The sequence below is a fragment of the Tursiops truncatus genome, chromosome 4 (assembly GCF_011762595.2).
Source record: "Tursiops truncatus isolate mTurTru1 chromosome 4, mTurTru1.mat.Y, whole genome shotgun sequence".
Lineage (NCBI taxonomy): Eukaryota > Metazoa > Chordata > Mammalia > Artiodactyla > Delphinidae > Tursiops > Tursiops truncatus.
In genome coordinates this window covers 54,822,004-55,398,719 of record NC_047037.1, presented here as the reverse complement: position 1 = coordinate 55,398,719, position 576,716 = coordinate 54,822,004, and the positions used below count along the sequence as shown (strand labels likewise).

Here is a 576,716-nt window from a genome sequence, read left to right as displayed (position 1 = left end):
ACACTGAGAGCTTCAACTTGTGTAACAGACTCCAAATTTAAAAAAATAATGGGATGCTTTTTGATTCTTAAGTTGTATTTTCACGGACATGAGGGTTTTAATATGAATAATACATCAGACACATGATACCTAAAAAGAAGAATGTGTGGAAAGAGTCTCATTCCTACACTAGTTGAAATACCTTGGGATAACAGTGAGGAAAATGGGAAAATGTTCAATACTTTGCTAAACGTCAGCACACTGTAAATAACACAGTTCTTACAAAGGTTAATAGCACAGCCTCTAGGGGTACGTTGTCTGGGCTCAAATCCTAGCTACCAACTTACCAGCTTTGTGATTTTGAGCAAATCATTTAACCTGGCAATGTTTCAGGTTCCTTATCTGTAAAATGGGAACAATAATACCTACCTCAAGGTGTTACTAAGGTAATTAAATGACTTATAAGTTATTGAGGCAATGAGTAAAATTATGTAAAGAGCTGAGAACAATGCCTACACTCAGAATTAGTACTCTCTAAGCATGAACAAGTATTTACCTTAAATATATGAAAATTTAGCTAAGTTTGTGTCTTCTTTGGTGTTAAAAGTTATGGCCTTACAAAGTTACAAAAGTAACTCAATGGAGGAAAGATAGTTTTTTCAACAAATGGTTCTAGATAATTCAATATTCATAGGCAAAGAGTGAACTCCCACCAAAACCTCACACCTTATACAGAAATTAACTCACAACAAATCATGGACTTAAATCTTACACTGTCAAACTTTTAGGAAAATAAGAGAAAATCTTCAGGATCTAGAGCTAGACCAAGTGTTCATGGACATGAGCCATAAAAGAAAAATTGATAACTTGAATCACAGCAAAACTTTAAAACATTTGCACTCCAAAGACTCTGTTAAGAGAACGAAGACAGGCTAACCACCTCGAGAAAGTATTTTTGAATTACATATCTGACAGAGGATTAGTAACTAGAACATATAAAGTACTCTAAAAACTCAGCAGTAAAAACCAAACAATCAAATCAGAAAGTAGGAAAAAGACATGAACAAAGATTTCGCCAGAAGATATACACATGATGTTTCACATAAGCTAAAAATATATTCAACTTCATTAGCCATTAGGGAAATGAGGACTAAAACCCCAATGAGATATCACTATACACCTATGAGAATGGCTGAAAGAAAAAGTAGTGACAGCAGTAAATGTGGAGAAACAGGATCACTCATACCCTGCTAGTGAAATTTTAAATGGTGCAGTCACCCTGGAAAACATTTTGGCAGCTTCTTGTAAAACGAAATGCCCAACTACTATACAACAATTGATCTCCTGAGCATTTACCCCTGAGAAATGAAAACTTATGTTCATGTAAAAATCTGTAGTTGAATGTTCATAACAACTTTATTCATAATAGCCTAGAACTGTAAACAACCCAGATGTCCTTCGATGGGTGAATGGCTATAAAAATTGTGGCACATCCACACCACAGAATATTACTCAGCAATAAAAAGGAACAAACAATTGATAGACACATCAACTTGGATGAATCTTCAGGAAATCAAGCTGAGTGAAAAACACCAATATCCAAAGGCTACATCATGCGTGATTCCATTTATGTAGCACTTTTGAAATCACAAAATTTTAGAAATGGAAAAGAAATTAGTGGTTGTCAGGGGTCAGGGACACTAAGGGAGGAAAAGACAAATGTGACTATAAAAGTGCAACAGAGGGGGTCCTTGTGGTGACGTGACTGTTCTGCACCTTGACTGTATCAATATACGACCCTGGTTGTGATATTGGAGCACGGTTTTGCAAGATGTTACTTAACACTGGGGGACACTGGGTAAAGGGTGGTACCTCTGCATTATTTCTTACAACTGCATGTGAATCCATAATTATCTCAAAACAGAAAGATTTTTAAAAAGGGTTATGAGGCTAAAATATCCTTTTAAAAAAGGAGCTGCTGGGCTTCCCTGGTGGCGCAGTGGTTGAGAGTCCACCTGCCGATGCAGGGGTTGCAGGTTCGTGCCCCGGTCCGGGAAGATCCCACATGCCACGGAGCGGCTAGGCCCGTGAGCCATGGCCGCTGAGCCTGCGCGTCCAGAGCCTGTGCTCCGCAACGGGAGAGGCCACAGCAGTGAGAGGGCCGCGTACCACAAAAAAAAAAAAAAAAAAGGAGCTTCTTCATCCTTACTTAATTAGAACTGCAGTTGGACCCATTCTAACAGAAAACATAGCCTATTTTTCAAAACTATGAGAGAAAATTTTTCCTAGTCATTTAATGTTCTCTCCTCATCAAGAAAGTCTTCCTTATTCTAATCTAAATAGCTCATGTTCTATCAGCTTATTTTCTCTGAACCTAATGAGAGAGGAAAGGTCACCATCCTCAGAATGTTATTCCTCATATAGGAAATGACGTTTTAAAATAGAAATAATTTAATTATTGCTTTTCAACTGATATTCCATGAGCTGAATGTCTGACAAGCCTTCCTATCTAATCAAATGATAGCATTTCATAGCCTTTTAGTTTCTTTGGACTTGTAAAGTGGAAACAAACCAATCAAAACCCTGGATACTCACTTTTACCTGTTCCTCTTTTAATGAAAGGTGATGCACCACCTTTCCTTTGTCGATATTTTTACTTCTTTACTAGGACTTGGGTGGTGGGGAATATTTTGGTGCTAATTGTACTGACGGGTCATTTCTACTTTGGAGGAGAATATTCATTGTTGAGCAAGCATATGCCTTAACTTTCTGGCTTTTTTCCCAAGGTTGGTGAGTCAGTTACCATTTCACAAGAGAAACGATTGGGCCTGGAGCCATCCCTAAATTTTAGACTGCATTATTATTAGGAGGGATACGGTTGCATTGACAGTGCTGTCACTGTGGTGTGTGACCCTCAGGGTACAACTGGTTGCAGAACTCATCTTTACTGTCTCTGTTCAATGAGTTATATCGTGCTTCCTTCTCGGGAGGAGGCTGGCACAGCCAGTCCTAAGAAGGCAAACATTAATCTCCTTTCACCCCTTTAGGCCTTAATAAAATTGACTCAACTGATCCTTGAAGCCATGTGCTGTTCTCTCAAATACCATCAACTTTTATCAATTAGAAGGAAACTGATTTTTGGGTGCTTTTATGATAGGAAAAAAAATGGAAGTAAACATGCCATTTATCTGTAAACCATTTTTTATGGTTGTCAAAGTTATTTGTCTTCTGCCTTTTCTTAAAAACAAAACAAAACAACCACAGTGAAAGAAAAAAATAATCTTCTGCCCTGCTTTCTTGACTTTATTGATGACAGTTGGTTACAAATGTGCAGCAGTGGCCTGAGGTGCAGCATCTCAATAGGAAAACAGCAGCACAATGATAAGTTGTGATAGAGCATAAAAGAGTTGGTGTAGTTTCAATATTGGTGTTTTTTTTTTTTTTTTTTTAAATTTAATTTTATTTATTTTTGGTTGCGTTGGTTCTTCGTTGCTGCACGCAGGCTTTCTCTAGTTGTGGTGAACGGGGGCTACTCTTCATTGCGGTGTGCAGGCTTCTCATTGCGGTGGCTTCTCTTGTTGCGGAGCATGGGCTCTAGGCACGTGGGCTTCAGTAGTTGTGGCTTGTGGGCTCTAGAGCGCAGGATCAGTAGTTGTGGCGCACGGGCTTAGTTGCTCTGCGGCATGTGGGATCTTCCCGGACCAGGGATCAAACCCATGTCCCCTGCACTGGCAGGCAGATTCTTAACCACTGCACCACCAGGGAAGCCCAATATTGGTGTTTTTTAAGGTAGGAAATATTTTATTTTTTCCCTTAGACTAAGAGCTAAAAATGAAACAAGGGACTGATTTATTACAATAGAGAAGTCTAGACTAAGACACGCTCCTTTAACGTCTATAACGAAAGCTCAGCCTCTTCTCTATGTCATCAGCGTGATCTTAAATTAGCATGACCATCCACTGGTTGCCTCTAATTTGCAGTAACTGGATACAAGAAATAACAAAGTGCGTTCAGTCCTCAGCATCAGCAGGATGCTGGTTGGGGGCCTATCTTGAACATAAAATGAAATAATAAATGAGTGTGATAGTGCTTCATATACTGTCAAGTGTTATAAAAATAAAAAATTGCTTTTGTGATAAGTCAGAACAAAATAAATGCTAAATATAGGTAGGAGCAAAATTCTGCATGTTTTCTGTAATAGAAAATGAGTCCTTTGAAAACAGGGACTTTTGCCATTATGTTTATCTTTGTAATTTACCTTTCCTGAAAACCACCTCAGTCTTCTGATTCCTATCCAACTTTTACTGTGCAATACACAAATGATGTTTTTTGAATTAACGTCATTAATGCTTGAATTAACTACTTGAATTAACTGCTTGAATTAACTCTGGCAAATATGAAAGATGAGGTGCTGGTCCATCAACATCAGCAAGCCTTGTGCCTGTGGTACTTCTCTACCCTACTGTGAATTTGAACACAGTTGTCTCTCACCTGGTACCCATATGACAAATGACTCACCTGGGTAAAGGCACCTGGTCTGAGCTCAAATTATTTTATACAAATCAATCAATTGAGTAAGCCTTTGTTCTTTCCTTTTCTTAGGTACTTTAATTGTAAATAAAAACATCTAAATATATGAAACAGAAGCAAAATGCTTTAAATGAGATTTAACTCAGTTCTACAATCTCTCCTCACCCTGGAGCTGTGCTTTGGAAATGAAGCTACAAATAAGATATAGACTTTGCCCTCTAGAAATCTTAAAGAAGTACAGAGAAGAGAGAGAAAATAATATGCATAAAGTGTGGTGGTGAAAATGCAGAAAAGAGTGCTTAATACTGAGTTTGCGGGTGAGGGTTCTTCTAGAAAAGTTTGCTCAGGAAGAGGACATTTCACTTGAGCCTGAAAATGTGGGTCAAATGCTGAGAGGCAAGGAGTACAATCATGTCCTGCTGAAGAGTTTTCATGCCCAATCTCTTCCTTTCTCTGGAAAAAGAAAGGAGTCTACCAAATGGGTTTTAGCTTGAAGAAGCATGTTATAGTAAAGCAAGACATTGAACTATTGCCCAGAGAGACCTTAGTAACAAATTTTAGGTCTCTTCTGCTCCTTTACGTTTTAAAGTAAAGCCAATATACTGTGGTTAAAAACATGGGAGTTGGCATCAGACAAGAATTGGGTTCAAATCTCAGCTCTGCTACTTGAGCAAGTTATTTAACCTTTATAAACCCCACTTTCTTTTTCATTAATATGAGGATTATAATGGTATTTAACTCACTAGAATTTTGTTAGGATTAAATGGCATCCTGCATGAAAGGGGCTTAACCAAATGCCTGGCACTCAGAAAGCATCTAATAAACTTAAGCTATTGCCATTACCAGGAATATCACCCTTCACTACTATATTTCTCATGCCTGCACTCTCCATTGTGGGAAAAAACACAAATTATCTATGCTAGGGCAAAATGCTTGATTTTAAAACGTGGATTTGGCTTACGAATGCTAATAAGAGGAAAAGGTGATTTGCACTTACCCAACTTCACCATGAATGGAATCACGCCAAGTGGGGCATACAGTGCCATCTTCAGTGTCACAGAGGAAAACCTACATGGCTGCCTCTCCTCATTCCCAGCAGCAGCAGTTAGAGCAAGGGTTGATTTACGACGCCTCCCACGGCACAGGCCATCTGGGATGACTAAGGAGATCATCAAGCTTGGGAGGGTCACTGTTTCGACTTGAACAATCTGTATAAGCTTGGACTCTCCACCAGAAACGTAGCTCATTATGCTGCTAAGCTATTAACTATCAACGTTCATTTTGAAATATAAATTCTGCTCTCTTGCCTACCCCACTGATCTGGTTATAATGTGCTGTGTGTAATGGAAAAGTATAAAGGGAAAAGGTGGAAATTTAAAGACTTACTAAAACTATAACAGCAGTTGATGACAACGCCGATTTCTTCATGCAAATGAATTCGTTTTGCCAACTATCAATGTTCCAATTTAACCCATTGCCCCAATTTTAAGTATCATGTTTAATTAGGTATGTAATGCTCCTGTTATTATTCCTTTGGCTTTCTTTCCTGTCCAGGAACTTATTCTTATTTGGGGTTTGTCTTGCTTTTCCTTTTGCTACTCTAATTTATTTTCCTTTTTTAAATTTAAATATTTCCCATTTTAGCTTTTTGGGGGCAGAGGAGGAGCAAAAAGAATGTTTTGAAGGATATTACATGAAGACTTCAATTTATCATTAACAAGAAACCATTATACTGGTCCGTCCTAGGGCATGTACACACAAAACTCATTGTCCAACCAAACCAAACCAAACCAAAAACAAAATCTATGTACCATGCATTGCACTAGGCACCAAAGATAGTACAGATGAATACATGTATTTCTTATCTTGAGAAGGTGGTTCTCACTGATGAGGCTTATGCTTCTTAGTCCCTTCCTGTGAAAGCATTCTGGGGCTTTGCTTAGTTCCTTAATTTTAATGGAAGGTACCAACTATTGTTCTCAATGGCTCTGGCTTGCTAAGGACTATGTTAACCATGTACTGCTGAGCCTCCCTGCAGAAAACTACCAATTAAATGTGGGGAACAATATCAGATTTAAATAATGGCATGCAATAATTTTATATTATATAAGATACTCCATGAATTTAATATCATTTGCATACTTTAATAGAGCCGTGTAGCCTTGCAATGCAGCTTATTTGTAATAACTTTTTCATTCTCAGTTTCTTTATACGCCATGGGCCATAGCCTTAGTTGCTCATACTGACCTTAGTTTGACTTTTCTTTTATCTCTCTCAAAAATGATTAAATATCCTCATCTTTAGGTCCCATACCTTAGGGTGAACTGAGCATTACAACATGTCTCTGTCTTAAAGTATTCCCTATAACACACTGATATCCAACTATAGTTGGATATCCCGGAGCCATCTCACCCCTGTTAGAAAACTATTTTCCAGAGGCCCCGTTGCAACCATAACCCTAAGCAATTCTCTCTCTTGAAATTCAAAGAGTTCCTTGCTTCTGATTCTGGAACAATGTCAATAACTGTAGGAGAAACTCTACTCTTTTTTGCCAAGCTAATTTCTATATAACAGCTATCAAAATGTTCAAAATTTTTCTATGGATCTCAATCTCACTGCTCTGTTTCTTTTTGGATACTATCCAATCTTATCTTACTTTTATTTTTAAATTCATTCAGTAGGTCACTCTAATTCTAAGAACCTTCTAAACAAACCCAATCTAACTAAAAACCTAACTCTAACTTCTTTTATCCAGGCTTCATTAAATCTACTCCTTACCCATATATTTCAAAACAAAAAAGAGTTTGCTTTATCTTCTCTATTGATCCAACTGATGCAGCAGATGTTCATATCTATAACTGGCGTGACCATGTTCTGTTCAGGAAGATTTCCCATTGCTACAATTTGAATAAAGCCAGGTCAGCACAATCTACTGGCGTCCATTAGGCATCTCTGATAACTAGGATACAAGGGCAGCTGAGAGGTCCAGAAAGAATTCACTCTTAAGCTCCCCACTGTTAGTCTACCTATAAACATAAAGAATTGCTTGGAATGTGGACATCATAATGTTTTAAAAAATCCAAAAGGATAATGTGAGTGCTCATTCTGTGTGGGACCAGATGTGGGCAAGGAAAAATATGTACCCTGGAAAATAAAAAGAAAACACTGTCTCTCTGCTTAACCAAAATAAAACACAATTCCTTTAAAGCTGATCCAAAAATTTTAACAAAGGTACGCCAGAGGAAATGTCAATCTAATCATTTCCCCAGCACCCCATGTGATTTTTACCAATCACATTACAAGGATTAGGGAAATTTGCTATAGTCCCTTGGATGTACTGCCACTAATCTTACTTTTAATAACCACCTCTTTATAGAAAAGTAAGCATGCTTTCCTGATGAGGACAGATCATGGGAACTGCTTTCTATTAACAACTAATGATGAAACAAATCTTTTCTCAGGGTTTATAGTCTCCTTCCTATATCTGTCCTTCCTTGGGACCCCCAGGTTTTGGACTCTGTCCTACATCGCTTCCTGTGGTGTCATCCTACTTTCATTGTTTGCTACATTACCTGTAAGATAGCTACCAGAAGTGCCCGCATAGAATCTTGTGAATCGAATTGGATTTAAATGGAGGTATTTGCATTTCCTCCAGATATAGAGATAGATAAATACTCAAAATTAATTCTTATATCCATAATTTCTGATTAAGTCTAGTGTTGAAGAAGATCCTATTCGCCAAAAGGAATCTCCAAAGCTAGTGCTAGCAGCTCAAGTCAAATTTGCAATATGTGCCCCAAGAGGTAATTTCAACATGGTTCAACTGCAAACATTCCCATTAGCCATGGTTTTACTTACCTGATGGAGCTTTCCGATTGAACATAAAAGCCTTTTATATAGTATTGTATATACAGAGGATTATTTAATCCTTTCATATAATATGTGCTACTAACTTTTACTACTATATTTCTATTTCAACCTCCAAGTAACCGCCACTGCAAAATACATTTAGTCCTGGAGCTTCACTGGTGGTGCAGTGGTTGGGAGTCTGCCTGCCGATGCAGGGGACACGGGTTCGTGCCCCGGTCCGGGAAGATCCCACATGCCGCGGAGCGGCTGGGCCCGTGAGCCATGGCCGCTGAGCCTGCGCATCCGGAGCCTGTGCTCCGCAACGGGAGAGGCCACAACAGTGAGAGGCCCGTGTACCGCAAAAAAAAGGAAAAAAAATTTAGTCTTTCTGAAAGACACTTCTGTGTAAGCTGATGATTATTCAGCTTCTGTTTCTCAAGGAAGATGGGGAAGGTTATCTGCTATCTTTAAAATTGTACATAGTACTTCTATTAATGTCCTTTCTTCTTTGTACATCCACTTTTGAAAGACTTCTACTATATTTTACTGGTTGCCTTGATTCTGGTGGCAAGAACAAGCAGTATGCTATGGCTATGAATTAACTATTTGCTGCCCAGCATACACAAAATAGCCTATACTGCTAGGTTAAGAATTATTAAAATTCTCCTCCCAGCATCGTGACATACTAATTTTTTTCTAACTTTACCCTTCACCTTTCCCTCACAGTTATAAAAATAGTTATAAATATTATAATAAATATTAGTGATCTTTGCCATTCTCATTGATTAGAAGAGAGTAAGTGATGGAAGTCTGGACTTCCCTGGTGGCGCAGTGGTTGACAGTCTGCCTGCCGATGGAGGGGACGCGGGTTCGTGCCCCGGTCCGGGAGGATCCCACATGCCACGGAGCGGCTGGGCCCGTGAGCCACGGCCGCTGAGCTTGCGCGTCCGGAGCCTGTGCTCCGCAACAGGAGAGGCCACAACAGTGAGAGGCCCGCGTACCGCAAAAAAAAAAAAAAAACGAAAGTGATGGAAGTCACTCTCCTTCATTAATAAGCACTGCAATATGTTCTCTGCAGCTTCAGTCACTCTCACATGTTCTTTTCCAGAGCAGAGTTACAACATCAAACAGAGAGAGGGAGAAGAATATCAGGATGAGACCAGGAAGTGTTCTACAAAGGCTGACTTGGTGTATGTTTCCTGGCCTTTCTACACACCTAATGTATACCTCTATACCAGTGACCAAATACTCCTATCAATTAGCATTAGAGGGATAAGAAAGGGAAAGGGACTTTTTTTGTTGTTAACAAATGTTAGAGTATAATACCATTTTTCATAAACTATGGTCAGTGGACCACGTGCATAAGGAAAATCTTAAGTAATTGTGGAAAACTCAGATCCTTGGACGTCATCTCAGATCTAATGAATCCTTGTCTCTGTGAGTAGTCTCCTGAATTTTTGGCAGACTTTCCAGGTGAGTCATAAACATACTAAAGTTTATGATTACTCTATGGGTGTGGTCAAAGAATAATACGTTTACTGAAGAAGGCTAGGCTTAGCACTTAGTTAATAGTGCTACTTAGTTAATAGTGTTAATAGGTATGAATATGTAATAAGAATATTTGCAAATAGCATTCGTTATGAGTTATTAAAAGATTAGTAATCATTGGATGCAGTTAGAGGAAGAAAAGTGATTATGCAAAATGCTTCTCAAACTTTATTGTGCATACAGATCAGGTGGGAATCTTATTGAAATGAAGATCTTGATTCAGTAGATCTTGGGTGTGACTTGAGACTCTCCATTTCTAACAAGCTCCCGGGGGATAGTGGAGCTGCTATCTGTTATCTGCTATCTGTCTGTGGATCATAGTTTGAGTAGCAAGGATTAAGAAGGTTTAAATGTAAGCTTAAAAGAAATTTCCCAAGAACCTCTGGTGAATAGTTACTTCAAATAACTTCAAATAACTATTTGAAGTATTAAAAAATACTATAAATAGCTACTTGAAGTATAAAAATGAATTTTACTGAGCAAACTCCAAAATTTCTAGTGGAAACACAAAAAGGTATTGTTCAATTTGAGATCGAGGAAATATGAATACCTTTGGAACTTTTTCCTTAACCTGCCTGTGTTCCATTTGACTTTCTACCTGACATGATTTGGGTTGGAAAAGCTGTAAATATAAGCTGTTTTCCCTTCCAGAAGGGAAAATGAACCTGTTTCAAGGTCTGTATAAGTCGTAGCATTTTATGGAATCGGACATGACAGACAGTGTATGAAATAATGCAGGAAGAAGTATGATTTCAAGAAGATGGAGGGTAATTGGCATCAATAAATTAATGAGTTGACCAATATAAACTAAAATAATTACTGGGGAATTAAACTTACATGAGAAGCATTGTGCTAAAAATTGCATAGGGATTTTAAAATGTAATCCCCAAACAGTCTTATGAACAAAGTATATTTTCCTACATTTTACTCTTGATGAAATGAAGCTCAGAGAAGTTTTCCTAAGATCACACAGCTGGTAATGGCAAAAGCAGGACTCCCATCTCTCTGACTCTCAAGTCTCTAATCATTCTATTATGTCAAATTGCCTTCCTCCAAAAAAGGAAAGAAAAGAAAAGATACTCAGCATTATCAGAGCTGTCCAGCACTCATGCCATTCTTTTCATAGAGCATGAATTCTACGTGGGGATTGATATTGCCTCAATAGTAAAAATCAGTTCCGGGGCAGGGGTGTGAAAAAACCCTTAGTTATTGCAGTAGTTGGAGGACCATGGTGCACAAACAGATAAACAGTATATCAGTGGTAATAAAATATCACAGAGGTTGGAGGAGGTAATTAGGAAAAAAAAACTGAACTGAAAAGGCTCCTAGGGCTTCCCTGGTGGCGCAGTGGTTGAGAGTCCGCCTGCCGATGCAGGGGACACGGGTTCGTGCCCCGGTCCGGAAGATCCCACATGCCGTGGAGCGGCTGGGCCCGTGGGCCATGGCCGCTGAGCCTGCGAGTCCGGAGCCTGTGCTCCGCAACGGGAGAGGCCACAACAGTGAGAGGCCCGCGTACCGCAAAAAAAAAAAAGGCTCCTGGTGGGTGGAAGGCTAGAAGAAGAGTGTGATAATGAAAAAAAAATTGAGAAACAGATCATAGAGCATGAAGTTCAACCTTAGAAGAAACACTGACTTCCTTCAACATTGTCACAGACAATAGTCATGACCCACAGATTCTAGCATATTGGAGTTATCCATCACCAACCAAGGGAAATGCAACTCACAGGGTGGCAGATGACTCCATATTGAGACAACATGTTAACCATTCATATGGCTGACACGGTTAATGTAGAATTCTGCTGCTTTCAACAAATAACTTATTCAGAGAAGAAAAAAGTAAGAAGGAAGGGAGGGAGGGAGGGAGGAAAGGAAGAAGGAAAGAAGGAAGGAAGGAAAAAGCTGATAGCAACATCCTTTAGTAGGCACTATTTACCCAGTATAACCAGAATATTGTCTACAGTTGCCATTTAGAATTCTCTAAACCAAATATCTACCCAAAACCACACAATAAATCATCTGTTAACTCAGTACTTTACAAGAAATTTTTTTTTTTTTTTTTTTTTTTTTTTTTTGCGGTACGCGGGCCTCTCACTGTTGTGGCCTCTCCCGTTGCGGAGCACAGGCTCCGGATGCACAGGCTCCGGATGCGCAGGCTCCGGACGCGCAGGCTCAGCAGCCATGGCTCACGGGCCCAGCCGCTCCGTAGCACGTGGGATCCTCCCGGACCGGGGCACAAACCCGTGTCCCCTGCATCGACAGGGGGACCCTCAACCACTGCGCCACCAGGGAAGCCCTGAATACATATTTTCAAACAGTTTAGTTAAATCTGAGATGGAATGGCTGAACATGAATGGAAGGAGGGGCAGGGGGAGTCTTTGGTGCTGAGGAGCTTCTGACAAAGAACCCTTCCTAAGGGAATAGGACTTATGCATGTGGTCCGTTCCCAGCACCACACTCTGGAAGAGGAAAATTGTGAGTGTAGGACATCATCTGTTCCTCTGCTTATTCTCCCAACCTGTATCCTCAGGGGGGGAATAATGATGGTGCACAGATTCTGAGTAAAGGAGCCTTGTCTGGGAAGAGAAAGATGTAAGTCAGATGGAAAGAATTGTTTTCTTTAAGAAACTGGGAGTGTAGGATAAACTGTTTTTAGGACCCAGATACAGGAGTATAACACATAGGTGAGGAAGAGGAATTCTTCCTCGTTGAGCAGAAAATGCAGGCTGATCTTGCTGCATCAGGAGAACTGACGCATTAGTGGCACAGAAATATTTTGTTGGCAGAGCAGAAGGGCTTCAGGACTTCATGACGCTGGCACAGCATTGTTCTGGCCAGCTGTGGTGGAAAATGGTGTGAATAGTAATGATAGCACCTTCAAAGGGATTCAAAGGCAACAGACATCACCTAATGAAGGCAGAGCTAGCTCAACAGAAGAGGAGAATGGCATATCCATTAGGACTGGGCCTGTGAACCCAATAAATGAGGTGATTTTGGAAGGTTCTACAAGATAAATGGGAGACATGGAGGGTAGCAGGAGATCCTGTCAAAAACAGGAGGTAGAAATAAGACAGTCATACTGTAATTGCCATGTTACTTTTTATTTCCCTGCTGGTCAGGTTGGTCTGCCCTGGCCATGGGAAAAATCAATTGTATATAAAAACAAGATACAGATAACACAGAATGTGTTCCAGATGTTACACTACCCATCGTCTCTTTTGGGCTCATTCATTGTAAATGGGGTCATGTCTCTCTGGCTCTGGTCTACATCCCCTTCTTTAGTCATCCAGCTTTTTACCATCTCGCACACTTCTGAGCCCTCTTCTCTCTAAGTTCTATCCCTTTTGAAATGGATTTGTAATTTCTTGTGCAAAAGAGGTGAAAGAAAAACAAAGTAGAAGCATATATAATCCTCCACTTTTCCCATTCCACCTTCCCTGCCTTTTAAATAAGAAAACATCTTTTCTGGGTTTTGCTTCTACTAATATTTGTTTTGCTGATAGGTATTAGTGAAGAAGAGAAATAAGGTAGAAACTGAGATCAAACAAAGTGCTCTACTTTGCATGTGAACATAAAAGAGAGAAAGGAGAACAAAGAAATGAGGAAAAGAAGAGAAAGTGAGAAAGAAAAAGAGATCACGAGAGAAACTGCTGTAAACATAAAAGCTACAATTATAAAATTTCAGGGAGAAAACAGTGGAGAAACTTTTTGATACTATGAGTAGGCAAAAATTTTGTAAAGAGAACACAAAAGGAAAAAGTATAAACTGAATTTCATCAAAATTAAAACCTTCTGTTCTTCAAAAGACATTATTAAGAAAATTAAGAACTAAGCAACAGTAAGGGAGAAAATATTTGCAGCACACATATATGACAAAGGACTTATAAACAAAATATATAAGGCAGACTTACAGTGCACTACTTAGAAGACAACTTAATTTTTTAAAGGGAAAACTCTGCAACAGGCTTTCTGCAAAAGAAGATATACAAATAACCAATAAGCACTTTAAAGGGTATTCAACATTATCAGTCATCAATCAAATACAAATAAAAGCCCCAATAGGATACAACTAGAATGGCTAAAACAGAAAAAGCCCAAAACGCCAAGTGCTGGAGAGGATGTGGAGCAACTAGAACTCTTATTATAAACTGGATCACTTTGGAAGGCAGCTAGGCAGTTTCTGATAAACTTAAACATTAATTTATTGTATCACCTAAAAAATAAAAACGTGTTAAAAGGAGTTGTGCAAGAAGGTTCATAGTAGCTTTTATCAAAACAGTTAAAATCTAGAAACAATGCAACATCAATAGGAGAATGGATAAACAAATTATTGTATTTTCATAAAATAAAATACTACCCACCAATGTAAAAAATGAACTATTGTTACATCAAGGACAAAACTCAAAAGCATTATGTTGAGCAAGAGGAAACAGACACTCTGGAGTTATGATGCTGTTTGGCCTTCTAGAACAAAGCTATATGAGCCACTAGAAAATTTTAAATTACCTAAGTGGTTCCCATTAAATTTCTATTTGACAGACACTCAGGAACAAGAAAACTGATGACATCAGCATCTACAAAACATCAGATCAAAGGCTACCTGGGGAGAGCTTCCGGGAAGATGGCGGAGGAGTAGGACGCAGAGATCGCCTTCCTCCCCACAGATTCACCAGAAATACAACTACACATGGAGCAACTCCTGCAGAGCACCTACTGAGCACTGGCAGAAGACCACAGACCTCCCAAAAGGCAAGAAACCCCCCACGTACCTGGGTAGGGCAAAAAAAAATAAACAAATAAAGAGAGACAAAAGGATAGGGATGGGACCTGCACCAGTGGGAGGGAGCTGTGAAGGAAGAAAGGTTTCCACACACTAGGAAGCCCCTTCGCGGGCGGAGACTGTGGGTGGCGGAGGGGAAAGCTTCGGAGCCGCGGAGGAGAGCACAGCAACAGGGCTGCGGGGGACAAAGCGAGGAGAGATTCCCACAGAGAATCGGTGCCGACCAGCACTCATCAGCCCAAGAGGATTGTCTGCTCACCCACCGGGGCGAGCGGGGGCTGGGAGCCGAGGCTCAGGCTTTGGTCGGAGCGCAGGGAGAGGACTGGGGTTGGCGGCGTGAACACAGCCTGCAGGGGGTTAGTGCGCCACGGCTGGCCGGGAGGGAGTCCGGGGAAAAGTCTGGACCTGCCGAAGAGGCAAGAGACTTTTTCTTCCCTCTTTGTTTCCTGGTGCGCGAGGAGAGGGGATTAAGAACGCTGCTTAAAGGAGCTCCAGAAACGGGCGCGAGCCACGGCTAAAAGCGCGGACCCCAGAGACGGGCATGAGACGCTAAGGCTGCTGCTGCCGCCACCAAGAAGCCTGTGTGCGAGCACAGGGTACTATCCACACCTCCCTTCCGGGAAGCCTGTGCAGCCTGCCACTGCCAGGGTCCCGGGATCCAGGGACAACTCCCCCAGGAGAACGCACAGCGCGCCTCAGGCTGGTGCAACGTCACACCGGCCTCTGCCACCGCAGGCTCGCCCATCACTCCGTGCCCCTCCTTCTCCCCGGCCTGAGTGAACCGGAGTCCCTGAATCAGCGGCTCCTTTAACCCCGTCCTGTCTGAGCGAAGAACAGACCCCCTCAGGCGACCTACACACAGAGGCGGGGCCAAATCCAAAGCTGAGCCCCTGGGAGCTGTGAGAACAAAGAAGAGAAAGGGAAATCTCTCCCAGCAGCCTCAGAAGCAGCAGATTAAAGCTCCACAATCAACTTGATGTACTCTGCATCTGTGGAATACATGAATAGACAATGAATCATCCCAAATTAAGGAGGTGGACTTTGAGAGCAAGGTTTATGATTTTTTCCTCTTTTCCTCTTTTTGTGAGTGTGTATGTGTATGCTTCTGTGTGAGATTTTGTCTGTATAGCTTTGTTTCCACCATTTGTCCTAGGGTTCTATCCGTCCTTTTTTTCTCTTAATAATTATTTTTTTTATTTTAATAACTTTATTATATTTTATCTTACTTTATTTTATTTTACTTTATCTTCTTTCTTTTTTTCCTTCCTTCCCTCCTTCCTTCCTTCCTTCCTCCCTCCCTCTCGCTCTCCCCCCCTCCTTTCTTTCTTTCTTTCTTTCTACTTCTACTAATTCTTTCTGTCTACTTTTTCTCCCTTTTATTCTGAGCCGTGTGGATGAAAGGCTCTTGGTGCTACAGCCAGGAGTCAGTGCTGTGCTTCTGAGGTGGGAGAGCCAACTTCAGGACACTGGTCCGCAAGAGACCTCCGAGCTCCACATAATATCAAACAGCGAAAATCTCCCAGAGATCTCCATCTCAACACCAGAATCCAGCTTCACTCAACGACCAGCAAGCTACAGTGCTGGACATCCTATGCCAAACAACTAGCAAGACAGGAACACAACCCCACCCATTAGCAGAGAGGCTGCCTAAAATCATAATAAGTCCACAGACACCTCAAAACACACCACCAGACGTGGACCTGCCCACCAGAAAGACAAGATCCAGCCTCATCCACCAGAACACAGACACTAGTCCTGTGCACCAGGAAGCCTACACAACCCACTGAACCAAGCTTAGCCACTGGGGACAGACACCAAAAACGATGGGAACTACGAACCTGCAGCCTGCAAAAAGGAGACCCCCAAACACAGTAAGATAAGCAAAATGAGAAGACAAAAAAACACACAGCAGATGAAGGAGCAAGATAAAAAACCACCAAACCTAACAAATGAAGAGGAAATAGGCAGTCTACCTGAAAAAGAATTCAGAATAATGATAGTAAAGATGATCCAAAATCTTGGAAATAGAATAGACAAAATGCAAGAAACATTTAACAAGGACCTAGAAGAACTAAAGATGAAACAAAAAAAGATGAACAACACAATAAATGAAATAAAAAATACTCTAGATGGGATCAATAGCAGAATAACTGAGGCAGAAGAACTGATAAGTGACCTGGAAGATAAAATAGTGGAAATGACTACCACAGAGCAGAATAAAGAAAAAAGAATGAAAAGAACTGAGGACAGTCTCAGAGACCTCTGGGACAACATTAAACGCACCAGCATTCGAATTATAGGGGTTCCAGAAGAAGAAGAGAAAAAGAAAGGCCTGAGAAAATATTTGAAGAGATTATAGTTGAAAACTTCCCTAATATGGGAAAGGAAATAGTTAATCAAGTCCAGGAAGCAGAGAGAGTCCCATACAGCATAAATCCAAGGAGAAATATGTCAAGACACATATTAATCAAACTGTCAAAGAAATTAAAGATGATACAAATAGATGGAGAGATATAGCATGTTCTTGGATTGGAAGAATCAATATTGTGAAAATGACTCAACTACCCAAAGCAATCTACAGATTCAATGCAATCCCTATCAAACTACCACTGGCATTTTTCACAGAACTAGAACAAAAAATTTCACAATTTGTATGAAAACACAAAAGACCCCGAATAGCCAAAGCAATCTTGAGAACGAAAAATGGAGCTGGAGGAATCAGGCTCCCTGACTTCAGACTATACTACAAAGCTACAGTAATCAAGACAGTATGGTACTGGCACAAAAACAGAAATATAGATCAATGGAACAGGATAGAAAGCCCAGAGATAAACCCACACACATATGGTCATCTTTGATAAAGGAGGCAGGAATGTACAGTGGAGAAAGGACAGCCTCTTCAATAAGTGGTGCTGGGAAAACTGGACAGGTACATGTAAAAGTATGAGATTAGGTCACTCCCTAACACCATATACAAAAATAAGCTCAAAATGGATTAAAGACCTAAATGTAAGGCCAGAAACTGTCAAACTCTTAGAGGAAAACATACGCAGGACACTCTATGACATAAATCACAGCAAGATCCTTTTTGACCCACCTCCTAGAGAAACGGAAATAAAAACAAAAATAAACAAATGGGACCTAATGAAACTTCAAAGCTTTTACACAGCAAAGAAAACCATAAGCAAGACCAAAAGACAACCCTCAGAATGGGAGGAAATATTTGCAAGTGAAGCAACTGACAAAGGATTAATCTCCAAAATTTACAAGCAGCTCATGCAGCTTAATAAGAAAAAAACAAACAACCCAATCGAAAAATGGGCAGAAGACCTGAATAGACATTTCTCCACAGAAGATATACAGACTGCCAACAAACACATGAAAGAATGCTCAACAACACTAATCATTAGAGAAATGCAAATCTAAACTACAATGAGATATCATCTTACACCTGTCAGAATGGCCATCATCAAAAAATCTAGAAACAATAAATGCTGGAGAGGGTGTGGAGAAAAGGGAACCCTCTTGCACTGTTGGTGGGAATGTAAATTGATACAGCCACTGTGGAGAACAGTATGGAGGTCCTTAAAAAACTACAAATAGAACTACCATATGACCCAGCAATCACACTACTGGGTGTATACCCTGAGAAAACCATAATTCAAAAAGAGTCATGTACCAAAATATTCATTGCAGCTCTATTTACAATAGCCCGGAGATGGAAACAACCTAAGTGTCCATCATCGGATGAATGGATAAAGAAGATGTGGCACATATATACAATGGAATATTACTTAGCCATAAAAAGAAACGAAATTGAGCTATTTGTAAAGAGGTGGATAGACCTAGAGTCTGTCATACAGAGTGAAGTAAGTCAGAAAGAGAGAGACAAATACCGTATTCTAACACATCTATATGGAATTAAAAATGTCATGAAGAACCTAGGTGTAAGACAGGAATAAAGACACAGACTTACTAGAGAACAGACTTGAGGATATGGGGAGGGGGAAGGGTAAGGTCTGACAAAGCGAGAGAGAGGCATGGACATATATACACTACCAAACGTAAGGTATATAGCTAGTGGGAAGTAGCCGCATAGCACAGGGAGATCAGCTCGGTGCTTTGTGACCGCCTGGAGGGGTGGGATAGGGAGGGTGGGAGGGAGGGAGACACAAGCGGGAAGAGATATGGGAACATATGTATATATATAACTGATTCATTTTGTTGTAAAGCAGAAACTAACACAGCATTGTAAAGCAGTTTTACTCCAATAAAGATGTTTAAAAAAAAAAAAAAAGGCTACCTGGGTGGTCATGCAGGCTTGACTGCCAAGAAGCATTTGTGAGCTTCCTGAGATGAAAATGTTAAACCTCTTAACTGCGGTTGTAGCTATTCAGGTGTATGTGTTTGTCCAAACTCATCAAATTGTGTACATAAAATATGTGTTTTGTTTTATGTAAAGTTCATTTCAGTGATACTGATATAAATAAATAAGATAGTGATTAGTGCTATGAAGGAATTAAAAGAGAGTCATAGGACAGAGAATGAGAATGTGGGTGGAGAAATCGACTTCAGATGGCAAGATCATGGCTGGGGAAGGGTTTGAGCTAAGACCTAATGACAACCATCAACCGACTATGTAAGGATCTGAGAAACGAGGGTTCCAGACAAAGTGCACAGGTCCTGAGGCAGGAGACAAGTTTGTCATGCTCCAGGAATAGACTGAAGCCTGGTGGTGTGGCTGAAACTCAGTGCAAGAGGAAGAGAGTGGTAGAAGCTCCTCAGGACCTACCTCTTTGACTGAAGAGGACCTACCTCTTTGACTAAAGAGGTAGGTCCTGAGGAGCTTTCTAGCGGACTTTAAAAAAATGTAATGAGAAGCCACTGGAGGGGGTTAAACAGAGAAATAAGATAATCTAATTCACTATTTTAAAATATTACTGTGACTCTTTTGTAAGGACTTTTTAACAATGCCTGGTGAATGCTAGGGGATCAAGAGAGAAGTAGCAAGTGGAGTTAGGAAACTACTGACACTGTGGCTTAGCCTAGGCTGGCTGTAGTGGATACAGTGAATTAAGTAAATGAGGGTGTATATTAAGACCTTCAGATGATTAGAGTTGGGGATAAAGAAATAAGTCAGATAAGACCACCAAATTTAGTTCTTGATCCGATGGGAGTGTGATGGTGCCATTTATGGAAATAATGAAGATTTGGGGAAGAACGGTGGGGAGAATGTAAGTTAAGTAAGCCTTTGGACATATGAGTTGAAATCTCAGAGAAGTCAAGGCTGGGGATGTAAATGTGGGTGTAGAACTTTTCTTGGCTGTGGTTTGAGAGAGATGTGACTACGAAAGGAGGTTCGGAGAAGATGAGGGGAAAGTAAATGAGCTGGGATGCAGGCAACAAGCGCGAAAATATAAGAAAATGGTTCTCTTTGAGAGCCTTCAGAAAGGAACATGGCCCTGATGACATGTTGATTTTAGTCCAGGGAGATCTGTGTCAGACTTCTGAACAGTAACATAAGACATTTATGCTGTCTTAAGCCACTAAGTTTGTGGTAATTTTTTATAGCAGCAATAAAAATCTAATAGTGAAGGACTCAGTTCTGGGAACTTTCAATATTTAGAGGCCAACCTAAGGAAAAGTCAGCCAAAAAAGCTGCGAACAAGGAACCAACATGAGAATAAAAAGTCCAGGAGAGGGCTTCCCTGGTGGCGCAGTGGTTGAGAGTCCGCCTGCCGATGCAGGGGACACGGGTTCGTGCCCCGGTCCGGGAAGATTCCACATGCCGCGGAGCGGCTGCGCCCGTAAGCCATGGCCACTGAGCCTGCGCGTCCGGAGCCTGTGCTCCACAATGGGAGAGGCCACAACAGTGAGAGGCCCGCGTACCGCAAAAAAAAAAAAAAAAAAAAAATCCAGGAGAGAATGGCATCATAAAAACCAAAAGGAGAAGGAAGTAAATAACTGCATCAAATGTGCCTAAGATGTAAAGTGTGGTGAGTAAGGAAAAGTGACTGTTGGGTTTGCCAATATGAAAGTTGGTGATGCTCACGGGGGCAGTGTCAGTTTGGGTGATGAGGACAGAACCCTACTTGAGCAGAGAACGTGTGCAAGAAATGAAAATGGGTGTGATGATAACCAACAATTATGTTAATATGTTTTCTTGTGAAGATGAGCAGAGAAATAGGACCAGTGTTTCCAGCTGGGACAACTGGGTAGATGGTAAACTTGGGATAAAAGAAGGAACAGTTAGGGACTTTCCTGGTGGTCCAGTGGTTCGGACTCCGAGCTTCCACTGCAGGGGGCACAGGTTCAATCCCTGGTGGGTAACTAAGATCCTGCATGCTGTGTGGCCAAAAACAAAAAAAGATGAAAAAAAGTTATGGGGAAAAGATACATTTGAGGTCCCTGAAGGTGGAGATGTTCAGGAGTCACTTGCACACACGTTTGCAGCTTGAGATTCACCGTGGACCCTGAGAAAAAGAGATACAGATTTTTCAAATCAAGGAAATAGAAATGTTAGTTTAAGTCTTGAGTGAGCTTATGAGATTAGTCAGAGAAACTTAGAAGTAAAGGGAAAGAGAAGTAGCATTGTATGTAAACACAGTACTAACCTAGATGGAAATTTACAATTTATAAAGTAGAAGTATATGATCCTGCTAAAATGAAAAAAAAGATATTGATGCTGTTTTAGAAGCACACTTCAGAGCTTTGAGATTAAAAGTAAATGATCAATAAATAACAAAACTGGTGCTGAGGCAAGATAAAGTAGCTTCAGCTATCAATATAGCTGCTGGAAGCCTTATTCTGCTAAAGGCAGAGCATCAAATAGTTCTTGACATGCCCTGCTGATAGTTTCATTGCTCAAAAGGCAGAGGTGATAAAGGCAGCAGTGAGAGGAAATGCTATTGGCACCTAATTCTGATCAACAATGGGAACTGATGAAGGTATAGAAGTGATGGGAACGTGGGGTGAGAATGATTATACCATCTTTGAGTTTATAACAATGTAAGAAGAGAGAGATAATATTGTACAGTTATTAAGGGTATACCTCTGGAGCCCAGCTTGCAAGATTCAAATTCTACCTCTGACACCAGCTAATGGATAGCCTTGGACATGTTACTTAATCACTCTATGCCTCAGTTTCCCCTTCTGTAAATAGGAATGATAAAAGTAATTAATTCATTGGGTTGCTGTGATAACTGAATGAGCTACTACTTGTAAAGCACTTAGGACAGTGGTTAGCACAATAAAAATATTTTAAAATATGTTAATAATATAATAATAATATCAATTGTGTACCTTAAATTTCAGGGAAGTTATTTTTTAAAAATGTGTAGAGGAGGTGCATTTTCTAATGTACAGGGAGTGGATAAATGAAGTTTTCAGGGGATGATCCCCCTTTACTGGGTGTCAGAGAATGTCCACTTACAATTTTCAGGTCATTCAGCACTGAACCAAGGTTGATGTAGTAACCTGCAGTAGTCAAGAGAAGGAAGAAAAGGGTGACTTAAAGTCTTTTTCTAAAGGAGGACCACACCTTAAAATGAGGAAGCCAAATTCAGTCAACAAGTCTCAGATGAGAAGTCAGGGTAGGGGCCTGGGACAAAGCCAAAATGATGGAGAAATGCGTGGGCTCTAGAGCAGAAGAGGAAGTGACAACAAGGGTGGGAGGGAAGCTGAAGGGCCCAAGACTGAACACCTGTGACCTCATGTTTCCAGAGTCTGTTGTTGTCCTTAGTCATATGGTATGACTGAGGACCATGCGGATTTTGACACCAATAATACTAAATTCTGACTATGTGATCACAAAAGATTCCAGACCAGAGCAGAGGACACTGTTGGGAAACAAGTGAAATATTTTATCTTTTGTTTCACAAATATTTGTAACCACATACACACAGTACACTCTCTCTCTCTCTCTCTCTCTCACACACACACACACACACACACACACACACACACACACACAGATCCACCACATAAATTGGTGACAGCAAGATTTTGGAGGATTTAGAGCTATGGAAGATACTTTTTAAGGAAATTGGAATCCAAATGCCAAACATAAGAGGGGATGGTGTGGGAAAATAAACTCGTGGTATGTGTGATGGTTAATTTGTGTGTCAATTTTGATGCCCAGATTAAAGAGTGTTTCTGGATGGGATTAGCATTTGAATTGGTGAACTCAATAAAGTAGATTAAGATCCCCAATGTGGACGGGCATCATCAAATCTGTTCAGGGTCTGAATAGAACAACAGTAGGAGGAAGGGGGAATTCACCCCTTTCTTTCCTGCCTCACTGCTTAGCTGGGACATCTCATTTCATCTTCTTCAGTCCTCATACTGGGATGTACACCACTGACTGCACTGGTTCTCAGGCCATTGAACTTGGACTGAATTGCACCACAGGCTTTCTTGAATTTTCAGCTTGCAGATGGCAGGTTGTGGGATTTCTCAGCCTCCATAATTGTGTACACACAAACACACACACACAGTGTATTTTCACCATCTTTTAAAACAATCAGAGGATTCTGGGAATTCCCTGGCAGTCCAGTGGTTAAGTACTCTGCATTTTCACTGCAGAGGGCCTGGGTTCAATCCTTGGTCAGGGAACTAAGATCCCACAAGCCGTGTGGTGCAATAAAAAAATATATATATATCTATATATCAGAGGATTCTACCACAGTGGACCATCAATCCTGCATGGCGGTCAGTTGAAGATGGATGAGTAATGGCTGCTCTTTCTGTAGGTGTACTTTTGGTTCTCTAGTTCTCCACCTTTTACCAGCAGGGCCATTGTAGGATTTGAATTTGTGAACCATGATCAAGCACCAAGAGTCAGGGAAAAGAGCACAACACCCAAAGCAGTTGGCAAAAAAAAGAAAAGAAAATATTTGAAGAGAGAAAAGCAGTTAGCAACTGTGACTTACATGCATGGACCAAAGTGTGTGTGATGGATAAATTAACTGACCTGGTTTAAAGGGAAACAGATACAAAACCATTTATAGTTGCAAAGGACACTTCTTGATGAGCTCAGATTTTAAAGGAACATTGGAAGGGGATTCAAGGAAGAAGGGACATAAAATTAAAGATTAAATAAGAAAGTTGGTTTGGATGTCTAAGAAAGAGGTTGAATACTCAAAATGAGCTCGTTTGCAAAAACTTTTTGAAGGCAAAATAGTGGACTTTTTTCTTTTTGCTAAGGTCAGAGCAAGAAGGAGATGAAGGAAGGCGGTCTGCTGGTAACAGATAGTACAATGCTAACGGATGACAAACAGCAAACAAGGCTCAACTAACTCCTATTTAGCTTTCATCTTCTCCAACCAGAGAATGATCTGGAAAGTAGCAAAAGGAGAGCAAACGTGGTTAGGAGGAAATTGAAAAGCAAGAGAGGCAAGGAGATAGTGTGAAAATATAAAGGCTTTTTAATCCTCCAGTCTCAGAAAAAAATTACATCTCAGTGGAGTGAAAGAACTAGAGATTTGATTACAAAACCACCACAGTCTTTGAGAACACCTAAAGAATAGAAAAAATTGGAATTAGAATAAAAGAAATATTTTTTCTTTTCAATTATTATTTTGTTTTCTCTATTAAAATAATACATGTTGGAAATAGGAAAGTTAGGACTTACAGAAAGGTTACAGGAATTAAAAAAGAAATCATCTATAATTTCAGCTTTTAGAGACAAGTGTGATTACCACTTTGGCATAGTTTCTTTCTGAAATTGTATATGCATTTTTATGTAGTTGTGATGCCCTAGACTACACTATTGTTCATTGAGTTTTCCTGACTTTAGCATTAAATCATAAACATTTTTCAATGCAATGGTAACTCTTCAAAAACATCTCTTTAATAACTATATACATGACATGATATTATATATTATAGTTATGAAATTATAATCATGTAATATTTATACATTAAGATTAATAATATTATATAGTTTTAAAATTATATATATGTATTTTTTCCTCCTAAGTAATATTTGTTTCCAGTTTTTCACTGTTACAAATAAAGTGTGATGGACATCACTACATATAAATATTTGTTCCTTTTCCAGATTTTGCCTCAGGATTCATCCTTTATTAAAATTTGAGGTAAAATGACTCTATAAAAGGTCTCCATGCACATTATTGAGCTGATTTTCAGAGTTTGATTCAATGTACATATATGAGAATGCTTTCCCATGGAATCCTCAAATGAATTTAGTATCACAATTACTTAAGATTTTGTAACTTAAGAGTAAAAAATGTTATCTTGTTATTTTGATTTGCATTCTTTTGAATCTCCGTGGGGTAGAAGAGTTTTGATATGTTTATTAGCCATTTGTATTTTCCCCTGTTATTATCTCCTTATATCAATTGTCATTTTTTGGTAAATGTCTTTATAGAATGCTTGAAATTTTTATTCTGTTTTAGGGTAGAAAAGGTTATCAATGTAAAAAAAAACCCTATCTCCTTTAATTCTTTTTGTTTTGGATAGTTTATCTGATATCAGTAATTGAATTTCTTCTTTTTGTTCCCGATTTTCTGGTATCCTTGGTCTATCTTCTCATAGTCCTCCTTTAACATGATGTTATAAGCAGCACAGAGACCATTTTTTTAAACTTTATATTTATAACCATTACTGAAAGGATTAGTATTATATCTCATATTTTGTTTTACATCTTCTATTTTGATGTGTTTCCATACACTTGACTTTGTTTTTACTTTTATTTGTGCGAGTCTATTTTTTGTTTTATTCTGTAGTAGTTTGAGGAGTTATTGTTTTCCTTAATTTTACTAGTGATAACATTTCTCATATATTTCTAAACCTGTATTTCTCTATTTTCCAAGGACAAAAAGAAATTATGAACTTGAATCACTTCTCTACTATAGGAATTTATCACTCTTATGCCATTCTTTTTCCTCCCACTTCTCAGTTTTGTTTATTTTTTTAATGAGAGTTATGGATCTGGCTTATTATTATATGTTGTTCTAATATATGAAATCCATTTTTAGTAATTATTTTTCAATTTTGTATCCTATTGAATAATCACACTACTATAGTTATTTTTTATTCATCCAGTTAGGTTGTTTTAAATCTCACAAGCTCCTTTTATGTTGCCAAATTAATATTCTTAGCTTGTTAAGGGGACTGAAGAATATGTTTTTTTGAAAGAGTACATAAGTCTTATGTTTAATGGAGCTTTTAATACCTAAGAAAATTCTTCTGTGGTCTTTACATTTGAATGACATCTTAGATGGGCATATGAATCTTGAGTCCCTACCACTTAACTTCAACAAAGTTAAATGCCAGACTTTTCTCTACCTTGAGTTATCCACTTAAGTATATCTTCAGTTGCAAGAAAAGGAAGATAAGGAATATATTTTCAGAGCCCTTAAACACAGCTATTATCTTGCTTTATCATAATAAACACAACTCTTAGTCACTATTCTCTGTCTTCTATAATTTTTTAACTTTCTAAAATTTCTTTGTTTTTTTATTCAGCATACTGGGAGAGCTTCTTAGCTTATTATTACCAATTTGGTTTTCTCAATTTCATTCCTTTACTGTTTCTAATGTGAATTCTAATTTTTCTCTTTCAGGTAGTTTCCTTCTATAACCTACTACTTTATCCCATCATTTTCTCTCCCTGTAGTCCTGAAATGGATGTCATAATCTACCCAGATAATTTGTCTAAACCAGTCATAGCTGTTTTATTTCCCATTTCAGTAATTGCCTGAGGATTTGAGGAGAAATTGACTAGGAGATTTTGCACAATGCTTTTCCCCTATAACTAAGAGACTTAGGAAGAGTCATCTCTTTTTATCATGTTCACATTAATATGTGTGGATGTGACACGTGGAACTGCTGCTTGAGACCGTGAGGTAAGCCAGCTTGAAAACAAGGAATCAACACAATTAGGTTGGAAGAACACAGAGGCCCTGATGACAACTTGACCAGTGTAATGAGCCTACAATACTATCCACTTTGCCTCCATACTTCTAGTTATTTGAGAAAATAATGTATTTATTGTGTAAGCCATCCCACATCAAAATTGTTGATTGCAGCCAAAGACATAATTAATACTGGCCTCTGTTTCTACTTCATACTGGACACATTATTAGACTTTCATTAGGAGAGTAAGGGAAATATTGTCAAGCATTTTCCACCTCTTATAGAAAATTATTTCTAAAGTATGTTCTTTTTCTGAATCTTCAGGGTAATTTTTTTTGCCTTTATACTGAAAAATCTTTCCATAAACCCTATGTCATGCTGTTTAATATTACCCTGCTTATTCATCCTTAATACTTCTATACTGATGCTTTATTTTAGAGAATACAGAATACATGTATTACTCCTATCCAGATACTTAGCCTACTGTGTACTGGTGAATTCTTGTTTTTAGACCAGACCTGCCTGCAGTAATGTATTCAGTATGAAATAATGTGTTCAGCCTCTATTGTGTTGAAAGGGGAGGGGGGAGAAGTGTTATCTGTCCCACTAAGGAAATGCCTTTTCCTCTAATTAGTCTATTTAACTATGGTAAACAGTCAGAGGTATTGTAATTCTTTTTTGTGCAAGGGAAGTACATAAAAAACTACATCTATCAGTGTGCACTACTTAAATGGTCTACATTATTGCTCACCCAGCACCACATACAAAGCTTTCCCTGAGATAAGTTCATAATACAAGACACAATGCAACACTTTCTCCTTTCTCTACTCTCCATCATGTTTTATTCTGGAAATTATAACTTCTGAATGAAATTAGAAAAAGAGGATTGCTGGAAAAATTGGAGGAAGGTGCATGATACTATTGTATGGTGGAACATCACTCTCCTGAAATGTCAAGGACTTGACCTATTCCAGACTCATGACATTTCCAATTTTAATTTAATGTTAAAGAAGTAAAAATCATGAAAAAATAGATTGAGCATATAAATATGGGAAATGAGATAAAATATGTTAAGAAGTAAATGAAATTTAAAATCCACTGGACCACAAGGGAATTCCAGAAAGCTTATTTTAATGGAAAAAATATTGATCTCCCAAATCAATCATAGATTACATGTCTTTTGTTTGTTGTACATGAAAAAGAAAAAAAATGACAACAAAATATCAGGTATGCATATTCTGGGCTTCTGTGTATCATCACAAATTGTTTATTTAGTCTGCCTATATCCTATCATCATTCATCATTCCAAATTTTTATTCAATTATTACATTGGTGTGATTTTACAAGCAGATGTTCATTTAAACAAAAAAGACTCAGTAGATTGTCCCTTTTGTATATTTTGGCATTAGCATCCTGGATATATTATTTTCTACCAAAGTTCTTGTGCATCAGGGTTTGGTTGGCTGTCAGATTTTCTGTTCAACATAATCCTTAAGTCACAAAGTTAGGGGGAGACATTGGGGATGCAGTTGTCCATGCAATTCTGGTACAGCATGTGGATTGTGTCTATACTAGAATGTACATTCCAAGTCAATGGAAATTCCCCTCACACAGTAGCATATGGTCTTTTCTTATTTTTAGTTTCCTGTGCCATTGCAATTTTTGTCCTTTAACAGATCTTTTCAAGTATTTTATCTTAGAGTCATAAGAGGACATAACAGACACCAGGATCTAGTCTTTGCATTAATTATAACTTCTCTATTATAAAAGGAGAGGTATAAACCAGTAAGCTTGGAAGTATTTCTCTTAGACATTCTATTATCTAATAAAAGTAGTAAACAGGATCTAAGGAGTATTTCAAATAGAAGAGTGGATCCCAAAGCATGAGTGTGTGTTCCTTTTGTTTATGCCATACCTACTTAGTCTCTTTTCCTTTATAGTCTCTTTTTCTTTATGGTGAAGCTGACTCTACCGATAGATATGATAGGATGCTAAAAATCAGTGTCATCAAATGTTTTCCTTGCATTGCTGAGGTTTGTGGGGAGCCACGGTTTAGGAAGGGATTGAGAGTAATGGAGGTGATGAGTGTAGGTGTTCTATCTTCCTACCCTACCCATCTTTCAACCACAGCAGCTCCACATTTTTTATGTTCTATAAATTATGATTCCATATTAGACTACATTTGAAAAAACAAATTATGTTGCTTTTAAAAATAGAATCCAAAAACCTTCCTATTGATGAAGTATTTTTCTCATAGAAGGAAATTTAATAAAGTCTCTTATGATATTCTTGAGACTCACAATAAAGTGTGGACTGGACAAGAGTACAGTGGAGCTAGGTTGTAGCTAGTTAAACAACCATGCCTACCATACCAACCTGCTCTTCTCTAGTGATATGGCAATGAGATCCTGACCAATTAAGTATTTTGGTTACCAACTTGAAAGGTTAAATGATATGACATTTAAATTTGCAGGTAAATAAAAACTGAGTTAACCAGGTAATATGCTGAGTGTCAATCAATATTCAAAATTACTTCAACAGACTAAAAACTAATAAGACTAAGTCAGAGATATAGTTCAGATCCACCCTTAAGCCTTAAACATAATTTTCTCAATTGAAAAACAGTTGAAGTATAACTTAAGTACTTCATTCAAAAAACACCAACATGTACTTATGAACAGCAAGCCCACATGAGCCAAAAACTATTCAAGAAAATAAATGTAATTTTAAACCACATTATGTGTAGAATTTATAACATTTCCAGCTGGCCTCTACAGTGGCTGGTCTATATCTGGAGAGCATATTTGGGTTTGTGAAACTAAAGTATTTATCAAGGAAGGTGAAGAAAATATTGAGAGATGAGCTATGTTACATGAGAAGGGGTTGTAGGGGTTGAGGATGTTGGGACTAGAGAAGAGATGGCTAAGAACAACATCAAACTGGCATCAAACACCCGGAGGCCTACTAGATGAAGTAACACTTTTCTATATTCAAAAGGACAAAACCAGGACCAATGGACAGAGAATATGGAAGCAAAGATTTGGTTCAGTACACAGGAAAAAAATATAACTAGGACTATCCTACAAGAAATGGTTAGCCTCACCAAACAGACTTACAGATCTTGGTAAATCTTCAAGCAGAAGCATTAGGTAAAAGATTAAATTACAAAATCCTGAAGCATTTCTTTTAGAATTTAAGCTTCTATGATTCCATGTACAATAGAAGTGTGAGGGAAGATCTTAACTTTTCGGTAGCAGTTTACCCACATGGAAACATGGGAGGACACCATGATTCATGGCTAAGGACATGGGATGGCCACAAGGGAGAATAAGCTCATGGTGATTATTTATCACTTTATTTCTTTTAAATGAAAATAGAGCATTCCAAACTATATGACTTTAGAAGAAAAATGAACTCTTGGTTAATGTTTTCGGCATTATAAATTACTTATGACCCAACTTGCTGTTTTTTTCATTTTTGTTGTGTTGAAAGATGATACATCAACTCTATGAGACATTTTAAGAGTAAGAAATATTATCTTCATCTCTAACACACTATTTTTTCATATCATCTATTTTGTCCTCATGTACTCATATTTTTAGGTTTGCCATTATCCAATACCAACATTTTCACATGTATCATTAAAATTTCTACCTTTTTCTACTGTTCTATAGCATTCATAATATGTCTCACTAACTGATTAATATTCTCTTTCCACAGTGTTTCATAATCAATCTATCAGGTTTGGGTTTTTTGTTGTTGTTGTTGCTTTTACACATAATGTTAAAATAAATAGCTTGTTGAATTCTAAATGTTTCTTGGCTCTTATAAATAATTGCACTTATAGAAAAAAACTTTAGGATTGATTTATAAAGTTTAGAAAAGGCCATATTGTAATTTTTACTGAAGTTGCATTGAGTTTATATGGTAATTTGAGGTAATGTCTTTACAATATTGAATCTTTCTCTTAAGAAACAACGTATTTGTTTCTGGCTGGTTAAGATTTTTTAAATACCTTTTTGTATAGCTGTACAATTTTGTTGACAAAGATCATACATATTTCTTAAGCTATTGTTATAGTTTTGATACTATTGTAAAAGATAACTTTTTTTTTTTTTTGCGGTACGTGGGCCTCTCACTCTTGCGGCCTCTCCCGTTGCGGAGCACAGGCTCCGGACGCGCAGGCTCAGCGGCCATGGCTCACGGGCGCAGCCGCTCCGTGGCATGTGGGTTCTTCCCGGACCGGGGCACGAACCCGTGTCCCCTGCATCGGCAGGCAGACTCTCAACCACTGCGCCACCAGGGAAGCCCAAGATATCATTTTTAATGCAGTTTTCTAGTGGTTTCTTTGCAAAAGTACAAACCTAAAAGTCTTCGTAATCCAAGAAGGTAACATAAATGATTCTACCCTTTTTGAATCAATTAATAGAAAAATTATATTAATACACTTCCTACAGTTGAGCTGATCTAGCATTCCTGAAATAAAAATCACGGTTGATTCTGTCGTATTATTAATTTTAATTCAATCTTAATATGTGTTTTTAATATTTTATTTAAAATTTTACTTCTACATTCATAGGTGAGATTGCTCTAAGTTTTCCCTGCCTTGTTTTCATATCAAGGCCACTCCTTTTCCTGACAAATTTTAAAAATTTTAATCAAGCTTTCTTTCACCTTTTTGGTTTCTTTGAGTGATAGAGCAGTTCTATCTTATATTTACAGTATTATGTTGACTGTTTTTTTAAATTTATAGAAATGTATTTTAAATGTTTCCTCTTAATTGCAAAAGCAATCATATGCATAACCTCTTACCATATTTCAAAATAGAGGCTCCAGCATACATTTTTCCTGCCTATTCTCCCATATTTTGTTAAATTCATGTAGAATTCTAACTTTTCTTTGATTGTAATTTTACTGTCTATTTTGCCTCATATATAAGAAAGAGTTACTTCTTAGCTATAATTTTAAATTTCATAGCCATATCATCATCAACTACTTACATTTAATTAAAGTTTTACTGGATTCTTCTCTCCCTCACTACTGCTTCTTATATCCTAGGTATTCCCCTTGAATTCATTTATTTTTACTATTTTTTTGCTGGAATATTACCTTGAATAACTTTTTTTCCAGTAAGTACCTATGTAGCATATTGATTTTAGTTTTTACCCATTTTGGCATAAAATTCTATGATCAAATCCTGTTATTAAATTGTAGACATTGTTCCATAATCCTTTAGCATTCAGTTTAACAAATAAGAATTCATTTTTTCATTCCTCTTTCTCTTAGATTTTCTCTGCACTTTGGAATTCAAAAATTTTACCAAAATTTATCAGATGTGTGTCTTATTTTCCTCTTTAACAATGTTATCTTAAAATGTTTGAAGAGCTCTTTCAATTTGAAAAAAAAACTTGAATTTCTTCAATGTAGGCAAATTTTCTTCTAATATACTATTTTTTTCCATACATATTTTCTTCTAGCATGTCTATTAAACTGATATAAGATATTTTAGATCTGTCCTTTGTCTCTTTTTCCATAAATTTAACATGTTTATTATTACACTAGTACTCAATACATTAGCTTCCAGATTAATAGTTTAGCTGTCAGCCATGTCCCTTTTGCAATTCAAACTTTCTATTGACCTCTTTAAATAATAATATGTTTTACATTTTCCAAAAGTTTTTCTATTCTCCAATTCTCCTCCCCACTTTCATACCAGCAGCCTATTCTTGCTCTATGGATGATATAAAAGCTCAATAAAACACTGCAAGAATATCAAATAGACTTACTTTAAGGTTTTCTTTTGTTTCCTGAATTAACTATTTTTTCAGAGGTTAGATCTTTTATTTGTTTACATTACTACCTCCTTTTCCTTCAAGTGACTTTTGCTTATTGCTTCACTTTACTTATGAACATCTAGAATTAATCAGTTTAATAACCTATGTTTCCTTAGCACTTGTGAAGAATCATTTTTCTCTTGTCAGTGAATATGCCTCAAAGTTGCATGAGCACTATGGCAGGAGAGAAAGGGAACATACAGAGATGAGCTTCCTTTCATGCTCAAGACACTTTCTTGACATGAATTCTAAAAGCCATGAGTTACTAGTCTTGATTAGTTCTCCAGCCCTAATGCCCAGACAGGGAGTCCACTTTTGCAAACTCTATTTTATTTAGAGATCTATATTTGCTAGCTCTAGTCTGGAGGCAAAACCTAATCTAGACACTCTGGAAAGAATGGTGAACTAAAAATCTTTCGGTGATTTACCTGCCAATTTTCCTGTGCCTAACAGCAGCCTTTACTCTAATCTTAGTTTCTCACTGTTCTTTCAGGAAAAGCAACACTCACTTTTCCAGTACTGTCTTTCAACTATTACAGCTCCCTCCAAAATCAATCCTAACACATCTGTTTTTCTTTTCTAATTTTTTCAGTTTGTGATATACTGATGGCATCCTTCCCAGTTCTTCAGAATACTGTGGAATTCTTACGTCACTTCAATGAGATTTGAGAACAGATTAGTGTTAAAGGTATGCGCTCAGTCCCTCAACTTGAACCTGAAGTCTCCCTTAAATTTAACCTTTAATCTGAAGAAGATTTTGCCAATGGTCCCAGCAACAATTACTTTCTATTTCCTGAATCCTACTAAAACTTTTCATATAACTCTATTCATATTCTGTCACATTGCATTATAATTATGTACATGTTTTTCTCTTAAATTGACCATGAACTTTATGAGGCTAGCAACAACATATTTGTGTTTCATTTCCAGGGCCTAACACAGTGTCTCGTGTAGGGTAGGTACATAATAGTTATTTAACAAACAGATGAAGGAATGTATACTTCAAATAGGAAAAGTGCTAGCATGAGATGCCAAGACGCCAGTTTTGGAAGGTTTCTATGAGTGATTTTTGAAGCTTCTGCAGAGAGTAGAATTCAAACTTCGTAAACCTGTTTATGTCATGATTCCTTATGACTTTAAATACTTATGAAACACAAGTATCCAACTGCAGTTGCCAGACTTTTTAAAAGAAACGGTGATTGTCTCAAGCCCTTTCCCTGTTGGTGGCCTGAGGGAAGACTAATGTCCCACCAAAGATTTCTGCAAACTTCTAGGGAGCTTGTTTCTCATGGACACCTCTAACCCTAGCCCTTGCGTCTACAGAATTACTTTAAGAGCTGTCTGGCTGTCTTGTGTGTGTTATACCTTTTCTTCATTGTATCAGCACAACAGGGCACTTGATCATGGTCATTAGTAAAAAAGGAAGCTAACAAGCAAACAAACATAACTCATAGAAAGCTTTTGTGTGAACATAAGTTATTATAAAATGATAATGGATCAAAGTGGGATTTACCTACACAAGGCCAAGAACTGAAGATTGAACATTAGATTTTCCTGTTCCAGGAGCCCTTTCATTTAGCCAATAACTGGGAATTTTCTATCAGATAAATGACCCCATAGAGCATACAGGCTTTTGTGATATTGCTGGCTCCCCTCTCTCTTAGTCCTCATTCCTCTCTCCTTTGCCCATTCCTCCCCTCCCAGACTGCTCCTAAATCCAGCTTCTCCTCACTATAATATTCATCTTTCTTTGAACCCATCTTTTGAACTTAGCTCTAGGAACACCTTTGAATATCCAAAACTGATTCAAGTGTTTACATGAAGGAGCTCTATTAGCAGCCCAGTCAGCTATGACATTTAGATTTTATTTAAGGACCCATCTTCCTTAAAAGGAAGTTATGCTTTTAAGTAGTAAAGCTTTTATATTTGTATTAAATATAAAAATAACTACGTATATTTAATTATCTGCCTTATTTCCAAAAATTCAAATTTTTGCCCAGAACATAAGCCCCTAAAATCAATCACTCACACACCAAAATCTGTGGACATTAATTCACCTAGCAGGCTATGTGACATGAAAAGACTAAGAAATATTGAAATAATCCACACATAAGAAAAGTAGCTATTTTAGAATATTTGTGTGTAATCTATTCACAAGCTAATCCATCCGCAAATGCCATACATTCAAATAATTGCAGAAGAAAATATAAAAATTACATTGTTATGTCATTATTTGATGATGATAATTCCAAAATGCCAATCCACAGGAAAAGAATGAGACAGCTATTTTATTATTTAGAACATAAATTCATTGGCAATATTTTTCTAACTAAAAAAAATATATATGACATACTTAGGTTTAGAAACCTAAGTATATTTAGAAACATACTTAGGTTTCTAAAAGAAAATATTTTTACCCACAAAGTGCTACTAGTCACTATAAAACAAAGAGTTCACCAGTGGTATTTACAGCTTAATTAAAAAAAAATTAACAAAAACAAAACATTACCCAGGTGTGATCTGTAATACATATTTTCTACATCTGTTTACAATGAATACGACTGTGAAAGGAGTGTTTGCTCTCTGTCCATGGACCATTTGCTATCTCTAGAGAAAATAACAAATGGTATATTATTTCATTTCAGCACAGAAGAGAGGAAAGTTCAGCTAGCCTGTGCTTAAAGGTCCATTTTTCCATTAAGCAGCAATTACTATTTTTATTTCTTAGAAATGCTACTATCTTTATTTTTACTGGTTATAAAGGTAATATTTGTTTCTTGCTGAATTTTCAAATAGTACAGAAGTAGATAAAATAAAAATGGTACCTACTTCTAACTTTATCTTACGCTGTCTGTGTACCCTTATAATTCACAATTTGGGGGGAAATACATAGTTAACATACATACATAAAACATAGTTCTGACCACAACAGGAAAATGTTGGTTTATATCTACAAGAAAGGGTCTTCTTTAATTAAGAGCAACATGCTCTTCTTCTTTTATTTTTTTAAGAAAGGATTAAGTAATCATCTATTACCTAGGACAAGCAGCAATTACTCTTAAGTCTCCTTCCCTCTTCCATCCGGATAACCCCTCCAGAAGATTCTAGGACCCAATGAAAAAAATCATAATAGGGTACCAAAACTATTGTCTCTCCTTGCATACCATCTTTGACTTTGAGATTTCCTTTGCATTTGATAAATCCAGTTTCAACACTTGCATCCAAGAATTATTGGTACAATTTTCAACATTACATGCATTATAATAAAATTTCATTCCAATGTATATCTAACGTATGCATCATCCTACATCACATTATATTGGAATTTGACAATTTTTTCCATTCATAAAATTTCTCCTATAGTTTGAAGAAATTTTTTCTCAAATAATTAATAATAAATAAGTGTTACTGATCAATTTTTAAGGTTTAATTTATTATTCAACATTTCTTTTTAAATCCTGGGCTTTTTTCCCTAATTAAGTCTGTAAGGAAATCCATTCCAAAATGTTTCTTCTTCAAATGACAAATTAAATTTTAGAATTTAGAAAATAAAATATTTATTGTAATCTCCACTCAACTATATTTGCTGCAAATTTATGTCAGATGGGTAGAAAGTAGATCTTTTTGTATTCATACAGCAACATGAGTGTATACACTTTTATACAAAAGGGAAAGTAGGTAATTAGTGGGATGGATTTTTGGGGAGAATTTATTTAGTCGATCAACTATTATAACTAGGCAATTAAAATGCAAAACTTTGATCCACAATATGCACAAAATTAAATATGAAACAGGAAGACAAATCGATTTTATGAGAGTAAACAGAATTTTGGTATGACAAAGATATACCAAGTGTAACTAGCTTTTCCAGTTTTCTAGTGAAGATTATGCTATAAAACTTTAGGAAACTAGTAACTGAGAATAATTCAAATCTATCTTCTTAACAGAAGCATCAAAATATATACTATACAATCCATTACTTAGTATCATCAAGGAAAAATAAAGGTTATATAAATCTGCGGATATATACAACGCAGTCTGCTAAAAGTTGCACTTTCCTTTAATAAGCTGTTATTTTAAACTGTCTTTGTGTGAAGCATAGACACCTCTTTTAAAGCACCCACACGTATATAGTTATATCCTGTGTGGCAATCCTTTTAGGACCCCAATGTCAGAAAATGATACTGGAAGCAGTAAATGGTGACTCGATTGTGATGATAATAACCTCATTCTTTCTTTTTGTTTTCTGAATATCTAGGCACACAACCCCAAACAAGGCAATCAATGCATCTTTAAATAGAAAGATGAACAACAAATAACACTGAAAATTTCTGAAGAATATCTAACTGTGATGAAACAAACCAATTATGCTACAGAATTCCATCTTACTAAGCTGAATGTGACCAAGTTACAAACCTTTGATGAAGTCTTTTTATAGGTACACACCAATATTTGATTAGCCTCATGTTAAATTAAGAGACAAATGAGGGCCTGCCAGAGAGCAACCAATCTATCAAGCTGACAAATCATCCAGTGTAGGAAATAGCCCTGACCTATATAAGTAGTAGACCTTTTACCCACATTTAAAGAGTCAGCCATGCTTTAACATTTTGCAATATTAAAGCATAAACAGAATTTGGGGAGAAAGATACCACTGCATAAAAAAATAGCATTTTTTTTTCCTTAGAGAATCTCAGCTGTTTTCCAACCTCTAGGTGCATGCTTTGGTTCCAGGTCAATGGGCGGTAGCAACATACCTTTGAAAATCACCCAAGGGAACTGTACTTATTTATCTCATTTTTTCATGGAGAAACCCAGCTTCCACTTGCCTTCACTGGCAGGCCTTTCCAAATCCCTCCTTTGATCTTGACCAGTATAGCTCTTCTTAAAGTGATAGGATGAATAGATCACATTCTAATAAATTGGCTGATTGCTACTATAGTCATCTTCATTTTACAGAATTGGAAAATGATAATTCACCTTTATCAAAAGGGGAATTCATTACTGGATAAAGGAGAAAGGGGTTTAGCGAATACAGAATTTGTAAAAGTGCATTCTAGGTTACATGTTAATTTAATAAGACCTGTTGGAGAGCGAGTCGGAATAAGGAAGATTACACCATAGAATGTTTGCAATCATAAAAGTGGGGTAAGTTAAGCACATAAATTTTATCTCTTGAGGCATAAAGTCCAACTGAAGATGAAATGCTCATGCTATCCTCCCAAGATAGTGACAATGGGGATCTTTATCCATTATGATGACAGAATGTTTGTGATATTATAATGAGAAAAAAACACATGCAAATAAATGAACACATAATAAGAGGCAGTAAGATACTTGATCTAGTAAACTTCTTGACAAAAGGTCTAGGGAAAAGTGGAGGAAAGGTTTGTGCCACAAAGAATGACATAATGAAGGATAAGAAATTGACATCTGTATAAAAGGGTTAATATAAACATTCAGCTCTGGGGACTGCTGACCTCTTGGTTTTTCCATTGATTGTGGTCAAGTCAGTATGGGAACAGAGTTATGCAGTTTTGTTTTGCTTTTTTCCACATCTAGCCTCTTCTACTTATCTGCTTGGGTGTCCAGAAATTCAGCACTGGGGTAAATGGGTGCTCATTAACTCCTCTGTTTCCCTGGGTAAGATGGCCTGGGATGGTACTTGCCTCTAATATTGCCCTCAATATTGCTCAGAAGGGTTGGATACACCCATAGGGGTAATCAAACATATAGTCAATAGAAAATGACTCTAAAATTTATTATCCCAAAACAATTCAATAGTGAAACATTTACTTATATTATGAAGTTTGATTTGTACATCACCCAGATTCTCCTAAAGCACAGCTCTGATCAGAGCCTTACAGAGAGTAGGGCACCTATGAGGGACTCAGTCAGGGTGTCCTAAATGAAAACTATCACTACATTTCTCAAACTGTCTTCCGCTCACTCTTGCTTACTGAATACAATTTCTGTGCTTTTCCCCAGCATGCTAAATTAAGCACTAAATTGCCTTTCCAACATTGTCTCTCTCACCTTTGGTCTTGAAAATTTCTGTTCACAGATCCTCTAGAAGGGTGTTATAAAAACATGTATCTTCTCATACATTTTTTTAAACATCTTTATTGGAATATAATTGCTTTACAATGGTGTCTTAGTTTCTGCTATATAACAAACTGAAGCAGTTATACATGTATCACCATCTCTCTTCCCTCTTGCATCTCCCTCCCTCCCACCCTCCCTATCCTACCCGTCTAGGTGGTCATAAAGCACCGATCTACCTGTGCTATGCAGCTGCTTCCCACTAGCTATCTATTGTACATTTGGTAGTGAATATATGTCGATGCCACTCTCTCACTTTGTCCCAGCTTACCCTTCCCCCTCCCCGCATCCTCAATCCATTCTCTAGTAGGTCTGTGTCTTTATTCCTCTCTTGCCACTAGGTTCTTCATGACCATTTTTTTTCTTTTTTTTTTAGATTCCATATATATATATATATATATATATATATATATATATGTTAGCATACGGTATTTGTTCTTCTCTTTAGGACTTACTTCACTCCGTATGACAGACTCTAGGTCCATCCACCTCACTACAAATAACTCAACTTCGTTTTTTTATGGCTGAGTAATATTCCATTGTATATATGTGTCACATCTTCTTTATCCATTCATCTGTTGATGGACACTTAGGTTGCTTCCATATCCTGGTTATTGTAAATAGAGCTGCAATGAACATTGTGGTACAGGACTCTTTTTGAATTATGGTTTTCTCAGGGTATATGCCCAGGAGTGGAATTGCTGGGTCGTACAGTAGTTCTATTTTTAGTTTTTTAAGGAACCTCTATACTGTTCTCCATAGTGCCTGTATCAATTTACATTCCCACCAACAGGGCAAGAGGGTTCCCTTTTCTCCCACCCTCTCCATCATTTATCGTTTGTAGATTTTTTCATGATGGCCATTCTGACAGGTGTGAGATGATATCTCATTGTAGTTTTGATTTGCATTTCTCTAAATGATTAATGATTTTGAGCATTCTTTCATGTGTTTGTTGGCAATCTGTATATCTTCTTTGCAAAAATATGTATTTGGGTCTTCTGCCCAATTTTGGATTGGGTTGTTTGTTTTTTTGATATTGAGCTGCATGAGCTGCCTGTAAATTTAGGAGATTAATCCTTTGTCAGTTGCTTCATTTGCAAATAATTTCTCCCATTCTGAGGGTTGCTTTTGTTTTTTTGTGTGTGTGGTACGCGGGCTTCTCACTGTTGTGGCCTCTCCCGTTGCAGAGCACAGGCTCCAGACGCACAGGCTCAGCAGCCATGGCTCATGGGCCCAGCCCCTCCACCGCACGTGGGATCCTCCCGGACCAGGGCATGAACCCATGTCCCCTGCATCAGCAGGTGGACTCTCAGCCATTGCGCCACCAGGGTAGCCCTCTGAGGGTTGTCTTTTTGTCTTGTTTATGGTTTCCTTTGCTGTGTAAAAGCTTTGAAGTTTCATTAGGTCCCATTTGTTTATTTTTATTTTTATTTCCATTTCTCTAGGAGGTGGGTCAAAAAGGATCTTGCTGTGATTTATGTCATAGAGTGTCCTGCCTATGTTTTCCTCTAAGAGTTTGATAGTGTCTGGCCTTACATTTAGGTCTTTAATCCATTTTGAGTTTACTTTTGTGGATGCTGATAGGGAGTGTCCAATTTCATTCTTTTACATGTAACTGTCCAGTTTTCCCAGCACCACTTATTGAAGAGGCTGTCTTTTCTCCACTTTATATTCTTGCATACTTTATCAAATATAAGGTGACCATATGTGCGTGGGTTTATCTCTGGGCTTTCTATCCTGTTCCATTGATCTATATTTCTGTTTTTGTGCCAGTACCATACTGTCTTGATTACTGTAGCTTTGTAGCATAGTCTGAAAACAGGGGGCCTGATTCCTCCAGCTCTGTTTTTCTTTCTCAAGATTGCTTTGGCTATTCAGGGTCTTTTGTGTTTCCATATAAAATTGTGAAATTTTTTGTTCTAATTCTGTGAAAAATGCCAGTGGTAGTTTGATAGGGATTGTATTGAATCTGTAGATTGCTTTGGGTAGTAGAGTCATTTTCACAATGTTGATTCTTCCAATCCAAGATCATGGTATATCTCTCCATCTATTTGTATCATCTTTAATTTCTTTCATCAGTGTCATAATTTTCTGCATGCAGGTTTTTGTCTCCTTAGGTAGGTTTATTCCTAGATATTTTATTCTTTTTGTTGCAATATTAAATGGGAGTGTTTTCTTCATTTCACTTTCAGATTTTTCATCATTAATGTATAGGAATGCAAGAGATTTCTGTGCATTCATTTTGTATCCTGCTACTTTACCAAGTTCATTGATTAGCTCTAGTAGTTTTCTGGTAGCATATTTTGGATCCTCTAGGTCTAGTATCATGTCATCTGCAAACAGTGACAGCTTTACTTCTTCTTTTCCAATTTGGATTCCTTTTTTTCTTTTTCTTCTCTGATTGCTGTGGCTAAAACTTCCAAAACTATGTTGAATAAGAGTGGTGAGAGTGGGCAACCTTGTCTTGTTCTTGATCTTAGTGTAAATGTTTTCAGTTTCTCACCATTGAGGACGATGTTGGTTGTGGGTTTGTCAGATATGGCCTTTATTATGTTGAGGTAAGTTCCTTCTATGCCTACTTTCTGGAGAGTTTCTATCATAAATGAGTGTTGAATTTTGTCGAAAGCTTTCTCTGCATCTATTGAGATGATCATATGGTTTTTCTCCTTCAGTTTGTTAATATGGTATATCACATTGAGTGATTTGTGTATATTGAAGAATCCTTGCACTCCTGGGATAAATCCAACTTGATCATGGTGTATGATCCTTTTAATGTGCTGTTGGATTCTGTTTGCTAGTATTTTGTTGAGGATTTTTGCATCTATGTTCATCAGTGATATTGGCCTGTAGTTTTCTTTCTTTGTGACATCTTTTTCTGGTTTTGGTATCAGGGTGATGGTAGCCTCATAGAATGAGTTTGGGAGTGTTCCTCCCTCTGCTATGCTTTGAAAGAGTTTGAGAAGTATAGGTGTTATCTCTTCTCTAAATGTTTGATAGAATTTACCTGTGAAGCCGTCTGGTGCTGGGCATTTGTTTGTTAGAAGATTTTTAATCACAGTTTCAATTTCAGTGCTTGTGATTGGTCTGTTCATATTTTCTATTTCTTCCTGGTTCAGTATTGGAAGGTTGTGCATTTCTAAGAATTTGTCTATTTCTTCCAGGTTGTCCATTTTATTGGCATATATTTGCTTGTAGTAATCTCTCATGATCCTTTGTATTTCTGCAGTGTCAGTTGTTACTTCTCCTTTTTCATCTCTAATTCTATTGATGTGAGCCTTCTCCCTTATTTTCTTGATGAGTCTGGCTAATGGTTTATCAATTTTGTTTATCGTCTCAAAGAACCAGCATTTAGTTTTATTGATCTTTGCTATCATTTCCTTCAGTTCTTTTTTAGTTATTCCTGATCTGATCTTTATGATTTCTTTCCTTCTGCTAATTTTGGGGGGTTTTTTTGTTCTTCTTTCTCTAATTGCTTTAGGTGTAAGGTTAGGTTGTTTATTTGAGATGTTTCTTGTTTCTTAAGGTATTGCTATAAACTTCCCTCTTAGAACTGCTTTTGTTGCATCCCATAGGTTTTGGGTCATCGTGTTTTCATTGTGATTTGTTTCTAGGTATTTTTTGATTTTCCCTTTGATTTGTTCAGTTATCTCTTGGTTATTAAGTAGTGTATTGTGTTTGTATTTTTTACAGATTTTTTCCTGTAATTGATATCTAGTCTCATAAAGTTTTGGTCGGAAAAGATACTTGATATGATTTCAATTTTCTTAAATTTACCAAGGCTTGATTTGTGACCCCAGATATGATCTATCCTGGAGAATGTTCCATTAGCACTTGAGAAGAAAGTGTATTCTGTTGTTTTTGGATGGAATGTCCTATAAATATCAATTAAGTCCATCTTGTTTAATGTACCATTTAAAGCTGTGTTTCCTTATTTATTTTAATTTTGGATTATCTGTCCAGTAGTGAAAGTGGGGTGTTAAATTCCACTTTCACCACTGGACAGATCATCTATGATTGTTTTACTGTTGATTTCCCTTTTCATGGTTGTTAGTGTTTTCCTTACGTTTTGAGGTGCTCCTATGTTGGGTGCATAAATATTTACATTTGTTATATCTTCTTCTTGGATTGATCCCTTGATCATTAGGTAATGTCCTTCTTTGTCTCTTGTAATAGTCTTTGTCTTAAAGTCTATTTTGTCTGATATGAGAATTACTACTCCAGCTTTCTTTTGATTTCCATTTGCATGGAATATCTTTTTCCATCTCCTCACTTTCAGTCTGTATGTGTCCCTAGGTCTGAAGTGGGTCTCTTGTAGACAGCATATATATGGGTCTTGTTTTTGTATCCATAAACCCAGTCTATGTCTTTTGGTTGGAGCATTTAATCCATTTACATTTAAGGTAATTACCAATATGTATGTTTCTATTACCATTTTCTTAGTTGTTTTGGGTTTGTTATTGTAGGTCTTTTCCTTCTCTTGTGTTTCCTGCCTAGAGAAGTTCCTTTAGCATTTGTTGTAAAGCTGGTTTGATTATGCTGAATTCTCTTAGCTTTTGCTTGTGTGTAAAGGTTTTAATTTCTCTGTCAAATCTGAATGAGATCCTTGCTGGTTAGAGTAATCTTGGTTATAGGTTTTTCCCTTTCATCACTTTAAATATGTCCTGCCACTCCCTTCTGGCTTGCAGAGTTCCTGCTGAAAGATCAGCTGTTAAGCTTATGGGGATACCCTTGTGTGTTATTTGTTGTTTTTCCCATGCTGCTTTTAATATTCTTTCTTTGTATTTTATTTTTGATAGTTTGATTAATATGTGTCTTGGAGTGTTTTTCCTTGGATTTACCCTGTATGGGAGTCTCTGTGCTTCCTAGACTTGATTAACTATTTCCTTCACCATATTAGGGAAGTTTTCAATGATAATCTCTTCAAATACTTTCTCAGTCCCCTTCCGTTTCTCTTCTTCTTCTGGGACCCCTATAAATTGAATGTTGGTGCATTTAACGTTGTCCCAGAGGTCTCTGAGCCTGTCCTCAATTCTTTATGTTCTTTTTTCTTTATTCTGCTCTGCAGTAGTTATTTCCACTATTTTATCTTCCAGGTCATTTATCCGTTCTTCTGCCTCAGTTATTCTGCTACTGATCCCTTCTAGAGAATTTATAATTTCATTTATTGTGTTGTTCATCACTGTTCGTTTGCTCCTTAGTTCTTGTAGGTCCTTGTTAAACGTTTCTTGTATTTTCTTCATTCTATTTCCAAGATTTGGATCATCTTTACTATCATTATTCTGAATTCTTCTTCAGGTAGACTGCCTATTTCCTCTTCATTTGTTAGGTCTGGTGGGTTTTTACCTTGCTCCTTCATCTGCTGTGTGTTTCTCTGTCTTCTCATTTTGCTAAACTTACTGTATCTGGGGTCTCCTTTTTGCAGGCTGCAGGTTTGTAGTTCCCATTGTTTTGGTGTCTGCCTCCAGTGGTTAATGTTGGTTCAGTGGGCTGTGTAGGCTTCCTGTTGGAGGGGACTAGTGCCTGTGTTCTGGTGGATGAGGCTGGATCTTGTCTTTCTGGTGGGTGTGTCCAAGTCTGGTGGTGTGTTTTGGGGTGTCTGTGGCCTTATGATTTTAGGCAGCCTCTCTACTAATGGGTAGGGTTGTGTTCCTGTCTTGCTAGTTATTTGGAATAGAGTGTCCAGCACTGTAGCTTGATGGTTGTTGAGTGGAGCTGGGTCTTGGTGTTGAGATGGAGATTTCTGGGTTATTTTTGTCATTTGATATTACATGGAGCTGGGAGGTCTCTTGTGGACCAACATTCTGACTTGGCTCTCCCACCTCAGAGGCAGAGCCCTAATGCCTGGCTGGAGCACCAAGAGCCTGTCATCCACACGGTTCAGAATAAAAAGGAGAAAAACAAAGAAAGAAAGAAAGAAGAAGATAAAATAAAATAAAGGTATTAAAATAAAAAATAATTTAAAAAAAATTTTTAAGGTAATAAAAAAAAAGGAGAGAAAGAAGAGAGCCACCAAACCAAAAACAAATCCACCAATGATAACAAGCTCTAAAAGCTATACTTAAAAAAAAAAAACAAGAAAAAACGGACAGAGAGAATCATAGGACAAATGGTAATAGCAAAGCTATACTGAGAAAATCACACACAGAAGCATACACATACACACAAACAGAGAATTAGGGGGAAAAAATGTATATATAATTGCTCCCAAAGTCCACCTCCTCAATTTGGGATGATTCGTTGTCTATTCAGGTATTCCACAGATGCAGGGTACATCAAGTTGATTGTGGAGATTTAATCTGCTGCTCCTGAGGCTACTGGGAGAGATTTCCCTTTCTCTTCTTTGTTTGCACAGCTCCCGGGTTTCAGCTTTGGATTTGACCCCACCTCTGCGTGTAGGTTTCCTGAGGGCGTCTGTTCTTCGCTCAGACAGGACGGGGTTAAAGGAGCAGCTGATTGGGGGGCTCTGGCTCACTCAGGCCGGGGGGAGGGAGCGGTACGGATGTGGGCAAGCCTGCATCGCAGAGGCTGGCATGACGTTGCACCAGCCTGAGGCGTGCCATGCGTTCTCCCGGGGAAGTTGTCCCTGGATCACGGGACCCTGGCAGTGGCGGGCTGCACAGGCTCCCCAGGAGGGTAGGTGAGGATAGTGACCTGTGTTTGCACACAGGCTTCTTCGTGGCGGCAGCAACAGCCTTAGCGTCTCATGCCCATCTCTGGGGTCTGCGCTCATGGCCGCGGCTCGCGCCCGTCTCTGGAGCTCCTTTAAGCAGTGCTCTTAATCCCCTCTCCTCGTGCTCCAGGAAACAAAGAGGCAAGAAAAAGTTTCTTGCCTCTTCGGCAGCTCCAGACATTTTCCCGTTCTCCCTCCCGGCTAGCCATGGCGCACTTCATTCTGTGTTCATGCCGCCAACCCCAGTCCTCTCCCTGGGATGTGAACTCCGAAGCCCGAGCCTCAACTCCCAGCCCCGCCCGCCCCGTGAGCAGACAAGCCTCTCGAGCTGGTGAGTGCCGGTCCGCACTGATCCTCTGTATGGGAATCTCTCCGCTTTGCCCTCCGCACCCCTGTTGCTGTGCTCTCCTCCGTGGCTCCGAAGCTTCCCCCCTCTGCCACCCGCAGTCTCCACCCGCGAAGGGGCTTCCTAGTGTGTGGAAACCTTTCCTCCTTCACAGCTCCCTCCCACTGGTGCAGGTCCCGTCCCTATTCTTTTGTCTCTGTTTATTCTTTTTTCTTTTGCCCTACCCGGGTACATGGGGAGTTTCTTGCCTTTTGGGAGGCCTGAGGTCTTCTGCCAGCATTCAGTAGGTGTTTTATAAGGAGTTATTCCACATGTAGATGTATTTCTGGTGTATCTGTGGGGAGGAAGGTGATCTCTGCGTCTTACTCTTCTGCCATCTTGATGCTCCTCCTTCTCATACATTTTTAAGTTGGTATTGAAAAAAATTTTGTTACAAGTTTAAATTGTTATAAATATGTAATTCTAAATATTTATGTCTTTAATAAACATTATAATAATGTTTATTATATAATTATTATATTACTGTATATATATTCAATGAAATCTAAATAATATAATTTGATAATCACCATAACCCATTTAATATGCACTTAAACATGACCTTCTTTAACAGTCAGAATTTTTACATCACTCACTTTTTTCCTTAAACTCATATCTCCATTATTCTCCCTCAGAATTTTATCCTAATGTAGTTTTATGCTTGAAAGTCTTTTAGTGATCATTTCATTATATGTCGCTGAAACAACTACCTGTCTCTTTAGATATATAGTTTTCCTTGTGACCACAAAATATTAAACATTAAATATTAAAGTATTCAATAATCTGATAATTTTTTGGCCAAAGTAGACGGCGATACTCTTCTATGATTCTGAATAACTCTTCAATGAAATACAACATACCAATTTGCCTCCCATATGTGTTCCTTTTGTCAAATATTTCATAATCTTTTGGAAGTAAAGTTTCATTTTCTCTCTTTCTTTGAAATAATGCATAATACACCCTGAAATGCAGACAGAAACACAGGTACATGAAAACGCTTACCAAGCTCTCAGGATGGAGAATGGCAAAAGTGCAGCGAAAGCACTCTCAAGAGATTGGCCTTTACCAGCTTCCTTTTTACAAATCTTAACTATTCTAATTCTAAGGTAGAGAGAGATATTGAACACTGGCCTGAGTTTATTGGCTGGATGAAAAAAGATGCCACAACCTTCAGTACTTCTTACCACCAGGACCAATTCTTGGAGAAATGCAGTATTTGACAACTTTAGGAAATGGAAGAAGCTAGTTTACTGAACAAAATGGGCCATCATCAATTCTGTTGGCCAATTTCTGAATTCCTATCACCTTGACCCAGGCCATAATATTCTGTTTCTAATGCCAAGCTTTGCCTTAACCCAAATATGTATAAGATGGGAAAAGATGGAGAATCCTACTGCTACTGACCATGGCATAATTACTGGCAGACCGCAGTATTTCAAACATTTGTTTTGTTTTCTGTTTGGCACCTCAGAGTACTTTCATCTCAGAGCAGTTTACCAGAGTAAGACTCAGAATGGGTGAAAACTGAACTTTCTCTGTCAAAATAGAAGAAAAAGGAAGTGAAAAAGGAAAACCAGCACATTAACTCAAAGTCAACTAATTAAGGACCTTAGTTACATTGGCAAAAAATCTCTTCATCCTTTCCCATGTCAGACACCTAATCACAGAATGACAACTACTATATTTGCAGGCTCCTTTCATACTCTAAGGAGGGGATTATATGGGGCACGAACCCAGGAAGCAGGAATCTTGGTGGCCATCTCGGAATCTGCCTACCACACAAAACCAAACAGATCTTCCTAAATTTCAAAAAGTGCTAACATTTACTAATGCTATTCATTTACAAATAGGCTCTACACACATTGTCTTTAACTAAATGCCCCTTTTCTATTTGACCCAGCTTTCAAGGCCTAGTTCAAATTCCTTCCTTCCACAGTCCTTGATCTGTATTTCCCTTATGGTAGTCTTATTATTTGTGTAAATATTTTATTCCCTTTATAGACAAGTAACTCCTTGAACCATATCTGATTTACCTCTACAACATTCACAGGATCAAGTTGTGCCTTGAAAGAGAAGGCACCAAAATATTTGATTAATGATTAAATGAAGAAGTAAAAATTTGCACTATCTAAACTTGAGTATGTTTCTAGCTCCAACTTCTCAGCCTCTCTCTATGCTTATCTTCAGTTATGTCTATGACTAGGTTGTAAAGATACAGAAAACAGGGATGTAAGGTACGCTCAAGGATGTATTGTATAATACAGAGAATATGGCCAGTATTTTGTAATAACTGTAAATGGAAAGTAACTTTTAATAATAGTATAAAAATAAACATTAAAAAGAATAGAAAACAGGGTCAATGTGTTCTCTGTCTTTCCTAATGTTTCATTATAAAACTTAGATGTAATTTCTACATAAATGTGTATTTATAACCAAGTGGCCTTAGCTCACTGATACAGACTGACTCTAAGAATAATCAAGCATGTGCCAGCTGTGGTTTAAGGTAATATGTTTTTCATTGTTTCCACCTATTTTGAAGTGGGGAAAATTAATACTGTTGAAATATCTGAAGAAGTCAGAGCTGTTTGGGATTCCAGGTTTCCAATATTTAGCAAGTATCTTCCTCCACCAGATTCCCACGGGAAATTTGAATAGAAGACCCACTACTTCAAAATATCTTCCTGTGACTATCACCACAAACCATTCTGTGGAACCCCCCAGCTCCGGTAAGATGAACAAAATCACTGGAAAGCCACAGTGGAAATATTTGGCCTTTAGTCTAAAGCCCAGGTGAAATAAATAAATAAATAGATAGATAGATAAATAAGAGGCTCCTTGGAAGATCTATGACAGACTCACATCTTAACCTTGACCCTGATGATCTTGCCACACAAATGGCCATAGGTAATCCCCCCACGAAAAAAAAATGCATCAGAGGAAAGGAAGCATTTTTCTCTTGGGCTAAGAGCAGAGTTCAACTAACTCTCACACTGCTGAGACTTTCTAATACAGGAAGGTCCCCTCCTTTGGGAAGTAGCCCAAGACCCATCTACCATACAAAAGACGGAGTAATTCCAAAAGGGAGAACTACAAGGGAAGCAAGTCATGCAGACATGCACACTTTGAAACTCTTTGTCAGGGGAGAAGGGACACCTACTTGCCCTGAATTTACAGATTAATATTATACTTGATCTTGCCCCACAGCAGTCCTTGCCTTGTCAGGTAGAGAGAAGGTGTGTGGGACATCTCTGAGAGAGCTCCTACCTGTTTAGGGATCTGACATGATGAGAAATCTTCCTTCCTAGTATTCTGTGGATCATGTTTTATTAGATGCTTACTTGTTCTGGTGACTGGCCCTCTCCATTTCCTCTTTTCCTAAGTACCTGTCAAATACTGAAGAAAAGAAAGTGAATAAGCTTGACATTAAAAAAAAAAACAAACCCTGAAGTCCTTTAAGCTAAATAGGCCACTCTGCAATAGAGGAAGTTGCATAACAAGTAAAAATCCTTGAGAAAAAAAGAGGAGCATGCATGCAGGATTTAATTGCCAGAGTCTAATTAGTTTTTGACTGGTGCTATAAAACTTAGAGAGAAGCAAAGATAAATATTTCAGCTAATTTCCCTATGTACTGTGAATAAAAGAATGGAAATAATTCTCAAAATTGAATGTTATGAAGTCATTTGCAAAGTATATTAAGCCAGTTCTTCTTTGTAATGAAGTATCCTTTACAGTTTAAGAGACTTTCCAGAGCTGACATTTCTCTCATAAAGAACATGGATCTTGTGGCTTCATTATGACTTCTTGAAACAATCTGAACTTTAGACCTTTTCATCTGCCAGCTGAGGACACATCTACACACTAACTGGTGTTTAATAGCAGTGCAGGGCACCAAGGCTCAAAATTATTTCAACTCTCATGACCTAAAAATCTGGCCAGTAGACATGTTGAAAGCCTCTTTGCTAACACCTCATTTCTTTTTTCTCCCCACACTCAGTGAGAGAGTTGCACATTGTGCTGATTTAAAAAAAAAAATCAGATTGCATGGTGGAAGGTCACTGAGAAATGAATGTCATTATGAAACAATTCAATGCATCACTTCCTTTCCTTTGATCAGTTTGATTCCCTTCACTGGAGGCCTGATAACTTCCCCCAAAGTGGTCTCCTGTGCATGATTACCTTGAGGCAATCTAGGTGATGCTACATTAGGGAGGTGAGAAAGAGCAAATATGAAAACAGAAATTACTATGTATAAGTTTGCAAATGAGTCAGTAAGGCTCCCTTTGCCACCTTCACTGAGAAGCAAATATGTTGATTTCATTTTGAGTTATAGATTCTGATACTCTTACCTTTAGCCTGGTGACTGGTAAATCTATCCAACATGCAATTTCATTTTATATAATAGTTACCTTTTTAATGGTTCTTTAAATATCCTATATCAGTTTGTAGGGTTTATCCCCACATGTTTGCACAGCAAAAGAGCATATTTTCTCTTCTAATTCAAAAGGCATCCATGGGGTATTTTATTCTGGAATGACATTTGCTTTATAATGAGAGTGTTTCCTTTCATTATGTATTAATACATTTATAATTTGTTGATACCATAGTTTTTCCAGTGCACAATTCATTATTTTCATCTGGAGAAGAAAACATAGGACAGAAGAACTTGCAACTAGGCTGTGAGCTCCTTGAGAAGAGAGAACTTAGTTCCTAGCACAGGAAGCAACAAAATCTGAGTAAATTATTTGTTAAATTAGTAAAAGAATTAGTGTAATAGCAATACTTATAATATATATGAATATATACAAATATATACAAAATTTTCACCAAGTGAATCCACTGTACTTAGGAATTAACTATGCAAATTACCTACTGATAGCAACTGACTCAAGATTAAGCCTCATATATTTGGAAGTATGAGATGCAATTTAGAGGCAATCAAATGCTATTTCAAATAAATATTTTAAGGAAATACAGAAAAAGTTGAATAAAGAAAATATGATATTGTTTCCAGTAATGGAAATGGATATAATCCTGGCATTTACCACCTAAAATATTTATAATTTCACATCTAAGGCTATTGTAGACAATTATAAAAACTGTCATCAACTAAGTGGAAATATTGCATATTAACATTATTCATGCAACAATATTTGTTTTTTAAATTGTATTAAATTGATTAAATTGTATTGAAGAAAATTATATTAAACTGCCTACAACCTTGTCTATGATTCTTGGGTTCTGTGATTTTTTTCCTCCAAAACAGATTCTGTCATTAAACAGGAAACTACTTAAAGTCTGGAAACACATTTCCTTTATCTTGGTATTCTCTTCATCTTGCACCTAAATTTTTATGGAATAAGAAACAGTGAAATATATGTTAATTTCTGAGAATTGACAAAAATACTCTGGGCTTCTTATATAAACATGAAATTAGAAGATTTGTTCAACAATTTGTAAATATGAACTCCATATATTATTATTTATCAGAGAAGCATGAGGATTATGACTGCCATCATTCAACTGCCTGTGGGAACCATTTGATAGAATGGAGTTTGTGGGTCAGTTAGAAGAGTACTGGCTAGGAGCTGAGAGACTTTGGCCTTCTCATGATCTTAGCCACTTATCTTCTTTGGGTCCTATTTCCTCAAGTGGAGAATGATGAATTAAATTAGGTCCATAGCTGTCAATATTTTTAATTCATGATAGCCTTTGTTCAAACAAAAATCTTTCTTGGAATTTACATGTGCAAAAGAGGTAATAGCTGAGATGTTCCTATTGGAATGGAGTGAGGGCTCTTCATCCCTCCTAGTTCACTCTTTATTTACCTGTCTTTCTCCTACCCTACCTTCCAGTGGTAGCTCCTTAGGGAGTGGGGCATCTCAAGGAACTCTCATGAACCAAATACTAGACCAGGTCACTGAATCACTAAAATCCCTTTTTAGTTCTAAAATTGTGACTTTAGCATTCAGTACTAATGGTAGCCTAGGATATATCTCTATAATTATGAGCTAGAATATAGCCAAATATGCAACATAGATATTATTCATACTGTTGTTTTCTAAACTAAGTGTAATAATGAAGGCATAAACAGGAATAAAGTGATAAACTTCAGATCCCTTTTAATTCTAGTGACCGGTCAGTAATGACTGAGCAGCTCCTCACTTTTACTTTGCAAACAGTGGCTAAAACTGGCCAAGCCAAGCCAGCATTCTGAGATGATCTTCTGCAATCAGAAGTGGAGTCTGAAGTCCTCACCAAGAAAATAAGAGACAGACACTAACTCATTAGAAATTAATAAGTAAAAACTGCAATAGTGCCAAGGGCCAAGGTGACAAGAGAGAGGGTCAGAAAGATCATTTAACTTTGGGAGACCAGAAATTGAAATATAACAGTAAATTGTGAAATCGAACTTCAGGGTCATAGAGACAAGAGTAAAGGTAAATAAACCAGAAATAAAAGAATCAGAAGAAGTATCTAAGTTATTCCAAAGTCATGAGCTAGCATTTGTGAGTTATAAGCAGGCTAGGCATGTGAATAGTCCTGGTCTAAAGAACCAGGAATGAAGGGAACAGTTTAATTTTGTGTGTGTGTAGCTAAAATTATTATCAAGGGATTTTAAATGTCTAAATTTCCCTCTTTCCCTGTTACCGCTGATAATTAAGAATTAGCACTATTCATGCCAATTTATAGTTCAGCAAAAACAGAGACAATCATGACTTAAACAGGGCTTACCAGTGGAGAAGGGGACCATGAAAAATGGCTTTATTTTTCTATCAAAGATCTTAAAAAGTAAAAATACACATAATTCTCTTAAAATACTGTCTCTAAGATGCAGAGACTTAGAATAGCTCAGTCCTGACCCTAGGTTATGAAATCTCACTTCTCAATATCCTGAACTTTTGCAGTGGATTCAAACCTCACCTTTCCCTCTTTTGCTAATAACTACTCTGCAAAGTGCACACAGGGCTTCACCACCTTCAAACACCCCTATTCTCACAGGGGTTTAACAATCTCTGTCAAAAATGCATATTTTAGGGCTTCCCTGGTGGCGCAGTGTTTGAGAGTCCGCCCGCCAATGCAGGAGACACGGGTTCGTGTCCCGGTCCGGGAAGATGCCACGGAGTGGCTGGGCCCATGAGCCATGGCCGCTGAGCCTGCATGTCCGGAGCGTGCTCCACAACAGGAGAGGCCACAACAGTGAGAGGACAAAAAAAAAAAATGCATATTTTAGACTGGATCACTTATTTTCCCTCCCCTCAAGTTAAAATGATGTATTAGAGATTGAAAATAAATAAAAGTAGACTGCACAAAATATAGCTCATTTCCCCAGAATGTAAATGTTAAAGGCTGATGTGTTAACAGGCCAGATGACTCCTTTCATGATATACATGTGCCTTAGCAAAAGCCTTTAATCTCTTCAAGTCCTGATTTTCTTGGTTGAAAAATGGAAAATCAAAATTAAAGTAGTAAAATCTCAGCTTCAATAAGGAGTGGAGATTTATGGTTTAATTTGGTACCAGTCTAGCCTGATAACTGCCTCTCCCCAACTTCCATTAGGCTTACACACATACACAGAGAGTCTGTGATGGTGTCCAAATGCAAACATCTACAAACAACCCCTGGAGACATTCCTTCCAAAAATAAAGCCAATGTCAATTGAGGAAAAAAAAAAAAAAAACAGAATATATATATATATATATATATATATATATATATATATATATTCCTTTTTTTAACTTCATAAAACAAAGCACTCCAACATTCCTGAAAGAAAGGTGGGGAAACACCTACTGCTTATCTTCATAGATCAGAAATCCAAGGTCTATACTAGTGATTCTCAACCCTGGTTACACATTAGAAACCCCTGAAGATGGCTTGAGGTAGGTAGAATTCTAAAGATGCCCCCCACCACATACATACACACACACACACACACACACACACACACACATACATATCCACAACATTCTCAGTACCTGGTTATCTGATCAAACACTAATATAAGTATGGTTGTAAAAAGATTTTTTAGATGAAATTAAGGCTAGTTACCAATCAACTAATTTTAAAATAGAGAGATTATCCTGGATAATCCATGTGTTCCTATGTCATTACATGGGCCCTGAAAAGCAGATAAGGAAGGCAGAAGGGTCAGAGATACACTGCAGAAGAGAAGTCAGGACAGATGAGGCAGAAATGGAGATTGGAAAGAACTTAAGCACCAGAAGGACTCAATCCATCATTACTGGCTGTGAGGACCGAGGCCAAGAACCAAGGAATGCAGGAGGCCCCTAGAAATTGAGTATGATCCCCAGCCACAGCCAGCAGAGAAACAGGGTCCTCAGTTCCACAGCTGCATGGAAATGAGTTCTGCCAACAATGTGAATCAGCCCAGGAGTCATCTTTCCCCAGAGCCTCCAGAAAGGAACACAGCCCTGCCTACAACTTCACATAGGCCTTGCAGACTTGGAGCAGAAGAGCCCACTGAGCCTGCTGGGCTTCTGATCTACAGAGCAATGAAATAATAAATCGGTGTTGCTGTAAGCCATTAAGTTTGTGGTAATTTGTTATGGCAGTAATAAAACACTAATAGGTGGTTTCTCTCTTAAAAAACTTAGATGATAAGGCAAGGCACCAGTATTTTTCAAAAGTTTCCTAGGTCACTGCTAATCAAACTTTAATGTGTATAGGAATTCTAGTCATCTTGTGAAAATGCAGTGCCCAGAGTACTATTATTTCAGGAACCTCATCATTCTATATTAATTTCAAGACTGCAAATTGGTGGAGTGGATGTAGAAGCTGAGTGATATAGAAAGTGAAGGCAGAGGGGGGCAGAATACACCCTGATGGGTGTGGACACAACAAGCAAACCACAGCAGGTGGGATTTTTAAAAACTGAGCTGCAGGGTACAAGCAGAAATTCTAATTTTTGAGTCCTTTATTAGTTCATAGCACCACAGCTATTAGTTCATAGCAGTGGGAATAATGAGAAAATCTCACCATTGTAGGGCAAAAAAACAATAGATGAAGAATGGCCAGATTCTGTTGATGATCAGTAATGATGATGAGAAATGGATTTAACCAGCAGGCAGTTTCCTAATATGAAAAGCCATGGGAACTCCAGATACTTTATCTTAGCTAACTGTGAATTTGGATAGATGTTTCCTCATTTCCTAAAATAAGGAGGGGGGCAATGATAAAACACTAATGAAAAGGAAAGAAAGTATCACAACAATTGAGTAAAGGAGCACATCTCTGAAGACAATCTACTGCAGGAACCTGGAGAAAATTTAGAATAATATTTTGCATCCTCGCTGGGATACAAGAAGACATAAAATCTATTAAAAAAAGAAGAAGAGATGATAAGGAAATAAAAAACATCAAATTAAAAGGCTATATAGAGTGAATTCTGAGTGGAATAGTGACTGGAAAAGAGCATGAAGGGTATTTCTGAAGGCTGGTGATGTTCTGAATCTTGCACTTAGAGCTGGTTTCACAGGTGTGTGTATGATGTAAAAATTCATCAGGATGTATTTTTTGATACATATACTTTTCTGTATATATATTTTAGTTCAATAACAACATTTAAAGGGACAGAAATCACTAATGCATCAGCAGAGGATAAAAAGCAATAGGAAGAGATAAAAAGAAGGTTCAATGTGAAATGAAAAATTGCAATGAAACTAAAACTACAATAAGCAGAAATAAAACCTGAGTATGAAACATTGAATAGTAAAGTTGGTACTCAGAAATCTAATAAGTTATGTAAAGTAGTTAATTTGTAGAGTCCTTAGAACACAAAAAGCACATTAAGAGTTTATAAAAAATTTTAGAGGAAAGATGACATTAATAGTGAAGAATAAAGATGCAACCAGAAGTCCTAGGTCCTCCCAGGGAGGAAATTTGAAAAATTGAGGCATAAGTAGAAAGAACAGTCCAGAGTTTGAAAATACATTTGTTTTTGCCATTTTTAGAAAGCTACCTTAGCATTAGTCCAAGGAAAATTGAAAAGATAGGTCAAACAAGATACATCCAAGAATGGAAAATTAAACAATATTAAATCATGCAAGCATTTAAGAGAAAAAAATGTAGTCCCACAAGAACAGGAATGTTTGTCGACTTAATTCTGCAGCATTTCCCCAGTGACAAGAAAAAGAGCCTGGCATATATGAGTTGCTCAGTAAATATTTGTTGAATAAGTGAATAGCAAAAAGAAAACTATAATTTAAAAACTGCTTATCATAAAAAAGAAAGAAAACTTCAAATTTTTCTTCAGTAAAATAAATGTAGAAGAAAATAAAACTATATGCACTCACATTTGAGGCAGAAAAAGAAATCCCTTGGCAAGGAATTTCATATGCAGTTAAATTTCTCTTCAGAGATTAAGACAATATAGACACATTTTCAGATATAGAAAGATTCAGGAAATAGATCCCTTATCAGCCCTGCTTGAAAGAAAAATTTCTTGAAGGTGTATCCCAGCTTACTGAAAGATGATCAAGATAAGAGAGAGATGAGAACTCAAGCATGTTAAACATAGAGTTAAAACTGATTAATAGTTTAATATATGGTGATAAAGTAAATATCAAGGGATTTCTTAAAATAAAAGATAGGTAATGTAAGAATGATGTTCTACCAATCACCTGAGTTCTATTTATATAGATAGATACTAAAAAGTGAGGAAAGGAAGTCATGGTAGAAGAATGAGAGAGAGTAAGAAGGAACTAAAGTGAAATCAATTCCTCATTTTCATTATGGAATATTTTTAAATGTATCATTTAATCCTTCTTTCAGAATTATAAAACACAGAGCTTGCTGTTGAAGTTACAGAAGAAAGTAAAAGCAAATAAAACATAATCCATACATAAAATGAAAAAAATAAAGATATAAGGTATATGGCATTTGAAAAGATGTTCAAATTAAGACCAAAATATTAGATATAATAATAATTGTGAGTAGGCTGAGCCACCCCCATAAAAGAACTTTTCACAGTGGGTATAAGCAAAATCAAACCGTATGCATCTTATAAAACAATGCATACGAATTAATGTGAGAAAAAAGAAGAAAGGCTAAGATATTTCTCAGCTAAACAGAGAGAAAGAGAATGGACAGGGGATATTAATTTATAAAATATACAAATCAAGGCAAAAAATCGTTAAATTTGAAAAGTTATTGACGAAAAGAGGCAACCATGAATATTTTAAAGACATATTAAATAACATGAAACTCAAGAACACATTGACAAGAAGCAATGGTACAAAACCTTAAGTTAAAAATAAAACGTTCCAGTTAACTTTGCACTCTGAAAATTAAACTCTGGCCCATGAAAAGTTTAGGGTTCCTTATGACCTGGTTCCTAAAGCAAACCTCCCATTCTGGCTGATGGATCATCTGGCTGATGGACAGTTATCACTGTCACACCAGGCTTTGATATTCTATTACCTGGAACCTTCTTCAACGCATATTAATTTTTTTTTTTTTTTTTTTGTGGTACGCGGACCTCTCACTGTTGTGGCCTCTCCCGTTGCGGAGCACAGGCTCCGGACACGCAGGCTCAGGGGCCATGGCTCACGGGCCCAGCCGCTCTGCGGCATGTGGGATCTTCCCGGACCGGGGCACGAACCCGTGTCCCCTGCATCGGCAGGCGGACTCTCAACCACTGTGCCACCAGGGAAGCCCAATGCATATTAATTTGAAGCAAGGCTAATTTGCTACCTCTTTTAATCACTGGATACTCATGCCAGGCCTGACTCACCATCTACAGCTATGTCATTTTCCTTAGAAAAGGTTCAGCTCAGCCTTTTCTTCCCCTGTGACCTATGCACTGAACTTCCAGCCCGTCTCAAGCCTGAGTCTGCCTGTGTTATGATGCAGATACAAAAGGCTGGAGTTGTATATTTCTCAAAAGCAGATTTTGAGAGATGGGAAGAGCCAGCACAAAGGTAAAGAGGTGCAATAGTCCCAGAAAGTGAGTCTGATTGATAACAAAACACTGGAATTGCCAAAGATAAGTTACTTATAACAATAAAACTACTTTACATTGAATAAGCCATAACTCCTGCCTTTAAGGAACTTCCAGAGAGGAAGCAAAAACACTTAACCTTATCACTTAAAGTTTATAAAATATTCTTATGTGCATAATCTCATCTTTCACAATAATCCTGCCAGATAGGTCAATAGCTCTTGTAGTTCCCATTTTACAGATGAGGAAACTCAAGCTCATAATGGCTGAGTGACTGACTATGATCACATGGCTAAGTGGCAGAGTCAGGAACTGGACCAGGTCTTCTATATTCAAATGTATCAATAGTACCCTATTGAGCCTTTCATAACAGTGGAAAAAATTCTTCTTCCTCTGCCACCTTAGGTTCTCCAGCTAGGACTCTGTAATTAGACTTCACAAGACAGATTAATAAGAGAAAAACCATTTATTAACATGTGCATCTTGCATACACATGGGAGCATTTAGTGATGAGTGACTCAAAGGATGGTTAGAACCTGGGCTGATACAGTATCTTAACAAAAGAACAGATTTTAAGAAAAGTCAGAAGACAAAGGAAAAACACTTTGGGCATCTTAAGGTGGCAAATTGTGGGAAGACAAATACATTGGGAAAACAATTGTAGGTAAGGGCTAGTTTTAGCAAGGTCTGTTATGTAGATTACTCTGGTGCTGTATCTGGGCTGATAAGAGTCTAGAGTTGTCTTCAGCGATTAACTTCTGTCCCTTCTGGTAGAGAGGGGAGTGGAGACAACTTTACAAATGTATGTCCTGCTTTTAGGTAAATAGAGGGAGTGCAGAGAGCTTTTCTTGTATCTGCTTCTCAATTGCTTTCAGCTCAATATAATCCTTATGCCAAAGTGGTATGTTTTGGGATGGCATACTCTGCTACCCTTCACTTTTGTGCTACTTCTGAAATGTACCTCAGGTACACTGGTTGCGTCTTTAGTTCCTTCTTGACTTGCAAATCGACATTTGGAGGAAATTCAGTGGGTTTATGGCAGACTATTGCTATAGCAGTAACAGGTCACAGACTTTTAGCTTTGTGACAGCTCAAGTCAGTGACAGGCACAATACCATGAAATATTCCTCCATTTTCTTAATAAAGGGCTTTGTCCTAAACTTTGGGGACCACAAGGAATCCCATGAAGATTCAGCCCAGATTAGGATGAGTCTGCCAGCCTCTGGAGAAGCAGAACAAATAGTTATGCCCTGACTCTGCTTCTGCTGGGAGGACCGACTCCGCCTGATCTCTGTCTAGTAGCGCAGCAGAAATATTAACTCTAGATTCCATTGCTGCCTCAATTCCCTGCCCTCAGTGTGTCAGCAGGAGCCTGGTAATGTGACGACGATGTTCTGTTCACATTTGGATGCTGAATAATTCTTAACTTTTTCAAATTAGGAACATTATTAGAAATTTAAAATAATTATATGTATTAGTGACTGAGCCCCAGTGAGTTGGCAGTTTCTAAGAATGTGGAAATGACAGATCTCTTGGAGATCTGATTCCTAATTAAGATCAGTCAATTCTCTTAAGCACTGACTCATTTGTAAATATCATCCAAAGTGGAAACTATTTAACTAGGAGTTTGAAATTCTAGAAAGGAAAGACATGAAAGAAATGAGCTCCAGCCAGGTTTTTTAACCTAACCAACAAATGCACTGTGTAAAGCACCTGGGATAATAATTAACTGGCTTTAATCTTTCTTTTCAGGTTTCTGATACCTGAATACATGTTAAATAGAGAAGGTTTTTTAATTTTTAAAGTTTTCTCCCTTCAGAGTTCTTTAAAATAATAGTCTTTCAGCTTTACTTAAAGGGCCAGGGGACTTTTTGAAAGAGATAAGACATCACTAAATTCTTTGTTTTTATCCCTAAGTAAAACAAATTGCCTAATTAATAAACATTTTAGATCAAGGACATGAAAGTAGCTCTGTTGAGCGCATAAAATATACTATAAAATATTTGTTCCAAACTACAGTGTTAATTATCTGAAAAAAAGAAACATTGATTATTGAATGTGATTTCTTCCTCTCACATATTCAAAGTAAATGCCCACATATTTTCCAAAAGAATATAATCTAGTGAGAGAAGATGGACAGGTGAGAACAATCCTGCTGTTCCATTAAAGGCAGCTTCCACAGAAAAGGAAGGAGCAATTCTTCTAGACCTCCTGTGACAAGTATATGGAGTCAAAATAATTTTGAGAATGTTCTCTTCCCTTTATTCTCCATTACTGGGCTTAGATCCAGGCAAGAGGCCCTGCTTTGAGCCCTGCACTTTAGGGAGGCCCGTGACTGCAATGTACAACAGAAATGTACCAACATATAGCACCATTCTTGCAACTAATGCTGCTCAGACCCCAGTGAAGTGCTCCTCTACATCTCTTCCCCACGTCCTCAAAATGAAAAGCTGTTATACCTGAATTCCATGAGTCAGTGCTGTGCTGCAGGCACAGGGGACAGACACTGCTTCAGAGAACCAGGAAGAGTCGAGTGGTGGCTGCCCTCAGGTGAAAGAAAAGACAAATTCATCCTTCTTCTCAGAGAGCTTGAATGCTCTAGATAATGAAGAATCAGTGTCCAAGTAGTGCCAAATGTCCATTTTTCAGCCTCTCTCGGTGTTCCAAATCATGTTTCTGAAATTACTGACAAATTAACATGACATTTGCAACAGGTGCACATAGTGGTTGAAAAACATTTTGCAATATTAGACAATTTATGTTGTTATAATTTTGCTTATGCATGTGGAGATACCGATTCTTTACCTTGGAAAATAGAATTGCCAATAGTTTCATTTTTATAAAAGTATTTTACAAGAGTAAATTTTGTAATTAAATTCTAAAATTCAGATGTTAAAATTGTTTTGACTTAAGATTCTAATACACGTTAAATATGGTTTAGTCTTTGACTTTAATAGAGATTTTAAATAGTTTGTGGTAAAGAGCTACTTTGAAAACATAAAAATTCTTTGAAATTTTCACTTTCTTGCATTGATCTAATTCACATTTTGAAGAAAAATTATTCATATTCTCTACACTTTTAATGAAACTGTGTTGTTATTTTCTAATCTTTCAGATCAATGTGAATTAATACATCAAATTATGGTTGAAGTAGAAGATACAATGGGGCTGAGAAAAGAAAAACTATTGTAAAGAAAAAATTTTTAACTTCAAAGAAATAATTTGTTGAACTTTTGAATAGCTAAATACAATGAAAATCAAGACCTTGTAAATGAACCACATAACATATTTCAGCAGGACATTACAAAATCTTTATTTCTTATTTAAAAAATTATGGATCAAAATGAGCAAAAAATTACTCTCATCAAATAAACAACTTGAATAGATCAAGTGATTTCTTCAATAAACATTTTAATTGCTGATCAGAATAGTGGGAAATAAAAATAATTGCTCATATCAAATTTCCAAATCAGGAGCAACAAATGCAACTCTGGCCTGCCTAATAAAATGAATTACATTTATGAAATTTAAAAAGTGGATAAAAATGCAAAACTGGGGAGCTTTACTATGATTATTAGAAAATTACCATCACGTCTTTGTGACAGTGGAATACTTTCTAGAAACACACAACTTGCTTCAAATCATTCATTTTGATTTTTCATTTGACAAGCATTGCAGAAAACTTTGCTTGACACCACACATTTTTTCAAATGGGCAAAGAGAGTATAAACTGCCCTTTCTATTCTAAGTGCAAAGACCAAGTATTTTATTATTACTCTTCCATGTTCCACAACCAATCTTCCGAGATCAGTTTTGACCAATGTAATATCTGTGACTGAAAACATTTAGGTTCTTGATAGCACATACACACACACACACACACACACACACACACACACACACCACAAAACATAAAACATCATTTGTACCCACAAAAGTAAACATGCAATTACTAGAACTGAAACTATTTGAATAAATAGCAAACAAAAAATAGTTTTAAATAAAGACAAGTAAATGGTAATACTACAGAACACTGGAATGGCATTTTGTGGCACATTTATTTTGTGACCCTATTAGTACAATACTACAAAAAAATCTAGATTTTGTAGAAGTCATTTCAAACAGTGATACTAGAATGGCCAAATATGTAAAACAGTTTTAAAAATATTGTAATAAATGTCACTACTTAGGATTGACTGCTTAGCAAATACTCTTAATTAAGAATTGCCAATGCCTATTGATGGAATTGGTTCATTTTTTCTTTTCTTCCCTAGGACTGGCTTTGTGAATTATGAAAGTTAAGATATATACCTTTAAGATGTATCATTCGGTAAGAAAATAACAAGCCATTATCGGTAGTCTAATTATATAATTGCATTATTTATGGTCACTGTGAAATGTATTTTATGGAGTTAAAAATCAGCATATAGGATTTGATAGTATATTTATCACATTTGGGGAAAAAAGCAGAATATTTCAGTCCTTTATTTAAAAAGATGTCTAATCAATTCACAAGAAATCTATAAAAATAACATTTAAACATCTGAATAAAGGCTCACTTTACACATGAGAAATGAGAAATGCAAATTAAAACTACACTAAGATGCCACCCCTCACCTGTCAGATTGGTAGAAATTAAAAAGAATAGCAACACTCTTTTGCAGGGCTGTGGGGACATAGGCGCTCTCACATATTTGCTGGTGCAAAAGAAAATTGACACAACCCTTTGGGGATGAAATTCAGCAATATCTAAAGCACTTACACATGTGTTTACATTTTGACGCAGTGATGCCACTTCCAGGAACTTTTCCTGAAGATAATAATAATAATATGAAATACGTATACACAGATTGTTTTCACTGTCATTGAAAAATATTGAAAACATCCTAAATGCCATCCATAAGATAGTTGTTGAATAAACTATGGAACATCCACACAATGGACATTCTTTTATTTAAAAGGAATGAGGAAGATGTTTATGAACTAATAGACAGGGATTTTCAGGATATTGTTAAGCACAGCATTATGTCAGGCAGATGTTTGTGGTTTAAAGCTTTCGTAAAATGTTTTTGTTATGGTTACTTTTCCCATTCTTCGTAAATACTCTTTTTTAAAACTAATTTTGTCTTCATAATTATGTTTTCTTTTTCTTAAACAAACAAAAAGTCTCCTGATTTCTATAAACTTCTGGTTATACAAAACCAGCATTTTCTTCAGACTTGTGGACTATGGTATGTAAGTAAAACATGTATTGACTTTTACTTGATTTTTCTGATAGGTTTTTCACCAAAATTACTCCAAAGCATTTTTCTAAAGCAGCAGTTCTCAAACCTACCTGAGCATCACAATCAGCTGTGGACCTTTAGGGTAACTGAGATTCCTGAGCAACACATAAGTCTAGGTGCTGCTCAGGAACCTGTGTTGTCTGAAAGCCCTGTAGCTGATCCTGAGACTCACTTGGGTTTGGGAACCTCCACTAACATGTTTACAAAATAAGAAAAAATAAAATTATTTTTGCTCTGTATTTTTTTATCTAGTAGTTTGTGGTAATTATCAATAACTTTTTAATCAGAGCTTAACTAATTGGCCAAAATTGTCTCATCCTGAAATTGGGCGATTTTAAAAACAAAATAAACAGTAGTGAAGAATTCTGCTTGCTTCACACAGCAGTTCAGTTGAATGATACCTGGACTAAAAGCCAGTCCCCAGGAATTGATTTCTGCCTCTGATACATTCCTGGCCTGTGAGTTGGCAAGGCAGTTAATGTCAGTATCTGGTTTCTCTTTTGTAAAATGTGTACAGTTTGGTCTTTTTCACATAGCGCTGAGAATCAATGAAGATACATGATATAAAGTGTTCTTGTACACTAGCAAGTATTATAATTCTGAATATAGTTCTCATTATGTTTGAAAGCCTGTGTATTTATTATATTTTTAAAAGTTTAATTGTATATTTAGACTGTGCTCTTTTTATATATTAACATCTATCATCTATCTATCTATCCTATAACTATCTCTTTCCATTCATTCATCTATTCCACCACCTTCCCTGTGAATTAAAACAAAACATGAACTTTGGTTGCTTGGGAATACCACGTTTGCCTGTATTAATGCCAGTGTCAGCATCAGGCAACTCACAGAGGATCTGAGGTGGAGTCATATACTGAACATCTAAGGCAACATAGGAATAACTCTCCTGGTGATGAACAGGAGTTCCAGACTTCTTTAAAAGACAGACGAATGATTATGTTCCATATGATCTAATATAAACATTTACATCTGTTAAGCATATACCTTTCATAAATTCTGGCAGAACCAAATACAATTCACAAACAGTTATTACATAATTGCCTTATTTTCTGATGCATATTGCATACCATTATTTCAGAAAACATACCAAGTAAAATCATATTTATCTTAGATAAATGCATCCTGTATATTTTCAATAAAGTGAGAGAAGTCACCACAATAACTTAAAAACCACATATGGCTGAGAAAAATGCCAAAGGAGGGAAAATTAATTTTGATTTTGGTGGTATGTTTCCTGAGCTGGAACAGAACCCTGAATTGCTGGTGGCATTCACACCTCTTCATTACTGCCGTTAGCAATTCTTTATCTACTTCTGGAGTCTGTAAAAGCTGAGTGTATCAGAGAGATGCCAAATTCATATATAACTCCTGATACAGTGTTATGAAAATGATTCATTAATAAGCAATATTCAGACCTCTGTGATGAACTGTGGAGTCCAAATCAATTCACAGAGGACATTTCTCAATCTTTTTTCTTTTCACATTCTCTTATTTTGAATACATTCAAAGTAAAATCATGGCTACTGTAATTCTGTAGCAACTTTCAAGCTGAGAACATTGTGTTAACTTATCATACAATCATACTCTGTATTCTGGTCCTTAGACAGGTGGCTTTCACATCTTTTTGATTGAAAGCAACTGTAAGAAATATATTTCATGCCCTGACGTGGCACACTCACCACCCTCCCTTGCAGCAAACACATACAGTTAAGAAACAAAATTTTTGAAATAATACACTTACTTATTATTACCATTTTTACTTGTTCTATTTTCTTCTATTCTGTGTCTTTGTAAAATACTGGTCACTCAATTAAATTGATATAATGTTCCACCAACATGCAGCTGAAAAAAAACTGCCTTATTGGTACTGTCCAAAACTACTTGGAGTTCTGAGCTTGGCAACAGCACACTAAAATTGGAACAACTGGAGATTAGCATGGCACCTGGGCAAGGATGACACACACATTTGTAAAGAATTCCATATTTTTAAAAAAGTCACTTGGGGAATTGTCCAATCATGGATGAATGGACAAGCAAAATGTAATATATACAAACAATGGAATATTATTTAGCCTTTAACAGGAAGGAAATGTTGACACCTGCTAAGACATGAAGGAATCTTGGAAACATTATGCTAAGTGGAATCAGCCAGTCACAAAAGAACAAATACTTTATGATTCCACCTGTATAAGATAGCTAGAGTAATCAAATTCATAGAGACAAAAAATAGAATAATAGTTGCCAGGGCCGGAGGAAGGACGAATCAAGAGGTATTATTTCATGGGTATAGAGTTTCAGTTTTGCAAGATGAATAGAGTTCTTCGGTTGGATGGTGGAATAGTTGCATGAAAATGTGAATGTACCTAATACCACTGAACTTTACACTTAAAAATGGTTCAAATGGTAAGTTTTATGTATACTTTACCACAATTACAAAAACATCACTGGACAACACAAATTTCATTGATATATTTCAGATTGATTGAATCAGAGGTTGGGATCCTGAATCTGGGAATTTTTAAGAGCTATCCAGGTGAATTTGATGCAAAGTGGTTTGGAAATCACTGCTTTAGAATATAACTATGACTTTCCCTCCTAACACCCACATTCTTTTGCCATTTCTCTGAGAGAAACAAGAAGTGTGTGGTGAGACCCTGCAGATCCTAATTTTACTCCTGATCAGGATTTTTTTTTTTTTTTTTTTTTGGTACGCGGGCCTCTCACTGTCGCGGCCTCTCCCGCTGCGGAGCATAGGCTCCAGACGCGCAGGCTCAGCGGCCATGGCTCACGGGCCCAGCCGCTCCGCGGCATGTGGGATCTTCCCGGACCGGGGCACGAACCCGTGTCCCCTGCATCAGCAGGCGGACTCTCAACCACTGTGCCACGAGGGAAGCCCAGGATTATTTTTTTAAAAAGATTAAAATTTACCCTCCCAAAGACCTCACCTCCAAATAGTATTAGGATTGGTCATTAGGATTTAACATATGAACTTTGGGAAGACACAATCATTCAGAACATAGCAGCTATCTTTTTTTGTGAGTTTTATATACCAAGTCCTGTACATACATTAATTTATCTAACATGGCAGTGTCCCATTTAGGATTTTTATTTTATTGATGAGGCAACAGAAGCTCAGAAAAGTTAATACCTTGCCCAATGTCTGAAAGCCCATACCTGATGGAAACTACATCTATCTGGCCCCCAAACTTTTAGTCTTTTCAACACTATCCTCCTTCTCTGCACAATTTTATTCCATTTTTCCACAGCACAGTGGAGGAGACCTCATTATTGTCATTTTAAAAATAAGAAAAGAACCTCAGGGAGATGACTTTATGAAGGTCACCCAGGAAGGCTTCCACGTTTTGATTCGATTTTCACCCATAAAATAGAGCAATTTTACCTCTGAGAAATATATTGAAGAAACCAAATAAAACTGAATGTCATAAAAATAATGCGAGAAGAGTAAAATCTTGATTAATACGGAAGTGCCAGGCAGCTACGGTTAATTGAAGGTTAACTAGAGGCTTCTTTTTGTTTTAACCTTTAATGCTGAAAATCCTTTCAGAATAGATTTAGCCACATCCTGGTTTATGTAAGTTTAGTGCAATGAACACAGTTAAATCTTTCTTTGAGTGTTTTCTTTTTCTTTTTTTTAACTTCTGTATATCCTTGTAGATGTGGATCATATAGGAAATTGATTTGAATTTTTATGGAGGCCAGGAAAAAAACTAAAATTGGCTCTTTAGACCAAGTCTTTCATAGGACCTCATATGGTCTCTTGCTTTAAAATAAAGCACCAAAACAGTTCCAGGTCTAGTTCATTTTTTTGTTTTTGCTGTTTGTCTGTTGTTGTTTTTTTTCCTTTGGAAGGTGTTTTTTTTTTGGGGGGGGGGGTTTGTTTGCTTTTTCTTTTTTGTGAGACTGATTCAAGGAGGTTGGTCTGTGGAAGACAATTATACAATTGAATAGTACTTTAAGCTCCTCTCCCTCCAAATGGAATATTAGGCTGAAGAACTATTACCATTTTTTCTGCTTATACAGGATATTCCCTTATATCAAGGAAAAAATGTATTTACAATTCTATAGATTGTTCAGAGATAATAAAACTCTGAACTTTTTCATTTATTAGGAAAAATATAAAGGTGCAGTTTTCTCACAGAAGCCAGTGAAGTCCCACTCTGAACAGTTCACCTCAATCTCCCTTTGCCTAGACTGACACCCATCATCCTTCCCTGTATGCATTATCCAGCGCCTTTACTATTTTCATTGAAATGCATTTATTGAAACAGAGGGATGAATAATTTGATGTGGGAAAGAGTGAAGACAGAATCAAAGAGACACACACCAGAAATGGCTACTACAAGTGCTTTGGGTGTCTTTATTGGCTGGTCAACACTATAGATTTTATAGATTAGCAAAATAAATTTAGAAATAGATTTTATTGTTTAAATTAGTGATTTTCAAAATAGAGACTAAAATAGTTTTTAAAAATTAATAGAAAATTGGGGCCTTTCTAGGAGTTAATCTGCGGCAAGTATTTCTGGTTACAAAAAAACGTTTAATTTATACACTTTTATTCTTATAAAAGATGCTAGTAGAGGAAAATAAAATACCAAACATCAATAAATGTTATGTTGGCAAATATAGAAAAATAAAAATATAAAATATTTTAGAAACATTTACTCTGCCATAAGACTATAGTTTAAAAGTCTAACCAAACATTTCCCTTTAAGAAGGGCCCCCTACGTTTGATTACTACAGAGGCCTCTGTCTAAACACTAGTTTGGAAGACTACTGTTGACCCAGGTCTGACAAGGTAGTCAGCTGAATCCTACTGCTATAATATTGCATTGTCTAGTGAATGTTTCATCCTAGGTATAGTCTTAGCACCCTAAAGGAAAAACATAAAGCTGAGGAGTGGTAGAGTTTATAGGACAGTTTTGTGTATGCTGGCTACTAAATGACTATATTTGCAGAAGAATTTCATTTTTAATTACTTAGAAAGTTTGCTTTCTTTACTTAGAAAGATGCCACGAAAGCAGTATATAACCTTCTCCTGCTTACAACTATTGGCTATTGATTTCTACCCAAAGAAGCCTAAATATTTGTATATCCAGATTGGTTTAGGTCAGTTTATAACATGATACATCAAAATAAAGCTTGAGTGAGATTCCTAAGGATATTCAGCCAGTGCATAGACTAAAAGATCAATAACATCCTTTCTACTTTAAAGACACAGAACTCTTCCTATGAGCCTACATTCGGAACATTCCTAGAAAAGGAATCAGTTCTCTGGAACATTTTGGTGATTAGAAATGACTTTGCCAAGAAGAATTTGCTCACACCTGTGTTCTTGGATTGATGGTTCTTTTATAGAAATTGTTTTTGCTATAACACAAGTAGACCTTAAATGAGAACATAGAAAGCACGATGAGAACATAGTCCCAGCATTTTATATGGAAGGGGTTGTAAGTAGGGAGTACACCTGAAGGGGCAGCGATTGAGTCTGGCTACCAGAAAAGAAGCTGAAGGCTGTCCCAGTCAGTGTGAAAAGTAACCTGAAGTTCTCATGCATATGATCTTCTTAGAGAAGAAGTAGGGCCACCCTCTTTTCCCCTCTACATAGCCCTCTCAGCCTTCCTGCTGCAATTCAGAATCTCTGCTTTCAGGCTGAGCTTAATGTTTACCTGAGTCTTGCATTACAAGATTTAAAAATTGTTGGGGAGATGCCAAATGATCTAGCAGAGAGATCCACAACAAGACACATAATTCAAACAGGTTTGACAGACATAGGATTCATATTTCTAGTATATTGCCTGGAAAGTCAATTGCCTTTCATGTCTAGTTGCAAAGAGTTAACAATCCATGTAAAACCCAAAACTTACATTTTCAGCAGAAAATCTGGCTCCATGTTTGTGAGAGTTATTTATGTTATTAAGAGGGCTAAATGTCACTTATACATATCACCACATTTGTGGAGATGGATATCAGATATCTTAATCTTCAAAGCTGTTATATATTGTGGTTGGAGACATATTCTATCAAACTACCCCTTTTTCTAACACTTGCCAAGGTGATGACAGAGAGAGAGTTGCCTAACCTGATGAAATTTCATTTCCCAAATTCTTCTATCTCATCTAAGTTAGTTTGGGTCAGCATCTATCTTTCCTGCTTTCTTCCATCTGTTCTATTTTCACACTTGTCTAATTTATCATTTGATTGATACTCTAGCTATCTACCATATTGTTCAAAAGACAAAGAGAACATTATATCTTTAGAATTTTAATAAAATAAATTTAAGTGATTTTAATCTCAGTGCCTTTCCCAGCCCACAACCTTACTCTACCTTTACTATGAGCCAGTTGCTCCATAGCTACTGGAAAGACAGTAAAATAAAAGGGTAGTACAAGCTTGAGGAGGGGGCTAGGGAAATAGTGAAAGTTTGTTATGCACCTCCCACTATCATGGCATTAGCTGAAAGCTTACTTTTCCTTGAAGATGTTGAAAGATCCGAACAGCACTCCTTCCCTAACCCTGAGAAAAGCTATATAATATACAAAATAATCATTTTTCTTGAGCTCATTAGAGAGCTGAAGTCACAAGACAATCAAGTAAACTGAATTCTAAATAAGGACAAGCCTCATCCAAAAGAAGCCAAGACATACAAACTTATTCACCTCAGGCAGAGTATGGGACATACATCAAACAAGTGGGTAAAAAGAAATCAGCTAAAGTTAACAAATTCTTAATACCAAGTGTGACTCTGCATTTCAGTTAAGAATAGCTGGTGGAGTGAGACACAAGGGGAGTTCACACTCACTCATACCCTCTTTTCCACAGACCTCCATCAGGGGCTTACAAAAAAAATGGAGGCAGCGCAAGTGATGAGGTGAGCCCCGGCAGTGGCACAGGTGTGAAGGCGGTGAACAGCAGCTGCTAATGACCAGGCTAAGGCTGTGCCTACTTCCCTGAAGTGTTCTTTCCTACAAAACAAAAGCCTTAATCTGCTATTGTGGGGAAATAAACTCTCTCCTCCCAGGGCATGAGTAGAGATTCATTGCTTCTGAGGTAGGAATAGATGTAAAACCTGTCTGCCTCTGGGAAAGGGGTAGGGGAGCCTATCGTCCTAAGGACACAACCAGAGATCCATTCTTGCTGAGTTAGAAGTAGAAGCAAAACTCCTTCTCCTTGAACCTAGCATCCTACACTCTTCAAACAAGAGATCTGCTATTACTGCAGGAAAGGTAGAAAACCTCTGCCTAAGAATACTGAAGAAAGGAGCAGGAATGGAGAAAAGGCCAAACCACAGAGACCCAGGCACACAAACCCACCTAAAACTGACCAGGAAAGTAAAATGCCCTACCCCCATGAGAAATCTCATGGCAGGGACTACCAAAACCTGAGACTAGAATTTGGACACTGAGAAAGAACTTCCAACTTCCCAGGTACCACCCTAAATACAAGCTAATGGAAGCCAAACACTGGAAGAACTGAAGCCTGTACTATACCAGGAACAGGTTTACCAAGCCCAGCTCAGCTATGGAAATCCACTCCCCACACCTAGAGCTTTACTGAAAAAGAGTCAAGTAAAGAGGGGTGGGGGGAGGGGGCTTTACCATTTACTGGCATATATGCTATTTATCTCAGATTCTATACTTCTTTTTAACAACGTTAATCATTTAGTCAAAAAATATAAGACACACACTGAAACAAGAAAAAATCCATTTCAATAGTTAAAGCAATTAATAGAACCAGAGGAATGACTCAGATATTTGAACAATCAGGTGGGTCTTTAAAATAGTCACGATTAATATGTTAAAGTATCTAGTAGGAAAGATAGATCACATACAGGAACAGATAAAAATTATAGCAGAGAGAAAGAAATTAGTTTTTAAAAGTTGAGTACATGCTAGTAAAAAGAAAGAACCATCAAAGATGAAGATTTCCTTCACTGAACTTATCAGAAGACCAGATACTACTGAAAAATAACCAGTGAATGAGAAGATAGGTAAATAAAAATATCCAAAATGAAAGGTAAATAGAAGCAACAGAGAGAGAGGGAAAGAAAGAAAGAGAGAAAGAAAGAAAGAAGGAAGGAAGGAAAGCAAGCAAGCAAGAAAGAAATGAAAAAAGAAAGGGGAAGGAAAAACAGGAGGGAGGAAGAAACAGGAATGGAAGGAAAGAACAAAAGAAAAAAGAGAGAAAGAGAAAAGAGTATCCAACAGCTGTGGTACCATATCCATTGGCCTAATATGCATGTGTCATGCACCTTCTCCCAAAAGAAGAAGAGAGACAGAGTGTGGTAGAAGACATAAAGAGGTAATGAGAATTTTTCAAGATTAAAGGAAGAAGACAAACCACAGATCTAAGGATCAGAGGACACACGCGCGCGCGCACACACACACACACACACACACACACACACACACATATATAAGAGTCAAACTGCTTAAAACCAAAGAAAAAGAAAATATCTTGAAGGCAGAGAAAAGAGAAACATTACATGCAAAGAAACAAAGATAAGAATATAGCAAAGCAGAAGGCAATGGAGTGACATCTTAAAAGTGTTTAAAGATATAGAAATTGTCAATCCAGAATTGTACACCCAATAAAACTACCTTTCAAAAGTAAGGCAAAACAAGTTTTTTTCTTTTCATATCAATGACTGCAGAGATAATTCTTTGCCAGCAGAACTGTGCTAGAAGAAGCATTAAAGGAAGTTCTTCAGGCAGAAGTTTTGGTTCTATAAAAAACTAGATCTATACAAAGTAAAGAGGAGTACTAAAAATGGTAAAAATGAGCATAAATATAAAACATTTTTATTTTTTCAATTTAGAAGCTAGTTGAAGATAATATTTGACAAGGGCCAGGAATACTCAATGGAAAAAGGATAGTTTCTTCAATAAATGGTGTTGAGAAAACTGTATATTCACAAGCAGAATAATGAAATTGGACCCCTATCTTAAACCACTCATAAAAATCAGCTTGAAATAGGTTGAAGACTTAAACATGAGACCTGAAACCATAAAACTACTAGAACAAAGCACAGGGAAAATGCTTCTCAAGATGCATCTAGGCAAAAATTTTTGATATGACAAAAAAGCACAAGACACAAAAGTAAACAAGTAGGACTACATCAAACTAGAAAGCTTCTGCACAGCAAAAGGAACAATCAACAAAATAAAAAGGCAAAATAAGAAGTGGGAGAAAATATCTGCAAACCTTGTACCTGATAAGGGGTTAATATCAAAAGTATATAAGAAACTCATACAACTAAATAGCAAACAGACAAGCAAATAAACAAAACAACAACAATAATCCAATTACAAAACAGGCTGAAGAGCTAAATAGACATTTTTCCGAAGAAGATATACAAATGACCAACAGGTACATGAAGAGATGCTCAACATCGCTAATCATCAGGGAAATGCAAATTGAAACCACAATGAGATGGGCTTCTCTGGTGGCACAGTGGTTAAGGATCTGCCAGGCAATGCAGGGGACATGGGTTTGAGCCCTGGTCTGGGAAGATCCCACTTGCCATGGAGCAGCTGAGCCCGAGAGCCACAACTACTGAGCCTGCGCTCTAGAGCCCGTGAGCCACAACTACTGAAGCCCACGCACCTAGAGCCCGTGCCTCTCAACAAGAGAAGCCACCACAATGAGAAGCCCGTGCACCGCAACGAAGAGTAGCCCCCGCTCTCCACAACTAGAGAAAGCTCACATGGAATAATGAAGACCCAATGCAGCCAAAAATAAAAATAAATAAATAAATAAAATTAAAGCAAAAAAAAAAACAACCCACAATGAGATATCACTTCATGTCTCTTAGAATGGCTATTATCAAAAAGAGAGAGAGAAAGAGAAAGAGATAACAAGTGTTGCTGAGGATGTGGAGAAAAGGGAACTCTTGTGCACTGTTGGTGGGAATGGAACTATGGAAAACAGTATGAAGGTTCTTCAAAAAATTAAACGTAGAACTACCACATGATCCAGCAGTCCCACTTCTGGGTAAATATCCAGTGGAAATAAAATGAGGATCTTGAAGAGCTGTCTGCACTCCCATGTTCACTGAAGCTTTATTCACAATAGCCAAGACACTAAAACAACTTAAGTGTCCATCACTGGAAGAATGGATAAAGAAGATGTAGTATATAATATATATATTCCATTATATATATAATGGAATATTATTCAGCCATGAGAAAGAAGGAAATCCTGCCATTTGTGATATGGATGGACCTTGAGGGCATTATGCTAAGTGAATTAAGTCAGACAGAGAAAGACAAATACTGTATTCTATTACTTACATGTGGAATCTAAAAAAAGCTGAGCTCCTAGAAACAGAGAGTAGAATGGTGGTAGCCAGGGACTGGGGGGTAGGGGTGGAGAATAGGGAGATGTCAGTCAAAGGGTACAAACTTCCAGTTATAAGATGAATAAGTTGTTTTACGGCATAGTGACTATAGTTAATATTATTTTACTATATACTTGAAAGTTGCTAAGAGTAGACCTTAAACGTTCTCACTATAAAAAAGTAATTATGTGAGGTAATAGAGGTGTTAACTAACCCTACTCTGGTAATCATTTCTCAATATAAAAGTGTATCAAAAAAAGTGTATCAAATCATCACAATGTACACCTTCAACTTATACAGTTTTTTATGTCAATTATCTCTCAATAAAGCTGGAAAAAATCAGCTACAAAACCGTATGTGTTAACAAACAGTAAATGATATATGAGGTGCTGGAAAGAGTGTATAATGTACTCTTTCGAGAATCTTGGCTGTAAAATAAAGGAAAAAGTTAGGTGAACTAGAATGAGACAATGAATCAATTACCTTTTTTGGCTTTAGTTAAGGAGAAATTTGAATATGTTGAAGACAGTTGATGAAAATTTTAGTAAGAAGAAATAAAGATGGGAGAGAAAATGTGCTGGGGCTACTTTTAGTGGGAAGAAATGTGATTCAGACCCATACGGAGGAATTAGTCTAACACTGATGGACAGACACCTCTTCAGTAGAAACAGAGCAAAAGCAGTAAGCGTGGGTATGAACTCAGATGACTGTAACTGTTTATTGTAAATTTTTATAGGGTTGAGTATTTAGATAGTATCCTGCTGCCTCCTTAAAGTTTTGATTTTAAATGTTCCATAGCTTTTATAAAGTAAGTTCTGAAGAGCTGAAAGCAAAATGGAGGATTTGCTGAGTAACAGTTGCATAATAATATAATAATAAAAATAATGGCAGGCATTCCATTCTCAGAAGCCAAAGAGGAGGATGAGTACCCTTTATATCATCTGACACCTATTGGAACCAGAAATATAATATTTATCTGACGAATACATTTTTTGTAATTAAAATATTCTTGAAAAAAATAAATGGTCTTATGTACTTTGAGGGTCAACATCATAATGGAAAAAAAATCTACATTTTATTCTAAGTTTTAAAGTCTGTCTTCCCAATCGAATAAGATGCTTGTGGCTAAGATGTGTTAATAAAAATATCCCAGAACTCTACTCTGTAATATGTATTTTTAATCACTTTCTCCAGATAACTTAATTTCTTTCTCAGATTTTTAAAATGAAGAATGACACGTCATTGTTATGACACAATGAGGTAAGATTTCAAAGTGTGAGTGGGTGTTAGGCAGAAGAATACTGCTAACAAATTAAAAAAATGTAGGTTGGAGTCCCACATACCATTTTAAAAAACAGTCATGTCTATTGCTCTCAATCACTTATTGCTAAAAATAAAATATCACAGGATATAAAGTGTCAAAGAGGCAGTCAAGAGACTTCCTTCACATTTTTCATTGCATAAAATTAATTGGTTCAATTGAAGTTGGAGGATTGTCTGGGGGTTTCTGATAAATGCTCTTTAAAAACCTTGTAGCAGTAGGTTTTGAAGTGAGAGGGAAATCTATTTATTAGTACAAGATGTTCCATTGGAGGCATTTGTAATTTGGTCAAACTAATTCTAGAAATAAATGTTCCCATCAGAAGTTGCATGCATTGCCAATAAAATAAATGTGAGATAGAACTAGTGCACAGAGAGAATGTTGCTCTTAGCGGAAATATAAATCTTTTTTTTTTTTTTTTTTAGGTGAGATCAAAAACTCTAAGTAAATCTATTTTCCTTGTTATGGTGCAGAGTACATATAAGGCTCTCATCCTGGTCTCAGAGTCTCCGTTAAGGGGCACAGTCCTTAGTGTCATATTGTTTTTCTTGTGAATAGAGTTTGATAGAGACATGTTGTTTGTTTTCAACTGTTATACGAATGCTGGCCTGTGAAAATTCCAAGACAGATCACAGGGTAAGAAAGAGTTGGGTGAGTCACCAATAGTTTAGAGTATAGTATACTACAGTATCTAAAATTGAAAACTTTAGAGTTTACTACCACTACCACAGCGTGAGTTGCTTGGGTTCAGTGGTGATGCAATGGAAAGGGCCTCAGTGCAGGGCTCACCTGGCCCAAGTTTGCACCTTAGCACTAAAACTTTTGAGTCAAGTTGGCCAAGTTACCTTCCTGGGGCTTAAGATATACTTGCATAAATGGAAATAATGAAAACTGCTTTCATCAAAAATTTGTTGAGTGAATTACCCAAGAAAATGTATGTTAGAGCAATCTGTAAATTTCAAAGATCTATATAACTTTAAGGAATTTTTATTATTGCTAAGAGTAGCAAATGTCAAAGCTGCTCCAGAAAGTAGGGCCAACAATGAGTATTTGAAACTCCCTCTTGGTCCTGATTTGGGAAATCTTTTCATCAGTCACAACAGTTATTTATTTAACGGCTTTAGTTCTGTGTCTTTTTAAAAAGTCCTTGACCAAATAATATCAAACCTTTTAAAGAACAGATTTCCTATTTTAATGACTTGCTAGGACTTAATGGGCCACAATGACTAAGTGTGACTGATCACTGTCATGTTCATATGTTGCTGTGCATATTCATATGTTGCTATGGTTGAGTGTCTAAAAAAAAGCTTATTCATGAAGACAAAGAGAATTGCATGTGTTGCTTACAGAACCTCACACCATGGTGGGAATGGAGCAGGAAGCACAAACAACCAGGCTCACTAACTCAGAATGAGAGCTAGGAAATAACAAGGGTGCAGTTGTATTTTGTTTCCTAATAGAAATTGGGCATCTTTAGCCAAATATCGATAATTTTTTAAAGCACTTTAAAATTCTTCCCCCACACTTTTCATTTTCCTACTTTTCTAAAGTTACATTCTTTTATATATGACTACTTTTCAAAATGCTTGTCAATGGATGTCACAGGATATAACAGGAAGAAATAAAACAGTGTTTCAGTACCTCTATGTATAAAAACACAGAGACATATTCTCCCATTTCGCCCACCTCCACACACACCCACTGTGGAAAGGATATGTGTTGGCTTATGAATGTGTTCCCACTCAAAGATTTTGCTGCAACGAAACAGTTAACTGACTTCAGAGGTGTGTGTCAAACTCCCTCTGAGGAAAAATTGTGCTGGTACATCAAATAAGCATTTGGCATTGCCGAAGAGCACTGGAAAAGACCCAATGTCATAGTCAGCGTTTGGAGCATGCCCAGATAGTACAGATGAGGGATCAGAAAAAAGGAGTTCAATTCTGAGCATTCTGTGTTGGAAGAATTGGTTCCATTTCAGAAGCTTTCATTGCGTGGTGACCATGTGTCCACACCACTCTAGGCACTGGGACCTCACTGGAGAATAGGCACAAGTCCCTCCTTCAAAGAAATCACAGAGTCCCTGAGCAGGGATTTCTAATGTCCTGTGGTGTGATAGAGAGACAGAAGACGGATTCATTCTCAGCCTAACCTGAGCTGACTCAACTGAGTTGCCCATTAAATGATGACTAGAGATTGTCCCTGATTACAATGGTTCAACTTAACGATTTTTTGAGTTCACTATGGTGTGAAAGCTCTATGCATTCAGTAGAAACTGTAATTCCGACTTTGAATTTTGCTCTTTTGCCTGGCAAGCAATATGCAGTAGATACTCTCTTGTGATGCTGGGCAGGGCAGCAAGCGGCAGCTCCCAGTCAGGAGGGGAAACAACCCATACATTTACAGCCATTCTGTACCCAGACAACCAGCTGTTTTTCACTTTCAGTGAAGTATTCAATTAATTGCATGAGATATTCAACACTTTATTATAAAACAGGTTTTGTGTTAGATGACTTTACCCAACTGTGGGCTAATGTGAATATTCTGAGCACATTTAAGGTAGGCTAAGCTAAGTTATGATGTTGGGTAGGTTAGGTGTTTTTTTTGTTTTGTTTTGTTTTGTTTTTCGTGGTTCGCGGGCCTCTCACTGCTGTGGCCTCTCCCGTTGTGGAGCACAGGCTCCGGACGCGCAAGCTCAGCGGCCATGGCTCACGGGCCCCGCCGCTCCGCGGCACGTGGGATCTTCCTGGACCGGGGCACGAACCCGTGTCCCCTGCATCGGCAGGCGGACTCTCAACCACTGCGCCACCAGGGAAGCCCTAGGTTAGGTGTTTTAAATGAATTTTCGACTTAGGATAGTTTCAACTTTTGATGGGTTTTTCCGAACATAACCCCATCATAAGAGGAGGAAGATCTGTAGATATCAGCCATCTCTTGGGAGCACTGTAAAAGCAAAAGCATTTAGACTGAGAGACGGCATATACCAAGGCAGTTCAGCATTGCAGGGACACAGAACATGGGATAGAAGGGCAAGCAATGAAGCTTGGAGAAATAAGCAAAAGTCTTTATGAAGGGATTGTTCTCTTTTTAAGGATCAAGGAGCTTGGACTTCATTCTGCAGATATAGTTTCATAACCTCTCTTATCATCAACTTGACCTGGAAAGGTTCTCTTTCTTAACACAGATTCCTGCTCCACCTCTCATCCTTTAAATAGCTATCAATTTAGTAGGCCCAGGATGGGCTCTGGAATATATCAGTTACAAAGAAAACAAAAATCCTTTTAAAGGAAAACAGAAAAACACAGTATAGAAATAAGTCTGTCAGGAATCACAAAAAAATATAATTAAAATTTGTTTTGCTATGTTGATTTAATATTTGATATTATTTAATATTTTTTCATGATAAACCAACAAGCTCTTAACAAGTAATAGATGAGAACTTTCCTAATCTATTAAAGGGTATCAATCAAATATATAGTAAAGAGCATGCCTTATATTGAAATTTTAGAAATTTTCCTACTAATGTCAAGGACAAACTGCGGCTCTTGCTGTCACTATTAAGCAACATCTTACTAGAATATTTGACAGAAGGAGGGGGAAGATCAGGAGGTAGACCAAAAAAATAAGAAAAGGAGAGGTACAGAAAATGTGAATATTCATGAAAACAAGATTATCAACTTAGAAAATCAATAGACATCTAGAATGAATTATTAGAACTAATTAGAACATTTTCCAGTATTGTTGAATACAAGATGAACATAAAAATTAATAATGTTTCTATACAGTCAATAATCATTTAGAAAATGAAACCTTAAAAAGGATTTGACTGACATTAAAAAAACAAACAACAACACTGCAAGATATCTAGAAATAGATCTACCAAAATGTGTAAGACCTTTGGGGAGAGTATTCTCAAACTTTTGAAGGCCATAAAACAGACCTGAATAAATGGAAAATACATAAAATTCATGGATGGAAAAACTCATTATCATAGTGATATTAATTCCCACACATTATTAATTAAATAGAATTAATTGAATTAAAATTCAATTATTTTTTCCAACTATTTATTTATAATACTATGCCTAAGTTACATGGAGAAAACCATGCATTTCTGCCCCATTTCAGGAAAAGTTTCCAATCAACACCAACTATGTGGTGACAAGTATCTGTAATTGTGACATCTTTGGGTTAAGACTAACAGAAATTCTTAGAGGACATTTTTATGGTACGTGACAAAATGGTTTTAAAATTCAAAGAGAAAAGTAAAGAATCTAGAAGAATCAAAAAAGTTTTGAAGAAAAAAATATGAGATGGGGGCTTGCCCTACAATATCAAAACATTATAAAGCTATGACAACAGAAATAGTGTTTTATTGGAATGATAAAATTGAGAAAAATGTCTAGAAACAGACCTACACATATGGGAACTTGGTATAGGACAGAAAAATTTGGTTGGAGAAAAATTGGGTAATTGCTGGAACAATCGAACATCCACATGCCAAAAAGGAACAAGAACAACAAAAAGAACCTGGATCTGTTTTATTAAAAGTTAAGTAAAAATGAATCATAGACCTAAATATAAAAGAAAAAATATAAAATTTTTATAAGAAAACACAGTAGAAAATCTTTGCAACATTTGGGTTAGGCAAAGAGTTCTTGGATACAACATCAAAAGCATGGTCCATAGAATAAAAAAAGAGAGAGGGAGAGAGAAAGAGAGAGGGAAAGGAAGGAAAGAAGGAGGAAGGGAGGAAGGAAGGAAGGAAGAAAGAAGGGAAGAAAGAACGAAAGACCTTATCAAAATGAAAAACTATTGCCCTACAAAAGAACGTGTCAAGCGAATGAGAAGATGAGACACAGATGGAGGAAAAAAAAAAAGACCATTTCTGCCCAACTTGGGACTCCTCTAATGGGATTTGTTTGCTCTGGAGCACCATACTAAGTTGGCCAAGACTTCGTCAGATGTGTTACAGTCTGAGGCTTTCCCTGCTCAATAATGTTTCCTTCCTTCTTTCCTTTCACAAGTTTCAGATCCATATAATGATATGCTTGCTCTCTTCACTGTGTCTCATCATCTGCTTTCCAGAGGATATAAACTAACATTGTTCTAAATGCTAGAAGATAAGGGATTAAGGTCATGAGGTTTGGGACCCAAGAATTTCATAAACAATAAATTTGTCAAGTATGAAAGTAATAGAAGCACATTTTATAATATACAAGATCTAGAAAAATATACCCCAATATACATTTTGTTCTAGATTTCTATTGTTTAATCTGCTCAACCTTTTCCTATGCATACTTGCAATAATTAGAGAAATTTAATCCATTGTTGGGAAATACTACAGCCACCCACACTACCACTACATCTTCCTGTCAAACCACATGGCTGATGGAATAAGTGAATGAATTAATGAAAGCCTGATGCATTTAATACTATTTTTGTCAGTGTTATTGAGAATAGTCAAAAATATATTGAAACAGGAGATTGATAAATGAGGACTGTATATTAAAACATAATATAAAATAAAAATTAAAAGTATTGACATGCCAAAATAAATTATGCAGATAAATTAATATGGGAAAAATGTGTTTAATTTAATTACTCTATTTTTAAATTTTTATTTTTTTATTGAATGATTCTTTAAATTTCACAGTACTTTACAATTTTCAAAAGAGAAAATATTTTTAAACTCATGATATTGGCAAAATATATAAAAATACTCAGTGTGTTAATATTATAGAAATAAAGGCACTTTTTAAGCATCAATATTGAAGGGAACATTTTTACAATATTTATTGAGGGCATTTTGGCAATATGAAATAAACTCCTTTTTTATTGAAGTACAGTTGATATACAGTTCTGTGCCAATCTCTGCCAGATAGCAAAATGACTCAGTTATACACATATATCCATTTTTTTAATATTCTTTTCCATTATGGTTTATCCCAAGAGACTGGATACAGTTCCCTGTGCTCTACAGAGGGACCTTGTTGTATATCCTTTCTAAATGTAATAGTTTGCATCTACCAACCCCAAACTCCCAGTCCATCCCTCTACCTCCCCCACTCCCCCTTGACCACCACAAGTCTGATCTCTATGTCTGTGAATCTGTTTCTATTTTGTAGATAGGTTCATTTGTGCCATATTTTAGATTACACATATAAATGATAATATATGGTATTTGTCTTTCTCTTTCTGACTTACTTTGTTTGGTATGATCATCTCTGGTTGCCTCCATGCTGCTGCAAATGGCATTATTTTGTTCTTTTCTATGGCTGAGTAGTATTCCACTGTATATATGTACCAAATCTACTTTATCCATTCCTCCGTCAATGGACAGTTAGGTTGTTTCCATGTTTTGGCTATTGTGAATAGTGCTGCTATGTACATCGGGGTGCATCTTTTTGCATCAGGGTGTATCTTTTTGAATTATAGTTTTGTCCAGGTGTATGCCCAGGGGTGGGATTGCTGGATCATATGGTGATTCTATTTTTAGTTTACTGAGGAACTTCCATACTGTTTTCTATAGTGGCCACACCACCTTATATTCCCAGAAACAGTGTGGGAGGGTTCCCTTTTCTCTACACCCTCTCCAGCATTTGTTATTTGTAGACATTTTAATGATGGCCATTCTGACCAATGTGAGGTGATACCTCACTGTAGTTTTTGTTTTGTTTTGTTGGCCACGCGGCTTGTGGGATCCTAGTTCCCCCACCAGGGACTGAACTCGGGCCCTCGGCAGTGAAAGTGCAGAGCCCTAACCACTGGACCACCAGGGAATTCCCAGAAATAAACTCCTTAATAATGCACATATTATATGGTCTAGGAATTCCAGTTCTAATGCTTAGTCCTGAAGTAATATTCCTAAAATATAAACCAAAATTATTTTTCAGAATGTTTTTTATGACATTTTTTATAATTGCAAAAAAATAATGGGAACTAAATATGTCACTAAACTTAGAGTATTGAATGAACAAATTCTGAATTGTATATAATGGGTTATTCCTTTGACACTTAAACAATGTCAAAAATTGTGTTTATTGACAAAGAAATAATTTATACAGTATTGTTAAGTAAAAGAAGATTATAAAATACATGAGGTGGGCTTCCCTGGTGGCGCAGTGGTTGAGAGTCCGCCTGCCGATGCAGGGGACACGGGTTCGTGCCCCGGTCCGGGAAGATCCCACATGCCACGGAGCGGCTGGGCCCGTGAGCCATGGCCGCTGAGCCTGCGCGTCCGGAGCCTGTGCTCTGCAACGGGAGAGGCCACAACAGTGAGAGGCCCGCGTACCGCAAAAAAAAACAAAAACAAAAATATGAGGTATACTAACAGGTTCTGAATACTTATTTCAAATAATCTTTATAAAAACAACATTCTGCTCAGAAGATTAAGTAACATAGTAAATGTCACCAATTAATAAGTGGTAGAGCACGATTTGGATCCAGAGCTACCTGTTTCAAAGGCATGCACACTTTCAGCTATACCATGATTATGTGATTTTAAAATAATTTTAATAAAAACTTCAACGTTATAAAATGAACAAAGTCAAAAGAGCTTTTAATGAAAGCACAGTATTACCTTCCACCTTCCCCCCACTCCAGTCTTCCACTCTAAAGTCAACTTTAAATTCTTTGGTTTTACTTCTAAGACTAATGATAAGTTCCGTTAGTCTCAATGGTCTTGCTTATTTAACTAAATACAATATCTGTTGACTCTCTAATTTGAGATACAATCTCTCTCCCATACTTTCCAATTTTTCATAGTTATGTTATTTTTTGATATCTCTATTGGACAAATTGTGCCCAAACCTTTACTTTTTACTCCATCAATTTTTAGAAAGTATTTGACTTCACTAAGTCTTGCTGAGGATTTCCAGTGTGATGTTGGATAAAGTGGCGATAGCAGGGACCCTTGTCTTCTCCACAACATCCAGAAGAAAACTAAACATTTCAGGATTAAGTATGAAGTTCATCATGTGTCTGTTTATTTTTGGTAGATTCTCTATATCATACTATGGAAGTAAACTTTTATTTCTAGTTTTGTAATGTTTTATATCATAAAATATTTATTGAATTTTATCAATTTTTTTCATTCTATTTAGCTAATTAAATTATTTTCTTCTTCATTCCATTAATGGGTTTAAATTGATTAATTTCAAATGTTAAATCAAACATATTCTTGAAACAAGTCCAACTTGCTCATAATGTCTTATCCTCTTATATATTGCTGGATTTGGTCTGCTAATATTTCATTTGGATTTTAACATTTCTGTTCTTGAGAGATTAATTCATAATTTTCCTTTATTGGGACATGCTTATCAGGTTTAATATCAAGATTGTGCTTGCCTCATAAAAGAAATTGGAAAGTGTCCCTCTTTTCCTAATCTTTCAAAGATTTGTCTGTGTAAGATCTGTGATGTTTGATGAATTTAACAGGTCAGTCCATATGTGACTGAAATTTTCTTTGTGGGGTGATTTCTAATTAAAAATTTCGTTTCTTTAATAGATATAAGACCATCCAGGGTTTCTATTTCTTATTCTGTCAATTTTGGTGAGCTGTATTTTTCTAAAAAGTTGTCTATATTATCCAAAATTTTTCACTGAGTTTGAACAAGTGTTTATTTCTTCCCATAATTCTGTCCTTTTGTATTACGTATTTTGCTTCCATTTGAAAACATACACACATTCATAATGTTTATGTCTTCTTGATGAATTGACCCTTTTATATTATGAAATGGACCAAATCCATGGGGGTTGACATCTATTTTATATGACATTATTATAATCACTGTAACCTTCTTACATTTACTGTTTGCATGATATATCTTTTCCATCCATTTCCTTATAACCTCTCTGTGTCACTACATTCAAAGTGCACCTCTTGTAGCATATAGTTGGTTCTTGCTATTTTACTGACTCTGATAATCTTTGTCTTTTAATTAGAGTGTTTACTCCATTAATATTTAACATAAGCATTGATATGGTTGGAATTAAATGTACCATTTTATTATTGGTTTTCTGATTGTAATATTTTCTTCATTCCTGTTTTCTTTTTCCTGATACTTTTGTATTGTTTATTTTTTAAACTTACATTGCAATATATCTACTAATGTTTTGCTCATATCTCTGCACATATTAATGTTTAATTATGTGTTTTTAGTATTCTGTTGTTTTCCTGGAAATGCCCACATATATTCTTGACTTATTAAAGTCTATATGGAAATTAGTACTGTTAAAACGTCAAAGACTTTAGATTATTGTAATTGCTTTATATCCTTTTCTCTAATTTTTTTTTTGTTTCATTCTTGGATGTTATATATGTATATCCAACATTATACGTAGTGCACTTATTATATATAACATATTATATATACTATATATCCCCATAAAATTATTTTTGCTTTTAAAAATCAACATTTATATTTACCCCCATATTTTCTATTCCTCTTATTTTCTTTCAGAATCTCATTGACTTCTCTGTAGGGAGAATCCCCCTTAGAATTTTCTTTAATGTGATTCTACTGCTACTGTATCATATCAGTATTTCATTGCTATTATCTAAAGCTTTATTTTCTCTCATTTTTGAACAATATTTTCAATGATAACAGAATTCCAGGTCAGAGGGCTTTTATTCTCTCCCATCAATACTTTGAAGATATCATTTCATTGTATTTTGTTTGTTTGTTTGTTTTTTGCGGTACGCGGGCCTCTCACTGCTGCAGCCTCTCCCGTCTCGGAGCACAGGCTCCGGATGTGCAGGCCCAGCGGCCATGGCTCACGGGCCCAGCCGCTCCACGGCACATGGGATCCTCCCGGACGGGGGCACGAACCCGCGTCGCCTGCATGAGCAGGCGGACTCTCAACCACTGCGCCACCAGGGAAGCCCTGTATTGTATTTTTATATGATACATTTTATCATTTTTGTTCAAAGTCATTTCCCATGTTTACTGTTCTTTAAATGTAATGTATCATTTTCCTCTGAATGATTTAAGGTTTTCTTTATATTTGTTTTTCAACATTATGACTTTATAAGCTTAAGTGTTTTGTTTAGTCTTTTAATTTTGTTTAGGGTCACAGAAATGTTTGAATCTGTGATTTGATGTCCTTGAGCAGTTTTTTGGAAAATTCTCAGCCATTATCTTTTCAAGTACTTCTTTTACCCTATTCTCTGTCTCTTCTCCTTGGACTCTATTTACACATATGTTAGACTTAAATCATATCCGCTGTGCCTTGTGCTCCATCTCTTGATTTCCCTATGCTTTAGTCTGGGTACTTTCTTCTGATATATCAGGATTACTAATTCTGTCACTAGTTTTCTTTTTTGCTTTTTCTATTCTGGTGTTAAACGGATCCATTCAATTCTTAACTTCAGTCATGTTTTCCATTTCCGAACTTCCACTAGATTCTTTTTTATAATTTCTGCTTATCTGCCAAAAATTCTCCACCTTTTCATTTAATTTCTTTTAATCACATTTATTTTATGATACCTGATTTTTTTTCTCCAGATCTGTTTCAAAGCTCTCACTTTAGTATCATGATTGTTTCCTTCCAAGGCCAGTTCCTTTATTTCATAACATTTCTTTCTTGGTTTTATTCCATTTTTCTGATATAGATTCTTAAATAACTTTCTCAGAAATGGTGGATAAAAAGTAAAATTTATGAATTCTTACATGTCTAAAATAACTCTTTTGCTCTTACCCTAGGTCAGTACTTCAGCTGACCCTCAAAAATTGTGTTTAAAAATGGGTTCCACATGAATGACTTTATCAACATCCAGTGTAGCTAATAGTAGGTATGATACTAGTTTTTTTTTCATTTATAGGTGAATTAAGGATATATGTGTGAGGTCACCTGTAGCAGATGTTCAAAAAGACATAATCAATTAGTCCCATGTTTTCAAGCTTTTAGTTTCTCTGGCCTTTACTCAGGAAGCTAGACTTCTGACTCCATTGTGGTTTCATTGTGCATATTATGAAATATGGCTCTTTTTCCTCTGTTTTACCTTTCAACATGTCATCATGGCTTCAACTGACTTTAGTCTTCCAGAAATTTGTCTCTCTCCTTTCTCACTCCTTAACTCTGTCTCATGATTCACTTCATTGTTTAGGGTTTATATGGTTTTTTAAAATTAATTTAATTTTTTTATACAGCAGGTTCCTATTAGTTTTCTATTTTATACATATTAGTGGATATATGTCAATCTCAATCTCCCAATTCATACCACCACCCCCCCCCCCAGTTTCCCCCCTTGGTGTCCATATGTTTGTTCTCTACATCTATGTCTCTATTTCTGCCTTGCAAACCGGTTCATCTGTACCATTTTTCTAGATTCCACATATGTCTTAATATATGATATTTGTTTTTCTCTTTCTGACTTACTTCACTCTGTATGACAGCCTCTAGGTCCATCCATGTCTCTACAAATGACCCAATTTTGTTCCTTTTTATGGCTGAGTAATATTCCATTGTATATATGTACCACTTCTTCTTTACTCATTCATCTAACAATGGGCATTTAGGTTGTTTCCATGTCCTAGCTATTATAAATAGTGCCACAGTGAACATTGGCATGCATGTGTCTTTTTGAATTATGGTTTTCTCTGGGTATATGCCCAGTAGTGAGATTGCTGGGTCATATGGTGATTCTATTTTTAGTTTTTTAAGGCATCTCCATACTGTTCTCCATAGTGGCTGTATCAATTTACATTCCCACCAACAGTGCAAGAGGGCTCCCTTTTCTCCACACCCTCTCCAGCATTTGTTGTTTGTAGATTTTCTGATGAAGCCCATTCTAACCGGTGTGAGGTGATACCTCGTTGTAGTTTTGATTTGCATTTCTCTAATAATTAGTGATGTTGAGCAGCTTTTCATGTGCTTCTTGGCCATCTGTATGTCTTCTTTGTAGAAATGTCTATTTAAGTCTTCTGCCCACTTTTGGATTGGGTTGTTTGTTTTTTAATATTGAGCTGCATGAGCTGTTTATATATTTTGGAGATTAATCCTTTGTCCATTGATTCATTTGCAAATATTTTCTCCCATTCTGAGGGTTGTCTTTTCGTCTTGTTTGTGTTTATACATTTTTTTAAAGTTTTTATTTCTATACATTATCAGAGAGATGAAAAGTGAATTGAGTATTCTATATTTATTTTCTTGAGTCAGAACCCCACATCACTTTTAAAATGAGCAGGTAAATGAAGGGACATTTTATTACAGCCATTTACTTATTTCACAAATTAATTGTAATATCATGACATATGCCAACTTTAGCCTTCAGGATTTCTCATTCTTTTTATTATGCTACTTTGTTTTCCATTTTTGGATATATACTTAATGCAGGTTAAATAAAATGATTGTGATCTGACACTTTCTAGGCCTACATTTTTTCATAATTCAGACCAGGAGCCTGTGTTTTCTAAAGAAGTTGGGATAAAAAGCGTTGACCAGAGATTCACCAGCATAATTATAATTTTTTGAATCTCTATAAATTCTTCAATAGAGATGAATTTCAATGCCTTTAGTGCTTGGCACCACAGAATTGAAAGAACTTCAAAAACCACTGTCATCAATCATGCATGGCAGTTCTTTACCCAGACACATGTTAAGGGATTTAATGGGTTCTTATGATGTGTGCACCTTGAAGTTTCTGAGTTTGATTTAAAAGAGCTCACTAGGATATAATTAACTCAGAACTTAGAGCCTTGTGCATAATTTAGAGGCAATTACAGTTCAAGGAAATAATAAGCCAACTTTTCAAATTCAAACAAAAAACAATCTGGAAAAATAGAATTAATCACTGGCAATTACTGAGTTAAAATTTCTAACTTATTACCTGAAATACTCCCACGTAATCATGCATTCAACTCTAACTGAGCCAGTAACTGTAATCATAATTGGGGATGTGCAGGCATTAAAAACTCAAAAGGCCATAAAACATATGAATCTCCTATTTTTTAAAAATAACTGCTTAAACTTTCCACCCTCAAAGTTTGTAATGTAGTTTAAATCCTAGTAGTTGTACCTTACAAATCTGAAACTTGTGACAATTTTAAATGGTTTTTAGACAAAATATAATTTGTACAATTTTGGAAAATAGGTTTGAAAAATCAATAGTAGGAATCCTGTTTGTTCTTTTAAGTAGTTTTAACATGTCTTCTAGAGTCTTATTTGGATATTAATTGTATTTTAAAGCAACCAGTACGCTAACTACAAACCCTCTTCTATGTCTCATTAATAGGGCCTGGAGCTAGACTGTTTTAGTTACTGCTACACTTGAAAACAATAAAAATAATTTCTGACTTTTCATTACATTTAAAGTAGCTTAGCTTATTCTCCCTGATTAGTCCAAATAAATGGAAATTTTACTATACCTATCAGTAGTTTTAAAGCCATCTCTCACATAAATATTCATTAAGACTATAAAATGACATTTCTTCCTGTAATCCAATAATAAGGAAAATTAAAAGGTTTAAAGATAATTTGTGAAGATTTATTCATAAAGAGAGAACATTTATTTCATTTTAAAGAAAAGTCAATTCCATGACTGCCACAAATTGAAGAAAGCGGCATCCTTGCTTACCTCTCATCTTCTGGGCAAGTAAATCTCCAGTGCAGGTGTATCCAAAATGCTGCCAACCAAGTCTGCACATTTTTCCTTCCTTTTCTCAGTCATTCTACAAACCTCCCTAAGTTGAATTTTGGAAGGTTACTTTTTGATTATCATAACAAGTAAGCATTAAAAACAACAACTATAACAATGAAATTGTCCTTTGTATATAAAAAAAATAGCCCAAACATAAAATGAAAAGACAGTGAAAAAAATCAGATATTTAATATTATGATAGTATTTGGCATATGGTAGACATCAGCAAATTTCTCCAGAATGAGAGTAGTAAAGCCTTAACACAAGGAATGAGGTTAACTCTTAGTCAAAAGGCCAAATAATAGTAATAGTAATAACGACAATAAAAATACTATAAAATAAATCTGCAGAATTATGACTGAGAAGATTTAGAAAATGCCTAAGTCTAATAAAGAAAGATCAAGTTGTTTTCTTAGGACTTAATAGTCATAGCAATTTCAATCCAAGCAATAATCTGACAAAAGAAAACAATAAACACAAACAAGTGGTCTGTATATTGTCTAGCAAAAGGTACACTATCATCATAAGGATGACTGGGTCAGAACAATCCACGGGGAGGTAATCCATCTATTATTGTATCCATAAAGGGAATATGGCTGGATCACAATTTCCATGATTAGCCTACTGTCACTAATTACAAATTTCATCCAACTATTCCCTTTACTCTGATTTCATGACTAACAAATACATTTTCTATAATATTTTGGCTTTCATATAGACTTTCCTAGAAAAGAGAGGTGCTAATCAAAATATAAATTGTCATATATAGTTAAATTTCTCTTTCTAAATCAATAAATTAGTATTCTTGTTTTTATAGCCATGTCTTGTGAGTCTAGTTATAGAAAACCAATATCCCTAAATGAGCTAATTCCAAATACTGCCAAAATTTGTGTTTCTTGGCCTGTAAGGCTGAGTTACACCTAAATCATCATCTTTTAAGACCCAAATACAGAAATCAGCTGAACTCCTTGTCAACATTTTAGATATTTATATTATCCTTTTAGTTCCATGAGTATGAAAAGATATTCCATTGTGTAATTGAGTGTTCACTTTTGTACTTATGTTATTTATTATTTGTTTACATAAAAATATTTATTGAGGAATTATACAATTGTGTCAGGCATCATGCAAGTCGCTGAAATGAGGAAACAGATTTTGATACATGCAATGATAGAATGTACATTCTATATCTAGCAGGTCTTATCTATTGAGCATGTTCTATGTATCAGGCATTGTTCTCAGAACTCTTGTGACTATTATTCCATTTAATCTGTTCAACCACTCAATTAGATATTCTTATTCTTTTTTTTTAAGATGAAGAAACTGAGATGGATAAAGTTCAAAGTTTAAAAGGTTAAATAATGTCTCAGAATCACACAATTGAGATACAAAGTCAGAGGCAGTGTCTAAATATTGATGGTATATGGATTCCCTTGGTAAGAAAGAGGAAAATTAATTACACAAAATATAAAAATGTAAATGACAATTAGTCTGATGAAAGACAATTTATAATGATATATGAAAATAGTGTGAAATAAGACCAGATATGTAGGCAGGGAACACATCATAAAGGATTTTTGTACCATGTTAAGGAGAAACCACTTAAGAGTTTTAGCAAAGAAGATTGGCTCTTTTAAAAGATCACTTTGGTTGCAAACTGGAGAACACGAGTCTGAATGGATGTAGAGAAACCAGTTAGAAGTAATTTTAAGAATCCAGTGTGAAAAAGACTAGAAGTCATGGAGATGTGGAGAAGTGGACTGCTTCCCAGCACTAGAACATAATGTCAACAGAACTCATGACATGCCAAGGACAGTTTCTAGGAAACTAACTGACTTGCCCAGCTTAATGGATAGTACAGCCATTCCCTGAGACAAAGATAGAAAATAATCACATCTTCTAAATTACGTTCACAAATCCTTACTAATATCACACTTCCTAAATGTGTCAAGCCATAGCCAATTGTTTCTTCACTTTCTGACCGTCCCAATGTGTATTTCAACTAAGTCTTCTTTACAGTCTCACTCTAGGTTTATGCTCTTACTAAAAGGATGCAGGGAAATGATCTCTCTGTCTAGAACTGTTCCCATTTGTCCCTTCCTGAATATTCCCCCTTGTCTTTTCTTTGCCACTAGATTTTTCTTATTAAAAAAAACAAAAACAAAAAGCAACTATAAAAAAGAAACTTTATTTTTTAGAGCAGTTTTAGGTTCACGGTAAAATTGAGAGGCAGGTACAGAGATTTCCCGTATATTCCCCAATGGTACATATGTACAGCCTCCCCCATTATCAGCACTTCCCAGCTGAGTGATACATTTGCTACAATTTATGAATTTACATGGATAAATCATAATCACCTAAAGTCTGTAGTGTACATTATGGTTTACTCCTGGTGTTGTACAGTCTATGGGTTTGGACAAATGTATAATGTATCCAACATAATAGCATCATAAAGAATATTTTCACTGCCCTAAAAAACGCTCTGTGCTATGCCTATTCATCCCTCCCCTCACCCCTGGCAACCACTGATCTTTTTACTGTCTGTATAGTTTTACATTTTCCTCAGTGTCATATGGTTGGAATCATACAGTATGATACAGCTTTTTCAGATTTGTTTCTTTCACTTAGTACTATGCATTTAAGTTTCCCCCATGTATTTTCATGGCTTGATAGCTCATTTCTTTTCAGTGTTGAATAAGATTCCATTTTTGGATGTTCCACCATTTATTTATCTATTCACGTAGTATAGGACATCTTGGCTGCTTCCAAGTTTTGGCAATTATGAATAAAGCTGCTATAAACATCCATGTACAGATTTTTGTGTGGACATAAGTTATCAATTCTTTGGGTAATGGCCAAGCAGTGCAATTGCTGGATTGTGTGGCAAGAGTATATTTAGTTATGCACAAAACTGCCAAACTGTCTCCCAAAGTGGCTGTACCACCCACTAGATTTTTTTTGTTGTTTTTTTTTTTGCAGTACGCAGGCCTCTCACTGTTGTGGCCTCTCCCGTTGAGGAGCACAGGCTCCGGACGTGCAGGCTCAGCGGCCATGGCTCACGGGCCCAGCCGCTCCGCGGCATGTGGGATCTTCCCGGACCGGGGCACGAACCCGTGTCCCCTGCATCGGCAGGCGGACTCTCAACCACTGCGCCACCAGGGAAGCCCCACCCACTAGATTTTTAACCACGTTCATATAGCCAAAATTTCAGAAATATTTCTACAATATTTGCAGATATTATACACTTGAAATCCAGATCATTATTCAAGATTCTAATGAATGGTACCTCCTCCAGGAAATTCCATCTTTCTTAACTCTACCTTCTTTGCAGCCCCTCAGACCTTTCCTTCAACCTATTTTATAAGAATCACTTCATTTGTTTCGAATTCTAGCTACGTGTTGTTATAACTGCTCCCTGACCCCATGTTTAAAGATGTGCTGTATTTGTGTCTCTATTTCCTTCATGCCAAGCATAGTTTATTTTGCATATAATAGAGGCTATGTCAGTTGGTAGTGCAATGATTAGAGAACCATAGTAAATACAATAATACCTGTGTAAGTATACAGATTCCTAATAAAAAATACTCAGTTGGCTATGAGTTCAAATACATTAGAAATCATTACAAAGAAATTAAAAGGATAAAAATTATAATTATAAAAATTAAATATGTACTATTTTTCTAAGTGCTGATGCCTCTTGTAACATGTTTTGTTTTTGAATGTTCCAAATATTTCCAAAACACTGATTAAGTGGATCCATTTTGCAGCGACTCGGGGAAGCATTCAACCAATGCAGAAAACCTTACTTCAATAAGGGAGAAAAGAGCTTAATCTTGATTTCAGATCTATGCGCTAATGACTATCTTCATGGCAGCTGTCTTCTATGGTTTCACCAGTTGATCTTAAGGAGTCCAGTTCCTTGGAAATATACAAACTAAAATACATTTCCTGAAAACTATGAAAACATGATGAAACATTAATCAAAACTAAATCATCTATAAGAGTTGTACCATGTGCCTGGCACTAGAACTATTACTGGTCACTGAAAGGAATGAACAATTACATTAGTAATTCATCATTAGCCCTGAGGAATCCTACTAAAGTGTTCTCATAGCTGATTGAAGTGGAGTGGAGGCAAATCAGAGAAGGCTGTGAAGGACACAGTTTCTGCAATTTTACATTATTTGACTATGTCCTGATTCTGTTGTGAATGAAGCTATGGCATTTTGAAAAATCAGCCCACTAATGGACAGTAATCCTGAAACTAAAATGAGGGGGAAAAATTGCAGTACGAGCGGTACAAAGATCATAGAAAACATGACATTTACATAAATGCCACTTTCTAATTTAATGAACTTGGGCAAGTTCCCTAATCTCACTGTGCCTCCCTTAATTCCTCTGTAAAGTGGGAAGAGTAGTAGTTCCTACCCCTGAATGTGGCTGTGGGGATTAATGTGTTAATACAGGCAAATTGCTTTGGACACATGGAAACTATCAGTAAATGCTGTTTTTGTTATAGTGGTTGTCATTTCCTCAAGATGCCTCCAATTCAAATTAGTTTTCTACAACCTCCAATCCGGATCAGCTCTACAGTGCTGTGGAGACCAGAATGGCCCCTCCACTCTTCCAACGCATCCTCTTCTATGGCTCCTCTGTAAGTTGGAGTCCTTCTGTGTCTATTTTTCATGTCTGTTCTGGGGGCACGTCCCTCCCATTCATTACAAAACAACCCCCCATGGATGCCTTCTCTTTCCTTTAACCTCTGCTCTTCCAGCCCCCAGTCTCCTATCTTTTTCTCCTCATTTCCTGATATGCAGTGATGTTCACTTGGTTCCATTGGGTTCCAATCTACCTAGATAGGCCTGGGGGATGGGAGTGGAGAGGGCAGGTGAAGATCAATTAGAAGACTGTGTCCATTGTCAAGTTGGCCTTTCTCTTACTGTTCCTAAAAGTACCTCTGTCTCTTCCTCATCTTGACTTTATTATCCTAGCTTCAGGGTCTGCCAGGACTCAAAAAACGGTCCTAGGAAAAGGAAGATGTTAAAGAGTGAAAAACTCACCTTCCACAAATTGCAAATGATCTTGTAAAATCCAAATCAAATCAGGTCACTTCCTCTTTAAAACATACTCAGAGCTTCTCATTGTATTTAGGATAAAATCCAAACTCCACACTATGGCCAACCCGACCCTGCATGATCTGGCCTCTGCCTAATGTTTCTACCTCATCTCTCACCACTCTCCCCTCCTCTGCACATCACCAGCCTTCCTTAGTTTCTGCACAGTTTAGTCTCTTTGCTGCTTCCATGCATCTTCCTGAAACCATCTTCTCTCACCTCTTTCCCTGAATAACTCCCTTGTCTCCGTTAGGTTTCAGCTTGATTGTCACTTTCGTTGCAAGCCCTTTCCTTTCTGACTTTTCCACCTAAATTAAAGTTTTATGCATTTTCATAACACCATGCATTTCCCTCTGGAGCATTAGTCATCATTTATGATTGTATATTTATTACTTTGAAAGAGTTCTAATGTCAACTCTCTCCAGTTGGCTCTTCATGGACCATGTCTGTCTTGCTCACAGCTGATCCACATGGATTCAGGTGCATATTTATTAAATAAATGTTTCTATGAATTCACAGTGTGGAAAACACCTAAATACGTGGTGTTTAGAGTTCTATAGACCTTACCAGCTATGGGACAGGGGACTTCACTTCTCTAAGCCTCAGGCTCCTCAGCAGTAAAACGGAGTCACATACCTCACAGTCTTATGCAAAGTTCACAGCATTGGGACAGGTGCTTAGCAAACACTGAGGGACTCTCATCCAGTCTCCCTGCCATTATGCTTGCCTCCCACTGGCTGTTTTTACAGCCAGTGTGTTAAAAGAGAAGTTGGATCACACTGTTCCTCTGCTTGAAAATCCCAATATCTCCCCCATCCCATCCAAATTCCTTGGAAATACACAGCCCCATGAGCTGCCCCCTCCCCTCCCCTTCCGTTTCCCAATCTCCTCTCCTATCACCCTCTCCCTCTCTCTCCTCCAGCCACATTGATCCCCTTTCTTATCTTTGAGCACACCAGACATACTTCTGCCTCAGGTCCTTTTCATTGGCTGTTCTTTCCATTGGGAGAAGTTCCTTTCAGTAATCTAAACAGCTGCTTCCTCACTCTCTCCAGGGACTATTCTATTTTAATTACAATCACTCCTTGCCCTCAACAGTCCCCGCCTACCTTAGCCTACTTTATTTTTTTGTCATCTCACTTATCATCCTTCAAAACATTCTAAAATTGACTTATTTATTATATTTATTGTCTGCCTTGCAGTACTAGAATGTAATGTAAACTTTATGAGAGAAGACATTTTTGTCTGTCATATTAATTGCGTATCCCTAATACCTAGAACAGGACTTGGCCTATAGAAGGCATTTAATAAATATTTTAAATTAATAAATGTAACTATCTTATTAGGATTATTATTATCATTATATAAAGATGAAATCTATTCTCCTTAAGGCACCCTTCTATGGAGTCTATCTCCATTTACATAATAAAAAAGTAATCTAGTTACTTGTCCCCATGACACCTTCAAAACAATTTGACACTTCAGAGAATTAATTAAGGACAAAGCCAAAAATTGCCTTGCATTGAGCGGCAACTTGGGATTTTTGCCATTTGGTCATTCTTATTTGAAATGTCCTGTTTTGCCAAGTATTTTTCATATAATTTGGCATTTTGGCCTTTTCTCACCAATTTCTTCTTCTGATCAAAGCTGAATATTTGCATTAAGCCACAAACAGAGAAAGGATCAAGACCTTGTTATTTTCCCCTGTCCATCATTCCCTATCCTCAGGCTCCCTTAGGTGATTACAAGGCCTGTCTCCCATATTTGTGTGTCTGGTCCACTGTGCCCCTCTAGATCTTGATTTCTTGATTTTGCCTTACATAATCCTGCTGCTTCTCAGTGGCTCACACCGATTTAGCTACTTGGCCTGATTAAGGCTTTGACTGACATCAGTATTTGTCTTTTAGAACTCTATTTGATCTAGCTTTTCCAATTTGGTCCTATTACATCTTGTTATAATTTCTAATTTCCCTTTGGGGTGTCTTGGGGCTTGAGGCTGGGGGCAGGAACCAAGAAGGGACCATAATTGCAATGATGTGGGTGGTGGGAAAATGATATATATTTTAAAAGGTTAATTTAGTAGTTAAAGCACCTCAAACCCTTTCCTGATGGGATTGTCACATGGGAGACATAGGAGAAAAAGACCCCCTTGGGATACAAAATTATGGAAGAGAATAAAAGCTAGTGAGAAATAAAGATTATCTGTTTGTTCAGTTCCTCCAGGGCAAGGAGGCCATGTATTACCTTACTTTTGTATCCTGAGCACCTAGCATGCAGTCCAGTTCATACCAGGCATGAATAAATGTCTCTCATTGAATATGCTGGTAAAGATACACATACGGCAGCAGCACTAACATAAATTGGCAATGGATTATTGGCATTATGTGGTTATTTTCCATCAGAAGTATATCATGACTAAGCAGTTAGCATAATCTAAGTATATGAGAAAAACATACAAACAATATTCAGAAGGTCGTTTTACCATGCTTTCCATGGCAGAAAAAGAAGTGGATATGGGTGAGATAGAGCAAACTAGCTCACCGTCTAGATTCTTAGAAAAATCTCCCAGGGTTGTAGGGAGGATTAATTACGTGAATCCACTTGTAGCACTTAGAAAAGGACTGCCATAAGTGCTCAACTTACTAGAGATGTTAGTTACTATTTTTACTACTTGTAGAACTTTTTAAGAATATATATTGCTGATTCTGATACACAGGACCCATTAAGTCCAGGCTCAAGGAGCGAAAGTTTTAAAGCTCCTCTGCTGATTCTAAAGCGAGTCATTGACCTACCACCTCTATGTCCCAGGGAGCCTGTGTGCTAACAGAGTGAGAAAGACATGGCTGGAGAACTCTGTTCTCTCTTACACCAGTCCTGGAACCAGAGGGAGACAGGAGCCCATATTCCTTTTCATGTTCTGTGTCACTAGTCGTAAAACCCTGGCCCTTAATGTATTTCAGAGGTGGACAATCATAATGTTTAAGGGCATTGTCATTCCTCTCGCTTCAGACACCAGGTTTAGACCTTGGGGGAAAAAAATCAACATTTTCATGATTCTGGAGAGTGTGAGCCTGAAAGTCAGTGAGCTTAAAGAAAGACATCCAAACCCTAACTGTCCTTAGTTCTACATAAGAATTTCCAACTCAGCTGTACAAAATGAATTTCATTAGCTCTTTTTATCTTGATTCTCCAATAGTATTTTCTCTCTTGGTTAAATGGTCTATAATTCAACCAGTCTCCCTTAGAAATCAAGGGTTTATCCCCATCTACTCTAGCTTATTCACCACCAAACAGTAGATATGAATATAGATATATAGATATCAATGAATAGATATGAATGTGATGTATATAGAAATGTATACATATGAATATATAATAATATATATAAATATAGAGATAGAGATCCAGTTAGCTCATGAAACAGTCCCCTGTCCCTTTGACTGCCACACTGTCCTCTATACCACATCACTATCCTGCTTGAAGCCCTCCATTGATTTTTCCATGCCTGAAGGATAATATGCAAATAGCTTGGTACAGACCAGAAGGATCTCCACAGCATACTGGAAGCAATATACCAAGCAGTTAAGGAAATGGGCTTTGGAATCCCACAGAGCCGGGCTGAATTACGACTTCATCACTTACTAGCTGTGTGATCTTGGGGAAGTAATTTTTCTATGGCTCAGCTTCCTCACTCATCAAATGGAGATGTTAATAACGCCCTCACGAAGTGCTTAAGAATATTAAATTATATATGACGCTTATCATACCTAGTAGAATAAGTGCTAAATAAATGGTGGTAGTTGTCACTGATGTTGTTATGATTACTTGCAGTAACATAATCTATCTCCAATTTATCTTTTTAGGCCTATCTTTCCACCCCGCACCCTCCCGTGTCTCTCCACTTCCATCTGTCCTCTGTACCCCAATCACATCCGACTTCTCACCACTCTCTAAACGTGCCCTTCTCTATCATAGCTCTGTGACTCTGCACATGTCCTTATTTCTTCCTGTATTTTGCCTTTTCAGATTCTCTGAGCATTATTCATCTTAAAGAACTGCTTCAAATCGCACCTCTTCTCTGAGGCCCTTTTAAGCTTTTCCTCTTTATAACAGCACTCAGTTCACATTTCCATTATAGGTATCCTTATACCAAAAAATAAAAGTATGGTATTGTCAGGATGCTCTATTTAATCAAAGATTAAATAAACTGTAAGTGGCAAAGAAATGTAATCATTTCAAAAATAAAATACTCTGTAGAACTGCAAGAATTTCTGTTGCAATTCAGGAGAGTAAAGACTGCTAAGAAAAATAATGAGCAGGCATGAAGTATTTTCATTATTTTTACTGAAGCTCCAAAATAGATTCTCCTCACTGCAGTTTCTTTTGCGGGTCTGTATGCAACAGTGCAGGGGCAGGTACAACCTCTAGCAGTCCTGCTCAGCCATTGGTTGGTGCCACCGTGGGCCCCTCCCCCAAGCGAGCTACTGTCAATGAGGGACAATTAGTGGTCCTGCTAAGCCATTGGTCAGCACTGCACTGGGCCCCTCCCTCTCCCCTCCTCTGTATAAAAGGAGCCCAAATTCTGACTGGGACAAGATGGGTTTTTCTGAGATATTAGTCTGCCATCCTCTCTGTCTGCTAGCTTTCCGATTAATGTCATTCTTCCTTGCCCCAACAACTCGTCTCTCCATTTATTGGCCCGTCGTGAGATGGGCACAGCGAGGTGCGACCTGGTAACAAATTTGGCGAAGCCAGCCAGGAGCCTTGCTATTTGTGACCAGCAGGCTCTGCTTGGGGAATTTTTGGGTAAGGCCCTAGCACCTGCAGGGACCACTTGCCCTGAGGATCTTCCCTTCAAAATTCCTGAAGCAGCACCGGCTGCCCCAGCGCTTGGCAGTTGGAGCAAGGAATTGACATTTGGGAACGAACAGGCTCCATATAGTAGGATAAGTCACTGTGGTGTGTATAACCAGGAACATTTTCCCCTCTCAGTTTGGGCTTTTTCCTTTAAGGGAAAAGCCAATTTGTTCATTTGATTGGGGTACCCTGTTGAAGAAGGGACTTGTTGCTGGAGTCTACCTGACTTGTCAACCAGTTCATTGGCTTTTGTTCTGCATTCATTCATGATAGAATCTGTTTGTGCTTTTGATATCGGAATTTGCTTGTGCTTTTTGTTTTTTGTTGTTCTTGAACTTATAAACATGGGAAATACCCCATCTGTCCCTAAGGAAAGCCCTTTGGGGCGTATCTTAAATAAATGGTCAATATATAGCTGTGGGCCTATGACTAAGGAAGAGACGACATTCTATTGTAACAGTGTGTGTTCCCAATATATGTTAGGATCAGGAAAGCAATGGCCCTTGAATGGCTCACTAGTTAATTATTATACAATCTTGCAATTAGAATCGTTTTGTGAAAGAGCAGGTAAAAATAATGCGATTCTGTATGTAGAAGCGTTTACGCTATTGTATCAGGAGGAAAAGAAGACAGCTGTGGCCTATGGTACAGCAGTATAAAGGGAAAACCTGTTCTACAAGAGGGAAGCAGAGCAAGTGAGAGCAAGGACATGTTATTTCAAAACTTAAACCCCCCTCCGGCCAACCTGGCTCCCCCACTGGCTGAGCAGGCTGCACCAGCAGTTGTTCTGACCACCCCCATGCCACCAACATATTCACCACCTCGTGTTTCCCCTACTTATGGGAATCAATTAGAAGTTTCTACGTTACCCCCTGGGGCATATGGGCCTGGTTTGGTATCACCATCTAAGACCCGACAGGGCACCCAATTTGGACAAGGAGCCACTTCAGGAGCAGGGCAATTTCCCATGCACTGCTATCCTGTAGGAGGCCTTAATGCAGATGGACAACCAGCTGGCTTTCTATGGATGCACAAGCCATTCTCAACTTCAGAGTTGTTTAATTAGAAAAACCATAACCCTACATACTGACAGGACCCCCTCCACATGACTGAATTTTTCACTTCTTTCTTCGCCACTCACTATTCCTCTTGCGCAGACATTCACACTCTATGAATATGACGCTTACTGGGGATGAAAGAAGGATTGTCATTGACAAGGCTAGAGAGGAAGCACACCAGCTTCATCTTGCAGATCCAGATGGAACTCCAGAAGCAAATCTGGCAGTTCCTATTGCTGAGCCTGACTGGGATCCTAATAATGGAGATATGCCACTCCTAAAGCATTAGAGGAAGTATATCTTAGCGGGTCTCTGAAAGGGAGTACCTAGGCAAAATAGCTTAAACAAAATTCAGGAGATACACCAAAAACCCAATGAGGATCCATCAGAGTTTCTAGAAAGAATTTATCAAGCTTATAGGCACTACATTGATGCAGACCCTGAGACCCCCGAAAATATGAGAATGGTAAATATGGCCTTCATTGGGCAAAGCATCCCAGATATAAGAAGAAAATTACAAAAGTTAGATGGTGCATTTGGAGTGAATTATTCTCAATTGGTAGATGTTGCTTTTAAAGTGTTCAACAACAGGGAACAATGATAGAAACAACAGGATGCAAGACAGAATGCCACTTTCCTGGCAGCAGCGTTGGATTCCCTGAAGGCAAGTAACTGAAGAGAGGTAAGTCACCATCAGGGAGGGAACAATGTGCTTCCTGTAAGGAGAAAGGGCATTGGAAAAAAGATTGCCCTAGGCTAAAGAATAAGAAAGAAAACAACAAAAGAAAGGTGGGAGCCTCTCATGGTAGAAAGAGAGGTACATTCTAATGATGAATGGAGATGCCTGGGGGCACCCTTGGGCTTGAGGCGTCCAATTCCAATTTCTCCACAGGAGCCCTGGGTAACTTTGACGGTGGGGGACAAGTTGATTGACTTTCTGATAGAAACGGGTGCAACATACTCCGTGGTAAACACCAAGGTGGCACAGAAAACATCTCAATCCATCATGGTCACGGGAGTTTCAGGAGAAGTACAAAATCATTCTTTCTTACAGCCTCTAGACTCCTGTAGATTGACGTGTCAAAATACCAGCCAATGTATTCAGAAAAGGACAAGGAAAGGGGCCAGAGAGTGGGGATTCACTCTCTATCACACCTTGCCTGCCTAGAAATGTAGTGCACAAGGAATTGTTTTGATTCTTGAGGCCCTCTTGGACACTATGTTGCAGCGCTTTCATAATAGTATCCATTATGGGAGAGATGCCACCACATAATGGATTCAAAAATATACAATGGGGCCTAACCTACAAAGGACCATCCAGTGAGTCTCTCAAAGTTGCATGATTTGTGCTAAAAATAACCCAAAGACTGCTGTCACACCTCCCCAGGTGGGGGCTCAACACAGAGGAGCCTGTCCCACCAAGGACTGGCAAATGGACTTTACTCAAATACCTCGAGCCACAGGAAATTTCAGATACCTGCTAGTACTTGTGGACACTTTTTCAGGATGGGTGGATGCATATCCCACCAGGACAGAAAAAGCCTCCAAAGTGGCTAAAGTCCTCCTTAAGGAAATTTTCCCCTGATTTGGACTGCCTAACTCCCTTCAAAGTGATAATGGGCCTGCTTTTGTCTGTAGCGTAACCCAACAAATGTCTAAAGCACTGAAAATTAATTGGAAGCTACATTCATTCTGGAGACCACAATCAACAGAAAAAAATGAGAAAATGAATTAGACACTGAAAAAGAACATTGCTAAAATATGTCAACAGACTAATTTAACTTGGGAAAAGCCCTTACCAATTGCCCTGCTACGGATCAGAGTGACTCCCAGAAACAGGCTTAAATTAAGCCCCTTTGAAATAGTATATGGTAGGCCATTACAGGTGTCTGCCACGCGGGAGAATCTATAAATGCTCTGAAAGATCTTGCTGTTGACAGTTATGTTAAAACTCGGGGCACTATACTAACCTCTGTTCATGAGTTTGCTTCCAGCAGGTCTGCCTATCCAACTGAGGTAGCCTTATACCCTTTCCAGCCTGGAGACTGAATCCTCCTTAAAACCTGGAGCGAACAAGGGCCTGAGCAACAGCTGACTACAAGGTGGACAGGACCACATATGGTATTACTTACCATGCACTTATCTGTCAAGTTAGCTGGAGTAAAGCCATGGATACATCACACTTGTGTTAAAGTAGCCCAGTGTCATCAGAAAATGACCCAACTCCTGAGAGGCTTAGAGAGCAATGGGTTTGTGAACACTTAGAAGGGTTAAGGTTGCTCTTCAAAAAGAATAAGCACTGAGATTAAAAGTTCATTGGAGAAGGAGTTTCATCTGGTTCAAATAGTTGTAGATAAAGAAAGAGAACTGTATTGCTAAAAATTACTAAAAATGTTAAGGAATATTCCCGACCCAAAGCTGATCAATTCCCTTTCACAATCATCCCCTCATTGTCCCTGTTCAGCAGGAAGTCACCAGAAAGATCATCACCCCTTTTTCCCACAGATTGTGGAATGGACACTGACAGTGGGGAGTTGTAATAGGGGCAGGGGAGACACAACCTATAACAGCCCTGCTCAGCCATTTGTCAGTGCCGCAGTGGGCCCCTCCCTCCTCCCTCCTCTGTATAAAAGGCGCCTGAATTCAGACTGGGACAAGATGGGTTTTTTTGAGACACTAGTCTGCCATCTTCTCAGTCTGCTAGCTTTCCAATTAAAGTTGTTCTTCTTTGCCCCAACAGCTCGTCTCCCGATTTATTGGCCTGTCGTGTGGCGAGCAGAGTGAGCTTGGGCTGGGTAACATGTACACTGTACTGGAATCTGATTAATCAGTAATAGTTACTCTACAAATATTACCTGCAAGACAAGTTTCCAAGTCCTAATCAGATCATTAAAGGCGCTATGCCTAATAAAACTGCATCCCATCCTGTCATATGACACTGACAGATGGTTTCCCCGTAGGAAATGAGAACTATCAATAGCATTCTTCATAGACACAGATTTTGGATAATGGTAAGGTGTTAACAGACCCATTAATATATTTTTTCATTTTGGTGGCACGATAATAAAATTTAGCATTAATGACACAGTTTGAACTCAATAAGCTATTCCATAAAATCCTTGTTTACAAGTAATTGACAACAATTGTGAAAAACATTCTGTTTTGTTGTTGGCCATCTGTAGCAGTGTATGGAACAAACTCAGAGATACATGGTGCTGTTTCTCCCTCCACCTGTATTGGTGGACAGGTTACTGCCTACAGGTATTTGCCTTCAGGAAACCATCAAAGATGGGCAGTAATCAGAACTATTACCCATGACAGAAAAGACCTTCTCAGTCATCCAGCAAGAGGATATTTTAGAGCAGTTCCACTGTAGACACTTTTCCCCTCAAATATCATATTAATATAACTGTTTTCCTTCCTTCCCTCCCTCCTTCCAGAATTAATAAATATTTATGTATGGTGATAATAATAATGTTTTAATGAGATGACACCAGAAGGGACATTTATTGAATACATTATTTTAAAATGTCTTGGTATATATATATACTATCTCTTTTAGTATTGTAACAATTCTAAGAGCAAGGTACTACCATTTGATTTTTACATATAAGAACACTAACTCATCAGTAAAATAACTTGTCCAGGATCACATGGTTAATAAGAGGCAGAATTGGAACTTGAATCAAGGTGTGTCTGACGCCAAAGATTCTCTTTCTGTAATATTAAATGGCCTGTCCAAAGAAAAGGAAAAATTAGTCAATTGGTTTAGCAGTGCCTTCAGTTATAGGTAACATAAACTCAACCATGATAACTCAACCAAATAGCAATTTGTTGTTTGCATAGACCAGGAAATCCAGCACTGGCATGGCTGCTCAAGGACGTCATGGAGGAACGAGGCTTCCAGTAACTTCTGATCTCCTCTCTTTAGAATGTGCTTAATTCCCTTGGTTGCAGAGGTGACTCCTTTCTACTGGTCATCAATCCTTTACTCCAAACAAGAAGTGGTAAAATGTGAAGGACAAAAGGCTTATGTGAGCTGAATCTATCCTGTCTTATCAAGAAAATAATAGCTGGCCAGTAGTGTTTCCTGGTGACTTCCACTTAGTCATTAGGACAGTGTTGTATGAGCGCCCTTTATTATAAGGGAACCTGGGGAATTAATGTGGATTTTAGCTGTGTACATTGACAGAATGAACAAAGTGGGGTTCTATGAAAAAGCAAGGATAGATTTCTGTCAGGCAGCAGTATCTGGCAACAAAACTATAGCTGGGAAAATGAGAATGGGAACTCAGTAAAATATTGAAAGAAATCTATGAAGTCAGAAAGAGATGATTCATTATTTCTCACCAAAAAATATATTGGACAACTAGATAAAAAGGATTGTGAGGGAGTCATTTCCCAAACACTTAAGTACATTCTCTGTTAACCTCCCTATTGGTCTAATTACTTAGGTACCAAAGAGCAGTATCCTCTGATAGCTAGACAATCCCATTTATACTGCAAGAAAAGGGCCACTTAGGACACTCAAATGTAGCATAAAGATTCAATTGGAGAAGTGGTCTCTTAGCCTTTAGGATGATTTCAGAAGGAATCTATGGCCCTATCCATACCCAACGCTTCAATAAATAAACAAATCAAGGCTGCAGACCCCAGACATTTTAAGATAGAAATCACTGCAGACCCCAGACATTTTAAGATAGAAATCACTGTCACAGTGCTTTGGGAATCAAACAATTGTTTTACTGTTTTTACAGTAAATCTGTTTTTACAGTAAATCTGTTTTACTCTTTTTACAGTAAATCTGTTTTACAGATTTACTGCCTAAATCTTACTTATTTCTATAGGCCAAAAACAGCTACCACAGGAGCAATATCTACTCTACTAATCATCACTAATAGCTTTTAATAGCTTTTAGGACTGAGAGTTGAAACACCATCATTGCTATGTAGCTGGATACATAGAGAAATATTAGAATGTGTTAAATCATACATTTCAGGGACATTTTCTTAAAGAGATTAATGCCAAAACCCACTCTTATAAAGGAATAGAAAAAGAGCTCAAACTCTGATGGTTGTGAATACAGAGGGCTATAGAATGATGCCCCCAAGAACTTGGAAACGAGACAATAAGACTGGCTCTGAGAGTTAAACCAAGAGATCAAAGCAGAGCAGAAATATGCAAGGTTGCCTCAAAGAGACAGAATGACTCATAGGCCTCCAGGGCTTGAAGAAGTCCAGATTAACTGTATGAACATTTCTAAAGACAGAATATTTTATTCACAGGGTGTCTGTCAGTTATAGAAGCACAGAAAAAGTTAGAACCTGAAGGTCCCTGGGATAACGTAGGCATCACTTCTTAGCTAGATTGTCCTTAACTTCTCTTGTAAATTTAGTAAGGTGAGAAAATGTACTCACCATCCTCATCTTGATTCATCACTAAGTGTTGCTCTGCTGTACATTTCGGCCCTGTGCACTTAAGTCAAAATGAGTTCATCTGATGCAGGTCTATCTTGTTCACTGTGATATCGCCAGTGCCCAGCATGGTGCCAAACGCAGTGCATGCTCAGTACTTTTTTCAAATGAGTTAATAGCTCTGAGACTTGACAAGGGAGAACGAATGGGCCTTTGAGTCCAGGATTCTGGAATGCAGAGCTAGAATTGACATATCGATTATGAAGATTATCAACTGGGGAGGATCTTCAGCAACCCCATTTTACTGGATCAAACAATTAAATTTCTGGCTTCACAAAAACTGTCTAAGCAAACTAGGAGCAGCTTAAAGGGAAAACTTTTTTACAAATTGAAGGTTTGTGGCAACGCTGCATTGTCAGCTGATGGTTTCTTTCAGCAATAAAGTATTTTTTAATTAAGGTGTGTACATTTTTTTTAGACATAATGTTATTGCAAACTTAATAGACTACAGTATAATGTGAACATAGTTTAATTTGCATCCGGAAACCAAAAATTTCATGTGACTTGCTTTATTGCGATATCCGCTTTACTGAGGTGGTCTGGAACCAAGCCTGCAATATCTCCAAAGTATGCCTGTAGTTGACTCATGTTTTATTTATCTATTTTTAATCCAATATGGTGATCTATGCCTTTTACTTGGATATTTAGACCATTTATAAGATATATGGTAAGGGTTTAAGTCTATCTTGCTATTCGTTTTCTATTTATCTATTCTGCTCTTTGTTCACTTTTCGTTTACTACTTTCTCTGGATTAAGTAATTTTTATAATTTTATTTTATACTTCTGCTTACTTATAACAATAACTGTTGTTATTTTACTCATTGCCTTAGGGTTCATAGAATGCATCTTTAACTTGTCACAATTTATCCTCAAGTGATATTATATTGCCTCACATATATTATAAGAACCTTACAGCAATATCCTCGATTTCTCTCCTCCCAGCATTTGTATTATTGTTGTCATACATATAACTTCTACATATGTTATAAACTCCATAGTACTTTGTTACTACTTTTGCTTAAAATGCAATTATATTTTACTATTTTTGATGCTATTCATTCTTTGGGTATATCCAGATCCCCATCCAGAGTGATTTTCTTTTGCTTGATGAACTTCCTTTAACATTTCTTGTAGTGTGAGTCTGCTAGATGAATTCTTTTACCTTTTGTATGTCTGAAAAAGTATATTGCCTTCATTTCTGAAAAATATTTTTGCTTGGTTAGGAGTTCTATGTTGTCAGTTTTTATTTTCTGTACTTTAAAGATGTTGCTTGACTATCTTCTAGCTTGTACTGTTTTTGATGAGATATTTGCTGTCTCCATCATATTTGTTCTTCTAAATGTTGTGTCTTCTCCAGCTGCTTTCATTTTTATAATTGCTATTTTAAATCAATTTGATTACTATGATTTTTCTTCAGGTTTCTTGTTCTTGGGTTTGGTTGAGCTTCTTGAATCTGTGTTTTTAATTTTATCAACTTTGTAAATACTTCAGCCATTATTTCTTCAAATATATTTTCTGTTTCATCCCCTTCCTTCAGAGACTACAATTACATGTATGGAGGGCTGTTTTAATTTCCCCTGCACTTCGCTGATTTATAGGATGCTCTGTTCACTTTTGTATGTTTGTTTTCCCTACCTGTTTTATTTGAATGCTTTCTAACCTTATGCATTCATGGTCAGTAATTTTTTTTTTCTGCAATGTATAACCTGCCACTAATTCCATTCAGTGTATTTTTCATCTCAAATATTGTCATTTGCATCTCCAGAAGTTTGATGTGATCTATTTTTATATCTTTTATTTCTCTACTTAGCCTATTGAAATTTTTCTCTAGCTTCTTGAATGTCTAGTATTCAATTATATAATGATTTTAATGTCTTTGTTTACTATTTCTGCCATCTGTGTCATTTGGGGTCAATATCTCCTCTCTGCCTCTTCTCTGACACTCTGCCTTATGGACTCTAGCCACCTTTACCTCCTCAAACCTCCAACTCAGGCCCCTCAACAAAGAGAGGTCATCATGCTCCTCTTGGGTCTCCAACCCTGTGTATTGTCCTGGAAATTTTCTTAAAACAGTAAGCTAAGGCAATCAGAGGGCTCACCTAGCTTGCTTACTGTCTCTTAGGGATCAGTGTGCCTCATTGTCTATTGTCCAATGTTTCAAGAATCATTGTTTTATATATTTTGCCCATTTAAGTTGTGTTTCTGTTTTAGTAATTTCAGGTGGAAGGATAAATCCTCTCCCTGTAATTCCATGTTGGCAGAAAGCAGAAATCCAAATTGATTTTTACTTTTTGTCTTTTAACTTTCATTTTAACTTTTAAATATATATAAGTCAAGTAATTTCTAGTGACACCAATATTTGCCAGGCACTGTTCTAGGTACTGGAGATACAGCAGTGAACAAAGCAGCCAAATAGTCCTGTTTTTCATGGAGAAATGGCTGTCTCTTTTAGAGAAATGACTGAGTCCTGAAACATTGTTAAAAATTCTGTACCCCATTCCAACATGTGTGTATCAGAGGGTTACCCACATTACCACACAATTCTCCCACACCAGCTGGGTATCCTATAATTCAACTCAATTCTGATGCCATCTACCTGAAGATAGAATCAGATTTCAAGAGTTAAAATATCAGTCCTATAAGACTGCCCCCCTCCCCAACTTCAGACACTAATCACAAGTCCAGTTTGTCACCTGTGCTTCTGACCAACCTACTATCAGAGGTTCCAATGACCCCCCCTCCTGGTTAATTTGCTAGAGTGGCTCATAGAATTCAGAGAAACATTTTACTTACTAGATTACTGATTTATTATAAAAGGATATAACTCAGGAACAGCCAGGTGGAAGAGATGCATAAGGCAAGGTTTGGGGAAAGGGTGTGGAACTTCCATGCCCTCTCCAAGTGGGCCACTCCCCCAGCACCTCCACATACTCACAAACCCAGATGTTCTCTGAACACCGTCCTTTTGGGTTTTTATGGAGGCTCCATTGCACAGGCATGATTGATTAAACCATTGACCATTGGTAATTGAACTCTATCTCCAGCCCCTTTACCCTCTCTGGAGGCCAGGGGGTGAGACTGAAAGTTTCAACCCCCTAATCACATTGCTGTTTCCTCTGGTGACCAGCCCCTATCCTTAGGTGACCTGTGACCAAGGAGCATTCCCAAAATAACCTCATTAACATAACAAAAGACATCTTAATAGCTCTCATCACTTAGGAAATTTCAAGGGTTTTAGGAGCTCTGTGACAGAAATAGGACGAAGACCAAATGTATATTTCTTATTATAAATCACAGCATCACAATTGTGTTACAAGAGAAAGCAAGACGTCTACTGTAATCATGTCAAAAATATTCAGAAGCCAACTGAAGAAGTTTCCACTTGCCAAAGAGAGGACATTTGAGTATTAGTAGAATAATAACTGTGACGCATTGATGCATATCCAATATGCTTAAATCTATGAATTTATAATGATACTAAGAAAAGAATAGGTTATCTTTGAAAAATGCTATGGGATTAAATTGTTATTTTGATAACTAAGAAATATAGAGAAAAACTTAAATATTTTTCCTGCCTTTCCTAGAACCAAATAGTAAATACAGGAAGTTTTTCTTTAGATAATTATTTCAACTAATAATAGAATTACACTATTAATATTTTGCAAACTCTAATGAAATTTCTTTTTTGCGGTACGCGGGCCTCACTGCTGTGGCCTCTCCCGTTGCGGAGCACAGGTTCCGGACGCGCAGGCTCAGCGGCCATGGCTTACGGGCCCAGCCACTCCGCGGCATGTGGGATCCTCCCGGACCAGGGCACGAACCCGTGTCCCCTGCATCGAGCAGGCGGACTCTCAACCGCTGCGCCACCAGGGAAGCCCCTCTAATGAAATATTTGCTCTAGTTTATGAAGATCAGTAACTACTAACATCACACACTAAAAATAAAAACCATACATTATGTGCCCCTTCTGGAATACCACCTAAGAACTATTCTTGCTAAAATCTCAAATACAACTCTAGTCAAGCTTCTAGAGTTAACTACCTAATTTACAGAAAGTATAGGAAACAAAAACATATTAAACAATACTGTAGAGACACAGTCAGAAAATCCAGATTGTGGGAAACTTTCCGGGACAAACATCCTGGTTTAGTCAACAAATAAATAGCATGGAGGAAACAATGAAGTAGGAGGAAGCTATGCATTTAAGAGACATTGTGGCGTGGCAAATTTTGTTCCTCTATACCTTCAAGTTTTTCCCATCATGACTACAGACTTCATAATTTATTTGATGTCCTTCCTTTCCCAGAGGTGTTAGTATCTTGAACATAAAAGGCATTCAGTAACTATTATTGCTTAATTTGTTGCAAAACTCTGTAGTTAAGAGTTATAGAACTCCTTGAATGTGCTGAGGCATTTTACTGATAGCTAATGGTAATGAAATCACTGTCATTCAATTAAATTTTTCAGGGAGCACCTACTACAAGCAAATCCTATGGTGGCAAATTTAATAGCGAGATAAATAACTACAGTCTCTGTCCTGAAGGGTCCCATCAGATAAGGGAAAGTATGGAAACATTGTGGTGAATGCCAAAAGAGAGGGAGATGTTATCTCCCTCTCTTTTGGCATTCTGTCCAAAAACGGAGATGGGGGGATGGAGAGAAAAGAGAAAGAGAGCATTCCAAACGGTAAATCCAGGAAGACAACAATTTGGTGGGCAATGGGTCTATAGTTTCATTGCTCGTGGCTTTGAAAAATGAGCAGGACTTCAATATTTGGGCAAAGATCTGCAGGCCAGGAATGAATGAGGATGATTTCAGAGGGATGACTCTTTTCCTATGATTCTGTAATTAACTGTGAAGCTTTACTCTATCTCATGTCTACTTTATTTAAAATACGAAGAGCAAGGATAATATATCTCTTCTTTTGTAATTTGTTGCAGTAATATTTTTACTTTCATGGTAATATAATAATATTTTAGACTGTCACTAATTTCTTTTTTGCAAATATCACAATACTTGAGTCAAGGGTGACATTTGGTCTTTTGACATTTTGTATTCAGCCACCCAGAAAAAGACAGTTTGCATCATTAAATGTTGCCTTTTGAAGCACTCAGTAGGGAGTGGGGGCAGAAATCCTATGTTAATATGAAAAATGAACCATCAGATACATCCTAATTTTTGAAATAACTTTTTTTTACAATTTAAATATATGTTTTGTGTTTTATTTTTATTTCTCTGTGGTATTATAAAATCCTTTAGAATGTACTGTAATTCACTTAATCGCTAGTATATTCTAAGAGGCCCTTCTGGGAATTCTTAACAGAAACAGCATGAAGTGGGCGTTAAGAACACTGCAGCTTGCTTTATAATTTACAGTGTAGGTGTAAATCCTTTCTCTTAAGAACAGCACAAAATTGCCATTAAATTCACTTCAGGAACATTTAAATTAGGTACAGTTATATTTTAAAATAACATTTTGTATTTTCCTCGTTATACTCAAGTGAACTGTTCACCCGAAGAACAGCACATGTATAATGTATAATCAGTGTAACACCGCATAATGATGATTGTATAATAAATAAGAACAATGCTGTTAATTAAGATCTTGATTGAGCCCAGAATTACAGTAGTGAAATATCTCACATTGTCTCCAGGCCATTTGGTTCAAATTGTCAATATTAACCTCCTAAGCTTTCTTTCAAAAGATGGGTCCACACTGGCAAAGCCTGGGAAGTCAGATAGGAGAGAAAGAAAAATGCTTCTGCTAATGTGCCCCTACTTCCAGATCATAGAGAGATGCTAAGAAAATGCATGTTTATATAGAGCCATGAAGGATGATGAAGAAAAAGAGTAACATTTGCGGAAAGTAGAAAATTGTGAGTGTAGCAAGGGTGACAAGTAAATTGTGAACATCTGTGTGGCAGGAAATACATAGGAGGGGGTTTGTGGTAAAAACCAGAAGCAGCAAAATGTATAGGCAGGTGTACTTCGAGTTAAGAGGTGTGGCCTCAGAAATGGGAGAAATTGTTTTATGAATATTTCCTTAGTTAAGTTTTTTCTATGAAGGAATAAAATTGGAGCTAATCAAATATTTAATATTCAGGATTTGAACTGTGACATTTTCAATAACGTGATGATAAGGTATTCAAATAAAATTGAAAAATCTTATCCAGCCTAAGTATAAAACACAGACACTCAAATACAACATTAAAAAGTAGAAAGTCTGGTTTGATGTCTTATTTGTTTATCCATTCCAAATATTTATTGTGACCCTTCTAATTATCAGGCACTGCTCTAAATACTAAGGATACAGCAGAGATTGAGACAAAGTCCCCACATTTTTGGATCTGGTATTCTATTGAGGTAGGGAAGAGACTATACATATGCCCAAATAAATAATCTCATATAGTCATATTTTAAGCTAGGAAACAAGTTAATGTGATGGAGAGCATGTGTAGGGGTGAGTCAGAGCAGACACTCTATAAGTTGGAATGATGAGTAAAGGCCCTTTGGGAAGGAGGCCGCTAAGGCAGAATCTAAAGGGAAAGGATTCCACGCAGAAGGAAGGGCTGGCACACAGATATTGATTCTGAAGGGACCAGGCATTTCCAAGGGATGGAAGAACAGGAGTGGGACTAAAGTCTCACTGCCAAGGTGAGAGTGATAAGAAATGATATTGGAGGCCTGACCAGTGGCTAGATCTTGTGTGTCTTCCTAGCCCACAGTGAAGAGCTCAACCATGGGACACTATTGAGGGGTTTTAAAAGGAGAGACACAGAATTTGATATACATTTTAAAAGGATCAAGCTGCTTTAGGAAGACTGTAAGGGAATAAAGAGTGGAAACAGAACAGTTAGGAGACTGCTGCATTAGCTCAGAAATGTCTTACATTAAGGTAGTGGAAGTAGATATGGTGGAAGTGATGCATTCATTTTATAATTTGAAGGCCTATCTAAGAATATTTGCTGATAAATTAAATGTCTCTGTTTTTCATTCTAAACAACTGGGTGAATGGTAGAAATTAGTTTGGGGGTGAAATGAAATACTAGTTTGCACAGGTAAATATGTAGAATAGACAGTTGGATATTTTAGTCCAAGTTTAGAGAACAGAACAAAGTTGAAGATAAATGATTGAGTGCCAATAACATGTAGATGATACTTAAAGGCATGGGATGAGCTCATATAAGGAAAGAGAATAATTAAAGAACAGGGCCAAGCACTAAGCCATGGGTGTAAGTCAATATTTCAAGGTCTGGAGGAGAAAGAGGAACCCAGCACAAAGCAATGACGGTGAGGCAGGAGGGTTGAACTTGATGAAGTCAAAGAATCAACTATAGGGGTTTGATAGGATGACGGTTATTGCTGCTGATCTTAATGAAAGCTGTTTGGGGGCAGCTCTGGGGATGCAAGCCTGGGTAAAGTGGGCAGAGAGAACTTGGGAATAAAGAAGTAGAAAGAGGAGGTGTAGATAATTGTTTCCAGGACAGTGGCTATAAAAGCAGAGAAAAAAACAGGTTAGTAGATGAAAGGAGAAAGACATAATGTCAGGAACTGTTTTTTTATTTCTTCGTTTTATTGTTTCTTTTAAAATAGCTAATATTAAGGCACGTGCACATGCCAAAGAGAGTAACCCAGTAGTGAGGAAGAAGTTAATGCTGCAGGAGAGAGAGGGAATAATTGCAGAAGCAAAGACCTTGAGGTACTGAGAAAGGATGACCCTAATTTCCTCAACGATGCACTAAGCATTTGTTTACTGTAACTCTTAGCTAAGCCATTGAATAGAGTGATTCTAATTTAATTGTTCTGGGCTGGGTCCTGGGCATCAACATATTTTTTAAAAGCTCCCCAATTACATCTAACGCGCAGCCAGGGTGGAAAAGCAGTAATCTAAACAAAAGTGTTTTGTGTTTAGCATTTGGGGGGCTTTTCTTTATAGTTTGATGACATCTATATCTGTCCCCAGCAGTTTACTGTTTACTTGTGCGTGAACTTTATATAAATATAATCATACTGTCTGTATTCTGTGTGTCTTACTTTCTTTTGGTTTCCATTGTGTTTATGGGATTCACACATGGTGATGCGTGCAGTTCCAGCTCATTCATTGTCACTACTCTAGATGGTCCCAGCAGATGAAAATGTATGATTTCTCCATTCCCCTGTTTAATGGATATGGGAAACACTTTTTCTTCAGTTTTTGACTATTGCAAATCACATTGCCATGAGCATTCTTAAATATGTAATTGATTCACTATCACAATTGTTTCCTGGGAAAGGAGAATATAAACTGGTATAACTAATTTAGAAAATAATTCGACATTATGTATTTGTCTTTAAAAAATGGTAATTATATTTTATGTTCAGTTCCATAATAGCATATCACAAACTATATTTTGAAATTGTTTTGAAAAGCAAATGGTTTACATTTGGTTGCAATTCAATTTGATCTTCCTCTTCATTATTTCTTTTATTATGTTTATACTTAAAAAAAAATTATCCACCATTAAATAGTAGTTCAAAATTCACCTACAGTTTTCTTAGTTCCATTTATTCTACATTTAGCTTTCTAATATACCTGAAATTTTCTATTAAATAAAATTGAAAGACAAATTATAAATTGGCAAAAAAATTACAAAAAGAAATTGATAGCCAAAAACTCAATGGGAGGAAAATCTAGTAATAAAAGTGACTTGAGACATGAACAGATAATTTACAAAAGAGACATAATTGCTAATTAAACACAAGGACAGTGTTCAATCTTAGTAATTAAAGAAACAAAATGTAAAACTATTATATAATGTTTTTCACACTTGTCAATATTTTGAAATAAAAATATCTAAGTCAGTCATTCTTAAACACCGCTTGTAGTATTTATCAGTACCAAATTCTTGGAAAACAATTTTATAACATATATCAAGAGCTGTGAAAAAAAACAAGCTATAATTATATGCCTAGGATTTTATTATAAGGAAATAGTTTGAAATGTGGATAAGGATACGTATTCAAGGACGTCCATTGAAGTGTTATTTATAATAGAAAAGGGAGAAAAAGGCTTGAAATAATGTAAATGCCCCCAAATAGGGCAAGCATTAAATTAGTTGTTTGCTCATACAATGGAATAGTATTAGTTTATTAAAAACATGTTTCCTAAGGATGATGACGTGGGAAAATACTAATAACTGAGAAAAAAAGATAGTTGTGTATAACTATGATCTCTATTTTATGAAATGTTTCCATTTCCATCTATCTTGCTACCTGGCTTGCTTGTTCTCCCTCCCTCCCTCCCACTTTCTCTGTCAAAACATATGCCAAAACATTGATGGAAAGAAAGGAAGTAAATTTTGTTTCTTTATAGTTTGTTTTTACATATCTTTAAAATACTATTAAGATGCTTCTCTGTGTTTGATTTAGTTGAAAAGAGTGCTTGACCTCTTAAAATACAGCAGGTTAAGTGCTGAGAATAAAACCATCCTGGCTTGATTTGCTCAATTTTACTCTGTAAACACACATCCTTTTCTGGGTGCTCAGATCTGTCAAATCAACCTTTGTCCCTCATTGTCTATTTTGGTCTTTTCTTATTTTAAATAAGAAAAGACCTGTATACACCTTTCCAACAGCCACCAAAAACAGCCATGATGATCAAGTCTAGGGGAGCTGATGGCCCGACATTGCCATCTCGCGTTGCACAAAGAAGAGAAGGATAAGAAAAAACCAGCAGAGCTGCAGCCACACTGAGTACATACCTCCAGAAGCCTGTGTAAATGAGTGAACCACAGGGACTCTGGGGGTGGAGGAGAGGGGTGCACTGGGCAAGTACAGAGACCCCAGGGAACATCTTCTGATTAGTGTTGACTACTGGTTCTCTTTGAGATCTTGTCAACTGTAAAATGGGGGTGTTATGATTTCCCTTCCAGAGATGTTATGGAGTTAAATGAGAGTGACTTAAGCAGAATACCTGTACAACAAGAGTAGGTAATAAATGAATGTTGCTATCATTATTTACACCACTTCAAATCCTCAAGCAGAGAACTCAAGGCATCTCTCCTCATTGAGACAGTTTAGACCGTTTAGCTAATACATTATAAATGATGAGATGAAGTCATAGTGTTGATTTCCCAAACAGGACATATCGATCCTCTCTTGTAACAACATCCTTTTTTGTAATAACTTCAGTTTTTGTTAGGCCACATTATTGACACACAGATTTTGTGAGATGAATATTGATGCTGCAAATCTTGCTCCATTCTTTAAAGTGTAATTAACCATTTTATTTTAATCTGATGCTCTAAAGGTGTCAGTAAGTGTTAGTAAAATGCTAGCATTTTTCTTTGGAGACTGGGAAAAATAACCTATGCCAAGCAACTTACTTGAGGTTGAAGGAGAAGCATGTGGCTGGAGCTGCAACTTTTTTCTCCTTTTTGCACACAGAAGAAAATGTCAGATCTGTGATGGAACTGGCAAAAGATTGGAGCTGATTTGGGGGCATAGAGGAGGAGATGTTTCCTCAGGCAAGTGAAGCAGAATTAGGGAAAGGGGGCAGCCTAGGTCAGATTTTCATACAGACGCCAGGAGGAAGGCAAAGCAAGGCTGCAATGGATGCAGCAAGATTGAATATAGAGATATCTGCAAAATACCTTTGTCCTAATGGGAGCATGGACAAGAGACATGAGTGAGGAGGACTCAACGCTACTCTAGGTTGGCAGGGATGACTGAAAAGGCCAGGCATGGCAAGAAGGCACACACTAGCTCTCTGACCAGTGTCCAGTGACGACGGCACAACCTCTACTGATGGTGTGAGGTCACACTTCTTCAGGACAATGTCCTTTGTACAGCATCTGAGAGTCTTCCGCAAGGAAGATAACCCAGTAGGCAAAATCTGTGCTCAGCAACCTGAGACTTCCTGTCTGTGCACCTTTGTCCCTTTTGAGGTGCTTTCTTCTTGTCTTCCTTCAAGATCACAGTATCAACCCCAGCTGTATAAAACATGGGCTCAGAAAGGAGATGGTCATGTATACCCAGATGTCCATTTTTACTTCCTCAAGAAGGAGGAATATCGAAGGCTTCATCACCCAATTAGAAAGATCAGTAAATAATTTTGGAAAACAGAAGATCAACACCTGGTAGGAGATCCATTGTAGCCCAGTCCCCAATTTAAAGGCTTTCACAAAAACTTCTCTTCTCAAAACTATCTCTGCCCAAAACCTGCCAGTTGTAGGCGGGAGTCTGGTTCCCTGTCAGTTGAAGGCATCAAACCTCCCATAAGAGAACGCATCAAGCCACCATCACTCAGCCTCACCTTAGCATGATATACCATCCCTTTAGCAAACTCATAGCCAGTAGAGGAAGTTGTGCCAGTACAAGAGTAGAAAGAAAGGTACAGAACCACAGTTTTTACCTTGGTCGTATAGACAAGTTACCTGGGGAAGGGTAAAAATAATATAGTTTCCTGACTCCATTCCAGACCTACTGAATGACAATTTTTGTATGGTTGGCCTTTAGCATCTTCATTTGTAAAAAGATTTCTGGATAATTTAATGCATAGTTCAGTTTTGGGAAGTCAACATGGGGTAAAAGACCTTGAGTAAACCTCGTAGCAGCTAGAAAATCACAAGCTTATTGCTCTCTAATTCAACTTAAGCCCTGCTATCTTCAGCATTTGCGAGGTGTGTCAGGGCAACCTGATGGTCGATACCAGCACAAGGTAGTGTTGAGCATCTCAGGACATCTTATCTGGAGGCTCTACTCCTTTTTCCATGGACATGGGCAAGAGAGAGAAACCATAGACACTGAATCTTATATTTGATTCCAAATCTTCAAAGTGCTTGAATAAAATGAACACTGTTAGAAATAGCAAAAAATCAAGCAAAATCAAATAAAACAAAACCACCTAAATACTCTTCAGTTAGGAGGGGTTGATTAAGTTGTGGTATTTCCATCCAATGGAAATAATTTCAAGTGATCCTGAATAAGTACATTTATAAACCTAAAAAAGATGACATACTATATTATAGACAGAAAAATAAACATTGTATATAACATGTCTAAATCTGCTCAAAATTACACATTATCACATACATTCAGATTATGAACAAATCTTTAAAAAATGTAACAGAATGTTCATTATGGTTATCCCTGAGTAAGGAGATTATGAGTAATTATTGTTGCTTCCTTCCCAGTATTTTCTGATATACTTGCAAGGAACATGCATTATTTGTTCGTTTTAAAAAAGTGAAAGAAAGTACCACAATGTTCTCAGCGTCTCTCCCCGTAGCTATCACAATACCTTCTCCTCAAACTTGTCTGCTTTTGAGCTCACAATGTTTGAATATAACTTTGATAATATCTTAAAATGCAGATCAAATTGTTTCTATCCTCTCCAAATTCAGTGATGTCTCATTAGCTACCAAACGAGGTCCAGCTCCTACTTGGGTCATTTGAGTTTGCTCGTGATCTTTCTTCAGGTGTGTTTCTCACTTTAACTGCTCGGTCCATCCCTCCATACTCCTTGTGCTCTCATCCCATCAGAGCACTCCTGGTGCTACCAGCACACAGAATATTTTTAATGCTGGATGGCTTTCCTACTTTTTTTTTCTCAACTTTTTCAATCATACTCACTCTTTGATGACTGCTCAGAAATTACTACCTACATCAGGCCTCCCATCGACACTCCCAGAATTAATGGTCCCTTCCGCTACACCTACACTGCACATTGGCTGAACCTCCTTGTATCACCTTTTTTTATTATTATTATTATATTGTTGCTGTTTTTTTTTTTTTTTTTTTTTTTTGCGGTACGTGGGCCTCTCACTGCTACGGTCTCTCCCGTTGCGGAGCACAGACTCCGGACACGCAGGCTCAGCGGCCATGGCTCATGGGCCCAGCTGCTCCACGGCATGTGGGATCTTCCCGGACCAGGGCACGAACCCGTGTCCCCTGCATCGGCAGGCAGACTCTCAACCACTGCGCCACGAGGGAAGCCCTATCACCTATTTTTATTCTTTCATGTTCATCACTTATAGGTTTGCTTCCACTGGCAAATGAAGACTCCTGGAGCAAAGTCATAATCCTGTTCATCTTTGGATCTTTCATAGTTCCCAGCTCAGTGTACTGCGGATTGTGCTCACCAATAAAAAACACATTATAGTGACGTACATAAAAGCCCGAAATGTTAATAACCCATTTAACAATACACTTCTTGAAACCTACAGGTTTGGAGAAACTGAATCACCCCTACATAGCTGGTGGTAATGTAAAATTGTTCAGCCTCTCTGGAAGTAGTTTGACAGTTTCTCACAAACCTAAACAGGCAAGTACCATATGATCCAGCAATTGCAGTCCTGGGCATTCAATGAAGAGAAATGAGAGCTTAAGTTCACACAAAAACTTTGTATTAACCATGTTTTCTACTTTCTGTGTTTGATGGGGGGGGTTTTGTTTTTTAAAATTTTTATTTATTTTGTATACAGCAGGTTCTTATTAGTTATCTATTTTATACATATTAGTGTATACATGTCAATCCCAGTCTCCCAATTCATCACACACAACCCCCCAACCCCCATACACACCCACTTTCCCCCCTTGGTGTCCAGACGTTTGTTCTCTACATCTGTGTCTCTATTTCTGCCCTGCAAACCGGTTCACCTGTACCATTTTTCTAGATTCCACATATATGCATTAATATACAATATTGGTTTTTCTCTTTCTGACTTACTTCACTCTGTATGACAGTCTCTATGGAGAACAGTATGGAGGTTCATTAAAAAACTAAAAATAGAATTACCATATGACCCAGCAATTCCACTACTGGGCATATACCCAGAGAAAAACATAATTCAAAAAGATACATGCACCCCAGTATTCAGTGTGTCTGATGTTTTGACATCTGGGGCCTTGCTGACTAGTGATGGACTGCCCCTCCAGTGGTTGGTTAATGGTTTGTAGATTTCTCCAGAGACCAAAGCACTCTCCCTGGAGCCTGCCTTTCATATGCAAAGGAATTAATCCAAAAGCCAAATCCCCAATTTGGCTGCCTGCTTCATGGCAGCTCTTACATTTCTGAGACAATATTTCCCTGCCCTAATCACCCCAGGGCCAGGCATCAGGCAGCCTTTGTACCCTAGAGCTCACTGAAATTGTTCAAATTACCCAATCCTAACCTTGTTCTCTTGCTTAAGCTACGCTTCCCTTGAAAACTACCATAAAGGCCTTCCTGCAGTTCCCCTGCACTTTCTCTCTGCCTTCCACTGACCTTAGTGTTCTCTTATGTGACCCTGCATGGCATGGGATGCTCTCTTCCTCTTGGGAACTGTGAGTAATAAACTATCATTTCAATGGCAATGTCTCCTGACCTGTTGGCCTCATCATACATGAATAAAACAAAACTCGGGTATGTTGTAATGCAAATCTGTACATTAATGTTCATAGCAGCTTTATTCATAATAACTCAAAACTGGAAATAACCCAGATATCATTCAAAGAGTGAATGGTTAAACAATCTGTACTATATCCATACCACAGAATATTACTCACCAATACAAGGGAACAAACTATTGATACATGCAACAACTTGGCAGAATTTTCAGAGAATTATGTTGAGTAAAAAATGCCAATCCCAAAAGGTTACTTCAAGATTCCATTTGTAATAGAATTTAGAAATGACTAAATTATAAAAAGTAGAACAGATTGGTGGTTGCCAGGGGTCAGGGTATGGAAGATGGGCAGGAAGTATTAGTATATTTCAGTAAATTAGGTTGTCTATCCAAAGTCACCCTCCTGCCAGGTAAATTCTGCTCCTCCTAACAACACCTATTTCTAGACCAAATGATAGCTATGCTATTAAAACACACACACACACACACACACACACACTATAAAATATTGCTTGTCATAGCTTTCATAGGGCAGGAAAAAGAAATATAATGGAAATTATACACAGATCATCTGATGTTGAGGAAAACTTAAGAAGAAGAACAATATACAGAAGTGACTAATAGTATCAAAGTGATTATTTATTATACATTTACTTTAGAAGGAATCATTGGTGATGAGATTAATATATCCAACCAAAGATTTTAATTACAAAACGATGTAATCACCATATCTGTAAATCAAGAGACCAAGTAAGGCCATGATACATAGGGAGTTACAAATAATGATCAAGGGCAAAATTATGTACAAGGAGACTATGCTTACACACCCAACACTCCATCAAAGTCATGTTCAAGGCGAAATGTGTGGTTGTAGGTATCAATCAAAACACATCCAAATGAACACCAGATGACTAAAATGTGAAAGAACAACAGGAGGTAGCTGCAGGAAGTGGAGATAAGGCCACCAAACCATCCTATAAAACAGGAGCCTGAAGTGTGTGGAGGGCACAAGGGTGGGGGGCTGCTGACAAGATTTGTCTTCTGAAATAGAAAGGATGAAGGCCTTGTGAGTCAATTAATGGGATATGAGGAAAGTTCATGGAAATCAGTAGAATACTGAACAAAAGGTATGGAGAGGTGGGCAATAAACGGCCCCCCACTTTATTTCCTGTTAATTGCAGAAATGGGGAAGTGGGTACAGGAGGAGTAACGGAAAGTAAGTTCAGTGACAGCTGTCCCAGTTGTTGTTTCCCCTCCTCTGGGAGGGGGACTTCTCTGCTAACTCTGACACATACCATTATAAGAAGTTTCCACCTCTTCCAGGTAACAACTACAGAGACATACATCTACACAGCATATAAAAGGAGGGAAATCTGTGACCATTTGGGGCAGAAACCAGGTGACTATTTGGTTCAAGTGGGTGATGAGAGGGTGGGGACGGTAATGCTGATTAAGAAAGACTGATTAAGAAAGAAATGCTGATTAAGAAAGACTATCTCTTAAGGCTCACTTTCCTTCCACAGTCTATTATGCCAAGCTTGTATCTATTCAGAGAAAAGTAAAAATTCTTAAGAGTTATTTTACAGTGGATTTGGGCTACTATAAGGGATATTTGGCCCTCTTGAGGAGATTTTCTGGAGAAAGTCAAGTCCTCATGGTGCATTAGTCAGTGAGGGCTACTGCAACAAAGTACCAGAAACTGGGTGACTTAAACAATAGAAATGTATTGTCTCATGGTTGCAGGAAGTCCAAAGAAGTCCAAAATTAAGGTATTGACAGGGTTGCTCCTTCTGAAGACCATGAGGGGAGGATCTCTTCCAGGTCTCTCTCCTTGGCTTGTAGATGTTCGTCTTCTCCCTGTGTCTCTTCATATCATCTTCCCTCCATGTGTGTCTCTATGTCCAAATTTTCTCTTTTTCTAAGGACACCAGTCATATTGGATTAAGCTCTATCCAAATAACCTCACTTTAACTTTGAATATACTTGTAAAGGCCCTACATACAAATAAGGTCACATTCTGAGGTATTAGGGGTTCGGACTTCAGCATATGAATTTCATGGGCATAACACATGTGAAATCATAGATGAAGTATTGACTAACAATTATTTAGGTACTTTATGTCCTAGATTGGGTTTACAATGTTGATGAAGATTACCTACTAGATAATAAAAAAAATGGCTCAAAGATTGGAGAGAGAAGAGATTCAAACTATTTTAACTCTACTGGAGACAGGCAACTAAGTTACTGTCCTATTAGAGACACTTGGAAGCTAAAGGCATCCAGATTGGGCAGGGTGTACAGTGGGAAAGGGAAGATAAAGTAGTCTTGTGAGTGGGGGCTTTGAAATATTTTAATACACAGATGTTTTTGCTTCTACATATGAAAGTAGAAAAACAATGTGTTATTTACTTTCCTACCTCATAAATGCCAGGTGGGATCCTCCATTTCAGGAAGAGTGGCATGTACAGAAGTAGTAGTATGGCATGTACATCGCACCCTAACCCACCTTTAGTGTCAAGGCACTCCTCCAGAGGTACCTAAACGCTCCTGTCTTTTGCCACCAATAAGTGGACCAGGATTTAGTACAAGTGACCCTACCCAAAGGTTTCATTTGGATTATGCCCCACTGGCTAGAGAACAAAAAGTCTCAGTCACAATAGCCCTGACTTCCACCAGCAGGTAGGGGGAGAGAGATAATATTAGCAAAACAATATTCAGGAGCATGCTTACCAAATAAAAGTTTCTTGAGATTATGTGAGCAGACTTACAATGCTCAAATCTCTCTGGGAGTCAAGGAAAAGTTGTCTGTCTTCAAACCTCACCATCCGAAGAGAAGTGCTGCACTTCTCTTGCTGCACTCTTTGGGTATTGAGACAGCACATGCCTCATCTGGGCATTCTACTTGGTCTTTTATGTCATCCAACCTCCAAATCAACATTTTTTGAAAGGAGCCCCAGGCAAGAGGCTATGTAGGAAGCTGTCCAGCAAGCTGTGGCTCAGTTTCCACCTTTGGGGCCCCATAGTCCTATTACCTCTTTGAGAAAAAAGTCTCTGTGACTGATGATTTCACCAACTGAAGCCATAGACAAAGGGAGGCAGTCCCCATGTGGAGGTTCCTCTGGGGTCCACCTTCCTGACAGAGCCACCAGATACTCCTTTGGAAGCTAACTATTAGTTTGCTTCTGGGCTTTTCTGGAGAGTTGACATCTGAATATCTGACAAATGGAAATCCATGCCTCCAGCCTGATAGTCTCATCTTGGAGTGGTTGAACTCAGACTCAATAGCAAACAAGGTGGGAAGGGCCCAACAAGCTTCCCGGCCAAATGGAAATGGTACTAGTGATATCTTGGCTTTACACGAAAAAGTGGCAGCAATCTCTTTGAGGGAAATTTTTTCTAAAAACTTGGGCTTAGTTCACTAATTGTTCAGCTAAGATCAAACGTGATGGTACCCCCTGGCCTACTCTGACTGTTCCACCTCAGCACCAGCTATGGAACACCAGGCTATTCTCAGAACTCTAGACAATCATCTCCTGGAGGAAACTTGTTATATTTTATTGACTCTTGTTTTGTTACCAGTAACCTAACCATTTCATCTGCCACTGGGAAAACTAAGACTGGCAAGTTAAAAACACTCCTCTTTGGGGCCAGGCACTGTGGAAACAAATTACAGCTGCTGATTAAGTGTGTGGGTCACTCACGTAGATGGCCACAGTAAACACCTGCTCTTTGATGAAACTGACTGGCAGTACCACCCCAACTGCTACAACTTGACCATCATCAGACCTGGAAAGACATCCATCACCACAGACTGAGCACAAACTAAAGGAATCTATGTTTCTGGTGCAGAAGCTGCATTGTATGCCTGACTTTGGACTCCTTTCAAAATTGACCTGTTTGCCTTGGGATGAGGAAGCCCACATTACATGGGATATTGCCCCTGCCTGCTCCTGGTAGGTTGACCGTATGGGACTTTTGACTCTCTTTCAAGGTTATCAGTGCTTCTTCACTACTTTTGACAGTTTTTCTCCATCTGTTTCACACTCATAATGGCATTTTTTGATGAGTAGTGTGTTTACATTTGGTGAAGTCCAGTTTATGAATGTTCCATGGTTAGCACTTTTGGTGTATTGCTTATTCAATAGTTTTTGACCACAAAAAACATCAATTTTGTATCGTTCACCAAAACTAATAAGGTTCAACTGTATTAATATATGTCCCATATATTAATTCATTTAATTTTCACAATAAACTATCAGGATAGACATCCCCATTTTACAGATGATGAAACTGAAGAAAGATCAAGTAGCTTCCCTCTAAGGTCACACGGTTAACTAATGACTGAGATTCAAACACAGGCAGTCTGGCTCTGAAGGCTGTGCTCAATCATGATGCTGTATCTGTTGCACATTCCACCTGGCACTGAAGTATCAATATATATGTCTCTCCCTCTAGTCTATGTGCTCCTTGAAGGAAAAACTGCTTACTTGTCTTTTTAACCCTTGCACCCAGCACCTTGCACATGGTGATGTCAATAATATTTGAGGAATGAATAGATAAACGAATGGAGAGGTCTACACCACTGCCACCACCAGGGACTGCTGGTTGGACACTGCAGGGGCAATGGTCATGTTCTTTCAGCCTTGATGCGTTTGCATAGTGTATCTGCTGACCTTTGAACATACATCTGGCTTTAAGGAGCTCTCACCTTTCAGATCTTCCCTCTTTAATTAAAGTATTTAATATCATAATATAGATACTCATAAGTAATATGGTAATTGCAAGTGGGGGCCTCTGACCTATATGGCTGAAGAAAATCGTATTGTACAAAATCCTAGGTATTAAGAAAACACTATCTCAAGGACAGAAAAATGGTGCATATAAAGGATTACAAAAATTAGATGTTATTCTCCCAATTCTACTGGAGAACCATTTCTACTCCTTCAAAAAAATTCTGCATATCTACTATTATACCCTCATATAACTATTATAACCACATATGACTATATACACAGTTCTATATATCTACATAATATAGTTATGTCTATAAATAGAATGTAATCCAGCCACAAAGAGACTAGTTTGTGGCATATTTGAAATATTATTATCATATTCATCAATAAATTTGGAAGAATCTCACTATCTCCCTTTATAATTTAACAACATCATTGTTTGAAAAAATTAGTTATTCACTCTTGGCATTGTTGCATGCTACACTAGCATACTTAGGTGAGAAAATTTATGAGAGTTTCTCTAGGCTGTTCAGTGACAATGAAGATGAGTTATGTTATAATTTTTGGTAATTAGCATTCATAAAAACAGAAACATCCTTTACATATAGTCAAGGTATAAAACTCCTTCCCAGATTTAAAACCTCTAAATAAATCACTTCTAATTTGTGCCTTAGAGTTGAATGCCCATTGTGATTTACCAATTCTAACTCATGTCAGCCCTGGTGCAAAGGATATTTTGCAGAAATCTTAGCTTTGCTATATAACTTTAATATCACTGTAAGTGAGAATTGCTGAAGCCAGATCTGAGTGTTCTGCAATAACATAATTTTATTTGTTTTTAGTACTACCTGTGAAGGTATTTTACAACTATTTGATCTGATGTAAAATAAAACCCTTATCCTAACGTTCTAATTTGTATTCAGCTTTGAGAGAACAATTTCTTCACCACATAGGTAGCATGTAGATAAATATATGTTTCTATAAATAAGCAACTGGAAGAACACACAGGAAATGTTTTTCAAAACCTAACTCATTATTTTTCATCCTATTAGGGCCCTTTAAATAAAGGTGCCTTGAAAATTCCAGATGTTCTTCTTATTATTATAGTCATTTAAATTATTAGTAGTAATATACCATATTAATTGCTCTTAATGAGGATAATAAATAACTACAATAGTAATAATAAAAATTAATTGCCCTTCATAGAATAAGTTACATTTTGTAATGTTTCTGGATGGGTATGGTTAGCAACACTGTTAATTTTTCCCAGAATACAATACAAAACATAATTTTGATTAGGGTATTAGAAGATCCTACAACCCAAAATTTTATATGCATAATGTACCACCAGCCAAATTCAGGGGTGATATGTTATGAATGTCTCTGCTAAAAGAGGAATGTACAAATACTTTCCTATACTACACTCTCACGCAAAAGTCAGAATGATGATGACAATGAAAATGTCCAGAAATATAAGCTACAGAGAGATGTATAGAATTCCAGGATTTCTAGATTAAAGAATTTGTGAGACTCTTGACTGACCTTTTATTTTAAAATGCACTTATTGGAAATAGAATCTGTAAAACAAAACAAAAACAAACAAACAAACAAACAAAAAACCAACTACCTGAAAACAAAAGTCCAGGGCCAGAAGTCTTCACTGGAGGATTCTACCAAACACACAAAGGAGAACTTATACTGATCCTTCTCAAACTCTTCCAAAATATTGAAAAAGAGGGAAGACTCCCAAAGTCATTCTATGAAGCTATAATCACCCTGATACCAAAATCAGACAAAGACACGACCAAAGAAGAAATTACAGGCCAAGGTCTTTGATGAATATAGATGCAAAAATTCTCAACAGAATATTAGCAAACCAAATCCAACAACACATAAAAAAAGATCATACACCACAATCAAATTGGATTCATCCCAGGGTCACAAGGATGGTTAAATATATGCAAATCAATCAATGTGGTACACCACATTAATAAAAGGAAAGACAAAAATGACATGATCATCTCAATAGATGCAGAAAAAGCATTTGATAAAATTCAACATCTATTTAGGATAAAAACTCTTACCAAAGTGGGTATAGAGGGAACATATCTCAACATAGTAAAAGCTATTTATGACAAACCCACAGCCAATATAATACTCAATGGGGAAAAGCTGAAAGCCTTCCTGCTAAAATCTGGAACAAGACAAGGATGCCCACTCTCACCATTTCTATTCAAGATAGTATTGGAGGTCCTAGCCACTGCAATCAGACAAGAAAAAGAAATAAAAAGTATCCAAATTGGAAGGGAAGAGGCAAAAGTGTCATTAGGCAGATAACACAATACTATATATAGAAAACCCTAAAGACTCACATAAAAACTACTAGAACTGATAAATGAATTCAGCAAGGTAGTAGGATACAAGATTAACATGCAGAAATCTGTTCATTTCTTTACATTAACAATGAACTGTCAGAAAGGGAAAGTAAAAAAAGATCCCTTTTAAAATCACATCAAAAAAAAAACTTATGAATAAATCTGACCAAGGTGGTGAAAGACTTATATGCTAAGAACTATAAAACATTGATAAAGGAAACTGAAGATGATTTAAACAAATGGAAAGATATTCCATGCTTTTCAATTGGAAGAATTAATATTGTTAAAATTGCCATACTACCCAAAGCAATTTACAGATTTAATGTGATCCTTATCAAATTACCCAAGACAATTTTCAAAGAACTAAAACAAATAATCCTAAAATGTATATGGAACCTTAAAAGACCCAGAATGGCCAAAGCAGTCTTGAGGAAAAAGAACAAAGCTGGGGCACAACCCTCCCAGACTTCAGACAATACTACAAATTTACAGTAGTCAAAACAGTGTGATATTGGCACAAAAAAAGACATATGGATCAATGGGACAGAATAGAGAGCCTAGAAATAAACCCACACACCTACAATCAATTAATGTTCAACAAAGGAGGCAAGAATAAACAATGGAGAAAAGACAGTCTCTTCAGCAAGGGGTGTTGGGAAAGCTGAACAGCCACGAGTAAATCAGTGAAGTTAGAACACTCCCTCACACCATACACCAAAATAAACTCAAGATGGCATAAAGACTTAAATATAAGACATGACAGCATAAGATTCCTAGAAGAGAACATAGGCAAAACATTCACTGACATAAATCACAGCAATGTTTTCTTAGGTCAGTTTTCCGAGGCAATAGAAATGAAAGCAAAAATAAACAAATGAGACCTAATCAAACTTAGAAGCTTTTGCATAGCAAAGAAAGCCATGAATAAAATGAAAAGACAACCTACGGACTGGGAGAAAATATTTGCAAACGATGCGACCGACAAGGGCTTAAGTTCGAAAATATACAAATAGCTCATATGACCCAATAATACATTGTGTGTGTGTGTGTGTGTGTGTGTGTGTGTGTGTGTGTGTGTACACATACACACATAATGGAACACTACTTAGCCACAAAATAAGAATGAAATAATGCCATTTGAAGCAACACGGATGAACCTAGAGATTATCAAACTAAGTGAAGTAAGCCAGGAGGAAAAAAACTATAGGATGTCACTTATATGTGGAATCTAAAATATGATACAAGTGAACTTATTTACCAAACTGAAACAGACTCACAGACATAGAAAACTTATGGTTAGCAAAGGGGAAAAGGGGTGGGAGAGGGATAAATTAGGAGTTTGGGATTAGCAGATACAACTTCTATATATAAAATAGATAAACAATAAGGTCCTACTGTATAGCACAGGCACTATATTCAATATCCTCTGATAAACCATAATGAAAAAGAATATATATATAAAACTGAAACACTTTGCTATACACCAGAAACACAACATTGTAAATCAACTATACTTCAATTTTTTTTAAATGCACTTATTGAATTCCAGCCCTAGAGATTCTGACTCAATGGACCTAGACACAGGCTCATAATCTATATATATATTTTTAGCATCTTTATTGGAGTATAATTGCTTTACAGTGGTGTGTTAGTTTCTGCTTCATAACAAAGTGAATCAGATATACATATCCATATATCCCCAAATCTCCTCCCTCTTGCATCTCCCTCCCAATTTCCCTATCCCACCCCTCTAGCTGGTCACAAATCACCGAGCTGATCTCCCTGTGCTATGCGGCTGCTTCCCACTAGGTATCTATTTTACATTTGGTAATATATATAAGTCCATATCACTCTCTCACTTTGTCCCAGCTTACCTTTCCCTCTCCCTGTGCCCTCAAGTCCATTCTCTACATCTGTGTCTTTATTCATGTCCTGCCCCTACGTTCTTCAGAACCATTCTCTTTTTTTTTTTTTTTAGATTCCATATATATGTGTTAGCATACGGTATTTATTTTTTTCTTTCTGACTTACTTCACTCTGTATGACAGTCTCTAGGTCCAACCACCTCACAACAAATAGCTCAATTTCATTTCTTTTTCTGGCTGAGTAATATTCCATTGTATATATGTGCCACATCTTCTTTAACCAATCATCTGTCGATGGACACTTAGGTTGCTTCCATGTCCTGGCTGTTGTAAATAGAGCTGCAATGAACATTGTGGTACATGACTCTTCAACCCTCAGAATGAGAGAAAAGATTTGCAAATGAAGCAACTGACAAAGGATTAATCTCCAAAATTTTCAAGCAGCTCATGCAGCTCAATATCAAAAAAACAAACAATCCAATCCAAAAGTGGGCAGAAGACCTAAATAGATATTTCTCCAAAGAAGATATACAGATTGCCAACAAACACATGGAAGCATGCTCAACATCACTAATCATTAGAGAAATACAAATCAAAACTACAATGAGGTATCACCTCACACCAGTCAGAATGGCCATCATCAAAAAATCTACAAACAATAAATGATGGAGAGGGTGTGGAGAAAAGGGAACCCTCTTGCATTGTTGGTGGGAATGTAAACTGATATAGCTACTATGGAGAACAGTATGGAGGTTCCTTAAAAAACTAAAAATAGAACTACCATATATGTTTGTTTGTTTGTTTTGTGGTACTCAGGCCTCTCACTGTTGTGGCCTCTCCCGTTGCAGAGTACAGGCTCCGGATGCACAGGCTCAGCGTCCATGGCTCATGGGCCCAGCCACTCCACGGCATGTGGGATCCTCCCGGACCGGGGCATGAACCTGCGTCCCCTGCATCGGCAGGCGGACTTTCAATCACTGCACCACCAGGGAAGCCCCCATATATGTATTTTTGATAGGTATCTCAGAAGACTTTGGTGAAGGATTTCCCATACCACACTTTTTGAAAAATGTGATCTGGAAACACTGAAGTATCAAGCAGGCTGCCAAGATAGACTCAGACATTTAGAGTGAGGCTGAAACCTGGTTATCAGAGTCAGATGACATCAGGGCCAGGCTGGAAGTGATGTCCTAGAGGTTGGGTTAAATCTCCATCCTTGTTCATGTCCAAGATCAGATTGGTCTTAAGAAGTGAGGTGGGGCTGAAGCTACAGGCAGGGAAGTAAGTGGCCCTGGCTGAGGACAGGAAAAAGCCCCAGAGACTAGGAGACAGGCAGCCCCTGCCACTCGGCACTCCTCTCACTCCTACCCCATGGATACTCTGCAGCCAAGTGGAGTATAGTATGGCTCTCCTCTCTCAAGTCAGCCCAGACTCTGGGTGTGAAAAGGAGCCAGTCTCTCTCTTCTCAACCTTGCTGGAGTAGTCCCTGATATAAGAAGATTTTCTGAAAAGTTGTCAAGTGGAAACAAAGAAGAATGAGGAAGGCAGAACAACCTGGGGCTGGGATTATGAGGATACACTGATGGGTAACTCTCTCTGGACTTACCAGTGAAGTTGACTTCTGCTTTGTCAATGTCACATCTATGAGTAAAATAACTTCCTGGAATTCACTTAAAGGCAGGAGTAGAGCTGCTATAGAAATCAGTGATTTCTAGTTTACCTGACCATCAAGGTCTAGGGAGCATTAAAATCCCTCCCCCAAAGATTCTCATTCAATAGGTCTTAAGTATAGTTTAAGAATCTGTTTTTTAAATAGTGTTACAGTTAATTCTTAAATGCAGCCAGAATTGGGAACCACTGTACTAAAACATATCGGAAAGTTAACTTATGCCTGAATACTGTCTTTGTTTTAATGAGTTTAAGCTTGAAAATTCTAATAATTAATTCTACACTTATTAATTACTACAGCCAACTGTACAATTTTCCATGTGTGTTTGAAATACTGCTGAGTGTTTTCATGACTCTAATTATAATTCAAGTTAAGATATTTTAGCTAGAGTTCATCAACAATTATTAAATTAGTATTTTGTAAGTATGTTGCTAGTTCTCTTTCACCTAATGACCCATGGAAGAAACAAGAGTGTGACTAAAATTTTAGCATGAGACAATAGTTTTCAGAAAATGAAAGGGCAAAGCCTAATGAAGAAAAGGAAAAAAAACACAAAACTCATATCCTCAAAGCCCAGTTAAAGTGTAATCTTTAGCAAATTATAAAGTATAGATTTCATATAATATACTTTCTTTGTGAGCAAGGTTGACAACAGTAATGACCACGAGGTTTATTTAGAATTTTTCCTCAATTAAGAGGAGATGGTAAAGCAGAGGGAGAGAGAGAGAAGACAGAAAACTGAGTTTTGTTTTACTGTCTAAAAGATAAAGAAATGTTAGCTGTGGAAGCTATCATTCTTGAGCTAGTCATAAGAGCTGAAGAACAAAAAATAATATTTAACTTTCAAAAGATAAGATAGATGTTAAAAATCCTACTTAGAAGACATTTAAAGCAAAGTAGCATCAAACTACTCAATTTTTGCTCACTTTTAGTATAGACTAGAAAGCTCTATGATTCTTGGAAAAATTATGTAGCAATTGAGAGAAAAATGTCATAGAGAGCTATTGTATAGGACACAGGATCTCCCCTGGAAACTGTCTCATTTTTTTCTGCAAACTACCAATTAGCTCTCATCCTGCCAAAGCCATCTATATCCATATGGTTACTATAGGGCTTTCCCTGATAGTACAATGTAACCTCACCCCCTGGTTACATTTGATTGGTCTTGAGGTAGGCATCTGACCCAAGCTGAGCAAATAACTCTTCTCTGGGAATTTGGTAGGGGTTTTAATAGATTCCTCCTCATTTTAGCTGCTCCCTTGAAAAAAAGTGATGAATTCTTGGGAAATTACTACAGAAACTACCTCCTGTCACAACAACTAGAAAACAGAGAAGTCAAGTCTGCAATAAGAAAAAAGAAAGAAGTAAATGTGAAAAGAGAAGCAGAGACAAGAGAAAAAGTGTCTGTGGCAATTTATATCCTGGTGCTGATTGTTCTTCAGGCTTGGATACACTCAGTTCTACTTCATGCTAGTCTAAATCAGGCTTTCATTATTGCAATCAAAAGATTTCTAAATAAGGTAGAGGGAGAATGCAATAGTATTGGCCAAAAGGGACAAAAGTCAAATGCCCAGAAAAGGAAGAGGACTCTGAAATTACCAAAGATTGCAGACTGGGGAGGGCTGAAACCAAATTGTTAGTAATGTTGTTACTGGAAAGGAAAAAGAAATAACCAGACTCAATCCAGGAACCCAGATATAGGTAGTTGATACCTAAGGAATTTGGTTACCAGGGGATTGGTCAGGTTGGAAAGGCTTTAAGTAGATAAGTTTTGTGGAGGTAGACAAAGTTAGCATCCACATCTGAAAATCAACCTCCAACTTCTGACTGGAGAAGAGGAAGAAGTGCTATGTTCATTTTCTAGAAGATCTTGATTCCAGTAAAACAGAAAGAAGAGGCTCCCATACTGGGTTTATATCCTGTCTTTGCTGTGGCTGATATCTTTTGGTTTATCTAGCTCTTTTAGATACTGTGAGGTTTTTCTACATACAAGTGAAAGATGTTTGTATCATATGTATTAATCTCTTAATGATCTTCATTTTTTAAGATTGAGTTAAATCTATCACTGAACATGGTAATACCTAAATTATAAGGATAATGAAAATACAGGTGTTATTAACAGCCTTCTAAGGATGGGCCTTGAAAATTCAAGCTAGTCACTGACGACATGTGTCTCTGAAGGCAAATGTCATAGATTATGCAGTTTAACTCATGTCATATAAATTTATCTGCTACTAAGCATATCAAAATTGTTCTGTGAATTACAGAAAAATTTAAAATGGACATATATTTAATCTGCACTCCTACAGATTGTTATTATTTTAATCACTACGTTGATGTGCTAAGAATACTTAAGGAGCTCAGTTGCACTGACAAATCAATTAAATTTAAAAACTATGTAAAATTTAGATAAATGGACCTTACTCTGTTGATAGATATGAAAATCTCTTAGATTTTAAGTGCAATAGGATCAGTGTGATAGTTACTGAACCAGTTCATTACATAGTGCCTAATACTGGGTACTTGACCTCAAAGTTTACTGAGAAAATATTCTAAGATGATGACATGCTATGTAAGGTTTTTATAGAATGAAAAAGTACTGAGTTGGGGGAATGAAGAGTAGGGATCAAAATTCAGGGGGTTTTTTAGTCTTAATGAATTCAAGCAAGTGAGTCTCTGAACCTCAATTTTTTAAAATGAAATAATGTAAATAGTACTTTTCCTTCCACCTTAAAAGGGTGGAAGTGAAGAAGTCAAATAGCGCTGGAGAAAGCTCTTCGCAAAAAAAGAGAAAGAAATACAAATAAAATAAAGGAAGACCCATTCCACTCCTACTCCCAAAAGGTCTCTACATTACCAGCTAATAACCAGGACTGAAACTGCTGAAAAGTGAGAGTGGAAACAAAAAATCGGGAATACATGGATGGCTTTAGAAGTAGCAGAAGAGGAAGACGCTTTTATGATGTGACTTTGGATGTGGCAAAATGGTTCCTCTGATTAAAACCAAAATAAGTTGGGCTTCCCTGGTGGCGCAGTGGTTGAGGGTCCACCTGCTGATGCAGGGGACACGGGTTCGTGCCCCGGTCTGGGAAGATCCCACATGCCGCGGAGTGGCTGGGCCCGTGAGCCATGGCCGCTGGGCCTGCGCGTCCGGAGCCTGTGCTCTGCAAAGGGAGAGGCCACAGCAGTGAGAGGCCTGCGTACCGCAAAAAAAAAAAAAAGAAAAGAAAAGAAAAGAAGACCTTGTCTTCTTACTTACTAAGGCCCCAGGCCCCCAAGATGAAATCTATATCCACTTGTCAAAATGTACTACCAAGTAAAAAAATGATCTTTGTTAGTAAGCTCATAGTCTAATGGCAGAATTAAATTCATATGTGAAAATTTGCAATATGTAATGTGATTAATTCCATAACAGAAGTGCAAACTTCAGTGAGAACAAGCAGAAGGGAGGTAGAATTGGGAAAAGCTTTTCTCAGAATAGGCTTTCTGGTTGAAGGTATGAGAAAAGAATTGGCATGAGAAAATTGGATACCTCAGAAAGGAATCCATAAAACGTACGACTATTACACAAAGAGAAAACAAACGGTGTGAAAAAATAGATTGCTTTGCCAGTAGTATTATGATTGGTAATTTGGGGACAAATTCCGGACTATTTGGGGCATAATCTATTTGAGTTCCTTTTTAGGTTCTACTGCTACCTAATCAGCTGCAGAAGAAAATAGTGGCAAAAGAAGTTTCCAAAAGAAGAGTGGAGAAATTGTGGGTGACTATATTCCTGAAAGCTGAAAATTTTAGTTAGAATGAAGAAAGCCAATACCATTCTAATGGTAATACTATTCTAATACCATTCTGATTCTCTATGACATGAAGGGGCTCTAGGTACTTTGAGTGGTTTCATATGCCCAGATCTTCTTTTGTTTGAAATTCTCCCAGGTACATATTGTCAGAGCAGGAAAATAATATTCACAAATATAAAAATAATATGCTAATAAGCACCTCTGCTTACTTTTTCTTGAACATCTTTGAGAAAAACTACCATTTCTTTCCAGAATTACTTACAGTTAATTTTCACACTAGGTAGAAGCAACTCACATCATCTCAGTTTCACAGTTGGTCATATGCAAACCTGTTGTTATCAAAAACTAGCTGAGAATTCATGGAATTTCTCCTTAATGGCCCAAATGCAAGTGTTCCGATTTCTAGTCTTCTATAATAATTTCTTTGCTGAGTTTCCTTTCAGTTTCACATGTAATTTTTCTTGGATAAAGAAGAAAGCCCTAGAGGATTTTCCTTGTTCTCTACTGCTTCAGGAAAACAGAATTTTAAAATAGCTATAGTTTGCCCAATGGAGAGAGAGAGAGAGATGAGTAACTTTCAAACAGTTACAGCTCTTCTAAATATCCTAGCAGTGTACTCATTATTTGCATTAAAGTTAAAAAAAAAAAAATTGCACAGCAAACAGAACTTACATCCATCTGAGGTAACATGTTTCATTATATTTTATTATCCCCAAATCAATTCCTAAAGCAATGTGTGAATTAAAATGTTTTATCCAGCATTTTCAAGAAACAATTTAAAATTACACAGCTTATAACAACTTGCCAGAAATATTGCAAGCAGCCATTAATTCACTCTAAACCAATTAAACTCTACATTAATACATGCAGTAATATACATATACTTGTTTCTAATTTCCTTTTGTAATGAAGCATGGGTACAAGGCATAGCCTCACTTGATAAAAAAATTTTAATCCTCTTGTTTGATCTTTCCGTGTCCTCTCTGGTCCCTACTACCAAGTGGCAAAAGTCACTTTGTCCAGTATCACCTTCATTTTTCATTTATAAAAGAAATTTATTTTAAACAGTCATCTATACTCTGTAGTGAGTTTCTAGGTACTCTGAAAATGCCTTATATTTCAGGACATTTTATCCTTAAATCCATGGGGAGGTTAACGAAGTACATAATAAATGTTCCAGGATTTAAGGTCAACAGTATGGGAAAACGAATGCAAATTTCACTCATTCGTAGTCAAGATCAGTTATGTATTAGGCTTCTCTAGAGAAACAGAACCAATAGATAGAATTATTCCCATCTACATTTTTACAGATACTCCCAGAAATAATATTTAATCTGGGCACTCCATGAGCAGTCAAGTTGACAAATAAAATTAGCCATCACAATTTCACCCCTTGTCAACTTGGCACCCATTCACATCTTTTAAAACCATACTTAATCTCCAAATAAAAACAATAACAAGGTCATATTTGTGCCTAACATGGTATAACTGTCCTTCATACAATCGAAAATTCACTAATCCCTTGCCCAGAAGAGGAGGTAAATTTCTTGAGTGATGCTTCCTGCTCTCCTTGATATCCCATAACTTAAATATTATGATGTAAAATTAGCAGTACTTAAATGTTATGATATAAAGCCAATGTTACATAAGTGAATAAAAGAGAAAAATATATTTCTACACACATATACACAAATGTACATGTGTACAAATGCATATGTGTGTAGAAATATAAGCAAAATAAGAAGGAATTACTCATGACAATTCTAGTTCTCATTTCTGTAACTGGTCATATGATCATAGCTGGTATTTATAAGTACCTTCTTCCACTACTCATACATTCCCTTTACCTTCACCAAGCATCTCAGCTGGTCATAGTTCTTTATCTTCTGCGGTGACCCAAACCTTTATTCCTAAAGGGTCTGGGCCATTGTAGTCCTGCCTGGACTGAGTTGTAGTTTCCATTGACCTTAATTCCAAGGCATGGTAATTCTTAGAGATGCCCTAAGGCATTGCCTGTATTTCAGACATACTCTTCCTTATCTTCATAGTATAGTAATAGTCCAATTTCCCCTTAGCTGGAATCAATCACCAGAGCCAACACGTTGATTCCCCTTTGCCTTTGAATTTCCTTGTCTTTGCCTCCTTTTTTTGAATGCCTTCCTCTACATTAAACTGAGGCATATTATTTTGACTGCTGATTCAGAGGCATGAGGAGCTTAAAATGGCCAAGTGGTAGTCTTAACTCCAGTTCAAGGGAATCATTATTGTGTCTCCTGGTGGAAGGATTCCTCCCTCTGGAACTAAGACCCTTAAGCTAGCAGGGCATAAAGTTGCTTGAATAGGATTTTGTTTGTGGGTCACTTAGGGTTAATAGTGAGTGGTGCCACTCCCATTTCCACCCCTTGAATCATAGATTCCTGAATCCTGGCCATCAGAGAAATAGCCCCATATATTGGACACTGATTCACAAAAAATGCAGCCTTCTAGAAAACCTTGCCCCAGCCCTGCAAGGTATTGCCACATAGCTGGTACTGTAACTTAGTCTTCAAAAGAACATTCCACTGCTCTATTAAGCCAGCTGCTTCACAATGGTGAGGAACATGGCAAGACCGGGGAATCCCAGGAGCATGGGCCAATTACTGCACTTCTTTGGCTGTGAAGTTTCTTTATCAGAGGCAATGCTGTGTGCAATTCCATTACGGTGGATAAGGCATTTTATAACTCCATGGATGGCAGTTTTGGCAAAGAAGCATTGTGTGCAGGGAAGACAAATCTGCAACCAGAATAAGCGTCTATTCTAGTAAGAACAAAATGCTGTCCCTTCCATAATGAAAGCTATCCAATGTAATCAACCTGCCACTAGGCAGCCAGCTGATCACCTTGAGAATGGTGCCATATTGGGTTACCAGTGTTGGTCTCTCTGCTACTGGGGAACTGGGCACTCAGTGGTGGCAGTAGCCAGGTCAGCCTTAGTGAGTGGAAGTCCATGTTGCTGAGTCCATGCATAACCTCCATCCTGCCACCATGTCCACTTTGTTCATAAGCCCATTGGATGATGACAAGAGTAGCTGGGGAAAGAGACTGACTGGTATCCACAAAACAGGTCATGCTATCCATTTGATTATTAAAGTTCTCCTCTGCTGATATTATCCCTTGGATGAGCATTCACATGGGAGACAAATATTTTCACATTTCTTGCCCATTCAGAGAGGTCTATCCACATACATTTCCCAAATTTCTTTGTCACTAGTATTCTAATCATGGTGTTTCCAAGTCCCTGACTATCCAGCCAAATCACTGGCCACAGCCCATAAGCAGTATATAAACAAATTTCAAGCCATTTCTCTTTCCAAACAAAGTGAACAACCCAGTGCTCTGCTCTATGTTCTAGAAGGAACTTCCACTGGAAGGATTTCCCTTCAACCACTATCATTCAGGGATGTCCCAGAGAGGGACAATACTACAGCTGTCCATTTTCAGGTGGTACCTGCAGATTGTGCAGAACCATCTGTAAACCATGCCTAGGTCTTCTCTTCTTCTGTCAACTGATCTTAGAGAATTCCCCATGAAGTCACAGATGGAGGCTAGGTGAGAGAAGGCAGTGTAGCAGGAGTGGGGACCATGGGCATTTGGGCCACTTTTTCATATGACTACTTTCTTGTGCCTTCAGGGTCTGCTTGGGCCCAATCACACATACACTACTTCCATTTGATGACAGATATTGCCATACATGCCCAACTTTGTGGCTTGGAGGTCAAATAACACCCAGTTCATGATGGACAGCTTAAGTTGTAGTAATTTGGTGGTCCATGGTAAAGTATTCAGTGGTCCATGGTAAAGTATTCAGTAGTAATTTGGTGGTCCATGGTAAAGTATTCAGTCTCTACTAAGGTCCAGGAGCAGGCCAAGGGCTGTTTCTCCAAAAAAGAGTCATTATCTGCAGATAATAGTGGTAGGGCCTTGCTCCAAAAGCCTAAAGACCTGTATTACAATTCAGCTCTAGGTATATGAGACCTCTCCCATCATGACTTGACCTCTAAAAGGCCTTTGTATCTATCATCTAGAGGAAAATATGATGCTGTAACTGATCTAATCAGTGACTGAAAATTGCATGAACAGAAGATCCCAAAGTTTTAGTTACTTAAGCTGTGCACACTTTTAAATCTTGTATTGGCCTCAGCAAACCATTTGGAGAAGCAGCAACATATATTAAGGAAATGCAAGAAGAATTCTAAAGCACAAGAAATACTGAGGTTGTAATTAATTATTTTTAGTGTAACATTTTAGTTTTTGTCCATTTAAAGCATAGTTATTAATTAGGCTAAATTCTTCCCAGTATTCCATTTAAGTATTTCTTACTTAAATACTGCTCTAGTTTTTTTTAGTACTCTGTGGTGTGAATCTTATTTGCTACTGGTTGGCATTGTTACCCATAAGAATTCCAGAAAATTATCAATCTGTGTTTCTTGTTGGTGATTCAGATGATCCAAGTTAACCATACTAGTGTTCTCATTTAGTATTAATTCTGGATTAGCATGCCCTTGTTCTTCCTAACTTGTCAAACTTCACATAAATATATTTCCAATTGTGAGATAATTGTATATAAATTATAATGATACATCTCTAGCTTCATACCTTGAATGGCAAACAGCACCCCTGTCTGCCACTGATAATTCAAGCACCATTGGATCTTCTGGATCATATGGCATAAGTGGTAGAGCAGCTTGGATGTGTTGCAGACTCTTCTCTTGTTCTGGTTTCTATGCAAAACTAGTAGGTTTTTGGGTCACCTGGTAAATGGGCTGGAGTAGCACATCCAAATAAGGAATACGTTATCTCCAAAATTCAAAGAGGCCTAATAGGTACTATGCCTCTTTGTGGGTTGCAGGAGGGGTCAGATGCAACAACTTATCCTTTACCTTAGAAAGGATATCTTTACATGCCCCACATCAATGGATCATTAGAAATTTCACTGAAGTAGATAGAAGGCCCATGAATTTTAGTCAGATTTATTTCCTGCCCTCTGACATACAAATATCTTACCAATTAAGTGTAGATTGGTTGCTACTTCTTGCTCACTAGGTACAACAGTATAATGTCGTCAGTGTAATTGACCAGTGTGATATCTTGTGGAAGGGAAAAATCAAGATTCCTACAAAGTAAATTATGACATTGGTCTGGAGAGTTGATATACCACAAGGTAGAGAAGTGAGTAAAGGTGTATTGCTTGCCTTGCTAGGTGGAAGCAAACCAGGATGGAGAAAAAGGCATTTGTCAGATCAAAAGCAGCATACCAGGTACCAGGGAATGTGTTAATTTGCTCAAGCAATGAAACCACATCTGGTACGGCAGCTGCAATTTGGAGTCACACATGGTTAAACTTTTGATAATCCACTGTCATTCTCCAAAATCCATCTGCTTTCTGCACAGGCCAAATGGGAGAGTTGAATGGAGATGTGGTGGGAATCATTATCCCTGCATCCTTCAAGTCCTTCAAGTCCTTGATAGTGGCACTAATTTTTGCAATCTCTCCAGGAATGTAGTATTGCTTTTGATTTACTATTTTGCTCGATAGGGGAAGTTCTAAAGTCTTCCACTTGGCCTTTCCCACCATGATAGCCCTTATTCCATAGGTCAGGGAACCAGTGTGGAGATTCTATCAGCTACTCAGTATGTCTATTTTATTTATGCATCCTGGAACTGGGGAAATAACCACAGGATGGGTTCTGGCACCCAATGGAAAGGTGGACCTCAGCTAAAACCCCATTGATCATCTGAGCTCTATAAACTCCCCACTCAACTGGTGAGGCACAGTGATGTTTTGAATCTCCTGGAATTGGTGTCAGTTTAGAGCCAGAGTCCAATAGTCCCCAAAAGGTCTGATTATTTCCTTTGCCCCAATATAGAGCTGCCCTGGTGAAAGGTCATAGGTCCCTTTAGGAAAGCCTGGGAGAACGATTAGCTGTATAACTTTTTGGTAGTGTACCAGGGGTCTTACCTCAAGGCAGCCCACCTTCCCCTTCACTCAATGGGTTCTGAGTCTGTAAACTAGCTCAAGTCTGTCGACTGATTGAGGGTGCATAACTCTCTGATTTTATAATTCAGGTTAGATTTGTTCACGTGACCTAGAACTTTTCTGATTCTACAGATCACGTAAGAATTTAGTAGGCTTTCTATCTATTTTGTACCTAGGAACACCGTGATCAATTAGTCAACACTATAGACCTGAGTGAGTCAGACTATTCTGACTGCTGCTTTGACTCTGTTGTCCATTATGGTAATGGTATCCACTTGCCTTTGGCAGTTGGAGCGACCACTTGGCCCCTGACACCCTGAGATCCAATTACTCCCGTCGCATTTAGGTTTCCCAATTCAGTGATTGCAATTCCCCCGTGAGATCTGGTCTACAGAGAAGTGTGATCACAGACCTTTTCAAGGATTCTGGGACTCCCTTCACAAATTCATTCCTCACAGTTTTGGTGAAAGGTGTGTCTTCTGGACCCTTCCAGTGTGCACAAGCAGGTCTTAAACCACAAATCCACTCTAACATTCCAATCTCCTTAAGCCTTTGAATCCCTTCCTCTCCATTCATTAAACCCAGGCATGTCCAGCATTTTCAGTTCACTTACAGTGGGTCATCTTTTGGTCCATATTTCAGTCAACCAACCAAAGAAACTTTTAGAGCTCTTCTAACTCCCCAGGCTACAGCATCAAGGGCAGAATATTTACCTAGTGAGCCCATGTCAATGAATTCAGCCTGATCCAACTTTATGTTCTTTCTTCCATTCTCCCATACCTTTAGTGTCCATTCCTACACATTTCCCCTATACTTCTGTCTTTATAAATTAGAAAACTCAAGTAGTTCTTTTGGAGTGTAATGCACCTTCTTATTGGTCACAAATTGTACTTCACCTTTAGGGACCTACCAGGACTTGAGTCTAGTTATAAGTCTAGAAGCAAAAAGGGATCGTAGGAGTGGCTCCTAAGGAGAATATGGTGAAGAGTCACTAGAATTTAGTGGTCCAATGTCCCCAGCTTCAGTAGAGTCTTCACACATGTCCGCATCCCAACTAATAATCCCATTACTTCCTAATAAATGCCCTCACTTCAACAGGAGACACCCTGTGAGTCTTGGAGTTCAACTTGCATTGTAATTCAGTAAGTTGCAGAATGAGGTTCTGCATTTGATTTTCAGCAATTTCAGCTCTGTAGGTACAAGAGATAAATGTCCTTCACGGCACACAGAAGTTTTTAGTTATTTATGTATTGCTTGAGCTAGGAATTTGAATTCCTGTGCTCATTCTTTTCTTTTGCCACTTTGTCAGCAATATTAGGAGCCAACGTCATTATATTCATTAATTTTCAAAAAATGTTCAAAAGTAGCATATAAAGTGACACCTAGCTCCTTGCTTCTTATAAGTGATTGATTAGGAATATCCAATGCAGGTATTTTGCATATCTCTATAAACAGTTCACACTGTGGACCATCAGTGTTGTCTTTACTACTTAAAATAAAGTCATTAGCATCTTTAAATCTAATTAGATTAAAGAGATAATTCCTGACTCTCTACACCAAAACTTGTATTAGTCAGTGTTCTCCAGAGCAACAGATACTGTAGGAGATCTATACATATAAACTGATTATGAAAAATTGGCTCATACAATTATAGAGGCTGAGAAGTCCTATAATCTGTTATTTGCAAACTAGAGACCCAAGAAAGCTATGGTGTCATTCAGTCTAAGTCCAAATGCCTGAGAACCAGGGTAGCCTATGGTGAAAATTCCAGTCTGAGGGCCAGAGGAGATGAGAGGAGAGGAGAGGAGATATCCCAGTTTAAGCAGTGAGGCAGATAAAAGAATTAAAAGAGATGAGTTCCTCCTTCCTCCATTTTTTGCTCTATTCAGGTCTTCAATGCACTGGATGATGGTCACCCACATTGAGGAGGGCAACCGACTTTACTGAGTTCACTGTTTCAAAAGCTAACCTCATCTACATACACCCTCACAGATACACCCAGAAATACTATTTAATCTGGGCACCCCGTGGCCAGTGAAGCTGACACATAAAATTAACCATCACAATTAATATACCATTCTTACCTTTACATTTTCAATTGTATATAGAAACTGACCTCCAATCCAGAATATTAATATCTTTCTGAAATCCACTCAAAGATAAAGAATATTGGCTAATTGTATAAGAGTTACCACATTAATCATTAATTTCTAATAGCGTACTAAAAATTCTTATTTGGGTCCAAAACAAGCATATTGAAATTTCTATAAAAATCAATCAATTTGAATAAAATTTCTCATCCCAAGAAAGTTTCAAGTATTTAGTATAGAGAAAGAGAAATAATGCTACTGAGCTTCTACTATGTCCTAGACTTTTTAAGTGGATTTGCTTATGAAATTTTTACCAAAAATCTTAGCTAATAAGGAAATGGATATTCAGAGTTTCCATATTTGCCAGTGTCACACAGTTTGTGGCAGAGTTGAAATTCAAACCTACCTCTAATCCCAAGTCTGTGTTCTTCAGATAATATAAACCATCTACTGAATGAGTCAACTCTTTCTATTTGAGAAATGTTACTGTCCATACATATATAAACATTGCATGTACTTGAGAATATTGCATTTTGCTTTTTTTCACTTGACTTTATGGCAAAAGTATTTTTCCGTGTATATGTATAGGCTCTAAAATGTTAAATGTTTACATCTTTCTAATGCGTTTTATTGCTAGTACACTACAATTTCTTTAACCATTTCCCTAATATTAGGCATCTAAATTGTTTCCAAGTTCTTTTATTATAGATAGGTCCAAGTAAGGTAGTCATTCCCTTAGATTTTTGTTTCTATTAAGCTATTTCTTTAAGACACAGTTTTAGTTGTGAAATTCATGAGAGTAAAGGAGAGAAACATCTATATAGCTCTTACTATACACTGCTCCTTTTCTTCTCAAACAGATGCACTAATTTAAAATGAAATATTGCTACTTTTAAAAGGAGCCATTGTCAACACTCACGTTCTACAACAGGGAGAAAAACATGAAGCTTCAGGAATTTATCACTCAAAAGTGTTGTGGATTGATTGCCCTTGAAAAAGATAGTGATAGACCTCTTCCCCTCCCCTGAATTATGTTACATCCCAGAGGACTGAAATGGTCATTAATTTTTAATATTATCTCTTCTCAGTGAAAAGTATAATGAATTTTCCTTATATACTCTTATAGGATTGAAGTCCTAGAAATTCTGAGATTTCAGGGCATGTATAGTGAGGCCAGAAAATGTTAACCAGCTGCTGAGTTCCTGGAGAAGAGTATATAGTAAAAATAAGAGTAATTGTTAATTTACCTACAACATCAGTTCTTACCATACTAAGAACGATAGATGTCTGTACATTGTTTTCCTGTTTAGACAATATTTTCCCATTTGTTTGATCTTGGGGATGGGGTGGGGAGTAGATTACACTAGGCTGGGGTTTATGAGATATAGAGAACTGTGTGCCAGGAATAAAGGTAGTGCCTCTGTCCTTATTGAAGTTAACAGTTTCGTTGGATTAAAAAGACATCATCACATTAAAAGTTAGCTATATGCCAAAGAGGGTGATATTAAATACCTTACAAGCAAAATATATAATGTGTAAGAATATAAAAGAAAAACGTTTATTCTTGAATTGAGTGATCAAGGTAGTTATTATTGCTGAGGTATGGAAATTCCTTTTCAGAAAAGTCATATATGATGAGCGTCCCAGTTACATTCTGGCCCTTCTCCTGCCCTCCCATCATCACCTCAGTGCACTGGATCCAGGCCTTTGGGAGCATCCCAAGGGGTTTCCTTTAGGAAGGTCAGCCAAGTTCTGGACCTCACACTTCCTTGCCATCTCTGGAATAGATCCTTTTAGCAACCTGAGAACAGAGGGCCGTGCCCAGTGATCCTCTACCACTCTGTAGCAAAAGATTTCTCCTGCATCAGAACCATCCATGTCTAAAAACTTTGGTCAAGTCTGAGTGTGAAAAGTATCAAACTACAAGAATGGGCAGTGAAAGGAGCTGCTGACCGCAGGAGACAACTTAAGTGCATCCATTCATTCAACAAATACTTATGGAATACCTACAAGATATCTGGCTCTGGGTGCTTATACACATCATTAAAATATGAAGGAGGGGACTTCCCTGGTAGTCCAGTGGGTAAGACTCCATACTCCCAATGCAGGGGGCCCGGGTTCGATCCCTGGTCGGGGAACTAGATCCTGCACGCATGCCGCAACTAAGAAGCCCTCATGCTGCAACTAAAAAGTCCCGCATGCCATAACGAAGATCCCACGTGCTGCAGCTAAGACCCAGCACAGCTAAAATAAATAAATAAATAAATAAATAAATAAATAAATAAAATATGAAGGAAAAATGTAGTATTTAATTCTGAATATAGGACAGAAAATATTCACATAATTTATTTACAGTAAGAACAAAGAAAATAATTTACTCCAACCCCCTTATTAAGAATATCAAATAGCTTAGACTACCAAAAGTGACTTACTCCAAGTCAATAAGTGGTTAGGGTCAAAGCCAGATCTTAGAATTCAAATTATCTTATTCTTTGCTAATCCATCTTACCCAAAGGTTCCATGAAGACATTTTCATCACTTTTGCCTTGCTGAAATTTTCAATCCTCTTCCCTGAAAGAAATTGTGAAAAATGTTTCTTAGTGAAGAAGTAGTTTTTATCTTTCTTATTATTATATCCCATGATTGTTAGTTCTTCACTATCTAATATTTATTCTTCAATGAAGTGACCTTGAGTAACTAGGTAAACATCTACAATGCTTCACAAACTATTACAATGGCTCAAATAATGGTATAAATATTAAAGCTGTGCTGTTCATCAAGATAGCCACTGGCCACATCTGGCTAATTGAGTTAAATTTTGAATTGAAATTACCTAAAATTAATTATTCAGCTCCTCAGTTGCACTAACTGCATTTCACATGTTCAATAGCCACAGGTAGCCAGTGGCTACCATTTTGAACAGTGAGGATATACATTTCCGTCATTGCAAAAGTTCTATTGTAAAGTATTGTATTAAAGCAATGAACCCACTTTTCACCCTGCATTGTAAAGAATGAATTAACTTACAAAAATGCATTTTTTTCCAACACATTCTGCCTTGAGTAATAAGATATTTGCATAAGGATGAGCAGGAAGAGGGATTTTACTGAGAAGCAGTACAAGGGAAATACAATCATCTCGTGTTTTCCTACTTCCCTACTTGCAAAACTGAATGTTTAAATGGCATTCTTTGAATGCCACAGATGCTGAAAATCTTCCTCTTCATATAACCAGAGTTTGAAAGCTTTTCCATAAGTCCTGTGAAATGATTTATGGAGAAACAGCATTGCCGTTCACTATGGTACTCACTCTCTTGCACATATATTAAATATAAAACAAATAAATAATATATACTAAAGAAAACACATATGATTATTTAGGAAGAAAAGTTGTTTCCAAATGGATATTTAAATGAAAAACCATAAGAGAAAAGGTAATATTTTTGACTATGAATATTAAATTGGGCACATCCTTCTTCCAAAAGTAGAGAATTTTGTAGAAAATCATGGAAGCATAAAAATATTTTTATGTAATAACATTTATAGTAGTAAAAAGTTTAGAAAACCTAAATGGCCATCAATACAATATTAACAAAACAAAATAGTCACTTCCATACAAAATCATATTATATAGACATAAAAGAGAATGACCAGAACAACTGAAAATGCAGTCTTCTCCCAGGAAGGAGCAGTGTGATTTCACATAACGGAAATAAAAAGTGTGCATATACAAAAAATAAATAAACAAAAAGGAAAGATAACCCTAAAGTACTAATGTTGGTTACTCTGGTCAATAGTATTTAATATTTTGGGTGTTTGCTATTCTCTATTTCTCTCTCTCTTTGTCTCTGTCTCTGTCTCATTCTCTCTCCTTACCTGTCTTTGCTAATTGTTTTTTTGATATTGAATATGTACTACTATTATAATGTAAAATGTATAATATATTTTAAAATAAAAAACTATTTCTCTAACTGGATATCATTTTAGTACAGAGTTCAAACAACAAATACATGAATGTATAAACAAACAAATACAAAAATAAATATAGCTAACTTCCCCAACACACTTAAAATATAGTTTTGGGACATCTCTAGAAAATGAAACAGAGTTTACTTTTGAGTATATTGTAAGAAACAAGTCTATAAGGAATCAAGTTTTACTTAGTTACTAGCCTTGATTAATAGTATAAAAGCGACAATGAAAAGCGCAAGAGGAGATTAGAAATAAAAAATAGAACTGAGGAGATATATATATATATATATATTCATACTGTGGCACTGTGTCCTGATAGTTATAGGACTATTCCCAAAGTTTGAGTTTTAATTGGATTTTTAAAACCTTGAAAGGCGAAACAAACAAATCAATAATGCTAAACAAAGCAGTTTATTAGTCTGGTTACCAGCTTTATGTATCTTTATTTTTTTCAAATATTTACTGTGCACGTTGCAGGCAATAAGTGAATTTTCTAAAAGAACAACTTTTAAAAGAAACTCAAAGATTGTAAGTTTTTCTCCTTTTCCTCTGAACCTTAATGAGATCAGGTTCACATAGTTATTACAAACTGGGGAGGGAAGAAAGAAGAATAGATGAAGGGGGTGGTGATGGGAGAAAAAGTTCTAAACCATTTCAGTGGAGTAAAGATCAATTTCATTTTAATATAATTTTTAATGGTTGTTCAAACTCCTATAATGCACCCACACACAAAAGGCTTCAGTTAATGTGTGTGTATTTTGAGCAGTTCCCCTCTTCGACCCTCCAGTTTAATTTCCGTCCTTCAAATGAGATGAATGGAGCGTGAAGCAGGTCATATCTCAATGCTGACACATGCGTTGCAGATAGAACACACAGCCTGGAGAAGCAGCCAGTGTGGAGATTAAATCAAAGCAGCTCTGAATAGATGGGAGGTCAGCCAGGGCCAGCTTTGACATTTGATAGGACCTTGTGATCAATCAGACCTTTCTTCACTCTTCCAGTCTTCCTTATGACAGTGGCCTTAAAAAACAGATGGGATATGTTACAAAGTGCAGGAGAAGCACTAGATTGTGAAAGGAGATAGGTGTCAATACTATCAAAGGGACAACTGTTATTTGAAGCAGCCAGCAAATCAGAAGGCCCTGCTTTGCTGAAATTGCTGTTAAAGTATGCCTTTCATCATGTGAAATCCGAGCCTTGAGAACGATGAGATAATTTTTAAACTGCTTTTTAAAATTTCTTACCTCCTATACATTACACTGTAAACTTTGAACTTTCCTGATATCCTAAGGTTAAATTTTAGCCAGTCTTCACTCTGTGAATAAGCTGTGTTTCCAGCAAAGCCAAGCTTAGTCTTTGCTCTATTTGTTTGTTTCTTTGTCTTCTGGGGAACACACACACACACACACACACAAATAAAACCAACACATGATAACCTTTGGAAGAAAGGAATCAGAGGGTATTAATGTGGAGCACTCACTGGGTGGGGACCTGAGCATAGTTTCAGGAAATCCCAGTCGTGTCGCCAAGAGGGTCATGAAAAATGAATGGCCCTGGAGGAGCACTGTGACAGACTGTTTTAGTGAGTGGTAATAGGCCATCTCTAGGATGAAAGGCCATGTTTTACAATTGTACAGGCTACCGGCTATCACACCATTCATTATGCCTGCCTGATTTAAGGGAGATGCCTTTTATGGGGGTGACATGGGAGCAAATTATTTTCAGGAGTACCACAGCTCTCTCTTCTCCTCCTCCACCTACCTCTCCATCAGGACCACCGTCATCCCAGCCGCATAAATACGCTCTCATATTTACACAAGCACATCCTCTGAATTTCCCCCGTCATAGAGCATTTCATACTCATAGTTAACCTCTCCAAAATGTGTCACCTCAGGGTATAGTGGGATGGGAAAGCTGTAATGTGGGAGCGTGGCCTAAGGAGGGTTGAGATACGGAGGAATAGCACAGATTCACTCCGCTACCTCTCCTTATGAGATGTCTTGTTGGGAGACTGCGAGCCAAGGTCATCTGGCCTTAGAGACAACTATTGAGCTAATCTGCAAAGTGAGTTTCCAAAGTCAGATTTTTACTTGACATGTACTCCAACTTCACAGAAAAGATAGCATTTGGGTCCCATTTTGTTTCTTGGTCGCAGTGGTTTGTCATTAGCTAAATATGCAAAATTACTCAAACTCTGGACAGGTTCTGATGAGAAACCAATTGCATAAAATTTTCTCTAAGTTACTTTCCAACACTAATACTTTGTGATTGAAATTCTAAGATAGAAGTATAATACAACCAAAAATTTCTATCAGCAGATTAGATATTCTGGTAAAAATAACTCCATAGAACTTGTTGATGAGCTAATTCAATAGCAACATGCAAAATTCCATTTCAAAAAAAAGAATATTTAAATCTATTCAGAAGAGTTATCATTAGAGTAATTTGTTTATGATATATGATTTAGGTCCCTTAAGGTGTTAAGTGAAAAAAAAAAACTTTATATTTCACACTAGACTGTTGAGGAAAAGATACATATAACATACTTAGATTTTAACAAAGTTAATTCAGCTGCTTTCTTAATACAGCTGCAGTACAATTAGTAGTTAAAATATGGTATCTACAACAGTGCTTTCATCGTCTGTGTCACAGGATTTTCTGAAGAGATGGTATAGTTACTCTGATAAAATTTTCCAGAGAGAATCATAACATAACCGAGAGACCTTTGGATTATGAAATGCACTTGTGTTTATGTATATATTTAATCTATGCAAATTGTGCCCTGATTCTGGCCCCTAAGAGCTCAGATGTTTGTGAGAATTTAGAGATTATTTACAGAGAGCATTGTTTGGGAATAATTTTATCATTGAAATGTGACACAAATCTTCCAAAATGGTAATTCTCTCTAGCAAGGTAATCCTTCAAGAGGTTTTTATGTCTCAGAGAAAACTGTGTGTAATCAGAAGACTCCATAAAATACATGTTGGTTTGAATCATTCTCTATAATTCCATTTAAATATTGCCAGCTCCAGACACAGTCGAAATTGCCCTGTATCTCATGCACATCTGGTAAAGAAGTCAGAAAAAGTTGGCAATTGGCAGTTGAGTAGCTAAAAGAGGAAGGAACAAAAGCTTTGCTGTTGTTTCCCAATTAACTTTCTTTTCAAGTGAAATTTTGAAAAGAAAAAATAAGAAAACTGGAAATGACCTAAAAATTCTGGTGTGATAAGATAAACTTTGGCCTGACCATCACCCTGTTACTGAATACATAGTCTGAGTATGAGAAAGTGGACCAAAAAAACACAGACTGTATTTTCCAACAATTATTTTTAAAACTTATGCTAAAACTTAAAAGTGAGTGATATAAGGGATTCAACTGTAAAGACATTAAGTTTGTTGGAAAATTACAGGAAAAAGCAAATAAAAAAGTTAAGTCTCTTAACCAAAATTCCATTTTTAAAAATGGAACTAATGCCACATTCTTAAAAAAGATCTGCTTTCTCAAATAGAACAAAGACAGTTGTTAATATTGAGTCCATTGTATTTTATATTTTAATTGTCTTTTAAAAATAACAAACATGTAAGCCAATGGCATTTGTGAGAAAGACCCCAGATGCATAAGGTATGTCATAAATGCTCTAGCACATAACAGTTTAAAATACATGCCAGCTCCCTGTCCCCTTGTGAGAAACAGAGAGGTGAGAGTCTTGGTTATAGACATAACATGGGGTTTTTGTTGTATTAGACCAAATGTCGCTGTAAACCCTGAGATGGAGCCCTTGGGATCATGTGCTCCTGATACTAAAAATCAATATAACTGTCCAGTTCAAATATCTCCCACATTCTGGACATTTAAGATCAGCCAAAGTTTTCTTAGGGGTAAAGGCTGTAACCTGGTGACAGAGTTTATTTCAGCTTGGGTAATCACTCCTCCCTTCAAAAACATCATGGGCTCAGATTTGGCAAAGGGGCCTATCTGGATTCAAAACCCATCTCGGGCTGCATCCGTATAGACACTGAAAGGGCTAACCCTCGTTCTGTTTCATCAGCATTGTGCCATTAAGAGAATCCACCCTATTTATCTACGCTGTTTATTAGCCTGTTTATGCAAAGAGGCACAGGAGATTTTTGCCTGGAGTGATTAAGAGTTCAGGCCTTGCAGACAAGGCAAGCCTGAGCTCAAATTTCAGATCCACCTCCTACCAATGTGTGACATTGGGCAAATCTCCCTAAAGTAGGAGTAATAGTGATATCTACTCCAAAGGGTAGTTATGACAATTATCTAAAATGATTATATAAAGCAATTTTCACAGTTTTGGGTACAGATAAAGCATAACATAAAGGTTAGCTATTGTTAAATATTAATCCAACCTATTTTACCTTTGAGCATTCTAACCTGGAAGAATTCCAAGGACACAAGGGAACATCATGCCCTAATGGACTTTTTAGCTATCATTTTATAATTAAAGGAATTAATTAATTGAAATATAAAGTAAGATAGTGGAGAGGTAGGAGACCAGACTTGAAGTTGGTATACTTCAAATGGTAACTAAAGGATTCATTAACAATGACATCTTATTAAATGGATTGGAATTGCCTCTTCATAAAATATTGCATAAGAGCAATTAGAACATTTTAGTACAGTTTGTCTTTTAGAACACAAATGTATTTTAATCCATTTCTGCATAATAAATTATCCTAACATTTACAGGCTAAAAACTATGAAACATTTATTATCCAACAGGTCTTACAGATCAGGAATCCAGGATCAGGTTACCTGGCTAGATTTGACTTAGATTCTCTTATGCAGTACATTCAGTTTCGGCTGGGGCTGCACTCATCTCAAGGATTGACTGGGAGGATCCAGGCTTATTCACAAGGCTGTTGGCAGGCCTCAGAAGGTCTACTTTCAAGCTCACTCCCATGGAACTCCCCTCAGGACTGCCTCCTGAATTGGCAGCTGGCTTCCCCCAGAGTGAGTCATTCGAAAGACTGAGAGAGCCTGTAGATGGAAATCACGGTCTTTTATAATCTCACCTCAGAACTGAGATCCTATCACTTCTGCTGTATTCTACCTGTTAGAAGTGAGTCAAAAAGCCCAGACCACACGTAATAGGTAGAGATTACATAAGAAAGTGATCCCGGGAAGCAGGGATCACTGGGGGGCCACCTTAGACACTACCTATAGTCTCTCCTCTGGCTTCCAATGGTTTATATCTCTCTGAAATGCAAAATATACTCACTGTCCCCAAAGACCTCAAAATTCTTATCCCACCTCAACATCAGCTCAAAGCCCTGAATCTCATCATCTAAATGAAGTCCAAGTATGGATGAACTTCCTCAAGTGTAATCCCTTGGTATAGTTCCTTGAGACTTGTAGACCTGTGAAACCAAAGAAACAATCTGCCCCCCATGCCCCACACACTCACCCAGCATGCAATGGTGGGACAGGCATGGAATAACCGCTATAGACAGTCCTGTTCAAAGCGGTGGGTGGGAGACACAGAGGAATTAACTAGTCCATGGCAATTCTGAAATTCAGCCAGGCAAATGTTGGGAGATCCTTGATTAGGTCTCATATCTGAAATAATTCTTCATTTTCTCCACTCTGTCCTCTGGGCTCCTGGTTCCACCCTCTTCTGAGTCATCTCTCCACTCTCATAAAAGGTAGCACATGTTAAAATTCTAGTGATTCAAAGGACAGTCTCTCCTCTTTGCATGCTGTCTCTTCCCCCTCAGTCCAAGCTGGTGATGTTTCTACCTATATTTCTTTTGAGAACTTTGTGAGTCTCCTGTGTAACTTCTTGCTGTCAAATTCAATAGACAAAAACCATACCCGCAAACCTCTTCTGGATAAATCCCTCCCTTTCTAGGCCTTCTGCTAAGTCGACTGAAGGGCAATGTCCTGAAACTTCCTAGAAGTCCTATTGTTTGAGAGACTCCTTGGCACACTCTTAATCTCTTTAAAGGGCCTTTAGTCTGATGGAAGGTTCTCTGAGGCACTACCTTAGATCTTTTCAAGATCTTAACAGAAGATTCTGTGGCTACACCCTGGACTTTATCTCTTACTTCATACAATGTTCTCCTAGTGCTGCCCAGAGAACATTTTTTTTTCGATTTTAGCATCCTGGACCTTTTGAAGAGTCTGAGAGCTTTCAAACCATCATGGCGTGGCTTCTCTTTCTTTAAGAGTCCTTCCCTGAGTTTCTCTCCCTCTCTTTCATCTCATACTTTACTTCAAGCAGCAAGAAGAAACCAGGCGTTACCTAAACACTTCGCTTGGAAATATCCTTAGATAGATCCCCAGTTCATTCAGTATATTTCCTACTTTCTATATTACCACAGGCAAAAGTATTGCTAAATGTCTGCCCTTTACTACAGCTTCCAATAAGATTTTTCTCCCATTCTTTTAAGTCTTCACTACCAGCCTCTACAAAATTCAAAATTGTACGAATAGTACATTCAAAGCATTTGAAGTTTTCATCAACACTCTCCTCAAAATTCTTACAGTGTTTCCAACTTCTACACACTGCCTGGTTCCGAAGCCACTCCCACATTTTAACTTTTGTTGTGACCACTTGCAGATGCCAAAATCTATATCAGTCGGGGTTAGAGTTCATGCAGCATTTATACAAAGAGAACCATTAGAATAGATAGATTGATAGGTTAGATAGCTGATAGATCAATAGATAAATGATAGATAGATACATAGACAGATAGATAGGTTTTTTTTTAAATAAGATTTGACATCATACAATTCTGGGAGATGTTTAATAAGCCTCCAGAAGGCTGTTGTCTTTAGTTTGATGCTGAAGCTTGAAGTCCAATGTAAGCAGTTGGAAAGGGAAGAGTGATGTAAAGTGGATCAGATAAAAGAGAAGTTGAAATTCACAAGCATGACTTGAGCCCATGAAAACAAACTATTAGAAACTGTGTGTGTGGTTTTTTGTTTTTGTTTTGTTTTTTGAGAAACTGTGTGTTCTTATTGCCTGTGACCTTAGTGGTGTGAGTGTCTTGAAGCAGCCAGGGGTCCCTGGTCATGAATCTAAAAATATGCACCTGGCCCAGGAGTCAGCAAAGCTAAAGTAAGATCCATTAGAAGGTAGAGCAGTTGCAGACATGGCTACTGTCTCCTTCACACCAATGAAGAAGCCAGCAGAGAAGCAATACAGGTACTAGATATAAAAGAGGTGTTGCTACAGTTCCACCCCCCAGATCTCCCAAAGATTCTGTCTCATGGCCCGTCCTCATCAAAAACATACAGAAAAGGAAATTTTGAGGAATGTGGTTCAAGGGAGTCAAACTGATACATTAAAAAGCCACCACAATAAGCTCCTTTAATAGTGTATGTATGTACTTTTAAAGAAACTTTAATCTATTTTATCTGTTCAACAAATGCCAAGAAATATTCTGCGTGCTAGGAGTACAAAAATGAACAAAGCAGACAAAAATTCCTGTTTTCTTGGAGTTGATTCCCCATTTCAGGAAGATTGACAACAATCAAAACATAGTGAATAAGTAAATTATATAGTACCTGAGAAGGTGAAAAGTGCTATAAAAAAATCCAGATAAGGAGATTGGGACTGTAGACTAAGGAAGGATTCCATAGGCCTCATTGAGAAGGCAAATTTATACAAAGACTTAAGGGAGATGAGAAAGTTGCATGTATTAACCATGCAGATATTTGAAGAGAATTTCCTTAGTACTTAGAAAATGGTATATAGTCCACAAATGAAGGGATCAAAGAGTATATAACTGAATAAATGAATGAATAAAACCGAGCCAAATATAATGGGAAGAAATAAGCCAATGTAGGAGCATTGTCTCCCCACAAGCTTTTCAGATGAGTTGCATTGAGGAAATATTTCTGTTTCCTGTAGTTAGGATATTTGCTGGCAAACATCCTGGACAATTTAAAAATCAAATTCATTGCAATAGTGTGAGGTAGCTGATGGAATCAAAGAAACTGATTAGCCAGGCCTTGGAAAGAAGAAATCAGGACAGCTCACATAGTGCAGGTAAAGAGGATTAATGGATCAGTGAGGATTCTCTTCAGAGTACCATTAACAAAATGAATCAAGGACCATGTTTCATTTTTGTGTCATTCCACTCAAGACTCAAATTCATGGGGGATTATCTCACTGTTCAAGCCTGGTCACATGTCTATAGACTAGTGGGAAGAAAGGCAGGACAGCTGGACTAACAGTGCCACCAAGATCACTTGGAACAAGGGTCATTAATTCTTCAAAGGAAAAGCATGTGTTACTAAATGAAGCAGGAAGGGATATTGGGCAGGTAAAAGCAATAGACAACCACCACCACTATCAAAACTCTTTGTAACTGGCTGATGATCTACTATATGTACATAATAGGTAAAGAGACTCCAAAGAAGGTATGGATCCCAAAGGTTTTGGTGATTTAAAGATTTAAAGACAAAGCCAAGTATGAGATTTTTCTACTCTGTCCCCAGCCCTAGGGCCATCTTCTATTTCAAGGGTGGCTCACGCTTTGCCTACTTGGCAATGGTGCATAGAAACAAGTAGTGGAAGGAATGGAAGGGAAGAAATGTCTTGAACTAAATAGGATGATTAGAAACACCTATTGCCTATAGATATGACCTTGGGTGATGAATTATCATTCTGAGACCACATAAAAAGCCAGGAGAATTGCAAACGGGATAAACAGATAAACATTCAGACACTGGGGCTGTCTTGACTGTAGAAAACATTACTTGTTTCTTCTCAGCCTATTTGTCAATGTCTTCTTATTCTATTGCTAACATTTCACTGACGGGTATATTTAAAAAATATTAATTCAGAACATGAATCTTTCCTTTCTTCTCTAAAATGTCTTTGGCTATGTGATACTTTCACACAAAGGAGCTTATTTTTGGCACTCAAAAAATTCCTTTTCTTCCTGCTGGCAAGAAGAATTCACCCACTACCTGCTAGTGCAAAATACTTATTTTGCTTAAGAAAAGGAGAAAAAGGAGGCTCCTCCAAATGATACAGAAAAAAAAAAAAGATATTAAAATTTAAAAAGGACAAAATGACTCCTCTTTGAACATTTTCCAGAACAACACACTGCTGCCTGTGTATTGTTCCAGAGGCTAATAGTTATATAAATGCCTCTCGAACAGCATCTATTTCATAGCATCATTGTCTTTCCCACAAAAGGAGTAGGCAATGGAATAATGACTCACTTTTTAACACACCCTTATTGATATCCAGAGCTCATCAAAGGAGAGATTACTGCATTATTTTTTCAATTTTCTTTCCTCATTTTCTTCTTATTGTTCATTTTTTTGTCTTTATTATGTTCTTCTTTGATGTGTGCATAGGACCCCTATGTTCACACTGGTGTTGTAAGGAGAAATTAGACTAAGAATCAAAAGGTTAGAAATCCCTTTGGTCTAGTAGTTTCCTAGGTACTCTGAGGCTGATATTTTCTTTAAAGAGAGGGAGAAAAGTGGAGACTTTGTAAACAAGACTTGTGGAATTTGATGCTCAAATGGATATTATGGGGATTAGACTAAAAGGTCATTTTTTAAAATTCTTGGTTGCTTCGTAATTTAGATTATATCACACTTTGTTAGGAAACTATAAATTTAATTATATGATAAAAAATAAACTTGATTATCAAAAAATCAACATGGTGGAGTAGGAGATGTGGTACTCACCACCCACCATGAATACATCAAAAATACATCTACATGTGGAAAAATTCTCACTAAAAACTAACTGGAAACTGGAGGAAAGACTTCTGTACAACCAAGGCTGTAAGAAAGATCCACATGGAATCAGGTGGGAAGGGAAGAGAAGCAATCAGGTTGGGACCTGTGCTCCTGGAAGATGACAGAGTAAAAGGGAGATTACATGGGTGGAGATCTACTCTGGGGAGTAAGTTATTCCAGCCACATATTAGGCACCACAGCCCTGGGGTCTGACAAAGGGAAGTCACTTGGCTGGTTGGTGGGACACTGGGACTAACAGGAGGGCTGTGTGAAGCCTGGACTGTGCTTAGGAGGATCACACAAACACTTGCTTATTCCAGAAGCAGGGTGAAAAAGGTGGATTGAGAATGCACAGGTGGCTACTGGTTTACTGCGATGGCCCTGGTGCACACCCCAGCCTGAGCCAAGCAAAAGCTCCAGCCCCTCTTACTTCACACTGCAGCTCCACACTGGAGCAAGGGCTGCCAGGGCCAAAGAAAGAGCTCAGCGGAGAAACACAGAGGGGACTCAGATAAGAAGTGACAGCAGAGCACAGCAGGGGCAGCCATTACTGGCACTTACACAGGCAGTGCATCAGTAGCAGTCCTGATCTCTGACGACAGCTGGACCACCACATCCCATGCCCTGACACATGCAAAGAGCCCATACGGGACCCACCTGCCCTGAAACATGGCTCCACAACAGGGCAGGAGTGGCAGAGGCTGAGGGGCGTGATTGGCAGTGAGAGACAAAAGAGACTCAGGCCCAAAACTGCCTCTGAGCAAGGCAGAGACAACCATTACTGGTGTTTGCACAGGAAGCACATCAACAGCAGCACAGACCTCTGTCTGTGCCAGGTTTCCACAGCCTGCACCCCTTTACAAGTTGAGGGCATGCACATGCCACTCTTGCTCCAGCACTGCTTCCCTCTGGGACAAGGGTGCCAGTGCTGGAAGAGGGGAGAGCACACACTTAAAGCAAACAGAGCCAACTTGGACCCAACCCTCGGGGTTTCAGCTCCAGCAACTTTGGATCAGATCCCAACTCCCACGGGGCAGTGACAGCCACTGAGCAGAGGGGAAGCCCCACCTCAAACTGGGTTTGGACCTAGTTCCTCCATCTCAACCCCAACTCCTACCAAGGTGAGAGCTGCCAGCACACCTTAAAGAAAGAAATGAATTGTGTTCATGTCAAATCCAACTCTCCCACCAAAGGTATTAGGCACATGCAAACTGAATAGGAACACTCCCACATAAGGACACCCTTTCAAAACAGCAATAGGTAACTGTTTCACCTAAATTCATAGAGATAAAGTTAAGCAAAATGAGAAGATAGAGGAACTGGTCTCACTTGAAAGAGCAAGAAAAAAAAAAACCCTGAATAATAAATAATGAAACAGAAATAAACAATTTACTAAATAAAGAATTTAAAGTATTAGTAATAAGAATTAACTGAACTTAGGAAAAGAATAGATGATGAACACAGTGAGAATTTTAACAAGGAACTAGAAAATGTAAAGAAGAACCAGTCAGAACTGAAGAATACAATAACTCAAATGAAAAACATGCTAGTAGGAATTAACAGCAGACTAGGTGATGCAGAAGAACACATAAGTGATCTGGAATATAGAATAATGGAAATCATCCAGTCAGAACAGCAAAAAGCAAAACAAATTTTAAAAAATGAGAACAGCTTAAGAGATCTCTGGGATAACATCAAGCATACCAACATTCACATTATAGGGGTCCCAGATGAAGGAAGAGGATAAAAAGTGTATTTAATGAAATTATAGCTGAAACTTCCCAAACATGAAGAAGGCAACAGATATCCAGGTACAGGAATCACAGAGGATGCCTAACAAGATGAACCAAAACAGATCCAGACCAAAACATATCCTAATTAAAATGGCAAAAGTTAAAGATAAAGAGAGAATTCTACAGGTAGCAAGAGAAAAACAAAGAGTCATATACAAGGAACCCCCATAAGGCTATCAGCTGACTTTTCTGCAGAAACTTTACAGGCCAGAAGGAAGTACAAAATATATTCAACAAGATGAAAGGAAAAAACCTACAAACTAGAATACTCTACCCAGTGAGACCATCATTAGAACTGAAGGAGAGATAAAGAACTTCTCACACAAGCAAAACTAAAAGAGCTCATCAATACTAAACCTACCCTAAAAGATATGTTAAAGTGTCTTCTCTAACTGGAAAAGAAAGGGCTATAGAAGAAGTAAGAATTTATAGGAAAGGAAAAATTTGACTAGGAAAGACAAATATATAGTAAGGACTGAGGATTAACTACTTAAATAAACTAGTATGAAAATTAAAACACAAAAAATTGTAAAAGCAACTATAACTACAATAAACAGTGAAAGGATAAACAGGAAAATGTAAAATATGATATCAAAACCACAAAATGTGGGGGAGGCGGTGAACACATAGGTCTTTTAGAACGTGTTTGAAATTAAACAACTACCAGCTTAAAACAAGTAGTTATAGTTGTAGGTCAACATATAGGAGCTTCATGGTAACCACAAATCTAAAACCTACAATAGATATACAAAAACTAGAAAGAAAGGAACACAAGCATATTACCAAAGAATATCATCAAACCACAAGGAAAGAAACAAAAAGAAGAAACAAACAGAGAAGAGCTACATAAATAACTGGAAAACAAGTAATAAAATGGCGATAAGTACATACTTATCAATATTATTTAAATGTCAAAGGACTAAATGATCAAATCAAAAGACAAACAGTGGCTGAATGGATTGAAAAAAAGAGAGAGACCCATCTATATGCTGATTACAAGAGACTCACTTCATAGCTAAGAAAGATACAGACTGATAGTGAGGAGATGGAAAAGATATTATAAGCAAATGTAAATGACAAGGAAGCAGGGTTAGTAATACTCAAATCAAACAATGTAGACTTTAAAGGAAGTCTACAAAAAAAGACAAAGAAGGGCATTATATAATGATAAAGGGATCAATACAAAAAGAGGATATTACATTCATTAACTCATATGCACCCAATACAGAAGCACCTATATATATAAAGCAAATATTATCTGACATGATGGGAGAAATTAACAACAGTGTAATAATAGTTGGTGATTTTAACATCTCACTTACATCAATGGACAGATCATCCACACAGAAAATCAATAAGGCAACAATGGTCTTAAATGACACAATAGATGATTGGACTTAATAGATATCTACTGGACATTCTGTCCCAAAACAGCAAAATACAAATTCTTTTCAAGTACACATGTAAGCTTCTCCAGGATAGATCACATGCTAGCCCACACAATAAGTCTTAACAAATTTAAGAGGACAGAAATTATATCAAGCATTTTTTCTGACCAACAGTATGAAACTAGAACAGTATGAAACTAGAAATCAATTACAGAAAGAAAAATGGGAAACATGTAAAGACTAAACATGTGAAGACTAAACAACATGCTACTACAAATACCAATGGGTCAATGAAGAAATCAAAGAGGAATTCAGAAAACACCTCAAGACAAATTAAAATGGAAACACAACTTTCCAAAATCTGTGGGATACAGCAAAAGCAGTTCTAAGACGGAAGTTTATAGCAATACAGGCCTTCCTCAAGAAACAAGAAAAATCTCAACCTAACTTACCACGTAAAGAAATTAGAAAAGAAGAACAAACAAAGCCCATGTTCATCAGAAGAAAGGTAATAATAAAGATCAGAGTGGAATAAATGAAATAGACACCAAAAAATGGAAAAGATCAATGAAACCAACAGCTTTTTTTTTTTTAAAGATAAACAAAATTGACAAACTTTTGGCCAGGTTCAAGGAGAAGAGAGCAGACCCAAATAAACAAAATAAAAAATGAAAGAGGAGAAATAACAACCAATACCGTAGAGAAACAAAAAATCATGAGAGACTACTATGAACAGTTACATGCCAACAAATTGGACAACCAAGAAGAAATGGAAAAATTTCTAGAAACATACAATTTTTAAGACTGAATCAGAAAGAAACAAACAATCTGAACAGACCAATCACTAGTAGTGAAATTGAACTTGTAATTTAAAAACTCTCAGGAAACAAAATCCAGGACTGGATAGCTTCACAGGGGAATTCTACTAAACATATAAAGAAAAGCTAATACCTATCCTTCTCAAACAATTCCAAAAAATTGAAGAGGAGGGAGCACTCCCAAATTTGTTCTATGAGGCCTCCATTACCCTGGTACCAAAACCAGACAAAGATACTATAAAAAAAAAAAAAGAAAAAAGAAAAATTATAAGCCTATACCTTTGATGAATATAGGTGCAAAACTCCTTAACAAAATATTAGCAAACCAAATCCATCAATATATAAAAAGGATCATACACCGTGACCAGTGAGATTGAGTCTAGGGATGAAAGTTTGGTTCAATATTCTCAAATCAATCAGTATGATACACCATATTAACAAATTGAAAAATAAAACCCTATGATCATCTCAGTAGATGCAGAAAAAGCATTTGACAAAATTCAACAATGATCATGATAAGAAACTCTCACCAGAGTGGGCATAAAAGGACCATATCTCAACATAATAAAGGACTCTGATGACAAACCCACAGCTAACATCATACTCAATGGTGAAAAGCTGAAATCTGTTCCTCTAAAATCAGGAACAAGGATGCCCACTTTTGCCACTTCTATTTAATATAGTACTGGAAGTCCTAGCCATAGCAATAAGACAAGAGAAAGAAAATGCATCCAGATTGGGAAAGAAGAAGTAAAACTGTCACTGTTTGCAGATGACATGACACTATACATAGAAAATTCTAAAGTCTCCACAAAAAAATTATTAGAACTAATAAATGAATTCAGCAAAGTTGCAGGATACAAGATTAATATACAGACATCTGTTGTTTTTCTATATACTAAAATTGGACTATCAAAAAGAAAAAGCAAAAAACCAATCCTGTTTAAAATGGCATCAAAAAGAATAAAATACCTAGGAATAAGCTTACCCAAGGATGTAAAAGACCTGTAATTTGAAAACTATACAACATTGGTGAAGGAAACTGAAGATGGTACAAAAATGGAAAGATAGCCTATGCTCTTGGATTGGAAGAATTAATACCCAAAATACCCATGACATTTTCCTCACAACTGGAACAAAGAATCCTAAAATTTATATGGAACCACAAAAGACTCTAAATAGCCAAATGATTCTTGAGAAAAAAGAACAAAGCTGGAGTTATCATGACCCCTGACTTCAGACTATACTACAAAACTGCAGTAATCTAAACAGTATGATACTGGCACAAAAACAGACACATAAATCAATGGAACAGAATAGAGAAACCAGAAATAAACTCAAACTCCTATGGTCAATTAATCTACAACAAAGGAGGCAAGAATATACAATGGAGAAGGACAGTCTCTTCAATAAGTGGTACTGAGAAAACTGGACAGCTACATGTAAAAGAATGAGATTAAAACATTTCCTCACACCATATACAAAAATAAACTCAAAATGAATTAAATACCATTTTGTAAGACCTGAAACCATGAAACTCCTGAAACAGAACACAGGTAGAACATTCTTTTTTTTTTTTTTTTTTTTGCGGTATGCGGGCCTCTCACTGTTGTGGCCTCTCCCGTTGTGGAGCACAGGCTCCGGACGCACAGGCTCAGTGGCCATGGCTCACGGGCCCAGCCACTCCACGGCATGTGGGATCTTCCCGGACTGGGGCATGAACCCGTGTCCCCTGCATCAGCAGGCGGACTCTTAACCACTGCGCCACCAGCGAAGCCCGGTAGAACATTCTTTGATATAAACTGTAGCAATAGCTTTGGATCTGTCTCCAAAGCAATAGAAATAAAAGCAAAAAATAAACAAATGAGATCTAATTAAATTTAAAGCTTTTGCACAGCATAGGGAGCCACCAACAAAACAACCTACAAAATGGGAGAAAATATTTGCAAATGATATGACCTACAAGGGGTTAATATACAAAAAATAGAAACAGCTCGTACAACTCAATATCAGAAAGAAAAAAAAAAAACAAATTATAAAATGGGCAGAAGATCAGAATAAACATTTTTCCAAAGAAGACATACAGATGGCTAACAGTCACATGAAAAGATGTTAAACATCACTAATTATTAGAGAAATGCAAATCAAAACCATAATGTCACCTGTCAAAATGGCTATCATCAAAAAGTATACAAATAACAAATGTTGGTGAGGATGTGGAGAAAAGGAAACCCTGGTGGGAATGTAAACTGGTGCTGTCACTTGGAAAACAATATGGAGGTTGCTCAAAAAAACCTAAAAATAAAACTACCATATGATCCAACAATTCCACTGCTGAGTATATATCCAAAAGAAAAAAAAAAAAAAGAAAAGAAAAGAAGGAAAAGAGAAGAAAAAACTAATTTGAAATGATACATTCACTTCAGTGTTTACAGCAGCATTCTTTACAATAGGCAAGATATGGAAGCAACCCAAGTGACCATCAACAGATGAATGGATAAAGGAGATGTGGTGTATATATATATATCACATATTTATATTATATATAATATATTATTATTGCAATATTATAGTTTAATATAACAATAATTAATATATTATCTTATATAATTAAAATAATATATTAATTGTATTATATAATAATTAATATATTATATAATAATTATATAATATATAATACTCAATATTTATTTGTTGTGTATTTATATTATATGTAAATATTATATATATATTATTCAGCCATAAAAAAGAATCAAATTCTGTCATTGCAACAACATCTATGGACCTAGAGAGTATTATGTTTAGTGAAATAAGTCAGAGAAAGACAAATACTGTATGTTATCACTTATAGGTGGAATAAAATGAATGAATATAACAAAACAGAAACAGACTCATGGATATAGAAAACAAGCTAGTGGAAACCAGTGAGGAAAGGGAGAGGAATGGGGGGAAGATAGGGGTATGGGATTAAGAGACACAAACAACTATGTTTAAAATAGATAAGCAATAAGGATATATTGCACAGCACAGTGAAATATATAAATTATTTTGTAATAGTTTTATCTGGAATAAAATCTATAAAAATATTGAATCACTATGTCATACATTTGAAACTAATATAATATTGCAAATCAACTATACTTCAATACAAAAATAAACAAAAAATAAATAAAAATAAACTTGTTTAAATGTTTCTCACTGAAATTGGTCATAGAATGACATATAGTTTTGCTGGATTTTGGGGGGGACCTAAATTAGAAAATTCTGCAAGCTATCCAATTTTTAAAAATTAGCAAGATGCCATATAGAACACTTAACTCTTGGGATATCGATTACTGAACAACTGGTCTGGAAAATGAAAGATGCTTTCCAGAGAGTGTTATTAGAATAAGGATTGAAGAAAAGCCTTCATATGGAGAGAACTAGACACAACTATCAATAAAAAGCAGTTGAAAGGATAAATTATTATTCTAGGAGATTATATGTTTATAATAGGAAATAAAAGGTATGCAACTATAGATGGCATCACAATACAATGAAAAAAATCCTGTAGGGAATAGGTAGTCACTAGTTCCCTGATGCCTTCCACTAACAAGATGAGGTCATCTGGAATTACACCAAAATCTTGGGAAGTCATTGAGAAGACCTAGTCCCCAGGGGTCCATGACTCGCCCTATATCCCCGCAGGACCTCAGTTTTCTCTTATGGTAGATAAAGAATTGAGAGCAATATGGTTTTCCAAAGCTACAGGTTTATAACTCTGGTGGGTCACACCTTCATATTGACACTTCCAAATCACCTTGGTATTTCTACTTCAAATTCCACTTTCCTTCTTTCACCCACCAGTTACTTATTACTTGTCCCAAACTCTTTCTCAGCTCCATTCTTGACCCCTCAACATGGCCTCTTATTTTAGACACTTGACCACCATGTTTTAGTCCAAAAACCATGTCTCACTCTACCCCATATCTCTAGCACTGACACCTTGCCAAATGCTTAGTAAGTGAGTGATGAATGAATGATGTATAAATATATAAAGAAAGATGTGGATGAATGTTAAAGGAATAAATGATAAATGTCTGGGTAAAAGATTCATCCTTCATATCACTGAAAATGTGGAAGATACATTTTTGATGACAATTTCAATTTTCTATGAAAACAATAGCACTATAGAGAACCACGATATTACAAAATAATTTAGTGCTCTACTTCATTAACATCATAGGTAAAATAGGCTTTTTGTAGTCCTGTTTGATCCTCCAGCGAGAACTTGACTCTTTTGTAAATTCTGAGCTGTGTTCTCAGCTCCAATCTGACTAACGCATGACTTGTATGTTCTTTAAGTTGGAGAACATCAGAAAAAGTAGAAATTAACTCTCAATACTCCAAATTTAACATAACTTGTAATGTTTTATGGAGGTTTTAAATGCTGACAGTCATGAGCTGACACACACAATATAGCTCTCCACCCTTATCCAGGCATCAAGCACATTGCTTACAGAAGTGCGACCGCATGTCAAAGGGAGAACAAGTGCTCTGTGACTGAAGACAGAATCAGGATCCAAGACAGCAGTCACCAGTAACAACCTGAAGAAGACTAAGACTTCTAGTAATGGAATGGGGCTCCCCCTGAAGTAGGCAGCTCACACACCTTTGGGCATATTTAAGAAACAGAAGTACCTGGCATTTGTGCAAAAGTTTAAAACTGACAAAAAACTTTACACATTAAGCCTAAAGAATTCTGGGCCACCCTAAGGATTCCTTTGCCCATTGAGCAGCCACTCCAAGCTAGATCTTGACTAATGGCTCTCTTTAAAAGTTGGCGCAAGGACTTACCTAATCTGTCTGTCTATCCATCTGCTGATCCGTCCATCCATCCATCCACTATCCATCCATCCACCCATTCATTTTACTCATAAAAATCCTCTAAACCTGTCTTTCCCAGGAGTGCTTATGCTCACGGCACCCGGGACATTCCCTTTCCCCCGTGTTCTCCCTTCCCTGGTATTCTTTGCTCTCCTTCCCTCCTGCTGCTCAGATATGATTGTCCCAATCCAGGACCCTCCCCTGCACACACTGTAGGATGTATATATTCTGCAGCCTAACCACTCACTATGACTTATTTCCTCTCCATGAGACAAACTCCTTAGAATTCTGGGGAATAAAATTTCTCCTCTTGTCACTCACATTGATTCTTTTATTTTTATGACACCATGTGAAGAAGGCAACATTAGTATTAATGTTTCCACTTTGGAGTTAAAGAAAGAGAGGCCCAGAGAAATTCTGTTACTGGCCTAAACTCACATAGGTAAAGTGATAGGACCATTACCTGAATCTGGATCCTCTGGCTCCAAGCTTGGTGGTCTTTCCATAAGTGGGACAACTAGGAACTGATGATTTAAATGGTAATTTAAATTAAATGATTTAAATGGGTAATTCTTTCTTAAGGCTCGAAGACTCTATGTATATATGATTCAATTTTTAAGTGTTATTTGTTGATAAAACAACTATGGGGATCTATAAGTGTTCCTAATACCAATCTCTTTTTATAGAGTACATTGCAGCAGTTATAAACTCAGGGTACTATTATTTAAGTTGGTTAAGATACTTTAAGCTTATACAAAAAGACCAATTTTATTTCATTATTATTGCTATTGTGTCATTTTAACTCAGACAGGTTAATTTAAGGAAAAAAAGTATTTCAAAGGCAGTAAGCCACAATGGTACTTGGCCAGCTGGCTATAAAACTCTGAAAATTAATGATCACCCCTTAAAATTTTCTCTAGAGCTGCACTGTCAGGAACTTATTCTTTCTAAATTTAGCCATTGGCAAACAGTCACCCTTAAACCTAATAAAATTTAGTAAGACTTTCCATACATATTAGGGTGTGTCTTCTTAGTAAAATTATTATTTAAACAACTGTTATTTTGTAGCATAAATGAATCAAGATGAGTTGTGCTGGGGAACTAGAAAAGAAACTCCAAGGAATGAGCCTCCAAATGTTTGTGGTAAACAGTTTAGCCTGGGTTAGAGGAAAATCAGTTTTATTTCAGCCCTATATTCACATACTGTAAGTCTTCAAGTATCCAAGTAAGATGATGATAAATGTCACAAAAATCCAGGCAGAAGGAGGCTGCATAGATCGTTGGTCCTCAGTAAGATCTTGCTGAAGACCAACTTTTAGTGAATAAAATAGTTACAATTGCCGTAAGCTTGGGGGTATAAAATGTGTTAAATTTGCATAAAATTTACATAAACCTACCTAAATGATTCCAGCTGCCAAAGAAAAATATATAGGCATCCTCTTACATTATCTTAAACTTCATATACCTTAAAAATGAGAGAAGGGTTTCAGAGAACTTGGTTGTAAGATTTTCTGAAGAATGCTATTACAAAATTTGATAGCTTGATTAAATAAAATAACTGGGTTAGGGGAAATCTGTTTGGCTAATTTTAATTCAAGTGAACCCATTTTTAAAAATCTTCATTGTTGAAAATGTGCCTAAAATATGTCCTTTTTTCCCTCTCCTTAATTAGTTCAGTGTATGTATCGAATATTATTAGAGGAGACAGGGTCATTTAGGCGAAAACCCAAATGGGTTCTACTCCTAGGCCTGACATCTGTGGCCCTGAGATATGAGGCAAATACTCGAAATTCTTGCATTTTCTATTTTCTCAGTTGTAGAACACAAGACAGGGCTCTCTAACCTGACTCTAGAGAAGATCACCTGAGGGCTTTGATTAAAAATTACAGCCCCAGAACCTGCTCTGAGAGTTCCTGATTTGAAGGAGCCAGAAATCCATGTTAATAAGCAGCACTGTAGATGACACCAGCACAGTTTTGGTCAGAGCACCAGAGTTAGGAATTGCCTGACTAGAGGAAATCTAAAGGTCCCCAACAAATCTAACAGTTTATGTCTGCTTAACTCTTTGATGTTTAAGTACCTTGAAACTTCATAACACCTGTGAAGGTCAAGTACTTGAAGAATTTGAAGTCTTGAAATTAGCACTGGATCAGAAGTGAAGGGTTAGAATTCTTATGTGTTTCACTCACTGGATGCATTACATTTGCCATTCGTTGTAATCTTTACACATACCTATAAAGTGAAGACTAATTCATTTCAAAGATCTCTCAAGTTTAAAACTCTACAAAGAACTTGATATGAGAATGAGAATCTAAGTTATGTGACATATACATTCCACAGAAACAGTCTCTGTGTAATTGATATGAACCTCATGAATGGAAGCTTCAGCACATTTGAAACCTGATTCAAACCAAGCTCTAGTGCTTCTCTACAGAGAGCTTCCCCAAAATGTCTCATATTTCTATTTTAAAAAGGCAGAAAGTGTCTTTAGATGCTTTTGCTCAAAAAGCTAATTATTATGTAACAACTCCATTCAAGCTCTCAGTCTAATATTGTGCAAAATATTTGCAATAAAGGACAAATCTGGACTAACTTTCTCTACTTTGGGTCTTGAGGAAAGAACTGTGCAGTATATCTGAAACATAAATCTGTTTGCAGTGGTCAATATTCTAGAGGCAGTAGAAAAATAGGTTTTCTGATAAGGCATCAGTTTTGCAGTGAACACAGTGAAATATGTTACTTTCAAGTTGAGTCCATTTTTGAAATTCCAGGCAAAGCCATCACAGCCCCTGTCATGGAGGCTGGATAATTGGGATTCGTTGCACAACCTATATTCTCTAAAAGATGATTGACATCACTGCAGTTTGTGCTGTGTAAAACTGGCCACATTGTCAAAACCTGGGCAAACACAGTTATCACAAAAGATTAATTGAAATTCAGTTAAATACAAAGATAGGAGTTTTCTTTTCATACCTTTTTAGTACATAATTTTTAAAGTCATGATTAGAATAAAACAAGTTATCTAGACTTACACTCTCCAATATGGTAGCCACTAGCCACATGTGGCTACTGACACTTAAAATGAGTCTAATACAGGAGAAATGCAAATCAAAACTACAATGAGATAACACCTCACACCAGTCAGAATGGCCATCATCAAAAAATCTACAAACAATAAGTGCTGGAGAGGGTGTGGAGAAAAGGGAACCCTCTTGCATTGTTGGTGGAAATGTAAATTTATACAGCCACTATGGAGAACGGTATGGAGTTTCCTTAAAAAATGAAAAATAGAATTACTGTACAAGCCAGCAATCCCACTACTGGGCATATACCCTGAGAAAACCATAATTCAAAAAGAGTTATGTACCACAATGTTCATTGCAGCTCTATTTACAATAGCCAGGACATGGAAGCAACCTAAATGTCCATCGACAGATGAATGGATAAAGAAGGTGTGGCACATATATACAATGGAATATTACTCAGCCATAAAAGGAAGTGAAATTGAGTTATTTGTAGTGAGGTGGATGGACCTAGAGTCTGTCATACAGAGTGAAGTAAGTCAGAAAGAGAAAAACAAATACCATATGCTAACACATATATATGGAATCTAAAATAAATGGTTCTGAAGAACCTAGGGGCAGGACAGGAATAAGGACACAGACATAGAGAATGGACTTGAGGACACGGGGAGGGGGAAGGGTAAGCTGGGACGAAGTGAGAGAGTGGCATGGACATATATACACTACCAAATGTAAAATAGGTAGTAAGTGGGAAGCAGCCACATAGCACAGGGAGATCAGCTCAGTGCTCTGTGACCACCTAGAGGGTTAGGGAGGATGGGAGGGAGATACAAGAGGGAGGAGATATGGGGATATATGTATCTGTATAGCTGATTCACTTTGTTATAAAGCAGAAACTGACACACCATTATAAAACAATTATACTCCAATAAAGATGTTAAAAATAAATAAATTTAAAAAAGAAAAAAAAAATGAGTGTAATACCAATTTAGGTATGCTGTAAGTATATAGTATGCACCAGACTTCTAAGACTCAGTTTTTTTCCTTCATAAATGCAAAATATCTCATTAAAATTTTTATATTGATTACATGTTCAAGAAATAATATTATGGATATATCAGGTTAAATAAAATATATAGCAGAATTAATCTCATTAATTTTTATTTTAATGTGATTACTAAAAACTATATATACACGGCTCACATTATATTTATTGGATGGTATTGCTTTCAACAAAAGATGAGAAAATGTACCTTGTCAAAACAGCTTCATGGATCCTATTTGAAGGTCATTATAGCATATAATCATACATACAACATATGAGTTCAAGATAGTAATGTTGCTCCATACCAGTTTATTTAATGCTAGACGCATACTGATGCCTCTCTAAACTACACAATTGTAGTTTCAGAATATTTTTTATTTATGTTGAAAGGACTTTAATATATAACAGAGTGCCTTAGAGAGTCTTAGAACTGCTAGATACCCTAAAAAATCATTTAGTTCAGTCCCACCTTTTAGGGAAGTAAACTAAGAAATAGAGAGTTAAAGTGATCACCTTACTATCACTTAGGAGTAAAATTAGAACTGGAGCCTAGATCTCCGAATTCCAAACCACTTCTATCATAGCAGTGCTACTTAAATTTGACTGTGTTTCAAAGTGAGAATAAAAATATTCCTTGCTTTTTCCCCGCAGTAAATAGTCTTATTTTTACAAAAGAATTTCAATTCAAAAACATTTTTTTCTGGTTTGTACCTTTTGGCTACCTCATCTAATTCCCTGCCCCTTCCCCACCTCTGGTAACCACAAATCTGATCTCTTTTTGTATAAGTTTGTTTGTTTGTTTGTTTGTTTTGGAAGTATAATTGACCTACAACACTATGTTGGTTCCTGTTACCTGACATAGTGATTTTTTATTTCTATACATTTCAAAATGATCATCATGGTAAGTCTAGTTATAATATGGTACCACAGTTATTGACAATATTCCCCACATTGTACATTTCATACCTGTGACTCATTTATTTTGTCTGGAAATTTGTACCTTTTAATCTTCCTCCTATTTCTTTCCTCCCCTCCACCCTGTTCTCCTCTGGTAACCACCTGTTTGTTCTCTGTGTCTTTAACTGCTTCTGTTTTATTATGTTTGTTCATTTTTTTGTTTTTTGGATTTTACATATCTATATATGTGGAAGAAGATATAACAATTATAAATATATATATATACAACTAACATAGAAGCACTTAAATACATAAAGGAAATATTAACAATTATAAAGGGAGAAATTGACAGTAACACAATAATAGTAGGGGATTTTAACACTTTAATATCAATGAACAGATCAATCAGACAGAAAATCAATAAAGAAACATTGGTCTTAAATGACATTACACCAAATGGACTTAATAAATCTACATAGGACATTCCATCCAAAAGTGGCAGAATACACATTCTTTTCAAGTGCACATAGAACATTCTCCAGGAAAGACGACATGCTAGGCCACAAAGCAAGTCTCAGTAAATTTAAGAAAACTCAAATCACATCAAGTATCTTTTCTGACCACAACGCCATGAAATTAGAAATCAACTGCAAGCAAAAAACTGCAAAAAACATAAACATGTGGAGGATAAACAATATGCTACTAAACAACAAATGGATCACTGAAAAAAATCAAAGATGAAATTTTAAAACACCTTAAGACAAATAAAAACAAAAACACAATGATCCAAAATTTATAAGATGCAAAAAAAGCAGTTCTAAGAGGGAAGTTTATAGTGATACAAGCCTACCTCAGGAATAAAAGAAACAAATCTCAAATAAAGAACCTATTCTTGCACCTAAAGGTACTAGAAAAAGAAGAACATACAAAACTCAAAGTCAGTCGAAGGAAAGAAATAATAAAAATCAGAGCCAAAATAAATGAAAAGAAGACTAAAAAATAATAGAAAATATCAATGAAACTAAGAGCTGGTTCTTTGAAAAGATAAACAAAATTGATGAACTTTTAGCCAGATTCATCAAGAAAACAGAGAGAGGGCCCAAATTAATAAAATCAGAAATGAGAAAGGAGAAGTTAGAACTGACACCACAGAAATACAAAAGATCATGAGAGATTACTATGAACAACTATACACCAATAAAATGGACAACCTAGAAGAAATGGACAAATTCCTAGAAATGTTCACTCTTCCAAGACTGAACTAGGAAGAAATAGAAAATATGAACAGATCAATTACCAGTAATGAAAATGAATCAGTAATAAAAAAATAAATAAATAAAACTCCCAACAAACAAAAGTCCAGGGGCAGATATCTTCACAGATTGATTGTACCAAACATTTAGAGAAGAGTTAACACCTACCCTTCTCAAATTGTTCAAAAAAATTGGAAGGAATGCTTCTTAACTCATTCTATGAGGCCAGAATCACCCTGATACCAAAACCAGACAAAGATACCACAAAAATAGAAAATTACAGGCCAATATCACTGATGAACATAGACGCAAAAATCTTCAACAAAATATTAGCAAACTGAATTCAACAATATATGAAAAGGACTATACACGATGATCAAGTGGGATCTATCCAGGAATGTAAGGCTGGTTCAGTATCTACAAATCAATCAATGTAATAAGGCACATTAACAAACTGAAGAATAAAAATCATATGATCATTTCAGTAGATGCAAAAAAAGCTTTTGACAAAATTCTACATTCAGTCATGATAAAAACTAAACAAAGTGAGTACAGAGGGAAAATACCTCAAGATAATAAAAGCCATATATCATAAACCCACAGCTAACATCATACTCAACAGTGAAAAGCTGAAAGGTTTTCCTCTAAGATCAGGAAAAAGACAAGGATGCCCACTCTTGCTACTTCTGTTTAACATAGTACTGGAAGTACTAGCCACAGCAATGAGACAAGAAAAAGAAAGAAAAGGAATCCAAATTGGAGAGGAAGGAGTAAAACTGTCACTGTTTGCAGATGACGGATACTATACGTAGAAAATCCTAAACATGCTAACAAAAAACTACTAGAGCTCATCAATGAATTCAGTAAGTTCGCAGGATACAACATAAATATACAGAAATCTCTTGTATTTCTATACAGTAACAATGAACCAATAGAAAGTGAAATTAAGAAAACAATCTCAGTTGCAACCACATCAAAAATAATAAAATACCTAGTAATAAATCTAACTAAGGAGGTAAAAGACCTATACTCAGAACACTGATGAAAGAAACTGAAGATGACACAGATGGAAAGATATACCATGTTCATGGCTTGGAAGAATTAATATTGTTAAAAGGACCATAATACCCAAGGCAATCTACGGATTCAAAAGCTATGTTTTAAAAAATTGCCATAATTGAGACCATACTCATTAAGACAATTAGTCTGATTAAAGTAATTTAATAATGTCCTATTATTTGTCTCCTTCCCCAATAAATATAATTTGACCTAAAAGGATTTTGTGATACAAAATAATGAAAACATAAAACTCACAAATTACCAAGAAGGCAATCAGTATTTAAAATAGGATATGTCTAAGTAGAAGAAGTAGAGTGGGAGGAAGAAACCAGCTTGACTTAAAGAGAAGCATAATGCCTGGAGCAAAGATGGACCTCCAGACAAACTGGCTGGACCGGCAGACTGCCTGCTATGAAACAAAGAACAACAATACCCCTGGAAGGATCAAGTCACCTAAACAGAGGGAAGGAGGACACTGACCAAACTTGCAGGAGATATTTTTAAAACCTCATTAACTTAATAATTTGACACAGAAGAAGGGTAAATGAAAACTGTTACTTCTTTATTAGAAAGGGAGACAAAACTGTCCCTGCCAGAGGCTCTCGAGATATTGACTTGGGCTCTTTAGTGAGTACTTAACCCCTTCGAGGGCTGTGTCAATTGAGGTGCTGCATCAGTCAAGCCCTTGGAAAGTGAAGGATCCAGTCAGACATTTTACGGTTTTCTCACTGAAAAAAAATAAAATAAGGTATTGATATTACATTTTGTGGGCATTAGGAAAGAAGAACTAAATTAATTAGTTCTTTTGAGGTCCATTTAAAAGATAGTCTCAAGATTAAAGGACAACAGTCCTTCTAAATACTGCTTTGGCTAAACTGACCAGTTGTTTTGATCAAATTCTATGAAACGTAGTGTATAACATGCCAGTCATGGTACCTGCGCATGCTAGGTACCCAGTAAAAGTTAATTATATCTGAATCACTCAGGAGATGTCACTGTAAATAGAAGGTTAGGATGATTAAGGACAGGAAAGAATCAAGCAACAATATTCTATTTATTTCAGCATTCTGATTTTATTTAAATTTTGACATTCCAATTGCAATGTATTTTCATTACATGTAACCCAGAAAATATAATGTTGAAAGTATAAAGAATATAAAGTATAATAAAAATTCTTTTCTTCTTTTATTTTATCCAATGTTTTTTTGTCTCACAATGTCTTTTCCCTTAGCATTTGGGTTTTCTCAAACATAGTTTTATGTTACTTCAGTCTCTCTCTAACTGTTTTCTTCACTGGGAAACCACTTTACTGAGCTTGACAATACTTGATGCTCAGTGAAAGACTAAATAACACTAACATCAGGAAAGCCTCCTGGCCACCTAGGGAAGATCAAAGAGCGTTGGTATCTCTATGGGGTCACCACCACTTTAACTGTAAAACTCAATGTTGTCATTGCACCTAGAAGTGATCTGGCTCAGGGGAACCAATTCCCACTTGATTGAGGTAGTTGGTCTTAATGTGTGTCATCAGACTATAAAGGTCAGATGCATTTATCCACACACTTGTATTTGCCTGCCAAAAGGTCTGGGGTATTTGAAGGACTAGCAAGAATATTCTTTTCCCCTAGAGTACAGGAGATATTCCAACAAATGTTACTTCTTGACACTTCTTCTAAATTATTCCAGGATAACCATCTCTCTTCTTTTAATACTGTCTTCCTACAAAAGCGTATCATAAAATTGGTTAAATTTCAGATTACTACATCACAATCACATTCCAATTCTGCTTTTCTAAGAAGTCTCCTTGATTAGAGTTTTAGGTGTTATCAAGACTTTTCAGTGCTACATTTACAGGTGTCTTTTAGTTTACCCAGAGCGAGTGCTAATCAAATCCGTTATGTGCAGATTTTATCAGGCCAACTCATTGAAGGTGATGCTATTTCCAACTTCTTGGTAGATACGTTACTATTGCACTCAGTATTGACTATATAAGGTCTCCTATATACCCTTCTTTAGTAATAGAAGTATTGAGCTTCTTTCTAAATAACTCAGGATATGTCTAAATCCATTTTCCGTGGGGAATTTAGGTTTACGTGACTCAGTCACTTCAGAGAATACAGTATCATCATCTAAAAATTCCAGATCTAGACAACCAGATAATTTCCTTTGGAAGGGCAAGTGCTTCTCAATTTTAATTCCTTTCCAGCCTTCCAAAGCCAAGTAAACATCATGAAGTGGGCCTTTGGCAAACTTGGCTTCACTAAGTGATGTTTCCATTTGAAATTACAAATATAAAAGCAATCCTTATGTTCCATTTGCCTCCACCATAAGGATAGACCTATTTACTTCAGATTTTAGTGTAGACTCAGGATTGTATATTGTGCTTTACTCTGCAGGAACATCCTGACTCAGATACCTATGTAATTTCTGTGAACTACTCAGAACAAATTTTCTAAAACAAAGTCACTATATAATATCTAAGAATGTTTAGTTCTTACATTAACTATAGCTTTTAGGAAGAGTACAGATTATAATTTTTATAAATATTCCATTTGTTAGATCCCTGGGGATCTCTATTACATCAAACCAGGTGCCGTCTTTTCCCCCTCACAGTCCGTATTTTAACAATCATTCTTAGTACAGTTGTATTACAGTTTTTATGAAAGGTAATAATACATAAAAATCCTAACTAAGCAGGAGGCAAAAGAAGATGAAAAGTACCCCTTCCTCATACTATCAAAGTCCGAATTTGGGGAATATCTTTTTATTTTTGCCCATGATGGCTAAATTTCTAAGGAAGCTTCTGGAACTGGATACGCCACCTCTCATTTTCCATCAGGTTATAAACCAAAAGTAGAGTGATGTACAAAGGGCAGGTATGGTAGGAGAGGTAGGGTTGTGGGAGTTGGTGACAGGTCAGTACATGGACTCTCCCTTCCTTTGAACTTTCTAGAAGTCCAAAGTAAGTTGTAGTTGCAAACATGAGAGAAATATCAAAAGCTCATGAAATCAACTAAATTAACTGTGAAAGGTAAGTTATAATTGTTAATCTTAATTATTTTAAAATGCAACAGTTTTTTTAAATTGACATAGAAAAAGAAACAAGAAAAACTATGAGCACATTGACACACAGCATAGGTGATAATGCAGTGATGCTTACTACCATCTCAGCAGTGATTGTATATGTTCATACTTTCTTATCTTTATATTACTTGGATAAGAAATCTCATAATTTTTGTCCTAATTGTGATCATGATAAGTGATCATTAAATTTTTGTCTCCATAACTGTGATTCCTTGAAAATGTCAAAAACTAAGGTATTTTTATCCTATTGCAACAGTCTCTAATCATTTTCCATTTCTCTCCCACTTCCTTCCTTCTCCCCTTCCTTCTCTCATGCTTCTGCATTTTCCTTCAGCAAGTTTAGAATTTCTATAAGAAGCTGGCCGCGATTATCTCCGTCCAGCATAAGAAACAACCCTGCCATGATGAAGGGCAGATCCAGACTATGGTGCCTGATAAATTGGCTTGCTACAGCCCCACCCAATTTAACGGACTTTAATCTCTGTGCAACTTTTTATGCCTTACTATGTTACTCCTTACTCCCACTAGTGATGCTCTCTCAGTCTCCAACTTGGCCATGTGCCTTAGTGGAGGCACTGCAGCCCTGTTACAACACAGTTCTCCAGCTGGAGAGTTGTAGCATGAGTTGTAGCAGTTATGTTAAGCAAACTAGCATGAGCTTTTAAGACCCCAAAATGTACCCTGGAAATCCACAAATATCTCTAGGATACAGGAGGCAAAATTAGGAGAAAACATGGAATTTGGAAAAGAACATAAGAGGAAAGCATGAGCAAAATAATAACAATTTTGGGTAACAGCCAAAAACATAAGTGAAAGAGGGGAGGTATTTTTGACCCCCTAACTAATATATTAAAATGTGTCATTTCACATACTCACACTGCATGCATGATTTGGCTTTCTTTTTCTCAGCCACAGCAACAGCTAGGAATACTTTGTTGACAGTTTTTACCTCATAAATTTGGTTCCCTGATCCGAATTTTCTTTACAAGGGGGAAAAAAAAAAAAAGAGAAAACTTAAAGATCTTCTCTCAAATGAGATTGTCTTTCCCTTGGAGTTTTCATTGATTTATAACTGCATCGATATTTCACATTTCTTTTAAAACACCGTGTTCTAATGTTCAGTCTGGCACAGGCTTTCCTTTGTATTTGACATGATGTCCACCAAATCTTCCTATTACGGAGAGACCTTGGGGTCCTGGGAAAATCAATAGACATTTAGCTACCAGGGAGACAGGGAGATGAAGCAACGTACATGGTGGCCACTAGCAACTACTGGGATAGGAATGTCTCAAAAGGCTGAAATGAAGCCACAAGTCTGCAAGTTGTGGAATGTAAGCAGTTACATAACCACTTTTTGGGTTAATTATTCAGTCTCTCCGCTCATATTCCCTTTAGATGAGTTGCCCCTGGGAGCAAAGCATTGTCATTTCACTGTGACAACTGCCTCTTCACTGACCATCGTTTTGTCAGAAAGGGAATGGCCTTTCAGAGAAGCCATATTTGTTTAAGTTTCTAAATAACAAATCTTTGGTCTCCATGATTCACATTGCTTTGCCATAAGTTTTAGACAGTGTTCAATTATACATCGAGTGAAAGCCAAGTCTTCCCTTTCAGGTCCGCCCTTGTCAAAAGCCTGCCTCCCCACAATTTGTGGTGGGTGTTCCATCGTAATGATTCTGCTAGCTGCCTCGTCCCTCATCTCTGCCCCAAAATCAAATCATCTGCTAACAATAGTAGCCTTACTGAGGAGAAATGTAGAAGAAATTAACTGTGGTCCTCAGAAGGTATTCTGGGAAACAGCATTCGACATCAAAGTCCAGCTCTGAAATGCGACCTATCATGGGCTGGACAGACAATGCTTTGTGAGTCAATGGCTAACATGTAAACAGATGGCATTCTCCCCACCAACACTCCACCCCACAGCTCCTGAGGGTGAGATCCTGCAATTCACTGCTTCACAGTGGTTGAGGCTATTGTTTAACAAGTTTCCATTCATCATGAAGGCAAGGACCTGAGTCTTACTTGGGAAATGTTTTGTATTAAAGCTTTCAAGCAGCAAACTTACTATCAAGGAGAAAGAACAGTCTCCTGTGGGAAATAGCCCAACTTAAAATAAAATTGACCAAGCAGAAAGTTATAAATAATATTATTTTAACAGGGTTTTGAGGTGCAGCCAAATATTTTGGAATGTTCTCAGTCCAAACAAAGCCAGCATACTTCTCATTTTTTCCAACCTCATGACTGAGACGAGAGATAAATGGAAAGGAAAAAAAGCCCACAGTTGCGAAATGCAAATTTAAAAGAAAAATCAATCTGGACAGTCATAAAAACCAGGTGGCAGGCAAAAATTAGACTCATTTATGAAGAAATGCACAACATTCTTTAAAACAGGCAATAATTAAGGTACAGTGAAAAGAGCAAAGAATTTGGAGGCAGAATAAAGTTTAGATCCTAAGTCCATCACTCATAAAATGTGTGCATCTGGCTACATTTCTTAGCTTCTCTGGGCCTCACATTCCTCATCTAGAAAATGGCGATGACTTTTATCTGACTTTCTCTGAGTTGTTACAAGGATTTAGAGTTCAGGAATGGAAGCACCTAGCACAGCATTCAGTACAAACAGGACCACCAAATTTCCCCTGTCTTCCACTGCTTCCCAAGTCTCTCCTTTCCTCCCTACCCCCACCCAAGCACACAGGAAGCACTAAAGATGCCTTGGATTTAAATGTATTAAACAGCTTGTTTGTTATTAAGAGTGGTTGTGTAGCACTAAAAAAATGCTATTGGACTAGAAATCTACTGAAATCAGTCTGTTACTGATTTTGTGACTAGTATTAGATTTGAGAAGTGGCCTCCCTTCTCTGGGCTCTCTTGTCTTTAAAGTGAGGCCACCGGAGTAGAAAATCTACAAGGAATCTTCCAATTTTCGCATTCAGGGAATTGCAGGGATCTACGCCTATATGAACCAAAAGTTTTGTTTTGTCTTGTTTTGTTTTTACCCTTTCTTGATATGTTATTTCAAAACAAGTTTTAATATAGCTAGAATTGGTATTTTTCTTTGATATGTGGAAATCTTAGTGACAGCAAAGTGAGCCTTGTTTTCAGAAGTTCAATACGTGTTTGTGGGATGAATACGTTACACTAATTAGGATGAAACAGAATGCTGCTATTAATATAAAACCTTGGTTCAATCCTAGCGCATGGCTCCTCCTTAATTATAGCTCTCTTGCCCACTACTCCAATTTTACGGAAACATCAAAAGTGCTGCCCCTCAATATTGTCAAATGAAGGAACAAGTGGTTAAAAATCTTCTGCTTCTGAACCATGTTTATCCATAGTTCATGAATCCTTTATTGTTTTTATGAAGCTCAGGAAGTTCAAAAAAATAAAATAATTATCTCTCCCAAAATAAATAAAATAATTATAAGCTATCCTTTCCCGATAATTCCTAAGGAAAAAAATAAAGGACCTAAACTTACGGACTCTGAGTGGTACATACGTATTTCCACCTCTACACCTTTATCCATGTCTGGAATTCCCTACTTCCATCTCTTTCTAGGCTTGGTAATTATCTACCTTTTCAAGATATAAGTGTAAGTCTTATACTTCTTTATATCCTCAAGACCTAGACTGGTCCAGCACATAGAGGATATTCACTAAACATACATGGGTGGCATTTAGAGTACTTTCTTTTTTCTAGTGTGTCACTATGTAGCAGCCCTATCACATTTTTCTTTATTTGTTTTTTAAAGTTTCAATAGATTATACTTAGTCTATCATGCATACTATCTTGGAATATATACTAAACTTTAAGATTAGGATCTAAATGGCATGCTAAAAGATTTAGTGAACATTCCAAATGGTCTGATTTCTACCCAGAAGTGGTTAATAGGATATGGCATATATTATTGAAGATACAAAAAACTTTAAATATCGATAGCACTTTGAAATTCACTGTGCTTTCATTACATTCTATCAAAGTGAATCTGGGCATACCACAGATAGAAGCCCTGCATTCAGTATTTCTGACATCAAATCCAGGACTTTCTTGACTACATCACAGCTATTAAAGGCCCCATGATGTGATGGACCTACTCTGAGTGGGAGGGAAAAAAAAACCTAAAGGAATATCAGAAACACCACTACCAAATAAATGAAATGGAACCACAGCAAATCACTCGACCATAAGAACTAGGAGAAAGAAAGACTACACTTAATTTTAGAAAAACGCTGCACATACCTAACGCCATCTAGAGCGATGCCACATATTAATATTTTCTAACTTAAAAAGGCAAAGCGAAAGGTTTTATATTCACACCCGGGATGATCTTCAATGGCTCTTCTATCATAGCTGCCCCAGGATAACGCGATTACTGTCACTTCCCACCTGACACAGCCTTGTTCACCACTGTGGCTGCAGCCGCAACAGAAAGAATAGCATCTGTACTATGAATACTTTATTGATTTTTTTCTACTATTAAAGCAATTTAACATTTATTACCTCATTTAATCCTAAAGCACCTGTAAGGGAGAGAGGATTGCCTTCTTTCCTATCTCTTTCAATTTACATATGAAGGAAAGAAACTCAAAGGAGTTAAGCATCAAGTTCCAAATCAGAGACAAAATTGTGACAAATAAAAAGTATTTACAAGAGTTTGATTTCCCAAGCATGGACATTCCCAGTTAAGTTCCCTGATCCAAACTTTCTTATGGTTAGGATCCTTTCTTCCTGATGAACTAAGACCCAGGGGGAAGAGAAACCAGACAACAATTTAAAATATCAGTCAACCATTCAATTAAAAGCAAAATAAAAGAAAAACAAAAAATAAAATATCTCACTGCAAGGACCAGGACTTGGCTGCTTTTGGGAGGAATCAGGCAATGGCCTTAATACAATAAGCAGATAGTCCATGGATTTTGATAATCCATATTAAGTTCCCCAGGAAAGTAACAAGGACAAAAATCTTACGATAAAATATCTGGGGGAAATCGGTTAAACATAGTGAAATAGGTTTCTTTATTTCAAGACTTCAATGTACTAATAAATAATGTAAATTTGCAAGAAAGAAGACAGTATGCAATTTTCCTCAAGTAATTTAAATTATTTGACTGTGGAACCCTTTCCCTCACACTTTTTTTCATGGAACATCTTAAGAGGTTAAAGTTTAATGGATACAGCTTTGGGGAGAAAGTGCTCTATCTACATCTCAGCAATTTAGTGATCAGCTGTATGAAAGCTGAGGTGTGTAACCAAGTGGTTGAATGTTTTCAAATCCATATGTTTACAGTGTTAGCAATGTCTAGATTTATTTTAATGCCTTTCACGTATGATGATTGCACAGAAAGTCATAGGCATATATTTGTAGAAATATAAAGGTCAAGTCCAATCCTTGAGCTTACTAATTTGTGATTATTTCATACTGTTTTGATTTCTGTTATATAATATAATCTGTTATGCTTGAAGTAGAAGAAATAATTTTCATTTGGCCTTGATTATGTGTGAAGTCAAGTTTCTAAATATGACAGGCCACGCAGACAAGGAAGTAAGACAGTATCGTATACCATAAAAAGTGACTCCACTACAGGAAGTGATAATAGCTTATTGATCACTTGCATGAGGCAAGCTTTGTTTCAAGATTTTTCTTAAATGGATTAATTCAATTAATGCCAGTGAAGACCCTAAAAAGTAATTATTATTTTCTCTTTTTACAAGCTGAGAAATGCAGCAGAATTATGTAATTCGTCCAAAGTCATCCAACTAATTAATACATTGGTGTGGCAAAATTTGAGCCCACACAGTCATTTGCAGAGTTTGTGCATCTAACTATCACATTAAACTACTTTGCAAGCATTCACAATAGAAACGCAACCTTTTTGGAATTTCTATTCTTGCTCCTTAAAAATAGATATCACTCAAGTAATATGTCTCTTCCATAACTGCAGATTGAAAGAAACACATTTGTTCTCACATTGGAAATAGGGAAACAGTCCAACACTAAAGTTTAAATTACTTTTCTCCTTATATTTAAATCAACTCCTTTGATATCTAGCCCTGGCTGAACCAGTGAAAAATCACACAGGAAATACCAACAGGAGGCACCAGCTTGATTTTATAGCAGCCTTAATAGAAATGAAAATATAACTTTAACGAAAAGATATGTGGCTGACTTTTCTCCCGTTGTTCAATATTACTGATACACTTTCCTAAAGGAACGTTTTCACTAAGCACATTGATATGTGATTTAAGTATAACAGTTCTACGAACTAAAAAAGGTTAAAAGATCTTAGATAAAACTGTGACAGTCAACCTGAAAAATTACTGGTCTCTAAGATGTACCTTTTAATCATTTCTGAGAAGGAAACTTAAAGTGAGGAACATTTATTAGTAAATTGATTTTAGCTTTGAACTGATCCCTAATGGCTCTGAGAGAAGTCCTGGTTTAACCTTGGGATGTATTTCATTATCATGTCTATGGTCAGAGCTCTTTACCATGTAGACTGAAACTACAATTCTGAAAGAGATGTGCTCTATTTAATAAGATCAGTCTCCTATATATGTTTAATTTCAAACTTTGGTGATGCTTTATGAAGTCTTAGCAATAAGAATAATACTAAGAGTACACAATCCAAGTTTAATAATACCAAGCACTTATAAGATTTTTCCCAACTATATGCAAAGACATCGTCTAATATTCTTCTTGACAATATCCTTGAAACCCAGGCGAGTGACAAGTCTTATTCTCCATATTTTATAGGAAAAACCTCTGAGTCAGAACAAAATGAAAACATACTTAAGGTCAGACTGAAGGTTCATGTTGATATCCTATATAGTAAAGTGATTTTTTTTTAACTCTATTTCTTTGAATGACAAGTGAGGAGATAAATGTGATTGTGTCATTCTTTTTTCCATAATTTAATGATGATCTATCTATATGTCCACCTACTTGTTTGCTTATGCTCCTCAGCCTTAAATAAAGAAACTGAGGATGTTACTGAAACAAAAATGTTTCTTCTGTAGTCATATAATGAGCTTATAAAAATACTAAGTGCTGCGGTTTCTCTAAAGAAAATCATTTGCATTACATTGCTTACTTCAACCATCATGACAAAGCCTGCTTCTTCTAAAGCAGGTCTAAAAAATAGCTAGAATTGATTTAAAGAAAATAGGTAAAGGTCCTCATTTCTTTGATACCTTGATTTGTTTTAGAGTGTATTTAATAATCTGATATACCTGTCAGTCACCCCAGTAGAGGAAACCAAAACACTCTGAGTATTTTAAGCAAGAAGTTATCCAGTACAGGGAATAGGGTGTTTATAAGATTGTGGATTCTAGGCTAGGTCTCCAGAACTTGCTCCCAGAATACCCAGAACTCCCCTACCAGGGACTCCAATCCTACCACTAGAACTATTGAGCACACTGCAGAGTAGTGACCAGACACCAGGAAGCTGGAATCAGGAACCCACCGAAGCTACGGCTCCTGCTTCCACAGATGTCTCCAGTCCCAGGGAGCTGAGAAAAAGCCATTGGAAGTGCTCTTGCAAAGGAGCATGTTGTCTTCAACACCCTGTTTGCCAGAAACACACACCCAAAGGGAACAGGAAGTCACCCTTTGTCTCAGTTTCACCTGCCAAGTTTTGTGTGCTCATCTATTTTGCAAAAGCCAATTTTCAGCCAGAACTCCAGCTACATGGAAGTCTGGAAAACTTTTAAGCATTGAAGTTTATGCAGTACAGAGAAGCACAGCAAAAGACAAATGGAATGAGATTGAACAAGATATTACACAATATCTACAAAATATGAATTAAAAATATTAGCTATGATTAGCTTTAAATCACTTTTCATCAATTATAAAGCACCATTAGTTGCATGATATACCATTTTCCTAAGAAAGAAAAAACACTATCCATTACAAAGATGCCTTCAATTGTAAGATGCAGGTAATTTCAAACAAAGTAACATGTAAAAAGATGTGCATGTTAGAATCGATGAAATACAAGTCGTGATAGATTGTAAAGGTATGATCTTTTCATGATATTATGCATGGCCATATAGAGCAGTTTATAGTTTTTAGAGAAAAATTGAAAGTTTAAAATATATTAACATTTCTATTTTAACTGACATGCTAATGTGTAAAGAGAAAAGTACCAAAGGATAATAGAATGGTAAAAGACTGGAAGAGATATTTTATAATTTACCAATACATGGATGTTACCAAATTAAATAACTGAAAACTATTTATTCCTCTCTATGTCAAGAACAGATTACATTGTAAATTTCCCTATGAAGAAGTTCTGAGCTTGTTGAGAAGTGGAAAAAGATATTTTATGAGTGATGTTGAAATATATGAAATCAAGACACCCAGAGTGACTGTATTCCATCAACTTCAACGAACCACAATTGCTACCCAAAACATCACCCTGGATAAAGTGCTTCCCGGGGAGGGTACAGAGAGTCAGAGAGCCAGGAATATGTGCAAAACTATAACTTGTGAGCCAACTGGAAGCCTAGGAGACAACCAGGACCCTTGGCTAAGGCTCAATGTAGATGGATACACAGCAGGGTCTGCACATGGTTCAGTACCCTGGAAGTCAAGTGCGGTTGCAAAAGGAGAAGCAATCAGTCAACAGCGCTGAGATGGCTTACGATTGGAGCCTGAGGTAGATATTTGTTGTGTACCTACTACGTGCCAGGCACTATTCCAGGTGCTGTTAACAGAAGAAGCAACCAGGGTCCCATAAGATCTGTAAAGTAGTATTCAGAGACCGTAGTTCTCAGAACAGAGTGTGTTAGCTGGTCCTGACAAAATTATTTCAATGAAGGCTCAATTACTCCACTTCTGTTTTAACTTGTCAAATGGGCCTGGTGGCCTGAGGTCAGAACTTAAAGAGCTGTCCCCTGAGTTGCTGAGAGGGCTGGGCACGTTCTGCCACCACCAGAAAGCACAAGTGTTTTTCCATAGTAACAATCTGTTCCTGGGTACCAGCACCAAAATGTCTAGAAAATAAAAGTGGGCTTGTGATATTTATGGTACACAATATATTTTGCTGTCAGCTCAAAGGTTGCCGATGTCATTTGCCAACAAGTTGCTTATTTGATTTATGGAATAATTAATTATATGTAAGATAAGCCGTGCACTGAGGAATGGAAGCTATAATTAATCAACTCTCATAGCAAAGAAATCTTTATGCAATTCTGAGTGCAAATTTATGGACCCCAAAACCAGTGTCTCTCAAACTGCTTTACTTTTTCTTGATATCCCATTCTTCAGGTGTGGGCCAAGGAATGTATGTCTAATAATAACCCTTTATATTCTTTTGATGCTTTGTAATTTACTAGTGATTTCTGATGTGTGCTATTTGGTTGGGTCATCAGCGCACCCCTACAGGGAACACAGAGGAGGCATTGTAACCTGTTCTGAGGGCTGAGGAAACAAACCCTGAGAGGTTAAGTGACTTGCCCAGTGCTACCTAGTCAATGTCAGAGCTGAAGGAAACCCTGGTACAGGGACCCCCAAGTCTGCTGTGGAAAATGCCACATGTTGTAGGAGGTAAGGAAGAGTACAGCTTCGAGTACCTGGATTTAAGCCCTGACTTTGCCAAGCAAGTCCTGTGTGAACGAATCTCTCAACCTCCAGGAGCCTCTGTTTCTTCACGTATAAAAGGGGACAACACAATTTCTATTGCAAGCTTCTGGTGAGGATTACATAAAATGAAAGAAACCCTGGGAAAGCCCCTCTCTCCTGGCGCCTGGGACATGAGAGGTACCTAAAACATCACCTTCTGGCTGCTTCCCATCTCTGTGCCCAGCCCTGACTGGCCATTCTTCTCCACCTCCACAGCTACTGGGTGCTCAGTTCATCAAAGACTCCCCGTAATTCTGCCACATCAGGGGAAGATCAGACAGCCTTAAAATGAACCCTTTTCGATACTTCAGTAAAACCCTTTTGAAATAGATCCACTCCAAAAAATGACTGTGCCTCAAACAAAACAATATTTGAGCCAGGTTCACATTTTTTTTACGATAACAAATGTCTCAGTCTAGACAAAGCCATTTACGTGGGGAACAGAATTTTGACCAGTGCTGCACAGTAGCTCTAGATACTTTCATGTCTGTCTTCAAGGAACCTAGAACCTAACAAGAAAGGACTTACCGAGAAAGAACATATATAATAACAAACATAAATCCTTAGTTATCTTTTTCTTAACTGAATGTGAGAGCTAGCTTATTCATCGGTCAACCTTAACTCACTGCTAATAAGAATTACAGTTTTATTTCCTTACAGATGAGGCAACTGTTAATTATAATAATACCCTGTGTTCAAAATACCAACAGTGGTTTTCTTATTAATTAATGGTCAATTCACTCAATCAAAAAGCAACAGTTGCTTTCCCTAGTGTCATTTCTGACTGCAAGTTTCAGGGCTTTTATTAAAATAAAATCTCTGTTCTCACCATAGCCATCTCTCCTGGCTGGATTATTTCCTACTGAAATCTTGCTGGAGTGTGTCTGTGTGCATGTACCTGTGCATACGAGTGTCCTGGAGAATGGGAAAAGATGGCGAACACATGGAGGAGTATTTACTGCAGAAACCTAACATGGAGTGCAGTTCATGAAGTGGGTCAAATAGCCCCTGATTTATTGCTCTCTATGAGAACATTTTCATCACCATCAATAATACTCCTCGGAGCACAGTCTCTAAGTATGCGATTTCCTCTCTAGGCTGTGGAATATGACTGCAGACTCAGCCACAGAACAATTTTCCAAGACATTCTTAAGGTAACTTGAGATTATATACTGAAGAGGTTAGACTATTTTTCATCAGAGACTCACAAGCACCAATTTTTCTGATCACCCCTCCATTGAGTGTAGTCTGTGCTGATCAATTTGATCAGAAGTAACAACTGAAATGAATTGATCAGAACGGTTCTGCTACTGAGCTCAGCGATATTTGCTGTGTAGGAGAAAATGAAAAAAGTCACCTAAACGGTGAGTTGTTTGTGGTCTTGTGCCCCATATAAACATGTTGAACATATTCCTCCTGGATGGCTAAAAAAAAAAAAAAAAAAACTCTTTTATTTGTTTTGAATTGGGTACAGAGAGGGGTGGTTTAAAAGAAGAATGGTGGGGGAAGGGAGGATATTGTATAAAATGTACGAATTACTTTTAAGCAATTTAGAATGGAGCTTATGTTAACAAACACATATCAACCCCTCCCCAGTTAATGGTCCTGTGCCAGGAAATGTTGAAAGAAAGACAAAAAAGGTATCGCAAGTGGTCCTCATGGAGCTCACTGCCTATCTGGGGAGACAAGGAGTGCGCCATGATTACGTGGTACAAAGTATGAGGGAAGAATCACAAGACGCTGTGTTGGAGAGCAAGGCGGTAACTCTGAAGAGGTAATTGATGACCTGAGACTGAATGGTTGAGTAGGAAGCAGCCTGGAAGCAAGGGGAAGGGGAAGAACATTCAGGAGAGGACATAAAAGCCAAAGAGAGTATTGCAGGTTAGGGGGACACTGTCCAGGGTGACTATGGCTGGTGCCAGGGCAGCAGGAGGGGAAGCCGTGAGAGCTAAGGCAGGGTCAGACCTTCACAGGCCTGTATGGCCTGATGAGGAGAAAGCTTCAGAAGGATTTCAACAGATGACATGACTCAACCTACTTTTTGAGGCATCTATGGCAGCAAAGTAGAGGGTGGGTTTGAGGAGGGTGAGGCGAGAGGCAGGGATGCATGCAGAGGCTGTGGTAGTCATTCTCACCATCGAAGGACTTGAGTCAATGCAGAGGAGTGCAAATGAGGAGGGCATACAGCTTAAAAGTAGGTACAGCCGCTCCCTGACTTAGGATGGTTTGAGTTACAATTTTTCGATTTTATGATGGTGCGAAAGCAATACACATTCAGTAGAAACAGTAATTTGAATTTGAATTTTGATCTTTTTCCCAGGCTAGTGATATATGTATGGAAATACCCTCTTTTGTGATGCTGGGCAGGACAGCGAGCTGCAGCTCCCAGTCAGCGAACGATCATGAGGGGAAACAACTGATACACTTACAACCATTCTGTACCCATACAACTAGTTTGTTGATCACATTCAGTACAGTATTCAATAAATTACATGACACTTTACTATAAAATAGGCTTTGTGATAGATGATTTTGCCCAACTGTAGGCTAATGTAAGTGTTCTAAGTATGTTTAAGGTAGACTAGCCTAAGCTGTGATGTTCAGCAGTTTAGGTATATTAAATGCTTTTTTGTCTTTAGATAGTTTCTCCTTACAATGGGCTTATCAGGATGTAACCCCATCGTAAGACGAGGAAGATCTGTACAGGCTAATGTGCTGGTGATTAAAATAGTAAAAATCACCTTATAAATTCAATCTTGGTTTATTCTTCGTTCTCTCCTGGTCTTATTAGGCAGCTTAATACCTGGTCCCGGCATCAAGAACTTTTGGGTTTTATAGTGAATTCAGTATTTAGTTTGTTTTTGTTTTTATCAATAACAAAAAGCTGCAAAGGCGAATCACTGACATAACTGGGATAACTGAAAGGAAGCCCCTTTAGCTCTTTTCACTATTTCGTGCAGAAGATGTTAGAAACAGCATTTTCAGTTGTTAACATTACACATCAAAGACAGTTGACTTTTACTAGAACTAACATTAAAAGCAACACAAACAGCAGCAGCAATGGTAATCGTCAAGGGGAAGTTTCCAGATGAGTCATGTCACTCAACCAGTGGAGTATTGCTGAGAGTTAAGTACCAGTAATTACAGGGGATGTAGTTACTGAGTTGCAGCTCTGCAAAAGGAGGAATAAAATACTCTGTCCAACATAAAACACTCATTTGCTATTCTGTCCCTAAAAGTTGCTCCTTGGATCCATCTCAAAAATATGTCACAAAAGACAGATTGTTTTTCCAGCTTACTCTTTTTGTCCAGATGTCACTAAATGTTCAAATGATCATAGTTTGGCCTTGTACAGAACAGAAGCTGTTTGGCTTTTTATCATCGTTTTTATTTTCTCAGTAGGTCCAGATTACTTTTTATTTCATGTTCTACCAGGTATAACTGGAACACATTTTTTTTTCTTCTTAAATACACAATCATATATTTAAAACTTTTTTCAGCACACAGTTTTGTCGCACAGTAAAGGAATTATAACAGTTTGCTATACAGAAATGTTAATGATTTTTTTCTTCCTCACTAAATGCTATTTGCATGTAACTGATGTTAGATTTTTTTTTTTTTGCCCACCTCAGAATAATCATAGTGAATTTAATCCTGCTTATCTTTCATGCTGAACAAAAGTCCCATCTATACACATGTGTGTGTATAGTGAGTGTGTATATAGAGGTGTGAAGGTGACAGCTGGTGCACAGACAAAATAGAGAGTTTAGAGATCAAAATTATAAAGATAAAAGCCCTCTAAATATTATGTAGATAATGCCTGTGTCTCCCCATCAGTCCTCCTTTTTTAATACTTCAGATATATAAGAATGCATCTCATTCCTCTCAGCCTTAATCTTTCACTACACTTTAATGAAACATCTTAAATACTTGTGACACATCCACTGTGTTCAATTCACAGTGCTAGAGCCTCAAGGTACTTACCATTCAGGAAACACTGTAGGATAATTATAGATATTTATAAAATAAGCCAGATTGAGGGACCTGAGAGAAATACAAAGAAAATTCAATGAAGAGATTAGAGAATGGGAGGAATCATGGTCATCTGTAGGAATTAGGGAAAGCTTCATGAAAGAGGTGAGTTTGAACCCTTAATGATGGGTAAATGTTCTTGATGGGAATGAAGGTGGTTCATAAGAAAGAAATGGCAAGGACAAACCCAAGATGGAGTGTGCTATACAAAAAGTACACCAAGTAGGCACCTGTGGGTGAGTGTTATGTAGTAGAAGTCAGTGAGATAAGAGTCTGGAGGGAAAATTGACTCAGATATGAGATTCCTAGAAAAACCCAAGTCAGACAGACATATTTGAGTTATAAATAGAGAGCCACTGAAATATTTGGAGTAAGAAAATGACTATCATAACTATGTTTAAGAAAAATTTATCTGGCAGTTACATATTTTAAGATGAGGGAAGACATGGTACATTAGGAAGTAGGGAAATTAGGAAGAGATCTCTTTAGAACAGTGGTATCGAATAGGACCTGAAGAGAAATAGTGAGAATAGAAAAGAGAAGCTAGATGCAAGCTCATTCTTTCTGCGTCATGGCCAATGTATCATTTTACTGTGATTGGCAAAGCCACCGCTTTATGTGTGGAAGTAGGATGGCCCTTTTGAGTGATGTTCTGTCGTAGACTGTTTCAGAGGTAGATCAACTGGTTGATGCTGATATATTTCCTGCGAGGGGCGACTCACTCATTAGAACTCAGGTATTTACTATAGAAAAATATATATATATACATATATATACACTAAATTTTTCTTTTATTTTGGGAACCAGAGTGAAGTAGGAGGATACTATGTTGGAAAGGCAGAAAGCTAATGAAAATTAAGTGTTCAAAAGGTTCGATCTTTCAAATGCCACAAGTCTATGGAAACAGGATCCTGGGGTCCAGAGGTCAGTGTTACTCAGAAGTCACATGTTGAAAAGACAGGCAGAAAGGGAAACAAAATAGGAACTATGTGCTGGGAAGCATGTAGGGTAATTTTCAATCAACGTTTAATAAATACATATCCAGCACTGTGCTAGGTTCCATCCAGACCTTACAAAGTCCACAGTCGAGTGTGGTGAATTGTAACTAGGGCAGGGAATGGGGAGCACATGGTATGAATGAATGGATTTGAAGCATGGTTGAGTGTTAGAACAGTTTAAAAAGTTAAGATATACTGGCTTGGAAGTATTTATCTTTTGAGAGAAAAAGATTTCCCTGTGGGCACTTTTATTTATCCAATTTTTGGAAGAGGAGTTTTCATTTTGTTTCCTCTGACAGAATGTGGGATGTATTGTGAGGCAGAATTGATAGGATTTGCATGGTGAGGAGGCAGGACCCATTCAAGGCTCCAGGAAGTCTTGATCCGGGAGAGTAATGGGGTGAGAGGGATATCACAGTGGCTTAGTCCTTCCCCACCATGCACTCTGGAAAAAGACCACCCACCAAGACGATTCACTGTTTTTCTGTGTACCTATCCCACGTACACATTTGGTAGTTGATGGAAAGAAGGGGTAAAAGGAGTCGTTTTAGATGAAATTTCCATACATTCACAATTCAAGCCAAAGACAGCCATTAGAAAAACCAAAGAACTGACTTCTCATTTCACTAACATTCCTTTGCTTCTTTAATCAAATTTCTCTCTCCTTACCTCAAACCCTGTCCTTTCTCATCGTGAGTTCTAGGGACTTGTCTCGTTACTGTAGTCACAAGCCTCCTTTGACTATCTCATTTTTTCATTTGTAAATGGAAATTTGAACCCTGACCCTTAACTTCTTGCACACAGACCTAGTAAGCATATTCTTTTAAATTCTCTGTGCTCCTTTGTAAGAATTACAGTACAGGATATTTCAGCCCAAGAAAATACAATTTCTTTTCTTTTTTTTTCTCTGCCTCATAGCACCATTCTAAATATATTACTCTACAGAAGAGGTTCTCAACCTTGGCTGCGTATTAGAATAACTTGAGGACCTTTAAAAATCCCAGTGCACAAGCCATACCAAAGACCAGTTAAATCAGGACCTCTTGGGGGTGAAACTCAGGCACCAGCGTTCTTAAGACTCCCCAGGTGAGTCCATTGTGCAGCCAGGATTAAGCAGCACTGATCAACAGCAACACTTATTTATTGATACTTCTCAGTTCCATGAACTGGCATTAATTTTCATGATTCTTGTGCCCATGTTATTTTCCTAGCATCGAATTCCTTTCCCTACTTTATCTTCTAAAACAAAACCAGACAAAACCAAACCTGCGCAGTCATCAAAGCCCAACTCAAATGCCTATTCTTTACAGAGTCCTCTTTTCTTCCCCATCACCAGTCTAAACTTAATTGTTTACCCCCCTCTCTCCCATCCAAGCTGCTTGAAACCACATGAAACATTGAGCTTTGAACTCTGGATGGCTGTGAACATGTATTTTTCCCAAACGGATTTTAAGCTATTTGAAAATAGGGATATGGGCACATAGTGAACACTCAATAAATATTTTAAAATCAAATTAATATTGCCAAAAATAAATAATATAAATCAATCTATACCCTTCCTATAAATAACGTGGGGGCGATGACTTGTCCCTTCTATTAAAACTAAGTTCTTTGAAAAGCCATAATACCATTTCTTATAAAATCGTGGGATGTGATTTACTATTCCTGGCAACAGCTGCTGCTCATCAATGATAACTTCAAAGTCAGTGATAACATAATTCAGCAGACATGGTGATTCTCAACGTATGCATGATGCCATATGGGCTTCAATACAGCAATACTTCCTGCTCATACAAATACACTCCAGGTTTTGTTTTGTAAAACTTAACTTAGATTAAATGAGCACTGGCCAAAGCATCTAAAGTCCTCCCAGGATAATGGCTATAGACTAAATGCGGGGGAGGGGGAGAGAGAATTAGTTTTGAGGGTAACAGAACACAAAACCCACTTCTTCTGGAAGAGACAACTTAAGCATGACCAAGGCATCTTCCCTGCATTCCAGGTGTCCCTGCCTTTCCTCCCTGCTCCGATTTAAACCCTGGATTTAATTTTATCTTAAGGTGACTGGCTCCACTATCAAATGGGGAGCAACTTGCAGGTAAATATTACTTATGTTATGTTTTACTCTTTTTTTTCATATATAACACTTACCTATCACAGTTCTTATCACACACAACAGGAGTCAAAACATTTCATAAGTCAGTAATTGAACAAAAGGAAGAACCCTGAATTGATAAAGGTAAGCATTAGTATGAATAGCTCTGTCTCAAAAATGTCCCCTTTTCTTGCCTATGGAAAGCAAGCACCAATTCCAGCCAACCCCACAAGTACAGTGATTTGAACAGGTGCCCGATTAGATAGGAACACCTAGAATAAAAATAATTAAATAGACAAGTGATAAATCAAGCAAATATTGAGTGAGTGATATTACTTAAAAGTGTACAAATTTTAAGTTACAAATTTCACTTACCCACTCAAAATCTTAAGAAGTTACAGTTAACCTATAGGACCAGAACAAGGGTGAGGGAAAAGAGGCACTCACTTTGGGTATACAATTTAAGGGGGTGCAAAAAACCTTGATAATCAAGGTAAATAATATTTAATGCAATATTCTTAAAAATCAAAAAATGTAAAACAATCCATGATAAACAATTTTAAGGACACAATCCATATGGGATAGATTTGCAAAATATTATATGAGCATTTTTATATCATGAGCAATATTATATGAATGTTACTACATAATGCTGTTAATAAAGCTCTCAGTAAGATAATAGCCACAGGCTTTGGTGCAAACAGCTTTGAAACTATAACCAGATATGCACAGACATGGGCTGCTTTATAAAAGGAAATCATTTAACACCAAAGGCTGCTGTGGGTAATTTTCCATAAAAAGCAAATAATTTCTCACGTTTGGGTTTTAATATGTGTTGGGTTTTAATATAAAAGTATCTATTGTGATAGAAAATAAATTGATATTGCCCCCATTATAGTGCTCTAACAAGTATTTATATATTGAAAGACATATGCTTTCATTTGACTGTTCACTCTTCTATCGTTTCTTGAATGTCTAGCATGGTGCTCGGCACTGAGGCTAATGCGTTGGCCAGCTAGGGGCAGACACACTTGTCAGAAAACACCAGTAATAGAATACTGAGAAAGATACAAGAGAAAGTGATGGGGTTACCATGGAGATGGGAATGACTGCTCCCTAGGGAAAGGATAAGGGGACAAGCTGAAAAATATTTCAGGTCAGGGTAATATAACTAATTAGTTAACACTCACTTTTCAAAACTACTTTTCCCCCCCTAACAGCTAGCTGGCGATATGTATGAATTGCCTTAAAATTCAGAGTAATTTTCATGAAGCACTTCCATTTTAAGGAAATTACCTGAAAGAAATCTCAGTGGAGTTGTGTTAAGATTTCTCTTTATGAATGTTGATCATAGTTCTTTCTATAATATAATAAAAATCAAGGAATAAACCTAACTAGACAATATGGCTTGTTGAGTTACATGTATGGTATAATGGAATACTTGCAGCAATTAACAATCTGTTGGTAGGGAATCAGTAATGCCACAGAGTGGTGTACACACCTGCTGCCTTTCAAAGGGTCCTCCCTGGTCTGGCAGCACGGGCATTCCCTGGAGCTTGTTAGATAGGCGATATGCAGAGTTCCAGGCCCCAGCCCAGACCTAATGAATCAGAATCTGCATTTTAACAAAGTCCCCAAATGATTCCTATGCACATTAAAGTTTGAGAAGTACTGGTGTATGCTATATATTTTTTTGTTTGTTTGTTTGCGGTATGCGGGCCTCTCACTGTTGTGGCCTCTCCTGTTGCGGAGCACAGGCTCCGGACGCGCAGGCTCAGTGGCCATGGCTCACGGGCCCAGGCGTTCCGCGGCATGTGGGATCTTCCCAGACCGGGGCACGAACCCGTGTCCCCTGCATCGGCAGGCGGACTCTCAACCACTGCGCCACCAGGGAAGCCCCTATGCTATATTTTTTAAGCAAAATAAAAGTATGTGCATGATGATTCCATTTCTGGCTCCTCCAGGTTTACTCAATGAGTAGATAGAGACACACATCAAAGCGTACACAGTGATGATCTCTTGGGACTTTTTATTTTCTCTGTGCTTTTCATTTTCTCCTTTTCTTCATGTTTTCTAAATATCCAACTACAAATGTGTATTCGTTTTGTTACAAGAAAAAAGTAATTTCTATAAGCGTACTTTCTCTTTGCTATTTTTCTTTTAAAATGATTGTTTATGATGAGTGAATTATTTTCTGTAAGATAAAAATTCAGGTCAATTGCACATTGAGGTTTGCAAATTTGAAAATATAATTTCACATCAATTGGTTCTAGGACCATATATCTAGTACAATTTTGATTTTAAATATTTCTTTACCTTGTTTCCATAAGAATATTTGTCTCTATTTATGTATCTTGGCTTTCTGCCTGTTAAAGACAACTATGTTTGTAGCACGTCAGCAGGTTATGTAATCTCTCAGTTCTTGGCTTCCTTTGAACCTCACCCTCTCCCCTGTTGCCATCCTAAAACAACTAAGATACACAAGTTTCCTATTTTTCTCTTTTATTTTGTTTTAGGACTTGAAAAGCCTCCTTTAAAAAAACAAGTGTATTTAGCATACCCAGCTGTTACTAGTATGAACCCCCTTTGGGGGCTATTTTAAATCCCAGACTCTTCTTAGAGGAGGACTCTGAGGTTAGGGGACACAGGAGGTGCCAGACTGGAAGCCAAGGCAAGAGGGAGGAAAGACCTCCACCTGGAGAGTTGCACAGGTGGGCCCTGGTAGCATAGAGAAAACATGACAGAGAAAAGGGAGGTGTCAGAGGATAAAGAGAGCAGCCTACCTCCGAAGCTTGACTCCAGCAGTCCCAGCTCATTCCAAGACACTTAGGGAATACAAGAAAAATCCCATTCCAGTGCGAACCTTTCTAATGTAACACTTTGTTAATGAATCAGTGCACATGTCCTCTGAGAAGGGACACAGCAATTGTGCTTTGCTTTTCCCATTCCGGGGATCTTATAGAACAAGGCGAGTAACAAGGCCCATCAATGCAGCAGCCTGATTAAGGCAAGCCTCGCCCTGTTGGGCATCTGTGCTCTTTTCTGTAGCAGGGACCTTAAGCGATAGCAATGGGAAGATAAGGAATTCAGAGAAGTCACAGGTAGAGGAGATGGGGAAGATTATTGAAAAAAATACTAGAAGAAATGGAGAGGAAGTAACAGTTATGGAGGATCTGAAGGGCAGGCTTTTTCTATATGATCTCATTTAATCCTCACAACAGATTGTGCTGTATGGGAGCTGGCTGAGATTCAGTGAGTTCATCACTTTCCCCAGTTGATTCAGCTAATGATGGTGCAATAGGAATCAACGTGGGTTTAGCTAGTTCCTTCCACATTAACACTCTACCTCAAGAAACAATTCTGATTATGAGTCATTCACTGTATCCCAAAAAGCTTAAAACTTTAAAAAGTTCCCCAAAGCATCCCTTCCCTGATTCACAGACTATCTTCCATCAGAATATCCTAGGTATCTTGTCAAAATGCAGATTCCTGATTTCTTCCCTGACTGGGGCATAGGAATTTGAATTTGAAACATTTCCCAGGTAGTTCTGATGCGCAGACCACCCACAGGCACACCTAGGAAGGGCATATGCTACACATTAGAAGGAGACCCTTTGTCATTCTTAGAGCAAATACTTAGACCCTTTTCCACCAACATGGCTTTGATAACACTACTCCCTCCTCTTGGTCTGCACTCCATATTTTTCTGCCTGGTTCAGGGCTCCCTAAGGTGGAGGAGAAGAATCTGAAGTGAGAAAGGTGGAGGTTGAGTCTTAAACCTCATCATTAACTAGTGGTGCTAGGTAAGGAAGTAACAACCTCTCTAAAACTTAGTTGACTTTTCTATAAAATGGAGAGCATAGTTCCTGCCTCAGCCACCTCACGTGAGGATTGTGAGGAACTAATAGGATTTAACTAAAATGGACTCATAGGCTGTTACTGATGTTTCACACACATGTTAGTAATTGGGTGAGGAGTAGGGACTGTGGAAAGTGGAAACAGCCTGGGCCTTGACATCAGACATGAATCAGAGTCCTGGCTCTGCCCCTTACTAGCTCTCACCCTGAACACTTAACCTCTCGGAACCTGTTTCCTTTTGTATTAAAAGAGAATAATAAACGTGTACGCCCATTAGCAGGAATGGAATTAACCGAAACATCCATCAGTAGGGGACTAGCTCAATTAAGGATATGTTGTTCATACTGTCAGAAAGGAGCGCCTTCTCCCCACTCCTGAGTTCCATGGAAAGGGACTTTTTAAGCACCCCAATGGCCTCTCACCTGCCCTTCAGTCCCTCCACCCCTGGTAAAGTGGCAGAACATATCTAAGTGGTAGGTCTTAGATCAGCCTTGCTCTTCATTTGGAGAACTGTGCTGGGCTACACAGATGGGTTCTACATAGGCAGGTTAAGTATTAACAAGCCTACTTGACCAGTCATGTAAAACCCCAGCCTCTGGTTCTGGCCTCTCTCTGAAATAAAATTAAATCTGTGGCCTCCATGTGCCATCCATTTGTTTTGTTCTCAAATTATTCAGAATGTGGGAGCAGGGGGCAGGGGAAGAGGGGTGCTATTTACTGGATCCCCTCAAAGTTCCAACATATATATTGTAAACTGTTTAACGACTAAAATAAAAGAGGGGAAGCCACATGACTTATTGTCATGAACATTACCTTGGGATATATTGTTAAGTGAAAAATGTCAGATGCACAACAGGGTATTTTAGTGTATTCCCCTTTGTATTAAGATAAAGGATGTATTCACAGAGAAATGCACATATATTTAATTAGGAAGTTACCAGAAAAATATAGAAGAAACCATTTACTCTGGTTGCTCTTGGGGATGGAAACCGGAGGTGTGCGATGAGATGTATATGCTCTAACGTGATTTTAACTTTTAGTTATACTTGTATTACTTTTTTAATTAAAAAAAATTTAAAATGCCCATCTGTCACATTGTTGTCTTGAGGAGTAAACAGAAGTGCAATGGCAAATGAAGCCTGCATAACAGAGTCAATAAGTCCAGCTTCTTTTCTTCATTTTTCTACCAGGAAGTCAGCTCCCCTTTGCCAATAATATTCCTTTGGAGCCATTGCAGGTCACTTTCTTATAGGACTGCCCTCTGACTTCTCTTAGCTTCAGCTGTGCCCTTAGTCATCAGAGGGTCTCCCCCAACCAGAAAGAAAGCTACAGGACAGCAAGGGACCAAGAACCATAGCTCTCCCAGCACCTAACCCAGTATCTTAACACAGTAGAGAGCCAAAACATGTTTGTAGCACTGAACAGAACACAAGGCTCATAGAGCCCAAGCCAACCACCTACTCGAATTGTCAAGGAGATGGAGTTGGCATAGAGAAAGCCTTTGCATGACTCTGCTAAGCAGGAAGCACAGCTTCAGAGAGCAGCTGAGGCTTCCCGGCACAACACAGACTCAGCACGTGACGTTATGTGCAAAATCACCACATGTGTGCTGCTTGCAATCATCTTCATCACCTCCTCACACGGAAACGTTAAATGGAAACACACGCTAACACAAAACAAATCTGACTTATCTTCCCTCTGTGTGTTTGGTAATTACTTATTGGAGTTTAAGAAAGTATAAATTAAAAATTACCGAAGCAAGGGAACATGAGCTGAAAGCTCCTTTGAAGTTTTTTACCTTGGGCATGGTTTATAAAATTATACATTGGTGTTACGGGCTGAGAAGTTGGGCTAAAGTCCGTCTTGGATAGTAGTGGACTCTCTTTGAAAGATCACAGACTAGGAAGTCACACAGAATATGTCCAAATCCTGACTCCACCCTTGCCGGGTCGGTGGCATATGCTCTCTAAGCCTTGGTTTCCACTGCTATGAAATGAGAATACTTACCCTGAGGGTGTAAATGGTAAAATACCTATAAAGTACCAGATCCCTATTCATGGTAATAATTATTAATATAGAAATTAATTGATGAAAAATAATAGAACTAACTCTGACTAATCATCTGTTCAATAATTCATCTTGATTTTTTCCACTGGTCTGTGATCTCATAGAGTGTGGAACCCTCCTTTGTTCATTTTTCTGACCCTAGCACTGAGCACCTTGCTTATATTGGGCTGGCCAAAATGTTCATTCGGTTTTTTCTGTAAGATGGCGCTAGTAGTACTTAGTTGTCTTTAACTTCATTCAAAACAATTTTGTTAGATTGTATGTGACAGCTGTCATATCAGAGTGCATTAAAAAAAAGACTTATCATAATTGGTGAATTTTTGTGTAGCCATTTTAATATTGAAGATAGAAGAAAAAAAGCAACATTTTCAGCATATTATGCTTTATTATTTCAAGAAAGGTAAAAACGCAGCTGAAAAGCCAAAGAAGATTTGTGCAGTGTATGGAGAAGGTGCTGTGACTGATCAGATGCGTCAAAAGTGGTTTGCGAAGTTTTGTGCTGCAGATTTCTTGCTGGACGATGCTCCACAGTCAAGTAGACCAGTTGAAGTCGATAGCGATCAAATCCAAACAATAATTGAGAACAATCAACGTTATACCACGCAGGAGACAGCCAACATACTCGAAATATCCAAACCAAGCACTGAAAGTCATTTGTACCATATTCGTTATGCGAATTACTTTGATGTTTGGGTTCCACATAAGTTAGGCAAAAAAAACCTTGACCACATTTCCACATACGATTCTCTACTGAAACGTAATGCAAACGTTCCGTTTTTAAAACAAATTGTGATGGGCGATGGATACTGTACGATAACATGCAACAGAAGAGATTGTGGGGCAAGCGAAATGAACCACCAACAACCACACCAAAGGCCGGTCTTCATCCAAAGAAGGTGATGTTGTGTATATGGTGGGATTGGAAGGGAGTCCTCTATTATGAGCTCCTTCCAAAAAACCAAACGATTAATTCCAAGTACTGCTCCCAATTAGACCAACTGAAAGCGGCACTCGACAAAAAGCATGCAAAATTAGTCAACAGAAAATGGATAATCTTCCATCAGGATAATGCAAGACGGCACGTTTCTTTGAGGACCAGGCACAAACCGTTACAGCTTGGCTGGGAAGTTCTGATTCATCTGCTGTAGCCATCAGACACTGCACCTTTGGATTTCCATTTATTTCGGTCTTTACAAAATTCTCTTAACAGAAAAAATTTCAATTCCCTTGAAGACTGTAAAAGGCACCTGGAACAGTTCTTTCCTCAGAAAGAGAAAAAGTTTTGGGAAGATGGAATTATGAAGCTGCCTGAAAAATGGCAGAAGGTAGTGGAACAATACGTTGTTCAATAAAGTTCTTGGTGAAAATGAAAAATATGTCGTTTATTTTTACTTAAAAAACCAAAGGCACTTTCTGGTCCACCCAATATATAGCTCACTCCTTAATAAACATGTATTGAATAAAGAGAAAGAAAATTTGAAATAACTTCAAACCAAGCTAGCCAATGTCATTTCTACCCATATTCAACATGAACTTCTGTATCAGTGCACTTGATCTCTTCCCACTTCCTTTTCACATACCATACTCAATTCTAAGAAAGGGAAAAACAGCAGGCCAATTGCGTGGAAACTGGTCCTAACTCATTTAGGATTTCCAAGAAAGAGGATAAGTTAAAGGCATGCTCCTTGAATTGAGAAACCAAATTATCAGACAGTGTTTCTTAGCAACATGCAATTTGAATCTCCCTACCTCAAACCTGGCCCTGTTGTTTTGGGGCTCAATTTATGTTTTAAGTAACTTGCTCTGGGACACAAAAAAGAAACTTTGCAAAAATAATTACAGTGTAAAATTTGGTCTTTATAAAACCATAGGGTTGCCATGGAAAGTTGGTTATTTCATATTCCCCCAAATATACACTAAACTTCTACTGTGTGCCAGGCAATATTAGATTCAGAAAAACCTCAACACGATTAAGACGTGACCCTATTCCAAAATATTATGCTTGCCATCTAATAAAATAACTCTACATTTCCCTTCTTTCTCTCTTTCTCTTATATATGTATATATTAAACATTTTCTTTATCCATTCAGTCATCAACGGACATTTAGCTTGCTTCCATGTCTAAGTTTTGGGAATAATGTTGCAATGAACATGGGAGTTCAGAGATGTCTTTGACATCATGATTTCAATTTCTATGCATATATATACAAAGTGGGATTGCTGAATCATATGGTAGTTCTATATTTAATTTTTTAAGGAATCTTCATACTATTTTCTGTAGTGGCTACACCAATTTGCATTCCCACCAATAGTATACAAGGGTTTCCTATTTTCCACAACCTCCTCAACACTTTTCTTTTTTTAAAAAAATTATTTTTAAGTAATAGCCATCCTAGCAGATATGAGGTGATATCTCATTGTGGTTTTGATTTGCATTTCTCTGATGAATAGAGATGTTGAGCATCTTTTCATATACCTATTGGCCACTTGTAGGTCTTCTTTAGAGAAATGTCTATTCAAGTTCTTTGCACAATTTTTTTTTTAAACAACAACTCTAAAACGAAAACTATAAAACATTGCTGAGATTGATTTTCTGTGTGTGAGGTATCATTTTTCTCTCCTTTTATTTATTTTTTTATACAGCAGGTTCTTATTAGTCATCCATTTTATACACACCAGTGTATACATGTCAATCCCAATCTCCCAATTCATCACACCACCACCACACCCCCTGCTGCTTTCCCCCCTTGGTGTCCATATGTTTGTTCTCTACATCTGTGGCTCAATTTCTGCCCTGCCATTTTTCTAGGTTCCACATATATGCATTAATATACGATATTTGTTTTTCTCTTTCTGACTTACTTCACTCTGTATGACAGTCTCTAGATACATCCATGTCTCCACAAATGACCCAATTTTGTTCCTTTTTATGGCTGAGTAATATTCCATTGTATATATGTACCACATCTTCTTTATCCATTCATCGGTCAATGGGCATTTAGGTTGCTTCCATGACCTGGCTATTGTAGATGTGCTGCAATGAACATTGGGGTGCATGTGTCTTTTTTTTTTTTTTTTTTTTTGCGGTATGCGAGCCTCTCACTGTTGTGGCCTCTCCCGCTGTGGAGCACAGGCTCCGGACACACAGGCTCAGTGGCCATGGCTCACGGGCCCAGCCACTCCGCGGCATGTGGGATCTTCCCAGATCAGGGCACAAACCTGTGTCCCTGCATCGGCGGGCAGACTCTCAACCACTGCGCCACCAGGGAAGCCCGCATGTGTCTTTTTGAATTATGGTTTTCTCTGGGTATATGCCCAGTAGTGGGATTGCTGGGTCATAAGGTAATTCTATTTTTAGTTTTCTAAGGAACCTCCATACTGTTCTCCATAGTGGCTGGATCAATTTACATTCTGACCAAGAGTGCAAGAGGGTTCCCTTTTCTCCACACCCTCTCCAGCATTTGTTGTTTGTAGATTTTCTGATGATGCCCATTCAGACTGGTGTGAGGTGATAACTCATTGTAGTTTTGATTTGCATTTCTCTAATGATTAGTGATGTTGAGCAGCTTTTCATGTGCTTCTTGGCCGTCTGTATGTCTCCTCTGGAGAAAAGTCTATTTAGGTCTTCTGCCCATTTTTGGATTGGGTTTTTGTTTTTCTTAATATTGAGCTGCATGAGCTGTTTGTATATTTTGGAGACTAATCCTTTGTCTGTTGATTCATTTCCAAATACTTTCTCCCATTCTGAGGGTTGTCTTTTCATCTCCTTTATGGTTTCCTTTGCTGTGCAAAACCTTTTAAGTTTCATCAGGTCCCATTTGTATATTTTTGGTTTTAGTTCCATTACTCTAGGAGGTGGATCAAAAAAGATCTTGCTGTGATTTATGTCAAAGAGTGTTCTTCCTATGTTTTCCTCTGAGAGTTTTATAATATCCAGTCATACATTTAGGTCTCTAATCCATTTTGAGTTTATTTTTGTATATGGTGTTAGGGAATGTTCTATTTTATTCTTTTACATGTAGCTGTCCAGTTTTCCCAGCACCACTTATTGAAGAGACTGTCTTTTCTCCATTGTACATCTTTGCCTCCTTTGTCATACATTAGTTGACCATATGTGCATGGGTTTATCTCTGGGCTTTCTATCTTGTTCCATTGATCTATATTTCTGTTTTTGTGCCATTACCATATGGTCTTGATTACTGTAGCTTTATAGTATAGTCTGAAGTCAGGGAGTCTGATTCCTCCAGCTCTGTTTTTTTCCCTCAAAACTGCTTTGGCTATTCGGGGTCTTTTGTGTCTCCATACAAATTTTAAGCTTCTTTGTTCTAGTTCTATAAAAAATGCCACTGGTAATTTGATAGGGATTGCATTGAATCTGTAGATTTCTTTGGGTAGTATACTCATTTTCACAAAATTGATGCTTCCAATCCAAGAACATGGTATATCTCTCCATCTGTTGGTATCATCTTTAATTTCTTTCATCAGTGTCTTATAGTTTTCTGTATACAGGGCTTTTGTCTCCCTAGGTAGGTTTATTCCTAGGTATTTTATTCCTTTTGTTGCAGTGGTAAATGGGAGTGTTTCCCTAATTTCTCTTTCAGATTTTTCATCATTAGTATATAGGAATTCAAGAGATTTCTGTGCATTAATTTTGTATCCTGCAACTTTACCAAATTCATTGATTAGCTCTAGTAGTTTTCTGTTGGCATCTTTAGGATTCTCTATGTATAGTATCACATCATCTGCAAACAGTGACAGTTTTACTTCTTCTTTTCCAATTTGTATTCCTTTTATTTCTTTTTCTTCCCTGATTTCCATGGCTAGGACTTCCAAAACTATGTTGAATAATAGTGGTGAGAGTGGACATCCTTGTCTTGTGCCTGATCTTAGAGGAAATGCTTTCAGTTTTTCACCATTGAGAATGATGTTTGTTGTGGGTTTGTTGTATATGGCCTATATTATGTTGAAGTAGGTTCCCTCTATGTCCACTTTCTGGAGAGTTTTTTCATAAATGGTGTTGAATTTTGTCAAAAGCTTTTTCTGCATCTATTGAGATGATCATATGGTTTTTATTCTTCAATTTGTTAATATGGTGTATCACATTGATTGATTTGTGTTTATTGAAGAATCCTTCTATGCCTGGGATAAATCCCATTGGATGATGGTGTATGATTCTTTTAATGTGTTGCTGGATTCTGTTTGCTAGCATTTTGTTGAGAATTTTTGTATCTATATTCATCAGTGATACTGGTCTGTAATTTTCTTTTTTTGTAGCATCTTTGTCTGGTTTTGGTATCAGGGTGATGGTGGCCTCATAGAATGAGCTTGGGAGTGTTCCTTCCTCTGTAAATTTTTGGAAGAGTTTGAGAAGTATGGGTGTTAGCTCTTCTCTAAATGTTTGATAGAATTCACCTGTGAAGCCATATGGTTCTGGACTTTTTTTTGGTGGAAGATTTTTTGGTTTTGTTTTGTGGTACGCGGGCCTGTCACAGTTGTGGCCTCTCTCATTGCAGAGCACAGGCTCCGGATACACAGGCTCAGCAGCCATGGCTCACAGGCCCAGCCACTCCGCGGCATGTGGGATCTTCCCGGACCGGGTCACAAACCCGTGTCCCCTGCATCAGCAGGCGGACTCTCAACCACTGCACCACCAGGGAAGCCCTGGTGGAAGATTTTTAATCACAGTTTCTATTTCATTACTTGTGATTGGTCTGTTCATATTTTCTATTTCTTCCTGGTTCAGTCTTGGAAGGTTATACCTCTCTAAGAATTTGTCCATTTCTTCCAGGTTGTCCATTTTATTGGCATAGAGTTGCTTATAGTAGTCTCTTAGGATGTTTTGTATTTCTGCAGTGTCTGTTGTAACTTCTCCTTTTTCATTTCTAATTTTATTGATTTGAGTCCTCTCCCTCTTTTTCTTGATGAGTCTGGCTAATGGTTTATCAATTTTGTTTATATTCTCACAAAAACAACTTTTAGTTTTATTGATCTTTGCTATTGTTTTCTTTGTTTCTATTTCATTTATTTCTGCTCTGATCTTTATGATTTCTCTCCTTCTGCTAACTTTGGGTTTTCTTTGTTCTTCTTTCTCTAATTGCTTTACATGTCAGGTTAGGTTGTTTATTTGAGATTTTTATTGTTTCTTGAGGTAGGCTTGTATAGCTATAAACTTCCCTGTTAGAACTGCTTTTGCTGCATCCCATAGGTTTTGGATCGTCATGTTTTCATTATCATTTGTCACTAGGTATTTTTCGATTTCCTCTTTGATTTCTTCAGTGATCTCTTGGTTATTTAGTAACATATTGTTTAGCCTCCATGTGTTTCTGGTTTTTACATTTTTTTTTCCTGTAATTGATTTCTAATCTCATAGCATTGTGATCAGAAAAGATGCTTGATATGATTTCAATATTCTCCTCATTTAGCTAAAATTCTCTCCTCATTTAGCTAACATTTTATCTACAAAGTCTTCCTTTCAGCTCATGACCTTCTAATCTACAAGACTTACAATCTATTTAGAACTACTATTTGAGCAGTGTCTCTGCTAGTGGTAGGGTCACAGACCTGCCTTCCCAATCCTAACTTGTGAAGAGGATTCCCACTCTTTAGCTGAACAGAATTGCTTTCTTTGTGTGGAAACTAACTTTAAAGGTAACTATTTGTTTGGTATTAAAGATCTGAGATTTCTTTAAAGATTTACAGGATAGCTTTGATTTTGCTAAATATTATTTATTTGACAGCTTTAGTACCATTCTACTCAGTGTTTAATTTTGTTAATACTACCAGTGTCAGCTAATACAGCCCGAGCACTTTCACGTAGCAAGAACTGTGATGTGTATAAGAATTATCTCACTGGATCTCTAAAACAGCCCTATGAGGTAGGTTCTGTCATAATCATCCCCATTTCACAGATGAAGAAACTGAAGTTTGGAACACTTGAGTAACTTGTTCAAGAGCACACAGCAATAAATTGCTGTATAAAGAGCTGAACTCAGAAGTTCAAACACTTAAAGAAGACAAAACCCAATCCCCAAATACACATAAAAGAGGTAAAAGTAATTTCTGTGAGGACTTCACATATATCAAAGATCTTTAGAATCAGACATACATAAACTCGTTTTATGGTTCTCCCCTTCTCTAGTTAGGGGACACTGGGAAAATTACTTATTCCTCGTTACCTGTTTCTTTATCTTTACAACTCTTTGAGATTAATACCTCTTGATGAGTTCATAATGATTAAATAAGATAGTATCTGTAAAGCACTTAGTACATAAAGGAGGGAATAATAATAGCACTATTATTATTCTAATGGGCTTCGCATCTTGCATCAGATTTAAAATTCAGATTTCTCTGAAAGGAAGTTCCACCATTTATTAGTTCCATGCTCCTGGATATTTTAGTTAAATTTTCTAGGCCTCAGTTTCCTCATCTGAAAAGGTGGGGATAATAATAGATACCTACTCATAAAATTCCTATATAGCAGTCCCTGACACACCCTAAGTGTTCAGTGTGTTATCTGTCTAATGATTATGACAATGGCTAGACATAATGGTATAGTGGACTTGTTCTAAGTTCAGTACATATGAGGACCAGTGTGCATGAGAACTTGATTTGGAAAAAAAGAGACACAGTATGTGAACAAATCTGTTACTTGGAATTGTCTGCTGGCCCTGCCTGATCAGACTTGTGTCTGCATCCCATTAGAGCCATAAAGACCCATGGAAGAGCTGTACCATATCAAGCCCACTGTGAACCCCCACTTACAGAGAGCAATCCAATTGGGAAAGAGCAATCCCTTGGGCACAGTGTTGGCTCAATTCCTCAGAACAGTGGAACCACCCACAGTACTCAGGAGGATAGCAGCACACAGGACAGTGAAAGAGACTACGATTCTTAAGGAATCATCAATAGTAGAGCAGCAGAAGGATACAGGATTTAGCAAGGGCCAGCTTGGAGGTGAGCACATCTAGGGAAATAACTGAGGAAGACTTTTCAGAGAGTTCTATTATACAGATGGAGGCAATGAGCCAGAGTAATTTGAATAATGACTAATAAGGTAACTTCATTTACATTCACAGGCTGATGAGGTCTGAAAAACTTCAGGTTACATTATAATAAAGACACATAATTATTATTATTATTATTGTGGTGTAATTGCATTTGAAGCACAGACTTTGCTCAGAGCTGCTTGCTTGACACTTTGGATTGCACCAATTTTCTAATGGCACAGACCCAATTTTCTGATGATTTGAGTTTTGACTTTCTCTTGACATTGCTTAGTGGGTCAACATGAGTAAGCTTTTAAGAAATTGTGTATTTGTTCCTTAAGTACATTTCCTTTTTTAAAATGTTGACGTGTTTTTCCATGTGCCTAATTAAAGTTTACATAAACCTTCATGTTTGTGCTTTCCCTTGCATCCTGTGAGAATATGTTTTAAATTGACTTAATTAACATAGGAACAATTAGAAATAGGAGGCCCTGCATTAGTAAATTTTTCATTATTCATTAAAACCTAAAACATATTCCTCTTAAGAATGCCCATTCAAGAGGTTACTATCTCAAATATACGTGTAACATGCTTATCCAGTCTGATTCACACTACAAATGCATCAGAAGGATTAGGGGATAGAATAAAATTTTTTTTACATTTTTTGTTCAGTTTAATTTTCTTAGTGTTTAATAAGAAAGCCACAAAGCTATAGTCATCTTGTTCAAGGTCTCGTAAATATTCAACATAACTAGAGAGATTAGTTTTCTTCAAAAGGCCAATTTATACATTCAGTACTGCTGAAATTGAATTTTTTGCTTTAGTTAATTTCTCTGTAAAATAAATCCCTCCCCCCAACAAAAACTCTTTAAAAAGGTAAATAATCTGTGAACTGATAGTGAGGTAGCTCAAGGAAATGAAGCATATGTTTTCAGTAGAGGATAACAAAATATGAATTTCTTTTCAAATTTGCCCTCAAAAAAGTGATATTTATTTGGCAAACTGTCTAGAGAGTTAAGCTGCCTCATAGAGGTCTCTTTACTATGAAGCTGATCTTCATCCAATCCTATATTATAGGCATTAGTGAGAATGCTATCAGTTGCCTGGCTGGTTAAGAATGGACTTCCTTAAATATTTCTTATGTGACAACTAATCCTTCCAATACTTACATATGGAAAGTATGTCAACAAAAATATCTAACCAAAAGATAACTTCTGATTATTTAAAATGCACATTCAACATAAAGGAGCATAAAGCCTTTGAAGAAAGATAAATTTTTCAACACATCAGCAAGTATTTCTCAGCAGAATCAATACCATTATTAATTAACAATAACTTTTTATCAAACACTTAGAGTCACTATGCTAAACACTTTACACAGATTATATTACTTTTCTAATTATAACTATGGATTATTACATAATTATGGGGAGGTGCTATTATTATCCCTATTTTAGAGATGAAAAGTGAGGCTTGGAGAAGTGAAATAACTTAAGGTCAGATAATCAGATTACAGAGGCACAAGTCTAGCCCATAAAATTTACATTTTACAAGCTTGCTTTTATCCACCATATTAGGCACAAGATATTGTGATGAGAGCTAAGAGGGAGAGGGAAGATCTGTAAGCCTGAGTTCCTGCCTCAAGTTGTTTATAATCTCATATCTAATGTAAGGAGGTAACACTACAGGGCATAACCATCCCAGGCGCACTGCGTTCACCTCAAGGCTCCCTCTCTCCAGCATTTTACTCATTCCAAGGAGAGGTGCTTGGACACTTGAGGAAGGGAAGCATGAAAGCATTCAACTCCTTTGCCCTCAAAATAGGGCAAAAAATTTAAATTTGGCATCATGATCACAATACCTAGAAACTACCTAGTACTAAATCTTGAGATTCAGGAAAATACAGTGGGGTTTTGGAGGAAGAAGGTAGAGACCCCTGTCATAAGGGAGATCAACTGGCAACACAGAATCAGCTTAATGTGGGAAAGTTAGAATGTATCTTCTTTATGACACCAAATTCTTACGGTTCTGGTACGGTCCAGGTGGCTGCAGTACCTGCTTAGAGAAAAGCTAGCAACTGAAATATCTATTTTCCATTTAACATTAGTGAGACTTGGCATTGACAAAATCATTTTCATAAAGCAGAAAACCAACTTGTTTCACAGGTCTTCCTATCTGCATGCTATTTTCTCACGGTGAGTAGTAGATTAATTCTCTAGCTTCTGAAGAAAACTTTTTCTTAGTTTATTTCGACTACCCTTGTGTAGAAGTGACCTGAATTAAAATTACCTAGTCTATTTTTAGTAGATTATTTTAGATTTTTCCCTCTAAAATTACAGTTGTGCTATAATGTGCAAATTTTCATTGCTTTTCAACATGAAATTAAAATTACATAGTTATAAAAAGAAGAACCTCAATTTACAATTTTTGAAAAGAAGTCTTGGACTTCAAAGTATAATTACCTAGAGCTCATTAAAATGCAGGATTATTAACCCAAGAGCTGAAGTTTCTAGTAATAGCAGATCTTTTATAAGAGTAATTATAAGAGTCATAAATATTAAGCATGACAGAAACACTCTACATTTAAAGGGAAAGTGTGTGCTCATATCTTTACCAAATTCAACGTGAAAAAGAAGACAATAAAGGAGCCGCCAGATTGCTAAAGAGTCGAGCATAAGCCCTATGTTTGGACTCCTTGTTAATGTAAAGCATTATAATAAAATGTTCCAAAATGTTCTATGTATGAAAAAAAAATCAGTGGATAATATATATTAATTAGTAGGAAAGGTATCTAGTAGCACCTTAAAGTATCTTTTTCCTAAACTGTTCTGGGAAAAATAGCAGGTAGATATAATATACTCAGTATGATATTTTGTAAAAATGTGAAGGGAAAATGACTAGAAAGAAATTTGCTTAAACATTAACAGCAGTAATCTTTGAATGGTAAATTTATGGGTGATCTTTCCAGCTTTTTAATAACTTTCAGTAATTTCTCAGCTTTCTAGAATGAGCACATGTTTCTTGTAGCTCACCTACAGCAACTTTTAACAATTAGAGGGTTTTTTCCCAAGATTTCTAGTTCTTCTTCACAATGATTTGTTGTTTTATATTTAAAATGGTATCCTTTACATGTCTCTGGATATTAATTAAATTTATTGTGTTTTGTGGCTGCCTATCCCTTTTAAATTATATTCTGAATCTATTTGCCCAGTTTGTCTGCAGGGAGGGGTTGAGACTTGCTGCAAACTTGCATAGCAGTGTTTTCCATATATGTTAGTGGGGTCATGGGAAAGGTGGATGTGCCACTGGGCTAAGTACCTTCATTCTGCGAATGAAGTTTCCTTTCACTTCTAGTTCATCACCAGTCTCCAGGAGCACTGCCTTGTCTCTATACCCAAAGTCCCATACTCCTTGCTCCTACCTGGAGGTAGACAGTGTCATTGCTGTCCCTAGATTGCCTCCTGCCTGTTGCTCCCGCAAACTCTGCTATGAAGCATCCTGTTCTGTTTCCTCTTTGTTTATTACTTCCCTCTGTAGATTATGATGTTTCCCTTCTCCTGGGATTGTTTTAAGTGTGTGCTATATATTTAATCACTAACATAAACAAACAAAAATCTTTCCTATTTTTCCTAAATATTTGGACTGAAGAGGCAGACCACAAATTGTATTTAGTCTGCCATCTTCAAACAGAAAAAGTAAACAAAAAACATTTTTTATATGTTACTGTAAAACTGTCATTTTAGTAAAGTTAGATTTCTGCTAATTAAAAAAATGTTTAAGTGCTGCAATGAACACTGGGGTGTTGATATCTCTTCGAGATCCTGATTTCCATTCTTTTGGATAAACACCCAGGAATGGGATTGCTGGATCATATGGTAGTTCTATTTTTGATTTTTTGAGGGACCTCCACAGTTTTTCCATAGCAGCTGCACCATTTTACATTCACACCAACTGTGTACAAGGATTCTAATTTCTCCACATCCTCACCAACATTTGTCTTTTGTTCTTTTGACAATAGCCATCCTAGCAGGTGTGAGTAGTAGCTCATTGTGGTTTTGATTTGCATTTCCCTGAAAATCAGTGACATTGAACATCATATACTTGTTGTTCACCTGTTCATATACTTGTTGGCCACTTGTATGTCTTCTTTGGAGAAGTGACTATATAATTCTTTAGCCGTAAATGGTGATAAATAGATGAATGGATAAAGAAAATGTGATTATATATATATAATGTCATGTAGTATGTATACATATTACAATATAATGTGTGTGTGTATATATATAATGTAGAATGGTGGTTATCGGGGGCTGAAGGGAAGGGGAGATGGGAAATTGCTAATCAATGGGTATAAAGTTTCAACTATACACGACAAATAGGTTCTAGGGATTGGCTGTACAACATTATGCCTATAGCTAACAATACTGTACTATATGTTTTAAAAATTAAGAGAGTAGATCTCATATTAAGTATTCTTACCACAATAAAATAAATTTTTTTAAGAAGTAAAAAATACAGAAAGAATGGAAAATTCACTAAGTCATATTCACTAAGTTAATTGGTGCCTAAGGCATCCAGTTCCAAAGATGTGATAAAAGTACCAGCACCACCTGGTCCTGAGTTTTGCCTTTTAATATTGTTCTGGTGGTATGATTTTTTTTTCTTTTTTTGCTTTTGAGGATTTCCTTTTATTTCTTTTGGTAAGTACATGAAGATTCATAGATTTCCACTTAAAGACTGACTCTTTAAGCATAAGTTTATTAAGAAACAGCTATATCATAGTCAAATAATCAAGTAATTAAATTAAAAAATATTAAACTATTAAGAATTCTAAGTGTATATCAGGGTTACAAATGACTTGAAGTGCTATAACTAATGGAAATTTATTTATTCATCAAGTCTATTTGGGGACATGTCACAAAGCCTAAATCATTCAAATATCATCAGAATGTAATAAAGGAAAATGTCAGCCAGTGTTTTGGAACAGGCCCCTTGAAAATGCTATTAATGATATAATTTCACTTCAGTTCTCTCAGAAGCCTCTTGAAAAATCAGAAGGTTCAGTCTTTTAATTCTGACCTAATCTTTATGAATGGAATATAGTTGATCAATATGTTTCCTATAAAACTTTATTTTCTTCTTTTTTTAAATAAAAGCTGAGAATCAAATGAAAATAATAACTAGAAAAAGGAAAATGCCAAAATGGTTATTCTCTTAACTCATGAGTTGGAAATTTTCAAACTGAATTTTATCCTTTTGAGATTCAAGTTCTATTTACAGCCAACAAAATGAGATTTCCTGGTTCTGTATAAAGGAGAAAGCCTTAAATTCTTTTCAACACCAAGCATGTCTTAATAAAATGCATTTGACAATTTAAGGGTAAAGGAATCAGATTCAGGCAGCTTAGATTTCTTTTTAAATACACAGCAGTTGGAATTTGAAGAGGGAGAGGCTTGGCGCAGAATACCTTTGGCTTTGCCTGAAACATTTAGGAAAAGAGATATAGTTGAAATCATTTGCCAAGTTCCAAATGTGGTTTGTTTCTCCAATATATAAAAATTATGGTATTAACTTTTCCTAAAATTACCTCCAGTAGTTAACTATAGGAAAATCACAGCAGAGAATTTCTTAAATGGGTAAAAAAGGAGAAGTATAAGAATTGCAGTATATTCCTGCTGACTAATCTTTGGCTGTGTCTAACTTAAAGAGCCTGTCTTCCTAAACTTCTGAACTTAGATTTGGGCAGAACATTAGCAGAGAATTCACCTCACTCTTTTACATACTATTTAGGTGGTGGGGTTGGTAAACAGCAAACTTGAAAGGAGAGGCCTTGCCAAGGCTAGTCACATTCACTGGAGATACAAAGGTGAAGACAGTTAGTGCATCTGATCCTGGTATTTACACCATCGAGAGCCACCCTTAAGCTGAGCTGCACTGATGGAGGAAGGGAGAGGCAGAAAGGACTCTGTGGTCATCTTCACATATTACGACTGGGTCACAGCTGAGAAGCAAAAGAAATCATCTCTACGAATGGCCAATAAGCATAAAAAGATACTCAACTGCATTGCTAATCACAAAAAATACTAAACTGCAGTAATAAAACTGTATATTTATCAATCATTTTCACCTCTCAGATTGGCAGAGATTACAAAGATTCATAGAAACTAGTTCAGGGAAGGTGTAGAGAAATAGCATTTTCTTGTAATAATTTCTTGTTATAACTTTTCTGGAGAGAAAATTTGATAAAATTCAACAAAAGATCTAACAATTCCACTTCTACAAATGTATCCTAAAGAAATGAAGACATATTCTAATATGTATGTATAGGAATATTCATTTAACATACAAAAACCATGTTGTAATTTGGGAAAATTATAAGCACCTCAAAAGCCTGACAAAAGGAGATTGGTTGCACATGTTATTATGTATTCATAAGAGCCATTAAAAGTGATATTGTATCAACTCTCTGTTAAGAAAATTTTTTTAAAAATGAAAAGAAAAAGAAAAGAAAATACTTGGTATTTTTTTAAAAGTAATATTGTAGAATATATACTAAAATGTGATAATGTTCATGATATAATTGCTAAGTGAAATAGAGCAACCTAAAACACCATATTAGAAGATGATTACATTAAAATAGGTATAAAGAAATTGCTCTCGTGCCTTTGATCTCTCTCTCTTAGAGTGTTCAAGGACTCTTTACTTTCACCACACCCCTGTACCAGCTCATGGTGATCTCAATCAGACTCATGGGTTTAAATACTATATTTGGTTTCCTGGTCGATTTAAACCGGGAGTGCTGCTTGTGTGAGGCGCAGGCGAGAGCCGGTGTGCGTGTAGGCCCCTGCTTGTCTGGCAGCCTCCAACTGCCCGGTGGCCATGATAGCCGTGTGGCTGACAGGGTCTTGGTGCTCCAGCTAGGTGTCCGACTTGTGTCTCTGAGGTGGGAGAGCTGAGTTCAGGACGTTGGTCCATGAAAGACCTCCCGGCACCATGTAATATCAAACAGCGAAAGCTCTCCCAGAGATCTCCATCTCAACACTAAGACCCAGCTCCACTCAATGACCAGCAAGCTACAGAGGTGGACACCCTATGCCAAACAACTAGTAAGACAGGAACACAACCCCACCCACTGGCAGAGAGGCTGCCTAAAATCATAATAGGTTCACAGACGCCCTAAGACACACCGTGAGATGAGGTTCTGCCCACCAGAAAGACAAGATCCAGCCTCATCCACAAGAACACAGGCACCAGTCCCCTTCACCAGGAAGCCTATACAACACACTGAACAAACCCTACCCACTGGGAGCGGGCACCAAAAACAACGGGAACTATGAACCTACAGCCTGCAGAAAAGAGACCCCAGACACAGTAAGTTAAGCAAAATGAGAAGACAGAGAAACAGACAGCAGATGAAACAGCAAGGTAAAAACCCACCAGACCAAACAAATAAAGAGGAAATAGGCACACTACCTGAAAAAGAAATCAGAGTAATGATAGTAAGGATGATCGAAAATTTTGGAAATAGAATGGAGAAAATACAAGAAAGTTTTAGAAAGGACTTAGAAGAACTAAGAGCAAACAAACAATCATGAACAATACAATAAATGAAATTAAAAATTCTCTAGAAGGAATCAATAGCAGAATAACTGAGGCAGAAAAACTACCACAGAGCAGAATAAAGAAAAAAGAATGAAAAGAATTGAAGACACTCTCAGAGACCTCTGGGATAACATTAAACACACCAACGTTTGAATTAAGGGGTCCCAGAAGAAGAGAAAAAGAAATGACCTGAGAAAATATTTGAAGAGATTATAGTTGAAAGCTTCCCTACTATAGGAAAGGAAATAATCAATCAAATCCAGGAAGCAAAGAGAGTCCCATACAGGATAAACCCAATGACAAACATGCCAAAACACATATTAATAAACTATCAAAAATTAAATACAAACAAAAAATATTAAAAGCAGCAAGGGAAAAGCAACAAATAACATACAAGGGAATCCCCATAAGGTTAACAGCTGAACTTTCAGCAGAAACTCTGCAAGCCAGAAGGGAGTGGCAGGACATATTTAAAGTGATGAAAGGGAAAAATCTACAACCAAGATTACTCTACCCAGCAAGGATCTCATTCAGATTCGATGGAGAAATTAAAACCTTTACACACAAGCAAAAGCTAAGAGAATTCAGCACCACCTAACCAGCTTTACAACAAATGCTAAAGGAACTTCTCTAGGCAGGAAACACAAGAGAAGGAAAAGACCTACAATAAAAAACCCAAAACAATTAAGAAAATGGTAATAGGGACATATATATCAATAATTACCCTAAATGTAAATTGATTAAATGCTCCAACCAAAACACATAGACTGCCTGAATGGATACAAAAACAAGACCCACATATATGCTGTCTACAAGAGACCCACTTCAGACCTCTGGACATATACAGACTGAAAGTGAGGGGATGGAAAAAGATATTCCATGCAACTGGAAATCAAATGAAAACTGGAGCAGCAATTCTCATATCAGACAAAACTGACTTTAAAATAAAGACTATTTCAAAAGACAAAGAAGGACACTACATAATGATCAATCCAAGAAGAAAATATAACAATTGCAAATATTTATGCACCCAACATAGGAGCACCTCAATACATAAGGCAAATGCTAACAGCTGTAAAAGGGGATATCGACAGTAACACAATCACGGTAGGGGAATTTAACACCCCACTTTCACCAATGGACAGATCATCCAAAATGTTAATAAATATTGAAACACAAGCTTTAAATGACACATTAAACAAGATGGACTTAATTGATATTTACAGGACATTCCATCCAAAAACAACACAATACACTTTCTTCTCAAGTGCTCAGAGAACATTCTCCAGGATAGATCATATCTTGGGTCACAAATGAAGCTTTGGTAAATTTAAGACAATTGAAATCATAGCAAGTATCCTTTCCAACCACAACGCTATGAGACTAGATATCAGTTATAGAAAAAAATCTGTAAGAAATACAAACACATGGAGGCTAAACAATATGCTAAATGACCAAGAGATCACTGAATAAATCAAAGAGGAAATCAAAAAATACCTAGAAATAAATGACAATGAAAACACGATGACCCAAAACTTATGGATTGCTGCAAAAGCAGTTCTAAGAGGGAAGCTTATAGCAATACAATCCTATGTCAAAAACAAGAAACATCTAAAATAAACAACCTAACCATACACCTAAAGCATTTAGAGAAAGAAGAACAAAAAAAACCCAAAGTTAGCAGAAGGAAAGAAATAAAGATCAGATCAGATATAAATGAAAAAGAAATGAAGGAAACAATAGCAAAGATCAATAAAACTAAAAGCAGGTACTTTGAGAAGATAAACAAAATTGATAAACCATTAGCTGGACTCATCAAGAAAAAAAAGGAAGAAGACTCAAATCAACAGAATTAGAAATGATAAAGAAGTAACAACTGACACCACAGAAATTCAAAGGATTATAAGAGATTACTACAAGCAACTATATGCCAATAAAATGGACCACCTGGAAGAAATGGACAAATTATTTGAAAAGCACAACCTTTCGAGACTGAAATAAGAAGAAACAGAAAATATAAACACACCAATCACAAGCACTGAAATTGAGACTGTGATTAAAAATCTTCCAACAAACAAAAGGCCAGGACCAGATGGCTTCACAGGCAAATTCTATCAAACATTTAGAGAAGAGCTAACACCTATACTTCTCAAACTCTTCCAAAATATCGCAGAGGGAGGAACACACCCAAAGTCAATGTACGAGGCCACCATCACCCCGATACCACTATTACTCAACATAGTTTTGGAACTTTTACCCATAGCAATCAGAGAAGAAAAATAAATAAAAGTAATACAAATCAGAAAAGAAGAAGTAAAGCAGTCACTCTTTGCAGATGACAGGATAGTATACATAGAGAATCCTAAAGATGCTACCAGAAAACTGCTAGAGCTAATCAATGAATTTGGTAAAGTAGCAGGATACAAAATTAATGCACAGAAATCTCTTGTGTTCCAATATACTAATGAAGAAAATTCTGAAAGAGAAATAAAGGAAACACTCCCATTTACCATTGCATTAAAAAGAATAAAATACCTAGGAATAAACCTACCTAAGGAGACAAAAGACCTGTATGCAGAAAACTATAAGACACTGACGAAAGAAATTAAAGATGATACAAACAGATGGAGAGATATACCATATTCTTGGATTGGAAGAATCAACATTGTGAAAATGACTATACTACACAAGCAATCTACAGATTCAATGCAATCCCTATGAAAGCACCAAGGGCATGTTTCACAGAACTAGAACAAAAAATTTCACAATTTGTATGGAAACACAAAAGACCCTGAAAAAGAAGAGCTCTTGAGAAAGAAACACAGAGCTGGAGGAATCAGGCTCCCGAACTTCAGACTCTACTACAAAGCTACAGTAATCAAGACAGTTTGGTACTGGCACAAAAACAGAAATATAGATCAATGGAACAGGATAGAAAGCACAGAGATAAACCCACAAACATATGGTCAACTTATCTTTGATAAAGGAGGCAAGAATATACAAGGAGAAAAGACAGTCTCTTCAATAAGTGGTGCTGGGAAAACTGGACAGCTTCATGTAAAAGAATGAAATTATAACACTCCCTAACACCATATACAAAAATAAATTTGAAATGGATTAAAGACCTAAATATAAGGCCAGACACTATAAAACTCTTAGAGGAAAACATAGGCAGAACACTGCATGACATAAATCACAGCAAGATTCTTTTTGACTCACCTCCTAGAGAAACAGAATAAAAACAAAAATAAACAAATGGGACCTAATGAAACTTAAAAGCTTTTGCATAGCAAAGGAAAACATAAACAAGACAAAAAGACACCCCTCGGAATGGGAGAAAATATTTGCAAATGGAGCAAATGACAAAGGATTAATCTCCAAAATTTTCAAGCAGCTCATGCAGTTCAATATCAAAAAAACAAACAACCCAATCCAAAAATGGGCAGAAGACCTAAATAGACATTTCTCCAAAGAAGATATACAGACACATGAAACAAACACATGAAAGGATGCTCAGCATCACTAATCATTAGAGAAATGCAAATCAAAACTACAATGAGGTATCACCTCACACCAGTCAGAGTGGCCATCATCAAAAAATCCACAAACAATAAATGCTGGAGAGGGTGTGGAGAAAAGGGAACCCTCTTGCACTGTTGGTAGGAATGTAAATTGATACAGCCACTATGGAGAACAGTACGGAGGTTCCTTAAAAAACTAAAAATAGAACTACCATATGACTCAGCAATCCCACTGGTGGGCATATACCCAGATAAAGCCATAATTCACAAAGAGTCATGTACCAAAATGTTCATTGCAGCTCTATTTACAACAGCCAGGACATGGAAGCAACCTAAGTGTCCATCAACAGATGATTGGATAAAGAAGATGTGGCACATATATACAATGGAATATCACTCAGCCATAAAAAGAAACGAAATTGAGTTATTTGTAGTGAGGTGGATGGACCTAGAGACTGTCATACAGAGTGAAGTAAGTCAGAAAGAGATAAACAAATACCGTATGCTAACACATATATATGGAATCTAAAAAAAAAAAAAAAAAAAGTTCTGTAGAAGCTAGGGGCAGGACAGGAATAACAACCCAGACATAGAGAATGGAATTGAGGGCATGGAAGGGGGAAGGGTAAGCTGTGACAAAGTGAGAGAGTGGCATGGGCATATATACACTACCAAATGTAAAATAGGTAGCTAGTGGGAAGCAGCCACATAGCACAGGGAGATCAGCTCAGTGCTTTGTGACTACCTAGAGGTTGTGGGATACGGAGGGTAGGAGAGAGACACAAGAGGGAGGAGATATGGGGATATATGTATACGTATAGCTGACTCACTTTGTTATAAAGCAGAAACTAACACACCATTGTAAAGCAATTATACTCCAATAAAGATGTTAAAAAATAAATAAATAAATACTTTATTTAAGCTAACAACTACTAAATAAACATCTCTAGTCCAGATTTCTTCCTGTACTCCAAACCCATCTATCCAAATCTCCATCTGCATAGAAAATGTCTCAAACTTAACATTTCTAAAACCAAGCTCCTGGGCTCTTGGTTCCCATAAAACCTGAGTCTTCCAGAGTCTATCTCATCTCAATTAATGCCAACTCCATTGTTTAAGATACTCACCCAAAAAACGTGGAATCATCCTGACTCCACACTGACTTTTATATCCCACATACAATCCACTAGCAAATCCCATCAGCCTTCCTTTCACAGTATAGACAGGATCTAATCACTGCTCCCTACCTCCACTGCTATCATTCAAATCCGAGCAAACATTATAGCTCATCTGGGTTATTAAAATAGCTAAATCTCCCTGTTTAAACTCTCTGCCTTTATTGTCTCTTCTTCATGTTTTATTCCTCTCCACTTATTGTCTATTCCCTAAACAGCAACAGAGTGATCATATTAAAACATAAGTCAAAACACGTGACTGTTTTGCTCAAAACTCTCCAAAGACTTCCTACATCACTCCAAAGAAAAACCAAGTCATCCTAACGGTGCACAAGGCCCTACCTGATCTAGCCGACTCATCATTATGACCAGCTTCCAGCATCTCCCCCACTCTTCACTCTACTCCAACTATGCTTGCCTCTTTGTTGTTTCTTAAACCTCATAACTAACACTTGCTGTTCCATCTGCCCCAAATACCCTGCTCTGAAATATCTACATGGCTCATTTTCTCACCTCCTTCAGGTTTGTCCATAAGTGTCAAAAATGGGGCTTCCCTAAATGCCCTCTTTAAAATAGGAATACATCCTATTCCCCTCTCCTATTCCTTTCTCCTCACCCATGTCCTCCCTATTCCCATTTCCTTGCATTTATTAATGCCTAAGATACTATATAATATACTTATTTACTTATTTTCTGAGTTTCTTCCCACCCCAGCTGGAACATAAGCTCCACGGGGTAAGGATTTTAGGTTTGTTTGAGTCACTACTGTATCCTCAGTGCCTGAAACAATGTCTGAAACAAAGCAGGGGCTCCAAGAATAATTGGTGAATGAATGATAAAGACATATACTAAAGTGTGCAGTACTTACCTTAACATTAGTTTAGACTAATGTATAATGACACGTATCCACCATTGTACCATCATACGGAATAGCTTCACTGCCCTAAAAATCTTCAGTGCTATACCAGTTCATACCTTCTTCCCCACCAACCCCTGGTAGCCACTGATCTTTTTACTCTCTCCATAGTGTAACCTTTTCCAGAAAGTCATATAGTCAAAATCATACAGTATGTAGCGTTTTCAGATTGCCTTCTTTCAGTTACTAATATGCATTTAAGGTTCCTCCATGCCTTTTCATGGCTTGATGGCTCATATCTTTTCAGTGCTAAATAATATTCCATTGTCTAGGTGTACCACAGTTTATTTACCTGTTCCCTTACTAAAGGACAACTTCCAAGTTTTGGCAATTGTTAATAAAGCCACTATAAACATTTGTGTGCAGGCATTGTTTTTTTTGACCATGCCGCATGGCTTGCAGGATCTTAATTCCCCGACCAGGGATCGAACCCGGACCCTGGCTGTGAAAGCACAGAGTCCTAACCACTGTACTGCCAGGGAATTCCCCATGTGGAGGTTTTCATATGGACATCAGTTTCTAACTCATTTGGGTAAATATCAAGGAGCACAACTGCCAAATCTTGTAGTAAGAATATGTTTCGTTTTGTAAGAAACTGCCAAACTGTCTTTCAAAGTGGCTGTAACACTTTGCATTTATGTCAGCAATAAATGAAAGTTCGTGTTGCTCCACATTCTAAACAGCATTTGGTGTCAATGTTCTCGATTTTGGCAATTCTAATAGGTAAGTAGTAGTATTTCATTGTTGTTTTAATTTGCATTTCTCTGATGATTTACGACGTGGAGCACCTTTGCATATGCTTATTGGCCATCTTTATATTTTGGTGAGGTGTGTGTTTACATCTTTTTCTACTTTTTAATCAGATTATTTATTTTCTTATTATTGAGTTTTAATAGTTCTTTGTATATTTTGGTAATAGTCCTTGATCAGATATGTCTTTCGCAAACATTTTCTCCTAGTCTGTGGCTTGTTTTCTCATTCTCTTCAGATTATTTTTATAATTGAATAGTCTCCATTTAAAAATATATATATTATGGATCACATGCCAAGTGAGTATTCAATTATTTCAACTTCGTCTGTGTACATAACAACTATTTTATGTTAGTTATACCATAGAGAATGCACATGAATCAATATAGCCTGAATCTATATAACTGAATATCCTTCTGTGTATCTTTCCTTTTTTTAATATACACCTTAAAATAAATGTAGCCATTGCTGGGATGCCTCATTCCTCCTAGTCCAGGCCACATCTTACTTTTTATAGGAAGAGCAAAAGCAAATGCTTTATTTCTAGACAGAGCATCTGTCTTGAGTCCCAGATTTCCTACCTGGTGAATTAAGCAGCACTCTCTCTCTCTTTACCTTGTACAGGAATTGCCCCAAGCAGATACTCCAGTCTGCCTTGCCTTTATACCTGTTCTGCTCTGCAGAACCAAGCATGACTGCCTTGCCAGAAGTTTCCCTAGCCCCAAAGAAATCAGTCACCTAGGACCCACCTCAGCTGAAAAGTGTTCAAGGAGTTCACGCTCCCAGAAGCCACAAAGCTTCCAATCCAACCATCTGTGATCAAAACCCTAAGAGGCCAAATATCCCCAACAGCCAAAATTCTATCCTCCCTCTCAAATTTTCCAACCTCTTCAAAGTTTTCACTTTCATTATCTTTTCCTTATCTCTACTAAGGCCTGCCATAGGGTCAGAGGGAGATAGATGGCATCTACCCCACTCCCTAGCCAAGAGACTCCCCCTACCAATCCATGTCTGCTTCTAATAGAAAAAAAGGGCTCTCTTGATTACTACTAAGGGTGCTTAAGCACATTTCTTAATCTGCCTGAACCTCAGCTTCCATATCTGTCAAATAGAGATAAAATTGTCTTACTTTCAGGGCTATTACAAAGACCAGAAATGGTGTGTAAAATGCATTACATATCTTAACTACTCAACAAAGCTGCTCCGGTTCCCACTGTTCATTCTATGCACATGTCTCAGTTAGTTCCCTGTCTGTCTGTTCATACCTTTCCAAACTCTCAAATCCATGTTGCATCCCAAGGCTCTTCCTTGAGAACGTACATGTGAGAAGACAGGATGTTCATTCCTGGTTTATGTAAGTAATACCTCTTGTGAGATGAACTTTTCCACTTTCTAATTCCTAGCTAAGTAAATAGAAAAAATAAGGCTTAGATCTGATGTTACACATTGAGCATATTCAGCAGTATCAATCTGAGGACGACTTCTAACTTTATAATCAGTAGGAAACATTTTACTGTTACATCATGGACTGTTAGAGATGAAAGGGAACTGAGGCACAGAGAAGTCTCCTACCTCCTGGCCATAGCAATTTTCCCTGTGCCACTCAGTTACCCTCGTTGCCCTGTACTCACCACACTGCTCTGATTTACCATACTAGAATAATTACATGTCTACTCTTCCAGCCACTTAACCCAGAGGTGGAGTTAGGCTGTACAGATCTAGCCCTGGAGTGACTGGGCAGAAACAGGCTGGAAGGTGGGGCCTGCAGGGTCTGAAGATGGTAAGAAGGCCGTACACTTTCACTACCTTCTCTTAATGCCCCTGGTGTTGCTGCCAGTTCAGCCTCTGAAATATCCTCATCATAATTTTGACAATTGTTGTGTTAACCATTATTTTTAATTGTTGAGAGGTACCATTTTTAGAGATTATTCTTTCCTTGATTGCCTCCTAGCTATGTTTCTGATGTATCCCCACTTCTACCTTTCTGATATGCTCATTTATAATCAAGGGAGATATTTAGAGATTGGTTAGCAATTTTCCCCCTCAACCCATGTAGCACGAATGACCCTGAACCTCTGCAACAAAGAACCACACCGTATGGTTGAATGGGCAGTCTCTAGAACCAAGACAAGGCTTAGAGACTCAGCTCTGAAATTACTTATTCCTGTTTATCTGCATTTGTAAGTTATAAACTGAGGCTTAGTTTTTCATCTGTAAGTGGGGACAATAATATCAAATTTATAGGATTATTGATATAACACTTTGCAAATGATAACCCCCATAAATCACACATGTCATCTGTGATTTTAGTTTATTTAAACAATTCCAATTGAATAAATGAAGATAACAGGCACACTATTTGGTAGACAAGGCTGGACACCACCAGCAGAAAGCCAGCATGGCCTTAAGAATAGGTTTTGATGCCTTTTAAAATACACTGCCCAATTGAATGTTGCACCGTGAGGATGGAGAAACGACCGAACTCTTAGCAAATGTACAATGATACTGTAAAGATTGTGGTCATTACTAATGAAATGTTTGCAGAGGGTAAACATCTTCCAACTGTTAGCAAATCAAATTAAATATCAGAATGGCAGGAGGTCACCTGGTATTTGAAAGACAAACCAAGTGGTAGTTATAAGGAAACCAATTAGAAGATTAACAAAACTGAAATGGCTTATTGTTATATAAGTTACTATTTAAAACTCAAAGTTTTTAATTCAGAAAATAGGAATCTTAGAAATTCTCTAGCCGTATCTTCCTTGTGGCCCAGAGTTGTGAAGTGATTTGCTCAAGGTCACACAAAAACGTTGAATGAGAATCTCTAGATAGTTCCAGGTAATATTTAAGCTCTTACATTAAAAAAAAAAATTTAAACAAGATGGCTGTTATATATATGATAAGCTACTGAATTCTTTTTTCTGTTGTATATGAAAAACTCCTAATTATTCAGTGTTTATTAAGAGCCAGGCATTATAGATAGGATTTCACATACATTATCTCATGTTTTTCTCTCAACACCCAGTGAGGTGGGAACTACTATGTTTCCCATTTAAGCGGTGAGGAAACTGAAGCTCTGAGAGGTCAGTAAACTGGTTCAAAATCACAGAACCAGTAAGTAGTAAGAGTCAGGCTTCAAATCCAGGTCTGCCTGACTCTACAGTTGGTGCTTTTTGCATTGTCTTTCTTTTGATTCTCAATCTTTGCAAAGATCAGTTATTAAAGATACCAGAGTAACGAATCATCTTGGTGTTTCACAAGAAAATTTAAGGCAGTCCAGGGTGGAGCCTTTCTGATGCATTATCGCTAAGCCTAAAATATAACCCCCAGCAAGGTCAATGGGCACTTTTCCGATTTTGACTCCTGTTTTGAGCTTCAGCAAGGCTATTCAAAAACACATCAAGACTACAGAACAAGACACAGCCTTCCCCAGACCACAGGAATATCCATTATGTTCCTACAAATATTGTTAGAAAGAAAATTGCGAACAAAGAGCCCCTCTGGTGGAGTGAAAGATGTTCCAGGATTAAAGTCGGGAAGTCTGACCCAGTGCGACCACTTCATACCTCTGTGACCTTAGAGCAAGACTCTTAACCTCACCTGTAAAATGAGACAAGGCTTTGAAAGAGTAAAATGGAATAATTTTAATATCCCTTGAAAAGCTATGAAAGTAAATTATGAACAAATATTTATAGAATCTATCATTCTTTCAAATAATAATAGAATGTAGAGGAACCTACTTGGTGCCAAGTTTAAAAAACAGTCCCTGCCTTTAAGGAGTTGATAAGCTAAGTGGTAAAAAGCTAGATACACAAAAACAAAACAAAAATTAGACATCTGGTTTTCTTTCCCCATTATTTTCAGGCTACAAATAATGTTGGCATACGTGGAATAAAGCATTTCTTTTGCCTTTTGAAATATTTTCTTAGGATAACCTCTAATTTAAAATTATGTCTACATTTTACTGGTTTAAGGTATCTGTTGCTGCAATAATTAATCATCCCAAAACTAAGTGGGTTAAAACAATAATCACTTTTTCATTATTCTTTACAGTTGACTCACCTCAGCCAGACAGTTCTTTCTGTGGGTCTCTTAGGTGGTTGCAGTCAGCCCATAGCTGGTGCTGGAATTATTTCCAATACTTCCTCACTCACAAGTCTAGTGAGTCCACAGTTGATGCTGGCTGTGGACTGAGACCTCACCTAGGGCTCTCGCCCATAACACCTATACATGGCCTCTCTGCATGGCTTCTCCATGTGTGCTCTGCTTCCTCATGACATGGTACCTGTATGCCAAAAGCAAGCACCTGAGAAATCCATGCAAAAGCCATATTACTTTTCATGACCTTGCATCAGGAGTCACATAGCATAACTTTGGCTATAGTCACGGACCCACCCAGATTCAAGGGGAGTGAACATTATCACTTCTCAATAGAAGGAGTGTAAATGTCATATTGGAAGAAGAGCATGATGAATAGAAGACCATGTTGCAGTTATCTTGCAAAATACAGTCTACCACAAGGCATAATAAGCAAAATTCAAAGGTCTATTACACCTAATGAAAATTTGTTAGGTATATGTGCATATGAGCAAAAGGAATACAGAGAAAGTTACTATCAGACTGGGGTATTGGGGTAAAAGAATTGTCATTCTCCCAAATGTATGTTTTTGCTACCTTGTGTTTTCTTTCAAAATGCTCACCATGATACCAGATCAACTATGTTTTCCAGTGTGGACAGTAGGAAGAACTCAGGTGGGGAATAAGGATGTAAGCTCGCACGGTGGTTTAGGGCCTCGGTGGAAGATTAAGAGGTTGAGCCCTTGTTGTTTAGGTTACAGGAGGCCAAAGACATCCATTGAGAGGGTCAGCCTGTGTGAAGAAGTGCTTTAGGAAGATGCATCTTAAACTGGATGGGGAATGGAGGCCCCTACGGGCAAAGACAGTAGTTCAGACTCCATTGTGATAGACCAATTGTAGAGGTGCAAAGTCCTCAAGAAGGATGGGAGAAAGAAGAAAGGAAAGGAAGTGGAAGAAGTCAAACACATTCCACAGGAAGAGGGACTGGGATTTGGAGACTGGAGAGTTGTGCAGTGAGCTGGAGAAGAGAGAGCCAAGGACTCTTCTGAGTTTGCTGGCCCAGATAACTGAAAGAACCTGTGAATCACTCACTGACCTAAATGGGAAGGTTGAGTAAGGGGCAGGGCACAAGTTTCAGGGGAAACAATGGGAAAAATTCATACAGTTCCTCTTTTTTTCCCACCCAGTTCTTTACAGATGAGTTTTAAAGATACAGGCATAGAGATGTGTTTGTGAATCTATGTTAATCTCGCTCAAGACATCAACTCTTCATTTTCAAACTTATAGACTCGCCACATCCATGCCTTCATCTCTCATTTAACATTTTCTTGTATACTCTTCACTGAATAATTTCTACTTGTATTTCAGGTCTCAGCTTAAAAATCCTTTCCTTGGGGAAAGCCTTCCTCTGCTTTGAGATGAAATTAGATTCTCCTGTTAGACGCACACACAGCACGCTGCAGGGCTCCTTCACAGCACTTAGCACACTTGTCATTATTTAAGTATTTGTGAAAAGATGTCAGTACCAGTGTTCCTCGCTAGAACATGAGCTCCACCGTGAAGGAGCTGCATCCTAAGTGTCTTCCCTGCTATCCCCAGTGCCACCCACTGCACCTGGCACATGGCTGGTGCTCAGTAACTTTTGCCTGACTAGCCAGTTCCTGGGGCTGGATACTACCAGTGTAAAACCTCCAGGGGAGAGAGATCAAGTAAAGGAGGCCAAGTGGTGAGGACTCTGGTAAACTACAGTATGAGCCACTAAAGCATTCAATTCCCACCAAAAGCAAAACAACAACAAAACAAAACAAAATAACACTGTGTACTAAATAAAACATATCTTCAGTTGTCTCCGGCTCACAGGCAACCTTGTAACTCTGATTCAACTTGTATTTTCTCAGGTAGAATTGCCCCATACTAGGTAAGAGTCAATCAACTGACATTCACAGCCAATGCGGATCTTCCACAGGGTGCTCTGACTTAATACAATCACCTTCATTAACGCTGTTCTAATATGAATTCTGAACATCAGCAAAGGATGCTATTTAAATCCTGTTCCCACATGCCATCTAACACCCCTTTCTATAATCCTCTTCCATTCATTGAATGTAGGACCTGGAGAGAAACGTAAGCATCACCCATTCCAATCCACTCATTTTACAAATAAAGAAATTGGGACAGATGACTTACATGGCAGGTCACACAATTGGTTATTAGAGACATGAAGATATACGATAAGAACCCAAACTCACCTGAGCGCCATCCAGTGCTTTTCCCATATCACCACATCATCTGAAATGAAGCTCAAGGTGAGTTTTAAAACTGCAACACGGCTTCCGGGAAGACGGCGGAAGAGTAAGACGCGGAGATCACCTTCCTCCCCACAGATACACCAGAAATACATCTACACGTGGAACAACTCCTACAGAACACCTACTGAATGCTGGCAGAAGACCTCAGACCTCCCACAAGGCAAGGAACCCCCCACGTACGTGGGTAGGGCAAAAGAAAAAAGAATAAACAGAGACAAAAGGATAGGGACGGGACCTGCACCAGTGGGAGGGAGCTGTGAAGGAGGAAATGTTTCCACACACTAGAAATCCCCTTCCCGGGCGGAGACTACGAGTGGCGGAGGGGGAAAGCTTCCGAGCCGCAGTGGAGAGCGCAGCAACAGGGGTGCGGAGGGCAAAGCGGAGAGATTCCCGCACAGAGGATCAGGGCCGACCGGCACTCACCAGCCCGAGAGGCTTGTCTGCTCACCCGCCGGGGCGGTTGGGGCTGGGAGTTGAGTCTCGGGCTTCGGTCGGAGCACCGGGAGAGGACTGGGGTTGGCTGCGTGAACACTGCCTGCAGGGGGTTAGTGCACCACGGCTAGCCGGGAGGGAGTCCGGGGAAAAGTCTGGACCTGCCGAAGAGGCAAGAGACTTTTTCTTCCCTCTTTGTTTCCTGGTGCGGAGAGGGGATTAAGAGCGCTGCTTAAAGGAGCTCCAGAGACGGGCGCGAGCCACGGCTAAAAGCACGGACCCCAGAGATGGGCGGGAGACGCTAAGGCTGCTGCTGCCGCCACCAAGAATCCTGTGTGCGAGCACAGGTTACTATCCACACCCTCTTCTGAGGAGCCTGTGCAGCCCGCCACTGCCAGGGTCCCAGGTTCCAGGGACAGCTCCCCCGGGAAAACGCACGGCGCGCCTCAGGCAGGTGCAACGTCATGCCAGGCTCTGCCGCCGCAGGCCCGCCCCATACTCCGTGCCCCTCCCTCCCCCTGGCCTGAGTGAGACAGAGTCCCCGAATCAGCGGCTCCTTTAACTCCTTCCTCTCTGAGCGAAGAACAGACACCCTCTAGCGACCTACACGCAGAGGCGGGGCCAAATCCAAAGCTGAGCCCCTGGGAGCTGTGAGAACAAAAAAGAGAAAGGGAAATCTCTCCCAGCAGCCTCAGAAGCAGCAGAGTAAAGCTCCACAATCAACTTGATGTCTGTGGAACACATGAATAGACAAAGAATCATCCCAAATTGAGGAGGTGGACTTTGAGAGCAAGATTTATGCTGTACAGTTTTGCTTCCACCATTTGTCCTAGGGTTCTATCCGTCCATTTTTTTGTTTTTTTAAAATTTTTTTCTCAATAATTATTTTTTATTTGTATAACTTTCTTACATTTTATCTTACTTTATTTTATTTTACTTTATCTTTCTTTTTTTCCTTCCTTCCCTCCTACCTTCCTTCCTTCTTCCCTCCCTCCCTCCCTCCTTTCTTTCTTACTTTCTTTCTTTCTTTCTACTTTTTCTCCCTTTTATTCTGAGCCGTGTGGATGAAAGGCTCTTGGTGCTGTAGCCAGGAGGCAGTGCTGTGCCTCTGAGGTGGGAGAGCCAACTTCTGGACACTGGTCCACAAGAGACCTCCCAGCTCCACATAATATCAAATGGTGAAAAGCTCCCAGAGATCTCCATCTCAACACCAGAATACAGCTTCACTCAACGACCAGCAAGCTACAGTGCTGGACATCCTATGCCAAACAACTAGCAAGACAGGAACACAACCCCACCAATTAGAAGAGAGGCTGCCTAAAATCATAATAGGTCCACAAACACCCCAAAACACACCACCACATGTGGACCTGCCCACCAGAAAGAAAAGATCCAGCCTCATCCACCACGACACAGGCACTAGTCCCCTCCACCAGGAAGCCTACAAAAACCACTGAACCAACCTTAGCCACTGGGGACAGACACCAAAAACAATGGGAACTACGAGCCTGCAGCCTGCAAAAAAGAGACCCCAAACACAGTAAGATAAGCAAAATGAGAAGACAGAAAAACACACAGCAGATGAAGGAGCAAGATAAAAACCCACCAGACCTAACAAATGAAGAGCAAATAGGCATTCTACCCGAAAAACAATTCAGAATAATGATAGTAAAGATGATCCAAAATCTTGGAAATAGAATAGACAAAATGCAAGAAACATTTAACAAGGACCTAGAAGAACTAAAGACGAAACAAACAACAATGAACAACACAATAAATGAAATTAAAAATACTCTAGATGGGATCAATAGCAGAATAACTGAGGCAGAAAAACGGATAAGTGACCTGGAAGATAAAATAGTGGAAATAACTACTGCAGAGCAGAATAAAGAAAAAGCAATGAAAAGAACTGAGGACAGTCTCAGAGACCTCTAGGACAACATTGAATGCACCAACATTCGAATTATAAGGGTTCCAGAAGAAGAAGAGAAAAAGAAAGGAACTGAGAAGATATTTGAAGAGATTATAGTTGAAAACTTCCCTAATATGGGAAAGGAAATAGTTAAGTCCAGGAAGCACAGAGAGTCCCATACAGGAAAAATCCAAGGAGCAGTATGCCAAGACACATATTAATCAAACTGTCAAAAATTAAATACAAAGAAAACATATTAAAAGCAGCTAGGGAAGAACAACAGATAACACACAAGGGAATCCCCATAAGGTTAACAGCTGATCTTTCAGCAGAAACTCTGCAAGCCAGAGGGACTGGCAGGACATATTTAAAGTGATGAAGGAGAAAAACCTGCAACCAAGATTACTCTACCCAGCAAGGATCTCATTCAGATTTGATGGAGAAATTAAAACCTTTACAGACAATCAAAAGCTAGAGAGTTCAGCACCACCAAACCAGCTTTACAACAACTGCTAAAGGAACTTCTCTAGGCAAGAAGCACAAGAGAAGGAAAAGACCTATAATAACGAACCCAAAACAATTAAGAAAATGTGAATAGGAACATACATATCGATAATTACCTTAAATGTAAATGGACTAAATGCTCCCACCAAAAGACACAGATTGGTTGAATGGGTACAAAAACAACACCCATATATTTGCTGTCTACAAGAGACCCACTTCAGACCTAGAGACACATACAGACTGAAAGTAAGGGGATGGAAAAAGATATTTCATGCAAAAGGAAACCAAAACAAAGCTGGAGTAGCAATTCTCATATCAGAAAAAATAAACTTTAAAATAAAGACTATTAGAAGAGACAAAGAAGGACACTACATAATGATCAAGGGATCAATCCAAGAAGAAGATATAACAATTGTAAATATTTATGCACCCAACATAGCAGCACCTCAATACATAAGGCAAATACTAACAGCCATAAAAGGGGAAATCGGCAGTAACACATTCATAGTAGGGGACTTTAACACCCCACTTTCACCCATGGAGAGATCATCCAAAATGAAAATAAATAAGGAAACACAAACTTTAAATGATACATTAAACAAGATGGACTTAATTTATATTTATAGGACATTCCATCCAAAACAACAGAATACACATTTTTCTCAAGTGCTCATGGAACATTCTCCAGGATAGATCATATCTTGGGACGCAAGTCAAGCCTTGGTAAATTTAAGAAAATTGAAATTGTTTCAAGTATCTTTTCCAACCACAGCACTATGAGACTAGATATCAATTACAGGAAAAGATCTGTAAAAAATACAAACACATGGAGGCTAAACAATACACTACTTAATAACAAAGTGATCACTGAAGAAATCAAAGAGGAAATCAAAAAATACCTAGAAACAAATGACAAGGGAGACACGATGACCCAAAATCTATGGGATGCAGCAAAAGCAGTTCTAAGAGGGAAGTTTATAGCAATACAATCCTACCTTAAGAAACAGGAAACATCTCGAATAAACAACCTAACCTTGCACCTAGAGCAATTAGAGAAAGAAGAAAAAAAAACCCCAAAGTTAGCAGAAGGAAAGAAATCATAAAAATCACATCAGAAATAAATGAAAAAGAAATGAAGGAAACGATAGCAAAGATCAATAAAACTAAAAGCTGGTTCTTTGAGAAGATAAACAAAATTGATAAACCATTAGCCAGACTCATCAAGAGAAAAAGGGAGAAGACTCAAATCAATAGAATTAGAAATGAAAAAAGTATAAGTGGGCTTCCCTGGTGGCACAGTGGTTGAGAGTCCGCCTGCCGATGCAGGGGACAGGGGTTCATGCCCTGGTCCAGGAAGATCCCACATGCCGCGGAGCGGCTGGGCCCGTGAGGCATGGTCGCTGAGCCTGTGCATCCGGAGCCTGTGCTCTGCAACGGGAGAGGCCACAACAGTGAAAGGCCCGCGTAGAACAAAAAACAAAAAAAAAAAAGGAGAAGTAACAACTGACACTGCAGAAATACAGAAGATCATGAGAGATTACTAAAAGCAACTCTATGCCAATAAAATAGACAACCTGGAAGAAATGGACAAATTCTTAGAAATGCACAACCTGTCAAGGCTGAACAAGGAAGAAACAGAAAATATGAACAGACCAATCACAAGCACTGAAATTGAAACTGTGATTAAAAGTCTTCCAAAAGGGGGCTTCCCTGGAAACGCAGTGATTGAGAATCTTCTGCCGATGCAGGGGACAGGGGTTCGAGCCCTGGTGTGGGAGGATCCCACATGCCGCAGAAGAACTACGCCCATGAGCCACAACAACTGAGCCTGCGCGTCTGGAGCCTGTACTCCGCAACGGGAGAGGCCGCGATAGTGAGAGGCCCGTGCACTGTGATGAAGAGTGGCCCCCGCTTGCCCCAACTAGAGAGGGCCCTCGCACAGAAACGAAGACCCAACACAGCCAAAAATAAATAAATATATTAATTAATTAAAAGAAAAAGAATGCAAAACAATTCTTTAAAAAAAAAAAAAATCCTCCAACAAACAAAAGCCCAGGACCAGATGGCTTCACAGGCAAATTCTATCAAACACTTAGAGAAGAGCTAACACCTATCCTTCTCAAATGTTTCCAAAATATAGCAGAGGGAGGAACACTCCCAAACTCATTCTACAAGGACACCATCACCTTGATACCAAAACCAGACAAGGATGTCACAAAGAAAGAAAACTACAGGCCAATATCACTGATGAACATAGATGCAAAAATCCTCAACAAAATACTAGCAAACAGAAACCAACAGCACAGTAAAAGGATCGTACACCATGATCAAGTGGGGTTCATTCCAGGAATGCAAGGATTCTTCAATATATGCAAAACAATCAATGTGATAAACCATATTAACAAACTGAAGGAGAAAAACCATATGGTCATCTCAATAGAAGCAGAGAAAGCTTTTGACAAAATTAAATACCGATTTATGATAAAAACCCTGCAGAAAGTAGTCATACAGGGAACTTTCCTCAACATAATAAAGGCCATAAATGACAAACCCACAGCCAACATCATCCTCAATGGTGCAAAACTGAAAGCATTTCCACTAAGATCAGGAACAAGACAAGGTTGCCCACTCTCACCACTCTTATTCAACATAGTTTTGGAAGTTTTAGCCACAGCAATCAGAGAAGAAAAGGAAATAAAAGGAATCCAAATCAGAAAAGAAGAAGTAAAGCTGTCACTGTTTGCAGATGACATGATACTATACATAGAGAATTCTAAAGATGCTACCAGAAAACTACTAGAGCTAATCAATGAATTTGGTATAGTAGCAGGATACAAAATAAATGCACAGAAATCTCTGGCATTCCTATCCACCAATGATGAAAAATCTGAAAGTGAAATTAAGAAAACACTCCCATTTAGCATTGCAACAACAAAAAAAAATATCTAGGAATAAACCTACCTAAGGAGACAAATGCCCTGTATGCAGAAAATTAAAAGACACTGATGAAAGAAATTAAAGATGATACAAATAGATGGAGAGATATACCATGTTCTTGGATTGGAAGAATCAACATTGTGAAAATGACTCTACTACCCAAAGCAATCTACAGATTCAATGCAATCCCTATCAAACTACCACTGGCATTTTTCACAGAACTAGAACAAAAACTTCCACAATTTGTGTGGAAACACAAAAGACCCTGAATAGGCAAAGCAATCTTGAAACTGAAAAACGGAGCTGGAGGAATTAGCCTCCCTGACTTCAGACTATACTACAAAGCTACAGTAATCAAGACAGTATGGTACCGGCACAAAAACAGAAAGATAGATCAATGGAACAGGATAGAAAGCCCAGAGATAAACCCACGCACATATGGTCACCTTATCTTTGATAAAGGAGGCAGGAATGTACAGTGGAGAAAGGACAGCCTCTTCAATAAGTGGTGCTGGGAAAACTGGACAGCTACATGTAAAAGTATGAGATTAGATCACTCCCTAACACCATACACAAAAATAAGCTCAAAATGGATTAAAGACCTAAATGTAAGGCCAGAAATTAACTCTTAGAGGAAAACATAGGCAGAACACTCTATGACATAAATCACAGCAAGATCCTTTTTGACCCACCTCCTAAAGAAATGGAAATAAAAACAAAAGTAAACAAATAGGACCTAATGAAACTTCAAAGCTTTTGCACAGCAAAGGAAACCATAAAGAAGACCAAAAGACAACCCTCAGAATGGGAAAAAATATTTGCAAATGAAACAACTGACAAAGGATTAATCTCCAAAATTTATGAGCAGCTCATGCAGCTCAATAACAAAAAAACAAACAACCCAATCCAAAAATGGGCAGAAGACCTAAACAAACATTTCTCCAAAGAAGATATACAGACTGCCAACAAACACATGAAATAATGCTCAACTTCATTAATCATTAGAGAAATGCAAATCAAAACTACAATGAGATATCATCTCACACCAGTCAGAATGGCCATCATCAAAAAATCTAGAAACAATAAATGCTGGAGAGGGTGTGGAGAAAAGGGAACCCTCTTGCACTGTTGGTGGGAATGTAAATTGATACAGCCACTGTGGAGAATAGTATGAAGGTTCCTTAAAAAACTACAAATAGAACTGCCATATGACCCAGCAATCCCACTACTGGGCATATACCCTGAGAAAACCATAATTCAAAAAAGTCATGTACCAAAATGTTCATTGCAGCTCTATTTACAATACCCCGGCGATGGAAACAACCGAAGTGTCCATCATCGGATGAATGGATAAAGAAGATGTGGCACATATATACAATGGAATATTACTCAGCCATTAAAAAAACGAAATTGAGCTATTTGTAATGAGGTGGATAGACCTAGAGTCTGTCATACAGAGTGAAGTAAGTCAGAAAGAGAAAGACAAATACCATATGCTAACACATATATATGGAATTTAAGAAGAAAAAAAAATGTCATGAAGAACCTAGGGGTAAGACAGGAATAAAGACACAGACCTACTAGAGAATGGACTTGAGGATATGGGGAGGTAGAAAAAGCGAGAAAGAGGCATGGACATATATACACTACCAAACGTAAGGTAGATAGCTAGTGAGAAGAAGCTGCATAGCACAGGGAGATCAGCTCGGTGCTTTGTGACCGCCTGGAGGGGTGGGATAGGGAGGGTGGGAGGGAGGGAGACACAAGAGGGAAGAGATATGGGAAAATATGTATATGTATAACTGATTCACTTTGTTATAAAGCAGAAACTAACACACCATTGTAAAGCAATTATACTCCAATAAAGATGTAAAAAATAATAATAAAATAAAATAAAACTGCAACACTATGAAAATGTTAGACACAAAACAATTTTCATCATGTACCTATTTTAATATAAAACATAAATATGCATATGGATAAACATTCTCACACATTGTTTTTCTTTAATTTTGGGCATGACCCAGACTGGGATCTGAAATTGATCCCTTGCTAATGAAGGACAACTAAAATTCAAAGATCTAATGATAAAAATTGTTTATATTTGACAATAAATAATGCAGTAATGGAATATTTATTGATCCCAGGTTCAATAGCTCAAATGAGTGATGGACTAGGAAAGGCCTGCCACTTTCTGAAGGCTTACACACAAGCGCAATCCTCCCTGTTAACACAATGTGCTAAAGCACAGAGCCAAATATCGACTGATCTATCTGGATACTCTAGGCTGACTCATTTGCAAGATGGTTCTTTTCTTAGATTCTCAGAATAGAAACGACATAATATTAGCTTTTGTACATTGAAAAAAAAAAGTGTGACCTTGCTTCCTGTTACTGCTGTAAAACTGAAGAAAACAGAGAGGTGTTAAAATGGCCTAAAATTTAAGTTGATTCTGTGGCCTATCTGTCTCACCAACTACCAACAGTCCTCCTCTGAAGACCTTCAGAATCCCTGTGCCACTGTGCTTTGTTCGCATTTTAATTTCCTCAGAACTCTAGAAAAGATCCAAACCTACAACCTCGATGCCTTTTTCCCTTCCCCATGCCTCCCTGGCACAAGTGCCAAAGAGAAACCACCTTGCTGCCTCCGTTTACTTACAGAATGATAATGTTTCAACATAACAGAGGGGCTGTTTGTGCTTTATCTTTTACTGCATTTTTATGGGGAACAATATATTTTCTTATTTTCCTCCCCTGATACCATAACAATCTTTCCTAAATTAAACATGTAACAAATTTCTCATACAACTTTATTCCCAGGTTCTTTTTAAACCATCATTAAATATCTTCATGCTGTTTGACAGTTATTCCTCATCAGTGTGTTACCTTAGAGACTGCAGGCTGTAAATGGAGGTTTACAGTGTGCAGACTGAGAGGAAGAGATTTGAGGATACGAGGGGGTGGTGACTGGACCCTCCCCACAACTGTAGGCAGAGATAGGCACCAGGGGACCAGAAAGGTGCACACTTGAGAAGCAGAGTTCATCCTGTTTATCTTTGCATGCCCAGGACCTTTGTATATTCCAAGCACAACAAGGTTATGTGGAGTTATTTGAAGGAAGGAAAAGGGGGAGAGACAGGAGGGGGATATAGGAGAAAAGGTATAAGAGGGAAATGGGGGGTAGGGAAGAGGCTAAAGGTTGGGGAGATATTCAGTGGAGAATAAAGACAGGTGGAAAGTACCATACCAGAGAGAAATCTGGAGAAGTCTTCCAGATTTGATCCAAGACAAAATGTACATAGATGGCAAAGTGTTTCCTCAAGGGCCATAGGTCCTGAAGAAAATGACAAACTGCAAAGCAGACTGAGGCCTCCCCCAACGTCAGAGACCACACTCTGCAGTGGACATAGGCAGCTGTGATCTAAGGGGCATTGTGACAGCCAGGAAGGTGGGCTCAGGGGGAGGTACAGAGCTGAACTACACTGGCAAAGGTGGCAGTCACTGGATTGGCAGAAATGTGTGTATCATAGTAAAACTGAACTAACAGCCATGATATCTGAGAGGAAATTACATGGGCCAGAAAGAAACACACTTAACTTATCCAATAGTTGTAATTATCTGGATTTATGGATCACATCACTGAGCTTATCTGAAAGAAAAGAAAACAGACTAGAATTAGATGTTGGCTATAGTCAAGCAGCTGTGTGTCAGCTTTAATTTGCAGACATTCTCTTTGACACACAGTCTTTGTGGTGTTGAGCAAGAATTGGTAAGGCTTCTAAGTGCCTAATTCATATTACTTTTGCTGATGTGTGGACCTCATCTAAAGAACCATTAAAACAAACAAACAGAAAAATCCTGGACACTTGAGCTATATTTAAGTCCCTTAGGTAACAAACTTGTGTAGGATAGTGCTACTTTGGCACTTGTTATTTCTGGAGTCAATCCATACATGTAGATGGATATAAAATCAATCATAGAAGAGGGAAGGAATATTTTGATCAATTTTTAGTGAACAATCTAATTCAGCCAATATTTCTTGGGAATCACGTATACTGCTGACCACAGGGTTAATTTTTGTGTTAGACTTCGCAACAGGTTTTGATATTGTATATTGCAAATGGTGATGGTCTGCTTATAATAGAATGAACTGTCACCTGTGGAGATTCCTCAGCTATTTGAAGTGTCTAGGAAGTAGCTTGGAATACAAAAATATACCTCATTAGAAGTCAAAAGAGCTGGTTCTACCTCAGGCTTTCCCACTAACTGGGAATGTGATCTCAGACAAATCCCTTCATCTGGCCAGGCCTCAGTTTCCTCATATGTGACATGAAAGAGCTGGACCAGATGATCCTTAAGAGCTCTTCCAACATCAGCAGCTGAGATCCAGACACAAAATAAGGAGCAACAATGAAATCCATAACCAAAATCCCAGGAAGTGTAGGAAAGGGGTCATCTCCATAAGGTCTCTACTCCTCTGCCTTGGAATTCATGGAATTGACCAAGACTACAATAGTAATCACTGGTTCTGATAATTATGTAACAGGTGCTCAGGAAGGTGGCTTTTGACATCTGAAAACATAGAGTAGAATGGTAATGCACGCAAGCGGAAGTCTAACAACACTCTGCCTCAACCAGTAATATTCATAGGGATGAGGAAACAGAAGATTAAAGATGATATTAAAAAACACACACACACAGAAAACAGAAGGCAGAGTACAGCCAAGTCCAAATGTTTTGGGTTTGTTTAGCTTCATTTTTCAAAATAATTTTAGGTTGATAGAAGAGTTGCAAAAGAGCATAGAATTTCCTTAGGCCCTTCACCCAGCTTCCCCAATGTTACCATCTTACATAAACATAGTAAATATCAAAACTAAGAAATTAACATTGCTACAATAATATAAACTAAATTACAAATTTTATTCAGTTTTTATTAAATTACAAATTCCAGTTTTTCCACTAATGTCCTTTTCTGTTCTGAGACCCAAACCCAAAGGCCTGATTTTAATTGGGACAATTTAAGATTTTCCTTGCAAGACCCAGAATTGCCAAAGGAATTCTGAGGAAAAAGAACAAAGCTGGAGGCACAACTCTCCAAGACTTTGGACAATACTACAAAACTACAAACAAATCAAAACAATGTGGTATTGGCACAAAAACAGACATACAGATTAACGGAATAGGACACAGAGCCCAGAAATAAACCCACACACCTACAGTAAATTAATCTTAGACAAAGGAGGCAAGAAATATACAATGGAGAAAAGACAGTCTCTTCAGTAAGTGGTGTTAGGAAAGCTGGATAGTTACATGTAAATCAATGAAATTAGAACACTCCCTCATACCATATACAACAATACACTCGAAATGGTTCAAAGACCTGAATATAAGACATCACACCATAAAACTCCTAGAAAAGAACATAGGAAAAACATTCTCAGATATAAATCATAGCAATATTTTCTTAGATCAGTCTCCCAAGGCAAAAGAATTAAAAGAAAAAATAAACAAATGGGACCTAATCAAACTTAAATGCTTTTGCACAGCAAATGAGACCATCAACAAATGAAAAGACAATCCACGGAGTGGGAAAAAAAATTTGCAAACCATGCAACTGACAAGGGGTTAATATTCAAAATATACAAACAGCTCATATAACGCAATATAAAAGAACACAGGGAACATGATCAATATTTTGTAATAACTAAATGGAGTGTAATCTTTAAAAATTGTGTAAAAATAAAAAATAAACAAAAAAATTAGAAGAAACATCCCAAGGAACTCAATCAAAAAATGGGCAGAAGACCTAAATCGACATTTCTCCAAAGAGGACATACAGATGGCCAACAGGCACATGAAAAGATGCTCAACATTGCTCCTTATTAGAGAAATGCAAATCAAAACCACAATGAGGTATCACCTCACACCAGTCAGAATGGCCATCATCAAAAATTCTACAAATAATAAATTCTGGGGGGTGCGGAGAAAAGGGAACCCTCTTGCACTGTTGGTGGAAATGTAAATTGATAGAGCCACTATGGAGAACAGTATGGAGCTTCCTTAAAAACTAAAGAAAGAGCTACCATATGATCCAGCAATCCCACTCCTGGGCATATATCTAGGAAAAATGAAAACTCTAATTTGAAAAGATACATGCACCCCAATGTTCATAGCAGCACTATTTACAATACCCAAGACATGGAAGCAACCTAAATGTCCACTGACAGATGAATGGATAAAGAAGATGGATGACTAAGACACCAATTTGATGACCTTACCTTTATTTTTACAGAACAAAAGCCAACATGATCAGTTTCAAGGGATTCTTCTAAATATTTAATTTTCCATTAATTCCTGAATTCTCTTGGTTACTCCAAGGTTTTCATATGGTATAGTTTTACTAGAATTAGATTTGGACTATTAAGAATTCTGGAGACACAATTACTATGCCTCTGCTAATTACCTCTTGCTCCAACCCACAAAATTAGGCTAAATATCCTCATCTGTGCTCCTTTAAGCATATCTCATAATTATTCTTTTTTTTTTTTTTTTTTTTTTTTGAAGTACACGGGCCTCTCACTGTTGTGGCCTCTCCTGTTGCGGAGCACAGGCTCCGGACGCGCAGGCTCAGCGGCCATGGCTCACGGGCCCAGCCGCTCCGCGGCATGTGGGATCTTCCCGGACCGGGACATGAACCCATGTCCGCTGCATCAGCAGGCGGACTCTCAACCACTGCGCCACCAGGGAAGCCCCATAATTATTCTTATTACACTATCTTATAATTGTGCAATCTACAATGAACTTCTGAGTGAGAGTTTTTTCATCCAATTATACCAAGTACCTGACAGATGTTAGGTACTTGGTAAACACGTGTTGAATAAATTCATGATAACTTTTCTTCAGTACACCAACATTATCTATACACCAATATTAAACACATAAAATTCTTTAAGTTAGCATTGTTGATGCTAGTCAATAACAAGCAAAATTGTTCAGTGGCATATATTGTCAAATTTCCTTATGAGAACGCCAAATTTTAGGCCTACATTCTCCAGGAAACCCTTAAGAGAAAATTTATTTTATAACCAACTAAAAGATCTCTGACCTTCGTATTCCCTTCAAGGCATATTTCTGACTCAAAACAAATATGTTTTTGTTCTTTCCATGTTTGGGAGATTTGTCCACTAAACAGAGCAAGAGCTGCTTTATTTTCACTGTGGCCTTAAAGTACTTAAAACACTGCCACTCACTATAGGCTACTCAATAAAAAACTGTCCTTAGTGTAATCAAAAAAGAGCAGAGACGATGAAAGCCATTCACTGCCATGCTTCCAATGCTTTATGACTACTTCTTCAAACCACCATTCACTCTCATACACGGTGACTCAGGCAAACCCATGTCCTTCTCAATGACAGGTCCCAAACCCTTCTGGCTTGACCTACTGGAAGGTAGGGCTTCATGATGAGAATAAAGGTTTTAAAAAGTTTCTGATCAGCCACCTGGTGGATAGGACAGAGCTCTGAGTAATTAAAGATAATTTACTCATTCATACATATGTATTCACACTGTAAGCAAATCTGCCTACAAACCACATCATTGTAGAGGAACAGAGCTCAGGAGGCCCTTGTAGGGGATCATGCAGTATGCTAAGGAGGCAAAGTGGCTCACTAAGACCTCACTATTAAAATCCCAGTTTGCAGTCTACATATTTCACAATATAAATTGTCGGATTGATTCTTCTAAAATCACTGCTTCAAAACTGGATGCCAAAAGTAGCAGCAGTGGGCATCGCAAATCAGACCATGTTTTTCCCTTGCTTGAAACCTTTTAATGGATACTGATTGTGCTGGGGGTCCAGCCTGTGGGCATGATTTACAAGTGCTGTGGTGTTCTGGGCCTTGCATACACTCTAGCCTCATCTCTCATCATCTCCTCTCTCACTGCACAGGCTCCCATCCCGCTGTCCTACTTGTGGTTGTTTTGAGCTGCTGGTCCACATTCCCATTGCTAGACCCCTGTTAGACCCCATCTTCTATGCTTCCATCTCCTGCTATGACTCCCTACATTGGACTGTTTAGCCCAACATTGAAATTCACCTGTTTTCTTTCCTGTTTTCTCTACAATATAATAAATAACTTGAGAGCAGCAATCATGTCTATATGATTCATTGCTTTATTCCCAGGACCTTGTACAGTGCCTGGTGCAGTATAAGTAGTAAATAAATTTTTTTTTCAATGAATTAATACATTTAAAGAAGGAAATAAACATTCCTGTTAGTTATCTTCAAATAATATCTAAATATCTCATTAATATCACTTCCCCCTAGAAAAATAACATTATATAAGTCTAAACCCAAACCATATGATATTTTATAAGGGTTAGTTTGCTATAAATAGAAAATTAATTATTACCATTATAATTATTACCAAGCACCATACTATATCTATGCCCTTTAATCAATTAGGTTACAAAAAAAAAAAAAAATTATATCTACCTACACTATTCCCTGCAAAATGATACCCAGTTTCAACATGCTGGGTCCCTAGAGCTCTGATCCACTAATTTTGGATTTACAGCCATCTCTATTATACCTAAACGAGAGTGCTTTCAATGACTATTCCCCAAGTACTGGTACCCAGGCACTGTGCCATTGGAGCCCATAATCCTTGATAACCCTCAGAGTAAGCAGCCTGCACCCCTCTGTATATGCATTCTCCTGGCTATAAAGATCTCCCATAAAAAATGCTTTATAGCACAGTGGCTTTTTTTTTATATAGTTTTATGGTTTTATATTCAGATCTATGATCCATTTTGAGTGGTTTTTTTTGCATATGAATGGCCAATTGTTGCAACATTCTTATTTTTTGTGTTTTGTTTTTTAAAAGATTTAATTTTGGGCTTCCCTGGTGGCGCAGAGGTTGAGAGTCTGCCTGCCGATGCAGGGGACACGGGTTCGTGCCCCGGTCCGGGAGGATCCCGCATGCCGCAGAGCGGCTGGGCCTGTGAGCCGTGGCCGCTGAGCCTGCGCGTCCGGAGCCTGTGCTCCACAGCGGGAGAGGCCACAACAGTGAGAGGCCCGCATACCGCAAAAAAAAAAAAAAAAAAAAAAAAAAAAAAAAAAGATTTAATTTTATTTATTTTTCGCTGCGTTAGGTTTTCGTTGCTGCACGCAGGCTTACTCTAGTTGTGGCGAGTCGGGGCTACTCTTGATTGCAGTGTGCAGGCTTCTCACTGCGGTGGTTTTCTTGTTGCAGAGCATGGGCTCTAGGTGCGCAGACTTCAGTAGTTGTGGTGCACAGGCTTAGTTACTCTGCGGTATGTGGGATCTTCCCAGACCGGGGCTCGAACCCATGTCCCCTGCATTGGCAGGCAGATCCTTAACCACTGCGCCACCAGGGAAGTCCCTGGCATTTTATACATATAAAAGAGTTAAACTTTTATTCTTGTAATATTCCAGAGTTTTTCAGAGGGTATCACATGACAATAAAGCGGTCTTTCCCACAAGTATTTAGTTTCCTGTCTTCTTCTGCATGTGAATAAAGGATTGCATTTGGATACCTGCTGAAATAAGCCGTAATTGATTTTTTTCAGGTGTTTCTCACTGCCATAGCAACCTTAATCAAATACCGTTTCATGAATAGCCTTGTCAATTGCAATATAATATTCTCACTGAATACGGTCTCCAGTTCTCTTTCTGCCAAGCTCTCTGGAGCTTCCTCTTTCTTGACCTAACCTTTCCTTCAGATTCCTAAGCCCCATGGAAATAATATACTTAAATAGCATGTATGATTTTTAAAAATCAGAACCTCCTATGAGCCCCATAAGTAATGACACATACACACGTACAAAAGACAAAAATAGATCATGCTTTCAAGGGTAATAGATATTTTTAAATTAATTTTTATTAGAGTATAGTTGCTTTACAATGTTGTGTTAGGTTTTTTGTTTGTTTGGTTTTTTTTTTAAAGAAGATGTTGGGGCTAGGAGTTTATTAATTAATTAATTTATTTTTGCTGTGTTGGGTCTTTGTTTCTGTGTGAGGGCTTTCTCTAGTTGTGGCAAGCGGGGGCCACTCTTCATCGTGGTGCACGGGCCTCTCACTATCGCGGCCTCTCTTGTTGCGGAGCACAGGCTCCAGACGTGCAGGCTCAGTAGTTGTGGCTCACGGGCCTAGTTGCTCCGCAGCATGTGGGATCCTCCCAGACCAGGGCTCGAACCCGTGTCCCCTGCATTAGCAGGCAGATTCTCAACCACTGCGCCACCAGGGAAGCCCTGTTGTGTTAGTTTTTACTGTACAGCAAAGTGAATCAGCTATACATATACATATATCCCCTCTTTTTTGGATTTCCTTCCCATTTAGGTCACTGGCATGATTTGTCAAATATCTGTAATCCTTCTCAAATAACCTTTGAAGGAATTGTTTTGTTTTTTCTTTTTTCCTCCCAAGAAAAGTCATCATTCATCTTAAGAGAGAACATCTTGTCGAGTGTTGCAGTTCAACAAAATAAGGAAAACATCTCTGCCAAAATGCAGCAAATGTGATTACACAAGGCCAAGGAGAAGCCCATAATTAGATCATTACCATGGAAACAACCTAATTACATGTGTAAAGTAGTGAGGGCTGAGTCGCAGATCTGAATATGTTAATGCCATTGTCTATGTTATAATATTTCTGCTACTTAGCCTTCCTCAAATGTAATCATATAAGCCATATATTTAAATCCCATCTCAGTTTAAATGAATGAAAAAATACTGTGCAGTTATGTGAATGGAGTTTAGGGTTATTCACTATCTTTGTTATAAACACACACCTGTACACTTAAATGAGAAAAAATGTGTGTATTAATAATAAATGTACATAAAAAAATGTATATTAGCACATAGATAGCCTTAAGTATGCATTCTGTAATTTCACACTGTGCAAAAATTATAAGGACAACCAAAGTTAGGGCAAGGTGATTACATTTTTAAAATTTATACTAAGGAATAATTTTTGTGGTCCTCTATTGGTTATTTAGAGTCCAATTGCTTTTTAAGGTCTTATTTGATCCCTGAAGGCTAAAATGTGAGTGTCCAATTATTTGTTGTTCAAGCCACAGTCAAAGGTATAAGCCACATCCCCAGGGGCAGTGGAGAGGCTACCCAGAACAATTTTATTAATATAAGGGCCAGTTAACTTTTTAAAATTATCAAAACTAAATACCTGTTCCTAGCTGCCTTTTAACACTATTTACAAATATTCTTGTGTTTGAATTTGTTAAACATCTTCCATTTTCTATCCTTGCTTGTCCCAACAGGACCCACTTCTGTCAGTCATCTCGGACACTGGCTGTCACTTGCACTACAGGCAGGTGTTTTTCCTTCCCTGCTGAAGTTATAAGCTGGGTTTTGGTGAAGTTGCTTTCGTCCTCCTGTGTGGTGCCATTTAGAAAAGTATCTTCCCCAGCAGCCCCAGATATTAGCTAGACCCTGACCTCCCCAGCTCTCTTGGAAACAGCATGGCTTCCAGAAGTGAAGAAGGGAGGACAGGAGATAATGCTGATGGTCCTCACTCCCTGCGCCGCCCCCCACACACACACGTGATCAGGCTCAGAGGGAGTGGGTAAGGGCGTGAAGGGCCTTTTTATTTTCTCACTGGTCTATATTTCTCATGTCATCTGTGCCTCTGATTCTAGCAATGCTCCTCTCCTTCTGTCATTCCCTACTCTTCCCTACAGACACAAGGAACCGGTCTCCTGCTGGGGAGGAGGAAAGGAGAGATGAATGGAGGAAATTGTGGCTCTTTGGGATGGGGATGCAAACTCATTCTGGAGCTATCTTCTATGTGCCTTCTGTGGCTTTCTTCTCCCAGTGCACCATACACACATGCACACACAAACACAGACACACACATCTGGGAACTGAGTGGGAGAAGTAGCCAGTTTATCAGCAGTTCAAGGATCCTGGTCCCCAATAACAACATCTTTTGTGTACTATAGATTCTATTGAAACATAATTTTTCGCCATAAAATTATACTCATTTCTACCAGAGATAGCCAAATTAAGACTAATTTGTTTCCAAAATAAGTCTGTATTCAATCAGCTTGGCCTGGTTATTTACATAAGTACAGTAAGAATAGTGATTGGCCATATAGGCTCTTTTAAATTTGCTTTGCTGGAACTTTTTACAAGCACTCTCCAGACTGAATTTTTAATAGCCTCTCAAGGCTAAGAAGCCAAGCCAAATACTTGCCATCAGATTTCACCTGAAATACCTATAGATTTGAGTGAATTCTTCTCTTCTTGAGGTCTCTCAAAACTCCTGAGGTGTTTTTTTTTTTTTCCTGGGCCTGCAAGGAAGTGACCTTCCTTTTTCCCTGGCAGGTTGCTGGGAACCCTGTAAGCAAAGTAGCAGGCTACTTTTCCAAGGGACTTTGTTGTCTCCATAAAGCCAACTTTAGTTCCTTAAAGCTGTCTGGTCATATCTGAGTCTATTTATGTCTCTCTCATACATGACATTCCAGTCAAAGTTTTGGTAATATAATCAATGTTTCTAATTGTGTCTTCTTATAGGAGAACAGATTCTTATTGAACTTATACAAGTAACGTTCTCACCAAAACAATAAGAATATTCATTGAGAGTTTCTGAATCCTCAAGGGATTGGGTAAGGAGAAAAAGATAAGTGTTTCAGTTCTACTTACAACAGTATAATTTACCAAATTGCTCTAAGTCACAGTTAGCTTAAGAAAAAAAGAGAAAAAGGTTTTCTTAAATTTGGAGATGGAAAACATTTTAAAATGTTTCAAATTTTAAAAATCATAAAAATTATAATCATCTTCCTCATTTCATTTAGTCCCATGTAATTAATTCTTTCTTTGCTTGACCTTTTGTTAGAAGTTTTATGAAGCCATCAGTTTCTCCATTAGGGTTCTATAAATTCTTACCTTGTTCAGTGGTATGATTTAAAGTCATCAGAACTCATATTCTAGAGCACTTATTAGGTTCTTTTCCATGAATTTCTCTGAAGATGATACATATTTGCAGGAAGATTTGTAAAGCATATGAGTAAAACAATAACTGTAAATGATAAAAGGCTTAAAATGTCCATTACTAAATGTCTGATTCATCATAATGGAACTGACAAGGAAATTTGGTTATCTCTGTAATGCACAACATTTTAAGATAATAACTAGAATTATGACTGATAACATTATATTAAGACATATCCAAATTTTAGAAATTCTATACAATTTTTAGAACATTTATGATAATAATATTTACCCATACAATATAAACTAATAAAGTTTATAATCATTTATTTGACAATGCTTCCCATGTAATTTTTTCCCATGTAATTTAATATATCAAATAACCCTAATTAGGTTAGTATCTCTTTTTTATAAAGAAAGAAAACAAATATTTTGAGATGTTACAGGAGCCCTCTGGAAAACCCCTAAGTTATTTCTAGGTCAATAAGACATCTTCTAGAACTCAATTTTTTGGAAGTTTGTCAAAGATATCAAAAAGGTTGTAAAACACTTGGTCAAATAAAATCATAGGTCACTGTGAAATAATACTTAGTTATCCATTTAACCAAAGTGACAAAGACTTCACAGGCAAATACAGAAAGTTAAATTGTTATAAAAAGCTTTAGCTCTTTTAATATTGAGAAAACTCAGTTGTTTTTGTTTTCCTGAGTAATCAAAGATCTGATAAAGACAAAATATATCATCTTTGTTTTTATAGATAGATTACATTAAAAGTAAAGAAGACCTTTGTTTTCAATTTCTCATTAAGAGCAGACCAATAGTCTAAGAAAATTCCATCCCTTTAACAGAGAAAAAACAAATTTTAATTTTGTACCAGCTTACTTTTGATATTTAAACTCATTTACTTAATAAAATTTATTCCAGTCTCAGTCAATTCTAACCACACATAAAATTCCTTTCTAAAGATCACTTTTTCCACAAATCTTCTACAACTTTCTATGTTTATTTTAGTTTGTACTTTGTTCTCTTTCCCATTTAGAAGTAACCAGCATTGCTTTAGGACAAAATCACTTTCCTTCCTCTCAAAATGTATTCCCATACCTCATGTCATTTTTCCCCAAAAAACACATATCTTATTTTTCCTTCTATAGATGTTTTCCATATTATTTTTAGTAGCTTTAACTGCATACATTAATTAGAATTCTTAACCCTTAGAAACCTTAATTTATAATGAAAACTAAGAAGTAAGCCACTGTGAACTGTCTGTTACTGCATTCTTTAGATTGACAAATTCCGTAATTTGTAGAACATACATTTTCTCATAGCAGAACTTTTTAATGTGGCATAAAATGTGTTTGTTAATAGAACAAAACATCTTTAGTTCCTCTGTAATAAGAGGTCAAGGTAGGTAAAATTAAACTTGTTTAGCATTTAATGTTCCAGTATTTTTTCTTATTTGGAAATAATCTGGACATTCAATAAATCCTCATCATTTAATTTAATTCTAAGGGTGTAAGTTACCAAAGAGATTTGAGAAAATATTTCAGTAGACATACCATAAAACAATCATTGCTAAAAAGCTCATCTAAAAACTTTTTTCACATTTACCTCTATTTAACTCATTTGTTCTTAACAATCCTACTTAAGATTACTCATGAAAATTTCATGAGACATTAAAACAATTAGTCATAATCTTAAGTTTCATTGTTCTTGTTTCTGACAAACTTTGCAACAGAGACATGAGCCCATCTGACGAGTTAACCCAGGTGGAACAAAAGTTGTTTATCTGCATTATATTTGATGCTTATAACTCTGAAGATATTTCTGTATTAATTAAAGCAACAAGCTTAAAATTTGCTTTTATTTACCAAAAATTATCCTACATCATGTGAACTTGAAAAAAATTGGGGTTAGTTTTTATTTATCTCCAAGGTTTAGAAATACCGTTAACCCTTGAACAATGTGGAGGTTAGGGGTGCTGATGCCCCTTTAAATCAAAAATCCATGTAAAACTTTACTATAGGCCCTCCATATCCTTGGTTCCACATCTGTGGATTCAACGAACCATAGATCATGTAGTACTGTAGTATATACTTATTGGAAAAAATGTGCATATAAGGGGACCCATACATTTCAAATCTGTGTTGTTCAAGGATCAACTGTACTTAATTTATAGATGCTTATCTTTAAGCTAATTAAATAGAGCCTTTTACAAATTAATTTTGGCAATACCATTCAGAGGTAGAAAAATACCATATCTACAATGTACATCCATAAATATACACAAATACAGGTAGACACAGACAGCGATATCATAGTTTTCGTTTTAAAACTTTAGTGATGAATCAGTAAAAACTCACTAGTTTATAAATTACGGTTGGAATAAATTGTTTACTCACTCAAATGACTAAAATCTTTTATTATTTGTGTAAGACTTTTAGGATCTATATTTGCCTTTGATAAATAATCTTAAGAAGTCTGTGATTTAGAGTTTGGGCAAGAGAGCTCTTTTTGCAGTTTGTGTTTAATAAGACTTCTCTCCCTCTTTTTTCTTTTTTTTTTTTCCAGTTTCAGGTTGTACCAATTGAGTTAATCTGGGCTCAGTCTCAGGTGATTATGGTCTATGTTTACATTTCAAAGACATGATAAAATGTATAACTTTAAGCAACAGAGGAAAAAATTGTAGGTTTTCTCCTAGGAATTTTGGAATATATTTGTCTATTATCATAAGTCTGGGTAATTACCATAAAAATTTTTTCTTAACTAGAGGCCAATTTTACTCCAATATCTTAATCTTTTAAAATATCTACAAGCATTTTGAGAGGAATAGACAAGTTTCAGGTATTGGTAAAGATAGGTGGGACTTGACTTGTTTCTAGAGTTGCATTTGTGGTGCTGTAGAAATCTACAAGACAGAGACAGTTGTTTCTATTAGCCCTTGAATATTGGCTTCCTGTTGGTCTATCTCTTGATTATTTTTAGAAGAGCCTGGGGAATTGCTGAGAGGATGGAGAATTTTTTTCAAGAAGGGAAATTTACATTGGATCTTTGTTTTAAGTTTAATTTTTGTTCTTTCATCTTAATAAGGGATTCCCTAAAACTTGCTGTTATGTCTGTGTGTTTTCCTTTAAATTTGATCCTCCTATGAGTACCAATATGGCAGCTGTCTATTATGAGAGCTCTCAATTATTTTTCCTTTCAAATATAGCCAATTTCAAGGATCTGTCATTTGGCTATTGATGAGTAGGATCTTATATTAATTTCAAATAGCAACTCAAACCAATAAGTTTTTTTATGGCTTAGCCAAAGATGCAAAAGACATCTCACAAGAGTGTATCTTTCCCTCACAAGATCTAGAAAGTTCACTCCCTAGTTAGTTTAAAAAAGGAAAAGCTCTTCATTGCTACAGGTGGTAAGAATGGTGTAGTGAAAATGGTGTCTCCAGTTTCCCATGAGAATGTGGTATGCCTCCAGTCATAGACCTGCTAATCTGTGACACCAGGCAGGTGCTACTGGAATGGGACTTTTGCATCACTAACAAGCAACAAAGCTTGAGATGACAAAGGCTCCTTATGGACTAAGACCCCTTATGACAAATTACCCTGAGAGTTAGAATAGCCAAAAAGAGAGAGTGCTGCTTATGACACTGTGTCATGAAACCCCAGTCTATTCAACAGGCTACTAGATGCAACCCAGTAAGTACACCTTCTGCATGGCAAAGATCAGACAGAATATTCTCAATCATCACAAAGCCAAGCTCTCAGGACACAGAACAAGAGGGAAGGAAAAACCTCCTATAGTGTTTTTTTTGTTTGGGTTCTTTTTTTTTTTTTTTGCGGTACGCGGGCCTCTCACTGTTGCGGCCTCTCCCCTTGCGGCGCGCAGGCCCAGCGGCCATGGCTCACAGGCCCAGCCGTTCCGCGGCATGTGGGATCCTCCCGGACCGGGGCACGACCCCGTGTCCCCTGCATCGGCAGGCGGACTCTCAACCACTGTGCCACCAGAGAAGCCCAAACCTCATATAGTTTTTACATAGCGGACCCACAGCAAAGTTTGTCTAAACAGATACACGTCCAGTGGAAACTGTTAGCTTGCTAGTCTGTGAGGCCAGCTTGAACAGCAGATGTATAAAGGGCCTATGTTCTGCTCTATGGTTCTTCCTTCTTATGACAAACGACACATCAGACAGAGACAAACGGTGACCATCTCCAGGAGGAAAGGATCAATACAAATTGAGAGTACTCATTTACCAAATACCGGAGTTGCTAGGTCCCAAGAAACCAGTTCCACGAATATTGATATTTTCTCCTGCTAATCTAAATTTAGAAAGAGAGAAAAAGAACTCTGATGACTTTTCCCTTCCTTCAGACCACGCAGGCAGAGAGTGGGAAGCTGACGTGCTAAGAATTTTTACTTTCTACTGGCTTTTGTTAGTGGTCCCAGGATCTCTCAGCTGTAGCAGCCTGGGGTTGGGAAGAGGGGAGCGGGGTCCAGTCAATATCTTGCCAACTGTGCCAACTACTGGGGAGGGAGAAATCCCCCCCATCCCTCTTGAGTTCCTTTAGCTGGTCTAATAATTAAATTGACATGAGACAGATTAGCAGGAGGAAAAAAATTTAATTTGTATGCAAGGAGATCTTACAGCAATGGGATCCCCGAAGTGACCAAAGCAGGCTGTTTACATATCATTTTTACACAAAGAAACAATTATTTGTGAAGATGTAACAAAACAAAGGGGCTTGTGCTTGGGGTAGCAGACTAATGAAGAACACAGTTTGTTCTTTGTTAGCCTTGAATACCCTAACTCTGGGGATAAAGATGCTTTTTATCCTCCTGGTAGAAGGAAGATACCTTCACATGGAAGATTTAGTTCCCACTTTCAGTGTGAAACGGGGGGTGGGGGGCGGGGTGGGGAGTTGTTGTCAGGTGAGGCTTTTTTAAAATATCGTTTTTTTCCATCAGCTGTTTCTCAAGTAACTAATTCAAAATAATTAATATGCCATTAAGGCACATTGCGGGCGGCTTGCCCTAGGCCTCAACGGCTGTAACAGAGGCTGAGTCTAGCCTTCACTCCCACATTCAGCCTGTGTGGTCCCAAACCAGGATGCTAGGTTCACTCAGGCTCCCCCCTCCCTTTATCGCCCTGCCATCCAGCATACAGCACACACACGCTGCTGGGACAGAGAGAAGGAGCCTGAAATGGAGACAAGATGACTATATTTGGGCTTAAACACATCATATAACCTCTTTAGGCTTTAATTTTTTTTTTTTCTTTTGATGGTGGCCGTGGGAAGGGAAACTGGAGGGGGTGGTGAGTGAAGGAATCTCTACAATCCCTTCCAGCTATTACACTCCATGAGGAAAATTAATTTTCTTTATGTACTTCTTTCATTAGCTTCCTCCCAGACTGAAAAACCTTCAGTGACTCCCCATTTTCATAAATTCCAAATGTGAAAGCCACTGCCTTTCATAATACACTTTAATCCAGCTACAGTTGCTTTGCCCAATCTTGTTTCTCTCTGTATTCTTTTCCTACAATTTCTCACCACCAACTCACTGGTCTAGCAAGGTTTTCTCACAGATCCACACATCCTCAATCCCAGTTTTTTCTTGACCCCGACGCTGCTTCCTTATTCGTGAACCTAACACATGGTAGCCACTCAGTAGATGTTTGTGGCTGGACTGTTGAACCATGCTCTCCTCTACCATCCAAATCCCATCCCAGTTTTCAAGGAACAGATCAGGCCCTATCCTATCTGGGAAGCTTGTCCTGGTTCCTCTGAATTACATTATCATGCTCTCCTATAATCCACAGAATTAATGTTGTAACACACCATTTAGGACCTACAGTCATGACCTCTTAATCACTGTTAAAAGTGTGTGGAAAATTTAATCTACTCATTAAAAGTAGACATTCTGAAGACTAATAGCAAGTCTTCTATTTCTTCATAATTACCACACAACCTAACCCCACATTGAATCCTTGATAGGTACTCAGGAAATATTAAATTGATGGGCCGGGAGGCGGTCTGAGAACATTTCCTCTCCTGGGGATGAATATAATCCCTATCATACAATCTCCACTTGGTAAAATACTCATCTTTCGAAAAGAAACTCAAATGCCAGGTGAATGTGGCCTTTTCTCTTCTTGTGTACGTCTACCGGCACTCCTCATGTTGCCATAATTATTTGTTTATACATCTATCTTCCCACGTGAACAATGAATTCTTTCCCTTCAGAAAAGAACCAAATTTCAATTTTGTTGTACTTCTATGCCCAGTACTACCCCCACAACATAATAAATATCCAATAATGTTGATAAATGTATAGAACGAATGCACATACCATTTACAAAAAGAGTGGAGTTTTGCTTTGCTCTCTCTGAAAACTGTAGAACCAACTTCTGACAATTGTGATAAAGAATTAGTGTGACGCTTGAGACCCAGTTGATAAGTTCATGATCTAAGTCATATACAGGGTCAGGGGATAGAATTATCCATAGGTTTCTAGTATCTATACCAAATCTTGCCCCCAATTACCTTTAATAGTTCTGAGTTGACTGTGCATTATACTGCATTCTGTTGCTTTTGAAATCCCAATTGGAGAATCATTATTTACAAACCACCTTTAAGAAATTAGCATAGTTAATACATTAGAAAGTACAAAGAATGTACCTGTTCTTCTCCTGGGGTCATCCATAGATTGCTATGAGACTTAAATTGCTCCCTTTAACACCACATGTGTACCACTCATCAGTACTATCTACCTCAAACTTAGCTTATTAATGTATTACATATACTCTACTGGATGCATATTCTCTGAGACCAGGGACAGTTTTAGACATCTCTCTGTTCCCCGTAGCGCCTAACACAATAATTTCTATGGGTAGGGGCTAAGTAAACAGTTACTCTATGAATCTATTAGTGACCATATTCCAAGATTCGGTTGAATTTTAAAACTCAGCAACGGTGGGGGGACCTTCAAGATGGCGGAAGAGTAAGACGTGGAGATCACCTTCCTCCCCACAGATACACCAGAAATACATCTACACGTGGAACAACTCCTACAGAACACCTACTGAACGCTGGAAGAAGACCTCAGACCTCCCAAAAGGCAAGAAACTCCCCACATACCTGGGTAGGGCAAAAGAAAATAGAAAAAACAGAGACAAAACAATAAGGATGGGACCTGCACCTCTGGGCGGGAGCTGTGAAGGAGGAAAAGTTTCCACACATTAGGAAGCCCCTTCGCTGGTGGAGACAGGGAGTGGAGGGGGAAGCTTTGGAGCCACGGAGGAGAGCACAGCAACAGGGGTGCAGAGGGCAAAGCGGAGAGATTACCACACAGAGTATCGGTGCTGACCAGCACTCACCAGCCTGAGAGGCTTGTCTGCTCACCCGCCAGGGCGAGGGGGGCTGGCAGCTGAGGCTCGGGCTTCAGAGGTCAGAAGCCAGGGAGAGGACAGGGGTTGGCTGCGTGAACACAGCCTGAAGGGGGCTAGTACGCCAGAGCTACCCAGGAGGGAGTCCGGGAAAAAGTCTGGAGCTGCCTAAGAGGCAAGAGACATTTGTTTTGGGGTGTGTGAGGAGAGGGGATTCAGAGCACCACGTAAATGAGCTCCAGAGATGGGCATGAGCTGCAGCTATCAGCTTCGAAAACAGAGATGGGCATGAAACACTAAGGCTGCTGCTGCAGCCACCAAAAAGCCTGTGTGCAAGCACAGGTCACTATCCACACCTCCCATTCCCAGGAGCCTGGGCCACCTACCACTGCCAAGGCCCTGAGATCCAGGGACAACTTCCCCGGGAGAACGCACAGTGCGCCTCAGGGTGTTGCAACATCATGCCGGCCTCTGCCACCAAAGGCTCGCCCTGCATTCGGTACCACTCTCTCCCCACGGACTGAGTGAACCAGAGCCCTTTAGTCAGATGCTCGTTTAACCCCCTCCTGTCTGGGAAAAGAACAGATGCCAGAGGGTGACCTACACACAGAGGCGGGGCCAAATCCAAAGCTGAAACCCAGGAGCTGTGCGAACAAAGAAGAGAAAGGGAAATTTCTCCCAGAAGCCACAGGAGCAGCAGATTAAATCTCCACAATCAACTTGATGTACCCTGCATCTGTGGAATACCTGAATAGACAACGAATCATCCCGAAATTGAGGCAGTGGACTTTGGGAGCAACTGTAGACTTGGGGTTTGCTTTCTGCCTCTAATTTGTTTCTGGTTTTATGTTTATCTTAGTTTAGTATTTAGAGCTTATTATCATTGGTAGAGGTGTTTATTGATTTGGTTGCTCTCTTCCTTTTATATATATATATTTTTTTTTCCATTTTCTCTTTTTGTGAGTGTGTATGTGTATGCGTCTTTCTGTGATTTTGTCTGTATAGGTTTGTTTTCACCATTTGTCCAAGCGTTCTCTCTGTCCGTTTTTTTTTTTAGTGTAGATTTTAGCACTTGTTATCATTTGTGGATCTGTTTATTGGCTTGGTTGCACTCTTCTTTCTTTCTTTTTTAAAATTACTTTTTAATGTTTTTATTGTAATAATATTTTTTTATTATTTTAATAACTTTATTTATTTTTCCTTTCTTTCTTTTTTTTCTCCCTTTTCTTCTGAGCCGAGTGGCTGACAGGGTCGTGGTGCTCTGGCCGGGTGTCAAGCCTGAGCCTCTGAGTTGGGAGAGCCAAGTTCACAAAACTGGTCCACCAGAAACCTCCCAGCCCAACATAATATCAATCGGCAAGAGCTCTCCCAGAGATCTCCATCTCAATGCTAAGAACGAGCTCCACTCACTGACCAGAGAGCTATAGTGCTGGACACCCCATGCCAAACAACAAGCAAGACAGGAACACAACACCCCCCCATTAGAAGAGAGGCTGTCTAAAATCATAATAAGTTCACAGACACCCCAAAACACACCACCAGACATGGTCCTGCCCACCAGAGAGACAAGATCCAGCCTCATCCACCAGAACACAGGCACCAGTCCCATCCAACAGGAAGCCTACACAACACACTGAACCAACCTTACCCACTGGGTGCAGACACCAAAACCAATGGGAACCATGAACTTGCTGCCTGTGAAAAGGAGACCCCAAACACAGTAAGTTAAGCAAAATGAGAAGACAGAGAAATATTCAGCAGATGAAGGAGCAAGGTAAAAACCAACCAGACCAAAGAAATGAAGAGGAAATAGGCAGTCTACCTGAAAAAGAATTCAGAGTAATGATAGTAAAGATGATCCAAACTCTTGAAAATAGAATGGAGAAAACATAAGAAAGGATTAACAAGGAACTAGAAAAACTAAAGAGCAAACAAACAATTATGAACAGCACAATAAATGAAATTAAAAATTCCCAAGAAGGAGTCAATAGCAGAATCACTGAGGCAGAAGAACGGATAAGTGACCTGGAAGACAACATAGTGGAAATAACTACCACAGAGTAGAATAAAGAAAAAAGAATGAAAAGAATTGAGGACAGTCTCAGAGACCTCTGGGACAACATTAAATGCATAAACATTCGAATTATAGGGGTACCAGAAGAAGAAGAGGAAAAGAAAGGGTCTGAGAAAATATTTGAAGAGATGATAGTTGAAAGCTTCCCTACTATGGGAAAGGAAATAGTCAATAAAGTCCAGGAAGTGCAGAGAGTCCAATACAGGATAAATCCAAGGAGAATCATGCCAAGACACATATTAATCACCTTATCAAAAATTAAATTCAAAGGAAAAATATTAAAAGCAGCAAGGGAAAAGCAACAAATAACATTCAAGGGAATCCCCATAAGGTGAACAGATGATCTTTCAGCAGAAACTCTGCAAGCCAGAAGGGAGCGGCAGGACATATTTAAAGTGATGAAAGGGAAAAACCTACAACCAAGATTACTCTACCCAGCAAGGATCTCATTCAGATTCGACAGAGAAATAAAAACCTTTAGAGACAAGCAAAAGCTAAGAGAACTCAGCACCACCAAACAAGCTTTACAACAAATGCTAAAGGAACTTCTCTAGGCAGGAAACACAAGAGAAGGAAAAGACCTACAATAACAACCCCAAAACAATTAAGAAAATGGGAATAGGAACATACATATCGATAATTACCTTAAATGTAAGTGGATTGAATGCTCCAACCAAAAGACATAGACTGGCTGAATAGATACAAAAACAACACCCATATATATGCTGTCTACAAGCACCCAGTTCAGACCTAGGGACATATACACACTGAAAGTGAGGGGACAGAAAAATATATTCCATGCAAATAGAAATCAAATGAAAGCTGGAGTAGCAATTCTCATATCAGACAAAATAGATGTTAAAATAAAGACTATTACAAGAGACAAAGAAGGACACTACATAATGATCAAGGGATCAATCCAAGAAATAGATATAACAATTGTAAATATTTATGCACCCAACATAGGAGCACCTCAATATATGAGGCAAATGCTAATAGCCATAAAAGGGGAAATTGACACTAACACAATCATAGTAGGAGACTTTAACACCCCAATTTCACCAAAGGACAGATCATCAAAAATGAAAATAAATATGGAAGCAAAAGCTTTAAATGACACATTAAAAAAGATGGACTTAATTGATATTTATAGGACAATCCATCCAAAAAGAACAGAATACACTTTCTTCTCAAGTGCTCATGGAACATTTTCCAGGATAGATTATATCTTGGGTCACAAATCAAACCTTGGTAAATTTAAGAAAATTGAAATCGTATCAAGTATCTTTTCCAACCACAACACTATGAAATTAGATATCTATTACAGGAAAAATTCTGTAAAAAATACAAATGTATGGAGGCTAAACAATACACTATTAAATGACCAAGAGATAACTGAAAAAATCAAAGAGGAAATCAAAAAATACCTAGAAACAAGTGACAATGAAAACACGATGACCCAAAAGCTATGGGATACAGCAAAAGCAGTTCTAAGAGGAAAGTTTATAGCAATACAATCCTACCACAAGAAACAAGAAAAATCTCAGATAAACAACCTAATCTTACACCTAAAGCAATTGGAGAAAAAGAACAAAAAAAAACCCAAAGTTAGCAGAAGGAAAGAAATCATAAAGATCAGATCAGAAATAAATGAAAAAGAAATGAAGGAAACTATAGCAAAGATCAATAAAATTAAAAGCTGGTTCTTTGAGAAGATACGCAAAATTGATAAACCATTATCCAGACTCAACAAGAAAAATGGGAGAAGACTCAAATCAACATAATTAGAAATGAAAAAGGAGAAGTAACAACTGATAATGCAGGAATAAAAATGATCATAAGAGATTACTACAAGTAACTATATGCCCATAAAATGGACAACCTGGAAGAAATGGACAAAGTCTTTGAAAAGCACAACCTTCTGAGACTAAACCGGGACGAAATAGAAAATATAAACAGACCAATCACAAGCACTGAAATTGAGACTGTGATTAAAAATCTTCCAACAAACAAAAGCCCAGGACCAGATGGCTTCACAGGCGAATTCTATCAAATATTTAGAGAAAAGCTAACACCTATACCTCTCAAACTCTTCCAGAATATAGCAGAGGGAGGAGCACTCCAAAACTCATTCTACAAGGTCACCATCACCCTGATACCAAAACAAGACAAAGATGTCACAGAAAAAGAAAACTACAGGCGAATATCACTGATGAACATAGATGCAAAAATCCTCAACAAAATACTAGCAAACAAAATCTACCAGCACATTAAAAGGATCATACACAATGATCAACTTGTGTTTATCGTGGGAATGCTAGGTTTCTTCAATATACAGAAATCAATCAATGAGATAAACCATATTAACATATTGAAGGAGAAAAACCATATGATTATCTCAATAGATGCAGAAAAGTCTTTTGATAAAATTCAACACCCATTTATGATAAAAACCATCCAGACAGTAGGCATACAGGGAACTTATCTCAACATAATAAAAGCCATATATGACAAAGCTCCAGCCAACATCCTTCTCAATGATGAAAAACTGAAACCATTTCCACTAAGATCAGGAACAAGACAATGTTACCAACTCTCACCACTATTACTCAACATAGTTTTGGAAGTTTTAGCCACAGAAATCAGAGAAGAAAAAGAAATAAAAGGAAGCCAAATCAGAAAAGAAGTAAAACTGTCACTGTTTTCAGATGACATGATATTATACATAGAGAATCTTAAAGATGCTACTAGAAAACTACTGGGAATTTGGTAAAGTAGGAGGATACAAAATTAATGTACAGAAATCTATTGCATTGCTTTACACTAATGAAGAAAAATCTGAAAGAGAAGTTAAGGAAAGACTCCCATTTACAACTGCAACAGAAAGAATAAAATACCTAGGAATAAACCTACCTAAGGAGACAAAAGACTTGTATGCAGAAAACTATAAGACACTGATAAAATAAATTAAAAATGATACAAACAGACGGAGAGATATATCATGTTCTTGTATTGGAAGAATCAACATTGTGAAAATGACCAAACTACCCAAAGCAATCTACAGAGTCAATGCAATCCCTATCAAAATACCAAGGGCATTTTTCACAGAAGTAGAACAGAAATTTCACAATTTGTATGGAAACACAAAAGAACACGAATAGCCAAAGCAATCTTGAGAAGGAAAAAGGAGCTGGAGGGAACAGACTCCCGGACTTCAGACTCTACTACAAAGCTGCAGTAATCAAGACAGTATGATACTGGCACAAAAACAGTAATATAGATCAATGGAACAGGATAGAAAGCCCAGAGATAAACCCACACACATATGGTCACCTTATCTTTGATAAAGGAGGCAAGAATATACAATGGAGAAAAGACTGCCTCTTCAATAAGTGGTGCTGGGAAAACTGGACAGCTACATGTAAAAGAATGAAATTAGAACACCATACACAAAAATTAACTCAAAATGTATTAAAGACCTAAATGTAAGGCCAGACATTATAAAACTCTTAGAGGAAAACATAGGCTGAACACTCTATAACATAAATCACAGCAAGATCCTTTTTGACCCACGTCCTAGAGTAACGGAAATAAAAACAAAAATAAACAAACGGCACCTAATGAAACTTAAAAGTTTTTGCACAGCAAAGGAAACCAGAAACTAGACAAAAAGACAACCCTCAGAATGGGAGAAAATATTTGCAAATGAAGCAACTGACAAAGGATTAATCTCCAAAATACACAAGCAGCTCATGCAGCTCATATCAAAGAAACAAAAACCCAATCCAGAAATGGTCAGAAGACCTAACTAGACATTTCTCCAAAGAAGATATACAGACTGCCAACAAACACGTGAAATGATGCTTAACATCACTAATCATTAGAGAAATGCAAATCAAAACTACAATGAGGTATCACCTCACACCAGTCAGAATGGCCATCATCAAAAAACCTACAAACAATAAATGCTGGAGAGGGTGTGGAGAAAAGGCAACCCTCTTGCACTGTTGGTGGGAATGTAAATTGATACAGCCACCATGGAGAACTGTACGGAGGTTCCTTAAAAAACAAAAATAGAACTACCATATAACCCAGGAATCCCACTACTGGGCATATACCCTGAGAAAACCATAATTCAAAAAGAGTCATGTACCAAAATGTTCATTGCAGCTCATTTACAATAGCCAGGACATGGAAGCAACCTAAGTGTCCATTGACAGATGAATGGATAAAGAAGATGTGGCACATATATACAATGGAATATTACTAAGCCATAAAAAGAAACGAAATTAAGTTATTTGTAGTGAGGTGGATGGACCTAGAGTCTGTCATACAGAATGAAGTAAGTCAGAAAGAGAAAAACAAATATCGTATGCTAACACATATATATGGAATCCAAAAAAAAAAAATGGTCATGAAGAACCTAGGGGCAAGACAGAAATAAAGACACAGACCTACTAGAGAATGGACTTGAGGATACGAGGAGAAGGAAGGGTAAACTGGGACAAAGTGAGAGAGTGGCATGGACATATATACACCACCAAACGTAAAATAGATAATTGTGGAAACAGCCGCATAGCACAGGGAGATCAGCTCGGTGCTTTGTGACCATCTAGAGGGGTGGGATAGGGAGGGTAGGAGGGAGACGCAAGAGGGAGGAGATACAGGGATGTATGTATATGTATAGCTGATTCACTTTGTTATAAAGCAGAAACTAACACACCATTTTAAAGCAATTATATTGCAATAAAGATGTTAAAAAGTAGTAATAATAAATTAATTCAGTTAAAAAAAAAAAGTCATGTACCGCAATGTTCTTTGCAGCACTATTTACAATAGCCCAGACATAGAAGCAACCTAAGTGTCCATTGACAGGTGAATGGATAAAGAATATGTGACACATATATAGAATGGAATGTTACTCAGCCATAAGCGAAACGAAATTGAGTTATTTGTAGTGAGGTGGATGAACCTAGAGTCAGTCATACAGATTGAAGTAAGTCAGAAAGAGAAAAACAAATACCATATGCTAACACATATATATGGAATCTAAAAAAAAAAAAAAGTTCTGAAGAACCTAGGGGCAGGACAGCAATAAAGACGCAGACGTAGAGAATGGACTTGAGGACTCGCGGAGGGGGAACGGTAAGCTGAGACAAAGTGAGAGAGTGGCATGGACACATATACACTACCAAATGTAAAATAGATAGCTAGTGGGAAGCAGCTGCATCGCACAGGGAGATCAGCTCTGTGCTTTGTGTCCACCTAGAGCCGTGGGATAGGGAGAGTGGGAGGGAGACACAAGAGGGAAGGAATATGGGGATATATGTATACATATAGCTGATTCACTTTGTTATACAGCAGAAATTAACACACCATTGTAAAGCAATTATACTCCCAACAAAGTTGTTAAAAAAACAAATTAATAAAATAAATGCACAAATTCAAAGAAAGGATTATGGGAAAATGAAGAGTAACCAAAAAATAGAAAAAACATTACAGTATATGACTATCAGAATAAATTTGAATTCAGGAAATGGGAGTTTCTAGGAAGGCAAGAGAAAAGAATAGTTTTCTAGAATCACTTGTTTTCTTAGTAAAAAATTTCTCTGTGAACATGTAGATAAGATTGAAGGAACCCACTTGGACCCTCAGAGTTAATACGAAGAATATTTGAAACTAAAGACATTTGAGATTCAAAAGATGCAGAAAAAAGCCTTCTTGGAGCTTCCCTTATCTCACTAAATGCAGAAACTTATGGAAATGAAACGGTCATAAATTTCCATCCCGAGGAGAGTTTTATGGCCATGAAAATATGGAAAATACCACTTGTACCTGCATAAACGATTATCACAAGCTTTCTTATCTCCAATTTGGTCCACTAGAAACCCATTTATTCTTCCCATGCAAGCTTTTTATCCCCTCTCCCTTTCCTTTCTTAAGTTAGATATATAAGCATCTAATTTTAGCCATTTACCAACTACTTATTTTGTGAGTTTCCATATGCATATAAATAAATTCTGGTTTACTTTTAATAAATAAATAAATAAATAAATAAATAAATAAATAAAAATAAAACTGAGCCACATGGGAGAAACACTCTTATCACAGTATCAATAATGATCATCTTTTGCCCGAGCAACTTATTTGTTTTACATGGTGATCTTAATGAATCGTATTATCACTCTGATTTCTTTTCTTAAATTTGTCCACTAGACATCTTAGAACCAACTTGATGGACCACAAGTAGCAAGTGCATGGTTCTTCAAAGTACAATTTCGCATACAAAAGGCTGTCTCCTTATTTCATAACTTTATTTTCTCTTTAATTTTTCCTACTAATTTCAATTTAAGATTATCTTGTTATATAATATGCATCTTTGTAAGCTGTCTTAACTTATTTTCAGCCCAAACAGGTATTCATGAACATAAATAAACAGATATATGATATAATAAATATAAATAAATAAGTACCAAATCTAAGATTTTCTTGATTAAATATCATTCCCAACTGTGTTAACTGATAAATTTCCTTAAATTGTTATTACTAAATCACAATTTTAATTACCCTATAGATTATTCATAATTCTGCTCATGCTTGAGAAATACCTTTTATTTTCCATGTAATCATCTGGCCTCTTTATTACGTACTTCCAACTTAGGTAGTGGCTTTATGGGGAAAAAAAGAGAATGAGAAGGTGAATGATAACTGTCTTCAAGATTATCTTTGTACTTTAAGAGCTAAGATACAATAATAACACTTATAGCACTTACCATAGGCTGGCATTGTACTAAGAATTTAACATCACTGTTTAATCCTCACAACAACCCTAAGAGATAATACTATTATTATTATCCCATATTTGTAATGAGGAAACTAGGCACTCAGAAGTTTGGTAAGTTGCCCAAGATCACACCTTGAGTACATGACACAACTGGGATTGGAGCCCAGGTCAACTGTCCCCAGAGTTGGGGTCCTAACAATTTTGCCACACTGCCTCAACTATTCTGAGTCTCCAAATCCTTAAAAGCCTTGAAATGTTAGCTTCCAGTATTGTCCAGAAACTATGACAAATAAAGGAGAAATGGCAAACTGGATGATCAGTTTCTCCACTGCAAGTAAAAGACGATTGTCCCCTCAAACCCACTCTGTTCCCCAAGATAACATTTCCCAGATCTTGCCCTTCTAAGCCATATAAAGCATTAATGGATAGTGCTTTAATATAAACTTTGTGGATTTTTAAGAAATCCAAATGCTATTTAAGTGAAAGGGATTGAGAGAGAAAGGGGAATTTTCTTTCACTCTTGGTAGCAAAATTATTCATTGCCTCTTGCTATTAGAAGTCATTTGTTGCTTCAGTCAATACTGCCCAGGGCAGACCTGGGCTTTATTTGCTATCTCTGTTTTTGAGCCCTGAAATGAGGTTATCGATTTATGATCAGTGTAACTCCTGGCTGACTCCTGAATGCTATGATACACTAATATAGGGTCTCGAGGAAATCACCTGCTATCCCTCAAGGCAGGATCTACATCTTGTTCATTTTCTGTCACTCCAGCATCTAGCACATAATAAACACTCAATGAATATACGCTGAGTGATCTGATTCATAAATTATTCTTTGGGTATAGATTTTAAGTTTCTAATGAATAGACTCTGTTTAACAACTTATATGGTGCTGCTAAGATTGAATAATATAGATATGATCAAGTGAATGAACTATTTACAGTTTCAAGTTAAGTGGTAAAAATGGTTTATGTGTGACTGAAGTCATATGCTAGAAGACACGTGAAAATAAAATCTTTGCCAATAACAAAAATTTATTTTAAACACCATGAATACTATTTCACAAGGAACCAGCTTCTTCATAATTCATTAACGAGTGATTCGGCTTTTTTTACTTCTTTGGCAACCTAAAAGATAATTAAGCTTTCACATCCTCCCCATTTTAAACCTTCATCGTGTTATACATAAACCCCTAGGGATATGGGTCTTAGAAAAATAAAAGACTTTATATATTTCTCTGGGACACTAATTAAAAGATTTCTGTTGGGGCTTCCCTGATGGCGCAGTGGTTGAGAGTCCGCCTGCCGATGCAGGCGATACGGGTTCGTGCCCCGGTCTGGGAGGATCCCGCATGCCGCGGAGCGGCTGGGCCCATGACCCATGGCCGCTGAGCCTGCGTGTCCGGAGCCTGTGCTCCGCAACGGGAGAGGCCACAACAGTGAGAGGCCCGCGTACCGCAAAAAAAAAAAAAAAAAAAAAAAAAAAAGATTTCTGTTAATTTGTTTAACTGTAAAGAGCTCATTATGACGCCATTCAGAGGAGGTTTCACCATAATAAGTATGAATGGGGTGAGAGAAGACAAGTCCCAGTTAACCTGGAACTTAGGTACAGATATATCTGGCATTTAGCTTTAGAAGAAATCTGTCCATTAAGCTGTTTCTATTAATCTGGTGACTTATGTGGTGGATGAAGAATCTCTTAAAAAACTTCAAGCTATATTCCCAGTTGAGGATCAAATGCATACAGAAATGCGTAGAGGACTAAGGATGTAGGGAGGCGAAGGAAGCTATAGTGCCAGAAGGATTTTGCAGAATTTCTGAGGGAAAGTGTTCCAGAGAGGAATGTGACATGACAAGCCTGCCTCAGCCATGGAACCGAGCGTGAGAGGGGATCCAGGTACAATGGCCAGTCCTAGTGCTACTGCAACAGCCCCACCCCCAGCGCTAGATGTGTGAACGACACCATGCTCCCCTGCACTAAAGAGGGGCCCACTTAGCTAGGTGTAACAGCAAAACCAGGAAGCTCTTCCCTACTCACTTCCCAGAAGCCTGCCACCCTGTGGGCCTCAAGCATGGAGGGCTTTGGGGCCAGACTGCTGGGCAAAGCTCTACTCTTCAGATGGGTACAGGCTGGTGGGGAAGAGTAGGAGGAGCCCAAGACTGGATCTGTGAAGGCACATAAGGTATCAGCTGCAGTGCACAGAAATGCCTGGGGTAAACTCTGCAGGGTATGACATGCCTGTCTGAATGAATAGAGCTTATGGCCAGCAAAATATGTCTATCCACTACAGAATTCAAGCTTAACTCTACATTCAGTTTGTAACTTCTTCTGTAAGATAAAATAGAAATAAAATTATAAATCTATATATCCTTTACTGACATCATGTATAATGGTTTCACAAACCTTGTCTCATTTCTTTCTTGAAACAACTTTGTGAGGAAAAGAGTGGGCATCATCCCTATCTAATAGATGTGGAAACTGAGGCTCAGAGAGACCAAGAGATTTGACATTGATCATACAGTTCATGTAACTCCAGTGACCATAAAGTTCCACAAATCAGGGATCTCTGTGTGGTGCTCACTTACTGAACCACAATGCACTCATCACTTGTTCTAGGAGTTCATGAGTATTGATAAGCCATGATGTTAAAGTTGGTGGACTAATTGGCGTAAACACAAGACTGTCATTCCAATAGCTATGTGCAGGGATTTACTCATTTCAAAGCTATTCGTTATGGTGTCTTTCCCTATCCTTTGCTTCCCCTGTCCTCCAGCTCTACTTCTCCTCCTCCGTCTGTCTTCAGATAGGCACCAAGGATGTCCTGCAGTGGTGGTGCTGGGAGCATAGTGGTTACTTGGGAAAGAAGGATGGGAAAAAGAGAGAGAACGAGGGAAAAGTATATGAGAAAAGGCATAGAGCAAGATGGAACTGGCAGAAGTCCTGCCCATCTCTACTCACCGTATGCTCTTTAAAAATATTCCCAGAGTCCTTCCCTTTTTAAAATCTCATTTAGCCAAAATGTGTAAATACAATTAACCAAATGCAGTAACGTACTTACTGGACAAAAAAAGCCATAGCAGCTTTTTTTCTTTTTTTTTTAAATCAGCAAACAACACATCGTACCCCTAAGGCCAGCCGAAACAGAGCAGGGGGTGTAAGACACCCACAACTTTTCAGTATTAAGTGGGTTTTTAGCATTTTCTTTTCTTTTTTCCCCATTTTCAGAGCCAGTTGCCCTTTGCCACATCTTCTATATATTCGTGTAGAAGCCTGTCCTCCAAGACAGCATACACAGGCCAGGCAAGGAACCGTGCAGGCAGTAAGGGCCATCCAGTGTGTCCCCAGTGCTCTCTCCAGGACTGGAAGACACCATGGAGGGGAAATACTTTCCAACTGATTTTTCTATCTTAGAGAGAAAAGCAGGTAAAATGAAGGTTGCCAGGGGCAGGTAGATTGGCAGAGACAGTTTGGTTTCTAAATATTTCAGTGAGAGTATTTATTTCTAAATATTTCTAAATATTTAGGTTTCTAAATATTTCAGTGAGAGTATTTCAGAGAAGAGGTATTGGAGTCACTGTGCCTGGCTGCCGGAGGCCCACTGTATGAGCTAGGGCCAAGTCTCTCACTTGGGCGTCAGTTCTTCAGCTACAAAGGGGAGGGTTGACCAGTTGGTCTCTGTCAAATACTCCTGATAGTTTGTTTTTTATCCACTGTGGCTAACATTTGTTGAGTACCTGTTGACATGAAGTGGGTACCCATGTTACACAAAGGGATATTTCTAACATTCTATGATTTGTTTAGGTCTCATTGTCTCAAAATAATACCACCCAAAGTTTATACTTAATTATATTTATATTAATTTATTAGTGTAGAAGAAATAAGGGAAAAGTAAGCCATATTTTCGTTCCTTCCTCATTGGCATTTTTTAAGGCAAAACCTGTGTCTCATCTCACTCCTTGCTTTTAGTTTTACAAGGAATGTGGAGTCTGAGCTGGACCATCAAGACTTGCAGAGTAATTTTTTGTGTTGTTGTTTTTGGTTTTAGCATGAAATATAGTTACAGAGAGAAGAGACTTTTTAGTTCATCCTAGGGGTGACTCAGAAGGTTATGGAAAGTAGGAATCTAAAATTCAACCTTTTGAAAATCCATTGTCAACAGGTTTTATGATATATATATTGTTCTCAGCTGTTATTATACATTTCTGTTGTGGTTTGCATTTTTTAAAGGATTTTAGAATTATTTAGCTGACTCTGGTGATAACCTTCTAAATTAAAACTCAGCCTCAGTAATGGATGTTTTGACTCCACTTGCCAAGTCCACTAACAGGAAATGAGTGAAGACCTCTGGTTGGGAAAGAACCTTTCTGTGTTTCTAGCAAGTAAACTGTCATCACATTTAATTGAGATTTGAGAAATGGGTAGCAAAACAGCAGTGAATGATGATATTTGCAAATTAGTTGAAGTCAAGTGAATTTTTGCCGGGAGTGTTCAGACTGAAAAAATAAATGTAAGGAAAATCAATGTTAGTGGAGAGAATCTTTCTTGTTTCCCTGCTGATTTTCCATGAATTAAGATGCACATATTTGATTAAGCTTGGAAGCCCCTGTCTTTTTTGACCCTTTAAGGGAGGCTGTCAAATTTGAAATAAGATGTAGATGTAAGATTACGATGTAGTGGAAACAATCTTTGAACTTACTACACTGATCAAAGTAGTGGCTTAACTTGTACCTTCCCCTACTCAGCCCATAATATAGATTTCTTTTTTTTCCAGGGAATTATTTCAAATGCTTCTTAAGGCGGGAAAAGTGCTTTTCAATCTTCCTCACTTTCAACTGCGATATGGGCAAAGTCATCAATACCCATTTCTGCCAGTAATTGACATTCATGGTTATCAATGAGCCTACCTAGTGCTCTAGGTTCTCAGTGCATTCTTGTTGTACGTTTATAAAATTTAGTATGTGAGGTTAGTGCAAAAGTAACAAGCTTTGAAAGAATGTTAGATAACAAAAACTTTACTTTAGACATAATCATCTCTAACATGTATGTCTAATAATCTGAGTTATCAAACAATTCTATCCCAATTATAATACATTTATATTTAATTTATATTTTTAGAGAAATTGCCATATATTTAATGTTTATCTCTTTTTGAGAAAATGTTTTACATTTTCCAGATAATACAATAGAGTCTGTTTGGGCTTAATAATTAACTTAAAATCAGACAAACTCTATTTTTATATAGTAATATGATTAAAAACCAGTTTGGTTTTTTATGTTTGCATCTATGTAGATGATATGTATGTATATATATATGTACACATATATGAAGGTTAAAATTTTATTTGATCACTCTAAAATTTTCTCTGATCATCCTCTACTTCAGTAAGTTTTAGTAAATATTAAGCTTCAACAAATAGTGGTATTTTTTTCCTACGTCTAATTTGTGTTTGAATCCAATGGTAAATAAAGAGGAAAAAGAGAAGTTAATCCTTGTCATAAATGACAATTGATCTAACATTTGTTTTCTTTCTTTCCAAGGTCTGTAGCTGGATTCTAGAAAGGGCTACATGGATAGTTTTCTGATAAAAAATTTCACTGTGATTCTATTCAACCCGTTTTGTTTTTACATGGGGTATGAATCTTTATAAAATCAAAATATGTTCTCATTCAAAATTAGCTTTATTTCCAATGCTGATATAAAAGGCCTCAAATTTTTTTCAGTGTAATTTTCCGCCATGAAGCATCAGGAAATACTCCTAAACTTGTGTGCCATGTCAGGTCTACGGACTGATTGTTTCCCCTTCATCAGGGAAGGAAAAAAGGAGTTTCAGGGAGGGGCGGGGAATGAAACAGAACTCTCATTTTTGACATGTCAAAAGTAATTTTTAGCCCCTACAAATGCTTTGAAATGGTCTAGGCTTTAAATTACCATAATTCTAACCCACTCCCATGTAAGAAAATCTCAGTGTAGTATATTCAAGTACTTAAAGTATTACCTCAGTTGTTTCTAATTCCTGCACAACTTCCCAGCACTTTGGCATTACTCTTACCTTTATTCTTCTCCAATATGTTTTACATTGATTTTTTTCTATTCTCTGCTGACTGCACAGTCTGAAAATGCTTTACCCTTAAAGTCAAGGTCAAGTTTGCATTACTGGAGTAAACAAGAAGGGAAGATGGAGAAGAGGAGAACTTAAAACAAAGCCATGAAACCAAGAAACATTATGGAGCAAAAATATGTCTCCTAAAAAAAACAAAGAAAGAAAGAAAACAATGTCTCTCTTTTGGTATTTCTCTTTCTTCTATATTTGTCATTCAAGGTGAGGAATATTAATATAAGATGCCAGTGAAAGGAGTGAAATTTTTCCCCAAGCATTATTTGTGAAGAAACTAGTCTGGCATTAAATATTCCTATCACTATGTAGAATTATAGATCTGATGAAATGAAATTTCCAACCATACTATTATGCTCAGGTACTATACTGGAAAAACAAGAACTACACATTATGGCTCCAAGAAAAGTTTAAATAAATTAGTGCTGGAAAAATATGCTAAAAGAACCCCATAAGTTTGAATAATCTTGTAGAGTTGTTGCAGGTTTTATAAAGATTTCCTCTCTATCTCAGGGCATAACTATAGTAATTTGACAGCTAACCACTTAAAAAGACAGTATTTCTTGAAATGTTCATAACTTTCCATTTATAACAAAGACTGAAAAACAACAAACTCATAAAAACATATTTCTTCTTTTCCTAGCCTAGTTCAAAGCAAAGGTTTCACACAACTAAAAGACGGCATTTTAAAACTTCAGTGTGACACATCTAATGTGGATATGGTTATCCAATGCAAAGTTAATGCAATTAGATATCTGAGACATCAACTTTTTCATAAAGACCCTCCACTGAAATAGTGTGTCTCCTTAGAGAGAGGCATTTTAATTTAAAATCAGTCTAGACATGACCCTTTTCATAATCTGTGCCCATTTCATGATGTGGGGCGATGTCATGTCATCCAGAAAGCAGTTTCAGTAACTGGTTTGCATTCACATAGACTGCCTAGTTCACCTTAGACATACATATCCCATCATACAGTGTGTCACAGATCTCTATCCACTGAAAGCACATTTTCACTAAGATTAGAAACCTACATATGGGCTTTGGTGAAAAATATCAGTACCTACCCAGCACCCATTCCCTCTTCTTTCTTTTTTTAGCAGAACCTAATTTTGTCTAAGTACCCACCTTTCTTCCCTATGGACCACAACTCCAGGGGCAGACTCAGTGGAATGTGGCTAATTCTACCTTCTTTGCCAAAAATTGATCTAGGAATGGGAATGTGATCCAATTCTGGACCAGAAGATGTGAGAAAAGGCTAATAGGGGGATTCTAGAAAAAAAGAGAAGCATGAGAAGAGACTCTTTCTTCCACATCTGGGTATTATTGCATATAAATGGTCTACTCAGAATGGATTCAGCCTTCTTTCTGTCAGTCTTAAGATGAAACAAACTCAAAGGATAGGAGAGTAAAGATTATTTTTAAAAAAAGATACTTGATATCATTTTGATAACACTGAGGCATGGTATCAGCCCTGAGGCCACCCTACTTAAGACTTAGCTATGTGAGACATTATTATTATGGTCATTTAAGACTTTTGGCACCTGGGTTTCTATTATTTGCAGCCAGAAGCATGCTAACCAATTTCTCTTGGCTTCCTTCAACAGTCTCTACCTTCTGAGCTCATGCCTTTCAGAAGAGAGATTCCAAAGCTAATGGCTTACCCTCTTACTTAACTTGAAATTTTCTGCCATAAACAGATAAACTTACAGAAAACTTTAAAAAGATAATTTAATGATATGGAAACGTTAACTTCTGAAATGTATCTTGGAGGAGTTGTTTGGCATTTCCTAGCAATGTTTCTAGCCAGTGTCACGCTGCTGAGTAAAGCTGTGACTGACAGAGCATTCAAGTGACCATCATGTATGCAACATGAGCCAGTTTATTAAAACAGATCGGCATGATGGGGACAAACAAAACTCCAATTTGTCTTCACAACCTTTCTCAAACCTGCTGTCACGTTTATCTTCTCCACCACTCAGTGAATCTTGGGCATAGTCCACAAATTTGCTTACTTTCAGGGACTACAGAACTTTTCAGGAACTAAAAAATCCCATCCAATCAAATACCAAAACTTCATCTCTCCTCCAATTCAAAGATTCTCTCCTTTCTCCCAGCTCGGATCTGTTTGTGGACCTTTCTTTGTAGTCAAATGCCCTGTGTAGGACAGATACTCTTGAGTATCAAGGACTCACACAGACAGCATTCCTCATGCTTGGAAAACATTATCTGGTTAATCTCTTGAAGACTCTTAACTCCTGCTGCCTGGAAAGTCCTTGGGATCCCTTTGCTGCAGCAAGCATCCCTCTTGTGTGAGGTCTCTTCAAGATAACTTATGCTATCTTGCACAGCATCCACTAATCCCACAAGAAAAAGAACACATCTTTCTCTGCCATGTTTTCAAAGAGCTGCCCAAATTCTAGAGCTGCTGGCCAAACACTATAGCCATTAACCACATGTGGCTTTGAGCACTTGAAATGTGGCTATTGACAGCTCAAAGACTTAGTATAAAAAATTAAACTATAATGTGGCTCCCATGATATTTCCATTGGTTGGTACTGCTGTTGAGTCTTGCAGCTCAAAATGTGCTCCAGTCAACAACATTGGCATCACCCAGCCACCTCTTAGAAATAAAGATGCTTGGCCTTACTGTAGAGCTCAGAATGGGCATTTTAACTGGATCTCCAGGTGAACCTCTGAACTAGAGCAGTGCTACTTAATCTGAGGTCTGGGCACTCCATGCTGATCCCTGAACAGTCTGTTACCAATTCATGACAAAGTAAATAGAAAAATTAAGAGTACTTTACTGTTTAGAAATTTTTATAACAATTTGACATGACTACACAGGGTGTGTGATCAGTGAAGTGTTTTACTTCATTTTTTTTAGAAATTCAGTTTTATTAAATTTTATCCAAGTAACGTAACAGTCCATTGTGATACACTGCCCTAGAGGACACATTTCAAACTCTCCCAAGAAATTTCTCACATTCTGTAATGACAGCAACTTCCCTGCTAGCAAGCATCTCTCTCCTCACCGTCGTTTCTTGAAAGAGGTTTCCTGCAGTCTCCTCCCTTGACTTAAGACAAGGTCACATAGCTGCTTACCCTCCCACACTGCAGTGCTCTCTCTATTCCTACAAATTTCCTGTAAGAAATGATCCTCTAATGAATCTCCAGGCTGTTAAATGTGTTCTTTGAAGCGACAGTAGTTGACAACTAGACCAAATCTTAGCACATCCTGTGAGAAACATATCTAGTGTCTCTCTTTAGAATGTGGAAAAACTGTCACTAGTTGCCCTCAGTTTTGGATTTAGCCCAAACTCCTAAGCAATGGGAAAATTCCCATTCTATATCCTATCAAGGCCAAGACTCCCAAGTTCTCTGGGGAACTTATTTTGGGCTTTGGCAGTTTCTGCTTTTTTCCTGTTGAAACACTCTTCCAATTTCCCCATATTGGTTGAAGTAGTCATGGCAATCAATCCCACTTTGAAGGTTTTAGTTGGAATAATATATAATCTTTCTGAAATATTATATCCTATGTTTCTTCTAAAGTTTAACGGAAATCTTGCAGGCATGACCAACACATTCTATTAAGATACAGATATACTTAACTTTGTGCATATCATATGTTCCTGGCAAATAGACATTTTAAACCTCTTTTTGGTCGAGTTAATGTCCACAAGCAGTTCACCATTTAAAGCAAGCTTATGCCTTATTTTGTAAAACAAAGACTCCTTTATTAAATGAAGAATCACTTCCAAATTTTCCATTTTAACCACATAAATACAAGATTTCCATATATCAAGTTTATTTAAAGAAAAATGTATCTGAGTTTTCACTTATATCTATTTTAATATTTTATTAATAATTTTAATATTTAGTGGAAACTACATTTTAAAAAAGCTCTGAAATTCCATAATTTCTTTATGGCTTTTTAAAAGTTTTGCTTCTTGCTATTGTACTTTCAACAGATTCATAAAATAAGCAATTCAACTCAATTTTTAAAAATTCAGTGGATATTTATTGAGTCTTTAATATGCACTAGGTGCTCTACTACACCCTAGGGTACAAAAATGAATAAAATATGGTCCTTCCCTTGTGGAACTCAGAGTCTGCTAGACGGGACAGATTCTTACATAGACAATACAACACAATGTCAGGGACTATAAGACAGCATTCCATGCAGGATTCTGTGGGAATAGAGGGGGGTGGGGATGTTAGCTCTTGAGGAGATTCCAGAAAGGCTTCCTGAGGAAGAGGATGCCTGAACTAGAAATAGATCGAGTCACAATAGGTTTTCCAGATAAAACATTTTGAAAAACATTCAGGGCACAGGGTACTGTATGATCACATACTCGAAAGGCATGAAACAGAGCCCAAAAGTTTTAGAGGTAAGTGGAGTAAATTGAAACTGGAGAACAGAAAGAGACCAGCTGATGGAGAGCCTGACTTACACCTAGGATCGTGATTAGGACTTAACGGTTTTCATAGGCCATGAAAGTGGCTCAGGTTCCTAACATTGTAGTAGCCAGTTAGTTTCTTTTCTGGTATAATTTTACAGTCATTTCCATAGAAGATCTTCATAGAACCTTTATTGAGTTCAAGATCACGTTTAGGGGCTTCCCTGGTGGCGCAGTGGTTGACAGTCCGCCTGCCGATGCAGGGGACACAGGTTCGTGTCCCAGTCCAGGAAGATCCCACATGCCGCGGAGCGGCTGGGCCCATGCGCCATGGCCACTGAACCTGCTCGTCCAGAGCCTGTGCTCCGCAACGGGAGAGAAAGATCACGTTTAAAAATCAGAGAGAATGATAGCGTCCATGAAACGAGCAGTAAATAAAAGACAGAGGCAGGAATATTTTCTAGCTCCATTCATTGATGATAATAATTGCCATAACTTTTTTTGGCATTTAACACTTTAAACGAAAGCCCTAATAGAGCAACATTTTGACATACGTAAAGCAGATATATTTTCTTTTATGGATGAGGAAATTGAAAACAAAAGAGAGAGTCATACCACTAGTGAGTGGCAGAGGGAAAAGGTGGAAGCAGGTCTTGAAGCAACAAATACTTTGCTCTCTTCACCAGGAGATGGAATCTATGCTAATGAAATTTCTTGTCAAGTTTCAGAATGATCATTGATAATGAATACTACAAGTAACATTAACCTACCACACAGGTACAATCTTTTGTAAATTTTTCTAAACTATGTTTGACAAACTTCCTATATAGACGATGCCATTAATAATTATTAAAAACTAATTTATTGAGCACCAGAAAGTAACTGATTTTTAATTTTTCTTTCTTGCCATTGTTAGCATTTTTTTAACATCTTTATTGGAGTATAATTGCTTTACAATGGTGCGTTAGTTTCTGCTGTATAACAAAGTGAATCAGCTATATGTATACATATATCCCCATATCCCTCCTTCTTGCATCTCCCTCCCTATCCCACCCCTCTAGGTGGTCACAAAGCACCAAGCTGATATCTCCGCGCTATGCGGCTGCTTCCCACTAGCTATCTATTTTACATTTGGTAGTGTATATATGTCCACGCCACTCTCTCACTTCAGCCCAGCTTACCCTTTGTTTTTCTCTTTCTGACTTATTTCACTATGTAGGACAGACTCTAGGCCCATCCACCTCCCTACAAATAACTCAATTTCGGGTTTTTTTATGGCTGAGTAATATGTTATTGTATATATGTGCCACATCTTCGTTAGCTGTCAATGGACATAGGTTGCTTCCATGTCCTGGCTATTGTAAATAGTGCTGCAATGAACACTGTGGTACATGACTCTTTTTGAATTATGGTTTTCTCAGGATATGTGCTCAGTAGTGGGATTCCTGGATCGTATGGTAGTTCTAATTTTAGAATTTTAAGGAACCTCCATACTGTTCTCTATAGTGGCTGTATAATTTTACATTCCCACCAACAGTGTAAGAGGGTTCCCTTTTCTCCACACCCTCTCTAGCATTTATTGTTGGTAGAATTTTTGATGATGGGCATTCTGACTGGTGTGAGGTGATACTACACTGTAGTTTTGATTTGCACTTCTCTAATGATTAGTGATGTTGAGCATCCTTTCATGTGTTTGTTGGCAATCTGTATATCTTCTTTGGAGAAATGTCTGTTTAGGTCTTTTCCCCATTTTTGGATTGGGTTGTTTGTTTTTTTGATATTGAGCTGCATGAGCTGCTTGTATAATTTGGAGATTAATCCTTTGTCAGTTGCTTCATTTCCCAATATTTTCTCCCATTCTGAGGATTGTCTTTTTGTCTTGTTTATGGTTGTCTTTGCTGTGCAAAAGCTTTTAAGTTTCATTAGGTCTCATTTGTTTATTTTTGTTTTTATTTCCATTTCTCTAGGAGGTGGGTCAAAAGGATCTTGCTGTGATTTATGTCATAGAGTGTTCTGTTTATGTTCTCCTCTAAGAGTTTTAGAGTGTCTGGCCTTACATGTAGGTCTTTAATCCATTTTGAGTTAATTTTTGTGTATGGTTTTAGGGAGTGTTCTAATCTCATACTTTAACATGTAGCTGTCCCATTTTCCCAGCACCACATATTGAAGAGGCTGTCTTTTCTCCATTGTATATTCTTGCCTCCTTTATCAAAGATAAGTTGACCATATGTATGCGGGCTTATCTCTGGGCTTTCTATGCTGTTCCATTGATCTATATTTCTGTTTTCGTGCCAGTACCATACTGTCTTGATTACTGTAGCTTTGTAGTAGAGTCTGAAGTCCAGAAGCCTGATTCCTCCAGCTCCGTTTTTCTTTCTCAAGATTTCTTTGGCTATTTGGGGTCTTTTCTGTTCCCATATAAATTGTGAAATTTTTTGTTCTAGTTCTGTGAAAAATGCCCTTGGTGCTTTGATAGGGATTGCACTGAATCTGTAGATTGTTTTGGATAGTATAGTCAGTGTCACAATGTTGATTCTTCCAATCCAAGAACATGGTATATCTCTCCATCTGTTTGTATCACCTTTAATTTCTTTCATCAGTGTCTTATAGTTTTCTGCATACAGGTCTTTTGTCTCCTTAGGTAGGTTTATTCCTAGGTATTTTATTCTTTTTGTTACAATGGTAAATGGGAGTGTTTCCTTAATTTCTCTTTCAGATTTTTCTTCATTAGTGTATAGGAATGCAAGAGATTTCTGTGCATTAATATTGTATCCTGCGACTTTACAAATTTCGTTGATTAGCTCTAGTAGTTTTCTGGTAGCATCTTTAGGATTCTCTATGTATAGTGTCATGTCATCTACAAAGAGTGACAGTTTTACTTCTTTTTTTCCAATTAGCATTCCTTTTATTTGTTTTTCTTCTGTTACTGCTGTGGCTAAAACTTCCAAAAGTATGTTGAATGGTAGTGGTGAGAGTCGGCAACCTTGTCTTGTTCCTGATCTCAGTGGAAATGGTTTCAGTTTTTCACCATTGAGAATGATGTTGGCTGTGGGTTTGTCATATATGGCCTTTTTTTTGCTGAGGTAAGTTTCCTCTACGCCTCATTCTGGAGGGGTTTTATCATAAATGGGTGTTGAATTTTGTCAAAAGCTTTTTCAGCATCCTTGAAATGATCATATGGTTTTTCTCCTTTGAATTGTTAATATAGTTTATCACATTGATTGATTTGTGTATATTGAAGAATCCTTGCATTCCTGGGATAAACCCCATTTGATCATGGTGTATGATCCTTTTAATGTGCTGTTGGATTCTGTTTGCTAGTACTTTGTTGAGGATTTTTGCATCTATGTTCATCAGTGATATTGGCCTGTCATTTTCTTTCTTTGTGACATTTTTGTCTGGTTTTGGTATCAGGGTGATGGTGACCTCGTAGAATCAGTTTGGGAGTGTTTATCCCTCTGCTCTATTTTGGAAGACTTTGAGAATGTTAGGTGTTAGCTCTTCTCTAAATATTTGATAGAATTCGCCTGTGAAGCCATCTGGTCCTGGGCTTTTGTTTGTTGGAAGATTTTTAATCACAGTCTCAATTTCAGTGCTTGTGATTGGTCTGTATATATTTTCTATTTCTTCCTGGTTCAGTCTCAGAAAGTTGTGCTTTTCTAAGAATTTGTCCATTTCTTCCAGGTTGTCCATTTTATTGGCATATAGTTGCTTGTAGTAATCTCTCATGATCCTTTGTATTTCTGCAGTGTCAGTTGTTACTGCTGCTTTTTCATTTCTAATTCTGTTGATTTGAGTCTTCTCCCTTTTTTTCTTGATGACTCTGGCTAATGGTTTATCAGTTTGTTTATCTTTTTAAAGAACCAGCTTTTAATTTTATTCATCTTTTTTATTTTGCGGTACGCGGGCCTCTCACTGCTGTGGCCCCTCCTGTTGCGGAGCACAAGTTCCAGACACGCAGGCTCAGTGGCCATGGCCCATGGGCGCAGCCGCTCTGCGGCATGTGGGCTCTTCCCAGACTGGGGCACGAACCCGTGTCCCCTGCATCGGCAGGCGGACTCTCAACCACTGCGCCACCAGGGAAGCCCAATTTTATTCATCTTTGCTATTGTTTCTTTCATTTCTTTTTTATTTATTTCTGATCTGATATTTATGATTTCTTTCCTTCTGCTAACTTTGGGGGTTTTTTTTTGTTCCTCTTTCTCTAATGCTTTAGGTGTAAGTTTAGCTTGTTTATTTGACATGTTTCTTGTTTCTTGAGGTAGGATTTTATTGCTATAAACTTCCATCTTACAACTGCTTTAGCTGCATCCCATATGTTTTGGAGCATCATGTTTTCATTGTCATTTATTTCTAGATATTTTTTGATTTCTTCTTTGATTTCCTCAGTGATCTCTTGGTTATTTAGTAGTGTATTGATTAACCTTCATGTGTTTGTATCTTTTACAGATTTTTTCTTGTAATTGATATCTAGTCTCAAAGTGTTGTGGTTGGAAAAGATACTTGACACGATTTCAGTTTTCTTAAATTTACCAAGGCTTGATTTGTGACTCTAGATATGATCTATCCTGGAGAATGTTCCATGAGCACTTGAGAAGAAAGTGTATTTTGTTTTTGGATGGAATGTCCTATAAATATCAATTAAGTCCATCTTGTTTAATGTGTCATTTAAAGGTTGTGTTTCCTTATTTATTTTCATTTTGGATGATCTGTCCATTGGTGAAAGTGGGGTGCTAAATTCCCCTACTATTATTGTGCTACTGTTGATTACCCCTTTTATGGCTGTTAGCATTTGCCTTATGTATTGAGGGGCTCCTATGTTGGGTACATAAATATTTACAATTGTTATATCTATCTCTTGGATTGATCCCTTGATAATTATGTAGTGTACTTCTTTGCCTCTTGTAATAGTCTTTATTTTAACGTCTATTTTGTCTGACATGAGAATTGCTACTCCATGTTTCTTTGATTTCCATTTGCATGGAATATCTTTTTCCATCCACTCAATTTCATTCTGTATGTGTCCAGAGGTCTGAAATGGGTCTCTTGTAGACAGCATATATATAGGTCTTGTTTTTGTATCCATTCAGCCAGTCTATGTCTTTTGGTTGGAGCATTTAATTCATTTACATTTAAGGTAGTTATCGATATGTATGTTCCTATTACCTTTTTCTTATCTGTTTTGGGATTGATATTGTAGGTCTTTTCCTTCTCTTTTGTTTCCTCCCTAGGGAAGTTCATTTAGCATTTGTTGTAAAGCTGGTTTGCTGGTGCTGAATTCTCTTAGCTTTTGCTTGTGTGTAAAGGTTTTAATTTCTCTGTCAAATCTGAATGAGATCCTTGCCTGGTAGAGTAATCTTGGTTTTAGGTTTTTCCCTTTCATCACTTTAAATATGTCCTGCCACTCCCTTCTGGCTTGCAGAGTTTCTGTGATAGATCAGCTGTTAACCTTATGGGGATTCCCTTGTGTGTTATTTGTTGTTTTCCCTCGCAGCTTTTTTTTTTTTTTTTTTGCGGTACGCGGGCCTCTTACTGTTGTGGCCTCTCCCGTTGTGGAGTACAGGCTCTGGATGCGCAGGCTCAGCGGCCATGGCTCACGGGCCCAGCCGCTCCGCAGCATGTGGGATCTTCCCGGACGGGGGCAGAAACCCGTGTCCCCTGCATCGGCAGGCAGACTCTCAACCACTGCACCACCAGGAAAGCCCTCCCTTGCTGCTTTTAATATTTTTTCTTAGTATTTAATTTTTGATAGTTTGATTAATATGTGCCTTGGCGTGTTTCTCCTTGGATTTATCCTGTATGGGATTCTCTGCACTTCCCGGACTTTATTGACTATTTCCTTTCCCGTATTAGGGAAGCTTTCAACTATAATTTCTTCAAGTATTTTCAGTCCCTTTCTTTTTCTCTTCTTTTTCTGGGACCCTTATATTTGAATGTTGGTGCATTTAATGTTGTCCCAGTGGTCTCTGAGACTGTCCTGAAGTCTTTTCATTCTTTTTTCTTTATTCTGCTCTTAGGTAGTTATTTCCACTATTTTATCTTCCAGGTCACTTATCTGTTCTTCTACCTCAGTTATTCTGCTACTGATTTCTTCTAGAGAATTTTTAATTTCATTTACTATGGTGTTCATCATTGTTCGTTTTCTCTTTAGTTCTTCTAGGTCCTAGTTAAACCTTTCTTGTGTTTTCTCCATTCTATTTTCAAGAGTTTGGATCATCTTTTCTATCATTATTCTGACTTCTTTTTCAGGTAGACTGCCTATTTCCTCTTCATTTGTTTGGTCTGGTGGGTTTTTACCTTCCTCCTTCAACTGCTGAATATTTCTCTGTCTTCTCATTTTGCTTAACTCACTGTGTTTGGGGTCTCCTTTTTGCAGTCTGCAGGTTTGTAGTTCCCATTGTTTTTGGTGTCTGCCTCCAGTGGGTAAGGTTGATTCAGTGTGCTGTGTAGGTTTCCTGGTGGAGAGGACTGGTGCCTGTGTTCTGGTGCATGCGGCTGTATTTGTCTTTCTGGTGGGCAGGACCACGTCCGGTGGTGTGTTTTGAGGTGTCTGTGAACGTATTATGATTTTAGGCAGCCTCTCTTCTAATGGGTGGGTTTGTGTTCCTGTCTTGCTAGATGTTTGGCATAGGGTGTCCAGCACTGTAGCTTGCTGGTTGTTGAGTGGAGCTGGGTCTTAGCATTGAGATGGAGATCTCTGTGAGAGCTTTTGCCATTTGATATTATGTGGGGCCGGCAGGTCTCTGGTGGTTCAATGTCCTGGACTTGGCTCTCCCACCTCTGAGGCTCAGGCCTGACAACAGTCCAGAGCATCAAGACCCTGTCAGCCACACTGCTCAGAAGAAAAGGGATAAAAAAAGAAAGAAAGAAAGAAAAATTTTTAAATGATAAATAAAATAAAATAAGGTAAAATAATTCTTAAAAATTAAAATATAAAAAGGAAAAAATGAAAAGAGAGCAACCAAACCAGTACACAAATCCACCAATGATTACAAGCACTAAAAACTAAACTAAGATAAACATAAAAATCAGAAATAAGTCAGTCGCAGACAGCAAACCCTAAGTCTACAGTTGCTCCCAAAGTTCACTGCCTCAATTTTGGGTTGATTCATTGTCTATTCAGGTATTCCATGGATGCAGGGTACCTCAAGTTGATTTCGGGGATTTAATCTGTTGCTCCTGAGTCTGCACCTAGAAATTTCCCTTTCTCTTCTTTGTTCGCACAGCTCCTGGGGTTCAGCTTTGGATTTGGCCCCACTTCTGCATGTAGGTCACCTGAGGGCATCTGTTCCCCACCCAGTCAGGAGGGGGTTAAACGTAGAAGCTGATTAGGGGGCTCTGGCTCACTCAGGCTGGGGGAAAGGATGGCACAGAATGTGGTGTGAGCCTGCAGCAGCAGAGGCCAGCATGACGTTGCACCAGCCTGAGGTATGCCGTGTGTTCTCCCAGGGAAGTTGCCCCTGGATCACGGGACCCTGGCAGTGGTGGGCTGCACAGACTCCCGGGAGGGCAGGTGTGGATAGTGACCTGTGCTCGCACACAGGCTTCTTGGTGCCTCCACCTTAGCATTTCATGCCTGTCTCTGGTGTCCATGTTGATAGCTGTGGCTCATACCCGTCTCTGGAGTGCATTTAGGCAGTTCTCTGAATCCCCTCTCCTCGTGCACCCCAAAACAATGGTCTCTTGCCTCTTAGACAGTTCCAGACTTTTTCCCAGACTCCCTCCCGGGTAGCTGTGGCACACTAGCCTCCTTCAGGATGTATTCACGCAGCCAACCCCAGTCCTCTCCCTGGGATTTGACCTCTGAAGCCCGAGCCTCAGGTCCCAGCCCCCACCCACCCTGGCGGGTGAGCAGACAAGCCTCTCAGGTTGGTGAGTGCTGGTCGGCACCGATCCTCTGTTCAGGAATCTCTCTGCTTTGCTCTCTGCACCCCTGTTGCTGCGCTCTCGTCCATGGCTCCGTAGCTTCCCCACACCCTGCCCACACCCTGTCTCTGCCAGTGAAGGGGCTTCCTAGTGTGTGGAAACTTTTCCTCCTTCACAGCTCCCGCCCAGAGGTGCAGGTCCCATCCTTATTGTTTTGTATCTGTTTTTTCTATTTTCTTTTGCCCTACCCAGGTACGTGGGGAGTTTCTTGCCTTTGGGGAGGTCTGAGGTCTTCTGCCAGCATTCACTAGGTGTTCTGTAGGAGTTGTTCCACATGTAGATGTATTTTTGATGTATTTGTGGGGAGGAAACTGATCTCCACATCTTACTGCTTCACCATCTTGAAGGTCCACCGGAAGTGTTTTGTTTAATTTCCAAATACATGAAAGTTTCCTTGACATAATGTTGTTATTGAGTTCTAATTTAGTTAAAAGTGGTTAGGGAAACATACTCTGTAAACTTTTTATCTGTTTAAATTGATTGAGATTTCTATTAAGGCCCAGCATGTAATCTAGGTGACTATTCCACGAGTACTTGAAAGGAGTGTGTATCCTACAATTATTGAGTGTGGGGTTCTATGAATAGTGATTATGTTCAGGTGGCTGGTGATGTTGTCCAGATATTCTGTAACTATATTCTTACTGAATTTTTCTGTCAGCTTGTTCTGTCAGTCACTGAGAGAGGCTTCTAATATACCTAACTGATATTGTAGATTTGTCCATTTTCCCCTGTTACAGTTCTGCTAGATTTTTGCTTCATGTATTTTTAAGTTCTCTGATTAGGTGCCTACACATTAAAGATTTTTATGCCTTACTGACAAAGTGGTCCCTTTGTCATTTATAAGTACTCTCTTTACCTCTGGTCTTGCCCCTGATCTGAAAGTCCACTTCGTCATGTTATTGTAGCCACACCAGCTTTCTTATGCTTTTGGCATGGATTCTCTTTTACTGTCTTTTTACTTTCATTCTGTGCTATTGCATTTAAGGGGCATCTGTTGACTTCTCGATTCTACTCAGGATATAGAATTAGAAGAGCGTTACTCCCATCCTTACTACAGCGACAACAATAACAGCAACAAAGGACATATTTATGCTTTCCATGCTATTCATTCAATCCCATAGATTTTGTTTCTTTTCCCTTCACCAGGAAGAACTTCCTTTAGCCTGTCTTGTAGCTTATTTCTGCTGGTGACTAATTCTCTCACCTCTTGCTTTGTGAAAATGTCTTATAATGCAAGTCTGCTAAATATGTATTCTCTTCAATAGTTGATAGGTATTATATCAGTTTTCTGTTGCTACCATAACAAATTACCACAAACTGAATGGCTTAATGCAACAAAAATTATTTTACAGTTCGTAAGTCCCACATGAACCTCACTGGGCTAAAATCAAGGTGTCAGCAGGGCTGTGTTCTTTCTGGAGGCTCTAGGAGAGAATCCACTTCCTTGCCTTTTCAAGCTTCTGGAGGCTGCCAGTATTCCCTAGGCTCATGACCATCTTCAAAGCCAGCAACGTTCATTTCTCTGATCCTTCTTCCATAGTCATATCTCCCCATACTGGGAAAGTTTCTGCTTTTAAGGACGATGATCGTATTTGATTATATGCGATTATATTTGGCTGCCCAGATAGTTCAGGATAATCTCTCCCCATCACTAAGTCTGCAACCTTAATCACATCTGTAAAGTCCCTTTTGTCATGTAAAGTAACATATTCACAGGTTCTAGGGATTAGGGTTTGGGCATTTTGGGGAGGGGGGACATTATTCTGCTTCCCACAATTTTTAATCTAATTATAGAATTTTAGCTTCACAGATTTTTCCCTTTTTCAACACTTTGAAAATTGTATTTCATTGTATTCAGGCCTCCACAGTTTTGATGAAAAAGATTTATATCGTTGTTCCCCAGTACTAATATTTTTTTCTCTTTAATTTTGGTTTTCAGCAGTTTGAATATGATAAGCCATAGTACGGTTTTGTTTGTAGCTATTCTTCAGGATTTGTTCAGCTTCTTGGAGTTATAAATTGACAGGACCTTTGAAATTTGGGAATTTTTTGGCCATTACTTCTTCAAATACGTTTTCTACTCCATTCTCTATCTCTTCTTTCTCTCAGATTCCAATTCCACATATGTTAGGACCAGTCACTATGGAGACCAGTCACTGAGACTGCCACTCTACTTGGCTCCACCTCCCTGCTCAGTGGCAAGAAAGAAACACAGAGGAAAGCTGGGCCCATGATGAGGTCAACTTCTCAGGGCTTGCAGTCCTTCACTGACTATTTTTTAGTGCCTGGAAAAAGTTGTCTTGTACATTTTGTTCAGTTTTATAGTTGCTTTTGGCAGGAGGGTTAAATTGGTACAAGTTACTCTGTCATGGATGGAAACAGAAGTTGCCAAGATTAGTTTTTATTTTTTTTATTATTTTGTTTTTTGCGGTACGCGGGCCTCTCACTGTTGTGGCCTCTCCCGTTGCAGAGCACAGGCTCCGGACGCGCAGGCTCAGTGGCCATGGCTCACGGGCCCAGCCGCTCCGTGGCATGTGGGATCTTCCCGGACCGGGGCACGAACCCGCGTCCCCTGCATCTGCAGGCGGACCCTCAACCACTGTGCCACCAGGGAAGCCCCCAAGATTAGTTTTTAAAGAAAAAATTTACACCCTGATTTTAGGGGCAGAATAGGAAATCTTTTCTCGTCCATTGTTATCTTTGGTTCAATTAACCTAAGCAATCTCTCCATTTTGTAATACTGACAGGAAATTCTGTAGATAAGTGTAGGTTTAGTATTAGTCTAAATATAGTTATTTCATGGCAATAATACATTAATTTTTTGCATATATTTTATCCAACTCCAACATCAAAATTATTGCTGTTCTTGTATTCCAAGACAAAAGATATTTTTACTAAAAATCTCTCATAAATTTAGAGACATTCGAATTGTTGGCTCATCTCATCTATAATTTGTATTTTATGCTGCCAACCTGGCAAACTACATTTTCCTTCTTACTTTAACCAAAAGACAAATAAATAAAATGCAATGCCCACCTTCCAGATAGCTTGTGGAGGCAGTACAAAGATTTTATGAAGAGAAATTAATAACACAAAGTGGATCCATCTAATTTACCAACACTATGCTATCCTCCCCAGCTAAATGCTGTGACATTTGACCCAACATGCAATAGGGGAGCACCTATTTTTCCCAAAGCATAATTTTAGGGGCTGCAGTACAAACATGACTGAGTTTCTGCCTCAGCCAAAGAACAGTCTTTGAAAACAAATCTTAGTTTGGATACTGGTTCCATTATCCAATATAACCTAGGAATGTAACCTCCTAGAGCTTCCACTTTCACATGTTATATTGGCCTAAACAAAATGATCTTGCATGTATATCATACAGTTTAAACCTAATGACCTCTGTACCATGTCTGACGTACAATAGATGCTCTTTTAAGTCAGCTCATTCTCTCATTCTCTACCCTGCCCTCTTCATACCTCTACCCCTTTCCTAGCCTCAATCTCCTGGTAGACATGGTTAGGGTAGTGAATTTCAGTCTGTTCTCTGTTGAGTCCTCACATTCCTCTGCCAGTTCTTGGGTCACTGGCACTGAGGAATGGCAGAGGGTAACAGTGCTGTTTAAACCTTTTACCTCCTTTATATATTATGGGTTAACGTAAAATTTCCTCTGAAAAATAGGGTCTCGTCTTTTCTCTTTTTTGTAAAACAGATTTAGAGAAATAGTAAGTCCTACATCCTTTCCTCGTTATTATCCACTTCTCTTTAGAAGCAAATACTTGCAGGAAATTTAGAGATAAGGGAAAATAGCTCTCCTCCTCTTTTCCTCTGTTATAATATTTCTAACCTATGCTTCCTACATGGATAAGTTGGCTTCCAGAATCCTCCTGCCATCATAGGTGATTTACAGAGACCCTACTTGGATCCATTTGGAGTAAATGAGAGAGTAAAAACTACTACAAGAAGAGTAAGGTAAGTGATAGTATCATATTACTCAGCACTAACAATAAGTCCAATATAATTATATAGCGTGTCATGACTTTTAAGGTATCCATAGACATCATTTTGGGTGAGCCCTACAGCCAACATGACTGTGAAAAAATATAGAAAGCTTTATTATTGCCATTGAACAAATGGGGAAAATGAGGTTTAGTGGGATCAACTGCATAAAGAACAGAGAAAATAGAGGAAGAAAGTCAGCCTTGTTCTCTAACAAATGATATACTATTTTTGTCATATCCACCAAAACATATGCCAATCTATTGAAGCATTATCAATGCATTATCAATACCAGGCAAATACTAGAAATAAGTATGTCTAAGAAGTCTTTCTCATCATATTTTAAGTATTTATCATTAAGCTGTAGTAAGTACAGATTCTTCACTCAGTTTCTCCAGAATGAGAATTATTCACAACATATTTTACCCCTAAAGTATTATTTAAAACAACTGAGTAACTTTCAACAGTATTTGTTGATACTCTTTTTGAGCTACTTTCCTTTGACTTCTCCATGTTAATCATAGCCTTTTAAGAAAAACAAATTTAAACCAAAATCCTTAATTTACCAAAGCATGTAAAGGATAAAAAGTATATTGTTCAAAATGACAACAACCAACCAAGAAACCACATTTAATGTTTAGAAGATGTTTACAGACTAAGAGGAAATGTTGTCTTTGGCATGAAGAGAGGTTAATGAAATGACCTAATTTTAGACAAGGTACATAACTAAAGTTTTGGGGCAAGTTTATTGTAGTTTGGTATCTTTTTAATTAAGTAATTTTAAGTTTATAGTTTTGAATCATCAGCAAAAAAAAATTGCAACATAATCTGTTTAGAGCAAAGGCATGTTGCTGACACATTCAAAACATCCTGAACCTTTATTTTATTTTTGAAATAAACAGGGGCAGTGTTTATTGAGAACAAGGGAAACATCTGAGAACAAGGGAAATACAATGACTCTCTGAATGTTTCAATTTGGAACTGTTTGTGCTGATTCATCATTATCTGTGGATCCCTTCTGAAACACAATGGAGTGTGTTCAGTACCTGCCAAATACACTACCCAGATATGAATAATTCTGGAAAGAGAATCACATTATAAAACTTATTTTTTCCTACCTAAAACATTGCCCAAAAATCTGGAAATATAATTTTCTCTATAACTGACTATAGTGGCTTTTACTTTCAGTGCTCATATAAATACCTTTTTCAAAGAGAAAAGTTATTTAAATTAAATCTGGAATGGCTTCATTTCTTTTGTATTTAAAGAGAAGAAATTTTTTTAGAACTTTCCAAGAATTTATAAATTAGGTTCATAAGACTATTTCACTCTGCCTTCATAGAAACTAATTTAGTGATTTTCATCAAATAAATGAGGGTGATGATTTTGACATCACAGGCCAATGGCAGAACATAACTTAGACTGGGTAAGAGGGAAGATAGCAAACATTTTTCGGTTAATTATTTGTTGTTTCACAGGAAGGACTATTAAAGTTGCAAAGTTCGTCAATCTATAATTAGTAATTTAAAGTATTTTGACATTTAAGCTTTTGTGTACAGTCTCATGAGTATTTTTAGCATGATCACTAGGTGTTTATTCAGATATTATGTCTCTGTCCAGGATTAAGCAGAAAATAACTCTCCAGACACCCTGAATTTTCTCCTCTTAACTAAGCTCTGCAAAGGTAACATGCATTCCTCTTGGGGCTTCAGACTTGAAAGCAGTGTGTATGACTCTCTCATTTTCTTCATTCAATCTAGTCTTTTCACAAACATTTATTATCAGTTAATATGTGATAGATACCATACTAGGCCCCAGGGATGGAGAATGGGATATAATCACTGTCATCAAGATTGTCATTAACTTGCACATGGAGACAGACACATAAAGAAACAAGTTACACATGCATGATAAATATACAAGACACAATAGGGACTCAAAGGCGAGTCATTTTTGTTAGTACAACCATTGATTCTAACTATAGTAGGCAGGGTCTTTTTTCCCCCCTCAATTAGTTTAAAAAAATCATTCTTTTTTTCACATTCTCAAAAAGATCATTTGAGTTAAAAATATTTGTAAATATGACAAACTATAACAAACTTAGATTAAAATTTTAGTGCTAACTCATAACATAAAATCAGATCATGTATTATCTCTATGCAAAAATAACACACCTCTTAGAAAATGTAAATTTATTTCATTTTTTTTAGTACAGGATGGCATTGTTTAGGGCCAGTCTTACAATTAGAGTCAGGAAATTTGCCCATAAGAAATAATACATGAACTATGCCTAGGAGTTTAGAGAAGAGAGATCCTGGAACAGCAGGATCCAGTAGAGAGAACAGAGTGAGAAAAATCAAAGAATCAAAAAAAAGAATATTTAGTTAAAGTAAGTGCAAATTGGCTTTTCTTTTTTCTAGCTAATGTTCTTCACACTAGATACTAACTTTTTGTGAAAAGTCCTAGATTATCCTTTCATTTTCTTACTTTGTCTCAATTCATGGCTAAAGGGAAAAATACAAGTTATGGTACGATTTTCAGATGTTTATTAAAGTCTTCAAATGTGAAACTTTTCTGTCTCAAACACAGTATTTTTTTCCTTTGAGTCCCTCTTTGATGCTTAGCTCTTCCTTCTTTTGATTTCAGTAACAGGTATATAGTCTCAAGTACTTCAAAACATAAACATTCTTCCAACTAGAACAGCTACAATTAAAACTGACAATAGCAAGTGTTAGCAAGTATGAAAAGCATCTAGAACATTCTTCCATTGTGATAGAAGTATAAAACAGTACAACCACTTTGGAAAATGATTTGACAGTTTCCTAAAATGTTAAACACACCCTATGATCCAACAATTCCATTCTTAGGTATACAACCAAGAGAAATTAATGTTTATGTGCATTTATCTTTTACTAAGAATGTCTATAGCAGCTTATTTCATTGCCTAAAACTGGAAAAATCCAAATCTGGTTCATGAACTAGAGAATGGATAAATATCATGTATATCCACACAATGGAATACTATCAGCATAATTGCTAAACAAATGGAAAAGAGCAAATTACTAATGCACCAGTATAGACAAACCTCAGAAATGCTAAATTGAATGAAAGAAGTCAGAAAAAATAAATATACTGTATTACTTTATTTAGTTCAAGAGGAGGTAAAACTAATCCATGGGGACGAAACTCAGAACGGTAGTTTCGTCTAAGATGGTGCATTGCCTGGAAAGGAGCATGATGGGACTTTCTGGGACAATGGAAATGATTTACATCTCCTATAAGTGGTTATAAGAAGATATAGATATGTTAGAACTCATCAACTTGTAATTTAAGACGTGAGCATTTTACTGTAGTATATTATATTTTAATAAAGTACTCTTAAATATAAAATAATATCTTCTGTTAACTTCTTGTTAAAGTATCTTGTGACTCAAAATTCCTAAATATTTTTAGAATATTTGAGATTATCTTAAACCTAACAACAAAATGTGACTAACATTTTAAACAAAGAACATACAATTTCTTCATGTCAAGTCAATCCAATTGACCCAACTATAAAGTCTCCACTCTGGCTACTTCCTCTTTGAAAATAGTTGGTTGAAAATTGGGAGAAAAAAAAAAAAATCAGTGTAAACAAAGGTAAATATTAGGTTAACTGTTCAATTTAAACCTTGACTGAATTTACAGTTAAACTGATCTTGTTTTCAATCACAGAAATCAGCTAATTTCAAGTATGGTAAGAAAAGTGGCCCAAGATATCCAAGAAGAAAAACTATCTGAGCTTTGTACAATAATCTGAAGAGGCCAGTGGTGGTACTCAGACATGGCCCTAAATTTTAGGACTCAAAAGAAGAGAAAGAGGGCTTCCCTGGTGGCACAGTGGTTGAGAGTCCACCTGCCGATGCAGGGGACACGGTTTCATGCCCCGGTCCGGGAAGATCCCACATGCCGCGGAGCGGCTGGGCCCGTGAGCCATCGCCGCTGAGCCTGCGCGTCCAGAGCCTGTGCTCCGCAACGGGAGAGGCCACAACAGTGAGAGGCCCGCGTACCGCAAAAAAAAAAAAAAAAAAAAAAAAAAAAAAGAAGAGAAAGATAACCAGTACACAGAATTTCAAAATCATCAGTGTCCATTTTGCCTGAAAGGAGATTTGGTTGAGATAAAGAGCCATACTTACATATTAGCAAAAGCTAATGGTTTGGTAAGGTCACTGTTAGTGACTTTAAAGAAGCAAGATTGAAGGGCCGGTGACAAAGAGGTTTTATCTCCCCATTAGATAAAATTTACCACTGGTCATGGTAGTCTGTGTAACATCCCAGAACAATTCCTCCATTTCATTTATGCTGCCCAATACAATCCTATCATTCCCTGAAAAGTCAGGCCTATTGTCCCAAGCAAGAATGGAAACATTTTCCTTCCTTTTTTTTTTTTTTTTTTTTTGTCTATTTGGACTAGTGACATGAAAACCAGAAGACCAGGAGGGAATCTCAACTTTCCTGTAAATTGAGCCTTAATTCTAACTCCTGATGACAGCATTCTTCTACTAGGTAGAAAGATCATTAAAATAGAGAACCCTGGTGCCACAGGAATGGAAAAAATAATTGGAAGTAAGTTATTAGGTGTTATGAATAAACACATCAAACACTGCTCCATCTCTTATTCCCACATCTATCCTTTCTAGCTATGAGGAAAGCACCCATACTACTACCACCTTGAGTTTAGGATGAGAGCAAAGTTAGGCAGTTCAGTCAAAGGAATGATAGGAAATGACTGAGACTTGGGCAATGGAAAATGCAGGCAAGACACCCACTTCTGTACCTTTCCTGTGCCCTGCATTCCCATGTCACCATGTTTTTCCATTACAATCACACTGCAGTGCAACAGTCTGCTCCCTCTGCTGTTACAGCAAAAATAAACTGATGGAGATAGGGAGGAAGCAGAGAACCCTCAGTCTCTCTTTCAAGAGGGATATGGGAGGAAAGTCAGGAAGAAAAGAACTGTGGAGGTAGAAGCCCACATGGCATGTGAAGAGCCACCACCTGACTTTTCAGAGGGAGAGAGGACTAGGGGGTTCACTATTAAGCCCCTAAACTGGGGAGGAAAAAAATGGACAGCAGCTAGAGTAAGAGACTGACAGAAAACCCTGCAGAAATACATCCTGCTCCAGACCCCCAAAGTGGAGTACACAATTCAAAGTATCCAGGGGTTAGAGCACCAGCATGAGTGCAATGGGAAAAAAGAGGAAAAAACAAAACAAAACATGGTTCACAAGGAAAGCCTGACCTCACTCTGTGACAACTGTCCAAGGAGCTCCATCAGAACCATTTCACATGATCCATCCTCAGATCCCAATCCACCTACACCAGCAACAAGCAGAGAAATTGACTCTAGCCTCTGCTGCTGACTATACAGTGATCAACACTCTGTTTTGATATGCATCACTCTCTGCTTTGCTCTAGTTTTCCATGTTCCCTCTGCTGAAATGCTCTTCCCCCAAATATCCATGTGGCTCATTCCTTCATTTCCTTGAGTCTCTGCTCAAATGTCATATTTCCAGGAAATTCTGCCCTGACTACCCTACTTAAAACTGCAAAGCACACACAAAAACACACACTGAGCACTCTTGATCCCTCTCCCCCTGCTCCACTATGTTCAAATAGCCCTTATCACATTCTAACATACTCTAGAATTTACTTAATTATCTTGTTTATTGTCTGTCTGTCTCTGCTAGAATGTAACCCCCATCTGATTTTTTCACTGACATACTCCTAGTCTCTATAACTCAGCCTAGGACACAGGTGAGGCTCAATACATATTTGTTGAACTATTTGATGAATAAATATATGAAAACCATAGTCTGTTTGCTCTAAAGGTACAGGGATTAACATGCATTCATCTTTGTATTCCTTTCAGTCAGGACTGTGCTTGGCACATGCTAGACTCTTAATAAATGTTGTTAAATGAATTAATGGATGAAAAATATAATCTCAAGTTGAAATAGCTGAATCTGTATCCTAGATTGGAGTGGAGATAAGTGGGGAATCAAAGGACAGAGGATATGATATAATAATAATGGTAGTAGTAATGATTATAATAAAATAATAGCCAGTTAGTGGTCACGTCAATTTGCCAAGCATGTTGTTTCGTATTTATTATATCTGGTCCTAGCAATCATCCTGCAAGGGAAGCATTATTATCTTTGTCTTATAGATGAAGGTGTTAGGGCACAGAATATTTCAACAACTGTCTCACATCACAGAGATGGTAAAGATTGCTGGGATTTAAACCTAGGACCAACTGGACTGACCCTAAAACCAAGGTGCCATTCTGCTTATGCACAGTTTGCTCCTCAACTGTGGAAACCAAACAGTGGTTTTCTTCCCACCACGGGTTGTGCTAATATGGGAGAAATAACAATGCAAGCTGCTCTTACCACCCGGTTCTAAAGCGTATGAGGGCCCTTGGAACATCAGGTAGCCTCATATGAAAGTGTTGCTATTCTCAACGACTAAGCAACATAAACAATAAACTGAGAATTGAGGGGGTTTGAACTCTATGTGGCAATTCAAGAAAAGCTTCCTAGAGGGAAGAGGTATCTAGGAAGTATTCAAAAGTACATAAGACATATGGGAGGGAAAAGGCAGCAGCGTATCAGCAGAAACAAAAAAAAAAAGAATAGACTAAGTGGAGAACAACAATACTTAAGTAACAGAAATGCAATCTCTGCACTATATATTAATGTATTCAGTTACCTAACATATATAGTGCAATTTTTTTTTTATCTGTAAGGCATTTCTCTGGGCACTGAACATACGGAAAGATGGTCAGAAAATCTCTTCCCTCATGGTGCTTCCATTCAAGTTGGGGTGAAACAAAATAAAATTTATGTGAAATATATGGCATATGAGATTGGGTTAATACTAAGTAGAAAAATAAAGCACAGAAAAGAGGATGAGGGAGTTGTAATTTAACAGTGGGCTATTTTAATACTATTTGAAGCTGTCAAAGAAATTGACACGTGTGGGGCAAAATTGCTAGATTTTTGTAAAACAATTTAACCTTGAGCTCTTTTTGGCTATACTGTATAAGATTTTCTTGTTCTTCAATGAAAGATGGCAGTTCAAGAGGGTGATATGCTCTGTCTCTGTATTTGAGGCTCTCTGACCCGAGAATAATAGCAGAGCTCCAGCCAATTTCCAGACTGGTGAGAATCTTGGAAAAAAGGATTTTAAAAAATATTATGCTCCATGGAGTCCCTACAGCTGGTGAAGAATAACAGTGCCTCATTAGGTGGCCAAAATTCTAGCCTGACCACTAAGTGTCATTGTGGTTGCAGAGCACAGATTTGGGTCAGCAAAAGAAGAAAAGAGGTGGAATAAAATGCAAATCATGAGCAGAAAGCTTTATCATACTTGATAGGTCATTTCTAGAGAATCACATGATTAAGGATCGTGAGAGAGCAGAGCATCAGACGTATAAGGACTTCAGAAAAGCATCTTGTGTAGGGCTTAAAAATTACTTAGGAACCTAATAAAAATTGACATCTATATGGACACTATCTCATGGTTGAAAAGCCGGCTGAAAGATTGAAAAGCCTGTGAACAAATGAAAATAAATGGCTTGCAATTCATACTGGGAGGAGTTCTCAGGGTTGGCATTTGAAGAGCTCTTATTTAGCCTGAGAGCTGGATGACTAAGCTATTACATTGGAATAAATAGATTGGTAATGAAACGTGCAAATGAACTAACCTGGCAGGAGTCATTGGAAAGGTAGGGAACCTTATACCACCGGAGTTGTTTATATTCAGATTTAGAAAAGGGCTGCATCTGAACATCCGTTTTTCAGAATGCAAAGTGGTATGCAGTCTGGAAATCCTGGAAGAGGCCACACTCATGATTGGTTCAAGAAGAGTGGCTGGTACAGGAGGGAAGATGAAAGGCTGTAAGTTAGATCAGGCAAACTGGTGATTAAGAATGAGACAATTCACAAACACTTTAAGGATGTAAACACCAAGTAGATTTAAAATGATTTGTCCTGATACCCTAGGGCATACTAATAGGAGAGAATTAAGAAAGGGTAATCACAGCCAAATTCTTTCTTTCAAAAATCATGAACTGGGTCAGTCATTTAGACTTAGAAATGATTCTTTTATACTTCATATTCCTATTTCAAGACCTTGCTCAAATGTCACGTTTTTGGCTTTCTTTGACACCTCTCCTACACCTCCAAGGCAGAATTAATCACTTCCTGAAGTATTTTTCCATGGCATTTAAGAAACGCTTCTTTTATAGCACTAACCACACTGTATTTTAGTTATGTTTTGATCTCTACTAGTAGGATGTGAGTTTCTTAAGGACTGGGTTTATGTCTTAACATATTTTGCACCTTCAGCACCTAGAATATTGACTGTTACATTAAAAGTTTAGTGAATTGAATGGCACCTTACACCTTACACATTCACTTGGGATTTAATTACTAAAGTTATCATGTGTTACTCTGATGAGGCCACACTGTGTTAAAGAGAGAGAGAGAGAGAGAAGTATTTTATGTATTGATATAAAAAGATTGCCAGTATATCCATTTTAAGTAAAAAAGGCAAGGTGCCAAGCAATATGTATATCTTGCTTCCTTACGTGTAGAATGAGAGAAAAATAAGGATATCCTCGTATTTGCTATTACTTGCATAAATAAAATCTGGACAGCTACTTTAAAAGCTGGTTACCTCTGGAGGAGATAGTATGATGGGGACAGTGATAAAAGCAAAAATTTTCACTGTGTACATTTTTATATGGTTTTGACTTTTTAAACATTTGCTCATAATCTACCACCCATTAAAAACATTTAAAAAAATTTTTTTTAAAACTAATCACATGGAGAATAAAAGCAACAGCAGCAACAACGATGAAAAGGCTACAGAGGATTCATTCTATGGTTAATTGTTTAAGGGGAAAGGTACTGCTATATATTGGTTTGTTTGTTTATTTTAACAAATGAACTCATTTCCACTTATGGATCAAGTAGTTGTTGAAGAAATTAAAGGAACTTTTATTTTCTCACTCAAGCCATGGTAATCAAAATTTTTTCAAAAATCTCACTGGATAAAGATGACTGCTTCACTCTACTTCTGCTAATTGCACTACTAAGTGTAACATGCCTTAAGGATCCTCCATCTGTCCCATTGAACCCAAGACAATTCCTTAACATATTGTTAGAAAATCAATATTTTAAATAATGAGATTTGGTCTGTCCTTGAAGTAGTGCTGGGTACTAAAATAGATTTATAGGGCTTCCCTGGTGGCACAGTGGTTGAGAGTCCGCCTGCCGATGCAGGGGACACGGGTTCGTGCCCCGGTCCGGGAAGATCCCACATGCCGTGGAGCGGCTGGGCCCGTGAGCCATGGCCGCGGAGCCTGTGCTCCGCAACGGGAGAGGCCACAACAGTGAGAGGCCCGCGTACCGCAAAAAAATAAAATAAAATAAGATTTACATAAGGTTTTCATTTGTCTAAACTAATTAGTGATTGCTTTCCTTGACTGATTTCTTTCAAGCAAAAACTATCACATTGAAAAAGTATATATTTATATGTATGCATCTTGAATGGCATATGTCAAAGTATAATTTTCAAGAAGTTATAAAACATAACTCATACAAATATAAAATAAGTTTGTGTCAAAGAGTTATTCACCTCATTAAGGAGAGAACCAGTCGGACAGTAAAGATGGTTCAAAGGAGAAATGAAGAACAAGGGTTATTCAGTCATGGAAGGAAAAATGGATGAATGGAGTTAGATACAGAACCGGTTAATATCCTACAGAGCAATAAAGCCATCACCTTTGGGGTTATCTTTTCTACCTGGCAGAAATCATTTGCATCTCTATCAGGTAAAAATCTACAAATAAACATGCAACTTCACAGAAAATGGGTTTTTAAACAATAATTAGGTATAATCAAACAAAGGTAAATTTTCCTGTATGATCAAATAATCTTTTGGTGAGCCTGTTAGACAAGGCTCTGATATGACGTCAAAAGGGCATGCTGTGCTCTCTGCTTTACTTCCTAGTTAGGTGATGTTTCTTAATATATGTTAGTGAAAGTAAAAATTAGTGAAAGAATGGTGTAAGCTAAACTTCCTATCTTTGCCATCAGGCCTGAAGTGAAGAAGCAATTCAGAGATAGAGAGCAATGGTATATCAAATATATTAAGATGTAGGCCTGTTCTAATAGGATTCTCTTGACATAATGAGCAAAAAGAATGGTTAATTAATGTATTTTGTAACTTATAAGATGTTGCTAAGGATAAGGACAAGGTTAATACTACTAATAAAGATGATAGTAAATTTGACTTTATTCAATAGTAAAATGCATCAATAATCTTACATTTATTCCTTGAGAGGAGGAAATAACCTAACTCTCAAAATTGCCATGAATAGTAGAAGAGCATTTGATATTTATGCAAACTGAGGATGCAGCTGTAATACATGAAAATATCTCCACAAACCAACCTTGTCTTTCCTTGTCAGTTGGGAAGCTGAACAGCAAAGCTTAAATCTGTGCTGCACCAGAGTAAATCACAGGGTTGGTCACCAGAAGACATATTTGTGATGCATTCAACCCAGCCAGTTAGTTCTCTAAACTGTAAGCAAAACAGTCTTGCAGTAAGTAGGAAAGGCTCATCCAGAGTTCTTCAGAAAAAACTAAAATTCATAGAGAAACCAGGAATATGAAGCTCATGTTGATAAAAAGATAATTTTTCAAGGAAAAATGCAATCTATATTTTTCCAGAAACTAATATAAGACATAATCTCAAGTATCACTAAGTGAGACTGTTTGGCTAATTTTTGTAATAATGAATTAGTCTAGGAAAGTTCTTAGAAATTTTTAGAATTTTAAGAATTCTTAGAAGTCAAATGGGCAGTTTATAAGCAAACTTTTCACCCTGGAAACCCAGGGGCTAAGCCCAGAATAAGAACAATCTATTTATCTTTGTCCAAAACACTGCCATTTTTTCTATATCCATTCTTTTTGCTTTGTATAATATTCTAAGGAATTTTAACTTGGAAGGTTTACAGTTGGCATAAACATTTTTGTATTTCCCCATAGGAATATCAGAGATGCTGTGTTTATATAGGAAACTTGCCCTTTAAAAAAGAAGAACAGCTGGTTATCCAAATATTTTTCTTATAATGGCCAGATGATTTGGAAAGGGGAAAATGTCATAAAGAGAAGCACATGCAATTTGAATTATTTAAAAGCCCTACAGCTACTATAGAAAAAAAATCTGGCCCAAATAGAAGTGTCTTCAATACTACCTACTATTTTCTTACTTATTCATTAAAAACTAATGTACTATTTGGGGAAAATAGGAACTGGAAAAAAGACCACTTAACATCTTCAAAGTAATGTCATCATCCTTTATATTTCTCTGTGCCTGAGGCAGACTTTTTCTTTGTTCTTTTCTCAACTGGTCTCTTAATAAAGCCTGAGGAGGACAGACTTAACTCCCATGAAGATAAGACTATTAATTAACTAGATTTGCTAACTATGACTGGAAAAGTAAAGTATTCAGTAGAGGTCAAACTCAAATGCTGAAAAGTCATTACTGTGACAGCAATGCAGGGAACTTTCAGTTTTAGAACTGTCTTTAGTGCTTAAACTTACATGTGGGAAAGTTTCAAGATTATTTTAACATGTCTGCTCGCAGTCAAAATGCAGGCTTTGGGATTTCCTTACGATGTATGGTAGAAAACTACATTTTTATTTATTGACTGATTGGTTCTTGAAAAAGTCTCAGTATCTATTCTTGATTTAAAAACAAAAAACAAATTAACAAGAAAAAAAAGAAACTTTTTTGGAGAGACACTACAAAGGACCTAGGAGAACTACATAATAATTCTGAAGAGCAATTTCCCCTCTTGCTAGGATCTGACTGGATGGAAAAAGCCTTGGAAGAGGTAAACACTGGTTTGGGATAAAGCAGTTAAAGGAAGAGGTAAACACTGGTTTGGGATAAAGCAGAAATAGAAAAGGAGAACTCTTCAAGAGAACTTTTATAGAAGCAGGTGGGACTAAGAGCTGCCTCTGGCAGATCCCCATTCTAAAAAAGGCTTCCAGGAACTCAAAAGCTATCAAGGAAGTCCACAAAAGAGGCAGAAAAGGCAAGTCTTCAATGGGGAACCAGGGAGGGGAAAATGTAGAGGCTCATCAAAAGGAAAATATGAAAACATAGCAAAGTTTTCACCTATAGTAGAGAATTCTTACATGCAAATGAGTACATTCGAACTAAGAGGTGGTACGCAAGGGACAAGCCACATGTAGAGGAAAGTAGTTCTCCTGGTCATACAAATGAAGTTCTAAAGTTTGGCTTGTGACCCTGAAGATGAGAAATTGAAAGTGTCCTAGACCATTAGAACTGTAAAATAACATATATGTCATGGGAGAGTAAACGTTCCCAAATATGTAAGGGATTTGATGTATTCTTTGAACTCCTAGGCAGAGTAATTTTATCATTCTTATCTTCGTCTTCACCTATAAAATTTCATTCCTTTATCCTATTTGGTGGTCCAGCACACTATAGTGTTCAGTTAGAGGCAATGTCATTTGGTTGTCAAGTTAAAGAAATACAGACAGAGGTCAGATTCTTGCTCTGACTCTACCTTTCAAAGTAACCTCAGAAAACCAAATCTTAAGCACTTAACCTCTTTTCCAAATGCTAATCCTCTCCTATTTCCATAAATGGTCCACATTTTAAACAAGTATTTTGAATTCTCAAATTGAAAGATTTTCAGCAAAGAGAAAAGACAGACTAGAAATTGTTTTCAGAATCACTAAGGTTTACTAAAGGGAAAAACTATGACAAATGCATGGCAAAAGCTTCTAAAACAATATCAGATTAAGGTCTTTTGCCTTATTGAATCACTAATCTTGGAAAAACTGATGTCATAGTTGTTCTTTAAATGGAAAGAATGATCTTGGATCTCTGTACAAATTCTGTTCTCACTTTTTTAAGGAGGAAAAGGAATTTATTCCATCATATTGGCTTTTCATATTTAAGTCTTCTTAAATCTGAAAGAAGCCTTTGAGAGAAGTGCTATTGTGTACCAGGAGACTGGAATTTGCCTGCTGTGAGGAACTGCATGGATGTGGACATAATTTGTGAATGAAGAAAACTATATAAATATGTTAAAAAATCAACTGAGGTTTTCAGCTTTCTTTGGTTTTTGAACAGAGGAGAATTTTTCTTATAGGTTGCAGTTATAAATTAAATAATTCCCCTAAATTTTTACCTAAATATAAAGATTGACTTTGAAACAATAGAAGAAAAATGAAGAGGATGAGGAGAGAAGAAGGAAAGAAGGAGGAGAGAAGAGGAAAAGGAAGAGGAGAGAACAAAGGGGAAGAGAGGGAAACAGGAGGAGGGATCTGAAGCTTTTTATTTTCAAAAGACTGTGTGACTGAATTCCAATTTTCCTTTTCTAAACTGGCTTTTGTTGACATTGACATAACCAAAGGGTGAGAATGTGTAGTTTCAACATTGTTAATGAAGTATATCAATATCGACCTCTCATAAATCAGGCATGGTTGACCAGGAAAAGTGTGGCTTGCAGTTATATCTGAAATGCCCACATATTTGGTGCATGCAAAGGGGGGAAGAAACAACCATTTATAGAGCACTTACTTGGGACGAGGTCCTTTACACAGGTGACAGCATTTACCCCTACACTAACCTGATGAGGTTGTGATCTCTGTCCTTGTTTTGAAGAGGAGGATACTGAGGCTCAGAGATGGGGATTCTCCAACGTTTCATGGCCAGGGAGAGGAATAGTCACAGTGTAAACCCGGCTCAGCTTGATGCCAGAGCTTCCTCTCTTTTGCTGACCATCAGCTGCCTCCAGGGGACTGACTGGCTCCGGTGGGCATTTGATGTTACCCAATTTTTTTTTTTTTTTTTTTTTTTTTTAATTGTACGCGGGCCTCTCCTCTCCCGTTGCGGAGCACAGGCTCCGGACGCGCAGGCTCAGTGGCCATGGCTCACGGGCCCAGCCGCTCCGCAGCATGTGGGATCTTCCCGGACCGGGGCACGAACCCGCGTCCCCTGCACTGGCAGGCGGACTCTCAACCACGGCGCCACCAGGGAAGCCCTGATGTTACCCAATTTTTGATAAGATCAGACCTTCTCCACTGGCCTCATAATAATAAAAAAAAAATTGTATAAAATACCAAGAATTCTTATAAAATTCTTATAAAATACAGAAGTCTTTCATGTGAAGGAGGCACACAAGGGTTTGTGGTTCCCACCAGCAGCATGTGCTAATAGAAATGCCCTCTACAAGGACACGGCTGCTCATTCTGACACATATAAAGCCTTCATTACATTGAAGGTAAACTTTCAAGTCAAAGACAGAACCAGTCCTGGGAACCATATAGCCATATATAGTTTAGTGTTTTTCACACAAAGGATAACATCCAAACATTCTAAGTAATACACGGTTTACAATCCTTAGCGCTCTCTGTCAAACTGCTAATCAAATGGCTTGGTAACACCCAACAGAATGGTCTTTCCTGTCCTTCCCATTTTATCACTCATCCTTTTTTATTCCAAATTAATTCAATCCGCTTACACTTAGAAGTTTGGAAGAGTGTAGGTCACTCTTTTACCGTAACTCAAAATCAAATTAAAGGCCAATGTATCTCATCAGGAATGGCCTAATGTGAAAGACCAAAGAGAATCTGGATTAAATGTGAATAATTTTGAAGAGCAATTTAAAAAAATATTGATTCTACCTTGGTATACAGGACTCACAGAGAAAAAAAGAAGGCATTTGCCCACCCTCACAAAAGAAGAAGTTTTTAAAAAGCTATCGCTTCTTTAATTTCAAAACCAGAACGATAGCTGCTTTCATAGATGTGATTGCTTTCAGTCTCTCTCACTTAACATCGCCACCCATCTGAGCGCCAAGACCAGCAGTATCAGCATCACTGTGGAACTGATGAGAAGTGCAGAATCTCATCCTGCCCCCACCACAGACCTGATGAATCAGAATCAGCATATTAAGAAGTACTCTCCTCCCAAGTGATTCAGATACACGTTTATAATCATTGATCTACTGAACCTCAGCACAGAGACAAGTATTCCTTTTCTTGGAGATTATACTAGAAATAATAGTTCCACTAAAAATAATAATGTAGTAGTAGAAATAATGATAGAATAATAATATAAACAATAATATCTCTAGAATAATAATTCCACTGGCGTTATATCTGAAAACAAAGACTGATCTTTTATTAAAAAATGGAGATGATTTTAAACTTATTATTTTCAAGATAAGCTCTATGATTACATTCAAATTTTTTTTTGTAAACTCTTTTGTTGACATTGATATAGCCAAAGGTTGAGTGAATGCATTTCTTCAAGTGTATGTAGGGATAACATTGCCTACCCCACAGAATTGTGATGAGAATTAATAAGAAAACGTGTGAACAGCGCCTGGCATAGGGCAGGCAGTCAGAAGTAGTAGGCACTATTCGTAACCATCATTACTAATTTTTATACCAGAGCCCAAGCAGATTAACTGGCCAATTTAACTGGCCTCCTAGTAACTTTTGTTTTCTCCTCTGCCCTTTATCATAGGATGTGTGGATTTATAATCATAGCAAAGCTTGATTTTACCTTCCTTAAATTTCTAGATATGTAAACGGTGAGTCTAGAAAAAGGAAATTCTCCAAATATGCAAGACATTAAAATACTGATTTCTACATTCTCCTGTGACTCAAAAATAAACAGTACAATATTCATCAGTACAATTATAATTAGAATAGGAAATGCTTCAGTTAGACTCCTTCTCATGACAAAGATTATCAAGTTACCATTCCCTTAACATTCTCTCTCATGAGACAAGCCCACCACAATCTATATCTGTCAACATTGTTGTCATTTCTAACCGTAGCCTCAGAACTGTGAGTTGTATAATTATCACTATGCCATATTAGCATTTGTGGGTTCCCTCGATACTAATAGGATGCAAAAGGTGACATGTATATGGATTGTGTCAAGTTGTCACACTGCACAAAAACATGGTCCTAATCCCATAGGCCGTAATATTCACCTAATGATACACTTATGTCACAGAAGTACATAAACAGCATTCCGCTGCCCGTTAAGTCGTCCTTGCAGTAGGATGAGCTCAGTGGGATGTATGTGAATGAGTGATCTCATGTCATACGAGATGATTAAAAATGAGTGGGTCCCTTTTAGAGATTACTGGTTGTTAAATTATTTCAGTCACTTGCTATTCATGATGAATAATAAATCACTCTCAGCAACTGCTGTTCTATTCCTTTATTACATGAGGATGTTTAGAAGCTAATTACTCTGAGGTAGCTTCCCCAGCAAAAAGGGAGTGAGGGGATGAGGAATCCCAGTTCTGATTGCATTTTTATGCTGGGCCTGACATTTAGCCAGTTTTTTTTAGGGTTACTCATAGTTATATCTGTTTCCTAGTTTTCTTTCAGACTTCTGCTTAGAATTTCCTAGTGTTTTAAAGGCTGTTGGGGAGTCTTTGAAGATCAAAAAGCTATTAATCTAAACTAGTACTTCCTAGAACTGTGTAATATCAGCCTCTATTTGGTAGGTGTCTGAAGGGCTCATTTCCTTACTGAGCATTTGTTAAACTCTGCACAGAACATACAACAGAATCAGCCTCTTCCTTCTAAGTGTGCAATTAATCAATTCCTTCCGCCAGTGTTATTGAGTGCCTACTACATACTCAACACTCTGAGATTGTGGAAAAGGAGAATATAACCCATGTTTGTTGGCTCTGAAAGAACTTAAAATCAAATCAGGGAGATAATTAATATACATTAAAAAAATGATAAAAGAGTCAATAAATATCTATTGTACATGAACCTTGGCCCATGCACTGAGCTAGGTACTTTTGCAAACATTATGTCGTCTAATTTAATCATAACAATATTTGGAAAGAATCTTAACCATTTTACAGATAAAGAAATTGAAGCTCAGAGAGGAGACTTGTTTATGTTCAAACAGCTGGTCAGTAGCAAAACTGAGACTCAAACCCCTCTGAACTCCAAGCCCAGTACACTTTCCAAAACTCCTTATGCTCCTAACTGAATGAGGCTGTTCCTTTTTTTTTTTTTTAAGTAACCCTTACTGAATAATTAGAGGGAAAAAAGGAATAAAGGTCATAATTCTGGGGAAAAAAACCCACAAAAAACAAAATTCCATATGTTCCAAACACAATATGTAAGATAATTAAGTGCTAATTTGTGTGGTGAGAAGACTAAGTTTTGTAGTTCATTAAAAAGAGCCTACAGATATCAAATAAGCCTCTGAAGATATAGGGCCTTCACTGAGTGAGGCTTTGAAGGGTGAAAACGATGCAAGGGGCAGGGGAGAAAGGGAACAACAGGAGTAAAAGCCCAGAGATGAAAATGGGGACAGGACATGGGAGGGGCTATTCCAAGTTGAACTTGAGCGACTGTACAAATTGTGTGGGAGATTAATTGATTAGGTTTCCCAGGCAGATAGGACCAGATTTTGAAGGATCTAGAAGATTAAGCAAGGGGCCATTAGATGTCATGCAGTAGGAAAGAGAGCTACAGAAGAGTATTCTTTCCCTGACCAAATTTTAGTCAGGTTCCTCTGAGCTGCCTCCTCAACTGGGCCTCAATCTTGGCCTGTGGCAACTGCAAACTCTCAGCACAAGCAATTTTGTCCACCCCACACACTAAGAGACTTAAACAAACTCTAGTATGGCTTCTATAAGCCTGAGGATATGTGCCTAGGATGACCCCAGTCCCCTTAAAATGCCTGGCTGAGAAGGCTCAACACTGTAACAAGAATTCACTGTTTCAGCCAAAATCTGACTACAGACCCCTCACCTTCCTTTTCTTAGAGCATTTTCTTTAGAAAACTTGGAATTATAAATCCTTTCTCTGTCCCTTTGAGATGTATCTTCCACAGCCCATGGATATCTTTTTCAAGGAGCCATCCCTTTGAAATGAAATCTTCAGGAAAGGCAGGGCCCCTGTTGCCTAGTCTCTGTGGGAGGGTAGGAGCCTAACTTTGATAAGCAACAGTTAGGGAGCACAGATGGCCTAATCACATCAACTAACACCACCCCCAACCTACATCCCCACCCCTACAATGTCTTTCAGTACTTTTCCTTTAGCACTCTCCAGCATTTAAAAAAGCCTCTCACCTTTAGTTTCAGTGGCACTGAGTTCAGTTTATAATTGAGTCTCTCCCCGCTACTGCAGTAGCCTGAAAAAAAATCTGTCTTGCCATCTTTAACAAACATCCAGCTCTATTTCTCTTTGACAGTATTGAGCAGGAAAATGACAATAAAAGCAATGTTTAGCTTAGCAGCAAGAGTAATCTTCTCCTTTAAAATACTTCAGTGGAACCCTATCGCCTCCAGGTTAAAACCCAAAGAATTGAGCGTGGCACATAGGGTCCTTCAGGTCCTGGCTCTTGCCTACCATTCCAGCCTCATATTTCACCACTGTGCAACCAATACCCAGAGTTATACCCAGCTATAATGTAAGCCTGCCCTTCCTGAAACAGATCATACTTGTTTCTCATCTCCATAATTTTTCAAAGGCTATATTCTTTGCCTGGAATAGTAGGAAGAATAGCTAGCATTTCTTGAGCATTTAAAGTGCAATAGGCGGTGGACCTTCAGGATGGCAGAGGAATAAGATGTGGAGATCCCCTTCCTCCCCACAAATACATCAAAAATACATCTGCATGTGGAACAACTACTACAGAACACCTACTGAACGCTGGCAGAAGACCTCAGACTTCCCAAAAGGCAAGAAAATCCTCATGTACCTGGGTAGGGCAAAAGAAAAAAGAAAAAACAGAAACAAAAGAATAGGGACAGGACCTGCACCTCTGGGAGGGAGCTGTGAAGGAAGAAAATTTCCACACACGAGGAAGCCCCTTCACTGGCAGAGACTGGGGGTGGGCAGGGGGGAAGCTTCAGAGCCATGGAGGAGAGCACAGCAACACGGGTGCAGAGGGCAAAGAAGACAGATTCCCGCACAGAGGATCCATGCCGACCAGCACTCACCAGCCTGAGAGGCTTGTCTGCTCACCCACCAGGGTGGGTGGGGTCTGGAGCTGAGGCTCAGGCTTTGGAGGTCAGATCCCAGGGAGGGGACTGGGGTTGGCCATGTGAACACAACCTGAAGGGGGTTAGTGAGCCACAGCTAGCTGGGAGGGAGTCTGGGAAAAAGTCTGGAACTGCCTAAGAGGCAAGAGACCACTGTTTCAGGGTGCACGAGGAGAGAGGAGTCCTTCCCTCTCTGCCCACAGAAGGGAGAGCACCACCTAAACGAGCTCCAGATAGGAGTGTGACCTGCGGTTATCAGCTTGGACACCAGAGACGGGCAAGAAATGTTAAGGCTGCTGATACAGCCACCAAGAATCCTGTGTGCAAGCACAGGTCACTATCCAAATGTTCTCCACAAACCCCCTTGGGAGCCTGTGCAGCCCACCACTGCCAGGGTCCCGTGATCCAGGGACAACTGCCCCGGAAGAACACAAAACGCAACTCAAGCTTTTGCAATGTCACATTAGCCTCTGCCGCTGCAGGCTCGCCCCGCATTCCAATTATAACTACTGTACCCCTCCCTTCCCTCAGCATGAATAAGCCAGAGCTCCCTAATCTGCCGCTGCTTTAACTCCGTCCTGTCTGGGTGGAAACAGAAGCCTGAGGGCAACCTACACACAGAGGTGGAGCCAAACCCAAAGCTGAATACCAGGAGCTGTGCGAACAAAGAAGAGAAAGGGAAATCTCTCCCAGCAGCCTCAGGAGCAGATTAATTCCCCACAATCAACTTGAGGTACCTTGCATCTGTGGAATACCTGAATACAAAACGAATCAACCCAAAATTGAGTCAGTGGATTTTGGGAGCAACTGTAGACTTGGGGTTTGCTGTCTGCAACTGACTTGATTCTGACTTTTATGTTTATCTTAGTTTAGTTTTTAGCGCTTGTTATCATTGGTGGATTTGTGCATTTGTTTGGTTGCTCTTTCCTTTTTTTTCTTTTTAACTTTTTTTTAAAATAATTTATTTTAAAAATTATTTTATCTTATTTTATTTTATTTTTAAAATTTTTTTTCCTTCTTTTTTTCTCCCTTTTCTTCTGAGCCGTGTGGCTGAAACGGTCTTGGTGTTCCAGCCTCCAGTCAGGCCTGAGCCTCTGAGGTAGGAGAGCCAAGTTCAGGACATTGGACCACCAGAGAACTCCTGGGCCCACGTAATATCAATCAGCGAGAGCTCTCCCAGAGATCTCCATCCCAACGCTAATACCCAAGTTCACTCAACAGCCAGCAAGCTCCCGTGCTGGATGCCCCATGCCAAAAAACTAGCAAGACAGGAGCACAAGCACACCCATTAGAAGAGAGGCTGCCTAAAATCATACTAAGTTCACAGACACTCCAAAACACACCACCGGACGCAGCCCTGCCCACCAGAAAGACAAGATCCAGCCTCATCCACCAGAACACAGGCACTAATCCCCTCCACCAGGAAACCTACACAACCCACTGAACCAACCTTACCCACTGGGGGCCGACACCAAAAACAATAGGAACTATGAACCTGCAGCCTGCGAAAAGGAGACCACAAAAAAAGTTATTTAAGCAAAATGCAAAGACAGAGAAATATGTAGCAGATGAAGAAGCAAGGTAAAAACCCACCAGACCAAACAAATGAAGAGGAAACAGGCAGTCTACCTGAAAAAGAATTCAGAGTAATGATAGTAAAGATGATCCAAAATCTTGGAAACAGAATGCAGAAAATACAAGGAACATTTAACAAGGACCTAGAGGAACTAAAGAGCAAACAATGACGAACAAAACAATGAACTGTAAAATTCTATAGAAGGAATCAATAGCAGAATAACTGAGGCAGAAGAATGGAGAACTGACTTGGAAGATAAAATAGTGGAAATAACTACCACAGAGCAGAATAAAGAAAAAAGAATGAAAAGAATTGAAGACACTCTCAGAGACCTATGGGACAACATTAAATGCACCAATATTTGAATTAAGGGGTCCCAGAAGAAGAAGACAAAAAGAAAGGGTCTGAGAAAATATTTGAAGAGATTATAGTTGAAAACTTCCCTACTATGGGAAAGGAAATAGTCAATCAAATCCAGGAAGCAAAGAGAGTCCCATATAGGAAAAATCCAAGGAGAAACATGCCAAGACACATATTAATCAAACTATCAAAAATTAAACACAAAGAAAAAATGTTAAAAGAAGCAAGGAGAAAGTAACAAGTAACATACAAGGGAATCTCCAAGAGGTTAACAGCTGATCTATAAGCAGAAACTCTGCAAGCCAGAAGGGAGTGGAAGGAAATATTTAAAGTGATGAAAGGGAAAATCTTACAACCAAGATCACTCTACCTGGCAAGGATCTCATTCAGATTTGACAGAGAAATTAAAACCTTTACACACAAGCAAAAGCTAAGAGAATTCAGCACCACCAAACCAGCTTTACAACAAATGCTAAAGGAACTTCTCTAGGCAGGAAACACAAGAGAAGGAAAAGACCTACAAAAACAAACCCAAAACAGATAAGAAAATGGGAATAGGAACATACATATCAATAATTACCTTAAATGTAAATGGATTAAATGCTCCAACCAAAGACATAGACTGGCTGAACGGATACAAAAACAAGACCTGCATATATGCTGTCTACAAGAGACAAACTTCAGACCTAGGGACACATACAGAATGAAAATGAGGGGATGGAAAAAGATATTCCATGCAACTGGAAATCAAAAGAGAGCTGGAGTAACAATTCTCATATCAGACAAAATGGACGTTAAAATAAAGACTATTACAAGAGACAAAGAAGAACACTACATAATGATCAAGGGATCAATCCAAGAAATAGATATAACAATTGTAAATATTAATGCACCCAACAAGGACACCTCAATACATAAGGCATATGGTAACAGCCATAAAAGCGGAAATCAACAGTAACACAATCATAGTAGGGGACTATAAAACCCCACTTTCACCAATGGACAGATCATCGAAAATGAAAATAAAGAAAGAAACACAAGCTTTAAATGACACATTAAACAAGATGGACTTAATTGATATTTATAGGACATTCCATCCAAAAACAACAGAATACACTTTCTTCTCAAGTGCTCATAGAACATTCTCCAGGATAGATCATATCTGGGGTAACAAATCAAGCCTTGGTAAATTTAAGAAAATTGAAATTATATCAAGTATCCTTTCCAAGCACAACACAATAAGACTACATATCAGTTACAGGAAAAAAAAACTGTGAAAAAAACAAACACATGGAGGCTAAACAATACACTACTAAATAACCAAGAGATCACTGAAGAAATCAAAGAGGAAATAAAAAAATACCTAGAAACAAATGACAATGAAAACACAATGATCCCAAACCTATGGGAAGCAGCAAAAGCAGTTCTAAGAGGGAAGTTTATAGCAATACAGTCCTACCTCATGAAACAAGAAACACATCTCAAATAAACAACCTAACCTGACACCTAAAGCAATTAGAGAAAGAAGAACAAAAAAACCCCAAAGTTAGCAAAAGGAAAGTAATCATGATAATCAGATCAGAAATAAATGAAAAAGAAATGAAGGAAACAATAGCAAAGATCAATAAAACCAAAAGCTGGTTCTTTGATAAGATAAACACAATTGATAAACGACTAGCCAGACTCATCAAGAAAAAAAGGGAGAAGACTCAAATCAACAGAATTAGAAATGAAAAGGATGTAACAACTGACAATGCAGAAATACAAAGGATCATGAGAGATTAGTACAAGCAACTATATGCCAATAAAATGGACAACCTGGAAGAAATGGACAAATTCTTAGAAAAGCACACCTTCAAGACTAAACCAGGAAGAAATAGAATATATAAACACACCTATCACAAGCACTGAAATTGAGACTGTGATGAAAAATCTTCCAACAAACAAGGACCCAGGACCAGATGGCTTCACAGTCAAATTCTATCAAACATTTAGAGAAGAGCAAACACCTATCCTTCTCAAACTCTCCGAAAATATTACAGAGGGAGGAACACTCCCAAACTCATTCTATAAGGCCACCATCACCCTGATACCAAAACCAGACAAAATGTCACAAAAAAAGAAAACTACAGACCAATATCACTGATGAACACAGATGCAAAAATCGTCAACAAAATACTAGCTAACAGAATCTAACAGCACATTAAAAGGATCATACACCATGATCAAGTGGGGTTTATCCCAGGAATGCAAGGATTCTTCAATATATGCAAATCAATCAATGTGATATACCATATTAACAAAATGAAGGAGAACAACCATATGATCATCTCAATAGATGCAGAAAAACTTTCAACAAAATTTAACACCATTTATGATAACAACTTTCCAGAAAGAGGTATAGAGGGAACTTACCTCAACCTAATAAAGGCCATATATAACAAACCCGCAGCCAACATCGTTCTCAATGGTGAAAAACAGAAACCATTTCCTCTAAGATCAGGAACAAGATGCCCATTCTCAACACTATTATTCAACATAGTTTTGGAAGTCTCAGCCACAGCAATCAGAGAAGAAAAATAAGTAAAAAGAATCCAAATCAGAAAAGAAGAAGTAAAATTGTCACTGTTTTCAGATGACATGATACTATACAGAGAGAATCCTAAAGATGCTACCAGAAAACTACTAGAGCTAATCAACGAAATTTGTAAAGTCGCAGGATACAATATTAATGCACAGAAATCTCTTGCATTCCTATATATTAATGATGAAAAACCTGAAAGAGAAAGTAAGGAAACACTCCCATTTACCATTGCCACAAAAAGAATAAAATACCTAGGAATAAACCTACCTAAGGAGACAAAAGACCTGTATGCAGAAAACTATAAGACACTGAAGTTAAAGATGATGCAGACAGATGGAGAGATATACCATGTTCTTGGATTGGAAGAATAAACACTGTGAAAATGACTATACTACCCAAAGTAATCTTCAAATTCAATGCAATCCCTATCAAACTACCAATGGCATTTTTCACAGAACTAGAACAAAAACTTTCACAATTTGTATGGAGACACAAAAGACCCCGAATAGCCAAAGCAATCTTGAGAAAGAAAAACCAAGCTGGAGGACTCAGGCTACCAGACATCAGACTATACTACAAAGCTACAGTAATCAAGACAGTATGGTACTGGCACAGAAACAGAAATATAGATCAATGGAACAGGATAGAAAGCCCAGAGATAAACCCACACACATATGGTCACCTTATCTTTGATAAAGGAGGCAAGAATATTCAATGGAGAAAAGACTGCCTCTTCAATAAGTGGTGCTGGGAAAACTGGACAGCTACATGTAAAAAATGCAATTAGAACACTTCCTAACATCATACACAAAAATAAACTCAAAATGGATTAAAGACCTAAATGTAAGGCCAGACACTATAAATCTCTTAGAGAAAAACATAGGCAGAACACTCTTTGACATAAATCACAGCAAGATCTTTTTTGACCCACCTCCTAGAGAAATGGAAATTAAAACAAAAATAAACAAATGGGACCTAATGAAACTTAAAAGCTTTTGCACAGCAAAGACAACCATAAACTAGACAAAAAGACAACCCTCAGAATGGGAGTAAATATTTGCAAACAGAGCAACTGACAAAGGATTAATCTCCAAAATATACAAGCAGCTCATGCAGCTCAATATCAAAAAAACAAACAACCCATTCCAAAAATGGGCAGAAGATCTAAATAGACATTTCTCCAAAGAAGATATACAGATTGCCAGCAAACATGTGAAAGGATGCTCAACATCACTAATCATTAGAGAAATGCAAATCAAAACTACAATGAGGTATCACCTCACACTAGTCAGAATGGCCATTATCAACAAATCTACAAATAATAAATGCTAGAGAGGGTGTGGAGAAAAGGGAACCCTCTTGCACTGTTGGTGAGAATGTAAATTGATACAGCTACTATGGAGAACAGTATGGAGATCCTTAGAAGACTAAAAATAGAATACCATATGACCCAGGAATCCCACTACTGGGCATATACCCTGAGAAAACCATAATTCAAAAAGGGTCATGTACCACAAAGTTCATTGAAGCTCTATTTACAATAGCCAGGACATGGAAGCTACCTAAGTGTCCAACGACAGATGAATGGATAAGAAGATGTGGCACATCTATACAATAGAATATTACTCAGCCATAAAAAGGAACGAAATTGAGTTATTTATAGTGAGGTGGATGGACGTAGAATCTGTCACAGAGAGCGAAGAAGTCAGAGAGAGAAAAACAAATACCGTATGCTAACACATATCTATGGAATGTAAAAAAAAAGGTTCTGATGAACATAGGGGCAGGACAGGAATAAAGACGTAGACATAGAGAATGGAATTCAGGACATGGGTAAGGGGGAAGGGTAAGCTGGGACAACATGAGAGAGCAGCAGTGACATATATACACTACCAAATATAAAATAGATAGCTAGTCGGAAGCAACCACATAGCACACTGAGATCAGCTTGGTGCTTTGTGACCACCTAGAGGGGTGGGATAGGGAGGGTGGGAGGGAGACGCAAGAGGGAGGGGATATGGGGATATACGTATACATATAGTTGATTCACTTTGCTATACAGCAGAAACTAACACACCATTGTAAAGCAATTATACTCCAACAAAGGTGTTAAAAAAAAGGATTCATTCCTGGAAATAGTATTGTGGAGCCAAAGAAGAATGAAAAAATAATTTCTATTTCTTCATAGTTATTTCTAAAACACTTTTATTAATTACTTTTAACTCTTACTTTATGTACACTATATCCTTTTCTGATCTGTTGGGGGATCCCCCCTCATAATAAGGAAATGCAGTGAGGCTGCTGCACTTTGTTTCCATACAAGTATAAAATTTAATCTTAGATAACTAAAAATTAAAGCTCTTTATTCTTTTATCTTTAAAAAAAATAAAGTGCGGTAGGCTCTATCGTAAGAAATTTGTATTCATTAGCACCATTAATCCTCACAATTTTGTAAGGTAGATGGTCCCCTTTTGCACATGAGGCAACTAAGGTGCAATGAGTTTAGGTAATTTGCTTGAGATCACTCAAAGAATGGCAAAGCAGAATTTAACCCAGAGAATCTGAATCTCCCTCCTGAGTCAGATTTTACTCAAGACCAAATATGCCATAATATTTCCCCTCTTCTCAGGCTATTTTTTTTTCCTTTCTTGTTCTCACAGCAAAATTCAAGGCATACTATAAAACTCAGCTCAAGTCTCCCCACCACTTGAAATAATCCCAATCCCTCTCGTCTCTGTTTTTATAGTGTTCTATGTTTACCCTCGGTATAGCCTTTGTCACATTGCAGAGACAGTGTTTTTCATCTATTTTTGTCTCTCCCACCTTGAAGGTAAAATGTCTCGTTCATTTTCATCCCAAGCCCAGTACTTGCCACAAAACACACACTCAGTTAAAGCCTGTTGAATAAAAGCTTGAAAGTGGAGAGAGACAAGCATGAGAAAAGTAGCTGGAAAAGCTCAATTAGTATTGGCAGTGAAGGACAAGTGAACATTTGACAGAAAAATCTGCAGACTTGCTGATTTGTCACATGGGATTATAAAGAAGAAGGAATTTTTAAAAATTGATCTGTTCAACATCTATTTACTGAACCTCTTTTGTGGGCCTAGCACTGTAGTCAGCACTTGGATGACACTGAAGTTTCCAGTGTGGTTACTAGGGAAACAGACCATTTTCAGGAATAGGGAAATCCTTCTTGAGAGCTGATTTGGTTGGGGATATGTACTGAAGAAAAAGAACTGGACATCTAAATTGATGATTTACAAAATCTTTGAAATGAACACATCTGCATTTTTCTGTTCTTATTTGATTTTTGGTTTATTTTTTCCAACAAGAAAAAAGATACATATTTGACAATCATAGGAGTAAAGCTCATTTTAGCCCCATAGATTTTCTGTAGGTGGCAATGTAGGAAAGTGGTTTTAAATGAGCATTGGTTTGGTGGCTGCTAAATCAAGATTGCAGTGTTATTAGTGTTCCAAGGTTCTTACCATAAAACCCGAATTATTTGCTATTTTGCATAAATTTACATCCCAAATTAAGGGAATTTTAACCCACGTATGTGGGAGGAGAGGGAATGAAATTAATACAGTCTGTATAATTATATTCAAACCCAAATTAACAGGCTATTATGCATATCATATGCAGAATAATTTAGTAAATGCATCAACTTAATCAAGCCCAGGTGAAGGACAATGATCTACAGTCAGTGGTGTGCTGGTAAATGTTTAACAACTGGCTCTCTGGGAGAAAAACAGTTATGATGTGTAGGGTTTGCCAATTTCCGTGGTGAAAATACTCCCACCATGGACAACTTCCAGCTACCAGTCTGATATCTCTGAACACTGAATTGGGAACAGATGTGTGTATTTGGCCCTCAGGAGCCAGTATACATGGGTTCTGGCATACGACTGACCTCATCTGATGACTAAAACTTCCCCCATCTTGCTTATTGAGTTTCTAAACTGAAGAGCTACTTCTAAGAGATGGACCCTCTAACTGGTGAAAGGAACGTCATTACCTATGAGAAGTGGCATTGCTAAACAGTGAGCCACATCTCTTAAGTTTTGGAAACTTGTGGTTCTTTGGAAAAGAACTAAAGAGCAAAAGTACAGAAAAGCAATTATTTTCCCTCATGGAATGGTGTGTGAATAAAGAGATATTTGCTCCACTCTTGGAACAATTCTGTCTGGTCTACCACTTCTGTGTGGTTCTAGATATGTGCCAGGTGTGGAGTAGACCCACAGGTCACTATGGTGAAAGAAAGCAAGTACCTGACAGCACTGTAATTATCTGCTTACATGTTTCCCTCGTCTAGATTCTGAGCCCCCAAAACATCAACCATGTCTCATTCAGAATCATATCCCCAGTGAGACCATGACACATAGGGGGCTCTGGATTAATGTGTACATTGAATGAGGAAATGAGTGAACTCGCAGGGAAAACATTACTTTTATGACATGTACGCTGCTTACTTAATAGGTACAATGACAGATGGAAAGCCTTTTGAAAAATGAAAGAATTAAACAAATGCTGGGTATTATTATTATTACATCTCAAAAGAATATGCTATAAACTAATTAGAGCAGTGTGTGCTTTTCCGTCAAGGATATTGACAATAATCTCTTGTAGATATAGAAGCCTCCAGGTTGTCGTGTAGTAAATGCCTTGAAGTACCACCTTCTAAATTATTGTCAACATATGATAGATTACCAGCTCATATGTGTAAAGTACCTCAGCCCCTGGGAAAATAAGAAACTTTGTGATGGTGTTTCTAAGATCCATATTCTGACAGCAACTCTACCAGAATGGGTTACTTGTTACATTTTTCTGCTTAGCTTATTTTTCAGCTGTTTCTTTGAAGCTTCTACTGAACATTTAGTTAAGTTCTACTGTATTCATTTTATCAAAGAGCAGAATATCCAGTGCGTGGACCATAATTTGTTGATCTGTCAATATGCATCACCTCAAAAGTTTTCAAAAGTGGGTATCAAGCAGGTCAGAATCATCTAGGAAATCTCTTCACACTACATGTTTGCCCAGAAATTCTGATAGGCCCATAATGTGATGTGTCCCTTTCCTCCCTACAGGCTGCAAAATCACTGTTTCAGAGGAATGTGTGTTATATCCCTCAGATCCAATGGATAGAAAAACCAAAAGATTGAGAACCAGTGATCTGAAATAATTTGAGATAAGTGTTTATTGAATACTATTCTATATAAAGTTGAATATTAGAGCTGAAAGGCATCTTTAAGAAGATGAAATTGCCTTTCACCTTACCAGTGAGTAACTGAGGCCTAGAGAGGTCTGATGGTGGTCAGTGGGAAGGCAGGGCTGACACCTAACTGTTCAGTGTTTTTACATCTGTTTGTGGCTTCTCTCCTCACTGACAGTTTTATCACAATAGGCATCTCAGTGCTAATTGTCAGGGTAAAACATTCAAAATGCCATTTTACCTGTTGGCACCATCTTAGTTGGTGCACAGTCCGTTTACGAATTTGTTGGATTAATAAGTCTTTTATAATTTGGTATAAATTTCTTTGCCTTTCTCTGTGGTACTCATCTCCTTGACCCCATTTCCCACTTCTACATCAATGTCTGTGCCACATATTTTATAAAGCCCAACTTTCTATCATTATTCAGTGAGTGTTAGCATATTTTATGTACCAAGTGCTGGGTTACTTGCTAAAGATATAGTAGCACACAAGACAGAAAATGTCTCTGTCTTCACAGAATATACAACCTAGCAAAGTGGTCAAAGAAATAACCAGATAATTACAACACTGAATGATAAGTGCTACGATGGAGGAACAATAGATTGCTATGGGAACACAGAGAAGGATATTTATTACCTATGCTGCAGAACAAATTCATTACCTATGCTGTATAACAAATTATCCCAAAACTTAGCAGCTCAAAACAGCAAAGATTTGCTATCTCACAAATTATTTGTATCAAGAATCCAGGCATGGCTTAACTGGGTACCTCTGACTCAAGATCTCTCATAAGATTGTAGCCACGCAAAGGCTATAGTCTCATCTGAAGGCTCAACTAGGGATAAGGTGTCATCTGTTTCCAAGCTCATTTATATGATATTTTACAGGCCTCAAAAGATTTGTTTCCAAGGTCACTGACATGGTTGCTGGCGGGCCTCAGTTCCTTACCATGTAGGCCTCTCTATGGATCTTTGAGGGACTCCTGGCAATTGATGGTCCAAGAAAGAGTCAGAGAGTGAGAAAGGGTGCTGGAGACAAGAGTCACCTTGTTTTCTGTAACCTTATCTTGGAAGTGATATCGTAAGTAAGGAATGCACATCTTTTGCTGTACCTCATTCATTACAAGTGAGTCACAGGTCCAGCTCACATTAAAGGAAAAAGATTGCACAAGGGCATGAATACCAGGAAGTGGGGATTCCCTGGGGCTAACTTAGAGACTTCCTACCTCCGGTACCCTAAATAAGCAGGGGTTGTGGGTGTTTGTCAAAGGAGCTCCTCACTCCCCCATCTTGAGGAAGTGGCATCTGAATGAACTTGGAAGAATAAAGGCTGAGCAGAAGAGGCCTGGATGGAGGGATGTGTGTGTGTGTGTGTGTGTGTGTGTGTGTGTGTGTGTATGCACACTCACTCAAGGGGGTGGAGAGCTGTTCTGGGAAAAGGAGAGTCTGTGCAAAAGAATGATGGCAAGAGAAAGCAAGTTTAATATTGCTGAAGCACAAAAGTATAGTAGGAGGTGGAGAATGGTAAAAGGTGAGGCTAATTGAAGAGGCAAGCCAAAGGATGGGTCATGACCTCACCCGCTTGCTTTTCTTTGTTCCTCTATAATGGCTTCCATTGTTTTATCATAGGGTAATGATAATTATTAAAAGATTTATCAGCAAAACAATCCCCAACCCAAACTGACTTAAACAGTAAGGACATATATTAGCTTCCATAGCACTAGAAGATTTCCAAGGCTGACTCATTCAGTAGCTTAGGAAGAGTTTTCTTCATCTAACATTGACTTCATCCTTGTGCTCTCACATCACAATCAACCATGTCCCACGAAAGGAGAGGCAGGCTGTCTTTCAGCATTTCCTACTTGAGATGGAGAAAGCCTTTCCCAGAAGTTCTCTAGATTTTCTCCTCTTGCTTCTCAGTGCCCACAATTAGGTCACAGCCTGAGTGAGGAGGAGTCATTGGCAAGCAGAAAGGAATTACCTTGATTGGCTTACACTAATCAACTGGAATGGAATGATACTAGCAAACCAGCCACAAACTTCCACTACAGACAGATTCAAACTCAGACTAGATTAGTTTAGTCCCTCAAAGGGTTCTTCTCAGGTTTGTGCATTAGCTTTCATGCCCACTTTAATCAAGGGCGGTTCTAGGAACAGCCACGTAAATTCTGTTTCTACATTGACTGTAAAACTATTTTTGAAGGCATTTTTTTCTTATGTCACTTGAGGTCTTTTGTGGGAAGATTTGCCTAAGACACTCCTTCCAGTACTAAATTTGGGAAAAAAATTTATTGAGGATAGTATGATCTTTTTTTCTGAAAACAAGAGCTATGGAACTGATAATGCTTCCCTTTCTACCATGGCTGTTAAGAACTCTAAGCCAGAGTTGGAAGTAAATCACAGACATCTCTAAACAATTGTAAATTACTGGGGAATTTATTTCCTGCCTTTTCTTGGACTTCATTTTCTGTTTTGATATCTCTGTAACCCAGATATCAGCTGATGCCTCCAAGCATCTCTGGATCAGCACCCTCGTTTTCACCCTCTGTCACCCAGGCCCTCTTCCATCACTGGTTGCCACCATCAACCCCAACCCACAGTGTTAAGCATTTGGAAAAATTTACTACTGCAGATGGCTAGAAGATGATGGAGTCAGAGGGAAAGCCCAGGTCAGACAACACACATCACTGAAGACTTTCACTCACCTGTGTCATGAACTCTTGCCCTGTGTCCCCTCTCACATTCCTCCTGTCTCTTCAGGAGCAACACAAATTTTCTTCCTTGGCCTGTGCGTGGCAGTTTAGGGGTCATCTTGGTTATTTATTTATGCTTTTTGGGATTTTTCTTTCTAATTTAGGCAGGCCATCAATGTCTTCCAAACAGTTCTCCCCCAAGATAAAGGCTGGCAGGTAAGATTTCTTCATTCTCTTATACACATATATTTTATTAACCTGTTATGTGTGTCTTTTTAAACCACCCTAAATCCTTTTTGGAAAAGGCAAACTACAAATAAGTTTAGTGAAGCTTTCTAAACAATGTTATAAAGGACATCACTGACTACAAAAATAAAATGCTTGAAATTAGAAAATCTGTAACTGACTAGAACGTTTACAGTTGATCCGGTGCGTGGCTGTGTCACATATGGATCTTCTTTTCCTGCTCTTCTCCTAATGCTTACAACCAAGATGAGAAATCAATTAAATAAAATACTAGACATTTCTGGATCCAAAACACACCTTTCAAGTGTTTAGAGATCATAACTGTAATTAATATTTTGATGTAATGAATATATTGTAATCTATTTGAAACATTCACCTACTTCACTCTGCTATCATGCAGCACTACAGTCAAGAAAGAATCCTTGACGTCATATTGAATAGCTATGTGATCCCACCATGATAGAAAGAGAGGTTTTTAAAGATGCTGAAAAGGATACCTGATCCAAAACAATATTCTTGAATTATTCATTTTGCCATAATGTAGTTGGAATCTGATCCCCACAGGTCTCCTTTCCACTGTGCTCCAACCCCCTTCATTGTTCCTTTGGAGAGTTCAGCTCAAGTCTTCACTATTCACAAACCTTTTCTGGACCCAGCATGAGTATGCAAAGCCATCAATAATTTATTTTTTTCCACTTTGGGTGGTGATGATGTTACTGTATCAGCATAAAAAATGATCCAGGTGAATAATAATAAGAGTGCTACCTTAGATGTCCTGAACACATTTTCCCCCTGGAGTGCAGAGTGTTCTCCTAATTATTGGCTCTTTTGTCTTTCAAAAGAGGCAGATGCTGTTATGTTAATAAATTAGTAGAGAAGCATAAAGGTTTAAGCCACAGTCAGCAGCTAAGAAGGTAGGACTAAATAAGAAAATGTATAGGGTCTAACTTAAAAATTGCCATATGTTGAAGACAAATCATATTTTCTCTCTCTCAAAAATCCTCAGTTGCACAGTGGAAAAATCAATAAATACAATAAATTAAACTAACATTGGCGTGCACTTTACAGTTTACCAGTGTTCCCTCTATAGTACCACTTCTTTTTTTCTTTTTTCTTTTTTTTTGCGGTATGCGGGCCTCTCACTGTTGTGGCCTCTCCCGTTGCGGAGCACAGGCTCTGGACGCGCAGGCTCAGCGGCCATTGGCTCACGGGCCCAGCCGCTCCGCGGCATGTGGGATCTTCCCGGACGGGGGCACGAACCCGTGTCCCCTGCATCATCGGCAGGCGGACTCTCAACCACTGCGCCACCAAGGAAGCCCTACAGTACCACTTCTAATCCTCAACACTACCCTGGTCAAGGATATTTTTTAGCTCCATTTTCTAGATGAAATTGAGGCTCAGGGAAGTGAATTTACTTGCCTGAGATTGTGGAACTAGTAAGTGGTGAAGCCAAGACACAAATCAAGATCTTCTAACTCTAAAACAAGTTCTTATGTTGTAATATTTCTGACTGGCAGCCGATGAGGGAATTTTATCTACATTTCAAATCAGACACGAACTCACGGTGCTTCATATTGTTGTACAGGATAAGAAGAAGATGGGAAATAATCCAGATATACCATTAAGACTTTAGGCTCAACCGGAAACATGAAAACAATTACCACAAGGTCCGGTTCTATTGAAAATAACATAGATATATTTAACATTATATATATCTTAATATATATATTTAAGTATATATACACATATATATGTGTGTGTGTGTATATATTTATGTGTATATATATGAATGATAACATGAGACTTAATGGACCCTGAAAACATCTCTGAGTTTCTTATCTACTGAGGAGTGGTCAGTCTGACTCCTAGAAAAAAAAGTGAGGCTATTTCGAAGGCTAGAAAGAAATGTAAATCAGGTATGAGTATGATTTACCTAGATGACACTTTAAGCAGAGACATACTGAAGAAAAGCCAAATATTAATTATGTCGGGAATGAGCAGGTTCAGCTGTGTTGGCTATTTCAGAGGGTTAGGACCATTAAAGCCATAAAGAAAAGGAGTTAGTACAAGTCATCCAGCTGATGGACCTCTGAGGATGAATCTATAGTCGCAGACTATGCTAGGACCTGGGAGGTGACCACAAGGCACTGAGTCATACAGGGCAGGCTGTGTCTCTTCTCAGGTGGTAGAAGAATGATGCTCATAACCGTTCACTGGGCACCTAGGCTTGGTTCTTGACAATTAATGCCCCTCACCTCCTGTCATCCTCACAACAACCCTGGAGGAATTACCCCATTTGCAGCTGAGAAAACTGAGGTGCTGAGAGGCTAACCAACTCTCCCCAGGTCCCAAGCCAGTAAGCAGCTGAGCTGGGCACTTTCAGTTTAAGGCTGGGCCTCTTGCTCACCACACTGCTCTACCCAGGGGAGGGAGGGTTGTTCTACTGTATAACGTAATGCACCAGCTGAAAAGCTCAGGGGTGAAGTGAGGGGGCCGAAAGGAGGAGAAAGGCCCCATGGAGCACTCTCTACTCCCTCATCCCCACACCCTCAGTCACAAACCAATGCCTTCCTCGTACTCCTGCCCTCTTCCACCAGCCCGAAGGAGGGTGAGCACAGAGAAGAGGAGTAAACAAGGGTTGTCAAGCCCCTGCCCTGGCCCCTCCTAAGGGTCATTATTCACGACTGGCCGGGGAAGCTGTGACTTGATCCAGGGTCACAGCAAGGTGGCTTTCCAGGGGGCCACCTTGGCAGTCATCACTAAAAACCCTGAAATTTGGCCTCGCAGGCTTCCAGGCACATGTGGAATGCATTATGTTTCTAATCATAACACTGCCAAAGCTGTCTTCAAATAAGGAGCTTGTGAGAGAAACTACCCAAATTAGGAAACCAACGTGGGCACAACAGAATCGGCCTTCAACCTCTCAAGCACACTGCCAACATTTTTCTCCTCTTGCCTGATACTGTCATTTAAGCATCCCGTTAACTGACAGATTTTTTTACAAAGCAACCTCTGTCTTGGGAGAACTTGTACCAGGTTTATTTATAATTGTCCTTTTTCCAAGCACCAAATTTATTTTCACTGTGGCTCTTGTTATGGGGAAATATTCACCCTCTAAAGACTCTGGTCCTTTTGGACTAAATCTAGAAAAATCATAAGCCTCCTGAATCTCAGAATTTCTGACTAACTGATTACCACTTCTGCTGGGTTCAAAGTGAGAATTTACATACACTCACTCTTTATTTGTACCTCTGGCTGTAGCTGTGAATCTTTGAATTTGGGATGTAGATGTTTGGAATGAGCCTTTTCCCAGGGGTAGCTCAAGCATCTTCAGCTTAAGTCCCAGGCTAGGGACCTCCCTCAATATCTTGCTTTGTGCCTCTCACCTCAAGCCTCACATACTTTCTAATATATCTCCCAAGGTTAAGACAACTCTTTAATGAAAAGACATTCAAATTAATAATAATAAATACTTTCATTATCCTTTTTATTTCTCACAAAAAACCAAGGGGAAGCGCTATTACTTTAACTTTCCAGTTGAGGAAACTGAGGCACAGAGAGATTACATAACTTGCTTAAGATCACATAGCTAGTAAACAGCCAGATTTGGAGCTGCAATAATCAATGCTGGATATCTCTCTCTCCCTCTCTCTCCTTCCCCCCCTTTCAATTTCTCTTCCAATTTTTGATTTGTAAATAATACTTATAAAAATTATCAAGTATAGGAATAATACAAAAACACTTGCACATTCTTTACTCAGATTCACCTACTGTTAACAGTTACCCTATTTACTTTTTTCTGCATACCTTCTCTTTTTCACCTCTATCTACATATAAATATTTTATGTTATATGTTATGCACAACAGATATGATATATGATATTTTTCTTGAACCATCTGGGAGAAAGTTGAGTACATCATGCCCCTTTGCCTTTAAATAATTCAATGCATCTTTCCTTAGAGAAATATTCTCTTATATAACAATATCACAGTTATCTAATCAGTAAATTTAACATTAATATAAAATTTTAATCTAATCTATATCTATAATGCAATTTTTTCAGTTGACCCAAAAATGTCTTTCATAGCCAATTTGTTTCTCTAGAGCAGGAGTTAGTCTAGGATTGGGTGCATTTAGTTGTCATGTTTCTTTAGCTTCTTTTAATCAGGAACATTTCCACAGCCTTTCTTTTTCTTTTATGACACTGACATTTTGAAAAGTACAGTTCCTTCCTCCTTTTTTTTCTAGTAGAATATAGCTGATTTGAGAGTTGTCAGATGTTTTCTCATAATTACATTTAGGTGATGCATTTCTGGACAGAATATCCATAAGTGATATTGTGATCTCCTGGTATCACATTCTGGAAGCTCACAATGTTTATTTGCTCTTCATTGGGGATTGCACTTTATTTACCTATTACTGTCTGACTTCTACAATATATAGTTACTACTATTCCCTTTGAAACTAATAAGCAGTCAGTGGGCGTCAGTTTAAGCACATGAAACTCTCCTGCTCCTCCTTATGAGAACTCCCCTCTGAATTTAGTATCCGTTGATGATTTTTGCCTGAACCATTCTTGAAGATGATTATAAAATGATGATTTTCTAAGTCTTATGGTCCCTTCATTTACTCATCAGCTCTTGGCATTCTGCAGTAATAGCTCTCCTTTTTCCTCCATTAATTACTTATCTATCTATTTATTATCAATACAGTTTCATGGATTTCTATTTTGTTCAGTGGCTTATATTCATACCCTCCTTATTTATTTTCAGATTGTTCCAGCTTTGGCCAGTGGGAGCTATTTCAAGCTTTCTCTTATCCTTATGATATATCCTCATCATTTTTTAAAACATTTCCTTATTTTCTGGAACATAACAAGATGTTCCAGGATCCTGTAGAACATTACCTGCCTCAGCCATAGATTCTTCCATTGCTCTGAGGAGTCCTTGGTCTTTTAGTGGAAAATGGTATGAGAAGCCAAGATCTGAGCACTGGGTGTATTCATTGCTACTGGGGTTTTTCTGCATCTAGTTCCTTTCAGCAGACAGAGCTAGGAAATATATACATGTATATATACAAATACACGTGTATACTCATTTACATAGATACATATACACATGGATGTGGGCACATATGCATGCATACACACATATAAATAGTTTGGAAATCATGAGCTCACACTGATACTTCCAGTTTGGAGCACACTCTCTTTATCACTACACGGTCTTTGTCCTATGCTTCTGCACTAGCTAAAAAAAAAGATGCAAGCTAGAACGCAAAGTGACTTAGAGAATATTGCTTCTGCTCTACTTGTGACAGCTTTACATCTTTTGCTTAAAATTTCACCCCCAATTCTGGGGGCAACATTATGTGTCCTTGACTCAATTTTGTCTTGGATTCATATCTGACCTCCTCTTCTTACAAGACTGTAGTGGGGGCTTGTGAGGGACAGGGTCTTTATTTTCTCCTAGAATTTAGAATCTGTGACTACCATCTGTCTTAGATACTTGGAAGTCATTCACATAAAATACATCAAATCCTAAGACAGCAACTAGTATGTCCACCATAGGCAACTCCTGTTCTGAGAGGATGACAAAGAAAAGTGAAGGTATGTGGGCAAAGCCTCTTCTGGGTGGGGATACAAGAATGGTGATGGCAAAGGAGGATGAGGTCCCCCAAATCTTTAGATATTGAAATGTGGGGGGAACATACAGTCCCCAGGGATGGTCACAAGGTGGCTCAGTGACCCTGTTCCCTGATGCTCCAGATCTCCCTAGGAGGAAGGAAGTAACTACGTTCAAGAGCAGGCAGTCACTGAACATTACGGCAGCCCCCAGCCCTGCTATTCAAGCCCACAACAGAACGTAGAACTAAATGTAATGAACCAGCCTCTAGAGTGATGACCTGGCCCCATGGACTCTACCCAGGTGCAACATAGGCCTTTAGAGGAGTCCTGCTTGCTAGTACTCGTTGGCTTTGACTTTCCTTTATGGCAGCTGTGCTCAGGCAGAAGTATATGATGGCTTTGGAACCAGACAGAACTGAGTTCTAGTCCTAGCTCTGCTGTTATTAGTGTGTAGCCTTGGATTGTAATAACTTCCCTGGGCCTCAGGTTCTTCACTTATAGAATAAAAAGAGTGTAAGATTGTTATGTGAATTTGAGGTAATAAAATTCTGCACGGCACGTAGCTAGGTCTTAGATAAATATAGACTTTCTTAAGAACAATAAAGAGGTAATAATACCTTATGTAGATCCTTAGGTATGTCCCTAAGTAAAATAGTCTGAGGTGCCTTGCAGAGGACCTGATATCACAAGAGAACGGAAAGGGGCCAAATGCATGCCATTTTTTTAAGGTTATCTCCAAGTGTGGATTGGCTAATAGCTAATAAGACTGTTTTCTATGTACATCAGCCAGAATTTTACAGCAACGTAATGGTTTGGATTAATGTCCTTAGTTATTGAATTTTTAGCTGCTTTCATAACTGAAAACATACCAGCTCTTGGGCCATTGTGATCTTGAGAACACCTGCAATACTGCATTTTCTTTGGAAATTAAATGGTCAGATATGGTATGGCCAAGGGCTGAAACTAAATACAAGTAGTCCCTTGCCAAGATATTCTCTAACTGGGCCTGCTGTCCTCACAGGCAGCATTGTCCCTCAAAGAGTACGCATTCCTCTAGTTTCCCCTACCCAGGACTTCACGTTCACATACCACTCAGCATGGCTGAATTCCACCGCTACCTGAGGATGATTGGCAGGTAAAATGTGACTTTTGTTCTTTCCCTCCCCAGGAACACAAAGACCAGAGCCACTGATGGATGTTGCTATGACACGTTCACATGGGAGCACATATCTCCGAGCACTGCTATGCAGGAAGACCCTGTCTTGAGCTTGCAGCCTCAAAGCCTCTCTGCTCTCCAAGCACTGTCGCCCTAATCCAGATGTCTTTTCAAGCCATGCAGAGCAAGTACCTCTGTCGCCCAAGTGTAAGGAGGTGGGGGTGGAAGGGACCATCTGAACAGCAGAAGACACGCCCCACCTAAAAGTCTTGATATTGAGTTATTTTTTGAAACACTGTGCTGGCCAAAACAAACAAATCAGCTTGTTTGTGACCCCTGCCTTTACCTGATGATACGATGATAAGGGAGGAGGGCGGGAAGGGGGAGGGGAGGAGAAGACATGACAGAGAAGCAAGAGTTGCGGTCCTGCTCTTGGCTCTGCCACCAGTACACTCTGAGAACCTTGGAAGTCACTTGACTTCTCTGGGCCAAGTTTCCTCTTCGATAAGAAGAAGATGTGAAGCCTCAGGTGAATAGGAAGGTTTTCCAGCATTTCTTGAAGCTCAGATTCCAAACTGGTCCCAGTCTACCCCTCCCGTCTCTGCTCTTACCTAGAGGCTGACCCAGGTTTGGGGGGACCTGAAGCTTATACAATCTGGGGGGTCTTCTTTAAGAATAATAATACAAAATTATAATACAGAAATAGGGCAACTTGAATATTTAAAATGAGAAAAAAATCACAAAAATACCAATTTTCAAAACCAACACATACCAGAAATCCCCCACACACAAAACAACAAAACCGGAAAAAACAATGGAAGATTTGTTTTCATTATCTGTTTGACAAACCTCTATACATGCTTATATTCTACATTTTTGGCTTCACGATCCTTGACTGTCTCTTCTTATGACAAAATTCTGTAACAGCCTTTTATATAGAGAGACTAGAAAGATAATTCAGTTTTCTCTATAACATAGTTAATCAAAATTTATTGATTGATAATAAATTTATTTATTATTATTGTGACTTGGAAAATTTCTTTCACCTTCACAACTTATTATTAGCAATATCATTTCATTTTTAGGACTTTTGTCCAATTCAGAGAAATCCGCTATCAAGTGTCTTTCATATGTGAGCTGTATGATTTCAAGCATTCATGTTTCCTTGGGCAGAGACTACTCTGAAATGCTCTTTAAATTGATGTCTCTCATTACCCAAGGCTGTGGGAGGGCCTCTGCTCTTATCACTTCACACCAGGTAGCCTATAGCTCCACCCTCACACACACGGAACTTCTCACGGGTCCCTGGCACAGGGCAACCTTCCACAAGTCTGTGGCTTTGCCAATGCTGATCCCTCACTTTGAATTGCCCTTCCTCTCTCTCCCCTATCACCCTTCCTCAAGGTGCAAGCAGACTCAGCCACCCCTCCTGCGTGTTTTCCTTGCCTTTGGCTCCCACCACAAGAAGAGGATCCTTCCTGTGGTGCTTTAGTCCTCTGCTCGTTTGTCTGCCTTCCCACTAGACTCAGATTCCCTTGAGGGAAGGCAGTGGATCTCTCCGTCCGCCTAACATAAGGCCTAGCTCAAAAAAGATGCTCAATAAGTGTGTCACAAATAGAAATTGCTACACAACACAGATTCCAAGAAGTGTGACAATTCTTAACCTTTCTAAAGCAAACCTTGTTCTGCTGTGATTTCTCAATTGTTAATTGATGATAAAAACAGCAGAGTCATTTATTAGGGCATCTTCCTCCTTCCTTGGGCTCCAGGCTGTCCATGAAAATGGGGGGCTCACTCTCGGCCATTCATCAGCATTGCTTACCCTGGACACTGCTTCTTCTGCTCCTCTAGGAGGGTGAGGGAGCTGTCATCCTGTCTACTCGCCTTTGGCTCGCCCTCAGGGATCCCTTTCCCCTTGCTTTCAAGGTTGCAGCATTTGGGGCTCACCACCTAAATCACCTAGGTGGCCATCCTCCTTCTGAGATGTTATCACCTCTGGAAGGTGCAAATGTGAGCAGGGGACAGGCCTACGCCAAAGGCAGAATATTTCAGGCTCATTTCCTTCAAGTGCCTAGAAATATACCCAAAAGGATTAAGTAAAGAAGTCATCAAATGTGTGTATCCCCACCAGCCTCAGAGGAAAAAGGAAATAAGAAAAGAAAGAAGGAGGAGGGGAGGCAAGGGGAGGGGAAAGGACAGGAGAAGAAAAGACTTTCCTGGGCAAAGAAGTGGAAACTCGAGAACACAGGAATCTGGCTGCCTTTCTTCTATGGGTGAAGGATACAATTACTTCTTCATCCTCTTTCTAATGAGTCTGCTCAAGCAAGAAAATAATAATAATAATAAAGTAAGGCACAGGTTAATTTCTACATTAACTTATTAATATATTAGCCTGCCACAAACGTTTATTGAATGAATCAATCAGTGAATGAGTTCTCACAGTTACTTCATTATCATGAATGTTTTTTTAAAAACTACATAAATATCAGCCAGGGAAATATAAACAGTGTCCCTTCTCTTTACACCTATGTAATTATATAGGTAAGAACAATGATTAGAAGCGATTCCCTCACTACACCGGGAAAATAGGCAAGACTTGTTCATTTCAGGCACAATGATGGAGTTTCCTGCCCTGCTTCAGAAAACGGCTTTAGGTTTATTCTGTATTTTATAGAAAGTGGTTATGGCAGGTGAGACCTTGCATTTGCCTTCTGCTGGCAAACTTCACACTGCAGCTGTATTACACTGGGAAAAAAAAAAAAATAAAGCAAAGCCATTGTTCCCTTAATCAGAACTTCTTTAAGAGAGGCTGGATTACAATGCCTTAACATCCTGTATCAAAAGGCAATAACAGATTTCCAGAGCAAAGCGCACTGCTGATCTAATGTATTTCTTCCAAGTAAAATTGATATTTGTAGTCTAAGAAGAAATGGAGACTTCATTTCCTCACATCATCTGGTCATTAACTTATGTAGTAAAATGGCCCACCAAGCTCTTTTCTAGTTAGCAGGACTCCTTTCCTTCCCTTCCCCCATCCTCCTTTCTATAACCAGTGGCAAATTACCAGTATTGATAAACCATAAGAAAATAAAATAAGAGACAATTTTATTGACAGCTAAATGAAGTAATGCCTGGGTTCTGTTGGTATTCAGCAATTGATCTTTTTGTATTCATTAAAACTCTGCAAGCATCATGTGTTAAATTTTTGATATATGCAGTGTGCACTGAAATCTTTATCTACATTAACCGAGACACCAATTTCCACCCCTGTTGCACCCTAATAGGCTGATTTATTGTGGTTTCCCAAGGCTTATTAATGAAAGAGCTTGGAGTTTTTTAGTGGCCTGAATCAATTTCATTTTTGGATGCGGCAGAACTTGTCAAGGTCCACGCCTCTCGTTTCCTCTTTTGTCGATGGATAGTGTGAGCTCTCGTGTTGCATGCAGCAGCCAGGTGCTTGACAGACTGACGTGTAAGCTGGGGACTACTTGGACATCCGCACAAACTCAGAGTAGAATGACAAAGAAATGCCACGGGATTCCCCAACTGTCCCCAAGGGGAAGAAATGCCTATTAAAAGTTTTTACCAAAATCAATAAATATAAATTTTAAAAAGCTGACAGTAAGCACCAATCTAGTGGCAATGTTCATTCTCCAACATTATTAGCAAGTTTCTGGCCCACTTTGATGGCTTCTAATTATCTTACTCCCCTGCTTGAATTTAAGCTTCTGGTGAGTTGGGGGTAAGAGGGACAGCAATCTAGTTTGTTCACTGATGTATCCTAAGCACTTAGAATAGAGCCTGAGCTCATTAATATTATCAATGGATAGCCTTCCACACAACATGAGGAAAAGAGAAATATTCATTAAATGAGTACTTTTTTAAACCAATGTTTGTTACCATTAGTGTCATGGGATCTTTGAGAATCTAGCAAAAGCTATGATCTCTCTCCAGAAAGATGCTTAGCTGTTCATGAACACTTAATTTTCCATACACTTTCAGACTTCCTTAAAATCCCATAGGCAGACCTCACAGTAAGATACCCTTTGGCCCACACAGTGCCAAGAAACAAGAGTGTTTAATTACTGGAGTTGCGGGGAACAGGCAGGGGATACACAGAGGCTGGGAGAGAAGGAACTGATCCAATTGGATTAGATGAGCCTTTGCTTACTGCTCCTAGAGATCCAAACTCAGTCAGTCAAGCAACCCATCCAAGAATTAATTTGATATACTAATCATTCTTAACAGCCCAGAAAATATTAAAGGGATAATGAGCAAATTTGTTAAAAGCCACATAAAAATTGTCCTCCTTTCTCTTCCAGATTTCTTAGTTGATGTGTTTCCTAGGGTGACTGAGTTACAGAGCTCTTCTTTAGTGTACCTTCCTCCTTATGGAGGGAACTCAGAATATTCAAGAGCAGATCTTCCTATTCCGAAGCTGACTGATCCAAGAATTAAATTATCCCATAATTTTGCTATCTTGGAATAGAATCCCAAAGACCTCTGAACACTCAGCTGAGTTTGAGGGATCACAGGAGGAATCAGCAGCTGTACTGCCTGTCGGATGAAGACACTGCTGCAGAATTTGACAAATTTGGCCTATTTACATGGCTCTTGTTATTTTCAAGGCATTTCTCAGCGACTCCATCAATTGATCAGATCTATTGATGCCTGTACAAACATTGATGGTAGCATTTCCACATCACATACTGTATTAAGTTAGGTTTATTTTTGGTATATAGTTTCAGGTCCAAGAAGCCTGAAAGATGGCATACTACCCGACACAGCACTCTTAGATGACTATTGTCATGTTTCATCTTGTACCAGGAAAATCTGATAGAGGGCCAAGTTTTCATCAGGATTATGGGACAGTCTGTAATGAAGTCCTGATACTATGGCAGAATTCCAACAAGAAACATACTGATCACAAATTTAGGAGAAAAGTTAATTTAGAAATTAACACACAAAAAAATGGTGCTAATAGGGCTTCCCTGGTGGCACAGTGGTTGAGAGTCCGCCTGCCGATGCGGGGGATGAGGGTTCGCGCCCCGGTCCGGGAAGATCCCACATGCCGCGGAGCAGCTGCGCCCGTGAGCCATGGCCGCAACGGGAGAGGCCACAACAGTGAGAAGCCCGCGTACGGCAAAAAAAAAAAAAAAAAAAATGGTGTTAATATCTCAGATGTGGTAAATTTGAAGTAAAATATGCCAAAATATCACAGATCAAATATGTGCAGAATTAAGCTCAAGGATATGGTCATTCTTGTGTTACTGTGTCTGGAATATAAGGAAAGTGAAGTGGACTAGAAACGCCCCCTCCCCCCAAAATTAACACATTCTTTAGGAGGCTCTGAATGTTACTTTCATAACAAGAGAGAGTTTTTCATAGTCAGGCAAATGAGGCGGTAAGCTTTAGCTTTACCACCAATTGGCTGGGTAACCTCAGGCTAGTTGTCTAATTACTTTGGTCTTTGGTTTCCTTACCTTTACATCTATGAGGCATTTAGGGCAGGGCCCAGGAGCACCAAATATGCATTCAAGAAACAGAAGTTGCCCTCTTGCAATCATCAAGGGACCAAGAAAGAAATCAATAGGAGAAGCTAAAGGAGACCATAGGGCAGGTCAGAGGGACTGACAGGACACTGGTGGACTGTCCAGTCCTTAAAATCAAATCAACTGTTAGCAAAAAATACAGAGATTTGTCTTTTAAGGCTGTCTCTTTTGAGGTACTGAGGAGAGGAGCAAATGTGGTTTGTAGACAGAGAGGAGGGTGGCAGCAGGGAATACGGCAGCCTGAATTTATGACAGAAGAGGCTAAACAACTGACAGAAACTTCAAAATTAAAATAAAAACAAGGTCCTACTTGTTTGGCAATAATAAAATTTAGATAAGTCATTTTAGAAGGAAAGACAAATACTATCAAAGCCAACAAAGCCATCAATATGTGTTCTCAGAACGACAAACACTGCAGGAAATGCTTACAGTGAATGAAAATACATCCAATTCACAACAAAAGAAACGACGTGGGCTCAAAGCCAGAAACTATTCTTGGACTGAATTTTTTTAGGACACTAAATTTAACCAACTGGAATTCTTTTTAAAAATAGCATTCTATTCAACCTTTTCAAATGAAGAATTTGCATTTAACGGGAAATGTGCACTTTATCACAGGGATGGAGCTCCCAGTCCCGGGGCTTAGTTACTCTTGAAGAAGTAAGACCCACGCTGCAGTGAATATTTCCTAGGCATGAATGACTGGGGCATGTACAGGTTGAAAAGCAGGAAATATTTCTTCTTCCAACAAGTAATGCCCCATGGTGAAGCTTCTTTGAAGGGAGGCAACTAATCTTGTCTATGAGGATGAAACACGTCAAAAGAAAAGGCATAGCGTAGAATAAATGAGTGGTACAATGAACACTATTGTTAAAGAAGGACCTAGTTATTAAGGGATAATAGAGTCAGCAGCAAGTTTAAGCAATGAAGTAATGTGCCATGGGTGTTTTCTCAAATTCTTGCTTACTTCAGGAAATTATGATGGGCTAATCAAAAAGCACCATGGTCCTATAATAGTCAGAGAGCGTAAAGGGGGTACCGTGGGACAAAAGAAACCAAATAATTCATTTCCAACACAATAGGTAACTCAGTTGCTAAGAGTATCGGCAGGTTAATTAAGAAATCTGTTAGCAACGATGCTGGCACATTTTCATTTCCAGAAGATACTGCTCATTAACACATGAGCACAACTTCTGGTTGTTGAATAGTGACAAGTCTTTGCAGAAGGGAGGATGTAGGGGTGTCTTCTTAGCTCACAGAGAGACAAGTCTCTCCTTGCTCTCCCTACCCATCATATTCTTATACTAACAAGAAAGTAGCCCTGTCACTACTTATATCTATTGTCTATCTATGAAGAGACCAGATGGAGAACTCAGATTCCCACACTTCATGGATATTAACTTATTCTACTCCTTTTCCTTTAGGGAGCTAAAAAGAAAGCTACTGCCTGTAAAATATTCATAAAATGTATGCTATATCATTGTGGAAGCTTTTGACTGCAAGAAAGAGAAAGCTGCAACTTAAACAACAAACAATTTACTGATTTTGTCAAATGTAAGACACCAATTGTAACACACACCATCATTTTATGAGCCACTAAGAAAGAAAGCAAGAAGGAAAAATAAAAACACTGCCAGTTAGCGTTGACACAATGCTTTCTAATGACTTAAAATTTTTATTTTTACCTATTGAAAGAGAATTATAAAACTTATATAACATATTTTATCATATATCACATAGACAATATATGTTATAGATTAGAAATATATGTATATATACAACCATAAATCATATAGTTCACAAAACATTTTCACATTCAGAGTTTGAATCTTCTGAATTGCTTTTTTTTTATTTTTTTGCTGTACGCGGGCCTCTCACTGTTGTGGCCTCTCCCGTCGCGGAGCACAGGCTCCAGACGCGCAGGCTCAGTGGCCATGGCTCACGGGTCTAGCCGCTCCGCGCACGTGGGATCTTCCCGGACCGGGGCACGAACCCGTGTCCCCTGCATCGGCAGACGGACACTCAACCACTGCACCACCAGGGAAGCCCTGAATTGCTTTTTAAAGTCAGAGCCATTAATATCCATGTTTTTTCTACCTAATATTATCCTCTATTACATCAAAAGTGTTGTTGATGTAGCACTTTTTAAAAGACTATTCCACTATTGCCTCTTGAAATTTCTTCCAAGCACTGATAATCATTATGGAAGTTTCAGTGATGACGCTTGCTTTTATATTTCCAGAAGATGTCAGTGGAAGGCATTCAGACAGAGAACAAGATCCCTGACTTGAACATCCTTCAATGGTTTGTTGACTGAACTGTCAAGGGGCTGCAGCTGTCAGTATGTCACTGGGAATAATGATCAAATTGACACATGCACAGGCAATGACAACTATGTCAGGACCACCCCTGGCCAGCAGTGATTGTAAGATATTATCATGGCAAAATACATTCTGGTTTCAGAGATGTTGAACAATGAAAAGAAAGTGTAATGTAGAATCAACAAAATACATTATGTTACTTAACGAGAACTCTGAAGATATGATGGCTCTAGAGCAGGTTAATTCGGTGGCTCAATGATGTCATCAGGGACCCAAGTTCTTTTCACCTTTCCACTCAACCATCCTCAGCATAGACTCTTGTGCTCGGTTCACTGCCTTCATGGACCCAGGTGATGTTAGAGTTTCAGAAGTCATGCAAACCTCACGTCCAGAGGTGGAAGAAGAGGTGTTTGCTCCTAAGTGTCTCTGTGTATCAGTAAGCAAACAATCCCTTTGGAGAACAGTCCAGTCAAGCGGGAAGAAGGAAATGAATGAACACCATTGTTTAGCTCTATCCTATGGTTACTTTGCGGGAATCGGGCCTAATGTTAACAGATTTTCCAGTTTGTCAAACAGTATCAGAAAGCTGGATTTTTTTTCTGCGGAATACTCTGATTTTTAAAATATATCTCCAATCCATCAGTTTCTATACCATACCACCTTGCTCACATATAGCATGGAAGCTAAAAGAACTTCAGTCTGACGGTCTTCTACAGAAACCTAGGTTCAGGGGAAAAACTGAACTACAGCTTGTGCAGCAATTCTGGAAAGGTAGTCTACATTCAGTTAATGCATCTGAAGGATCAGGTACTGCCAGCAGAAATGACGCAAATGAGACATAGGTGGCCTCCACCCAGGAGAAACAGGACTCATATGGCTGGATCTGAACCTTTACCAACAGGCAGGGTGCTCTCAGGTGGTTCACCTAATGAAGGTCCCTTGAGGCTTCCCTTAGACGCTCTAACTTGGCAAGGAGTCTCTGATGGCACCACAAGAAACACTAGGTGTCATTCCAGCAGATGATTCAGACCCCAAGCCTTACTTCAACTTACTCCACCCACTTCCTTCAATCCCAGGGCATCCAGCCAGCCTTCCCTGAGCAATGCTCATACCCAGGCCTCTGTACTAGACCCCATCCTCATCTACTTGTCACTTCCTGGCTCCAATCCCTTTCACTTGGACTTTCACTTGCTTTAAATTTATTTGGGACAACAGTTGCAAACTCAGACTCCCGTTTGCTTTAACCGTTCCATCATTCTAACTTTTCCTATAATACTCAGGTTAGATATCTTAAGCTCTGCCACATCTGGGAAAAAACTTGACAACCTGCATATGCAAAAATGAGCAGTTGCGGGTTTATGGCCTAAACAGCCAGGGTTCTCAGAAGTGTGAGTGGCAGAAAGAAAAATATCCTTCCTCAAGCATGATTTATTTCCTTCCTTCCTCCCTCACCCCTCCCTTCCTTCCTTCCTCCTTCCCATCTTCACTAACTTTATTTCTTCCTTCATCTCCTTCTTCCAAGGAATTTTTATATTTTAAACTATACAGGAAAAGTAGGCTTATGCTAAAAAATAAATAAGAGTGAAAACCAAAATCACTCATGTTTCCACCACCATAAAAACATCACTGTGAACATTTTAGTGTACTGCCTCCCAGTTTTTTTGTATTTCCAGTTTTATTTATTTATTGAGTTTTTTAAAGTTTTGGTGGCTCTGTTTATTTTTGTAAGGTTAAAATCATCAAGTAGTTTTCTTACATACATACCTATGAAAATTTAGCTGTACAAATTATACCATTGGGCTTCCCTCGTGGCGCAGTGGTTGGGAATCTGCCTGCCAATGCAGGGGACACGGGTTCGAGCCCTAGTCCAGGAAGATCCCACATGCCGTGGAGCAACTAAGCCTGTGCGCCACAACTACTGAGCCGGTGCTCTAGAGCCTGTGAGCCACAACTACTGAGCCTGCATGCCACAACTATTGAAGCCCACGTGCCTAGAGCACATGCTCTGCAACAAGAGAAGCCACCGCAATGAGAAGACCGCACACTGCAGCAAAGAGTAGCCCCCGCTCGCAGCAGCTAGAGAAAGACCGCACAGCTACGAAGACCCAGTGTAGCCAAAATTAAATAAATAAATTTATATATATTAAAAAAAATCATACCATTAATAATTAGATGTAGCATTCAATTAAAGCAACAATATATATTCTGCCCTTCTAAACTATAATAAAAGGCAGAAACACTTTTAATCATTTTTTTATACCCTCCCAGTTCTTTTAACATAGTAGACACTCAACAGAAATATACTGAAGGTGAATATTCCGAAGTCTAAAAAACCTAATATAATTAAGCAAATTCCTTTTTCACTAATTTTGAAGACTGCATAGTGTTGCTTAACCTGAATTAGATCTCTCATCTGCTCAGGTTTGAGTAGAAGAATCCATTTCACCCTAAAAGTATTTTATTTTTCTGTAAATTAGAACACCATCTGGGGGCATTGACAGAGCTCCAAGATTCCAGCCCCTTTACAAGTGTCAAAGCAGAACCTGGCATATAGTAGGTGCTTAAAACATGTTTGTCTTGGCAACTATCTGTTGCTACAGACTGTTACTTCCCTAGGCAAGAATATCTTGATTTTGAAGTGTCTTTAGGAATCCGTGTTCTTGCTACTTAATTACTCAGATTCTCCCTAACTCCCAGTGTGAAAAATAAAGGTGACTTTTGAATCCATGTTTGCAGTATTTTCTAGCAACAGAATAAACTCCCAAAGCAAGAGGAAAAAAATTTATCTTCTCAAAAAAAAAGGGAAGACATCCTTCCAACACACACGCACATACACATACTCGCTCCTTGCGAGAGATATTGTCATATCCTGAGTGTTTACATTCCATTTCTCATGTTGAAATAGCCACTGAAAATAAATTGTTTCAAACAATGCTTAGTGTTGCAAAACCAAGTTTTCTAGAACTCATTTTTTAAAAATTCATCTAAATGGAAATTAATTCTATTTTTAAAAGAAGTTAAAATCATTTTTACCCCAGCTTCCTTGTTTGGATTTTCTTGAGAGTTCTTAGTTTCAGAACTAGACATCTTTATAGATTTTTCCCTATATCTCTTATTTTACATATAAATAAATTCCATCATATAGATAATGCCAATCAGTAATCAAGAGATTAGTAGATTGGGCTCGGAATGCCACCCCCCTTCCCTGTTCTCATCTTCATGGACTGTTTGCTAGTTTGTTTAGCTACTGGGTACTCTCTCCATTAGAATGTACTGGCAGACGAAAACAAATTTGCTACATCTGACAAGGCAGTAGCGTGCATTTATTTGATCTGCTAATCCCAAAGGTAATATTTGAGGGTAGTGGGTTTTTAATCAAATCTTCAGTATGCCAAGTAGCCAGCCCAGTGCCTGCAATTCTTTCTGAGTCATAGAGGGCAGCCCTGGTTTGCAGCTACTGTTGTAATTTCATGGAACCATAGAATTTTAGAGCTGGAAGGGACCTTAGATTATTTGTGACTTGACCTCCTAGCCACTCTAAAACCATTGCTTGAAAAACATTGTTCTCTGTAACTTTTCTGTTGTTAAACTCTTATGCTCTTTAAAAGAAATAATACACCTGTTCTAGATACTTTTATGGGACTGCTTCTTAAAGGGTTGTTTGGTGGAGTCCTTTTATGCTCATGAAGTTTGGGTGAATTTTTGAGCCTTTTGAAAAACACTAGTAAAAAAATTATTTTCAAGTGAGGACACTTGGAAGAAAGAAAGAAGGACAGGAAACCAATCTTTGTTGCAAGACCAATGGGTGCCAGGTGACCCACTTACATCATCTCTTTTGGTACTTGTCTTCAAAGATAGCTATTGTCTCCATTTTACAGATGAAAAAACTGAGATCCAATAAGTTTAAAAGTAACTTGCTCAATGTCTCAGAGTTACTGAGTGACAAAGCTAGGACTTAAACTCATGTCTATCAGGCTCCATTTAGGGCCAATGTTCTGTTTATTGTACCCAACTGTTTCCCTTGAGTTTTATTCAAATATATAAATAGAAAAGCACTCATGAGCCTCCACATGGCTACATGGTCATAGTAGACACTTACCCTCAGGTGAATCTTCAAAGTAGTTAGCTCAAAAATCTCTAGGAAAGGGGCTCATTTTCTTCTGTTTGGCTGTGTGATAATTATAAGTGAATGTGCTTTGTACAACGGTTCCTTTATATCAGATAGCAACATTTACTCCTTTTGAAGCTGTCTGATGACCTTGCTGTTGAAGACTCTACCTGCAAATTCTAGGAGTACAAGGAACAAGGTTGACTGAGGGCAGGATGCTGAGTTAGCAAAGAGATTCCCTGCTGGTAGGCAGGTTGATGGCTGGAGGGCTTTCGGGCCATCCAAAACACAGAAACAGGTTTTTCCTTAAGGTTCAAGATGACTCTGAAATCAGCTCTGCCAATGCAGTCTGGACATTCCTCAGCTCCAATTTACATAGAGGGCAAAAAGAAAGAGTGACACTCTCCCCTCCAGCCCCTGAAAAGCCCTCAAACTGACACAACCAAAACTCGAGGTTAGGTGCAGAAGGCTGCTTGGGAAATGTAAAGAGAAATCAGCCCAGATGTTGAAAATAACATAGCTGGTCTCCAAGGTAATATTGAAAATCAAAAGTGAGTAGCAGGGGCTTCCCTGGTGGCGCAGTGATTGCAGGTCTGCCTGTCGATGCAGGGGACGCGGGTTCGTGCCCCGGTCGGGGGATCCCACGTGCCGCGGAGCGGCTGGGCCCGTGGGCCCGTGGGCCATGGCCGCTGAGCCTGCGCGTCCGGAGCCTGTGCTCTGCAGCGCGAGAGGCCACAACAGTAAGGGGCCCGCGTACCGCAAAAAAAGAAAAAAGAAAAAAAAAAAGTTAGTAGTAAAGTTGGTGTCAATGAATATGGATTCTGTCCCAGTATTCTTTGTCAGATAGGCACTTCATCTCAATATTTCTTTAAGCTTCCTGCTCTGAGACAAAATCACACCTCATGGCTCTTAACAGCATGGTTCTTAACAGCAAGGGCTCTGCAATACTCACAACTGATTGTGCTCAATCAATGAAAAATGACTGTAGCTACCAAGAAAGGGGCCTCTTGTTTAATCATCTTTTTATTCATAGGCACCTTCCTTCTCTGCCCTATTCAATAGCTCGGCTCTCCTCAAGCTGCCTCTTCCCGGGCTAAGTGCCTGACTATGTGACCATGCCAAATCCTCATCTATTTCTTCCTTGCTATCTTGGGTCCCCCTTTCTTTGCCCACACGCCAGTTTAGTTCTGCTCGTCTTCTAGGAAGATGAATCTCTGGCGTTCTCACCCTGTAAGAGGGTTCAGTAAACACACGATTTCTACTTCTGGGATTCAGCGCTCACTGTCTCTGCAAGGGTTATCCTCTTTTACTTAGATGGGTAACTTAGTTTCCTTAGGATTACTTACTTTACTTTACTTTCATCCTTTTAATTGCTTTTTCAATACATCCAGCCCAAGTCAGATCATGTTATTAAAGAACCTGGGATATGGAGCAGATAAGCAGCAATTTATTTTTCTCACCCCTTGTAAATGTGTCTTTTTTTTTTAACATCTTTATTGGAGTATAATTGCTTTACAATGGTGTGTTACTTTCTGCTGTATAACAAAGTGAATCAGCTATACATATACAGACATCCCCATATCTCCTCCCTCTTGCGTCTGCCTCCCACTCTCCCTATCCCATCCCTCTAGGTGGACACAAAGCACCGAGCTGATCTCCTTGTGCTATACAGCTGCTGCCGACTAGCTATTTTATATTTGGTAGTGTGTATATGTCCATGTTACTCTCTCACTTTGTCCCAGCTTACCCTTCCCCCTCCCCGTGTCCTCAAGTCCATTCTCTATGTGTCTGCATCTTTATTCCTGTCCTGCCCCTAGGTTCTTCAGAACCTTTTTTTTTTAAGATTCCATATATATGTGTTAGCATACAGTATTTGTTTTTCTCTTTCTGACTTATTTCACTCTGTATGACAGTCTCTAGGTCCATCCATCTCACTGCAAATAACTCAGTTTCGTTTCTTTTTATGGCTGAGTAATATTCCATTGTATATATGAGCCACATCTTCTTTATCCATTCATCTGTCAATGGACACTTAGGTTGCTTCCATGTCCTGGCTATTGTAAATATTGCCGCAATGAACATTGTGGTACATGACTCTTTTTGAATTATGGTTTTCTCAGGGTATATGCCCAGTAGTGGGATTGCTGGGTCATATGGTAATTCTATTTTTCGTTTTTTAAGGAACCTCCATACTGTTCTCCATAGTGGCTGTATCAATTTACATTCCCACCAACAGTGCAAGAGGGTTCCCTTTTCTCCACATCCTCTCCAGCATTTATTGTTTGTAGATTTTTTGATGATGGCCATTCTTGTAAATGTGTCTTGTTGATGGTTTTTGCTCAGTGACCCAAGTAATAAGTGTTCCTGTTATGTGGTGGTTGAAACAAGCAGAGAAGGTTCTTGTCTAGGTAAACCATGGAGCCCACACAGAAGCAGTCACACAGAAGCAGTTCATCAGGCAGAGTCAGCTTATGTTTTTATTTGACTACAGATGATAAAGTAAAGAAATTCAAGTAAAACTATAAAGGATGCCAGACAAGAAAAACCACTAATTAGGGAAAGGGAGAGAATTTCTTTCTAAACGTGCTCATTAAACTATTTTGACTTTGAAATGGAAACAGAATACTAAAATATGGAAATATTCACATTTGTGGTTTTATTAGGGCCTATTTAGATTTTTCAAACACTAGGCTCTTTTTTGAAAGTTCTTGACTCAGCAAAATATGGATGCATTGGACCAACCACTTTTTCTTCCTCTGTTTTAAACCCATTTGTATTCCAAGAGAAATTTAATCTGTACATTTATGATTCATTTGTGCTTAACTTGTCAAAATGTTAAGAGCTGTTTGAAATAAAAGAAGCCTTTGGATTCTGATGCTTATATAGTTTTTATCCTTAGAATCAGAAAGCCACGCCTTTGCAGAGAATCAACAATCTGACACCCTATGGGCAAAGGCATCAGATATGAGAAATTGCAGGGCTCAAGCAGATAACAGATATAATGCTGTTACTTTGAATTTTAATATACAGACATACATATATAACACAAGTAAGCCTTAAGCTTAACTTTCTTTAAGCAAATCATATAATTTAAATGGTGATTTATTTTAAATTAAGTTTCTAATTATTCCTTTCGTTGCAGGGCTACTATGCAATGTTGTTTATGTTGTGTACTGCACAATTCTGGGAAGCTCCATTCTCAGAAACAGCACAAACCTTCACAGTGAATCTGTTTCCTTGTATTCTTAAATTTTGTTTTTCTTTTCTCAACTCAAAATTCAGGCAAGAGCATCACCTAGAAATATCACCAAGCTGCAATATCTTTATTGACTAGACCAAAAATTCTATCTTGACTTGCCAAATTTGCAAGGACTTACAAGTGTTTCATGCATATTAACCTAACATAGTTAGTGTCTGGTGAATTCATAATCAGGCTTTGGGTTTAACTCCATATTCAGTTAACTACGTCTAGATATATGTCTTTGGAAAAGGTCTTTTACTTCTTGGAATCTCTGCGTCTTCAGATGAGAAATTGGGATGACTCTATCTACCTCAGAGAATGCCAGCTGTGTGGAACTAACAAATATACCATGATAGGGCACCTTGAAAGCTCAGTGTGAATGGTCCACAGAGTAAGTCAACATGGGTGGGGTCTCCTGTGCTTGGAGCCATCAGCCAGAAGGGGAGAGTAGGCTGGAAGCTTTGGGAGATGGCCAATTGGTATAACCAAAATGGACTGGTAAGTGATGGAATAGACACTGGGGGAGGTCAGAAGAAAGAGAGCAAGAGCAGTGTGTGAAATGGGAGCTGTGAATGCTTAGGAAGTAAGGGCTCTCCTTTTACATGAGGCCTAGTTCAGCCTGTTGGGCGATGTATGACTCCTAAGAGGGCTGAATCCAGTAAGAGCTAAGAATATGATGCATTTAATGTACTCAGCACAGGGCCTGAACTTAATAAGAGATGTTAGCCCTATAGCCCTTTCTAGGGCATGGATTCACTTTACATGGCAAAGGAAGTGCTACAAAGGACCTAACTCATAAATTCCCACTTGCCAAACAGTGGGCATTGGTTGGGTTTTTTGCTCTTTGCTCCATTGCTTCATTTTGGAATCTGCCTTTTCCTTACTTCATGTGACTCTAGAGAGGTTCACAATCATAGGGTCCTGCACTGACAACTATAGAGGGAGACACATGATCCAAGCTGATCAGAGTCTAACTGTAGATACAACCCAAACAGTGGCAATCAGAGTACTTTTTTGGAATTAATAGGATGCTGAGATAAAAAGGACCTCTCTGCCTCTGAGATTGCAAGATGAAAGGAGCACCCAAACCAGACATTGTTGGGGGCCAAAACAAAGGAAAACAGAGTCAATAGATTTTTATAAAAGAGTCAGATATCACCTGGATCCCACTGTGCCTGAAGCCCCAGACTTTGCAATTACATAGACAATTAGTTCTTTTCTTTGGCTGAAATTAATTTGAATTGAATTTCTATCCATTACAACCAATAGACCTGATGGCTTGGTGGGGATTAACCCTGAGCATTAAACTTTGCCATAGAATATATAGGAAAGCATACCGTTTCCTCCTTTTCACTATAGATATTAATCTAAACTGTTTTCTAATTAAAATAATTAAAATCGAATTGGACTTCTGTTCTTGAATGAATGGATAGTTACTGGGATTTATTCCGATGTCCCCAGTATAATAATCCTTCCGTCCTCTGGGAAGATGAGGACACTGGTGAAGACAACCACAGGCTGATGACAGCGTAGGCACTGACTGTGCCTAGAGTCTCCCAAGACAATCAAGGGAACATGTAGAGTTGAGAGTCAATCCTGTGACAGGGCAGCAGGTCCTCCCAAAGTCAATGAGAAAAGTAAGGGTCTAAATGACATGTCTTAACAAAGGAGGAAGCTGAGGCCTATATCTAGATCCTGGGCATGGAGTCAGAAAATTAGAATCAACAGTCAGGGAGGTGGGGGGACCAGTAGATTCTGTAGGCAGAGCAGGAAAAGCCTGCGATAAAGCCGCACCATTGCTGGATCTATATGCTCTCCAGGGTATTGTATAGATTAGGGACAGTTGAGTTAAAAGGTCAGGGCAAGAGTAGATGTCTATGGGCTATACTATATTGTTAACTAGGGTATAATCACAGTCTAAACACAGAAACAGAACAAATGGTTATAGGGAGTAAACATTCATCCATTTACTAATTTATTTATTAACATATCATTTCTATTCTAATCAAACATATATTGAGCATTTGGCATGTACATAGTGTGGTACTAGTGAAAGAGATGGAGAAAAACATAAGAAATGGTCTTTGCCTTCTCAAAGCCACAGTCTAATTAGGGCTATCTTGACATGTGCACAGATAACTAGCATATAAAGCGGTATGTGATGGTTAAATGTCATCCCAAAGGTTTGACCACAGCAAAGGCTGTGAAATTCCTAGGGAGGTAGACATTATTCTCAGGTGATAAGAAGAGGCTTCTTAGAAGTGGGAGGATAAAGCTGGACAGGTAGTCACTATAATGAAGGAAGCTCTGGAAAGCAGATTGTGCTCTGCTAATCTGGGCAAGGTCTTAGTTACTCTGAATCTCATTTCCCCTGCTTCATAATGGAAAACAATATTTCATATACCCAGGGTTACAGTCAAGATAAAATAAGTAGTTCTGGACTCCTACAGCCTCACAGGGTCCCCACGCCCCAGAGTGACTCAAAAGGAGCAAAATGACCAGGAGCAACAAAAAAAGACCTTGTGAATGGAAATAAGGGACAACCCAGCAGCTGGTTGGGTATGTGGGTCACTTCGCTTTTCAGTCTGGTAGGACTTATATGGTGCTGAGGACCGAACACCAAACCCCTCTCCAACATCCAAGAGCCCCATGCTGGAAATATATCAGCAACTGTTCCTCAAGAGCTTAGATATCACTCCAAGGAAAACAGGGTCAGAAGCTCTGAATTAACTGAGACTAAGTTCTTGGCACTAGACAGGGGCCCCAAATAGGAATTAAGCTATTTTAGAATATGTGAAAAGTTATATTGCTTGGACAACAGGGTTCAGGAATTATAATTCACACCAACTAATTCTGTAAAGCACACACAGACCACCAACATATACTTGTTCTCTTTTCCCGTTCCCCAGCATTTCAAGGAATGATATAATTCTGAATAGAATCAATAAAAGCAGAGCTATCAGGTACAGACAGCATTTTACAGATCTGCCTTTATGGCTATAAAAATAATTCAGAGCACACGTTTCTCCTGATGGTAGGAAAGTCATTTTACTGCCACATAGAAAGGACATCACATTAAAGAAATCATTTCTGTATACTTCCATGTATGGCTTCTCATATCAGAGAAGTTGACAAAATTGTGACTCATCGGTGACCCATTTTTGGAAAGTGTGAAAATGGGATCAAGCGTCCACTTATCCATGAGCAGAGCATGTGTACTCCAGGGAAGAGAAAATGTCTTCCTCCGGTGACATTTAAGAAAACGGCAGGGACAGCTATCATTCAGTGTGGGTTGGCTGCAAAGGAGCTCCAAGGCAGCGTCATTGTTTCCGAGATCAGGGAAAGGGGCGGTTCCCCGGGAGTGAAGGAAACAGGTTAGAGCTGACAGCAGCCACACCGCCCTTCCCCATCATGCCCTTCCAGTTCCCCAGCCTTTGCTCTCCCCATCGCCGCCTCACCCCCAAGGACAGTGATCATCGGCTCCTTTTCCTTCCTTTGAATTTCTTCTTCAACCCCTCGCTCAAGTTGACAGGTACACAAATCTAAAATGCCTCCCCCAAATAGAAAAAGTAGGAAAAGCTTTCCAGACTGATAGATGGTGGGAACACTGAAAGCCTTACTCCTGATTTCCCAGAAGTTTTTTAACCCTAGATGCTGATAGTTTGTATTAGACTATAGGCAACGTGGAGTTTGCATTAGTTTCTTGAGCTTGATTTAATGCAGGCAGATAAGAAACGCTATTGTAATTCTGAAAATGTCTTAACTCCTTATTTATCTAGCATCATCACAAACGAAATGTATATCTATTAGTTTTATGGACAAGTGATCATTACCCTTGAAGCGTGAACACTTCTTTTTCATCTGAAATGTATTCTATAATTCCTTCACTTAATAAATACACCCTGTTAAGAATTATTACCATGCTCCTTGTTCAGCCAGGCCCACTGAGCTGGACTTCAGTGGCTGAATTTTGCTGAACTGATTTTGTGCTGTCGAGGAGGGCTAGGATGCAGGTCCTCAAACAATGTCTTCAGACCCCTGTGCAACTCTAATCTGTGAGGCATCTTTCTGTCACATCCCATGCAATAGCATCTCACAGGCAGAGTCACCGCTGGACAAAGCGAATATCAGGGTTTCTCTCTGATAGTAACAAACTATGAACAATTCCAGAGGAAGAGTAGGAGAGCAAAGTCTGGAGCAAAAACAGCCTAACCAGGTAAGGAATCGAGGAAGCTACTGGAAAGAGGTGAGAGCAACCGGCCTGGTGAAGTTTGGAAACCTGCTGAATGCAGTCTGCTAGATGAACCAGTTTTTACTGGCCCTTCCACATGCAAACTCACTTTTGCTCTAAAGGCTTCTTAAAGAGAGCCATGATTTTTGACACTAGCATTGACACCACCTTTATCCTCATCACAAGCTGTTGATTCGAGATGTTTGGTTTTCTATAGTCTCCCTCAATCCTCACTGCTTCCAACCTGATGTCAACTGTGATGGAGAAAGAATGAAGGGTGCCAGAAAAGCCACACACTACACACACCCACCAACAGCACAGATATCCTAGCTTGTTCCCTGTTGCCCTGATTCACCTGTCCTTCTGATTCAGTATGTCAGATGCTGGCTGGGGTGTTCTGTCCTCTCACATACTGAGGTGTATGGCCTTTGAGAGAATTATTTCCCCTCACCTCACCAAGGAATATTTCACTTGTTTAATCAAGTCACAGCTGTGATCCAAGCAGTGTTTCTAGAAGTTCAAAACAAAACAAAACAAAATAAAAAAATCTATTCTCCACCCTACAACCAGAGTGTTTTCTTAGCATGCAAATCTGATCATGTAACTCCCTTTCAGCAGCTTCTCACCGTCCTTAGAATAAAGTTCAAGATGCTTAACAGGCCCTGCAGGGTCCCAGGGACACTGCTCACTCTTCTATTCAGCTTCCTCACCCATCACTCTCCCCTCACTCTCCATGCCCACCAGCCATGGGGTCCCCAGTACAGGCCTCAAACCAGCCCTGCCCCCTCCTGGCCCAGGGCCTTGTCACCCACAGTCCTCCCCACCTGTTAATGAAGCTCCTTCCTTGACACACAAACAAAACCAAACATTCATCCTTCAGGTCTCAGCTTAAATGGTCACCCGCCAAAAGACTAAATCCCCTTGCAGTAGCTACCCAGCCCTCCCCCAACCCTGAGATCCATCAGTCTTGCAACTACTCATCCATCAACTGTCAACCCTTCCTCTCTAAGCTCCATGAGGATAGCGATGGGGCAGATGCAGGCCCCTGAGCTTGTACCCTTGGGGGAGGGGACTGGCTCTTTAAGAAAAACAATACAAAAGTACCTTACTGTGCACATTTTACAAAAAACTTATAATCAATTGTGTGAACACTTTCCTCAGGCCTCTCCCAGGACCTCAAAAGGGGCTGAGCTGGTGGGGACACAAAGCTTAATCTTCTTTAGCTTCATGCTGACTCTGCCTCTGGGCAGGGACTACATTTGTTTTGTTCACTGCTGTGCTTCTGGCACCTGACACAATTTTATTTGGGTGACTATTATCTATTAATGTTCTAATTACTAAATGAGGAAAAGTAGGAATTAGAAAATCTATATTTTTTGAATATGAATATATTGAATATAAAGTATAGTATATACATTTACTGGTAGAACTATGTAATCCCAACAGGAATGAAAGAAGCACGTTAGCTCTCTGAGGGTTGAGCAGATCTTGTATGAAAAGAAGATAAATGATCCTTTCTCCTCCATGAGGGAAGGTTCGTGGACAGGCTGTCAGAGAACTGGGCTGTGACCACACCAGTTTCAGGCTGATTCCAATCTTCAGCCCTGACTCTGTGGGAAGAAATCTGAATTCTAATTATGAGGTCCTTAATCCGGGATGCTTGATGAACCCACAGTGCTTGTAAATCGGGAATATTCCTTTCTATGTTCATGTTTCTGGGAGAGGAATCTTGCTTTCGTCAAATTCTCAAAGTGATATGAGACCTCCCAAAACATGAACAATGACTTCAGATTAGTCCAGGAAGTCTGCATGGAATCAGGGGAATCAATTTCAGTTCAGACAGATGAGGGTTCATATCCCTGCCCTACTTCTTATTAGAAGAGGATCTTCACAATCCACTCGACTTCTGTGTCTATGCAAATGTATAATGGCCCTACTAATGTTACTCACAAGGTGACTGCAATAGTATGTATATATATATCTACATACATGTGTGTATATGTACATAGACACATAATATATATTGTCTGGCCAAGTTCCTGTCTCATAGTGTGCAGTCAATCATATGTGTTCTCTTCCTTTTTAAATAAATAGTTTTTCAATCCTTAGTATAATCTCTGTACTGGAGGTTAAATTATTTAAGAATAATATATACATTAAACCATGTATTCATTTAAAAAGTTTATTCAGCATCTACTCTGTGCCAAGCACTGTGCTTGGCACTGGGCAGGGGGTAGGATAGGAACCAAAGATCAATAAAATAATTAGAAGGCATAAAGGCAAATCAAAAAGACTGAAAAAAGTCAAGAAGTAGTTTTGAAAATTTCCTACCTCATGATGATTATGTATTCTCTCTTGGAGATGAGCCCCTTTGGCTGTCTACATTATTCCAAAATATCTGGGTAAAAATGGAAAAATATAGTCAGTCATGTGGCTTTTTATGCAAAGGATAGCAATCATCCAGATGTTTCCAAATATTCATGTGTTCACTGTAATCTAGACAACCGTTTCGGAGGATTGAAATTTTCATTCTCAATGAGATGGCACTGCTTTGGGTATACACAGCTTTGCCAGTTTCATGTTACAAACCAACAAATATCCTGTCTCTGACAAAGGCCAAGTGCAACTTTGTGCTTGCAAAGCAAAACAAACCCCTCCCCCCCCAAAAGTAATGAGAAATTATGGAAATAAGTGGGTCTTAAAGCTAACATATAATTATTCAGGATTAGTCTCTTAGTCCCTCTTTCTTTCTCTCTCTGTCACACACATAGACACATGTTAGCCCTGCTCCATCTCACTCTCCCCACCGCCAGCCTCCCTCCAGCCAGCCCCACCATCATTCCCAGATAAGTGAGGCTTCCTCAAGCACACAAGTGCTGACCAGTGTCCCCTATACACACCTAGGCCTGCCAGATAAAATACAGGATGCCTAGGTAAATCTGAATTTCAGAAAAACAATAAATAAATTTTTAGTATGAGTATGCCCAGATAGTGCATGGGACATACTGGTTCTAAAAGTACTCTTCGTTTATCTGAAATTTGGATTTAACTCGATGTCCTGTATCTTTATTTGTTAAATCTGGCAACCCCACCCCATCCCTTCCTGGAGTTGTAGACTGGTACCAAGTTACTGCCACTCTCATTCCTTTGGACCTTCATGCCATTTCCACCCTGGCATGTCCCAGTTCCCAGGATGGTGCTTTTTCTCTGGACCCCATTTCAAATCCCTATGCTACCAAGCCCTACCTTTGGAACACCACCATTGTAATTACCCACCACTGTGCTTGGCAGGGCTGTCGCAACTCCCAACTTTTCTTTCTCAGGTAGCCAGAAATCTTTGTCACTGGCCCCTTCTCCACTGGTGACCTCTGCTATCACTGGATCCCTTCTCCACCTGGGTCCCCTCCTACTTGGTGGGACTGTGACAGAACTCTGACCCCTGAGCAGCCTGCCCTGTGGCTGCCCTGACCCACTGCAAATAAATTTCCAGACTCCCTGATAGATACCCAATAGGACACTACACCTAATTCACATTAGCCATGTTAAGGATTAGTTGAATTCACAAGCTAAAATGAACAAAAGAAGAGGGTCAAACAATGCAGTCAAGAAGAGACTGCTTGGGCTTCCCTGGTGGCGCAGTGGTTGAGAGTCCACCTGCCGATGCAGGGGACACGGGTTCGTACCCTGGTCTGGGAAGATCCCACGTGCCGTGGAGCGGCTGGGCCCGTGAGCCGTGGCCGCTGAGCCTGCGCGTCCGGAGCCTGTGCTCCGCAGCCGGAGAGGCCACAACAGTGAGAGGCCCGCGTACCGCAAAAAAAATAAAAATAAAAAAAATAAAAGAAGAGACTGCTTATTTCCTAAGAAGAAATGTAACCAAATGGGAAAATATTTAATAAACCAATAAATGAGTTAATAGTTGCACAAAATATAGTTTATCTCAGAGCCTGCAGTTCAATCACATAAGCACTCATAATATCAAAGCTTTTTTTATTTCCTCTAAATTTATCAAGGTCTCATTTAATTGCTATAAACACCTAAAGACATGAGCAAATTAATACATAAAATTGCAGGATTTTAGGTGATACATATTCATGAATGCATGTTGTTGTGATCAGACAAATAATGACCTGAGACATTGATGAATTTGGTAGAAGCAAAAGAAAAACATAGCACACTGTTAGAATTCTCTGCAGATCACAGAATGGAATATTTGATAAGCCCTACTCTAAGAGATCATTCATAATAATTATTGTATATCTCTAATTCTTCCAGGAGAGAGATCAGCAAATGTTTAATCAGTTAGCTTCATAAAAATACTGTCCCCAAAGCACTTGAAAGCCAGATCAGTGCTAAAGAATGCTGGCTTCTTGGAAGCCTAATCCAGGCCCTGTTTCTCAGAATCAGTTTTACATTCTTACTGGCATTCTTGCTTCTATATCTACTGCCACTCAGAAAGGACTGACAGTTTTCCAAGCATTTGTGGGAATCTCAAGTTACAGCTGTTCCAGAGTCTTCAAAATAAGTGCCTTTTATTTGGATGGAAATATATAGCATGTGTTGCTCACCCAGAGTTGCTGCAGTGTAGTTATTTTTGAATCCCCAGCCTGCTAACCCCTCTTGTCAGAACCCATCCATACATAGCTCCTGTTCATTAAACTCTTTGCTCTCACCCAAGCAGGCAGTGCCCCTGTAAGCTGGAAACTGCACTTAGTCTGAACATAGCTGGACTGGTCCTGACCAAAAAAATGAGCAAATGCTTAAGGCAGACAATCAGGTTGAGAAGCAAAGGCACAGACTGACAGATGCTGCAAATGAGTCTCAAGAAAGGGTGAAATTACACAGCTCACATATAGGAACACTAATTAATTTCAGCTGATCTCAGAGTAAACCTCAGAATCCTTCTCAACACAATATTCTAGTCAGCCATTTCCAACCAACCTGGAGCAAAAAAGCACTTCAAAGTTATTTGCCTCCCCTGTTCAAATTGAGGTCAACCTGAAAGTTGGGCTCTGGAATAAAACTACAAAAACACTGCCACCACAATAATACTTTTAAAGGATTTACTATGTTTCAGAAACTATGGCATATATGTATTTGTGTGTATATCTATATGTATATGTATACATATATGTTAATTCACTTATTCCTTACAAAGCCCTATGATGGCTGTCCCTTTTTGTACTGTCCCAGTTTGTAATAATTTGCTCAAGGTCACATACAGGAGGTTAAAGGTCAGTATTCGAATACAGGACTATCTCCCTTCACATCCTGTACTCTTAGCCATTGTGCTGACAGCTGGACTACCATTAAGTGGGGAGAACTTGACAGCTGCTTATGTCGTGTGACTTCAAGGGATAATGGGAAAATCCTCTCCTCACATTTTCAAGCTCCCCCTCCCAACACAGATCTGTTTGCTTTATTCAGAGGGAACAACTGGTAGAGGGGTGAGAGCATGAAATGCAGAGTCCCAGCTCAACCGCTACATAGTGGTCTGACTTTGGGTAAGTAGCTTAGCCCTCCTGGGGATGATTATAATGATAATACCCCACAAAGTTGTATGGGCATTAAATGAAACACTTAGAGAATCACATTTTGAAAGTGGAGTTGAGTGTGCAAGGGTTAGTCAGTATTATTAAGACCCAGAATTAGATAAAGTACATGAGTTCCCCCAAAAGTATTTGTATTTAGACAATGGTATTTACCCTGAGATTCTGAGTGAAGTCTGGAGGGGGGGTGTTAGTAGCATTTTGGGAGATGGAACATTAGGGGTCATGAGGAAGGGGCATAAGGCTGCCTGACATGGCTGGAGGTGGAGAGAGGAAGCTGGGGCTCCTGCTTTCCACTTGTAACCTTGGGCAGTGATGCAGCTAGAACCAGCATCCCCAGATGCTCAATACATAGACTAGATTTGCCCACCACCTTTGTCAGAAAATTCCCAGCTATCAGACACTTTTCAATTAGCTGTTGTAAAATACAGATGGGATCATTAGAGATTAGTTACTATCCATGGAAGTGAGGACACAAGCACAGGATCCCTCAGGAAGCACCTAGCAGCCTGAGAGGGAATCAGCACTAAGAACAAGTATACATACTCCAATCCCCAGGGCTTGGTCAGTGTAGAGCAACAAAGGGAACTTGGAGGTTCTTCCATGTTCATCTCACCCCTTGCCCAATAACCTCAAAGGCACCCTATAGAGTCTTATCTCCATTTTTAGAAAAAGTCCAATCCTCTTGGAAGTCAGTCAAGACTTCTGTAGGGGGCACTAACTGCTGTAGTCTGGCGACATTTCATCTCTTCTCTGTAGGCACTTTGCACTTTGTGTGGGGAGCTTTGGTTATGTGGACAGCCACTGGTTACGTGGCCAATACAAGAGATGACCATGCAACCACCTTGAAAGCCACTCACACTTGTCTGGATCACTCACAGAGCCTTATTTCGTAGCTGCTCCGTAAGATGAATCTAACTGAACTGGATAGGATGCAATGGCACTGAGTTGAACTGAATTTGAACCAGTTGAACTGGCTGCCTTTTCTAACCCTGAACCAGGTAAGGTGAGAAGATCTCTGTTTCCTTTCAGCCAGTGTCTCAGACCAGCCCTATCGATGCACCCTTTCAGTGAATGGAACACTCACCTGCCGAGTTGCGGGAGTTGTCTTTGATAACACTTCCTCTCTTTCACCTTTACCTCCCATCTAATCCATCACCAAACCCTGCCCATTCTTATCTCACACTCACTTTTAGGAAACCTTCACTTCTCTCCATCTTTGCCACCACAATCCTTCCCCAAATCACTGCCATCTCTTACCCTGAGTCCTCATGCAGCCTACAGAATGGTCTCCCCATGTCTATTCTTGCCCCACTCCCCAATCTAAACCCTGCACTAAAGCTAAAATGATTTCATACACACACACACAAAACAGCAAAACACCAATATGATCGATTTCTCCCCCAGTAAAACCAAAGGGCTTCCCTCACCATTAGGATGACTATAAACGTCCTCTGAGCACAGCCTGGATCCTCCCTCCTGGACTCATGCCACTCTGGCCATGCAATTCCTCAAATGCTCCCTCATGTTTCTTAGCCTTTGCTCACATCATCCCCTCAGCCTGAAACACCTTTGCTCTGGACTCCCATCCCTGCCCCACACTTTCCTACATCTGATGATATAGAAAAACATGTCCTTCTTTCATGCTATAGCAGGTATTACAGCTATCCACTCTCCTAGAGTACTTTTCTCTTTCTTCATAATGCCTATCAGACTTTATAAGTATATAGAGGTGATTATTTTTACTAATGTCATTTCCCCACTAAGCAACAATCACCGTAGAAGCTGGGACTATGTCTTTTTGGCATACTATTTCTCCCCAGGGTCTAGCACTGGGCTTGACAGATGATAGGAAACAAGAGCCATTGTTGTTGCATGTTGTGTGGAGGGATACCACTAGCTCTGCAAACTGCCAATGGCGACTCGGAGAGTAGGAGAACGAAGAAGCTGATATAACCCACGAACTTCTCACTCCACCCCTCCTCCCATTTGGAGCTTACTCATTTCTGCTTCGGAAATTTTGGGATTACAATTTACAAGGGCACTCAAAGGTGGGCAACAATACTGCAGGTCATACAAATACTCAGTATGACTGTTGACAAGTTTTTATTACTGTGTGGAGTATGTTAGAATAGTTCATTCCTTATAGTGCATTGTTTAGAACCGTTCCTTTCATACAATCATTACATGCTGACCTTAAGTGCATGTCAGGGGCCAGTCTACCCACTGCATAACCTGGATCTCATAGCACGCCAAAAAGGAGCTACCTAGCTCTGTTTAAATGCGTCTTGTGATGGAGGAAGAGCTTGTGACCTCCATTCCATTGTGAAGCAGCTGCACTTCTTAGAAAGTTCTGCCTTATGTTGTGCTGATACGTGCCTCACTGTATCTCTTCTCCCCGATCTTGAACCAAATAACCCTAAACGTGCATCCACATGGCAACATTTCAGTCACCTGAAGACACCTGACAAGCCACATCTGAAGTCTTCTCTTCCATATTTTATGCTTTTGCCAGCCTTGATTTTTTATTTATGGACCACATCTTGCTATTTTACTGCATGCATTCTTGTAAGCTGCCTTATATCCTGTGTGGAATAAGGCCATATATAAATAAACCCTGTGTCTTTCCTCTAGGCAACAACTCAAGTTCCCCATCTGACTGTCTCCTTACCAACCTTGCGTTATTACCTCAGATTTACCCTCTGATCAGTCTGACACTAGAATAGGTAAAAGTATAGGGCTATCCCCAAACTCTGTCTTCGCCTTAGACAGATACTGTCAAGACCGTGGGATGGTCTCTGGGTACAGTGTCTTGGGACTAATAGGCAGAGTTTGGATGAGAGCAGGTCCATCACTGCTGTTTCACAGTTTCATTTTGCAAAACAGTTCTTAGTGACGCTCAGGCTTTGGAAACCCCTCAAACCACCCTCCCTTGGTACTTGAGGTGATAACCTGGCCTCCTTCATGAGCAAGAAGATTCGGGTCACGGGACTAGAACTCCCCCAACGCCCCTCCACACTAATTCAGAGTCCACTCCCTCTCTTTCCTTCTTCACTGCTGTGTGTACCTTCCTTTGAAAGCTGTTCTCTCTATTCTGTCTAATCTATTCCTTTCCACAAAATGAGATCTGCTCCAACAAGTGTCCCTGTTATCGTGGTATTTCCATCTTTCCCTTACAGATAGCTCCTTCTCTTCTGCACAAAATGCTCAAGTCATCCCTAGTCTAAAAATTACTATTAATGAAATATTTAATACCTATTTTAGCCAAAAGCTGACATCCTAGCTATTTCTGTTCAAACATGAGTAAACCTTCAGGAAAAAACCCTGCTGTTATACGAGGGGGGATCCAGGTTTTGCGGGGCCTGCAGGTTATACAATTTGGGGGCAGGAGGGCTCTTTAAAATAAAGAATTCAAACTTATAAATAAAAAGTTAAGTACGCAAGTGAATATTTATTTAGAATGAGAAAAAATGCAACAAATTATAATTTTTTAAAAAAATACTACAATTAAAAAATAATGTAATATTTTAATTTATTAACTGTCTGGCCTCTACAACATTTCCTCCCTCGTTTTTTACCTGCATTCTCTTTGATTGCTTCTTTATTTGGCAAGGATTCAATGTTTTTCAGCATCGTTAATTTTTTTAAAATGTGTTCATTTTTATAGTTTAGAAAAGTTTTAGCTTCCCACACCATTATTGGTAATATGAAAATCTGTAGAATTTTTTTCCTCAAATTTATAAAAATCTCATCAAATTTCCTTCGTTTGTGAGCTAAAAAATTTAGAACATTTAAAATTGTGTGTGTGTGTGTGTGTGTGTGTGTGCTATGACTAATCTTAAATCTTCTTTGAACTGACAACACCCATTAACCAGTTTGCCTTTGATGTCTCATCACAGTGGTATATTATGAATTTTAGGTTATCTTATCTGATAGGAAAGAATTTGCATTTTGACTGGGCCTTGACAAGAACCAGATCCTCTTCTTGCAATTTTACATATCTCATAATTAAAAGGACGTTTCACACACTAGCTTCTGGCTCTGTACATTTCAAACCTTTTCTCCTCCACATTTTTCCTAATGCCAGGTGTCAAAAGACACATTCACACTTGGTGTCATTGCTGGATGAGTCAGCCCCAGTGGCGGAGGGAGAACTCCCAAGACTATTAGTAGTAGCTTAACTATATATTAACTCTATGTGAACCACACAGTGTATCCCCCTTAAACCCTAACTCTAGTTCCCTAAGCAGATACTCAAATGCCATTCACAACCACAGGGGAACTGTGAGTAAAGGAGGGCCTGAATAGAAAGATACAGTAGTCTTAACTGACTGCACTTAAATATTGCTATGGACTGAATGTTTGTCTTCCTCCAAAATTCATATGTTGAAAGCCTAATCCCCAATATGATGGTATTTGGAGACTAGTCCTTTGGGAGTAATTAGGGCTAGATTAGGTCATGAGGGTGGGGACCTCCTGATGAAACTAATGTTTTTGTATAAGAGGATCTTTCTCCCTTTCTCCTCCAACTCCCCACTCCCCCCACCTTGTGAGGACATAGGGAGAGAAGACACTGCCTGCAAACCAGGAAGAGGGCTCTACCTGACCACGTTGGCACTCTGACATCAGACTTCCCAGCCTTCAGAACTGTGATAAATACATTTCTGTTATTTAAGCCACCCAGTCTGTGGAACTTTGTTAAAGCAGCCTGAACAGACTAAGTCGAACATCTTACATGTGTTAAGTTTTACAGATTACATAACCATAGGAAGGCACTGCTAGTACATCCTAGGGCCTGGGAAAGGTCTGGGCAAGTGAGGGTCTTGAAACTGACAGCTAATCTGCTTCTTGATATGTCTGCCTTGGCATTAGAATTTCCTCAAGAAGTTTCCTCAAAGTCCTGCCCCTTTACCCGGATATGCCCTCCTTGCCACTTAACCCCTTGGAGGCTGGCTTCTACTCTACATTCTTGTAACTCAGCAATGACCTAAAACTAATACAGTATCTTGGGTTTTTTAAATAAATTTATTTACTTATTTTTGGTTGCCTTGTGTCTTCGTTGCTGCTCACGGGCTTTCTCTAGTTGCGGCGAGCGGGGGCTACTCTTCGTTGCGGTGCGCGGGCTTCTCATTGTGGTGGCTTCTCTTGTTGCAGAGCACGGCTTCTAGGCACACAGGCTTCAGTAGTTGTGGCTCGCGGGCTCTAGAGCGCAGGCTCAGTAGTTGTGGCACACAGGCTTAGTTGCTCCATGGCATGTGGGATCTTCCCGGACCAAGGCTCGAACCCATGTCGTCTGAATTGGCAGGCGGATTCTTAACCACTGCGCCACCAGGGAAGTCCACTAATACAATATCTTTTTCCCAGCCTTTATTCTTTTCAACCCTCTGCCTTCTTTCTCTGAAGCAAGCTACTCCCTTGTCTCTTACCTAGCATCTTCCTGACTCATTCACCGTCTCTCTCTCTTCCCCACCCTCACACCTCCCCAACCCTCCCACCTTCGCCTCTCCCTCCCTAAGTGAAGGCACTTTCCTTGTTTCTGTCCCTGGCTCCTCCTTCCTTCTCTCTATGGAGCACGCTTCCTTGGAAGCCTCATTCATTCATAGACTTCCTTCATCAGCTCAGCCTCTACGCTCGCTCACTCCAGTCTCCTTTGCTCTAGAGAAGAAATTTCTCTCTAGAGCCATTTTCATTGCCTGCCAGCATCCCTTCAACACTTTAATCCAATGTCTTTTCCCCACACTGGCTCTTCTTTCTTGGCTACATGTTGTCTATTAATGCTGAGAGATCACTGTTGACTCCTGTTTTTCCCTTGACCACCATACTCCTTTTTACCCTTTCCTACTTCTAGCCTTAGCACCTCTTAACTAGAGTAAAAACTTCTCAGTTGTTCCAGAGAATTCTACAACCTGGTGTTCTTCTCCTCCTTCCAACCAGATGGTTTTTCCTTCTCCTCAGAACTGCCACATGCTTTTTATTTATCTGATAGAACTTATTATATTTCATCTTGTATTTATGTGGCAATAACTCACATTTATAAACTGATTATAATGTGCTAAGCATTTTGTATTATCTTATGTAATTCTCATACCTACTCTGTTACTGGCTTTTATTAACATGTTAATTATTTCTGTTTTCAATGGAGAACCTGAGCCTTAGAACTTGCTCAAGGTCACATAGAAAGTGGCAGAGCCAGAATTTAGATGCAGCTCTCTAACTAAAAATAACCATGAGCTTAATCACCAATAACTAATCATAATAATATAACTGCTACCATTTATTATGCACTTGCCCTGTGCTCTATAAACGTCATATTACCTATAAGGTTATACTGTTATCATTCCCTTCTCATAGAGGAGAAACCTGAGTCCCCCAAACTTTATGCCATCCCCCTAAGGCCTCCTGGCTGGTAATGGCAGGGCTACTATTGAAGACGGGCCGCTTGGTTCCAAAGCCCATGGGGTAACCATGTCACCAGACTGCCTCCCTCTGCACTCTGCTAACTTCATCTTTGTTGTCCTGGTCCTCCAACTATACAGTAGCCTCCCTGAAGGCAGAGGGCTCTTCTTATTCATTTTTTTCATTCTAAAGGTAATTTTTATTTTGAAATTATTTCAGAATTACAAAAACGTTGCAAACACAGTACAGAAATTGTTTTTTCCTAAACCATTTTAAAGTTACCAACATGGTACCATATAACCCCTCAACAATTTTGCATAAACTTCCTCCAGACATAGATCTTCTTCTACATAACTACAATAAAACCATCAAAATGAGGAAATAGACATTGATACCTCATTATCATCTAATATCAGACCCTATTCAATTTTAACCAGTTGTTCCAATAATGTTCTTCATAGCAAAAGGATCCAGTGCAGACTGAAACATTTAGTTCTCTGTGTCTCTAGTCTCCTTCAACATGGAATAGTTCCCCAGGCTTTCTGCAACATCCAAGCCCTTGACACTTTTAAAAACTGCATCCCAGTTATTTGTAGAACGTCCCTCAATTTGAGTGGGTCTGCCTGCTACATAACTCAGGTTATATATCTTTAGCAGTAATGTCTGAGAAGTGATATTTGGTTCTTCCATGCCTTCCTATAAAGTGGTCACAATTTCTTTTGTCTCTTTTCTGGTAAGGTTAACTTTGATAATTGGATTAAGATGGTATCTCCCAGGTTTCTTTCAAGTTACCCTTTTTTCTTAGTACGTAAATACTTTGTAGTAGGTACTTCTTTGAGACTATATTTTGTCCTCATCAAACTTTCACCCACTTAGTTTCAATATGCATAGATGTTTCTTGGCTTAGTTACTACTATAATCATTGCCAAATGGTGATTTTCTAATGTAAATATTCTTTCTACTTTCACTAGCCAGCATCCACTTCTCTCAATTTATTTATCCACTGATATATTAGTATGGACTCAAGGATCCTATTTTATTCAATGGGTTATAATACTTTACTAACATCATCTATTTTGAAGTTCAAATTGTCCCACGTTCACGTTCATCCCTTCAAAGAGGCTTCTATGTCGTCATGTTCCCACCATCCTTTGAGCACTTCCTACATCCTAGGACAATAAGATATTCCAGGCTTCTCTTATACTTTCCCTGGCCCAGTCCTGGTATCAGTCATTTCTCCAAACCATCATGGTTCCTTTTAGTAGAGAATGGTACTTAGAAATTAAGATCTGGCCACTTGGTGTGCTTGCTGTGACTGGGATGTCAGTGCTCTGGGGCTCTCTCGGTGGCCAGGGCTAGGAAGCTAGAAGATGCGTGTGTGCGTGTGTGTGCGTGCATATGTGTGTGTGTGAAACAATGAGTTCACATCAATACCTCCAATTCCATTCTAATATCATATGGTTCATTCCAGTTTTCTCCTTTTCTACATTTCTAACTTTCTTCTTAAATAGTATAAAACCATTATTAATTTATGTACTCACTGGGTCATTCTCCCCATAGGTACACAATCTCCTGATGCTACCACAGTTCCCCCACCCTCACACGGATGCCCCACCCTACTCAGACTCCGACTTCCCCTGCCAGCCTGCCCCACTCCAACTCCGCCACCTCGCCTTCCTCTTCAGTCCTGCTCACCCCCGCCTAACAGCTGTTAGACTGAACTGTTCCAGAAGCTCACTCATGCTATGATGAATCTCTGGACTAGCACAATGCTCTTTGCTGAGTGGTTACTCTCAATTCACATTTTTTAAACAGAATAAAATAAATATTGGCCCACTTGAGGTTTTATACCTAAAAATTGGTCTTTATTAAGAAAATAATAAAGTTTATACTTATCATAAAAAAATAATACCTGAGTAAGAACAAAAATTAAACAGAACGTAAGTTCTTACTAAAAAGGCTAAATTCAACGTACAGGAAGCATAAAGTATCAACCAAAAGGTGCTGGTTTTCCCTCTACATCTGGCCTGCCTCAGGGTCCACGAGTATTCCTGACCTTCATTTTTTCTAGTCTGCTATTAAGGAAAAAAGGTTTAATTCTTTTTTCCAGAAATGTTTTTGTCACTTCATGAATTTAAACCGATAACTCTTAGTTTCCCTTGGCTGCGGTTGTCTAACATCTATTGCCTGAAGTTTAAAATCCTGTTGTGGGATTGTTGTGACACACAGTTGCCAACTGCTTTCTCCAAAGGCAGAGTCCACCTTCCTCTGAGGGTCTCTCTCTGCAAGCCCATCTACTAGCTCCTCAGTCTAAGAACACAGTTTCTCCACTACACACCTGGATCCAGAATAGTTTCCCTTTCTAACTTTTCAAAATTATAAGAGGACATATACAACTTTCTTCACAAATATTACATTTCAGTTGGTTGATTTATTTTTAAATTAAGGTGCACACAGACATGATGTGGCTATAAAATAAACAGATGTGTGACCTGTTTCATTTCTTTTATAGTGTACTGTATTATATAAAAAATAAGTATATTTTCAAGAATATTTGATCTTCAGGACTTTCAGAGCAATTAAACAGTATGGCTACCAGCAAACAAAGGTATGGCTTAAATTAAAACTTCTAGGGACCTTTGTAAAGCCTGGGTTGAAAGTTTCAGTGACTATTCAATAAATTCTACCAAGAAACTTCAGGTCCAACTCAACAGTATTAAGGTAAGATAAGAGCCTAATTTCTAGTGCCATCATCCATAGATTGTATGATAAAAATAACAATTCACCCATATTATTACATGTATTCCTCACATGAACCCTCTGAGGTAGACAAGAGCTACAACATGATGAAACAAACTCACACATCTTCAAGGTGGCAGAACTAAAATGCAACCCTAGGTTTCTTCTCCTTTTTTAAAGATTAACTTTTTAAAATTAATTAATTAATTTATTTTTGTCTGCATTGGGTCTTCACTGCTGCGCACAGGCTTTCTTCAGTTGCAGTGAGCGGGGGCTACTCTTCATTGCAGTGCATGGGCTTCTTGTTGCAGTGGCTTCTCTTGTTGCAGAGCACGGGCTCTAGGCCTGCGGGCTCAGTAGTTGTGGCTCGCTGGCTCTAGAGCACAGGCTCAGTAGTTGTGGCGCACAGGCTTAGTTGCTTCGCGGCACGTGGGATCTTCCTGGACCAGAGCTCTAACCCGTGTCCCCTGCATTGACAGACGGATTCTTAACCACTGCACCACCAGGGAAGTCTGCAACCCTAGGCTTTAAGTCACCCCACACCCACACGTCATGCTGCCTCTCCAGACGAGATTATGTTTGTAATAGGTTTCCAATTCCTCAACCATATCTTCCTATGCTGTGCATCCAAACTCCCTTCTACCTAATGAGATAGATAAATCAAGCCAATGAAGTCTAAACTCATAGGAAAAATGCCTCTGAAAAGATGTTTTCATTAAGATAACTGGCTTATTCAAAAAACTATTTTCCCTTTAAGCTAAAGAGCAAGGTACCTAAAGAAATTCCCAACTAAATTATATTCGGAAGTCAGAAAACTCTTCTGACATGAAATGTGGGAGTTTTTACTTTCCTGACAAAGTAGGGTGAATGCTTTTTATTCTAGATTATCATTTTTATATGAAGACAAAATACTTAACTTCATTCATAGACATTTTCAAAGATGGCTATGCTACTGCCATGAAAGTATAAGAAAGAAAAAGAAGTTATTTAATGGTCATCACAAGGCCCCAAAAACACCATTTCAGTTTTTGATGAATGTATTACTTCTACCACTTTAACTTATTGGAAATTCAAAGAATTCTATCACTATAAGGAATATTTATTGTGTTTTATGATTATAAAATTAACACATGCTCAACATTTTAAAAGGCAAAAAATTATAAAGAATAAAAATAAGATCACATACACTCTCATCACCCATTGATAACAACCGGTTTCTCTTAAATATATCTTTTCATGCATTTGTGTGTCTGGTTTTATTTTTGCAAAGTTGAAATCATAAAGTTTCATTTTCTGTTTTTTGTCATTTATACAATAGCATTTCCTCATGACATTAAATGCTATAGTGTGACATTAGTGAATGAATAATAGCCTATGCAATGTACCCTAACTTATTTAACCATAATTTAATTCTATTATTAGAAATGTTAGCTTTTTTATTTTCAATATCAAAAATAACAATTTTGCATATAAATCTTTGCCCACAACCTTGGATAGATTCCTAGAAGTAAAATTATTGCATGAAAGGACATGAACTCTTTTAAGAATGTTATTCATATTGTTAAATGAATTTCTAGGAAGATTATACCAGTTTGCAAATCAACCAGCAGATTATTTTTTAAAAAACTCTTGGTAGCATTTAATGTTTTAACATCATTTTGCAAATTTACTAGTTTAAAAATTATATCTCGTTGTTTTAATTTGCATGCATTTGACTATTAATAAAACCAATTTTTTTGCATATGTTAATTTCCCATTTGTGTGTGTGTGTGTGTGTGTGTGTGTGTGTGTGTGTGTTTACATGTGTTTCCTTCGGTCTTGTATTTTGTATTCATTTTTCAAGTGGGATATTTAGATTACTATTTTCAAATATACTTTTTCATTTGTTAAATATAATAGCCCTTGGTTGCCAGTATTATTTACCAGTTAGTCATTTGCTTTTAATTTATATGTAGTTAAATCCTTAATGTTCCACTATGTATGCAGAGCACATAATGTCTAAAACATGTTGTTACACATTTTGGTAAATAAAATAGTTTGTCTATCAATCTGTTCATTTGTGGCTGGACAACAGACATTAAACCAAGCTGAGGAGTCTAGTAACCCCCCATCCAGCAATCTCTGCTGGCTCTTTCAGAGAGCAGTGAATCGTACAAAAGAACACTTCTAAACTCAGTCTTCCATAACCCATTTTGAATGGAGCTTTGAACTGACCCAGAGCCCTTTGGGAACTTTGTTTCTCTCCAGGCATAATACTATTTCCTGATTATAAGAGCTAAATCTTATCAAAATCACCTCAAAATTCTTCTAGGAGACATCAAGTGCCACTTGCCAAACAGCACTTTGACGAGTTAAGTCTAAGTGAATGTGAAACATATAAATAAACAAGAATATAAAGTGGAAAGGTGCCTGATCAATTAGGTTTGGGACAGGTTGGAAGGAAAGATGAGTTTAATTCAAGCCTAAAGTATAATTCGTTTACCAACTGTACATCTGATCACAAAATAAGTTGAGTCCGTGCTGGCCACAAGTATCAATAATCCCTGAGAGAAGATAGGAATTTCAAATATATTTCTCTTCAACCTAAATTCCGAGTCCCTTTGTGGCAATATTTATAAGAAGAGGAAATAACATACAAAGTATATTACTTTTCCTTTCATTTCAGTTCTGATCTTGTGAAATATTAAGATTCAGGCCAGCCAGATGACTCCTCCCCATCCCACTCCATGCTGAGCGAGCCCAAAGGAGTGCAGACGAGACCAACCCTGGTAGCACAGAATTACCTTCGAGGAATCGAGCTGATCCTATAGCCAAAACCGCCATCTGTCCACAGCTGAAAGCTGTCAATTGTGGCTATTTATGAAATCTCTAGTTGAGCCTATAAATGGCTCAATCTTACCTTGCCTACTCAGTGTTACCCTCTTATCCAAAACCTTACAGTCTCACACTCGCTCTTCTAAAAGAAGGAGGCAAGTATAGAATAGTCACTAAAAATGTTCATGAAATGTAGAGTGCTGTGGTAAAAAGTGAAAAGAGGCTGGACTTTGGAATCAAGCAATCTTAGAGTCAAATCCTGGTGACACTTCCTATTCACATATATTGAATATGTTATTAACATCTCTGTGAACTCTTCTGTGAAATGGGAGCAGTGATGTCTCTCCTACCTCACTCACTGGTGATGGGAAAGAGTCACTGAGAAAATAAACATAAGTGTCTGGCCATCTGCAGCAGTTATTTGGTACATGACACCTCCACAGTTCTTCCTAGTGATTTCCCAGGTCAACAACAAACATTGCAAATTCGGGAGAGGAAGGGGGACTGGGTTGCATTTGAGATTAAAGATCTTGTGGAAATGTTTAACCTTCATTTTACTTTTCAGGAGTGATCTACATTCTTTTCTCATAATACCATCTATATTTGCATAAAACTAGTATACTCAGAGGGTCTGTTGCCTGATTTTTTAACTTACCATTGCTATCTGGAATTACTCAGAAATAAACAGAAAACCACAAATGGAGAAAATGCCAGTCTAACCAAAAGGAGCTCTCTCATTTCCAAAAACGTTAACAAATATTTCCTAAGCAAGATTGCCCTCAGACTCTCTCTTTAAGCCAGCAGACAATGCAAGGGATTAACGAGGGATTCCTAAAGTCATCTAGTTTTGCTCTTCAAAAGGCTACACTTTTGCCAAACCCCACCTCCTTAGATTCAAATACTCCAAGTCAATTCTGTCATCGTTTTTACCTTAAGTATGTTTACAAGGTCACTGATAACAGAAAGTGAGCGAACTCCAATTGTCTCTCAAAACCAGAGCAGAAAGGAGGAGGCAAAAGCTTGAGGTAGGAATCATATCTCAAGTCTTTCCATGGAATTCTTTGTATTTAAAGAAATATCACCGAAATGTGAAGTCCTCCATAAAATTATGGAGCATTTGAAAATATTATCGTGTCATTAATCCATGGCTGATTTATCTCAGAATGTTAATACATTTTAAACATTTTTATACCTCAATGTTAAAGGAGAGACTTTTCTAAGAATTAGCTATATTTCATGAGCTTTACCAAGTCTCAGAACAAATGAAACCCAAACGATCATCAGTTTTCAGCTTATTCTTTATAGATAGCTTAACAATTATGTAAAAACATGAAACCACAGGCAACATATTTTGTAAGACACTGTCAAATTCAAGTATTTCTATATTCATAAGTACACCGAGTATACTGTACATAGCAGGTTAAGAGCACAAGCTTTAAAGCTAGACAGGAATGATCTCCTGGATTTGCCATGAATTATCTGTGTGACCTTGGGGAAATGATCTACCATCTCTAGCCTCAGTTTCCACATTTGTAAATTGGGTTGAATTGCATGACCTTTGGCTAAGGAAGTAAAATCATAATAATTAAGCTCTACCCAAAAATATGCAAGCTGAGTTCCACACAGCTGTGGTAAAAGTCTACAATGCAAAGAATACACAGAAATTTTATTGTTCTCCCTAAATTCTCACACATACATACACACACACACAGGCATGCACACACACCATTCTCAAAGGCTCTGGAGTCAGTCATTCTTCCTTCTGCTTCCAATACTCAAGCCATTTCACTGCCTTGTAGCACCACACCTAGAGGATCACAGAGTGGAGAAAACACGGGTACCTCAAATAAATGCTCCTTATAAAATATATGTTCCCTTTGTAGGTCAGAGATTTCCATACACATGATGTTAGAGAAATCACAACCCCTCTTTTTCTTTTAGTTACGTGAGTTTGATGGAATGATGGCTGACGTCCTTCTCTGAGTCTAATTTTAAGGATTTATTTTAATGATTGTAGCATTATATAATAAGTAAGTTCATTATGCTGAAGTGAATACCCACAATGAGAAAGTGAGATCTTGAAATTATGTGCATGATTTCATTATTCTGGCCATCTTTGACCATTGAAACAAATCATATCTCTTGATTTTAATAAGCAAGCCTCACTATGTTTCTCAAAAAATGAAGTTTGGGATGAACACTTCCCAGATAATGGAGGTTCCATTTCACTAATAAGCTTGGTCGGTCTTGGCTGTAGGCTTTTTGGAAATGATTAAATAGTACAAAAGTAATCCACATATAAGAGTGCATGAAATGGTTGAATTGCAAAACTTCACTGAAATGAGAGAGAAAACTTTTTAGCTCAAGATTAAGGGCCAATATGGGCTGGGGGAAGGCCTGGGGTGAAAGCATAGGGAGTAATTGAGATACTGGGGGGCAGGAAAGAACCTGATGAAAGGGTTTCTAAGTAATGGGAGAGATTCTTCTGGGATCCCCTAGACCTGGATTCTTTTTTCTTGGTATCCTTCAAGGTAGGAAGTTTTCTAAAATCTTTCCAACCTTAGTTGCATCAGGCATTTTCTAAGAGGCTTTTTTTGCTGGAAAAAATCAGTAGCGATCATCCTTAGTGGAATAAAGCTACAGCTGCATCATTATACGGATTTGTGAAATGGCAAATGAAAGAGAAGAATTAAAGCAATAGAGAGACAGTCAATGTCACTCCACAACTGAGGCAAGAATGCTTTGCATTTCCAAGAATGAAGTGTGACAAATGCACATCAGAACTGTGAGAACTCTGTTCAATCAAGACTTATGTTCTGGATTAAGGATGTATGCAGGCTGGGGCATGAAAAGCAGATCTGAACACAGAACCAATAGGAGGCAAGAGAGAGAAAACATAAACTGGTCAGCTACCATCGGTGACTTTCTTTAGAAGCCAAGCAGTATGTGGGAACTGCAAGGGATTGGAGGACAGACTGCTTTCTTCCAGGCTCCTCTGTTTGCTATCCATGTGGTCTTGCTCAGGTTAAACTTTCACAGCCTATTTCCTCATCTGAGCAAATAGAATAACATCTGACCTTTATCCTCACAGTGTGTTTTGATGAGTACACTGCACACCAAAAAGTGTGAACTGATTGTCAAACATGTAAACTCTTTCCTCCAGTAATATAAACCCTGTCTCTTAAGCCAGTGTTCTATGGATGTGGTGAGCAGACGTCCATCCTCCTCCCTATAAAAATGTTTCCATTTTTCTTGAAGAAAGTTATTAAATCACCTCTCAGAACTCAGGGATCCTTAGGAAAAAAAAAAAAACAGTAAGAGTTTTCACAAATGCAAACTATGTTATTCCTCTTCCTCTCTCCCAAAGATTCAATTAACAAGAGGGAAAAGGTGGCATGTTTTTAACAAGTTCTTCATGATGAATTGCTTACAGAGGTACATTAGGCCTCCTTTTAGTAATAGGAAAAAATTATCTCGTCATGACTCGACTCTCTTTCCCACCTCCAGCAGAGGACTGCAATCAATCAGCCGGACAGCAAGATTGATTTTCTAATTGAGCCGGCATTTGTATCTTCTCTCAGAGCCACAGAAGGCTTCCCTACTGTATCTTCCCAACACATTCCTATTTGTATTCATTTACCCTCACATTTAAAGCACTTTCAAAGTTGTGGGGGTGGTGGGGAAGGTTAGATAGCCACTCTCTTCATGCACATATCCAACTGGGTCACTGGCTGCTTCAGGGAAGAATTACACCAAGTTACAGAGCAAAAGAGAGAAAATGTTGAGCTCTGTTTCTCTATTTGAGAGAAAATTTGGGCTCTATTTGGCTCAGATGTGAATGAAATTGGCCACCATGGCCCTGTCCCCCACCCCTGCCACGGATGCAGCTGGCCCAGCCAAACACAGATGGCGGGAGGGGGCAGGCTTTTAGTATTTCTGAAAGCTCCATTTCAAGCACTGCTTGCCAAAAAGGTATAGCAGGCTTTTGTGTGGGTCTCTGTGATGAGATGTGCTCCTGATTTAATTTACTTAGGGGAAGAATATGAAACCTTGAACAGCTCAGCCGGATTCAGTGTCCTCGGGGACTCTGCTGGCAGAGAAAACCTGCTTTAGCAACTCTGGATGCTGGGGCCGGTGCCTTGCTGCTCATGACCTTCCCTCAGTGAGAGACACCAGGGAATAGAGCTGAAATCATTAAGAAAAGCTTACATCTTTTTTAGTTCATTCCTGGTACCTCCATTACCTAATATTTTATTAAAAACCTCAGTCTTTCACTAATTCAAAATGCTGATTTAGATTTGGGGAGCATTCTGACCTGAACGGGGATGAAGGTTACTTATGTTCAATGTTAAGAAAGAAAGTAAGAAGAGGGAAAGAAAGTATGTGAAAGAAAGAAAGAAAGAAAAAAAGAAAGAAAGAAAGAGAAAGAAAAAAGAAAGGAAGGAAGGAAGGAAGAAAGAAAGGAAGGAAGGAGGGAAGGAAGGGAGGGAGGAAGGAAGGGAGAAAAAAGAAAAGATGAGGAGGCTGGCTGAGGCAAAGTGACTAGGGGGTGGCTGTGTGTGATGGGCTTAGTTGAGAAACAATCTGTTTTAAAGAGCTTTAAAAAATAGCCTTTCAAGTAGCACCATTCGTATTCATTAAGTAGCTGCTAGTCTTTGGTGGCACCACTCCAGTCACTCAATGGCCCCCTGGGCTGCACAAACACAACAGGCTCCAAACTGAACTCATCATCTTGCCCTGAAACCCAGTCCTCTTTCTGCCCTCCTCCCTATTTCTGTATACGGCACCTCTGTGCTCCTAGCCATCAGGTTCAAAACCCGGGACTCACTGTTGACTCCACTCTCCCTTATCCCCCACATCCAAATGGTTGCCTCCCCTAATGAAGGAGACCTCTATGTATCCAACATAATTTGTTATCTTCCCTCATTTGGATTATTCAACAGCTTCTGACTCTCCCCTGTTCCCACCCCCCAATCCAGGCTCTCCTCTTTGTTGTCCTCTATTTCACTGCCAGTATTACTCTGGCAGCATTAATTCTTTCCAAAGAGTATCTTAGAGCCTGTCATCCATGCTGAAAGACTTTTAGTAGCTTCTCACTCAATCCTACTTAGGCATAAACTCCTCAGTTCAGCAGATCTTTCTGGGTTTTCCCGTATGATATCCATGGTTCGGTGGTTTGCACAGGAGGATGGTACAATCCCCAAGGCATTTGGAAATTGTGTCAGAGTTGTGTTTGTTAGCCTCAGTGACTGAAAGTCACAATGTCATTTACTGAGTAGGACATTTAGCATCCCAGTCACCAGACAGTCACAGAAGTAGTGACTTCTGTGAAATAGTAATATTTTCCTGTTAAGAAATACTACTACAAGTCTAGCCAAACTTAACTTCAATCTTTGTCCAAACGTGTATCTCCTTGGTTATGACCCTATCCATGTTCAAATCAATACTACATGCCACCTCTTCCAAGCAAACTCTCCTGATCACCACCACCCTGCACCCAACACACACACACACACACACACACACACACACACACACACAGAACTTCATCTTTCACTTTCCTGAATATCACTTAGGGAATTTATCACAGTCTGCCTTGTACAAATAAATTGGCCTTACTTTAGATTGTAAACTCCTTGAGAGTAATACAAGTATTTGTATTACTCATTTTTATATCTCTGATGCAAGCTACACAATGCATGGTATACAAGAAGTGCTCAATATGCAGTCATTAAATTGATCTGAGATGAGTACCTGTACTGGCAATGGGAGTCAGAAGCCCAGGGAGTCAGGCAGGACCTGAAGGACTAGGTGGACGGTAAAGGCAAGAGCAAACCATATTCTTAGAAAGGGGAAGATGAACCAGGCAGAGGGAATCTGTAGCCCAGGCAAGCAGTCTGAGAATGAGAGGCAGCAGTCCAGAGGGGAGAGGAAACAGGAAGAGCTCAAGGCCCCAGTGCAGGCAGAAAGAAGGGCAAACAAGATGGCAATGAGCAACTCAAAGAGGCATCAGGAAACAAAAGGACAATTCAGAATCAAAAATGATCTCATTAAGTGGTTAAGAACCTGGGTGGGCAGTGGCCTTGGCAGGTTGTACCCAGGGACTCACAGCAGATGAAGGGGAGCAGCTGCATGACAGTGGAACTCAGACACAGCTGAACTCATGTTTGGCCCAGGCTCTGAGCTCTTGTGCGGCTCCTCTGAGGGTGGGCGTCAATCCTAACTCCATTAGAATGAGGCCTGCGGGAGGGGACAGGCCATTGGGAGCATGCAGCCTGTGTACTCACCAGAGGCAGCAGAAGTTTTTAGAAGGCCAGGCCGGGTCTAGGAAGACTAACTGCCTCGCAGTTTGAAGGTGGGAGAGGGAGAAAGGCACTGCCTCAGAAGCACACTTAACTAGGGTAAGTTGGACACATCATCGACAGTAGGGAGAGAAAAAAAAGTGATTTAAGGAAGAGGGACAACACTTGAAGGTGAACTATGCAGAAGGAATGAGAGGGGAGAAATGTTGAAAAGAGGACTTTACAGTAGAAGTAAAAGTGACTGTGCTATGTGCTAGGATTGAAACCATGGAAATAGAGAGTAAGAGGAAAATGAGAGAATGTGCTAGAAAGGAGATTTCAAAGCAAAGGCCTTGAAATCTCAAAACACAGTCTTGGAGTGAATAGTCAAGTAGTCAAAGAGAAAAATTATGGAAAGTAGAGAGAGATTCATTGACTGGAAAGATCACACTCAGGTGGTATAATCCATAAACAGGAAGAAAGAGTTGGAATGAGAGTTAGAAGAGACTGAAATTAAATGGAAAGTCCATCTATTTTGGAAAAGTGAAAACCATTAACTATGGCAAGAATAACCAAGAAAATTTATCAGTGACTATTCACTGGAGGACTGTTTTGTATAAAGCTCCTTATGAGAGGTGATATTTGAAATATGCCTCAAAGGAGAGGAAGGATTTCAGCAGGTAAAGAGGAAAGAACTGAGCATTGCTGGATAATGCAGACACCATGAAGAGCAGACTAGAACCTGAAAAGTCTATTCCAGGAGCATGGGGAAGATAAGCCTACCGGACAAAAAGGAATGGAGAGGAGAGGAAAGAAACAGGAAGAGCTGATTGGCACATTGGGAAATTTAACCATCATCTATCCAGCGGTAAACTATTAAATGTCATGGAAAGGAAGGTACAGATGTCATGGGGATGGATACTGAGAAAATGTATTCACTAATATATGAAAAAGTTATTTGGTTCTGTGGAGAAAGATAACATCCATCCAGTCTGTGTTTTAAAAAATCACCACTTCTCCCCTTCCCTCTCATGCCACCCATTTTCCTGGGATGATTTTTGCTTCAACATCTTGAGAAGGGGAAGAATTCTGTGAGCTTTTTGGTCTTGGGTTGCTGCCATCCTCAGCACTTCCCTTTATCTTTGAGAGTCTCAGTTGCATTTACAAGGGATGGTGACAGTTAATTAGAGGAAAAGTTAATTAGAATCTAGATCTCCTAAAATTTCTCCCTACCTTCAGCAATTCCTCAAGTTCTTAAAAGTGCTGCTTAGAGGAAAAGACTTGCACTGAGGCAGAACTTTGTGTCTGTGAAAGTAATTCCAAGATGATTACACAGAGAAGGATGTGACTTGTAAGTATTTTCATTTACAATGGCTTGCCATTTGGAGGTGACTCTAGATGTTAGGGACAGAAGGTCCTCAGAGCTGTCTCAAAATTGACGATTCATCTGCCTTAGTAAAAGAGACCCAAAATTGGGTAAGAGAACAAGGCTGAGTAAATCTCCCTTCTGCACACAAGGACCAATTTCAGTAGCCAAGGCGCCATTAATTTAACCCATAGTTTTAACCCAAGTTTCTCTTTCATGTAGTCTCTTCTAGGAGTAAATTGACATTTGGTGCACAAAGGCAAGTGAGGTGAATGATATGCAAGAACAGTTGTGGGTTTGTTTTTTGCTTTTGCTTCTTAGTTTTCTTTCTAAATATGTGTAGGAAAATATGGTCACGTGTACAATCCCCTGAAGGGCTCTTTCTTTGGCACTTGGACTATAAATGCTACCACTTATAAAAGAAGATTCATCCCTAGGCATCCACTTTGTCACAGCCTGGAACCAAAATTCATATCGGGGATAGGCAGAAGGAAAAAGAATTGCTATGGCATAAGCACCTGCACCGGGGGGACAGGGATCTGGTTAATATGGCTCTTTCTTGAAATAAAATAAGAGTAACATCTGGACTCAGACAAACCTTGGGTCTAACCTTCACTTCAAACTTAGAGGTGGAGGTCTCCAAAGTGCAGTTTCCTCATCTCTAAAATGACAGTAAAATACCTGCTTCTTATGGTCATTGTGAGGACAAAAAGAGATCATGTACAGAAAGCTCAGCCCAGTGCTTTGCACACAGCATGCATTCCATGAAAAAGAACTGTGCTGGCAGGACCTTAGAAGGCTCTTCACTGAACAAGGTTCACGTTGGGGTGTGAGGGGTGGAAGTAATACTGGTTGCCACAAAACCAGCTGCCATATAGCAAGACTTACTTGCCTGTCTCTCCCTACAGTGAATTTTTGTTCTGGCACCCAACAAAATGAATAGCTGTACACCGAGATGAGTGAAAATCCAGCATCTATTATTGGTATCTTTCTTATGTTTTCAACACCATCAAAAAAGCAGACCAACCAGCCAATTGGAAACCATTCAACACTAAATAAACATTTGGAATGGGGCCATGCCTTTTGCAAAATTACGATCTGCTTAAAATAGATGGCCTCAGAGGTTAGTTTCAAATATACTCCATTGGATGTCCAAGTTTGTTTACTTCTATCCAAAGGCAATTTGAGGGTGAGCAACTCAGACAGCTGCTTTGGGCATTAGGCACTATGTTCCTTAGACACTGCTGTTCCTTGAACAAGATGTGCTGCACCACTGCTTCTATTTTAAAAAGGACTCCACTTACCATTGTCAGAGAAGGCAAAGGCCACCAAACAAGAGTGCAAGCCTTACAAATGGCATTTGGGAGGGAAGTGGAAATGGGGGTAAGAGGAGGGCTCTGCTTACATTTCTGATCTGATCTTTTGGGTCTCTAACTGCTTCTACTCCTGAAAAAAAGATTTCTTGGTCTTCCGATAGATGATAGGTAGGTAGGTAGATAGATAAACCTAAAAGCTCTCTGAAAGATAAACATGTTTAAAAAATTGAATAGTTTTCACAAAACACTATTTAGGTCAAATAAATCAGAAAAATATGGACTAAATATTTCCTTTTAATAAAGGCACATGTTGGGCTTCCCTAGTGGCGCAGTGGTTGAGAGTCCGCCTGCCGATGCAGGGGACACGGGTTCGTGCCCCGGTCCGGGAAGATCCCACATGCCGCGGAGCGGCTGGGCCCGTGAGCCATGGCCGCTGGGCCTGTGCGTCCGGAGCCTGTGCTCCGCAACGGGAGAGGCCACAACAGTGAGAGGCCCGCGTACCACACACAAAAAAATAGTTTTAGGTGTTAGATATCCCTCCCTTTTCATCTCAAATAAAATATATCATACTAATAATGGTATCATATACACTTATTTTAGGAGAAAAAATATTTTTTAATTGCCAACAATAGAATTTCCAGACATTGAAGAGACAAGTAAATTGACTACTGAAACGCTTTTTAGGAAATCATTAACATCAACTGTACTGTGTAAACTAGTTCTCACATTTTCCATTGATCCATCTTAAAATGAGGAAGAAAAGATCTGTCCCTAACAAGAATTTCCTTTTTTTTAGTACTTTCAGAATATTTTATTTGAAGAAAAATACCAATTTTTTTCAGAAAGCCTGCCTTGACTACTTCAGACTGCACTGATTTATTGCTTTACTGCATTTTTATAGCTAAGAGTCAGTCCATTCCATTCAGGAGTTAATTATCCACAGCTTGTGTTTTTGCTCAATTGTTCCACATGTATTTGTTTTGTTTCCCCAACTAGATGGTAAGCATTTTGAGAACAGTGACCGTACCTTATATTTATGCCGTACCCATTGGGCGCCTGTTCAGTGCTGAGTACATAGAAAGCCTTTAGTAAACACTTACTGAATGAAAAAACTTTTTTTATGATTGCCACAGTTAAAGTGGAGTGTTTCTTATATGAGATGTTACTTGTTACTCAATATGCAGGTATATTAAAATCACCTGGCTGCGCATTAGAATTACATGAGGAGTTTTTAAAATATTCTTATGCCCATGCTAGATGCTAGATTGAAAGAGAGAGGAAAAAGAATCATGCGTTTGCCATCAAGGAGGTTACAAATCTAGGGCCAAAGGCTGAGATTTCAAATAATAGTAAATAAATATGATTAATAAATTCTTCAGAGAGACAGGCTATACCTTAATTGATCATTTTGTAGCTTTTTCAGTTACCATTCATTTCTGAGGATATACTATGGTGATCTTGATTGGACCTGCATACTCCCCAAGCCTTCTCCAATAACTTACTTCCCAACCATTCTCTAAGATAGGGTTATTTTTACAGATGGCTAAGTTCATCATTTATGGGCTTGATGCTGATTATTTCTGCTTACAGAAGGGAGTTCTATTTGCAAGTTCTAGGGAAAATAACACGTAAGATGTAGCTTCATGTATCATGAACAGTATACATTATTACTATATATTCTGGCAAAGATAAAATAACAGGGACCAGGGCTTCCCTGGTGGCGCAGTTGTTGAGAGTCCGCCTGCCGATGCAGGGGACACGGGTTCGTGCCCTGGTCTGGGAAGATCCCACATGCCGCGGAGCGGTTAGGCCTGTGAGCCATGGCCGCTGAGCCTGCGCATCTGAAGCCTGTGCTCTGCAACGGGAGAGGCCACAAGAGTGAGAGGCCTGTTTACCGCAAAAAAAAAAAAAAAGAAAAAGAAAAAGAACAGGGACCAGATTTACCCTTCCACATAAAATGCTGGAAAGACCAGCTCCCAAGATGCTGGACATCAAGCAAAGAAGGATAGCAATACCTGAGACCTGGGAAGCAAAGAAAGCGAGAACTATGAATGCCCCAATTTACCCTCTGGAAAAAGATTACAGACCACAGTGCAGGGAGGGAGAACCCAGGCAGAGCAGGGCAGACTGTCGAAGTTGAGGAAATAGAGGAGACAGTTCAGAGAAACCACAGTGCGAACAGTTCACAGAGCAGAGTACTGGGGAAAGAGAGCACTGCACAGAGAGAAAAATTCCAAGATTTGCAGAGAGTGTGTTCCGCTCAAATATTTTGCCAAGCACTGGTGAGCAAATGAGAGCGAGGAAACTACCCAAAAGGATTCAAAGGAACAGTGCCCGGAATTCACACGGGGCCAGGAATAGTGCCTGTTCCCCATAGCCAGAGGAGAAAAGCTCATAAAATATGGTAGATTGATTAAAGCAGGGGTAGGCAAACCATGACTCCCAAGCCAAATCTAGCCTGCCACCTATTTTTGTAAATAAAGTTTTATTGGAATACAGCCACACACATTTCTTTCCTATAATATTTTGTTTGCTTTCATGCTACAGTGACAGAGCTGAGTAGTTGGGACTGAAACTAGATGGCCCACAAAGTCTAAAATATTTACCATCTGGCCCTTCACAGAAACATTCGCCTACTGACTCCTAGGTTAAAGTACTAAGAAGGGCCTTGCCTCAGCTGTGGGAAAAATTCACTCTAGACCAAATGTAGCTCTGATTCCACTTGTTAAAAGCAAGATCCAAAAAGATCAAATTGTTTCCAAGTAACTTAACTATGTTCCAGAAGAAAGCTCAATAATATGTACGAAAATACAAAAGACGCCAGCACTCAACAAGGTTAAATTCACAATGTCTGGCATCCAATCAAAAGTTACCTGGCACACAAAGACGGAAAATACAATCCATAACTAGAGGGAAAAATCAAACAATTAAAACTGACCCAGAAATGATGCATGATAAAATTAATAGACAAGGACAAGGATTAAAACAGTTATGATGACTATAGTCCACGTGTGGGTGCTTGAGGAAAGATTGAACATGTTGAATAAAAGATGAAAGATATTTAAAAAAAAAAAAAAAAAGGCCTGGGGGCTTCCCTGGTGGCGCAGTGGTTGAGAGTCCGCTTGCCGATGCAAGGGACACGGGTTCGTGCCCCGGTCCAGGAAGATCCCACATGCCGCGGAGCGGCTGGGCCCGTGAGCCATGGCCGCTGAGCCTGCGCGTCTGGAGCCTGTGCTCCACAACGGGAGAGGCCACAACAGTGAGAGGCCCGCGTATCGCAAAAAAAAAAAAAGGCCTGAATCAAGCTGTTGACCATTTAAAACAAATTAATAACAGTGATCTGAAGGTTTTAACATATTTAAAAGTAAAATGTATGATAACATGAGCAAAAAGAATAAGAGGGGTATAAATAGAATTATATGGTTATAAGGTTTTTACATTGCTTGTGAAGTAGTTTAATATGATCTGAAGGTAGACTGTGATAACATATAAACATATACTGTAACTTCTAGAGAAACTACTTTAAAAAAATAACACAAATCACCATGATGTGTTAAGCCTATCAAATAAATTATTTATTCATTTTTTCCATTTTATAACATTTCTATTTGTTTTTGTTGCTGTTATCATTTCTCTGCTAAGATTCCCTGTATCTATTCAGTTTCTTGTCCACCTTTTCCATTAATACTTTAATATATTTACATGGCTATTTTTTTTAATTGGGGTATAGTTGCTTTACAATGTTGTGTGAGTTTCTGCTGTACAGTGAAGTGAATCAGCTATATGTATACATATAATCCCTCCTTCTTGTACCTCCCTCCCACCCCCTCACCCACCCGTCTAGGTCGTCACAGAGCACCGAGATGAGCTCCCTGTGCTACACAGCAGGTTCCCACTAGCTATCTGTTTTACACATGGTAGGGTATATATGTCAATCGCAATCTCCCAGTTCATCCTACCCATCCTTCCCCTCACCCCATCTACACGTCCGTTCTCTACATCTGCATCTCTATTCCTGCCCTGCAAATACGTTCATCCGTACCATTTTGCTAGATTCCACATATATGTGAGGCATGGCTATTTTTTTTACAGACTATGTTTTGGGCAGTTTTAGGTTCACAGCAAAACTGAGGGGAAAGTACAGAGATTTCCAATATAGCGCTCTGCCCCCAACCATATATAGCCTCCCTCATTACCAACATCCTCACCAGAGTGGTACATTTGTTATATAATTGGTGAACCTACACTGACACATCATAATCACCCTAAGTCCACAGTGTATATTACAGTTCACTCTTGGTGTTGTATATTCTATTGATTTAGACTAATGTATAATAGCATGTTTCCATCATTAAGTATCATACAGAGTCTTTTCACTGCCCTAAAAATCCTCTGTGTTCTGCCCATTTATCCCTCCCACCCCCAACCCCTGGCAATCACTGATCTTTTCACTGTCTCCATAGTTTTGCCTTTTCCAGAATGTCATATAGTTAGAATCATACCATATGTAACCTTTTCAAATTGGCTTCTTTCACTCAGCAACACGTATCTAAGATTCCTTCATGTCTTTTTATGGCTTAATAACTCATTCCTTTTTAACACTAAATAATATTCCATTGTCCGTATGTACCACAGTTTATTTATCCATTCACCTACTGAAGGATGCCTTGGTTGTTTCCAAGTTTTGGCAATTATGAATAAACCTGCTATAAATATTTATGTGCAGGTTTTTGTGTGGACATAAGTTTTCAGTTCCTTTGGGTAAATACCAAGAAGTGCAATTGCTGGATCGTATGGTAAGAGTACATTAGTTTTGTGAGAAACCACCAAAGTGTCTTCCAAAGTGGGTGTACCATTTGCATTTCCAAAGCAATGAATGAGAGCTCCTGTTATTCCACTTCCTTGCCAGCATTGGTGTTGTCAGTGTTCAAGATTTAGGACATTCTAATAGGTGTGAAGTGGTATCTCATTGTTTTAATTTGCATTTCCCTGATGACAGATGATGTGGAGCATCTTTTCATATGCTTATTCCCCATCTGTTTATCTTCTTTGGTGAGGTGCCTGTTTAGGTCTTTGGCCCATTTTTTAATTGGGTTGTTTTCTTGTTAAGTTTTAAGAGTTTGTTGTATATTTTGGTTATCAGTCCTTTATCTGATGTGCTTTTTGCAAATATTTTCTCACAGTCTATGATTCATCTTCTCATTCTCTTGGCATTGTCTTTCACAGGGAAGAGGTTTTAATTTTAATGAAGTCCAGCTTATCAATTTTTTTCTTTCATGGCTTGTGTCTTTGGTATCGTATCTAAAAAGGCATCACCATATAAAAGGTAATCTAGGTTTTCTCCTATCTTATCTTCGAGGATAAGTTTCATAGTTTTCCATTTTACATTAAGGTCTATGATTCATTTTTAGTTTATTTTTGTGAAGGGTATAAGGTCTGTGACTATACACTTCTTTTTTTGTTTGTTTTGCACATGGATGTCCAGTTATTCCAGTACCATCTGTTGAAAAAAACTATCTTTGATTCTACATGGTTAAAGTCCTTTTTTTTAAAGAATTGTAGCATCTGGGACATGTGTTGATTTGTTTCTACTGCCTTTTTTCTCTTGATTATGGTTAACATTTTCCAGTTTCTTCAAATGTTTCGTAATTTTTAAATTAAATTCTGGACATTATATGTAAAATAATAGTGGAGACTAAAGTAAATAATATTTGTACCCCCTCTGAAGTAAAAATTATTTGAATCCCACCCCTCCCCAGAAAGGACGTCTCTCGTCTTCTGTCAAGCTGTTAGTATTCTGTGCTCGTTCTATCTCTGAATTGGGTCTTGCCTTTTTTACAGTTATATTCATTTCACATTGGCTTCATATGTTTTGAGGGCAGGATGGAGACTTTCCTTTCAGCTGGTCTTGAAATCTGAGGACTTGTGAGACTCTGGAAATCTCTATTTTACAGCCCATTCTCTAATTTTAAGGTGCTGGGAAATTTGATTTGCTCTTCAGTCCCACCTCCAGTTTCCTGTGCCTGGGAGATCTCCCTCTGCCCTGCTGCCCTAGCCCCAACCTTCAGCAGCCTTCTACTTTCCACTTTGTGCGGACTCCTATGCTCAGAGAGATCCCTCTCTCGTCTCCTTCTCTGTCTCCAATCTACTTGTACCCCATGTAGTTGGTGAAAGCTCATGGGAGAGAGCTGATGGCTAGATACAGACTTCCTCTAGGCCTGGAGTCCTCAGGATCCTAATCCATTATGCCACCCCAAAAGCAACTGTTAAAAGTTCATTAAGGGCTTCCCTGGTGGCGCAGTGGTTGAGAGTCCGCCTGCCGATGCAGGGGACACGGGTTCGTGCCCCAGTCCGGGAAGATCCCACATGCCACGGAATGGCTGGACCCGTGAGCCATGGCCGCTGAGCCTGCGAGTCCGGAGCCTGTGCTCCGCAACGGGAGAGGCCACAACAGTGAGAGGCCCGCGTAATGCAAAAAAAAAAAAAAAAAAAAAAGTTCATTAAAAGTTTGCCTGGTTTTTCCTTACCCCAGTCTGTGTCAGGTTCACTCCACCTCACACTCCTCCACCAGTATCAAGGCATCTCTGGTTCTCTCTACTCTCCTAGGAAGAACTTGTGTTTCCTGGAATTTGATTCATATTCCTCAAGTCTCTAATGGGTCAAAAACAAATCTATGATTTTGTAGATGATCCTCATTATCCGGATGAGAGCAATGTCTATTGGGACTTTCTGCATCCTAACTGAAAGGAGACTCTCTAAGGAGCTTACAGTTTTAAATGAACACAATTTGGCCATTTGTTACATGAGTAATATAGGTGGTAGGAACAAAACACAAAGGATATTTTTTTTTATTTTTTTACACAAAGGATATTTTTATTCATTTATTTTAAATTAGTAAAAACTCATTGTAAAGCAATTATACCCCAATAAAGATGTTAAAAAATAAATAAATAAATAAAAATAAATTAGTAAAAACTACAGGACCTTAAACCACAGACACTTGAGACTTGAAACCAACTACTTTAATAAATTATTTGACAAATTATTTGCATAATTTGCAAAATAATTAATAAATTAAAAATTAATAAATTATTTGCTTAAGTCCAACATTTTATCTGTGCAGGTGAATTTGCCACAGACGCAAATAAAATTATAGAGTTGGTGAGACCTTACAGATCATGTAATCACACATAGACTGGAGAACTCTAGGTATCTATGAAAGTCTGTTTGGAGTTGCCATAGGATATGGGTAGATGTCCAGTCTGCTCTGGGTCCCTCTCCCCAAACATAAATTCTGCTTTTATCAGTTTTCTATATTGAGTTCTGAATTAGATAACAATTGAAACAGAGGTTCTGATCCTTTAGAAACTATGAAAATTACAACCAGTCAATCTCCCACACACACACTTCCAAAAACACATGCATATACACAAAGATATATATACATTTTCTTGTTAAGGAAACTGAGGTCCAGAGGTATACAGTGACTCCCCTAAGAACACACAGCTAGCTAATAGCAGAAATGGTGCAGAACCCCTCCAACTCTAGTCCGTTTTCTTCTCCACATGTTCCTCTCCTTGCTAATTAACCTGCCTGCACTGGACCATTGTAAGTCTCTACCGCCGCGGTCGATGCAGTGTGGAAGCATGGATGAGCAGGCTTAGTCAGGTTGACAAATGATTCCTAGGGCTTTGGAGACCCTTGTGTGACATCAGTTGGACCCAGGTGAAATTGTAATCACCAGTGTATAAATGACTTGGACACTGTAAGTTCCCCCTGTGATTTAGTTTGCTTTCTTCCATTGATTTATTTAGAACGTGCTCTGCTACATCTCCCAACCTTGCTACACATTGAGCACCAATAAACGTCAAACAGATCAGACAGGCCCATTACTCAATGGGCGCATTTCTAAAAATGGTACAAAGGTGAAATCCCAGCAGTTTGAGATGATTGGAGTATTTACAGGATGTTAGGAAAACATCTGCTTCAAAGATTCAGAGGTTCGAGAATTGATGTAATGTTTTATTAGGAGCCTATACCACCATAGTCAATGTACAGAAAATATTAAGCCATTATAGAGTGAATGAGTTTTGAGTACCTATTATAAAGAATGGGCTGTACAGAGATCAGCCCTCTAACAGCCACTTAAGAGTGAATACATTTTGCTTTTACCAAAAGAGAAGGGAATGGAACTCATTTTTATGACTTTACTCAAAGATGAATGTGGGCAAAAAGAGATATATTTTTCTTCTACACTGACCACTTGGGTTTGGGCACATAGCATCCTTGTGCCGGTATAATGTCATAAGCCTTAAGAAGCAGGCAAAAGGTGGCAACAATTCACTAGGACTAAACTAACTAATTTATCTTCATCATCACTGTAGTGACCATTAATAGATCACCAATTACAGACCCAAACAGTATATCTCATTTACCTTTATAAGAATCCTAAGATATAAGAACAACTGTCCTCATTTTACATATGAGAAAATTGGGGATTAGAGAGGTTAAGTAACTTCCTGTGGTCACACATTCATTAAGTGGTAAAGCTGGATTCTAACCCAATCAGGTGAATTCCAAAGTCTTTGCCTTTGCCATCACTGTCATCAGTTGTGCAGAAAACAATCAGCTTAAGGTTGAAATAACAACCACCACAAGAATGGGTTGTTCTGGTTATTTTATAACCACAAGAAGTTTACAATCTCTTTCAAGAAATTGTCCAGAATAATGTCTGTTGGTGGGGACACACAGTTACTAATGGATTAGTTCTAGAATCACACTTCTGCAATCTTCCTTTCACCGAGATTTAGTTACATCTCCAGTATTTTCTTTGTGATGTTGTTCCCTTTCCACAGCTAATGGGATAGCTGGTGGTGTTTGCAGATGAAGCAGTATGCCTAAAGAGGAGGAAAGACAGAATATAAGCTGGGCTTGGCAGGAGCCAACCAGTGTTTCCAGTCTATGGTGCTAAATTCACCATCTAGTTTTATATGCGTACACATATGTACATATGTGCACATGCACATACCAAAAAAATAAATGGGGAGAAGAGGGAGATATGGCTTTCTTCTGTTTGCTTTGCTTTTCTGAGGAAATAGTAATTGGATTTATCATTTATTAATCACAAATTGTGTTGCTATGTCTTCAGAATAGAAAAACATCACTTGATTTTCAATGCATATTCTGCTAATTGGTAGGTTTTGCCTCTCAACGAAACTGTAAAGGGGAAGGGTGCATACTAAACCGATTGCCCTACTTAGGCAGCTCCTGGCAGGAATGCTGAGATGGATTAACATGCATAACAGAAGGCTATGTGACCCTGGGAGACAGCAGAACCTGAAATAACCTTAATATCCTGTCAACTTTCATTACCAGACCCCAATGAACAAGTAAAGCCTATTTCACAATCTGTCTGGGAAGGAAAAAATCCATATCTTGTTTTTTAACCAGGATTTTTCATCCTGTTCTTTTTATCCTGGGGATATTTTCTTCCACCTCACTTCTCAGAGCAACATCACTGTGCTAGACCAAGTTATATGGTGCCCTGATTTCATCAAATTTCTCAGCGTGGATGCCACTCCACAGCGCCTTGCTGCCACGCCCTTGCTTTACAAACATGCCCTCAATTATCTGAAACACAGAGTCTGTGTTGAACAGCTAGCAGTCTGGAGCCTAGCAGTGTGTTTGGGCAGAAATAGCTCTATCTTGACAGTTGGCCAGGTTCTGTGCTAGGAAATTGTTTGAACTCAAGAAAGAGGGGAAGAATTACTCAAACTGAAGAGTCAGAAAGCAAGAATATCTTGAATAAGCACCTGGGCTTTCTCAGAAACACACGAATCCAGATGTCTTGTGAAGTTGTCAACTGCATTTGCCAAAGGCATCCTGAAGTACCGTGGCAAGCCAAGTGCGGTATATTCCACATGGGAGGTGTTCATGGGGAAATTCTAAAAATACCAGAGCGCTAAAACAAATCCAAAATAATTGCATTCCTGTAGCTTTTTAACAACACTCTCAAGAAATAGACAATTCTCTCAGGCTCAGTAAAAGCTTGTCCAAATTTCCAATTTAGATGTCATATCTTGAGATTCCAAACTCCCTCTATTCACAAGACATGGCTTAGCTATGGATTCAAGTCTGTCTAATTAGAGGAATCAAAATTATGTCTTTAAAAAGGTCACTAGGCAGTATACAGAGACCTGGATTCTGCAAATTAGCAGCTGTGCGACCTTGAGCAAGTCACTTCTCTCATCTGAAACATTAAAAGGAAGAGGAAAGTACTAAACTTTGTTGAGTTATTGGGCACTTTGCCACCACTGTCTTCTGTAAAGTTTACACTAAATGGTTCCCAATACTTCTTCTAGTTTTAATCTTCTATTCTATTTACTAAGTGCTTAAAGCGATTTAGCAAATGTTTGTGAGAGATTCTATGGGCCAGGTATAGTACTATGTACTGCAAGAGTCATTAACACCAATGTGAAGATGAAATATTAACGGATTTTTACAGACTTTCTTTTTCCATGGCAAACCAGGCCTCCAGGTTTCTTTTTCCAAAAAATTCAGAAGACTAGTTTCTTATGGTATTAAGGTGTCGGTGCATGACCCCCCCATCACATAATCCTGTCAGAAATGTGTCATTTTATTCCTTGAGGAATTTATGAATTCATTCCTCAATGAAGTACTGTGACTTCATTTATCTGAGCTCCAATAGCTTTGTTTATAAATTGCAATTCATAAATTAGTTGTTTAATTGGAAAGAACAATGGATTGAGTCAGAAAAAGAAGTTTGAGTTCTGGCTGTGGCACTCACCAGTTGGACAATAATGTTGGACAATTTGCTGTCTGTTTGGGTCTCACTTTCCTGATATGAAGAATTTGGAATTGGTGATTTAGCTAATTCCTAAAATTCACAGACAGCTTTAAGACAGGTAGGTGTGGGGCAGAAAGGGGGGGAGGATTAGTCTTAAACTTGCCCTATGCAATACAGTAGCCACTAGATACATGTAGCTATTGAGTACTTGAAGTGCGGCTAGTCCAAATTGAAATGTAAAAAAAAGGATGCAAAATATGTCATTAATAATTTTATAATATCGATTATATAATGAAATATAAATATTTTGGATATGTTGGGTTAAATATATTATTAAAACTAATCTCACCTGTCTCTTTTTACTTTTTATTTTCATGTGGTTAGTAGGAAATTTAAAATCACACATGTGGTTCACATCCGTGGCTCGCATTCTGTTTCTATTGGACAGTTCTGGCCTAAACCCTTTCAGTCACCCTCTTACTAAAAAGCCATCAGCTTGTGAAGAGTTAAGAAGGTCATCATGTTCTGGTCTGATTTAAAAAGAGAAAAAGAGGAAGACAGGAAAATGAAGAAGCAAGTTGTGTCCATGCAGAGGACTGCCCTGTCCCCCTACCAGGAAGCCACTGAGGAGTCCTACTTCTCATGGCCTTTGTTATACAGTTCAGAGTAAGAGCAAGCCCCACTGACTTTATATTAGAAAAGGCAGACAGCTACTGACAGGAGAAGGTGAGCCACTGAAAGGGAAAGGGCCTGGGAAAAAGGGTTGTAGGGAAGCTTGGAGTTGGGAAGAAGAGACTCCCTTCACTTCTCCGTCCTTCATCCTTTCACTTCCTATTTCATGCCTTCCTTTATATCTTGCAATTCTTTTCTTGCTAGGCACTTCCACATATGTATCTCATTACATCATAGTGAGTCTATGAGATTGGTATGATTACCTCATTTTACAGCTGAGAAAACTGAAACTCAGAGAAATTCTATAACTCGCACAAGGGTTGAACCGCTAGCACTGTAGTGAAGCCAGGATCTGAATCCGTATCTCTTGGTTTCAGTGGTTATGTTTTTTCCACAAAACCATATCATATGCGTGTTTCAAGTGTTCTTTCATAATTGACTTATGATATATTTTAAATTGAGCTAATTCTTTCGTTGTTCTATGAAAAACAGTTTAGAGGTTATCCTACTTCACATTTTTTAACTGTTTCCTAAAATATGACAGGGCTAAGTTTCAAAATTCTTTTTCATACTGCTAACTAAATACTGTCCAAATATTAATCAGGTTTGAATACTTGGACTAATAAAATAAGTCGGCCTACAGCTCATTTAAATAGCTCGGCCAAACCTGTGAAAAAACACAATTAGCTGATACCCTGTTTGCTTTTCAGTGAATAATAGAGCTTAGCAAAAAACACATTAAAACATTTTAGCTCAGAGAATTAAAATTAACTTAGTTGATTATGAGAAACCTGTTATGTAAATGTGTGAACCTAAATCTTTAAAATCATGGTCATATAATTTCTGTAATTTAATTTCAACAGAAGCAGAAAAATATTTTTTCCTTTTCACCTTCATGAACCACTGAAAAGAAGACAAATGAAATATATGCATTGTGTTTATTTGAAATAAAGTTCCGTGGTGTTCCATCTGTAACGCCCCAAATGCCAGCGTTAATCCATCTCTAAATCCATGAGGCTTTCAGTTCAGACTCCAAGAAGGCATAAGTAATGCATACAGAATCTGTGCCAGTTCAACAACCACAACAGAAGCCAGAGCATCCTGAGACTGGCCTGGGAATTAGACTTCAAACAAATCCCCAAGTTGAGGATTTAAACATATACAGAACCTTTTTTTTTTTTTTTAAGTCTATGTAATAAAGAACACAACCCTCAACCCTTTACTCGTTGTTCCATCTCAACCTACATTTTTCATCTGTGTTGCAAAACCCTACAAGCAAAGAGGAGCTAGGTATGATCTGCCTTCAGAAAACAAGATGGTGCAAGAAAATTTAAATATAACCAAACATCAATAGATGCAGGAGGTGAAAATTGTTCTCATTGCCTAATAATTTTTTATTTACAAAATAACTCTGAGTTGTTTTACATAGTATTTCCTCTAGTGCATATAAGTATAAATATATAATTTTTACAGATTTGAGTGGGATAGAGGATAGTAATTAGAAATTACATACAGTAGAAAATCAGTCAGAAAGTAAGATAAAGTATCTATAAAACAAAATAAATCATAATATAAGTTGATTTAGAAAATTTCAGTGCTCAAGAAACTTTCTTAAACACCTGTATAACATAAAAGAAGGTATTCCTATGTGTAAATAAGTTATGGGGAGATAGATAGATAGATGAAAGGAAAGAAGATAGGAAGGCAGGAAAGAAGGGAGGAAAAACATACAAATGGTTGTATATTTTTTTCCTTTTTAAATCAGGAAAAGTGTAAGTATACATTTCAAATGAATAGAAGTCAGAATTCAACTTACTGCAAAATAATTTCCGATGCACTTCACATTATATCACAGAGTCTTTAAAATTTTCATATGAATTATATTTGTGTGTATAAAGTATGTTAAATGACCCAAAATGTGGCTATCATTAAAAACAAACAAACAAAAAACCTTCTGGTGAGTTCTTTATTAAAAACAACTAACTGCTTCCTCATTTATCTGTGCTGTAAATTTTCCATTCAACAAATAATTACTGGCCACCAACTATGCCCCAGGCACCAAGTATATAGTACAGTAGTCCCCCCTTATCCACAGGGGATACATTCCAAAACCCTCCGTGGAGGCCTGAAGCCACAGAGAGTAAAGAACTCTAGGGCTTCCCTGGTGGCGCAGTGGTTGAGAGTCCGCCTGCCGATGCAGGGGACACGGTGTTCGTGCCCCGGTCCGGGAAGATTCCCACATGCCGCGGAGCGGCTAGGCCCGTGAGCCATGGCCGCTGAGCCTGCGCGTCCGGAGCCTGTGCTCCGCAACGGCAGAGGCCACAACAGTGAGAGGCCCGTGTACTGCCAAATAAAAGAACAAAACAAGGCAGCAGCAGGGTCTTGTATCAAGGAACTAAGAGTATACATACACAGACAAACAAGTGAATAAACAATTTCATTTAATAAATACAAAGTGTGCTGAGTGCTACCAAGGAAATAAACATGGCATGTGATAGAGAAGCCACGTGTTAGGAGACTATTGCATAATTAGAAAGATAATGGTAACTGGACTAAGTAGTTACAGTGGAAATAGAGACAGGTCAGTGGACTTAAGGACAGAAGCAACAGGGCTTGCTGATAGATTGGATGTGGGGCTTGATGAGGAGGTTTCCATCAAAGATTCCCATATGTATACACACACACACACACACACACACACACACACACACACACACACACACAGTCCATATCTTTATATAAACTCTTCTCGATTTAATGTAAGGACTACATTCTAAAAGTATGCCCTAGTCTATTCCATGTGAAAGTGCACTTCAGTTTAACAAAAATTTATTTAAGTTGCTCAGATTTAGATCCTCAATACCATTTATAATTAAATTTCTATGGAAAAAAATGTATTGTGCCAAACACGTAAATCTACAAGTCTCTCTTCCTCTCATAATACATTTAAAGTGAGCATTTCTTTCTTTTTTTATCCCTCTTCAAAACTTTTAATAGTTTCCATCTGTGTTATTGTTGTTGTTTTATAAAGCTGACTTAAATCCTCACTGGTTAACCTAGAAAATGATTAAAGAAAGTCATTTAACTAGATCACTGCTTTGAGTGGGACATTCACAGAGACGGAAAGATGTAAATGACCCACTACGATGACCCCAGACAACAGCACAAGCAGAGGCAAGCTACAGTTGACCCCTGAACAATGGGAGTGGACCCCCATTGTTCCACTAGCAAAGAGTGGACCCTCCTTACAGTCGAAAATCCCCATATGACTAACAGTCAGCTCTTGGTGTATGCGGTTCCTCTGTATTCACAGTTCTGCATCTGGGAATTCAAACAACTAAGGGCGTAGAGTACCGTAGCATTTACTTTTGAAAAAAATCCACATATAAGTGGACCCACACAGTTCAAGCCCATGTTGTTCAAGGGTCAACTGTACTAGGAAAGGAGTGGCTATGAAAACTTTGCTTACAGCTCTCACCGGAGGCCTGGTTCAGACTTGGCATTGTGCTGACCAATGTGCAAATTGGATGATGTTTCCAAATCTGCTCCAGTTGCTCTCTCATGTACTGAATTTTTACTGAACTTTTATACCTCACACACAAAGTAAGATTGTTCTTTGGCTTGCAGGATCATTGTGAATTTTATCTGTATAAATCTAGGTTAGCCTCATGAAATTCTGAATCTTCCATATGGGAAAAGACAGATGCCTAGGCAAAAGAGATTCATACCTGGTTTCCATTTGAAATTATTTCTACTCATTCCTTTTAATTTCTAAATTTTAATTCCTAAATGTATAAAAATTTAATTTTAAGTGCTTTGAGGAGTATTTGTAATAACTAAAAGTAAGGTAGGGGTGCCTGTCAAGACCCAGCCTCATGAATCCTGTTCCATATGGAGGAGACTCACTCTCCCTTGTGCATTAGTCAGAGGTCTCCAGAGAAAGAGAATCAATAGGCTGTGCATATTTATATATAAAGAGATTATGATAAAGTACTGGTTCATATGATTATAGAAACTGGCAAGTCCAAATCTGAAGTGTGAGCCAGCAGGCTGGAGACCCAGAGAACTGATGCTTCAGATGAGGTGTGAAGGCAGTCTGCCGGAGAATTCATTCTTGCTCAGGAAGGCCATTCATTTTGTTCTATTCACGTCTTCAACTGATTAGACAAAGCCCACCACATTATGGAGAACAATCTGCTTTACTAATTAAAATGTTTATCTCATCCAAAAATACTCTGGCAGAAACACTTAGAATAGCGTCTGACCAAATATCTGGGCACCCCATGATTCAATCAAATCGACATATAAAATTAAACATCATATCTTGCCACTCACAATCCTTTTTTTTTTTTTTTTTTTTTTGCAGTACGCGGGCCTCTCACTGTTGTGGCCTCTCCCATTGCGGAGCACAGGCTCCAGACGCGCAGGCTCAGCGGCCATGGCTCACGGGCCCAGCCGCTCTATGGCATGTGGGATCTTCCTGGACCAGGGCACGAACCCGTGTCCCCTGCATCGGCAGGTGGACTCTCAACCACTGCGCCACCAGGGAAGCCCCCAATCCTCCTTTTGGCAGGGACAAAATCCTACAATGGGAAGAGCTAGGCCTCAAACTTTAAGGACTAACTATTAGGTCCGAGTGACAATGTAGTTTAGTAGCAGAAATGCAGGTGGGTTTTGATACCAAATATACCTGGGTTCAAATCCTCTATCTACCAGTACAGTTCAGGAAACTTAAGCAAGTTATTTGACTTCTGAGAACCTCAGTTTGGTTCTTTGTGGAATGGAGATTACAATTCCTCTCTCATAGGTTCATTATGAGGAATCAACTAAATAATATCCCTGAAAGTTCCTGGCACATGACAGGCTGCCAATGAATCTTATAGCAGGAGTTCCAGCTGCACTGTTTGCTACTAATATTTAGCCATGTCTGGCTGCCTGGAAGGGTGGGTCTACCAGGAGACTGTTTGCTTCAGGAACTGAAGAGTCTCCTGGGAAGGAGCTCACCCAGAATGAGACTGTCAGACAAGCTTGGCCTGAGAAGAGAAGGTCTTAGTTATCTGGGGAAAGGCTGACTTTGATTCTCCGGTGCTACATCCCTCCCCAGCTGCAGCCCCTTTCAGATGTACTCACATCAGAGTCCTGGCAAGAAAGGAGACTCTGAACAAAAACGAAAAGAGGTATTTTTTCTAAAAACATCTGGCTCACCCTCTTGTATTTCTTCCGCTCTTCTCTCCCCACACTCATCATCACTGGGGAGGATTCTGGCTGGTCCAGCTGCCCTGGGATTCTTTCTTCCTTCAGGTTTTGGTTGGTTTGGCTGACTAGTCCCAGCTCAGTCTCAGAACCTAGATTCTCTGGGATGCTTGGATGAAGCAAGCACCTGCCTTCTTTCCTGTTCCTCCCAAGTCTGCATTCTTTGGATAGATTAGTACTTACATGGACCTCCAGAGGGACTTAGCTTTTCTAATCAAAATATGAAAGTCCAGTTGGTTCCTGGTTAGTAACTTAACAGGGCAAGCTGCCTGTTACATTCACAGGCACATTTCCCAGTGGGCCACCATGTCAATTTACCCCCCTGCATCACCCCTTTCAAATAAGGAAGCAGATACTCAACGGAATCAGAACAGCATCAGGAATTCACCTTGGGAACTGGCCCAGATACAAACTGGAATGACACTACATAGATGCTTAGGTTTTCCAGGCTGAAAGTAGCCAAATCTGGTTCACCCAGAATTAGACTTTATCCTTTCAACACTGAGGCTACCTTTGTTTTCCTGGTCCACATTCCCCACCCTATACTAGCCAGTGTCTTTCAGCAGATAAAAACATTCCTGCTTGCCATCCCCACCAAAGTTAGTTCTTTTATTTAATTTAATTCATTCATTCATTTATTTATTTACTTTTGGCTGAGTTGGGTCTTCCTTGCTGCACGCGGGCTTTCTCTAGTTGCAGCGAGTGGGGGCTACTCTTCCTTGTGGTGTGCCGGCTTCTCATTGCAGTGGTTTCTCTTGTTGTGGAGCACAGGCTCTAGGCACGCGGGCTTCAGTAGTTGTAGCATGCAGGCTCAGTAGTTGTGGCATATGGGCTTAGTTGCTCCGCAGCATGTGGGATCTTCCCAGACCAGGGCTCGAACCCGTGTGCCCTGCATTGGCAGGCGGATTCTTAACCACTGCACCACGAGGGAAGTCCCAAAGCTAGCTCTTTTAAATTAGTGCTGTCCAACAGAATTTTCTGCAATGATGGAAATGTTCTGTATCTGCACTATCCAATGTGGTAGCCACACATGGCTACTGAGCACTTGAAATGTGCTACTGTGACTTAATGAACTGAAATTTTATTATTACTTAATTTTAATAAGTTTAAACTGCTACTACTAGATAGTAACTACCGTATTGCACCATGCCTATCTAGATAATCATTCCTCAGCCACACAAAGCTACTTTCTGTCATCCAGGGGATCCATAACCCTGTTTCAGGGCACCGGATCCCAGCTATGTGGTTCTATTCTCTTTCCAAGTCCCCAATTCTAATGAATTTGAATTCCTCAATGAGGAAATTCACAGACAATAATTTCTGGTGGTAGTAGCTCCACACAACCCTCAAACAATCCTGAGGTGGCTAGTTATAAGTTTAACCCTAGGCAAGTTGTTTCAGGGTTCATCACTTGCAAGACCTAACAAATAGAAACCCAGAGGATAAACACTAGTTTTGGGGTGTCTTTCTGATTCCTAAAGACCTCCTGAGCCTCTTTGGCTACCCAGGATGCTCCCAGATCTTCTATCATCCACCCTGCCTACCTGTCTGTTTATGCCCTCTCCATGGTAGACGTAGACTCATTCTAATCTCTGAAGGCCAAAAGTATATTCATAGAGTAAAAGCGTTTCCCCATACCCCCAAAATGTTTTAAAACTTTGTCATTGGCTTCTTTTTCTAAACAGAACCCCTTCTACATGTTATATATACAAGGTTCTCAGAAGCTTGCCCTGATGGAAAAAAATTAAATGGTCCTCAAAAACTATTCTCAAATATCAGAGTACATAGGATCAGGACAGATTCACAGATGCCACCCTTCATATTCTCATTCAGTAGGTCTCAGGTGGAGCACAAAAATCTGCATTTCTACAAGCACCCAGGGATACTGATGCAGGTAATTCTTGGAATTCACTTTCAGAAAATCTAAACTAGAAAAAATAACTTCACTTTCTTAACTCCATCTGTTGGGGCATTGTACAATAATTTGATGGCAAAGTTAAGTGCAAAATTAAAAAAAAATACAGCCTAAAACACCTCCCAATAGTTAAATGCATATTCTCTGATCCTTAGTGTCCACCTGAAGCTTCCAAATCGCTTATATCCTGCTTGCATCTTTCCCAACAATCTAAATCACCGTGCCTCCTGAACCTGCCTCAGACATTATTCCACTCAGAACGGTGCCACAATCCAGTTGAAGGATCCTCCTCCTTCCCTGTGTCATTTGCAGGGCCCATTATACACAGGCACAAGTCATTGTGTCTCAGACCACCTCTATACTCATTCAGACAGGGGCTTTTTAGACAGCCTATGACACTTTATGCTCTACCTCTTTCTCACATCCAAGGGGCCTGTGCTTAATTTATCTGTTTGGACTATGACTCTACTCCTGCTGCTAACCTTGCGTTTTTAAGGCTCTGACACATAATAACAACAAAGCTTTTGATGGCAGCAGTCCTATGACAGGTAAGAAAATCTTGTACATTAAAAATAAGATTAGAAAGCTCATGGGGTTCTGAAAGCTTCATTCCTGCCTAAGGCTCCCAAAGCCTTTCTTTGCTTCTAGAACATATTATTTTCTGCCTTCTGGGGACAAATCCATTTGACACATATTTGTCACCTACAAATCAATGGACAAACCAAGCACACTAATGGGGCTTTAGAACCTTTGGAATTTAAGCTAACTTGGGCAGGATTCATGACGGATGTTTAGGAATATGGGAGGAGGGAAGCTAGGAGGAACTGGCAGAGACATCTAATTACCTAGAGCAGGGATTAGGGTAACTGACCCAACTGCAGCAACAAGCTCTGGGGGTAGGTAAGAAGATCCAAAGGGACAAGACTTAGTAGTTGACTATTGGGTTGTTTGAAGGGCACAATGGGGAGAGACCCAGGCAGCAGCCATCATCCTGGCAGATGTATATATGTTAGGACCCCAATAAATATCTGTGGCTAATGGCATGCTGTAGAATACAAGACGGTTCTGGCTTGGTTTGAAGTAAACCAGTAAATTAGGGTTCAGCAATGCAAACTTGGGCAGACAGACAACAGGGTCAGCCAGACGAACATAATGTGGAGGAGGGTACGGTAAGAAGTGATGTGACTCATGGGCTGCACTTCACGGGCTGTACTTCAGAGCCTGGTGCAGGTGGTGAACAGTTTAGAGGTTGTGCAGCAGGCAACAAAAATGACCAGTGTCACAGCTCAGTCACAGCTAGTTCAGCAGACCTCGATTATGGAAATCACTTCATCTGAGCCCACAATCTGGGCTGGAGGTAGCCATGGGGGAGGTGGCTATAACAAAATATCTTTTGCTCTGTCAGAATTAGCTCAGGAACTAGCAGGGCTCAAATAAGACTAGTAGTCGCCATTTGTGAAATTACTCATCAAGACAATTGAGCCACACTTCTTGATCCTTGGACTCTGTTATAATAATACAGGCTACATCATACAATACACTATCTGCATCAGGTATAGGCTCCACACCCAGATTTGCCACCATCTATCCTTCACATCCCCATCCCAGTCCAAGAGACGCCTACTCAGGAATCAAGAGGGCCCAGGCTGATGTGCACGATTGTAACAGTGCCCAGCATTCAACTCAGCTGGTTGGGTCATGTCCTCCAAGTTAACCCTCCAAGGGTACCTTCCTCCTCCTTCTTCCCTGCCACTCTCACCTCTATTAGTTTTAAGAGTACCATCAAAAGAGGAATACTCAAGCCTAGCATAGCTGACCAACACTTTGGAAGTGAAAACAAAAGTGCTAATGAAAGGCATATCAATGCCAACCAACTGGTAGATAAAATAAAATCAAAGGTGTAAGATCTGTAAGGAAAAAAATACTTCTCAGTTATGATTTGCAGATGCAAATTTTTCAAGCTTTTAATAAAAAAAAGCTAATGTAAAAAAAGTGGAACAAATTATATGAATGGTATATGAGCCAAAAATCTGTTCAATGCAAAGAATTTTCTGTTCAATATAAACAGGCATTAATTTTCATGTGTTTATTATTCCTAATTTTCAAGCATGTTGGAGGTCAATTAACAAATTGATAAGCTTATCTCCTGAAAAGATTAAAGGAGAAATATATTAACACACCATTAATATACTCACCAGAAAAGAGAACTTGGTAATCATTGCTAAAGGTAAATGTTCATGTTAACGTGACCAGATGGAAGGCTAATGAAAAAGGTGTCCTTCTTTCCACACCTCAAATAGTGGATGAAATGGAATTGTCATCAGCAATATAACAACAGACATATATTAAAATGTTTCACACTTCAAAAGAAAAGTAACACCTGTGAAACTCAGAAAAAAAGGCTTTCTACTGTTTATTCATGCAAGTTCACAACTTACACTGGATTTAATAAATTAATAGTATTAATAGTATATTCATTAAATACCCTAAAAAGTCAAGTTATTTGAGAGAGATATATATGTATATATACACATATATATTCTACAAAAGATGGCCAACCAATACCTATAAATTATAAGCTGATTAAAGAATATTAGAAAAGATTTAGAGGGAAAAAAAGCCCTAAACAAAACCTCTATTTTGATCACATTATATATGTCAAGAATTCTGGGGAAGTAAATCATGCCCCTTGCCATCAGTAAATCAAGATACTGCAACTTTGGCTTTGAACTAAAGGAACCCATCTTTCAATCATGCATTTATTCAGCAAAACTTTGCTGAGTGTCTACCAAATATTTGGCACAATGCTAGCTAACAGAGATTGAAGTGAATTTGAGGAATGCATCTTCAAGTTGAAAGAGATGTTCCCTGTCCTGCTAAGAGTTGCTCTCCCATTATCATCTGACTCATTGAGAACTGTAAAACAGAAAACAGCATATAGACATAGAGGAAGAGAACAAGAACAGGATGTGTAAGTGCTGAGGGGAAATCCACAGGCAGAGGATCTAAAGGAGTTTTCTGCCATGCATGGATGATACGTACCCTGGGATTTACTGAAAGTTTTAAACTGAGCAGTAATGTGATCTTATTTTTGTTTTAGAATATCTGGAAATAGAGTGGGAGTCAGGGTCAAACCTGGTATCAAGTGTGTCAATAATGAGCTGTCCTGTGATCAAGAGGAAAATGTAAGGCAGTTTGCTCAATATCAGGGGTGGTGGAAATACACAAACATGAAAAGATTCAAGCGATATTTAAGAGTTAATCTCCACTGGATTAAATGATTGAATGGACATAACGGATGAAAAGAGGGAGAAGGCAAGATGATGTTTCGCTTCATCTCCCTAAACCCCGGTTTTCTCATCTCTTAAGGTGAATTTATTATCGTAACAGTGCACACGTCCCTCTGTGTCTGGGGGAAACAGTTTCAGAACCCAGTTAGATACCAAAATCAGTGAATGCTCAAGTCCCTTAATAAAATGGCGGAGTACAGTTGTCCCTCGGTATCTGCGGCTTCCACACCTGCAGATTCCATCAGTCGTGGAATCCATGGGTGCAGTGGGACTACGGTACAGGGTAGGGTTCTTAGAGAGATCAAACGAAATCGATGACAATAGAATCAACTTTGTAAACTGAAAAGTTCTATATAGATGTTTGTAAAAACAACAACGAAAATGGTGTTAAGGGAAAAATGTTTTTCTTCGAATATCGATTTCTTCATCTACAAAAATGGAATAGTGAGGGTGCCTTCCAGCTCTCACAAATCTTGACTCAATGACACTTTACTTAACAAGGTGGAATAATTCATCCAATTCCTTAAGATGAGGTGGAAAGACGAGCCAGTAACCACCATTACTATTTCAAAGATGGGTCTTTAATTCTACTCTATGCCCTAATACGTGGTAGGCATTCATCCATGCAAAGAATCTTCGCTGTGTTTTTTATCTCTATGCAAGGTCTGGACATGAAAATGTGATTAAGAAATGGTTCCTAGAATGAGCTGCTTATAGTCTAAGATGTCTTTGTATTACTCAGATGTGATAGATATTCTTTCCTCCCTCTGCCTTCCAAAATGAAGACTGGCCAACCTTCCTTATAATCCCTCAGATAAACGCCCCAGAGAAAGCAAATAGTCTCCTTCTCAGATATCTTTCCTGGCATCAAAAGCACATGCACAAAAAAGGGCTGTATAGTATAGGACATCAAAATTGATACAGGAGCAACAGTGTCTGTAATGTTGAAGAGGAGGAGGCTAGCTGTGATGATAATTATGATTGTGATTATAAAGGTTGAGATGTAGACATTTGGAAGTGAATATGGAAAGTGATTCTGTTAGCAAATAGTGGAGACTATCCCAGGAAAATGTCATTTAACTTTGACCTCAAGCTCAATAGCTTTGTAAGAAAAATATTTGTGTGATCAAGTGATGCTTATGTCATCATTTCAAGGAGGAACAATTCCTCAAAATATATCCCACTCTTTAAAATTATATAATTAACTTTATGGATTTATTACTTAATCAAAATACATAAAACCATGAGTGACACAGAAAAAAAAATAGTCTCCTTCTCTAGACCTATTCATAACTGCCTTAGTTCCCAATAATGGTACCAGGATCTAGTCCTAAATTAATAAACTTCAACAAAATGTATGGAAAACCAAATTCATTGATTGTATGCTTAAACATCCATAGACATTATAGTCATATTTCAATTCTGACCAATTAATCTCTCATTGATTTACCCAGAAAGAGTAAACAAAAAAAAAGTTCACCACTCTTGAACTGTGGCCTTAACATAGAAATCATTCTACAGCAATTCAGTTACCAAGAACATTCCAGTTGTTTCCCCTCTTCCCTTTTCAACTTTAAGCTGGCCTCAAACCTTGTAGGATCCCTCATCTTCCTCGGCTTACCTTCTTCTCAAGTGTTTAAGAAAATACGATACACAAAATACTACATTTGTTTAGCATTTCACCACAGGGTCAGCTACTTGAGGCCACTGTGATGAGGATGAAATACAAGTCTCTGGGCATTTTTTCCGGCTGAAAATTATAATTGTCTGCATTCAGATCATTCTTCAAAGCATTAGCTTCACACTTTGATTTCAGCTGAAGTTTAAAAGCTACCAACTATTCTTTTCTTTGCAACTACTTCTTGGTTACCAACTGTAGTGAAAAAGGTACAATCTATAAGGGATAAGTAAAAACTTCTTAACTTACTTCTATTTGGAAAAACATGAGAGCAAAAAGTATTGAAGAAAACTAATTGGTAATCCAGCCAACCAGGATAATTCAGAGATAGATGTTTAAAGATACATACAAAGCAGAATTGAGGAAAATGACTATTCTAATCTTGTCCTAGTTTTTTGTTTTTTGTTTTTTGTTTGTTTGTTTTTTTAAGGATAACATCCGTTCCAATTTTTTTGCAAGTAGAGTTCCTTATTGCTTCTAGCTCATTAACTTTCCACTATCTCTCCCAGAACAACCCATCTCACCACTGTTTTGCATATGGGAGGAGTAAACAAAACCATGACATTTTAAGGCATGATCCCATGGGGCCTTCAAGAAGTTTATATTTCACTGGAAACTCTGAGAATCTTTTGCGCAGCTAAAAGGAACATCTGCTTCCCCTTAGCAACTTTAAATACACTTTGATCCTGACGTCTTTCAATATCACCACATGATATACTTGAGGTTTTCCTGAGTAAAATGGGAGAGAAGAGTGACATTTGAGTTGGGGGCAAAGTGCCACTTTCCAGGAGACATTTAACTAAAGCTTTTGCCTAGGAATTTAAAAAAAAATAAAAAACGGGTTTAGTGTTGCTTATTCTTGGTTCTTCCTTAGAAACCTTATTCTGCAATAACACTCGGGATCTATGTAGAGTTTTTAAAACATTAAACAAATTACTCCTCAACCAACCTTTTGTCAGGAGTCAATTAGGTAGAATATAATTTGTAGATGGAAAACCAAGAAATGAGCCGGCTGAATTAGAATTCAGATGTATACTCCATGCTTCCCATTATCCCTCTCCCCAGACCACCAAGAGTTTCCATATGTCAGCATAATTTTAGTCAAGATCATCTAGTAGCATTACTTTGTGATAAATGTCTAGTTCAAATTTAAAATGTTCTACCAATTACATTACTTTGGGTTCCTTTATTTATTAGTTCATTCCAAAAGCAACTACTGAGTACAGAGTAACCTTTTAGATTTGTAGTTCATTTTTATTAAATTAAATAATAATCTAGCTCAGGGATCAGAAAACTATAGCCCCCAGGCCGTATTTTTGTAAATAAAGTTGTACTGGAGCACAGCCATACCCATTTGTGTAAATATCGTCTATGATTGCTTTTGTACTGTAACAGCTGCAATGAGATCAAAGTTTGATTCAACAGTTGTAAGACAGATTGCATGGCTCATCAGCCCCAAATATTTACCATGTGACCCTTTACAGAACAAATGTCCCAACCCCTGTTCTAGTTCAGTGATTTCTAAACACCTTGTCAAGCTGCATGTGGATCTCCTAAGAACCTGGCTAAAGGCATATCCTTCACCCAAGAGATTCTGATTCAGTAGGTCAATGGGAGGGGCACATAGGAATCTATACTTTTAAAAACCTCTTTCAGGTGATGGGGTTGTATAACCCCATTTGAGGAATGCTGTTCTAGGCGATACATTTAAGGGTATTCAAGAGACAGAATTTTTTTTTTTCTCATGCCCATGGGATGAGATTAAGGAAAAGCTTCTTGGAGATAGTAATTATCTGCAAGTTTAGACCAATTTGGATTGGTAGAGAGAAAAACCAGAATTTATTCCAGGCAGTGGAACACACAGTATGAGCCAAGAAATGGAGATGGAAAGGAACAAGGATGAGTGAAGTGTACAGTAAGGAAACAGGTCTAACCAAAGACAGGGGATCACCAAGGAGTCAGGAAAGAAAGGATTTCATTTGTATAGAGCTGGGAATCAGAGCAACAGATGCCTTTTAAGCCTACTGAAAAACACTTTCAATCTAAATTAATAGTTCAAGATCTTCAAGTTGCAATGGAGCTGAGCCAGCTAGGCGTTTTATCCAATATCTCTGATAAACAATGGAGGACATTTGTAATAATGTGGGTGAGGGTCAGGGTACAGAATTAACACTTCAGGATTTGAACCTGCAACTTTAACCTCATGTCTTCAAACTTTAACATGCATCAGCAACACTTAGAGGGCTTGCTAAAACTCAGAAAGCGGGGTTTCACCTCCAGAGTTTCTGATTCAGTAGGTCTGGGACAGGGCCTGAGAATCTGAATTCCTAGCAAGTCCCTGGATGATGCTAATAGTGCTGGGCCAGGGACCACGTTTTGAGAACAACCACTGTAAACAAATGGGACCAATGACTGGAAAAGAGGAATCATATGGCGTGCCTGTAAATAAGCTTTGTCATGTTGAAGCCCACTCAGTTGTATGGCTGATGAACCAAGGCAAATGCACTACCTCCTTTCAGGTTTGAAATTTAGAGGTCATCACCAGTTAGGATGGAAACCAACTGAAATCATAGGATCATAAATAATAATAGAACTAATAATTGAATAGGCCTCAGATATCACTTAGTTCAACCTTTCATTTTATAGACTAGATGGAAAAACTGAAAATCAGAGAGGTTACATGGCTTAACTGCCCCCAGTTCCTAATGGCAACTCAAGGGTTGTGTTCTTCAGCAGAAACCTACATAATAAAAATGGGTGATATTCAATATTAAGAAAATAAACTAAGATTCAGTCCATGCCCCCTGAGTTTACTAAACAGCTTACATATGGCAACAGTACACAAACTCTGATTTTAGTAATTGTACCAAAAACGAAATCTTCATTGAAGGAAAACCCATATTTGCAGAAAACAGACAAATAATAATACTGCTACTCAAGATTAGAAATCGTTTTGGGTCCTGAATCATTATTCTAAAACTTATTGCTATATTACCGAGTACCTTTAAAAGGCTAACCGTCACATTACAGTTTCTGACTATATTTAGTTTTTGACTGTTTTGCTGAATTTCAAGTGCAAGAAAATGGAAGCTTGATTCAGGTTCAAGTCCTAATCCCTGATAGTGGGTAAATGACAACTCAGGTAACAGATGCAATTGATTGAAAGTGACATATGAGCAGAGATGCTTTTAGCTGCCTCTGGGCTCCCAAGACACTCAGAAATAATTCAGATATGGTTTCTTATCAGCTGGGTATTAGCAGCCTGTAAATATGTACCCCATTCAGCATAATGGGTTCTGACAGAATAAAAGCCACCTGGAAAACATTTAAATGTCCTTCTTCAAGAGGTTGTTTAGCTACTTCTTCTCTCAAGGGACAACCAATCAACAATACATTATTTCAGTTTGTTAACATGTAGGATGTGTCAGGTTTTTGTTTGGTTTGGTTTGGTTTTCTGCTTGCTTTCATTCGTTTGCTCTGTGCTCTTCATTTGTCTTTTAAATGTAGAGTAAAAAGGATCCGTTTCCTTGTCCAGCCTCACGTCATATGTAGATAAAAATGAGAGTTAATCTTTAATGAAACAGAAAGTAAGTTATATAAAGGCAATTTCCTTCCAGGTTTTACATGATGGCTCTTGTTCATTTTATTGTGCTCATCAACCAGATGGTTATTTATTCATATATCCATCTAGCATATATTGAACACTGCTACGTGGAAGGCATTTTGACAGATTTAGGTGCCCCCCAACTCCGCCACCTTGTAACTATTGGAAAAGGAGGAGAAGCAAGTAAATACTGATCCCACACCAGGCACAGTTTGAGTCCTAATTTCCCTTTTGTTTTGTCCTGGTATAATTCCTGTGCTCTGGGTTGGTTAATCATTTTACAAATAAGATTACTCTTCCACCATTTTCAAAGTGGTGAAATAAAGGATTTAATAATTTCTTTGCTTGAAAACTCTAGGCATTATGAAATATTCTATTCTTTATAAGTTAAACACAATTTTTCTCAGCCTGGTATTTTGAGGTATTCTTTCCTCTGATGTTCTTTCCAAACTTATTCTAACCTTGAATGAACCAGCCTTCAAGTCAGGTCCGTCTATGCACCTAAGCCTGTGTCAGGAGTATCTCTGTTATTGGCGGCTCTCCTTCAACCTGGAATGTGCTCCACTTCCACAAAGGCTGAGTCCTTCGAAGACCAACTTAAAGTTCAGCCTCCTCTGTTGGGCTCCTTTGGGAAACATGGCAACCCACTATGAGATCTTTCTCCATACTCCCAGGACACTGATTTTTCTACACCATTCATTTGGCACATCAAATTCTGTCTTATATTATGAATTACTGTTTTGAAATATGTGTACTATAAGCTCTTTGAGGACAAATAATAAAGCATACATTTCCTCGTATACCTCATAGGGCTTAACAAATTATTAAGTAGTCAGAATTCCTTGAATGGGAGGAGGGTGGTCTCAAGGATGCTTATAGTAACGATCATTGTTAAAGAATATCTACTGGGAATTTTCTCCAGCAGAAAGTATCCATGGAATCAACTAAAAACCAAAAAAACAAAACCTTGAGTTACTGAAGTTAGGTATTTAAAAGGTTAACAAAATTTCTGCAGTCACTGTAGTTAAATTTTAAAGGTTTTATTTTATTTTTTGGTTTTTGGTTTTTGTAAGAAGCTTAGAGAATTAACTGATCTCCTAATGTTACATAATGCAGGTTCACCGTAAGTAGTATTTTTATTCTTCAAAGAACTTTAGAAATCTTTACTGATTAACTCATTAATCACTAGCTAAACTAGCAAGCTGGAAAGAAGATTGCAAGAAGAAAAGCAAATGGTTGTAGCAGTAGCAATCTAAAAACCTAACCAGGGCTTCCCTGGTGGCACAGTGGTTAAGAATCCGCCTGCCAATGCAAGGGACACGGGTTCGAGCCCTGGTCCGGGAAGATCCCACATGCGGCAGAGCAATTAAGTCCACGAGCCACAACTACTGAGCCTGCGCTCTAGAGCCCGTGCTCCGCAACAAGAGAAGCCACAGCAGTGAGAAGCCCGTGCACCGCAACGAAGAGCAGCCCCGACTCACCACAACTAGAGAAAGCCCGCGCGCAGCAACGAAGACCCAACGCAGCCAAAATTAAATAAATAAAATAAATTTAAAAACCTAACCATATTCTAGAGAGTTGAAGGAGGGGTTGTTATGCATTTGGTGATGCATCAGCATTGGGATTTTCATTGTCTGTTCATTTTCTGGTATGGAGAGAGTTTATCTGGCTTTGATATTAGACAGTGTCTTGCTGAACATTGCCTGTTCTTACAAATAGCGCACAATGCCAGTTTTTCACACACTGGATGCTAGGGTTTTTCATTTCATATAGCAGAAGGGGATACAAAGAAAACATTATATAGTGCCTTTATGCTGAAGCACCAAAATGTACTTTAAGAACCATGGAGGAGGGAAATGGGAAGAGGGAGGGGCAGAAGAGATGATTCCCAGTTTTAGTAAATAAACCAAATCCTAGAATTAAAAAGAAAATACTCAAATTGGAAGCTAAATATGTCTGACAATTTTAAACCTAGGATAATGGCAACTTATAAAATTGAGGCTTAAGACAAAACCAACATTCCCAGATCCCTCAACCTATACTTTAAAGGGCATCTATTCAGGTGGTTTCTAATAATACTGGTGTTGAGATAAACAGGGAGGTGTGAGTGGGTGTAGGGCAGCCTCAGGGTAATGCACGGTCCCACCAATTTACTCACCCTGAAAGTAATTTTTAAAATCAATTCAATATTTCCTGGATAGGTTGACGTCACCCTGCTCACATCAGAGTGAAGAACTGAAGCGCTGGTTTTATGCTCATTAAAATTCTGTATACCACACTATGCGGGAGCCGGTGGCCTATTTTCTGGACAACCATAAAACAAAGTAATAAGTGTTCTTGTCTCTGGGGCCAAGGTGGGGAGAGCAGAGGGGAGTCGTGTGGGATGAGGGGAAAGGGAGAAGGGAAGCATGTAATCTGTTAATGTTTACCAAATTCTAGCAATAAAATTAAGTGTCAGCCATATAGAGTTAATAAAGCATCCAAAACACAGAAATGAATTCAAGAGTACTCCAAGAAATCGAATCTGAGGGAAGCCAGCCAGGAAGGTTGTGGCAGACAATTTAATCTTGGGAAAATGACTTTACACCAAGGAAATTGAAAACACCATTCTCAGTTCTTCTTTTGTGATTTTCATTAAGTAGTTTTTCTTCTCACAGCCCATTCATGAAGGAAAATGTCTGTCACCCATTCTGGTACTATTTGCATAAACTTAGAACCTAGTTCTTCCAGATATATGTTTTATATATGTATGTATATACGTATATACTGTGTGTATGCATACATACACTTTTATATACACAAATATATGCATAAATTTATATCTAACAGGATCCCCGGCTCACGGCTGCCATGGTAGAGGGACATTCTGAGGTATGGCTTTGCCGTGACCCTGGGTCTGAGGGTTGCCTTTGCTCTGAAGGAGCAGGGTGGCTTACTAGAGCATTAGAGTTTTACAGACCTGAGGGAGAAAAGTTGCTATCTTTTCCCCATGTTAAGATGCAGCTTTTGTACAATTGTGTCATTCAGCTAGGCCTGCAGAAACCTCGTCCTCCAGTGAAGGGAGCAAACTTTGCAAAAGGGAAGCTCCCCCATGGACAGACAGATAGATGCTACTCTCAGAGAAATTCACGCCCTGTGCTTTCTTCAGTCCCACCTGATGGGTAAAAGCAGCTGCCCATTGACTAAGAAAAAATGGCCTCAAGTTCAGAACAGGAGTGTCATTCTGTTTTTGACCATTCCATATCAAGTATTCTTTCAACAGGCAAACCCAACTCTAAACATTATTAAAAACTCTAATGAGGTTCCTGGCGTTTCTTCTTCTTTCAGCCACTCTTCACATGCACACACACACAAGGCCAGTGGGACCACGCATGTGGTAAAAAGCAAGATTTTTATTCTAAAAAAGGGCAGGCTGACCTTTCAGAGTTCACCCCAACATAAATGTGCAGGCTCTCATCTCTCTAGAACAGGACTCAGTGTTCAAAGGCAGTGAAAAATTGCCTAAAGACCCAGCTTCCTTGTCCTGCTGGGTCAAGGAGAAAGGAAGATGGGAGAGTTCTTCCAGGAGGGGTTGGCACTGTGCTCACTTGGCACGGAAAGGAACCAGCCACCTCTCTGCTCATGTCCTCTCTTTTCAGAGACAACCTGGTCTCAGTTCTCTGCTGGAGGCTGTGGCCTGGCTCGGAGCAGCCAGGAGGAGGGCACCTCCTGTGCTGTTGGAGTGTTTGGGGAGGGGAAGTGCACCATGAGAATTCATGCCAAGAGTCACGTGAAGGGGACACCCCCAGTCCTTTGTCTTCCTGGCCCAGCTCATATCTCCCTTTGAAATGGCATGAGGGCCACAGCCCAGTGGGTCGGGCACAGCATAGTTCCCTAGGACCCAGGGAACAAAGGAGGCTCTCTCTCACACCAACTGGGATCAAATCGCAGCGCTGCCACTTTCCCAGCTCTGTGACCTGGGGCAAGTCACTGAACCTCTCTGTGCTTCAAGTGCCTCCTCTACAAATTGCGTCAGTAACCATCCCTCCCTCATCGGATAGCTAGAAAGATTGGATGAGGCAAATTTTGAAGGGCTGAGGAAAAGTGTCTAGAACATCACAAACGTGTATAAGTGTTAGGGATGATTATCAGACATCTATCCCACCTGACTTCCCATTAACCTGCTCTTGGACGTGGAGGGAAGAGCAAAAGAGAACCTGGCTACCGCACTCATGATCCTACCCTTGGGCCCTGGCAGTTGCAGACCAGGTGGGGCTGGCACTGCCTTCAGATCTCCTGCCCCACCTGCCCCTGGGTTTGTTTCTCTGGAGTGAGCGGAAGCAGAGTTGTTGGCTGCCTCTGCTGAAAGGCACAGACATCCTCATTACCCTGAAATAACCTAATGAACGGAGTCTATAATAGAAGGCACTGGCGCTAAGGAAGAACCTGGTCCACTTACTGAATACGTGAGTTGAAATTCTGGAAACACTGTTTTGAATGGGCTTTATTATTAACAACATGAGGGAGAAAATGCAACCACTGAGACTTCATTCTTCATCATGGACCCCTACTGCCCATAAATAAAGTGCCCACTCCCCAGGGAAATATGTCTGCAACCCGCTTGCCAGGCACCAGGACTGCAGGAGAACTGACCAGGGCACCAGAGATGTCTGGATCTGAAACTGAAACTGCAATGAAACAGATGTTCCTATAATTCAGACTAAAGAGTCAAGTCTAGAGAAGAATGTATGAAGGCTGTTTCTCTACCCTAAGCATATATTTCCCAAACCAAAAATCAAAACCTTGTATATCACAGAAGATTTTTGTATGGCTTCTGGGACTGCCCTTAGTCAATCTTTAAGATAACAGTTTGAATGCCAAAATATCGACCTTTGGGGACTATAAGGGAAAACAGGACAGAATATTAGGCTAACCTGAAAAATTCAGGCACTCTACCATACACATTCATTTGGCAGGAAATAGGAAAATATTTTTAAAGTGGAAACACATATTTATCATTTATAAGGGCGATCCTTTTGTGCTTATCTAGATCTGAGTAGCAAAGAGGAATTAGAGCCTGACCCTGAGCTTCCACGGTGACTCCCAGGGCAACAGTGGACATGGGTAGAATTGTCAAAGGAAGTCACAACTCAAAAGGGACAACAGTCTACATACCTGTTCTCCTTCTTATCCCAGGTCACCCAGAAGGACAGAGCATTCCTTGAGCACCTGTGCTCTATTCAGTGTGCTCCTCAGTTAGAAACAAGGATGATATTCCCCTCACACCAACAGAGCTTTGCCTGAAAAGTCTCTATAGCATAATAGTAGGTGGCCTTGGAGTCAGACTGTCCAGATTGGAACCTTGTAAACTGGGTAACCTCTCTGAGCCTCAGTTTCTGCATCTGTAAAATGGAAATAATAACCAGCACTTCACTCACTGGAATAACTGTAGTGACATAAGCAAACAGCTTGTCTCATTCTTTTTTTTTTTTTTTTTTTTAGGTACGCGGGCCTCTCACTGCTGTGGCCTCTCCCGCTGCAGAGCACAGGCTCCGGACGGACGCGCAGGCTCAGCGGCCATGGCCCACGGGCCCAGCTGCTCCGTGGCACGCGGGATCCTCCCGGATCGGGTCACGAACCCGTGTTCCCTGCATCGACAGGCGGACTCCCAACCACTGCGCCACCAGGGAAGACCTTTTTTTTTTTTTTGCGGTACGCGGGGCCTCTCACTGTTGTGGCCTCTCCCGCTGTGGAGCACAGGCTCCGGACGCGCAGGCTCAGTGGCCATGGCTCACGGGCCCAGCCGCTCTGCGGCATGTGGGATCTTCCCGAACCGGGGCACGAACCCATGTCCCCTGCAGCGGCAGGCGGACTCTCAACCACTGCGCCACCAGGGAAGCCCCTGTCTCATTCTTGACTAAGAATTCAATGAATGTTAACTGTTGTTGCTGGAAAAGAAAAACAAGATGTGGTGGTACGTATCATCATATTAGCATCACCTATGTGCAATTAACAGTCTTCTAGTCCCCTCCTGGAAACTCCTAGAAGCATAAATCCTAAAATTAAATAGCTTTCATATCTTGAAATAGAAAATATAGAAATACAATTTTTTAAATAAATTAAAACAGGCTGGTGTTCAATGAGACAGAAAACCAGAGAGAGGATGGTGTGGCCATTCCTCCCCTGATCTGGGCCAGTCCATTAACATATGAAAACCACACCCCACATGGAGTCTGAACTCACAGTCCCTAAAACTGTGCCAATTTCAATTGCTTGTTTTTTGACTAACAAACAAAGTAAACTAAAACATAGGACAATACCATGCATGTATCCAGGGCACTATTTTTATCTGTTGGATTTGTCATACTAATTTTAAACTGAATTTCAAATTTAAGGTATATGCTTTAATTGTAAAATTGTGGTTATTAGTTTTGAACTCTGCTTTCTCATTTTTTTCTTTTTTGCCCTTTTTCTACATGGATTTGGAGTTTTTTTAATTTTTAAAATAGGGGACAGGGGCTTCCCTGGTGGCGCAGTGGTTGAGAGTCCGCCTGCTGATGCAGGGGACACGGGTTCGTGCCCCGGCCCGGGAGGATCCCACATGCCGTGGAGCGGCTGGGCCTGTGAGCCATGGCCGCTGGGCCTGCGCATCCGGAGCCTGTGCTCCGCAACGGGAGAGGCCACAAAAGTGAGAGGCCCATGTACCGCAAAAAAAAAAAAAAAAAAAAAAAAATGTTTAAAAATAGGGGACATGAACAAGATAGACTCTAAATTCATGTCTTTTTTAACCTTGTATTAGTCTATTAATTCCTTAAATATCAAACTCCATGTTAAATTTTTAGCAATTAATGAAAATAGTTTTTGAGAAGAAGTTGAGAGGAGCTATGTCTCTATAGCCAAGAGTTGTTTATTTCAACTGCAGGCAGAGCCTTTTCATAATTTTGTGAAAAAGCCACAAAATAAGAAACAGTCTCTAATCTCTGTGTCATTTGCAAATAAGGGACAATCATGATTGAAAAGAAGCCAATGAGGGCAGCAGGGAGATTCCAGAAAGCACAAGACATTGGGCAGAATCCTGGAAGCAGATGGCGTGTGGTGCAGCTGAGGGTTAGGAAACAGTGAGGTGAAACTGTTTTCAAATATTGAAAGCCTCCACCGTGCTCTACCCCCATTCAGAGTCGAGGTATTTTCTAATCTTCACATACTGCATCCTGTCAGAAACGGTGGTAGCTTTCCATCTTCCGCAGCCCAGCTTTTTCTCACCTCCTTTCACACATCCTGTGCTTTTCATACATATCACATTCAGATAACCACGTGTACCATCCACCACTACACAGGGCAGTGTAGGAAAATTAATCTAATTAATGATTACTATTTACAATTCTACAGAAACTGCTCCTCTGCACAGTCAATAAGCAGCCTGACCGGTTTCTCTCTGTGCAACAGGTTTCATTATCCCTAAGGTTGTACCTTAAAAAAAAAAAAAAAAAAAAGAATTCTGATATATTCCACTCAAACATTTGGCAGATCCCTTTAACTTAAAAATGAAAGGAAAAAATATTCACTTAAGAAAGCACTGTATTCATATGAATATTTGGAGATTCTTAGCTATGCTATATATGGGGTAACTGTCTTGAAACTGAAAATAAAGATTTAAATCTGTTTGCAAAGACTTATCAGGAGACTACAATTTAAGCTATTTCATCAACCACTACAGAGGGCATGATAGATTGTTCCTGTTCTTCAAAGAATTTACAATCTAGTTAGTTGGAGAAGAAAATTAAAATTGAAATAATATTTTTAACTGTTTAAAATATGATTGTTTAAAAAATGTAACACTGTAAAACTACACAAGGACAATGTAACATGTTTACTTAATAGATGATACACAGTGATGAATTCAGAGGAGGCAATACCTCTGTGCCCTGTGATGGGCTGCTAAGTCTTCACAGCAGGGGTGGTATTTGCTCTGGGCTTGATCAGGCATGAATGGTGGACTTTGGACTGGTTGGGAGGAGGAGGCTAGGTTCCCAAGGGAAGCAAGAGTAGGGAAAACATGGGGGAAATAACAGAGGCAGATACTTGCAGGGCATGTTCAGAAACCACAGCTGGCTGGAGTTGAAGCTTCATGTAGAGGAGCACGATTTGATGATGAAAAGAGAGTGTCTTCATTAAGACAATCTAAAGGGATCCAAGTTCATCATATTTCTCTAATTACATTTTCTCAGCCAATAAAAAAATATTTGTTAAGCTCCTATTATATACAAGGCACTGCTGGGGATGGAGGAAGGCAGGGGAACAAAAAGGAAAGATCTAATTCAAGCTCAGGAGCTATTCATAAAAACAGGAAATGTTAACAATGCAAAATATACTAAACAAAACCAAAAAAAAAGAAAGGTGAATTTGCAACTAATTACTCCATCGGTAGAGGAAACCAATTATTTTGTCTGCTAAATACCTTTTCCTTTCTTCTGAGAATAAAAGAGCCTCTCTTTACTTCTGAGTATTGTTCTCCCAGCCCCCCAACTAGTCCTGTTGTATCCACAGGAGCTACCATTGCTTCCACAACCCTGCTCCCCTGGCCATAACTGATTGTAAGGAATGAGTCTTAGCAGTATGTAATTCCCTGGTTCCAGTTTCTTCCAGGAAACAATTACATCCTTGCTTTGTTTTTCAATCTTTTTATCAATAATATGGGCATTCTGCTAATAAAATTCCCCCTTTGATAAAGCTAATTCAAATTGGATGCCTGTCACTTGCAATTCAAAGAGGTCTTATTAAAATTCTAAGTGATTAAAATCTGTTTTGTCTTATAATTGTTTGCATTTAAACTTCTAGGTTTGCATTCTTTCCTTCAAACTTCTGGATGTTTCTCACTCATCTTTGTGTCACCTTAAAGTGCCAGGTCTGTCTGTGATTTGTACTAAGCAGACATAATTAGGTGCAAAATACTAACTTCAGTAACAGATACTCCCAACTCTTAGATGCTTGACACCTTACAAGTTTATTTCTCAATCCCATAATTGGGTGTTCCTCAAGGAGAGGTGGTTATCCTCTAGGTGGCATTTCTGGAACTGGTTCCTCTCATCTTGTGACTCCATCACCCATGACCATTGCTTCCTGTGCTGGATTCTTTATAAACAGGAGCAGAAAGCATGTAGAAGCCTCCTACTTCTTAACCACCTGGGCCTAGAAGTGATCACATCTCTTCTACTGTCATTCCACTGGGAGAAGAAGCCACATAGACATGAAGGTTGAGATATTTGATCCCTAGCTGGGCAGCCAGCTCCTGGCAGCAGCTCTACCCCACTGAAAGGAGTCAGTCATTTATAGTGAAAAACTACCCATCTCTCTCTACAATGAAAACTACAAGACTGCTGAAAAGAATTAAAGAAGACATGAACAAATGGAAAGACATCCTCTGTTCATGGATCAGAAGAACTAATATTGTTAAAATAACCAAACTATCCAAAGCCATCTACAGATTCAACACAATCCTCATCAAAATACCAAAGGCATTCTTCACAAAAATGGAAGAAACAATCCTAAAATTTGTGTATAACCACAAAAAACCCTGAATAGCAAAGTAATTCTGAGAAAAAAAGAACAAAATTAGAGATATTATGCTTCCAGATTTCAAACTATACTACAAAGCCATAGTAATTAAAACAGTATGGCACTGGCACCAAAACAGACACATAGGCAAATGGAACAGAACAGAGAGCCCAGAATTAAATCACAGCATATGCAGTCAACTAGTATTTGACAAGGGTGCCAAGAACACCCAATAGGGAAAAGATAGTCTCTTCAACAAATGGTGCTAGAAAAACTGGAGAAACATATGCTGAACAATGAAATTGGACCCCTATCTCACACCACTCACAAAAATTAACTTGAAATAGATCAAAGACTTAAACATAAGAGCTGATATCATAAAAATCCTAGAAGAAAACATAGAAAAGAAACTTCTTGACATTAGTCTTGGCAATGACTCTTTTGATATGATGCCAAAAGCACAAAAAACAAAACCAAAAATCAACACACAGAACTACATCAAATTCAAAAGCTTCTGCACAGCAAAAGAAACAATTTAAATGAAAAGGCAACCTACAGAATGGGAGAAAATTTTTGCAAGCTGTATATTGTATAAGGGGTTAATATCTAAAATTTATAAAGAACTCATACAACTTAACAACAACAACAAAAAATCTGATTTAAAAATGGGTAGAAGAACTAAATAGATATTTTTCCAAGGAGTACATCAAAATGTCCAACAGGTAAATGAAAAGATGCTCAACATCACTAATCATCACGGAAATGCAAATCAAAACCACAATTAGATATCACCTCACTCTTGCTGGAATGGCTATTTATCAAGAAGACTGGTGAGGATGTGGTGAAAAGGGAACTCTTGATACACTGTTGGTGGAAATGTAAATTGGTCCAACCACTATAAGAAAACAATATGGAGGAGCCTCAAAAAAAAATAAAAATAGATCTACCATATGATCCAGGAATTCCACTTCTGGGCATATGAAAACAGGATCTCAAAGAGATATATGTACTTCATGTTTATTTCAGCATTATTCACAATAGCCAAGATATGGAAACAACCCAAATGCCCATTAGTGGATGAATGGATAAAAAAGATGTGGTATATATATGTGTGTGTATATATATATATATGTGTGTGTGTGTGTGTATAATGGAATATTATTCAGGCATGAGAAAGGAGGATACCCTGTCATTTGCAGTAACATAGATAGACCTTGAGCATATTATGCTAAGTGAGATAAGTCAGGCAGAGAAAGACAAGTACTGTATGATCTCACTTATACATAGAATCTAAGTCCAACTCATAAAAACAGAGAGTAAAATGGTGGTTACCAGGGGATGGGAGGTGGGAGGACAAAATTAATTCTGTTTAAGGGTACAAACTTGCAACAACTAGTAAGTTAAGCCATAGAGACCTAGTTCACAGTGTAATCAATATAGACAACAATATTATACTACAATCATCAAACTTGCTAAAAGACTAGAACTTGATTATCCCAACCACTAAAAAGAAAGGATAATAATGTAATGTGATAGAGGTGCTAAATAGTGCCACAATGGCAATCATATTATAATATATAAATGTATCAGGTTAAAACACTGTACACCTTTAATTTAGTCAATGTTATATGTCAAATATAGTTGATTGAAAAAGAAAGAACTAGCCATCTCTCCCATGAAGACATTCAAGTAATGACTGAATTGAAAGAAAGAAAGAAAGAAAGAAAGAAAGAAAGAAAGAAAGAAAGAAAAGAAAGAAAGAAAAGGAAGGAAGGAAGGGAGAAAGGGAGAAAGGGAGAAAGAGAGAAAGAGAGAGACAGAGACAGAGGGAGGGAGGGAAGGAGGGAGGAAGGAAGGCGAAGAAAGAAACCCTCTACAGCAAAGTGAAGAAAAGTTTCATTATAAGTTAGAGATGGGGAAAGATTGCTTCCCAAAGACCAGGGATTGAGCATTTTTCTTGCATTTTCTTAACTATACAAAGCCCACTGGAAAATAAATTTAAGATGTAGAGGATCACAAATAAAAATGTAGAGGAACTCTCACTAACTACCTTAATGAAAAGGCAACGCCTCTAACATACATTTAGAAAAATTCTTCCAAATTATTAGCCTTGGAGTCTAAACTGCATGTGTCAAAGTTCATTTCTCTAATAGCTTTCTTTGTCAAAATTCTCTTCACAGAAACCACATAAAAGCACAGAGCAATCTGCTGAAGACTTAAATGGCTGGAATATCAAGGATGCAGACATCTTCTTAAAATGGCTGTTTCTTCTATTGAATTGAATCCACCCACCTTTCTTTGTGATGGCAATGAGGGAAAATATACAACCTTAGAACAGACAGGAACCAATTCAAAGCCTTTCTGGAGAGTCTCCAAATACATTTAAATTAATTTTTTTCTCCTGAAAACATTCTAAGCACAAACTCCTATGGTATAAAAGTTGGATTCAATCAACAAGTGAGGTTCTGGAGCAGATCTCCATCCTCAGGGGAAGGGAAGAGAGTGGAGGAGATAGAAGCTTCCTAACACAAGGCTGGACTCCAGTCGTGAAGGGCCCTGGGAGCCCCCCTGAGTATAAAAGCAAGTCCTCTGGCACTAAAGGTAACTTCTGAAGGACATGGCCATGCTTCATTTGTTTTTGTGTTTCTTGCTCTGAGCACAGCATCTGACACCTAGCAAGCATCCGATAAATATTTGGTGAATGAATAAATGAATTGAACTGGGATTTAGTTATTATATCTTGGAAGCAAGGTGATCATTTGACCTCAATAACAAAGAAAAAAATCTTAAACTGGGGTACAAGATTGGAGCAAAACAAAGAAAAGACATTCAATGCTAAGTTTCTTTAAATGTTTTTAGTTATAAACCAGTGTGGTCTCAGAATCAGGAGCAAAGATGAGTCACCAAGTAGAGGTCAAAAGGATTTAGCTAATTAGGTGGGATGTTGAGTCAGGAAGCTGAGGAAGTTATTACTTTTAAATTATTGTACAACCTAATTGGAAAAGGTCAAGAGCAGTCAGACATGATTTCTTTACTCCTAGCTCATTTATGTTTCTCCAAAAAGTAGAATCAGCCTGGAGCACAACTGTATGGTAGTCCTTACCCCCTCATCTCCCCTTTTGTCATCTTCCTGCAGTCAGCAAGTGTACCTCCAGGCGTCTAATGGCTTTGTATTTTCTCCACCCAGCCACCCCTTACTTCCCATGTCTTCCTAGGACCTCTTGCTCCAGATGTTCCAAACCTAAATGTTCTCATCTTGCATCTCAGTCATTCATACTCTGCTCTAGGCTGGTGAAAGCTGCCTACATTTGTTAATCTGTTCATGTATTCAGAAAGGGCATTAATGGTATATTCAGGTAAAATATAGTCTTGTTTATCGGTGCCTTCTAGAGGCAAGGCCTTTATCCAATGGAGTATCTCTAACCATGAAAATTTTCAAGTGAAGTAAGGCCACTGGGGAGGAGATCATGGGGCAGACTGAACTTTTACTGCCCTTTAAATCACATGAGGAAAGGCAGCTACTCTTTCTGTCAGATCTGGAGACCTAGCTATCAAACTCTTTTAAAATGGCAACTGTCCTGGTTGAATCAACGTTGCAAGATCTCTCATGGCAAAACCTCGGCACCAGCCCAGTAAGAAAGATAACGGTTGCATTAGTTGATATGTTTTCAAAAGAGTGCCTGAGTCATTTCCCTTTAGACCCCCTGACCCTTTATTTCTGGTTATGTCAAATGCTTCTTATAAATTAATAGTTGAAAACACCCAACAATGGCCTGTGATGTCCTTTACACACTCCTTCAAAAAAAATTCACCTAGGGGCTTCCCTGGTGGTGCAGTGGTTGAGAGTCTGCCTGCCTATGCAGGGGACACGGGTTCGTGCCCCGGTCTGGGAGGATCTCACATGCCACGGAGCGGCTGGGCCCGTGAGCCATGGCCGCTGAGCCTGAGCGTCCGGAGCCTGTGCTCCACAATGGGAGAGACCACAACAGTGAGAGGCCCGTGTACCGCAAAAAAAAAAAAAAAAAAAATTCACCTAGATAGTTTAAAGAACAAAACTGAACTTCCCCAAGATTGTAACTGTGACCAAGCCACGCCAGCCTCCAAGTTTACTTATAACTGAGGGACATCCTGCCACAGTCTCACGAACAGTTTGAAGGCAGTTATGTCCAAAAAGAACTACAGAGTACCAGGCTGCCCAGTTAATAAAAGGTGTTAGCAACTGTTATGTAGCCCCTTGAACTTTACCCATTTTTCCTTTCCTATTGTCACTACTGTTACTTTAAATCTTTTCAGAAACAATATAGAATATAAGTGAATTCACAGAAATATATATATACATATATCTTTATATATACACGCATATATTCATACATATGTCAAGTCACTATTCCTAGAAACATTCCCAAAGGAAGCTGCCTTTTAAAAGTCTCCTCTTCAAAATAGCAACAAATTAGGTTATCGTCTTTGTTGCAAATTATGAGTCTCACATATTCAGCAGACAGCTCTATAGAAACTCAACCAAATACACTTTCCTTCTTGAAGATTGAACAATGATAACAGAAAAAAGACTCTAGCACTGATAAGGAATGTACTTAAACCAAGCTCATGGGTTTTACAGAGGAAGATAAATGAGTTCACCCTGAAGCCTATAGGTCAGAGCTAACTGAAATATTCAGGGGTTCACCTTACAGTAGCTGATTAAACTTACTGACTTACCTGGTACTCCCATGAAACCCACAGATCAGCCTTAGCAAACAGAAGACATGAAATTAGACATACAATGGACTGTATTTATGAAGAAGACCAGGGAAACCAGTGCAAATGATCAGAGATGACAGAGGGGAAATAAAAAGAGAAATCAAGCAGACAGGAACCGTCCTTTATAAGCTCTGACACCTGAGGATGTCACTCTGCAACCCCACAGTTTACAAATAATAGAGTGATGGTGTTGAGTCATAAAGGAAAGCTTAGGTCACATCTGATAGACTCTGTTTATTAAGACAGGGAGGTGAATAAAGCACCCTAGATAATTACCCACTAAAAATGGTTTTCAGAGAGCTTTGATATGTAAAATCTATCTTTAAAAAATTGAACATTGAAAGAACTTGATTCCTCAATGTTAATCAACACATGAAGTGTTAGTGTGTCAGCCAAGCGAGTTCAAAAATTGAAAATAATAGTGGAAGAAACTGTCTTGAAAGGCTACCCTTTTATTTTTTAATCCACTTTTGTTACTTTAAACTACTTAGACAATTTTTAATTTCAGAGGACCTGTTTTAATAAATATGAATTAGATAAGCATGTTTTTATATTAATATATTAAAAGTTGAAGAATAATGCTTCTAAAAAGCTTCAAGATATTTATCTCAGTCATTTATTCAAGTGTACTAGGCATACTTCTTGGTTCAGTGGATAGAGCAGTGAAAAATTTTCATTTATTCAAGCAACATCCCCCTGGCCCCATAACAATTTTGCTTTTGCTGAGGGTTTATGTAAAAGAATCTTTGGCTTATCATTCAAACTCTGGTAGATTTTAAATCAACTCTGTTTATACAAAGTAGCCATTGTGCCAAGCAGAGTCCTAGCCTCAGGAAATATCCAGATCAACCTAAACCCATCCTTGATCACCATGGCTCAGAGCCCAGCCCTGAGGAAACAGATAAACACACAGTCACTGAAGTAGAATAAGTGCTATGTTAGAGCTAAAAATACACTGCTTGTTATGAGAGCAAAAGGAGGGAGCAGGGTTTAGTGTGTATATATATATGTACATGAATATATGTATGTATGAATGGAGATAGATGATGTTTTGACTTCAGAGACAGTAAACAATATTGACGCTCTTCTTCATGATAATAAAAACATGGCATAGTAATTTGGGATTGTAGCATCTATACGACCAGGTAAACCAGAATTGAAAACCAGGTTCTGCCACTTATAAATTTGGCAGCCTTAAAGAGGTTACTTGACCTCTCTGAGATTCTGTTTTCACCTATAAAATAAGGGTTACTATAGTACTTAATTTACAGGGTTTTCAAAGCTCTTCATATAGGAGAATCAAAAATCATTATGTTTATTATTGATATATAAACGTTCTTTAAAATAGTCTATTGCTCACCACACATTCAGAATATTCTGTTTTTCATCTTAAAATTTGGTCTAAAATATTGTGTTCAAGAACGTAAACAAGGGAGGGGTTGTGCCCTTCAAATACACAGGAATGCATGCCCGAAAGAACCACCACCAACCAGGCAGGGGTAAGAGCTTTAGCTTTTTTGGAAGCTCTCCTGAGTGCCCAGATATTTTTAGATTATTTTTTAAATGGAAAACAGATACGCACACCAAAAGGCATAAAACAAACACCCAGAAATATTTTGCTTCAGTTTTACATGGGTTATTTTTAAAGATCTGTCTTGCTGTGTGGATTCCATTGAGAATGAAATGAATCTGTGCTATTGCTTCCATGGAAACCTGTTTCTCTGTGATTGGCTGAGCAGTATCCAAGCGCTTCAACAATATCCCAGAAAGTACAAGTACTGTTAATATTTAACAGACGAAGTAAAACCTACCAACCCCATGGCATTTATTATGCAACTCACTATTAATAAAGAGATTCAGATCCATCCTAACATTTTCTCACCCTCTAAATATCCTTGTGAGGGTTTTTTCCTTGTTAACCTGACCTACACAGAAAAAGGAATGGACAGGGGGGAGGGGAGGACAGGACCTAGATAGAAGGGGCATGAAACCTTGAAGGTGCAATAGATAAAACCTTATCGTACTTGTAATTGCAACTGCCTCTATTTCATTTGTTTTATTTCAAGATAGAACTGGTTTAAAAAGAGAAAAATCATACACCCTAAAGGAATGTTTTCCCAATTTACATTTGATCTGGGTTGAAAAAGAGAGTATCATGTCACCGAAGACAATTTATATAACATTATATAATCTTGGTGTGATTAACCAAGTAAGATGAGGCAAATGATACAAATCAAACGGCCCAAAGGAGAAAATGTATATTTACCAGTGTCCGTGGGAAACTGAGGTGTTTTTTAAGCGTATATGATTTGAAACTCCCAGTGTGCCCTGCATTAAGAAAAGCATTCATATCCCTATCCCCCCCACCACACACACACACAAAAAGTCCCATTTTTCAAAACAATTAAGCATCCAGGTAATTATTTTTTCTAAAATCTTTACACTGCCTGGATACTTGGGAACTCCTCCAGGGTTTTAAAAGTTTTATTTATACCACAGTGTGAGGAAATTCACCACTTAAGAGCGGGCAACAATACTGAAAAGCGGCCGGGGTTTTTAGTGTTTCCATATATTATCATTCCATTTAGAATATTCTTATTTGAACGTCTTGAGATTGAGTTTCTCAATTCTCAGGAGAGGATACAATTTGAAAGCCTGAACATATATGTTTAGGTTAAAAACCTTAAAAATGGTAAGGGGAAAAATACTATATTTTGAGCTTATATACAAATGACTCTATAGAGGTGTGTCAATTTTGTGTATAAATTCAATAAAAATCATGTTAGGAAGTGCTACTGGGCAAAATCACTGAACTATTTATATCTAAAGCTGATATTTGCTGATAGCCCAGAAAGATAGCTGCCCATGTGCTTCCTGTGACTCTTTAAACTGATACAAAGTTGAAAAATAGGGTAGGTTTAAAAATTATATATAATAGTATCTCAGCTTTGATAAATTAATGTAAATTTGTAAAAGATTAAAAAAGAATCAAACATCAAAATACTAACCATGATTATCATTGGGAGCTTATAGTTACTTTTTGTGAGATTTTTTTCTTTTACTTTATACCTTAGTCTCTCCACATTGTTCACACTAAATATATGTCACATAAAAAGGAAAAATTATATTTTTTGAAAGAAGCTATCAGCCGTCTTTTCATCTTTCTTTGTAAGGACAATTAAACCTTAAATATATAATGAGCTTTATAAGTTTTAAAGTATCATGCATCCATTATTTCATTCCAGGTACACAATAGCCTGGGAAGAAGATATTACAGAGCACGGCGTCTCACCTACAGATAAGGGAAATGAAGGCCAGAGGTCATCTGACTTTGCAGGATGGCAGGGGACATAAGAGTCAAAGCTTGAAGAACATATCTGGTGTTATGGGGTCCCTGTCTCCCAACACTTAGATTATATACGAGATATAAAACATTGATGGTTTTCACATCTCTTTAAACTAAGTTATAAGTCCATTTTCACATCTTAATTTTTTTGTATTCTGTTCCTGCATGTAACACACTGCTAAGAATCAAGCAGATGTTTAATAAACATTTTTTAATTAACTTATAACAATCCTTTTCTCTTTGTATATTTTACAACTCATTTATCTATGCAGCTAAACATATTTGCTAAAGAACTGACAGCATTTTAATCAATTTTTTTCTTTAAACTATTTTCCAAAGTTTGAAACTCTGGGGTTTTAAATTTTATATATATATACATATATACATACATACATATATATATACATATATATATATACACATATATATATACATATATATATGTTATATATATACTTTCCTGACCATCCATGCAGTTTTAGGGGAAAGGATATAAGGAAAGAATAACATGAATATTCACTAAGCAGTTTATAAAGAGTAACGCCTAGCAAGGGTAAACAGGCATTGCATCAGTGCCAGCTCTCCAGGCCCAGTGGGAAGTGGAAAGAGGGAGAGAGGGAGGCAGGTACTCTCCATTTAGCCATTTTCCCAGGCTAGTCCCAGAGTGAGATCAGTAGTCAGGACAAATGGAGTTCTAAGGGACAGTCCCAAGATGCATGATAGAGAAGGAGGAAATGAAGAAACAAACACCCCAAGATGCCACGATGAACAGGATATTACTTAGAGTTTCCAAGTTCCTTTCCAGGGTTGCTCATTTGTTGTAAGTGATCTGCATCAGCAGAGCCACTGCAAACATAGACGAGTAAACTAGAAAGAGGTACCCCTTCCTCCCAGCAGACACAATCTTGACCAAAGCACACAGCTTGGTGAGTGGCCTGGGGTTTGGATTATACCCACTTGTTCCCTGACCAGGGATTCACACAGTAAGCAATGTGCACAACTGTATGCCACAGTTCCCAGCATGAAGTGGAAACATAATCAAGTTGAGTCAGCCTCTAACCGGAAGATATTTTTGACTCCTTGCCAACAAAGTAAACTTTTGTTTAATGGATACACATACACACGCATCTGATATGTAATAGAGACAAAGAGATGATTTGCAGAATCCAGAGGTAAATGAATTCCCAGTTAAAAGGAAAATGGATGCCACCTCACAGAGTATAGTAATGACGAATAAGATAATACACATCAAACACAGAGCACAATACCTAGTGTGAATCATTCAGTAAAATATTGGTTCTCTGCCATTTTACCCTGAAACTATTTTGATAAAGCTGCTGTTACGGTGGTAATTTTTTTTTTTTTTTTACAGTGGTGATTTTTAAAAATCCAACTCTTTCTTGCCATAAGTCACAAAGCCTTCATATTTCCCCACTTAGGAACAAACTTTTTCCCTCCTTCACCATCATTCTCTATACCAAGTACATTTTAGAGTAGCAGGCAGTATGCCATAGACACTGAACCCATCTGGAAGAACTGTAAATTAGTTTTGTATGATATGTTAGTACAAAACACAAAGCCAGCTCTGACTTTACATTTTATAATAAAGCTAAAATTTGGCCCATGTTTGCAAAACTTTTGCCAGCATTTGCTATGGGTCTGTGATTGTCCTTAACCCGTAGATACGAACCCATCCCAAAGACAAAAGATTCCAGATCGGCTGAGAGCTGAGCAGAAATCAGGCATATATCCCAAATGTCACTGACCCTGAAAAAAATGAGAAGTTGATGCACAAAATTGTGTAGGAAAAACGTTCAGAGTCATATCTTTCAATGAACTTGGGTCACAGTCCTTTCTGCAGCTCTTCTATCTCTTCCAAATGAACCTCAGAGACGGGTTGTTTCTGAATGTTTACCATGGCTTCTAGGGCAGCCCTGAACTCTCTCCTTCCCTATAGCTTTCTCGTTAAAAAACTGTAAATGTGTAGAGAATTCACCTGCCATATCTTGACCAAATTAAAAGGCAGTGGTAAAAAGACAGCATGCTCGTTAGTGGTCTCAGTCCTGGCCTTGATTCCCACATTGGCATAGAGTGACGTTGTTTTTAAGATAGTCATTATACTCTCCTTAAGGCTGCAGCCTTCTCAGAACTTCTGAACCCTGGAATCTCACAAGTAGACAATGACCCCCAAGTGTTCGTTTATATTTTATTAAAATGTCATGTAGCCAGATTTTTCTGACCTGGTATAGCTTTAACCAGGGACAATTTCTAGAGGATGAAATTCAAGGCAATGATCTAACACACAGTATCTTAATAAATGGGAAATTGTACAAATCAGAGAACTTCTATCATAGCAGCAAGTTTGAAAATAATAGAGGCCATTATACAGAATACGGGTCAAATACCAGAATTAGGCAACCCAAATCGGAATGAGAATGTATACAAAACAACAGAGTACAAATATTTTAAAGCCAGGGAAACAAAAATAGATTCTTTTAAGAACAAGGTAGTGGAGGGAAAGATAACAGAAAACAAGTTAAGAGCTTAAGTTCCCTTTGGGTTCCTCTGAGTTGTAACAGCTCCCCAGCTGAGCATACCAGGTGAGGCCTGATCTTACAAGGTGCTGAGCAGAGAAGAAAACAGGACCCAGGTTTGGCTTCCATCCTTTGACTCTCACCCAACATTGTACACTCCCACCATCTAGTTGACTTTTAGTACTCATGAAGGACACAAGTGCCTCTTTTCAAACAACTCCAAATCTTGAATCTCATTTTCACTCACACCCATAGGTAAAGCAGCGGCCACTACTGTGATGCTTAAAAAAAAAAAAATCTCAAAAATAAATATACGAATAATCTCAACTAAATTTCATTGTTTGTATGTGACTTATCTGCCCTGCCATACACATTAAACACCAAGTCTAGGTCAATTCACTGCTTTGTAATCCACAAGTCCTAGCCCAACACCTTGAATAAAGGAAATGTTTAGACATTTACTCATCTATTTACACCATATCCATATATTTTCCTAAGTTCAAAGTTATTATTGATACTTAGTTAAAAACAAATTGATAGCCATTTAAAATGCAGAAGAGAACAGTTTCAGCACCACTCTGTTTCCCCCTGCATGATTTTTGCATTCATTCAGTCCACAAGGGTAAGAGTGAGGTACCTTGCTAGATGTCCCTGGGATACCAGAGTAAAGACAACAAGATGTCTGGCCACCAGAATCTAGTTAGGGAGACAACAAAGTGAGCAAATGACTGAAACAATGTAGTTTTTCATTGTTAGTATTTTGCCTCTAAAATTATCTAGAAAGAGGCTGATACTGGGATTCCAGATTAGGAATTATCAGTTGACATGGTCTTCATGACTCAGGGATTCTATCAAGTTCAAGACTGACTCCCATGCACATGGCAGACGCTCTATACTTGCTGCTCAAAACAAAAGTGGGCTGGGACAGACAACTTTTGAGCTATAAGCTCTTCGAGTAGGCTATAGGAGCATAAATGTGGATAACACCTACTTTTCTTGATAAACAATCCAGCTTCCCAGTTAGCCTTCTCAGGGCAAGGGAACCCCTCCCAAGAGTCAGGCAGGCCCAAGGCAATCTCACTGTAGCATCTGAATTCCAGGAGAGACAGTCCACTGAAAGCTAGAAGGATAGGGTGTTGTTTGAATTATCTCTGCACTATTCCTGAGGCCTAGACAATCTCTGATCCTTAGTAAGCCTTCAAGAAAAGTTTGTTAAATGAATAAGTAAATTAATGAATCAGGATAGGACCTAAAGCAATGACTCTAAAGAGAAGACACCAAACATAGACCAGAGGTCACACAAAGTAAAAAGAGTCTTCTATCTGCTCTCATCGAATTGAAATTTATACCACCACCCCCTTAAAACGGACCTTGGTCCAGTACAGTCCTTGGTATTGACCTTTCTTCTTGGAATGAATGAGAAGAGAAATCATAGCTCTCCCTAGAGATGAAAGGGTGAGCAATAAGTTTATTTTAAAAGTATGCTCAAAGTATTGCTGGGAATACAGTAGAAAAAAGGAGAATGCACTTAACTTTCATTCAGCCTTAAGGTTAAGGAAGGCTTATTAGAGTGGAGACCTTCAAGATGGTGGAGGAGTAAGACATGGAGATCACCTTCCTCCCCATAAATACATCAGAAATACACCTACATGTGCAACAACTCCTACAAGACACTTACTGAATGCTGGCAGAAGACCTCAGACTTCCCAAAAGGCAAGGAACTCCCCACGTACCTGGGTAGGGCAAAAGAAAAAAGAATAAACAGAGACAAAAGAATAGGGACGGGACCTGCACCTCTGGGAGGGACCTGTGAAGGAAGAAAGGGTTCCACACAGTAGGAAGCCCCTTCACTGGCAGAGACAGTGGGTGCCAGGGGGGAAGCTTCAGAGCCACAGAGGAGAGCACAGCAACAGGGGTGCAGACGGCAAAGCGGAGACATTCCCACACAGAGGATCGGGCCGACCAGCACTCACCAGCCCGAGAGGCTTGTCTGCTCAGCCTCCAGGGCGGGTGGGGGCAGGGAGCTGAGGCTCTGGCTTCGGTCGGAGCTCAGGGAGAGGACTGGGGCTGGCGGCGTGAACACAGCCTGAAGTGCGCCACAGCTGGCCGGGAGTGAGTCTGGGAAAACGTCTGGAACTGCCTAAGAGTCAAGAGACCATTGTTTCCTGGTGCTCGAGGAGAGGGGATTCAGAGCACCGCCTAAACCTGCTCCAGTGACGGGCGCAAGCCGCGGCTATCAGCGTGGAGAGACTGGCATGAGGCGCTAAGGCTGCTGCTTCAGCCACCAAGAAGCCTGTGTGCAAGCACAGGTCACCATCCACACCTCCCCTCCTGGGGAGCCTGTGCAGCCTGCCACTGCCAGGGTCCCGTGATCCAGGAACAACTTCCCCAGGAGAAGGCACGGCGTGCCTCAGGCTGGTGCAATGTCACCCCGGCCTCTGCCACCGCAGGATTGCCCTGCATTCCATACACCTCCCTATCCCAAGCCTGAGTGAGCCAGAGCCCCCGAATCAGCTGCTCATTTAACCCAGTCCTGTCTGGGCGGGAACAGACGCCCTCCAGTGACCTACACGCAGAGGCGGGGCCAACTCCAAATCTGCACCCCAAGAGCTGTGCAAACAAAGAAGAGAAAGGGAAAACTCTCCCAGCAGCCTCAGGAGCGGCGGATTAAATCTCCACAGTCAACTTAATGTACGCTGCATCTCTGGAATACCTGAATAGACAGCGAGTCATCCCAAAATGAGGCAGTGGACTTTGGGAGCAACTGTAGACTTGGGGTTTGCTTTCAGCATCTAATTTGTTTCTGGTCTTATGTTTATCTTAGTTTAGTATTTAGAGTTTATTATCATTGGTAGATTTGTTTATTGATTTGGTTGCTATTTTCCTTTTTTATTAATATATAGATTTGTTTTTCCTTTTTCTCTTTTTGTGACTGTGTATGTGAATGCTTCTTTGCTTTTACCATTTGTCCTAGGGTCTGTCCATTTTTTTTCTTTTTTTTTTTAGTATCGTTTTTAGCACTTGTTATCATTGTTGGATTTGTTTTTTGGTTTGGTTGCTCTCTTCTTTCTTTCTTCTTTTTTTATAAGTTTTAATATTTTTTATTTTAATTATTTCTTTATTTTTTCTTTCTTTCTTTCTTTTTTTCTCCCTTTTCTTCTGAGCTGTGTGGTTGACAGTATATTGGTGCTCCAGCTGGGTGTCAGGCCTCAGAGGTGGGAGAGCCAAGATAAGGAAATTGGTCCACCAGAGACCTCCCAGCTCCATATATTATCTTTTTTTTTTTTTTTTGCTGTATGCGGGCCTCTCACTGTTGTGGCCTCTCCCGTTGCGGAGCTCAGGCTCCGGACGTGCAGGCTCAACGGCCATGGCTCACGGGCCTAGCCACTCCCGCGGCATGTGGGATCTTCCCAGACCGGGGCACGAACCCGTGTCCCTTAGCATCAGCAGGCGGACTCTCAACCACTGCGCCACCAGGGAAGCCCTCCACATTTTATCAAACTGCGAAAGCTCTCCCAGAGATCTCCATCTCAATGTTAAGACCCAGCTACACTCAACGACCAGCAAGCTACACTGCTGGACACCCTATGACAAACAACTAGCAAGACAAGAACTAATCCCACCCATTAGCAGAGAAGATGCTTAAAATCATAATAAGTTCAGAGACACCCCAAAACACTACGCAGTCCTGCCCACCAGAAAGACAAGATCCAGCCTCATCCAAAAGAACACAAGCACCAGTACCCTCCAACAGGAAGCCTGCACAACCCAAGAACAAACCTTGGCCACTAAGGGCAGACACCAAAAACAACAGGAACTATGAACCTGCGGCCTGCGAAAAGCAGACCCCAAACACAGTAAGTTAAGCAAAATGAGAAGACAGAGAAACACACAGCAGATGAAGGAGCAAAGCAAAAACCCACGAGACCAAACAAATGAAGAGGAAATAGGCAGTCCACCTGAAAAAGAATTCAGAGTAATGATAGTAAAAATGATCCAAAATCTTGGAAATAGAATGGAGAAAATACAAGGAACGTATAACACGGACCTAGAAGAACTAAAGAGCAAGCAAACAATGAAGAACAACACGATAAATGAAATTTAAAATTCTCTAGAAGGAATCCATAGCAGAATTACTGAGGCAGAAGAACAGATAAGTGACCTGGAAGATAAAATAATGAAAATAACTACCACAGAGCAGAATAAAGAAAAAAGAATGAAAAGAATGAGGACAGACTCAGAGACCTCTGGGGCAACATTAAACGCAACAACATTTAAATTATAGGGGACCCAGAAGAAGAAGAGAAAAAGAAAGAGACTGAGAAAGTATTTGAAGAGATTATAATGGAAAACTTCCCTAATATGGGAAAGGAAATAGTCAATCAAGTGCAGGTAGTGCAGAGAGTCCCATACAGGATAAATCTAAGGAGAAACACACAAAGACACATATTAATCAAACTATCAAAAATTAAATACAAAGTAAAAATATTGAAAGCAGCAAGGGAAAAACAACAAATAACATACAAGGGAATCCCCATAAGGTGAACAGTTGATCTTTCAGCAGAAACTCTGCAAACCACAAGGGAGTGGCAGGACATATTTAAAGTGATGAAAGGGAAAAACCTAAAACCAAGATTACTCTACCCAGCAAGGATCTCATTCAGATTTGACAGAGAAATTAAAACCTTTACAGACAGGCAAAAGCTAAGAGAATTCAGCACCACCAAACCAGCTTTACAACAAATGCTAAAGGAACTTCTCTAGGCAAGAAACAAAAAAGAAGGAAAAGACCTACAATAACAAACCCAAAACAATTTAAAAAATGGTAATAGGAACATACATATCGATAACTACCTTAAGTGTAAATGGATTAAATGCTCCAAACAGAAGACATAGACTGGCTGAATGGATAAAAAAACAAGACCTGTATATGTGCTGTCTGCAAGTGACCCACTTCAGACCTAGGGACACATACAGACTGAAAGTGAAGGAATGGAAAAAGATATTCCAGGCAAATGGAAATCAAAAGAAAGCTGGAGTAGCAATTCTCATATCAGATAAAATAGACTTTAAAATAAAGACTATTACAAGAGACAAAGAAGGACACTACATAATGATCAAGGGATCAAATCAAGAAGAAGATATAACAATTGTAAATATTTATGCACCCAACATAGGAGCAACAAAATATATAAGGCAAATGCTAACAGCCATAAAAGGGGAAATCGACAGAACATAATCATAGTAGGGGACTCTAACACCCCACTTTCACCAACAGACAAAAAATCCAAAACGAATGTAAATAAGGAAACACAAGCCTTAAATGACACATTAAAAAAGATGGACTTAATTGATATTTATAGGACATTCCATCCAAAAACAACAGAATACACATTTTTCTCACATGCTCATGGAACATTCTCCAGAATAGAACATATCTTGGGTCATAAATTAAGCCTTTGTAAATTTAAGAAAATTGAAATCGTATCAAGTATCTTTTCCGACCACAACGCTATGAGACTAGATATCAATTACAAGAAAAAATCTGTTAAAAATACAAACACATGGAGGCTAAACAATACACTATTAAATGACCAAGAGATCACTGAAGGAATCAAAGAGGAAATTTTAAAAATACCCAGAAACAAGTGACAATGAAAACACGATGACCTAAAACCAATGGGATGCAGCAAAAGCAGTTCTAAAAGGGAAGTTTATAGCAATACAATCGTACCTCAAGAAGCAAGAAACATGACAAATTAACAACCTAACCTTACACCTAAAGCAATTAGAGAAAGAAGAACAAAACAACCCCAAAGTTAGCAGAAGGAAAAAAATCATAAAGATCAGATCAGAAATAAATGAAAAAGAAATGAAGGAAACAATAGCAAAGATCAATAAAACTAAAACCTGGTTCTTTGAGAAGATAAACAAAATTGATAAACCATTAGTCTGACTCATCAAGAAGAAAAAGGGAGAAGAATCAAACAACAGAATTAGAAATGAAAAAGAAGTAGCAACTGACACTGCAGAAATACAAAGGATCATGAGAGATTACTACAAGCAACTATATGCCAATAAAATGGACAACCTGGAAGAAATGGACAAAGTCTTAGAAAAGCACAACCTTCCGAGACTGAACCAGGAAGAAATAGAAAATATACACATACCAATCACAAGCACTGAAATTGAAAGTGTGATTAAAAATCTTCCAATGAACAAAAGCCCAGGACCAGATGGCACTCAAATTCTATCAAACATTTAGAGAAAAGCTAACACCTATCCTTCTCATACTCTTCCAAAATATAGCAGAGGGAGGAACACTCCCAAACTCATTCTACGAGGCCACCATCACCCAGATACCAAAACCAGACTAAGATGTCACAAAGAAAGAAAACTACAGGCCAATATCACTGATGAACATAGATACAAAATCCTCACAAAAATACTAGCAAACAGAATCCAACAGCACATTAAAGGACCATACACCATGATCAAGTGGGGTTTATCCCAGGAATGCAAGGATTCTTCAATATATGCAAATCAATCAATGTGATACACCATATTAAAAAACTGTAGGAGAAAAACCATATGATCATCTCAATAGATGCAGAAACAGCTTTTGACAAAATTCAACACCGATTTATGATAAAAACCCTGCAGAAAGTAGGCATAGAAGGAATTTACTTCAACATAATAAAGGCCATATACGACAAACCCACAGCCAACATCATTCTCAATGGTGAAAAATTGAAACCATGTCCTCTAAGATCAGGAACAAGACAAGGTTGTCCACTCTCACCACTATTATTCAACATAGTTTTGGAAGTTTTAGCCACAGCAATCAGAGAAGAAAAAGAAATAAAACGAATACAATTCAGAAAAGAAGTAAAGCTGTCACTGTTTGCAGATGACATGATACTATACTTAGAGAATCCTAAAGATGCTACCAGAAAACTACTAGAACTAATCAATGAATTTGGTAAAGTAGCAGGATACAAAATTAATTCACAGAAAACTCTTGCATTCCTATAAACTAATGATGAAAAATCTGAAAGAGAAATTAAAGAAACACTCCCATTTACAACTGCAACAAAAAGAATAAAACACCTAGGAATAAACCTACATAAGGAGACAAAAGACATGTATGCAGAAAACTATAAGACACTGATGAAAGAAATTAAAGATGATACAAATAGATGGAGAGATATACCATGTTCTTGGATTGGAAGAATCAACATTGTGAAAATGACTCTACTACCCAAAGCAATCAACAGATTCAATGCAATCCCTATCAAATTACCACTGGCATTTTTCACAGAACTAGAACAAAAAAGTTCACAATTTGTATGGAAACACAAAAGACCCCAAATAGCCAAAGCAATCTTGAGACAGAAAAATGGAGCTGGAGGAATCAGGCACCCGGACTTCTGACTATTTTACAAAGCTATAGTAATCAAGACAGTTTGGTACTGTCACAAAAACAGAAATATAGATCAATGGAACAGGATAGAAAGCCCAGAGATAAACCCACACACATATGGTCACCTTATTTTTGATAAAGGAGGCAAGAAAAGACAGCCTCTTCAATAAGTGGTGCTGGGAAAACTGGACAGCTACATGTAAAAGAATAAAATTAGGACACTCCCTAACACCATACACAAAAATAAACTCAAAATGTATTAAAGACCTAAATGTAAGGCCAGACACTAACAAACTCTTAGAGGAAAACATAGGCAGAACACTCTATGACATAAATCACAACAAGATCCTTTTTGACCCACCTCCTAGACAAAGGGAAATAAAACCAAAAATAAACAAATGGGACCTAATGAAACTTAAAAGCTTTTGCATAGCAACGGAAACCATAAACAAGATGAAAAAACAACCCTCAGAATGGGAGAAAATATCTGCAAACGAAGCAACTGACAAAGGATTTATCTCCAAAATATACAAGCAGCTCATGCAGCTCAATATCAAAAAAAAAACAAACAACCCAATCCAAAAATGGGCAGAAGACCTAAATAGAGATTTCTCCAAAGAAGATATACAGATTGTCAACAAAGACATGAAAGGATGCTCAACATCACTAATCATTAGAGAAATGCAAATCAAAACTACAATGAGGTATCACCTCACACCAGTCAGAATGACCATCATGAAATATCTACAAACAATGAATGCTGGAGACGATGGGGAGAAAAGGGAACCCTCTTGCACTGTTAGTGGGAATGTAAATTGATACCCCCACTATAGAGAACAGTATGGAAGTGCCTTAAAAATCTAAAAATAGAACTGCCATATGACCCAGCAATCCCACTACTGGGCACATACCCCGAGAAAATCATAATTCAAAGAGTCATGTACCACAGTGTTCACTGCAGCTTTATTTACAATAGCCAGGACACTGAAGCAACCTAAGTGTCCATCGACAGATGACTGGATAAAGAAGTTGTGGCACATATATACAATGGAATATTGCTCAGCCATATGAAGAAACAAAACTGAGTTATTTGTAGTGAGGTGGATGGACCTAGAGTCTGTCATACAGAGTGAAGTAAGTCAGAAAGAGAAAGACAAATACCGTATGCTAACACATGTATATGGAATCAAAAAAAACAAACAAACAACAAAATGTTTCTGAAGAACCTAAGGGCAGGACAGGAATAGGGACGCAGATGTAGGGCTTCCCTGGTGGCGCAGTTGTTGAGAGTCCGCCTGCCGATGCAAGGGACATGGGTTCGTGCCCTGGTCCGGGAGGATCCCACATGCCGCGGAGCAGCTAGGCCCTTGAGCCATGGCCGCTGAGCCTGCGCTTCGGAACCTGTGCTCCGCAACTGGAGAGGCCACAACAGTGAGAGGCCCGCGTACAGCAAAAAAAAAAAAAAACAAAAAAAGACACAGATGTAGAGAATGGACTTGTGGACACAGGGAAGGGGAAGGGGAAGCTGGGACGAAGTAAGAGAGTGGCATGGACATATATACACTACCAAATGTAAAATAGATAGCTAGTGGGAAGCAGCCACATAGCACAGGGAGATCAGCTCGGTGCTTTGCGATCACCTAGAGGGGTGGGATAGGGAGGGTGGGAGGGAGCCGCAAGAGGGAGGAGATATGGGGATATATGTATATGTATAGCTGATTCACTTTGTTATAAAGCAGAAAGTAACAGACCATTGTAAAGCAATTATACTCCAAAGAAGATGTTACCAAAAAAAGAAGGCTTCTTAGAAGTGGGGCCATTTGAGCTATTTACATTCCATGTGAACCACAAAGACGGCCCTTTTTTTTTTTTTTTTTTTTTTTTTTTGCGGTAAGCGGGCCTCTCACTGTTGTGGCCTCTCCCGTTGTGGAGCACAGGCTCCGGACGCGCAGCTCAGCAACCGTGGCTCACGGGTGCAGCCGCTCCACGGCATGTGGGATCTTCCCGGACCGGGGCACGAACCCGTGTCCCCTGCATCGGCACAGACTCTCAACCACTGCGCCACCAGGGAAGCCCAAGACTGCTCTTTTGAAGTACTTTGCTCTTGGACTTAAAGAGGATAGCATTGAGAAAGATGACTTCATAATTTCCCCTATGAAAAAAGGAAAGGCAAAAAAGATGACAAAAAAATTATCACAGACATCAAAGATTATTTCCTGGTGACCTAACCCTTCACTATGTATGCTGGTAGCTTACTCAACAGTTCAAGAATAAAAAAATATTAAAAAAAAATTAAGAAGAGATCAAATATGGCAAGGAATACTGTCTAAGAATTTAACTTTGTGAGTTTATTGTGAAAGAATGAAAGCTACTTTTCCTTACCTTCATCTCAGGGGCAGAGCAAGGATTTATAACCTGGATGTCACCCCAAGGAAGAGAGTTTCAGAAGGTTAAGCTCCCAAAGTAAAAAGCTGGATCGTTCAAGATGGAAAAAGCTCAGAAGTTTCTGAAAGACATGACTCTATCCTAGTGGACGTGATGCCCATGCAATGTGGAACTGCTAATGATGGAACATGATGTCTAGGTCTAAACCCTGGGCCCCGTGGCTCAGGAGGGATCAAAGGTACAGTGGCCAAGTTGGACATGCAGACTGTGCCACCAAATGCAAACGCTGTTCAGTAAGCCACTTCAGCAGCCAGACCAGAAGCCCTCCCTCAAATTTTCTGGAATGTATAAGACCCTCAGTTTCCTTGAATGACCAAAAGAATTTGCAGGGCAAAAACAGATGAGATTAAATTCTCAACAACCTTGCAGGGTTAGGAGGAAACAGAGCCAGATTTATTTGAACGTGAAGAAATATAACACTTCCTGCTCCCAGAGTGGAAGAGTCAATTTATACTCATTCTATAAGTTTGCCTGAAATTCTAAGACAAAATCAACCTTTTAAAAAACAAAAGCAAGCCCCTAGACCTTTGTAAATGAACAGCAGAACTCAACATGCTGCAGAGTACCCATATTTACCTCAGACACAGCAAGTCAACTGGAAAACCAGCCAAGCTTGATAAGTTTACCCAATTTCTAACCTTCCCAGAGCTGGAAGAATGTCTGTCTCAAGCTGTTTCAGTTCCTGGCCTGAGATGACCCAAGGACTTCCTCCCACTTAACAACCATTCAAAAAGAGGCGGCGGGGGTGGAGGTGGGGGGGAATCCACTCACTGAAATTCCCTCCTTGGCCAGTCACCCATTTAACCAGACAAACAGGAACAGAGTAGCTAATGTTTAAACGGAACTAATGTTACATGTCAACGTAAAAACTCATGTTATCTTTTGTATTTTTATTTTTTCACAGAACATATGAACAATGTCTAAGGGTAACAAGAATTCAATAGGGACATTTCACTTTTCTAGATAGCAGGCATTCATTGGTTCTTGAATGTTTCGTACAAGGCAGAATTTCTGGCTTATTGTGTTTGATAGAAAGAAAAGCATTTTGAATCAAAACAGAGGGGGAATTGCAAAATGAATTCCAATGAAACATGAGCAAGCAAGCACATCAAAGTAGGTTTTGTTATGACTTAGCATTCCAGGGATGGGGAAAAAAATAAAAAGCAAGTATCCAATTGTTAAATCAAGACTTCGCAGCTCCCCTGTCCTGTAGTCAATTTGCCAAATGCCCTTTTTCTTCTCTAATCCCATTTTTCAATATCTCATAACTCAAACCTGATTGATCACTTAGTCACATCAGCCTAAATTCATTAGGCCAATTAAATTAGAATGCATGTGGTAGAGAATCAGGCTTTCGCAGAGCCATCGGCTGCTGGGTTTCTAAACATTCGACTACAGAGTCTCATTTCAAGAGCTGTGATCCTGCAGGGGTGGTTTGATTTTTCAAAGGGGACACGTTGCTACTCAGAAGGAGTTCTCAGGACACTGTGGGGGAAAAAAGTAGTAAAAACCAGAGCAACCTGACAAAAATAGGATGCATTGTCACCCAAACCCTGAGGCAACTCACACATATGGTGCCGTATTTTAAACATGAAGAAATAGACGCTGTCTTAACAGCCTGGTGCTGTTAGGATAGCAGCTCCCAGAGAGCACATCTTTCCTGGTAAATGTGTGGAGAGAAGCATTGTTCTGAGGAAGCCTCTTATGGATTTGCTGGCAAGGTTGTCCACAGGCAGTGGTGCAGGTTCTGTGGGGCATCCTCTGACGGGCAGGACAGGGGGCTGAGATCGTGCCATGTGCTCAAGGCACTGCGTACCCTGATGATGGGCTGGAGCCTGTAGGAAGGGGGCCTTTCCCTAATTGGTCCACAGAAGAGCCACACTTATGTAATTTGTCTAGAGAGGATACATATCCTTATCTGCAAAAAGGCTAACAGCTTGGGAACTAGATAATAAATAGGTTGGATAATGATTTACCATACAAAAACCTGACACTGCTGAGACCAGAGGAACTTTCACTTTTAGGCAATCTCTTGAATCCACTTTAGCTCCTGAAGAGTCTCAGCCCCACCCATCTGCAACCTTGGGATATTGGAGCTTTTGGAAAAAGCCAACCAGAGATTTGATGACAGCCCTAGGTTTCCTTCAGGATATGGTAGGAGTGTAGGGAAAAGGGGCAAGAACTGACATGCTTCATGTCTAAACTTTAGCACGTTTGAGGGCAGGGACTGTGTCTTATTCACTATTGTATCCTTAGTACCATGCACTCAACAAATCTGTGTGGAAGGGATGTATTCAAATCCATTTTATTCTTCATCTTGCTGTGTTTTCAATAAAAGAGAGATGGTTAAACCTATCTTTATTTTTTTTATATGCAAGAAATTCAATCCTATGTTAACCTGGCAAATAAGGCACCTTTGTGAACATTTTTCAAAATCTGTTAAAGGATCACAGGACCTTAGAGTTAAAAGTGTCTTAGTCTAATCTGCTTAGTTGCAAACAAGGCAGCAACAATCTAGAGAGTTTACATGACTTGTGGTTGATTTCACAACCATTGGAGGCAAAGCCAGAACTGGAGCTCAAAACAACAGATCCCAAACCCGAAGTCTTTCTCCAGTGCTCTGAGAATAAGAGAGCGGGCACATATACCTCTAACATAAGAGTTGTCCGCTATGTTAGGTGCTGTCAGCCACCCGTGCTGAGGTCTTACACCATGCCTGTGGCCCCTTTGCAAGCACCATCCTCATTTTCGTAGTGCTAACTCTGATACCACCCAATCAGCTGTATGTTTGTGTACTCTACACACACTGCTAGGCTCAAAAGTGGGTAATCAGAGAGCAATCTCATAACATTTACATAAAGGGGCCCCAAAGAAAATACCCACTAGAAGCCTGTTACTTTCAATTCCTTTGTTAAATGAGCCATGGAATTTTAAAAATGATAACTTCAACACGACAGAGCAGGTAAATGTGTCATACACCCTCCTTTAGCATTGAAAGGGCTAGGCCAGAGCAGTAATAAACTAGGAAGCCCCCATTGAGAAGAGTGATCTGGCTTTGCAAACATCATGCATCAGAGACACTGAGGAGACCCACCATAAGGCAGCCAGGATGAAACAAGAGTCATTCCACTCTTATAGAAAGCATTCCAGTGACTGCCACAGAACAAAGTGGTAATCGTTCTTAAAGAACGCTGGATTCACATCAACCAGGGAACAACATTTAAAAGGGCATTTTTTTCTGTGGAGTAAGTACAGATTTTCTGACCTCCATTTCCAATAACTGGAATGGCACATGTGTCTGGTAACTCAAAAGAGAAGAATATGTGAAGACCATTATAACAGAATATTTTAGTCAAATAATAACAAGCCATCCCTTCCTCAGGCAAAGGAACCAACTGTTTGAATGTGGCAGGAAAGTGAAAATTCAGAATCTCAATCACATGGGGTCACACAGGCATTTCTGGCTTAAGATGAATTTGAAAAATATAACAAAGAAAAATCTACAATGAGCAACAGATTTATGAGCTCAAAATGTCCATTTGCCCTCAAAAAGACTTCTGGAAATAGATTTTCATTGTATTTTGGACAATATAATGTTGTATCTTTTGTATCTAGAAAGTTCAAACTGGATGAACCAGCTACGAAAGGAAATTAATTTTATTATACCTTGCTAACTTTTGTTTCTATTCAATAATTTCTCAACTGAGAATATTTCATGCCTGGTATTGATTACCATTTCATACATATTGAGTGCCAGTGTTCAAGATGCTGCATAGAAGACATGATGAAAACTAACTAAATTGGCAAAGTGGAGTCGAGGGTGGGCAGTTATTCAGTGAGTTTGAGCAGCTTTCTAAAACTGAAAGCATTTTCATCAGCAAGGTTCTATGCATAAATTATTTTTGTGAATGTCTTAAGATTATGGAAAAGAAAAAAAGGGAAGGATCTGGAAGAAAACCTTTGTAAACAATTGTCTAGAATTGAGTTGATATGGTTTAAACTCTGAACCATATTATTCTGCTTATAATAATCAAGAATGTTAAGGGAAGGGTAGTAACAAGTTATTCTTTAAAAATTTAAGTTGGTTCCCAATTTGAGCAACAAAATAAAGAAGCATTGGATTACAACCAAAAATACAGAACACATAAGCATGTGTACATACCAATATTAAATTTTTAAAGATTAAATAATGAATGAATGAATGGAGGAGAATAGACAAATCCCCCTTGCAGAAGAATTTCAAATAATTTACGTAGGTACTTCACCCTCAAAGAAGTTGAACATAATTCCCCACTCACTCTTTAAATATGAGCTGTGGACAGTAACTTCCTTCCAAAGAGTATAATGTGAAAGCAGGGGGAAAGAATAACTTTACAGTGGAGAAATCTGGCAAACACTACCTCAGTCAGGTTATCAAGGCAAACACTAGTGGTAAGTCACATTGATAGCATGTATACTTGATAAGATGTGATGAGTATGGTGTATTTTTGCTGTGTGTGTTTTTCTGGTTGTTTTGTTTTGCTTTTGTTTTTGTTTTTCACAAAACTCATAACCCCAGTCTACTCATGAGGAAAACAAATACATCCCTATTGAGGGACAGTCTATAAAATACCTGAGTAGGACTTTTCAAAACTGTCAAGATCTTCAAAAACCAGAAGAGTTCTTAAAAAACTGTCACAGTCAAGAGAAGCCTAAAGAGACGTGACTTCTGAATGTAATGTGGTGTCCTGGATGCGATTCTGGAAGGGGAAAAGGACATTAAGAAAAATCTAAGGACATAGTAGGGACTTTAGTTAAAAGTAATGCGTCAATATCAGTTCAAGTATGCCATACTAATGTCGGATTCTAACAATAGGGGAAACTGGGCCATGGATTTTGGGGAACTCCCTGGACTATAGTTTTGTTTTTTCTATATTTTTCTAAAATAAAAACTGATTCAATAAAATAAAAAGGAAGTTGGATGTGGCAAAAGAAAAAAAAAAGATAGTGTTAGAGGTGAAGAAATAGAAGTTAACAGTCAAAAGTAGGAGCTCTTAACCCAGCAGAGCCTGGAGTGTCAGCACTGGGGAAAAAGAAAGTCAAAATTCACCTCTAAATGCCAAGGAGAACTGTTTGAAACAATGTGTTAAGAATAGCTGGGAGGTATTCACAAGCACAATTAGCACCTTGAGTGACTGGGAGCCAAAACTAAGCAGCTGTGGGAGAGCGAGCAGGCCAGGGTCATAAACAGGTCCTGTGGTGGCATCTTAAATGAGATAAGGTGCCCGAAGAGAGGAAAGTGTTCAGCGAACAGGGCCCAGGTTTGTAACAAGTACTCCTATGTTATGTGTTCTCCCTAGTGTTTCTAACTAAGAGGCGGAGTTAAACTGTTTTTCTACAAAATTTTCATGTTGACATTTTTTGTCACTTTTGTAAAGGTTTTTATGTCTCTATACAGGAAGCCCCTGCTTCTTACTACTTTGAAATTTACCTAGTAGGAAAGAACCTAAAAACAATGCCTCGCAACGCTGGATCTGACAAGCCTTCCGTTTCAGCAGCAGATTCTTAATCTGGAGGGACTGAATCATCCATTTCTCACCTTTCTCCCCAGCCAAGTATTTTTAACTTACTGTCAGCTATGGAGTAAACATAGAGTCTATAAGGAAAAAGTCCATTTTTCACTTTTCTGCTTTTGGCTGTTGAATCCAGGATGCATTACAGCAAAAAAGAGGGTCTTTTATGTAAAAATAATATTGGTTTGTTTAACATTTTTCTCCACTTTGTTAAATATCCAAAATGAGTCCCTGCTACTTCAACAGGGTCCACTTCTCACCTAGAGGCAGCTTTTCTGCACTATCCCAAGTATAGAAACTGTGGGCAGCAGCCTTGAGCTCCCAGTGGCTCCAGGGATAGAAATGTCATAGGGATGCATCCAGTTCCCTGTACCAGAAGGGCCCGATCTGCAAGGTAAGCCTCTGTGGACCTGTTCTGTTAGACCTCAAAGATCTGGGATGGGAAAGAGACAAAGCTTGAACTGCTGCTCAAGATCCACTGGACACAGTGATACTCAAGAACCTCAACTTTACGAAAACAGTTTGTTCCAACATCTAAAAGAAACAGTCAGGGTTCTATTAGGTTCTTAGGTCTAAACTGGGAAAATGAAATTAGGGAGGCCAGACAAAGCAACTGATTGAATAAGAAGAGAGTGGCATTTTCTCATCATCAGTGTAAGTGGGTAAAATGTCAGTTAAAAACATTTAAGCAAAGCTTTTGTTTCTCCTTTTGTTTGTCTGCATGATAGATACAGAATACACTTCACGGTCAGGGACAGAAAAGCATATGACAAAGACTGGGTATTGCAGAATGATGAAATTCAGATAACAGTTCTGTGTGGTGCAGTGAAGAACAGAAGGAGTAGATTATACCTTGGAATAGAAACACCAGGGGAAATATCAAAGCCGATGAAGAAAATGATGAACAGAGAGGCTGCCTGAGCACATCCTCCATGCCCAGAAGTGTGGGTACAAAGGAAGATGAGGGAAGTTAAGGTGAGAAAAGGTCACCTATAAAAGGTGACCAGAGTGAGGTGCTAAAGGTGGGGAGGCTTAAAGACCAGTACTTGGGCAAAGCCTGCAGAGTCTACACAGAAGGAAATAGTGAAACTGTGTTTGAAGAAAAGCCCAGAGTAACTGGTCTGTCCTCATAGTCCTTGAAGACATAGTGGATAGGACAGCCAAACTCAAGTCCATAAAAGAAAAGTAAATAATCCTAGTAAACACTTATATAGCAATTGCTATATGCCAGACACATGTAAACATATTAACTCAATAATCCTATGAGGTAGGGACTTTATTGTCCTATTTTACAGGTGCAGAAACTAAGACACAAAGGGATCAGGTGACTTGCCCAAGGTTACACCGGGCGATCACAACAGCTATCCAATGCTGACTCACATCACACAAAAGCTGCCTGCCACAGGGAAAGAACATGAATACTCAGCCTAGAGCTGTACTTCCATCTAAAATAATTGTTTTAAAGTGAACTGTTTGGAACCATTGTGTTTCTCTACATTTGTTCTTTCAGTCAACTGTGCTATAAATATCTACTGAATACACACGAGGCACCAAGCACTGTTACAGGATTTGGTGGTGGGAAACATTACAAAAGCCACGCCTTCCTGAGCATACGCTCTAGTGAGGGGCAACAGATAAACAAAACAGATGAGAGTGATATAGTATATTATATGGTAACAAGTACGGTGAAGACAAAGCAGGGAAGGGGAACCAGAGTGACAGCTAAAATTTTCAGTAGTGTGTCATAGGTTTGAGACATAAAGGACGTGAGGGAACCAGCCATGCAGATATTTGGGGGAAAGCATTCCAGGCAGAGGGATCAGCAAGCATTAATACCCTCAGGTCAGAATGGGACAAGATGTCCCAGGGGATTTTTGTGGCTAGAATGGATTTATCTTTGGTTAGGTTCCTAGGCCAAGCCTGAAAGTGTCTTTTACTCCATAAAAAACACAAGTGGTCTCTAAATTACATATACTTCACACACTGTTCTCCAGAAGAATTCCCTTCACATATCATCCTTCCAGAAATAACTCGAAGGCCACCAGTTCCTCACAGATTCTTCTTTTATCTCTTGCTAAAAGTGGTACGTGCCTTTTCCAAATTCCTTAGGGTATTTGCCATTTCCACCTTGTTTCTCATTAGAGTTGCTTTTCTGCCTTATCTTCCCTCTGAATTGTACATTCACGGAGGACAGGATATGGATCTGGTTAATTTTTTTATTCCCTAGAGTTTAACCTTGCTCATAGTTAGGGTTTAACAAACACTTGAGAAGGTTTGAGTGTATGCTTTCTATCAAATTAAGCTCTAAATTAGAATATCATTAATTTCATATCTATATTTTATTGTAACAAGGAAACATATTGTTAACCATATTTCTTGAATTTTTAATATTCACAAAAGTTTTTGCCAAACTACTGTAACTCATCAACATGTTAAGTTACAAGCTAATATTTTAAGCTCCAATGATCTTAAAGAGTAACACATTTTTCCCACACAACCATAAAAAGAAAGAAAAAGATTAGTTTTGACAACTTTGTTGTAAATAAGTAAAAATGGCAGATTGCAAAATATCTTTGCTTATACAATCAAAAAATAAACAAGAATAACATATTTAAATATCTCAGGTAGATAAAACATTTAAAAACTAGGCCAAACTTCCATTTTTTGCCCAATTTGGCATTGACCAGTGGCTTATGCCCTATTATTTCCAGACTGAAAAATTAATTACACAAGATGTCTTTTTGTAAGGAAACACAAAATCTGACATGGGGTTGTTAAGACAGCCAGTAAGTCACTACCAAACTGCTTTCAAAAACCAAGAAGTAGAGAGACAACGTAAGAGGAGTACTACAGAATTCAAAATAATTTGCACTGAATCTCTCTTTTATTCCACTGTTGTAGAAAGTAGCCTAAAATCTCATATAACTGATTTGAAATTGACCAAGCAGACATTTCAGCTCTATGGTTATTATTACTTTTAAGAGAGTAGAAAATAATGAGAAAATCAATGAGAGAAAAAAATTCTTTATTTTGGGAAAACAATCTCCTCATTTGGAATTGTTTCCTCCTTCTGTGCCTCTCTGTAGAATGACTTTAGGTGACTTCAGGCTGGGGTGTGTGGCCTCTGTGAAACAGACTCCTTTGGGGAAGCTGGCCTGTGGCTTGAGGAAGGCCATTCTACAGACGCTGATCTAATCTCCAGTTTGACGGTAGATGATTACTGCTGATACTAGGGCTGGATAGCTCAGAAAGCTTCTGCTCAGTGCCCATATGTTCACCAGGACTTTGCATCTTATCGCAGTAGGACTGAGAGGGGCAGGAAGCGGCAGAGTTCTAGTCATTAGAACCGAGAAACTGCCCAGTCCCAAGGAAACATAATTTAATACTCTGGGCCACCCTGGGTTTCAAAATATGAGCCTCTCTAAGTAGAAACTATTACTCCCTTTCCCCTTCCCTTTTGCTAACCCCAAATTGTCCTTCCTTCCAAATCATAATAGCGTCACTTCCTTAATTGTCTTGGATATAATTTTTTTCCCAGAGCCAAAGCTAGCTGTCATTCTCACCATCCACAATAAGTATTTCCAGAGTACCTGCCATGTGACTCACTGTGCTAAGTTTGGAAGACTTATGCTGAGTGAGACAGATATGGTCCTTGTACTCATTAAGGATAGGAGGAAAAAATGAGTGCCCTGAAGTATAGGTAACAATGACCTTTGATCAACTTCTTGATACGAGACAGCATATTTAAGAATGTATCACACAGTAAAAGACAACGGTAAGCACTGACAGAAAGTGTGGTCCTCAGGGAGAGGCAAGTCTATGTTAGAATCACATGGGGAGGTTTGTCAGGCTCCACAGCCCAACAGTCACCCCCATCTCTCCTACCTCCACCCCAGTTCCAGTGCGAACCTTACCAGGTCCTCTCCCACCCAAGATAATGGCAATCTTTGTACATTTCTTCTCAGCAATCCTTCCCAGCCACCCCTCCACCCCCCCCCCCCCCCAGTCTGTAGTAGCTAAGCGGGGATGCCCTGGGAAAATGGAGTACTTTTTTCCAAAGTTCATTCATGACATGAGCACAGGCAGGCACGTAAGGCAAACAGACAAACAAAACTTCTGGAGATTCTGAAGCCTTGGCTTTGAATATCAAAAGCCAAACCCTGGAAGACTCAGAACAAGCATTTATGGAACGGGAAACATTTAAGAGGGAACGGGACAGCCAAAGAGCAGTTTTCCTACCACTTGGATTAGAGATAAGTCTGAGGGGCTCACGTGCTGTGAGGACCTGAAGAGTGGCCTGGCACACTGTCCCCCTCTGGATTGAAACTGGGGGGGCCACAGTTGTGTCCACATCAGAAGTCACAGGTGAGAGTGGGGATCTCAGAGCCGAAGAGGCTCTAAGATTTCCTGGCTTCCCACAATGTGCTTCAGACACTTCACAGCTCACAGAAAAGCCCTGTGTCCAACATGATGCCAAACCGTAGGTTTCAAAGGGCTGAAGGAAGAAAATAGGCTGCAGAGCCCCAGGACAGTCCCCAAAGTCATGGCTTCCACAGTGTAGCACATGGAAAACAGCCAAGAGTTTCAGAGGAGGCACACTCCCCACTTCCTACCAAAAAAAGTAAAAAGTAAAAAATAGTTATAAAAGTGACTGAGAAGGGAGGTGATGGATGACTCATAGTTCTGGGGCAGAGCATACAGATTGTATCAAACCCTGCACTTGTTACAAATGAATAATCTGTAACAATTTCTAATAGAGTCACTAAGAGAAGAGTTAGAAAATAAATAGTAGTTGTATCCACACCAGAAGAGACAACATCACATGTCTAGTCACTGCATTTGCCACAGGGAGTTTGTAGAGAGCAGTTCTTTGGGAGACCAAAGAGCAAATGGAAGGAGACCCCACTGAGGGAACCAGAGAGATCAGAGGAGGACAGAAAACCTGATGCCCTTTCCTTACACCACACTAATCTACCAGAGATTAAGGGAAAGTAGAAGGAAAGGGAGGGAAATTCTGATTAGACTGAATTTTAAACCAAAAGAGACAAAGATTTAACTAGAAGTGAATGTTGTTGAAGTGACAACATAAAGTTTTCCTTTAAAAGCAGAGATAGAGACCAGAGAGTAAAGTTCAGATATAAAGAAAAGTTTCAGCTTTGCACATCCAAGCCTGTGGACTATATAACTTATAACACTCATACGTATTTTAACTGGCACTAAAGAACAGATACTCCCCAACAAATTTCTTAGCAGCACATGGCAGGATCAGAGACACACCAGAAATCCAAATTATCTTCTTTTACAACACTTTGGAAAAATCATGGTAAACTCATATACAAAGTTAGTAATGGGCAACCGACTCAACTTCATAATAAGAAACTACAACAGTTAATTAATTCAGTCAAAGCCCACTGCATGGTTTTTCTCATTGTAACTTTTTGTTACAAATGAACAATCCACAGCAATTTCTAACAGAGTTACTAAAAGGAGCGTTAGAAACTAAGTTATAGTTGTGTCCACACCAGAAGAGGCAATATCACATGTCTACTCACTGGACTTGCCCCGGGGGAGTTTGTAGACACAGTGGTTAGAGCTTGGGTTCTGGAGTCATGGAGCTTGAGTTCTAATTCCAACGCTGCACTGATACACACAACAAGATGTGTGAATCCCAGATGCATCGATTACAATAAGTGAAAGAAATCAAACTCAAAAGATTATATACTGTATGACTCCATTTAAATGACATTTTGGAAAAGGAAAGTTTATAAGAGCAAAAACAGACCAGCGGTTTGCTAGAGCTGGAGACAACTGTAAGGGTTGACTAGAAAAGGCCTGAAGAATTTGCAGGGGACGGGTGATGGAACTATTCTGTATCCACATGTCCCTTGTCATTTGTCAAAATTCATGTAAATGTATGCCAAAGAGAGTGAATTTTACTGGATGTGAATTTAGAAATAAGTGCTTTTTGCTTTTTTTTTTTTTTTTTTTTGCAGTACGCGGGCCTCTCACTGTTGCGGCCTCTCCCTTTGCGGAGCACAGGCTCCGGACGCGCAGGCTCTGCGGCCATGGCTCACGGGCCCAGCCGCTCCATGGCATGTGGGATCTTCCCGGACCGGGGCATGAACCCGTGTCCCCTACATCGGCAGGTGGACTCTCAACCACTGCGCCACCAGGGAAGCCCAGAAATAAGTGCTCTTAAAAAAAAAAATCCCCTTTGTGCCATTCAATGGCTGAATGATCTTGCCCCAGCTACTAAATCTTTTTGTGCTTCAGTTTCTTTACCTCAAAAGATAAATAGAAGCACCCTCTGCACAGGAATATTATGGATTAAATGAGTTAGTGTGAATAAAGTACGTAGAACAGAGTCTGCCCCATCAGAAAGCTTTGGTAATCATCATCATCACCATCACCATCACCACTGTCATCATGCCTGGTCTATGCCAGATATAGGGATTCTGTGATGCTCTGCCTGGATCCCTCTTCACCCATGCACCAATCCCCCAGATGCTGGGAAGATTGGCTGTTATACTCTCCCAGCTGATTTCCTCACTAGAAATTGCCCTCCAGTAGGCCTGTCAGCCATTCATTGGCTATTGGTGGTCCCCAGGTGTAACCTTGGGTTAATGTAGGGTTACAAAGGCCAACCCCCTTCTCAAAATTTGGGACAATTCTGAAGGGCCATCTCAGCTCCACAACTTTCAGTAGGATTGATTTTGGCCTCAATTGCAACGGCACGGTGGGTCAAACACTGCTCATCTGTGATGTCTTCTTCATAGGCAGTAAAGAAAATAAGTGTACAGACTCTGGAGCCAGACCGCCTGGGTTCATTTCCTGACTTGGCTATGGCCATGGGACCTTAGAAATCACATACCTCCTCTGTGGCTAGGTTTCCTCATGGGTTTCTGGCAAGGATAAAATTAGCTAATGCATGTAGCAGCACTTTGAACAGTACCTGGCACACAGCAAGCACTAAAGTAACTGCTGTTATTATTACCCAACTCCCAGTGATCCAGCCTTCATCTGAATCTCTGTGACCCTCACTGTCTGATCATTCATTTTCTCTTAGCTAATTTCAAAACATTATTTATATTTTTAATCCATATTCATGTTGTTCCATTGTCTTATCTCAACTAGAAGTATTAGTCCTATTATTTTTTTCAGTTTACAAAATAGCAATTCAGAGAAATTACATGATTTGCCTAAGATCACATAGCTAGACAGGGTTATAACAATTTGTCCTCAGAACATGGGCTCTTCCCATTATACCACACTAGGTATATAAGGAGCTGGGTAAAAGCTCCTCCTTGTATATATTTATTTATTTAAGCGTACGTGCTATGTAAAATACAGGTCTTAATAAGGAGACAGTAATTATATAAAAGTTGAAAGATACTAAGGCATGATAGTTCAACAGCCTCTCCCTAATACTGGAAAGCCTACTACATTTCCAACAAATCATTGGTTGTCTGGCCTCTGAATATTTTCAGTGACAAGGAACTCATAGCTTCCTGAGACAGCTTGGTTTTATGATGCTCTCTCCATCAGGAAGGAGCTATCTATATTAAGGCACTTTTCCTAACTACTACTTTGCTTCATTGGTCTTAGCTCTGCCTCAGGAGCCACACCAAATAAAATAAATCCTTCATCCATGCACTACCCCTCCAAATATCTGAGAAGAGTTATTATATTCCCATTCTTGTTTCCAACCTAAATAAAGCAGATGTCTTCCCCCAACCCTCCCATCACAAAGCTTTTAGTCACCTCTCCATCCTATGTGCATTCCTCTACACACGCTCCAGTTTTCCAGCATCCTGAAATATAATGCCTGAATCCATACATAGATTCCCATCTCTGAACTGAGCAAGTCAGCGAGAAAAATGACACTAAAACTCACATTGATATAAATACTATGCTTTCATTCATTCAGCCAAGAAACCCTACTATTTTTTGGAAGTCATGTCACCCTGCGAACTCGTGTGGAATTTACTCTCAACTAGACTCACCAATATTTGTTCCAAATCTCTTTCCCATTCCCACCGTATCCTATCACTGTGCTGTTTCATTGTGATTATCCACTTAAAATTTGTCTGGTTAGACATAACTCATTATTTCAATATGTCAGGAACATTTTGTCAACTAATCTTCATCTGAAATATTAACTTCTTCCAACTTGAGTCCATTTGAAAATTTCAGCAACCTGCCATTGAGGTTCACCTCCAAAACATTATGAAAATAATGGCCTGCAAAGGGCAATGACAGAGACCTCCCTCAAGCATGCTATTGACAACTCATGCCCCCCTCGAGGTTCTGTGTTCTACCAGTTACAGATCTCACTCAGCACTATGATCCAACCTGGATCCTTCCATGTTGTTCTCAAAGATGGACATGAACGACTTCATCAGATGTAGGCCCAAATCTCAGTGTGCTACATTTCTGTCATTCGTGTAACTTCCTGATCTACCAACTCGATTCTGCTGTCTTACCAATAGTTCTAGCTCAAGGAAAAAAATGTATTGAATATTATGCTAAGGAGCAAACAATGACCTTTGGGTCAAATTCACAAGATCTTCTTCAGACTGGACCTGAAGTCTATGAACTACCCAGAGAAAAGACACAGCCTGTGCACAGAGGTTAATGAGAACAGGACACATTTTAAAAACTAAAGCAAATTCATATACTTGAAGGAAAAAGGTGCAAGAGGAGAAGAGTGAAGAGGTTTGAGGATGGAGGGAGAGAAGAGGGGCCAGACCTTGTAAGTCATGTTAGGAATTTGGACTATATCCTGAGGGCAAAGGGGAGCCACTGGCTGATGTTAACAGGAGAGTGACATGATTGAATTTGCATTTTACAAAGATCACAGGCGAAGGCTGTTCTGGGGACTCCTACTTTGACAGGGAAGTGGGAATAGTTAACCTCTAAGGTCCTGTCCAATGCAAGGAGTCTGTAGTTCTATTGCTTAGCTAATCAGGAAACTCAAAGGAGGATTAGCTTCTTCTTGGAGGATTTGTGCTTTCCCTGTCCTCATAAAATTGTCTAAGATTCACCACTCCTATTGGATGAGGCTGTATGTGTGTGTGAGTGTGAGTGTGAGTGTGTGTGTGTGTGTGTGTGTGTGTGTGTGTGTGTAAGTAATGGGGGGAAGAGGGAGGTATACATCACAATATCCTAGCACCCTCACATGTCACTGCAGAATAAGTTCTCACTGTCACTGACGGTTCTTTTCAGCTCAGCAAGCCAGGATGCTAAGAGCTGCAAACATCAGTGAGACTAATTCATAAGCTGCAAAGTACACAAGCACCAAATACCAATATTGGAAGAATCAAGGAAGTGACAAAAGGTTGACAGATACTTGATTAAAATTTCATTCTTACCAAGCAACATGCTGTCAAAAAAATGTAACAGATGATTACGTGGTAAATTCAGAATTCCTTAGGTCACTTGTTAAGAAAAATCATCCATAACTTGTAAATGGACAAGAGGATGCGTGCGAATTGTTTCAAAGTCACACTGAAACAGTATTGAACAGACCCATTTGGTCAAGGATTACTTAATTTTCTGAAATAATCTACCATCGCTAGATTTTGATATTTGAAATATAAATTAAAGGCTCAGGTTCTGTGAAGTTACATGTTATCTTGTAAACCTGCATCTGGTACAGAAGCAATATTTTCTGTCTGAGAGAAAAATAACCTCAAATGTTACAGTTTCTTCTACTGTTGATGATTAACAGTTTAATTCTAATGCAGCAATCTAACTTAATATTCCTTTTTTACATCATCTATAAACAACCAGCTCCTCAAATGCTCTTTGAACCAGCTTTATGATTTTACTGTTTTTCTCATTAATTAATGAGTTGGATAATATCTTTGGTATGTGTTCATTCTACATTTGCATCAACGTCATGTTTTAACTTTTTGAAAATTATACTTTGACATTCTGAGCACTAAAAATTTTAGTGCAATACTTCACTGTAGTCTTGCTGCTGGATTTTAAATTTGATTGTTGGAGGTGATCTTTTTTTTCATAATGGGTCTTTCCTCTGTTTTCTTCATCTGACAGTGGTAATATCAAGTAAACTAGCATTCGTCAGACTTGTACATCCTCACTTCTGGTGTCTAAGAAAAAGACAACACATACGAGAAAATATTTATACCTGGGGGCAGAAGAAGCAAATACATATCCTTTCCTTTTGGCCACTTCCTGTCTTCATTTTTAGGGCTAAAAATTCTCCCGAGGCAAAAAAATATATATATATTATAGAAATATCTTCCAAGTTGTGAGAAAATTCTTGTCTACTTGAACAAATGGAATGTATGTTTAAAACCAAATGAAAATGTCCCTTTCTGCTTTGTCAGTGTGGTGGGGTCTGGAGTCATCCTTATTACTCAGTCCTACAGAGTTCTTACACTTCAGAGTTTCCACTTTACACAATAAATGTGCATGAAAGTGGTGCTGGTACAAGACAATTCGTTTAGTGGTGGTTTCTTACAGATACATGAAAACCAGTAAGAAAAATAAAAGATTGAATTACGGAAAATTTTCTCAAAATCTACCAGCTGAAAGAATCCAAACCTTTTGCTTCATTTCCTACGGAGCTTATGCTTTCAAATTAAAATAAATTGTGGTATATGTATTTATGACCACCACCTGAATTTTCCATATACTCTGAGCCTGCTGTTTTTCCCCCATGTAGAAAAGCATTTATTCCCCAACCACCGTATAAAAAGTACAGAGAGGAAATGAGCAACCCAGGTTCAGTACCATCATGCTAATCTACAGTTAAACTTCTCTTTTTGTCTAATGTCCTTTAGAATCACTTGGTCTTCTTAAAGTCTGTTATCTGGGTTCGTGTGGCTTTCAAAAAATACAATATTGGTTTTAATAACCCAGATTTGCAATGATTTTGATTGTTAGCATAAATTTCATCTCCTTTTATGCCAGAAGCATTTCTTGTTTCAAAACCATTCAGCCCGTAAATATTATGCTGTTCTTTTTCTGGCTTTTACTGGATCTGACAACTTGAGCCGCTGCCATCAATGTACATTATGGTACCAAGTACAGTTCTCAAACATGGGATGTACAGAGGTTGCCCGTTAATATTACAGCAGGAATCTTTTTTATTAAGATGGTTTCTGAAAAGACCTCTGATGGATGCTGCAGCTCTAGACAAATCCAGGGTGGATGTTTGTCAGCAGCTGTCTGAGTCCCTGTGACAGCGCCCATGGACAGGTTGCCAGGCTGGAGCAGTGCTCTCAGTGGGAGGAAATGGAGGGGGCTGGGCTCCGCAAATTCCTGAGCCGGAATCACCCCTGTGGAGAGCCTGGTACCCAGCGCCCCACATCCCGCAGCCCAGGGGCTAAGCTGGTAATGGAGGAAGGAGGCTGAAAAGGAACTGGTTACCTGGCATTTAATAAATGAGCTATCTGAAAATCATTTGTATTGTGAGGAAAAACAGTTTTCTTTCCTCTCGATTTTCTGTGATTTCATTTATTTACTTAATTACTTCAGCCCCACCTTGTTTCAGAAATGATTGGGGGAAGCTTGGAGTGATTTAAGCAGTGCTCCACTGAATATGCACCCAGTAAACAATTTGCTTCTCACTGTTCCATGTCTGTTTTTAGCTTCCAAACAATTAAGCAGGAGCACATAAGCTCTCTCAGGCTGAGCCTGCACCCTGAGCAACTATCACGTCACAGTGAGGGGGAGGGAGGGTGAAGAGAAAGCCAGTTAACATTTTCCATGCCCCAGACAGCAGCTTCATTTCAGCTAAGATCCAGGGAGGGCTAAAAGAAGTAGAGGCTCCAGAGTCCTTCCAAATTCACCCTCCTGCCCTGTTACTCCTGCCCTCTCAGCCCATTTGGAAAGAAAGGCTGTGGACCCTGCTTCTGTCTAGAGCAGCTCATCATTCTAACTAAGTCAGTTAGGAGAGGAACAGAAGGTTTGCTCAAAGTAAACAGCAAATCCAGCTGCACATGTTTAAGACACTGGTTGGAAAAGGTTAACTATTTCTTGTGGATGAGCCTAAAGGGAGCAAACTGCCTGCTCAGAGAGCACAAGGGCACAATGCACAAATAGAAGGTAATTTGGGTCAATAACTCTCATAAGTCTTAAGAGGAAGGTGGGTGAAGGGAGAGCTGTTCTGAAGCTGTAGAAGAGATGATCTCTTCAGCCAGTGTTAATTAAGACTTCTAAGTGCTAGGAGCACAAAACACAAAAATGGCCAGTAACAAGGCCTGGTCTCTGTCTTTGAAGCGCTCACCATCTAATAGATGCCAACGGAACTGCATTTAATTTGGGGTTGTTTTCTGGAGTCAGCTCTTACAACAAAAACTGAAATAAAAATCCTATGCAAAATTTCATTTGAAAAAATCCTTTAAGAAAGAGCTGGGTTTTCCTCCAGTGTGAGAAGTGATTATTCTTTGATTGCGTCCCTGGTGAAGGAGTTTGTTGTCCTGCATTCAGGTTCACAGTGTGAGAAAAAGTAAACATTTAAACACTAGATTCTTTTCCAGCACAGGGAGACACCCACCAACAGAAGTCCAAGAAACCGAGATCAGCTAGCACAGGGTGAGATTCATGTATCCCAACTTAAACCCACTCCCCATTTCAATAGATATATGCTTTTCTAATAGAGTTGTCACCTTTTTCTTGCTTTCCCTCTTTCTTGGTCTTCTGGTCTGCTTTCTCCCCTCCCCTTCCTCCCATCACCTCCTCAAAATGCGTAAGTTTAACACGTATAAGACGCAACTATTCTGGACCTCACTTTAAACAATGTGAGAAGTACTATGGCAGAATAAAAGTTGAACCAAAATACTAGAAGATGGTTTTAACAGCATATCCAGGAGTTAACCTGCTCTGGCTTAATGAGGTTAGGTATCTTAATTCCAAAGGAGCACTGTGATGGAGAATGACCAAGAATCTTCCTATCGCATACATCACCTGGAAGACTGCCAAGACCTTGCTGCGGGTTCCACAGCACCCTCTCCATCACCAGGCGGTTGTGGCAGCCCACAGGATTAACCCATTGTGTGCTGGGAATTCTAGCATAATGAGTATTCCGTCATTGTAATGCCATATTTGGGGAAAAAAATCATATGTTAATTTTTAAAATCCTTTTGGCATAATTCCAAAATTTAGATGCTTTTGATCTTCTTTATTTAAAATCTGCAGTGCTGTTAAAACCGTCAAGGAGAGAGTAGAAAATTCTGCCTGGAAGGTAAGAGAAGCCTTCCCAGAATAGGCAATCTTTGAACTCAGCCTTGAACGAATGGGTTGGACAGGATTCCAGGTGGGCGGTGGAGGAAATCATTACTGGTGGCAGAAAAACTGGAACAAAAGCACAGAGATATTCTTCTTTATTAAGGAAGTAAAACTACAAGGTCAAAGAAATCTGCCTTGACCATTCTCGTATCTCCTCTTTGTCCCCACTGTGCTTGTCCCTAATCCCTCCTATCACCCACCGGAGGCACATGTCTTCATTCCATGGCCTCCTCCAGGCAGAAGCCCGAAGTTCACAGGCCATACTACTTCATCTTCCTGGTTCCCCCAGCAAACAGTAAAACCGTGTACTTGGCTATTTAGCTAAGGTGTTAAAATTAATGCCTTCACCTCTTCCATCAAAATTTCCTCAATTTGCTGCCAAGTTAATCTTTTCCCTGTCCATATCCCGTAGCACTCTGAAGCTCTAATACAATGCTTAAGCACATAATATACCTATTCATAATGTGTTGACCCTCGTTTGTCTCTCCTACCAGGTACAACTTCCCTTTGGCAATAAGGATGTACACAGCTGAATCAACCTTTTCACAAATGGACTCTTTCTGTGGGAAAGTAGAGAAGAATGAGATGTACTGTTTTTATTAATAAGTGATGACATAATGAAAATATTGGCTTCAGAAACAGACTCTTACACTAACTTTGTGCTGTCCATGTTTTGAAAATCCTCTATTTGGATTTTCATTTTCAGAGATGTGTCCTGGTAAAAAAATGGAAGGGTTTACAACTTCAAACGTAGAACCTGTTCAAACAACTTGGCTCCACTCTGTAAAGCCTTCTGGTTCTCTAATTCATTTTATTCTTGGCAAAAACTGACAAAAATGATTATTTAAAAAAATCCAGAAGCTTCTTTTGACATCAGGCAGTCTTTACAATGCCACATTGCAATGACTTAAGGGCAAATCAATTTAGAACATATGGGTTAATTTTTCCTATAGAAAACATAAAGGTTTAAAATGATATGGTCCTATATTATTGTACTGTGACTTTCCCATTGAAAACAAAGCAGCCAGACATAAGAGGTTAATGTATTCTATACAAAACAAGATTTACCTGGTCTTACCTATTTTTACCTAAAATGAATAAATACTTTCGAAAATATGATCTTTAATAGCATAAATTAGTTGATTAATAAATTCATTAGGGACTTCCCTGGTGGCACAGTGGTTAAGAACCCACCTGCCAATGCAGGGGACACGGGTTCAACCCCTTGTCCGGGAAGATCCCACATGCAGTAGAGCAACTAAACCCATGCGCCACAACTACTGAGCCTGCGCTCTAGAGCTGGCGAGCCACAACTACTGCAGCCTGCACACGTAGAGCCTGTGCTCCGCAACAAAAGAAGCCACTGCTATGAGAAGCCCGTGCACTGCAACGAAGAGTAGCCCCCACTCACAGCAACCAGAGAAACCCCACACGCAGCAACGAAGACCCAACGCAGCCATAAATTAATTAATTAATTAATTAAAAATAAATTGATTAATTCATCCAGTAAACCAGTATGAAATGCCTTACATAAAGCTTTATCATATGTTATCCCTCAGCCTTTTTCTCTCTTAACTGGAAAGGATTAGTTTTTCTTAGCTCTCTTCTTAGCATGCATTTTCATCTCTTTAAATGTTGTTCTTATTTCTTAATTAGGATCCCTATGTTTAAATTCTATAACTAAAGACTGATTCCAGAAGAGTGAATCGATTCCTTTTTTCCAGCAAAATCATGTTCCGAAATCAAGAACTTTTTCAGAATCTATGAAGTCTCCCAGAAATTCGTGGTCCCTACTTTGAGAAACCAACCTTAGAAATAACTGGGATGTACTGTTAATGCAGAGAACAGTAAAGTTATAAATCCCAGTTCTGGCAAAGATGCGGTGATTCTGGCCACCTCATTCATTGTTGGTGGCAGTTATAACTTATTAATTTCTTTAGAATGAGACACTGGATATCAAGAACAATAAAAATGTCCAGTATAGCTATATGTTCTGTTTCTCAGATATAAAAGTAACCTGCAAAATTTTTATAAGGATCACTGAAGTCAGATTTTATCATGGTGGGTCCTGGTTCTGCCTGGACAACAAAACCTTTCATTAAATTTTTACAGTATAATTATTTGGAGATAAGTAAAGACAATAGATTACTTCATTCAATAGATAAGAATGAAGCTGTTAAAATATTACTTATTAATAGCATTGATTATTTACATTCAGCCTCATTCCCAAAGAGATTTGAGGTTACTTTCAGAGATGTACAAAGTATAAAAGCGTTTTTTAAATTAAAAAATCAGGATTAATGAAAACTAAGAATGGGAAAGTAAGACAAAGCCAGAACCAAGTTGAGGACAAAATGGTAGAGACTTAAACTTGGAACGAAGCTTCTTAGCAGCCAAGTAAAAGGAGAAAATATTCACAGTGTCTTTGAGAGTAGCAATCTACCTACCGGAAGAACCACAGCCTTGCCTGATACTGAGTCCAGAAAGAAATTTACCCATGCTCCTACTAGGAACAGAGACTGAACTATACCACCATTGGCACCTCTTCTGGTGATATCTGTCCCAATTCCTAGGGAAGCAAAAACCACTCTGGGGCCCAGAAGTCTTGAGAATGGCCACCTTCATGCAAAGATTGAGAGATTGTGAGTAACGTCAGAACTTTGTGTTCTTTGGGAATAAAAAAGAGCCTTGTCTTCTCTCTGTCCCCTTGGTATCCTAAAATTTCCATCTTGTTGAGATGAAAAGAACCAACGTACTCTGCAGCCCAGATAACCTAGGCAGCCCCAGGTCCAACCTTTGCATATTAAAGTTAAGAAGTTAAATTTATAACTGATGAGGAATACTATTCAAGGATTTGTTTATTTTCTGACTTTAAATAGTAACTGGAAACATAGCCGGGCTTGAGAATAAGTTGATCAAGGGATGGTGGAAGTTTCAAAAAAGTAGAGGTACTTTCAAAAAAGTAGATACTTCACTGGCACAAACAGCCTCTGTTATCTACATATGATTTCCATCAGAAAGCATTGACATTGTCTAATCCTTAATGTTAGGTCTGAACCCATTGTCATAAACCCTTCTACATTAGCCAAACCATGATTTAGAAACTTCATCCAGTTTGTAGTTCTGCTAATGGTTAAGAGGTAGAAGAGCAGTTTGCTGGTAAGTAACAAATGTTACAAGAATAGGGCTATGAGGAAAAGGATTGAGATCTGAAAGGACCCGGCACAGAGGTGATTCTTATCAGTGGAGGGCTGTGAGATGAGATGACAACACCCTATGGATTTATACAAACCCAAGTGAAAGTCCCAGTTCAGCCACTCTGTCTTATGGGGAAGCTGTTTAGCTTATATTCTCACCTCAGTCTCCTCACATGCAAATCATGGGTAATAACACTTACTCTACAGGTGTGCTATAAGAATAAAGCAATGAAATATGGAAAACACCTGGGAATAAGTGCTTAACTGAGCATAAGTGCTCAGTAAGTGGGAAAATTAAGGTTTTCTAGAAAAGAATAAGACACACATAGGCTTCAATTGCAGTGGAAAAACGTTGGTATGACTAAATGATAACTTCATAACTAAGTGAGGAGAGGAGGGAATAATGGATTCTGCCTGCTTAATCACCACTGTGTACCAAGTGCCTCACACAATTCTGGGCAAATGGGGGGAGTTCAATACATTTTTTTCTTTTTAACTTTTTATTCCCTCCATCTATCTTCCCCTAATGTTAACATCTTACATGAGCATAACACAATTATCAAAATCAGAAATCAAATATATTTTAATGAATATCAGATATACATTTTAAAATGATTAAAATAAGGATATTATCCATTTATCTGGGATATCATTCAGGAAACAGAGGAATAAAAAGTCCCTTTGAGTCTTACACTACAAAGTATCAGAATTCCAAAATTATTTTTGAGAGGAAAAAATAATTCATTTAACTAAAGTGGTTATTTTAAAACAGACTCACTGAGGTGGACCTGTGTAACTATTATATATAAAGTATAGGAGCTTTGCTCCTACTTGATCCTTTTGATTCATCAATGTTGGGTTCAAGATTCATGGTGAAGAAATGAACTTCAGCTTATTGAGCAAACCAGGATTTATAACAACAAAATATATAGGTACAAATTATGTAGAACATGAGTTATTCTTTCTATTGTGAGAAAAGGACATGTTTCATATCATAACTCTGTGTTATGAATATCTTTATATACCTCATAGACATTTATCACACCCCCACCAATTTTGTGAAGAGACAGTACATCAGGGAGTTACCTAATTTGTGTCACAAACAAGGAAAAAATGTGTCAACAACAGCATTTTTTCCATCCGAATGACAGGTTAGCACTCCAACTGCTGCTTATCCATTGGAATTTCCTGCTTCCCCTTTCACTGAAATGTTTTCTCTTTACAGTTGAAGTAATAAATTGGAATCAATGGGGCAGGGTAGGGCACGACAGTTCATAACAACAGATGGCATCTGAAATAACTATCCTTGGTACACTGGATATAGTAAAATCAATCTACCCAGAATCAATAGGGCCAGATTTTCTTAAAGATTCACAGTAACAATTAGAATTTAAAATAAGACTTTGTAGGGAGACCTTCAAGATGGCAGAGGGTAAGACGTGGAGATCACCTTCCTCCCCACAAATACATCAGAAATACATCTACATGTGGAACAACTCCTACAGAACACCTACTGAACACTGGCATAAGACCTCAGACCTCCCAAAAGGCAAAAAACTCCCCACCTACCTGGGTAGGGCAAAAGAAAAAACAGAGACAAAAGAACAAAAAAAGGACATGCACCTCTGGGAGGGAGCTGTGAAGGAGGAAAAGTATCCACACACGAGGAAGTCCCTTCACTGGCGGAGATGGGGGTGGGCAGAGGGGAAGCTTCAGACCAATGGAGGAGAGCGCAGCAACAGGGGTGCAGAGAGCAAAGCAGAGAGATTCCCACACAGAGGATCGGTGCCGACCAGCACTGACCAGCCTGAGAGGCTTGTCTGCTCCCCGCCAGCCAGGGCGGGTGGGGGCTGGGAGCTGAGGCTCGGGCTTCAGAGGTCAGATGCCAGGGAGAGGACTGGGGTTGGCTGCCTGAACACAGCCTGAAGGGGGACTAGTGTGCCACAACTAGCCGGGAGAGAGTCCAGAAAAAAGTCTGGACCTGCCTAAGAGGCAAGAGACCATTATTTTGGGGCGCACAAGGAGAGGGGATTCAGAGCACTGCCTAAACGAGATCCAGAGACCACAGCTATCAGTGCAGACATGAGACGGGCATGAAACGCTAAGACTGCTGCTGCAGCCATCAAGAATCCTGTGTGCGAGCACAGGTCACTATCCACACCTCCCCTCCCGGGAGCCTGTGCAGCCCACCACTGCAGGGTCCTGTGACCAGGGACAACTTCCCCAGGAGAACACGGTGCGCCTCAGGCTGGTGCAACGTCATGCTGGCCTCTGCCACCAAAGGCTGGCCCTGCATTCCATACCCCTCCCGCTCCCGGGCTGAGTGAGCCAGAGCCCCCTTATCAGCTGCTACTTTAACCCCATCCTGTCTGGGCAGGGAACAGACATCCGCAGGTGACCTACACGCAGAGGTGGGGCCAAAACCAAAGCTGAACCCCAGGAGCTGTGCGAACAAAGAAGAGAAAGGGAAATTTCTCCCAGCAGCCTCAGGAGCAGCGGATGAAATCTCCACAGTCAACTCGATGTACCCTGCATCTGTGGAATACCTGAATAGACAGCAAATCACCCCAAAAATTGACGTGGTGGACTTTGGGAGCAACTGTAGACTTCGGGTGTGCTTTCTGCATCTAATTTATTTCTGGTTTAATGTTTATCTTAGTTTAGTATTTAGAGTTTATTATCATTTGTAGATGTGTTTATTGATTCGGTTGCTCTCTTCTTTTTTCTTTTTTATATACAGATATATATTTTTTTTCCTTTATCTCTTTCTGTGAGTGTGTATGTGTATGCTTCTTTGTGTGATTTTGTCTGTATAGCTTTGCTTTTACCATTTTTCCTACGGTTCTGTCCTTTTTTTTTGTATACTTTTTAGCACTGGTTATCACTGGTGGATTTGCTTTTTGGTTTGGTTGCTCTTTTCTTTCTTTCTTTTTTTATTACTTTTTAATTTTTTTATTTTAATAACTTTATTTTATTTTATTGTTTCTTTCTTTCATTTTTTTCTCCCTTTTCTTCTGAGCCATGTGACTGACAGGGTCTTGTGCTCCGGCTGGGTGTCAGGCCTGTGCCTCTGAGGTGGGAGAGCCCAGTTCAGGACATTGGTCCACCAGAATCCTCCCAGCTCCATGTAATATCAAATGGTGAAACCGCTCCCAGAGACCTCCATCTCAATGCTAAGACTCAGCTCCACTCAATGACCAGCAACCTACAGTGCTGGACACCCTATGCCAAACAACTAGCAAGACAGGAATGCACACAACACATTAGCAGAGAGGCTACCTAAGATCATAATAAGGTCACAGACACCATAAAACACACCACCGAACGCAGTCCTGCCCACCAGAAAGACAAGATCTAGCTTCATCCACGAAAACACAGGCACCAGTCCCTCCACCAGGAAGCCTACACAACCCACTGAACCAACCTTAGCCAGTGGGGACAGACACCAAAAACAACAGGAACTATGAACCTGCAGCCTGTGAAAAGGAGGCCCCAAACACAGTAAGTTAAGCAAAATGAGAAGACAGAAAAACACACAGCAGATGAAGGAGCAAGGCAAAAAAACACCAGACCAAAAAAATGAAGAGGAAATAGGCAGTCTACCTGGAAAAGAATTCACAGTAATAATAGTAAAGGTGAACCAAAATCTTGGAAATAGGATCGAGAAAATACAAGCAATGTTGAACAAGGAACTAGAAGAACTAAAGAGCAAACAAACAATGATGAACAACACAATAAATGAAATTTAAACTGATCTAGAAGAAATTAATAGCAGAATATCTGAGGCAGAAGAACGGATAAGTGACCTGAGAGATAAAATAATGGAAATAACTACTTCAGAGAAGAATAAAGAAAAAAGAATGAAAAGAATTGAAGATAGTCTCAGAGACCTCTGGGACAACATTAAACGCACCAACGTTCGAATTATAGGGGTCCCAGAAGAAGAAGAGAAAAGGAAAGGGTCTGAGAAAATATTTGAAGAGATTATAGTTGAAAACATCCCTAACATGGGAAGGAAATAGTTAATCAAGTCCAGGAAGCACAGAGAGTCCCATACAGGGTAAATCCAAGGAGAAACACACCAAGACACATAATTAATCAAACTATCAAAAATTAAATACAAAGAAAAAATATTACAAGCAGCAAGGGAAAAACAACAAATAACATACAAGGGAATCCCCATAAGGTTAACAGCTGATCTTTCAGCAGAAACTCTGCAAGCCAGAGGGGTGGCAGGACATATTTAAAGTGATGAACGGGAAAAACCTACAACCAAGATTACTCTACCCAGCAAGGATCTCATTCAGATTCAACAAAGAAATTAAAACCGTTACAGAGAGCAAAAGCTAAGAGAATTCAGCACCACCAAACCAGCTTTACAACAAATGCTAAAGGAACATCTCTAGGCAGGAAACACAAAAGAAGAAAAAGGCCTACAATAACAAACCCAAAACAATTAAGAAAATGGTAATAGGAACATACATATCGATAACTACCATAAATGTAAATGGATTAAATGCTCCGACAAAAAGACATAGACTGGATGAATGGATTCAAAAACAAGACCTGTATATACGCTGTGTACAAGAGACCCACTTCAGACCTAGAGACAGATACAGACTGAAACTGAGGGGATGGAAAAAGATATTCCATGCAAATGGAAATCAAAAGAAAGCTGGAGTAGCAATTCTCATAGCAGACAAAATAGACTTTAAAACAAAGACTATTACAAGAGACAAACAAGGACACTGCATAATGATCAAGGGATCAAGGCAAGAAGAAGATATAACAATTGAAAATATTTATGCACCCAACATAGGAGCACCTCATTACATAAGGCAAATGCTAACAGCCATAAAAAGGGAAATCGACAGTAACACAATCATAGTAGGGGACTTTAACACCCCACTTTCACCAATAGACAGATCATCCAAAATGAAAATAAATAAGGCAACACAAGCTTTAAATGATACATTAAACAAGACGGACTTAATTGATATTTATAGGACATTCCATCCAAAACAGCAGAATACACTTTCTTCTGAAGTGCGCATGGAACATTCTCGAGGACAGATCATATCTTGGGTCACAAATCAAGACTTGGTAAATTTAGGAAAATTGAAATCGTATCAAGTATCTTTTCTGACCACAATGCTATGAGACTAGATATCAATTACAGGAAAAAATATGTAAAAAACACAAACACATGCAGGCTAAGCACTACACTATAAATGACCAAGAGATCACTGAAGAAATCAAAGAGAAAATCAAAAAATACCTAGAAACATATGACAATGAAAACACAACAACCCAAAACCTATGGGATGCAGCAAAAACAGTTCTAAGAGGGAAGTTTATAGCAATACAATCGTACCTCAAGAAACAAGAAACATCCCAAATAAACAACCAAACCTTACACCTAAAGCAATTAGAGAAAGAGGAACAAAAAACCCCCGAAGTTAGCAGAAGGAAGGAAATCATAAAGATCAGATCAGAAATAAATGAAAAAGAAATGAAGGAAACGATAGCAAAGATCAATAAAACTAAAACCTGGTTCTTTGAGAAGATAAACAAAATTGATAAACCATTAGCCAGATTCATCAAGAACAAAAGGGAGAAGACTCAAATAAACAGAATTAGAAATGAAAAAGGAGAAGTAACAACTGACACTGCAGAAATACAAAGGTCATGAGAGATTACTACAAGCAACTATATGCCAATAAAATGGACAACCTGGAAGAAATGGACAAATTTTTAGAAAAGCACAACCTTCCGAGACTGCACTACGAAAAAATAGAAAATATACACAGACCAAACACAAGCACTGAAATTGCGACTGTGATTAAAAATCTTCCAACAAAGAAAAGCCCAGGACCAGATGGCTTCATAGGCAAATTCTATCAAACATTTAGAAAAGAGCTAACATCTATCCTTCTCAAACTCTTCCAAAATATAGCAGAGGGAGGAACACTCCCAAACTCATTCTATGTGGCCACCATCACCCTGATACCAAAACCAGACAAAGATGTCACACAGAAAGAAAACTACAGGCAAATATCACTGATGAACATACATGCAAAAATCCTCAACAAAATACTACCAAACAGAATCTAACAGCACATTAAAAGGCTCATACACCACGATCAAGTGGGGTTTATCCCAGGAATGCAAGGATTCTTCAATATATGCAAATCAATCAATGTGATACACCATATTAACAAATTCAAGGAGAAAAAACATATGATCATCCGAATAGATGCAGAGAAAGCTTTCAACAAAATTCAACACCGATTTATGATAAAAACCCTCCAGAAAGTAGGCATACAGGGAACTTACCTCAACATAATAAAGGCCATATATGACAAACCCACAGCAAACGTCATTCTCAATGGTGAAAAACTGAAAGCATTTCCTCTAAGATCAGGCACAAGACAAGGATGTCCACTCTCACCACTATTATTCAACATAGTTTTCTAAGTTTTAGCCATAGCAGTCAGAGAAGAAAAAGTAGTAAAAGGAATCCAAATCTGAAAAGAAGAAGTAAAACTGTCACTGTTTGCAGATGTCATGATACTATACATAGAGAATCCTAAACATGCTACCAGAAAACTACTAGAGCTAATCAACAAATTTGGTAAAGTAGCAAGATACAAAATTAATGCACACAAATCTCTTGCATTCCTATACACTAATGATGAAAAATCTGAAAGAGAATTTAAGGAAACACTCCCATTTACCATTGCAACAAAAAGAATAAAATACCTTGGAATAAACCTACCTAAGGAGATAAAAGACCTCTATGCAGAAAACTATAAGACACTGATGAAAGAAATTAAAGATGATACAAATAGATGGAGAGATATACCATGTTCTTGGATTGGAAGAATCAACATTGTGAAAATGACTATACTACCCAAAGCAGTCTACAAATTCAATGCAATCCCTATCCAACTACTGATGGCATTTTTCACAGAACTAGAACAAAAAATTTCACAATTTGTATGGAAACATAAAAGACCCCAAATAACCAAAGCAGGATTGAGAAAGAAAAACGAAACTGGAGGAATCAGGCTCCCGGACTTCAGACTATACTACAAAGCTACAGTAATCAAGACAGTATGGTACTCGCACAAAAACAGAAATATAAATCAATGGAACAGGATAGAAAGCCCAGGAATAAACCCACACACATATGGTCACCTTATTTTTGATAAAGGAGGCAAGAATATACAATGGGGAAAAGACAACCTCTTCAATAAGTGGTGCTGGGAAAACTGGACAGCTACATGTAAAAGAATGAAATTAGAACACTCCCTAACACCATACACAAAAATAAGCTCAAAATGGATTAGAGACCTAAATGTAAGGCCAGACACTATAAATCTCTTAGAGGAAAACATAGGCAGAACACTCTATGACATAAATCACAGCAAGATCCTTTTAGACCACCTCTTAGAGAAAGGGAAATAAAAACATAAATAAACAAATGGGACCTAATGAAACTTAAAGCCTTTTGCACAGCAAAGGAAACCATAAACAAGACAAAAAGACAAACCTCAGGGGCTTCCCTGGTGGCGCAGTGGTTGAGAGTCCACCTGCCAGGGATACGGGTTCGTGCCCCAGTCCGGGAAGATCCCACATGCCATGGAGCGGCTGGGCCCGTGAGCCATGGCCACTGATCCTGCGTGTCCAGAGCCTGTGCTCCGCAATGTGAGAAGCCACGACAGTGAGAGGCCCGCGTACCGCAAAAAAAAAAAAAAAAAAAAAGACAAACCTCAGAATTGGGGAAAATATTTGCAAATGAAGCAGCTGACAAAGGATTAATCTCCAAAATATATAAGCAGCTCATGCAGCTCAATATCAAAAAAAACATACAATCCAATCCAAAACTGGATAGAAGACCTTAAAAGACATTTCTCCAAAGAAGATATAGACTGCCAACAAACAAACACATGAAAGGTTGCTCAACATCACTAATTATTAGAGAAATGCAAATCGAAACTATAATGAGGTATCACCTCACACCAGTCAGAATGGCCATCATCAAAATATCTACAAATAATAAATGCTGGAGAGGGTGTAGAGAAAAGGGAATCCTCTTGCACTGTTGGTGGGAATGTAAATTGATACAGCCACCATGAGGAACAGTATGGAGGTTCCTTAAAAAACTAAAAATAGAACTACCATACGACCAAGCAATCCCACTACTGGGCATATACCCCGAGAAAACCATAATTCAAAAAGAGTCATGTACCACAATGTTCACTGCAGCTCATTTACAATAGCCAGGACATGGAAGCAACCTAAGTGCCCATTGACAGATGAATGGATAAAGAAGATGTGGTACATATATACAATGGAGTATTACTCAACCATAAAAAAAAACAAAACTGAGTTATTTTAATGAGTTGGATGGACCAAGAGTCTGTCATACAGTGTGAAGTAAGTCAGAAAGAGAAAAACAAATACCATGTGCTAACACATATATATGGAATCTAAAAAAAAAGTTTCTGAAGTACCTAGGGGCAGGACAGGAATAAAGATGCAGATGTAGAGAATGGACTTGAGGACATGGGGAGGGCGAAGGGTAAGCTGGGATGAAGTGAGATCATAGCATGGACATATATACACTACCAAACATAAAATAGATAGCTAGTGGGAAGCAGCCACATAGCACAGGGAGATCAGCTCGGTGCTTTGTGACCTCCTAGAGGGGTGGGGTAGGGAGGGTGGGAGGGAGGTGCAAGAGGGAGGAGATATGGGGATATATGTATATGTATTGCTGATTCACTTTGTTATAAAGCAGAAACTAACACACCATTGTAAAGCAATTATACTCCAATAAAGGTGTTAAAAAAATTCTCAAGAAAAAATAAGACTTTGACCATCATATAAAATAAATTATGGTCTGTTTAATTTTAGTGTTACATGATGTTTTTAAGAATTTTTTGACCATGAATTGGATAAAGTGTAGCTGTTGCCAAAATAAATATTTCCAACCATTCTAGATAAGTAGATGTTTCATCTGTGTATCTTTTTTATTCTCCCTCTTTGTTTTTCCTGCTCTTCCACTGGCTTTTCTTTTCCCTGTATGAGGTGATTTTCGTCTCTCCCACTGCCCCAGGCCTTCTGCAGAGACACCTTGATTATTGAAAACCCTGGTTCATGGGGAATGTGCTCAGGAGAATTGAGGCATTGGAGTTATTCTCCATTGAGTCTAGAACAGAAGAACAAACACTGCCCTGGGAAAAAGATGAGCTGAATCTAGCCTCCATCCTTACTCACCTGTTATGAAATTATGGGCAAGTGTTTAAAAGTCTTGGAGTATTAGTTGCTTTTTCTGAAAAATAGGCATAATGATGATACCAGGTCCAAGCTCATTCTGCTCACCAAACGACAGGCCAGTAAACTGGGAGAGGAGTTGCTGGGACAAGGAATAATGACTTTATTCGGAAAGCCAGCAGACCGAGAAGATGGCAGACTAGTGTCTCAAAGAACCATCTTCTCCCAGGCAGAATCTGGGCGTCTTTTATACAGAGGAAGGGGAGGGAGGGAAGATCCACTGTGATGCCAACCGTTGGTGGAGCAGAACCTCTAACAGCCACTTGCTAAACAGCCCCGCACTGACAGCTGACGCCCGCCCCACCCCATTACAACTATATCTCCTCTGCCCAAACTCATCTCTTGACATCTTTACAGTTATAACTAGAAAGTACTCCCCCTACTCTGTTATTTGCACTGATCTTGGCCTCCTAAACCCGCCATGTGAAGCCAACAACCACTGAGCCTGTGATCAATCACTTTAGTTATCATCCAGCTAACCATGTGTTTCCAGAAACATACTTGTCATTCAAAGACTTATTTAAAGAGTATCTAACGGTGAACCAGGTACGTGGAATTCACTTTCTTAGAATGACTCTTCAGTACTTCCCCTTCACAAAAAAACAGAAAAAACAAAACAAAACAAAATCACATTCAGGCAAGTCCTGCGACAGCTGTGGAACTGTGACTCCTGAATCACAAAATGACACAAGAAGACGTGAGGGTGAAGGTTTTTTGTTTTGTTTTTCTCAGATATGGCTGGCTGTCAATAAATGATAAAATTAGAAACTTTTTTTCTGATGGATATTTTCTCCTTTACATAAATCCTGCCCCTCAATCAAATTTGAGTGCTTTAACATTCTGAAAGAAAACACTGTTTTAACATACTTTGCCTAGGTGCTGCCCAATTATTAATTTAACAGAAAATCTTAAGGACAAACAGCAATTGAGCTTCTAACACCCACCAAGTATTTAGTGAGCTGCTAATGCTGCTCTGTGGAGATACTCAACAAATACGAAACACAGTTCCAAATTTCAGAAAAATACAACTCATTGTGGAAATAATATTTATTGTATTTTAGAATGAAAAAGTTCATCATTTTCCAGATGGAAACAGGAAATAATTCACTGTCCAGAGAATAAAACAAAGAAAAGGATGGTCTGACCACCAGCAAAATAAAGTCAGTCCCTTCCCTACCTTCTACAATTGGCAAAGACAGACTGCCTTATGTTTGGAAAAATCCAGGTAAGTATCCAACAATGACATTATACATAAAGGATTATCAGTAGATGACAACTGTAGAGTATCTTAGCACAAGCCTTAGACAGCTGGCTGGAGGCATCTTAAAAAAGCAAAAACAAAAACAAAACCAGAGTTTCTCAGAGGGTGCCTGCTGCATGCCTTCCGGTATTTGATGCATATGATACAGGGAGGAAGGGGTGGAGCAGACACTCGGATACAGAGGTGCCAAAGGGGGTCCCAGATCAACATTCAGGCACGTTCTGTGACGGCTGTGACTCCTGAACCACGAAATGACACAAAAAGACATGAGGGTGAAGTTTGTTTTGTTTTTGTTTTTCTTAGATATGGCTGGCTATCCATACACGATACGGCCAATTCATGATGAATTTATGTGCTATATGGTGTTTTTTGTTAATTAAACTTTTTATTATAACGTCACTAAAATATGCTTGTGGTGCATTTTTTCATATTCACAGTAGTGCAAAAAACTATGCCAACACGTGACAATTTCCCATGGGAGAAATTATCTGTAGGTTGCATAAGGATGGAAGTTCCACAAGGGGTATGACTGCTAGAGCAGTGAAAAACAGCAGAAAAGACTCACAGATGAAAGAATACTGGAATGGGACATGACATAATAAGACTCATCTGGGTTATTAAAAAAGAGAGAAGTACGTTCCAACTGAACTACATGAAGATGAGAGGCCAAAAACTATGGAGAAAAATTAAACAAGTGGCAGCAGCTTTGAGTTCAATAGGTGTTGCGAAGTGTTTGGGGACAGGAAGAAAGGCAGAGCAGCTACTGGTGAAGAGATATTCAGTGCAGGTAAGACAGGCAAGCCTCCACAGCCCAAGATATTTATTGCTCACCTGCTGGATGATGCTTGAAATGTCTTTGACTTTAATGTTTAGAGTTTTGCTTCAATGCTTAATCAAGCACATATTTGTGGGTTTAAAGAATGCAGCCATTCTTTTTCTTTGTAACAGACAGATAGAAATGGGGTCATCCCATTCAGAAAAGAGTACCACCAATCCAATAACCAGAACATGTTCATTAGGCTCTAACTAGATTTGGATATTTTGTTTGTAATTAATACCCTATGATGGTTAATTTTGTGTGTCACCTTAGCTAGGCCACAGTACCCAGATATTTGGTCAAATGTCAGTCTGGATGCTTCTGTGAAGGTTTCTTCAAGATGAGATTAACATTTAGATCAGTAGACTTTGAATAAAGCAGATTACTTTCCATAATGTAGGTGGGCCTCATCTAATCAGTTAAAGGCCTTAAGAGAAGAAGACCAAGGTTCTACAGGGAAAAGGGAATTCTGCCTCCAGACTGCCTTTATGCTCAAGCAGCAACATCAGCTTTTTGCTGGGTCTCCAGCCTGCCAGTCTGCCCTGAAGATTTCAGACTTGCCAGCCACACAGTCACATGAGCCAATTCCTTAAAATAAATACCTCTTGATAGATAGACAGATAATCTCCTATTTGTTCTATTTCTCTGGAAAACCCTGAGTAATATGTACACCTTTAAGGGTTTAGATCCATTAACTTGAAATAAAAAGGAATTTGAGTACACAACCTCAGACATGCTGGATAAAGAATGACTTTTTATTAAACAATTTAAATGAAACCTAATAACTGATTATAGAAACATTAAAAACTTCGGGACTAGATTTTGAACCTTGGATCCTAGGAACCCAGTTTTGCGGTCTGGATTCATGATTATCCTCTTACCTTTTTTTTCCATCTTCCTGTTTTATGATCTGTCATAGAGTTTCTGAAGTATGACCTGGTACGCAGTTATATTTTTTTCTAGGTTTTGCTACCTCTCCAGAAAGTCTTATATACTCTGTGTACACTCTCTTTCTTGACTGCTGTTTTCTTAAAAGGAGCACTTTACAGTGAAAATAACAAGAACTTTGTGGTTAAAAAAAAAAAGTGAGTTTTAATCCAGGATCCAAAGCAAACAGTAGCTGTGTGATCTTGTCCATGTTGTAATAGTTAACCTCTTTGAACCTCAGTTTCCTTATCTCTCAAGATCTTCACAGAGTCAGTGTACAGAATAAATGAGGTAATGAATGCCTTGATCATACTGTTTATAGAGAAAGGGACTGACTGTCAAAAAAACTTGTATCTTGAAGTAGCTTCTCAGTTTCTTTATTTTATTTTATTTTTTATAAATTTATTTATTTTATTTATTTATTTTTGTCTGTGTTGGGTCTTCGTTGCTGTGTGCAAGCTTTCTCTAGTTGCATCAAGTGGGGGCTGCTCTTAATTGCGGTGTGTGGGTTTCTCACTGCGGTGGCTTCTCTTGTTGCAGAGCATGGGCTCTAGGTGCACAGGCTCAGTAGTTGTGGCGCAGGGGCTTAGTTGCTCCACGGCATGTGGGATCTTCCTGGACCAGGGCTCAAACCCATGTCCCCTGCATTGGCAGGCGGATTCTTAATGACTGTTCCACCAGGGAAGCCCAGTTTCCTTACTTTAAAAGTTGCTGATGGGGGATTCCCTGGTGGTGCAGTGGTTGAGAGTTCGCCTGCCAATGCAGGGGACACGGGTTCGTGCCCCAGTCCGGGAGGATCCCACATGCTGCGGAGCGGCTGAGCCCGTGAGCCATGGCCGGTGAGCCTGCGCGTCTGGAGCCTGTGCTCCGCAACGGGGGAGGCCACAACAGTGAGAGGCCCGCGTACCGCAAAAAAAAAAAAAAAAAAAAAAGTTGCTTATGATAATAAAATATTCAACAAGTATGTGATTTAGGAAATAATGTCTCTGCCAAACTTAGCAGCTAAATAGTGTCAAAAGGACTATATTATTCAAGGTAGCCTAACTTCTATAACAAGTCCCAAATTATAGCAGCTAAACATAGTAAAATTGTATTTCTTGCTCACATCACAGCCCTGTGTGGATTAATTGGTGGTGGGGGAGGGGGTTATTTTGCTCCACAGAGTCTTTCATGAACCCAGGCACCTTCAACTTGTGGTTCCACCCTCACGTTGGCCCTTAAGGTTCTCTCTTTCAAGCCAGCTGATGAGAAAGAAAGACAGAGAAAGAGAGATGATCACCCATGACTGCTCTTATGGGTCATTCCTAGAACAGCACACATCTTTCCAGTTGACCAGAACCCTACTACATGGACTTACCTAGAAGACGTAGTGCCGCTATGTGTCCAAAGAGATGAAAACAAAGATATGGACAAACTTGGACACATATTTCTGTCTCAGAAGTCATAAAACTTAAGAGATTAGTTTTTTTCAAGTTTGTTTGCCCTTAACTGTTTACTTCCCATTGCTGGGGCATATGCTTTGATCTGTTTCCAGGCCTTCACATCTTATATAAATTCCTAGGAACACGTTTCCCTATCAGCAGAATTTAATAATGGAGAAAGAGGTAGTTCGTAAGTCCCTTGGTATCTAAAGTAGGAAGAAAAGATAGCTGCTTAGAGGAAAGAGGAAAAAAAGGGAAGCTCAGAAAATTATAAATTTATTACACTAATGAGATCATCAAAAGTCTATTCAACCATAAGAATTAAGTATTAGAAATGCTATCTTCTGTGGTGATGTTACCTTGTAAGTTCCGGTAGTCCCCAAATCCTCTCAGCTTTTTAAGTCCCACACTGAGAAACAGTAGTGCTGGCCAGAGCCTCACAGAACATCTAGAGAAATTAGTCTGGCAGCTGCAAATGCCTATGGCAAATGATGTCCGTGATGAAAAGTGCTTTCAGTTTCGTAGACGATTTCAAACTCCTAAGAGAGGTTGAGGCAGAAACAAACATGAGCCAGACTTCCCAGTTCACTAATTTCTCTTCTTTCTTCTGGATCTTTCCCACATTCTATGTCCATGTAAAAATCCAGATCTGCACCTGCCCTATGTACTCCATCCCATCCTGTCCAAGCCAAGACCCTTACCCGAGGCAAGGCCCCCCCACATGTACACGGTGGGCAGCACCAATGTGACACGATGTTTGTCTCAAGGTGAGTGGAGACCCAAAGGCCTTCCCCACAACCCGCTTGCTAAGCTGTCAGCTTTCCACCTGTATAGCTAAGTACCAGAACGTTCCAGTATGAGCCATGCATTGGGGTAAGGAAGTAGAGGCCTCTGAAAAAGTCCAGCACTAATAATCTGACAGCACTAATAGCCAAACCACTATCTATTAAGTGGTTACTATGTGCTAGCAACTTTATATGCATTATGTGATTAATCCTACCACAATCCTAGCAGTATTAGGACCTCTGTTTTAAAAAGGAAAACAGTTTTAGTGAGGTTAAGCAAACAGCTCAGGGCAGCATAACTGATAAAAGACAGAGCCAGGGTCCAAACCTAATTCTGTCTGACTCCTCCTACCTGAGGCAATTACAGCTAACGTTCGTTGAGAGCTTACTACATGCCAGTCATTGTTCTAAGCACTTCACTTGACTTAACTCATTTTATCCCCACAACAATCCTATGAAGCTGACACTGTTATTATCATTTTGCTGATGAAGATACTGAAGCACAGAGTGTCCTCAGGGCGTACTGTATTCTGAGATGTCAAAAAGAATGCTGTGAAACCAGAGCTGAGTGGCTGCTTCAGAACCCGTCAGAGTGGAGACATCAGGGCCATTTCTAGGCACCAGGTCCTTTGCCTACCTATCCTACCAGACCACGCCCAGTTTGGGTGTATGGCTGAGGGACTAAGCTGCTTGCTTCCCATGAGCCTGTGAGGAGAGCTCAGGGGAGGAGACAGGCTTAATGCCACCTCAGAAGAACAAAGATCATATGAAACATTAAAAACATGCATTTTCCTATCAAAACCTCCTACATGGACTGAAAAGTTTTCTTAAGTAAAAAATATATATATATAATTCAAAATTTTATTAAAGTGAGAAAGACTCTTTTTATCTAGCATCTTTGAATTGTACTCTGAGAAGTATTGGTCTTCCCAAACCGAAATGAAGGAGAAGAAAAAGAAAACCTCACTTAATCTGAAACTTTGGAGGAAATTTTTGAAGTTCATATTGTCCTCCTTCAACGACACAGTGAACATTTTATTGTGGGGCTGTATTTTTATTATAAATGCATAAAAACAATCAAAGAACAAAGTCAGTAGAAGGCTTGGTAAGAGGGATTTCTTAAAATTAAAAGCTGTTGTACCTTCTCCAACTTGCCCCTACTTTTCAGAATGCTTGCTAGGTTAACCCAGCAGCCCCAGACATGGATAATGTGTCGTAGCCAAGGACTCATACAGAGACCACATGCACTACTGAGCATGTGCATTGTGTGTGGAGTGTCTCTGTGTGTCATATGTGTAGAGCCGATGGGAGTGGATGCTTTGTTTATCTTTTCCTTAATTAAAAAAAAAAATGTGTTTCCCTCAGAACTCAACCAGGAACTGGCGCTGAGGTTTAGGGAGATGACCCGAGTTATATCACTCACCTAAATTATCCTGCCTCTTCATTCAGGGTGGTACACATGGCACCAAAAACTCCCAGTCATGCCTGTTTTCAATGTGTGTTAACTCTGCTTTATAATCACATTCAGTGACTAGCATGCCTCAGTAGAATGTTGAGTGACTTAAAAAATACTTGGCTCCCAGATAAGAAAAGTAAAACAAAGCTAAGTGTGTAATGTTTAACAAAGGAACATTCAGAATCTTTCTTCTGGCAGAATCAAGGCGGCAAAGAACACCCTTGTCCTCCTCTCCCAAATACAAATAGGAGAAAACATCCTGGAAAATAAATGCCAAGAGCCAATAGTCAGTTACTATTACGAAACATGAAGTTTTAAACCATTCATTCTCATGTTGTTCTTCTAAACCGAGGCCATTAATAACCTCTGAAAATGTTGACTGATTATCTTCCTTCTGCTTGGTTGGTATTTCTGTACCAAAATGTTCACATGGGAGGGAAATAAGGGCCTGGCAGCTTAGATTCAAAAAAAGTTTGAACTGGAACTCATTTATTTGTATTTCAAAATCCTGAGGCAGATTAACTGGAAGGCATCCAAAACCTCAGAAGCCAAAAGTTCTGCCAAACACTTTTCAGCTTGGCAATCAGTAACACAATACGGCCAGATCATTAAAGAAACCCTGTTCTGAATTCCCTTGAAGTTTCTAAGACAAAGTTTAAACAAAAATTATTTCCTTCAGAGGCTTGTATGCATAATAAGGTTCCATCTGTGCATAAGGAATAAGTGTGGTAGATTAGACGCCTTGACTAAGAAAAAAACAAACACAACAAAAATAAACCTACATTCATTTCTATCTCTAGACCTGCATGACTGCATGTTCATGAAGCAAAAATCTGTCTCTCATAACTTAGGAAGGAGTTGTTTATTACTCCATTGCTTTGTCATGGCTGTATCATTCACTTGTTTTCAGCAATCATGTATTGTAAACCCAGTATCAAGAAGGTCCAGCGTCAGACACTGTGTGAAGGAAGAAACAAAGATGAAGATACATAGATTCTCCTCTCATGGGCATAATACATGGTGATAGGTAGGGAGAGAAGAGACACATAAAAATGAGTGTTAACGAGGTATGGTGTTACATACCTTAGGAAGGTAAGATAAGGTGCTCTGGGTATTCAGAGAATGGACATGTTAATTACAATCAAGAGGTGAGGACAGATTTCAGGAAGGAGACAGAATGAGAGCTGAGTCTTGAAGGGTATGTGGGATTTGGACAAGGTAGAAAAGGTCGCTGAGTATCGTGGTGTTTCATTTAGTGTTTTATTGTTTAAAATGTTCTATTAGCTCATTTCTACTCTGGGTCATATTTAAGTCCACTCAAACACTTAAACCAAAACTGATAACGTGAGAACACGTTTCTTGCCCACATGTTAAAATCAAGTTGGATGTAATCTCACATTTCTGTATAATCACAGTTTACTTTATATGCTGAAATTTATTTTTTTATCTGAATTGTCTCAAGGCAACGTCTCCTTAAATTAATTTTACCAGGGACAGGTTAAATGCATGAAACCTAGTGGTGTAGCCACTAATCAAAACCAGCATGAGAACAGGAATCTGAATTATTTAGCCTCATAAGCATATTACCACTTTGCCTACGAAGGGTGCTTACAAAGAAGAATCACCTTTTTGCCACCGTTGTACCAATCCCACTGTATCCATCTATGGGAAGATCAAAATCCACTTATTTAATTCAACTCATTTAAATAAGCATTTACCAAGAAATTACTGAAGACACTGTGCCAGTTTCTGAGGATACTAGATGATTACCTACAGGGATCTCACATCCTAGATGAGAACACATAGCACCTCTAATGCAAAGTAAAATAATAGACACCAGGGACAAGTATGTCTGATACTCACATTCCACTTCAGAAATAAAGCTATACCGTTTGACCACCTTCATTCAATTCCCCCTCCCTCAACTCCCCTGCCCCCACCTCTGGGAACCACAAATCTGATCTCTTTTTCTGAGTTTATTTGTTCTTTGAAGGATAATTGACCTACAACACTGTTAGTTTCTGATGCAAAATAGTGATCTGATATTTCTATACATTACAAAATGATCACTGTGATAAGTCTAGCTACCATCTGTCATCATACAATGATATTACATTGTTATTGACTGTATTTCCCATGCTGTACATTTCATCCCTGTGACTCATTTATTTTGTAACTCTTAATTTCCCTCACCCATTTCACTCAAAAGCTTCAAAATCCCAGTTGTAAGAATAATAAGTACTAAGGATGTAATGTGTAACACAATTAGTATAATGAACACTGATGAATGTTACATATGAAAGCTGTAAAGAGAGTAAACCCTAAGAGTTCTCATCACAAGGGAAACTTGTTTTTCTTTTGTATCCATATGAGATGATAGATACTTGCTAAACTTATTGTGCTAATCACTTCATGATATATGTAAGTCAAATCATTATGCTGTATGTACAACTTAAACTTACACAGTGCTGTATGTCAATTATATCTCAATAAAACTGGAAGAAAATTAAAACTTAAAAATTTAAATAAAAAAGAAAGGTTGGGCTTCCCTGGTGGCACAGAGGTTGAGAGTCCGCCTGCTGATGCAGGGGACATGGGTTCGTGCCCCGGGCCGGGAAGATCCCACGTGCCGTGGAGCGGCTGGGCCCGTGAGCCATGGCCGCTGAGTCTGCGAGTCCGGAGCCTGTGCTCCACAGTGGGAGAGGCCACAACAGAAAGGTCATTTGCATATGTAGATTCATATTCGTACTATTTACGATTCTAATTGTAAAGTAGGCTCAAAATATTCTTTAAACTTCTTTGGAATTAGCCTTAGAGTCTATTTATATACAAATCACACACACACAAACACTAGTAGTATTTTTTAAGTCATTTGCCAATATTGACAAAATGACTGGTTTCATTTACCAAACTTGAATCTGAATGATTTTTCATATTTTCCAATGTTCAGATATACCTTAAAATTCAAAGATTTGCCACAACTGAGACTATTAAAAGATATGCCATATATTTTGAAGGCAATTTTCTAATATACATGTATTAAAAAATTCTCCAGAAAAGCTTTTAGCAATGGCACCATCATTTCAATGTACTTTCCTACCTCCTCTGTCTGGAAAACTCCTACTCGCCTTTCACAACCCAATTCAGATATTGCTTCTTCAGTGAAGTTCTAGATTCCCTTCTGTACTTTCACACAACTTTGTTAAACCTATAACTTCATTGCTACAACCAGGTCTAAGATAGCAATAGCCTGTGCCTTAGTTCCCTCATCTGTAAAATGGGATTATAACAGATAGTATTCATGAAGGTGAAATGGATTCGTAACATTTAAGAGCAGCATGTGAAGCATGGTATCATAAAGTACATTTTCAGTTACACTATCATTATTGGCCCAAGTAATTGTCATATAGTAAGTCATCAATATTGGACCATTGGATAAAACATATACCCTGTTTAATAGATATACCAGAATTAATACATTCCAGGGTGTGTTAGCCTCTTTCATAAAATGATTTACAATCACACTTCGTAAGTTAAAAATAAACATTCATCGAGTCTAAAACATAGCTTTACGCATTGAAAATAATGCAAATAACTTATTTACATAGTACATAGTTTTACAAAGCAAAGTGAAGAAATTAATATTATTTTCTTTCACACTACGTAATTCCGTTCTAATGCCAATCATAGAGGAAAAGTATGTAATGTATTTGCCCATTTGGCTCCCCCTTCAAATATATCTAAGCATCTAAGTTGTCACTGAAATCTGCAGTGGCTTTTTCATCAACAAGCTTCTAATGGTCTTTTGATGCTTATCAAACGCCTCTTCCTCTGAACCACACTCCTCCCAGGCTTCCAGTCTCCCAAAAGGGACAGCTGCATATTGCTCTTCTCTTTCTACACCAGTTCCAGTAGCTCAGTGGGGAAGGAAGGAGAAAATAAACACACACATTTCTAACTTTCTACCCTAGTGACTAGTCTACCATTCCCCTAGCCAACATCCTCAAAAATATATAATGAAGTGGTTTGTGTGACTGAAAGGGTGGGTTCATTTTCCTAGCTTAACATCTTCTAAGACTGGTCCAGCTTCCATTGAGCACTCTATTTTCTATTTATCTATACCATTTGCGTAAGATGTATCACAAACTTCAGCACTTATTCATTGTGTATTATTCACCATGGCTCTATGCAGATTAGTTCTCTCTTCATATTATCATAAGCTACTTGAAAGCTAAATAATTTGAATCCTCTCACCCCACCTCCTGGCAACAGTGCTGAAAATTCACCATTTACTGAGACCTTTCCCTTACAAATAGGCCCAAAGGGACCAAAATGAGTGGAACAGGTTCAACAGAGCTCTTGTCCTCCTGCAGTTTAAAATGCAATGGGCAGAGACGGTAAAAAAGCTCTAATACTGTCTGCTGAGGTGGAGGTGTAGACACAGTTCTTTGTGATGCAGATAACAAGGAGATTAGTTTACCTGAGAGCATCTGATTAAAGCTATTCAAAGTGTGGTCCAAGGACAGGTGCTGGTTACATATGAAATAAATTCAGAAATTGAGAACAAGCGTTTAGAATTGTTTATAGCCATTAACAAAGTGAAATTATGTCTGCTGAGCCTAACAAAAAAATTATGACTTGTGCTTTGTATGTCTATAAGCAGATTGGAAATTTTAAAAAGAAAGGAAAAGAAGGAAGCAAGAGAAAGAGAAGGAAACTGGCCTTTCCTCACAGAGAACTTGAGCATCACTGTCTTAGATGAACCAGGATTGACCTGGACCCTGCAGAGGGGGAGGACTTCCACAGCCAAATACGTGGAAGAAGGTGGGACAAGGACAGTCAGCAGCACCAAAACTCAGAGAAGAGGGTGCAAGGAACAAATGAGGAATATCAAACCAGTGAAGTGAGAAGACGGGATTCTCCTGTATGTGAGACAGGAACCCAGAATTATTGAACGATACCAAAGGTCAGGAGAATTCATTCCAAGCTGAAGAGTTTGGACTTTCCTCTATTGGCAACAGAGAACTATGGAAAGTTTTTGACTGGAAAATACCATAACAGAATCTGCACACGGGTAGACGATGCTCAATAGCTCCTTGCTAATTGAACTAATTTGCTCCAGTGGCTGTAAACTCAAATGCCGACCTAGGCAGGCAGACCCCACAGGAAGGAAGGCGAGGATTGTCGATCTACCTACCATTTGCCTCATCTGATGGACCCACTATGTAGATCCAGCAACCATTTTCACCTAGAGGTATATACCCCACATGCCAGATATCCAATCTTTCAAGAGAAGCTGAAAAGCAGGATTTATATGGGAACTCCTAAATTTCAAATGTTAGCACTGATCAAAAACTTGTTAAAGGATAGTAGTAATGCCCAACCAAACAGGTCTGCAAATTGGATTTGATGCTTAGGCCCCCAATATGCATCTCTGCTTTCACACATTAAAAAAAGAGGTTTATGATAGCTGCTAGAGTGATAACACTGCTCCTCATGTACTGTTTGGTCCCCAAAGCCTACAAAGATTATTTTTCATACTCATAATGTAACGTCTATACTATCCTGTGGTCCTCTGTCTTCAGAAATGATTGCTGGCATTAGTGATTACTGCAAATGTGTGCTGATATACCCAAATCTGATGCATCCCTCAAGTTCCTTCTCTCTTGGTTCAGCAGCAGAAACTATGTGCAATTACAGCCACCCGTATAGCCCCTATGGGTATACGGAAGCAAGATGAAGCAAGTACTTCCATCACTAAGGGGTAGAGCTGTGTGCGAGTTTTAGTATCTTTATCTCTTAAAAACAGATGATTCTTAATCCTGGACTGAAACTGGGCTGCCCCATCCAGCCCCCAAAGAAATAGCCCCGCATTCTGCCCAGACCATTTTACTTTCTCTTTTCCCTGGGGAATCTTTGCTTAGCTAAGGTTGCCTGGGCCTGGTTTCAGCCCAGGTAAAAGCAGTATCAGGGTGCTGCTGGTAGCCCTATTAGGATGCTTCCAAATTACGAGGCTTTTGGAAAGGGAAAAGTTTTTATTCCAACAAGTTTCAGAAAATTAAAAAAAAAAAATCTCTCTGCCAGTAAATTTTAAATGTGTTTGTTAGAAAGGGTGGGAGAAGGGGTGAAGAGGAGACTTCTTTTTTCAATAAAAAGTCTCTTCCCAGCTGTTCTTTCCACAGCCTGCATAAAGAACGTATGTCCTTTTGATTAAAGTACAGCTTTCATGCCCTGCTCTGGCAGGCTGCCAAAATCTGCCTTAAGGTGAGAGCGGCTATTTTAAGGTGGAATTGTTTGCATTTGACTTGAAAAGACTTGTTATTCCACGGTTAACTTTCCATACTGCTCGGAAGGGAAGCAGCAATCTGAACCTGGAGAAACAAGATGGAGGAAATGACCCCTGGCCCTTCAGGGAAAAAAATTTTTTTTAATCCAAATAACCATAATTTCCACAGCTTTCATCATTCTCTGTGGTACATTTTACTGTTCCAAGAAAGCTGAATTAGACTTGATAGGGTTACATCATAAACTTCCACAGTAAAAGGTTAATATTCAATTATAAAAATCACTCAAGTCTCAGATTTACTTAGTTTAGGAGGACATGTTTTCACTCATTTATCTTATAAATGTATCCATTCAGAAATCCATATAACTGCTCACAATTTGAATTGCTTCCAGAGCAAGATAAACATTCTGGACTGTTGGCTGAGATGTTGTTGTCATTGTCGTTAGCCTGGTCATTTTTCTATTTCTCCAGGAAAATGTGTTGGTCTTTTAGGCTGGAAAGCCATTGGGTTTATTCTTGAAAAACAAATCACTGTGCACATACACACATGGAAGAGCTGTGCAGCCTAAATATGACTCTCTCTCCTCTGCTCTTCTAGAACATTTGCTGCTTTCCCTGCTACAGTGTGTCAGCTAAACTCCTCAGTCAAGATGTGCTCAGCACACTAGAATTGCCTGAACTGATTACTAGTGTTTCTTAACCAACCCACTTTATAATTTCTGTCCGTCTCAAGTTTTTAAAAAATTAGTATTAATTGCTTTTGTCTTTGTGGGCCCAGAATTGATGAGGCATTTAATATGATTCTTGACTACTTTCTAACAAAACTGTTTTTCACATGTATAAAACAAGAATTTTAAGTTTCGTTTTTCCTTCTCTTCTGAAACTCACTGTTCTTTGGTTATTAGCACTTAGAACTTATATTTTAGGATTTCCTCATTGTGCTATAATAATGGGAAAATATCTGTATATATCTCGTACAGAATGATTTTCCTAAAAGAAAGGAGATGAGATTGCCTTGTGATGTTAAGAAAATAAAGTCATAAATTGAAATGCTTATGTTATGGTTAACTCCTTAAAGCTATAGAGTAAAATAATACCTCACAGAGCAGATGTGAAATAGAGTGTTTCCCTACCCAGATTAGATAAGTTTTCTTTTCCCATTCTCTCCAGCCTCTTTCCATGTCTTCTCTCAAGTTCTGGAGTTTCTTTTAATTTTTTTTAACTAAACAGTCTGCATTTAACATAAGCAGGGAGAGCTTGCTCATAGCACACTAGTGGAAATCACTGAGTTTGTGGGGACAGTTCTGTAAAACGTGCTCCAGGGCAATGGAATAATTTACTTCCTTTAAAAGACTGAATCAAGCCCTTTGGACTCCCAGAAGGGAACAATCTACCTCATCTAAAAGATGTGATGAGATGGGATGAGAGAGTCACTGATAGCTTTAGGCAGAAACTTTCCTGTGTCAGTTTCTGGAAGGGGTCATTCCAGGCCCAGGTGTGGTCTCAGCTTCAATATAATGTGAGTGGATCTTCAACCTTCTGTCTCAGGTCCCCTCTGAGAATTAAAAAAAAGGCCATAGATTTCTTCCTAATTACATATAGGTATGTCTGTCCCCACTACACACACACACACACACACACACACACACACACACACACACACAGTCCTCTCCTGGATCCCACTGACCAATTTTTAAATTTTTCCAGAGATGACACATCTCTGGTGTCAGGTTCATGCGAAGGAAACCCAGAGTCTGATTTACTGAACAGGATGCCAATTTATTAATTTAAATGTGGAGACATGGCTTGGTCCAGGAGCTAGGCCAACTGTCTGCACACTCCCTTCTGGTAGGTAGAGCTATACAAGAAATCAAATTACAGATGAGAAGCCTTCCTGGTGATTTTAGAAATAGAACAAAGGCGGTGGACGTCATTAAACCACAGCAGCCTAATCAATGTCTCTTCTCCATTCCAAGGATATGTGTGTCCACTCACCAACCTTAGAGTCCTCTCTCCTCTAGTCGCCGTTTCATTAAATTCCAATACACAAAGAGGAGAGGGCTCAGAAAATTAGTCTGTCACCCATACACCATTAATTATGCCAAAAAGTTAAACACAACTTAACTGAAATACAGATTTCAGTTACACTTCAATTATTTCTTCTTCAGGATGTATTCTTGTTAGGATCCTTGCACACTTTAAAGATTTGAGAAGTACTTTATTAGTAACAATAGTACAAACCATTTCTTCTTCAGGTAGCTATAAGTAGAATGCTTCTTTTACATGTCAAAGAGAATTTAACATGACTTTGTTTCCAAGTCCTGTGAACACACCATGGGGAGAATTATCAGCTACCACACATCAACTATGGAGTCAACTCCATTGTTTATCTGTAGTAATGCAGGGCAACCATGGCAGAGATCATCTAAAGCAGTTGTTTGAATGCACGTGTAATACTTTCCAAGGATGTTTGCCTCCCTGGGTTTTTCTTAGATTATTATTTCTTTGTGTTTGCCTTTGATGAGCCAGACAATGGAGCCCAGAAACACCCTGAACTAGAAAGAGTACAGTATTCTCTCCTTGGTGCTTCACCAACAGGTAATATTCCTCTCTCTCTTTCCCTCTCTCTCTCTCTCTCTCCTACCTCCAATTCCTCCTCCCTCCTTCCTTCTCTCCCTTTCTCAGTAAATCCTATTCAAAGCTAAGAATCTAGAAATTTTTTTTCAGCATATCACCTACCACAGCAGAATTCTCAATCTCTGTTGGTAAAACTCAAAATTTTCTCCTAAATTAAGCTAATGAAGCAGTTTGTACAGTGATTATTTTTGAAAGTCTAGTCTTTTGCTCTTTTCCTAGTAAGGGACCAGGTGAAACAAGTCGTGGAGGCTTTTCTCAGTATATAATACAGAATGGCAAACATGAGAACTGTGTCCAAGGTAAAGGCCAAAGCTGAACCACAGAAGTAGGCAACAAGCAGCCTATCAGAACACCAAGGAGCAGACTGTGAGATAGAGACAAACAACTCAGGGAATAGGCTAAGGTCACAGCAGATAAAGAGATGATAGAAAGATCGCAAGGCAGGGAGAAGACTCCCCCAGCTGATGAGGTCATCCTTGTAAGAGGGCTAAGATGATATGAAAAAAGTTAAACTGTGGTTCACAACTACAAACAAGCAGCATTGAATGAAAGCCACATGAGGACAGTGACAAGTGAAGCAAAGCATTCCAACATGACCCGGGGTTCACAGGAACCAGTAGAAGCTTTCCTTTCATAGGGTTAAGTGTAAAGTTGCTGCCTGGCTCCTTTCTCAACCAGTTGCTTCAGCTGAGATATCTTGAAAATCAGCAAAAGATATTACCAGGGATAGCCATTATCTTCAAGCCTCCCAACAAGTTAGATTTCCTTGCAACAAGTGAATAGGAAATAAGATGTAAGAGCCCAGTTTCACAAAAGCTTCACCTTGGCTTGGCAGGACTCCTGGGTGGTATAATCTTCTAGGATTCTGATCTGTTCTGCTTTCCTTTGAAACTAAATGGAAGCCTCCAGCAGACCCTTCTCTCTGTTTCCAAAACATGTTGAAGTTTGCCAAGAGTTTAATTTATATTTTGGACAAAATGGCATCACTTAATATTATTCAGTAAATACTGATTAAGTATATGCTCAGGAGAAGATGTGCACTTATATAATACCAGTGAAAAACTTCTTGTGAAGATGGACACAAATTCTACAAGAAATATTTCCCATTAAATGATGCCATGGTCCTTATTTTGTGGACAAACAGAGAAGTTAAATGCTTTCCCATCAAAACCCCACAGTAAGTCAAGGGCCATGCTCAACACTATTGTAACATTAAGACACTACCAGCTAAACAACACTAAAAGATCTAAGTCATGATATTTTCCCACCCAATGTTATATAGAAAGTGTTTTCAGCTTTTCATTTAATTGCATTAAAAAGAGCACTATTACAACAATTGCCTTAACAAGGATTTAATGATTTGTGAGGAACCTGAGTGATCCTAACACTGGTGGCACAAAGGCTACATTGAAACTACAAGTTGTTAGGTATCTATGAAACCCTGAGTCAGCAGCACAGTTTTGGAGAAAAGCCATCCTCTCACCTTTTTCCTTTTTCAAGTCTGATGATTCCAAATGAACTTTGAACTCACAGCTGGGAGCTCCCATTCATTTAAAGAATTGGGCATTTGCTATTGCTGACCCACAGTTTTCAATAAAAACAATTACCTGTCTATAAATTGTTAATAGTTCAAGCAACACACAACAAATCAATCATTCCCTTTGAGCAAGACAATATGCCAAGTGCTGGAGTGGACACAGAAGCATAAGGTGGTTTTCTCTAGTTATTGTCTATTTGCCCCTTATGCCCCCAAATCCATTCTCCACCTTTCTCTGTCATGCTTTGCTCTCAGGGAGGTTGACTTCTATAGACTGCATCCGTGAGTCCCTCACCTTCTGGTTTACAGTTGGGTGTGACCAGCGGAAGGCACCAGCAAGAGATACAAGGGCAGAAGTCAGGGTCTTTACCTCCAAGTTCCCTCCCTGATTGGCTCAGGTTCAGACTGTAGTTGTGATCCTTTAGGCTACAGTCGCTGTCAGGGGTTCATTTCCCTTCTGAGAGGCTCAAGATCTCACCAGGGCTTCACAACAAGTAAAAGTTCCCTTCTCCTTCAGACCTAATGCTAGTAATCATTTCCAACTATTACTAGTCTCTGGGTGCCTCATGATTCCTTGTTGACTCCCAAACTCCTGTAGACAGGTCCTTTGTTATTTCAGTCAAACCTCTTTGAGTATGCCATCTGTCTTCTGCCCTGATCCTGAGATACATGATCTCTGCCCTGGCAGCTTTTACAATTCATACTGGAGAACAAACATGAAAATAGAGCCAAAAGCTTTAATAGGGGATGGAAATGTTTCATATCTTGATCCAGCTGACAGCCACTGACACTTAAGATTTGTGCACATTACTATAACATAGGTAATCAGTTCAATAATATTATGTCATAAAAGCCAAGTGCCAGGTGAATTCTAAGGATAATAGGGCTGTAAGTGTTTAGAGGAGGAAAACAATCACATTTAGGGACACAGGAGAAGAAAGTTTTAGAGAAGGAGAGATTTGAGCTGGCATTAAGGAATGGGTAGCACTTGCACTAGCAGAAAGAGAGACCACCATTTCTGAGAAGAGGCATTCAGAGTGTCCAGAGGTGTGGAACTGGGAAATAGCATAGGAGACAATAAACAAATGGTCAGCACGTGACCCTTTCAAGTCAATTATTCTCAAGAAATATCTTTAATCATACAACCTATCCTTTTCCATAAGATAGCAAACGAAACAATTTAAAAATCTCTAATATGCAGAGCATCCCCTCAGAATTTCCAGGCATGACATCATCTCAGATAATCTCCCAGAATAGAGTCTTTGCAGCACTCCTTTTCCAATGAGCTTCAGACAATCATTTATTTTTCACTTAATCAGTTTAGTCCTTGGAGCCCACACTTCACTAGGAGACCATTTGGGAGGAGGAGAGATATTCATTCAGAATATCTTAGTTCATTGAGCCAATGAAGAATCAAACAATATAGGAGCCCTCGTTCTTGCTGATGTTTTACAATGCTTGTTCTGGGCAAGTCAAATTTGAAGAAGGTCTCTGGCATGTGAGTGTGTCGTCACTGTCTCTGTTCACTTCAAACGTTGTTTAGAGTACTCCTGCATACCAAAATAACCTTCTCCAGCTCTACACAGGGCCAACAGAGTTCTTCATGTCCTTCATGGAGAACGTTCTTTTTTAGTCATGAAATGGTGAGATAATGACAGGAAGACTGAGCACCTGAGATGTAGTAGTTGATGAATGGAACTACACTGAAAGTTTAGGTTAGTCAGTTGAACTAAGTTAAAATTATAGAAGAGAAAAGTTGCTGACAGTCAGGGAAAAAAAAAATCTATGTAAAATCAGGCACTTCCCTCATGCATTTTGAAATGTAAATACATTTAGCACCCACAGAGGTGCAAGGGAATCAAGCTATTTTGGGCCATTCTGAACAAGGACAGCTGTATGTTCTGAAACATATGGCTTAACATTTATAAAGTGGAGTTGGAGGTGGGGGCGGGTAACAGGAAACCACTGAATGGCATATTTGAGTTGGCTATTTTAGGATTCCTTAAAAGTTTTGACAGGCAAACATGACTCCCTAATAACTAACATATCAAGTATCATGCACTGGGAAACATTCTGTTAACTGATGTTTGCATTGGAATATGTGGAGGTGGAGTTCTTTCTAGACAACAGGCCAGTTCAGTTCACCCCACCTCATTTCATCTATTCCCATGCATATGTTTGGAGGAAGGGGTTATGGCAAGGGGTGGCTCTCTCTCAACGTATAACGCAGGTTCTACCAAGCTGGCTAAGAGCCTATGGACTTACTTTTCTGGTTTTCTCATTGTTTCCAGTTGGCAAAAAGGCTCTCTGCAACCTCTAAACAATAATTTGTGCTAATTTCAAAGGGCAAATTTGATGTTTCCCTTTTCCATTAACAAGTATTAATTGCTAAATCTGTTAGCAAGAATTTAATGAACTCCTACCATGACCTCAGCACTGTGCTAGGGACTTTGGAAGAAAATAGAACATGATTCCTGACCTCAAAGAGCTTACAGAATAGTTTGCTGGAACAAGACCAAAGCACATGAAATAAATCTAGCAAAGATACAGGAATCTATAGAAATATAGTTCAGCTCTCTTTATATAGGACCAGCTTTCCAGACCCTCCAACACCATGCCTATAGTGTTAAGGATTTCCCCTACTTACCTAAAAGCAGTGAGGTTTTGGAGCTTTGTGGAAATATTTCCTCTTACATTTCTACCATCCCAGCATACAATTTTTGGATGCTAGCCTACTTCATATCCTCCTTCCTCCCTCTTTTATCTCTCCCTGATGCATGATTTACCCTCCCCTGGAGCTCCCGCCATCTGGATCAGACTTTCTGCCTCCCTGGACCTAATTATTTCCCTGATTCTCTAGAGTGATCTCTTCCCTTTTTGCCAATGACTCAACCTTTTATTAGTGAACAGTTAATTCTTTGCTCTTCCAATGTTCTCTGCTCTATTTTCCTTTCCTGTATTCTTCTAAGTGTGCACTGATAGATAAATACAAAAGTGTGTTATGTTGCTACTCACCCCCAATGCACACACAGAGTAATTTTCTTAAATTCACTGGAGTCACTGTGCAGGTAACACCAGCACAGAGACTGAAGCTTGAAATGCCCAGTTCAATGAAAGTGAAATATGGTTAAATTTCACAAGGCAAATGAGAAGGAAAGAAACATAATAAATAACAAGATAATTTGACAATGAAGGAAGCCAAAGTAGAACAGGATCTGAATATAGAATGCCAGATACTAAAGAACAAGAGAATGCAATGATGAGATAACAAGGAAGAGAAACGTAGTATCTTAAAAGAGGTGGAGGTTAGGATGCATTTTCATGATTTCTAGATGGTAGACCTGGGACCAAAAAGAGAAGAGGGTATCAAGAATTCTTCATTTTGAGTCAGTTATCACCTGCTATATCCTGTGGCAAGTCGCTTATTCTCTCTAGTATCTCAGTTTCAATATCTATAAAACTATATATAAACAAATCTAAACTATGGCCCATGTACAGTCTAAGAAATACCTAATTTTAAATTATCCAGGGTGACACTAATGCTCCAGGTTATTTCTGTAATGGTTGATATTGTCAGAAAAGCCCAGAAAAAATGTTTGAAAGGATTCAGTTACCATGGGTGTGGAGGGGATATGTGGGGACATGGGGGAGTCTTTGCTTCTTTGACTCAGAGACTTCAGAGAAATACTCCCAAAGGGATGTCATCAGGGGATTATACCTGACAGGATGCATTCTAGAGACTGTGATGGATTTCCCCATTACCTGGGAGTGGTTAGGTTTTGGTGCTGTTTGGAAGTGTTTCCTCTTACATTCCTACCATCAGGGCAGATTCATACTGAAAAGCAGCTTGCTGGCAGGGGTGTGTGCTGGCTGTGACAGAAGAACAATGCTTGTTAATTAAGAAGAGGACCAAGTAACAAGAAATCACAAGTCTCTTGGTACCACAAACATACTCAGCTACTTGCCTTGGCAGTCCCTTTAAACCCTTGAGCCAGTTCCGCCTGTTAGACTTCAGAGAGTTATTTTAATTAGGACAGAAACATTTGAGAAATTCTGAAACAAAATGGCTACTATTTCCTAGAGAGAGTTGCAACGTGGGGAAGCATCACTCAAAAATTGATCAAATGTTTGTGAGCAATTCATCTAAAACATCTCCAAAGAAAAACGTGTCCACATTTTCATAGGTGGAGATAACAAGAATTCTTTCCATCAGTCCAGTACTTTTCCGTTTGCATTTGTGACCCACATATGTTCTCTCACTTGCCCCTGCTCTGACCCCTTTCCTACCACAGAAAACCTTTAAAGTGAGCATTATCATCCCCAGTTTACAGATGAGAAATCTGCGGCCCAGATAAATTTGCTCATCTGGCTGCCTGTCATAAAACTCTTAAGAAACCTAACCAGGACTTAATCTCAGATTCTCTGACTCCAAGTTCACTGTAACTTCTCTTATCCTACTATTGCTTCAAGAGATAAAAATGTATCAATTCAGAGCAAAATGTAAGAGTTGAGGAAAAAAATTAAAAGCCAGGCAATGAGTATTTGGTGCTTGCACAGAGTCCCTGATTTGTGATATTAAGATTAAGCTGACTGAGATAGCACCGAAATGGTAGCAAACTGAATTCAACAGCACATTTAAAGGATCATACATCATGGTCAAATTGGATTTATCCCTGATATGTAAGGATATTTCAACATATACAAATCAATAAATATGATACACTACATTAACAGAATGAAAGATAAAAATCATATAATCTCAACAGATGAAGAAAAAAGCATTTGACAAAATTTAACATTCTTTTATGTTAACAAATCCCAACAAACTGGTTATAGAAGGAACATACCTTAACATATGACAAGGCTACAGCAAACATCACACTCAACAGTGAAAGGTTGAATGCTTTCCCTCTAAGATCAGAAACAAAACAAGGGTACCCACTATCACCACTGCTATTCAACATAGTACTGGAAGTCCTAGCCAAAGAAATTACAGGGAAAAAAGAAATAAAAGACATCCAAATCAAGATGGGAAAAGTAAAATTGTCTCTGTTGGCTGATGACATGATCTTGTATATAGAAAATCCTAAAGACTCCATCCAAAAACTATTAGAATAAACAAAATCAATATACAAAAAGCAGTTGCATTTCCATACACTAACAATGAACTATCTGAAAAGAAATTTTTAAAAGATCCCATTTCTAATAACATCAAAAAGAATAAAATACTTAGGAATAAATTTAACCAAGGATGTGAAAAATCTATAAACCAAAAAGTGTAAGACATTGATGAAAGTAATTGAAGATGACAGAAACAAATGGAAATACATCCCATGTTCATGGATCAGAAGAATTAATATTGTTAGAATGTCTATATGACCCAAAGCCATCTATGGACTTAATGCAATCTCTATCAAAATTTCAATGGCATTTTTCACAGAAATATAAAAAACAATCTTATATTTGTGTGGAACCACAAAATACCCCAAATAGCTAAAGCAATCTTGAGAAAGAGCAAAGCTGGGAGCATCACACTTCCTGATTTCAAAGTACAGACATACCTCATTATATTGCCCTTTACTTTATTGTGCTTCACAAATATTGCATTTTTTCCCCAAATTGAAGGTTTGTAGCAACCCTATGTGGAGTAAGTCTATCGGCACTATCTTTCCAACAGCACTTGCTCACTTCATGTCTCTGTGTCACATTTTGGTAATTCTTGCAATATTTCAAACTTTTTTATTATGATTATATTTGTTATGGTGATCTGTGATCGATCAGTGGTCTTTGATGTTACTATTGCCAAAAGATTACAACTCAATGAAGACTCATATGGTCAGCATTTTTAGCAATAAAGTATTTTTAAATTAAGAAATGTAAATTTTTAGACACAATGCTGTTCACACTTAGCAGCCTACAGTGTAACATAAATGTAACTTTTATATGCACTGGAAAACGAAAAAAATTGTGTGACTCACTTTATTGTGATACTTACTTTATTGTGGTGGTCCAGAACCAAACCTTTGGTATCTCTAAGGTATGCTGCCTGTACCTTACAAAGCTATAGTAATCAGAACAGTTTGGTACTGGCATAAAAACAGACACATAGATCAATGGAACAGAAATCAGAGCCCAAAAAGAAACCCACACATATAAGTTCAATTAATATTTGACAAGGGAGTCAAGAATACTCAATGGGGAAAGGATAGTCTCTTCAATAAACAGTGTTGGGAAAACCAGATAGCTACCTGCAAAAGAATGAAATTGGATCCCTATCTTACACTACTCACAAAAATTAACTCAAAATGGATTAGGACTTAACATAAGACCTGTAACTCTAAAATTCCTGGAAGAAAACATAGGGAAAAAGCTCCTTGACATGGGTCTTTGGCAGTGATTTTCTGGATATGACACCAAAAGCACAAGCAATAAAAGACTTTTTAAAGATTTATTTTTAATTCAAAATAAAATCAACAAGTAAGGCTACACAGCAAAAAGCTCCTGCACAGCAAAAGAAACAATCAATAAAATGAAAAGGCTATCTATGGCATGGGAGCAAATATTTGCAAATCCTATATCCAATGAAGTGTTAATATCCAAAATATATAAAGAACTCATATAACTCAATAGCAAACAAACAAGAACAAATAATCTGATTTTTTAAATGGGCAAAGGATCTGAATAGACATTTTTCCAAAGAAGACATACAGATGGTCAACAGATACATGAAAAGGTGCTCAACATCACTAATCATCAGGGAAATGCAAATTAAAACCACAATGAAGGGGCTTCCCTGGTGGCGCAGTGGTTGAGAGTCCGCCTGCCGATGCAGGGGACACAGGTTCATGCCCCGGTCCGGAAAGATCCCACATGCCACAGAGCGGCTGGGCCCGTGAGCCATGGCCGCTGAGCCTGCGCGTCTGGAGCCTGTGCTCCACAGCAGGAGAGGCCACAACAGTGAGAGGCCCGCATACCACACACACACAAAAAAAAACCACAACGAAATACCACCACACGCCTGTTAAAATGGCCATTATCAAAACAGACAAGGATAAAATGTATTGGCAAGGATATGGAGCAAAGGGAATCCTTGTGCACTATTGGCAGAAGTGTAAATTGGTACAGCCACTATGAAAAATAGTATGCAGGTTCCTCAAAAAATTAAAACTAGAACTACCATAACATTCAGAAATTCTACTTCTGGGTATATAGCCAAAGGAAATGAAATCACTATATTAAAGAAATATATGTACTCCCATGTTCACTGAAGCATTATTCATAATAGCCAAGACATTGAAACAACCTAAGTGTCCATGGGCAGTTGAATGGATAAAGAAAACGTGGTGTATATATACAATGGACTACTATTCGGCCAAATTTTTTTTAAAAAGGAAGAAGAAAATCCTGCCATTTGCAACTACATGGATGGCCTTTGAGGACACTATGCTAAGTGAAATAAGTCAGACAGGAAAAAACAAATACCATATGATACCATATGATCTCACTTATATGGGGACTGAAGAAAAGCCAAACTCATAGAAGCAAAGAGTAGAAAGGTGGTTGCCAGGAGCTGGGGGTGGAGGGAGTGAGAAGATGTTGGTCAATGGGTACAAACTTCCAGATATAAGAGGAATAAATTCCACTGATCTAATTTACAGCATGGTGACTATCATTAATAATTCTGTATACAACTTGAAAGTTGCTATGACAATAGATTTAAATTTTTCTCACCATAATAATAACAGCAACTAAGTGGGAATTATGTGAGGTGAAGAATGTGTTAACTAACCTTATTATGGTAAACATTTCACAATGTATACATGTATCAAATCATTACATTGTACACCCTAAACTTACACAATGTTATATATCAAGTATATGTCAATAAAGTTGGGGGGAAAGGAATAAGCTGACTGATTTCCCCAAAGAATGATGACTGCAGGTATCTAGAAATATGCTTCGTCCTAAAAGGATTGGCTAATTCCACTAAAAATCTCCTGAGCAAGCAATTTATAAACTTTTTTAGTCATCTGGAGCTCACTCGTTGAGCTAAAGTCATTCTATCCATTTTAGCCAAAGGATAAAAATATCATCAAAATGAAGTGGGTAAGAGGAAAAAAATATAACCATAGATTGGCAAGATAAACACAAAATCCTAACAGTGAGTATCTCTGGAAGGTGCAATTGTGGGTGATTTTACTTCTTAGTTGGACTTTTCTGAAATGTCGTACAACAAGCAAGCATTACTTCTGTATTTAGGAAGAAAGTTATATGTTTTAATATATTTAAAGAATGATGCCATGTTAGATGATGAATAAAATATAAAATTATCATTAAGATCAAGAAGCCATCGTATAGGGCTTCCCTGGTGGCGCAGTGGTTGAGAGTCCGCCTGCCAATGCAGGGGACACGGGTTCGTGTCCCGGTCCGGGAAGATCCCACATGCCGCGGAGCGGCTGGGCCCGTGAGCCATGGCCGCTGAGCCTGCGCGTCCGGAGCCTGTGCTCCGCAATGGGAGAGGCCACAACAGTGAGAGGCCCGCGAACCGCAAAAAAAGAAAAAAAAAAAAAGCCATCGTATAAGTTAGTAATAAAAGAAACCAGCCTAAGATACCTTTCCCCAAGTCTCTCACAAATCATTCGGGGCCCTCATCCTCCAGATCATTCTAGAGATAATTGTTCTAGAGGATTCTGAGGGAGTAACAGCATATACTTACTCCCTTTCCCACCTCAGTGCAAATCACAGTCAAAGTTTAATAGATTTTTAATCTTCTTTTGTTGTGATATTTATTTAAACTCAGTATTTTAGAGACATTCATTTGAGACATTACAGGTACATATGTCAGGAGTTATGGAAATCTTCTTAAAGGTAGAGTAGACACAGGGAGGTATGGTGGGCTTGTGCAGAAAGTAAACAATGATTGTAATGGGCTTTACCCAAATGTGTGATATTCTCAAACCATCCTAAAGTCCACCCCTCAGGACAGACCCACACATGGCATCTCCCCATTTTTCATCTCCCACCCTATCGTCTTTTCTGCATTCTTTCCCACCAACTTTTCCTCTTCTGCCCTTTGCTTCTAATCACAGGTTCACTTGTCAAGGATCCTAAATGAGGATTTATTGCATCAATTTAAAGACTTGTAAGGGCCTGAGTATTAAAACATAAAACAAACAAGAGCTGACTTGTGTGCATAAAATATGTCTCTTCCCTCAGAAGAGGGAGTGGTTTAAAAAACTTAATCAGCAGAATAGTTTCCAACATAACCGCGTTCTGGAAGTCAGGCTAGAGGAAACAAGTTGTATGCAGACTTAGCAGCCCTAACCAACAATGGTTTCTGAGACCAAAAAGAATAGAGTTTTTTGTTTTGTTTCCAGTCTACTTTGTAATGACTACTTGAAGTGGGTTTTTCAGTACACTCTCTGCTCTACATTCAGTACTTACCTCATTTCTTCCCTCATCTTTACTTCCAACAGCTGGAGAACTGGAGAGTCTCTCACATTTGATTACTAGCAAGTATTCCTATTCCTATTTATTAATTGAATCCTATTTCCCATAATACCCATAATATGAATTATTTTACATGTCTGATTGTAGAACAGAGAGGCTTGAATCTGTTTTAAAACACTCATGTAATACAATTGAAGTATTCTGGATGGAAGGAAATGCAGTTTTAGCACTACATGATGCCATCTTATTTTGTCAGGGCCAAGTTTATAAATATGAAAACATTAAGCTCAGCTCTAAGCTCCATGAGAGTAGGGACCATGCTTTTTTCTCCCCATTGCCAGTGCCTCACATAAGCCTGGCACCTGGAAGGCAAGAATATTTAAGTTGCAATGTAACTGAATTGAAATAGAATCAATGATATCTCCAGTTGTCACAAGCCTGTAGCATCATTAAAAACTGGGTCTCAGATAGGCTAGCCGGTTCAGAAAACCCTGTCTGATGGGTAAACAGACAACTGCAACGACAGAGAAAGAGCAATGAGTGATGGAGTCGCCTATGCAAAGCTGACAGAACTGGCACTCTCCACAACTGGGTGTGAAGCCTGGTGATATTTGGCAGTCAGTCCTAGACAAGGGCAAAAGAAGCCATTCTGTCTTTGAGGACAGCCTTTCTGGAGAGGTCTGCTCTCAAAAATCTCAAAGCTGTGACAAGTCACCCCACATCTGTCCTTCACTAAGCAGACTCCAAAGTGAAGCCAGGAATAAAATGAAAGACGTCCCAACTTACATGTGGAAATATTGCCACAGGATATTATTGCAGGAGCCAGAGTTTGCACCTCATGCCTGAAGAGGTCCAGTCTCAACCTTGGTTCACCAAAACCTGCTACAGGGTAGAATGAGGCTGTGCTGCTACCATCTGGGATGGTAGCAGACTAAGAACATACTTAAAAATATGTGTAAGGTTGGAGTTATTCTTCCATGATCTCAATTTTCAACTGAGAGCATTTTAAATGACCCCTGCCTCCTAAGACAGAGGCAAAGGACTATACACCAGAAGAGCACAGGGTCAAGAGCGCTACTGGGAAGAAAATTAATGCCTTTTAAAGTCAGAGACAGAGTGGCCAAAAAAAGAGGCTTCCCTGAGGCTCAGTTACCCCAGCAGGGTCCCACCCTGCTGTGTTCTAAAAACTTTTACATATTCAAGAGTCTTTTTCATACAGCAGTTTCAGAAAGACCTTTTTGTTTTTCCTTTTCTTTTTCTTTTTTTGCATTTTAGAGATCTTTCGCTTAGACTGGCAAATAAAGTCATCCTTCATCGTTTTAATGTGTAAAACATTTCCAGCCAAAAAGTGATTGAACTACGTCAGAGCAAAGGTTCCAACACAATTTTTCCAAGTTAGTAGGAAAGTAGAGTGTTAAACATGAGAAACCTATTCTAAAAGAGCAGAAGTTGAAGGTAGGTCCCCCTCCACTGGGTTACAGGGAAGGGAACACCAGGAAACCTAGGAAAAATGATCCAGGAAAAAAACAAAAATGAAAACATTCAAAGCCCAGGAAAGAACTCTGACAGGCTGAAGAGGGGCTACAAAAACCTAGGAGAGCATCATATTAATGAGTGGGACTGAGGAGAAAACCTTTAAGGAAGTACAGGATGCTAGAAGTCAACAGGAAACGAACTGTGGCTTTTGAAGGTCTGAGAGTTAAATGTGCCCTAAATGTGACCCCTGGTAAAGGAGGCCAGGTTTCTATGGGAGACATTAAGAGAATGTCTGGCTGGATGCATTGGAGCAAGTCCCAGAGTTTGTCAATATTTGATCTGAGAATCACCTTAGAGGGTGACAACTCCGCCACGAAGCCAGTCCCATATACCAAAGATGCACATTGTGCTGCCTGTGTTTGAGAGACCTGTAGGTATACACATCCTATCCTACTCCTGCCTGCTTTTTTAATGGACTTTGCAAAGGCCTAAGATGGCAAGGCTCCAGCCATGAGGCATGAGGCTAGACAGCGTCTTTTTTGTCTTCAGCAACCAAACACACATTTCCTGTGAAGCCAGGTAGATAATTAAGGGGAAATCAAAACCGCATTTTGGGGTCACCAGTCCAGCCTTGCAGCTTCTCAGCAGAAATCAATGTAGTGAGTCAAAAAGGCTTGTCTGGATGTGCCTCAGTCTAGGTGGTGAGATTGTACCGGAGCATTCAGCAATATCTGAAGCATTTCTAGAAGCCATCCACAGGAAAGGTGAAGCCACCACCCAGATTCAGGCATGGATTTTCACAAGAGTCCATTCTCCCTAGGCTGCCAAGTTTAAAAGGGGCTGAGCCAGAGCACAAATTCAAATTGGCTTACGCAATACCGAATCCTGTTAGATCGCAACCCTCTACTGCCAAACTTTGGGAAAACCGCTCAAATTATGGCCTTAATGTCTTCTGTCAGAACACAGATGGACAAAAAGTCTTCTCCCATTTCCCGGGAAGAAATCAGTAGCTGGGATAGCTAGGAGCACACTGGAACACGCAAGCCACAAATGGATAATGACCCAGCCAAGGGAGTCCCTCCATCTCTCATCGGAAAGGTGCCCTGAAGCAACACACACATGCAGAGCAGGTTCTCACTGACAGACCTAGCAGGGCAGAAAGCCCGGGAAGCCTGTGTGATTAAAACCAACGAATGTGCATGACAGTTGTGCATGTGGGCAGAAGGTGTGGCTTCTGATATGATCTTGCTCCATTGGTATGGAACATTTACACCTCTGGTTCTCTTTTGCAAAAAGAAAAAAACACCCAAAAGAATAAACAGAAAACATGCCTTTGGTTCCTTCTGCCAACATCTGCACAAACCTTTAAGGAGCTTTCAGGCAATAGAACTTGGCACTGTGCTTCACAAGTTGGTACAGAATTCTTGGTGCCAAACGTTCAGGGAGAACATGCCTATGACTCCACAGGAAAACTCTAGCCAAGTCCACTCCCTTGTAAAGCGGTCTTCTGTGATGCCTTTTCTGTGGAAATAGGATGCAATTCCATGGCACTGGGGGCCTGCACCTTGTCCTGGCATGGACCCATGCCTAGTGCCTACAAAAACGCCCAGCAGATGACATACCGGACAAAGCCACCCTGATAGGGCCAAGGCCTGAGCCAGAGCCTGTGGCTTGTACCACTGATCAGGCCCCTAGATTATCTGGAGGGCTTCAGTGCAGTCACCCTCAGCAAGTGAATTGCCCCCACTTCCATCTCAAGCACAGCACTGACCCAGGACAGCAAGCCTGCCCTACATCCAGCAGACAATGAATGTCGGTTTAAAAGCCAAGAGGAGGGACAAGAGGGGGGAAACTCTGAGACAACGCTAATATCAGGGGCTTACATAAGGAAACATGTGCAGTTGAGGAAAAACTCCAAATTGGGGCTCAGGTCATAACTTGTCTTCATCCTTAGAGATAGGGACAAAGTCATCACTCATGCGACTACTCACTGACACAATACAGGGATCAGTCACTAAGGTTCCATAGGAGAAACCATACTCTCATTCCACTGACCTCAGGAAGCTTACAACAATCATTATAATAAGTAATACTTGCAGAGGTATTTTACAAAATGCTGTTGCACATATCAATAAGAAAATAAATAAGAGAAGCATAAATTAAGTGAGAATAAAAAAGAGAGCACAGATTGGTATATAATGACATGTTGAATAAATACGACCAGCAGTAACCACTGAGATATCAGAGGAGAGAAGGGCTGCTTAAGGGCCAGATAGGCGTAGTTCAATGGGGCAGAGGAGGTTTGAAAAATGAAAGAAGTGTGAGAATCAGATTATATTCTCTTACCAGAAAATATAAGCATCACTTTGTCAGTCAGATAAAAAACTGTATTTTGAAACATCTATGTTCCAGGCAATGTGCCAGGTGCTAGTTTTATAGCAATAAAAAAAGACAGAGTCTCTGCATTTCTGGTGGACAAGATATACAATGTGTAAGGAAACAAATAAACAAGATAATTAGATAATGCAATAAGTGCTGTGAAGGAAATAACTGGTAATGTGACAGGATTTTTTTTTTTTAAGCTTTCCACTGTGCAACTCTCTGCATGTAGCAAGTGCTCAGTTAGTTGATTTAAGTAAACACGTGGTAACACAACACTACACAATACTTCAGAATAAAAGATCCAATGACAAGTTCACCAACTCTTTTGCAGTTGGGATCCACCAAATGTAAATCGACTTTAGCTGGCTGGTTACCCTCAAAATAGCAATGGCAATGGCCTCCTCACTTAGTGTCCCCATCAGCCTGAGCCAACATACAATCAAATTACAATGAGGGCGGAAGAGTCAAATGACGAACAAAAAAATGAGAGAAAACAGTTTTATACTATTGTTGAGGCAAAATTATGATTTAAATGGAAAATTCCTAGTATATTCTCTAGTCCTGACTTTGAAAAGGCAGAAAATAATGTTGGAAAGATAAGCAGAGGCTGTCTCCCTGAGGTCAGGATGTAACTTCCTGAAAAATGAGATGATCCAAATGAAATAATAGGCATATAACTGGATATATACTGCCAAAATACCAAGTTGATAGATTCCTTGTCACCTAATTGGTTAAATAAGATAATTTTATTTTCATTATATGGTCACAGTCTTAGTCTTAGGCACACTGTGCCACAGTCAGATATTTAGGTCTTATTCCCACAGTATTAACCCTTAAGAAGAGAATAGCTAGAGAGAGGTGACTCCTGTGAAAGAAGCAGGGATCAGTGAAAAGAGGCAAAATGTGTTAACAGGGTAACAGTATGAAAAATGTTAATGTGCTTTTTTCCCTTCTGCATTTCCTGTAGATGATCCTCTCCTCCAGCTGAGTAAGGCTGCCTTTCATGGCAGTGGCAGGGAAATCATTACATAAGGAAAGGAAAGAGAAAAATCAAGATAATCTTCAGCTTCTCATATTCAAAATAGGATTTTTCATCAAGGCAATAGGCTTGAGAGAAGGATATTTCAAGAAAAAGAGAGAGCATATTCTTTAATTTTGTAGAATATCAAAATGCAAGCCTAAAGAACACAGATTATATGGTAACTTATATGTTCAGAAAACAGAATCCTTTCATCTACTGATAAATAGGTCCTAAGCTTAGTATGACATAGTGGAGGAAAAATCCTGAAACCTTTTCCTTCTGCCCTGCAATATTCTAGGAGGGCTTTCTTCTCCCTTGCTGGCTAAATGGAAGCAATACAGTGGAGAATTCCAAGGAACCCTACAACGGCACTTTCCAAGATGGTAACCACTAGATATATTTGGTTCCTGAGCACTTGAGATCTGGCTAGTGTAATTCAATTTTAATATTTTATTTTAATTAATTTAAATTTAAGTAGCCAAGGGCTTCCCTGGTGGCGCAGTGGTTGAGAGTCCGCCTGCCAGTGCAGGGGACACGGGTTCGTGCCCTCGTCCAGGAAGATCCCACATGCCGCGGAGCGGCTGGGCCCGTGAGCCATGGCCGCTGAGCCTGTGCGTCCGGAGCCTGTGCTCCGCAACGGGAGAGGCCACAACAGTGAGAGGCCCGCGTACCGCAAAAAAAAAAAAATTTAAATAGCCAAGTGTGGCTAATGGGCTACCATATTGGATGGCATAACCCTAGCGGATGATGAAAGTCTCATAATGGAAGATGTCTAGATCCAGTCACTTCTTGGAAGGGAGCAACCCAGGAGAACCTCCTGATTCCTGTCAGGCTGTGATGTGAGCAAGAAAATAAACATTTACTGCTCTAAGATTTGGGAGGCTGTTGCAACAGGTAGTGTTAATTACCCTAAATAATACTGTCAGGTACCCTTACTCAACCTTTTTATAGATGAGAAAACTGGGGCAAAGAGGAATTAATTAATTTGTCCGAGGTCACATGGCTACTAAGTGGTGGAACTAGGTGAGAGCTAGGTAGGCTGACTAGAGAGTGCTCACCCACACTCTTAGAACCTTTGCTGTACTGCAGCACCTTGGTGTATATGTGAGTAAAAGAAAGGGGATAGTTCATGGTCCAGACATCACTGCTTTACACTAAAAAAAAAGAAAAAGAAAAAAAATTTGTAACTTTGCTAAATTATATCATCTCTTTGCCATGCAAATCACAAGTAATCAAATCCTTAGACAGCCTTACCAATTAGAAAGAGTGGGCACGCACATTTCATACACACACACAAAACCTGCTGTCTGGTTTCTTCAGAAATGACAGGACACTCTGTCATAGGAACACAATGAAAAGTGAGTAAGTTGTGCCCAGACCAAAGGAACGAGGAGTTCTGTAAATATAAAACAGATGGGATTTCCGGAGCCATTCTCATGCATTTTAGCAGTTTTCAAATGAGCTACGTTTTAAAAATCCATTTAATTTTTTACCAGGATCTGAGTTGATTTGAACTAATAACAGTTGTCCAGGCCTCTGAAATTGTCTTCAGCATTGCTCATCCACACTATCGTTCAGACAATGGATGTACTCATCTGCCCTTAGAGGAGCTATAGTGTCTGATACTCTCAGCTGGGGCATGACTGATAAATTGGGCTTGAGAAAGACTCTTCTCAACATTCCCCTTTCCTGGGGTCTCTTAAGATGTTCAGTACTCTGTTTGTGATATAGTAATAAGGTCTCATACAGACCATGTTTGCAAACATTCTCATGTAGCCTGCTCATTAATAAAGATATACTGTTTATTGAACATCAACTTCATAAAAGGTAATTTATCTTCATCATCTTATATGCACAAATCTTAACAAAAGATGGCAACATAATATCATTGTCCATTGTTTAATGTTAACAGCAAGTGCTATATGGTCTTTACAATGAACAAGGTATCTTTCCAAGGAAATTAATGTAATAACTCAGTCTTCATAAAAGAATGAGAAAAGTGCTCTAATCATCATCCTGTTTTACAGGTTGGAAATTGAGGTGAAAGGAAGTTAAACAGCTTGCCTAATGTCACAGGCCTAATAAGAACAGAGCCAAGATCTCAAACCCAGGCACTCTGGCTCCAGAGGCTACACCCTTGACCTCTTCACTGTACAGCCTCTCAGTTACAGTTCAGAAAACACTTGCTCAAGATTATGAAGCAAAAATACAGGGTTCAAAACCCCAGTTCATCCAATTCCAAAGCCCGGCTCCTCCTTCCTTGTCAGTGTTCCCGCAAACATGCCTCGTTCTCAGAATCACTTTAATAACTTGCTCAAGGAGACAACCAAGCCCCATCAGTCTCCCCTGGGACCTGGGAAACGGCAGAAACTGCACGTTGAACAAGAAGCATAGGTGATTCCCATGTTGGGAGACTTGGGAACCCTGCCAGGCCACCCGGGGCTCCCTCCTCTAGACTCTGAGCTCTTCTGCAGCAGGGTCATGGACCTCCAAGGCAGTGGAATGCACGGCAGTAACACGGCTTTGTGGGCTCTCCCCTCCTCCTACTGCCGCAGGTGTGAGTGTACTGATGAGAGTGTGGGACATGTCAGGACATGCATCATCTGAGTGTGTGTCTCTGCGTCTTCCTGCTGGAGCCACTGCTCATGCAGTTTCACTTTCCAGCCACAGCGCTATCCTGTTCCCTACTTAGCCTCCTACCCTTTGTTCCTACCCATTACCAGCCATCAGGAACTTGAAGCTGACTAGCTGGCTCCAGCAATTACAAGTCAGTTCCTGGCAGTCTGAAAGGCCTGAGGGGAAGTGCTGGTGGTGCCTTTCGACTGACAAACCCTCCCCCTCCAGGTGCCAGTATGTGAGAAGCAAAGGAGACAGGCAGCCGGGACACGACACTTGGCACCCCAAGGGAGGACTTAAAATACATGGCTGTCTTGCCTTAGCCACTGAATCTGCACCTGCGTCAGTGTGGATTCTGTCACCTTCAGCATCCTACCCTCTGGTCCCTTTTATTCCTCTGCCCTTCCCCTCCTTCCCAGGGTTTGTTTTTTGTGTTTTGTTTGCTAGTTTTGCCACACCCTGAGCACTTTTAGGTCCCTGTATGTGGATCATGTCCCAGGATGTGTACGTTGGGAACAACAGTGCTCATTTAGAGCAAACGGATGAGGCCAACTGAGAACATCAGGGGTGTCCAAGGACAAATCACACCAATAGGAAGCAGGATGGAAAAGTGATTTTGAACCAAGCAGTCAACTTGGAATCAGGAACTGGGCCCTTTAGACCTGACTCTTCCACTTAGCAGCTCTGTGGCCCTGAGCAAGTCAACGACGTTTTCTCCATGTGTCTTCCCTCATCTCTAAAGAGTGGTTGGATTATTTAACCTCTTGGTTCTCTTTCCGTACTAATATTCTATTTCTTAAAGGCAAATTCCATTAAATATGAAGTGCTAAAAAATTGAAAAACTTCAAGTGCGACATAAATCTAAATCATGAACAAGAAAACTTGAGCTAAGAGCTCAGTAGGTCCTTCCCCAAAGTACAAATAACTACTGCAGAATATTGCAGCCAGCCAGGCATGATCTCATCATCTGCCCTCAAGCATAGCAACCTCAGTTTTGGCCTCTCTGCCTTCCCACCCACTCCCAGGACAACATCTGACCTGAATTACAGGGGAGACTTGGAATTTGCAACCTTATTACCTAGTAATGTGGCTAACCATTTCCAGAAATATAAATATCAGGCACAGCATGACAGGTCAGGGTTGAGTCAGCTGGGAAAGCAGTACACAATAGCTGGTCTGGCCACAGGAAACTTTGATTGAGAAACCTGAAACCTTTTGTCTGCATCTCTCATTTTCTGGACCATTCATGGATTTGGACCAGAATCATTTGAGCCTGGCCTTGAAGCAGCTGTACTCAGTTAAAATGAGTCTGGCCAGCCTGGCAGAGAAGACACACACCCCTCCAAATAAATTGCCTAATAAAAAACCCTGGCTCCTGACAGCATAGGTTTGAAGGGTTGGACGGAACATTAACAATAATTGAGGACAAATCCTTATTTCATAGTTGAGAAAGAGCCTCAAACATCCAGAAATATACATCTCACTAAGACTTGAAATATGGAATATTTTAAACTAAATCTGGAATCTTTCCTAGTTGTAGTTTGGGTGCATTGTTGGTGCTATCTTTGTCACATACAGAGAACTAGAACTCCCGAACAACTAATTTCTCTCCTTATGAAACATTCCCATAGAAAAATCTCTTTTGAGCCTCACCAAAGACAAACCAACCAACCCTGGAAAGTAGATATTACAATTCTGCTTTAGAAATGAGAAAACTGAGGCCAAAATTACACAGCTAGGAAATGACAGATCCAGGATTTGAATAGAAGTCTTGTTTTCAAATCCCACATTCTTTCCACCACCCCACAGCTGCTACCACAAAGGTGCATAGCCCAGGTAACAGAGTGAAGAACTCAAGCGTCTGTAAAATGATTTACCAAGCTCAACATACATCCAGTTCAGACAGTCTGGCCAAACCATTTGTTTTCTGTCAACATCCAGGCTGATGAGGAAGAACCAGTTGGTTAAATATTTTGAATATCAACCTTGTTATTACTGGCTATCACAGTAGACTCATGCATGGTGAGCGCGGTAAATGAATCCCCACCGACCGGGAGTAAATCTCACCCAGCCCAATGGCAAACATCTGAAATTCCACTTAGAACTCCACCCACTACCTGTTCTTTAAGCACCTAATAATTACTGACATATGTAGCATTGAAGGAAGAGTCTGAAGGCTGGGCTTTTAACAGGAAAGACAGAGAACACAAGATCCCTGGGGATCAGAGGAAAAAGAGAAAACAACTGACAAAGCAAGGAGGAGAGAAAAGAAAAATTCAGAGCAGGAAGGTAGGGATGGGACAGTACTATTTGCTGACATTTTTTTAGATGTCCGTCTCAGTGGTTGATTCTTTCTCATTCATTATCTAATGTTTGTCCTCTACGCTCCTATGATATTAACGCCATATTACAGATGGGAAAGTTGAGTCTCAAAATCAGTCTCTCCTATTTTGCAATTTTGTCTCAGGCCAATCCTTAAATTTTTACCTCCTAAGTTATTGTCTCAAGTATTTATTAATCCCACACACCATCCCTGTGTAATGTTCTGGTAAATTTAGAGAGTCTTGCTTTCTAGGTGGAAATGGAGAGAGTGAGACTATGTGATATAGCCAAGTCTGAGAAAGAAGGACTAGCTGGCATTCTGAAAACCATACCTCATCTCACTAATATTTTAAGTATATCTAAAGCTACACTGAGGCATAACTGTACAAGAAAATCCTGTACTGTCATTAAAAATGATACTGTGTGTGTTTTTGTTGACACTGAAACTTTTCGTGATATGGGATGAAGAGTACAATTCTACTGCAGTTTAAAATAATAAGGCACATATTACGTGTGTGTGTGTGTGTGTGTGTGTGTGTGTGTGTGTGTGTAAGAGAGAGAGAAAGAAAAAGATAAGGGAAAGAAAAGGAAATAATAAGATGTTATTAACTTACCAATAGGTTAACAACAGACATCCATGGGCAGGGAAATGAAGAGTGATTTCTTTTTTCTTTTTTTAGTTCATTTCTTCACATTTATACAGTGACAAAAGTATTACTTGTATAATATTAAAAAAACGGTGAGTTAAGGGGAAAAAAGGTATTTATTAATCACAGCTAGATTCTCACTGAAGAGAGACAGAAAAGTAAGGTCACTCCAAGAGGCTTGGGTGAGGTAAGGGTCACAGTTTTGGGGTTTTCCTTAACCTCTTTATTGGAGTATAATTGCTTTACAATGTTGCGTTAGTTTCTGCTGTATAACAAAGTGAATCAGCTATATGTATACATATATCCCCCTATCACCTCCCTCTTGCAATTCCCTCCCACCCTCCCTATCCCACCCCTCTAGGTGGTCACAAAGCACAGAGCTGATCTCCCTGTGCGACGCAGCTGCTTCCCACTAGCTATCTATTTTACATTTGGTAGTGTATATATGTCAAAGCTACTCTCTCACTTCACCCCAGCTTGCCATTCCCTTCTGCCTGTCCTCAAGTCCATTCTCTATGTCTGCGTCTTTATTGCTGTCCTGCCCCTACGTTCATCAGAAACTTTTTCATTTTTTTTAGATTCCATATATATGTGTTAGCATAAAATATTTGTTTTTCTCTTTCAGACTTACTTCACTCTGTATGACAGATTCTAGGTCCATCCATCTCACTACAAATAACTCAATTTCATTTCTTTTTATGGCTGAGTAATATTCCATTGTATATATGTGCCACATCTTCTTTATCCATTCATCTGTCAATGGACACTTAGGTTGCTTCAATGTCCTGGCTATTGTAAATAGTGCTGCAATGGACATTGTGGTACATGACTCTGAACTATGGTTTTCTCGGGGTATATGCCCAGTAGTGGGATTGCTGGGTCATATGTTAGTTCTATTTTTAGATGTTTAAGGAAACTTCACACTGTTCTCCATAGTGGCTGTATCAATTTACACTCCCACCAACAGTGCAAGAGGGTTCCCTTTTCTCCACATCCTCTCCAGCATTTACTGTTTGTAGATTTTTTGATGATGGCCATTCTGACTGGTGTGAGGTGATACCTCATTGTAGTTTTGACTTGCATTTCTCTAATAATTAGTGATGTTAAGTATCTTTTCATGTGCCTCTTGGCCATCTGTATATCTTCTTAGGGGAAATGTCTATTTAGGTCTTCTGCTCATTTTTGGATTGGGTTGTTTGTTTTTTTGATATTGAGCTGCATGAGCTGCTTGTATATTCTGGAGATTAATCCTTTGTCAGTTGCTTCATTTGCAAATATTTTCTCCCATTCTGACGGTTGTCTTTTCATCTTGTTTATAGTTTCCTTTGCTGTGCAAAAGCTTTTAAGTTTCATTAGGTCCCATTTGTTTATTTTTGTTTTTATTTCCATTTATCTAGGAGGTGGGTCAAAAAGGATCTTGCTGTGATTTATGTCACAGAGTGTTCTGTCTGTGTGTTCTTCTAAGAGTTTTATGACTGGCTTAACATTTAGGTCTTTAATCCATTTTGAGTTTATTTTTGTGTCTGGTGTTAGGGAGTGTTCTAATTTCATTCTTTTACATGTAGCTGTCCAGTCTTCCCAGCACCACTTATTGAAGACGCTGTCTTTTCTCCATTGTGTATTCTTGCCTTTATCAAAGAAAAAGTTACCATATGTGCATGGGTTTATCACTGGGCTTTCTATCCTATTCCCTTGAGTTATATTTCTGTTTTTGAGCCAGTACCATACTGTCTTGATTACGGCAGGTTTATAGTATTGTCTGAAGTCTGGTAGCCTGATTCCTCCAGCTCCATTTTTCATTCTCAAGATTGCTTTGGCTATTTGGGGTCTATTGTGTTTCCACACACATTGTGAAATTTTTTGTTCCAGTTCTGTGAAAAATGCCATTGGTACTTTGATAGGGATTGCACTGAATCTGTAGATTGCTTTGGGTAGTACAGTCATTTTCACAGTGTTGATTCTTCCATCCAAGAACATGGTATATCTCTCCATCTGTTTGTATCGTCTTTAATTTCTTTCATCAGTGTCTTATAGTTTTCTGCATACAGGTCTTTTGTCTCCTTAGGTAGGTTTATTCCTAGGTATTTTATTCTTTTTGTTGCAGTGGCAAAAGGGAGTGTTTCCTTAAATTCTCTTTCAGATTTTTTGTCATTAGTATATAGGAATCCAAGAGATTTGTGTGCATTAATTTTTTATCCTGCTACTTTACCAAATTCATTGATTAGCTCTAGTAGTTTTCTGGTAGCATCTTTAGGATTCTCTATGTATAGTATCATGTCATCGGCAAACAGTGACAGTTTTACTTCTTTTCCAATTTATAATCCTTTTCTTTTTCTTCTCTGACTGCTGTAGCTAAAACTTCCAAAACTATGTTGAATAATAGTGGTGAGAGTGGGCAACCTTGTCTTTTTCCTGATCTTAGAGGAAATGGTTTCAGTTCTTCATTGAGAATGAGGTTGGCTGTGGGTTTGTCATATATGGCCTTTATTAGGTTGAGGTAGGTTCCCTCTATGCCTACTTTCTGGAGGATTTTTTTATCATAAATGGGTGTTGAATTTTGTTGAAAGATTTTTCTGCATCTGTTGAGATTATCATATGGGTTTTCTCCTTCAATTTGTTAATATGGTGTGCCACATTGATTGATTTGTGTATATTGAAGAATGCTTGCATTCCTGGGATAAACCCCACTTGATCATGGTTTATGATCCTTTTAGTGTGCTGTTGGATTCTGTTTGCCAGTGTTTTGTTGAGGATTTTTGCATCTATGTTCATCAGTGATATTGGCCTGTAGTTTTTTTTTGTGACATCTTTGTCTGGTTTTGGAATCAGGGTGATGGTGGCCTCGTAGAATGAGTTTGGGAGTGTTCCTCCCTCTGCTATATTTTGGAAGAGTGTGAGGAGGTTAAGTGTTAGCTCTTCTCTAAATGTTTGATAGAAGTCGCCTAGGGAGCCATCTGACCATGGGCTTTTGTTTGTTGGAAGAATTTTAACACAGTTTCAATTTCAGTGCTGGTGATTGGTCCGTTTATATTTTCTATTTCTTCCTGGTTCAGTCTCAGAAGGTTGTGCTTTTCTAAGACTTTGTCCATTTCTTCCAGGTTGTCCATTTTATTGGCATATAGTTGCTTGTAGTAATCTCTCATGAGCCTTTGTATTTCTGCAGTGTCAGTTGTTACTTCTCCTTTTTCATTTCTAATTCTGGTGATTTGAGTCTTCTTCGTTATTTTCTTGATGAGTCTGGCTAATGTTTTATCAATTTTGTTTCTCTTCCCAAAGAACCAGCTTTTGTTTTATTGATCTTTGCTATCGTTTCCTTCATTTCTTTTTCATTTATTTCTGATCTGATCTTTATGATTTCTTTCCTTCTGCTAACTTTGAGTGTTTTTTTTCTTCCTTCTCTAATTGCTTTAGGTGTAAGGTTAGATTGTTTATTTGAGCTTTTTCTTGTTTCTTGAGGTAGTATTGTATTGCTATAAACTTCCCTCTTAGAACTGCTTTTGCTGCATCCCTTAGGTTTTGGGTCCTCGTGTTTTCATTGTCATTTGTTTCTAGGTATTTTTAAAATTTCCTCTTTGATTCCTTCAGTAATCCCTTGGTCATTTAGTAGTGTATTATTTAGCCTCCATGTGTTTGTATTTTTTACAGCTTTTTCATGGAATTAGTATCTCGTCTCATAGCGTTGTGGTTGGAAAAGATACTTGATACAATTTCAATTTTGTTAAATTTACCAAGTCTTGATTTGTGACCCAAGATATGATCTATCCTGGAAAATGTTCTATGAGCACTTGAGAAGAAAGTGTATTCTGCTGTTTTTAGATGGAATGCCGTTTAAAAATCAATTAAGTCCATCTTGTTTAATGTATCATTTAAATCTTGTATTTCCTTATTTATTTTCATTTTGGATGATCTGTCCATTGGTAAAAGTGGGGTGTTAGAGTCCCCTACTATTATTGTGTTACTATTGATTTCCCCTTTTATGGCTGTTAGCCTTATGTATTGAGGTGCTCCTATGTTGGGTGCATAAATATTTACAATTGTTATATCTTCTTCATGGATTGATCCCCTGATTATTATGTAGTTTCCTTGTCTCTTGTAATAGTCTTTAAAGTCTATTTTGTCTGATATGAGAATTGCTACTCCAGCTTTTTGATTTCCATTTGCATGGAATATCTTTTTCCATCCCCTTACTTTCAGTCTGTATGTGTCCCTAAGTCTGAAGTGGGTCTCTTGTCAGCAGCATACATATGCGTCTTGTTTTTGTATCCATTCAGCCAGTCTATATCTTTTGGTTGGAGCACTTAATCTATTTACATTTAAGGTAATTATCAATATGTGTGTTCCTATTACCATTTTCTTAATTGTTTTGGGTTTGTTATTGTAGGCCTTTTCCTTCTCCTGTGTTTTCTGCCTAGAGAAGTTCCTTTAGCATTTGTTGTAAAGCTGGTTTGGTGGTGCTGAATTCTCTTAACTTTTGCTTGTCTGTAAAGGTTTAAATTTCTCCAACGAATCTGAATGAGATCTTTGCCGAGTAGAGTAATCTTGGTTGTAGATTTTTCCCTTTCATCACTTTAAATATGTCCTGCCACTCCATTGTGGTTTGCCGAGTTTCTGCTGAAAGATCAACCGTTAACCTTATGGGGATTCCCTTGTATGTTATTTGTTGCTTTTCCCTTGCTGCTTTTAATATTTTTTCTTAGTATTTAATTTTTGTTAGTTTGATTAATATGTGTCTTTGCATGTTTCTTCTTGGATTTATCCTGTGTGGGACTCTCTGTGCTTTCTGGACTTGAATGACTATTTCCTTTCCCATGTCAGGGAAGTTTCAACTATAATCTCTTCAAATATTTTCTCAGGCCGTTTCTTTTTCTCTTATTCTGGAGGGATCCCTATAATTCGAATGTTGGTGCTTTTAATGTTGTCCCAGAGGTCTCTGAGACTATCTTCAATTCTTTTCATTCTTTTTTCTTTATTCTGCTCTGTGGTAGTTTTTTCCACTATTTTATCTTTCAGGTCACTTATCCATTCTTCTGCCTCAGTTATTTTGCTACTGATTCCTTCTAGAGAGTTTTCAATTTCATTTATTGTGTTGTTCCTCATTTTTGTTTGCTCTTTAGTTTTCCTAGGTCCTTGTTAAACGTTTTTGTATTTTCTTCATTCTATATCCAAGATTTTGGATCATCTTTACTATCATTACTCAGAATTCTCTTTCAGGTAGACTGCCTATTTCCTCTTCATTTGTTTGGTCTGGTGGTTTTTTACTTTGCTCCTTCATCTGCTGCATATTTCTCTGCCTTCTATTTTGTTTAACTTATTGTGTTTGGGGTCTCCTTCTCGCAGGCTGCAGGTTCGTAGTTCCCATTGTTTTTGGTGTCTGCCCCTAGTGGTTGTGGTTGGTTCCGTGGCTTGTGTAGGCTTCCTGGTTGAGGGAACTAGTGCTTGTGTTCTGGTGGGTGGGGCTGGATTTTGTCTTTCTGGTGGGCATGGCTGCATCTGGTGGTGTGTTTTGTGGTGTCTGTGACCTTATTATGATTTTAGGCAGCCTCTCTGCTAATGGGTGGGGCTGTGTTCCTGTCTTGCTAGTTGTTTGGCATGGGGTGTCCAGCACTGGAGCTTGCTGGAGGTCAGGTGGAGCTGGGCCTTAGATTTGAGACACAGATCTCTGGGAGAGCGCTTGCCAATTGATATTACATGGGGTCGGGAGGTCTCTTGTGGTCCAATGTCCTGAACTCGGCTCTCCTGCCTCAGAAGCTCAGACCTGACACCAGGCCGGAGCACCAAGTGCCTGTCAGCCACATGGCTCAGGGAGAAAAAAGGAAAGAAAAACAATTGTTTTTTAAATAATAATAATTTTTTAATTATTAAAATAAAATAATAATAAAGAAGAGAGCAACCAAACAAATAAACAAATCCACCAATGATAACAAGTGCTAAAAACTAAACTAAGATAAACATAAAATTCAGAAACAAATCAGTCGTGGACAGTAAACCCCAAGTCTACAGTTGCTCCCAGGGTCAACCACCTCAATTTTGGGTTGATTTGTTGTCTATTCAGGTATTCCACAGATGCAGGGTATCTCAAGTTGATTGTGGGGATTTAATCTGCTGCTCCGGAGGCTGCATGGAGAGATTTCCCTTTCTCTTCTTTGTTCGCACAGCTCCTGGGGTTCAGCTTTGGTTTTGGCTCCACCTCTGCGTGTAGGCCTGCCTCACGCATCTGTTGCCCGTCCAGAGAGGACAGGGTTAAAGCAGTGGCTGATTAGGGGGCTCTTGTTCATTCAGGCCAGGGGGGAGGGAGGGGTACAGTAGTTATAAGTGGAATGCGGGGCAAGCCTGTGGCTGCAGAGGCCAGCATGACGTTGCACCAGCCTGAGGCGCACCATGCCTTCTCCCGGGGAAGTTGTCTCTGGATCACAGGACCCTGGCAGTGGCGGGCTGCACAGGGTCCGGGGAGGGGAGGTGTGGATAGCGACCTGTGCTTGCACACAGGCCTCTTGGTGGCTGCAGCAGCAGCCTTAGTGTTTCATGCCCGTCTCTGGTGTCTGCGCTGATAGCCGTGGCTTGCGCCCGTCTCTGGAGCTCATTTAGGCGGTGCTCTGAATCCCCTCTCCTTGCACACCCCGAAACAGTTGCCTCTCAGGCAAGTCCAGAGCTTTTCCTGGACTCCCTCCTGGCTAGTTGTGGCGCACTAGCCCCCTTTAGGCTGTGTTCACGCAGCCAGCCCCAGTCCTCTCCCTGGTATCTGACCTCTGAAGCCCGAGCCTCAGCTCCCAGCTACCACCCGTCCTGGTGGGTGAGCTGACAAGCCTCTCAGGCTGATGAGTGCTGGTCAGCACCGATTCTCTGTGCGGGAATCTCTCCACTTTCCCCTCTGCACCTGTTGCTATGCTCTCCTCCATGGCTCCAAAGTTTCCCTCCCACCCACCCCCTGTCTCTGCCAGTGAAGGGGCTTCCTAGTGTGTGGAAACTTTTCCTCCTTCACAGCTCCCTCCCAGAGGTGCAGGTCCTGTCTCTATTCTTTTGTCTCTGTTTTTTTCTTTTTTCTTTTGCCCTACCCAGGTACGTGGGGATTTTCTTGCCTTTTGGGAAGTCTGAGGTCTTCTGCAAGCGTTCAGTAGGTGTTCTGTAGGAGTTGCTCCACATGTAGATGTATTTTTGATGTATCTGTGGGGAGGAAGGTGATCTCCATGTCTTACTCCTCCGCCATCATGAAGGTCCCCCCAAGGGTCACAGTTTGGTAAATATGAGAAATGTTACAAACACGATACTCTGGTATAGAAAATGCTGGGCTCTTCTCCTGGACTGACGAGCTACAAGAGTTCTTGTCAGGCACTATTATTCAGACAAAGGTGGAGACACAAATTTGTGTTTACTCCAAAAACTTGAAACTTTTCCAGTAGCGTATACTTTTTTATTATGTTATTAATGTTTAAAGAATACCTTAAGAAGTTTAGAGACAGAAGTAGCTTCGTATGTGAATATTAGTTATAGATTTTCTGAATACTTCTCACTTAATAGACATTTATTAACTGCCTATTATTTGTTTAGCACTCTACTATGCCATGATCTAATCATTCTTAAGACATTTTCCTCAGGACTATTCAACCTGTATGAAGGGTAAGAGGGTACTTGGCACTTGACTCTTAAGAAGCACCACCACACTGTAGAAAAAGGGCCCTCCAGTAACAGGGAAAGACCTATTTTTACTCCTTAAACTACTCAGAAAAATAAGCCATCAACTTCAATGTGCAACACAAAAGGCAAATTAAAAACAAAACAAATAAATAAAACAAAAACACCGTAAGGAAGAGCTATAACACGTGCTCAGTTTCTTTACCTCTCACTGGTTTGCACCAATAGAGGGAAACAGATGACTGAATTCAAAGTGTTTTGTTAAATTAAAATTCCTCAGAACCAAAAGAGCATTCTCTTGATTATGGAGTACATTACCATAAAAGTCAAAGTCTAGGAGCCAGTTTCTAGTCCACAGTTGATTTAGAATCCAAAGGATTCTAAGATAAAAGTTATCATTTAATTCTTTTCATTTCCCTGTGGTCACATAATTCTAATGAGTTCAATTTGGGGCTCCATCTATTATTTTCAGCAATGTACGCGTGGGAGTTTTGCCACAAAAGTATTTACAGTGGGGCGCCTCAAAATTACTTAGCTGTTCAAAACTTGAGTGGCTGGTTAAATGCATTCTTGATAAGAAAGTCTTTCAGCATGAAATACAGTACCTTGGGCTTAGTAGGTATTTCATATACATGTTAAAGGAAAGTTGTTGATTTGGTAAGACCTACACCAATTACTGACTCAGGGCTATGCCAAGATCTCAGGCACTGAAAGAAAGAGAAATTAGAAACAGACTTCTTAAATACATAGTAAACTGTTAATAGTATTTGGTATGACAGAAGCCTAATTTAAAGTAACTTGATAAATGAGGAAATTATTAGCACACAAAGCATAGGAAAATGGAAAAAAGAAATACAGGGAAAGGTCAGGCCTATCGTTGGTTCTCAGGAACAACTGGAACCAAAACCGGAACATCAAACAATGCCAATTCTCTCCCTAGCTCTCATTTCTGCTTTTCTAGGTGGTGACTCCACTCTCCCGCCACTGACTTCCTCTATATGGAAGGAAACATGGATACCACAACTGAAAACCCCTCATCCTACATCTTTTCTCTCTAAAAAGAGTTAACTCGTCCCAGTTTTAGTAAGAAAAAGCCCAGTGAGTGACGTAACTAGATTCAAGTGCCCACCCATCAACTGTGTCTAGAGGAGCAGGTATTCCTCCTGCATCCCCAAAATTAGAGCAAGGAAAGAAATAATTACCAGAAGAATGGAGGTGCTTTCTCCAGAAGGAAGGAGAAGGGGGTACAGCACAAAGTATCAGGCGCTCACAACAGATAAAAACTGAAACAGTGATGGTACATGCAAACAAGTCATTTTGTTAGTAGGTATCATTAGTATTATTATTATAGTAAAATGGCAATGTGAATTTAAGCCTGACACAGGTTATAAATGGAGCTATGACCTGTTTATAGCCTTTTGTAAAAAAAAAAAAAAATTACTAAGGTATAGCGGAAATGCAATGAACGATAGATATTAAAATGTATAATGTGAAATATTTTGACACATATGTATAACCATGAAACCATCACAATAAGAAAATGAACCCGTTCATAACCTCCAAAAGTTTCTTCCTGTACCCTGTAGTCCTTCTCTCTTACTTCTCTCCAAATCCCCCTTACATCTCAACACAATAAATAATCTCCTTTCTGTCACTATAGCTTGCAGTTCCTAGAATTTTGTATAAATGGAGTCACACTGTATGTACTCTTTCTTGTCTGATATACTTCACTCAGCATAATTATTTGAGATTAACCCATGTTGTGCCATGTATCAATAGTTTGTTTCTTTTCATTGCTAAGTAGGGTTCTATTGCATACAGACTTATTGTGCCCCATCCCCTCCCTGCCCAATTCACATGTTGAAGCCTAACCTCTATTACTTCATTGCTCTAAGAATGCATTTGGAAAAAGGCCTTTTAAAGATGTAGTTAACTTAAAATGGGGTCCTTAGGTTGGTTCCTGATCCGATACGATTCGTGTCCTTATAAGAAAAGGAAATTAGGATATACAGAGGGATGCGCACACACACAGGAAAGACCATGTTAGAACAAGGCAAGAAGACAGCCACCCATAAGCCAAGGAGAGAAACCAAATCTGCCAACACCTTGCTCTTGGACTTCTAGCTTCCAGAACTGTCAGAAAATACATTTCTGTTGTTTTAGCTACCAGGTCTGTGATATTGTTATGGCAGCCCTAGTAAATTAATATATATAGATTTACTATAATTTTTTTGTTATCCTGTTGATGGGTTGTTTCTACTTTGGAGTTATTACAAGTAAAGCTACTATGAAAATTCATGTACAAATCTTTGTACAGATATAAGCTACTACTTCTCTTGGGTAAATACCTAGGTATTTAGGCCTAGGTCATATGGCCAGTGTTATATTGGTTTGGCCAAAAAGTTCGTTCGAGTTTTCAGTAAGATGGTACAGAAAAACCCGAACGAATTTTTTGGCCACCCCAGTAATAACCCCCGTTTTCAAAAGTGGTAGTACTATTTTACATTCAGTACTTTATATTATTCTATATGTGAGAGTTCCAATTATTCCATATCCTTTCCAAAACTTAGTATAGGCAATCCTTTTAAATTTAGACATTTTCATAGGTATACAGCAGCACATTGTTGTGGTTTTAACTTGCGTTTCCCTAATGACTAATGCATTGGAACATCTTTCACACAGTTACTTACCATCCCTATATCTTCTCTGATGAAGTGTCAAAGTTCTCAACTCATTTTTTTTAATTGACATGGTAAATTTTTTATTGAATGCCTGATATTGTAAATTTTAGCTTTTTAGAATTGATTACTTTTGTATTCCTACAAGTATTTTGAGTTTTGTTCTGGGATGCAGGTAAATTACATGTTAAAAGTTTAATCCTTTTGGATCTTGCTTTAAACTCTGTAAGGTAGAACCAGAGCGGTATTCTAGGACTATTTTGCCCTACTCTTTTTTTTTTCTTTTTTTAATTAATTTATTTATTTTTGGCTGCGTTGGATCTTCGTTGCTGCGTGCAGGCTTTCTCTAGTTGCGGCGAGCGGGGGCTACTCTTCATTGCGGTGTGCGGACTTCTTATTGTGGTGGCTTCTCTTGTTGCGGAGCATGGGCTCTAATAGCATGTGCTTCAGTAGTTGTGGCTCGCGGGCTCCAGAGGGTAGGCTCAGTAGTTGTGGCACACGGACTTAGTTGCTCCGTGGCATGTGGGATCTTCCCGGACCAGGGCGTGAACCTCTGTCCCCTGCACTGGCAGGCGGATTCTTAACCACTGTGCCACCAGGGAAGCCCCATATTTTGCCCTACTCTTAAGGCAAACCCCTTCTGAGTACTCTAAAGGTCCCAGGTATTATGAGGTTTTCTACTCTGTTGGGAATAGAAACTATCCCCAGCTCTGCCTGCACTAGCTTCAGGAATTATTTCCCTTAATTCTTTTGAGTGGTTCTTTTCTCAGACTCACGTGATTTCCTCACATGCATGTGTGAATCAGTGTTCAACCACATACTTGAGGGGACTCTGCTCCTCCCCAGCGTTCTATCCAATCTGGTTCTCTTATGAAGGCAAGCCACCTTGGCCTCTCAGGTGCCCAGTTCAGTCTCCTCTGTTCAAAGGGGCTGTCAGGCATCTCCTGGGTTCTCCCTCTCTGTAACAAGGTGTGGCAATTCTCTCCAGGCAGTAAAATGAGGGCCATCACAGAACTCACCTCATTTGTTCCCATCTTTCAGGGATCACTGTTCTTCATTGCCTGATTATTTGTTGTCTTGAAAACCATTTATACATTTGGAGGCTTTTTTTTTCTTTTAATTGCTTCAGTTCAGAAGGTAAAATTAGGCCCTGTTATTCTTTTTTTTTTCTGGAAGTGGAAGTCTATAGTTCTTTTTTCAATATATTATACATATTTATATATGAAAAGTTATTTGTAATTAGAAGACTTTTTACCTGCCTGGAATCCATGGCCTCTGCCATATGAAATTTCTGTATTGGTTAAACAGGGATTGGTAAATTTTTTCTATAGAGAGCCAGATAGTGAATATTTTAGACTTTGTGGGCCACATATGGTCCCTGTTGCGTATTCCTTTTTAAAAAAACAACCCTTTAAAATTACAGACTCACAGAGAAAACAAACTATGGTTACCAAAGGGGAGAGAGAGGAAGAGAGGAACAAATTAGGAGAATGGGATTAACAGATACAAAATACTATACATAACATAAATAAGCAACAAGGATTTACCATATAGCACAGGGAACTATATTCAATATCTTGTAATAACATATAATGGAATATAATCTGAAAAAAATAACTGACTCACTTTGAGGTATACCTGAAACTAACACAATATTGTAAATTAACTATACTTCAATTTTTTTAAAAAATGTAAAAAATAATTTTAAACTATTCTCATGGGCTGTGCAAAAATAGATTTGACCTGTGGGCCATAGTCTGTTGACCTCTGAATTAAGATAATTAGCCTCTGCAAAAACAAACTTAAAATGTTAGTTATTAACGAAACAGACATTTCTTTCTCACACATGTCCCAAATAGGTATTCTTGATTAGTGGACATCTATTTTTACTTTCCAAGTCATGATTCAGGGATACAGATGCCTTCTACCTCCTAGGTCCTTCATCTTCTCACAAAGCTTTTAAGATTGCCATTGTAGCAAAAAGAATATGGAGCATTGCATGGGGAGGTTCTTATGAGCAAGTCCTTCTGGGTACAACTTCCATTGCTCAGAACTCATCCACATCAGCACATTTAACTGCAAGACAGGGTGGGAAACCTCGTTTTGCCGTGTGCTCAAGAGGAAGACTAAGTAGCCTTGGGTAACAGCTAGCTAATCTCCATTACAATGTCGAATGAATTTAAGTAGCCAAGTCCCAATTATCCAAAGTATACATATCCTTTGCCAGCATGTTATTTGACTTGTTGGTCCCACGTATATGGTAACATTCCAGATGATGAGTTTCAATAGCTCCTATGATAATTACAGTCTATTAATTGTTCATCTTCCTCTGTCTTCTACACAAGATTCACATTCCTGCAGGAGTGATCATGATATATCCTCCCTTTCTCACTTCTCTGTCACTCCATGAAAGAAGCCACTGCAAATGTGACTTTGCCAAGTTCAAACTGCTAGTTAATGGCAAGATTTCTAAAAGAATTTTGGATCTCCTTACCACAGTGATTTTTCCATCCTATCCTGCTGCCTTGCCCCAAAACACTGAGATAGCCACTAACCAGTCTGTCTCCTCTTTGAGGGAAAAAGTTTTGTCTTGTTCATATATATATATATATTTTTATTGCTAGTGTCTAGAACACAGCTAAGTGCTCAAGAAGATTTTCTGTATAAATTAATCTGGCACCTAACAATGATCAGTCCATTAAATTCCTACCCATAAAAGTTATTACCAGTCTTCACTTTGAGAATCAGTCCCCATTCCCGTTAGTTCAAATTCCCTAATAATTTTCTCACCTCCACTGGGGACTTTCCTATAATGCATCTTGTTATTAGTCTGAATTGTTCAGGTGTATAATTATATTAGGGCATATTATTAAAACAATGAGCATTCCAATTTAATTGGAGCATAGAAGGCATAAAAATAAATAGTATTTCATCTGTTAATTTATTTAAAAAAGAACTGATGATAGCAAGGGGTCTCTTGAGAGCTGTAAATACTATTGACTTAACCCCGCCCCACCTCCGACACACATATGCCCAATTCAACTTTGTAAGGAGGTCCAAAGCCCTCTCCAAATTTCTGCTAATGCATGAGACCTGTGTTCTCATGCCAACTCCTTTCCCCACCTCCTGGTTCCTATATTCAGTAGCTGTACATGGTTTCTGCTTTGCCCCACCTAAACCTGGATATTCTGCGCAGTCCTTCACTATTGCACACGTACACTTAAATACACCAGATTCTCTCACAGGTAGATTTACCTTGAAGTTGATGAGCTGAGGAAACTTAAGCTTCAGAACCTCTCACTTATGCAGGCCCCTTTTAAGAATCTGTTCCTATTTTCTTCATTTGTAACTTTAGGCTCTTTTTCAGAAAGAAGGCCTCTGGAATTATATAACCTTCAGGCTTCTCAGAACCTGGCTCTTCTCACACCAGTGTTCCTGGATACCTCAGCAAACATCACTGGAAACTTCAGGAGTTAAAAATCATGGAACTGACCTAGAGTCTGCCCTGAGCCTCCTTGTTGACTCCCCCTCCTCTCCCCTCTATTTCCCTTTATGTCTTCTTTTTCATCTTTTTTTTTCTTCTTCTCAGAAGGACGGGATGGGGAAGCCTTTCCTAACTATTAGAATACTTTATGGTTTGAATATGTCCCTGAGGTCTCCATTTCCACTCCTCAGCAGCTTATAAACATGTCTTCCAAACAAATTCTCCACCATTCATTACACAAACATATACTGAGAAGCTGTAGTCTGTACAACTCAATTCTGCATTATAAAGAGGGCATGACCCTCAAAGTCAGACTAGGTTCAGTCCTGGTTCTGACCTTACTAGCTGGCTGACCAAGGACAATACACTTAAACTCTTGGAGCTTCAGCGTCTTTACATATAAAATGAGGCAGTGGGGCTGTGTATTGAATGTAAGCTCCCTAAGGGCAGGACTCTGTCTTACTCTCTGGCATACAGCAGGAGTGCAATTAATATCTGTTGACTGATTGACTTTAAAATGAATAACATCACAAACATGTTGTACTGATTAAATGTAAAATGAGACACATACAAAAAGCCCAAAAACTACTCAATGAAAGAACCCAGTGCTCAGCCTCAAATATCTCATACTCTAGCTAAAGAGAAACTGAATAAAGGAACCACTAAAAAGAGATGCGAAGGCAATAGAAATGAAGTCTGAATTTTACCTTCAAATCTCTTTTATGAGAAAATGATGTCTATCTCCTAAGAAACTCTGAGATAATTTAGTGTAATCACCTGAAATATAAATTGGGAGGCCTAAACTTAACTGAAACTAGGCAATGAGATAAAAAGAATAAGACAATTGTTTTGAAACAATACCCCCCATAAAACCTGGTATTCAATTAATAGCATTCTTTTCTAAATTTGTAAAAAAAAAAAACAAAACAGATTTACAGGTTTTTTTCTACTTAAAGTGTAGCAAGATATATACACGCACACATATACACATATATATTCATTTAAATCTTCCTGTAGCTGTTTCCACCTTTCAGTATGGTATATGATTTATCCTTGGAGGAAGTCTGTTTTGCTTGGGAAAATGCTGGGATGAAACTTTTGGCTATGCCTGTGAAAAGGCAGCCGAGGCCTAGAGGGAGAAGTTGAACCAGGAGAGCTGAAGTGCCCAGGAGAATGGACTGGGGACAAAGGTGGTTATGATGTTAACTTGGGGCCTACTCTGAGGGTACCAGAGGCAGGAGACTTAGAGCCCTGAGGTTTTAAAGGGAAAATATATGAAATAGGTGACTTTAATCTGAGCTGCAAGTAGGCCCTAAAAATGTAGCATTAACTAATAAGAACCTGCTGTATAGCACAAGGAACCCTACTTCACTTCACTGTACAGTAGAAACTAACATAACATTGTAAAACAACTATATCTCAATTTAAAAAAACAATGTAGCATTAGACTAAGGTTTAAGGAGGGAGACAGCCACTACAGGACCCTATAAAATGCCTGGACAAGCTTGGGAGTAGAGATGTCCTAAATCCACTCTTTGGTTTTCCTCCTTAGTCCCTGGAAGCCCTTAGTTCCGTGTCCCATGAACAGGGACAAGGAAGCCCCTGGTCCACGCTTGGGACAAAGAAGGACAAGGAAAAAGCATCTTTATGAGATGGCAAAAGGTGACCCAGAACATAGCTTCTCAAACTTTAATGTAGGTGCAAATCCCTGGGGAACTCGCTGAAATTCAGATTCTGATTCAGCAGGCTGAGGTGGGACCAGGAAATCCCTGCCTACTGGTGAGGGTGGGGCATATTCTGAGTAACAAGAATCTACAGAACTGAGACTGGAGCAGCAGTTCAGAGTATGGCTGGGGGGTGGTTAGGGAGACCGTGACAAGAGATGATCAGGACATGAAAGCACTCTCCAGGAATCCTCAGGTATCCAAGAAGGAATGGAATTTCCTACAACAGGGAATGTTGAAAACCTGGCCCTCAAATTACTCAGTCTTTTTCATAATTTTTTAAAACTTCAGTGCCTGCTACTGCTTGTCTTTGGGCAAGTTAGTAGACATCAAAAAACAAAAGGCAGCAGACACATTAATAGGAAAAAAAAAACAGTTTTGTAGCTTGGGTTATATTCATACTTGTGGTCACAGTTTTATAATATAGGCATACTTCCTGACTTTGAAATTGTTTGTAGCTTATCTAATGGAATCAAGTCCATCACCATATCACTGTGTTCCATAAATAGCAACAAAACTCCCAAATGCTCTGTCCCCTGAAGCTGTTGTAGCGTTTTAGGTCATGGTGGGTGTTTACGTTCCTGGGGACTAGAGAGTTTTAATGTTTTCACAATTTCTTCTCCGAGAGTTTGGACAACATATGTAATTAAAAACACTGTAAATATATTTAATGTGAGTTTAATTAAGTAATAGAGCTAAGAGATTTGAAACTTCACGGGCTAACCTAGATCTATCCTCTCAGAAATTTGGCACTACCTGCACAGAACAAAAGCACCCACCTTGACACACCAACACAACAGAAAATCATCCCCTTAGCCCATCAGCACTGCTCCTAATCCCAGGCCCCTGTCAGTGACAAAACTCCCACCCCCCATAAAGTGAAACACACACTAAGAAAAAACGTCCATCTCTGGAAGGAAATGTGGACTTTCACATCGATATACTGTAGTATGTACAGCCAAAAATTAGAGTTGTTTTTTTTTTAAATCAGCATGTAATTTGTTGTTTGCTATACAATTGGCCATTTTTATATTTATAGAGACAAATATAAACTGGTGGATCAACTGTTCATCATTAAATGGATATATTTTGAATGGGATTAACCAGTTTAAATAAAAACAGAATCTTAGTTGGCAAAACCCTTAAAGGTTATCTAATTCAAGCACTCAGCTATTTTCACCAAGTAGTCATGGAGCCTACAGTCATTCACTTCCAATAACACATGGTCTAGTTCATTTTTTGGCAGTTCTATTAGGAAGTCTTCCTAAGTAGAACCAAAATCTATCTCCCTGTGTCATCTGAGCATTGGTTCTATTTCTACCCTTTATGGATCTTTGACACAATCTGGTCTCTCACACGACAGCATTTCAGATATTTCAAAACATTATATTTTTTCTGCCCCTTAATTTTCTTTTCTATATTGTAATAGTTTCTCTTAAAGTCATTAACTGAGCCACAAATGGTACTGTGTTAAGTCCTGTATAATCCTAGGTATATCCATGGTCCCTACTATGGGATGGGTAAAGTAATTCCAAACTGGTTCCCTAGGGAGTTAATAGATGTACCCTTAAAAAAAAAAAAACCCTCTTTGATCAAATAAGTTCTATATGCAAACTCTGAGCTTAAAAAAATTCAAATAGACTTCTTTGTTGCAGGAATTTTCACTCTTTAATATGCTGGTGGGCATTGTGAAAGTCTAAGAGAAAATAAAGTATTTTCCCAAACATACAACTACACAACTTCCTGTTAAACGATAATATTTGGAAAGCACATTGACTCTCAAGTTGGACAATCCCGAGTCCCATACTCAACATTTCCATTTCCTATGTGATCACAGGGAAATTCCTTAACACCTCAGATACTCATGTTTTCTATTTTGTGAAACTAGGATAATAAAGCCTATTTCCATGGTTGCTGGAGAACAAGAGGTATACTAGGTAACATACCTTACATGGTGTCTAGCCCATAGTTAGTGCTCAATAAATGGTAGTAATTATTATATTCCCATGTGTTCCAATAAATTGCAAGTTCTTTCCAAATTAATCTTATCAAATAAAACTATTTGTAAATGTGTAACATAAAGGAAATTCCTCTTGAGTGTTTGCATTATATTCTTCCTTAAAAACAATGCACACTCAACTATCTCCACCTTTTCAAAGCAATAAAATAAACACACACAAGTTGCAAAGCATGTTGGCATAAATAGAAAATGAAAGGAGGGAAATTTAGGAAGGCTCTGGAGACTATGTATGTTGGATCAGTACCAGTTAGATAGGTTGCCTCCCCAGTTGCAGTATCGTCCCACTCCTTGGAAACGAGAGGCAAAAAGAGTTGTCAGGTGTAACAAGCACAAATATAGGCTTACCGAACTCTCTGAAAATTTAACTTATTTTAAGATGGGTTTTGTGGTTCTTGAGGTATTCTTGGGGAGAGTAAAAATTGGAGTTAGCAGCATGAAAACCTAGTGGATCAACCTTAGCAACAAATAGCTACCTTACTGGTTATTTTAATTATTAAATAAAATACTATGTGTAAAATGCTTAGGACTGAAGAAATCAACTGTTGTCATAATCATTATCATCATCACCATCAGAGAAAGGGAGAGAGTTGTGGAAGGAAGCAGAGGGGTAGAACTTTGATCCCACAGTGTGGTAAAGCAAAATCACACAAGGCAGAAAAAATCCGGGCTGAGCATCAGTTCCCATGCCAGTCCTGCCGCTTTCTAGCTGTGTGACTTTGAACAAGTAATTCGGGTTTTTTTGTCTATGAGGTCCTCAGTTTCCCCGCTTGCGAGATAACCTCCAGGAGTCTTACCAGATCTAAATTCTGACTCCAGCGTCATGTGTGCCCAGGTACTGCATGTGAAGGCAGTGATGGGTATGTTTAGGATCAGGGAGGGAAGTATACATGAGAGAGGAGGAGGAGGAGAACCAAGTGTGGTTCGCATCGTGTGGCTCTTCAGCCAGGGAGCTCCAAGTGGGAGAGAAGAGGTGCTGGGACCAGCCCAAGGCAAAATCCTCACATTGCTATCCTCCCAGGCACTGCTCTGGATCACAATGTGCATGTTGGCAGCAGCTGTGTGTGTGTGTGTGATTTTTTTTTTTTTTTCTGGTCTTACCCAGAGTCATAGGGCTCAGTATTAGGCAGGACAGTGAAGAATAAGCACATGCTTTGCAATGACAGAACCTAGTCCCTGTAGCGTTGCCTGATAAAATGCAGGACACCCAGTAAAGTTTGAATTTCAGATAAACAATGAATTTTTTAATATAATTATATCCCCAATATTGCAAAGGATATACTTACACTAAGCATTTTTTGTTGTTTATCTGAAGTTTAAATGTTCACCTTGTCATTTTATTTGCTAAATCCAGCAGCCCTGAGTCCCAGGGTTGCTGCTCATAAACAAACAGCTGCTTTATACAATAAGAGATGAATCTCACCATTAGGAATTTTATGTAGGATCAGGCTCTTTTATACACACTTGGCTTGTACCTCTGGAAGCATAAGCTTTATTTGATAACTTGTCAAGGTCAGAGTGGCCCTGGACATGGCACTTGAAGGCATGTGCTTAGTAAGTGAATTATTTCTCTCCCCTGCTCATGCAGAGAGCATGGTAACTGAGTAAACATCCTTGGCATTCAACTGATCCGGATCCAAATCCCAGATCTCTGGTGACTCAGTGTGTGGCATCAACCGAGGTACATACATTTTCAAGCCTCAATTCCCTCATTTGTAAAATGGGGGCAATAGCATCTACTTCCTAGGGTATTCTTAGTACTTTCTTTTTTTTTAAGATTTTATTTATTTATTTATTTATTTATTTATTTATTTTATTGGCTGCGTTGGGTCTTCCGTTGCTGTGCGCTGGCTTTCTCCAGCTGCAGCGAGCAGAGGCCACCCCCACATTGCGGTGTGAGGGCCTCTCATTGCAGTGGCTTCTCTTGTTGTGCAGCACAGGCTCTAGGCACGCAGGCTTCAGCAGTTGTGGCACACGGGCTTCAGTAGTTGTGGCTCACGGGCCTACTTGCTCCGTGGTATGTGGGATCCTCCCGGACCAGGGCTCGAACCCATGTCCCCTGCACCGGCAGGCGGATTCCCAACCACTGCGCCACCAGGGAAGCCCCTTCCTAGGGTATTCTTAATGAGATTGTCAAAGTACATCGAGTATGACAGGTGGTAAGCACCCAACAAGGGTCACTGAGATGATTTTGCATTTTTATGTATCAATTCACTCATTTTGCCTAAATGATTAATTTGATAGAATAGACTAAATGCATTTATTCTTACCCCCATTCATTCCCAGAAAGGATGATGTAGATAAGAAGTATATGCCATGTTCAGGACGGAGAAACTGTCTAGGGCAGGTGACAATGAGGTTTAGGAAGCAAAGGCAGTCATAGATGTAGCACTGAGAATTTCTAATTGAGCAACTTGTTTCTGCATTTGGAAAAGGTGAGGAAAATATGTGGATTTCCAAACCAGCTTACAGGAATAAGGCTAGTATCCAGCTCATTTCTCCACTGATTCCTTTAGGGAAAGTCCACCTTTATACTTCTTGACCTTCATAGTAAAAACAAGTTTTTAAAAAAAATTTTGGTGGTGTTGCTTCATTGTCCTCCATTACTTTTGACAACTGTAATATGAATCTCTGTCCATAAACTCAGAATTCAAAACATGTAACTTTGTTTTTCCTTATATCTACCTATTTCTGCTCCTGAGCCCCATTCTACTGAATGCTAGAAACTTAATCTTGGTCACTTCAGAGTTTTGTCCCTGTCCCCTCCATTCCCAACAGCTGCATCTAAATTGCATCCAGGGGTCTTAAAATATGCCAAGGGAAGGTGGGGGATGAAGATGCCTTCAGGTTCTGAGCCTTTATCTGCACATTTGGCCCCTCTGAGACATTCCTCACCCAGCTCCTTGCAGTCCTTGTTCCACTTCAGCTATTTGTTCAGAAGGTTATAAAACTACAGAGCAGAGCAAAGAAGCGATTCAACGTTAACTGAATATTGATAACAGAGGAGGGGGAAAGTTAATTGAGTTAATTAGTTCCTTAGTTGCTAAGGTAACTTTCCTCCCAGCTGGAAAGAAATTTTCTCAGGATTAGAGCCAGCCTTTAGAGAAAGAGATATATTATCAGCTTTTCTCTTTCAGTCTTGGAAAAAGTCTGAATAATCAAAGGAAGGTGGGGTGCAAGAAAGAGGCTCTAGGAATAAAAGATGGTGCAGAGCTTCCCAGCACAGTGACATCACCCCCAAGAAAAAGCAATGAGCTCTCTTCCAGGAGAGAGCTAGCTAATTAGTGAGATCCAAGCACAACAGCTGAGTAAGGAAGCCATTGGCCCATGAGCCTGGATGAATTCAAGCAGCAAGAAAAAGGGCAACAAACATTTTTTAATACTCAAATTACAAGGGCCTCCCAGGCTGAGGGAAAATGCTGAGAAATTTTATAGGTGAGAGATAGTAGATGTTTTCAAGAGGCAGAAAGAGAAGTAAAGTTATATTAGGTTGAGAGGATGCTTGTAAGGTTAAAAGAAGTGGCACTACACTTGCCTTTTCCAAAAGTATTTTACTCTTGATCTCTGATACAAAAAAAGAAAACAAAAACAAACGAAAAAACAGTAATTAGAGATCACTAATTACTCACCCTGTTATTTTAGTAATATATTTCATGGAAAAATTGAAATTTGCTGAATTGTGTACCATTTCTGTCCCCTCAGTTAACGATGTCTAAAATACTCCACTCATTGGTCCTTTTAACCAACTAGCAGACTCTCCCAAACATTGTCCAATGGTAGCTACCAAAATTAGAGTTATTATGGCTAGAAGGGAATGATCTGCCTTGTGTTTTTAAATCCTGTTCTGGAAGCCCTGAAGCCCCAGAATTCTCCCCTTGGCACGAGCAGGGGAGACCAGACTCCCACCCAATATATTTGTTCAGGGCTGAACAAAGTGTTAGCTGCCTCAAACAGAGCCCTGTATATCCAACTGCCTGTTTGATGCCTCCTGTTGGATGTCTTAATGTCACTTCAAAGGAAGCTCCTCTCATAATCTTCCCTCCCCAAATCGGGTCATCTTCCAGGGCTCCCTCTCTCAGAGGAGCCATCACCAGCCTTCCCAGGCCAGGAATCTTCATGCCATCCTTAACTAGCTTCTCACCATGTCCAATCAACCCCCAATTTCTATTTTGTTTCATCCTCCAAATATTTTTTTCAAAATTTTCCCTCTTCTGCAGATCTCCAGCTCTACCTCCCCAGTGTAAGCTACATGATCTCTCACCTGCCAGAGCTTCCTGTGTGACTGAATGTGCCCTCACCCAGTCTGCTTTGCCCCCAACTGTTCTCCATGCTCCAGCTGGAGTGATGGTTATGACATGCAAATCAGATGAGGTCACCCTTAAGGCATCATTGTCTTCCCAACCTCCAGCACAGCTTAAACCCTTCAATAGTTTCCTGCTTGTTTTCGGATGAGGATACAAATGCCCAATGTTACTCTCCAGGCCCTGAATGGTCTGATAATAGCTAACCTCTCGGCACTGATCATCCTCACCTTAGCACTTTGCTCTCTCCACTCCAGCCCCTCTAGTCTCTGGTACTTACATCCTTCCCTCCAGGTATTTTTGCATGTGCTGATTGCTCTGCCTTCCCCTCTGCACCTACATAACACTTACTCAGTCCAAGCATACCTGTCCCAGAATCCAAACCAGGTCTAATCCTCATTGAATGAGATGTTGGAGCACTCTGTCTCTCTCCCCTTCTCTCTTGGTTATTTTGTACCTGTTTCTCTGATGATTTGAGTAAATGTCTGTCTGCCCCACTGGAGTAAAACCTTAGACTCTGTTATGGGTTTCACTGTGTCCCCTCAGAAAAGATAGGTTGAAGTTCCACCCACCCAGTACCTATGAATGTGATCTTATTTGTGACTAGGGACTTTGCAAATGTAAGCAAGTTAACACGAGGTCATTAGAGTTGGCCTTAATCCAGTATGACCAGTGTCCTTGTAAGAGGGAGCTTTGCTCACAGAACACAGGGAGAGCACCTGTGAAGACAGACACAAAGGGAAGATGTTCATGTGAAGATGGAGACAGACTGGAGTTATGCTACCACAATCCAAGGGACACCTGGGGCTTCCAGACACTAGGAGAGACAAGAATGTGTCCTTTCCCAAAGGCCTTAGAGGGAGTATTTTTACTCATCGTTGCCTTCCCAACCTCTAGCACAATGCCAGGTTTCATAACCACTTTCTGTAACAACGATCTTCAAATAGAGAAGGTGACTTTCACAATTACCTGGGAAGCCTTTACAAAGAATTCTTGCTCATCCACAAAACTCACTCCACCCCCAAGAGGGTTCATCCCCATAGCTCTGAAACATCTTAAAGGAAAGGATTCCCTTCCTTCTATTCAAGGTACAGTAGCCAGGATCACCTGAGTCATTCAGGCAGACTCCCTTCTTTCCCTGAATTATCTGAGTAATTGCATAATTATCTGCTTCACTTTGGCTGCACAGATATTTAGCTCTGCACATAGGTGTGATAATTGGTTCACGGGCAGAGAACACAAAACACATGGCTCCAAAGCATGTGCCTACAAAAAGGAATCTATTTAAACTGAAATTCAGCCCTAAGAGTTGGTTAAAAACAGCTCTAAACGGTCAGTTACTGAGTGGTGAGCACTAAGAGAAAAATGATGCCATCTTTGTCTTTAAACGTAGTTGGAGAGAGAAAACAGAAGTACATGAACTGAAATAATGAACACAGGACCATACCAGGGTCCACAGATGCCAGATTCATGGCACAGAGCAGATGTCCTATAATAGAATTCAGAAGAGAGAATGACTGGAGAAATTCATGACATAGTAAGTTAATAAATAAATAGATAAATAATTAAACAAATAAAAAAGCAAGTTACAGTATAGTATGTTTACTATAAGCCTCTTACATAAATATTTTTAAATAGAAAGAAAACAAAGATCTCATACATGTGCCTATAATCACAACAAAATAAAAATTAGAGAAGTATATGGTGGCATATGAGTGGGCGAGGAGGCAACTTGAGAAGACTTTTAATTGTTACCTTATATATATCTGCAGTATTTGAATTATTAAAATGAGATGATTAGTCTTCTAATTCAAATGACTGAAATTTAAAAATCACCACCATCCAAAAAAAAGTAAAATAAAAGTATTTATCTGTACATCCACCTCAAAATGATACTAGTCTGAGGGTGACAGTCTTGGCTCCGTCAATCCTTCTATTACTTTCTTAGGTACGAACAATTAAGTCAAGGATCTAACACTCACTTTCCCTGCATGAGAGGCCCACCAGCCATTCTGCAGCCGGGAGTGCCTCTCGGCAAATGGGCACACTCCAGCACGTGGGCTGCAGAGAAACCAGGGATTTGGGTTCCACCCCAGAAAATAAACACATAAGTAATACATTTGGTGTCAAAGAAAATCCTATCGCCCTGCTTCAGAGGCTTACCTTTAGCGGAAGGCTGCCAGGGTGTGCAATATTTAGGTGGTTGGTAAGGGTGACTAAAGTCTTAATGTATCTGATAATGCCAAGTGTGAGGGATTAGTCAGAACTGGGCTTGCGAGCAGCAGCATTCTAATGATTTATTGAATTCCTCTTAAGGTCAGTAGTTTGTGATTTGCCATTTTAAAAATGCACTGTAAAAAGACAGATGTGTATGTTACTTTACAGGAACCGAATCATTTTCTAAATGCATTTTTTAAGAGGAGCAATCAGTACAAATAGCCACTGCCTGCGTACCCCGTGTCTAACCTAATCACATGAACTCCAGCCCAGATAAGCAGCTTTCTGAATGTTACTGGTAGAAATACAGTTTCCAGAAGGAAGAGAGACAATCTTTAGGTCAGAAAGTTGATGTTATCAGCTTGCAACATTACTCCTGTTGTATAATTTTACCTTTGGGACTATTATTTCAATTCAAGTGTACTGTAAATTCAGAGTTAGCCTGATCAGTCATCTCACTCAGGGGCCTTCAAATACATTTTTTTTCATATTCTGAGGTGCCTGAGTGGCATTCACATTTTCCCTTAGTAGTTAGAGCCACAGGTAGAAAATGTGAGAGTTAATCAAAAAGAGTTCCTGAGTGCTGCCTCCAGAAGCCCAGCTCTCTGCCAGGAGCCCCTGACTAAAGACCACATTCTATCCCAACAGGGCATGATCCCTCCTCTAGGTGGAAAATTAATGTAGCATTTACGTAAAAATCATACAGGGAGTGAAAAAACGTGGCAAAAATTTACACCTCCTGACTGTCAGTGAAAACTCTCTCCCCTGGACCATGCTGCCCTCCAATATGTATTAATGTATTTGCTACACTAAATATGTAATGGGTGCCCATCATGTACCAGGTTCTGTTCTAAGCTCTGGGAGCCTGACAGTGCATGAGCAGACATGGCGGGTGTCTTCATGAAGCTTGCTGTCTTCTTGACGGGAAAGGCACTTTAAAAAGCAGTGGTGCACAGGGTGACATGGTAGAGAATATACAGGATCCATAGTAGGGGCATCTCAACCAGGCTGGGGGATGTCGACAATCTGAATTTAGGTAGAAACACACATAACACGGAGGACAGGGAACTGGGGAGCGAAGATTCCAGAGAGTGGGAACTACACAGCAATGGGTCCGGAAGTCAGAGAGCCTGGAGCCCCACATAAGAGTGAGGACTTGGTATAAGCAGAACAAAGATTGTGATAAAGGAAATAGTGAGAGACAGGCTGGAGAGATGAGAAGGATGCCGGACTGTTTCTGGAATCCTGCCTAAAGACGATGGAAGGCCACCTGTAAATTGTACATAGGGGAATCATATGATCACATCTGCATTTTAGTGAAAGCCCAGGCTGCAGTATGGACACTAGGTCAGAAGGGCCTACTGTAGAAATCCAGAGGCGAGATTAAGAAAGAAGATGGAAGGGATAGAATCAATTGATATTTAGGAAGTAGAAATGACAACACTTGCTAATTACTTGAATGGAGTAGGGAAGGAAAAGAAAAGAAAAGGAAAGGAAAGAAAGGAAAAAAAAGAAAAGAAAAGAAAAAAAAAAAAGGAAAAAGCCAAACCTGACTTTCAGCTTTCTGCCTTGGTCAGCTGGGTAGAAAGAGATGCCATTCATTCATAAACGGGGAACACACCGGGAGGGGCAAACTTGAGGCAGAAATCCAGGTTTACATTTGTGCTAAGAGAATTCCCAGGGAGGGAGATTTTTTAATAAGTATGCCAGCCTTTTACCATCTGGAAAGAGAAAGTCTCCTTGGGGAAGATTTTGTTGTTCTTGGAAGAGTAGTCTGGCTGTTCTGTAAAAATTTAAGTTAAAAAGTACCCCATTGCCCTGAGAAAAAAACTTCCCCCTCCCAAAGACTTGGGAGGAAAAGCAGTTCCTCTCTTTAGTATAGGAGAAGATAAACCAATTTGCTTAAGGAGCCCATATGGCTTCTGAGAGAAAATTACTCAGGTTCCTACAAAGACTCAAAGGCATAGACACTACTGGGCAAGAACTGCAGGGCATGGCCAAGGTCTAGTATCAAGATAGGACCCCAAGATTCCCAGAGGAAAACTTTCCAGAAACAGGGGCTTATGGTCTTGCAATCTATCCTGTTGGCCAAAAAACCCATGCGAAATGGCCAGCTCCTGCACAGCATTAAACTGAAGTTGGAAATCAGTCCTTTCTGTCCTAAGTGTTGGTAAATAGTATTTGTGCATGTGAGCTGGAGCCCTGGAGTCCAAGACACAGCCCACTGAAGCTCCAGCAGGGGTGAAGCAGCAGATCCAACACAAGGAAGAGACCAACATCATCAGGACATGCAGGACTGGTTTTCCACAGTAACACTATATGGCAATAAGAGCAAAAGCAAGAAAGAATACCTAAGGACATCAGGGATTGACTCTCTTTGGATAGAATCAATTTGGGAACATTCTGGACAAATCAGGGTTAACAGGAAGTCCAAGAGAGATGTTTTGGGACTTCTGTTGTTAAAAGCAGGTGGGCATTTGAGCTACTAAATAGAAAAGTAAGATATTTGACTCTACAACACACTAAAAACTGGTAAAGTACAACACAATGCTAACATGTATGCTACATTTAACATAATTGCTTGGTTTTTTTAGCATTATTTTAAATATATAGCAGAACAAAAGGAGGAAATCAATGCTATACATTTGTATATTGTTACATGATTTTTCAAAGTACTTTTGTAAATGTGGGTAAACATACACTTTTTTTGCCAGCTCATCATCCCATCTCCTTTATTCTGGTTAAAGAACTGCTCTTTTTTGTCAGGGGCCCATTCCATGTGGTTTAGATGGGGGCTGATCCATCAGAGAGCTGGACTTGATGTTTGAGGAATGAATGGATATGTGACACAAATTAATACGAATCATTCCCATAGCTTTCCTGAGTATGGGGAGGAGGAAGCTCTTTCTCTAGGATCATGACTTCAAAGGATGATAAAAACTTGAAACCTGCTATCATATAGGAGTTCACGAACATTTTTAGGTTGAAAAGTGCTATCATTCATATCTCAAAAGATTGGAAACTACTGGCTTAAGATAAGAGGATCAGATCTTGACAGGAAGAGCCCTTGGCTGCAAGACTTGCCAAGTTCCCTCTGAGGGGATGTGGCCATTCGATGTAAAAGGAAAGGGTAGGTAATAGCAACCTCCCCTTTTTGTCCTGACCCTCTCCCCAGGGGTAGCCCCTCCTCCCCTGAGATTCCAGGCAACTGGGAAGCCTTCAGAACTCCTGCTGGAAGTAGAGCTTCTCTTCAAGTTTGAGAAAGAAAAGTAGAAGCCAGTGTGAAGGACACCAGCAAAAATGGCATATTTCTTGGCAGAAGACTCACCACCACGAAGTGTGTCAGAGAAGGACAATGCAGCAAATGAGTTCACCCAGTTTCTGATTTCAGTTTATTATGAAGATTTTTTTGGTTAAGTTCCCCAATGTATATTAATGCATTAATACTCATTAAATAAATGAAAATCTGCTTTCCACAAGTATGTTTTATTGTGCAAACCACACATTTCACAGAAGGCTCACAGACTCAGTGTTGACCCTGCATCCAAGTGTAGAGCTTCAAACAAATAACAGCCCTTTACTGTGGAAATGCAGACTGAAACCTGATTATTGTATTTGCCTTTTCTCTTGCTTTAGCTGTAACAGACCATAGACATTATGCGACACACAGCCCTAAGCACGTGCAGGATATGTACCGCATACTCTTAATATCATATATTTGTATATATGAATGTCTTTGCACATATATTATGTGTATAGCAAATGAATACATACATTACTTATCTGTCAATAAGCATCAAACAAACAAAAATTGCTTAGTCTATGACTCTTAACTGGCACATTCTCTTGCTCCAAACTACCCAGTTTTCCAGGTTTGCTAACAAGCAGGAAATGAGCTTTTGTCATTTGTTTCCATTTATTTTTTCATCTTTCTCCCTGAAGAGATAGATTTGAATTGTAAAGTAGAGGAAAAGGAGCAGTAAAGAGTCTGGATAATCCACATACTGGATAATCCCTTTCTTTGTAATTACTTTAATTCCTAATATTTACATAGCAACCAATAAACGAATAAAATGACATACAGTAGATTATACATTCCCTACTCTTACTCACCTACAGTCCCTAACAGAATGTCCTGCACATGGTAGGCTTTTAATAATAAGTATTTAATTAAATCCAGTAAATGATATAACCAATCTTATTACTTCATAAGTAACTTGAGTATGTCAGTTGATACTACAGCTAACTAGGTCTTCCCCTCCCCCTCCCTCATCTTCCAACATCCCCATAGTCAGCATGAATTACATCTGAGATGGTCCTACTCACTTGTGACCTGAGGCCTAGAGTCTCAATGATGCTTAAAATAGCATGGTGCCTATGACTGGTCATTGACGGAGACATTTTCGCCTGCTCAATAAGCATCGAATGGAGGCAACCCCTTGGAATTTACATTCATTGTTATAGTGGCTAAGTTTTGTTAAAATCCAGCAAAATTGGAGTTAATTTTATTTAGTAGAAATAGGCTTAAAAATAGCCTCCCAAGTGAGCATATTTCTGCAATTTTACCATCCCATAGTGATAATGAAAAAATTCTGTTCGTTAGTTTTCCTCTTTCATTTGGTTAAAACCCCCTCCTCCATATAAAATTAGATTCTATACTGATAGTATAATTACTGTATAATAGAGTTTGCTCAACTACTCAACACAAAATGCTTTGCTTTCATAGCATTTTAATACGAGCAGCATAATGGGCACCAGCTTGAAAATCAGCATGCCGGAAAGGAATCTAGGACCCCAAACGAGCTCAAGTTTGTAAAATTTGGTTCAGCTGCTCAGCAAACTAGTTAATTCTAACCGACTTGACATGTGGATATCAAAAATTTTCTGTTCCCAATCGTGTGTTCTGGTTAAAGAGAAATGGTCTGGCTCCAGACACATCATAACATGGACGCTGCCCTGTGGGTCTCTGAGGGCTCACAGTATGAGTGGGCCTCACTGCCTCACATGCAGCAGGGGAACCTTATCTGCTCCACTTCATGGCTCTGAAGCATGATATTGAAAAGCCAGACGCTCCCCATGATGCATCAGTTTTAAATTAAATTAGACTTTTCTATTTCTCCCAGTAAATACTGCTTTTATGGACTTAATGGCTCTGTGTTGTACACCATACACTAAAACCATTTACCCCTTTGGGGATAAGAGATTAACACGAGTAATATACTGAAACCCCTTATTTACATAATTGCAATTTTCCTTTTGCCATAATAGAGGCTTTTTTGACGTTTTAAATGTCCAGTACTGCCAGAGTTAGCAGGGTTTGTACTGTATGTCCAATTTATTCACTCATTTCTCTGAAATAACTCGTAAATCTCCCTATCGTTTGCTAAGAAACTACTGAAAGGCAACCAGTTTCTTTTACATACTTGCAACGAGTGTTAGAGAAAGAGCCCCACAGAGGGGCTTTCTTCAACCATTTCCACAGGGGTAAACAAGTCCAGGAGTTCCATCAGATAACAAAATTAGGAAATGAACTGGGGTATTCAATAGGGAGTCACTATGCCATCCTGCAGGAAGCACGACCCACCTACACACATTCAATTTTATACACACACACACACACACACACACACACACATATATATAATATATATACACATTACCATTGACCGTTGAACAACACAGGTTTGAACTGCATGGGTCCACTTATATGTGAATTTTTTTAAATAGAAAATAATACAGTACTACATGATCTGGGGATGGTTGTATCTTCAGGTGCACAGGAACTGGGGTGTGAAAGGCTGACTGTAAATTATACAGGAGATTTTTACTGCATGGAGGGTTGGTGCCCCTAACCCCTGCATTGTTCAAGGTCAACTGTATACACATATATGCATACATATATACATATACATGTGTGTGTGTGTGTGTGTGTATATATATATATATATATATATATATATATATATCTCAATTTGGCCAAAAGCACCACTACTGCTAGTCTATTGCAGTTCCAGGTACAGTTCATAACTCCTCCCTATAGCACTTCCCCAAAACGGGGATACTCTAAAAAGAATATTCCTAAGTTGTCCCCTTTCAAAATGTTTTTGGAACTAAAGTCCAAAGGACACTAACTCCTAGAAATAGGAAATCTCAATATCCATTATTTGAGAATTTTTGTGCCTGGAGTAAGGAAAGTCCATGTAACTATTTTGTTTGATGCTTTAAATATGTTCTAATAATTGTGCTGAATTGAAACTACAACAAGAAACATCCCAGGCAATTTAAGAGTTTCCCTGTATTTGTACTCCATGGTTGCAATATTTCTCTTGCCCTTGCTCCTAAAAGAAATGGAAAGCATATACATATAAGTGTAAATGTGGAACACACAACAATCCTCATTAAGCATCCTTCTATCACATACTCTTTCCAGACCCAGGGTCTAAAATTAGACGGGACCATGTGACTGGTTCTGACCAATGGGCTGTGAGAGGACGTGGCAGTGTCCCTTCTGGGTAAGACAACGCAAACTCTTTGCACAGCTCTCTAGTCTCTTTCCCTGCCCTGGTAAGCAAAGGGGGCAGATGGTTTCAGAAAACCCAATCGTAAGATTGTAGGGAGTTCCCTGGCAGTCCAGTGGTTAGGACTCAGCACTTTCACTGCCGTGGCCCAGGTTCAATCCCTGGTCTGGGAACTAAGATCCCGTAAGCCTCATGGCGTGGCCAAAAAAAAAAAAATTTTTTTTTCAATTAAAAAAAAAAAGATTGTATCATCTAGGTTCTTTGAGTGATTGTATAAACAAACTTTTTCCTTTCCCACCCACATACAAAGGTCAGCAAGAAAGAAATTTTGTTTTTTTTAACCACAGTATACCTAGCCTAGCCCAGTTAAAGCAATAATCAGACATCTTTGCAGTGACAAAACTCTGTCCTTGACTAAACTTTAATCAGGCTCTGAGACCTCTGGGCTTGGCCTTAGTATACCTCTTTCTTGGGCCTCTATCGCCCAGTTTTAGCAGGAATCCTGCTAAGTCAATTTAGAGAAAGTCCCTCATCCTCATATCTGATCACCCACCATATCTGATCAAATTTTCATCCCACACGATTCCCCAGGTGGTATCTGATCACCCTGGCCTGCCTTCAAGAATCCTGTTAGGTCTGTTTAACCAATATCCTTCCCCATCCCATGCTTTCTCTTAGTAATTTTCCATTCACTGACCCCATCCTGCTCCTTGGCTATAAATCCCCACTTGTCCATGGTGTATTTAGAATTGAGTCCGGTTCTATACTGAGGTCTCTTTACCCTTATTGCAGTAGTTCCTGAATAAAATCTGTTTTGGCCATTTTACTGTCAAGCTGTGTTTTTTCTTTAACAGCAGTAATTCTTTATACTGTCTTTCTTTGTCCAGCCACTTGTGCCACCTGATTTCACTTATAACTTCTAAGCTAGATCAATACATAACCACAATTACCCTGGCAATTCTGTAAAGCACAATTTTTGTGAACCTCTGTTCTCCCAAATTTGTTTATCAACATGAAATCAAATATAGAATCCCAGAATTAAGTTTACAGAAAAATGTTGCTTGAAATTGTCTTACGGGAAGGAGAGCTACTAGCTTTTATCCTTAATGTTCTGTGGATTATTCTGAACTACCCCGGCTTAATATGTAATACTGCATCTGCAAGGTAATGATTAATTATTACTTTATTAGGACCATACATAGGTTCATCACTGACCCACTACTAAGTGTGGAGGTTTGATAGATTTAGGAGATTAAGGGATAATTTTGTTTTCAAGACAATTTCTGCAGTCCTCCAGAGGTAGCATCTATGTGTGGCGCTTCCTACATAGGTGCTTCCTGTCACTGTACCGTGATGGATGAACACTCTATTCAGAACTCAAACTGCCTCCCATTTGTTCATAAAAGCTGGCAATGCAGAGAAAATTTGCTGAAAGAGCCACAGAAGAGTGAATTCCAGAGAAATGTAAAACAACATGACAGAGAAGCATTGGGGCCAAAAATAAAGCAACCAAATTCCACGAATCTAAAAGAGTGATTTTGTATTTTAATTTATTTTTTTTGGCCAATAGTACATTCAGATGTAGATTCAAACAGCAAGCCTGCTGGTTCTCTGTCAGCAAAAATGCTAAATAGGGGCGAACTTGTCTTCCTGGAGAGAGAGGAGCATAGTCAAACGGAAAAACCACCTGAAGTTTGAACCAAAAGCCAATTTAGATCAAGCTGAGCAAACAGACAGGTCCACTGGCCAATTCAAAACCAAGTTATTAAAAAAAAGAAAAAGAAAAAAGTATATAAGTACAAAAAAGAACTGTACAGTCCAAGGCAAACCCAGAGAGCAATTTCAGGGACTAATAGCCCACTTCCCATTCAGATCCGGGCCTAGGGTGCAGCCTGGGGCAGTTCCCACCCATTCCTCCCAGTGCCCTTTCTTTGTTTTGTGTTGATAAAATCAGAAAGTCAAGGGTAGCCAGAGGACTGCGGGGGCTGTGAGGGAGGGCAGTTCCTCCCACCGGGCCCAGGTTAAAGTGTTGGAGGCTGTTACTTGCTGAGAGCAGATCTGTACTCCCTTTTTTTTTTTTTAAGGCACCAGCTGAGCTTCTCTGTCAATTGCCCTCCACACTGAGTCACTAACCAGCCACTGGGCGTGGGGTTCTAGCAGCAGCAGCTCTTATCTCTGACACTCCCCTCCTCTTCCTCTCACATGGCTTTCTTTGGTAAAGGAGAAAAAAACCTTTGAAATCCTTTTAGCGGTTCTGAAAATTGTTTACAAGTCATTCTTTCTGAAGGGGCTCCCAATGTTTGCAAAGCACAGTCGGGTTATGTGAGACTTTAAAAGGTTATTGAACATATTTGCTCATGTGCATAATGCATGTATAATTTCACTGAAGAATTCTGGGGAGGGGTCACTTTCTATACTTTCATTACATATTTATGGGAAGTGATAAGCAATACTGCTTGCGTGAACACAACTATTTTTCAAAATTTACCTTTTTCAGATTACATATTACTATATATTCACTTCTAATTTTCTAATGAAAATGCATTATACTATACGTATATGAACAAAATAATGTATTTTCTCTTTTGATGACATAACTGCTCTAAAGAAAATTCAATATTTACATCTTCCTTCAGTCAGCAACCATGACTCATAAGATACAAGTAAGGTTTTGATACATTGGGGAAGGATGTCTCTTATACACCTGCAAATGCAATAATGTGTCTGGGTCTGAATGCCCTTATCTACAAAAAGATAAAAGATCTACTAAAGATCAAGTCCCCTTAGCTCTGAAAGTCTACAATTAGCAATGGTTGTGCCGCAAAGACAAAACAAGGTGTTTCAATAGGGTTTAAAAAAAAATAAGGCACTGAAATTGGATTAACTTGGCAAGCAAAAGCAACCCTTCCACTGACCACCCAAAAGTCATTCTGCAAATATTAATTTCTTAAGTAACTAAAGAATAATGATGTATGTCTTTTTTCCTTAAGTTAGATTGGAAGTTCCTTGAGGCTAGGACCAATGTTTTTAATTAAAAATGACATTTCCCGGGCTTCCCTGGTGGTGCAGTGGTTGAGAATCTGCCTGCTAATGCAGGCGACACGGGTTCGAGCCCTGGTCTGGGAAGATCCCGCATGCCGCGGAGCAACTAGGCCCGTGAGCCACAACTACTGAGCCTGCGCGTCTGGAGCCTGTGCTCCGCAACAAGAGAGGCCGCGACAGTGAGAGGCCCGCGCACCGCGATCAAGAGTGGCCCCCTCGCTCGCCGCAACTAGAGAAAGCCCTCGCACAGAAACGAAGACCCAACACAGCCAAAATAAATAAATTAATTAATAAACTCCTACCCGCGACATCTTCTATAAAAGAAGAAAAATGACATTTCCCATAATAAAATCAGGAGACACCTCTCATCCTACCAGACCAATGGCTTAACAATGAAAAAATATATTAAATCCATCAAAAAGAATGCAGGTCTCAGAGTTCTCAGCCCAAAGATTTTTTCTTTCCATTACAATGTTCTGCCATCAAGAGGGTCAATGTAAGAGGCTTCTAGGGAGAGACAATGAATGGCAATTAAGAGGAAGAGATCCAAGACCATTGTAATAGACATGAACTATATACGGATCCTAAAATCTCGGCACGGGCTCTTTTGTGCCAACAATATTTCTGCAAGTAAATGCTCCCTCCCTAGGAATCTTTATAGAACACTTGGGCTGAGCACTTGGGTATGGAGCCTGGGTTGGTGGGCTGTGTTGCCTGACATTTGTATTGAGACCCTTCCCTGGCAGAGCCTGGTAGCACCCAGGTGACCACTGATCTTGAGCAGACAGGGCTAGCTCAGTGCCACAAGGCAGCTCTGAGGGCCTGGGGACTAGAGCAGTAATGCTCTCTGAGGTGGCATGCACATTCTCAGTTTGCAATTCTATTTTGTCAGAACTAAAGGGCAACAGCAGGAAATGGCTTGGCTGCTTTTCCAGATGCTTTTGACGAAGCAGGGCACTTTAAAAAAAAATCTGACTTGACAAATGTTACAAAGAGAGAAATAGTTTCTATTTGCCCATTAATTTTAGCTGGGATGTGGTCTATTGATCATTAAAAACAAACAAACAAACAAAACTACTAACATAGCTTTTCTGTTTCCCTGTTGTACGCTAGCAGCTTCATCCAGTCCAAGGGTCTAAGATTGGCTGTTAGAAGTCGGGTTTTTGTCCCCCATCACCACCATCTCCTGATCTTCATCCTTGATTTCCTCCTGCTTCACTGTGTCTCTCTAAAATGTCATTTTTAATCCCTGTCCTTCCTTACCTCAAGCGAATGCTGTGAGGACAAATGAGATGGCTCAATGTTACCTCCTTCCCTATCCATATGGCACTCCGATTTGCAAAGACCACATCGGGTTCTGGACTGGAAAACAACAGCATTGTGCCAGAAATGAAAGGGGGCAGAATGGATCCAGGCGGAAGCCCAACAGGACACAGAGGCAGAGATCCAGCCCAGGGTTGGAACACTGGACTGGCCACAGTCTCACATATCAAGGTTATGGCCAGGCCCCCAGAGTACACATTTGTGTGGTTACAGGAACATCTTTGAGTCATTCAGGTCTCAATTGCATCACTGTTCGAACTCTCAGGTGCAAAATCATAGGGATTATACTACAGAGATTTTCTTCCTTTTACCACAGAGTATTTTTCCTTGTGTGGCCTTGAGTGCCTCTTTTGTTGTCAGAAGTCCTGATAATGACTGAACTAGTCATTTTAATTCACTTGGGTCCAACTAAGGTATTTTTGCAGCACCTTCTGGCTTTGGCACATCCAGCAGAACTTGGGCAGCTAGGCAACAGGAATGAAGTCCTCAAAGGGGGCTCAACAACAGACCCCCCTCCCTTCACACCCAACCTCTCCTTTCCAGTCACACTAATCCCCTCCAAAGACCCAGAGGCTTCTCCACGTGGACACCCATGGGAAAACCAATAGAGAGGGCAGGACGGGAGCAATGCTGCTCTTTGTCACTGTTCATTGTGAGCCGGTTATCTGATCTGCTTTGACTTACTCTTTCTGGAAAGGTCTGCATAATTTGACAATAGAATTCCAAGATTCTCATTTATTATAAATTGCGCCTTTGCCAATTGCTTTTGTCAAGACTCCCCATTTCACCTCATGTCTCTGCTCTCTACTTTTGCAAATGCACTGATCTGTGAAAATGAATTAAACAGATTAAAAAGCAGCTTTTCTTATTTGCTGGAATAAAAATGGACAAATGCGGACATGGCACATCCCAGTACACAATCTGTGACAAAAAATTACCTCAGACAAGAGGGTGGCCTGACTCTGGGGAAAACAAACCCAGAAAATGCTCCATGACTCAAGTTAAGCCACTCCTGTAACCTACAGTGATGTTCTACTTAATGACAGCCCACAGTGATAATCCAGTTATTAGGCTTTCAACAAACCCATACCATAATGACATCATAGATTCTTATAATTAAATTTGATCTTTATATAAGGTGGTTCCTCTTCACAGAGAAAGAAATACTTGTAATGTTAAATAACTCATCTTACAGACATCTCCCAGTTCACAAATTAGAGTAGAAACACTCAAAAGGAGTGTTTACACATACATGTTATCTTTAACATATGAAAATTCTAGGTGCCATTTTGACCCCACCTGCCAAAACAGGACCAAGCAAAAAGCAACCTCCACAGTACAGCTGGGAGTGTCCCAAAGCATCATGGGGGCACATCAAAGGGGGCTGTGGGAGTTGGAGACCATATACATTTCAGACAAGTGATACCGTCGAGGAGTCTCGGGAATGCCACACTGTTCTGCTCCTGGGAGCATCAATCACACCTAGGCCTTACGTGTTGGGTGATCTCCAGAGATGGGAAGAACACTATGTGTGTAAACTAAACTGGTAGCCCTGAATGCTTTTATTAAAGAGTTCACACTTTGTTTTCTTTTTGTTTATTTGCTTAATATTGTTTGGAAGGGCTAGGGGTAGCAAAAAGAGGAGAGGAAGCACACTTCGTTACCCAAGCAATGAGCCACCCTCTCCTCCCCTTGAAGATCTGGTTCTTAATTCAAAATCAACTATGCAGGGTTTGGTAGCCAAAACTTCCTTATCTCTGTGCTAGATAATCTTATCTGCTCCAAGGTTTGTCCGGAAGAATAAATGGGTTAAAGCATGAAAATTTCATGGTTCTGTACCTAGGGAATGGTAAGTGCTCATTTAAGAATAGTTATTCTTATCATGGTGATTACTAGCAGTATTATTTTCTTAAATGGGCTTAGATGAATAGAAAATGAACCCATTCGTCTCAACAAGCAGCAAGAAGGATTTTCCCTCTTGAAGATGGGTAAGAGCATAGCTGAAGCCAGTCTCATCACAAGGCATCAGTACTCTCAGGAATACTGGCACAGTGACATGAGCCATGGACTCCTCTGCATTCATATGCAATTTTAGACTTCTCACAGAATGTTCATATCTGTTTGCAATGCTGCTCATTTCGCAACCAGTTATTATGTGGACTGTCCTGTGCATTGCAGGATATTTAGCATCTCTGGCCCCCTCCCACTAATACCAGGAGCTACCCAGTCCTTGTAACACCCAAACAACATCCCACACATTTCTAATTGCCATGTAGGAGACAAAACTACCCCACTTTTCGGTAGAGCAAGTACCCCTATGTCCACTTTACAATGGTATAAAGGTATAAGGAGTGACAGACCAAGTTAATCAGAGAACAGAGACAGTAGAAACAAATAGGAATTGATTTATGTATGTCACAAACAGTGATCACATGGGGTGGGGGAAGGGAAGTTACTTTTTTCTAACTACACAGGAACCCCCTGTAGACATTCACCCAGTGAAAAATCAGTCACCGTGGGTTATTGATAATGACAGGAATGTGTTATATTCCTCAAGGTCTGAAAATAGAAAAAAGGTCAAAAGTGCTGAAAAGAACTCATATTTTCTCTCAATGTACCTGGCTAGAACAATAGGAGGTAAAGGGGAGAGGAAGGCAGCATGGGGAGGGAAAAAGTACAACTCTGAAACACCTCAATAGAAGGAAAGCAAACCCCTGAGCTGACCCCACCCCAATCTCATCCTTGGGATTTTAATATGTGTCAGCAATACATCACAGAACAACTTCTATGGCTCAGCATCCAGGTAAAGCCTTTAGAATCTGTAATTCTCTTTAAGTGCAATTAACTTCCTATTTCCTCACAGTCTCTCATTCTGTCCTGTGGTATTACAGCATTTAGAGGCCACATGTTTTTGGAAAGTCTTTTCCATTGTTTTATTGAAGTCAGTGGAAAAAGCACAATTCTACGTGATGAAATTTATGACACAGCCAACTCTTTTTTTTTTTTTACTTTGGAGGATTTTATTTAGGCCAACTTCTTAGTACACAGCAACAATTAATTCCAAATAGAATTTCAAAATTTCAGAGTGAATGTTGACACAGCCAACTCTTTAGGAACATGTCTACTTTAAATAGGGAGAGACACCTGTGTTTGGCTGCGTTCCTTCAACTTTGTGTAAAGAGGAGTAAACACTGGTACCCTGTGCCTATATAGGGAGCACAGCTGGCTTCACTTTGAGTCTCTGAATAAATTTTCTAGCTTGAAAGGAAACTGTGGCTTCTGCTGTGCAACAAGCTCAGACTTTTTTGTTGGAAGTCTTCAGAGCTGAAAGCCACGTTTGACCAGAGGTGCTCTGTGACTCTTTCCTGGGTACTTTGAACGCTAAGTATAAAAGCACACCACCTGAGTGTTTGGTAAGGGAAATAGGGGCTTCTGAATTCCTTTGTGTGCCAGAGAAGGCTCGGCTTCCATGCAAGATCATCTAATATTAGGCTAACTTTTCATGTACTTTTTTTTCCCACATCTAGCTCTTCTTTTCATTGCTTAGTAAAAAAAAAATTCAAACGTATCCAAAATTGGAAATGTAATGCTAGGATCATAGCAAACATTTAGAATGATTTCATGAAATCCACTACACACATACATACACACACACACACACTGACTATGGGGACAGAGGGTGGGGGAAGGGAGGGTGGCAATAATGTTTGCATTTAATTCTGAAATATAAAAAAGTTTAAAAATCACATGCCTCATTTTCAAGTCAAGAAATATTTTTGCAACACCAGCCAGTCATGTGCCAACCACTGGGGGGTGAGAGGTGCTGTGGAAGAGAGCTGGAGGGGACAAGAGAGATCAAAGACAATTAACACCAGTCCCTGGAATATGCAGGGCACTATGTCTTCCTGGTATGGGAAGGGCCAAGGACAGCTCTCATACTTCTCCTGTCTTCCAGGAGCCTGCTGTCTAGCTGGAGGATGAGAAACGCTGAGAGAAAAAAACCTCACAGACAAGGGGTAATTGTAGGTCAGAGTAAGGAAAGATTTCCTAACAGCCATTTAGGACATCTGATCTATAGCAGCCCTCAGGAGGCTCCTAATATCTAATAATAAAGGGGCCAGGTGACTTTTTAAAAAATGGGAACATGCACCACTTTATTATAGAAAATGCTATTTTAGAGGTATTCATTCATTTGTCAAACAGTTATGGGGCACCTAATATGCCAGCACTGGAGAAAGACAGATACATTTGTTTGGATCTGGACACAAATTACTTACTGACTTCATAGACTGAATGTTGTTCCTATTCCTCACTCCCTCCTTATAGAAGGAATATCCATCCATGAACTTTGCCACATGACCTTCAGGAATATGGAGTTAGAGAAAGTGGTGGCGTATATTTCTCTACCCCACTGATACTGGGCTTGGCCACATGACTTTGCTTAAGCCAATGGAACCTTAGTGCATTTGACACAAGCCAAGGCTTTAAGTGTATTTGCACAATTTGCCTTGGCCTCTTGTTTTCTCCATTTCTATAAGAAGAAATTGTCTGAAAGAAGTTGAACCTGTCTGAAGAAGGTTCAAACCTGTCTGAAAACACAGGTTCAAACAGAATGACAATCACACAGGGGAGACTTGTAGTCCACCTGGGCCCAGGCTTGATTAGCCAAACCACAGCAGATCTACAGAGCCACAAAAGAGAAATGTTTGTGGTTGTAAGCCACTAAGAATTGGGGGGGGGGGGGGGGGGGCGGTGTTTGTTGTGTAGCATTATTGCAGCAATAGCTTAATAATACACTGACCAACAGTTCATCCTAAACTATGACATATGCAAAATTTTTCTTAGTGCCTTCTAAGGTGACCAATCCTCCTAGTCTGCCCAGGACTACCTCTGTTTTACAACTGGGACAACTGGTCATTCTAGTGCTTTCCCACCTCCAATTTCTGAATCCTTTCTGCTGGTTGGTGCTAGCCATAGCTCAGCTATAGACATCAAAGGCCCTCATTCTGCCCTGACAGTTCTTGCTGGCCCAGACTCCCACCCACCACTTCTGCAGCTCCCCAACTGAGCCTGCCCTCTGTGAGCAACCCCAAGGGCCAGATCCATAGGTCTTGTTTTTCTTCAATCTCACCTATCTCCAGTAGTTACCAATTGCTGGTAAGATATATTTACCACAAGTTGTTAACATTGATGTATTATTGTAAAAGACGTTTCTTAAAAAAAAAAAAAAAACTCCCAGAGTGGCAATGCCTTAACTCAGGGTTGGCAGATACAGGTGTTGCCATTATCCCCAACCTACACCCATGGCAGACATCAGAAATCAATTATGACACCCTTTCCCATTAAGCCCAGATGCGCTTTCAAAATCCTGCTCAACATAGTGCTTTTGGTAACCATTTCAAATATATTCAAGTTGGAACATAAAATGAATCCCATGTGCCAACCCTGCCTCAGGCCAGAAAAAAATGTAACTCTAATGGTGGGAATTTCACCTGACACTCTACTTCTAAGAGGAGGGGTGGAGGCATATAGCAGGCAATAAATCAAGAATCAGTCAGTCAGGAAGCCATTTCCGTGACTCTGATCAAGTTCTGGAAATTTTCCTGGCTTCAGTTTCTTCATTTGTTGTTTTTTTAAAAAGAATTTTATTAATTCCATGGCTAAGATGTTTCTCTCTAAAATGTTATGACATTAAAGAAAATGAATTTCTCTGATGTCTTCCAGTTATACAGGACCCATATCAGAGGGTTTCCTTTAGAAAGATCAATACAAACTCTGCTGAGAGGATAAAATGAGACCACAAACTTTTGAATACCTTGTTTGTTGTAGTATGTTCTAGAAAAGAGACAGGAAATGACTTTATGTTTATTATTTATCATCATTAACATCTCATCCTCCATCTTTTTCTTCATCATAGGCCCAGGGCAGCTTGACCTCTGTTAAAGGTGAGGATGGGGGGAGTTCATGAAGATGATTTTCATGACACCTCTTAAAAGAAACAGTGAGAAAATCTGGGAAGTCCAATCTACACATGAGGTTGTTGGTATCAGGAAATAAGTTTGAATGTAAAAAGGATGTAAGAGTTTGGCAAATACCTTAAGCACTTTAAATTTCCATTTATGTATCTCCAAAATTAGAGAAACACATACATACAAAGTTAGACAGAAACATGTGAATAAGGCCTAGCTGAATGAGAAAGAATTGTACTATCATGGGGATTCACTATAAGTTACCTAAAATCATTTAAACTGATATCTGTCATATTATGAGTGGTCTGCAAATGGCAACGGCCGTTAGTATTATTTAAGATATAGTTTCATCAATCACCTTGTAAACTATCTGAAGAAAAGCCTTGTATAAGGAGGATGACATTCTTGGCCTCTAGGAAAGGGGCAGCCAACGAGGATCATCCGGCTCTCAGGACACTGGAAATGTGCACCCTTTTGAGAAGGGCTGCCCATTAGGCTTTTCTTGCCTCGACCAGAATCAGCTAATCCACCTCACCCAGAAACCTAAATGTCATCAGCCTTTCTTTCTAGGAGGGATGCCCTGCACTGGGTAACCCAGGAGGGGACACATGGTTGACACAGTTGCTCCTGGTGAGAGTGTGTGTGTGTCCAGCTCAGCAATCCAACCAACTCTGAGGACACTGACAGTGCTGGGATCTGGACCTACCATCTCCACGTGAGTGGTCCTGCACTAGGGAGATCCCTACACCAGGATGATGTCACCACTTCCATGTGGCAAGCAAGTATCCCTCAGGACAGCTCTGGAGATTTCATTTACATGACATTCTGGGAAAGGCAAACTATAGGGATGGGAAATATCAATGTTGCCAAGGGCTGGGGTCAGGGAAGGGGACTGACTGGAAAGGGGCACAAGGGAACTTTCTGGGGTGATGGAAATACCATGAGCTGAATTGTCCCCCCACAAATATGTTGAAGCCCTAACCTTTCAGTACCTCAGAATGCGACTGCATTTGAAGATAGAGCCTTTAAAGAGATGATTAAGCTAAAAAGAGGCAATTAGGGCAGGCCCTAATCTGATATGATTGGTGTCCTCATAAGAGGAGGAAACTTGATGACTGGAGACACCAGGGATATACCTACACAGAGGAAAGATCATGTGAGGACACAGCAAGAAGGTGCCACCTGTAAGCCAACGAGCAAGGCCTGAGAAGAACCAAACCTGCTGATGTCTTGATCTTGGACCTCCAGCCTCCAGAACTGAGAAAACAAATTTCTGCTGTTTAAATCACCTAGTCTGCAGTACTTTGTAGTGGCAGCCTTAGGAAACTAATACAGATATAGTCTATATTTTTATTGTGATGGTGATTACATGACTATTTTACATTTGTCAAAACTCATCTAATTATATACTTACAGAGGGTGGCTTTCAGTGTACATAGATCATACCTTAATAAGCCTGACTTTAAAAATGCTACTAATCAGATTTTTTAAGTTTGGCAGGAATAACAATATCTCTTTGAAGAATTTCCTGCCCAGTGTGTGCTTATGTGCCTACTCTCTGCCCTGCGTCATTCCCATGAATCACCTGCATGGGCTCTCGAGCATTTACACTTGTGACCCTGGAGAGCTGTTCTCTACCATCCCACTCAGTTCTCAGACTCCATAATTCTTTAAAACTCTGCATCTGGAAGGAAAAATCCAGCACATTGATTCTCTTCTTGCCCTCTAATTTCAATCATCATTAGTTGGAGAAAAGCACTTAAAGATTTGAATCCAGAAATTGAAAAATGCACATTTAAATAGAATTAAATAACTAAAAATCAAATATAATTCTTTAAGTTTTATTTTGTTTCGTTTTTCCAATGCACACAAACAGTTCTACAAAGAAGACAACCATGATATAATGCAGTCTCTATTCTTATGGGGTTTCTTTGAATTATTTTTTGTGTATAAACATTTGCTGGTTCAAATAGGATATGAATCTTTAAAGCCAGGGAGATAATCTACTATCTATTAACTGTCAACTCATATCCCTATTTATTTGAAGGTTCTTAACTGTTTTCTTCATGAAATTATCAATATTTATCATCAATAATTGAAATACTCTACTTTTATGATAATAAATATGTTTGTATGTTAAATGGGGATTTCAATATATAAAGCATATTACATGTAGAATATTTACCTGTATCTTAATGAGATTATTCAGATAGACATGCTTTGTACATATTACTGATTTTATTATGCTGATTATACATGATGATGACTAACATAATCACTCAATCATTGATCATCCCAAGTTCAGAGATGTCATCAACAACACTGAAGTAGGACTGTGGTTACTCAGCCTTAAAGGTCATGGGGTCAAGGCCAAAGCTAAAGCCAAATAGACAATTTGGCCAAACACCGTACTAAGGTTGAAGCAAAAATTTACTATATTCCTATAGGAACTGAACTGAATTACAGACTGAAAACAAAAAGTGAATCTATAAATACAAAAAGACATACTCTTATCATTTCATCAGACAAGAAAAAGAACCTGACATTGTAAACGCTTAGTTCTCATTCATATAAACAAACAAGTCTATAAAAATCCATGCTCAGGGCACCACCACTGCAATAATCCTAAATATCTAGTCTACCAATCTCCAAAATTCAGCCTCCCTCATGTAACCGACCCTTTCCTTGACAGGTTTCTGAAGCTACAGTTCAGCAACTATGGAAGTAGAGTTGCAAGAGAGTCACTCTGCCCTTTCCTTTTTCCTGCCTAGAGATTTCTTTTGGGAACTCTTGAAAATTTACAAGAAATTTTCGGCCAGACAGCCTTGCCAGCAGGACTGGCACCCTTCCTAGGCCCGCCTGTAACTTCATGATGAATGCTTTAATAATCTGCCTCTTTGCTGCCTCTCACCCTTCAGTGCTTTGCTCTAAAGACATTGTTTTTTAAATCCAGTTGAGGAAAAAGCCCTGAACAAAGCTACTTTTTTCTGTGGTTCTTTCCACGGCCTGCTCATGGGTCAGCATTTAGCTATGCCAATGCCTCAAAGCGTAATTATTAGATGAGATATCTCCTCCTGAGGCAGCACAAGCTGTTTCCTTCTTTCATAAGGTACAATGTGTGCACTATTCCATAATCAAACAAGTAGGGAAAATCGCTACTTAGCATATGCACAGCTCAGAACACAAATTCGAACACCAATTAGTAACAATATGAATTTAAGTCAGAATAGCCAATTTGCTAGTATGAGAATCCCAGCCAGGAAAACGTTTCTTCCTTTTCTACCATAACAGCCCTCATGCACAAATAATTGAGAGTCTGAGAGTTAGAGATCTTCTATTAATGTTTTTAATTGCTTCTATGTGTAGCCATTGCCTTCACAGCAGCACTACCTAGGGTAGGGAAATGTGCAAAATTATTCCAGCAGGTCATCTAACATGGGTCATCATGACCTGGAGGCTAGTTAGAACAACCCTAAAGCTAAGAGAGTGCTCAGAGAAAGAGCACTGGAGTGCTCTCTTCTTTGACCTGGCTGTGAGGCATTGAGCAAGTTACTCAACCTCTCTGAGCCTCAGTTTTCCCACTATAAAATAAGAAATGCACCATGTAGAAGTCCTTTGGGAACTAACGTGCCATTCAAGTGTAGGAGACTATCAGTAACAAAATCAGGGCATAGTTTCCCATCAAGCTTAAACAGATGTGTGAGCAACAGAATCCCTAGTCTGGTGCTATGGTGTGGGTGTGGCTAAGAATCCCATAGAAATAGACCCTTTACTGTGTTTCACCCCTTGTCCTCACAAGAGCAGTTTTCCTTTCCCTACACCTTATGGCTTTGGAAATAAACTCTTCCGAATATTATTTGAAGTCCCAGCCAGAGTATGTATCTGCTTCTTTGTATAAGTGTTTCTTCTCTTATAAGCGTTGAATTCAAGACCTGAAGGCTTGAAGACAGGTGGACATTCTCCTTATATTCTGTGGGGAATACGTAGTGGCATCCTTCATGGAAAATGGATTCTTTTAACTGACTCCAGTAATATAATGTTCCAATTTACAAATTTATATTTTATCCCCTCTGATGAATGCACAGCAATACATAGTAGAGATATAATCAATTAAAGATACTTTCAGACCTTGAGAGACTGAGTCGTAAGGAATAAGAGTCAAATATAGAAACTTAGATGATATATGTGAAATATAGAGAATGCGGAAGCATTGTTCAACCAAGAAAAAATGTTAAATATAGGTAAAGAAAAAAACGAGCTGAATGAAGTAAAACAAAGAAAAACAAGGACTTACTGTATATAGCACAGGGAATTCTGCTCAATGTTATGTGGCAGCCTGGATGGGAGGGGAGTTTGGGGGAGAATGGATACATGTATATGTACGGCTGAGTTGCTTTGCTGTGCACCTGAAACTATCACAACGTTGTTAATCAGCTATAGTCCAATATAAAATTAAAAGTTAAAAAAGAAAAAGAAAGACAAATGACAAAAATTTGTTGAGTAAATAATTATCTTAGGGATATTGCCAGGGGTGTACTAGAGCTTATCTATTAAAACCTTTAAGAATCCATGGAATTCATCTAACAAGCCCTTGTTGAACCCTGTTATGGGTAGGACACTGCGTTCACTGTGGAAGTAGTGCAGGAGAAAAGGCAGATGATCTGGGTTCGAGTTCCAGTGCTGCCACCTAGCCATTGCACTTTCATCATGGCACTCACTTCTCTGGGTCTGCTTTCCACATCTATAAGATATGTGGTTAGACTAGATGAAAAGTAGCAAGGTAGAGATCAGTAGGCTGATCACTGAATGAGTCAAATCTTAAATATTCTGGAAACATTACATAAAATCTAGAATTCCAGATTTTCTTGAAAAGTTGGAGCAGCCCCTAATGTTGGGTCAGCTTCCTGCATGGCAGCAATAGGCTAGAGCTGATTATTTGCACCAGGATACTCTCACCTCTCCCTAGAGATGCCTGCAGCTGCCCAGTGTGTGCTTATGTGCCTACTCTCTGCCCTGCGTCATTCCCATGAATCACCTGCATGGGCTCTCGAGCATTTACACTTGTGACCCTGGAGAGCTGTTCTCTACCATCCCACTCAGTTCTCAGACTCCATAATTCTTTAAAACTCTGCATCTAGAAGGAAAAATCCAGCACATTGATTCTCTTCTTGCCCTCTAATTTCAATCATCCCATTAGTTGGAGAAAAGCACTTAAAGATTTGAATCCAGAAATCAAAACTAACATACTGATGGTCTAAAACCTCTAAACCTTCCACCTCTTACATGTTGCTGTGGTGTTTATTTTAGCTTCCCACTCATCCACTTTGCTTCCTGTCCAACTTGATTTCTGTTTTACAGTACATTTACATAGACTTTCCACAGTAATTAATTTCAAAGCATGACATTAAACTGGTTCCTTCGAACCGGACACATCAGAAACTGAAAATGCTTATTTAATGAGAATAGCTGGATGCCAAATATGGAATTCTTGAAGCTCAGGCAAACCTAAAGGACCTGCAAACACTAAATCTTTGTCTTTTAGCCCCTTTTTTAAACTACTTCCATAAAAGAAAATCTATTCTATTTTGACCAGACTGCACACAAACATGAGGTTAAAAATGTTCGCCTGACACTTTTCAATACCCCTGCTTTGAATGCAGCAGTTTGTTTTGCTGCCATATTTCTTTCAAACGATGTGCTTTGTAGGAATTTTAGATTCATCAAAATACCTATGAGCAAATTCTTTTAGTAGAAAGTGTTAGCTTGCTGCTTGCATGCCTTTGAATGTGAGAGATTTTACCATATGTTGCCATATCATTTAGATTACGTCTAAATGATGCCAAAAATCTGGAGGAAAAAAGGGAGATTCCATTGTCTAGATGCTTTATTTGCAAGTCACCAAACAGCTAGCTGTTTTAGATCACCCAGCTGTGTGGCACCATAGCTAACACATCTGGGTGATTAGCTGAATTACTCATTTTCATCAAGATATTTTGTTCTCCTATGGACAATATCTGAGCTTTACACGTGGATGTGCATAGTATATGCACGTGTTTACATAAGCACATGTGTTTCTAAAATGACAGATTTAAGCAACTGTTTCAAATAAAAAATGCAGGGTCAGACTCTTCCTTCACCTCCTGCTGGACATTTGTAACAATCTACAACTCTTTTCCATCTGTGCCCATGCAACCCCCAGAGTCAGGCTAGGGAGCAAAACTGAGAGGTCAGTCAGGTAAAGCCAAGGAATGGGACTGGCAGTCCCATTGCCTGCAATCCAATCAAGAGTTCTGACCCTGAGCAAATGCTGGTAGATAAGCACACCTAGGAGAATGCAGCCTGGGCTGGAAGAATCATGAAATACAACGTTACTATTTAAGGAGCACTTATTATGCACCAGGCTTAGTGTTTTTACCTGCATCATCTCATTTGAACCTCAAAATAACTCCATGAGGCAAAAACTATTATTTCCTAATCCCTCTTTTTGTTTTTTGGGTTTTTTTTTTTTATTTACATAAATAAGGGGACTCAGAAAAGTTAAGTAACTGGTAAGTGGTAATGTTTGTATCTGAAGACAACTCTGGCTTCAAAACATGCCTCATAATAAAGCCACTACCCTGTCTTGTCTGGGTCGCATCTGGCCATCCTCCACCAAATGGCACTGGAGCACTCGCAGTGCATGTCATCCAGGCTGGTGTGACAGCGGCAACCATCCCTGTGCTGATCCAAACCTACACTGCTAGAACCTTAGTTAATTCCCTAACATCTCTGGGCAGGGTTAGAGAAGAAGGAGCCGATGTTACCCTGCTTTCACAACCATCAGCACATGTCACTTGAATGGCTAGGGTGGGCTGAGCACAACCTGTATTATTGTGTTTCAAGCTGCCATATGTCCTGAGTTTTTTAACAAGTCTAATCTCAAATCCTATCTCTCAGTGTCAGTCTATCTATTTGATTTGAGGTTTATAAAATTAGACTGCTAAACTCCAAGGAAGACTGTGACATCATCTACCATCTTGGTATGTTTAAACTATTTGAGTCATGGATGGCTGCAATTATTTTTAATGTTCACTGTAGTACTTTTTTTTCTTTTGTTTTGTTTTGTTTTGTTTGTGGTACATGGGCCTCTCACTGTTGTCGCCTCTCCCGTTGCGGAGCACAGGCTCCGGACGCGCAGGCTCAGCGGCCATGGCTCACGGGCCCAGCCGCTCCACGGCATGTGGGATCTTCCCGGACCGGGGCACGAACCCGTGTCCCCTGCATCGGCAGGTGGACTCTCAACCACTGTGCCACCAGGGAAGCCCCACTGTAGTACTTTTAATATATCTCCATTAAAATCTGTTTAAGGAGGTACTTCTCCTTGTGGGGGTGGAAAGCATGATTTTTTGTTCTTAGAAACTAGGCAGGCATGATATATCGTACCATGGTACCATGAGGCAGACAACAGAAGGAACTGAACACAGAAAACTTTTGAAACCAAACAAGCAAATAATTGTCATCCCAATTATTTCATTATGGCTGACAATAGAATAACACAGAGGACTGAGTGGCTCCCAGAATGGCACGACAATCATAAAAGACTGGAGACACAAAGAGTATTTCTAAGAGACAGCAGAATTTGTACAATATGTGACATACAGTAAAACCTTGTTATTCTGATCACAGCTCATTTTTCTCCAAAGAGTATGTAATTCAAAACAATTCCCACTCCCCAGCTGCCTAGACTGTCTTACTGTTATTTTATTAAAATACAAGCTCATTTTAACCTGGCTAATTCAAAGTCAAATTTTGCCAGCCCCTTACATGGTAACTAAGGAGCTCTTACTTCCTCTCTGTTTCATCTCCCAGGATCTCCCGACCCCCAAATTGGTTTCACAAATGCAAGCATGCAGAGTAAAAGAAAATTACCACACTGGATGGCAACAACATATGCAGAAAAATGCATGTTAAATATCTGTTCTTTTGTGACATTCCAAATTCTCTTTCTTTTTTAAGAATTCCCTTATGTTTAGATATTAAACAATAATCTGAACACATTCAGAGTATATGATTTATAGGAAGGACAGGGAGGGAAGGAGAGAGATTCAATTTTTCACTAGTAACAAAATCCATTAACATCTAATAATAATATCTCATATAATGATACAATTTATTGGCACTGACTACATGCAATGAACTTTAAATATATTAGCTTACAGAGTCCTCACAGTAACCACGAGTTAAGTATTTTCGACCTCATTTTGGTGGTGGAGAAAGAGAGGCACAGAAAGCTCAAGCAACTTGCCCCAGGCCATGACGCTGTTAAGTGGCCAGGACTTGGACTCAGCCAGGACAGGAACTTAGGCCTCTGTTTAGAAGGACAAGGATGAAGCTTCTTAAGTCCAGAAGTGGAACTCCATCTTCTTTCCTCCCCCTTCCACTTCACCCTCACAGCACCAGCACCATCACTACCTGAGGCCACCATCACAGCCCCATGGAAAAACTGAACCCCTTTCAGTCCTCAATTTCCCTTCCCACAAAACATTAGAGAATTCCCAAATCCTAAAACAATAATGATCCCTTTAGCAGCCAGTAAACTCCAAGACGGTTTTCTAGCCAGCACTTGAACAGAAGTGGGCAACCCCTGAACCTCGAGTCCTACGTGGCCCTCAGGCCACTCACTGCCAACACCCAGGTAACTCGAATCTCATCAGGGGCTAGTAGACTCCAGCTGCTGCATTCTGTTCTGAAACTTGTCTGTTCCACTACTTAGGATTTCTAGTGGGGCCCTCATAACCCTTTTCCCCAACACGATTTTGATTGGACACAAATTCCCAATACCACACATCTGTGTATGCTTTGCTGCTTACCTATTCCTTGCACCAGGCTGATGTACCCAGCCCCAGTTGTAGTGGCTGTTGGCTGCAAAAGATGCATAGCTATGCCCATCTCAGAGAACTGCCCTAGGCCAAAGGGAGCTGCCCCACCTTGGAAGTTATGGAAGTTATGCCAGTGGCCAGTGACTGACTACCTAGGGCACAAAAGGTTGGCCCTTTGCTTTGAGGGGCAGCCATCTCTGGGGTGCAATTTGTTACCCACAGCTCACCATAGGTCCCTATGAAGCTAGGCTCCAGCTGAAAACATCCTTCCTAGCTTTCTTCCCCTTCTCCTGAGAGCATCACCTCAATAAATCATGTACACAAGAATCCCTGTCTCAGGCTCTGCTTCTAGAAACTAAGACAATGATATTAGCTGCTCTCCCAGAGCCAGGACTCTTTTCATTCACCTCATCCCACCCTCTGCCTCTAGACTTCCCCTGCATAAGACTCCTCAGCCTGACCCACTCCAAACTTCTATGCAAGGTGCCAGGTGTTATTTTCAGTCACCATATAACATTTTACCTACCTATAAAAATAGAAAATATTCATAACTTATTTTCCTGAGCAAGTTATACCAAAAGTTTACTCGATTTTGTTCTGCCAACATAGCTGCAGATCGTGCACTAGGAAGAACAAATATGTAGTAGTGAGAGTCAAGATGGCGGTGTGGGAAGACGCGGACTTAGCATCTCCCCACAGCTAGGGCACCTGCCGGCCGCTGGTGGGGGACTCTGATGCCCAAGGAGACAGGAGGAACCCCAAAGTGAACCGGCAGGTCGGAGGGGGACTGAGGGGGGAGGAGAAGTGGAGACCAGACAGGATCCACACCCCTGAGGCCGGGGAGATCAGGAGAGGCAGGTGGGAGGGGCCCTCCCAGACCCCAGACCCGAGGAGCAGGAGAGGAGAGGAGGGTGTTTGCCCTGCCCACTCGAGCCCAGGAAGCCTGCTGGGCTCCCAAGTGAGGTCCCCGGCCCTCTGAGACCAGTGGTGGGGGGCACACCTGGGCCCCTTCTGTTCCTTGTGCCTAAGCCCCAGCCCCCACAGCCCCCAGGGCCTTTTCCAGCCCTGTGGGTCCTGAGCATTGGCCCCACCCACCACCCAAACCTCGCCCTTGCTTAGGCCCCACCCTCCACAGCCAAGTACTTCCCCCCCACTTTTTTCTTTTTTATTTCTTTTCCCTCCTTTTTTTTTTTTTACTATTGTGGTACTGATGTACCTTCCAGTTGTTGGTTAATCTATATTTTTATTTTTATATTCTTCCTAACATATCTGTTACTTTCCTAGTCAAATTTTATTTTTTACTTTCTTTTTAATTTTTTTGCCACCCAGGAGGCTTGTGGTATCTTGGTTCACAAGCCCGGGGTTGTGCTGAAGCTCCTGGGGTGGGAGCTCCGAGTCTGGACCACCGGGCTAACAGAGAATCTCAGAACCTAGGGAATATTCATCCGAGTGAGGTCTCACAGAGTTCCTCATCTCAGCACCAAGACTCAGCTCTAGCCAATAGCCTACAAACCCCAGTGTTGGAAGCCTCAGGCCAAACAAGCAGTTAGACAGGAACACAATCCCACTCATAAAAAATAAAAATAAAAATAAAAATAAATGAGATGGCAAAAAAATATGTCACAGATGAAGGACCAAGGTAAAAACCTACAAGACCGAATAAATGAAGAGGAAATAAGCAATTTACCTGAAAAAGAATTCAGAGTAATGATAGTAAAGATGATCCAGTATCTCAGAAATAGAATGGAGGCACAGATTGAAAAAATACAAGAAATGTTTAATGAAGATCTAGAGGAACGAAAGAACAAACAAACAGAGATGAACAACACAACAACTGAAATGAAAAATAAACTAGAAGGAATCAATAACAAAATAACTGAGGCAGAAGAACGAATAAGTGAACTGGAAGACAAAATGGTAGAAATAACTGCCAAGGAGCAGAATAAACAAAGAAGAATGAAAAGAATTGAGGACAGTCTCAGAGACCTCTGGGACAACACTAAACGCACCAACATTCGAATTATAGGGGTCCCAGAAGAAGAAGAGAAAAAGAAAGGGTCTGAGAAAATATTTGAAGAGATTATAGTTGAAAACATCCCTAACATGGGAAAGGAAAGAGTCACCCAAGTCCAGGAAGCACAGAGAGTCCCAAACAGGATAAACCCTAGGAAAAAACCACCAAGACACATATTAATGAGACTAACAAAACTTAAGTTCAAAGAAAACATATTAAAAGCAGCAAGGGAAAAGCAACAAATAACATACAAAGGAATCCCCATAACGTTAACAGCTGATCTTTAAGCAGAAACTCTGCAAGCCAGAAGGGACTGGCAGGGCATATTTAAAGTGATGAAAGGGAAAAACTTACAACCAAGATTACTCTTCCTAGCAAGGATCTCATTCAAATTCAACTGAGAAATTAAAACCTTTACAGACAAGCAAAAGCTAAGAGAATTCAGCACCACCAAACCAGCTTTACAACAAATGCTAAAGGAACTTCTCTAGGCAGGAAACACAAAAGAAGGAAAACACCTACAATAACAAACCCAAACAATTAAGAAAATGGTAATTGGAACATACATATTGATGATTACCTTAAATGTAAATAGATTAAATGCTCCAACCAAAACACACAGACTGGCTGAATGGATAAAAAAAAAAGATCTGTATATATGCTGTCTACAAGAGACCCACTTCAGACCTAGAGATACAGACTGAAACTGAGGGGATGGAAAAAGATATTCCATGCAAACGGCAATGAAAAGAAAGCTGGAGTAGCAGTTCTCCTATCAGACAAAACAGATTTTAAAATAAAGACTATTACAAGAAACAAAGAAGGACACTACATAATGATCAAGGGATCAATCCAATAAAAAGATATGACAATTGTAAATATTTATGCACCCAACATAGGATCACCTCAACACATAAGGCAAATGCTAACAGCCATGACAGGAGAAATCGACAGTAACACAGTAACAGTAGGGGACTTGAATACCCCACTTTCACCAATGGACAGATTATCCAAAATGTAAATAAATAAGGAAACACAAGCTTTAAATGATACATGAAACAAGATGAACTTAATTGATACTTATAGGACATTCCATCCAAAAACAACAGAATATACTTTCTTCTCAAGTGCTCATGGAACATTCTCCATGATAGATCATATCTTGGGTCACCAATCAAGCCTTGGTAAATTTAAGAAAACTGAAATCGTATCAAGTATCTTTTCCGACCACAAGGCTATGAGACTAGATATTAATTACAGGAAAAAGTCTGTAAAAAATACAAACACATGGAGGCTAAATAATACACTACTAAATGACCAAGAGATCACTGAAGGAATCAAAGAGGAAATTTTTAAAATACCTAGAAACAAATGACAATGAAAACACGAGGACCCAAAACCTAAGGGATGCAGCAAAAGCAGTTCTAAGAGGGACGTTTATAGCAATACAATACTACCTCAAGAAACAAGAAAAAGCTCAAATAAACAACCTAACCATACACCTAAAGCAATAAGAGAAAGAAGAACAAAAACAACCCAAAGTTAGCAGAAGGAAAGAAATCATAAAGATCAGATCAGAAATAAATGAAAAAGAAATGAAGGAAACAATAGCAAAGATCAATAAAATTAAAAGCTGGTTCTTTGAGAAGAGAAACAAAATTTATAAACCATTAGCCAGACTCATCAAGAAAAAAAGGGAGAAGACTCAAATTGACAGTATTAGAAATGAAAAAGGAGAAGTAACAACTGATAATGCAGAAATACAGAGGATCATGAGAGATTACTACAAGCAACTATATGCCAATAAAATGGACAACCTGGAAGAAATGGACAAAGTCTTAGAAAAACACCACCTTCTGAGACTGAACCAGGAAGAAATAGAAAATATAAACAGACCAATCACAAGCATTGAAATTGAAACTGTGACTAAAAATCTTCCAACAAACAAAAGCCCAGGACCAGATGGCTTCACAGGTTAATTCTACCAAACATTTAGAGACGAGCTAACACCTATCCTTCTCAAACTGTTCCAAAATAGAGTGGAGGGAGAAACACTCCCAAACTCGTTCTACGAGGCCACCATCACCCTGATGCCAAAACCAGACAAAGATGTCACAAAGAAAGAAAACTACAGGCCAATATCAATGATGAACATAGATGCAGAAATCCTCAACAAAATACTAGCAAACAGAATCTAACAGCACATTAAAAGGATCATACGCCATGATCAAGTGGGATTTATCCCAGCGATGCAAGGATTCTTCAATATATGCAAATCAATCAATGTGATATACCACATAAACAAATTAAGGAATAAAAACCATATGATCATCTCAATAGATGCAGAAAAACTTTTGACAAAATTCAACAACTATTTATGATAAAAATTCTCCAGAAAAGAGGGATAGCATAGAGGGAAACTACCTCGGCATAATAAAGGCCATTTATGACAAATCCACAGCAAACATCATACTCAATGGTGAAAAACTGAAAGCTTTTCCACTAAGATCAGGAACAGGACAAGAATGTCCACTCTCGCCACTCTTATTCAAAATAGTTTTGGAAGCCCTAGCCACAGCAATCAGAGAAGAAAAAGAAATAAAAGGAACATAAATTGGAAAAGAAGAAGTAAAACTGTCACTGTTTGCAGATGACATGATACTATACTTAGAAAATCCTAAAGATGCTATCAGAAAACTACTAGGACTAATCAATGAATTTTGTAAGGTTGCAGGGTACAAAATTAATGCACAGAAATCTCTGGCATTCATACACCAACAACAAAAAGTCAGAGGGAGAAATTAAGGAAACACTTTCATTTACCATTGCAACAAAGAGAATAAAATATCTAGGAATAAACCTGCCTAAGGAGGTGAAAGACTTGTACTCAGAAAACTATAAAACACTGATGATAGAAATCAAAGATGACATAAACGGAGAAATATACCATGTCCTTGGATTGGAAGAATCAACATTGTGAAAATGACTATACTACCCAAAGGAATCTACAGATTCAATGCAATCCCTATCAAACTACCAGTGGCATTCTTCACAGAGTTAGAACAAGAAATTTTACAATTTGTATGGAAACACAAAAGACCCCGGATAGCCAAAGCAACCTTGAGAAAGAAAAATGGAGTTGGAGGAATCAGGCACCCTGACTTCAAACTATTCCACAAAGCTACAGTATGGTACTGGCACAAAAACAGAAATATAGATCAATGGTACAAGATAGAATGCCCAGAGATAGACCCACGCACATATGGGCACCTAATTTACGACAAAGGAGGCAAGAATATACAATGGAGAAAAGACAGCCTCTTCAATAAGTGGTGCTGGGAAAATTGGACAGCTACATGTAAAAGAATGAAATTAGAACACTCCCTAACACCATACACAAAAATAAACTCCAAATGGATTAAAGACTTTTTAAGGTAAGACCAGACACTATAAAACTCTTAGAGGAAAACATAGGAAAAACACTCTTTGACATAAACCACAGCAAGATCTTTTTTGACCCACCTCCTAGAGAAACAGAAATAAAAGCAAAAATAAACAAATGAGACTTAATTAAACTTAAAAGCTTTTGCACAGCAAAGGAAACCATAAACAAGACAAAAAGACAACCCTCAGCATGGAGAAAATGTTTGCAAATGAAACAACAGACGAAGGATTAATCTCCAAAATATACAAACAGCTTATGGAGCTCAATATCAAAAATAACAAACAATCCAGTTAAAAAATGGGCAGAAGACCGAAATAGACATTTAACCATGGAAGACATACAGATGGCCAAGAGGCACATGAAAAGATGCTCAACATCATTAATTATTACAGAAATGCAAATCAAAACTACAATGAGGGATCACCTCATACCGGTCAGAATGGCCATCATCAAAAAGTCTAGAAACAATAAATGCTGGAGAGGGTGTGGTGAAAAGGGAACCCTCCTGCACTGTTGTTGGGAATGTAAATTGATACAACCATTATGGAAAACAGTATGGAGGTTCCTTAGAAAACTAAAAATAGAACTACCATTTGACCCAGCAATCCCACTACTGGGCATATACCCTGAAGAAACTATAACTCAAAAAGAGACATGTACCACAATGTTCATTGCAGCTCTATCTACAATAGCCTGGACATGGGACCAACCTAAATGTCCATCAACAGATGAATGGATAAAGAAGATGTGGCACATATATACAATGGAATAATACTCAGCCATAAAAAGAAATGAAATTGAGTTATGTGTAGTGAGGTGGATGGACCTAGAGTCTATCATACAGAGTGAAGTAAGTCAGAAAGAGAAAAACAAATACCATATGTTAATGCATATATATGGAATCTAAAAAAAAAAAAAAAGGTACTGATGAACCTAGTTACAGGGCAGGAATAAAGAGGTAGACATAGAAAATGGACTTGAGGACATGGGGTGGGAGTGCGAACCTGAGGCAAAGTGAGATTAGCATCGACATATATACACTACCAAATGTAAAATAGTTGGCTGGTGGGAAGCAGCAGCATAGCACAGGGAGATCGGCTGGGTGCTTTGCGATGACCTAGAGGGGTGGGATACGGAGGATGGGAGGGAGGCTCAAGAGGGAGGGGATATGGGGACATGTGTATGCATATGGCTGATTCGCTTTGTTGTGCAACAGAAACTAACACAGTATTGTCAAGCAATTATACTCCAATAAAGATCTATTTAAAAAAAAAAGAATGAATATGTCTTAGTTTAGGACGCCTCCTGCATCACTCTCTTCCCTTAGGGCACTGAAGAGCAGGCCTACCCATGGTTTAACATCTAATAAGATGACCTGGGCCAGGATAATTGCCTAGTGAAGATTACTCTGCTTTCTTGGCCCTGAAAACAGGCCACCCATCCAGATGTGGGAACATGGAGACTGGACGCTTCTTTCAGAGGTTAAGTGTAGGTGCGCATGTATGCCTGCATGCATACATGTGCACATACAAACACACACACACACACACACACCCTCAGGCCCAACATAAACAAGCAGCCCCAGCTTAGGAAGGATCAAGGGCTGGCAGGGGAGGATGCTTGGACACTGAGAAGTTTTCCCCCTTCAAGCAGAAGGGCTGAAAAGCATTGCATTTTCCCTTCTACATAAGGCTTGAGTATTTCCAATGATTCAACTGAAAGGTCTTTAAAAGTTTCTATGAAGCCCTTTGACCAGCTTCCGACTCCTGCTGCAATGACAACCCCATCTCATTGGAGCTATTAAAAGACTCGTTGTCCGGGCTTCCCTGGTGGCGCAGTGGTTGAGAGTCCGCCTGTCGATGCAGGGGACACGGGTTTGTGCCCGGGTCCAGAAAGATTCCACATGCCACGGAGTGGCTGAGCCCGTGAGCCATGGCTGCTGGGCCTGCGCGTCTGGAGCCTGTGCTCCACAACAGCAGAGGCCACAACAGTGAGAGGCCCGCGTACTGCAAAAAAAAAAAAAAGACTCATTGTCTAGCCCAGGAAAGGGAAATTAATCCTCAGATGAAACAGACCCCAAAACACCAGACATGTTTTTTTAATAACTTTATTTATTTTATTTTTGTCTCTGTTGGGTATCCATTGCCGCGCAGTGGGCTTTCTCTAGTTGCAGTGAGTGGCGGCTACTCTTCCTTGCAGTGCACGGGCTTCTCATTGTGGTGGCTTCTCTTGCTGCGGAGCATGGGCTCTAGGTGCACAGGCTTCAGTAGTTATAGCTGGCGGGTTCTAGAGCACAGGCTCAGTAGTTGTGGCACACGGGCTTAGTTGCTCCGCGGCACGTGGGATCTTCCTGGACCAGGGCTCGAACCCGTGTCCCCTGCATTGGCAGGTAGATTTTTTTTTTAACATCTTTATTGGAGTATAATTGCTTTACAATGGTGTGTTAGTTTCTACTGTATAACAAAGTGAATCAGCTATACATATACATATATCCCATATCTCTTCCCTCTTGCATCTCCCTCCCACCCTCCCTATCCCACCCCTCTAGGTGGTCACAAAGCACCAGAGCTGATCTCCCTGTGCTATGTGGTTGCTTCCCACTAGCTATCTATTTTACATTTGGTAGTGTATATATGTCCACGTCACCCTCTCACTTCATCCCAGCTTACCCTTCCCACTCCCTGTGTCCTCAAGTCCATTCTCTACGAACACCAGACATTTTTTCACATATTCCTTATTTTTCAGATCCCCTTCCAGTGTGACTGTTTTTCCCACTTATATTTGAGTGTAGGCATTGTCTTCCTATCTCCTTTTTAAACAAAAAGCAGGCTTAACTGGAATCAGGAAACACAAAAGCTTGTATGTGACCCTAGATAAGTCTGTCTGTCTGTCTGTCTCTCCCCCCTCATCTGTAAACACAGCAGCCTGGACCAGGTTGATCTAAGGTCCTGTCCTTTTCTAATGTCCTGAGACTTTACTAGAAGCACAGGAGTATAGTCTTAAGAGCATGGGGTCCAGAGTCAAATTACCAGGGCTCATATCCCAGATTTATCACTTACTATTTACATCTTTGAGTAAGTTCCTTGATGAACCTCAGTTTCATCATTTGTGAAATGGGGACAAAATGAGTACCTCTCTCACTGGGTTGGGGTGGGGATTTAATGATATAATATTTAGAATGTACTTATAATTGTGCCTGGCACATAGCAAATGTTCAATACATATTTAACTGTTGTGATTCATCCTCATTTACCAAAAAAGAACTTGCCAGGTTGATTTCCCCAGTAGCAGACATAAAATATTGGTGGCCCCAAATATAATCACATTAACACTTATTAAGAACCATGTGCTAGATGTTAAGGAATTATATAAATTATCTCATTTAAACCACATCAAAATCATACCAGGTTGAAATATTATTTTTTTCCATTTCAGAGATGAAGAAACAAAGGACCAAAGAGGCTTAGCAACTTGCTCATGGTCACACAGAATACATTTTTTTTTTTAATATTTCACAATTAGCTCTTCAGGAACAAAAGCCCAATTCATAGCATGATGCCATTTTCCTTGGCGTAAATCCTTCCACCACAGCCAGTTACAAGCTCCCAGTCTGGCATCACTGAATGCAGAGCTGAGAAGAGATGAGCACAGCTGGCTCTCCTGCGCTGCTCCACACACCTGGATACAGTTAGAATGTTGTGAAGTGAGCGGCCCACTCCAGAGCCACTCAGCTGACCTCTTCACAGCATGTTCATGTCATTCGACTCCTGAAGCTGAGCACTGCTTTAGAATGCAAACCAAAGGATACACATACTCCTTAAAAAACATCTAACTCAGATTATAAAACTCAAACTCAGATTTTGCTTGTGTTTCAGTGTGTAAGTCTGAATAGGGGTCTGAGTTATGTTGTTAACTATGCATTCATATTCTTTTTATTCATGGAAGGAACAATTGTTTCACTTCAAAAGGACTTAGAACTGATTTATTTCTGTTATCTGATTCTGTACCACAGTTAATATGGTAATTTATTTGCAAGCTCTAATAAACATAATGTTTTAAAAAAACAGATTTTTCTCTTCACTTATAAATCGAATCTAGTTTTCAACAATGTATAAATTTCCTGGTTGGTTGGTATGTTTTTAAATGTTTGGATTGCACAATTATTGTATATGATGAAAAATGTATATTATGCATTCTTTCTAATTGAGTGTTTTATGCAAATTAATGTTTCTCAGTTGAAACTGTTAATTCATTTCTGCTAACTTATTAATAACACATTACCAGATGTTTCTAAATCTCTGTATACAATTTCAATTCTTGATCGAGCCTGACATACAGAATTTCACCCAAAGAGCCTTTTCTTTCTAGTCTTAATTTAGAATATGCATTGACTTAGCAATTTTAAAATGTACTGTAAGAATAAATAAGAAGATTCTCAGTTTCTAATCCTTCGTGGCAGCTAAAATACCATTTTGTGCACCATACAGCAGCTATGTGAATTTATTCACAGATAAATATAGTGGTGGCAAGCAAGTTGTAAGAGCAGAACTCTACATCCCCCGCCCCCCAAATCCTAGGACGTTTCTTTTACCACCAAGAATCTCAGGTGCTCCAGGCTTTAGGAGCCATCATCACGGCCTCAGCTGCATGGTGGCGGCCAGGGCTTGAGTCTGGGGAGCCCACTCTAAGCTGTCTCTGTCAGCATCAAGAAAGGCCAAGCCCCGGGCCCAGGAGGCCTGTCATGCCCTACCCTCGCCCTTCTCAGCCCTAAAAGTTCAGGAGAACAAAATTGAGATGGAGGTAAATGTTGACTTTGGCACCTCCTTTTTTGTATTCTTCTAGCATCCAACGCCTCCCTCAGAGGTCTCAATGTTTGAAAGCCTTGAATAAACTAGTTCAAGCCTTGTGCTAATATGTTAATAACTTGAGGTAATCATTAACCCCACTGCCAAATGTCTTCATTATAAATGACAACTGACAAGAAGAGGTCACGATAGGCCCAAAGAAGTTGTTCAAAGGTGGGATTTCAGGGACTGTTGCACCAGAAAGTTTTTAATGGGAGAACATCTCCCCCAGTCTTCAAAAACACACCGTGTGCATAGCTCCGACCCTTTTAAAGGACCACCTCCAGCCCATCCCTCCCACCCCCACCCTACCTTGGCCCCTCACTGCCATACAGTCCCCAAACAGCAATTCTCTGTGCACCAGTGATAACCTGTCTCCTCCCTTCAGAGGGGAATAATGCCAGGCTCTTTCCCCTCTTCCACCACTAACGGCTAATATATATACTGAATAATCACCATGGATCAGCCTAAGTTCTAAATGCTTTGCACACATTAAGTGATTTCATCCTCATTCCACACTTGTGAATTAAGTTCTATTACCCCTGTTTTACATGGAAGGAAACCAAGACACAAAGAGGGTAAGTCACTACCCAGGGGTCCACAGCTGACAGATGGCAGGGCTCGCCTGTCCCAAGAGCCTGGCTTCTAGCTGTGTGCCCTCGACAACCACACTGCCACATTGTACTGCCCTTTGCTGGCAGCATGTGATTGGTCCCTTAACCTCTCCCTTAACCTCTCATTGATCCCTTCACCTCTCCTCATTTTAAACTGAGGAACTGGATTACATCATCATCCAACCTGTTCCCACTCCGATACCTCATCCAGGTTTTAGGCACATCATCATCTCTATTAACTTAATGCAGAAACTCCCACTGTCATCATTTCAACACTGCAGCCTTCTCCTGTGTTCACGGAACACAGAAACAGACCTTTTTCCCCATTGGTGAAAATGGCTGAATATTTGTAACACGGCCCTCTTGCCTTTCAGAAGAAAACAAATTAGAAGAAGGTGTTTTTGCTCTGCTTCATGGTGGAACTAGGTTGCACCAGAAGACCTGTGTCTATTTCTGCCTGAGCTGTTATGTCTCTGGGGCTTCAGACAAGAGCCCTGTCCTTCCTCAGGCTGAGTGCTCTTCCCAGGGGAAAGGTAGGCAAAAGCATTGCTATCAGATGATCTTCTAAAAAATTCTATGGAGATGCTGGCTGCTTCTAGTCATTTTGTAGTCACCACTTAGCACTGGTTTTACTATTAATATCCAAACACAAAGGGAACATGTGAGAAGGGATATAGTCAGACAGTCTATTTACAGAAGGTAAAAATGAAGAAACAAGATTTCATATAATTCAACTTTCCAAACAATACTTTATAAACAAAGATGAATACAGAAAGATTCATTTGAGTATACAACGGGTACTGATTCTGAGCTACCTAAGAGATCAATTGGTAATTCAGTCATTTAGCAAATATACACTGAGGGCCAATGATGCAAAGTTTACCAAGACTTTTGTGTCAGGAACAATGTTCATCACTGTACATAGATTATCTTATTTAATTCTTATAAGAAAATCTCTGAGCAACTATTATTCCCAGTTTACAGATGGGGAAACAGGTGAGTGAGTAACTCACCTAGGACCATGCAGCATATAAGCTGGTAGAGCTAAGATTTAGGACAATAAAGACCAAACATCCCCATTTTGGACTGGGTTTTTTGTTGTTTGTTTGTTTGCTTGCTTTTTGCTCAGGGTTTTTGGGTTGGATAGATAAAGCCAAGATCTCCGCCTTCAAATTAACACCAAACTAACATTTCATAGATCCATGATCATCTATTCCAACTTTCTGCCCTGGCCACAGATCCACCTACCCTTGTCTAAGTGTGTTGATAACATTCTCTGAATTCTGTAGAAAAAAGAAAAACAAACTATAGAGCACTGAGATCTAACTTAGATGAGCGTTGATCCATAGGAATTATGTCCACAATGTATTATTAAATGAAGAATGTTACAAAGCAATCTTGGAGCAGGGAAGTATACATCCACCCCAAAGTGTTAACAGTGCTTAACTCTTCTGAGTGGGATTACAGGTGTTTTTAGCCTTCTTTTTCTTTTTCTGTACTTTCACATTTATAATTCAAAGAATAAAATAAAATTGTTCTTGCAACAGGAAAAATTTTTCATTTTAAAAACTGTAAAACTAACTATAAAAAATATATTGATACAGCTGAGTATTCTCAAGGTTTTACGGCATAATGCTTTTGTGGCAATGCCATGGTTTACCAAAAGGCAATGCTGACACACAGTCGATACTGTCTGGAGCACTTCCCCTGGCTCAAGGCTCCCCACTCCTGATGCCACCCATTCTACTCTACCACCATCTTTGCACACAAATATGACACATGGGCTCCCCAACGGACACCCAATTTCTGTTAGCAGGAAAGGCAGGAAAAACAGAAAGACTGCCTTGACCCTCTTTTCTCCCAATACATTTGCCCTCTTCTGTCCAGGATTTCTGGAAGCCAGACAACATTCACCACGTTCACCCATCAAAATTATGCCCATGCTGGTAACCACAGAGGCCACTTCCTCATCTCCAAGATGTCTGAAGGCCTACTGGACCTTTTCTTTGGCCAAGTTACAAAGTTTTTTAGAAGCAAACTTTCCTAAGGACATGCTGATCTGTCTTCCAATGATCAGTCTAAATTTTACCTTCCTCATATAATTTGTAAATGCCACATGTAAGAACAAGCCAGTGAAAAGGACATGGTCAAACCACACCTGAACTGTCTTTCTCCTCCTTGTGCTCACCCCTCTGGTTCAACTGCAAAGAAAGGAACCAAAAAACAGAATTTCTTTCAAGGCTCTAGCGTCCCTTGTGAGCAAATCAGTCATAAATAGAATGCATCTCAAATTTAATTTACGGATGGCATGTATGAGGTCAGAATGGGATTTTGCAAAGAGTTAAATCATTTTGTCCATTTTCATTGCTAAAGCACCTCTTTGACCTGTACGCCCATCTAAAACGGTTTTTTTTAAACTATTCTCCTTAATTACCGAGAGTAATTATTACAACTTAAATAAAAAGTAGAATATTGAACCATAATTTTTTTCTCATAATAGGCCATTCCTAAAAGAGAGCAAAATGATTTGTACATCACACAGACAGAAAGCATACCTTTTAGGATTGCAATGAGATTTTAAAAAGAAAAAGAAAACCAGCATATATGCCCCTCCTAATTCTCCTCTGTATCTTCTTTGTTGGAGAAGGGGGTGAAAAGGAGCTGCTAGGCATCGATTCAAGATGCTCTCTGGCTCAGGAACAGGGCTGGGGGAATTAAAGCCACCAAAAGAAGGTCCAGGGTGCCACTGACATGATTTCTCCAGATATCCTCCCCAAACACTGTGTGAAGTTCCATCTTCTCCCAACCTGTTGTGTTTATTTCTATCTGCAGTTTTGGCTTCACCCAACATTGTGCGGAAACCGCATAATCTTCACGTACAGTTGCCAACTGTAGCTTCATCTTTATCTTAACTATTCCTTCAATAAAAGAAAAACATTAAAAGAATATACTTTTCCTGTTAAGCTCAACTATGAACATAACAGTTGAGTATCTCACTTTCAGCATGACCATTTGGGGTCTAACTATTATTTTATGAATGGCAGCAACCACAATATGGAAAGCATGACTGTCCTAAAGAACAGATTTACAAGTCAGAGATACAACACACAGAATACTAACCCAGATGCCTGCAGGAACCCAACAAGCAGTTTAAAGAGTGAGACAAACCGAGGGGAAAATGACAGGAAGACACAGCACTGGGAGGAAGTAGAGTGTGCACTCCCACCCCCAGGTGACAGGTGATAGTGGCCAAGCGTGAACAAGAGACCTTCCTTCTTAGAAGTCTAAAGTTAGGATTGGATGAACAGAGAGTCTCCAAGGTCAGATGGGTGCTTTCAGATCAGTGATTGAATCTTCTGCCAGAAGGGGCCATACCCAGAAACCAGAGCCAAGCAAGTGCTGGGGAACCAACTCTGAAGACCAGTAAAAAATAACCAAAAACTTGCTATTTCTATCCTCAGAGAGGAGCATGTCATCGGATGAGTTCCAGGAAATATTCTGGGACAAGAGTATTTTGATATTTCTCAGACTGTTTACCACAATAGTGACTGCCTACACAGCTTGTGCTGAGGCCCAACTTGAAAGAGGGTCCAGCTTACCTTTTCTCAGGGAAGACACCAACTACAACTGCTTCGAAAAAAGGTAGCTGAAACAATTGGGGAAACAGAGGGATTTCCAGTAAAAAAAAAAAATTAATTTTACACTAATCTTTTTGATGCTGGAAAGGCTCAAATGGAAAAGGCTTCACATATCTGTATTGTGTAAATTCCTTGGTTTGCATTATTTATAAAACACTAAGTTAATGACAAATCTCTACTCCATTTCTGCTATGTACACACAGCCATCCTGCCACTAAACCATTTAGGGAGCTACTGGGAGGGAATGATCCAATTAGGTCTTTCTCTTCTCATGTTATTAAGAACTGTGTCATCATTGCATAAGACCTGAAGTTGCAAAAACTGTTATTTCAAAAATGATGTTTGAGGTCTTTCCATGCACCAGGTCTTAGATGCTGGAAAAACAAGGATGGGTAAAGCAAAGTCCTTGTTCTTCATGGATTCCAGTCCGAGTGGATGTCAATCATACACAAAACTAGCCAAATGACCATGCGAGAAAAAACATTATGAACAAAATTCTACGATATTATGGGCAAAGATGTCCCTAATTCTGCCTTGGAGATGAGAAAGGGACATTTGAGCTAGGCTTTAAATGACTGTGAAATATAGGAAGGGTTGTTCCAGAACATGACACCTTGTCTAGAATTTCATACTCATAAAACCCAGTAACTGGTACTAAGTGATTACCAAGTAAAATTTTTATTTGGTTTGTTTTCATCTTAGGTTTTCTTTTTGTATTCTTGTATTTTGGCTTTATTTTTTATGAAGAGCACCTGAGAAATTTATAAATTCTCTTTACTAAGTCCCATATTGCCCTTGAGTTTAGTTGGGGTCAAATTATAAATGTTTCTCATCTCTTTCCCTAGCTACTAACTTTCTTTAAATAGGATCCCATAAAGTGGCACAATGTTGTTTAATAACAAACTCAATGCATAAGATTCCTGAAGTGTTTGAAAAATATAAAAGCTTTATGACAATACATATCAAATGATACAGAATATGGACAGTCCTGGCACATTAGTGGGATTGGCTAGAAATAAACACATCGTAAATTAACCTCAGTTTTATACAAGTGGAAATGACGATTATATTGAAAGAGAGGAAGATTTTCAAAACCAATAGTTTTTATGTTATTAGATTGATGTCCCAATACCATGAATGGCTCATTGTCATTTGATGACTGTGTCAGCCTATTTAATTCTTGAGACCTTAATTACGGTGCTTCCCAGGAGATAAACTATGGGTGAAAAAAATCATACCTTTTTTTTTATACCTTTTTATAATACAACAAACTAACCAAAAAAAAAAAAGATTCTGTAAAAAAAATGAGAAAACACGTCATGTATTTTCAGATTTATCATGCCACATGCCTTCAAGATAATTATCATTTGTCATTTTGGTTTACACATGAAAAAAGTCTGACAAAAGATAGGCAAAATTAAATCAAATGCTTTTAGCAGACACTTAACGAATTCCCCCTACTAATGTTTACATTGCTAGGCTATCTATTTGTACATCATCTGTCATTTGTTTCCAAAGGGTTCTATTTTTCCATATAATACTTACAGTGCATTATGAATCAGCTAATTATACAATAACCTTTACCAGAAGCAAAGCCAGAATTACATGGATTTCAGGGCAGTTATTTCTAATCCTCATTTTAAGTTACATTTGTCTCTTAAATCACAAGAAGAAAGAGGCAGTTGGTAAACAAGCCACCTACAGCTAAAGCCAATTGATTTGTTTTGTTGGACAATAATAGTTAATAAAAGCTGTAAAGCAAAAGATTTATAATTTCATAAATTAAATCCTTGTATAAACATTATTTCTTCCCTAGTTAACGATACAAGTTGGCCCAGACTTACTGTCTTTACCTGGTGAATTTCTTATGATACAGAGAAATAATCTCTAATGGGCTCCAAAATGCTCTTCATGGAAAGGGACAGATAGGTGGATGTGAATAAATAATTCACCATTTCAACATTTATCCTTGTGCAAATGTGTTCAAAATCTTAACTTTTTTTCTATTTTGTATTGAATGCAAGGTGTCCAATAATTGTCTCTGTGATAGAAAATGTTCTGCTTTGACTTATTCTGTGATCTTTGGCAAAATATGTTGAATAATGAAATGTCTCCCCACTCCCTTCCTCTTCCTAGCCCCTCTGTCCCTGTTCTCTACCTGCTACTATTTCAGTACATACGTAGCACATTTATGATTACCAGAACATCAGTGAATGTTGGGCAATTGATGTCTAAAAGGCAGGGGGTGGGGTAGGTGGAATGACTCCCTTCTCCCCATCACTTGTTAGCGTATGGGGAAAAAAGATATTCTCTGTAATTTTTGGCCATGTGGGTTAGCCCACACATTGGTTTGTGAACTGATTGTTCCCATCAGATGAGTCAGAGAGGGGAATGTTAATGTATTTGAGGGGATACCTGTCAATGTAGCTCCAAAAAAAAAAAAAAGGTGTAGCATTCTTTACCACCCAGCTCCATGACAAGGAAAGTTCATCCTGTGATCTTCCTCAGGAGATTGATTCTCTAGGGCCAATCGGCATCTCTCTATCATCCGGCTGTATCATACAACACAATCTGTATGTGAGTACTAATAATTGAAAGTGTGCTGAGCCGAATACAAACATGTACATGTTCTGATACAGTTTCAAGACCTTCCTAGCTATGGACGTGGTGAGATTTACTTTCAGGCACTTGCTGATTTTTCTTTACCTATGTATCCATCCCATATCCTTCACCAGCTCACCTCTTTAAGCAAAGAGCATGAATTGACAATGAACCACTCACAGACTTCATAAACTCCAAAGTCATGGAAAAGAAACCCCTTTTTCTAAGTCCCTCCTAGATCCTTCATTTCAGTTTTTTTCCTGATTCAAGGAGAAAAAAAAAACATGTATTTTCTACATACTAAGCAACCAGACTGTCACCTATTTTATCTAATAAATGCTGATGTATTCTTCAGCGATGAAGAAAAGTGTTAGGTAGAAAGAAGCAAAGGCCAAATCTCTGGGCTTCCAAGGATTTGAAAATAGCCTGAGAAAACATAGTCCCTTTCCCCCTTCACTGGGTAAACCACCAGAGGTCACTCCCCAAGAAGGGGTTACAAACACCCCCACCTCCCTGCTCAGCCTTCTCATTGAAATTCCTTCATTCTTATCTCTCCACAACACCCTCCCCAACTCCTAACAAGCCCTTTGGGTCCCTATTTGGAATTTGCCTTTTTTTTGAGATGCCTTCACCAATCCCCCCACCAAGTTAAGCACTCTGACTTCTTATAGCACTTAATGAAAATCTTACTGACCTCCAAAGTCTGTTCTATTTTCTATACACTGACCAATAACCATTCAAATTAATAACTTTTTAAAGAAAATTTTTAAGTTAGAGAACCAGGTTGCAAAGTCAAGTCTTGCTGACCTTGGACCTGCTCTCCTCTAGTCCCTTCTTTATTGAACTGTCAGGTTGCCTTAATTTACCCATTTCCAAATTCTGGGCATTACCCCCACTGCCTCCTACACTGACCAGCCTGGAATCCCCTGCTAACTTAAACCTCAGACCAGAATTTTTTAACAGCCTGAAGGAAATTAAAGAATCTTAGGCTGACGGATTCTAGATTCCACGTCAAGTCAGTCTTACTGTTGATGCAGGTAGGCCTCTATGCTTGTTTTACCTCTCCTAACTAAGCCCTGATGTCACCAACCACTTTAGGATCTGGGCCTCATTCCCCATTGCTGAGTCCCTGTCTTGGACACAGTTCCTTTTGAACTGGAGTCTTGCTGGTTGTCTTCACAACAGATCCCTGCTCCCCGCTGCCTCTGTCAGACCTCTTTGGGTCTCAACACCTGCCCTCTTCCCCCTCCACTTACTGTTATCTGCCTCTTTCCCAATTATAAGCCTATGCCAGCCCCTAACTTGTTCTGACTGGTCATCTAATCTCCAGATCCAGGCCCTTCTCCTTCCCCATCCCTGGTCTAGCCGATCTTATCTCTGTTCTCATACCTGACAGACATGAAAACACAGATGAGGTTAAGTTTCTTTTGCCAACTGCCCATGTGGACATTAGGTAGTCACACAAGTAAAAATAGAGATATCACTTGGAAATTCATCTCTTCTCATTGGAAATACACTGAAATAACACAGACTTAGTCCACATTAGCAGGCATTCCCAAATTCCACGATGGGAAAGAATACTGTTTTAGGAATTAGAAAATACGACCTATTTACTAAATGTCCATCGTCAACAGAATGCGTGCCTTTGCTTCTCATCCTGAAGCTAAAATGACAGGGCTTAACCTGATGATTTCTACAGTCTTTTCCAATTCTAAAATGCTAGGACCCCCAAAGGGATCGACTTTATAGTCGCTAGTGTGTACATGCATATGTGTGCGTGTATTTGTTTGTATGTTTATATCTCTCTGTATTTTCCCTGACAAGAAAAACAACCATTTATTAATGATGTGGCTTGCTAACGAACCAGAGACAGTTCACCAGAAGCTTTTAGTTTGAGAAATTCCTGTAACTGGTGGCCAAAACCAATGCTATGTACAAAACAAAAGAAATGAGGATAGTGCCTCTCACTGCAGCCCACTGACCTATGGCCTGGCTCAGGCCTGGACCTCTAGAAAGGGGAACAGCTTGGGGCCTGCTGGGACAGCACAAGCTGCATCACACCAGCTCATGGTGCAGCTGATCCAAGCCTACCCAGCAGCAGTTTGGCTGCCCCCCAACCAGATTATAAATTCCTCAAGGGCAATATAAATATCCTTTATATTTTTCCTGTATCCATATGGTGCAGGAGAAGAAAAAAAAAAAAAAGATTTTTGGGCTAGCAGCCCAGCCAGAAGCTGAAGAATGTTATCCGCCTCCATCCCCAGCCAGCCTCCTCCCTTCTAATCACAAGAGGAAGACATTCAGGAATAGTTTTTAAGAAGTGCCTCCCTCCTTCCTGCTGAAGAAGCTATGTAAGTAGTTCATGTGCTCCCACACTTGAAGGGGAGACTCAAGTCCATTGATGTATCTATGAGATATTCCTGCATCAAAAGGATAAAAGGCCAGCCACAGAGTTCCATTGTGTTCACGTCCCATTTCAGTGATCTGCTGAGCTGGTAGCACCCCCTCTTCCCTATATAGTACTGACTTAACTGGAGAGCCAGACCAGAGATAGACCCTGCTCAGGCACCAGCTGTGTGGCTGGAATCTATGTGACTACAAACACCCCAGCCAGAATCAACGAGGCCCTATCTGGACACATGCATTGATGCAGCGAGGCTGTCCAGGGTCAACTCTGCCAAAGTATTTCCCCTGGTGGCATCTGAGGTCCAGTCAGGACTTCGGGAGAAAGAAAAAAAATTTACTGACAGATGAAAACACTGAATATGATTTCCAAGTACCCTCAAAACATAATTTAGTCTACTCTCTAGCACTTTCTAATCAGTAACACCCAGCTAGATGAATTACTTGTCACTAAGCAATTGTTAAATTCTTCTAGCTTCCTTTGACTAGACTAGAAACAATTTCAACTTACGTTCTATATAGTTCTCTTTCTTTGTAATTTATTGTTGCCATTATCATCACCATTAATATTGTTATCACTACTAAAGTAATACATGCTAATGGTAAAAAAAAATGCAAACAATATAAGGAGATAAAGTTAAAAGCAACATTTTCTTATTCTTTCCTATCCTTTTCCCCAGACCCAGCTTGACCTTCCCGGATCTGCTTCCTAGAGGAAATCATTATTAGTAGGTTTGTGGAAACTTCAAAAATGTTCCCTATATCACTTAAAAATATATATGCATAGAAAAATATTACACACATAAATGCATACAATCAATCACACATGTATTCATACACACATATACACAAACTTATATACATATTTTCACAAATTGATCATAGTATACCATCTGCAACATGTTTTCAACTGAGATATGTCTGACATTTATATGAAAACATTTTTTTTGCTGTTATCTTGTTTTTTTAATTGAAGTATAGTTGATTTACAAGTTTTGTTAGTTTCAGGTGTACAGCAAAGTGATTCAGTCATACATATATATGTGTGTGTGTGTATATATATATATATATACACATATATATGTATATGTATATATATACACATTATATATATTTCTTTTTCAGATTATTTTCCATTATAGGTTATTACAAGATATTGAATATAGTTCCCTGTGCTATACAGTAGGTCCTTGTTTTTTTATCTATTTTATATATAGTAGTGTGTATCTGCTAATCCCAAACTCCTAATTTATTCCTCCTCTGCCCCCCGCACCTTTCCCTTTTGGCAACCATAAATTTGTTTTCTGTGCCTGTGAGTCTGTTACTATTTTGTAAATAAGTTCATTTGTATCATTTTTTAAGATTCCACATATAAGTGATATCATATATTTGTCTTTGACTTATTTCACTTAGTATGATAATCTCTAGGTCCATCTATGTTGCTGTAAATGGTATTATTTCATTTTTTTATGCCTGAGTAATATTTCATTGTGTGTGTGTGTATGTGTATATATATATATATATATATATATATATATATACACACACATACACAGACACACATATATATATAATATATACATACACACACACACACATACATATATATATATATATATATATATATATATATATATATATATATAGCATATCTTCTTTATTCATCTGTCAATAGACATTTAGTTTGCTTCCATGTCTTGGCTATTGTAAATAGTGCTGCTATTAACACTAAGGTGCATGTATCTTTCCAAGTTAGAGTTCTCTCTGGGTATATGCCCAGGAGTGGGATTGCTCAATCGTATGGTAGCTCTAGTTTTAGTTTTTTGAGGAACCTCCACACTGTTCTCCATAGTGGCCGTACCAATTACATTCCCACCAACAGTGTAAGAGGGTTCCCATTTCTTACACCCTCTCCAGCATTGATTATTTATAGACTTTTTGATGATGGCCATTCTGACTGGTATGAGGTGATACCTCATTGTAGTCTTGATTTGCATTTCTCTAATAATTAGTGATGTTGAGCATCTTTTCATGTTTCTGTTGGCCATCTGTATGTTTTCTTTGGAGAAATTTAGGTCTATTTAGCTCTTCTGTCCATTTTTTGATTGGGTTTTTTATTCACATATATATATTGAGTTTTATGCGCTGCTTGTATATTTTGGAAACTAAGCCCATGTTGGTCACATTGTTTACAAATATTTCCTCCCAGTTCACAGGTTATCTTTTCATTTTGTTTATCATATATATCTTCTTTTAAATGACTGCATGGTATTCTCTATACAACTGTATCATACTGTATTCTGTGTTTCTCTCTTTCCATTATCTTTTCTTTGGAGTCCAAGTTTATCATGGTTTACTCCTGAATTTATTTAAGCTCAGTTTCCAATGCATATATCTGACTGCTCTAGTTGTTCCTACCACTACCATTGCTCTTTACTGGTTATACTTTCGTATATTCAGTCTATCTTTGTCTTTCTGACTTCGCACTTCATGCATTGCTTTACACAGCTGAAAGGGCCCTCCTTACTGTCCTCCCAGGGAAACTCATGTCTCCTCTGACTGTCTCCTGTACTTCATGCATTCATCCCCCTGTGCCAGGCTCTGCCTCCAGAGACATGCACCATCACTTGGCTTTGCTGACCATGCTCCCTTCCCATGATGCTCTTTGTTTGGATTCTCCAGGCTGCATTTCATTTTTGACCATCTATTCCTAAAGGATAGGCAGTAGGCCGTGGGCATTCTCTAGGGACTGCACCCTAGCTGCATTGCTACAAAGTCAGAGACCTCACTGGTTATAATATTCTAGTTCAATTGACCATAACTGCTGGACCCAGAATGGCCTCATACTATTTCTCTCAAAGTCTCTGCCTCCCAGGTGTCATCACGTTCCAGAGGAACTTTATTCATTTTGTCCTAAGTTTCCAAGAAGGAAGAATTTCTGAGCTAAGAGTTACTAAGGAGGTTCTCACCCTACCCCACCCCTCCTTGTGCAGAAATCTAGGTCTGTGAAAAACATTATTCTTATGCCACATTCTTGGGACAAAGAACAAAATAAATTACGCTAACACAGAAAGTATAATTCCCCTTTGAACTGCTGCTATCCCACCAGAAAAGTCTCCTTAGGATCTTAAATTTTGTTAACACCTTCCCACAGCATCATATTTGGATGATACCAGCCCCAAACACATTAACATTATTTAAATAGCAGATAGCAATATGAATAGGCTTCCTTGTTTCCTAGGCAGTTGGTGGTAGAAGAACTGAGTGCAAAATGCCTCTTCTAAACATACATTGTAGCTCTGCAGCATATCATAATGACCTCACAAAAAAAGCATGCGAAATTTCCAAAAAGATGTCAATCACATGGGGGGAAAGAAAACAATGATTAAAGCTCCCAAGTAGCCAAGCGATTCTTTCCCTCCTCTTTAAAGGCCCAAGACTTTTCCCTGAGTGGGGGGTGCCCCTCACACAGACATAGCCTGACGGCTGCAAGGTTCCAGCTGTTTAAGTGAAGCCAGCCAATATCTATCAGGATGTTAGATGATTGCCAGGAAAACCCTGCGACAAGCAGCTCATTTTTCATCTAAGTATTCGATTGAAATTTTATCTCCCTCACCCATGCAGTTTAATTTAATCGATAGAACATTACACTATGTCACATTTAGTATTAAAAATAAATGATACAGACCAGATATTTGAAAACTGGGCATTTGTTTTTGCAGGCATTTTTAACTTTCCAGTGGCAAACATGCCAACTTGCAGTGCTGGAAAAGCCAAACACGGAAAACCATCACTTCAAATTAAGCAGTTGTCGCTTTACATTTGCTGGGGTTTTGGTCCCATACTTTCCTCAGATTTCCAGTCCCTTTCAACTCAAAGTTCTCATTAGTGACAGAGAAATGAAAATGCTTAACAGCACAGCTTTCTACATTTATGGATTACTGTTAGGAGTCAAACATGACAGATGTCTTGGGTAGAAAAGAAATATTTGCAGCTGATTATATCACCACTGTTCATTCAAGTAAACTGAAGTGGCATCACGGTTTAGAATTTCAAAATAGAGTAGTTATTTCAACATATTAGTGGACTTCTGGGTGATGATTTGTTGTCAGAAGTAATAACCCCAAAGCATAAATCTAAATATAAGCTAAATCCATGGTTGCACAATGTTCTCACCACCACACCCCACCCCTCTGCCCTGGCAATATTTTCATTTGAGATAGAGGCAGAGAATTTCTGGGCTGGAAGGACTCTTAGAGATCATTTTAAACATACTGTTAAGTCCTCCTTTTTTAAAACAGAGGGGAAACTTGAGACCCCTGAGCCTCAATGCCATGCTCAAAGTCACCCAGTGGGTGGCAACGCCAAAACTCTAAGCCAGCCCTGACTGATTCTGAAAAGTCATCTCTCCCTTGTCTCCAGAACAACATCAACATTCCACCTGCTCATGAATCCTGATCCAACTTATACTTTCAGCTCAAGTGTGGGCTTCTAAAACCTCCTCTCCCAGAATTAAAATCCTTTCATATGTTTCCAGTCTTCCTCCTGACTTCTCAGTATTTGGCACAACATGTCTTTTCTTTGGTTCCTCAGTTCTGGCCCAGATTGTTCTCTGAACTGACTCAGCATCTCTTCCTTGGGCTCCGAGATGGCCATTACAATGGTCACCACCTGGCCTGTTTAGGTTCTAGACTTCCCAGAGGTGTCCCCTGTCTTCTCCTTCTCCCCCAAACCTCTCTTCCCCTGCTACATCAGCCCTTGACTAGAAAACCCTTCTTCTTTGTTGCCAGTAGCTATACCAGCAGCAGATTTTAAGCTGACCCCTGTTACCCCCAGATACACTCATGGGTTCCAGCAATGCTCAGCCTTTGCGGGTGATTTCAGTGATACAGCATTTTGTCATCTTGATTTTTATGTGGTTTTTAGACCTTTAAATTGACAATTTTTTACATGTATATATAACAACACCTGGTGATAGCAAGCATTCAGAGAAAGGGAAATTGTCATATGCAACTGATAAAAATGTAAGTTATTACAATTTTGTAATGCAATCCAAATACATTTAAAATGCATGTACCCCCCAGCATTACCCTGACAACAAAACCAGACAAGGATGTCACAAGAAAAGAAAATTACAGGCCAATATCCCTGTTGAACAAAGATGCAAAAATCCTCAACAAAATATTCAATATTAGCAAACTGAATTCAACAATATGTTAAAAGGATCATACTTCATGACCAAGTGTGACTTATTCCAGGGATCCAAGGATGGTTCAATACCCACAAATCAGTCAACATGATGTACCACACACTGACAAAATGTAGAATAAAAATCATATGATCATCTCAATAGATGCAGGAAAAGCATATGACAAAATTCATCATCCATTTATGATAAAAACTCTCAACAAAGTGGGATAGAGGGAATGTATTTCAACATAATAAAGGCCACATATGACAAACCCAATGCTAACATCATACTCACCAGTAAAAAGCTGAAGCCTTTGCCCTAAGATCAGGAACAAGACAAGGATGCCCACTCTTGCAACTTCCATTCAACATAGTAAGTCCTAGCCAGAATATTCAGACAAAAGGAACGAAGGAAGGAAGGAAGGAAGGGAGGAAGAAATGGCATTGAAATTGGAAAGGAAGTAGTAAAACTATCACGATTTGCAGATGACATGATATTATATATATAGAAAACCCTAAAGACTCCATCAAAAAACTTTTAGAATAAATAAATTCAGTAAAGTTGCAGGATACAAATCAATACACAGAAATCTGTTGCATTTCTATAAACTAATAACAAACTCTCAGAAAGAGAAATAAAGAAAACAATCCCATGTACAATTGCATCAAAAAGAATAAAATACCTAGGAATAAATTTAACCAAGGAGGTGAAAGATCTGTATACTGAAAACTATGACATTAACAAAAGAAACTGAAGAGGCCATAAATAAATGGAAAGCTATTCTGTCCTCATAGATTGGAAGAATCAATATTGTTAAAATGATCCATACTACCTAAAGTACTCTACAGATTCAATTTGATCCCTCTCAAAATTCCAATGGCATTTTTCAAAGGAATAGAACAAGTAATTCTAAAATTTGTATGGAACCACAAAAAAACCCCAAAGAGCCAAAGCAATCTTAAGAAGAAAACATCTGGAGACATTATGCACCCTGATTTCAAACTATACTACAAAGCTATATTATGGTACTATTACAAAACATTATGGTACTGGCATAAAAACAACAAAGGAGGCAAGAACATACTATGGGGAAAGGACAGTCTCTTCAATAAATGGTGCTGGAAAAACTGGACAGCCACATGTAAAAGAATGAAACTCAACCACTATCTTATACATTTTATTATAAACAAAAAATAACTCAAAATAAATAAAAGATTTGAATGTAAGACCTGAAATCATAAGTCTCCTAGAAGAAAACAAACAGTAAGCTCCTGATGCTGGACTTGGCGATGATTTTTTAAATCTGACACCAAAAGCAAAAGCAAAAAAAAAGCAAAAATAAATAAGTAGGACTATATCAAAATAAAAAGCTTCTGCACAGCAAAGGAAACATCAACGAAATGAAAAGGCAACCTACTGAATAGGATAATATATTTGCAAATCTGATAAGAGGTTAATCTCCAAAATATATAAAGAACTCATAAAACTCAAAGCTAAAAAAACAAACAATCCAATTTAAAAATAGGCAAAAGACCTGAATAGCCATTTTTCCAAAGAAGACACACAGATTGCCAACAGGGTCATAAAAAGATGCTCAACATTATTAACCATCAGCAATGGAAACCAAAACCACAATGGGATAGTGCCTGACATGCATAGTGTTAGAATAGCTATGACCAAAAAGACAAGAAATAGCAAGCATTGGCAAGGAGGTGGAGAAAAGGGAATGTTTATACACTGTTGATGGGAATGTTAATAGGAATGCAGCCATTATAGAAAACAGGATGGAGGTTCCTCAAAAAATTAGTAATAGAACTATCCTATGTATTCCAGCAATCCCACTCTGGGGTATTTATCTGCAATTTGGGTATTTTTGTCTGCAATTCCACTACCAAGAATTTATCCTAAGGAAGTCACTAGGGATGCACATAGAGTGCTCACTGTAGTAGTCTTTATCCATGGGAAATATTGGAACTCACTTCAATTTCCAAAAATAGAAGAATGGTCACGTAAGTTATAGTACATTCATACAAAGGAACTCAATAATCATTAAGAACACTGTAAGTAGAAGAGTATGTGATATGGAAAAATATTCACAATATAATGGCATTTTAAGCAGCTTATAAGAGAGTATGTATTATATAATGTTACTTTTTCTTTTTTTCTTTTCAATTTACAGTCACAAACCTGGAATAAAGCTTGGCAGGATACATATCAATGTTTACATCGATATGAGTATAGGACAGTAAGTCATTTTATTTTATTCTTTTTATCTACATTTTCCATCTTTTCTACGGTAAGCCCTTTCCTTTATAAGTAAATTATAACCTATATCAAAAGGTTGCTCTGGAACGTTCACTTATTGATACCAACTATGTGTTAAGCACTGCTAGGCACTCCCACATATTTATAATTTACACAAATATAAATAAAACAAAAGTCTCTGATCTCAAGCAACTCACAATCCAATAGGAGAAAGATAAAAAACAGAGTTAGTGTTCAACATGGTAAGTGCTTCTGGAGCACAGAGGAGGGCATAACTAACTCCAAAGGACAAGGTGGGTGTTAGGAAAAGCTGAACAGAGATGAGTCAGTGAGCAGAGGCTTACAGGGTTACTCAGGCAGTAGCATCCAGGCAGAACATTCCCCTCTGACATCAGCACTTCCTGAAATACTTTTATCAGCATGTTTAAGATGACCACTTCATGAAAATAAAGGGGGAAAATACTGTTTCCTGTGATGACTAGAGATATTCCTAGCATCACACTCATAGATTACAACCCTCAGCCCCTTGAGTGATTGAAAGAACCATCAGAGAAACCCCAACTCCAATTCACAAGGCTCAGTGGAGATGACCAGCCTCTCAACTAACTTCACGTCTCTGGGACTATTTGGAGAAGACCTCAAAGCAATCCCCATGTCACCACCCGATTCCCCGTCCCTCTCACCTCTGCCTTGTTAGGACCACAGCACACTATCACAGCACACAATTGCCTCAAATCTTCCAACAGCCTACAATTACCTATCTAGCTGTTTGCTCTGCTTTTTGTGAGGGGAGGCAGTAAAGAAGACAGGCAAGAAAGCCCCCCTATTAGAACTCTTCATGCTCATTTTGTAACTGTTTGAACAAACATATGTGTATCATGTCGCAAGAGAAGAAAAGGCAGAGAACAGAAATTGCTGCTTCCCCTCAACTTCACAGAAAAAAACACTCAAAGTGGGACTTTCCTTCCTCCTAAGTAAGCCAGCACTCTTTCAAAGCACCATCCTCCCCCCACCCCCAAGATGGTCCCAGATGCCATCATGTTGTTTTAGAATGAAGGTTGAGACTATCCCTGACCATGCCACTAGAGTCCTCTTGGCTTCATCAGGGTCAAGGGTCAAGGCACTTCAGCCACATTTTGGGCACAGCCAAGTAACCAGACACATCTCCAGAAGGCCCTCACTGAGTGACAAAGAGCATCATAACAGTCCTGTGTGTGCACACCCTCTGCTCTAAGAGAAGCAGGTGCTCCATAGATGCTCAAAGACTTGAAGGTTTCCAGAGAACACAAGTAAGCCTTGAATATCTGTGATATTTCCAATAAAGTTACTGACTGGGTCCAATGGCTTCAGCTAGAAAGTGACCAATTCCATATCTCTATTATAAGTTCAGAGTTTTTCTCCTCTGGGAATTAGCTTCCTCAAACCACTTCATGTACAAGTTTTAGTCTCCGAGGATCATTTCAACATTTTGCTCTAAAATTTTAAAATAGCCTATTTCCGATGTTGTCATTCATTGCTATCATTGGAAAATGTCAGCAAAGGGCTAGCAGTAACTTCCTCCGCCAACAGCAGTGAAACATTACGTTCTCAGAGTTGTTTATAACAGAAGGAAAACGTAGAATTAGGTAATGGTGGTGACTTAGCAGTCCCGTGTTGCAAATACTAACAGACGTTAAAGCTCACAATGTAACCTTTGAGCATACATCAAAAATACATGATAAAATTGCAAGTCCTGGCATTGTATTTCCCCACAGGTCACCATCAGCATTTGGAGGCATCAAACCTTTATGCCTTTTGATCACAGGAAAATAAGAGGAGTGATTTTTCTAAATGTTAAAAAAGCATCTGATAAAAGAGCTTGCTAATAATTAACTATAGCCACTGGACTTCTCTGGAGGAGCTTTAAATTCTTTCAAAACTACCTTATATCATGGACATGTGATGGTTTTATAAAGCGTAGGGGACATATTCAGCATGATATATTTCTAAAGAGAAATAATGGTACAACCCACTTAAATATTCTTTCCAACATGTTGAAAATTTTGTTACAATACATAACGATTAACATAGTAAATATAAACATATAACATATTAAACATAATTTTAAGATAGATGATACAACATAGTTATTTTGCAAGGTTAGAAACTTTTTATTTTTCCTTCTCTCCTTCAATTCTCAGTGGGTTTGCATGATCTGCTGGCATGGTTAAGCACTGACAGAATCCTAGAAGATCGATTCATGACCTGCCATCCCAAGAGTGTCTGGACTGATTAACTGAGTAAAATGAGTATTTTCTAGGCCACTGATTGTTGAGTTTACACAGTTACCACATTTTGAAACTGCATGTTGAGGGGACCTTGAAGAAACCGTGGAATATTCCATAAAATACTGAGAAGACTAACATTAGATCTCTTCTTGTCCCTTTCCACCCTTTGGCTTCCAGAACATTGAAAACATGTATTATCTTAGAGTTGATGAGAACGTTGCCTCTGAACAAACCTTTCAGTTTGAACTTACAGATTCTTCAAAGTAAATTTTACTGGCAATGAAAATAACTGCCTTCATGTTGTAGAGAATTAGCTCCATAATTCAATCAAATTGGTTTAAAAATGATATGTAAATATAAACCAGAGCATATTTTCAGGTTACTGGAGCCTATAAAAGAGATCACTAAAATTTCTTCCAACCCATAATGTACTGGATTTTTAGATCCTCCAGCCTACCATTAGATTAACATGTATTAGCACAGCTGAGGTTTGATGTTTCTACAGATAGATGATTCATATCCCCTCACCCATTTTTAATCTCTCAAGGTAAAAAATTAATGTTACTGCGACTCTAACAGGTACATATTAATAAAAGATCACCTAAAAACAAAACTGTCCAAGAACATGAAGTTTATCAGTCTCAAGAATTTTAAATGATAAGATACCCACTTGCCTACATTGACCTGACAGGATGCTCTGCTTTAGGATCTCAAAGGATTGAAATAAGTCATGACAATACGAACAAAGACATTTTTATTCAGTATTTATTAAGCAGTTAAGACGTTAACTATATCACTTTTTGACTTTTATATATTTGATATGTTGCCCCTCTTTTACACTAGTCCTAGATAAAATTAATATTTCATGGTCTCCCCCACTTACAAATCTCCTCTCTTTCTTATCAGTGTTGTGTCAACTCCACACTTAACAAGGCAACTGAATTTGAAGTAAGTGGCCTCCAATTACATATTGGACCTATTCCTATCTAGCTCTGTGACCCTAAGCAAATTATCATGTATGAACATCAGTTTCCTCTCTCTGGTAAGAGGAGGTTCACCTGCCCTACTTGACTAAAAGTTTTATAAAGATCAAATTTAAAAAGTCATATAATACTTTTCTTAAGTGAACATTATGTGATCTCCTTGTGCCAGTTAGAATTAAGTTCAGCAGATGTAAAGGACAGCCCAAAATGATAATGGCTTAAACACTACCTATGACACAGTCAGAATTTCATTTCCTTCTCATGTGAAACAGATTCGGGAGGAAGCTTTCCAGGGTCACCATGACGGCCACAGAATGCAAGGACCCAAACTCTTTTGATGTTTTTTCTCTTGATGCTCTGCCATTCTTAGCACCCAACTTCCCCTACTCACGATCCAGGTTGGCTACCTGAGCTCTGCGATCATCTCTGCATCCCAGTGGGAAAGAGGATGGGAGGGGGCATTTACCCTCCCTTTCAAAATACTTCCAGGAAGTATACTGCACTCCTGGTGACATGTATTAGCCAGAGGTTAGATATATGACATTATCTAGTTGCAAGAGAGGTTGAGAAGACACATTGCAGCTGAAAACCAGGAATTCTATTACAGACGAAGAGGGTGGTGGTTATTGGGGATCAACTAGCAATCTCTGACAGAGATCTTTTTTTTTTTTTTTTGCAGTACGCGGGCCTCTCACTGTTGTGGCCTCTCCCGCTGCGGAGCACAGGCTCCAGACGCGCAGGCCCAGCGGCCATGGCTCACGAGCCCAGCCGCTCCGAAGCATGTGGGATCCTCCCGGACTGGGGCACGAACCCGTGTCCCCTGCATCGGCAGGCGGACTCTCAACCACTGCGCCGCCAGGGAAGCCCAGAGATCTTTTTTTTCTGACTTCTGTAAGACTGCTGCATACTCTAGTGCCACCTCACCTTGAATCCCTGTTAAAACTTTCCTGTCTAGGTTACATTTCTGTTGAATCCTATTCTCTAGTTTCTAGGTGACACTGACCACACAATAAACTATAGTAAAGTATTTAGAAGCAGATAATTGTTTACTATTGCCAAAATTCTCTGAAATTATATTTTATAAATTCTTTCTACCATAATTATATTGCTCATTGCCTGAATTCCAAATTTATCCTATAAAGCACAAATCTAATTATAGAATTTCCTTGCTTAAGGGAGTAGCAGTACTCTCTGGCTAGAGAAACCGTGTTTGCATTGGCTGAAGACAGTCTTGATTTCTGCCTCTTGCTTAGCATCCCATCATGTTTAGCACTTGTCTTGGATTTTAACTTTTTGCCAAAATGATCTTAATATTTGTATTAAAATAAGCCATAATGTGTTTAATGGACCTCTACTTTATACTTCTAGAGACTCTTATAGTACTACGTGAGAAGCATGTGCAATGAACAGATTTACTCTGACATTTGGTTAAATCTGAAAGATAACCAGTGACAATCCAACTTGCCTTTCCCAATCCCGTCAAGATCCAACTTAAGTTATATCTCCCTTCCAAGGACAGCATATGGGGCTATTCATTCATAATTCATTCATAAATTGAACTGCACTTTGATATATTTGGGAGTCAGTTAACTCCTTCCAGTTCAGGAGCACTGCCTTCAAGGTATAGGAAGTCACCGGGCTAACAGCTGGCTAGTCAAGTGGGAAACATGAAAATAAGTTAAATAAAAATGAAAATATGTGCAAGAAATAGACTGAGCAACTAGAGAATAGTCTAAATATTCTTACTACAAAAGTTTGTCATTTATTGTATAATATAGAACTATATATTTTATTGTTTGTTAATGTATTTCTATTTTGCAATAAACCTTTTCGGTGGCAATAGCTAAAAAAAGAAAATTCAAGCTTAATGAAAAATTAAGACTAAATTTCCATTTCTTAAGAAAGTTGATGATTAAAAAGTAACTCACACCAAATGTTTGTTGAGAATTACCATCCATGTGTAAACTACTGGTATCACTGCCCACATATAAACCAGAAGACACAAAACTTCTGAGTGAACATTAGCAACTCTCCCCAAAGTTAATAAAAGATTTTTCCCAAACATGGTGATTTAATATGTGCAGCCATAGAAGGTGAGTTTCCATAACACACTGTAAAGCATCACTTTTCATTTAGATCACAATGGCTCTTCGAAATTAATATTGTTCACTTTTTATTCCAAGTTTCCTTGTGCAAGTATAAAAATAAAGTGATAGCTGTCAATGTGCTATCTCCATTAGAAGGAAAACCTCAAATAGTTCAATAGTACAAGTTTTGCATCAGAGTCTTCAGCTTCAAACAGAAAAATCAGTTAATTCAAAAGTGGTTCAACTGTTTTCATCGACTTATGAAATAAAGTAGCTCATTCAGGCGTAGTTGAAACAACTGATTTTTGCAGATGCTGTTGTAAATTGAGTTAAAATTTTCAATATTAAAAGTAATTATTTGTTTTTGTTGTGGTAAAACAATTAGAAACTGATGGAACCCAGTATCGTGTTAAAAACAAAGATCTAAAGAAACATATTAAAAAGATTGGAACTACGCCGAACTCAGGATTGTGGTACACATATAGTTCATAAGTTTGTCAAAATAAGCCATGATATCCTACTCTTTAAAATACAATAGTATTTGAGAACTGTAGTTCTCAAATTTTACACATGTATACTTATATACATAGTTTAAATGATTTAACTGCATAAAAACTTGTAATGACAGGTACTGAAGACAAAAAACTTTTCACATGGCAATACATACTTTCTTGTTTTGCTGCCTACATTCAACTGGATGGTAGAAATGTTTGAGCCTTTGAATAGTTGTGGGTTTTTTATGTCAACCTAAGTGTACAACGGAATCGAACTTTTTTATAAACATGTGCTCTAATTTTTGTTTGCATTTTGTTCAAGATTAGTTGGAAATAAAGAAAATGTCCAAAAACTTCAGTTTTTGAAACTTTTAGTGAATTTGGATTACTAAAAACAAAGCTTACAACAAGGAAGTCATTGAAACTTACCCTCCAAAAGTAAAGGAAAAACTGAATTAATTAAATGACAAGGGCTAAAAGGGTACATAAGTTTCAGTTTTTAAAATTCTATAATTGTCCTTTAAAATATATTGCTTGTAGGGAGTGTCATTTGGTAGAGTTACTATTTTTCATTGGATAAATTTTATTCTGTTCTGAAATGGAATGAAATTGAGAAAGCCTATAATTTGCAACATTTATAGTTGGCAAAAATTCTAAAACATCATAAACAGAGACAACTTATTTGATGAGTTTTATTTTATAAAAAAAAAATTATTGGGCTTCCCTGGTGGCGCAGTGGATGAGAGTCCGCCTGCCGATGCAGGGGACACGGGTTCGTGCCCCGGTCCGGGAAGATCCCACATGCCACGGAGCGGCTGGGCCCGTGAGCCATGGCCGCTGAGCCTGCGCGTCTGGAGCCTGTGCTCCGCAATGGGAGAGGCCACAACAGTGAGAGGCCCGCGTACCGCAAAAAAAAAAAAAAAATTATTGAAGAAAGGTACACTGAATAGAAGCAGAAAACAGCTAGAGATGTTTACACACTTTAATATGAAAAAAATTAAATTGAGAATATCCTCCGTCTAGCATAATTTGTTT

The 576,716-nt window shown here is 38.8% G+C and overlaps 1 long non-coding RNA gene and 1 other non-coding gene across 2 annotated transcripts; one reads left to right on the top strand and one right to left on the bottom strand.

Moving 5' to 3' along the window:
* Positions 1 to 64,707: 64,707 nt before the first annotated feature.
* LOC117312318 (U6 spliceosomal RNA) lies at positions 64,708 to 64,810 on the top strand. Its single transcript, XR_004526570.1, has one exon. It is a non-coding gene; the product is annotated as a U6 spliceosomal RNA (small nuclear RNA).
* Positions 64,811 to 171,551: 106,741 nt separating this feature from the next.
* On the bottom strand, positions 171,552 to 408,984 carry LOC141278468 (uncharacterized). The gene is made up of 5 exons (XR_012331224.1): positions 408,894 to 408,984; positions 343,298 to 343,364; positions 260,310 to 260,369; positions 244,202 to 244,278; positions 171,552 to 172,128 (listed from the first exon to the last, which is right to left on the bottom strand). It is a non-coding gene; the product is annotated as an uncharacterized lncRNA (long non-coding RNA).
* Positions 408,985 to 576,716: the final 167,732 nt, after the last annotated feature.